The following is a 559,154-nucleotide window of genomic DNA, read 5'->3' on the forward strand; positions in this document are numbered from 1 at the left end:
CGACGTTATAAGGGAGCATTGCGCAACTTTAAATGAGCATGTTCCCTAATTGATCAGCAACATAACAACGAAACAATGTTAACCGGGACGACGTTAAGTGAGGAGTTACTGTACTCTTAAACAGGAGTCTGGGACACTTAGCCTGGCTAGTCTAAGTCACTAAAAGGGATTTAATTGAATTAGCCATTTTTGTAGAGACTTACTTAACAGTTCAGCATTTTGTGTTAATCGCTACAGTGAAGTCCCGATGTCAGTACACTAATGCCAGGAAAGAAACCATTTTATACTCTTACTTTGGCTCAGGTAGATCCAATTTTGGCAAGACGGCTGCTACAAAAAGGCAGCTGAGAAACACCAGCGTCATGAAACTTCACCTTACTGTGCTGAGCAAAATATGTTCACGCTGTCTGTTTAACGGTGCTCTGCCAAACACACTTGGTGTAAAAGGAATGTTACAGATATGTGCTTTCATGATTTCACTGTATTTTGTTTAACAACATGACATCTTCTGTTTATATACACATGCAGAATTTCCAATATGTAAAACTTTGCCCTGGAAGAAAAAATGAATCAGAAAAAGGACTTCTAATGACAGAATATAGTTTATGATGTACGTTTTTAAAGACAATTAAATTAAACAAATGAAGGACGATTTGTTTTTTCAAATGAGAGGTAGGGTAGCATGGGGTGGAATGGAACACTGGCACATCTTAACTTTCGCTCCAACCACTGTAGATGGCCCTCAAGAGAGATGGCTCTAACATTGTAATCTGCAACGGAGGGGTTTCAAAGTCTTGCAAGCTTAACTTCACAGTCCAAAATTCCTTCAAGTGAGGGTGGCCTCCTGATCAGCAAGTCTAGTTATTTTTCCCAGATCACATATCTTTAGTGTCTCCTTTGCTAAGATTCTGTGTAGACCTCCAAAATGCAAACGATGTCACAGTGCTCAAGCATCTTCATAAGACGAGCTCCCTGAAGAGAAGAGTTCAGTTTCCAGACATCCAGCAATACGAGCTCCCATCCAGCTTGCTGATCCAGCCAAGCACCTTCCCTTGTTCTTTTCTGGGACCTCAGAAGTAGATTTTTCAGACAGAGACTTTCTCCATGACACTGTCTGTGACATGCACCTCATCTGCTTGCACTGTGACTGTGGCTGACTGACCGCACATGTGCTGGTGATCCTTCCAATCCTGCAAAGGAGCACGCAGAAAGAATGTGAAAAGAGAAAGCAGCAGGAGACTGTAGGTATATCTAAAGAGCAAAAAAAAAAAAAAAAAAAAAAAAAAAAAATCAAACCTGTGGCAGTTACTCTCAGAGCCCAGATCAACTAACTTGGGCTTCAGAGCCTGGGCTCCAGCCAGAGCCTCTACACTGCTCTGTTTAGCCCTGCTACACAAGCATAAGTCAGCTGACGTGGGCTCCGAGATTCACCACTGCTGGTCTTTTCTGCTATGTAGATGTACCCTGTATGATCTCGTGAAAGCGAACAGCAGTAGCACCAGATATGGACTTGAGAACTCATTTTTATACAATGTCTGTTTCCTCAAAGAATCTGTAAATATTTATCAGGCTTTATAAACCGTATTAAGGAACCGCTTCCCCTGACACTGGGCTGAAATTCAGCCGCTGCTTAACAGTGCACAGAAAACAATACCAATTTAGGAGAGGACATAAGGAATAAAATATCCGACTGAAATCACAAAGGGAATTTAAATAGGCAGAAGGTCAATTCTCCCAATTGGAATTTAGTCAGGACACAAGTCAGCTACCCCACCATTGTGAAAAACACGGCAGGAGTTTTAATTATCACAAAACGAGGACGACCTTGGTTGTAACCCTCATCTGAAAAACAACACAGCACACTTCTAGCATTGTGCTGGGGCACTGTTTCACTACGAACAGGGGAAAGTTGACCTTGACCAATACCCCTCTCTGGTAATATCCTCTCTTATCTGCTGGTTTCCTATTCAAATATTAATCAAATCCAACCCTGCTTAGCTCATGAGATGTGATGGGATCACAGACCAGGAGGGGAAGGAGGCAGATCATAAATGAACTTGTCTAATATATACCAGCAAGAGAAGACAGAGTTTGGGGTTGCAGCTACAAATAGCTGGATTAAACTACTGTACTGTATTTTTTCAGCATCAGCAGCAGGCGAGGTGTTTTGTTCCTTTGGAGCAGGCACCTACATTGTCTAGTAAGAAAGTGAAATCGTGACTGTTCAGTATTTTATAGTGAACAGCTTGTGTTATGCTGTGTATGTTACATTGAGGTAATCTGGTGGGACTGCTGCCCTGAGACTCTCAGGAAAATGACTGGTAGGTTTTAGGAGGATATTGCAGCAAACATTCATTCATTTTTTGACCATTTTGACAATTGCATTCTAAGTGGGAAATGTAGCAGTAATTACTATTCAAGTCAAAACCAGGCAAACAGGATACAAGAAGAGCGTTAATTTGTTTAGTATTTAAAAAATTGTTTGTTCTCACTGCATTTGGCTTCAACCAACCGGACTGAATTAGGACATGCTCCAAGAACATAACTGGCTAAACTAAATTTTTGGTTCACCTTTAAGTTCTGGCAAGAACAGGTCCAAAACGTGCCAGTAAACAAGATGTGAGGAACACACAGCACAGAAGATTTAAAAATGTTATTAAAGCTAATGTTAAAATTGTATAATACACATGTTAAGAAAAGAGTGTCTGTACACCTGGGTATAGTGCTTAAATTATCCCAGGTTGGTTTAAAAGTCATACAATACCACCACACCTTTCCATATTTGTTTTTCCCTCCTGGGAAACCCTGAGTTACTTCTTGGTTTGCTTAAACCATGCCACAATCCATTAATTTGTATTATCACCAATGGCAGAGATCTCATGCTACCTATGGTATCAGTAACACCACAGACCAATGTATTCTGGCAAGTTGTTAAAGCAGGAAGAGCCAGGGCAGGGTACACATTAAATCTTATTTCTGTGCCTCTGACATTTTGGGGATCACTCAGGCCAGTGAGGGGTTCTATCACCATCTGCCCTGTCACCTTGAGTGCCTCAGTGTGATGCTGTTATGAGTCAGAGCCCTGACACCAGCAGCCAGCCTATAAGCATACAGGTCTGATCCTGGCTTCCCCCAGCCTAGCTATGCCTTGCAGCCCTTCTGATCCAGAATCTCCCCAAATCCATCTACCCTATGTTGTTAACTCCCAGACACTCAGACTTCTCCCCTTCAGTTCATCACCCCTGAAGGAGTGAAACCTGACCCCTTTAGCAGGTGACTGTGGGACACACTCCCCACAGTTTGCACAACAGAGACCTGTTTGGGGTAAAAATAAACAAAAGGTTTATTTAATAGAAAAATGCAAGCCATCACAGCCTCATGTGCCTGACAATTCACTTGGTGAGGGAGTCAGGACCTGTTTCAGGCCTGACCTGGATTTTTATTTTACCTTGGGAGTTCACCTTGAACAGGTGAGTTGCCAATCTTAGAAAATCCTCTCCAAATATTACAAACAGAGGGGCGGTAGCAACATCAATGAACATGTAATTGACACACAGGCACAGGTTAAGTGTGCAGTGTGTACATGGGGCATGCATGAGGTTACAATGAAGGTTGTGTGTTACACCATGAGGGAGATTAACGTGTTGTGTGGGTGTGTTTCCTTTATCAGTTGGCACTTGAAGGAGATTCCTAATGACAATGCGGAGTCTGTCAGAGTCAGTGGAAATGTGTCGTGTGAGCATTAGGGGACAGTTAACTTATTTCCTTGTTTTTTAGGTATTGCATGATGAGGGATGTCACACTTAACTACCCTTAATCTCTTTTTAAAGGAAGTTTTAGTTTCTGCGATACAGATAAATGATGCACATAAACAGAAGGACTTCACTGAAAATGGTCTCGTTTTCCTCACCTCTACTGTGGCTTCTCTCTGATTGGCAGGGTCTGTTTGGTACACTGCCCCAGCATGCTCTGGGCTGGTGACGTCACAACCACCCCAGCTCAGCACTGGAACATGCAGGCAGGCTGGCTATAGGGACACATACGTCCCAGTTGTATATTTGCCTTTTAAAAAAATATGATTGACAAACTTACAAGATGCGACAGACCCTGGGGATGGTAAACAGAAAAAACACGAATAACCTAAAAAATGCGGGAAAAACTCCCCAAGAACAAGAATGACCATGCTCTTACAGGCAGCCTGTATGTTCTCAGTCATGGGTGTAATGCTGAGTGCCTGCTGAGGTTACAGTGTGAACAGCAGCCAGTGATCTGTCAGGTCTGCAAGCTGTAGACTCGCATTAGAAGATAAGCTCACATATACTAATATGCTGGCCAGTCCTCTTTACCCTGCTTATTTGGGGGTATTCAGTACATGCTTGAACCTGTTTCGCCAGCTATGCTGATTGCCTTTAGACAGTGGTATCTGTGACTTATAAAGAATCCATTACCTTCCGCTGGCAGAAAGTTGAGCAGTAATTGACTTTATGGCATCCGGTGCACTCATTCATTGCCTCCCGACCACAGTTTACACAGGACTGCTGCAAAAAAAGGACAAAGTGGCCGGGTCAGGGATGACAAAAAGCTAGATGCTTTCAACTCAAACAGTAGTCTGAAGGCTGAAGCTCACAGCAGTGCAAAGGAAAAAGCAGCATAATGGCTCAGGGAACAGTCTTGGAAATCCACTCTCCCTTCCATCTTAGCTTAAGTCCCTTCAGAAAGCAAAACAATTTTGAACCAGCATAGCGATTTCCCAGTACTCCATCCATCTGCCTCTCTGAAGAGCAAACAGCGACCCAAAGCTATGAATCAGACCCTGGGACATTGGGGAAACCTTGCAATATATCACACAGAGGCTCCTCTCACAGTGTTTTACTTAAGCTGACCTGATGTATCTGAACACGCAGTCAGCCAATGGAGGTATATACAACTCTTCGTTACAGTGGATTCCTTTCAGAATCCACCAACAAGCTCTTTACATGTCTCTCTAGGCAGAAGTTTAACCCTTCAGCCTCCTTCAGATAAACTCAGGGTTTAACAAGAATGGACCAGGTACTCACACAAGCTTGGAAAAGGGAACTTCATCTAAATTAGCTGCAGGTAAGTGTTAAGTATGCATCGCTCTAGTGGAACCGTCACAGACAAATATACTCTAACCCCGAGCTGGGCTCCCCAATTTTCATTACAGATACATAACAAAAACTTTTATTTTACCAGTGTGCTTAGCTCCTTTACACCAGTTTATTACTGGCTCTGACTGTGATAGAAAGGTGTGCGTGGAAGTTCAAATAGCTGGCTCACACACCACATTTAATTTTCTCTGATTTTCACAAGGGGGAGGGGTCCTACATACATGGAACATTATGTGAAGCAACATCTAGGCACATGAAGACAAAATGAGGACTGAATTTCTGCCTTCCTGGCTTTACTGATTGAAAAGAACATGATTGCTAATATGATCGAAACAGCAATTTCCTAACAGGGAAGAGAGACAGAGGGAAAAAAGGCTATTTTAGAAGCACAGACCCAGAATCTGGGGGTAACTGCACCATCTCTCTTCATACAGAAAGGATGAATGGATTCTGTAACTGCAACACCTAGCTTCATAAATATTTTGATGTCCATTGCTTTATCCCTATCTCAATAAAACTCCAATTAAAAATGAAAAGAGCTGTATATTTAAGTGGGAGGATCACTTAATCCGGGCTGTCAGGGTACATTTTTTTACAGCTCATTCAGTTTCCAACTCATCAAATTACTGACGTGTCATTAGCAAGTCGGAGCAATGGTGTAATGCCATCACAGGAAGTAGTTCTTGGCTGTGAATATATTGTCACACTGCGGCAACATTAACACAAGCCATATTTAGTTTAGCTGCTGCTTCTCTCTTTCAGGCACAACTGATTTAACATCCAGACCCCTATTAACACTCAGCTCATTCACACTGTCTGTTTGCATCTTATCTGCATACCTAGAAATAAAGCCAGTTCAATAAAACTATATTCAGATAGTGCTAACGTTCAGACATAAATGCATAAAAGCCAGGGAGAGAGTTAAAGCTCCCACACCTCATGTGAACTCATCCCCACTGATCCTCAGCAAAGTCAGTCTTTGCTAAAGAACACTCTTAAAGCATGTGACATTTACAGCTGGGATTTAAAGGCTGCAACAGCAGCCTTGTTCTTACCTTGATGATGATTTCTGTTTTACCATCGACATCTTCCGTTTGTTGAAATAACTGGTTTTGATATTGCTGCAATGAAAGAGACATTGGAACCATTACTTGGTAAATGTATCATGATTGTAAGGTGTGGCAGCACAGGGAGCTGTTTATATCAAATGATTAGTGTGCCTCGGCGCGGTGGTAATATTAATAATAAAGATACCATTACTTGAGCTCATTCTTTTGCACTACTGGATTGGGGGCATCTGAATGAGCCATTACCATTCCTTAAAAGAAGGTGACACTGTGGGGTCCACTCCAGGTAAGCAAAAGAGCCTGCATGAAGACGTTTTGCTTTGATCAGACATCCCGGTTAATTGCTCATGTAACTGTCAAGTAACCGCAATGTTAAAGCAATCCCACTTCTTCACTCCACCCAAACAGGAGCTCATCCGTTAAACTGGGTGTCTGAGGGCATGTCTGCACTAGGGGTACACAACATCGTGTAGATGCTTCCCACACTGATGGAAGGGGTTTTTCCATTGATTTAGATAACTGACCTCCGCAGAAAAAAAATGAGGAGTACTTGTGGCACCTTAGAGACTAACTAAGGTGCCACAAGTACTCCTCGTTCTTTTTGCTGATACAGACTAACACGGCTACCACTCTGAAACCTGACCTCCCCGAGCGGCGGTAGCTAGGCTGATGAAAGACTTCTTCTGTCAACCTAGCCATGTCTACACTGAAGGTTAGGTTGGCTTAACTACAGCACTCAGGGGTGTGAACACTCCTATACACATGTAGCTAGATCAATCTAAATTGTAAGTGTAGACCAGGGCTGAGTCTTGCATGAGATGACACTTACCAGAAGAAGCAGTGCAGGTAACAATTGTATATGGCTAAAGGCATTTCATGATCACTAGCTTGAGTCAAATTTCGCTTGAGTAAATTTCCCTCAGACCACTAAAAATCCACATCTACACTACAATAGAAAACTGCAGCACTGAGTCTCAGAGCTGGGGCTGCAGTGTACACATTTGGCCTCGTGCGGGAGCCTGGGCTCTGACCCCATGCAGGGGGAGGGTCTCAGAGACTAGGCTCTAGCCTGAATGTATACACTGCAATTTTTAGCCCACAGCTGAGCCCCACAAACCTGAGTCAACCAACCCGGGCCAGCTGAGGCTGTGTCACAGGATTTTTATCGCAGTGTAGATGTACCCAGGGAGACCAGATGGACTCTGGAGGAATGGAATAGCCCATAAACGAGAACAGGGGAAAAAAAACAGACAAAACAAATGTCTCAAACCTTTTAGAAACGACACTGGGCTGTGCAATCCTGTCCCCCAAAATACAAAAACAAAAGTGGGGGTAAAGGCTCCACTGCGGTCCAGCTACCCTAGTAGAACTAAATGCCAATCTAGTCAAGTCAAAGAACATGCATGCAAAACCCTATGGATTTATTATAATCTTCACACTAACCGAGTAGACACATTTGGCAAGGACAGACTGGCAAAGCTGGATTTTTTTTTTAAATATCAGACCAGGTCTGTAACTTGGTTTCTCTGAGATGCAGTGGTACAGCCATCTGCTCTGCTGTCTCGTATTTGCTGGCATAAGTAACCTGTCCCAAAGCAGTTTGCATTGGGTGTGTCTCAGAGAACTTTCAGTTTTTTCCCCCCCAGTCAGTTTCTGAGTACAACAGATGTTCTCTTCTCCCCCCAACCTCCCGTGGGCCCACATAAGGAAGGAGTGAAACCAGATTAGATTCAGTGCTGACCCAGAGTTAAACCTCAGGGGAAGTTTAAAAAAAACCCCTGATATACCACCGTAAAGAAAAGTAGGTTTACCTGAGAGTAGGTCCCCAACACTGAAACAGATTAAGGGCTTAATTTCAGATCATCTTTATGACCTGGCATCAAGGCATTTATGTTCCTGTGAAACCACAACCTTAGAAATCCTTAAGTTACCATGACATGGAATCAAATTAAGAAACTCTTGGGAGTTGGAGAATAATAGACGGAAATATCTCACCCCTTATAGCAAGAGGCTTGGTTTAGCTCTGGCTTTATTAAATGAATTGACTCAATCTATGTAGCATGCAAAGTACCATGCACAGAATCTTTAATACTTCTAGTCCTGCTTAGACACAAGTGAACAGAGTCATACTTGCAGCAGAATTTAATAAGTACAATTTTCCGCCTAGAACTTGATGCCAAAATGCTGTCCAAACTAAAGGCAACCTCAGTGGAACAGCAACAATAATCACTACTTAGAGACTGTGTTTCTACTTTGGAGTCAGTTTTAATCAGAATGACTTTTCCTGCGCAAAGGGTGACCTCAAGTCTTGAGACAGACTGGAACTGACAATTTACACCAGCTGAGAATCTGGGTCTGACCTCCACATTCTAGCTAGTGTTTGCTCTTTTGCCACCTTACCAGATATTTATTTGCGCAAGAGAGGCAAAGAGTCATGCTGGAAAGAAAATGCATGTTCTTCCAGGAAGGTGAAAACAGGCCTTGTAGTATCAAGTGGAAGGCAAACTACCTATAATACCAATTAGCTAACGTGAAGTGTGGGAAAATGCCACACTGCTTCTATAATTTTTTTTTTTTTTTTTTTTTTTGCACTCAATGCTCTGGTCCGTATGACAGCAATTAAGAACATAAGAGTGGCCATACTGGGTCAGATCAAAGGTCCATCTAGCCCAGTATCCTGTCTTCCGACAGTGGCCAGTGTTTTCAGAGGGAATGAACAGAGTAGGTAATCATCAAGTGATCCATCCCCTGTCACTCATTCCCAGCTTCTGGCAAACAGAGGCTAGGGACACCATCCCTGCCCATCCTGACCAATAGCCATTGATGGACTATCCTCCATGAACATATCAAGTTCCTTTTTGAACCTTGTTATAGCCTTGGCCTTCACAACATCCTCTGGCAAGCAGTTCCACAGGTTGACTGTGTGTTGTGTGAAGAAATACTTCCTTTTGTTTGTTCTGAACCTGCTGCCTATTAATTTCATTTGGTGACCCCTTGTTCTTGTGTTATGAGAAGGAATAAATAACACTTCCTTATTTACTTTCTCCACACCAGTCATGATTTTATAGACCTCTATCATATTACCCTTCAGTCATCTCTTTTCCAAGCTGAAAAGTCCCAGTCTTATTCATCTCTCTTCATATGGCATCCGTTCCATAATCCTAATCATTTTGTTTCCCTTTTCTGAACCTTTTACAATTCCAGCATATTTTTTTTGAGATTAAGTGCAGCATGTTAAATATTCCCCTCCAATACATGCACACATGAGCGCAGTCCAAACCAGCCACAACAAACCCCTCAGCAGTGGTCTACACAGTCACACAAACGGATGCACTATGCTGATAGCCAATGAATTCTAGCTCTAGGGGGCTGCCACAGGCTGTGAGCTCCATAGCGGAGGACTTTTCCCCTGCCTAATTTTCAGTGAAGAGATATAGGATAGCCACCAGAAAGCACAGCTATCAGGTACCCACTCCAGGCCCCCACTCCTTCCTGGAATACGCAGATGAAGATATTTTCACCTCCACTTAATTTATTTGAACCAGGAGTCCTCCAATTACGGGCCACAGATCATCAGCAGTCTGCAGAAACTGAGCCACTTGAGACCCAAGCAGAGGGAAACTGAGTGTGGAACTGAATCAAGAGAATCTCTCTCTTATTATATGGTCTCCAGAAAAATTTGGAGAACCACTGATCTGAACTGTGCCTATTGCTGTCCTATGTAGCATAATCCATATACTAACTACTTTCTGTGTACACCTAGATTCCTTAAATGCCAGACCCTTTTTCATTTAATTTCATGCCTCCTGCCCTGATCTGTTTCAATCTTTCTGGGAAAAGAATTCAGACAATCCAGCTGTTAAATGATCTAATCTTCAGCCTGGTCCTTAAAAGTAGCATCCCCTCGAGCAGTGTTACATTGAAGGGATGGGACTTTTTCTATTATTTTTCTACATTAATTCACAGAGGAATGATATTTTATATTCATATCTTTGGCTTAGGGTCTTGGGCTTTTTTAATGGCTTAAACAGTATTCATTTTGCACAGAATATGGGAACGGATTTTTGGTGGGTTTACATTTTCTCTAAAACCTGCTCGAACTAAATGGCAGCTTAACAAACACTATAAATGTTAGATTTTGCAGGCATTTCGGGCTTTGTGTAAAGTTGTGCCTTTCATCCATTCCTTTTGGGCTTATCCTGAAACATACTAAGCACCTCCTCTGAAATGCTGAGCATCCTCAACCTTTAAATGCAGAGTATCCCCCACCATCATCCCACTCTTTTTAAACAAAAAGACACGGTGAAACCAGAATTCAGTGACCAATCAAATGTAGTCTTTTAAGGGTCTTTCAAATAAGGGTGGCTGAGAATTTTACTTGATTAGAAAACAGGAATATCAAAATATGAAATATCAAATCATACTTCCTGGACACCAATAAATATTTTATTGTTTAAAACACAAATACCGAGACCTTCATTTTTATACAAACACATGAAATACCAATAGTTGATAAAAAGGATTTTCTTTAACGTGTGATAAAAAGGATTTTCTTTAACGTGTGAGATCACTTTTAGCCAAAACACAGATGTCTGTCTGTCACTCACAATAAGCTGACCGTATGTAAATGATGTCTGGCGTTTCCATGTGAAAACATATAGCCATACACAGAACTAAAGTATCAGCTGCATGCACACCAAATGTTCACATATACTGGGTGCGTCTTATGGGCACTGAGGTCCAAAGTATTTCAACAGATGTCAGTGTCTCATATCTGGGACTAGTTCTAGGAAGTCTCTGATTGCAGAGAGATAGTAGAAGTGGTCTCAGTTCAGAAAACCTCTGGGGTGATGCATAATAAAAAGTAGCTTTTAACACTGATTTCATTATAGTTTTAAAATGCTGGAGTTATTTAAACTTTGAAACTCAGACGTGATCAACACTGCATATGTGTATCAATGCTCTGGACCAGTAACACCAAATTACAGCGAATTTGTAATGGTTCTAATGGACTGACAACGCATCCTAACCATTTGTAGCACTGAGGCAGTACTACCTGCATGAGACACTCCGGTGTGCAAACTGAGACAGTTCTACTGTAATAGTAACTGCGCCAAGGGGGTTGCTACAGTAAATGGGGGAATCTTATTTTTCAGCTTTAAAAAACTGCTATGAGGATAATTTAAAAAACGTGTCTGATTAATACATAGATTCTCAACCGGGGGAGGGAGGCGTCAGACTTTCTAGGGGGCACAGCCATGGGTGCCAGAGATAAAGGGGCTAAACAGCCATTACCCCCCCCCCCCACTTTTGAGAACCTGAACTCAGCGGGGATGCAACTAGGGGGAGTCCAGGACACCCCACCCAGAGCTGGGAGGCATGGGATGGCAGAGAGCTTTCCTTGCTGGCATGACGGAGGAATGGCTGAGCCAAATCTGAGTGAGTGGAGTTATGATCTGGTGTACGGGGTTGCAGCGTCACTCCATTTTAAAAGGTAAGGGGTGTTTTTATAGCACCATTTGACATGCATTTTGATGAAGCAGTAATCTGACCAGTATGCCCAGAACAAACACATTAGCAACAGGAGGTGGCAGTATCCTTCTTGCTATTGTAAAGGGTGGATGCTTCAAGTTAAAAAAAGAAAAAAAGAAGTGCTAAGGTGGGGTGTGATTCAAAATGACTGGGAATGGCCTGGATTAATACTTTGTACTTCAATAATGCCTTCCATCCAGGGCTCTCTCAAAACTTTTCTAACACTTGTTAAGACTTCACCAAACCTCTGTGAGGTAAATACTATTGTTATTTTATTGATGAGGAAACTGAGGCACAGAGCCATTAAGTGACTTACCCAAGGTCACATAAGAAATTTGTGGCAGAGCTGGAAATAGAACCTGGAATAGTCTCCCAGTCCTGTACTTTACCCACCAAACCATGCTCCTTAAGCCAATTTCTATCAACTAAAAAAAAAGGACAGTCAAAATTAGTCCCTGAATATATATATGTAGACTTAAAAATTACAATTATATCTTGAAAGAAAATATTTGAGATGTTCAACTTACAAGTTTGGAGTTTGTGATCCTACATTTCCATTAAGAAAAGGAGTACTTCTGGCACCTTAGACACTAATAAATTTGTTAGTCTGTAAGGTGCCACAAGTACTCCTTTTCTTTTTGCGAATACAGACTAACACGGCTGCTACTCTGATACATTTCCATTGTAAAAGCTGAGGGCTTCACAAACATCTAAACTGGAGCATTTTCCGGCTATGAGCATGAGATCTGTGATGCTATCATTGGTCAGAGGCAAATAAACATCTGAACACAGGATTTGGGAGATACGTGATAGAGGAATGGATTTTTGAATATTCCTTTTAAAAATGTGAACATTTGTTGTCTTCATATATATTCCGCTACTGTATCTGGATGAATTTTCTTTCTAAAAGAAAGAAGCCAGCCTTAAACAGTCTAGCCTTAAACCCACACACTCACTTGAACTATCTAGTGTCTAGCGATTGCCACAGGTTCCTAAGTATACCCAGTGATCTAACACTCCTGCCCAACTCAGACACAACAGACGACTTTAAGGAACGAACTGCAGCCTAAAGCCTGTTTTGCTGGCTTTCATCAATTTATATGACACAACGCTGAATATATTTTTATTTGCTACATTTAGCAAGTCCCCTTTCCCAAAAATTCTCTCTCTGCAACCTCCACCCCTTAAAAAAAGATTTAAAAAAAAAACATTCTAGTGACTCAAATGAACCATCATCAGACAGTAACATTAGTACAGAATATCAGAAGGAAGGTCTATGTCAATAATTTGACTGCAAATGTTTTTTCAAATCAATGGTCAAGTAACAAATGAAGACCTAGCCCCAGCACAAATCTCTCTTTCAGTCCACGATGACTGGAAGTGGAAGTCTGTCTTTCACGTGGTTATGAATTCTACAGATCTCAACACAAGAAAAGCAAATACCACTTTACTGTACATGGCATAGCTTGATTCACTTCAGCAACACCAATTAAATTGCTGTCATTTGGAAACTGCATAGTTCATTTGCAATATTTAAGGATTAGCCAGTCTTTAATAGTGATATCAACACAGCTTCATTATTTCTCACTATCCAAAAAGACTAAATCAAAGATAATACATGGGCAAACTTTCCAGTTTGCTTTCTTCTCCTGCCAGTGAATGTACACTTCAACTAAGCTAAGCATTACATATAAGGTGTCAAATGCCAATATAAGAGTCATGTCGCTGAACTGAGCAACAATTCTGCAGATGTGCAAAGAGCGAAGCTTGTATTAACAGCTGTAGCAACAAAGCTTGTTACTGAACAACCTATTAGTGGAAGCAGGCTGATTTCCAATCTAACAGATTTTTTTCTTTAATCCTGATGTGTGTTATATTCACATTCCAGGAAGATCTGACTCCATAGCTCTGTTCTGGTTTAATCCCTTATTTGGGCTTGCTCTGCATTTCTTATCTAACGAAAAGATCTTTCATTTCAAAATACTTAAAATGTAGCACTGCAAAGCGATTGCACAAAACTGGTGGTGATCCTGAACAGAGGTAAGATAGCTACTACATTCAGCATTTCTGTTAATGAAAACTGATGAAAGCCCCTCCTGATTTGTCTACAACTCTACATTAACCAGTGGGGATTCTCTGAACATAGAAAATGCACATTTGCTCTGTTCATTCCAGGTACTGCTACAGAATGGATTCTCTTTACATTTAGCTGGTTCATGCAAAAAGTAAAGTAGATATTTACAAAACAAGGTTCCTGTCCAACACTGAACTGTGGAGATTTGAAAACTCAATTAGAGTAGCAGTTACTTGTGATGGAGCAGTCTCAGCAAAATCCCCACCCCATGCTCATCTTAAGTATCAGAAAGTTTACTTCAGCTACAAAAGGTTCTTGTGTTACAGATTAGGGCAACTGGCTTTCAACATTGTCAGATCCAGACAGTGTTTGACCAACATAATTAAAAGTGGAAAGCCCAACTGTTTGAGAATAATTAAAATAAATGCCAATGTTATGATCCCTGCCCATGCACCCTGAGCTCTTCCCTACAGTGAAATTCCCTAGAGTAAATATAAATCAAGAAATAGCCACATGAAAAATAACCCAGATTTGTTTTGCTTAAATATATTTACCAATAACGCCACATACTTTTATTATACTTTTTAGCAGGGTTTTCATTTTTTCCAGATATTATTGCAGTTGGTTCCATTAGACACTAAAAATCATGGACTCAATAAAGACACTGGATTTATGGTTCATTACAACAATCCAGAACCCAGTAACCCTCCTTTCTCCTATGACTGCAGAGGTTTTAACCGCACACTTCACCTTGAATGATTTCTTGCAACATGCATTAACTCCTTATACTTAACAATCCGTTCCACATTGTACTTAGCCACGACACTCTGAGTGCCTTCCAAAGACCTGAAGAAGAGCTCTGTGTAAGCTCAAAAGCTTGTCTATTTCACTAACAGAAGTTGATCCAGTAAAAGATACTACCTCCCCCAGCTGGTGTCTGATTTTTTCCAGAAGGCATTTGCTGAAAAAGTTAATTTAGACAAACCTGGAAGCACCGATTCCAATTATTATTGGTTGGATAAGTTTTGCAGACCCAAAAGAAAATTAATATTTTTTCTGGTTGGGTAAAGGGATCTGTGCAGCCACAAAAGTAAGAGTTTTACAATTGTTATTAAGGGTCATTCTAAATGACATCACCTACACAATTTCTCAAAAGAATACAGTGCCACTCAGCAGCACGAGTATCAACAACATATTACAAAATAAGAATATAAGAGGCAGAGATGGTACAGCTGGGGGTGTATGTTACTGACAAAAAGTCACTCTCTCTCACAGGCTCACAGCAGTTGCCCTTGTAAATTAGCGCTCTGAACTGCTGTGCAATAGCTGGATTTGATCCCTCACTTCCTGTGCCAGCAGAGAATAGGAGTAGCATAGTGAAGTGAGTAAACGCAGCCCTGGTGGGAGGGTAGCAGTCTGTACTGCCATCAGAGATGCCTTTATATAAAGTGTGCGTAGCATCAATGGCCTTCTAGTGAGAGCCCCAACCAGCCTTCTTCATCTGGGAGCCCTGAGGGAAGACAGGGCATAAACTGGAGAGGGGGAAAAAACAAACAAACAGACAACAAATTATAAAACAATAAAAACATCTGTGCCTGCAAATATCTCCTCAAAGACCTGTGGGTCGGATTCTCCAATGCCTCATATCCTGTGTAGTCCTTACACCTATATAACTTGGGTGCTAAATCAGAAAATAGCATTTGCACCCACTGTGAACAGGTGTAAAAGACTACACCAGGTGGAATGCAGTGGAGACTTAACCCCCTCTCCCCCGGTGTGTGTGTTAATCAAGAAAGAATCTGTTTCTCAGTACAAACAAAAGTCAGTTTTGTTAAAGTAACTAAAATCTTGCTCAGACTGTCCTGCTAGCTCTCAGCTCTAGCATCGAAGTCCTGCCAGAGACGGTCTTTCATGGATTCTCTCTATACCCTTATCTAGGAGACCCACAGGGTTGGAGTCAGCAATGGCTCTGACAGTATCAGAAGTTCGTATCCATGGCAATAGATGCTAGCTACACTTTGTTATTCAGCAGTAAATAAGACAACAATTTGCTGAATAAACATTTTGCCCAATGTAAACTCCCCTCCTCCCCCAAAAAACAAAAACAAAACACACTTTGCTCAGTAACATGCCACTGCCCCATCCCTTGCTCCTCTAGCAGGAAGTCAGCAGCTTGAGTAGCATCTTTTAAATGTTTGCTAGTTTGCCATAAAGAAAGCAGAGTAACTGTCTAGTTAAGCAGTTGGAGCTTTTGCTATTTCTTAGTTGTGTGGTATATAGGTCTTGCATGAAATCAGCATCCCCTTCCCAGACACCAACTGATCCTCGATGCCAGGGCTCAGAATCTGTGACCACTGAAGCAAGAATTTAAACTATTTCCGTAGCACCCTCAGCTTCTTAGAATCCCAGAGTGCCCTCTTCCCCCAACACAAGACACGGGTAACTGAGTGACTTCAACAGAAGTTATGAGGATCCTGCAGGGGTGATGAATAGGACTCGAGGTTTCTGAGACTATCCTCATAAGTCAGTCTTTCATTCCAACCACCGGGGAAGCCGAGTAAGGTAGCACTTTGCTCACTTAGTAGTCGGAAACAAAGATAATACAGACTCGAGCAATGTCATCTCTTCCAGCATTGTTACCTCTTTCCTCTCCACGTCGGCTTGGATTTTCGCTTGAGTAACAGCAGCCTCCCGGAAGGAGGAGCTGGCCTGTTTAGCCTGTTCAATCAGGGTCTTCAGTTGCTGGGCTGTGTTCAGTAAGGAGTTGACCATCTCCTCCAAGTACAGCCAGCTCCGTTGCTCTGTCATCTCTAGTCCATTCACCACTGAGGGGGATATGGCTTTGGTGGGGGTAGTGGGTGGCACAGCCAGGGCAGGAAGAGATGTCAACACTGAATATTAAGAAAACAAAACAAAGCACACAGGATTGAAGTGTTTCAACTCCACAAAATGCTTCTTTTCATATCTCAGTTAGAAGTTCAATCTAACGAAGACCCAGTTAAACAAATATGATCAAGCCACCCAACAGAGCAGTGACAGAGGTGTGTGGAGTGATCCCGTGTGGAACTTTCAAACTTGAGGGCTGAGGAACATATGCCCTTGAAAAACTTAACTCAGGGTGACAGAGGGGTCTGTAAAATCTATGACTTATTAGGGAGGGAATTAGCTACAGTGCAACTCTAGTGAAGCCTAACGCAGTCAACTTGACAGCTGAGCTTTTTGGAACCTAGGTAGGCATGGAAAACAGATTGGGGCCCTAGGAGCAGCACAGTAATTGGCTGTTTCTACTACAATGATCAGCAACAAAATAGTTAAGGTGGACATTTGTCTCTGTTTCACAGCTAGCTACATATTAAGATGAATGTGTGTGGTGGAGGCAGTTCACGCTCAGAGCTATTGTTTCAGGCTGTCTGCAAAACTCAAGACAACAAACTGCATTCGTTTACAACTGATTCACATTTAAGAGGATTGCTTCACAACCATGAGGGCTAGATACATTTTTGTTTTTGCTGTTGTTTTAAATGATAGCTTAAATTCCAGAATATAACTCTGCAGCATAATTCTGAGAAAAATCCCAGGCCACAAAATCCACAGGATCCTGAATATACTGAAAAGCTCTTTGAGGGATGAAATTCCCATTCTTGGAAAGTGTTGCAATTCTTCTAGAAACCTTATGGAGGAGGATAAAGGTGCAATGAGACTGGCAGGCTTGTACTGTAGCCAAAATGTTCGAAATTGGAGCATGCTAAAAGTTAATCTACTTTCATATTTAAGTACCTAAGTAAGGTCTGATTTTCAGAGATGCTCAGTTAAGGTCAGTAGGAGGGAGTATTCAGCTCCTCTGAAAATCAGGCCTCTTACTTAATTGCCTAAAATGGAAGTAGGGGAAGAATTTCAGAGAATTGAGAATACTAGTCTGTAACTATGCCCTTCATAAAATGAGTTGAGCAGAGTCACATAGGATAAAGTGTATCTGTTCACATTGCATACACTCTTGTTCTTAGATTCACAGGTGGAGTCAGCCAGGTGAGCCAGCGTAGCAGGAACAGGACCACAACAAGAGCACTTCTAGCTCAGGAGAACACAGATAAATTATTATCCTCATATTCTCATCAGCACTGGATAACTGGAAGGACGGGCAGGCCCGAATTGTAGGTAATAGCTTTATTTGTTATAAGCGGATAGGGCTGTGACCTGAGAAGTACAATCACAGGTCACAGAGCCATGAATAAGCAGGAGCAAATGCAACAGCCAGGACTATCCTTATTTGCCATATTCTCACATGAAGCAATTAGTTAGGAGAGAGTTAAGGCTGACTGTGTTGCAGAGGAGTGCAGCCAATCCCTTCTCCCATTAAAAACATTTACACACACACACGCCCACCTCACTTCTACACCTTTTAAAAATATCCCTAAATGTAAGAACATCTGGAAACTAAGTTCAGGTAGTCAGGCAATTCCCCACTGCTACATGTTCCTTCTTCACTCACTGTCATCTGAACTAACACAAAGCGAAGCAGGGACCACAAATTCTTACACATTGTTTTTGCAAGCGTTCACGATGTCAAACTGACTCATGTAACATGTGGGAGGCTGGCTGCACTAGCATTCACTGTAGCATGGAATGTTTAGCAAAATATGAGATTAATACAGAACGATGAACATTTAACAGACTATAACTGCACCGTCCCAAAATTTATATTCTAAATCTCTCTGGGAGTCTAATTATGGCTAAGTCAGACACATTTGCTACAGCAACGGTGCATTAGAAAGAACAAAATATCACTTCTCTTTGCTCCCGGCCATGAATTTTTCATATTTACCATATTGCTAAAAAGGAGTACGAAGGAATTTAACAAAATCCCACCAACTTTCAAAATACATTAGCTATCCATATATGTATTTCTATTGTGTTAGTCACAGGAAGAGTACCTTGGAGTGTCAAAAATGGCCAAATGAACTGCAGTGATAAAATGAAAACTGAATTAATCCCAGATTTACAAGGAAAACAGTCACTCCTGCTATTAACCAGGCTGTGGAGGGGGGGCATCCAGTATTGAAATAAGTTTACATTAACTGTTAAAAAAACCATTATTCCACTGGTTCACTGAAGTTAGCTTGGAATGAACCATTCAATGACATAAGATATCTTGCAATCCACAGCATCTGTGGCTGACTGCACTCAGGAACCTCTCATTCGCATCTCTTTAGATCCAGTAACTTTCAGCACTGTCACAGATTTCTGGCTTCCTCTTCAATTGGATACACCCCTGAATGCACTGCGCTGGTGAAGTTACTTTCATCGGGGAACCTTGCTGGAGCCGCTAACTGGCCTAGAAGGGATCGATTAAGTGCCCCCTTTGTTATATTGCACAGTTTCACAAATTGTGTTCAACACATTCAGCTCCCAGTGAAATCTTACTCAATTTGAGGAACCCTCCTTGTAATCATTTAAGAATGAGTATCTAAAAATCCACCAAAAAATGGCCTTACTCAATCAGATCTGTTAGCTATAAAAGTATGGCAACACAATCTGGTACTTTATTTCAATAATTTTTCCCTGTCAATATATTCACCAAGTCTCTTGCTGTTATGTTTGGCTATTAAGATGAAACAACCCATGGTGGCAAGGATTCACAGAACAAACAAACAAGCAAGCAGAGCCTTCAGCTTTAGCAGGCTAGTAACCCCCAGCATAGCTTGCCCTTGCCAAAGCAGACACCTGTGAGTATACTAGGCACAAAAAGCAAATGTTAATACTAGGGCTGTCAATTAATCGCAATTAACTCAAGCGATTAACTCAAAAAATTAATTGTGATTAATCGCACTGTTAATAGCATACCAATTGAAATGTATTAAATATTTTTGGATGTTTTCTACATTTTCAATTATATTGATTTCAATTACAACACAGAATACAAAGTGTACAGTGCTCACTTTATATTTATTTTTATTACAAATATTTGCACTGTAAAAAACAAAGGAAATAGTATTTTTCAATTCACCTCATACAAGTACTGTAGTGCAGTCTCTTTATCATGAAAGTTGAACTTACAAATGTAGAATTATGTACAAAAAATAACTGCATTCAAAAATAAAACAAAGTCCACTCAATCCTACTTCAGCCAATTGCTCAGACAAACAAGTTTGGTTATAATTTGCAGGAGATAATGCTGCCCACTTCTTGTTTACAGTGTCACCTGAAAGTGAGAACAGGCATTGCAGGGCACTTTTGTAACTGGCGTTGCAAGGTATTGATGTGCCAGAGATGCTAAACATTCGTACGCACCTTTATGCTTCGGCCACCAGTCCAGAGGACATGCTTCCATGCTGACTGTAGAATAGCAGGGTTGGAAGGGACCTCAGGAGGTCAATCTAGTCCAACCTCCTGTTCAAAGCAGGACCAATCCCCAATTTTTGCCCCAGATCCCTAAATGGCCCCCTCAAGGACTGAACTCACAACCCTGGGTTTAGCAGGCCAATGCTCAAACCACTGAGCTATCCCTCCCCCCAATGACACACATTATTAAAAAAAAAAAGTGTTAATTACATTTGTGACTGAACTCCTTGGGGAGAACTGTATGTCTCCTGTTTTGTTTTACCTGCATTCTGCCATATATTTCATGTCATAACAGTCTTGGATGATGACCCAGCACATGTTCGTTTTAAGAACACTTTCACAGCATATTTGATAAAATGCACAGAAGGTACCAATGTGAGATTTCTAAAAATAGCTACAGCACTCAATCCAAGATTTAAGATTGTGCCTTTCAAAATCTGAGAGGGACGAGGTGTGGCGCATACTTTCAGAAGATTTAAAAGAGCAACACTCAGATACGGAAACTACAGAACCCGAACCACCAAAAAAGAAAATCAACCTTCTGCTGGTGGCATCTGACTCAGATGATGAAAATGAACATGCTTCAGTCCGCTATGCTTTGGACCCTTATCGAGCAGAACCTGTCATCAGCATGGACGCATGTCCTCTGGAATGGTGACTGAAGCATGAAGAGACATACGAATCTTTAACGCATCTGGCACGTAAATATCTTGCGGCACTGGCTACAACAGTGCCGTGTGAACACCTGTTCTCTGAGTCTGGTGACATTGTGAACAAGAAGCGGGCAGCATTATCTCCCAAAAATTGTAACCAATCTTGTTTGTCTGAGAGATTGGCTGAAGTAGGACTGAGTGGACCTGCAGGCTCTAAAATTTTACATTTTTTTTTTTTTTTAATATATAATTCTACATTTGTAAGTTCAACTTTCATGATAAAAAGATTGCACTACAATACTTGTATTAGGTGAAAAATACTATTTCTTTTATTTTATTACAGTGCAAATATTTGTAATAAAAAATAAATATAAAGTGAGCACTGTACACTTTGTATTCTGTGTCGTAATTGAAATCAATATATTTGAAAAGGTAGAAAACATCCACAAATATTTAATAAATTTCAATTGGTATTCTATTGTTTAACAGTGTGATTAATCACGATTATTTTTTGTAATCGCTTGACAGCCCTGGTAAATACCATCATTGTTAAACACACGATGGCACATTTATACACTAGTGACAGAAGCATATCTACAAATACCATTGGTCGCAGAGCAATGTCCAACACAGCTGGAAATAATGGTGTTAAGGATATAATAATGAAGTTTTCAATTCTCACCACTGTCTGATGATAGCCTTTGAGAAGGGTCAGAATAAAATTTCTCTTCCTACCAAGTTTGTCTCTCTATTTGGCATAGGCAGATCCTCCTCTGTCTCCTGCATGATGAATACACCTGAATGTAATAGTGCTTTCAGTAACAACTTCAGGCTAAGTCTTCATCTAGTGCAGCAGCACTGTGAATGATAGCTCAGCTCTGAAGAAGGTGTTTGACAGAGTAAATGCTGCTGCAGGGTACAAAATATTGTTTTCACTAAAATGGCGGCTACCGGCTCTAGAGTTATGATAGGAAGTTTACCACGGGAGAGGTTCTTGAAAATAAAGCAACACACCAGGACTGAAATCTTCAAAGCATCTAAAGGATCTATCCTATAACTTTAATGGGAACCGGACTTTGAAAAACTCAGCGTAGGTATCTGGAATCACAGGGATATTGTCATTAGATACTAACAGCCCTCTTCAGGTTGTCAGACTAATTTCCCAAAGGAGGCTGTGATCTCCTCAGCAGTGGTGAAAGCAAAGCCAGAGAAAACCATCTTTGTCCTCTTTTGCTTCAGACTGGGGAAACAGAACTTAGCACAGTGGAACCTAGCTATAAGAAACTCAAATACAACGAAACACCATTTACAGGTCCCAATTCAGGAAATCATTCCTGTCCATTTTACGCATAGGCTTATGCCTAAGTGCATACTTCAAAGTAAGCACAAGCTTAAGTGCTGTCCTGAATAGGGATGGGTTTATGTGCTTTCCTGAACTGGGACTGTACTGAAGTAAACTGAAAGTCCTCAATTGCTTCAATACACTGCAGCAATGTGTGCAATGCAGTTTTGATTGTAGTGAACCTCAGCTTAGTGAAGTTCTTGTCAAGAAAAGTGATTTCACTGCATCAAATATTGAATATTCAGTAAGTCAGGGACTGAAATAAGTGTAATAACATGTTAGCAATTTTCAGGTCATAATTTATCACTCGATATACCAACGATAAGAGAAAGACAAATCTTGTCATGAATTTAGATGAGGTTAGTACTTCCTGAAAACCAGAAGTAGCCAACTGTATGATACGGTAGGTTGGACAGGTGACCTTTACTGACAGGTAGCACTGCAAGTGCAGGAACATGAAGCAGATGACTGACATTTTTCCCGAAAACCCTTATTAAGACACTAAATTAAAACAGATGTTTGCACACTATAATCACAGTACCACTTGTATTTAGAGACATAAAGGAGACCTGCCCTCTTTCATAAGAGACTGTTTGCCAACAACTTCTTCCAATGTTGGATTTTCTACACAATAAGGACTACAGTTTGACATTTGATAAGACTATCTAATAGGAAATATTTGTGCTCTCTCAGTGTTAGCATACGACTCGGTAAATGCCAGTCAATGTTTACAAACTTCATTCACTTCCTTTGTGAAAAGATCAATATTTAAGCAATAGACTCAAGCCCTGAAAGAGAAGCACAGATTTAAATTTATTTTTGACCGAGCAGAAATTTATCGCATTGCTCCACCCGGTAGTGCGAAGTGTAGCTGTAAAATGTCATATGCTACTTCGGGATTAAAGAGAATCAAAATCTGTCTGGAAAGATATATTTAAAAGTTATCCCAAAGCACACAAGGTAGCCAACTAACTGAATAATTCCGCAGTTCACAAAAATTCTCACATGCCTACAAACTGATCAGCAGAGGCCTAGCCTCGCTTTAAAAATATTGTTATTGTAATATCTTGTATTACAGGCCACAACTCCAAAACAAGTGAATACAGACTTTGCAGACGTGCTTCCTGTCCTGAAATATCTGTGCCATCACACTGTGCCAAAACCCAACTTCTGTCAAAACAGAAAGCAAATATTGAAGAATATGAGTGGCCTGGTAATTATGTTATCAAATCTTTGCTTTGTAATGTGGACTTCAGTTTATCTGATAAAAGCACTAAAAAATAGAAAGGCCTGATGAGGGTTAAAAAGGGAAGAGGAAATTAATTTTTCCTTCTGGTTTACAAGCTGCCCGGCTCATTTCTGTATTTACATATCCATTTCTTGGAACATAAGAGAATTAATAAAAGGGCTTAAAAACTGTTCACCTTCAGCTCCCGAGTGTTAATAACCTCAACATTTCATTAGCTGCCACATGAATAAACATCCATTTGGCTCCATCCTGAATGGCTTCATAGAATCAGAAATTAGAGAAGCAAAAGGCCCATTAGGTCATCTAATCCAGCAACCAGCCAGAGCAGAGTACTTGCCTACTGTATGCTTGCTGTCCAGCTTCATTTTAAAGCAATGGCCCCCGAACTTTTCAGGGTAATGCTCCCCCTTACTCCTGTCTGCACTCCACGACTGCCAGGGGGGTGGTGAGGACTGGACACTGACATGGGTAAGGGGGCCGGAGCTGGGGCCAGGAACAGAGACTTGGACAGGGGCCAAGGCTGGGGTGAAAGCTGCGGTCAGGCTGTGGTGGAGGCCAGAGCTGCAGCCAAGGCCAGGGGCAGAGTAGGGTTGGTGGCACTCCCTCCCTGTCCCCCGTGGGGGCTGGCCCAGGCCCCGCTGTGCCCCCCGAATGTTCCTCCATGCTCCCGAGGGAGGGCCCATCCCACAATTTGAGGACCACTGTTTTAAAGGGACACCATGAACTTCGAACAACCCAACACTTCTGTCTGGAATGTCTATTCCCTAGTAATTGTTACAAGTGCCATGTAAGATTAAGTGGAAGAGATCAGTGTTAGAGACCACTCTATAGCTGAATGTAAAAGTTACATTAATACAACATTAAGTTTGCATCAAATAATTATATAAAGTGTTCAGACCCCACTGAGCATGCTTGGATGTGATTTTTCAATTGCTTATTAACTTTGGTTTTAAATTGCACCCTCCCAAGCCTACCATAGGTTACAGACTAGTTAGGAGGAAGATGACGGGCATAGTTGTGGGAGTCAGGCATTCTGGGTTCTGCCACTAATTTGTCATGTGACTGGACAAGTCATTTAACCACAGTTTTCCACATCTAAAGAATGATAACACTTTCTGAGCACATAGGTATTGTAAGGGTTATTTATTTGTAAAATGCTTTAAGATAATCAGAGGAAAGACACAACAGAAAAGTGCAAAGTGCTTTTACAGGTTTCCCAGTCACAGGAAAAATGGCTGAAGTTCGAGACAGGTCAGACTTTTAAACAATAAATTTAAATTCACCTTTGGGCTGAAATAGTGAAAGATATGAACCACTTATGCCAATGGAAATTTGCATTCCAGTGATCAATGTACTCCTTACCAATTCTTATGCAGAATAGCTCTATGGAACCCTATGGGCCTGCTCCCGCTCCCACTGAAGCCTGGTGTCAGCTGGGGTCTCTAGGTGCTACTGCAATACATATAAATAACAGCAGCACATCTCCCCTTAATTTCAATAGGGGCAAACTCTCTATGAACATAAAGCATTTTGCCAACATTTAGTGACTAAGCTCTTTCTTGAAATCGCATCATGTACACAGCTTTTCAAAAAAAAAAAAACAAAAAAAAAAACAACCTACCAATGATAAGCCACACAAAATTAATATATTAGGAAAATCTTCCACTGATGTGTAGGACACAGCATCTGTAAGATGCCACCTTACTTGTCAATACAATCAGGATCTACATATTCAATTATTTTCAAACCAAGATCTGTCCCAGCAACAAGAACAGGAATTCAAGAGACAAACATTGTGAAGGAGGGATATGTTTAGATCACATAAAATTTTTTTGCCATTCTTTCAGACTGATACTTTTAAACAGTACGGATGGAAAGTTATTTTGCTAATACAGTATAATTCTGTTTGAACAAAAACTTGTCATGTTTCTTGATAGATAGCACAAGAATCCATACTTTGGTTATCTACTTTACCAGAACTCTTCTGTACTGATTATTGGAACTGGTAAGACAAAACATTGCAGTTCATAAGATTTGTGCTAATTTTTGGAGCTAATTAGTACAAAGTAAATCTTTTCTCTGTTCAGAATACTATTATCACATTGACTTCAGAAGACAAATATATAAAGGGCACAAGTCAGTCATATTCAGATCTTATCCTACATCCACTAAAAAAATCATTGCTACGCTGGCATCAGGTCATTAGTGCTGTATGGAAGGACTCCAGCACCTATGCATTATATTGCACTGAGTACACTAGAGAATACACATTTTGGGAAAATAAAAGGTTATCAGCCAAGTATTTAGACTTTATGCCTAGAAAATGCATGCAGCTCCCAATCTGCATAGTGGCAATGTTTTGGAAATAGCTCGTCCCCTTTCAAATCCAGTAAACACCTTCCCCAGTTTTCAGATATATCACAAAACCTGTCAGTTGCCATTCCTGAGGGACTGGTTAAAAGGCAGTAAGTGCATCTCAGTTATCAACCTGTGTAACTCCCAGTTTGCTTTTGACAGGTTGAGGTTTTCTTGACAGGTTGACTATGTGTCAAGTTTTACTGAATCAAATCCCTGTTTTACAACTGCTGTTTTGGTGTAGAAGATAGCTTGTGAGGCAAACAAGGAGAAATTCCCCATTCCTTTAAAAGGAATCCTTCAGACAAGCACCACTCTCCTTCCATGTGGAAGGAGAGGGTCAGCTACCTCTCCAATATGCCTCACCTACAATTCCAGAGCTTGCAAAGGCCTCGCTATGCATTCTGTGATTGACACTGGGAAAGGGGATGGAGACAAGCTGACCTGAGGAATGGGAGGGGACAGCAGATGTACTTTGTCCACTGTCCAGACTTGGAGAGATCAAGTGAAAATAATACATCCCCAAGTCTGTATGAACTTTTCGGTGTGGCCACTGCAGCTAAAGGAAACCCTAGCAGCATGACTCCCACAATTACAGGGAGCTGGGAGGGGATCCTAAAAGGGGTCATACTCAATGCAGAGGGAATGATCTGGGCCAGTGTTTTTCTTCTTAGAAGTCATAAGGCACACCATAGTTTCACTGAGCAATAAGCATGAACTACTCTACATTTAGGAGGGACAAGGCCTATTCTTAAGCAATAATACTGTTATTTTCCATTCTCCCAATGGAAAGCAATCCCAGTCCAGTGAACGTCAATGGAATTGAAAGCACTGTCCCAATCGATCACTTTAAAAAACACCTATTTATCAGTTATGTAGAATTTTTTGGGGTGCCTCTTTCAAGAAAGAGGACATTAAAGTGCGCAATATTGTTATAGCCCTGTCAGTACCAGGATATTAGAGAGACAAGGTGAGTGTGGTACAAGCTTTAGAGTTTACACAGAGCTCTTCTTTAGATATCTACGTAAGCTCGAAAGCTTCTCTCTCTCACCAATAGAAGTTGGTCCAATAAAAGATATTACCTCCCCCATATTGTCTGTCTCTGACATTAAAGGTTAGATTTTCAGAAGAAGCAGAGCAGGGGCATGCACCTGTTATGCCTGCAACACTCAAGTTTAGAGGTATGCTTTTTTTGACGGAAAAATCTACTGTGCTTTCTTTTTAAAGTTTAATTCTAACATTCTGTCCACACAACAACTTTCAAGACCAGTTAAGGAAACTAGCACAGTTTAAAAAGAGAGCTGCACAATAAGCTTTTACAAAACTATTTTTGAACTCTGCTCGGGGAGACAATCTAACACAACGCAGTTGTCATGTGGAAGGAGCTTTGTAGCATTTGCTGCAGAACTCCACTAGTCTCCCCAAAACTCCCACAATACACAGTAAGATACCAACAAAGGCTACATCCCTTTCCAAACCATGTATGTACACACAACTTTGGCCAGACTAATGCAGTTATCAGAAAGATTTCTGGAGATGTGTAAACTTTCTGAGATGACTGTATTAATCCTACAGAAAAAAAATATATACAGCAAAATAGACAACACAAAAGCAAACCACCTTATCCTGAACTTTAAGTCACTAAATGCCTGATTTTCATCTAGCACCTTTATTCTCATCTTCTCAACGTAACATGATTTGCCTTCTGCAGCTTTGTCCTCAGCTGAACAGATCCCTGATCTGCTGTGAAACTTGCTAAACCACAAATATCATTCTGGGATGATACATCTCATAGTCTCAAGGGATGGAGAACTGATTTGGGGGTCATGGAATCATAAGATTATACTGGGGAAAAAAAGAAAAGCCTTCCGGGAAGGTGACCGAAAACCTGCTGATCCACAGAAAGGAATGGGAATTTTAGAGTCAGCTGCATGTGAACTTGTATTTGGAGAGGGGGAAAGGGTACCTCAAATACAGGACTTTATTAGTCAAAATCAGCCAAAGCTCCTGGCTGACAACATTGAAACACAGTTCTGTGAAAAGCTGCTAAAGGAAACCTCTATCAGATTTACGAAGTGGGATTTTAATGTAACCCTGTGTGATACAAACCAAAAAAAAAAAACAAAAAAAAACGGTTCTTAAGGTTTCAAGGCAGAAGTGGAAAACCCTCTACAAAGAACAGATTTCTGCCCTCTCCCATTCTTAACATTAGTCCAGCTAAGGAACATAGGAATAAATTTACTTCTTTGTACAATCATTAGCTAAGGAAGAAGTTGAGGTTATGGGGTAAACCCAGGTACTGCAAACTGTGGCTTATTTTAGAGCAGTGGTTCCCATACTTTAACAACCTGTGAACCCCTTTCACTAAAGTGTCAAGTCTCGCAAACCCCCTCCTAAAAATGAATATTTCCAGGGATTTTCTCCTTTACCTGAGTATAAATTATAAAAGCAGTGATCTTGGAAATATAAAATTTGTTTTTATGAAATGCTTATTACACACTATTTATTATTATTTATCATTACAGTATTTTTATTACATTATGAAAACAGCAACACTCTTCCAAGTTCTCACTTTTGTAGCTTGTATCACTTTGAATAAGCCTGTTATAAGACAAGGCTCCTATGTTTCATCAAGGAGTATCAGATGTGAAACAGCATGAAGGTATTTAAGAAGCCAACTCAAAGAGCTCCTCCTAGACAAGCATTCAGGTCTTGAGCAGTCTAGGCAAACAACCCACGTTAAACAAGTTCTTCATAATAATTTTAAAAACAATACTAGCTGCCTATTTAATTTTAAAAACAGCAAAAAATATCCACCTCCCTTTCCATTTCTTATAAGGAGTTTTGAAGTTTAAATCTCCTCACTGCGATAGATATGCTTGCTTTGATCTGCTTAACTCTTGGAAATCCAGTGGCTCCATGCCGCTGGCCCCGTGCTGTCCGGGGTCCCTAGGGACAGCTCTGTCCTCTATTAGGGATTTTTTTTCCCCCCAAGAACCCCCTGTAACATTTCACAAACCCCAGTTTGGGAACCATTATTTTAGAGAGACAAAACTTACCTATTTTGGGATGGGAAGTTGGCAGTGCAGCTTCTGGAAAAGGTGAAATCTGACAATTGTCCTGATAACTTGGATAGTGAGGTTCTGGATGACTGACACGGCAAGGTTGCTGGACAGTAGTATCTTGTACTATTGGAAGAAGGAACAGTATTATAAGGCCATAAAGCACTTGTTATACATTGCTTTGACATTTTTTGTATTCAGATTGACATGAGTTTCCAAAATCTGTGGTAACTATAAGCATTATGAACGCTTCTGGAAACAGTGGTGTGATTTGCATGGGTGCCAGGTTTGTATAATTTTTGGTGGTGCCCAGAACGGGTCCAAGCAGAGCCATCCTGTCCATAGGACAGACCAGGGCAACCACCCCGAGCCCTGCGCTTTGTGAGGCCCCACGCTTTGGGGGGACGCAGCGTCCAGGGCAGCCTGGGGGGTTAGCAGGGGTCCTGGCACCGGCAGCAGCGAGCATCCGGCCCCAGCCCGCCCAGCCAGTTCCCGGCATCGCTTAGGGGAGAGGGCGGAAGCCAGAAAGAGACTGGGTGAAGGCTTGGGGAAAGGGGTGGAATGGGGGCAGGGAGGGGGCAGAGCAGGTGAGGGAAGAGGCAGGGTGGAGCAGGGGCAGGACGGGGACTTGGGGGAAGGGGTGGAATGGGGGCTGGGCGGGGCAGGGCAGAGCAAGAGTGGGAAGAGGCAAGGTGGAGCGGAGCAGGGCGGCTGGGTCGCTTGCTGCTGCCAGTGCCAGGCCCCCTGCTAGTCCCCCAGGCCGCCCTGGACCCCGTGTCCCCCTGAAGCACGGGGCCCAGGGCAGTTGCCCCGGTCCGTCCTATGGACAGGGTGGCTCTGAAAGTTTAAACCCAAACATTCTGAATTCATTGTACCCCCGTTCCTGAATATTGGTGGAGCACGGGCACCACGGGCCCATATAACTCGCTGCCTACGGTGATTTGACACTGCTGCCAGACAGGCAGTCCATCCACTGTTACTCCATGTGAGTCTCCTCTTTCACTTTTTAAGGTTTCTACAAAGACTATCACCCCTCCCCTCCAAACTTACTTCTATATTGTCAAGATCATCCAAAGATTCCAAAATGCGTGATAAAGGTTTTATGATTCTCAAAGATGGCACAGTACAGATGTTCAGGACTTGTCCAAGGTCACACAGTAATTCTAAAGCAGGGCTGACACTAGAACCCAGGTCTCCTGGCTGCCCGTTCTGTGTTCTAGACACTATACCTTAAATAACTACTGGTAAGCGAGCATGGAGCTGAACGGCAATGTTCTGAAATCTCTCACACCACACCTTAAATTGGTCTGCATTATACTAGAGCAGTGGTTCTCAACCTATTTACCACTGGGGGGCGCATAAGACCGAGAGAGCTGCATATGTGGACCGCATCCAAACAAAATATATACTACCCATATGACCCTGAGGATGTCACATGGGCCACAGCTGTGTGCTGACTGGGTCGCAAGCAGCCCGCGGGCTGAGAACCACTGTACTAGAGTGATTCGGAATACCCTATTCTCCTCGTTCCCTTCTCTTTTCATGTTGTGCACCTCAATGTTGCATAGAAGGCAAAAGCCTGTATTAAACTATAGGAGAGAAAGTTAATAAAGCCCAAATGTATAAGCTAGCTCAAAACTCACATCCCACCTGGTAGATTGCATTATCTTATGTTCCACTCCCTCTGTGCACAGTGTTTCCTCTCCAACTGCACTGCATTACAGTTCATTAGCCTACCTCTCCCTGGAAAAAATATTTGGTGAGGCTTCATATGAAGGCTGTTACATGAAAAGAACTGTTGTACACTGCACTGTACATAACTCAACTCTAGTACCTAATAATCATTTATGAATAAATAACTCTTATACAGCAGCCACATTTTTCATTTTCAATATGCTTTAAATAATACACTTATAGGCTCTCATATAGCACTTTTGTCATCATTAGACCACACAGCTCTCTACAAAAGGAGGTTAATATCAATATCCCCATTTTACAGATGGGGAAACTGAGGCACAGGGCGGTGAAATGACTTGCCCAAGGTCACACAGCAGGCCAGCAGGAGAGACACAGGTCTTGTGCGTCCCATTCCAGTGCCCTCTCCACCATACCACACTGCCCCTCAAACATTATCACACTATGTTCTATCACCATACCACTATATCTTAAAAAAAAACGTCCCATACCAGTTTTGCACCCACCAAAACACGGCCATCCAAAAATGTCTGCACAAAAAGTGGACCACAAGACTTCAGGAGATATTCAGAGTGCAGGTTGAGGTCCCTTCAGAAGTTTTGCCCATAGTATGGTAACTACATTTCAGTGCCACTATTCTACACATTGCAAGGTTAATAAAAATAAAACTTTAGTTCCACTGAACTTGCCTTCAGACTGTATTCCTTTTGTATGTAATTTGCAGGCTGGTAGTGCGCATAGATTAGAGAAGTGGCTCTCAACCAGGGGTACATGTACCTCTTGAAGTACACAGAGGTCTTCCAGGGGGTGCATCAACTCATCTAGATATTTGCCTAGTTTTACAACAGGCTACAGAAAAAGCACTAGCGAAGTCAGTACAAACTAAAATTTCATACAATGACTCTACATGCTATACACTGAAATGTAAGTACAATATTTATATTTCAATTGATTTATTTTAGAATTCCATGGTAAAATGAGAGAGTCAGCAGTTTTTCAGTAATAGTGTGCTGACACACTTGTATTTTTCTCTGATTTTGTAAGCAAGAAGTTTTAAAGTGAGGTGAAACTTGACGGTATGCAAGACAAATCAGATTCCTGACAGGTACAGTAGTTTGGAAAGGTTGAGAGCCACTGGGTTAGAGGCACAGAGTGTAAAACCAGAACGGACCACCAGATCATCTAGCCTGACAAGTATATCACTGGCCACCTACACCGTGCAGCACCCACATACTAAATCCAACAACTGAAATGAGATTAAAACTATTACAGGATACTAGACTATTATGTGACACAGGCAGAGTATAGGAGGGATCAAGTTGCAGGGGCCTTGGGCACTGGTACAATTGCAGGGAAAGGATTAAGTGAGATATACCCAGATAATACTGCAAGTGATCCATACCCCATGCTGCAGAAGAAGATGAAAAACCCCTTAGGTTTTACAAAAAAACACATAGAAAGAAGACTTTAAAAAAATTACAGGATTCACATAACTTGGACTTTATTTAATCCAAACTCTAAAGCAAGAGACACTATGCTATTGTTGGGTATGTTTTTAACATTGGTATTTGTTCCTTCTGTCAGAACTGTTTGAATTGCCAGATGAGCTATTAATTCATTACACTGTTTTACCTTCCACTGTGCGGAAGTAATACTTAAATTATTATTGAAAGAGTAGAAGGAAAATATTTCTATTTTTTCAGTTTACTTTGGAGATTTGACAGCATTTTTCATCCAGTCAGTTTCATTGCACAGACAGTTTTCCCTTTTGGGGGGTTGTTTTTTCAGAGTAAAAGGGGAAGAGGAAAACAAAAGTGGAAGATGGGTTTGTAAAAAAAACACAAAAATTACCAAGGAGGACGCAGTGGCAGGTGCAGTAACAAAGTATTTTTAAACTCATTTTATGAAATTGACAAGATTTCAAACTGATGGTGTCATTTTGAGGAAAAGAGAATGAATAATCCACACACTTTGGTTAAGCCCTTGAAGAAAAGTCTCACAGTTGCTTTCAATGGCAATGGGAGTTCAGAACCCCACACACGTCACTACTGCAAACTGCATGTGTGTTTTGAGGACTTACCAGTGGCTCCAGTGAATACATCACCCTGGGATGGACTTTCTGAGATGATAGCTGTGGCCTCCACGGTTGATGCACGGTCGAAGGTCAGAGCACCAGAAGTAGTGATCTGTCCTGACGGAGTCACGGTGACTGGAAATAGCAGAAGCACTTTCATAATTAGTGCTCAACTCTGAAGCCTTGGTTGTTTAGCTGTTGATCTCCCTGTTCTGAATCATCCTAAGTCACAGAATTCACAGATCAGTAATTGACCTGTGTTATCAATATTTGGATAACACCTCCATCGCACAGAATGGTAAATGGAAACAAAAATCTCATTTTGGCTTCTGAATTCATTGTGCACACATCAGCTTCCCAGAGTTATGGCTCATTTTAGTCTCTGAAGCGTGGGACCCAGATCAGTCCTGCACAGTTTTATTCCTATTGCATTACAACAATTTCAAATCACTACACAAGTGATGCCACAACACAGTAGCCAACGGAAAATAAAGCAACAGGGCTAGGAAATCCAACAAGGCAGATTTCTAATTCATGGAAACTTTAGTGAGAGCAGCTATTACTGGTCTGAGAAACTAGAGTCACCTCAATATACTTCCACTATGGTTTGGTTCTTTGGACTATTACCACCTTATTTCCCTTAAAAGGTGACCCACACCACTCTGAGACAATGAACAATGTGCAACGCTAAAGCCACAAAATCCTTCCATACCAAAATTCCAAAGACAGTGGACTAGGGTATTTAGAAAGATCTTAAAACAACCCTATCTTTTTTAACTCCCCTAATCAAGCCCAAGGAAAGGAATCACACCTGCCATCTTGGGCTCACTCCTGCGCCTATTATATGTTCAGATAGATCTTTTCACAAAAAACACAAATACCAAGCTTGAGAAATGGCTGCAGATACTCAATCTTGCAAGGACCTGTTACAAGATGGTGGCTACTCCTAGCAACAGTCAAATAGGTTCATCTTTATTTCAGAAGCTGATTTGAGCATGTTAGAGAGCCAGAGAACCTGTGTTCAGTTGTGTTTTTAAAACAAAACTGATCAACAAAAACCAATTTTGGAACCCCTTGAGCACAAGGCTTTGATCATGAGACTGAAGTCTGCAGGATTCTGCAAGAAACCGAGTCGACTCAAATTCTGGACCTCTTCCCTTAAAATCGAACTGCTTTACATTTCAAACAAATGTTAACTTAATTGCCATATACTTCTATTTTCTACATTTTCTTTCTCAGTATTGTTGACAGTTAAATATTTTTCTTGGCTAACAAAAATTTTCTTTCAGGCAATACAGGTATTTCCCTTCCTGCCCAATTCATTCAGTATAGTTGCAATCCAAATCCTGAGACTTCACTACCAGGAAGAGACTGGAAAGTCGCAAACATTGAACTATGACATCATTAAAGGTAACAGGAAATGGAAGCAGACTGTTTATAAAAGTGAACCTTTGTTTTCACATAAGTATCTTGGTAATCAAAAACAGTGAGAAACAAAATACAGAAATATTACATGGTATCTAGATAGGAGTCAAGCTTAATATATTCTGAGAAACCTGTTTGAAGGTGAAGATAGCCCATACAGCAGCTCTCACTAAAAACTTTCAAATCAGAGACTATTCCAGCAGCTTAGATTCTTTTAGTATGTCTCAAGAAACAGCGTGAGGCTGAATATACAGAACCTGCCTGCTCTCGGAAAGTGAAAGTCAAATCAACAGGTGTTAGGCACCTAGTTCTGGAAAAATCTACCTCTAAACCTCTACGGAACAAGGCCAGGGTTCCAAAGCTTTTGATGGCCCACTGGACCAAAAGACAAGGATGGGGATGGAAATCTAGGTTTCCCGAGCAGCAAGAAAAAAAAATACAACCCAAGTTTTAGCAAACAAAAGGTTTTCAAGATTCTTAAAAAAATATTTTCCTAGAAACAGAGCTGAACATTTTTCTACTGAGTTTACAACTCAACTATTGCAACACTGTGCTCATGCACGAGAACCAAGAAATGAAACGGACTAGTCAGACCCGTCTAGTTTCACTGTCCTATCAAAAGGACATACCAAAGCTAAACTAACAATCAAATTTATTAAAGCCTTTCCATTTGGATTCTCTAGGATGTAATTAATATGGAAATCAAGCAAAAAAGACAAAATATGATCTATCATGACAATGTTCCTCTAATAAAGAGCCGGCAGGTTTATTCCAGAAGGGAACTTACAAGTGGTAGCAGCTGTAGCAGGAAGCAGGGTGATGTTTTTGGGAGAATCCTTTTTCACTGGAGTTGTAGGCAATTCGTTTTCTTTTTTTCGCCTTTTATAAGGGACAAACAATCGTACTGGGCCACTCTGAGAGAAAGAGAAATGAGCAATTATTATGAGCTTTCTTATTAAGACTTTTTGTCCTTTTTCAGCTTGATCATGTTTGCTCTAACTCTTCAGACATAGCTGGGAGCATACTCTTTTATATGTAGCAGCTCTTCCTGAGGAAGACAGAGCGAACAAACCATTGGGTTCTCCTGCTGCTGCATTTTGTCAAAATGCCAATTAAGACTACAGCAGAGATATTTGCTTTTTCTCTCCAGGCCAAAGAGAACAGTTAAGATGCACAATCTTTAAGGTATTACTGATCTCAACCCTTTCAGTACAGCTGGTGGTGTCACTCCATGGTCAGCACTAAAGATGGTCAACATTGAAGGCTAAGGTATCACCAGTCTCAGCAAAGAGCATATCCCCAAACCAACAAAATCTCTACCTTCCTACCCTCATTATGTTACTCACTCACACAAAATGTCTGCTCCAGCTAAAAGAGCCCAGACTTGGCATCTTACCATCATTATCTAAGGAGCAGTTCTGAACATCAAACAAAGGGAGTTCATTACCCCTTTTCTTACTCCAGTCATGAACAAAGCACACTGCATCCACAACACTCCCAACCCCTTCCTGTCTCAGGTTGCTCATGACAAACTCTGATGGCCATGTGACAGCCTAACTGATTATCATTAGACCATAAAGCCAACACTGAAAGTTTTCAAATTAGTGGCTGTAAACTTGCAACTCACCAAGGTCATGTCATCACAGCAGGCAGCACAAGTGCATGAGGCAGCATGAGGATTTAAAATCCCATCCTGAAATTGGGAAGTTACCAGGACAGCATTAAAAGAGTCACAAACCACCCAAAGCATGAACATACTCTAGCAAATGATTCAGGCCTCTCCTGAGAATCTGTCCACTCCCTGAAGACCCTGGGTAGCAGTAAAAAGGACAACTCTTCAGAAACAACGGGAATGGTGGGGAATATACCAAGGGAAGAAGAACTCCAAAAGCAAAGACAAAGAGCAGGTGAATGTGTTTAGAATAGTATAAAGGATCTCTGCCCAATTGTCTGTTTAATAGTAATGCCCCATAAAGAATGGGCCTCCCTTCTAACACTATGGGATGTAAAATATCTGGAGTAACCTAATAAGAAGCAAGGGAACCACTTGTTCCCAGCCAAACAACAGTAAAAGAGGTCCGATTATAGAATTAGAAGGATGTAATGCAGGTGGGGAGCCTTTAAGGCTATCAGTTCCCCATTTCTGCCACATGGAGTTCAGTGCTGGAACTTATCCCATGGTAGCTTCTAACTGGAATAAAGCTATTACCCTTTTTGAGCTTAACAAACATTTGGACTGACTTAACTTGAGAACCTGGCCAGGGTTCTACCCCTTGGTTCTCAGCAAAACCAAATCACTGTTAATGAAGTGCCCTGTTGTAACATGATTTCTCTTTAATACTCCAGTGACTAGGTCAGTGTGTTCTCTCTCCCCCTCATCCCTCTAACAGAACACAAGCATTTAGCCAGGACGTTGGAGAGTCAGACACTGCCCTCCCTTCCCCCGGAGCAGAGACAAGCACAGGCTTAATCTTACATGAATAAGGCACTGCAGTGGCCTCCCAGCATAGCGGATGCTTCTTTTCCAATCTTTGCTACTGGCTCTTCCTGCCATGGCTTCAAACTCAGTGGGGCTGTACCAGTTCTCCCCTTGCTTAATACATCGACCCCGGCCTCCTAAAACAAAGCAAGAGAAGGCATCTAGTGGCTAAGAATAACTTTTTCACTTTTCTGAAGATGTAAGCACTGAAACCATCAGGTGATGAAGCAGTTAATCCATAGCATGCAAATATCTGGCACACTAGTCTAGTAGTTCCCACCCTATTAAAATAATTGTACTCATTTAAGACCTTGGCTGTATTAACCAGTGCTTACCACCTCCTGTTCATTTGTGTATGCTTAGACCAGGGGCCTCAAACTCAAATGACTACGAGGGCCACATGAGGACGAGTACATTGGCCCGAGGGCCGCACCACTGACCCCCCCGCCACGCTTCCCTGGCCCCGCCCCCACTCCACCCCTTCTGTGGGGCCCTGCCCCTGCCCCCATTCCAACCCCTTCCCTGAAATCCCCACTCCAACTCCGCCCCCTCCCTGCCCCAGGGGCTGCAGGAGGGGTGTGGGGTGCAGGAGGGGCCTCAGGGCAGGGGGTTCGGCTGCAAGAGGAGTTCAGGGGGGCGGGTCTGGCCCGACACGCACCGGGGGCAGGACAGGCTCCCTGCCCGCCCGCCCGCCCTGCCCCCATGCCACTCCGGGAAGCGGCCGCGACCTGTGGGAGGTGGGGGCACAGGGGTCTGTGTGTTGCCCTGGCCGCTCCTCCAGGTACCTCCCCCAAAGCTCCCATTGGCCAGGAACAGGGAACCGCAGCCAATGGGAGCTTCGGGGGAGGTATGTGGAGGCGCAGCCAGGGCAACACACAGACTCCTGTCCCCCACCTCCCCCAGGTCCTGGCCGCTTCCCGGAGCAGCGCGGGGCCAGGGCGGGCAGGCAGGGAGCCTGCCCTGCCCCCGGTGCGTGCCGGGCCAGAGCCGCTCTAGGTAAATGCTGGGGGCCGGGGGTGCCGTGGGGAGCTGGCAGGCCACAGAAAATAACCCCACAGGCTGTGTGTTTGAGACCCCTGTCTTAGACTGCTCCACATCCTAGTGTCATTAGCACCTAGATCTGTGCTGGAGGAACGCATTCCTCTGTGGCACGTACAAAGCTTTCCCAGGCAAATGGCATCGACTTCTCCAGAAGTAATGCTCTACTTTACTTTTATTTTTAAGTTTCTAGCCTTTATGGTTGTGAAAAAAAGCTTCCATATGTGAACAAAAGGGCAACCATGGATGCCTGAATCTGCAGGCAGATAGCTCCAGTGCCTCTGTGCTGCTTGTGGCTGTGGAAAGATTCAGCAGACGCAACAAAGAATAGGAGAGCTTCTGACACAACCAAAAAATCCGGGTGGGAGTCAGGCTTCCTAATCTTCAAAGGAACAGAGCGGGGTAGCAAGAGGCCAAAGCACTCAAGGAGAGCAATATCCAAAAGGAGAAGACTGGCTTGGAAATTCTCCCTTCCCTTCATAACCGGTTTTTAAGAGCAACACAATTAAAACAAGCACAGAACAAAGATGTACGAGTCGCCATCCCTCTCTTGTGGAAGGCAGGAAGGGCCTTTTTACCTGAACCAAGCCTGTTTTTATACAGGATTCCGCTGATATTCCGGCATCGCACAGGGAGTTCGCTGTCATACACTGATGGGTCCCAGTTATACTTCGTGCCATTTTTTTCTTGACCAGGTGTTAAAGGAGTGGGAGGAGACTGAGAACCTTTGGATTAAGAAAAGAAAGACGAAACATACTAAATGCCCACGAACATAGCTTTGGATTTTTAATATCTGTGATATCCAGACTGTAATGCAATTAATTCAGACAGCTCTGACTGTCCATAATGAGCAGAGAAACATACTAAATGACATATAAGTTAATTTAGAGTCTGTTAACAGCATTTTTCAGACCAACGAGATTATTTAGAGTGCTTCTAGGAGCCCTGGTTAGGTATAATGTTATAAAAGAAAATAAAGGAGACTAAATCGTAGAATCACAGAAGTGTAGCACTGGAAGGAGCCTCACCAGGTTATCTAGTCCAGTCTCCTGCACTCAAGACAGGACTACTTAATAACTAAACCATTCCTGGCAGGTGTTTGTCTAATCTGTTCTTAAAAACCTCCAATGCCAGAGATTCTACAACCTCCCTAGGCAATTTGTTCCAGTGCTTAAGTACCCTGACAGCTAGAAAGTTTTTCCTAATGTCCAACTTAAACTTCCCTTGCTGCAATTTAAGCCCATTGCTTCTTGTTCTTCTTCTTCAGAGGTTAAGGAGAACAATTTTTCTCTCTCCTCCTTGTAACAACCTTTTATGTGTTTGAAAACTGTTATGTCCCGCATTGGTCTTCTTTTCCAGATTAAACAAACCCAATTTTTTCAATCTTCCCTCATAGATCATGTTTTCTAGACCTTTAATTATTTTGTTGCTCTCCTCTGGACTTTCTCCAGTTTGTTCCTTTCTGAAATGTGGCACCCAGAACTGGACACAATACTCCAGCTGAGGCCTAATCAGCACAGAGTAGAGTGGAAGAATTTCTTCATGTGTCTTGCTTACAACATTCCTGCTGATACATCCTAGAATGACGTTTGCTGTTTTTGAACAGCGTTACACTGTTGACTCATATTTAGCTTGTGATCCACTGTGACCCCCAGATCCCTTTCACCAGTACTATTCCCTAGGCAATCATTTCCCATTTTGTATGTGTGCATTAGGAAATGTATCTTAACCGTGAGTTCAAATGGACAGTGAAATAGTCTCCTGGGAAAATGATGAAACTCCCATTACTTCATACAACACACAGTCAACCTGAGGAACTCCTTTCCAGAGGATGTTGTGAAGGCCAAGACACTAACAGGGTTCAAAAAAGAACTAGATAAATTCATGGAGAATAGGTCCATCAACGGCTATTAGCCAGGATGGGCAGGGATGGAGTCCCTGGCCTCTGTTTGCCAGAAGCTGAGAATGGGCAACAGCGGATGGATCACTTGATGATTACCTGTTCTGTTCCATTCCCTCTGAAACACCTGGCATTGGCCACTGTTGGAAGACAGGATAATGGGCTAGATGGACCATTGGTCTGATCCAGTATGATTGTTCTTATCTGAGTCATTTAAAACTGCAATGGCTATGGGAGGATGGATGTATTAGGTATTTTCCATATCTTGTTTCTAGCAAATGTGACTTTCAATGTTAAAGAGCTGTTGCGCCACCTTGTGCACAGAAAGGAGACTGAAATGCAGCTGCCAGTGCACATACCTGAATTAAGAAATAATCTTTAGAAACAAAGAAACGGTGCTATCTTGACATTCAAATGTCAACAAAAGGTCTTGGTAGAATCATGACCATTTGCAAAGTTTAAAATATAAATGAGTCCAGAACTAGGAGACGGAACTTATCAATGTTGCCATCCTTTTCCAATATCAATAGTTACAATGAAAAATTCATCTTCCTGGGTGGAATGCAGAGACAAGTGAACATGAGAATAATAAAGAAAAAAGGCAAGATTTTCCTGAGCGTGCTTGAGAAAGCAAACTCAAGGATTGAGTGAAAGAAATAGATTTCTTATAGAAAAAATGGGGAGAAAATAGCCTTCCTCTACTCCCAAGAAGTACTCTGCTCTTGGATCTACCAACAGAATTTCAAGAGGTGACAGTCAATGCTTATAACATGGTTTCAAAGAGTTACACATGACAGTTTCTAGTTCCAAATATAGGAATAGGAGATATAGGGCTAGCCCGGCTGAGTGACACTTAGAAAACAGAGCAGGATTGTGTTATACCTGGTGTGAGAGGTGCAGAGGGCCCCTTTAGCCCTGTGGTTTCTACAATGCTGCCATCTGTGTGAACCACTATCAGAGTGGCTTTTTCTGTATTCAAGCTGTCCCCAATTTGAAGGGCTGTTCTGCCAGACTACAAAAGAAATAAAGAGTTTTAATTAATATAATTAAAACCTTGGTTATTTTTATGCCTCTCAGATTCTTATCTCTGGACCCCCTACAACTCTAAACTGTATGGGAATAGCTAGATGTGTGTGTGTGCTTTCCAGTCAACCAAATTCTGGCCTCAGAACAGTGAATCCAAGGCCACACGCTTCAGGTCACCAGTGCTACATGGGGGGACATATTCAGAGTGAGCTAGCTGTGTAACTCTTAACTTTATTGCTGGTTATGTTGCTAAATTCCTGCATGTTGAAATGAAGAATCCTCCTTTGATCTTAACACAGACTAAACATCAGAGTTGTACGCATCCGCAGATATTACATATCCTGAGATTATCAACATAGGGCCCACAACTTTCTAAAGGAAAAAAAATAAAATAAAAAAAACCTTAACTTACCAGCACGTGTCCAGATATAGATGCAGCATTTGCCACAGATGTGGTAAAGACATTGTCTGCAGAGGCACCCACATTGGCTACTGTTACTGTTGTCACTTCTACAACATAAAACAGAAGTGAACTTAATATACTGCTGTATCCACAGAACCTCATTAAAGCTAAAAGGGGGGAAAAATACAATTGTATTCCTTTTTTTCCTATATTATTTCCAATTTTTTTTCCAGGTCCTCCCACCCACCCCCTTGAGAAGAAGATCATCCACAGAGGACGTTCCCAACTTCACTTCTGGTGTTACATCTGGAAATCTTTTCAAAGAATCTATACTAGAAATAAATGTCATTCTGATTATTGCTATCTATCGTCAAAACTGGCTTGGGCTTATCATTTGAACGCTCTTGAGGCTGAGACAGTATTTAACAGCATATGATTAACTAGGAGGAAAAACGAAGCTGCTTCAGTGTGCATGAGAACTGTAAAAGGGGATTGACTTACAATCCTAAAGATAAAAGGAAGAGAAAACCTCAGAATTGCTGCCTGCCTCGGTCTATATATTAATTGTTACCACTTCAATAATATCATGACAGAGCCAGCTAGCATACCAGCTAGAATGTATCCAATTTTTAAAATTATATTTTGCATAATGTTTGACAGCATATTTAGTTACGGAAAGTTTGCCAGATTGTCTCTCTCCTGCTGCTATCTATAAAAATTTGCTTTTAAAGAAAATTTGGTATAAGCTAATAGACGCTCGTGGTTTATATCAACTTCTGTTTATGCATAAATTACAAGGTATATGAAACTCAGCTTCTTGAGTAGGCATAAGGGTTCCCTCCTGTAACTAAGGGAATCCAAGATGGGTGTTGTATGCCAAATATGTGGGGCTTCACAAATTAAGATCCTACAAGTCCTCTGAGTCTGACACACTTGTAAAGTAGAGACACAAGGTGGGTGAGGTAATGTCTTTTATTGGACCAACTTCTGTTGGTGAGAAAGACAAGCTTTCAAGCCACACAGAGCTCTTCTTCAGGTCCTGTCTCTCTAATATCCTGGGACCAACATTGCTACAACTATACTACATACAAAATTTGTAAAGTAACAGCTGTTCAGAGCACATACAGAATACTTAGGTTGAATCCTGCTGCCACATTTTATGGCATACACAAAAAAAAAGGATTTCTGTGTTCTGGGAATGGAAAGGCATGAAAAAAACCCACCCAGACAGACGTGCAACAAGATGGACAGCTAGTTATCGGTAACCTTGGATGTATTCGATTTTTATCGGTAAACACAGATTTTACTTTTCACACACAAACTGATAAAAATATTTTCATCATAACAACTGTAATTTACAAATAGGAAAAGTAAGAAATATGCTGCTTGACAACTTATTACAGTTTAATTATATTTATTTTGTACAGTTTGACATGTGATGTTCACAATTTTTGTGTTAATAGTTGTAAAGCTTTACTTTTTGAATCTCAATGTCTATTGTCATTAAACAGTTACTGTCTGATCCCTCCCTTAATTTCCCACAACTATGAAAATTTGAATAGATAAAAATAAAAAATAAAACATTGATATTAACCATTGAAATTATTAAAAAAAATTAGGCTTGATAGAATTCAATTTTGATTATGGGCTATAGTCTCTGCTCCAGGCTGCATGACAGATCTTGTCTCCAATATTTTGCATTTATCTGGGGGGAGACAAAACTCCCCATGAGAGATCTTTGCACACACCGTGAGCAGAAGGTCAAAGTCAAGATCTGATGTGCAGAAAGAAGCCTCTTGCTCAAGATGGAAAACAGCGTACGGTATACTTGTGAAGGCAGTACGTTGCCGTCGCATCTGAAAAAGTGGTTTTTCACCCAGGAAAGCTTATGCCCAAATAAATCTGTTAGTTTTTAAGGTGCCACTGGACTCCTCAGTGTTTTGTGAAGACAGGCAGTGTGGGCTGAAGTACTAAGCAAAAGGTAGGGTTGCCAATTCTCCAGGATTATCCTGGAGTCTGTGTCATGTGATGAAACCTCCAAGTATAAATCCAACCAAAATTGGCAACCTTAGCAAAAGGTCGGGAGAGTCAGACACTATTTACTTCTAGTTCTGAATTTACTAGGTATTGGCTGCGTGGCCTGGGATAAGTTACTTCACCGCCCTGCCTCCCCAGCTGTAAAACCAAGATAACCGTGTTTCTGAGCTGGGGGCGGCGAGCCCAGGACTTGCGGCACTGACGAGAGGCACGGGGGGGGGCTGACCGCACGGGCACCGCGCACCCTGGGACAGACGGGACGGGAGAGAGCGGCGGACAGCAGCAAGCCAAACCCAGCAGCCCAGCTGAACCGAGGCGACCCCTTCCCTCGGGCGGAGCCGTGTTCGCCCCGAGCTCGCTCTCTGCGGAGGAACCCAGGCCCCAGGGCTGGGACCTGCCGGGAGCTGGCCCGGGGACGCGGGTGCAGGGCTGCCGACCTCGAGTAGCGGCCCATCTCCGCTCGGCTCTCGCCGGGTGCCCAACGCCGACCCCGGAGCTCGGCTCTCCCGCGCGCATTCGCCCGTTACAAGGGCCGGCCCGGCGGCAGCGCGCGCCCGGGCGGAGCTCTGTGCGCATGCGCCGCGCTCTGACCTGCGAAGGCGGCGGCGGCGGCATCGTCCGCGCTCGGCAGGGACTCGGCTCCCATCGCGATGTGTTCGGCATCCGCCGCCATCACGGTCACCGCCGTCACCTGCGCGGCTGCCTCCTCCTCCTCGGGCTCCGCCTCCAAGCCCGCCGCCTCCGCCCGCTGGTGCTCGGATCCTTCCGCGGCCACTGCTGCGGCCACCGCCGCCGCAGCTACCGCCGCCGCCTCGGCCAAGCCCAGCTGCTTCGCCGCCGAGTCCGAGTCCTCCATCCGAGCCCGCCCGAGGCGGCGGTAGCCGGGGGCCGAGAGGAGCCGAGCCCGGCCCGAGCGGGCTCGAGCCCTCTCCGATCTCACACGAGCCCGATTCTCAGATTCCCCGGGCGGGGCGCCGCGCGGCGCTACCCCAGAATGCTCCGAGTTTCCCCGAGCGATCCCGAGTCCCTCCGAAAGTAGCCGAGCGCTGCCGAGAGCGAGTAGCCGAACTGTCCCGAGTCCGCTCCGAGCCTGCCCGAATGGTCCCGAGTCCCTCCGAGCTCGCCCGAATGGCCCCGAGTCCCTCCGAGCTCGCCCGAGTGCCGCTCCAGGCGAATTCGTCGAGGATCCGAGCTCGACTGAATCCCCTTGCCCCTCCCGCGTGACCCGAATGCGGACCGATCCGGGGAGCCGAACCCCTCCGAGTCCTCGCCAGGCTCCCCGGAGCGTCGCCCGAAGAGCCAGCCCAGCCGGGCGGGGGGAGGGACCCGAACCTGCCCGAGGCGATCGGGGACTAGGGCCGATGAGAGTCGAGCCCGCCCGAGTCCTCCCAGCTCGTCCCCATGGCAGCGAGGAGCCGAGCCCAGCCCCCTCCGATCTCACCCGAACGGCCGGCGCCCGAGTCAGCCCGAAGCAGAACGAACCCGGCCGAGCGCGCCGAAGGGCTCCGAGGCGGCCCGAAGGCGGCGGGGCTGAAGGGGAAGGGGCGGGCTCCTCACCGCACGCCGGAATAAGCGGCAATGGCCGAAGGCGCCCGAAGCCTGAGCGGCGCACGGGATGACGGGATGCTGGAGGACTGAGTGGTGGCGAAGGGGGAGGGGGACATGGCTGCTGTTAGGAGAGGTGAGCGGACGCGTTGCCATCGTTACCGCGAGCTCCGCGGCCGATGGGCTCAGAGCGGGGCCGGGTGACGGTTCCCAGCCAGACGGGGTGCGGGGGGTTGCCCCTGCCGGGATGATGGGCCCAGTCTCTCTGTTGCCGCGTTGCCATGGTTACTGCCCGGCCCTGGTTAGGTCGCCGCGAGAATCAACTGCCGCCGGCGCGCGCGGCACCCGCAGGCGGCCGGGGTTAGTGCCGCGGCGAGCGTTCAGACGCGAAGGGAATGTGAAGCGATTCCGGAGTTAGCCCTGGGCGGGTGGGACGGGCGGGGGCGATGCAGGGCACTGCGACCTCCCTTTGGGGCGGGACAGCCTGAGGGAGGCCTGGCCCCCCTTCGCCCAGCTCGCTCCCACGCTCACGGAGCAGCCTCGCCGGCGCCAGGCCCCCCTCTCGCTCTCTTCTGCGCTTCGGCCTCTGAGCCAGCCTCGCCTACGGCCCGCCGCCGGGAAAGGGGGCGGCTCCGGGGCGGTCAGTGCCTGAGGGGAGCCGGTGGGCGCTGGGCGAGGGGACTCCGAGGAGAAGGGTGTCTGCGGGATCAGTGTCGGGGGGTTCAGGGAGCTGGGTGTCTGGGCGAAGGATGCCGGGCAGGAAGGAGAGGGCTGTTGTATGTCTAGGGGGAGGTGGGTTTCTAGGGAGCTCAGGGGACTAAGGAGAGAGGCAGGGACGGCAGGTTTGTATAAGTTTTGGTGCTGCCCAGAACGGGTCCAAGCAGAGCCATCCCGTCCATAGGACAGACTGTGGCAACCGCCCTGGGCCCTGCACTTTGGGGGGCCCCATGCTTTGGTGGGATATGGGGTCCAGGAAGAGCTGTCCCATCTGTAGGATGGACTGGGGCAGCCTGTGCTTTGGGGGGCCCCACACTTCAGGGGGACGTGGGGTGTTAGTGGGGGGCCTGGTAAAGGCAGCAGCGAACAAACCAGCCCCAGCTCTGCTCCGCCAGCTCCTGCCATCGCTTGGAGGAGGGGGCGGAAGCCGGAAAGAGACGGGGCAGGGGTTTGGGGGAAGGGGTGGAGTGGGGGCAGGCTGGGGCCAGGTCACTCACTGCTGCCAGCACCAGGCCCCCCCACGAACCGCCTAGCCCACCCTGGACCCCACATGCCCCTGAAGCATGGGCCCCCCTAAAGCGTTGTAAGCCCAAACATTGGTGGAGCCGGGCCCACATTCCTACATATTGGTGGAGCATGGGCACCATGGGCCCATGTAACTTGCTACCTATGGAGAGAGGTGGTGGGTGTCTAAGGGGACCCACAATGGTTGGCGAGTATCTGGAAGAGGCAGGGGTTAGCTGGTGTCTGGAAGAGATGGAGGGACAGGGGTTCCCCTGGTTCATTCTCACCTGTCCCCAGTGCACACTCCTGTTGTGAGCAAGCACCAGATGGCTGCAAGGATACAACCAGAATTTTTTTGAGGGGGGGCCCAGGAGGGGCTCATGTGTGTATGGGGTTCCCCTCCTTCACATTGCCCTGATCTCTTTCCCCCCCGCCTGAGAAACCAGGACCTCTTCCCCTTTCTCCAGGAGAGACCTGGAGTGGTGTGGACTCCCTTCCCCAAGCCAGGGAACTTTTGTTGTGCCCCTTGCCTGCCTGCTTCCAACTTTTACTTGCTGAACTCAGCTAGACTGGAGCCAGAGGCTCCATGCTCTGCACTGCTGCATCCCAATCCTCAGCGAAGGGGGATAGGTTGGCTTTGCCTCCCCCGACTCATGCTGCTCCCTAGAGCTACATGTGTGGAGCGACTGGAGGGCACAAGCGCTTCCAGTGTCTGCCTTTCAGCTGTGTGCAGCCTCCCACCTCAGGGTAGGGACTGCCTAGTGTTCCCCCCTCTGACCTGTTGAAATCTGTGCAAGCTACAACCCTTCACCACTTGCACACAGAGGGCCTTGCTTCTTGCTAATAACCACAGCTGGGCAGGAAATAGTTTTCTTGTACCAGGAAATTTTTTGAGACACTGAAAAATGTTCTCACCCAAAATTGGACCAACATCTTGAAAATTGTCATGAACCATACTATGCCCCTCCCCCCATTTCAGTTCAGGTCAATCAAAACACTTTGATTTTGACAATTTTTACTTTTTTGCTTTTCTAACTTAAAAAGTCATTTAGAACCAGAAAACAGGATTTTTTGTTTCAAAAATGATTTGTTTAGGCAATTTGGATATTTTTCAACATTTTTTGGAGTCAAGAAGTTAATCAAACCCAACCATTTTCCCACAGACAGTTTCCGTTTTTAGTAATCAGCATTTTCCAGTAAAAAAATTTAGTTGAAAAATTCCCAATCAGCTCTACTAACGGTATCACTGAATTCAGCCTGGGGATGTGCTTGGGAGGCTCAGCTGCTGCTCTAGTGAGGAATCTGCCCCACTAAGCATAACTGAATTGTCCGTATCCTGACTAACTTGTCATGCTTTCTTTGTATGCGTTCTTCTGGCAACATGCATAACACAGCATGGATATTCTGTTTAATTTGTTCTCCGTGTGGGATACTCTTATAACATAAATTGAGGTAAAGCAAGGGAGAGAAATGCTGCACAAGTGAACTAGCTGTGATGAATGCATTATTAACTATTGGTCAGTAAAATTTTGTCCCATGCCATACATTTTGTATTTGGCAAAACTCTCCTTGACTTATTACAGCATTCCTGGCTACTTTTAGAGTAAGTTAATCAGTATTATGTTGTTTTTCATTATTTTAATTTAATATGAATAAAAGACATGTAAACAGTAACACCCAGCCTCCCAACTGACCTTTGCTGAGTGGGGCAACCTTCATTTTATTATTAATAACAATATTTTATACTTATTTTAGCACCTTCCTGCTGAGTATTTCAAAGCACTTGACAAACACTAATGAATGAAACCTCTAAATACCTTTGTGACATAGGTAAATTATCTCCATTTTACATATGTGAAAACAAGTACAAAGGACCAGATATTGCTGTGTATCAGTTTAAATCCAGAAGGACTCTTATGAAATAAGTAGAGTTTCCCTAGATTTAGACTGATGTAACTGAGAGCAGAATTTGACCCAGAGACAGTAAGTGGCTTGTCCAAAGTCACATAACAAGTTGATAAGTTAGCTAGAAATAGAACCCAGGACTCCTGACTCCTCTTCTCATGGCGTACTTCTATACTAGCAAAGTAGGATCTGTATTTTAGCAGCTGCTAACAACGGTGCAGCTGGATGAGTGCTAAGCTGCTAGTAGACAGGGCTCAGGCATTTTTACCATTGTGTGCTAAGATCCGGCTATTCTCTCACTGTTATAAATACTTCATTAAAAAAGCCTAACAATGTTCTTTTAATAAGATTGCAAAGTCAAGCACTCAGAAGTTGGGAAATGCCAGATTTAAGGATGGTCGTGCAACCTTAATTCAGCTCCCTTGTGCATATGCATTATGATACAGTCTTTAATTACATGATCACATACTATTTTTTTCTTATGGTAGTGCCACAGCTTCCCAGAGTGTGCTCAGTCATTCTGTGGGGATGGCGCGCGTGCAGTCCAATCATACATAGGAGCTGCCATGGGCTGGAGCATGTGCAATATGAACAAAATCTGTGGATAATTTAGTAGCCAACGTCTAAGAAATCTCAGCTGCCTATGTGTGAACTGAGATTTTTCAGTGACTCATAACTTGGTCCTACTTGGGTGTTTTTCACAGCAACAACAAAAGGCACATTCCAGACAGCAGGTGACCCCCGGTCAAATGTCCAGTTCCAATCCAAAGCAAGGAGGTGTGAAAGCTTCTTAAAATATGATAATAATCTTACAACTTGTTCATTAACATGGGCAACATGAAATTTTCATGCTCTCATTCTCCAAAATGACAACCATTTTAGCTGAAAGTTTCAAAAAAAAAAAAAAAAAAATCAGTTTGAGGTAGATGCCTGGCTTGGAAAATTTCAACCTGAATGGTTTAAGTTGGGTCAAAGATATAAGTAAGTGAAAACAGGATCTTATAATGGGAAGCATTGGGCAAACCTAGTTATAGGGATTGCTACCTGCACCATCTGTAACACATTTTTGGCATCAGAAATGCTGAATCCTGAAACAGATTTATAGAAAATGGGCCAAATTCTGCCTTCAAATATGCATGCGCACAGTGTTCTTTAAGAAAATTTGGCAGGGGCTACATTTAAAAAACTCACTTGTTTGGAACAGACTTTATGGACCTGGTTCTGCATTTGTTCAGTGTATCAAACTCCCAATAAAGTCAGTGGGATTCTGCTCATGGAGTATCTGCACGATCCAGCACTAAAAGCACAAATTTCAAAACTGTTTTCTTAAGACGCACATGCAGCTCAAGCATATGTATGTGCAAATAGGCCCTCGGGACAATATGGCAGATAGATAAGGCAGATAGATAGATAGGCAGATATGCTCCTAAGAGCCCACTCCCATATATGAATGTAAGATTTGCACCATGTTTGTATCCTTTCTTGAAAACTGGAGTTAGTGCGCCAGATTCATCCCTGGTATAAACCCATTGTCTTCACTGGAGTCACACCAAAGATAGAGTTGGCCCATATTTAAGCATCGTTATAGGCCGTTGAAAGCAAAGTGATCTTGCACTTGGCAGTCTAAACTAATTTAGAATAATTGAAAATTAGATTTCAACTCTCATAATTGAGTGGATATGTTATTACTAGATTACTAATTACTATATAATTACAATACCTATCTCACAAATGTGTGTTGTAAGGCATAAGCAATTAATGTTGGTGAAATGTACTGAGATTCTATAGATGCTAAGTAGGGTTATTAGATATTATATAATTTGTCCTTGGTACAAATGTAGGAATATGGTTAATGTCTACTTGTGGGCTAATGACAATGGCATACGGTTTTGTGGTTAGAGCAGGGAACTGGGAATCAGGACTCTGGGTTCTAAATCCAGCTCTTTCACTGACTCACTGTGTGATCTTTGGGCAATTCCCTAAAGGCTTGTCTATACACAAAAATTGTACTGCTTTATCTAGCCCAGTATAATTAAAGTGGTACAACCCCTGTAACATGGAGTCAGTTATACAGATGTGTGACCAGAGTCCCAGGGGAGCCACACTGAGGTTACTCAATTGGGGTGAACTGCAAAAAATGGGGCAAACAATCCCCAAAGCTAGTGAGTATTCCAATACTTAGATTTACCAAGCCAGCACAAAACCGCTTCTATAATACTTTATGGTTACTCAGAAGCCAACAACACATTTCCTTAAAGTAACCCAGCCTTAGGCCTCCACCCAGACACCCAAGTCAAATATGATGAGGATTACTGAAAAGTTTATTCATCATATAAAAAAGTTCTACCAATCCCAAAGGATCGGACACATTATCTCCCAGGTTAATGAATATTTCAGATCTTACTCAAATACATGCTTACAGCCAATTTGTATTAACTAAACTAAAATGTATTAAAAAAGAAAAGACAGAGACTATTGGTTAAAAGATCAATATACATACAGACATGAGTACAGTTCTGAGATCAGATTCCTAGTAGAGATGGTGAGCTTTTATAGTTGTAATTTTTCAGAATTAGTCCAAGGCTATAGTTCTATGTCCATATTCAGGGTGATCCAGATGGGACTCTGGAGATCTCAGTCTTAGGACTTAAGCTTTTCCTGCATGAAGCATCAAGCAGATCTGAGATAAAAAGGATCAGGACCCAAGACATTTTTATATAGTACCAGGCCTTCTTTTGACTGCTCGGAGTCCTTAGGGGAACAATAGGTAATCATGGAGACTTTGAAGTAGACCTATTTCCTAAGCATCACTGGTAATTAGCTACATGGATTAACATAAGACGATTGCCTGTTTTCCACCATTCACAGGTAATGTGCTGTACATTTCAAAGAGAGATAAATAATAATACAGTGATATCACTATATTTACAGTTCATTTAAATGATATTTCCTTTTGATATCTGAATTAAAGAATTAACAGAATACAGCATAGACAGGGACTGCTCGATTACATTGTTAACCTCTAACAATATATATGTAAACACACAAAAACACAAACATTATCTACCAATATGTCCCTAACGGTTGAATCTGGGTCAATTATCCTGCAAGCTGCTTAACCCTTTCTGGTCATGCGTCATACGGTGTATCTTAGGCTTGTTTTCAGATGGAATTCCAGAATAAGAGCTATCGCTATTCCAGAATAAGGGTATCCACACATGGAGTTATTGCACTTTAAATTAACACTCTACCTTAAGATGAAACAAGTTTCAAGTGTAGACAAGCCCTTTTTCCTGTTGGGAAGGGGAGTAAGCTATCCACACTAGAGGTTATTCTGGTATAACTATTTTGGTAAGAAATCACACCCTTAACTGACATAGTTATATCAATACAAAATTTGCATGTAGCCCAGTCCTTAGGCCCCAATCCTGCAAAGACTTCCACATCAGCTTAACTTTACATGTTGTAAGTAGTCAATGTGTAAAATTAAGCAGCAGAGGCATAAATCTTTGCAGGATTAAGCAGCAGAGGCATAAATCTTTGCAGGATGAGTGCCTTAGTCACAAAGTGCCTTAGTTTTGCCTTCTGAAAAATAGGGCTAATACAAGAAATTCTCAATTCTGTAAGTACCTATGGAGTGCTAAAAGGGATAACAATTGCCAGGTGAGCTTTCATTAGGTCAATACTGCCACACTTCAAGAAAACTTAAATTTGTGTTTTACAGGGAAGTTAGATTAGACACCTTCAGAAAAATTATTGCTTGGCTCATACATTTCTTTTTTTTTAATTGCAGTATGTTAAGGATTTATCTGGACTTTCAATGATTGGTTGTAAGGGGAGCGTGGTTAGAAGGAAGTATCATTTGAGATGGGGAAAGGGGCAACATTATGGTGGTTGGGGCCATGGTTTTGACTTAATCAACCTTTGGTTGTAATTTAACAACAAATGACATATTCTGATTCCCCTGCATGCTTCTCTGGTTCTTACAGTTCAGAAACAGGGAAATGTCATCAGGTGATTCATAATGAGTGCTCTGAAGGTACAGATACACAATAATATTTAATATCTATATAGTGCTTCAAAGAGATTTCAAAGAGATGTACACACCAGAGAAGGTGGGTTCTCTCCATGAAGGTTTCACAGAATGACTTTAGGGTTAATGGATCCTAAAACAAGTTATTTTCTAAATCTGAAATAGCTGATGTGGAAAAATTTCAGTCATATGTGCATTTTGCAACATTGTTGGTAGTGAAAATGTAGGCTGATTTTCTCCTAATTATTTGTTATTTTTCCCTCCGATGGCAGGAAGAACTTCATCAGTTGTATCCTTTTGGACATCCCATCCCTTGCACTTGGGGATGACCTGCAAGATCAGTGTCTAATAAGTTTGCACAATGTTTATATTAGCATAGTTTTCACTGGTATCCTTTTTTGTGTGGCATCAACCATCAACACCATCCGTTTGAGCTACTATTGGTAGGTGATAGCTTCTAAAGGTATGTCTTCACAGCAGAGTTATCCCAGGCTCCTACTTGGGTATTGCTGCTACCCCAGCACCCATACACACATGAAGCCCTCTTGCATGAAAATACTTATGCTTTCAGCCTGGGCTAGCTGGCTGGTCTGGTGCTATAGGTTGACGGTCAAGTTCTGCTTTCACTCGTACTGGTAACCCACCCACTTCGCAATCAGAGCGCAGGCTAAACCAGTCAAATGCCAATAGTCCGACTCCTCCGATGCTTTCCCAAAATTCCCTCTCCCCCATGTGTTGAAAAGCACAGACACATTCTCCTACAGTTCACTGGGAAAGAATCACAGAGTGGGTCAGCTTACAGCAATGCTAAGAACCAAGGGATATGCCCCTAGAAGTCCTAGCAAAACATGAATCAGCGTGGACCCAGTAACTCAGGTGTGGTTTTGCAAAGTGGCTGCTCACATCCAGGGTAGGTTAAGCCAGGGGCTGTTCACCTGAATGAAGACATACCCTAAGTCAGTGATGTGTAGATGAGTAATTGAAAGAGAATTGAAACAAAAAACAGTCACCATAGATCCATGGTCTTTCGAGGTGTATGAGGGAGATTAGAGGAGAAGGAAGGAGTGACTGGTTGGTCTGTACTAACAATCTAAAAAATTGTAGACTGAGCCACATGAAATCCATGCATCACATACCCCTGAGACTTGACATTACATAGCTGACAAGGGGTGCCAAAAGAGCATTGTAGCACACTCTTTGTCTCTCTTTCCTGGTGCTCCGCCCTCCCTTCCTCCTCTCCCCGCCCCCTGTGGTAACCTCCTAAGAAAAGAGACAGACACCTTATTCTTCAAAGACTTCTGCTACTGGAATTTCTCCAGCATTTTTGCTCCACCTTCCTTCAACCAGAAAAACAGGAAAACCAAGTTCTGCCTTATTAAAATTAACATGCTTGGGAACTGGACTACTCCCATGACTTGCAGGTATTCTCATCCAAACTGGGTGGGCACTAACGCTAAAATAATCCGTATGTAAACTTAATATCATCTTAAACCTGGGGGACAGTAGAACGAAATGGCCACTAGAAGTCCATGCCAAATTCTCTCTTGGTTGAAATGGGTGCAGCTCCATGATTTTGGCTCCTATATTTTACTGAAGGCGCTGTCAGCATTTGAAATGTGTATCACATTTGGCTCCTGTGGTTCCCCCCCTTTAAACAATGCATAATAAACAAATGAAACAGACTACCAAGGAAATACAAATTAAATAAATGGCTGCTGGCTAGAAGACTCTTTCCCCAACATACACACTCTTATAATATTGATCTAACTGGAAATTTGGTGAGAAAGGCTGATCCAGAAGTTAGGGCATTAGCCAAGCATTTAAGAGACCTGGATTCAACATCCTGCTCTACCACAAACTTCCTGCGCAACCTTGTGCAACTCACTATTTGCCTAGTGCATCAGTTCCTCAGCTGTAAAATTAGGAATAATAGGGTTCGCCGGGGTGTTGTGAGGATAATACCCTAAAGATTGTGAGGTGCTCAGATACTATGCTAATGAGGGCCCTGTTAACAACTAAGTATTAAAACTGACAAGAAACCAAAAAGCTATTGTCCTACATTCATAGTATTTGGAATCTTAAAATTTGATTTTAGGTATTTCCAAGATATCAATCACCTTGGTATCTTAAGTGCCAATATAAACATGTACATGCATAGATTGCTATGGAAAATAAGGGATAGTAACATTTTGAGGTTAATATGCTGTGACTGATAATTTATAAAATAGATCTTGACTGCATTACTGTTACAGATCCTTAATAACATTTGTCAGCTGTCATCTGTTCCCTTACAGATACTGTTCTATTTAAATGGATTTTATTACATCTTTTATTTCTTGGCAACTCTTCTAATGATTATTTATAAAAGTAAGTTACTTTATACATATTCTAAACCCAAAACTCAGATGTGTGCGTGTTATATTGTGATAACTTGATGTACTTAGTGGTTTTGGTTTGTTTACGCTTTGTTATTCAACAGGTCAAGTTTTCAGTTATCCAGATAATTACTTGGGTCTTGATCTTGCACTGCTGTTCGTTATGGCCACTCTAGAAGCAATCCGATTATACTTGGGTATGTTGATCTTAAATATCATTGTGCACTTTAAGATGGAATGTTTGCCTCATAGTCTTTACACGTTAATCATGTTATGAATGTGGATGTCAAAACTTGCTGATTTAGCAGCGTAACTAATTATTTTACAGACTGTTAAAACATGTATGTTGTTGAACATTAATTGATTGATTGATCTGTATTGCCGGAAGGGCAAATGATTGTAGTTATATATTGGTTAAATATAATTTTTAAGTACCACTAAAAAGGGACAGATTCACAGATAACAAGAACTGCTGGAAATGTAACACTGGAGTATTGCTGTGCTATTTATAAGTATGTATGTTGTGGGAGAGAATAAAGCTCAAAACACAGAAGCCCTGATTCTGCTGAAGGGCTCATTTACACTGCTCCAGCAGCATAAAAGTGGTCAAGTGGCTGGAAATAGCCCCCGGGGATTACCCAGTACAGAAGACTTCCTTGAGCAACCTGAGCTGCCACAATTGTTCCACACCCCTCCTTCTTGCAGCCCTCATTTCTTCCAGCACTACACTTGGAGGGCAGGGTATGGGGCAGGAGGGACGCTCACCTTGACTCTGGCCCCTTTGCATTGAGTTAATGGGCTAGAGTGGCATAAGGGCCATATAAGCCTCGGTTCCAACTCCCACCATAGGCATTACTGAGTCAGTTAGAAGGGGTTTGTTTGTTTGTTGGGGGTAGGGATTAATTTTTTATGCCAGGTGTTCTTGAGACATTTATACCAGCATACACCATGGGCTTCTGCTGAATTCAGCTAGGTTACATCAGAGATGAATTTAGCCTATTGTCTTCAGTTTATAGTTAAAATGTGTCTAAAAGTAAATTCTCTGCATATGTGCTCAGAGCCTGTTTGATGAAAACATTTTATAAATGAAAAATAAGTTCCAAGTCTCAGGCAATTAAAAAATGAATCACAAAACTATTGACCCTAAAACTGGCTTGGACATAAGGTACAAAATTTTAACAAAGACACTTAACAATTAGAACAGATGACAAGAGATGTGGTAGATTTTCCATTACTTGAAATATTAAAATTATATTTGGATCTCTTCATAAAAGATATAATCTAGTCCAGTGGTTCTCAAACTTTTTTTTTCGTGGACCACTTGAAAATTGCTGAGGGTCTTGGCGGACCACTTAATGATCTTTCCAAGTGTTGTTTGTACCGTTAGCTAACTATTGTAAAGCGCTTTGCATAAAAGCTCTCTCTATAAAAAAAACTTAATAATAATACACTTTTTTGTTCTACAAATAAAAGCACACAACTCATATTTTAATATCAGTAGTCTTACCTTTCTAATGCGATGGATGGGCCCGCTCTCCCGTGCCGCAGCAGCTCCCAAGCTGGGGCTGGGAACGGGGGGTGTCTCTCCTCCACCATAGCAGCCACATGGCTGAGGCTGGGAAGAAGGGCCATCACTCCCCAGCAGCCGCAGCCTTGGAGCTGGGGAAAGTTGCCTCTTTCTCTGGCCACCGCAGTCCTGCACGTCCCAAATTCCCCCCACCCCCTCTTCTCACCCCACTGCCCTCTCCCACCTACTCTCTATTCACCCCAAGGCCTCCACCTCACCTTACATGTGTGTCTTCTCCAGGGTCCAGGCACCTAATTGGTGGAGCCACACAGTGGGTGGCCCTTCATTCTCTCATGTGCGGCCGCCCAAACACGCACCGAACTATCTGCGGACCACCTGAAAGGAGCTCGTGGCTGCGGACCACAGTTTGAGAACCTCTGTTCTAGTCAACAAATTATCAGGCTCAGTGCAGGAACTATGTGAAATTTGATGGCCTTTCAAGCAACAAGCCAGACTAGATGATCGTAATGATCACATCTAACTTTAAAATCTATTAATCTGGGGAAAATAATGTCGGAGTTGTGCTTAGGGCTTGTGCACATGTGCTGCATGGATTTTCCACACCCCTCAGCAATGTAGTTATACTGATAGAAGTCTATAGTGTAGACCAAGTTTTAGAGTACCAGTAGATTGTCTTTTATCCAAACTACCATCCTGGTCAGTGTTGAAATGACTGTGCTTATCTGTCTTGGGATTTGTTCTTAAACTTACAGACAGAGGCCTTGATTCAGGAAAGCACTTAAGCATATGCTTGACTTTAAGCATGTACTTAAGTCCTATAGACTTCAAAGAGTCTTAAGCATGTACTTACAGTTAAGCATGTGTTTAAGTGCCCTTACTGAACAGGGCTGCTCTCCTGAATTGGGGCCCAAGACATTGTTCCTGTAAACAGTCAAAGATTCATGTAACCCCTTTGTTTCCTCAAGGTACAAAGGGTAACCTGACAGAAGAAGAGATTCCACTAGGCATCAGTCTCATGATTACTGTTGGCAGCATAATGTTGTCTGTCTACTTCCTGCTGTGGGAGACTTACGTGCTGAAAGCAGATGTCATTATTAATGCTATTCTTCTTTTTACGTACGGGCTTGAGGGACTACTACAGATCATAGCCATTGCTGCATTTGTCAGCTAAATCTCTGCTGCTCAGAGTCGTAAGGTACATCTGCTTCCAACATTTCTTCAGTAAAGGGACAACATGCATCTTTAAACAGTAAAGGTATTTGGTTTCACTTTCTCCAGTGTAAAATACTGAGGGGAACCTCATCCTTATATTACAAGGTTTAATATAGCCCTATTCCGGCACAGACCCCCATGAATAACCAGCTAAAATATCCTGTACAGTAGTTCTGTTCCAATAAGTAGTTTGACTAAGTAGTTCATTTAGTGGCAATGTCCCTGCTTCAGGAAAACACTTAAGTACATGCTCTGCTTTAAGTCTGAGTAATTCCACTGCAGTCAATGGGAGTGCTTCTGGGCTCAAAGTTACACACATATTCAAGTGTATTCCTGCATTAGGTCCATGTGCTGACCTGCTGTGCCTAACGAGGTACATGTGTATTTAATCAAAATTCTGCATCAGATATTTGTATCCAAATCAGAACAAATATAAACCAAGATATTACTCTAGTTGTATGTTGGTACAATACCATTGATTTTAATGAAATCACACTGGAATAAAACTGGAGTAATGCAAAGGTCAACCAGGCCCTATCTACATTAAAAGAAAATACTGTGGGCTCAGTTCTGCACTACCAAGGTAACAGGGTAGTATTTGAGGGCAGAATTTTGTCCTGTTGTCCTTATTCTGATCTCACTTGTGCCTTTTACACCTTCGTAACTCCACTGACTTCAGTGGAGTTACTCTGATTGATACCAGTGTGTGAGAGAGCTGAATCAGGTCTCCTCTATGCAAAAGGGAGCTGAGTTATAGCTGTTGTGGGAACTACAGATCCGACCACTCCTCATTTCCACTGAGGCCACATCTCTGCTTTGCAATGTAAAGGATGGGGCTTTAAAATGGGCATGAATGTTACATCCCCTTTGTACTACCTGAGTAGTGTTGAATGGCCTCTTTATAAATAAGAATTAGGCCTTGATTTTTCCTTTTGAAAGATCAGCTTTAATGTTGTGTAAGGTTTTTATAGTCTCTATATGATGTACCTATTTTTATAACTTTCCTTTCCTGTTCTGTTAAATCACTATTTTAAAATCTGTTTGACTAAATGCAAGCTAAGATTTGCAGATGACCATGGGTTTTTGTAACAGTGTAATCATTGGTTTTTTTGTACATAATTATAGTCTTCATATTCATATGTTTTATTTTTGTATCATTTTAAAAAAAAAATAAAGAATTCATTACACCCTAATTCTGTTTGCAAGTGCAAAATATTTTGGACCAGATTCTGGGGTATGGCTAAGCGCACAGAGCACAAGTTGGGGGGGTTAGGCAGAGTGTGTGGAAAGAACTCCTTTGATTTTGCTGCTTCTTTGTGCAGGCCAGTTTATCCTGAGGTCTGCTTTAATTTACACCAGGCTGCAATGACTTCAGGGGGCTGAAAATGCAGCCAGGGACTGGTGTTGCCTGGTAGTGGCTCAGCCACACACCCTTTTCCCTGCTCTGATGGCAGCAGGGGGGCAGTGATGTAAAAGCCCATGTGGCAGCACTGTGCCACCAAAGGATCAATCTTAAATTAGGGAAATTGTCCATGAGCTAGTTAACATCTGCTTCAGAGCCACATTATACCTACAGTGTAACTAACATCAAAATCTGCATTTCTGCAGGCAGATCTCCTGGGGATGAAATCCTGGCCCTGTTAAAGCCAATGGCAAAATTTCCCATTGATTTCAGTAGGGTCAGGATTTCACCCCAAAGTCAATGCGAGAATTATGGAAGTGCGTCCTAAGAGGCAGCAGATAAAATGAGTGACTGAATGCTTTCATGCTTAATCTGCATAAGTCAAATGGCAATCCTTTTGTTCTTCTAAATTTGCCTGGCATAATGGAATCTGCCCTGACATACATTTTCTGTTAATAAAGCAAAATGCACAACATATAACACTGCTTCACTCATCCTATGCATGATGAAAGCATATCACGAAAGCATACCATGCATATTTATACCTTGATTTATTGTATGTGTGCAAATAAATGAAAGTTCATTTCCTGCTATTTAGTTATACCCATCTCAGGGAAAGGTAGAAATGCAGGGGCCCTTAACAGAATCCAAAGGAAAAACAATGTAAACAAAACCACAGTTACTTGATTGTCTATATTAGAGCAGACAGGGATAGCGCGCCTTATAGTTAACTCTGAGTTCCTATATTCGCGTCCCTCTTTTACATGGCGCTGGTGATCTGAAAGGGTAGCTGCAAATAGAGCACATTAGACTAGTCCAGCTAGAGGTAACAAATGTCTAACTTCATTAATAATTTAAATAGACTTGTTCTCTTGTTTCCAAGTGTTGTCTTGAGTCCCACAATTAATGCCTGAAGTCATGTGCCCTCTGGTGCAGATAAAGTACCCATCCAATGTCTCCTGGAGTTCCATGCTCTTTGCAACCTTTTTCACCATAGATGTAGATGGGGTCTACATCTGTAGCACAATGTTCTGTGATACATTGTCACCTGTATGCATTATTCTCTGTACAGACTGTCAGTCATTTTGAAATTCTCTCTGAAAGAAACTAGTGTAACACTTAAGAAAACTAATAACCCAAGACGTCATCTAAGGCCTTGTTGACCTGCCCTCACACGGGTGAAGTTAAACTGGAGCAATCCCCTTGTCGACACTCATATTTTGGTTAGAGTGGGTATATTTTTGGCTTAGCTTCAACTTGTTCCTAATGTACTTAAGGCGAATTGAAGCCATTCTTAAATCAAAATAAGTGACTACATGGGAGTTTAACTAAACTGATTTAAATTCACACCGTTAGTTAAGACAGTGTGACTATCCTTGTAGGTAAGCCCTAAACTCTCAAGCAGCATCAAATAATCAGAGCAGGGTCTAATGTTCCAGAGAGGAATCTGAGCCCTACTGCACTATTAATAATATTAACTTGGCACACCCAACTCTCTGGGTCAGAGGCTGATCTCACTGATTATATTGGCAGTAGGTGGAGAGAGAAGAAATGAGATTGTAGAAGTGGGAGGCTAGTGACCACAGAATTAAAAGTCCGACGGCCTCTTTTCTGCTGTCTTGCTAGTGCAGCCTCAGTCCACTGCCCATGTTCATGATTAGGCAGTCGTCACAGCTCATCTTTTACCTGATCTCATTCACTCATTTGTACCCTGAAATTGTGGATGCCTAGAGCAAGGGGGGGACATTCTCTCCATAAATTGTGTGTTATTGCTTGAGCATGTTTAAACAGAAGTGCTGAAGTGCTGAGAGCCAGGCTTCTCCTCAATTGCATATGGGCAGGGCAAAGTTTTGGTACCAGGGGACCGTGAAATTACCAGGGTTTCTGGATGACAAATATGAACTAGAGCAGTGGTTCTCAAAGCCGGTCCGCCTCTTGTTCAGGGAAAGCCCCTGGCGGGCCGGACTGGTTTGTTTACCTGCCGCGTCCACAGGTTCGGCCGATTGCGGCTCCCACTGGCCGTGGTTCGCCGCTCCAGGCCAATGGGGGCTGTGGGAAGGGCGGCCAGCATGTCCCTTGGCCCGCGCCGCTTCCCGCGGCCCCCATGGGCCTGGAGCGGCGAACCGCGGCCAGTGGGAGCCGCGATCGGCCAAACCTGTGGACGCTGCAGGTAAACAAACCAGTCCGGCCTGCCAGGGGCTTTCCCTGAACAAGCGGCGGACCGGCTTTGAGAACCACTGAACTAGAGGATTTATACCATCCATGGAATGTTAAGTAGTTATGCTTTTATGCCCTCTTGTATGCCACCCCTATGCTTTGAACAATCTCCTGGTTAGCGTGTGCCAAGCACTCTCCCTCTCACACTTCAGAAAATTCATGGGTTCCATGAAGCCAGCAAGCCATAATGTTCACACTCATCTCTCTGTTTGCCATTGCTACTGTGCCCGTTCCTATAGTTAAACTCAATCCTGCAACGAGCTCTGTCCAAGCAGATCACTGCCTGTGTGTGGAGCTTCTTTCAGGATCAGGGCCATAGACTAAACTCTTTGGGACAGAAATTTGTTAACTTTATTTGGTACATTGTACCTGCTGTACAGCACGAAGTAAGTTATATTGTGAGAGAGAATATTTTGGATTTCCTCTAGTATCCCAGCAACAGCAAAACAGGAATATCCTGTTAAACAGAAACGGTGGTGGACAAGTCAATACTGTCTTTCACTAGATGGAGCCAAGTTTTGATTAATATCTTTTATTTGCAGTTAAAAATAATACTGACAGACAAGGTCTCAGGCTCTGCAAGTCCTTTCTCTGAGTCAGTGGAGAAAAAATATAGGAAAAAGGCTGGCGGGGTTCCTATATTTGACTTTATTTCTGCTGATTTAAAGGTGCCCTGTAAAGGATGAAATGGCACTTGTGCCATTTTCGTATTCTTTTATGGAGCTGAAAGGGTTTTTTAAAAAGGTTTCTACTTGGTAGAAAGGAGTGTGCAAGCCCAACTGTTTTCCCCTTTGCAAGGCACCTTTAAAAGGGACTGATCTTAGGGACTGGGGGAGACAATGGTTTAATTCACTAGTGTTCAGTGTTGGAGTTCAAAGTTCACATCTTCTTGTTTAGGTCAACATTTCAAATGCGGCTGGTGGTTTCAAAATAGACCTAATCCAAAGCCCCCTGGAAGTCAATGGGAGTCTTCCCATTGGCACCAAGGGGCTTTGGATCAGGCCCCTAATCCCTAGTGGATCTCTCTTCATGTCACAAAATCACCATACAATTGGCAGTGTCTGCTCAGGAGAAGTCTAGGAACTGACTGGCGTAGGTTATATAGTAGGTGCACGAGCAGAGCTGGGTGGGAAAGCTTACTCTGTACCTGCATTGTGCCTGGCATTAGTCAGAGCTGTTAGTCTCTTGAGGTCATCTGTTAGCTGGTTTCTCTCTGATGTTTCAGTGCCAGAAAGGAGGAGGATGCAGCAATGACCAAGGGCAATGTTAAGGAAAGGAGGAAAAGATCCAAAGGTTATATAAACCCCATTCAGATGTTGGTAGGGAGGGGATTGGCCCTCTCCAACTAGAGGAAGAACAGTTGCCTTCCCTGCGTGCAGGGATTTACAGGGTAGCTGGGCTGCTCCAGCTGAGGGAATTCCCCCAGTGGCGCTTCTCAGGATACCCAGGGCTGAGAGTCACCTTGTTACCACCTGCCTCCAGCATGATGGAGTCTGACCTGTGCTAGCTGGGTATTAGCTCCCTTCCACAATCAGCCTGTCAGCCACTCAGGCACTCTCCCTTGGGCTACACAACCCTGTCTTCACTTTGGAGGTTGACAAGAGATGCACTTCAGCCCCCAGGTCCCTTCAAAGTGTCCGTGTGGTCTCCAGCCCCTGATCACGGGATACCCTCAGAAATCCCACATCCTCTGTTCCCAAAGGAATAGCATACCACAGTTCACCACTTTACCTTATACCACTATGCACAGCACTCAAATTCAATTATAAAACAAAAGGAAGTTTGTTTAAGAAAGAATAGAGATTCAAATAAAAACCAAAGTGAGAGATGGGAACAAACGGTTACATATAAAACAAAATCATACCACTCATTCTAGAGACTAAACCTAACCAAGCTAACCTTTCTGAAGCAGATTCCTTCTCCTAAACTTCTTCCTAGTGTTTTCAGCCAAGCCTAGCTGAGATCTCTTTTTCATAAAGCAAACCCACTGTCAGATTACTTCCTAGCTGAAGGATGCCAGGGTGTCTCTCTGCACTGCCAAATATACCAGAACAGACCTTTGATGTTCACCTTAAACTAGGGTCTTTTCACCTGCGTTTACCTCTTCCTGTTTAATTTCCTTCTGAAGTCTCCACCAGCTCTTCATTAGCATTTTTAGTATGCTAATAGACTCCTACTGTATGATATACAATTCACAGTGGTCCATCATGGAGATAAGTGTCTCCCATGCCCTGCTGAGAGAAGTTTGTCTCAAGACAATCTACATTTGAGTAACCTGCTTTTAACTACAGACCTAGAGAACTTAGTTTTTGTATATACCCATTTAGCTCCTCACATATTTTCTGTGCAATGATTATGATGACTGGTGTAACACAAGCTTTCAGCAGAGACCTTACATGGCCGCTTTTGATGAACCCATGGGATCCCTGTGCCCCTTTGTATTCCTGTGCCCTCTGCCAATTGGCAATGAGTCCTTGGGTCACACCCCTCTAGCACAATACATGGCGGACATGCTGTAAGGAGTTGAGACCAGAGTCTGACTGAGAATTAGGGAGGAATGAACTCTAAGGAGAAGGCTAGAGATGAGTAGAGAACCAGGAGAGCACAGATGGGTGTCTCTGATTCTCTGGTCCCCGGCTGCAGGGAGCTATACTTTAGATCTCTTCTCTGGACTGGGCTCACGAGCTTTGCTTTATACCTTTACTTTGGTTGCAGAAAACCCAGTAACAGGCCTGGTCTACATTTAAAAGTTAGGTCGACATAGCTATAGTTCTTGGGTGTGAAAAATCCCTGAGTGCTGTAGCTAAGCCAAGCTAACCCCCTGTGTAGACGTGGGTAGGTCAATGGGAGAATTCATCTGCCAGCCTAATTACAGCCACTCAGGGAGGTAGATTACTGTCCTACAGTGATGGAAAACCACCATCTTTCAGCATAGGAAGCGTCTACATTATGGGAGCTACAGTGGCATGACTACAGCACCGCAGCTGTGTCACTGTAGCACTCATAGATATGGCTCTGCTTTTGTTTAGCCCTTGAAGAGTCAGGACGTTCCCAGTTACTTTGCTGTTTTACAACAAAGCAGTCCACAGTGGTAGTTAAACTCCTTTCCTGATTCAGGCAGCCTGTCTCATGCCATGATTCCGCCTCATCAAGGAAATCAGCATAAGGAAGAAGACTGCATCCTACAGTGTAGGCCACTGTAGTCTGTGCCTTCCTACATACTCCTAGGCCTTGATTCTCCACTGCCCTTGCGCTGTCTCATTTACACCAATGCAAACTGGGTGTAAAACGCTACCATTCTGACATGCTGGCATTTTATAACCTCTTTGCACTCATCTAAATGACTATTGAGGATCAGGCCCCTCACCTCAGAACATCTTTCTAAGCAGTAACACCCTTTGAGATCTGGTCTCACTGTTTGGAGCCTGGGCATGGCATAATCAAGCCACTGATAATATTTGCAAATGTACAAGCCTACTGGCGTGTATAATTATAAGGGCCAGCCCTTGTGAAACAGGCTGAGCAAGTGTGGTGAAAACTGCCTCTAAAAATGAAGAGGAACGCGTATTTTAAAACGCTTAGATCGAGTGTTTGGGTGTTGTTTATGCTGCAGGGAAAAGGCCTTTGTTGTTGAGCCATCTTGGGGTGTTTGCTGCCAGCATGAAACAACCAATACCTAGAAGCAAGTTAGCCTCCAGGGGTTTAGCACTGAGAGATATTTTGGAGAGATATTTCGGGCCTTATTGTTTCATGGGCTGCCTTCATTTGCAAGCAATAACAAAACTGAAAACTGAAATACAAACAAAGCTCCGCATTCCTCAAGAACTCATCAGCTGCTTTATCCACAACAAAGCAAGATTTGTGTTTAGGGAGAATGTGTGTGTGTGTTTAATCTGCCTGTGGGAATTTAGTAAACTTTATTTGTAGGAACATAGGAATTGCCATACCAGATCAGACCAGGGCTAATCTAGTCCAAAACCCTGTTAAACTAGCTAGCAGGGGTAACAATAGTAGCGAAAATGCAGCAGCTCGGGCTACAGCATGGGCTAGCAACCTAAGAAGCCTGCCAGGGCCCTGGTTGCTAGCCTATGCTAAAACCCATGCTGCCATCAAGTAGCCAAGCTCGCTAGATTAAAGCCAGCATGGGTATGCCTACCTACACTACAAACACACCTTTACTTTCCAGTGCAGACATGCTTTGACAGTAGACAGCACCAGTTACTTCAGAGGAAGGTGCAGGAAACCCTGCACTCAGGAGTTATGGGATAACCTGCCCCAAGTGGGACTGTTCCCTCCTAAGCTCTAATAGTTCAAGGATGGCTTCTGCCATAAAGCAGGAGGATTTCTATCCCTGCCCAAACTCTTGTTTGTTTTTTAAATATTTACTATTCTAGCTCTGGATGTTCTGGTTAGCCCTATAAGCCTTTAATCCCTTTTTGAGTCTCACCAAGAACTTGGCCTCCATGGTTTGTGGCAGTCAGTTCCACAAGTTAACTGTTGATTGTATGGAAAAGCCTCTCTTTTATTCAATTTAAATTTGGTGCCTTTCGTTTAATTGAATGTCCCCTTGTAATAAGAGAATGGCCACTGCAATTCGCCCTCTCTACCTTTTCTATACAATTATCTGATACGGGTTCACATTACCCTCTTCCCCCTTCATGCTTAGCAGGAGCTCATTTCATTTCATGCAGGCGTGAACTGCCTGCCCCTCCAGCCCCAAACTCTCCTCCATGCTTAGTGATCATTTTTTGGTTTATACCATTGGGTGGGCAGTCAAAGCTGCCACAGTCTTGACTTTGCTGATACACAACGTGCTGACTATTTCCAGCTCTGGCATTAGGGCCCAATCCAAAGCCCACTGAAATCGTGGAAAGATTCCCACTGACTTCAACTGAGGTTAGATCAGGCCCTTGACTACTTCCTAATCCTCTAAGTCGCTCCTTGCCCTTCCAGTTTTCTATCCCTTTCCTTTTCCTTGAGGCTAACCACTCATTACTTACCAGGGCAGTGGCACTCTCAGGAGTCTATACTGATAGCCTAAAGCCATGTACCTTTTCCCATAGGACAGGGGTTCCCAAACTTTTTCTGAAGTCCCCCCAACATGCTATAAAAACTCCACGACCCACTTGGCCACAGCAGTTGTTTTTCTTCATATAAAAGCCAGGACCAGTGTTAGGGGGTAGCAAGTGGGACATCTGCCTGGAGCCCCATGCCACAGGTGGCCCCATGAAGCTAAGTTGCTCAGGATTCAGCTTCAGCCCCGGGGTGGCAAGGCTTGGGGCCACAGGCTTCAGCCCCATGAAGTGGGGCTTCAGGTTTCTGCCCTGGACCCCAGCAAGTCTAATGCCAGCCCTGTTTGGCGGACCCCCTGAAACCTACTCACAGCCCTCATGGGGGCCCCAGACCCCTGGCTGAGAACCACAGCCATAGGATATAGCATTTCACAATGGACCATGTAGCTATCTCCACAATTTATGTGTAGCATAGGCAGCCAGAATGGGATATTTTAGTGCATTAAACTTAAGGTGTGTTGTCCCTAGAATCCCTGAAACTACAGGTGTGCATCCTGGGAAAGTCAACTCAGCCATTAATCACTCTGAAGTACGTCAAAGGTACATAATACAGGATACTGAGAAAGGACCTTGTGTGTGAAATCTTAAACCAGGTTTCAGAGTAGCAGCCGTGTTAGTCTGTATGCGCAAAAAGAAAAGGAGTACTTGTGGCACCTTAGAGACTAACAAATTTATTTGAGCATAAGCTTTCGTGAGCTACAGCTCACTTCACCGGATGCATTCAGTGGAAAATACAGTGGGGAGATGTATATACATAGAGAACATGAATCAATGGGTGTTACCATACACACTGTAACAAGAGAGTGATCACTTAAGGTGAGATATTACCAGAAGGAGAGCGGGGGAACCTTTTGCAGGGATAATCAAGTTGGGCCATTTCCAGCAGTTGACAAGAATGTCTGAGGAACAGTGGTGAGTGGAGGGGGGGAATAAACATGGGGAAATAGTTTTACTTTGTGTAATGACCCATCCACTCCCAGTCTCTATTCAAGCCTAAGTTAATTGTATCCAGTTTGCAAATTAATTCCAATTCAGCAGTCTCCCGTTGGAGTCTGTTTTTGAAGTTTTTGTTGTTGAAGAATTGCAACTTTTAGGTCTGTAATCGAGGGACCAAAGGGATTGAAGTGTTCTCCAACTGGTTTTTGAATGTTATAATTCTTGACGTGTTTCCGAGTAACAGCCGTGTTAGTCTGTATTCGCAAAAAGAAAAGGAGTACTTGTGGCACCTTAGAGACTAACCAATTTATTTGAACATGAGCTTTCGTGAGCTACAGCTCACTTCATCGGATGCATACTGTGGAAACTGCAGAAGACATTATATACACAGAGACCATGAAACAATACCTCCTCCCACCCCACTCTCCTGCTGGTAATAGCTTATCTAAAGTGATCATCAGGTTGGGCCATTTCCAGCACAAATCCAGGTTTTCTCACCCTCCGCCCCCGCCCCCCCAACCTCACTCTCCTGCTGGTAATAGCCCATCCAAAGTGACTACTCTCTTTACAATGTGTATGATAATCAAGGTGGGCCATTTCCAGCACAAATCCAGGTTTTCTCACCCCCCCACCCCCCTCTAAAAACCACACACACAAACTCACTCTCCTGCTGGTAATAGCTTATGCAAAGTGACCACCCTCCCTACAATGTGCATGATAATCAAGGTGGGCCATTTCCAGCACAAATTCTTGACGTCTGATTTGTGTCCATTTATTCTTTTACGTAAACCAGGAGGTCCTATTCGCTTTCTAGGCGAGATTAAAGATCCCAACATGCTTTTCATAAAAGAGTAGAGGAGCTTTCCAGTGAGCTGGCTAAGCCTTCCCCTCCCTGTTATATTTGGTGGTTATTATCTGCCTCTTGCCCTCGACCCTAGGGGTGGCTTCATTTTAATGGTGTTGTAATACATACAGGGTTTATGAAGCATTTTTTAGGAAAATAAAGGAATCATTTGTGTCTTATATACATACATGAGGTATGTATCACTATTTGTATTGGTGATGAAAGAGGATATTCTTCTGCTAAAGCTGGGCTTCTAAAACGAAAACTGTCACTCAGTAAAATAGATCTCTATCAGTCCAGCCTCCTGAAACATTCCACTGGTGAGAACTCAGCAGGGGCGTTTCCTCTCCAGGTAGTACTACGCATATGCAAGGTAGAAAGGCGAAAATCAAGTCCACTCCATAACATGCAGGGCAGGAAAACACTGTGAGACAAGATTGGACCCCCAGGAGATAAGGCTGTTACTACCAGACTTGTGAATTGGCACAAATCCTTTGCTCATCTATTTCCTGACTACAAGAAAGGTGTGTGGTATCATGGAATTTGTGTCAACACTTGGCCCTCATTATACATGGTTTGGGTAAGACGCCAGTATGAACTGACCAACCCTTCAGCTGGAGGCACAATCTTAAAATAGTGTGTTATTGCATAGCTGAAATGAAAGACTTGGTAGAAAAGGCACAGAGACACCTCTTTTAAAGTAATCATAGTTTACACATAAAAAGAAAAGGAGTACTTGTGGCACCTTAGAGACTAACAAATTTATTTGAGCATAAGCTTTCGTGAGCTACAGCTCACTTCATCGGATGCATTCAGTGGAAAATACAGTGGGGAGATTTATATACATAGAGAACATGAAACAATGGGTGTTACCATACACACTGTAATGAGAGTGATCACTTAAGGTGAGATATTACCAGCAGGAGAGCGGGGGAGGGGGACCGGGGGGGGGAGGGGACCTTTTGTAGTGATAATCAAGGTTGGCCATTTCCAGCAGTTGACAAGAACGTCTGAAGAATGGTGGGGGGTGGAATAAACACAGGGAGATAGTTTTACTTTGTGTAATGACCCATCCACTCCCAGTCTCTATTCAAGCCTAAGTAAATTGTATCCAGTTTGCAAATTAATTCCAATTCAGCAGTCTCTTGTTGGAATCTGTTTTTGAAGTTTTTTTGTTGAAGAATTGCAACTTTTAGGTCTGTAATCGAGTGAGCAAAGAGATTGAAGTGTTCTCCAACTGGTTTGGGCCAGATTTCCCAAAGAGTTCAGTTCGCATTCAGACACCAAAATAAGTGCCCAGATTTTCCAAAAAGAGCTCAGCATGCAGGGTTGGCACCTTCTCTCCGAGGACCCCAAAGCACAATTCACACGTCCTCTCTTCCTATTTTGCCAAAAGATACATCAGAATAGCCCAGTAACAGACGCACAGTTTCAGGGTAAGCTTTGTCTGCCCATGATGGGAAGGGAGTGTCTTGTACCATCGTTTAAGGGTCTCCCCTGGCCTTTGAAGAAGAGGAGGAACATTGGAAAATTTGAAGGGACTTTTTGGTTTCCAAAGGAATCCCTCTCCCGGAACATAAGAAAAGTTCTACCTGCAGTATGGAGACCTCGGTTCTAGTCCCACCTCTGCTAGTGACTCATTATATAACCTTTGACAACTACTCTCTCCCCACCAGACAGATGGAGACAGGAATATGTCCCATTCTTTGTAAAGTCGGCTATTTAAGCTCTAACTATATGTAAATGAATGGGACTTCTCATGGGACTCAGGCCTTGTCTACAAGCTGTGCTGCTGTAGCCCTGTACATACGCACTTGCTACAGCAACAGAAGGGGTGTTTTCTGTTGCTGTAGTAAATCTACCCCCTCAAGAGGTGGTAGCTAGGTCAACAGATGAATTGTTCAGTCAGCCTAGCGGTGTCTATATGGGGGCTTAGGTCAACGTAACTGTGTTGCTCAGGGGTGTGAAAAAATTTTCACACTCCTGAGAGATGTAGCTAGTTTGACTTAAGTTTTAGATGTAAACCAGGCCTAAAGATTAGGACGTGTGGAAGAGTTTCCAGGATGAGAGCCTGAGGAGGTGCCACTTCCGAAGCATGAGAATACACAAACTTCCCAATGGTGCAGTAATATATACCCTGATGCCCTCAAAATCTTGCCCAGTAAACACTTAAAAAAAAAGTCCCTCGTGTGTCCAGCCAAGTGTTTCATTTCCCTTTCTTCCAACCAGAGATTTAATGAACCCTGAAAATAGTCACCTATAAGCAGAACAGTTACTAAACTGGTCTTCTCAAGTGTTCTGCTTGGTGCCATCAGCCCTTCAACAGCCATGGTGGATCCTCTGTGTCCACAGAATAGGAGTTGAGGGTATCGCATGCCTCCGAAAACTCTCTCCTGGCCTGATCTGGCATTCCTTGTTCACTCAAAATTCCCGCTGAACTCAATGGGGGCCCAATCCCACTCTCATTTACACAGGTGTAAATCTGCAGTAACTCCGCTGAAGTTAGTTATGCCAGAGCAAATGCAAAGTGAGAGCAGAATGTGCCTCTAGGTGGTTTGAGAGAGGTGTGCCAGGACTGGGATCAGGCCCCTGCTGGCTCCCGTATGCTCAGGAAGAGGGGCTCTTACTAGTGCTTGTTCATCTTGTATGGGACACTACCCCAGCCGTGAAGCTGGCACAGCGACTGGGAGCCCAAGCCGCCCGTGTAAATCCAATGATTTCAATGCACAAAACTAGTGTAACACCAGGAATTCCTCCCCTGCACTTCATATCTACTCCATGACTTCAATAGGCTTCGCATCGGGCCCTGTGTGCATTTGCCCAAGACAGAGGCTATTTGTCCACATCCTCTGCCTCACGGTGAATTTCCACATTGAAGATGCCAAGACAGGGAGGCCCTTAATTACCCAAGCAGGAAAAAACACCTAGGGAGACAGAGTGAGCCTGTGAGCCAATGGAAAGCTTGGGAGAGGTGGCTCCTGCTTCACAAAAGACGCCCTGTTCTCCACCCCCGAACAGCCAGGTCAGTAATTTTCCCTCCTCGTTCTCTCCCGCCCCCGCTGCCCAAATCTTCCCAGATGACAGAAAACAGAAATAACGCCCGCCCCAGAGCCCTCCCTGCCCTTAGCCCAGGCAGCATGAAGCTCTGCTCCCCCCCCCCGTGTCAGCAGAGGCGCCCAGCACTGGAGGCAGCTCCAGGGATGCCGCCTGACAGCCAGGGCCTCGAGCTCCTAGTTACACAGTAACCTGTTGTCTGGTTGCGGCTCCACCTCTCCCTGCCTCCCAGCCCTCCCCTCCCCATGCTGTTCCTCCACTACCCAGCCGCCTGTCACCTGCTCTCAGAGACACTGGGGAGACTGAAGTGGAAGACAGGGGCAGAGCGAATATAAAAAGGAGCCACCCTGGAATATTAGGTGGGTTCCCTCCTCCCTCCCTCTCCGTTAAACTATTCAGCTAAAAGCCTCTGGGACACTGGGGCTGTATTCACATCAGCCAAAGCAATTTGCTGAGGGAAAAGCACAGGGACGCCTGGTGTACTGAGAATGGCAGCAGGACTTCCCTAACAGGGCACAGCTAACTGGGAGAGGAAATAGAGACCAGGAAACCAACAGCAGAGGCTTCTCAGCACTGGTAAGTCTCACCTCTTAGTTCTCCACAGTCCATTATTCTCTGTGACATGTGCCTACTTCAGAGAACGGGGCCATGCAGCTGGGGAAGCGTGTGCGTTTGGTGCGGAGAAGGGTGGTAAGAATTTAGTGCTGGGAGACGTTAAAGAGAGGGATTTCTCTAAAGAAGGAAAAAGCAGCAATTTTCACAGTGTTTTCCTTTTCTCTCCCTTTCCTGCCCAGTGTCCTACCTCCAGTAGGTGGCACTTTCTTGGCAGGGGACGGCCGTTTGGCAGAGAAGAGGCTTTTTAATGAAGTCTGAAGTTTGTATTTTTATGTCAGCTCTGTTTGTTTGCAAACAAACATTGGGGTTTCCTCCTCTCTGGAGAAGTTGGAAGGAATTTCTCCTGTTTCAAATCTGGATCCTTTCTGACTTGCTGGTTTGCTGGGTCATCCCACAGCACACAAGTTTAGACCGTACTTAAAAATCTAGTGGGAGTAATTTCTGAGCTGAGGAGCTCACCCATGACTGTGCAGACTCCCTGAAATCTTTCATTTTATACCTGTAGCAAGAGACATTGTCTGTATGCTTTCCTCCTTTTGCTTATTTGGATGTTAAATACTGGAGCAAATTCCTCAGGGGGACATTTGGCGAGACTAGATTTCTTTGAAGTGTTGACTGATGGTATTTTTAAACTCTGGGAATTATTCCTCATATTGGCAAAGAGTCCTGTGGCACCTTTTAGACTAACAGACGTATTGGAGCATGAGCTTTCGTGGGTGAATATATGCGTGCATCCGACAAAGGGGGTATTCACCCACGAAAGCTCATGCTCCAATACGTCTGTGAGTCTATAAGGTGCCACAGGACTCTTTGCTGCTTTTACAGATCCAGACTAACATGGCTACCCCTCTGATGCTATTCCTCATATTGTGAAACAATCAGGCAGTAAAATATGATGCTACGTCTCCTATAATTAGGGCCATTCCGTGTGATTCTGCCTCTGTTGGGCTGTTTTGAAAATGTTCCAAGAACTGTCTGGAAGATTAAACAGGGCCAGATCCTTCAGTTCTTGCTCATTCAAAAAGCCTGTTGCAGTCACTGAGCTGCCCCTGCAGGGTTTGCCCTGCAGTGAGGCCAGTTTCCATGTCAGGGAAAGCAATTGCAGTGAGAGGGCCAGCTCCTCGACTGGTGTAAACTGTCCTACCTGCCTAGAAGTCAATGGAGCTACACGGCTGTCCATCACCTGAGAAGCTATCTGGGAGCCTTCTTGGTGCCAAACAAAATACAGCTAATATGGGCTCCAAGAATTCAAAGCTTGCAGTTATGTGTCCAAGGTTCCATTTAGTTGTGTAATCAAGTGATTTGCTTGGGCACAGAAAAGAATGGCTCAGTAGAAAAAGAGACCCTGATAGCTAAGCTCTTTGGAGGTATAGGCCTTTTAAAAGGCTCTGTTGTAAAAAGGGAGATTGAAAGCCACAGACTTTGCTATGGAAATGCAAATAAATGCAGTAGAAACTGTCACACCGGGCGGCATAATGTTCTCATTTAAACAAGAGGCATTTAGAGTAATATAAATTATTTATTTACCATCCTAGATTTGCGGTCAGACCTGATCCTGATCCTCAGCTGGTGTCCAAAACTGGTTGCCTAGTATAGGTTGGTCTTTATGATAAAGTGGAACCAAACTGCACTGGAAACCACATGGGGATACTTTCACATTAATTATTATATGTATAGTGGTAGGGCCTAGGAGCCCCAGTCATGGACCTGCCTCCCAATGCACTAGGCACTGTACAAACTTTAAAGTGATTGCTTGGGATGAGGGTTTCCTTGCTAGTGCCAGGTGCTGCTTAATACAGGTGCATGATTATTTGTCTGACATATTAAAGCTCTCATCATTAGGTTTTGTAGTATAGTACTCGAAAGCTGAACCCATGCTAAAGGAACAGATTAGGCAGAATCTGCTATGGGTGTAAGTCAGCTGTGGTAGCAATAAGTCAGCTGTGGTAGCAAATTGAGTTATGCCAATTTGCTCCATCTGAGGATCGGACCCCTGGATCGGACGGATCACTTTCCTTTGTGCATTGCAAAGGTGAGTGCCCTTTAGATAGGCTTGTGACTGTTCAGGTTCCTTATTAGGGATGTGGGAAATTTAAGAGGCCCCACAGTTCTAAAAGCCCCAAATGCTCCCAAAAATATTCCAGAGGTTTTGTCAGATTAAGGAAAAAGTGAAATATATCTATGCATTGCCAGTGTGTGTGGAGATGGGGTTGAGGAATGTCCATAGGAAACAACTCAGAGCACCACATGTGATCAATTAACTCTTCTGGGGCATGAAAAAAATCCCACATTGGAATGTGTGTGTGGGAGGGGGAGGGGGGAGTGCAAGTGTAATCTCACAGAATTATTGCCTGGATGATTCTTTTAGGGCTGGATCCCTCAGCTATGTCCTCCTGTCTGTGCCTCTTCCTTTCTCTCTCTCTGCTCCCTCTCTCCCCCACATCAGTCTCTCTCTCTTTCGTGAATGCTGATTCTGGGAAGGTTAAGTGGTTTTGATGACAACCATTTTCTCCTAGCACAGGGCCAAATTCTGCCCTGACTCACACCTTGCATAAATTTATAATTTCAGCGTGATCTGTAATAAAGCTACCCCACTACCTGCTGATTCTACCCAAATATACACAAACCTGCAAGCCTTCCAGACATCCTCTCTGAGAGACAGTCCCCAGAGGCTGTGCCTTTGAAAGACCATGGACTTCCTGGAATAATATCACAGCCAGGGATTATTTCCCATCCCGCAATAAAACACACCCAAATCGCCCAACCTTTGCAACTGTTCCTCCTGGAATGATGTCACAATGGCACTGCAACATCACTCCTTTGCGAAGGTATCCACATCAGGTCTCCTTTGACCTATGTTCAACATTAGATAGCTAGTAATGTGGGCACTTTGCTATCTAAGGTCCTTCAAAACCTCTCACCTGATCTCTGAGATACCTCTTTCTTCCTCTCCCATTGTACTCATCTGTCATAAGAAGCCTTATTGAAGAGCTTTCATAAACAACATGCATGTGATTATGCTACTGCTAATCTGAAATTCTCTAGCCACAGAATAGGTAGTGGAAGTTTCCAAACACTACGCCACCTATATTACACCAGGGACTCTGGACCCCAGCCAAGAATGAGCTAGACCTTATGCAATCCGAGGCCCAAGCTGGGAACAAACTTTGGCTCCTGACTCCCAGTCCAGTGCCCTACCCACATGACCATGTGGTCTATTTATCTTACCTCTGGGAGGTGCCACTGCTAGAGGATAGAGGGGAGTTTGAGTCCCCAGACCCATTCAATCATTGGCCTTTCTGTCGAGATGCATTTTAGGGTCAGTGGTGGTAGGGTGGACACTTGTTCACTGTAAACTGGGCTGAGACATTTCATGTGTCTTTCATATACCTTTAAGGGGGTGACAACAATTCACCCTACCTGCACTGGATTTGAACAGACAACCTTAGGGCAAATATATCCTATTACCAATCCCTAAAACAGCTGGTCACTACAAACAGGGAGTTTAACTTTCAACTGGAGCACCTTAGGCAGCCGGTAATGCATGCAACTCTGATTGCCCCGATATTGCACAGAAAAGGCCCCTTTTGCTAGGCAGGTTTGTATGCAAATGGAAAGCTTTTCCCTTTGAAGGGAAGCAAAAGGTTTCCATTCACATTATGCAGTTCTTCGGTGGCAGAGTGATTTGTAATCCTCTTTTGATGAAACGCATGATGCCGAGGATAAGATGACCCGTTTTCTTCCCCAGGTAATCTGGATAAATGAGTAGGAATCACAACTAAAAAAGAGAAATAATATGCCCTGAAAATGTCCATGTAGCGCAACAATTTGGAAGCCTCACACAGTTAGTTTTGGTTGCACAATGATTTCCCAATGAATGCACTTAGCCTCCATCCATGCTACAGCTCATCAGTGCTCACAACACCATGGCTGAAACAGGCTCGTTCCTAGCAGGGCTCTAGTGAAATTTCCTTAGCTTGTGGGGATGGGAATATTTTTTCTAACAACCTCGTTATAAACCATGCTCTGGACTACAGGGTAAGGGGTCACTATTCCATACCATGAGTCTCAGAAAAACTGTTCCTGTCCACACCAGCCATGTGAACACCCTGCTAGTAAAAGTCACCTAGAAAGAGCAATGGGTGTATTTCCTGAGGCAAAGGAGGCTGCTCATCCTGCGATGCTCTCCTCACCAGATGTTTTCAGAGGAAATACAGTTCTTGGTTAGGGACAGCAGTTTCCTCGGTCTGCTCCTCCCACCAGCAGGCTCCTGTTGCTTCCACATGGAAAGACTCCATTTGATTTCCATGGGCTTGAGATCAGGTCCTATTGGTCTCCCACACAGGTGGACGATGTATCCCTGAGAGCTGGGAATGGCCCTTCTTTCAGGCTTGTCCAGATATCCTGGTTATTCTACGAGAGGTGTTTTGTCCCAGTTGTTTCAAACACTTACATACTTGTGTGGCGGAGCCTCTAGCTAGTTAAGCCAGTGAAATTGACCGCTGGCAGGCTGAGTGCATCTGTACCTCCAGGATGCCCTGCAAGCAGACTTATCATGCTGTCCTCTCTGAGGCACTCTAGCAAACTCCCTGCCTGCCCCAGCTACAGCGCTGCCAAAATCCTCCTGCCTGCGCTTTCCGGACGCCTCACCAGAACCATGCCCTGCCCCCACACCAGCTACAGCGGGCTGGGGCTTTCCACTGTGAAAATGGGGTCACTCAACTCCCGCTGCTCTCACTCCTCCCGCCTTCTCACTGGCTGAAAAAGAAAAATAATGACTTCTTTGCTGCAGCTCTCAGCCTCCCTGCTTCGAATTCTGGGGGCTGCCTGCCACATGCTCGGTCTGTCTCTGGGAGCAGCTCTGCTCTCCACAGCAGCCAGGCAAACTGTCTTGACCCTATGTTTGCTTAAACCATGTATTAGAGTAGTGCATCTAACCCTGGATTCCTTAGGTTCCAGCCCTTGGCATATGTTAGGAGGAGAGGTGCAAAAGGGGGGGGGAGGCTGTTCTGCACTGGCCCGCAGGTGTGAATTACAACAGCTGTTGTTATGGCAACTAGGGATCATTAAGGGTGAAGGGGTCCTTTTTCCCAACCATCTCCCCACGAGGGCTGCATGGAGGAGTTGGCAAGATTTCTCCTATCTTGCGGGGGGTGGAATCCTTCTGTGGCCAGTTAAAGAGGCTTTAGGGCAGCTTTGCCCCGGTGGAGCAGCTTACAGCTGCTTTGACACAGCGGAAGATCTGGATTTTAAACTACAGGGACCAATTACAGCCTTTGCATAAGAGTGCAACTCCCACTAGAGCTAATGAAAAATGCACCCAGCTGGATATGGCACTAATAAGAATATTACAAGCTTCATTTGGATTTGTTCTTTCAATGCAAATTCTCAAGGGAGACAGCAAATTTCTCCTTCATTCTGGATCCTAATTCTGTTATCAGCTCAAAACAGTCTCTATTTTATTTTCTCTGAATTATTTCTTCCCGTTTTCTTTTTCTTGGTTGTTTATTGCCTTATCAGTCTCAAATTGTCCAGATTTATATCCCGCAAGGGGTAAAGTGCAGTCCATTTGCATGGCAGTAAACCAAAGTACCATCCATCCAGCAGTGAAATTCACCAGCGCTGTGTAACTCTGAAAGAGAAATACACTCCATAGGAAGAAAGGCACTAACGGAAAGGCACAGTCCTCCAGACCAACACTCCCCATAACCAGCACAGTTTACATCCTACCCCAGACAACCTTCCTTTTGCCAAGGACAGCTGAATGGGAATGGTCTTGGAGCCTATAAGTGTAAGAGTCCCTGAGTCACACCTTGTAGCAAGGACTACGTTACAACTCAGACAATCATTACAATGGTTTTCATTGGTATAAGGAACAAAAGTGCTGTGTTTATGAACGATTGACACGGGCCAAAGCTGGAACCTCTTTGAATTTTATGGAAGTTGGGTGATAGGAGGTTTGGAGTGAGAGCCCAGCATCCAAATGTGCCCCAGTGGTTTTGGTTCTTGTTTAGATCCAAAGCCAGAGCCACTGTAATGATCCCATTCAGATGCAGCTTAAATCTCCTGACAGCTCCTGCTATCGTGAATCTTTTGCCCTAGGTGGGAGAACTCTCACACAAATAATTGATCTCACAGGGTTTCTGGGTTAGTGACGCCAAACCTTAACTCTTCCTCAAGTCAGCCTTCAACCCAAACAATGTCCGAAACAATCTGGATCCTGCCTCATCAGCCCAACTCTACTGACTTCATGAGTGGATTTTCTGGAAGTGAGCTGTAGCTCACGAAAGCTTATGCTCAAATAAATTTGTTCGTCTCTAAGGTGCCACAAGTCCTCCTTTTTTTTTTTTTTTTGCGGATACAGACTAAAACAGCTGCTACTCTGAAACCCATCAGACTACAGTAACTCCTCACTTAAAGTCGTCCCAGTTAATCTTGTTTCATTGTTACGTTGCTGATCAATTCAGGAACATGCTTGTTTAAAGTTGCGCAATGTTCCCTTATAACGTTGTTTGGCAGCCGCCTGCCTTGTCCACTGCTTGCAGGAAGAGCAGCCCGTTGGAGCTAGTGGTGGGGGCTTGGAACCAGGGTGGACCGGCAGCCCCCCCGTCAGCTCCCCGCTCCCCTAAGTTCCCTGTGCGGCAGCCGCCCAGCAGGCTATCAATTGCCGGCAGTTCAGCTGTCCCTCCACCCACGGCCATGTGCTGCTCCTGCCCTCTGCCTTGGAGCTGCTCCCGGGAGCCTCCTGCTTGCGGTGCGGGCTGGGGTGGGGTAAGAGAGGGGCTAATATCAGGGTGTCCCCCTGCTCCTGCCACCTGCTTACCCTATCTCCATAGAGCGGGGAGGGAAGAGAGGGGAGAAGGGGACATAACAGGGCTCAGGAGGAGGGAGCTTACAGGCAGCAGCTGCTGACTCAACTTCCTGATTTACTTAAAAAGGCAATGTACTTAGAGTGCGGTTAGCGTACTTAAAGGGGCAATGCGCATCTCTCTCACACAGGGTGTGTTCCTCTGTCTGTCATGCTGTCCCCCTCCCTCCATTTGTGCTGCCTTGTAGAGTGTGAGGCTACATTAACAACAATGTGTTAACCCTTGAGGGCTCTGCTGAGTTCTAGTTCATCATTTAGCAGTAAGGCATCCCCTGGGAAATATCCCACCCTCTGACTCCACCACCTCAGCCAAGCATCACAGTCATCATTGCTGTGTACAATATTAAATTGTTTGTTTAAAACTTATACTGTGTATACATATATTTACATAATATGGTCTTTTGTCTGGTGAAAAAAATTTCCCTGGAACCTACCCCCCTCATTTACATTAATTCTTATGAGGAAATTGGATTCACTTAACATTGTTTCGCTTTAAGTCACATTTTTCAGGGTTCATAACTACAACATAAAGCAAGAAGTTACTGTATTCGCTACCTGCTTGATCATTGCTGCAAGTGGAACTTCTCTGGGATCCCTTCACGGCCTCACTTTAATATTTCTGATACTAACCTGACGGAACTAAGGAATTCACATACTGATGGTGGATGCTGGTGCTTAGCGTAGTCAAGGACTCTCTGATCAATATTGTGGGCCACAGTCTATGCTGATTTACCCCCAGTGCAACTCCAAAGCGCCAAATTCTGATCTCAGTTACATGGACTTCAGTGGAGTTGATCCAGATTTACACCAGCGTGAGATTCAAATCAGGTCCATAGATGTCAGTGTGGTTGCCTGGGGAATTAGGCCTTGATCCAGAAAAGCACTGAAGCATGTTCTTAACTTTTAGTGTGTGAGTAGTTCCATTGACTTCAAGCAGGGTTTGAAATCTGTCCCCAAATCCAGACCCACAACTGGATGGTCCCTGTTTCTATAACGGGCTGATTGAAAATCCCGTATCAGCACACCTCCAAAATTTCATGGGGGGTGTAATCAGCAGGCCTGATCCCCTCTCTTTCACTGTGATATAAACCAGGAGTAATTCGTTGAAATCTATGCATCAGAGCCTCGGCATGGCTCCAATGGAACTGCACCAACTGATGCCAGCTGAAGATCTGGCCTTATAGTTTTACATCCGTGCAAAACCAGTGCTAGTGAGAGGAGAGTCGGGGCTGGTATCCAGATCCAGATTTGCTGTAATCAGGCAGTATCTTGGAGTCCCAGGCACCCCTTGTGATTCAAATTAAACCTGAAGTAGGCTGGCATGTGAGGAATGTGAATAAAGTGGTTTTTTTTTTGCCCTGGAGATGAGGAGGGAAGAGTAAACATGTCACAAAAGGCTCAGGGCACTGATTTCAGTTCACTGACCAATCTCAGTTGGGGCTGAACGCTGAAGAAAACATCCAAAGGTTAATTACTGCTGCCGGTCACAGCTGCTTTTAAAAAAACAAAAGCAAACAAAAACAAAAAAGCTTAATTAGCTGCAATAAGCAGCAACCCAGCCAGCTGAAACTCAAGAGAATTAAAACTGGGCAGGAACAGATTCAGCAGGATAGAGAGACCAAAATGCACTTGTGTTGTGATCATAGCTATCGCTTGCCAGTGTGTGCATATGATACCTTGGGAGTGCCCAGCTGATTTGGTGATCCTGTCACATGTGGGATAGATTGGGAGGACCCTTTTCCTGCTGCGTGTCCATGTGACTGTGGGTGTTCACATTTTAATAAGTAATTAAATCAAAGTGAATAACTTGTCATCCGAGCTGGAGTTGGCCAAAACAGTGATCTAGAAAATGGAGCACTAAAAACGTGTACAGGCAGCTGTCCATGGCTGTGTGTCCTTATTAACAGCTCCCCTTAGCCAGCAGATGGGATGCAGAAGGACAGTGGTCCTGATTACTATTCAATCAAAGAGAACGTAGGGTGAGTTTAATTGCAGTCTGGAAAATCTACATGAATCAATCCCTGCCCTGAAGGGCTTTGTACTGTCTACTCTGAAGTGCCCCATGTTTCTGCCTCTTCCCTTGGGAGGCCATTCCACTACCTGACAGTTCTCACTGAGCCAGATTCTCCACTGCTATTTAGCCTCAGGCTGCACAGGCTATATTAACTGGCCTAGGTTACTGTCCCCTTAAAACAGCCACCACTAACTCTCCTTTCAGCTCCAGGAGCACATCAGTCTGAGGCTAACAGGTGTCTCTGTTGCCAGGCTCTCCCCTGGCGTTGCCAGGAGCTCACAAAGACCAATCGTGCTCACCCTGGTGCCCTGCATGGTTTTAATAGTGCCTTTCCGTTAGATGAGCACCAGTCCTGATCCCCTCGTTCCCTGCCCACCTCTCCCCTGGGAACTAGCACAAGGGTGTCGAACAAGGGTGCGCCTCCTTTGTGCCCACAGGTAAAGCTTTGCCTGTGACACCCTTCGGGGCTGGAAATCAGGGCCAAGCCTCTGCACAGACATACAAGAGACCTGGTAGCTCAGAGGGGACAACTTGGGGGAAACTGGTAAAGGCCTGATGGGTTCATTGATTGCAGGTGGTTTGGTGCATCCCACATCTGTGAGGTAGTATTTGTGCTGCACAGATGACTTTTCCACCCCTTCCCTTCTCAGCACCATTGACTACTCCGCTGGGTTCCTTCTCTGCCAGCTGGCATGTTGCAGCAGGCACCTGCCACAACTTCTGCAGTTTGGCCCTAGAACAGGAGCTCCGATAAGGAGCCAGGAGAAATCACATGGCTGATGTTCTGTGACCCAGAACAAGATCCCCAACATGGGTCCAGAGCTCAAATACAATGACAGCTTTTTTTCCCTTGTGCCAGGTTAATTATTTGTGCTGAGGTTGTTAAAATGCTTCTGCATCATTAAGATTAGAAATGGCCCTTTTAAGCTGCCTGGACAAATCCAGCGACACACTTTCTTCCATTGGAAATGAAGCAAAGGGCAAAGCGAACAGACTTCATTTGGAACGTCTCTTGGGGGGGATCATTCTGGTTACTGTGTAACTCACTGTATGGCATGTATTGTACATCCCCGTGTGTCTGATCCACAGAGGATATGTTTCCGACAGCTCCTAGCTAGAGGAACTAGTTCTGCTTTAGCTCTAATTGTAGAGGCTCATGCTCTTAGCTGTGTACGTCCAGGGTCTAGTCCTTAGTGCCGACTAAAATGCCAATCATTCCAACTGCACACTAGATTCCAGCTACTAGAGAGAATTCAGAGCTTTAGCCTGTCTTTTAAGCAGACCAGATTGCAGAGTTCAGATTCAAATGTGAACTAAACGGGGGTCTCATTAGAACATCATTCCAGTTTATGGTGACATTTGATGTGAACATAAACCACATCTCTGAAAACTCTCCTTAACAGAATGAGCCAAATACTAAAATGTGGCCAGAAACTACCTGCAGAACCATACAATAAGCTTGGAACAAAGGCAGGCAATGCATCAGCCAGTACTGGAATCTGGGATTAGGGTTCAGCCCAATCTCTGACACACTTTGGTTTTGGGAGTGTTGAGATCCAGATTAAACTGTGTGTCTTGGACCCACCATCTCCCCCTCCAGGTGTGGCCCACATTACCATAATATCTAAGCACCTCACAATCTTTAATGTAATTATCCTCACAATAACCCTGTGAGGTAGGGAAATTGCATTATCTCCATTTTACAGATGGCAACTGAGGCAGAGTGACTAAGTGACTTGCCTAAGGTCACATTAAGAAGTCTGTGGTGGACTTCTGAACTGAACTGAACCCCTGACCCATTCTTCTTGCCTTAGCACCTTTTCAAATGGCAAACTGAACTAGGTCTCCACCATCATGTCTATTGAGTATATGCACCTTGTATATTAACAGAGATGTGGCACAGTGCTATGGCAGGCTGCAATAGTTGAGGGCAACCCTTGTAGAGCTATATTGAAGCATTTAAAGGTAATTCAGGATTTCAGAAAATGGGATCCCTGTTCCACATACTGGTTGTAATCCCAACTCCTGTCATCAGAGAGACAGAAACAAGAACCATATAGGGATGATCTATGATTTAGACATAGCTGGCTGGTACCACAATGCCTCTGTGTTTGCGCCTTTGGCAGACGGTGTTTCTTTATCAATAGCTGGAAGTGGCGACTGAAGAAATAAAATGACTTCAATGAAATAAAATAGGGCTCACCTGACTGAAAGCCAGCACTCTTCTTCCAAGGCACTTTGAAAACCAAAACCTTCACTTATAGTCATTTTCAGTCAGTCAGTCTGTTGCCCTTATTCCTTTGTTTGCAAACAAACAAAGGTTGTTATTCCTCGAGCTCTCACTTGGAAGAGGACGTCATGAGTAGAGATGGCAACAAGCTTTCCACTGACAAATTCCATTTTGTCAAAATTGAAAGTTTTCATGGAAACATGTGTGTGAAAATTTTGTTAAGAAAAGAAACCGAAGAACAACAACAACAAAAGCATTTTGCTAAGGTCAAAACGTTCCCTTTTGACGTTAACAGAATGGAATATTTTGATTTTTGTTTCAAAACGACTCTTCATTTAAAAATTGATATTACAAATTAAAAAAATAAAACTTGTTGAAAGCGGAACACAACTTTCTGATCTGATTGAAATGGAACATTTTAATTGATCCAAAATGACAGCTTTTCGAAAACTGCATTTGGCGAGATATTTTTTTGCTGTCATTTAATTTCGGAATAAAAACAAATTTCAAAAAGTTTCCTGCAGAATGGAAATTCTGAGTTTCGACCAGCTCGAGTCATGACTACAGAGCCAGATAACTGGGGTTCTGCCGCCAGCAATGTTTGTAGAGACTCCTTACAAAACCCAAGAGGAATGATGGTGGTATGATTAAGACTGGAACTCAGAAGATCTGGATTCAGTACAGTTTTATTTTGACTTAATAGCATTGTATACCCCTTTTGTACTGGTGTAAAGCAACAGAGAATCAGGCAAAAAGTGCACAAAAGGACATAGTAAAGAAGGTGCTGGAATACAGAAAACTGATGTACAAATGCAGTGAAAGACATGTATTTGTACAGTAAAATGGGCAGTGCAGTTTAGCTTGTTGTTGAGGCCAAGAATTTAGCACCATTCAAAGAGAGATTGGACATTTACATGGATAACACAAAGTTATAATAGTTAATGCTAACAGAACCCCATGCTGCAGGGTTTAAACCAATCTCTAACCATTAGGGATTAAGGAGAGACCTTCCTGGGGGTTTATACTACTTCTGCCTATTGTGGAGTTTCCTGCACCGTCTACTGCTGACTACTGTCAGAAACAGGATAGTGAACTAGATGGACCACATGTCTGATCCAATATGGTAATTCTTATGCTCCTATGTTGACTGGGATCCCCGCACATATCTATCACACAGTCAAGCATGAACACTGGGACTTTCTTCCCCTGTGGATGCTCAGGGCCAAGTTCAGTGGAATTACATCAGCGGAGAAGTCAATGGATTAGGTCTGTGGAATTATGCCAGCTGCTAATTTGGCCCATAGACACACTGATATTTGTTTACAGGATGCAATCTACATCCAACAGACTCCCACTGCCTTTTGATCCTGCCAGCCAAATCAGTCTGGCCAGATCAGCTCCCCTACCCCTTGCAGAGCCATCTACCCCCATAGGACAACTCTGACCACAAGGGGTGAGGAAACCTAACACCACTCCAAACAAAAATCCATTCATTCTCTCTGGCTGCAGCTGTAAATGGAGCTGGCTGTCATAGGCACCTATTGTGCAGCGGTGCAAGGAAGACTAGCAGGCATGAAATATTAACAGCAGAAGTGTGTCGGGCACACAGGAGGAGCAGCTGCAGGGATATCACCTTACAGAAATGCCACATCATTCAGAGCCACACTACCCTCCAGGTACACGCGGGGTGTGGCATACTGTTGATCAGCCCCAGCAAGCCCTCTGTTCAAGACTTCCTCCAACTCACTACTGTCAAATAGAAGCCCAAGCCATGGATGGCTCCCAAGTCTACTGATCCCCAGACGGGTTCTGGGGAGTAGGGTTTCCAGAGCCCATCAGTGCCACTCCACATATTGTCCAGGGGCTGAATGGGCTGCTTCAGTAGCACTCCCAGCCCCTGCCAGGCCTAGGGCTGGAGACTCACGCCCTCCCCCCATGTCATTATGCTGCCACCAGACCGGCTCAAACAATATCTGTTTGTTTTATAGGGACACTCCCGGCTGAGTTCCTAAGTGCCAAGTTTCAGCCCAAAGTGAATTGTTAGCAAGTGTCCAAAAATATACAGACAGGACGTGAGTAAGAAATAGAAACCGAGCAGGAGGAGAGGGAGATGAAAGCAGTAATAGTTAGTTTACAGACTGAAAAAAGCCCTAAAGCGTCAGACACGATTTCAGCAGATGAAACGTCTAAATCCTCCATCGCCCAGCAAAAAAACCCTCAAAATTCCCACAGTTGTCAATGGAATTTACTGATGCAACAGTTTATCCCAACTGAAGGCATCTGTGAACTGCTTCAGGCCCCCTGGAAAGGGGAGGAGAGTGACTCCAGGGCAGGTGACGCAGCTACTCACCTGTGGGGTCAGACACGGGAATATTTGCAGCTTTATTTCTCTCAGGGCATTAGGGAGCCTGACAGAGGCTTCTTGACTCAACAGAAGAAGAAGCCAGCAGTTTAACAGGAAAGGGACCCTAAGAAATGGAGAACATCTCCTGAAGTGGGAGGGGTCAGATTCACCAATCTGGATTTGCACCCAGCTGCAGTCCCATTGATATCAATCAGGGCGTGTGAATCAGCACTGAACCTGGTCCAGAGAGTCCATCCCCCTTTGGGAGGCAGGCTGGCCAGCAGGCACTTGTAAATTCTTAATGCTAAGCCCCATGCCTTGCATTTACTGCCCCTCCTTGCAGAGGGCATTCTTCTGTTAACCAACGGGTGTAAAGCCCTGGTTTCAGTCTTTGATGGAGTGACTTTATCCCTTTGCAAGCCTGAATATCAGCCAGGCAAGTGAGTCCAGCTTTAACATCCACCTTTGGGGGAGTGTCAAAAACACCCTTAGCAGCCAATCTCTCAGGTGGAGCTGGTGGAAAAGAATTACAACAGCCTCCCAGTCACACACACAGGTCACTGACCTCAACCCCTTCAATAAATCATCTCATGGGGGGGGGGGGGGGCTGCAGAGGCTGAGAAAGGCTCTTAAAGAGGAACACACCTCAGCATTTCCTGCTGGGTGGTGTGAAGCAAGCCATTATGGCAGGTCTTCTTTCTTGAAACATTTTGGCCTTGTTCAGACTGGTACCATAATAACGCTAGTGACCACAGTGAAGTACAGCTGTCAGCGCTACCGTGGTCCTAGTGTAGACAGGGCCTTTGCTGGGAAGCAGAATGCTGCAGTGCATTTGCCTGCCAGCTCTATTAAGAGCAGCTTTATGGGTCACTTATGAAATCAGATAACAAATTGGTGTTGAGGGCCAGAGGTATCTTATAAACAAGGGAATCTCTCTTAAGGGCAAGCTAGAGATTATTGTATTGTGTTAACATGTTAACTTGGCCACCCAGCACGTGTGTTAAATAGTGGTTTTAATTAAATATTTATGCAGGTAAATGATTAGCTTAAAATAACCGTCACTAAGAAGTCAATCACTGACCTGGCTACCATATGTTATAGCTGCGGTAACAGTTATTACTCTCAGTATAAGAAAAGAACTGTGATCTGTCATGTCACTGTGCAGCGAGTGTGGGCTTTTAAATGACAAGTATTCTCACCGATGTGCAGCCTGCCTGAGAGTAAAGCTGCTGAAGGAAGCAAGGTTTTGCATTTTCTGATTGATGTGCTTAAATAATGTAGTTTGGGCCATTAAATAACAATGCATCGTGGGTATATTCCACCCCATTTCAAGCAAGGATATGAGCTCTTGAATGTTCCTTTACAAAGGCTCACAGCCCCCACTATTAGGTAGATCAGTATACTGTACCCTTTTCTTAAAATGGAGGCATAGAGCCTTCAAGCAACTTACCCAATGTTACACAGTGAGCCAGTGACAGAGCTGGGAGTCCCGACATTCTGTCTTCCACTCCAGCCACTAGGCCACACCAGCACATTCATGCCGCTGTCTGCTTCAGAAGTCAAGTGCCTCCTAGCTTGGAGAAGGCAAATGTGATGCAGTTCTGGCTCCTGGGGGAGGTGTGCGTGTGAGGAAAAGCTCTTTGAATGCGAGCGCTCAGCCAGGAGAAATGGACACGCTGCCATTCATACAGACACCCTCCACACTTTGCATAGACACAGAGCCCCTCATTCAGTGCCATGTTAGGAGTTTGGCTGGAGTAGAACATTATGTTCCTCTGGAGTTTTTCTTGCTACTCAGGAGGTAGACAGTGCTCTACTCATTAGAATACGAGTCTCACGCGCACAGCCATTCCCTATTTTGATTGGCCAAGCTTCCCATGCAATATAATTCCCTATTTTGATTGGCCCAGTCTCTGATTTATAATGTAAACACAAGGTGCACCCGAGGAAAAAAAAGGGGGGGGGGTATAGGATTCTTTTCATCTTGAGACTTCAGGTCAGATGCTGCTCCCATTGAGACTACTTCCACTCCCACTGACTTCTCTGATGAGCGAGCCCTTAGTTCACTCTTTCCAACCTGGCATTATACACTAACTGTACTGGATTCATGGTCCTGAGTCAGGAATGGAGGAGGGAGAAATATTCCCATTTGTGCTATTCGGATCTGAGAGCATTTCACTCTGAAGTCACCAGTGCACCTCCTAAGCAAGCATCTGCCCTATCTGGCGCTAAGGGGTCAGGATCCAAAGCCCAGTAAAGTCAATGGAAAGATTCCCACTGACTTGGATGGGCTTTGAATCAGGCCCTCGCTTTCTCTCAGCCACCTGAGTCAGACTTGCTGCTGAGATTAGAAATGTTTCCAGAGTCTCTTGGTCTGTTCCCATCTGTTGTGGACTCTGTGCTAATTATAGGGCAAGGTGGCAGGTTTTACTGACTGCAGAATGGGAGAGCAGAAAACCAAAACCAGCCAACATTTCAAGGCTTTGGGCAAGAGGAAAAAGCTACAGAAGTCTCCGCAAACACGGGCACTGAGCCATTCCCAGGGAGCCTGGGGAATCTGGAGTTGTTTTTCCATATCAATGACTCATATTACAGACCCACCCTTCTGACACTTTTGATTTGGGTCTTTTTAAAAGATTGTATGAGCTTTTCTATACAATGCTCGTTTATTTACCTGTGCCTGCATTCCCAAAAGGCTCCCCTGATTTTGGGCGTCTCCATTTTGGGGTCCCCATCTTGAGGCACCTAGGGCCTGATTTTCAGAGCACTCACAGCTCCCATTGACTTCAGCTGGAATGTAGGGGCTCAGACTCAAATCAGGCCCCTGGGCTCACAAGGGGGCACCCTAAAGCAGTGAAAATTGAGCCCTTAGTTCTCATTATTATAGAGTAACAGATATTAAGGCAGTCAGGATTTTAGAAGGGATCATTGTGTTCCTCTAGCGGACGTTCTCCATAACACAAGCAGGCCATACCACCCAGAGATTCCTGCATCAAGCCCTTATTAGATCCTTAGGAACTGATTAAGGCAGGATCCTGAGGCTCCAAAACCTGCATTCCCAGGGACCCCGGAAGCAGCAGTGAGTCAGAGAAGGCAGTAATGCAGTGCAGGGATGACCGCTGCTGTCTGTGGACTGCTTCCCTTGGCAGGAAGACTTAGGAATGGAAGGAAACAAGACCTTATCACAGGGGCTTGGGGGAAGGGATATGTTTAAATCAGATGCCATATGAAGTCGGAGTTGTTCCCTTCCAGTTATTTAAAATCACCTTCGGGCCTTTGCAACTAGAGGGCCTGATTCACCCTTGGCCTGCACTGTGTGTAGTCACACCAGTGCGCAATGAGTGTAGAATGCCACCAGATCAGAATGGCCGTGCTCCACACCCACTTTGCTCTGGGTTAAGCACCTCCTCAAGGTGCCAGGCAATGGACAGTCAGGCCCAGCATGGCTACCAGGTTTTCCTCACCCTTAGCATTTCTGCCTGGTGCATGGAGAGAGAAAGCAAAAAAAGAGTAAGAATAGGGGGGAATTTCAAAAGCCAGGAAAGAAAGTGCCCAGTTCTGAGCCACAACTGTTTACTCATGATAGAAGCACAGATCCTGAGCAGCATGGCATCCTTGGCAAGGTGTGTGATCAGCAGAGACATGACAAGCTGAAACCTGCTCTGTGTTTTTCCCTAACTTGGATTTGACAGGGCTGTCAATACAGAAGCACAAGGTAAATTCACATGATATGAATCAGCTCAGAGACTGGAGAGTCTGCCCTCTGCTAATTCTCCCTTCAGACGGACACTGAAGTCAACCTCCAAACTTCTCCCAAGAGCTTTTAGATTCTGCACTTTCCCCAGATATTTATAGATCAGCGATGCTGACGGGAACTTGCATGCAGCCAGTTCTCTCATGTTCTTGAGGACAGATTCATCTTCTGGCAGGAATATTCTTTTGGTAACAGTAGTAGTATACATGATGCTATTATTTGGGTCTCTTCACTAGCATTGGGCCCGATCCTGTGAGCTGCTGAGGGCCCTCAACTCCCACTGACCCCACTGGGCATTGAGAGCTTCCAGCGCTCTGCAGGAATGGACTCTTGAGCTATATCTATCTAGATTAAATGTGGCTTGCAGGTTGACAAGGGAGGGGAAATAGCCCCCATTTCATGAGCTCCTTCCAAGCGGTTTGTGAATTTCGTATAAAGATTCTGCAAATACCAGCATGTTCTCAGCGGTGGTGCTTTGTGGTATCAGTTTTATGTTTTGAATGCAGATTGCAAGATCAGGCTTTAGTCTCTAACCCAGGGGTGGGCAAACTTTTTGGCCCGAGGGCCATATCGGGGTTGCAAAACTATGTGGAGGGCCATGTAGGGAAGGCTGTACCTCCCCAAACTGCCTGGCCTCTGCCCCCTATCTGCCCCCTCCCACTTCCCGCCCTCTGACTGCCCCCTTCAGAATTCCTGACCCATCCAACCCCCCTGCTCCTTGTCCCCTGACCGCCCCCCCCCAGGACCCCACCCTCTATCCAACCCCCCCGCTCCCTGTCACCTGACTGCCCCAACCCCTATCCACACCCCTGACAGTCCCCCTGGGACTCCCACGCCCTATCAAACCCCCCCTGTTCCCCATCCCCTGATCCCCTCCGAGAACCTCCGACCCATCCAACCGCCTCCTGCTCCCTGTCACCTGACTGCCGCCCCGGGATCCCCCACTCCCCGCCCCCTTACCATGCCGGAGCCAGCCACACCGTCACACTGCCCGGGAAGAGCAGCGGGCCAGAGCGCTGGTGGCGCGGCGCAGCACGCTCAGGCTGCGGGGGAGGGGGGACAGCGGGGGAAGGGCTGTGGGCTAGCCTCCCTGGCTGGGAGCTCAGGGGCCGGGCAGGATGGTCCCGTGGGCCAGATGTGGCCTGCGGGCCGTAGTTTGCCCACCTCTGCTCTAACCCCTTCTGTTGATCCACAGTAAGGAGGGCAGCTGCAGAGGCAGTCCCTGTCTGAGCTCTAATCCAATCTGGCAGTGACCTTGCAGTCCCCCCTCCAAGGGAGCAATCCATGCCAAGCCCAGTCTCAGGAGAAACACATGGGTGGTTTACTTTCAATGCTGGGAAGTTCACCCCACCTAAGCCTTTTCTCAGGAAACCTTTTTTTATTTTAGTACAAATCCTGAGTTTATTATTGTTTCTGAGGAGCTTAGATAACAGAGTATTGGGTTCTTTGGAGAATTCTTCCACAGTTAACCCACATTGTTATGCTACCAGAGTGGAAGAGACATTTTTGTGGCTGCTGATTTACCCCACCATGTGCAGTAAAGGGGAAACCAGCCTTGGTTTCTGATCCAACTCACACTCTGCAGTCAGTGGGAAGATCTCATGCTCTGCAATATACCTATGACATGGGTAGGTACGTAGGGCAGGGGAGATATGACACAGAGAGGGCTGAAGAGGCTCCCGTTGGAGCTGTCAGTGCTGAGTACTGCTGCGCAGCAGAGCCCAGGGGAGTAAGTGTGATGGGGTGGGACAAGGAGCTGCTCCAGTCCTGTGAAGATGGACTGATCCCTGGAGGAGGGGGAGAGGTTTAACATGGGACAAACCTGGACCATCACAGAGTCTTGATCCTCTACTGTTCCCCCCCCAAATACAGCCTACTATCCTGCCCCTGGTTCTGAGCTGCAAGGAACAGCCCCAGGAGGTAACTGGGTGGGGTTCTGAGGATTGTCAGTATGAAAGGAACGGTCAGCATGAAAGGAACGTTTCCTGCGTTCAAACTAGACACCCAGAGACGTCTCCTCCTCAGCCTTAGGGTTCTTTCAGACACACCTGTCCCATTCTGACTACCTGCCCAGTTAGCTTTGGCTAAATCCAGAGCCAGTGATTGCCAGCGACTGCGGTCACTTCCCCACCAGCTTGGATTATTTTTAGCTGTGTGTTTATCTTCTGTAGAATCTCTGATATGTGAAATATTTAATTTGGAGAACAGGGAGTGTTTGTTTCAGATTCCTAGCAGGACCCACTCACTCCTCTAGTCACCACAGCATGCCCCAGTGCCACACACACAGGCTGCCTGCACTCTCACACTCACCTGGGTGTGTTCTCACACAAGCAATAGGCCAAGATCATCCAAAAACAACTAACAATTGTGAGTGCCTCAGTCTTCAGGTATCCAGTTAGAGACCCCTCGCATCAGCCTGATTTTCACAGGCTGGGGATGCGGCACTTTGGGAAAATCTGGACCCTTTAAGGCACATAATTGAGGCACACCAAATCACTAGCTCCTTAAAACAGGCTGGCCAGTCTTCCCCTCATTTGAAAGCAGGAGCTATCAGCACCAGTTTTAAAAAAAAATATCCATCCAAAACAAGCACCAACCCCCCAGATTTGCTCATGTGAAACAAACAAAATGTGGGGGGGCACATTTCGGAAAACAATTTTTGAAAAACTTGACCCTAATGTTACAGAGAGGATTAACAACAAGTGCTGGGTGCTGGTCTCCCTTGCAACAGTTAACTTCCCTTCCAACTAAAACAATACAGACCTTTGAGTGCGAACCATTTTCTTTTTCTTAATTTGTTTCTGTTTAGAGACAGACGGATTTTTCTGTGATGGGCGACAGAGCCCTTCACTTCTAGTTCACATGTTCAAATCCAGTTTAGGTTGGTAGTGGTGGAAATTCATTGCCATCAAATAGCTGTTAGGCAGCCAGTGTGAAATAAACCAGTGATCTCAGACCAGTACCTAGTGGATTGGTGTCAATGACACAGAAACCACACTGCAGTTGGCCCTAACAGGCACCCTCATTGGCAAACCCAGCAGAGCCACGATGGGGAGACAACTGAGGATGGTTCTATCACAAAGGCATTAGATGGAGGCTCAGGAGAGCTGGGTTAAATTCCTGGCTCTGCAACGAACTCCCTATGTGACTTGACAAGTTATTCAATGCCTCACCCCCCACCTGTAAAACAAGGCTAATACTTCCCGCCCAGGAGTGCTGTGAGGATGAACACATTAATGTTTTCCAGGAGCCTAGTAACAGCGGGGTGGGGGCCTGGGGGGATATAACAGGCCATGGAAGACAGGACGACACTCTCGCCTCTGGAGGTGGACAGCCCAGGCTGTGGTAGATGTGTGCTGGCAGAGAAGCGTAGGGCATCTGGTACAGCTGCTGTCTGTGCTGTACCTGTTCTCATGGGCACAGGCAGACTTAGGCACCTTTTAGGCACCTTTCCCCAGCACTACATACACTTCCAAAACTGTCCAACAACATGAACAGATGGAGCTTTGTTATCCTGGGCACTTTAAGAGATAACGTCATGTGATCAACAGCTAATGTTTCTAACTGGAGCCTGGTGTTATTTGCTCAGGCTTTCCCTAATCTAGCATTCTTGTGTGACCCTTTCTGTCGGCACTGACCACAAGTGTGGCCACCAAAGGCAGAGTAAGGTCAGATCTGCCTCCTGCGTGGGCCCCCCAAGGGCAGTGTTTCTGTCACAAACATCTCATCATCGCCAACCCCTTTCCACTAACAACATTTGGTCCTTGTGCAGGGTCTTCTCTCTCAGGATCAGGATGCATTTCCTATGCATTCATTAATTATGCCTGATAGCATCCATGGGAGGTGCCAGCCCTGCTCTCCCTGCCCAGACCTCTCTCCTGCTTGTGCCCGTTGTCTCCTTCATCCGCTTTGAAGGAAGAGAGGGACGGGACCTGGCATTGACAGCAACACGAGAGCTGGCCCATGTCATGCCAGGCTTCCTTTGCTCCTGCTGACACCCACAGGTTCCATGTCAGCTGGAGTGATCACATGGCCGTGGCTAACATGCTAAAGCTCCTCCTTGACTAGGATTCCATTCAGATTCCATTACATTTCAGTCCTACCGTTTGGTGAGACTTTAGAAAATGCATCATCTCCTAGGGACAATTCAACATCTCCTGGGCCAGAAAATACACAAAGAAGGGCAACAGATAGGCGCAGTTGCCTTAATTAACCCCTTTTTGTGTTTGCTCCAGTTAACCCAGTCCATGCTGAATATGATATGCCAGCTCCACCTAGGAAAACATGATCCGCCCTAGGGGTCGATCCATCAGATAGGTGCTGTCATGCCAGTCACACAGACAGACATTCCAGTGACAAGGCTGATGAAGACAAGGACATGGTCTGTTGGCGGCGAAAGGGTTAAACCCCAATGTGAAGCTCTTAGCATTACTCCTTAGCTAGCTCACGTTTTCTTCCTCTACATTTTAGAGATAGGACTGAAGCAAAACTCCGAGTGGCAATCAACCCTGTACATTAGGGTAGTGTGGACTAGTGGATAGGGCACTGAACTGGGACCCAGGAGACCTCAGCTTTGCTGCTGACCTGCTGGGTGATCTGGGAGAAGTCACTTCACCCATCTGCCTTGTCTATTTAGGTTGTAAACTCTTTGGGGCAGAGACTGTGTGTGTGTACAGAGACTAGCCCAAAGGGACCCTAATCTCTGTGGGTCCCTCTGAACACAACTGTAATCCAAATAACGAATAGGAATTAAGATATTTATTCAAATGTTAGGTTTCAGAGTAACAGCCGTGTTAGTCTGTATTCACAAAAAGAAAAGGAGTACTTGTGGCACCTTAGAGACTAACCAACTTATTTGAGCATAAGCTTTCGTGAGCTACAGCTCACTTCATCGGATGCATACTGTGGATGCATCCGATGAAGTGAGCTGTAGCTCACGAAAGCTTATGCTCAAATAAATTGGTTAGTCTCTAAGGTGCCACAAGTACTCCTTTTCTTTTATTCAAATGTTGCAGCTTTGGCCAATCTATAGCAGATCTGTAGGTTTTGTAGCCATTTTTAACCAATGGATTGACTTCCTGCCAACCCATTTCTGCTGTAAGACTATACAGGAGGTGGGATTAGCATGTTTGGCTGGAGTGGCTTCATCTCATGCTCCAGTAACATGGCTATATATTCAGTTCAATTTCACTTGACTGTTTGCTCTGCTTATGATGAGCCTTATTTTAGGGAGGCCATCCCATCTGAGCTATATAGCGATATTCCTATTTAGAGAGATACTACCCTAGATAGCAATACTATGCCAGGCAGTATGGCCTCTAGTGGCTAGAGCACTGGATTGAAACTCAGGAAACCTGCATTCTGCTCCCAGCTCTGTCACTGGCCTGTGTGTGATCCTGGACAAATGACTCTCCATGCCTCTGTTTCCCCATCTGTCAAATGGGGATGGATGATACTGACGAGTGCCATGGGGAGGACAGAACTCCATTTCATGAAGGCTTTTGACATTTCGAAATTTGGCTTCCTTGCACATTGGAATGAAAAACCAAAAATTTCAAAAATTTTCCAGGAAAGAAAATTCCAAACAAAATGTATTATGGGTTGACCAAAGTCTTTCGTTTTGAAAAGACTGAAATGTGTTGTTTAAGTTTTGACTTTTTTTAGAAAGTAATTTCAAAACGAAAAATCACTTCATTCCAAAAACGTTGAAACGGGGGGTTTCAAACACTGTCAGAACTTTTTATTCCAGTTTTCTTCAGAAAGGAAATTCTGGCAAAATCAACCCAATTTCATGAAGCATTTCGATTGCATTGAAACTGAATATTTTGATGGAATATGCTTCTGTAGAAGTTTTTCCGTCCAGCTTTAACATGTACCCCCTTTACAAAGCACTTTGAGATGAAACACGCTATATAAGAATGAGGTGTTATTACTATTCCTAACACTACACCAGCATTGCTCAGCCTTTCCTGGTTGGCAAGCCTTTATTCGAAGTCAAAATTTTTCATGATCCTTTCACATTTATTATAAAAGTAAGAGTAAAAAAGTATCACTATTCAGTGCCTCACAACCCCCATGATTGCCTTTTGTGGCCCCCCCTTGGCAGTCAAAATCCATGGGCTTTGACAAACACTGCACTACACCATCAGATAAATCAACCTGGGATACTTCTGAGACTGGTCACCAAAACAGAATAATAGAATCACAGAAATGTAGGGCTGGAAGGGACCTCAAGAGGTCATCTAATCCAGTGGTTCTCAAACTGTGGGTCGGGACCCCAAAGTGGGTCTCGACCCCATTTTAATGGGGTCGTCAGAGCTGGCATTAGACTTGCTGGGTCCTAGTACCCAAGCCCAAGCCCCATCACCTGGGTCCAAAGCCTGAGGGCTTCAGCCTTGGGTGGTGGGGCTCAGGTTACAGGCCCCCAACCTGGGGCTGAAGCCCTTGGGCTTTGGTCCCCCCACCCGGGGCAGCAGGGCTCAGGTTTTGTCCCCGCTCCTGGGGTCGTGTAGTAATTTTTGTTGTCAGAAGTGGGTCATGGTGCAATGAAACTAATCCATCACCCTCTCCTGAGTTAGGATTCAATATACCTAGACCATCTAAGACAGGCATTTCTCTAACCTGTTCTTAAAAACCTTCAAAGACAGTAATTGTGCAACCTCCGTAGGAACTAGTTCCAGTGCTTAACTATCTGTATAGTTAGGAAAAAAATTCTAATATCTAACTTAACTCTCCACAGTGGCAAACTAAGCCAGGAGACACAGAGAACAATTGATCTCTCTCTCCTCTGTATGACAACCTTTTACATATTTGAAGTTATGTCCCCCCCCTCAGTCTTCTTTTCTCAAGACTAAACATGCCCAATTCTTTCAACCTTTCCTGACAGCCATGTTTTCTAAATCTTCTATCATTTTTGTTCTCCTCTGGACTCTCTCCAATTTGTTCACGTCTTTCTTAAAGCACGGTGCCCAAAACTGGACACAGTACTCCAGCTGAGACCTCACCAGTGCTGAGCAGAGCGGGACACCTCCCGTGTCTTACATATGACACTCCCGCTAATGCATCCCTTTTAAGCAACAGCATCACACTGTCAACTCAGTGATCCACTATAACCGCCAGATCCTGCAGTACTGCTGCCTAGCCACTTATTCCTTATTTTGTTTTTTTCGCATTTAATTTTGTCTAAGTGTAGTACTTTGCACTTGTCTTTATTGAATTTCATCTTGATGTCAGACCAATTCTCCAGTATATCACGATTATTCTGAATTACAATCGTGTCCTTCAAAGTGCTTGCAATCCCTTCCAGCTTGGTGGCATCTGCAAATTTTATAAGCGTACTCTCCCCAGCCCCATCCTCCAAATTATTAATGAAAATATTGACTAGTACTGATCCCAAGACAGACCCCTGTGGGACCCCACTAGATATATCCTCCCAGTTTGACAGCAAACCATTGATAACTACTTTTTGAGTGCAGTTTTGCAACCAGTTGTACACCCATCTAATAGTAATTTCATCCAGTCCTTATTTCCCTAGTTTGCTTAAAGAATATAATGTGTCAAAAGCCTTACGAAGGTCCAGATATATCACATCTACTGCTACTTTAAATACTGATTTAAACAAAGGCAAATTACCTACTGAGGGGGATGAGAAAAGAAGCAAATAGTGGCAGAGACAAAGCGATCCTGATACACAGTGTTCTAATAATCATATTGCTAAATCTGCCTCTTGTTTATTTTTAAAATGCACACTCTTAGTGCCCCATGAAATACGAAGCAAACAACCGCTCCCATCAGGAAGATAAAGAGAGATTTCAGGAACTCTTTCATCAGGAATGCCTGAGTAAGAAACCAAGTGAAAGCAAGCAGAACCCAGAGTGAGCGCTGGAGGCTGCACCAGTACTGGAGGCTTTGGTGATGCCCCACAGAGAGGAAAGAACCCGGGATGGTGTGGTTGATCACAGGCCTCAGCGCTCACACATTTTCTTTGGTCCATGTCTATATTCAAAGTTGAAACAGTTTAACTGTCAATCTATTTAAAATCCGCTTAAACTTGGTTTATCGCAATTTAGCTTAATAATAATACCACCCCCCCCTAACTCTTGTGTAGTGCTTTTCGGCTATAGATCTGTCGATAAGGAATTGAGTTTAACTGATATAAGCCAGGTTTAAAATCAAATTCAGAGTGTTCACAAAAGAAGATTTTGCACAGATTTAACTAAATCAGTTAGACATCACACCCTCAGTTACATATAGACAAGACCTATTGGTGAGAAGTATTAGCTGCATAATCACATGAGACTTTATCATAATGAAATAGTTCAGGGTGGAAGGGGGAAAAATCAGGCAAGAGTTAAATACTACTAACAAATAGTAATAATAATGCTGCACTAAATGAGAGGGATGGAAGTGCTGAAACACGTGCCTGCTAGCTCCCTGGGCTCTTTGTGTGTTTCCTGTTTTGTGTTTTCTTTTGATACTGTAAGCTCATTGGGGCGAGGGCTCTCTCTCAATCTACCTAGCACTGGGGCTATTGACAGCTACCACAATATAACTGATGATAACAACAGATAGATTCATAGATTCCAAGGCCAGAAGGGACCACTTTGATTGTTATACCAATAAAATAAAAACCAGCAGGATCTTATTAAAGGGGAAAAAGGCAAAATGCCACATTTATTGTGAATACAGAAAGAATCATAGTAAGCAGTTAGTTATAGCTATACCATTCCATTCAATCTCATATTTATTCACACACACACACACACACACAGAGGTTCTGCAAGGTTGTTATCATAGTTACCAGCCTTAGAGTTGCTCATGCCAAGCCACTGGCCAGGTGGCCTGGACATGAGGAGGGAGCAGGGCCTTGTCAGATGCTCATCTGATGCTCCTGGAAGTTGGTTTGCAGAATCAGACCCCAAAGTTCTCACTTTCTAGAGTCCACTTTTATAGGAATTTCTTCCTATGCCAGTCTATGGGAATTGCTTCATCATGCTGTTGCTGGATCAATCAGCAGATGGCACATTCCTGACGGCTCCGTGCTGCCAGATGTTATTTTGTTCTTTGGTTCTCCCATTCTTGAGGCTGTTGGGTGGATTCCAGTCTGCCCTCCAGGGGCCCTCTGGTTATTTCCACTTGACGCCTTCTTCAGCCAATGGACACTGGATTCTTAGGCTGGCACCTCCCTGATCATTCAGTTATTATCCACACCAAGCATCCATCCACATACATCCTCTATCTTTAATCACAATTATTAACAAAGCGAGATGAATACAACAAAAGGGCGGGGAGTCTCTGGGTGCTGTTTCTGTTGTTACAGAGTAGTGCTTTGAGTCTCTCTCTGTGTGAGTAGTTGTTGTTACAAAGAATTGCTTTGAGAACAAACTCTGTCTTAGAATGTACTAACACAATTAGCAGCTTGCAAGTTTCACACAGAGGGAGAGAAACAGTACCAAAAACCAAGAGGCCTCTTAATTAGTAATACCCTGGAATTTAAACTGTGGTGAATCAAACTCATTTGTGATTTTAATACAGAACTTCTTTAATATGATCCAACGTGATCATCTAGTTTTCCCCCCTGTATAACACAGGCCTTCCCCAAAATGATTCCTAGAGTGTATCTTGATTTAACAATTGTCAGCGATGGAGAAATCACCATGACCCTTAATAAATTGTTCCAATGGTTAATTACTCTCACTGTTGAAAATTTTACATCGTATATCTAGTCTGAATTTGTCTAGCTTCAACTTCTAGCCATTGGATTGCCTCTGCCTGCTAGACTGAAGAACCCGTTATTAAATATTTGTTCCCCATATAGATACTTATAGACTGTAATCAAGCCACCCCTTCATCTTCTTTGTTAAGCTAAATAGATTGAACTCCTTGAGTCTATCACTGTAAGGCATGTTCTCTAATCCTCTAATAATTCTTGTGGCTCTTTTCTGAACTGTCTCCGATTTATCCAACATCCTTCTTGATTAGTGGGCACCAGAGCTGGAGATAGTATTCCAGCAGCTCTCACACCAGTGCCAAATAGAGAGGGAACATAACCTCTCTGCTCCTACTCGAGATTCTCCTGTTTATGCATTTTAGGATCGCATTAGCACTTTTGGCCCCAGATATACTTTGGGAGCTCATGCTCAGTTGATTATGCTCCCCACATAGATACAGGGAATCATTCAACAACTAGTGAAGTCACTTCCAGGGTGGAATGTAGCTCTATGATCTGTATTAATTAACCTAATATAACACCAGCCCTTCTGTCGATCTGCAGGGACTGACCCTTGGACCTTGTATCTAAAAACCAGGAGCCCCTACTGCTCGAATTACAGGAGCTTGAGCAGATTCTGAGAGGTGGTAGCACTCTCATTAGCCACTAGATGGAGACAAAGCACCTCTCCATAGTAGTGTGGCTTACACCCACAAATACCTGAGCGTGGCTAGGTACCTGGTTTGCTGTGACTGCTGCTTAGTACACTAGTCAGTAATCTCACTGTCATCGCATGCTCCCCATGTCTGCTTGCTGAATCCACCTTTTGCCTCGCTTCACACAGTTAGACCGTAAGCTCTTTCAGGCAGAGCTCAACTTCCCTGTGTGTGTGTACACACAGTACCTAGCACAATGGGGCCCTGATTCCTGATGGGCAGCCTTCCACCGACTTCAGTGAGTTCTGGATCAGGCCCTTGGCATGTGCCACTCATTCTACTGTAACTGGACTCTCTTACTGAAGTGGCTGTCGCAGCACGACGACTCACCTTTAAGTCAGTGGCAGCTTTCTACTCTAGATAAATGCAGGGAATTTACATGCGACACTCCCACCGAAATGCCAGCAATGCCCGTGCATGTGAATCCCACACTTGGCCAGATGAGACTTTATGAAGCCTTCATGTGCACATGGAGCTTACTGCAAATTAGGGTTGCCAATTTTAGTTGGACGTATTCCTGGAGGTTTCATCACATGACACAATCTTTAATGAAAGATGAATCTTTAATTCCTGGAGACTCCAGGCCAATCCTGGAGAGTTGGCAACCCTAGCAGCACTAGGAGAGGGACTGTATCTATGTGGATGATGTGTCACATTTCAAACAGCAAGTTTTAATAGGTGACAGATGGCTCTGACTTCCTTTGAGGCTCTTGCTAGACCAGAGGTGGGCAAACTATGGTCCGCGGGCCACATCCAGCCCACGGAACCATCCTTCCCGGCCCCTGAGCTCCTGGCCCGGGAGGCTCACCTCCAGCCCCTCCCTGGCTGTTCCCCCTCCCATGTAGCCAGGCCAGCAGCAGGGCTGCAAGCTCCTGCTGCTCTGAGCAGCATGGTAAGGGGGTGGCGGCAGCGCACTCGCGCCGCAGTGGAGGGGTTGGGTAGGGGGTTCCGGGGGGGCAGTCAGGGGATAGGGAGTGGTTAGGGGCAGGGGGTCCCGGGGGGCAGTTAGGGGTCAGGTGTGTGGATAGGTCGGGGCAGTCAGAGGACGGGGGGGTTGGATAGGGGGTGGGAGGTCCCAGGAAGGAGCAGTCAGGAGACAAGGAGCAGGGGGGGGTTGGATGGGTCAGGGGTTCTGAGGGGGACAGTCAGGGGGCAGGAGGTGGCGAATATGGTGCAGGGGCCAGGCTGTTTGGGGAGGCACAGCCTTCCCTACTGGACCCTCCATACAGTTTCGCATCCCGATGTGGCCCTCGGGCCAAAATGTTTGCCCAGCCCTGTGCTAGACCATTATGCAGGATACATTTTTTGGCTGTTCTCCTGGGTGCAATGGCTTATTCCCCTGGTGCTCCATTGTTATCAATGTCACTTCATTTTATGGCTTATACAGACTCGGTAGGACTCTACGCAGCTTCTCTATGGGAGCTTGTATAAAGCTCTGTCATCCCTCCACAATAATGGATTTGTGGATGGGGCAGCTTGCAGGGGCTGCTATCTCAGAAACCAGATGGGGTTTGATTGAACCTAGCCCTATAACGGGAGGAGAAAGGGAGGTAGATCTCACAGCATGACGCTTTCTGACAGAGCATGTGAAGCAACACAAGGGCTACAGTTTTCAAGATGGCCGCTCTGTCAGTCACCTCCCCAATTAGAGCTTTCTGTTCTGGGATGCTGGAGGTAAACTGCCAACTCCCTGGGCCAAATCCTGCTCTCATTTATGCCCACACAACACTTTGGACTTCAGAGAGATTGCGACCATAGTGCAGGGGTTTAAGGGGAGGTATGAACCGCACATAAAACAGCCCTAAAGTGAACAGAGCACAACTGGGGTTTATAGAGCACAGCCCATTCTCCAGCAATCCTAAAGTGCTGCACAAAGAGATCCATCAGATAGCAGCAGTGTGGGGATTGTAAAGAGAAAGCAGCAATTTTGAGCTCAGCAGCGATTCACACACAAAGCCTCAGGCACTGGGCTTTAAAAGGCTTTACCTTCTACCTGGGCAGAGATGAACAGAGGGATCCTTGGGTTAATCTGTCACCTAAATGACGCACCTCTAACACTGCAGCAGCCTTTCATGATCCTGCTGTAATGCCAGCGCCAAGTCATAAAACAACAACATAGAACAAAACTGAAAGCTTTAGTTTAGGAATGGGCCCACAACCTGCTGAGGAACTTGAATCCAGGACTTTTGTCTGCGTGTGTGCACACACTAGGTGTTTTATATAAGGAGATATAGCAATGCAAACAGATGTGCGGCGGGGAGAGGTCATGGAAGCACATTAGGTGCAACTAAATACGATTATTTGCACACACTATTGACTGTGGACACAGAATCAAAAGCTGGAGCCCTGGATGCCGAATGAAGTCCGATTATGAAATGTGGTGCACACCCAGGCAAATATTTCATCAGGTAAACAAGTAGAATGTGCTAATCACAACTCCTTTGTTTCTGTTACAGTTTAATGTCTTGACAGCAACATGAGTCGCAAAGGATCTACCAGCAGCCAGCCTGGCTCTGCAAAGTAAGAACCTGAATGACAGTTTGACTGAATGGCTCATCCCCAAGAACTGCAATAGATTACTACCTGCCACCACAAACATTTCCTTCTACTCCGGGTTCTCCCGTAAGGGCGAGACTCTGCTTTCTCCTGCTCACTTACTTGGGTCTCCTCAGCTGGGGCTAGGGAAGACTCCACCTTGCCATGTCCCAGTGCAGTCTAAACGAACATGCTCACGTATGCCATCATGTATGAAGTCTTCGCCACAAAGTGCCATGTGGTTTGATTGACACTCTAGAGGGAAAAGAAACCTATGTCTGGTTGCCCTGTTTCTGTAGTTCTAGGGTTGATTCAGGTGCCCACAATTTCTATGGGGCAGATTCAAATTATACTTGGCCTGGATCTACAAAATCACTCCCTTCTCTCCCTGAAAGCTTCAGCCGACCCTGGACAGCAGGGTGCATGTGGCAGTACACGACACAACTCTGAGCTGCTGCCTGCCCCAGGACGGGGAAACCAGGACACAGCTCACTATCCTGACTGGCCCCATTGCTATAGCACCCCCTGGCATCAGGACATGGCATTGCAGGATACTTTGCTGCTTATGCCCCCTGTTGACCACCTGTGCTGGCCTCACGATGGCCTGTTGCTGTTTGGATTTTCTGTGGCCATCACCCCCTCAAATTCAGCCCCCTTCCGGGGTAACAGAAATCCAACTGTAAGTCCAAATAAATACCCAAACTAATAGTCCTTCTGCCCCTCTCAAGCAACCCTGAAGTCCTCTACTCCCCACCCCCACACCTGGCCCTGGCAGAGTTTCTCCTATGCTGCTTCCTCCCCACCACAGGTCTCCTCCACTGCCTCCCCTCCCCAGGAACCCCGGCAGCTTCCCTCAGGGATCTCCCTGCTCCTCACAGGCCCTACCTCAGGGTCCCCCACAGGAACCTGACCTGCTCCCTGAGTTGTGTCCTCCAGCCTGACTTCCCCAGGCTCTTCTGAGAAAGGGGACTCTCCTGGCTCCTCTCTGAGCTGAGTTCAAGGCTCTGTTTATGCAGTCCTCTCTCTGATCCCTCACAGCTGGGATCAGGCATTATAATTAAGTCTCCATCACATTCAACTAGGGGATAGTTGTCTGGTCACAGGCAAGGCTGAGCCTGGCTTGCCTTAAAGGGCCAGCCAGCCTGTGACAAGGCCCTACAGACTAGAAGGGACCAGCAGATTCTGGGAGAACAAAGAAAGAAAAATGGGTGATGGTCAGTGGTGGAAGATCCATACATCTGTTGTCTGAGGCAGAGAGTCCTCTGCCCTTTCTAGGTCTGACCTGCCTGAAGGGAAAGCCAGTGGGCTATGCCTTGGAGTGAGCGAAACCTCAAATAGGAGTAGGTCAGATCCCCTCCCCTCACCAAAAGTAGAGCTCTCCAACAGACTATTCGAGCTTCTTGCCAGGCTCCCCAGCTTGTTGCAGTCGGAGGTGTCACTGGAGAATTGGTGTCAGTGACTGATACTCCTCCAGCTCACCTGGCAGGGTGCTGATAACTACCTCACTTGCACACTAACACAAGCTGGTGTGAAAAACCCATTGCCCTTTGCCATTAAGCTGGTTTGAAAAGCCCACTGCCATTTGCCATTCAAGCACTAGACCAGATGAATTGGTTACTATCTGTGTTGCTCAACTGAATCACATAATGAAGCCAGTAAAAAAAAACAAAACACAAAAAAAACTTTCTGAGATTTGTTGTTTATTTGCTCCTTTCCTTTCCTTTTGCAGCAGCAGTCTGGGCAAAGCAAATGGTGCTTCGAGAATGAGTGCAAAAGATTTATACGGTAAGTCACCACCACGGATACACTAGGCTGCTGCTGAGATTTGCGTGAGTAAAGACTGCCAGGTTCAAACTGGTAGCGGGAAAAGCCGAAGGCATTTTTATTGCATGGCTTCCTGTTCGTATCTCATGGTGGGACAGCGTGGGGCAGTTGTGAGATGAACTGACATGGACACGTCACAATTCACCTTTAGGGGGCTTCTCACTTTCTAATGAAGCATCCAGTAGAAGAGGCTATTGCAGACAGGACGTCAGACTAGACAAGCCACGGGTCTGTTCCAATACTGTTTCCTATACTTCTCCCTGCTGAGGTGCTATGTGGCAGGAGACAGGCAAACGACATCTGTTTTCCTATACACCATGCTTACAGCAGGTTTTCATGACATGGTAACAGAAAGGCACATGTCCTCTCTGCACTAGTGGTCATGCCATTGCAATCACTTAGTGCAGCCACCTGATAGGGGCTACCACTCCTGTATTAATTTTGCTAGTGTTACAAGCCTGTGCAAAACAGACACACGTCCACAGGAATCCCTAATGTTTTCTGGTTGATTTAGCCAGACAACCAGGTTCTCAAAAGTGTGAAGCTAAAAAAGACTGTTGTGAGCAGGTTAATGATTATACTCATTAATTATTCCGTATACCATGAAAAGTCAATGTCCTCTGAAGCTTTCAAAGAAGAGAGAGTTTACAAGAAATCATTTTCTAGATGGCAAGAAGAGCTTCAGATGAACATGCGGGGCCAGATCCTCAGCTGGTGTAAATTAATGTAGCCACATTGAGGTCAATGGACTTACATACAAAAGCATCGTATTAGAGATAGGTATTAATAATCATCAACATTACTGATGGATCTCAGCTGATTTACACTAGCTGAGGATCTGGTCCACACTATGTTGTGATGGCCTGAACAAGCAAGGGGAGGGGGTGAGAAGAGAAGTCTTCTCCACCACCCAGTTCAGCTAGGAAGATAAAAGATCCTTAGTTTGGTGTACTCTAGTTGTGGTCTGGAAAGCCTTCTGTGTGTAGAATTCTCATTGACTTCATTAGCAGGATCCGGCCACAGATACACAATGTTAGTTTTCTGAGTGCAATGTGATGGGTGCAGATATAAAAGCCAGAACTGAACAGAACAGGGCTTTTCTGATTTTGCTTTCCAGCTGCAAAATTACTAAACAACCTTGTGGAATGCTGGCAATTCGTCTGGGTTTTTGTAGACTATCAAAGCATTCCAGCAGCAATTCAATGAGTTGTTCAGACTTGATTACAAACTTGCCTTTGCCTATTGGTTGCCTGAGATATTTTCACTGTATCATAGAATCATAGAACTGGAAGGGACCTCAAGAGGTCATCTAGTCCAGTCCCTTGCACTCATGGCAGGACTTGGTAGTATTATCTAGACCATCCCTGACAGGTGTTTGTCTAACCCACTCTTAAAAATCCCCAATGATGGAGATTCCACAACCTCCCAAGGCAATTTATTCCAGTGCTTAACCACTCTGACAGGTAGGAAGTTTTTCCTAATGTCCAACCTAAACCTCCCTTGCTGCAATTTAAGCCCATTGCTTCTTGTCCTATCCTCAGAGGTTAAGAAGAACAATTTTTCTCCCTCCTCCTTGTAATAACCTTTTATGTACTTTAAAAACTGTTATCATGTCCCCTCTTAGTCTTCTCTTCTCCAGACTAAACAAACCCAATTTTTTCAATCTTTCTTCATAGGTCATGTTTTATAGCCCTTTAATAATTTTTGTTGCTCTTCTCTGGACTTTCTCCATTTTGTCCACGTCTTTCCTGAAATGTGGCACCCAGAACTGGACACAATACTCCAGTTGAGGCCTAATCAGCGTGGAGTAGACTGGAAGAATTACTTCTTGTGTCTTGCTTACAATACTCCTGCTAATACATCCCAGAATGATATTTGCTTTTTTTGTAACGGGATTACACGATTGACTCATATTTAGCTTGTGATCCACTATGACCCCCAGATCCCTTTCCACAGTACTCCTTCCTAGGCAGTCATTTCCCATTTTGTATGTGTGCAGTTGATTGTTCCTTTCTAAGTGGAGTACTTTGCATTTGTTCTTATTGAATTTCATCCTACTTACTTCAGACCATTGCTCCAATTTGTCCAGATCATTTTGAATTTTAATCCTATCCTCCAAAGCACTTGCAACCCCTTCCAGCTTGGTATCGTCTGCAAACTTTATAAGTGTACTCTCTATGCCATTATCTAAATCACTGATGAAGATATTGAACAGAACCAGACCCAGAACCGATCCCTCAGAGACCCCACTCATTATGCCCTTCCAGCATGACTGTGAACCACTGATAACTACTCTCTGGGAATGATTTTTCAACCATTTATGCACCCACCTTATAGTAGCTGTAAGGTGATCGTGGTCACAGGTGGGGTGTCTGGGATATTTGTCTCTCTAGAGTGTCCTCCATTGCAGCCTGGTTGCCTGGAGATTTGTCACTGTAAAGTGACCTCAGCCTGGGATAGTGTCACCGTGAGTGACCTTCTTGGCTGAAGGGCTGAGTACTTAGCTTAGTGGATAAAGTGTCGAACAAAGTAATCATTAATCATTTAGATTAGCTGCAAAGACCAATACACACAAGTAAAGGGAGGAGATAATTCAGTGCTATTTGCACCACTCACTGACTATTTATGGTCTAATTTCTGTCTGGGGAGAACGTGCACCGGTTATTCTATTGGTCACTTGTGTCTGGTGACTAAATAACATGTGTTTGAGTGGGAAAAAGAAGTGCTGATGCATTGGACTAGTTGGACCATATTCTCGTTTGCACTAAGGCGCCTTTACACAGCGTAAGGGGGCCATAGTGCAAATGGGAACCAGGCCTGTTATGTTTTGTAACTCCTATGTAATTCTGTTTTTAACTGTATGTTGAAGGTACCCAGAGCTTGGCTAGGGGAGGGCAGGTTTTCGTGGTGCAAAGATTTTAGTCTAAAAGCCTCCTTCAGTAAATACCTTGATCGTATTTTAGTCTCCTCCGAAGGTTGGTCAAAATAAAAATTAAACCGAAAGTTGAAAATAACGTATTTTAAACATCTCATGTACTAAGGCCATTTCCCTTAAGACAGATATCCACCAACCATGTGAACGCATCACAGAACTGAGACTTGTTATTAGGTAATCAACATGTGGGTGTTAAAATACTGGCTTTGTGCCTCTCCATAGGGACACTGGCAGCTCTAAAATAGCTTTACTGCCCAAAACTGGAAAGGGAAAATAAATAGCCAAGGTTTGGCAAACACTCCCAAAGCACCCATACTCTCTGTAAAACAAATTTGTTTTCAAAAACAAAAGTCAATCACAACACTTAGGTGAAAAGTGCCTTGCTTTTTGGTGAAGCTGCCCCAAAAGCAATTGTTACAAATTCACCGACACTGAGAGCTTTTCCACACAGCTCCAGTGAATAGTAAGCAAGCAGCATTAGGCTGTGGGCCATATCCTCAGTGGGTGTAAACTGGTATACCATCATTGACTTCAAGGCAGCTCTGCTGATTTACAGCAGCTCTGGATCTGGCCCAATATTGCACAGAGGTGTGTATGTGGCATCTCTCATGCCTAGGGGCACATGAAACTCCCCTAGGTAATTTGCCAAGGCTCCTCCAAATATCCCTCTGCATGGAGTGATTTCCCAGTCCCAGGGTGCTAGGCCTCCAGCCTCCCTTCTTCAAATCCCTCCCAACAGTTCACTTCTGCAAAGCTCACAAGCGGGGAGAAAAATTAAAAGTATGTAAAGAATTACAGTTAAAAATGCAAATAAAATAAATCTGAAGTGGCCTCAATTATATGACTATGAAGCAGCCAGGGAATGTTAGGTGCTTAGAACCTTGGAAATGCACTTTTATTTATACACACACACACACACACACACACCAGATATATTTGTTGATGTAAATGATCAAACCTCCACTGGGGCCAATGGAACCCCTCCAGATTTATATCAGCTGAGAATCTGTCCCATTTTGAGCTCCTGGGTTAGGATACATGTACAAACACAAAGCATTATTCTTAAGTGAACAAGGCCTTAGTTTTATGTCTCTTCCAAAAACAGCCCCTCCAGCAGCACTGTGCCTTTTTAACACACTGCAGCGTGCCACCCATTCAATTATTATCACCAGTACCTGGGGCTTCTGTGGTGGTTTCCCATCCAAGTTCTAACTGGCCTGATTCTGCTTAACTTGTCCAATCTTATGGGATTGTAACACAAAGTGGCAGGGATCTGGACTAGACCATATCATTCCTGACAGTGTTCTGAGCCAAACAAAGCCTTTTAAAAGTTGGCATGCTCAGTCCTAAGGCTCTTCAGCTGGTATAAGTCTGTGTAGTGCCTTTGAAGCTGATGGAGCTACACCAATTTACCCCAGCTGAGGCTCTGGCCCGGTGAGTTGCAGTAATTTAGCATGGAGGTCAGGAAGGCATGATTCACAGTGGCCAGGTCTTATAGGTCAATACAGGATGCAGCCTCCTGGCTAGCGGCAGATGGAAGAAGTGTTTCTGGAAACTGTGGCTATCTGAGCTTCCAAGTACAGTGGGAAGTCCAGATGGATCCCAAATTCAACAGTATAGGAACCAATGGCTGATAAAATCTGCCCTTACCATCAGCTATGGCTGCACACGGTGGAAAATTACTACAGACAGCTTTAGAGAATTAATGTTCTCAATGATTCAGCCAAAAGAAGCACAAAGGAATAGTGCTTTTTTCCCTTTCAGGTCCACAGGCAACCAAGAATGAGATGTGTTATCAGTGTCGAAATGAAAAAAGGTCCAGCTTCATTACCATCCCCATGTCACAAATGGGGAAACTGAGGCACAGAGGGGCTAAATGACAAGTACTGGCATCCCACAGCAGGTCTGTGGCAGGAGCTGGGAATAGGAACCCAGGGTCCGCTCTCCCAGCCCCATGCTAGACTACGCTGCTTCTATATGAATGAGGTAAGCCTTCTGTGTGCTTACTTTTCTGCCGAAAAACCCTCAGTGATTGGACACCTATCTGTCTCTCCCACTTTACTGACCTGTATAGGCAACATTTTATAAATGCCATTTAGGATGTCAGAGGTGCAGTACCCCAGTAAATAGAGCACTGAACTCAGACTTGGGAGACCTAGATGCTATTCATGGCTTGGCCAGCAGCCTGCTAGATCATCTTGGGAAAATCACATTACTGCACTGTGCCTCAGTTTCCCTGTCTGTGAAATGGGGATAATGACACTGACCTTCTTTGTAAATCACTGTTTATCAGTAGATCTCAAAACACTTTACAAAGGAGGCAAACGTTGCATTAACCCTCTTTCTTTTTGCATTTAGTTACCCTCAATCTGATGGGGTTTAAATAGGCTGATTCCATTAGCACTAAGGGGAATTTCTCCCACACATCCATCCTCATACCCCATTCACTGATGCAATAACAACAATAATAAAATAATAATAATGCAAAAAACAAACAAAAAAACCCTGAGGTTAATGCAACATTAAATGTTAGAACATAAGAATGGCCATACTGGGTCAGACCAAAGGCCCATCTAGCCCAGTATCTTGTCTTCTGACAGTGGCCAGTGCCAGGTACTTCAGAGGGAATGAACAGAACAGGTAATCACTAAATGATCCATTCCTGTTGCTCATTCCCAGCTTCTGTTGTAAAATCAAACACTCAAAAGTGAGGAAATTCTGAAAATTACATTTTCTCCTGCAATGTAAAGTTGGCCGCCTGCTCATCCTGTCTGCCTAGTATGAATTCCTACACATAGGTTTACATTTAACAGGAAGGATGGAAAAGAGAATACCATGGGCAGAATCACTGGTACAATCTGGCTGCTTTGCATCACCAGGCATCCAGAGTATACTAGCAAACCTGGCCCTGTGTATGTGCCTTGTGTGTGAACAGTATATGGTCAGCAACTCCTTCAGAGTCAACTAGCATGGCTGGGCCATAAACAAATGAATGATCCCTCATCCAGTTTGCATGAATAGAGGGTGAATGGGTTGCACCCAGCTGTTGGTGAGCTTACCTCCAGGTCATCATGGGTATATAGGGTCATCACCCTTAAAAAGTAAAACACAGTCTCTCCTTTGCTCAGCCCCAAGTTCTGGAAGGGTCTCTGGCCGCATTTATAGAAAGTACCATCGCTAGCCAGACAGCAGGTAGAACGACAGGTAGCTATCATGTTCCTGACTTATTCAATGCACAGGGCGGCCAGCTGAATAAATGTTAATGTGCACCATGAATAAATAAAGCTGCTTCTCTGCTTACTGGCTTCTGTTCTGAACCTAGATGAAAGGACATTGAGGGAAATCCATTGTATTCTTAGCAATCCCAAGAGAAAGGCTGGGAAGGAAGTACTTTAAAATAATTAGTAGTTTACACAACAGGCTTATTGCTGTCTTTGTGGTTGCATTAGCCGGCAGCCTCCTACTGATCTAAACTGTTTTCAAGGCTTAATAAATAATACTGTACCCATTCAAGGGTTATCCACTGAACCCAGGGGGAAAAGGGACTGATCCTAAGATAACTGAAACTAAGGGGGGAAGGCGGGTCTCTCTCTTTACTTCAGTGGGCTTTGAATCAGGCCATAAGAGATATTACACACCAGCAATATTCTAGTCTGTATAAGTACTTATACTGTGATCATCTGAGTGCCTTCCAGTAGTACATTCAGCAGCATGACTCACCTCAGCCACCCCTTCCCGGTTGTCTGTACGCCATACTAATTTACTTGTGCCTAGGGAAGAACTAAGACTAATGCCTACAAAATGGAAGGGGGATTTCACAGCCTGTCACTGAGCTCACAGCAAGAAGTTGGTGTGCTGTCTTATCATGGAGCCCAAGCTCTGAGAGTGCTGAGCACTTTGCCTGCTGCAGATTAAGCAGCTGATGAAACAGTTAACTTAAGGAGTGACAGCCTGGCAGCCGTGATCACTCGATACCAAAAGCAGTTTGTAACTGAAGAAAGGTTTCTACGCTGTAACAGAATACTGGGCACGATGGGCCCAGTCATTCCCACCTGCCTGGCTTAGGCAAATGATGCCATCTGCCTGGAGGTGCTTTGCTTCAAGCAGGGGTACTCAATTTTTTTCTTTCCAAGGCCCCTCTAACATGCTATAAAAACTCCACAGCCCACCTGTGCCACAATAGCTGGTTTTCTGCAAATAAAACCCAGCGCCGGCATTAGGGGGTAGCAAACAGGGCAATTGCCTGGGGCCCCATGCCACGGGGGCCCCCTTGAAGCTAAGTGGCTCAGGCTTCGACTTCAGCTCTCGAGTGGCAGGGCTCAGGGCCCTGGGCTTCAGCCCCATGCGGTGGGGCTTCGGCTTTCTGCCCTGACCCCCTGCGAGTCTAATGCTGGCCCTGCTTTGCGGCCCCCCTGAAACCTGCTCGCGGCCCCCCATGGGGCCCCGGACTCCTGATTGAGAACCACTGGCTTAAGGCAGTTGATGTGCTATAGCCAGGAGACTCTTAAAAGGGGCAGACTGCACCCAACCTATGGTGATCCATTGGCAGCACAGTCTCCATGGAGAAGTGGCACTGTAGGATGCCTGGCACATAAGAGACCTCATTGGCTGAGTGGAATGTACTACAGGTCAAAGATTAAATTACAACCCGACTGATCACAGACTGGTTTCCACAGTTACACAGCCACAGTATCCAGAGCGAAGCTGATTTCAGTTATCCAACAGCCCGAGCTCTTTGGGAGACTTGGGTTCAATATCTGAGCCTAGCATATAGTTACATGGGCTGGGAGCTCTGCAGAGGGAAGTGAGTAATCTGAACTGGAAAGAAGGTTTGGTTGAACTGGGTGTGCATGAGGTAAGGGTCAGCTCAGTTCGTATTTTTCCCAAGCTGACTTGCCTCTCTCTCCCTAAACAGAGCGCAGCAAAGTGCTAGATAAGTGGCAGTTGCTGGTTCTCAAGAACAGAACAAAATGCTTAATGGACTCATCAAGATCCTGATTCTGCAATTGGCTGCCCACATGCAGAGCCCTGTGCCCATGCGGAGCCCAGGCGTCCATTTGCATGGACCAGCTTTCAGGATCAGGGTTCTACTGAATAACTGCACAGTCCTATAGTCCTAATCCTTGTCCTCTCCCTACCCCAGTTTTGACTTGTTTTGCCTCTCACTTTGAGTGTGTCTACACTGCAATCTGAGGTGTGACTGCAGCACTGGTAGGTGTGCCTGCTTCAGCACCGTCTAGCAATGTGAGTACCTCTCCAGGGTCCCTGGTGTGCTTGTACAGCCCACACTGCTGCATCTACACTGCTGGTTTTAGCCACGTGAGCGCTGGTATGTCTACCCATGCTGCAACCTCACTTTGGATTGCAATGTAGACATGCTCTTTGTGTCTTCTGGGAATTTACCTTGTACTTTCCTCTTGTCAGGGATTGTCTCTTTATTTGTTCTCTTGAGGAACCTAGCATGCTATCAGATACTCAAAAATAATGTCAGTTCCAGCTCTGCTGTAAATATGGCGTGGGGACGAGAATCAGTGTTCAACTGGTGGAACGAACAAACAGGCCATAAAAGAAATGTCGTTTTCTAACTTCTAACGGGGGCTGATAAACAGCAGCATAAATGAAAATAAAGGGCCCAGGTGATCCCTCAGCTGGTATAAATTGGCACAGATCCACTAACATCCGTGGTGTTACGTGCATTCACACCAGCCAAAGATCTGGCTCCAAAAACACAAAGCTCTAAAAATTGCCTTGAGACTCTTTTTCATAGAGCTGGGTAGAAAATAGCCCTTAGTTATTGATTCATTAGCAGGCTGGACAACAACAACGGTGATTATTCAGCATTAGTTACTGGTAATCTCCTGTATAGAACCATGGGCTTGTTAATTATTCCAGCTGAGCTACATGTGACATTCACATGAAGATAAATGGATACACTGTAACTGTGCACATGAAATATTTCCTCCCCCCCCAGAAAATTCCACATCTTTCACACTGGTTTAACAGGTTTCAGAGTAGCAGCCGTGTTAGTCTGTATTCGCAAAAAGAAAAGGAGCGCTAGTGGCACCTTAGAGACTAACCAATTTATTTGAGCATAAGCTTTCGTGAGCTACCGCTGATGCATCCGATGAAGTGAGCTGTAGCTCATGAAAGCTTATGCTCAGATAAATTGGTTAATCTCTAAGGTGCCACAAGTACTCCTTTTCTTTTTACTGGTTTAACATGTGTAGCTAATGTCTTCAATGTAAAACTATTCAAAGAGAATTGATTCAATAAACAGAGCTCAACCAACAATTTTGTTTAGTGGATTTAGGCCATGATTCAGGGAAACACCTAAGCACAAGCGTAAGGCCATCCCAGTTCAGGACATAACCGAGACGTGCACTACTTGAACTTAAGCTCATGTTTAAAAGTAAACCACACGCTTAAGCCCTGTCTGGAATTGGGATGCTTTTCTGAATCAAGGCCTTAATTTGGCTCCCAATTTTGGGGACGAAAGCAGAACTCTGTCCCAGAGACCACCAAAGAGCAGACTTCGATAAGTTACAGCTATTCACATTAGCAAGAAATCTCTCCCCATCCCACAAAATGAACACAGCACTCATAAAAGTACACTGGCTATTAAGAGCCTTGGAGACTTAACCTAATTTCTCACTCCAGCTCATTTATCTCCTCGGGCCCCTTCTTTCATGGTTATTTGCCCTGAATGGTGATGGGTGGGGAGGTGTCAGTGAAGTGCATGCTTAAGTTTGCTTCCAATAGGTACGAGGAAGAAAGAAAAACATGCCTCTTTGTGATCATACACTTATGAGAGGATTTGTGCACTTCCTGTTCAACAGCATGTCTAGTGGGTAAAGCACTGGAAAGGGAATCAAGACTCAGGGTACAATGTGTATAGTGGGGGAGAGCCATTGAACCAAAGTGTAAACCGGTTATATAATGGAAACCACTTCAAGCCAGGGGTGTGGCAGCACCTCTAGTTCCAGCACCTAGGTCAAGATTCCAGGATTCAGTTTCCCTTTCTGTCACTGGACTTGGGCAAGTCACTTAACCTTTCTGTGTGCCTGTTTCCCCATCCATAGAAAAGGCTGTAAGAAAATATTGACATCCATAGAGGTGACTGTCACAATTCATTAACTCGACTGGGGCGGGGGGGGAAAGGGTGGAATTTCTATGAATAAAAAGTCAGTGTACACACTGCTGCATACTGCTGTCATCATCATTAAAAGAACTGGGCTGCAATTCAGGCTGGAGTGACTGCACAGACTGCCAGGAGAGGCTCTCCATGGAAACGATCATTTGAAAGGAGTGATGTCAGAGGTCCAGAAAAAAAATAATCGTCACTTCCGCAGCGGGGAAGAATTGCTGCCCTCGGATTCCATTGCAGCGTATCAGCAGACAGCCTTTATGTGTATGTAATGTGGTTGGTCAGTATTATTACCCAATAGGAACTGACTGTCTTCACATGACTTTTCTCAGCCAATTGCGAGTCAGGAGTTTCTCATGGGTAATACCATCACTAAGTTACATTACAGGGTGTTGTAAATATCTGCCCCCGAGTGTGGCCAGACTGAGCACAGGGACTGCTTCCTGAATGTGACCCCTGGGGTGCCAGTCAACCCACGGGAGGCTGGGAGGGGGCAGGGCCACGGGGCTTACACGTCTCACTTGATGCCCTGACTCTCCCACTGGGGCAGAGCCACTCCACGCTGCCCCCAGTGCAGGGCTGTGGCTAAATCTGGCCCTTAATGTCTGGGACGTGCTTTGAGACCCTTGGGCGCAGGGCACAATGAAAGTAACAACATTGTCTCCAGTGGTTCCCTACCCTATCGTTATGGTTGACATGGGTAGTTTTCTGGCTCCATATGTGCCCCTCCCCACCCCAGTGCCTAACGTCTCTAGCCAATAAGGTGCTGTTCATGTTCACCTTTATGGGTCTGAATATTTTAGTCTCGCTATGATAATTTCTGCCTATCCCATTAAGAACAATACTCAGCAGGAAGAACACTGTACTCAGCAGGATTAATGCAGCATTCTCCCACCTGCTGGCCATGCAATTCCTACCTCCAGCTCTGATCAGGGGTCCAATGGCTAGTGCACTGGTCTGGGAACCAGGAGACCTGGGATGCATTATACCAACCTGTTTGCATCCACTTGGCAGTACAGAGTCTGCTCCTATCTGTAGCAGGCAGCTCTCTGCTCTGATCAGCATTCAGAGCCCTGAATTGCTTGGCCAAGTCACTTCAGCTCTTTGCGCTTCCCTCCCGCCCTGCCCTTTGTGCTTCCCTCCCACCTGCCCTGCTATTTAGACTGCAAACAGCTTCAGGGCAGGGATTGTCTCTATACTGTGTTTGTGCAGTGCCCGTCACAATGGGGCTCTGATTTCACTTGGGGATGGTAGGCTGAGGCCGCAGGTTGCCCACCACTGCTCTACTGTGTGTAAATACTAATCAAGAGGACAGCCTTTTGAAGCTGTGCCACTTAAACTTTCCCAGCGCCTGGTTGCTGTGTGTTTATCCCCCTGTGGAAGTTGGTGGTGGAGCTGATCTGGTTTCATGGAGCTGTGCCCCTGGAATACCTGAGGCACACTAATTCCGTCTTTCCTCACTGGCTTTGAATGACTACATTGTTCAGATCAATGTCTCCGGCTGGGCGACTGCAGTGTCTCTCTTCGCGTTCCTTTCCTACCACAGATCCCAGCTTCACGTTACCCCTCGCTTTTCCCCACTGCAGTGCAGCTCTCCTCTTACTGGCGACCTTTCTTCTGAAAGCCCCACTCACCCTTTCCTTTTTCCCTGCGCCATCTGAAAATGGAGCTTTTTGGAAGAAGAGGTCAGCATCCTTTGGGCAGTGCGTGTATTCAGTTCAGCTCCATTAGGCTTGGATAGGTATCTGAATGCAGCCAAATCCATGGTCATCACCCTGCTGCCCCATTATTGGTATGATAATAGCATCTCTAGGGGCCCCAACCAAGGGTGAGGCCCCCACTGTGCTAGGGACAGACAGGGAACAAGAAAACAGCCTCTGTCCCAGAGATCTCACTGTGGGAAGCAGCAGAGTAGCTGCTGTTGTGAAGTAAGGTTGTGGGAAATGGTGGGAGAATTCAGACAGCAATGCAGGGCTCTGAAAGGTATGTCTACACTTACCTCCGGAGCGATCAGTCCAGCGGGGGTCCCCGTCTCCGGTCGACTGCAGTACTCCACCGGAGCGAGAGGCGCAGACGGAGTCGACGGGGGAGCAGCAGCAGTCGACCTACCACAGTGAAGACACCGTGGTGAGTAGCTCTAAGTACGTCGACTTCAGCTACGCTATTTTCGTAGCTGAAGTTGCGTAACTTAGGCCAACTTAGCTCGGCCCTTCCCCCCGGGGTCGACCAGGTCTGAATGCTGAACAAAACAGAGAGCTGCCTGCTGCAGACAGGAGCAGACTCTGGTTTCTGTGCTGCTAGGTAGAAGCAAAGTGTGTATTTGTTTGGACCATGTTCTCCTTACATTAATAGGGAGAGCACCACACAGTCTAGGACAGGGGTTCTCAAACTGGGGGTTGGGACCCCTCAGGGGGTCACGAGGTTCTTACATGGGGGGTTGTGAGCTGTCAGCCTCCACCCCCAACCCCGCTTTGCCTCCAGCATTTATAATGGTGTTAAATATGTTTTAAAGTATTTTTAATTTATGAGCGGGGTCACACACAGAGGCTTGCTATGTGAAAGGGGTCACCAGTACAAAAGTTTTAGAACCACTGGTCTAGGACATAAAAGAGCTTTCTGTGCTTCCCAGCCTTCTCCCTTCTTTCTGCTCTCCCACTCCCTCACACCCCTGATACCTTTCTCTAGCTTCCCCAATTGCAAACAGGTCCCTGCTGCTCCCTCATGTCCCTCACCAATGTGCTCCCTTTTTAGGATGGACATGGGTAGTTTTCTGGCTCTGTATGCCCTCCCTAGAGAGCCTAATGTCTCTAGCCAAATACAATGCTGTTCACTTCCCTATGATCCAAATTCTGCCCTTGGTTATACACACCCAAATCCCACTGAGTTGCAGGTGTAGACAAGGGCAGAAGCTGGCCTGCTGTTAATACTCCCTAGGGGGAGAGAGGGGTCCGGATTCTAACCCCGCCTCTCCTGGCCTCTGGCTGGCTGCTTTCTTCAACCTGTGTGCATTCAGCCCTGTTCCACAGCCCATTGCTGCTTGTCTCTCTGGAGATGCTCCTGAGATCTGCTGAGACCTCTCAAGGCTGGTGGTTGTGGTGGGACAGCTATCCAAGCTGATGGGAACCCCAGAAAGTATTACTCTAGCTCTGATTTTTTTCAAGCCAGTCCATCCATCCTATTGTTTCATCTTGAAGCCACAGTTGGATGATACTAGGTCAGACTTGCTGCTGTGGCCGAGATCTGCTCAGCACAACAGGTTGGGGAGGTCCCTAATTCTTTGCCCAGATTTGCCCTGATCACTGCCCTGACACAGGCTAGAGAAGCCCCACATCAGCTGGCAGTGGTCCCCAAGGGACCACTGTGACAACATCACAGAAATTCAGGTGATGATGATTGGTGAGGTGGACCTGTGAAGTAGTTTTGACTCTTGCAACACCCAGCCTTCATCCCCAGGCTTCTCTTCTGCACAGTTCAAAGGGGAGTAGACAGGATTTCTTTCCAAGTTTTATAATCTTACAATCAAGAATTTTTTCTCATTGTAACTTTTAAAAAACAAACACTGGCTTTTTTACTGGAATGAAAAGTTTTGGGAAAATATCCATTTTGGTAAAAAATTTCCTTCTGTTATTTTGCTGTTAAAAACAAAAAACATTTTATCAATTAAAATTTTTGGTTTTGGGTAAAAAACTTTCAGTTTTTGAAATTTTTTACCAATATTTTGGTAATTTTTTTACCCCCAAAATATACTGAAAATGGTTTTCAAAATAAAAAAAATATTTCTGTTTCATTTCCCCCCTATAATCCCTGAAAAATGTTTGTGGGAAATTTAGAAAAAATAATATTTTGCATTTTCTTGCAAAAAAAAATACCTGGCATTTTTCATTAAGCTCTACTTATAAGACAGGCGGCTGGCTGTCTCTGTATCTAAGCTTACACGACCAAGGATTTTTTTTCCACTGGGTTGATTATTCTCTAGTAAGTTATTTCCCCCACTTGGCTTCTTGTCCCCAGGCCACAGCATGGGGTGCTACTGTAAATACTGCCTTCCATCCTTGCATGCTGTGACGAGTTAGAGGCAGACATTCGGTGTTATTGATTGCACGAAGCCCTTGCACAATCAGGAGGTTGGCTGTGTTTTTCTTTGCTCTCATAGAGTGGGTTATATCTGCACCTAATAAAAAAGGAATATGAGCCCTTGGAATTGCTTTGGTGATAAACATGAAGCATGAGGAACAGGAATTTAGTTATGCAACTCCAACTAACAGCTACTGACATGCTGTCTATAACGCAGACCCCATTATTGTTATAGAGCTTTCATACCTTTGGGCGTCATCCAAAACCCACTGCAGTCAACGGGAGTATTCCCATTGATTTCCAGTGGGTTTCGGCACAGGCCTTTCATCACCAACTAAAAGTGATAGCTTCACCAGGCACAGCTCCCCAGCATGGCCGGAGCAGAGACATACAATCTCTCACACAGAATTGTTAGGGCCAGCTCAAGATGTACTGGTGCCCTAAACAAAGATGTGAGTTGATGCGTTTAAAAGGTGCTGCAGAGCTGCTTCCAAGAAGGTGCAATGCATTGTAGGGAATATTTTTCTTTCTGTTTTTCCCCTTTAAAAGGTACCTTGATAAAATGTAAGTGGACCTGCCTAAAAATGGTACCAACCATGGATTTACTTTTCATTACATGTTTGAGCAATCCCAGATTTCATCTGTCCCACGGGTGAGCACTGATGATGTCTCAGCATGCAGTACAGCCACACATACTGTGTCCTGCTCCTGTGTGTTACATCTACACTTGGAAGGCTTTGCTGTTGTAGCTATACCAGTCTACCAAAGCACTCCTCGTGTGGAATCAGCTTTTGCCAGTAGTGCTTATTCTATCCCTCCTGAGCAAATAAGCTATACCAGCAAAAGTGCAGTTTTGCTCATATACTGTGTCTACACTAGAGACTTCTGCTGGCATAGCTATGTCACTTTCAGATCACACCTTTTCACACTCCTGGAGCTAGGCTGACAGAAATTTGTCGTGTAAACCTGGCCTAGGAGTAACCACTAAACTTGTTATATGTGTGAGGCAGCACTATTTAGTGACATGTAACTGGATTGCTTTTCTGACCCAGTAATCAGTTACTAGCAGTAGATTCAATGTCATCAGTATCTTTAACAATCCAGCTCTGCAAATCCAGCTCCATGGTAGTTTTAATATTATGCAGAGGCATTTGTTGTCTTGCTTTGTCTCTATGAGCCTCCTTGGAAAGACTGTGCCCCGACCTGTTGTTTTGGCACAAATGCTAAGAGCCGTGCTAAACGCTCATGTTACCACAAAGTGTGTAAGCTGGTAAAGTCTCAAAACTTCACGTTCCAAAAGACTGCTTCCAAAAGTTGCCTGATTTATGCTGGAGGCTAGGCAGGCTTCTAGCAGACCGCAGAATACAGAGGAGCTCAGAGGTCATTCCCACCCTCATGCTGCCATTTTCCACGGTTTTAATCACAAATCTCGGTGTGTTTTTCCTTAAAGGCCCAGCTCCTGGAGTCATGGGAGAATCACAGCTTTCACTTAAAACAAAAATATGGGACGAGAGCTTGGGAGAGTCCATGCTCAAAAAGCAGAAGGCAAATACAAGAAACCCGAACTTCACGCTTGTTAAAAATCTCGTGATTGTTAAGCCTGTCTCAGGGGCCTGACTCCTGACTTTGGCCTTTGTGGGGTTGGCAGTACAGCTGCCTATTCTGACCCCACAGCGAGTGAGTGTAGTTCAGATAGCCTGGAGAAGCTGCCCTGCTCCCTAATACTAAAGTCACAGCCTGTTGCCTGAGATGAGCACTCTGAACCTGGCCTTCCACTGCCTTGTATCATCATTTACACCTGTGCAAAGGGAGTGTGAATCACTGCCAGATCAGAACGCTGGGGCTCTCTCTGAAGTCCATGGCACTGAGTTCCTGGTTATCCTCAGCAGAACTTCTCAGTTCTGCGCATGTCTCTCCAGAGTTTAGAAGTAGCGCAGGGACAGACACAGAGCTCAGCAGCTCTGCCATGGCCTCAAGTCCCTAGGATATTTCTAAACTCCTTAAGGATAGGTGTGGAACTCATTGGTTCCTACTGTGTCGGCTGAGCTCAGAGGCTCTGCAAGGACCATTTTCTGGTCACTGGGAAGGCCTCTGCAATCAGCATGAGAAGCTGCTCATCAAGCAGGCTTCAAAACCTTCCAGGGATTTCCTCTGTATCTGTGGCTAAAATTTCCATCACTATCCCCTGCCTTAGAGGTGGCTGCCTATTAGTGGTTCTTTGCGTACCTAGTTTGCAAAGTGCTGCAGGATGAAAGGCGCAAGGTAAATATGATTACTGGTTAGGCTGCATTGCACTTGTCACTTAGTTGACCCAACAGTCAGTCCTCTATGCTTCTGCACCTGTGACTGCCCCGTATTAGTCCCTCTCCTCCATTTCAATGCCTTCTGCTAGTAGCAGCAAAATCCAATGTGAGAGAAGAGACAGGGAGTCTCCTTTGTGATGGAATATTCAAATTAACCAGGTTCGGAGGTGGGGGATAGAGAGTGTGGGGTGCATTCATCTCAGGTGTGACTGGGGACAAATGTAACTGGCACCAAGACTGAGTGTGGCCCCTTGTGTACAGCCACTTTGCCGTTAAGTTTCTGTTTACAGCAATGGCACAAATGCGAATGGAATGGAAGGAGATGATATCTGGGAACTGCTCATCTCTTTGGATCCTGTCGATAGCACGCCGCTGTCTGGCTTCTGAAATTCCTTACTCTTCGGAGGGCTTCAAAATATATGCCCCATATCAGGAGGCAGAGGGGAAATAGGGTCAGTGGCATACCAGCATGAATGCTGTAGAAGCCCAAAGTGGTACCGTTCAGAAAAGGCAAAGCAAGTTAAAATAAATAGCAATCTTTCTTGCTCCACTGTGCTGTCATCATCCATTAACGTCCTTTTGGAATCAATGAGGTTGTTGGGACACACCCTGTCTATGCCAGATTAATAATTATTCCTATTACGATAGCACCTAGAGGCTCCAAGTGCGATCAGGGCCCTGTTGCGCTAGGTGCTGTACGTACACATCGGAAGAGAGATCCCTGCCTGAAAGAGCTTAAAGAGTAAGAAGACAAAAGGTGGGGGAATGGAAGTCTAATTATCCCCACAGATGCCCAGGAGGCTTCAGTGACTTGCCCCAGGCTACGCAGTAACACTGTGTCTGAGCTGGGAATTGAACCCAGTCCAGTGCCTTAACCATGCGGCCATCCTTCCTCTTCTGCATTTTGTCTGGACGCTGTACCTGCTATGAACAGCAGGAGTCATCCAATAAAAGAGGATGGATCAAATTCTGCTCTCACAATAATGTAAAGCCTAAGCAATTCCACTGACTTCAATGAAGTTACTCTGGATTTACACCAGCTCAATTGTTCTACTGTCTCTCTCTGGCTTTGTGTGTGTTACAGTGGCATCGGCTGAGTGTGCAACACACACACATTGCATGCCCCGACCGGCTGTGCCTGAAGGATGATTTGGTCAAGCTCCAACATGCAAGGAGCATATTTTGTTCTACAAAATGGCATTGTCTGCACAGTGTGACCTTTCACACACCATATATGCCAGGTCACGCTGCACAGAGGACGCCATTTTCCATGCAAGTGTTGAACTGCATGCCTGACTAAAAATGTCAGGGCATGCTGCCAGTTTGTAGCCATGAGCAAGGGAGAGAAGGGAAAAAACAGAGCAGTGGTTACTGCAGGTTTATGCTGAGTGGATCACAGATTATGCACTGCCAGCTTTAATCAACATGCTCCTTTCCGCTGTGAGGTTTGCCGTAGCCCTGAGACTTTCCTTCCCCTTTTGCCACACTAACACTTCACACCCCCCATAGGGTATCAGAGCTATAATCTTTCAAGTCAAAGAATACAGGAGAACTTCTTTGGAGCCAATCGATGCACCTCTGTCCAGTCAGCAAGAGGGTACCAGTAATGTAAAGAATTCCTTCCTCTGGGTTGTACTGTCTCTGCAGCACGTGTAGACTGGAGTGTTTCAGGAAACAACAGACCATGTGTGCAACCAAAGCATCCCAAACGGCAATTGAATGCAAAGCTATTGGCCATCAAGCTGTTGGTTAGATATTGCACAATACTTTACTTCAGCACTGAAAGGAATAATTTTTGAGTATTGCACATGGGTTGGTTGCAGTGCCATGAGTCCACCATTGCCCTAGCAGATAGAGAGCAAGGGTAAAAGCAACAGTCTGGAAGGCAGCAGATTTAGGGTACGCCTTCACTGCAGAGTTAACTCTGGTGATCAGAACCCAGGTGACTAGCACCTGTGGGGTGAGCAGCCACATTGCAAAGCCCTACCTGAGTCACTGTGTCCTCACTGGTGCTGCAGTCACCTGTATGTGTTACTAGGGCGTTTGGGGGCAGGCACATCCTATGGTTCTTAGCACTGCGGTACCATGAGCTGCTCCGAATTGTGGAAGAACTTGTCTGTCCTTCTGGGCACAGAGAGAGCATTGTGGGAAGGGCATCAGTACTCGAGAGGTTCAGCCTGCGTTATCAATGCAAAGTAGGTGGGTTACAAGATCAAGTGATAGTGGCACTCGGGCTCTATTTCATAGCCCCAGCCAGGCCAGCTAGCAAGGGTTGAAAGCACCATTAAATCCAGTGAGATGATTTTGTGTGTGGCCGGGAGGGGGTTGGGGCAACACAGGAGTAAGAACCCAGGTTATCTCTGCAGCAAAGACATAATCTTAGAGTCTGATCCAGACTGTGACAGTGAGCTACCATGTAACTTTGGGAAAGTCACTTACATATCCATTACTTTTCCCCAGCTTATCAGATGGGGAAAATGTAACTACTTCATCTCCTAGAGACATTGTAAGGACTGGATAATGTTTGTAAAGTATTTTGAGCTTCTCCAGTGGAAGGTGCTGGAGGAAGACAAAGGATTCTGTTATTAGAGGTGTCTGATAACCCAGAAGGACACAGATAAATTAGCTAATGTTACTGATAGTCCAGCTTTCCCCTGTATAAAATAAAGTTGAAGATGGAGCTGTGTCAAACAGCAGCTTGGGAGACACTAATGAGAAAGTTGCTGGCTTCAAAGCCTTGTTACTGGTTTAACCTAAAAGTATGAATTTAAACCATCATAGTTAAGCCAGTATAAGTCCCTGTGTGGACACTATTTTGGTTTAAGAGATGCTTATTTCGGCTCAGCATAAGATGACTGAGAACAAGTTTATGCTAAACCAAAATCAGAGTATCCACACAGGGGTTTGCATCAGATTAACTATATTGGTTTAACCCCCCTATTCCCATATTAAACTGATGCACCTTTCCTATGTAGACAGGGCCTGTGAAGGTGAGGCTACTACAGTCTACTGCCGTCTTGCTGCTTAGAATCTTCTGTCTGTGATTAAGCAGAAGTGAAGCACTCAAGAATGCCCCAAATGGGAGCTTTGCAATTATCCAGTACTAAACATATCGGCATCCTCCTCATTAAGTGTGTCTGTTTTCAGGCAGATTACTTATGCTTTGAGATTGGGAGGGGTTGGGCGGGATCAGCAGGAAGATGGAAGGGGATCCCGGAAGAGAAGTAAACAGAAACCTAAGGTAAAGAGCCAGACAAATGTACATACAACACACACTGCAATCCACCCACTGAGCAGCTGCCAAAGGCCAAAGTGTTGGTTTTAGAAGATCCTCATTTGAATGACATCTAAGGACAGCATCTCACGGCGACAAAGCCAGGTTGTCCTTGTTCTTTGGACCTTAAAGGTAACACAAACATACCGCCCTGGAGAATCAACAAAAGGCGCTAGGAAGTTTTGGTTTTCCTTTGATTTTATTTTTGCAGCTACTTGGTATTGTGAGCAGAGCAGTGGAGATGCAGCACTGATTAGACAGCAGAAGATGCCCCCTGGAGTTGTTCAGCACCTGCATAAATGATTAAAGTGACAGCTTTGTACTCACAAAGAAAAGCCTCTCCAATGAGAGATGAGCCTGGTCAGCAATCCATCCCTGCTGGAGATGCCGGCAGAGGGGTGGAGCTAGTCCTAGAGCAGCATGTCTGACCTGATCAGGGCATAGGACCTGATGCAAAGCCAGCTGAAGTCAAAGGAAAACTCAGCCACTGATTGCAGCGGGCTTTGGGTGCATCTCTATATGTATAAGGTTTCGTGAGCTACAGCTCACGAAAGCTGATGCTCAAATAAATTTGCTAGTCTCTAAGGTGCCACAAGTACTCCTTTTCATTTTGCAGATACAGACTAACATGGCTGCTACTCTGAAATCTATATGTATAGTAATCAGATGGCGTAAGTGAAGGAAAGGGAGAACATAGAAAAATTTGAGGTTTCACCACAGCCCTAGAACTTTTCAGGAAGTTCTACAGATTTCTCAAAATATTTCAAAATTTTGTTTTGGGAGGGTGAGATAATTGATTTGCCTTGCCCCACTTCCCAAATACAGCAGACCCTTCAGAGACTTGGGATTCCATAGCTCATTAAATTCTAAATGATGAGTTCTAAGTACTCCTCTCTCTAGGGCAGGTGTAGCAACCTGCATGGAACTTGGAGGAGGAGCACAGGTTGCAGGAGGGAAAAATTTGAAGGAGGCACCAAGAAGCCAGTCTGTGTGCACATGGCTGGAAAGCTAGCTGCAGTTATGGCAACTCTGTAAATAGTCCCCTTAATAAAGACCTAGTTTAGTTTCTGAAACATGGAGTTCTCTCATATTGAACAGCTCATATTACATGGCACATGAAACAGCAGAGATCAACCATTGTCCTTGGAAATGGGTTTTGGGGTCCCTGCTATATAATGAACAACTATGAGAAAATAAAAGGGAGGAGAGGATGAGCGTACTTGCACAAGGAGAGCTGGTAGTATGCAGAACCATGCATAGTGAAGACAGGCACTGTACAAGCTTTCCCACACAGCTCTGCCCATGCACCTCCTCCCTGAGCTACAACAGCCCATCCTGCTCTAAACTTGCCCTACCACAGCTCTGTCAATGCACCTCAGTCCTCTTATGTAGCACCCCCTGCTATTCCGTTGCTAGGCCCTTATCCAGTTCAGCAAGCACCTTTACAGACAGGGGGAAATTTGAGATAAACCTGTTCCAATGTTGAAAAGTTTTAGTTTCCAGACCTGACAATTTGGCCTGTTTCACCAGTAGTAAATTCACTTTAAAAGGAAGGCACCCAATGTCCCAAGATCCAAATTGATCTTTATCCCACACAGACTTGGTGTTCTCATTTTTATTAGTGAAATTATTTAGGTCAGAAATGATGAATTATACAACTGCCACTATGGAAAAGTCTTATTCAGGTTAGACATTAATCCCACAGCCCAGTAACTTTGTGCACAAACACTTGAGTGCCTTTCCATCTAAGCTGGGGCAGGTTGTGATTAAAATGAAGAGAGAATAGAAACAGAAAGTTTCTATAGATGTAGGACACTGAAATGGGGAACAGGGACACAGAGAGATTAATTGTTTTATCCAAGGTCATACTGGATGTCAGAGCTGGGAATTGAACCCAGCTCTCCTTAATCAGCACCTTAATCACAAAAACATTCTTCCTCCCGTAAACCTCTGGCACAGAGCTAACATTATAAAAACAATACTGAGTCTGAAGTTTATAGTCTTACTCATTTATGCTTTTGCCAGTGCATCCATAATAAACGCTTATATTGTGTACACCTACCAGTTAGGGACTACTAGGAGCTGCTATTGCTCTGTTAAGTAGCTCCAGAGACAAAGCACATGGAAACATGTGTAATGTAGGTTTATGGGTCAACTCCCAGACTCAAAATAAAAAAAGTCATTAAAAATCAGCTTCCATCAACCCACACAAGGGTATGATTGAAAGATGATACATCTTGTTCTATTTCCACCTCCATGTTCCTTCCTTGGGATGTTTACGATGTCCTAGCACCACGAGTTAGCTTTGTTGTTAATAAAGACTAAAAATGTTCTTCCTCTGGCCAAGCAGCCAGAGACATCAGGCTGTGGTTCCCTGACAACCAGCCCAACCAAGATCTAGTGAGGAATGACTATCAACTGCCAACTCAGCTTTGTGGGATGGACTATAGGGAACCAGATTAGACTACCAACCCACCCTGGCTAAGCAGTGATGCAAAGCTAGCTAAATCCTTCAGCATGATGGCAAGAAGGGGTCTTCAGTCCCTCACCCCACAATAAGCTGAGAGCCCCAACCTCAGCAGAGTTGATGCGGTTAGCGCCTAGAGAAGGTAGCGTGGGTGAAGCTAATGTTGCTGTAGAGAATGGCCACCTGCTGGCCATTCTCAAACAGCATGATCCAAGCTCTGAAGTGAGCTCAGTCCTGCCTGGCAGGCTGGAGAAAAAGGTTTTTTGAGGTGAATTAGGGAAAAGGTTTACACAGGAGTCTGCTATAGACCACCGGACCAGGGGGATGAGGTGAACGAGGCTTTCTTCTGGCAACTCACAGAAGTTACTAGATCGCAGGCCCTGGTTCTCATGGGAGACTTCAATCATCCTGATATCTGCTGGGAGAGCAATACAGCGGTGCACAGACAATCCAGGAAGTTTTTGGAAAGGGTAGGGGACAATTTCCTGGTGCAAGTGCTGGAGGAACCAACTAGGGGCAAAGCTCTTCTTGACCTGCTGCTCACAAACCGGGAAGAATTAGTAGGGGAAGCAAAAGTGGATGGGAACCTGGGAGGCAGTGACCATGAGATGGTTGAGTTCAGGATCCTGACACAGGGAAGAAAGGAGAGCAGCAGAATATGGACCCTGGACTTCAGAAAAGCAGACTTTGATTCCCTGAGGGAACTGATGGGCAGGATCCCCTGGGAGAATAACACGAGGGGGAAAGGAGTCCAGGAGAGCTGGCTGTATTTTAAAGAATCCTTATTGAGGTTACAGGGACAAACCATCCCGATGTGTAGAAAGAATAGTAAATATGGCAGGCAACTAGCTTGGCTTAACAGTGAAATCCTTGCTGATCTTGAATACAATAAAGAAGCTTACAAGAAGTGGAAGATTGGACAAATGAACAGTGAAGAGTATAAAAATATTGCTCGGGGATGCAGGAGTGAAATCAGGAAGGCCAAATCACACCTGGAGTTGCAGCTAGCAAGAGATGTTAAGAGTAACAAGAAGGGTTTCTTCAGGTATGTTAGCAACAAGAAGAAAGTCAAGGAAAGTGAGGGCCCCTTACTGAATGAGAGAGGCAACCTAGTGACAGAGGATGTGGAAAAAGCTAATGTACTCAATGCTTCTTTTGCCTCTGTCTTCACGAACAAGGTCAGCTCCCAGACTGCTGCACTGGGCAGCACAGCATGGGGAGGAGGTGACCAGCCCTCGTGGAGAAAGAAGTGGTTCGGGACTATTTAAAAAAGCTGGACGTGCACAAGTCCATGGGGCCGGATACGCTGCATCCGAGAGTGCTAAAGGAGTTGGCGGATGTGATTGCAGAGCCATTGGCCATTATCTTTGAAAACTCACGGCGATCCGGGGAAGTCCCGGACGACTGGAAAAAGGCTAATGTAGTGCCTATCTTTAAAAAAGGGAAGAAGGAGGATCCTGGGAACTACAGGCCAGTCAGCCTCACCTCAGTCCCTGGAAAAATCATGGAGCAGGTACTCAAGGAATCAATTCTGAAGCACTTAGAGGAGAAGAAAGTGATCAGGAACAGTCCGTATGGATTCACCAAGGGCAAGTCATGCCTCACTAATCTAATTGCCTTCTATGACGCGACAACTGGCTCTGTGGATGAGGGAAAAGTGGTGGATGTGTTGTTCCTTGACTTTAGCAAAGCTTTTGACACGGTCTCCCACAGTATTCTTGGCAGCAAGTTAAAGAAGTATGGGCTGGATGAATGGACTATAAGGTGGATAGAAAGTTGGCTAGATTGTCGGGCTCAACGGGTAGTGATCAATGGCTCCATGTCTAGTTGGCAGCCGGTATCAAGTGGAGTGCCCCAAGGGTCGGTCCTCAGGCCGGTTTTGTTCAATATCTTCATAAATGATCTGGAGGATGGTGTGGATTGCACCCTCAGCAAGTTTGCAGATGACACTTAACTGGGAGGAGAGGTAGATACGCTGGAGGGTAGGGATAGGATACAGAGGGACCTAGACAAATTAGAGGTTTGGGCCAAAACAAATCTGATGAGGTTCAACAAGGACAAGTGCAGAGTCCTGCACTTAGGACGGAAGAATCCCATGCACCGCTACAGACTAGGGACCGAATGGCTCGGCAGCAGTTCCGCAGAAAAGGACCTAGGGGTTACAGTGGACGAGAAGCTGGATATGAGTCAACAGTGTGCCCTTGTTGCCAAGAAGGCCAATGGCATTTTGGGATGTATAGGTAGGGGCATTGCCAGCAGATCGAGGGACGTGATCGTTCCCCTCTATTCGACATTGGTGAGGCCTCATCTGGAGTACTGTGTCCAGTTTTGGGCCCCACACTATAAGAAGGATGTGGAAAAATTGGAAAGAGTCCAGCGGAGGGCAACAAAAATGATTAGGGGACTGGAACACATGACTTATGAGGAGAGGCTGAGGGAAATGGGATTGTTTAGTCTGCGGAAGAGAAGAATGAGGGGGGATTTGATAGCTGCTTTCAACTACCTGAAAGGGGGATCCAAAGAGGATGGATCTAGACTGTTCTCAGTGGTAGCTGATGACAGAACAAGGAGTAATGATCTCAAGTTACAGTGGGGGAGGTTTAGGTTGGATATTAGGAAAAACTGTTTCACTAGGAGGGTGGTGAAACACTGGAATGCGTTACCTAGGGAGGTGGTGGAATCTCCTTCCTTAGATATTTTTAAGGTCAGGCTTGACAAAGCCCTGGCTGGGATGATTTAGTTGGGGATTGGTCCTGCTGTGAGCAGGGGGTTGGACTAGATGACCTCCTGAAGTCCCGTCCAACCCTGATATTCTAGGATTCTATGATTCTCCTAGAATCATAGAATATCAGGGTTGGAAGGGACCTCAGGAGGTCATCTGGTCCAACCCCCTGCTCAAAGCAGGACCAATCCCCACCTAAAACTAGAGGGGAGACAAAGAACAAAAATGGTGTTGAAAGCTCAGGTTTGACCTGCACCATCTAAGCCCTGGATTTTGTTGTTCGAAGCTCCAGCTGAGATCTGAGGTCTCCTTGTGCTTGTACAGTGCAGTGCCTAACGCATAATAAGTGACTGTCCTGAAAAGCTTACAATCTAAGGTCTTGTCTGCATGAGAAAGTTAACACTGCTTTAACTTGAAACAGTTTTTAAACTCCCACGGGGACACTTATTTTGGTTTAAGTGTGGCTTATTTTGGTTACTTAATCCATCTGATAACTGCCTTACGCTAAACCAAAATAAACTGAAATAAGAGGGTCCACACAGCCTTTCACAAGGGTGTAACTAAAGTGGTTTAAAAACTGGTGCAGCTTTCTCATGCAGACTGGTCTTAATAGACAGGACAGGGTGGGAGATAGAAGTGTTAACCCTCTGCTACAGATGGGAATGGAGGAATAGACACTCTAAATGACTTGCCCAGCGTCAATCCTCTGGCAAAAGTAGGGGATTGAACCCAGGTCTCCCGCATGCTATTTCAGTGCCATAAGACTACCCTTGCTCTCGTTCCAGAAGCTTGTTGTGAAGTCTGTACTTTTACCAGCTTTCCCACTGCCTTTTCATTTGCAAATCCCAGCTTCCCAAAGGGGAATAGTGCTAAAACATCAATAGCCTCATTATCTGAATTTAGAAACAACAAACATATGAACACAGATTTCTCCACTGCCCATTACCAAGTTCCTGAGTTGTCTTTTGCTTGTCTCCCACCCATAAGGGCCCGAGGTCATATGAGGGAGGGAACACACTGGCACAGGATAGACGTTGACTAATATTTTCAAATGGTTAAAACCACAAGATTCTTCATACAGGGTGCCTAGACAGAGTAGTGACGGGTGCATTAGAAACACTGTAGATTAGATTAGGTTCTTACTGATAAATCATAGTCATTTTTCATCAGTACTTTTTGTGGATTGGAAACTCATATTTGACCTGTAAGTAGAGCTGGTCAGAAAACAGAATTTCCTTTTTGCGAGAAATTCCAAGATACCTTTTCATTCCAAATCAGCACAAAGAGCCAAAATTTCCATCGGAACAAGCATTCCCCCCCTAAAATTTTATTTGGAACCAGCAAATTGTTTTATTTCTGCAATATGAAATATTGCAGATTATATAAATATAATTGAAATTCTAATAGTCAAACTGAAATGAACTGAAATGTTAATCAAAACAAAATGTTACAACACTATTGAAATGAGAAAGTCAATAATTCATTTAGACTTTGTCCCCATTGAAAATTTCCTGAGAATTGCCATGTTCCCACAAAACATTTAGATTTTGACAAAACTGCATTTTCCAATGAAAAATTGTTCCATCAAAAATATTTTGGACTAGCTCTACCTGCTGGCCCTTTGGGGCAGGGACACTTCATTTAGTGTCTTCCGCAGATTAGCATACACTGTTGGTGCTTGACCAATAATATCGCTCGTCCACCACCGAGATGGAGTACAGTGTATTGTGATAACATAGGGCACAGTTTAGTTGTCCAGGAGAAAAGGGGAGATACACAATGCAGTAAGACAGACCCATACTCTGTTTGCTGAACCAGCGCTGGCAGCTAAATCTGCAGCTTCCTATCACAGCATAGGAGTGATTTTGGACTGGCAGGAAGAGAGGCCTGCAGGTGGTGGCATTGGTCAGCTCCATTTGTGTATTAGGCACAAGCAACCAGTCAGAGGTAAGATATCCCTGAGCACACAGGTGCCTCTGGCCACAGGGCTGGTAGCAAATGCACAGATGTGGAAAGACACAAGTCGTATTTCTGAAAGTCATGGCACTTGGGTACCAAGGTCCCAGGTACACCAGAAATCCCAACAATAGATTTTAACATATAAACTCACGGGGCAAGGTACCAGGGCACCACCTGGTCATTGAAAGTCCAGACCAGCAGCTTCCCCTCCCTTTGCAGAGTGGCTGCTTGGGAGAGAGAGGGGAAGGAGGCTTTCATGGAAAGGAGGACACACACCCAGGTATCGTAGGGCTGAGACAAAGGCCCAGACTGTGCCTTTGCTGTTTGTTACATTGGCAGTTGGCACAGAACAGGGAAATTATTGAGTGATCCATCCCCTGTCGTCCACTCCCATCATCTGGCAGCCAGAGGTTTAAGGAAACCTAGAGCTTGGGGTTACATCCCTGACCATCTTGGCTAATAGCCATTGATTGACCTGTCCTCCAGGAACATATCTCTATCTTTTTTTAACCCATTTATACTTTTGGCCTTCACAACATCCCCTGGCAACAAGTCCCATAGGTTAACAGTGCATTGTGTGAAGAAGTACTTCCTTATGTTTCTTTTAAACCTGTTGCCTATTAATTTTCATTGGGGACCTCTGGTTCTGGAGTTATGTGAAAGAGTAAATAACACTTTCTTATTCACTTTCTCCACTCATTAATGATTTTACAGACCTTGGTCATATCCCCCACTGAGTCATCTCTTTTCCAAGATGAACAGTCCCAGTCTTTTTAACTTTCCTCATATGGAAGCTGTTCCATCCCCCTAATAATTTCTGTTGCCTTTCTCTGTACCTTTTCCAATTCTAATAGATCTTTCTTGAGATGGAGCGACCACATCTGCACACAGTATTCAAAGTGTGGGCGTACCATGGATTTTATATAGTGACATTATGCTATTTTCTATCTTATTATCTTTCCCTTTCCTAATGGTTTCTAATATTCTGCTAGATTTTTTGACTGCCACTGCACATTGAGCCAACATTTTCAGAGAACTATCCACAATGACTCCAAGATCTCTTTCTTGAGTGGTAGCAGCTCATTTAGACCCCATCATTTTGAATATATAGTTGGGATTATGTTTTCCAATGTGCATAACTTTGCATTTATCAACACTGAATTTCACCTGCCATTTTATTGTCCAGACACCCAGTTTTGTGAGATCCCTTAGTTAAGTCCACAGCAAAGAGTTACAATCTTGAGTAATTTTGTATCATCTGCAAACTTTTCCACCTCACTCGTTACCCCTTTTCCCAGATCATTTATGAATATGTTGAACAGCATGGTCCAAGTACTGATTCCTGGGGGACCCTGCTATTTATCTCTCTCCACAGTGAAAACTGACCATTTACTCCTCCCCTTTGTTTTCTGTCTTTTAGTAGCCAATTATTGACTCACGAGAGTACCTTCCCTCTTATTTTATGATTGCAAACTTTGCTTAACAGCCTTAGGTGAATGACCTTGTCAAAAGCTTTCTGAAAGTCCAAGTACGCTATATACACTGGATCACCCTTCTCCACATGTTTGTTGAGATCCTCAAATCTAATAGGTGAGGCATGATTTCCATTTACAAAAGCCGTGTTGACTCTTCCCCAACAAATCACGTTCACCCATGTGTCTGACAATTCTATTCTTTATTATAGTGTCAGCCAATTTGCCTGGTACTGAAATTAGGTTTACCAGCCTGTAATTTCCAGGATTGCCTCTGGAGCCTTTTTTAAAAATTGGCATCACGTTAGCTGTCCTCCAGTGATCTGGTACAGAAACTGATTTAAGTGTTAAGTTGCATATCACAGTTCGTAGTTCTGCAATTTCATATTTGAGTTCCTTTAGAACTCTTGGGTCTATACCGTCTGGTCCGGTAACTTATAACTGTTTAATTTATCAATTTGCTTTATTTGGAATATACATTTAATTTGAGCCTCCATTGTGGTGTTTTTAAAAAGTGTCCATGCAGCTTGCAGGCATTTCACTCTTGTGACTGTTCCTTTTAATTTCTGTTTAACTAGCTTCCTCATTTTTGTGTTGTTCCCCTTTTTGAAGTTAAATGCTACTGTGGTGGGCTTCTTTGGTATCTTCCCCACCACAAGGATGTTAAATTTAATTACTATATGGTTGCTATTACCAAGTGGTCCAGCTATATTCACCTCTTGGACCAGCACTTGTACCCCACTTAGCATTAAAAGAAGAATTGCTTCTCCCCTTGTGGGTTGTTTGCTGGAACTTTGTTTGTTGCTATTTGTGAGTAATGTATGGGTGAAGAACAAGGATGGCCTGAAGAACCTGCTCAATCACTTTCTTGCTAGCACTCAACCATTGACATAGTTTGAAAACATCTAAAGAAGTGACTGGCCTGCTAACTTGGTAGATATTGTAGCGTACAACCACATGAATTGGGAGATGCCATGGGATTGGGGATTCCCAGGCTGATGGGGTTTGAGAGCATTGCTTGGCACTTCTCTCAGTCATCAGAAAGGGAAGGGCAAGATTAGCTCATGTCCACATTGAAGCAGTTCCTCATTAGTAGCTTTGGACATGAATTGCTTTGACCACGGGACCTTTGTCCTATTGGGCCTCCCTACTTTTTTCACCTGTGTCCATTCCAATTTATCTTCTCCTGCTGGACTTTCTGTATAACCCCCTCCTCATGGGCAGCATGTGAACTGCTGGCTGGGGGAGGCTAGCCCCCAGCCCCCCCCTTCTACTCGAGGCCCCACCCCTTCTGCCCCCTGGAGCCCAGAGCCCCCACACCATCACGGCCACTGGCCCAGTCCCGGCCCAGGCTAACCCCCCACCCCCAAAGGAGTGCTGGGAGCACGGGTGGCATGCGGCTGCAACTCCTCCAACCTCAGAGTGCGGGAGAGTGGGTGGTGTGTGGCCCCTGCCTCCCCAGCCAGAGCACTGGGGGCTGGAGGACTGGAGCCGCACGCAGGGAGTGGTGGTAAGCAGCGGGCGGGGCCACACCTGGCTGTTTGGAGACGCACAGCCTCGCCCAGCCTATGTAACCTGCCGCCCATGTCCCTCTTCAAATCTCTGCACCATCCTCCTGCCTCCTTCTGCATCATATTCAGATTCCTTCTCCTCACTTCAGGGTTCTGCAGAGTTCTGCTCTTGCCTGCCTCTCAGCTCTCATTTCCTCCTCTGTCTTGTCACTCAATGCATTGCTGGTATCACTATACCTTGCTGTCTCCTCCCACTGCCATTTCCTGCCCATTCTTGGAGCTGCCTCCTTACTCCTGGGCACCAAGCGCTCTCCCTCTCCTCTTTTCAGTGCTTCCTCCAAACACCCTGCCTGCTTTCCACTGCTAATCTTTGCTTGGGTGTTCCTTATGGCCACTGCCGCACCTGATCATGATAAGATACGTGCATGCGTGTCTATTAATAAACATATGAAGCAACAATTCCTGTTACAAAAGCTTGTCGTGTGAAAGCAAGCCAGATGCTCTGCACATAATTCTCCCCTTCCCCTTGTCTGGGCATCCCTCTCCCTCTCCCATCCCCTCCTTCTTTCTCCACATTTAATACTCACCCTTCTATTATCTTTTAGGCTACATACACACCACAGCTTACGTCGGTATAAATCAGGGGTTGGCAACCTATGGCACGAGTGCCAAAGATGGCAGGCGAGCCGATTTTTAATGGCACGCTGCTGTCTGCCAGGTCCCAGCCGCCGGCCCCGCTCAGCCCGCTGCCGAACCCAGGCCGGGACCCCAGCAGCCATTAAAAATCCTGCCTGCCCCGGCCCGCTCTTCTCTGCCCCTTCCCCGCCCACCCCACAGGGGCAGGGTGAAGAAGCTTGGTCCTGCTGGCGGCGGCTGCTGCTGCTGCAGGGCAGGTAAGGTCCCACCTCCCCTGCCTCTTCCCCCAGCGCGCTGGGTTCCTGCCCCTCCTCCTCTCCCTCCCTGCAGCCGATCAGCTGATGGCCCTTGCGCCGGAGGGGGAGAAGCGGAGCCACAGCGCGCTTGCTGCTCTGGGGGGGAGGCGGAGAAGAGGTGGGGACGGGGTCTTGGGGAAGTGGGGTGGAATCAGGGCATATCCCCTTCAGCCCCCAGCCGTGAGCCGCTCTGGGCAGGGGGCTGGGAGCACCCCCACGACCCTAGCCCACACCCCCAGCCCTCTGCCCTGACCCCTACACCCCCCCACACACACCCCAGCCCCCTGCCCTGACCCCTGCACACACCTCCACACTCCCAGCCCTCTGCCCTGACCCCTGCACCCCCGACCCCAGCCCTGACTCCAGCACCCCCCACACATACCCAGCCCCCCCACACCCTATGATCTGACTCCTGCACCCCCCTCACATGCCCCCAACCCTCTGCCCTGACTCCTGCACCCTCCTCACACACCCGCAGCTCCCTGCCCTGGCTCCTGCACCCCCTACACCCCATGCCTTGACTCTTGCACCTCCCACATTCCCACACCCACCCTGAGCACCAAACAGGAGCTCCTGCACCCCCCCCCCACATTCCCACCTGCACCCCTCGCACCAAATGGGAGCTGCCCAGGTAAGAACTCCATACCCAAACCTCCTGCCCCAACCCTGAGCCCCCTCCCTCATTCTAGCTCCTGGCCAGACCCTGCAACCCAACCCCCAGCCTGCTCCTTCACCCCCAGCCCTGTGCTCAGTGCACTCCCACCCTCAGCTCAGTGCAGAGAGACAGGAAGAGAATGGGCTAGAACCAGGGAGAAGGTAGGTACCCACTCTACATGGGCAGGTCCGGGATCCCAGACCGGCAGCGGGCTGAGAGGGGCCGACAGCCAGGACCGTGGCTGCCAGGAGCTAGCGGATGGAACCCCAGACCGGCAGCGGGCTTAGCTGCTCAGTCCACTGCCAGTCTGGGGTTCTGACTGCCGGCCCCTTGCCAGCCGGGGTCCTGGCCGCAGGCCCCGCTCAGCCTGCTGCCAGCCTAGGTGAATGGAAACCCAGGCTGGCAGCGGGCCAGTGGCATAAGATCAGCATTTTAATTTAATTTTAAATGAAGCTTCTTAAACATTTTGAAAACCTTGTTTACTTTACATACGACAATAGTTTAGTTATATAATATATAGACTTATAGAGCGAGACCTTCTAAAAAACGTTAAAATGTATTACTGGCACGCGAAACCTTAAATTAAAGTGAATAAATGAAGACTCGCCACGCCACTTCTGAAAGGTTACTGACCCCTGGTATAAATGATGTCACGCAGGGGTGTGACTAAACCACTCCCCGAGTGATGTATGTTACCTAAGCGCGGGTGTGGACAGCGCAATGCCGCGCACTGGGACTGGAGTAATTGATGGGAGAGCTCTCTCCCATCAGCTTAGAGCGTCTGCACAAGGAGCGCAGCTGCATTGGTGCAGCTGCCCCACTGTCAGCGCTGTAGGGTAGCCATCGCCTTAGTTTATGGTCTGATTCCGTTCCCATTGAAGACAATAGGAGTTTTACTGTTGACTTTAGTAGGAGCTGGATAGGATTCTTGGATAACAAGTTCCTCAGGGTGGGGAGCGTGTGGTTTTTTTTAGATTTGCAAGGCCCCATGCAGCCTTGTGACACTAAAAAAACAGCAGCAGCAGGAAAGTAAGCTCTAGAAAGTAGTGATTTTAGCATTCATATACTTCTGGACATATTTAATGCAAGGGACAGATACGAAATAATTAACTTTCAAAACAGCCCTATGCGGTGCATAAGTAGTGATATCCCCATTTCACAGATGGGGAAAACTAAGACTGAGAGGTAAAGTGACTCACCCATGGCCATACAGCAAGCAGTGGCAGAGCCAGGATTCGAAGTCAAGATCTCTCAACTCCTAGAGTTACGCTCTTTCCTATAGACCACAATTCTTGGGATTATACAATAGGGAAAAACGGCTGCTAGGAATGGAAGTGTGGGAGATGAAGCCCATGCACACACACTGCCTGTCAGAGTAGCTTAAAGGATCCGAAGCACACCAATTTAGTCTGATGGGGCGGGGGGAGAGAAATAAACCCACTCCTTTATACACTATGAGATTGCATTGAGAGGATGTGAGCATCATCAGGCATCAAGACTTTTTGATGTAACTATTGTAGCTCTCAAGTTTAACCCCTACAAGTGATGATTAACGCTGCTCAAAAAATTGACATTTCAATTTATTTTTTTTTGCAAATCCCCTCCCAATACACTTTTCAGAGTTTAAAAAAAAACGCTATTTTCAGTTTTCCAAAATTTTATTGAAAGTATTATGGATGGTTTTGAAAATATCAAAAGAAAAAAATTGATTTTTTTTCCCCGTTTGTTTGGTTTTTTAATTTGGGCAGAAACAATTTGGTAAATTTGACCTGAATCTGCATTTAAAAAAAAAAAAGTTTTGTCAGACATTTTGCCCAGCTTTAATGTAGAGCTTTTGTGCAGGGTGGTGGGTATTCATAATTTCCCTTTCAGAGACATTTTGCTTTGTGGCCCTTAGCCAGGTTTCTCAGGCAGGGGAGCCATACCTCACTCTCTCTCTTCTGATAACCTCATAGTTTATCTGGCTTTTTAAGTTTCATTTCTTTGACAAACAAGCTTCCAGAAATTCCCCTGGCTTCCAGAAATCAAGTTACCAGTAATATGAAAATCCAGATGTATTGTTTGCGAGTCTTTGTAATAAAGGTTAATATATTTTTCTACACATGCGCTGTTTCCAATGGATTTGATTAATCCAATACATTCAGAGGGATAGAGAAAGGCAGTAGAGCCAGTCATGTGAGCTACGGTCCTTGGATCCTATTTCACTGATAAATGAACATTAAATGCAAGGCTTGTTTTCTTCTTTTTTCAGAACAAAGGAAGAAATACTCCAACTCCAATGTAATTATGCATGAGACATCGCAGTACCATGTACAGGTGAGTTTGCAAACAGCCTTTACGGGAATGAGCAGTAAACTGTGTCAGCGATAAGTGCTGATAACGAACGTGATTCGTTTATATCATGACCCTTGCTTAATTCACTGTGCATGACACATCATGGAACCTAATTAGTTCAGAGGCCAATTAGAAGCCTTTCTACGAATGAGCAAAGGTCACCCTACCCACCAGGAAGTCATTGATAGTGGCTGATAATGAAACCTCTTGAACTGCATGCTCCTTTCGCCAGTGTTTGGGACATAGTCTGCTAGTTCTTTTTTCCTTTTCCCATGCCCAGTGCCTTTTGAGGGCTAATGTAAACGTACTGTTACAACCTGGCCCACTCCATGCAGTCACCAGTCTGTTGACAGTGGACTTGTGCTTCCAAGCCAACCAGGTCTGGGCAGAGAGTCTAGTCACTGTTTCTTAGGACACATACCTGGGCTCAGACCTCTTGCCTGATACTCTTCCTTGGGACAGGGAGGTGCTGCCATCCAGCTACCCTGAATCCAGCGTCCAAGACTTCCCAGGCTCCCCAGTCACAGATACCTGCTCCCCCAGCATTCCACCCAGGCTTTGGGCTTCCAGTTTAAACCCTTCAGGGACAATGTGGCAGGAAAGCAAGGAACACAGCAAAGGAATTTCTTAACCACAGTGATTTTACTCTTAAAGCACCCAACAGATCGAGATCTTTGAAACTAACAAGAGTCCTAAGACACATCCTTCCCTCATCTGATCTCACCCCTTCTGTGATTCCATGGGTTGTCTATGTTTCAGGCTGGGCAGGGTTCCTCCTGCCCTCCCCAGTCCTTCTTACATGTGGTGAAGATTGGCTCCTCCACAGAGCTGCACCCCCTCTTAAATAGGCCTCCGGGCGTAGGTCTACACTTCATTGTAAACCCAGGTCTGTGGGACCCGGGCGTGTGGACTTGGTGTTGCCGAGCCTGTGCTTGGGCATCCATACTGCATTGTAAGCCTGGGTTTATGCTAACGAGTCCATACTGCACACCACAGACCTTCTGACTTGCATCTGCAGCTTGAGCTGCACAATGACAGGGCTGGACCAGTGTCTCAGCGGGACTTGGCTCCACCCCCCTAACAGGGTCCTAGGACCCAGGTCCTGCATGCATGCTGATCTGTGTCAGACTGATTTGTGAGTGGATGGAAGCGGGGAGTTGGGCTCAAACTGCATCAGAGTCCAGCCTGAGCGTGCAATGTCGAGATACCCCGTCTCTGTGCCAAGTGTTCCAGTGCAAAGCTCCAGCCTCTCCCACAATCATGCTTGACCCAGCTGTGTAGAAAAAGACCTTATGCCATGGGGGTTGGCCAGGAGTTGAGAGTCATTCAAAGTCAATAGCACCAGGTGACTCTCAGTGACAGTGCTTCATTGAGGTATCCGCTTTCCCGGGCATGGCAGAGCAGCTGTGTGGAAACAGTACAATCGGTCGTCTTTGGGCATGTTTAGGCTTCTGTTCAACACACTACAAAATGGAGGCCATAATTTGATACTTACCTATCCCACTCTGCCGCACATACATTATAAATGCATCAATACATCCCTTGTTTGTAGCCCTTGCATTTTGGTGTTGTGGAGAGAGAGGTTGTGAAAGCCACCAAGGTGTTGACGGAATTCACAAAGCCTTGTGATGTCAGGACAACAGTCTTTCTAAGCTCCTGGGTTCAGCACCTCTAGCTAGCTGTTCTGCAGTGAAGGCATAGGCCTCCGAGGGTACATCTACACAGCAACGCGGAGGTGCAATTCCCAGTTCAGGTAGATGTTCTGCTCAAACTAATGCCTAAGGATAGCAGCATGGCCGCAGCCCGCAGCAGCATTGCCAGTGGCTCAGTTCAGCTGTCTGAGTACAATCCCATCTGACTCCTCTGGGTATGTCTGTGGGCAGCTAGCCTGAGCTGCCCCCCGTGCCATCACGAACACACAGTTCTAGCTAGGCACTAGCTAAAGTGTATGTCTACCCACGCTGGGAATTACACCTCCCAGCTTCATAGACATACCCTGAGAGGGTTACGGGCTCACCACCTCTGCCTCGTTGGGCTGAGATCAAGACCCAGGCCTTTGTGAGGCCTAGCTTGCTGATCTGACACATCACAGATCTCCGGGAGGCAGCAATTCTAACATGCTGAGCTAACGTCAAGGCTCAGGTCTCCAGTGATACATCTACACAGCCAGCGGCAGCAAGCCTCTGAGCCCAGGTCAACCGACTCGGACTCGTGGGCCTCACATTACCTTGTTAAAAATAGCTATAGCCGTCTGAATATGTCCCCAGTGGGTCAGGCACGATCAAACTCATGTGGCTAGCCTGAGCCACTGCCCACGTCACCAATTTTACTGCGCTAGCTCAAACTGATCCGGGAAGCACCCTCTCAGCTGCCGTGTAGACACACCCAGTGCGGTCTCCAGCTTGCTGAGAGAATGTCAAGTTCCCGCTTTTGTGAAATTAGGGTTCACTTGCTTGGCTGATGTCAGGACAACTGCCTTTGGCAGCTCACTGGCCCAGCATCTCTAGCTTACAGGGCTGATATGAAGGCAAAGTTCTCTGCAAGGTGACTAGCTCATCAGCTATAGCCTGCTGAGCTAACATCACGGCAGAGACCTCCTTGTGGGCTACTTGCTCAAGAACCATTGTCAAAGGGTCAGCGGGGGTCCCAAGGCACCGCCCTCCCTCTGGCAGCGGTAATGCCTCGTGGCCAGGGTCCAAGGCACCGCCCTCTCTCTGGTGGCGGTAATGCCTAGTGGCCAGGGTCCAAGGCACCGCCCTCTCTCTGGTGGCGGTAATGCCTAGTGGCCAGGGTCCAAGGCGCCGCCCTCCCTCTGGCAGCGGTAATGCCTCGTGGCCAGGGTCCAAGGCACCGCCCTCCCTCTGGCAGCAGTAATGCCTCGTGACCAGGGTCCAAGGCACCGCCCTCTCTCTGGTGGCGGTAATGCCTTGTCGCCAGGGTCCAAGGCACCGCCCTCTCTCTGGTGGCGGTAATGCCTAGTGGCCAGGGTCCAAGGCACCGCCCTCTCTCTGGTGGCGGTAATGCCTAGTGGCCAGGGTCCAAGGCACCGCCCTCTCTCTGGCGGCGGTAATGCCTAGTGGCCAGGGTCCAAGGCACCGCCCTCTCTCTGGTGGCGGTAATGCCTCGTGGCCAGGGTCCAAGGCACCGCCCTCCCTCTGGCAGCAGTAATGCCTCGTGGCCAGGGTCCAAGGCACCGCCCTCTCTCTGGTGGCGGTAATGCCTCGTGGCCAGGGTCCAAGGCACCGCCCTCTCTCTGGTGGCGGTAATGCCTAGTGGCCAGGGTCCAAGGCACCGCCCTCTCTCTGGTGGCGGTAATGCCTAGTGGCCAGGGTCCAAGGCGCCGCCCTCCCTCTGGCAGTGGTAATACCTCGTGGCCAGGGTCCAGTAGTCACTGCAGCCAGCGGCTGTATTGCCCAATGGTGAGAGTCCAAGTAGGCTGCTTTCCCTACCGGCTAAGGTGCCTAGTGGTGAGTGTGGAGAGGGTAGAGGAACTCCAGCCCACCCTACTCCAGCTGCTTCCAACCTAGGGCCTTTCAAAACCAGCTACCCTGGTACAGGGCTCAGGGCTCCATATCCCCAGATGCATTCCCTGGGTCGCTTCCTGCCCTTTGCTCTGTCTCTGGGATCCCCTCCGACGCATCGTCTCCTTTGGTCCCCGCGGTTGAAAGGCTTCCTGCTGCACGGCTAGAGTGTGCTGTCTTGGCGGGTTGGAGTCCCGGTGGCATCTCAGCAGGCGTCTGCAGCACACATCCATTCTCCTCCTCAGCGACCCACACTGAGCTGAGCTGCTTCCTTTCATATTCTCCCTCCACTGGGAGCATGGCCCAAAGCCAGTTTTTAAACCCTGCGTCGCCAGTGCAGGGTTGATATGCCCCGTCACAGCCATAGCATTCTGGGTCAATACCAAACATGCACCGCTAAGTTCTCTGGATCAGTTTCTCTAGCTTGCCCAGATGATGCCAAAGCACTGGCCTCTGTGGCAACTAACTCAGCAGTTTTAGCATGGTAGGCTGTTACCAAGGTCCAGGCCTGTGTGAGGTCAGTCACAGCACCTTGATCCCCCTGAGCGTATCTAGAGACCCTCAGTTCTGTAAGACAACTCGATCAGCATTTGGCTGGCAGGCTGATGTCAAGGCAAAGACTGGGCCTCTTGGAGCTTGCTGGCTCAGCAGCTCTTGTGTACTGGAGCCTTGTGTACTTGTGTACTGAAGCCAAGTAAGCCTCTGTGAAAGTCACAGCCACTGCAGCAGTGGTTAAAAATAGGTCCACACAGGTGAGGGGAGTGCAGCCATTGTGGTGGTTGTAGATTGTCATAGGTATTGAGGTTCGCAGTGTTGTTGTAGCTATGTTGGTCCCAGGAGATCGGAGACACAAGGTGGGTGAGGCATTGTAGGAGCTGGTCCAATTAATATATTAACTCACGCGCCTTGGCTCATAGGTATTGACATCACATTATGAGAGGATGTTGTGTCATCTCATGTGATGGGACATGGCACGTGGAAGAGAATTGGACAAAGGAATGAGCATAGCTGAAAGGAATCCATGTCCCCAAGTAGGCCTGGGCCGGGGGGGGGGGGTGGGGGGGTGGGAGGGAGAGAGAGAGTGTGTGTGTGTGTGTGTGTGTGTATGTGTGTGAGAGAAACACTTGTGCTCCCAGCCTCTCTTTCTACTCTGTAGTGCCAGGAGGGGAGAGGCAGCTGACAGGGCCGCTCTGTCTAAGGGAGGGGAAGTCAGCAGCAGGGTCTCCCTTCCCTGCTCCCCAAGGGGAGGGAGAGCTGAGTGAAGCAGGATCTGCCTTTCCCCCATGTCTGTGCCCAAGGGCACAGGAGGAACCACCAAGGCATCAGGAGGAGGCAGACTGGGGCCTCCCAACTTGGACAATCCTCCTCCCACACCAGATGGGATGCTACTGCTCTGCCTAGTGGCAGGAAAAACTCAGAGACCCATCAACTTCCCAGCCAGGCACCAGTCCCTCCTGCTGCTCCCACTTCAGATTCTCCCTCACATCACCAGCCAGTGAAGAGGCAGGAGGAGGGGGAGCTCTGGGAGAGCCGAGTTCTCCTAAGCCTAGAAGACAAAAGGCAAACGCTCTTGCTCTCTCTGCTTTAAGCATGTGCTCCCCCATGTGAGCCCCGACTTTAAACTCTGGTTGATTGGCACAAGCTTATAAATTAAAGGAGAGTCCTACAGTGGTTGCTGAAATCCATCTGCCAGAACAAGAGGGCCCCACTGAGCGTGACCTCCCACCAGGAGAGGTACAGGGGCTCCCTCTCCAGCTGTTGTTGCTTGACCGTGCTGTGTCCTGCTCGACATCAAGGTAGCAGCACTCCCACCTTCCATTGTTACAGACATCCCACTTCCAAATGAGGAGCCAGCCTCATCGGAGAGAGGATCCTTGCTCTGCTGAGCCCTGAAATGTAGCATTTTGGTGGTGATCCTGTCAGGGAACATAAGGCAATTTCTCCGTAACACCAAGATTTGGTCTCCCTGTCATGTCAGATTTTAAAGCCCAAAGAGACCACGATGATCATTTAGTCTGACCTTCTACAGAACACCAGCCACTGAGCTTCACCCAGCCACGACTCCATCTGCTAGGCAGAGGGTCAGAATCTACAGGCAACATGAGAATAATGGCCTCACTGCTGTTCTTTGCCCGTCACTACATGGGGCTCTTTGAAGGGGTGCACTGGGGAGGAAAAGCATTCTGCCCGGGGTCATGACCCCATCTGGGGCCCATTAATAGGTTGTGGGGGATCATGGCCACCCTCCCTTATATGGCTAGATGAAAAAGGGGGATGGGAGCATCCTGAAAAACATTTGTTGCAAAATGGCATCAACCATGTGGAAAAGGTAGAGAACCCCTGAGACAGAGGCCATGGAGAGCCTAACACAGGTGGGTTTGGTTCAGCCATCTCGCAGCTATCGAGGTGCATTTTAAAGAATTCTTTTCTAACTTGTTGAAAATTAGGAAAACCATAGATGTGAACTGAAGAGCTAGAGGAGGTAGCAGAATCTGACACTGCACGGACGGCAAAGTGTGTGGAACGGCGACCCGCCCTCCTCTGCTGTGTGCAGTAGCTAGGCCTCACAGCAATACTGTTCTAGGGGGACTCTAGGGAGACTGTTGCATCAGAAGGTATCACTGCCATGGATTAACATTGCATTGGGTATTGGAGGCTGAAGCAAGGGCAGGCTGCCAATGGCCTCTCATGGGATGTGTGGATCCAAGTGAAGGGTCTGTGCTTCCTGCTTCGCTCCCCGAGGTGGAATGGTATTACAGAAGCAACACAGTCAGCAGGCAGTGTAGAGGAAGCATCTCTTGCTGTGCTGGGGCAACACCTTCTGCTTGATGCAGAAGTGGCATTGAGCATCTAGCCCTGCTTGGGTTTGTAATGAGCATCTTCTGGCCAGAGGCTGTCAGGTGGAGGAGGAAATGGGTTGATTCCCATGGACCGTTTCCAGTCCACAAGAAATAAAAAGGTATCTAAAACCAGTTGGCCACTTGTCATATATTTTAAATGCAGGAGGCAGGAAAAATAGGGAGATGAATTTTTGAGATAAATTCTTTCTTATCAGAGGTTCCTATATACTAAAAGAAGTATCCTTCTGTCCGCTGTAGAGACCTGATCCAGCAAAGCACTTAAGCACCTGCTTAACTTTAAGCAGGTACCTGAGCAGTCCCATTGATTTCAGTGGGACTATTCAGCTGCTTAAAGTTAAGCTCAGACTTATGTGCTCTGTTGGATTGGGACCCTTTTGTCTTGTATAATGAAAGTTCAGAATAAGTAACTTGATGGCTAAGAGCCTCACTTTTACTGTTGGTCACTGATGTGCATCTTGATTTTCACTTAAGAAAAGATCCCTAACATGTGACAAGAGTATTAAACCACTATTTCAATTAGACCTTACTCTAGAAAAAGTGTGCTGTATAACTGCACCAGAGGTGTATAAACTTTGTATTGTCCATATTGTCCTGAATGAGAGTATAATAAAACCTTTAAACGGCTTCATTTCCCGCTGGCCTGTCATTTTTATATGCATACTTGTATAGACACATGCTACACATCATAAGCTGAATGACTAAAGGTTCATTTTTCTTCACATCCCTTTTCCTAGATCTCAGATACCGTATTTTCAATCTGATTTTTATTTTAAGCTATTATAAGAAGCCCCATAGTGTTACATACCAAAAGGAAGTCACGGTGACAGAGAAGGGACTTTAAACAGTGACACACACTTCAGCCCCCATTAGTTATGTTTCATGCCATCCATCTGTGAGGCTCCACCTTGAACTCTGATCAGAGCAAATACGTTTTCATTGCCATCCTGCAAGATGTATGTGTTTTCATAAAAAATGAGTTGGCCTTTTATATGCAGAACAGCAATTTGTATAATGATAAAACTTGTTACTAAATTGCATTCATGGTCCATTCTTACAGTATATATTGGATCTGAATCACTTTACGGGTGAAAGAGATTACATTTTGCTTTTAGGCTTTCAAGTTTTCTTAAAATGAGATAAATACAAGACAGTAGCAAATGTCCCCCTTCCCCGGTAGCTTAAAAAAAATTGGTCCAGTATCTAGATAAGAGTGAATGACAGGGGGGAGGGGAGGAGGCAAGGGGGGGGAGTTAATCTACCAATGCATGCTATGACAGTCATGTGAGCAACTATTACCCCTATAAATATTAATATAACCAACAGCAAATAGCAGAGGAATTTATGAAGACTGTAAAACAGGTAGATGAATGCCATAGAGCTGATTAGAATTCTAGGCAGTGACTGTAAAACAATGCAATTCACTGTTCGGAATTCAGTTTTGTCACCTCAGGAACATAAATATAGATAATATTATTGCCTTTATGAAATAACATTTGGTACGACATTTTAATTACCATAAAACATCTGGGTGTGTTAATTCTCACCTGATTGCATGGTCAGTCATGGCTTTCAGCACAGCTGCTCAGAGCACACCTGCCATGGTTTCGTTTACGTATGATTCAGTGCCCAATGAAGTCAATGGGAGTCTTTTCCTTGCCTTCGATGGGTGTTGAAATGGGCGCCTATTCAGTGCTAGGCATTTTACACACTTTCCTCCCTCCATCCAATCCCACATCTTGGCCTGTCTTTCTCACATCTCTTCATGGATGTCTAGCTATCAACTTAAATGCAACACCTCTATCACGATGCCTACAGAACACGGCTGACAATGGCTAGTCAAGCAGGTGGTGACTGCTACGTATTATGCTATTTAAGCTATTATTAGAAGCCCCATAGTGTTATGTACCAAAAGGAAGTCACGGAGAAGGGACTTTAAACAGTGACACAAACTTCAGCCCCCATTAGTTATGTTTCATGCCACCCATCTGTATTATGATCATCCTCATCCTCCCCAGGCACCTCTATTTGTCTATTTTATTCACCTGTGGTGTTCCATCATAATTCTAGACTATGAACGCTCTGGGGTAGGAACGTTTAGTACAGTGCCTGGACCAATTGGCCCCTTATCATTGATTGAGGCCCCTCGCCACCACTGTAATACAAGCAATAATAATATGAAATGATGTCTACTTCAAAAAGAGCTTACGTTCTACCCCTGGCAGACAAAGGACAGGGGAAAAGGAGAACAAGGAACAACACACACTTTCTTCTCTTAGGGCTCAGAGTAGTAGCTGTGTTAGTCTGTATTAGCAAAAACAATGAGGAGTCCTTGTGGCACCTTAGAGACTAACAAATTTATTTGGGCATAAACTTTTGTGGGCTAGAACCTGCCACTCTCATTATCACTTCAAAAGTTATTTTTCCTCCCTTGGTATCCTGCTGTCAATTGAATGGTCTTGTTAGACTAACCTCACCCTTGGTAAGGCAATTCACATCTTTTCATGTATTTATACCTGCGCCTGTATTTTCCACTCCATGCATCTGATGAAGTGGGTTCTAGCCCACGAAAGCTTATGCCCAAATAAATTTGTTAGTCTCTAAGGTGCCACAGGGACTCCTCGTTGTTTTCTCTTAGGGTGAGATTCACCACTCTGCTGGGAGCCTATCCAGCAGTGACAACCTATTTTCTGCCTTACAGCTTAAATAGACCATTGCTTTAAAAATGTTACTGGTTTTTCTAGCTCTTGATGTGATACCAGGTTACAGCTACAGATCTGATTTATTTGCATGCCTCTTGTGAAAGGTCAGAAGGTTACATGGCTTTCACTGGAATCATTGTAGAATGCCAGACAATATTATCCAGTAACTATAGAATTAATGTGTGTCACCGCTACATTCTCTGCAGTCAAACAACATTAGCCCAGGAGTTGCTCTTCCTGTGCTGCAATTGCACCTTATCTGCTCGTGAAGCATCCGTAAGTGACAGTGGATTTTATTTTCTAGGCCTTTGAGTTGGATCATCCATTGTTCATCAGCTAATGTTATTCCGAACAAGGTTACCAAGGAGAACTGTGCAGATCAGAGGCCCCTCAGCACCACTGGCATCCAAGATAATTACTTGTGACCCCCTCCTCTCGCTCTCATTCTAACTACCTTTATACATAGAAGAGTTACCAATTACCTTGGTACGGAGGGGTGAGCTGGAGGTGAAGAGCTCTATATTCCTTCATCATTCCCCTGTGTAGGGCCAGCTTCATAAGCAATATAAGCGGCTGCCTAGAGGCCAGTCGGTCTCACCTTTTTCCATACTGTGACTCCATGTTATTAAAAATAAATAAATACACTCATGATTCCCCTCCCATTGAGCCATAAAGAAAGGGAGGGGGATTGTGCCTCACCCTGGACCAGTTCACACACAGCTTGGGGTTAAAAATCTACGGTTCAGAGTGCCATATCTAGGAGGTATTGTGACAAAGCATGGAGTCTTCAGGACTAGCCGGTTAGAATTGCTACACTGGATACTGTCTCTTTAAGGGTAGCTGGAATGGGAGCCCAGCGGGATGGGGGGAGGGAGTAAGAATTATATACCTACGATGCCAATGCTGCTGAGGTGCAGGCTTGCCTCTGATCCACACAGTCCCCCTCTTGGTAAACTTTATTCTGTGCTACATGATTGAAATGAGCTAAGCTGACTTGAGGTCACCCTCACTCTTATTAGCCTGACACCTCTCCTGTGTGTATTCTCCCCCCTGCCCCCGCAGCACTTAGCCACATTCATCATGGATAAGAGTGAAGCCATTGTGACAGTGGACGACGCCATCAGGAAGCTGATGCAGCTCAATTCTAAAGAGAAGATCTGGGCCCAGGAGATGCTGCTGCAGGTGAATGACAAGTCCATCCGACTGCTAGACTGCGAATCACAGGTAGGTCATGACCTTTCTCCTCCAGGGCAATATGCAAAATGGGCAATAGACTGCATTCAAAAGTATGCCACTTTCCAGTTGGCTGGGGAGGGGTAACATGCTTTTCTGGGGCTACTAAACTGGGAAAAATTGATACAAAAAACTGCAACAGGGACTGACTGATTTTAACCTGTAGGACAGAAGGGTTTCCTCTAGAGTTTGAGTGTACAGCAAGGTGGGACTGAACTAACTAACCAAACTCTCAGCTCCTTGCTGCTATGCTCAGGGGTGAACGATAAGTCAGACCTCGGTGGAAGTGACAGGCTAATGGAGATTGATGGGTCCAGTCAGGAGTCCACAAAACGGTTTGGGTGGAATTCATCATTATTAATTATTTGTATTTCTGTGGCTCTAGGAGCCCCCAACACAGATTGATGCCCTGCTGTGCGCATGTACACACACACACACACACACACAGAGTTCCTGCCCCAAAGGGTGTACAAGCTAAATAGCCAAGCCAAAGGGTGGGAGGAAAGTCTCATTATCCCCAGTTTAATAACAGGGAACTGAGGCATGGACACACTTGCCCAAGGTTACCCAGGGAGTGTGTGGCAATGCCACGAATAGAGCCCAGCTGTCCCGAGTCGCAGGCTGGTGCCTCAACCACAACAGCATCCTTCCTCTCGGTGCTCCCAACCCAGCCCCGTTTGCCTGTGTTAACGCAAGCCCAACATGTCTAGTTCACTGCTGCAGGTGGAGCATGGCAATGGGGTGACCTCTGTAGCACCAATATCAATGCATTGTGCTGCAAGCCCAAGAAGCAGCCTGTACTCTGGGACCCCATCCCCAGAAAGCAAGGTGGGAAACTCCACCTCCTCCTAGTTGGTCCCTAATTCCCAGGCTCATTCGTCCTCCCCAGACACTGACGGGACTGTCTTCAGTATCCGACACAGAGCTTCAGGGACATGTACTGCCGGGAGGCACCTGCCCAGTGAGGTCTCCTACTCCCTGCAGCAGTGACTGCGTAAGGCAATGCAGGGGATGTCTAGGTGTTCTTTTAACACCACTCCCGGGTGCATAACCCCCTCCCTGATGTTTCACAGGAGGAGCTGGAGGACTTTCCACTGATGACGGTCCAGCTCTGCCAAACTGTGCTGAATCAGATGCGCTACACCTCCATCCTCCTGCTGGTGTGCCAGGACTCGGAGCAGCACAAGCCCGACATCCACTTCTTCAACTGCGACGAGGTGGAGGTGAGCAGGGAGGGAAAGTGAGAGGAGCTCTAGGAGGGAGAAGTCATTACTGCTTGGGGCTAGATTTTCAAACCTTCCCCCTGCTTGGGCACGTCAAGATTAAAAACCAAACCAGAACCGTGTGGAAATGACAGTGCAAGCCTCCATGTGCGGGAGAGAATGCAGAGTGGATGCACAGACGCACAGTCTGCATGAGGAAAGGAGTACTTGTGGCACCTTAGAGACTAACCAATTTATTTGAGCATGAGCTTTCGTGAGCTACAGCTCACTTCATCGGATGCATACTGTGGAAGCTGCAGAAGACATTATATACACAGAGACCATGAAACAATACCTCCTCCCACCCCACTCTTCTGCTGGTAATAGCTTATCTAAAGTGATCATCAAGTTGGGCCATTTCCAGCACAAATCCAGATTTTCTCACCCTCCGCCCCCCGCCCCACAAACTCACTCTCCTGCTGGTAATAGCCCATCCAAAGTGACCACTCTCTTCACAATGTGTATGATAATCAAGGTGGGCCATTTCCTGCACAAATCCAGGTTCTCTCACCCTCACCTTGGAGGGGGGTGAGGGGGTGAGAGAACCTGGATTTGTGCAGGAAATGGCCCACCTTGATTATCATACACATTGTGAAGAGAGTGGTCACTTTGGATGGGCTATTACCAGCAGGAGAGTGAGTTGGGGGGGGGGGGGGGGCGGAGGGTGAGAAAACCTGGATTTGTGCTGGAAATGGCCCAACTTGATGATTACTTTAGATAAGCTATTACCAGCAGGAGAGTAGGATGGGAGGAGGTATTGTTTCATGGTCTCTGTGTGTATATAATGTCTTCTGCAGCTTCCACAGTATGCATCCGATGAAGTGAGCTGTAGCTCACGAAAGCTCATGCTCAAATAAATTGGTTAGTCTCTAAGGTGTCACAAGTACTCCTTTTCTTTTTGCGAATACAGACTAACACAGCTGTTACTCTGAAACCTGTCAGTCTGCATGAGCTTATCGTAAGCTGGCTCAAGTAAGGGTGCAGAGCAATGAATATTGTCATGCCAGGGTACTTTGCACTGAACGTTGCCTTTCGTTCCACCCTGTCTAACATAGACCCAGAGCAGAGACATTTCACAAGAGTATGATTTACAGCGGCAATGCTTCCCATCCCTCCTTTTAGCTGGTAGCACTGGAGAACGTTCTGCCGGCCTTAACTGCAATGCCTGGCCTGGCATTTACTGCTGCTGGAGATCCCCTTCTCATCAGAGCGGTGTAAATTGGTGCAGCTCCATTGAAATCAGTGCAACTGGCACGCAAAAGAATTACGTCAATACATCTGGAATTACTGGGAGGTTTTCCCTGCAGCCCTGTCCATTCTGGACCCTCAGTTGCCTCCTTCAATCCTATCCCTTCCTCTTCCAGAGAGCCAGTATGCGGCTGTGTAGCTTTGTCATCAGGCACACAGTCAGGAGTGCAGCCAGGAAGCTCTCTCCTTATCTACGCTGAGATTTCAGCCCCACTGAGACTGCAGCTGCCAGTGAGCAAACCCCTAGTGTAAGCTCAGTTTACCTTAGGGCAACACAATTTGTATCCCAGTTCCAAATCAAAGGTACACATCACCAGTGTAAGCACATAACTACCCTCGCGGTTTGCACAGACACCAGTGGCTGAAATCCTAGGACATACGATGCCCAAGACTGTCAAAATCCTGCTGCTTCATAGCTAGTCGCTTGAAACTAGTCCTCCTGCTTGAGAACCGGGTCCTTTCACTTGCACCAGTGTTCTCACTGGCTGCTCAGCTGGAGGTAGGGAGAGCACTACACAGTGAAACTGCCAAGTTCACTTGTAATGCCATATGAGCCTGTAGCCAGTGACATTCTCAGCCAGCTATTTCCCCATCACGCTACCTGCATCCTCTAGTTCATTCAAAGCAAAGCCTTTATGAGATCACTGTTTTGTGTTTAAGGCGGAGATGGTCCACGAAGACATAGAAAGTGCACTCAACGATCACAAGCAGGGAAAGAAGATACGGCCGCAGACGCTCAAGTAAGTGCCGCAGACAGATGCGTTCCCAATGTGCAGTGAGGGAACAAATGCTCCCTGCTCTCATGGGCTACATAGAAGACAGGGTACAAAGGTGGACCAGGCTCTCCTGGATTAGTCTGAATCCAGAGACGGTTAAGGTCAGGCTGGGATTTGAGATTCGGGTTCAAGGCCAAATGAGAGCTGGAGTTTGTTGGCAACAAAATCTTGCGCACTATTCTCGGGAGATTTTGTTCATATCTGAATGAGAGCAGGAAAATAGGCCTCCTCCTGGTTTTGGATAGAACCCAGAAATGAAACTAAAAGGGGAGGTTCAAATCCAACGGTTCAGGTTTATCACACACCTCCATTAAAAACAAAACCTCAAAGGGCTTTGAATTAGATGCTCTGCTTTAGGTCTGCCTACAGTTAATATGTTTAGGAGGACACAGGTAAAAGGCTAAAGTCAGACTTGGTGTAAGCTGGCTCAGTTCCATTGCAATTTACAAAGGGTCTGAATGTCTTCACTCAAAGTTTAGCCCTCTTTTCGCTGTCTGGAAATGGGAACTGCAGGCACTTTGATAGATAAATGTTCTCATTTCACTGGGGTTCCGTTACCTTCTGTCCAAATGCCATTTTACAGCAATGCTCTTTGGTGAATCACAAGTGATATTCTGGCTGCTGTGATACAATAGCGGGCTCTAGTTCCTTCTCCGCTCCACATGAGGAATCCCACTAGCATCATAAAATATTCTGCTGCTTCAAGACACCAGCTGAAACTGCCTACACCAATATCAGTCAGACTTTTCTGAAAGTATGGACCCTATAGACCAGTGGCTCTCAACCTTTCCAGACTACTGTACCCCTTTCAGAAGTTTGATTTGTCTTGCGTACCCCCAAGTTTCATCTCACTTAAAAACTACTTGCTTACAAAATCAGACATAGAAATACAAAAAAGTGTCACAGCACACTATTCCTGAAAAATTGCTGACTTTCTCATTTTACCATAATTATAAAATAAATCATTGACAATATTTATATTCCACTTACATTTCAGTCTGTAGTATATAGAACAGTATAAACAAGTTGTTGTCTGTATGAAATTTTAGTTTATACTGACTTCCCTAGTGCTTTTTATGTAGCTTGTTGTAAAACTAGGCAAATATCTAGATGAGTTGATGTACCCCTGGAAGACCTCTGTATACCCCTGGGGGTACAATACCCCTGGTTGAGAACCACTGCTATAGACCAAACAGGAGGGAATTCAGTGTAATCAGTTAACATTTGTTCTTTTACTCATAGAAACTTACCAGAAATGCACATGGCAATGTGTTCTCTTTTAATGTTGTTATATTGCAAACTCCAAATGCTAATTAAAATGGGAGGTGATGTGTGCCAGCAAAATGCTTTGTACTGAGATGGTTAGTGTTTCTCAAACCCTGAAAGAGCTGCATATATCTAGTGCAGGAGGCGGCTCAGATTAACCCATACCACTCAGTGTGGTGCTCTGTCTCCCTCTAGAGATGACTGGGTCGCAGATGAGGCTGAAGGACCTGCTACAGCCTTGACTAACCGAGTGAGTCTTTTAGCTCAAGCAGTAGAGAGACTCACGTGTTAAGATCCAGACATTTCAGGTTTGATCCTCACTGCTGATGGCCTATCCAGGGGTGTGACATTGCACAAGCCCTGTACACAAGGGTGAATTTCAGCCAAAACAAAATAGCACACACTGAGTTTCCCTTCCCTGCTCCAACTGGCCACTCTCCTGAGAACAGGAAAGGCATCTATTGGTGGTAGGATGAATTGCTTTTGTGTCCTTTACCCTGCAGAGTAAACCAAGAGAAAATAAAGCAGCGACAATCTATACTCCCACCGCCCCAAGGGCCAGCTCCTATCCCTATCCAGCACGAGATGCGAGGCTCACCACAGGACCACAGGAACCGTGTGGCTCCCACTCCACAGCATAATGGACCAGGTACTGGAGACCTTCAATGGCTCTGTAATAGGAATGTGTGACTAATGCAAACAGTTACGCAGGCTGACTCCCATCCTGGACCTCTGGAACTGCACTGAACTCATTTTGGGTCTGACATCGTCATAACACAAGAAAGCAAATGTCATTTCACGGAGTTGCAAAGTGGTTACCATAGAACTGGAAAACAAACACCCTTTGTTTATGCATTTCAAAAATGCAACCAACAGTACATATTTCTACCTGCCAGGCTAGCAACTGGTAACCTGAGCAATGTGAGTGGGCTCAATGAATCAAAGCCTGGAAGCTGCTTTTGAGGTCATGTTATTATCATTTGTATTGTGGTAGCACCTAGAGGTCCCAACAGAGATGAGGGCCCCACTAGGCAGTGTGCAAACACATAGTAAGGGACAGTCCTTGCCCTAATGACTTTACAGTGTAAATAGACAAGACAAAGGGGATACAACAGACAAGTAGAAGATCAGGAACTGAATTCCTGGCCCCATTAAAGACTCAATAGAGCCAGGATTTCACCCAGAGAGACTAAGTGACTGGCCAAAGATCCTACAGAGGGTCTGCAGAAGAGCCTGGGATAGAACTAAGGTCTCCTAAGTACCAGGCTAGTGCCTTAAACACAAGACCATCCTTCCTTCATTAGTCCTGATATTTTGTTTCACTTTGATCAGAAAGTTGTTTATTTTTCCTCCCAGAAAGAAGTTCCCAAGTTCTTTCTTTGAAAAAGCATGGGTGGGGTAAAATGGCCAACAGATTTTACACGCCTTTATTACAGTTACATGAGTTGCTAACACTATGAGGTTTGCATTCTACCTGCTCTTTTTCTAGGCTCAAGAAAAGCCAATGTAACCAGGGTACAACATGAAACTCCAAATACAGTAAAAGCTGTGTTATCTGGCAAACTCTATAAACTGGCATTTCTGATCTTCAATGGGGTTGCCAGGTGTCCGGTTTTCTACCTGAACGCCTAGTCGAAAAGGTACCCAGGTGGCTCCAGCCAGCACTGCTGACTGGGCCATTAAAAGTCTGGTTGGCATGGGGCTGGCAGGCTCCCTACTTGGCTATGCATGGCTCCCCGGAAGCAGCAACATGTCCCTGCTGCTCCTAGATGGAGGAAGGGCCATGGGGGCTCCGAGTGCTGCCCCTGCCCCACCCCACGTGCTGGCTCCGCAGCTCCCATTGGCTGGAGGTGGCACCTGCAGGCGGAGGCAGTGTGCAGAGCCGCCTGGCCGTGCCTCTGCCTAAGAACAGCAGGGATATGTCACCACTTTCCGGGAGCCGCCTGAGGTGAGCGTCGCCCAGATCCGGCACCCCGAAACCCCTCCCATGCCCTTACCCTCTTCCCTGAGCCCCCTCCCACACCCAAACTCCCTCCCAGAGCCCGCGCCCTGCACCCCAATCCCCGGCCCTGAGCCCCCTCCTGTACCCAAACTGTCTCCTTTTTAGTTAACCGGAATTTTTGACTTACCAGCACCCCCAACATGCCTGATAAAGCTGTTACTGCACATAGAATTGTAGAAATGTAGGTCTGGAAGGGACCTTGAGAGGTCAGATAGTCCATCCCCCTATGTGCTGAGACAGAACCAAGTAAACCCAGTCCAACCCTCACAGGTGTTTGTCTAACCTGTTCTTAAAACCCCCAATGATGGGGATTCCACAACCTCCCTTGAAAGCCTATTCTAATACTTAACTATCCTTATAGTTAGAAGGTTTTTCCTAATACCTAACCTAAATCTCCCTTGCTGCAGACTAAGACGATTACTTCTTCTCCTACCTTCAGAGGACATGGAGAACAATCAATCATTGTCCTTTTTATAACAGCCTGAGGGTTCTTTTCCCTGACTTCTTTTCTCAAGACTAAATATATCCTGTACTTTTAACCTTTCCTCATAGGTCACTTTTTCTAAATCTTTTATCATTTTTGTTGCCCTCCTCTGGACTCTCTCCAATCTTTCTAAAGTTTGGCGCCCAAAACTGGACATAGCAAGTAGAGCAGGACAATTTCCTCCCATGTCTTACATGTGACACTCCTTTTCAGACACCCCAGAACAATATTTGCCATTTTCACAACTGCATCACGTTGTTGATTCATATTCAATCTGTGATCCACTAGATCCCCCATATCCTTTCTGCAATACTACTTAGCCAGTTATTCCCCATTTTGTACCTGAGCATTAGATTTTTTTCTTCCTCAGTGCAGTACTTTGCACTTGTCTTTACTGAATTTCATCCCTGACCAATTCTCCAATTTATCAAGGTCCTGAGGAGAGGAAATACTCTCTGTCGTCTACTATCCGTCCTTGGGAAACAGCTGATCTGTTCTTCTGTGTAGAGAAATGCTATTTTAGAATCCGCTTTGCATAATGAAAATAATATACAGCTGGGATTAGAAGATAGAAATTTGATTATTTTTTTAAGCAACTGAGGTACACACAATACATACTAGATTTAGAATGTCTTGTTCCTGGATTCAGAAACGTCTCCAGGATGAAAAGGAAAATAATATTTATTACTTGTATTATTGCAATGCCTAGTGGCTTCAATCAATATCAGAGTCTCATTGTGGCAGATGCTGTATAAACACTCACTAAGAGACAGTACCTGCCCCAGAGAGCTTTACAATCAAAATAGACAAGACAGAAAAAGAAAGCATTACTATCTCCATTACCTGGTAATCTAGTAGGTCTTTTCCAGCTCTCATTTCTATGATCCTAAGCTATCATGGTGTATTTTTTCCTGCTCTCTCAGACCACATATGTAAATTACACACTTGGATGATGTAGCTGGTGTTGGTGCCCCAACATATGCACAGAAACATAGAACTTACAAGTGTAGCCCCAGCAGCTGTAACTGTACATCATACTGCTGTTACATTTTCATCTGCATAGCAGTATGGTCATCACAGAGAACACGCTGTTCAGGATTCAGAACCAAGGCCATTTACACATGAGCAAACTGGAGCTGAAAATTCAAATGACTTGCTGTTGCTATTCCATAGCACGGGCACCGCCATTAAAAGAAACCAAGTAGCACAAGACCAGAAAATACCATCCAAGCTATAGTTTAAACAGAGGTTGCCATTCACCCTCCAAACCACCAACCCGATCCATCTTCCACAACAAGGAGCACAATGATAGGCCCAGGACATAATTTTTTATTACGCTACATTTCTCATCTAGCTGGCTTCATTGCTGTAATGTGACTCCAGCCAGTTTTGTCCCCTTCCCAGGTGTAATCCTCAGCTACGTGACTAGCGGGATAGACCATGGTGAAGACATAGGCCTCAATCCTGCAAAGAACTCTATGCAGGTGGATTAAGTCAGCGTGTGCAGCGGTCTGCCCATGATCAGTGACATCAATGGGGCCTTAAACTGTAGAGATCACTAGCTCATTACAAACCTGCAAACATGCATCCTGGCAGACTGCCATGTGCAAAGAGGACATGGCTCACAATCCTAAATAGTTGGCATTGGCCACAGATTGCAGAGACAAGACTTTGGAATATGTTGGCAACTGACCTCTTCTGGGACAGTCTCTTTCAATGAGATATCTCAATGGGACTTCAAAAATGCCAAGGAAGATTTTTCTATCACTCACTGTATACTTGGCATGAAACCAATCCCCCTGGTTTCCCCACCCCTACATCTAATATCTGTGATGTACCAAGTCCCGTTAACAGGATCTGAAGGGCACTTACTGGCATTTTGTTTCTGGTTCCACAAATTACTTCCTTTACTATTTTTCCAATACCGACTTCACTAAGAAGCGTGGTATCCCCTCCCCAGCCACAAGCACAGCTGTGTCTGAACTCTCCCTGCTGATCGATACCTTCATGTTCATGGTCAGACTGGGACTGTTCCATGGCCTCTCTGGATTACAGTCACCAGCTACACCACGCAGCATAGTCAAGTGTATGTCTTATCCTACCTTCATAAAGGAGGTTAGAACTGTGCACCTTCTCCAAAAGTATAAGCTCTGGTCCCTTCAGCTGAAGCAGGATCTTTAACAGCTGTTATTAGGGTTTACACAACACAGGCTGCAGCCACTAGAGGGCAAGATAGTCACACTTGAGCAGGTCTGCCATTCTATCCACCCAAGGACAATGCTGTACAGACTCTAGACAATGCACTACTAGGTCTCTCACTGAACACTTTTGTTTATTATTTGCTTTACAGTAACACCCTGGGGCCCACTTAGTATCTGAGACCCATTGTACGGGGCTGGACATTTTAGAGTTAAGCCTCCTGTATTTTTTATAGGCAACACTTCTGGTGCACATCATCATCATAAAATGGCCAAGACCTACACACCCTTAACTCTGCTCTTCACAGTATGTTCCAAATGCTTTATGGAATTCTCTAAATCTGCCCACTACATCAACAGGGCTGGCACTGCTTAAGTTCAGGGACTGTGTCCAGATAAACTGGAGTCCAGCGTGTATCAGTGGGACAGTACAATACCTTGAATGTAGATGCCTCACTGAGTCGGTTCACCATTCAGACATAATTCAGTGCTTTCTCTAGAACACCTGTCCAAACTTGTCACCTAATCCCCTCAATTAGGGATGATATGCAGGCAGGTTTTGTGGTTCTCTGCCAAACCAATCTCCCAGTGCTCCTGTATTCTGTGCATTTGTCTGAACTCCTATGGCACTTGCTAAAGGAGACTCCTGGGACTTTGAACTCTTGTTTCCTGAACTTAGTCGTTATTCTTTTAACGAAAAGCTGACCCAGAACCTGCTTATTCTGAAATACCGATATGTCATTGACCAGTCTGTCATTTGAAAGCCTATGGACTACCTGTGTCTTTGTTTTTATTTACTCAGGGTGAGCTTATGCAAATTAAACAGAATTACATCATGAGGCAGCACGTACAAGTCTGCACAGAGCTCCTCTGATCTTTGTACAAGCATGTATAAAATATCAGTCAAGCAGAAATCCTGGCACCCTGGGGCTAGCAGACGAGCTTTTGCATTTATTTGTGTCTTTTATTCTCTCTTTTCTTCAGTCATCCTTGTATTTTTGATCTTTTGCCCATGTGACACTAGAAGCTTCTGCTGATGGATGGTGTGTATGTGTATTTCAGTCAACCTTGACCTAAGAGTGCACGTGGCAGCTCATATTGTGTTGCTTCGAGGTGTCAAGAGACTGCCGGTCAGATCTCCAGCAGACCAGCCTAGCAACACTGAAGTCTATGGAGCTACAGCTGAGGATCTGGCCCTGCATATTGTTTTCAGTAGCTACAACTAACTGGTTGTTGTTTCTTATGATTCATGCACTGTTTACATTTGCAAGCGGACAGTAAATCAATACACAGACATCGCAGACAGGTGCTACACCTCTGAAGAGCTTAATTAGCAACATTGATCTCATCCTAGCTGAATGTTCTCTGCATTCCCATAGACACATTTTTGTAACCCAGCATAAATTAACATACAAAACCAATCAAGTTTTATCACTCAGTTGGGTACAATGCCTTTATTATTTGTTGGGAGTGCACCCCCATTTTCATCCTTCTGATTGTTAACACCTTGCCGTTTGCTTGCTTGGCAGAATTTGAACAAAGCAGCTCCAGCTCCCAGGAGCATGAAGAGTCCCGAGCGATCTTAGCACAGAAGATCGAAAAAGAAACGGTTGGTAGCAGGAGTTGGGCATCCGTAACAGGCAAAGAGATGTGGGGAGAAAGGGAAGAAGTTTGTCCTTCATGGACAAATTGTGTGAAATTTAATCATTTAAAACTGGCACCTAGATACCCACCAAGAAGAGATGGACAAGAGAGACGATAATGCATAGGTTAGATTGTGCCATTTGTACGTGCCTTACTCCTTGAGTAGTTGGGACTTTTCAAAAAGAGTGAGGTACTAACTTGATATGGAAAAGAGTGCCCTGATTAGGCCCAGAGATGCTATTTATGCAGTTTATTTTTTCCAGTTGCCATGCAGTCCCATTCACAGGTGGTCAGATACCACATTGATGAATGCAGTAGAAGTGCCTAAACACAGAATTTTGTGCCTGGAAATCACACTGTTAGAAAAAGATCAATTCCACTTTATTTCATGCCTTGATAAACAGCTCCTCCAGGGGCTCTACGAAAGTGATCACTAGACGCTGGGACTGAGGTCCTGGTGGAAGTTATACTTCAATGCTTGGGCTCATAAGTCTGATACAGTAGCTGCTCTTTGGCCCTGGGTTCAGCATTTTTGTTTCTTTGCTCCATTCACAGCAAATCCTGAACAGCACCCTGGATGACATTGAGGTGTTTGTCGCTCGGCTTCAGAAAGCGGCAGAGGCATTCAAACAGCTGAACCAACGGAAGAAAGGGAAGAAGAACAAGAAGAAAGCGCCAGCAGGTATATTCCATCAACCAGCATAATAAGCAAGTGGGTAAACAAGAGGACTGAGTTAATGACTTGGGAGGAAATCTAAGCAGGAACAAATTGGTGTCTTCCTGAAGCCTTCAAGTTCAGGTTGAGTGACATAACAATACATTCAGCACCAGTCTATGACCCAGCTCAGTAAGCCCTTCCCTCTGGGAACCCATTCCTGGAGTACAGCAAAGATTGCAGCATAGAGAAAAGATGTTCGCATTGTCTTTATTATGTACATGCTGCACTGCTAGGGCTCCTGAAATCCAATGGGCCAAATATCCCCTTGTCATTAAAGCCAATTCCTTTTATTCACTGGAAATTTGCAAGCATGCTTTGCTCAAATAATCTTTCTTCCCAACTTCTTTTCAGAGGGGGTACTGACTCTTAGAGCAAGACCTCCAACGGAGGCAGAGTTCATCGACTGCTTGCAGAAAACCAAGCTGGCTCTCAACCTCCTGGTAAGGTGCAAATGTATTTCATTCCCTTTCTATGCTGCACGAAGAGTGCTGTATACCTGTAAGACACAACTACTAGGCATGTACATTGGAAAAGAACTGTGATCTCTCAAAACCAACAGAAAATAATACTGAAGCACCTGCGTTATTTCCTCCTGGTTATTTTACTGCGGGGGTGGGGTGGGACATATTTGAGACTCTCACGTCATAGTCACTTGTTGACAAAATGCTGGTTAAGGCTTTTATATAATGTTTCCTGAGGCAGGTTTCTAAAGGTAAAAAGGTGGAAGGTCCAGGCACAAAAATATTGTTACCACTTTTGACCCGACCTTCTAGTCAAAGTTCAGCCCTGGAGGTTGTTCTGGTAGGGAGGAGAACTGAAGGATGGAGTCTGGTACCTTTGAGGCAATCGTGTTTATTTACATAGAATGCACAAAGTCTGGTTCCCTGAAAACAGTAGGAACCAAACAACAGGAGACAGTGTCCTAGCTCACAGCACCAGACTTCTTTCAGCTGGCACCCCCCAACGGTGCCCTCGATCTCTCTTGGCTTTTCCCACGATTGTGCTACCAGCTGCTTGCTAGGCCGCTGTCTGTCTCGCTTCTCCATCCACACACACGCACCGCCTTACCCAAGGGCAATGACCTGTGGAGCCCACCGCCCAGATGGTCAGAGTTACTGAGCAGGCTCACGTACCCCCTTTTGTCTTAGGCAGGATGGCTCAGCTGTCTCTCAAAGCTATATTAAATGAGGGGTGGAGATCACAACAGTTTAAATGAGGTTTAACCCAGCCCTCATATTTGCAGGCCAACATTTGTGTGAGCACAATTATCACAGCTGTGCACGCAAATGGGCCATTAGACATCTAGATACTCATTTGGGCACAAGTCAGTATTTTTGCACATATACTTCCACTTGCTGCCTTTAAAAGAAATCTGACTAGTTATGCCATCTTTCTACTTCTCTGTTTCGATGGGGGGCAGGAAAGGAAAAAGGTTGTAAATAGGAAAGAAAGAACCATTGTGCTTGAACACGATTCACATCGGACACTTTATATACAGCGTTACTTTGTATGAGCTCCTAAAATACTGGCCCACGTGAAGTCCATAGGTAAGTGAGCATGCCCATGCTTCTAATTCTTCCCCCCAAATGCTCTATATAGCTCTTACTTTCCATTTCTCCTCTGGATGAGTTGCCCTGTTACAAACAGTACAGCGAGGTACTACCAAGCGTGAAGATGTACCAAATGCTGTTGATTCTGCTTAACTATACATATTAGAAAAGCAGGGTAATGACTCTGTTTGAATGAATTCTGTCACTTCACAGCACTCTAACCAAGCTTGCCCAATGAACCAGATCTAGCAAGATTCGTTTTAAGGAAGTGAGTGGCAGAGAAACCACAGACTGTAAACAAGTCTAGGGCAACTAGCAGACCAACTCCAGACTTTTCTACTGCAACTGAATATTAACCCACCAGGAAATGAGCTGGCAGTGCCAGCAAACCCTACCACTCCTCCCCATAGTGACCATTACTCGCAGGGAAGAGACCTGGGGCAAACTCTGATAGGATAACTACCACCAGAGGCCAGATTATGAACCCCACCACAAAGGCAGCATCCAGGGCAGCAAGAAGTGTCCTTAAAAACTGTCCTAAAGAGGTGGCCGAGGATTCACCTGGAGTGCAGGAATCCTTAGTTGGCATGGCTGGATTTACCCCAATCCTTCCTGATTCCCTCAGCCAACAGGGGCTGGGGAGGGGGCATGACCGGGGCAGAATTCTGTTCTAGCTGTCACAAGTTAAATCAGCCCCAAAGCTGCTGTTAACTTGATGCTGGAGGCCGGCCCACAATCAGGGGAGGTTTAGAGCCACCTTTGCTCCACCCCTGCCTCTAGGATTAAACCACAAAGAGGAGGAGGAATTATGTAGTTTTCTCCAGAGGGTGAGGGCTCAGGTTAGGAAAATGGGATGTAATTAAGTGAAGCAAAATGTAGGCTGAATACCAGAGGAAAACACCAAGCTACAGATTCTGTGAGACCGGGGAATGATCACCTAAGGGAAGTGGTGGAAGTACCATCTCTTGAGTCATTTTAAAAAGTGGTCTGGACTGGAGGATATTGTAGGGAACAGTCCTGCACCAGTTCTCTAGGAGTGACCTAGTAAGTCTTTCCCATTGCTAATTTTTCTGACTCTGATAGAAAGAATCACTCTGGCTCTTCAACTTTGCCTCGTTGGAGGAGAAGTGACACCAGAAGCATTGAGGTGTTCCAGTTAGAACGGAAACAGTTTGGGACCAGGGTCAGCTTTGTTAGGCATTTCTACAGTGCCTAGCACAGTGGGGCTAGAATGTCTAGGTGTTACAGCACTACAAATAATTAATACTATAAAACCAACAGCTTTAAGACTAGAGCTGGCTGCGAGAGGATTTTTCCCTAAAAAAGTTTGTTTTCATCTAAACAAAAGGTTCATGTTAGCAACATTTCAGATTGTAATTAAAAAAAAAAACAGAAAATGTTTGATTTGATAAATATAGGATTTTGGGCAAAAATTCCTATTTAATGGAAAAGCCTTTTTCTGTTGGAAAAAATTATTTCAGTGGAAGATTTACAACCAGCTTCTTTGGAAAGTTAATATGGTGACTTGCTTAGAACTTTGTCCTAGACAAAACTCAGCTGTTGCATGTTACAATTAGGAGTGGGGCACATTATTAATACATTCACACCGGGCCACATGAAAGTTTGAAATGTGTATGTAAAGGCGGCACAATGTTGATCTTAATTTCCCTTTAAATAGCTCTTGCCTCAGCATAAATCCATAAAGGCTAGGTCTACACACAGATTTTGTATGGGATAAACATGATAGGAGTGTGAATTTAAAAAAAACCCAACAGAATGGTTATGCTGGGTCAACTCACAGGATGGATGCAGTTATACCAGCATAAAGGTGCTGTCACAGATCAGGGCAGCTCTTCCTGTATTGCCCACTTGTGTTCCAGCCAGGGCACCCACTCCAGGGTCCTAGCTCTTCAGTCGTCACTTCTCTTGGGAGGACACCTGCATCTCTCGCCTCCTGACAGGGGTTTTTCCAGTCTACACAGTTCCCTGCCTAGACTGTGAATTCCCCAGCAAGTCAGACTGCCTAAGACAGCTTGGATCCATGCATTGCGTTTTCCTCAGAGGCAATAAACAGAAATTGCCCACAATTATATGTTATGGTACAGCTCTTTCTAAGCAAGCCCAGTAATTCTTATGGTGAAAGCATTACAGAGAAAACATATTATGGACAATAAAAACCCTACACATGTGCTAATAAACTTCCCAGAGCTCACCCCTAATTCCAGCAAGGGCTCTGGTAGGTAATCAGTCCTCCAAACCCCTCATAGGAGTTTTTCTGTGGCTACAAGTTTGTAACAGCCTTTCGTGCAGAACAAGCACACATATGTATAGGTTTGCCTTTCCTGTATACAGTGTGGGTCTTTGATCTTAGAGCCCATGAATAGCTAATCAGTCAGACAATGGCTCTCTCTTCAGGGAGTAGCTTCAAAAGGTTGAGTCTGGAGGTGGGAATTTTCATTCACCTCCCTCCAGTGTTTTCTAGGAAACCCACTTAACTTTCTTTGTTCCAAAAATTCTTTCGTTTCTTGATTGTTTAAAATAGTCCTTTGAAGCTCATAACACTTCCCAGAGTTTACACTGGCCATGTCTGCCTCTTAGAGAAGTTGCATACAATCCCACATCCACATATAAATTTTGCATTTACAATACATTGGAGTCCAAATCTACTGCAACTTAATTCAATAAGATCTCCCAAAGATATTGAAGGAAATTGCCATCTCTGTCACAGGTGCCTTAAACCGGTAGAGTTTATTCCTCTTCCCATATGGGAATAGTTATACTGATATAAAAGTGCCTTTATACCAGTATAACTTCATCCACACTACGGGGTTTGTACCACCTTAACTATACTGTCATGGTTAGTTCCGTACATCTTGTGGGTTTAGATGAGCCCTTAGTCATAGACACAAACTGCTGCCCTGAGGGAACATAAAGGGGAAGTAGCAACGACAATATTAATAAATTAAACTAGCCCCAATAGAAACACAGCATTTGCAGAATCCCAGGTTGTGTAACTGCACACACCTTAGGAGGGGTCATTTCACTTAGTAGGCTTATGTACATCAATTCTTTTTTACATTTTCTTCTCCACATTAATATTTAAAACACACACCATCAGCCCAACGTTACTTAGAACCTACGTAGCACTTCCCCAGCAGGAATCCGTCCTTGCATCACGCTTGGGAATTGGGCAGCTCCACTTTGCATATGGAATCACTGAAGCAGAGAGGTTAAGTGATTTACCCAAGACCACAGAGTGGGATTCGGTGCTAGACCTGGGACTAAATGCAGCCGTTCCTGGCTCCTAGGGCTGTGCTCAGATGACCTCACCTGTCTCTCACAACAGGATGCATGCGGCGGAAATAATTAAGGCACAAAAATAAGGATTTTAGCACGTGCAGAGCCGCAGTACCTTGTAGTTCCAGTGAGAGATCTAATTTTCCATTGTAGCAATGCCAACAATTTGTGACAGAGAGAGAAAATAAAGGAGGCATAGACTGAAGTGGTGTCACTACATCTCCCATTGATTGCTGTAAAAATATACTTGATTATCATAATATAATCCGAGGCATTTGTTCTTCCTTTGCAACACAGCCCATTTCAAAAGGCAGAGCATTTAAGCCTTGACTATGCCTGGGATTCTGCAATCAGTGGCCAACAACTACTCTAGATACATTGGTACAAACCCCCAAATATACACAAGGCCTTCGGCCCTGTCTACACTACAGTGGTGCAGCTGTGCCACTGTAGCATAGATGCTTCCCACATCGATGGAAGGGGTTTTTCCATCACTGTAGTAAATCCACCTCTCCAAGAAGTGGTAGCTAGGTTGATAGAAGAATTTTTTTCCGTCAAGTTAGCTGCATGTCTACAGTGGGATTTAGGTCAACTTAATGATGTCACACACAGCCTTGAACAATGCAGCTAGGTCGACCTAAGTTTTAGGTGTAACCCAGGCCTCAGTGAAGAATTTTTCCTGTTGGTAATATGCTGAATACATTTGCTGGGCACCTAGCTCACAATGGGGTCAATGTCTAAATACCCCTGAAGTTCTAGACCCTTCTCTCTACCCAGAGCTTTATGGTCCAGGTTTTCAAAAATGACCAATGCTTTTGGGTTCCCAACTCAAAACACCTTGAAAGGTTTTGATTTTCAGAGGGCAGATGCTTGGCACTTTCTGAAAAATCAGGCCTCTTTATGGTGTCTCAAAACAGACACCAAAGGAAAAAAAGAAAAAAGAATTGAGACACCCAAAATCATTGTGTCACTTGGGCTAGGTCTCATGATTGGAAGCTAACCATTTATTTTTTTTAGTTCTCAGTCTCCTACAGTAAGGGAAAGTACCAGAAAACAGTAATCCCTCTGTATCACAGAAGACAGGAACCAAAAGCCAGGTTTGGATTAATCTGGGATTCTTCTCTTTTCAGGCCAAACTGAGAAAGCATATCCAGAACCCAAGTGCTTCAGAACTAGTGCATTTCCTGTTTGGGCCACTGGAACTGGTAACCCTTTAAATACAATTCTTATTCTTACTAACGTGCCTGTATGAAAGGCAGCACCAGCAGAGAATAAGAGAGACAGAAAGATACTGGACATGATCCAGCTAAGGGCAGGTGCGCCAGTATTAGCTGTACAAGTGCAAGGTAAGAAGGGAGCACAGAAGCTGATCCTGCATTAGTGATCAGCATTGTAGCAACGCCAATCGTGGGCATGTAGCTCCCCAAATTATCCCAGAATACTAGCAGGTGCAACTGTAACCAATGTTTGGGGCATGTTGTGTGTTCCCCACAGTCTAGTACAGTTCCTGCTCACAAGATTTAGTCCTTTAGTTCAAACTGTAGAGTCTTGTGTTCTTAGCATTGGCAGTCCCTGATCATAACCAAGATGGCAGCCATTGCAGAAAGTCAGAGGGGCAGTACATAGCCAAGCACCTCACTTGTTAGATTAGGACAGCTCTGAAACCCCATTTCCGCAGACACCCACCACCTATTTTTATCCGGGGCACTTGCAGGGAGCATATGGGAATTCAGACTACTGTGCAAAACTGCACGACGAATTCACAGCCAAACCTTGAAACAGCGTAACACTCATCTGGGTTCAGGTTTAATTACAAACTTGAATGTGGCTCAAACTATTCACTAGGGTTGCGAGCCTTTTCGGACTTAGGGCCTACAGTAGTGAGAACAGGAGTACTTGTGGCACCTTAGAGACTAACCAATCTATTTGAGCATAAGCTTTCGTGAGCTACAGCTCACTTCGTATGCATCCGATGAAGTGAGCTGTAGCTCACAAAAGCTTATGCTCAAATACATTGGTTAGTCTCTAAGGTGCCACAAGTACTCCTTTTCTTTTTGTGAATATAGACTAACACGGGTGTTACTCTGAAAGTAGTGAGAACAAAATATGGTTTCAATTTGGAGTGGCCCTGGGCCCCAGTTTCAAGCAAATATTACTCAATATTTGCCCTGAAATACTATGAGAGATTCCTAGTTTCAATGAGAACTCAGAGAAATTGATTTTCAGTTTGAGATTGTGGGATTTGTTCATGAGTGAAAGTTTGTAACTGGCATTGTGTGTATGTGACCTAGATCGTCCATAGCTGTGGAGGCCCTGAACTCGCAAGGTCTATCCTCAGCCCGCTTCTCTCTAAAGACACCACAGATTTCCTGAGAGGACACCTGACACCAAAAGAGATGACGCTCTGGGAGTCCATGGGCGAGACGTGGACCAGATCCAGGTGAGAGTTAGTCTGGGCAAAGGGACAATCAGCAGATTTCCAAGTTCTAAGAACAATTCAGAGCAGCATTTCACTTCTGTAGCCCGTTCAGGGGGGCTGAACATGAAGGCAGGATTTCATCCAATAGGTTGAAAAACTAGGGGCCTGATTCACTGTTGTCCTGCACCTGTGTGGCTATTTACACCCTCTGCACTGATGTAAGAAATGTCAGCGGGTGCAGGGCAATGGGGACTTGGGTCCTAGAAATGTATCATTTGAGGATCTCACTCTGCATATAATTTTTCTCTCCCATCTTCTAAGAGCGGAATGGCCTAGAGAGGCTGTTGTCCCAACCTACATCCCAAAGTTCCGCAATGGATGGGAGCCACCCCAGGAAATCTTCCGCGGAGCCCCATGGGAAATAGACATTGGACATTTACAAGAAGAGGTGGGTCTTATGACGCAAGTCATCTTCCTTTTCTACCAACTTACTCGGCCAGCAGGCCAGATCCTCTGCTATCCCAGTTTACACCAGCTACAGATCTGGTCCTGTATTTCGAAGCTGTCAGGGACAAATGCCAGGTTCACAGCAAGAGCCTTGCTGTTTTTCCGCTGGGTTGACGCAGACGTGATATCTACTGACTTTCTTGAGATGAGGCAATGGGCTTTATTCTCCACTCCATTACTGCAGTGAAATGCCATTGAATTCAATGGAGTTCACCAGTTTTATGCTGGTGTGAGTGGGGAATCAGGTGCAAAGAGTCAGTGGGTTGGTTGGGTTAGAACCCAGGTTCCGAGCTCTCTGTTGCCAGTACTAAATCTCATAGGGCAGGTCTGCACTGCAAAAAAAACCCAACACCCAAAAACCTGAAGCAGTGAACCTCAGAGCCTGGCTCTATAGATTCAGGGTTACACTCTGGTGCTAAAACTGGCAGTGCAAATGTTCCGACTCGGGCTCCGAGACCCACCCTCATTGCTGGGTTTCAGAACTCAAGCAGGAACATCTAGTGCTATTTTTATAGCTGTAGTGCAAGCCTGAGTCTGTAGACCTGGGCTCTGAGATGCACAACAGTGGGTGTTTTTTGCAGGGTAGACTTACCCATAGCATATACACTGTACAGAGCAGAGGCCAGAAATCCAGAAATCTAGTTACCATCTACAGCCTCCTGGCCTCTTCAGCAGTAGCCCAAAAATCACACCATACTTCAGGGGTGGTGGTGCCATCAGGGGCTTCCCAAATATATAAAATATCCTTTGACCTAACTGAGCTACAATGGAGTTTGTGATGGAGTCTGAAATACAGTAAAGGGGTCGATCAAGAGCCGAATTTATGTTTACTAATCTGAAGAAACTACAGAAACTCGGAAACACATTCATGGATTTTAAGGCCAGAAGGGAACACTGTGATCAGCCAGCCTGACCTGTATGACACAGACCTTAGCATTTCACCCAGCGGAGGGAATTATTCTTCCCAATCCCTACAATGTAAGCAAGCCACAAACAAGCAAAATAACTTGTGCTTCAACTAGAGGATCTGTTTCTGAAAGACAGCCCATCTTGATTTAAAGACTCCAGGCGATGATAAGTTTACAACTACCACCTTCCTGTATCCGATGCAGATTTACGCTCTCTCAGTAACACTATGACTCCATTTTACCTTTCCAGCTGTCATCAGCCAATGGATATCCCTATCGTAACTCATCAATAAAACGTGGCCAGACGCCTGAGCAAACACAAGCAGTGGATGCCTTTAAACAAGGTGTTACTCAACATGTAAATAGGTAATGTACTAGTCCCGGTGCTTAGCACAATGGAGCCATGATCCTTGATTGGTGGCTCCAGGCATTATCACAATACAAAACTAAATACTAAGATATTTGTCCTCCCATCCCCCCACCCCCCTTTGGTATGTCTTTGCTATCATTAATTCATGCTAGTTGTCTACATCCAGAGATGTCAAAGACCAGTCAAATAATTATTCATGCATGTACTGCCTGCCTGAAAAGCATTTTAATCAGCACATATGCAAGGAAATGGGTTACCCCCAAGTGTATTTCATCTTTGGAAGAATTATCAGCTGATTTTGTCAGTCAGTCAATATGCTTTTATTTTCAGACCATCATGCTGACATTAAGCAGTTGGTGGAGGTTCTGTTTCCCTGCAAATTATCCTGTGTTTGGGATACTCTGTTGCAATGTTTGTTCAAGTGGAACAGTTGTATGGCTACAGAAGTTAGGTTGCTCTTTTATGTTCATTCCCCCTAGTATTATATGTTTAGGGAAACACACTTTAAGGATAGAATACATGTTAAAACCTATAGCTGGTCAAGAGTTTTCTGCTGAGATTTTTGTTGTTGAACAATGCAGTATTTTGCAAAAAAAAAAGTGTGATTTCAACAACATTTTTGATTTTTAATGAAAAATTCTAAATAAAAAATGTTTCGGTTTGTCAAAAAGCAAAATGAAAATTCCCATTTTAAACAAAATTGTTTCAGATTCCTCCTCAACAAATTGAAACTTTCCCCAAAATATTCTAAATGAAGTAGTTTTGTTCAAAAAAAAAAAAAAAAATTCAACCAGCTCCATATAACAGCTAGGCATTTATCATTATTATTATTACCAAAACATCTTATTCTAGTATCTGTTGTGATTTAAAAAACTGTCATGGAGATGAGGATGGGCCAACTCCAGAGCTGAAACCCCCAGATCCAAACTCCCGAAAAGCTCAGACGTGAATCAGATCTAAACTTCAGGATTCAGAATTCTTTCTAATGAGCTAAAGCAGAAAGCCAGATGTGATATCCCCCTCTCCCTTCTCCTGTGCCCCCTCCCAGCCCACACGCAGGAATTTGGGAAAATTCAAATGCCATCAACTATGTTAGCCAGTTCCAGTTAATTGGAAATCAATGAACACATTATAAACTCTGGTGTAGACTGAGGCCAGGACTACACTGCAGATCTATATCAGTATAACTACCTCGCTCGGGGGTTTGAAAAATCCACATCCTTGAGCAATGCAGTTATACCGAACTAGCCCCCCATGTACACAGCACTATGTTGACGGGAAAGCTTCTCCTATCGACATTGCTACCGTCTCTCGAGGAGGTGGATTAACTACGCCAATGGGAGAAGCTATCCCATCACCATAGGAGCATCTTCTCGTAAGTGCTACAGCACTGCGTAGCACTGCATGTGAAGACAAGCCCATATTCAAGAAAAGCATGTTGCCCACTGCATTCCACCTTTATAGCCAGAATGGGGAGTTCTTTGGTAGGAATTACAAATCAGTTAAGTATATGAATAATTTTTATTTTGCAGTGTTTTATCGATGTAACATCAATTTGCAGCAGCCACAGTTATAAAAGAAATCTCTCTCAAAAAGTTTTGGTGCACGAAGAATTTATTCTTACAGACATTTAGTTCTTTTATCAGTAAATTCCCACAAGCAGGCTTTGCTGTCCTTATGTTTCTCGTTTTACCAGTTTATCCACCTTTCAGATAGGATTATATTTAGCAGCATCCATGACACAGCTGTAGTCATATAGGCCTTGATTCCAGTTAAGCACATGCTTAAGTACTTTCTGGAATCAGGGCCAGGTCTACACTAAAAAGGGTTTGCTGGTATAATCCTCCTAGTGTAAACACAGCTTGTTCTGGCAAAAAAAGTTTTATGCAAATACCCTGAGCAAAATAAGCTAAACAAGCAAAAGCACTATGGTTTTTGCTAGTATAAAAGTGTGTGCGTGTGTGTGTCACACACACACAAACACCACCCCTCTGCCTGCTTAGCTGGCACTGCTATACCAGCAAAAGTTCTAGTGTAGACCTGGTCTTAGTAATGGTGGGCAAAAAACCTGCTGCAGGTTCCTCTGCAGTTAAACTCCTCAAGTGCCAGCCCTTCCCCTGGTGACTCACTTTGCTGCTGGCATGCTACAAAAATACAATTCAGACATTCCTCCCTCTCCCTGCCTTCAGGGCAACTGCTGGGAAAGGTTACCACTCCCTTTCCTGTCTAGTAGATTCAGGCTGCCAGTGAATCGATTCCAAACCACAGCCAGCACCACAGACTTGCTATTGACACACTGTACAAAGCTATAATTATTATGACAATTTATTGCCTGGAACACAAGTTCTCCCAAGCCAGGAAGACTAGAGGCAACATCTTATGGCAGACCTCACAGCTGGTTCTCTGTAGGCCACTGCTCACATAAAATGGAGCATATATTAATATATGTTTAAGAGCCATCATCTTTTGTACTTGGCATAGACCACCCAGTTGCCAGTTTTTGGGTGGGGAGAGGGTGGTTTAGGACATACTAGAATAATAAGAATTAAAAAAATCATGACACTGAGGATGTGTTTCCATAACAACGTGCTGGTTGTAAGCCAATCAAAAGTTAGGATTGTGGGGGAAACACACCTTTTGGGGAAGAACTATTACTAGACACTCCAAAACCACACAATGGGCTGGGGGTCAATATCTAGACAAACAGCTCAGGAATGTGAGTGCGTGTATTCCAGGGATGCAAAGCTAAAATAATATTTGGACGATATTAGCAAGGTTGGGCCAGATTCTCAGCTGGCATTCATCAATGGAGCTACACCTCCTTCACTGTATATCAGCATAGCTCCACCAGAGGAGAATTTGGCCTGCTCATTTTACACTCGCTATAAAGACAGAAAGCTCCCAGCCATCTGCATTGCATAGCCACACAGACCTGAAGATCCATAGAGAAAACATCTCCCTGGTTCTAGTTTACACCATTTAAACATGGTAGCTTCCCCTTCCCCAAGATAAGGAGCCTGCTTCTCTCTTGAGAAGTCATTTACCCTGTGCAGAGTGGTAGTGTTTCACAACCATTTTGCACCTGTGTAAATGGCTACCCAGGGTGCCAAGGCACAATAGAATCAGGCCCATGAAGTCTGCTCAGATTTATGGCATGAACAGCTGACATGCTCTGGTTAGCTGGCTACTATAACTTTGTTTCAGTACAGTAAATTCAAGGGTTTTCTGTGTCTCACAAAATTGTCTTAGTCCTCATTTCAGCATAGAAACTACTAAATGGAGAACAAATCTGTCTTTTTGTATGGTCTGCTTACATCAACCTCACAGCTACGCTCTGGTCATTGGTTGAAGAGCCTGCACTTTGCATTTGTGTAGGACTTTTTATTGTAATGTGATGAAAATCTTTTCACTTCCTGGTCACAAGGAAAGGGGACTTGTCCAGGGCCTTTGCCCCATTAACAATCTGCAGTCTCTTTAGCTGCATGCTAACATAGTTACTACAAATACCAGTTCCTCCAGCACTGGCTTTACTGACATGGCTGTCAGAGGAGCCCTGATTATAACCTCATTTTGTCTCTTGAAGGAATTTCGAGGCACAAGGGATGGCCCTGCCGAAGAAATATGCCAAAATCCGCTACGATTTCACTGCTCGAAATGCCAATGAACTCTCAGTGCTGAAGGATGAAATCCTGGAGGTAAATTAATAAACTCAGGAGCAAATCTTTGTAGTCCCTGCTTTCTAGAGAGGGAAAGATGATGCACCAAGAGCCTGAAAAATCCCAAATAGTTTTCCCCTGGAAGTTCTGAATGGCAACATGAAATTTCATTCGGATAGTAAGCTTTAAATCTGAGTAAGAAAAGGAAGGCTGGTACTTTTCCAGTGCCTTAGCACATGGGCTAAGGTGAGATTTGACACCACACTCCGGTTGAAAAAAATAGCAGCAAAGAAAACCATATTATAATACAGTGTCTGACAACATACTGAGCCCAATTTCCAAGCAGAGGGCTCAGTCTTGCAGCACTGAGCACTCTGGCCTGAATACAGCAAAGCACTTAAACCTTTGCTTAATATGCTCACCTTTAAGCACGTGAGTAGCCCCACTAAAATTCATTGTTTGGTGCAAGAAGGGTCTTTCTGCCTTAAATTTCAGTATGATGGTGAACTCGGGGACTATTTTCCACTAAAATGTGATACAGAATTTTTAACCAACACCAGTCTTTCTCATTGTAATACACTTTGCTGTCACAAAATACATGATATGACTTTAGTCTACATGTTAAGGCTACATTGGATTAAGAGACAGACTTCTGTTAAATATGTATCTGGAATAATTGTACGGTTGCATCACATTGGGTTCGCAAATCTGTAGAGTAGGAAACCTGACATTTGGTTTGTCAAATATAATTATATTAAAATCTTAATGCAAATAAACACTGAAGCCCAGGCATGTGTTTCCGAAATCTTTGGGTTAAGGACAGCTTTCACACACCATTTTTAATCGGAGTTCAAAATAGAAAAAGCCTGTAAGAAGAGACAGGTGATGATGCCAAGAGGAAGATATTCTGCTACCAATACACCATCTTTTCCATGTCCTGTTTATGGAATGGATGGGCTGTCATTAGGTTATATGAAAATCCTGCAAGCACTTTCTCCACCTCTGGCAGGATTCACTGTTAAAGAGTTTTTGGGGTTTTTTTTAAATGCATAAGCAAGGCAAGCATTTCTAGACATGATCTCTCTCATCAACTAAAGCTTTAAAAAACAACATGCAAATTAAGCGGGAGCTGGGGGTTCCTAAGGACACTAGATACATTTTTCCTCAGAGCTGTTGCCCAATAGGCCACTATTACGATTGTTTTATCAATCCTTTTCAGGGAGTGTTTATTAAGGCGACATTGGAATGTAATGTTACACGAAGCTGTTGCAGTTTCCTTGCCTGCATTACAAAGCTCCCATATAATTGTGTGTTTTTTCCACTGCAAGCCCATGCAAAGATGTGAAATTTTTGTTACCTTGCACGTGTCATGAATGCCTGATGGTCTCAATGGCTGAATTACATTTTCTCCCTCACAGGTGTTGGAAGATAATAAGCAGTGGTGGAAACTGCTAAACCGGAGCGGGCAGGCTGGTTATGTCCCCTATAACATCCTGGACGTGGTGAAACTGGAAGATTATGAACAGCTCTATAATCAGGTGATGTTTCATCGGTGATCAGCTGCGGTGCATAATCAGCCTCTGCTTATGGCCAGCTTCAGTAGGCATTAAAAAAAAGGGGTGGGGGGATACTTGTAGACCTTTTAAGACACCATCTCCCAGACTGTATAGATTTTCATGAGTTGTGCTCTCCTCGCACCTAAGTGTTATTAGGGAGTCAATGCCCTACGTAGACACCTCACAGCTGGTGTAGGGGGTGGAGTGATGAAGTAAAGCTCCAAAATGAAGATCCAATTAGGCTTTCAGCAGAAAGCTCTGTGAAAACAGCTGCTGGGCACTTGGAGGAGATACAGCTCCACACCCAGTTGCTAGAGGATAAGGTCATTGCTTGAGATGGGATTTTCTGCTTTATGTACAGTCCTGTAGTTTCTTTGTTTTCATAGATGTGCCCTACACCAGAGGTTCTCAATCTTTTTCTTTCTAAGCTCCCCCTCCACCCCAACATGCTATAAAAACTCCACAGCCCACCTGTGCCACAATAAACTGGTTTTCTGCCTATAAAAGCCAGGGTCGGTGTTCAGGGGTAGCAAGCAGGTTATTTGCCTGCCCCCACAAAGCTACATGGCTCAGGCTTCAGCTTCCGTCCTGGGTGGCGGGGCTCAGGGACCTGGGCTTCAGCCCCATGCGGTGGGGCTTCAGCTTTCTGCCCTGGGCCCCAGTGAGTCTAATGCTGGTCCTGCTTGGAGGCCCCCCATAAACCCCAGGCCCCTAGTTGAGAACCACTGCCCCACACCACCAAGAAAGACCTCGGAGAAGCCATACTTGCTTACCAAAAGGCCTGAGTCATCATTGCTCTGCACTATGTTGTCACTGACTCCACTGCAATGCGGGAGTAAACACTACCAGCTCTGATTCATTGGCATTTCACAACCACTGTGCACTGGTTGAAATCCCTGTGCAAGCTGCAGGGCAATAGAAATCAGGCCTTTGGTTTTGTTCCTGAGCCAGCTAGCCCCCTCCACCAGCTTGCAAGCATTTGGCACATCTCTAGCCTTCCATTCAAGGATCTCAAAGTAATGTAAAGCTGTTAATGAACTAGCCCTTGTAGCGTTGCTGGGAGGATGGGTCATTATCATGATCACCATAGGCATAATGACATATGAGGAAACAGGCACAAAACCCCAGATTCACAGAGGGATTTAGGCACCCACTCTCATTGAAATCGGTGGGAGTTAGGTGCCTAAATACCATTAAGGATCTGGGCCAAGGTGATTAAGGGTCTGATGTCATGGGGACTAAGCCCCTGCAGCTCCCATTGATTTGACCTGGAGTGGTGGGTGCTCAGCACTTCTGAGAATCAGGTCTTAAGGCCCCAATCCTGCAAACACTTACGCAGGTGCTTAACTTTACTACTGTGAGTAGTCCCATGGAAAGGAAGAGGTCACTCACCAAGTCAGCGACAGAGCTGCGAATAACATCTAGCTCTCCAACGTCCTAGTCCTATGGCTTAACCATGAGATTACATCACCCCCGTCAAGATAGCCTCATGGTCATCTGTTCTCTTTTCTGTTATTACTAATTATGAATTAACTTTTATACTGTGGTAACCACTAGAAAGCAACCATGTCAGGGCTCCGTTGTGCTAGGCACTGTATAAATACATAGTAAAATGACAGTCCCTGTCCCAAAGAGTTTACAAGATTGAACAGGTGGGTGACACAAGCAAGCGAGTCAGGGTTGATGGAAATAGGATAATAAAGAGAATAGGAGACATGCAATTCTTAGCCAGTCGGTAGTCACAAATTGCCACCTGCCTACCTCGTCTAATCGCATCTCTTACAAGTGGGTGGCAGTCGAATTTCACAATTTTAAGCATAATGATTTTTTGTTCTGTGATTATATGGCCAAGCCATTGAAAACTTCATGTACTGATGAAAGGCTCTTGCCAAGCTAGTGTAAATGATGAATTATTGATCTAAAATGGCAGTGAAACGTCACCTACAGGCAGGTAGGCAGAAAATAAATTCAGTATTGTCAGCCCCAGGTATTCAAAAACTCTGGAGTGCAAGAGGAGATAGACTGGAGTGGAGTGAGATTGATTTAAAAAGTATGAGCCATTAAAGATATCATACAATTCCTTTGCCGTATGGATTCTGAGCCTTAGGGGCCACTCATGTCACATTTTCTGGCTTTTCAACACAGTCATAAGTGCAGGAGGCTAACCTTTCATTTAAAAAAACTGAGATCCTCACAAAACCACTTGACAGCTGGAGTGGGGACTTTCAGAAAATCCCTCATTACTGCAAAGTTCCTGATAAAATCCTGGGAGCTGGCAGCGCTGTAAATTAGTATCTTTTAAAAAGCCCTGTGGCAAGTCATTAAGCAATGAGCTTTGGACTTTGCAGGGCCAACAGTGTATGATCACATTTAGCTTGGCATGATTTCAACAACACAACGGTGAGGCCTTCATGCAACCTGAGGTGGCAACAGCGTGTGAATATTCATGCCTCAGCTAATGGAGACCCTTGATTCAATTTCACTGGATGGTGTAAAACACAGAATTAAATGGCAGCTGGTCAAGTACAGTTTCTCATCATTACATGTTAACTTCAGTAGCGCTAGACCGGTTTACAGAACAACTGAGGACGTGCCCCACTGTGCTCTAATCTACTATGGTTGTGGGGAGACAAATATTTAATAATGCTGAAAAAATATTTTACTTAATAAAATCCCTTTTATTTTTTATTCTAACCAGAAGTACAAAGGAGACTTGAGTCCGAGAGGAATTGGCCCTGCCAGCCCTACTCACAGGATTCCTGGTAGCTATGCTGGTGATAAATGGGGAAGTGAAATGTTAGCCGGGAACTCTCCTCACAATGCCAAAGAACGTAGGTGCATAGTACCAGGGTTCTTACCGTTCACCACAACTCAGACATGCGATATTGTTTCACAATACACAGTCCAAAGAACTTGGCACTGCAGTTCTGGAACTTAGATTTAAACTGAGAAGCTTCTACCAGAGTGTTCTTTCCTTTGTTTGTATTGGGTGCTGGTGGATTTCTTCTTTATTTCCTTTTCTAAAAACTGTTCATCTGTTAGTTTCCTTAGTCACTGTGTATATGGGCCTAAATCTATGTACCTAAATCCATATTTAAGTACCTAAATATGACATAGGCAGCAGAAAAAGGGGAAAGATCTTCACCCCCCCCTCAGGCCTCTTTATGCCATATAAAAGGGCCAGTGCAGCACACAGGGGCTGTAAGAACTGTGGTTCTGGCCAGGGGAGGATTCCCCCAGTGCAGTCACTATGGAAGACAGCCAGGAAGCTGCTTTCCGAGACTCCCTGTGCAAACCCTGGTCTAGGGGGCATGCCAGGGCTGGGGCCATAAGAGGCACAATGAGGCAGGGTCGCAGCACTGTTGAGATTCTGGGCTATGCTCCACAGAGCAGCCCTGAGGAAGCTGCTGCAACTTACACAGGCCCGCAGGACTGCGCAAACTGCATTGTGGGCCCCACAGCAGCCCAGAATCAGGAGCAGCTTAAAAACACCTTAACCTCTCCTCCCCATGAGCTGCAAGGTGTGTGCTGCACCAATATCACTCCCCCTGTGTTTAGCTGCCTACTAAGTGGCTATTCAGGCACCTACTACTATATGTTGGCAGCAACCATGTCTTCCCCCACAATTTTTTCTTTAGCTTTTCTTTTACCTATTCTCTACTGTACAAAACCTGTAGTACTCAGCACGCTCCAGTGCATTGTGTGGGTGGTTACTGCAAAATAAACAACCCCTTATCTTCTTTAATTATCATATATTTATAATGTCTTCACTTTAGAAGTGTGCTAGACTTCTGGCTCCAAAAGAAATCACCCAGCTCTTTGGGTCACCAAGCACTTTTCAGTAATAGTTTCCCAACCAGCTCTGACTTTAGTAAAGATCCAGCCAGCTAAAAGTAAGGCGGTCTGTAGGTATGTGTTCATTTTTCTCACACCTTACAAATCATGGTTTGGTTAATAGTGCCCCTTAGAATACACGTTTATTAAATGAAATTTAATCATGCCCCATAAAGTTTGCCGTTGTGCACCATGATAGAGAAGGGTTTCTTTACCAACTGGAAATTATACAGCTTTAATAGTTATAATCATCTTGTGAACTAGAAATCCCATTGCAACAATTCATTTCACTGAGAACTGAATACACAACCATTCAATCATTACCACCACGTAAAAAAAAAAAAAAAAAAAGAGACAGATCCCTCAGGTATTAGTTAGAGACAGATAAGACACAGGAGGAGGGATTTACCCTGTGTCCATATGTCAGTACTGTCCAGTCCTGATATGGTGGCTAGTAACTACATAACACAATGCCGTCTCTGCTATCTGTCTCCGTGCTCTCAGGATCACCAACAACTATTCCAAGATTCTCCAATTAGCCCTGCAGGAGTTGCTTTAGAACTTAGGCTAGAATCTTGCATTGCAGGACTCAGGGACACAATACCTGCACCCAAGTGCACTCACTCATCTTAGGAGCAAGTCACCCCAGGACTGATTCTCACCAAGCTTTTTGAAAACTAAAATCAGCCTAAAACTCTGCTACAGGGACTTGTGTCTGGCTGTTATTTTGCATTCCCTCCATCGGAAGAGGTATTGTGGAAATACAGCATTTAAAAGCATGAAAGGAGGTTTTCAGACCTCAAAAGCTGAAAAAGGAATTTGAAAAGATGGGCGCTAGCTTTGGGGCCTGTGGGACATGAGAGAATCCTACAGTTTGTTCAGCATGTTGCTACTAAAGTGATGGCACATTAAATGTTTCCTTTACACTTTGTTCCTGAAGCAGGTTTCATGGTCAAAATGTCATGTCTCACCCATCCCGCAAAGCACTTAAGCACCATCTTTAAAGTTATCCACATGATTAAGCTTCCCTGATTTCCTCTCGAGCGCGTTTTTTTACAGAGTTAATAGAGCTGCAGAGTCAAATTCTGTCTTTACTTACACCTTATGTAACCTCACTGATTTTCACTGGTTGTGACTTAAGACAGAATTTCATCTCCGGTCTCTAATTTGTCACCTGAAAGTGTGCTCCGTTTTCCAGAACTTATCCATCATATGGATGAGGTGAACGATGAGCTGCTGAAGAAGATCACTAATATTAAAGTTCAGCCCCCCCAGAGAAACTTTAAGGTGGAGAAGACTCAGCAAGTTGCTGTGCCCCTGATGTTTGAATCAAGCGCTGAAGAGGTCAAAGCGTGGCTGGAAGCAAATTCCTTCAGCAAAGGGTAAATCTGCACAGCTGCTATGTGAGATGCTGAACTTTCATTGAAAAGGAGGCAGCTTTGATATTTTTATTGGATTACAGGATGTTTATATTTGTTTAATTTATAAAACCTGTGAGCAGGTGACATTTCTACCCTGCTCTTAACACAGTATGCACAGCAAGTACAGAGTCCGAACTACTCCTAGGGTTTTTGGTTTACTGACAAAGAGACAATCAATGTAACACAAATACCAGCCGGTGTCTTCTCTGTAGGTGTGGCTACTCCTACAGTTCCTCCCTGAGGACTGTTCAATCTCTACACCACCTCTTGAGGGGAGCACTCCCACCTCCCTTATATCCAAGATGGAGCGAGCAAGCAGGACCCAGTGGTCAGCAGAACCCAGTTAGCATCTCCCAGTAGGATCAACCCTGGATGACAGGGTTAATTCACAGAAAAACACCTTACTGCTGAGAATCCCCAAGCACTTTGCAAAAGTAGTTATTTCACAGATGGGAACACTGGGGCACCGAAAGGCTAAGGGCCAGATTTTTAAAGGTGTTTAGATGCATAGAGACAGTGAGGCACCTGGTGGGATACTGAAAAAGTTCAGGTGCCTAACTCTGTTTAATATCAATAGGAGTTGGTAGTTTAGGCACTTCTTGAAAATCTCACTAAATCCTATCTATATCTTTAGGCACCTAAGTACCTTTAAAAATCTGGCCCTAAGTGACTTGCTCAAGACTGCAGAGAGAGTCAATATGAGAATTAGGGTTAGAACTGGATCCCATGTCTGGGCTGTAATTCCTAAACACCTCTTACCTAGAGATTATAATTAAGTATAATAACTAAATATGGGCTGCTAACTTTTCTTAATAATATTAAATATATATGGAGACAGAGCCTAATCTCATATGTTGACTGCTCATTGAGTGGACACTGCCATAAGAGGGCAAACCTTCATAGACTTCTCACTCCATTTTTCTCCTTCTTCTGACCCATTTGTATCACATGCCTTTCATTACTTGTGTTTTTCTAGGACCGTGGAACATCTTGGCATACTTACAGGGGCCCAGCTTTTCTCTCTGAATAAGGAGGAACTGAAGAAAGTGTGTAACGAAGGAGCCAGGGTATACAGTAAAATTACAGTGCAAAAATCTCTCCTGGAGGTAAGAAGTTTTCACAAAATCCTATTAGTATGGAAGCCAGTAGCACAAAATACTAGCAAGCTCTATTAAACAGGCATTTTAAGAAACACAGTTATATTAACCATGATAAGAGTCCTGCTGAACACTTGTTTTAGCATAAAAACCAATAGAAATCTTGTGAAAACTACAATTTAGAAACATTGGGCCAGATCCTCAGCTGGTGCAAATCAACCTAGTTAATGGAAAGATCTGGCCTATTAACTTATTCCCTATCTCCTTGAAAGCAGCTCCACCTTGACAGCATTCTATATTGCTTATTTAGGTTAAGCTGTAAGCAGTTTTGAAGTTCAAACTCTTTATGTTTTGTTGCCATTCCAGAAATGTGGAGGGGATTCAGAGCTTCAAGAAATTATGAAACGTCGCCATGAGAGGAGTGATTCTGCTCTTTAAAATTCTATCTGCTTTTTTCAACTATTTATCATAGTAGTGCAGAAAAAGGGAATAACAGCACCGATCCCCGATCAAAATGAAAGAGACTACAGAGACCATCACCTACCAGTGTAACTGCCATCAAACTGACAATTCCTGGAACACTGTTGATAAGGAGGATACTCATTCACCAATATGCTATCATGCTGAGAGAGAAGTTTTAGTATTGCATGAAATATTATTTTTATATCTATATATTTTATACAGAAATTTTATGTGTATGCAGTCCAGAGCATGAGCAGGATCTGAATTCATGGGATTCTAAATGTATGAGGCAAGGCTGGATTCAAGTTAAACCACACCCAGAACCTTATAATATACTGCTATATGGCTCTCCATTGATCTGATAAAGCTCTAAAAAGAAGGCTAGAAATAATTCTCCCAAAAAAGGACTGCTTGAATTGCTTAGAGTTTCTGTACCATAAACACTCGAGCTTTTTCCCCCCTTGTTTCCTTCTTGTCTGTGACAGAGACACTAAGCAACAGTATCCTGGGTTTCCCTGTTCATGAAGGCCCAGCAGCAGTTAAGTTTCCTCTCTCTGTTCTACCCCTGGGCTCCTCCCAAGCCTTAAACATTTTAAAACACGGGCTGGGCCTGTCTGTGCCTGAAGATGAAATTACAATAGTGTGTGTTTCAGAGTAACAGCCTTGTTAGTCTGTATTCGCAAAAAGAAAAGGAGTACTTGTGGCACCTTAGAGACTAACCAATTTATTTGAGCATAAGCTTTTGTGAGCTACAGCTCACTTCATCGGATGCATACTGTGGAAAGTACAGAAGATCTTTTTATACACACAAACCATGAAAAAAATGGGTGTTTACCACTACAAAAGCTATTACCAACAGGAGAGTGGGTTTGTGGGGGGGGTGGGGAGAAAATCTGGATTTGTGCTGGAAATGGCCCAACTTGATTATCATACACATTGTAAGGAGAGTGATCACTTTAGATAAGCTATTACCAGCAGGAGAGTGGGGTGGGGGGAGAGAAAACCTTTTGTAGTGGTAAACACCCATTTTTTTCATGGTTTGTGTGTATAAAAAGATCTTCTGTACTTTCCACAGTATGCATCCGATGAAGTGAGCTGTAGCTCACGAAAGCTTATGCTCAAATAAATTGGTTAGTCTCTAAGGTGCCACAAGTACTCCTTTTCTTTTTACAGTAGTGTGTGTAACAGATTTTAAGGTTGGAGCACCCTGTTTAAATATATATACAATGCTACTGCTTTCTTTGAGGGGCAGGGAGTGTTTTAATTAACCAATAAAGAGCAGTGAGTAATACCCTGAAATTATTTGAATTTGCCAATTGGAAGCAATGTCCAACTATATTCACCCACACAATGGCTACCAGTGGATGGGGCCTAGTGCGACTATGCAGCAGTTTGACTTGGCATTGATCCCGACTGGCAAACCACAGTATTGTCAAACCCAAGACTTCAACAATCAGAAGATAAACCCATAAAACTTACTCCCAATCTGAAACACACAAGCAACCATTCCCTCTGCATGTAGCCCTGGGCCCTGCTTTAATAATATAACAGTGTTGCAGCAGTTAGCAATCTGACACAAATAGTGAACATACAGGAAATTAAATGGAAATTGGGATGGCCATTTCACACACAATTAAAAAAAAATCTTTGAAAAAAAGTCTGAAAAATTACTTACCGTAATTTAGCAAATACATTTATTAGTACTTTACTTCCTGTTTTTTCTAATGTTGTTAAATATCTAGATTGCACTGACAGAGTTCAAGATTATGTATATATAAATGATGAAGACAAGGTCCCTGCCCAAAGTAACATATAATCAAGTAATTGTGAAGTGATAATTTATTAACATATTTTTAAAATCAGAACAAGTATAAAATATATTTCCTGGATTTTAGCATGCACAGTGAAATTGGCACGTTTCCAGTGATTCCAGTGCCAACAGAACATATACACCTTTTCTTGACTTTTTCCACCAACCTTACAGAGTGCGAAGGACAAATAAATTTACAGGTACTGCTCATTGTCTGAGATGGTAGTAATAAAACTGGAGTAGCTTTGATCTGTTCTCTCCTTTATCCATGTTCACTTTGGTTAATGTCAATGGAAATTCTGGCCCTGATCTTGCAAAGACTTACTTGTGTTTACTTTACACGGAGTTTACACACATTGACTTCAGTGGGAGTACTCACTGTGCACTAAGTTAAGCACACGCATAAGCCTTTGGAGGAAGGGGGCCCAGGCTTGTATATTTAATCAAATATAGCATGATTCATCATACTGAACTGTATGCACCTGTAAATGGAGGAATAGGTGCGGGAGTTGGTTTCTATATTAAAAAATACCGATGCATTATTTGTTTTTTCTAAAACGTTTCTGAATGGATGATTTTTTAAAAATAAAGCCTTAGACAAGGCCATCACTAGCACCAGTGGAGCTAAAATGATGACTGAGCAACAGTTAGAGAAATCATCAATGCAGACAAGGCACTAGACTGTGAGGATAATATTCTTTCCCACATCAGCACTTACTTACCAAGGTAGCTGGAATTTGAAAAGGGCACTGGTTTGGCTCAGGGAGGAATGAAGGAGATCAATCTTCTGGAGAACCATCGGCTTTTGATTGGGGTAGAGTGAAATCAAGCATTAATACTGGAAAATGATAACAGTGGTATAAGGATGGCGGGTTAAATGAATTCTAAGAAAACAAAAATAAACCAAAAGGTGAGCTAAGAAGCATAACACACCATTTTTGTCTTTATGTATAAAGGAAACAAAATCGCCCACGATTACAACTATTTGGATTTATATTAGCAGTCCATTCAACAGTTCTGTAAAGAATTGTTGCCAAAGCTGAGAGCATCTATTAAAATATACGCTTTACTAAACCACATCATAGGTTTAGTATCCATATGAATGAGCTATGCATCTGATATATTTGTACTGTCTGCAGATAAAACTATAATGTACATGAATGTAATTCAACTAAGGATAATGATATAACCATGCACTGTTTAAGATTTATTAAAATAGTTAAATTATAACACTTTCTTGCTCTTAATTGGATATGAGCGAAAACAAGAGAATTTGGGAGCAGGTGGCTGGTTTTTCAAATGTTTTGTTGCAGCGAGCCTGTCGATGTACAGCAACAGTAGAGCTTTGGGGAGCCTATTTCTTCTTGTTTGTCAGCAAGTAATGTTCAAAAGTGAGACCACTTCAGCATAATGATCATTCAAAATTAAAAATGGGGCAAAACCTAGTTCTGAAAGAGCCCAAACTCTGGGAAAATTAGGCTCTGGATCCAAACTTCGCATTCTTTGATACTTTGAGGGAGGAACCTCTTTCACCTCTGGAAGAGGCAATTTGGAGAGTATAGCTGTATTTGTAAGTGCAGAGCTTCAAATGTACTGCATTTCATACAAGCAGGCTGACACTAATGATGCCCAAACCTAGAGGAGCATGGCAGCCAACGGAGGTATCCCTGTACTGAGCCTGCAGATTCTGACAAAGAGGTTCTGGTCAATTAGGAGTATAAGTTTCCTACCAATAATCATGAAATTTGAGAATCCCAAAACACTAACGTTTCTTTCACTAATGACAGGTTTCAGAGTAACAGCCGTGTTAGTCTGTATTCGCAAAAAGAAAAGGAGTACTTGTGGCACCTTAGCGACTAACCAATTTATTTGCATGCATCCGATGAAGTGAGCTGTAGCTCACGAAAGCTTATGCTCAAATAAATTGGTTAGTCTCTAAGGTACCACAAGTACTCCTTTTCTTTCACTAATGTTTTCTGTCTTGGACAAGGAGTGGGAGGTTTATGCAGCAGAGTATTCTGACACATCAAGCAGATTATGGGAAATCACTGTCACAGATGAGGCATTACAAGATAAAATCAAGGGAAAGGTATGATCAAAGTATCTAAGATAAGCTCCATAGCTGCATCCGATGAAGTGAGCTGTAGCTCACGAAAGCTTATGCTCAAATAAATTTGTTAGTCTCTAAGGTGCCACAAGTACTCCTTTTCTTTTTGTGAATACAGACTAATATGGTTGCTACTCTGAAACCTCCATAGCTAAGGCTATGTTTTAGTCACGGGTATTTTGAGTAAAAGTCATGGACAGGTCACAGGTAGTAAACAAAAATTCACGGCCCATGACCTGTCCATAACTTGTACTATATACCCCTAGCTAAAACTTGAGTGCTCAGGCACAGCCTGGGGGCACCACAGGTGCTCGGGTGGGGGGGGGGGGGCCTGGGACCCCAACTGGTGCTAGGGAGGGCAGCGCACAGCCCAGGACCCCTGCTGCTGCTGCTGGGGAGGGAGGGGTTTGGCAGGCTTCCTACCCAGCTCTGGATGGCTCCCCGGAAGCAGCGACATGTCCCTAGGCTCCTAGGTGGAGGCATGGCCAGGGGGCTCCACACGCTGCCCCTGCAACTCCCATTGGCTGGGAATAGCAGCCAATGGGAACTGTTGGTCAGCACCTGCGGGCAGAGGCAGCGCACAGAGGCCCCTGGCCACGCCTCTGCCTAGGTGCCAAAGGACATGTTGCCAATTCTGGGGCAACCCCCCCGAGGTAAGTGCTACTTGGAGCCCTCACCCGTGCCCCAGCCCCCTGCCCTGAGGCTCCCCCCACCAACTCCTGCTGCTGCTTGGGGGGGAGGCGCAATGGCCTGAGACTGCCCCAGCAGCAGCTAGTGTGGCTGGCCCAGGGGCTGCCCGAGCTGCTCAGGCAGCCCCGGGCCAGCCGCTGCAGAAGTCACGGAATCCATTACCTCCATGACATGTTTTGCCTGTTCAAAGGCCAGTCGACAGGCTGTGGAACATTCCCAACACCCTTTTTTATTCAACTATTCAAGCAACACAGCACTGTGAACAGATCCTTTAATCATCTAACAGAGAGTAGCAACATGTCTAAAAATGGGCAAATTTTGTTAAAATTAGCGGGCACATAGACGCTAAGAATAGCTGCCACTTTGTTTGGAGGGATGCAAAACCCCCAGAGTGGTCCAGTGCACAGTACCAAGTGATCCACAAGCAGGGCAAATACATCCCTGCCTACAGTTGTGAAGGGGGAAAATGGGCATGTTCAATTTCTTGGGCCAGCAGGTACAGCCTGAATCTCGTTTCATAGGTACTAAACAAATAAATGCAGCCCACATACATCGTACACCTATCTTCTTGTTCAATAGGCAGCCTGCTCCAGCATGAGGGGGAAAAAAAAAAAAAAAGCAACTACATCTGCATTGTGGCGATGCTCCAAACGCACAGAGAAAGACAGAAAGGGCCAGCTGTAAAAGGGGCAGACGCCTTAAACAGGCCTTCCCTACAATCTGCCTCCTTTCACCATGCCAGTTCACTCAGTGCTTGAAGTTACCAGATACACAGGTGAAGTTGGCTTGGGCAGTTGAGTGCACCTGTTATTAACAGCATAGAGAAAAGGAGTACTTGTGGCACCTTAGAGACTAACCAATTTATTTGAGCATAAGCTTTCGTGAGCTACAGCTCACTTCATCGGATGCATAAAGTGGAAAATGCAGTGAGGATGTTTTATACACACAGACCATGAAAAAATGGGTGTTTATCACTTCAAAAGGTTTTCTATCCCCCCACCCCACTCTCCTGTTGGTAATAGCTTATCTAAAGTGATCACTCTCCTTACAATGTGTATGATAATCAAGGTGGGCCATTTCCAGCACAAATCCAGGGTTTAACAAGAACATCTGAAGAACAGTGGGGGTGGTAGGAAAAAACAAGGGGAAATAGGTTACCTTGCATTATGACTTAGCCACTCCCAGTCTCTATTAAAGCCTAAATTAATTGTATCCAATTTGCAAATGAATTCCAATTCAGCAGTCTCTCGCTGGAGTCTGGTTTTGAAGTTTTTCTGTTGTAATATCGCAACTTTCATGTCTGTAATCGCGTGACCAGAGAGATTGAAGTGTTCTCCGACCGGTTTATGAATGTTATTAACTTAGCCACTCCCAGTCTCTATTCAAGCCTAAGTTAATAACATTCATAAACCGGTCGGAGAACACTTCAATCTCTCTGGTCACGCGATTACAGACATGAAAGTTGCGATATTACAACAGAAAAACTTCAAAACCAGACTCCAGCGAGAGACTGCTGAATTGGAATTCATTTGCAAATTGGATACAATTAATTTAGGCTTTAATAGAGACTGGGAGTGGCTAAGTCATAATGCAAGGTAACCTATTTCCCCTTGTTTTTTCCTACCACCCCCACTGTTCTTCAGATGTTCTTGTTAAACCCTGGATTTGTGCTGGAAATGGCCCACCTTGATTATCATACACATTGTAAGGAGAGTGATCACTTTAGATAAGCTATTACCAACAGGAGAGTGGGGTGGGGGGATAGAAAACCTTTTGAAGTGATAAACACCCATTTTTTCATGGTCTGTGTGTATAAAACATCCTCACTGCATTTTCCACTTTATGCATCCGATGAAGTGAGCTGTAGCTCACGAAAGCTTATGCTCAAATAAATTGGTTAGTCTCTAAGGTGCCACAAGTACTCCTTTTCTTTTTGCGAATACAGACTAACACAGCTGCTACTCTGAAACCTATTAACAGCATAGTAACTCTGGGTCTTTATTCTTTTCCCATACATCCCCTCAAGCATTAGCTACCCACTAACATGGGTGTACCAGCATTCTCCCAGCAACAGGGCAGGGGTGCTATCTTCCCCAACGAAGGGGCATCTTGTCCTGTCCTATAAAAGGGCATCCAAACACCCTGGTACCACGGAAGGAAGGAGTACCACCTTTCCCTCCACATCAATGGGAAGCCAAACTCCCCATTTCTCTATGGAGAGGAGCATCTGCTTTCACACCTCAGTAAAACAGAGAGGGTTTGTAACACTCACCACCACCTGCCTTTAGTGTAAGTCCTGTCCATGACTGCGGTGGATCAGCTTCCTGAAACCACAAGCCTCTGGCAGGACAAGCACTGCCTTCCAGGCCTCCCTCTTGCTGCACAGGTAGCGATAAGTACGCCCCAGCCCCCAAGTCCTTGGAGCATTCCTGGCAGCATCCAGCCCCTTATCCATTGAACACTCACAAAATTGCCAGCCCTGCTGTTCCCAAAGGAACAGCGCAGACCAGTTTGTAAGATTCAACTCGGGATCACCACTTTGCTTAACACCACAGCACAGTGTTATATTTATAATGAAAAGAAAGAATAAGTTTATTGTTAAAGAATAGCGATCCAAGTGATTGCAGGAATACTGGAAACAAAGGATTACCTCTACAACAAAGTCATAACACGCTTTCTAGAGACTAACAAGCGATCCTCCTGGCTAAAGGATCTGATTTCACGCACAGTTCTTTCCAAAATTTTCCACCAACGCTGGCTGAGACCCCCCCCCCTTCTTTCATGAAGTAAACTTACTGACTGTTTACTTCCCAGGGCCGTGGGTTACAACCTTCTTTTCATTTGCAGACCCTCCCCCCCCCCCCCAAAATTTTTCAGATAGAGGTGCAGATCCCGTTGGAAATCTAAGACACAGACTGCGGGATCCACAGGTTGAAAACCACTGTCGGAGGCGAAGGATGCCAGGGTGTCTTCTTTGTCCCCCCCACTACATGAAACCTTCTGACGCCCATCTCAAGCTCGGGTTCCCCCCCGGTTAGCTCTTCCTGTTCCCTCTTTGAAGTTTCCACAGCCCTTCATCCGCGCCCAGGTCGGGCTGGCGAGCAGAGCCCCATTGCGAAACACGCAATCCTGAATGTCCACCTCAACAGCCCGCCAGGGGAACCTTCCTCGTCTGACAGGAAACCTGCTTCCCCGCGTCCCCACTGACCAGCGCCTAGCCCCAGCCCAACAACAAGGGACCTTTCGGGGCAGCTCCGCCACTGCTCGCGCCCCAGCCGCAGGCCCAGAGGAGCCGGAGCCCCCCAGGCCCTGCGCGCCGCTGTGACCGGCTGCCTCCTCCCCTGGGGGGCGGGGTGTCTCTCCCCGCGCTCCGCCCCCACAGCAGGGGAGAAGTTTCCCCTCCCCCCCCGATGAGGTGATAAGTCACCACGCTCCTGCTCAGGCGCCTTCAGGAAGTATTAACTCCCACACGCCACCTACTCACCCAATCAGAGGCCTTCTTCTCCCACCCCCGTCCTGATTGGCTAGCTCCCTCTCGCCTCGCTGTTGATTGACTGTCGCCTCCTCCCCCCCCCGGCCGTGATTCGCTGTCAGGGAAGGAGGCGCGCGCCGCCGCAGGAGTCGCTTTTGCCCGCCGCGCCGGTCTCGCGCTTCGTGGGTCCCGCCTCCTGCCCCTGGCGCTGCTGTTGTGCGTCTGTTGCTGCGGCGAGCGCGCGCGGGGCGGCCCCTCGGCAGGTATATAAAGGGTCTCTGGGCCAGCGCCCCTAACGGATTATGTCAGTGTCCCCCGTGAAGCGGCCGAAGATGGAGTCGGCGCTGGAGCAGCTCAAGCAGCACACCACGGTGGTCGCGGACACCGGCGACTTCCACGGTGAGGTCACCCCCCCCGCCCCCCCGCGAGGCGTGAGGAGCCCGTTACCCCCGTTAGGGCAGGGGGCGGTCGCAGTCCCCCGTGGCTGCTTCCCTCCCGCCACTTACAGGGACAATGGGCGAGGCCGCCCCCCCACCGGTCACGCGCACGCGCAGGGGGTGTGGGGGAGGGGAGCCCGGAGTTCTGGCGGGCTCGGCTCTGGTGAGGGGGGAGGCGGCTGCTCCAGGGGTCTGAGCACTGGGCGGGACGTGCGGGCTCCCCGGCTCGCTGTAACCCCTGGGTGCCGCCGCCCTTCCCGCAGCAGGCGGCTGGGGGCCCGGTCCTTCCTCTGCGGCCGCGGGCGGCTGTCGCCCTCCCTGTAAGGGCCGAGCCCTCCGGCTCATTCCCTCCCCCGTTCCCCGGGGGGGGGGGGGCTTTGCCACTCAGCTCGTGGGGTCCAGCAGCAGGGCAGGGGATAGCTCCCGGCGTGGGGGTGGGGAAGCTGCTTGTAAGGGGAAGCAAGGTCTGGCCACTTGCTACTAACATCCTCTTCCTTGCAGTGACTTCCTGTTTGGTGAAGTGTAACCATGCTAGCGAGCTTTGGGGTCTTCGTGGGGGGGCTCAGTGTTTCCCACATACACGAACATCCTCACCTGTTAACTGAGGAAAACATAAATGAAACACTGTGAACGTTCACCATGGGAGATAATCTGTAGTGGGAATTATTCATTCCCTGATGGAAGGGAAGAGTTAGGATAGGCTATATCTACACTACCACTTATGGCAGCAGAAGGTATGTTGCTCAGGGGTCTGAATATCCCACTTCACTGAGCAACATAAGTTACACCCGCATAAGTGGTAGTGTGCACAGTGCTATGTAAGCGGGAGCGCTTCTACCTCTGGCATAGCTACTACAGTACTGCTACTTTTTTGGGGTGGATTAATTATGTCACTGGGAGCAGCTACACAAGAGATCTTACAGTATTGGTACAGCAGTGCCCCTGGGAGCTCTCTAGAGTAGACAGCCTAAGTATTTTGGTTTAAGGCAGAGGTGGGCAAACTACGGCCCGTGGGCCACATCTGGCCTGCTGGACCATCCTGCCTGGCTCTCGAGCTCCTGGCTGGGGAGGCTAGCCCCCGGCTCCTCCTCTGCTGTCTGTCTCAGCCCCCCCAGCCTCAGCTCGCTGTGCTGCCAGCGCTCTGGGTGGTGGCGCTGCAAGCTCCTGCCAGGTGGCGTGGCTGCCAGTCCCGCTGCTCTGAGCGGCATGGGGGGGGTTGGATCGGGGCAAGAGGTCCTAGGTGGGGGGCAGCAGTCAGGGGACAGGGAGCAGGGGTGGTTGGATGGGGCAGAGGTTGTGAGGGGGGGAGCAGTCAGGGGATGAGGAATAGGGGAGGTTGGCTAGGTGTGGGAGTCCCGGGGTAGCTGTCAAGGGGCAGGGGTGTGGATAGGAGTCTAGGCAGTCAGGGACGGGGGCGGGGGTTGGATGGGGTGGGGTCCTGGGAGGGGGCGGGGTCCTGGGAGGGGGCAGTCAGGGGAGGGGGCCAGGTTGTTTGGGGAGGCAGAGCCTTCCTTACCTGGCCCTCCATATGGTTTCGGAACCCCCATTCCGCAGACCAGGGCTGGTCAAACTTTTTGGCCTAAGTTGTAATCTACTTGGAGAACATAACCTTGTAATAAAAAGAAACCCCTTTGTTAAACTTGGCTAAGAGTTATTTGCCTAAAGCTGTTTTGTCACTTGTGTGCTGTTATGAAAGATTGAAATGTCCCAGTTGCTTAATGTGGGATTGCACCTATTGAGGGGTGGTGAGTCTGCAGATGGAGAGGATAAGTGCCTTCTGCAAATTGTGGTCAGTCTTGCAGGACACAGTGGGATCCTATGGTTATATGGAAGTGCAATTTGCTAGTACAGAGAGGAGTTGGACTCAACACAAGAACACTGAATAAAACTATATAAATACATCAGGAACTGAAAGGACTTCACAACAGGAGAGAGGCTGGTATTGTGGTGAAGGCCCACGAGCAGGAATCACACATACATAATACCATCTTTTCTACACACTTCCTTTGTGACTCACTTGGGAAGTCAGCTGTCCTATGATTCAGTTGCTTCAGGTATAAAATGAGGATAATATCTGTCTCATGCTGATTAGTTTTGTAAAATAATTCTAGCTCTCTGGATGGAAGGGACCATAGAAATCCAAAGTAGTAATATGAAATTGTTAGCCTGGCATGTGTGGGTACACGTGTGTTACTGGAAATGTGGCCTCACTGCAATAACCTGTGTAATGCGCTTGTAAACAAATGTATAAGTATGACCTACCAGCACTGACTTTTGAACTGAGATCTTGAAAAATTGTTTGCATTATTAAAATCTAAGGATGGTTGTTTCAAAGTGTATGAAACTATTGTAGCCCTGCTCTTCTAGTTACTGTTATTACCAGAACTCTTGAGTGCACCTATCTTTATATTGACAATGGAAACAAGTGAAGGGCTCTGAGCTAGCATTTATTACCATCAACAAGTAGTTAATTTTTATATGTACCATAAATCGTGTTTAAATTATCCATTTGGGAAACTAATGGCCCTTGGTACTTTTAACACCCTGATTCTGATTCAAGTATTTCATCCTGATCAAATCAGGGTTTGGTAAATTCACTGGAAATAAATTTTACTCAGATGGTTTTGTTTTTTTAATGGCTTGTATAGTTTTCTCATGGTGAAGCAAAACATTTGAGAGGCAGAGAGGAGTTAATGTAAGAGGAATTTTGTTTACTTTAGCATGAAAATGAGTAAGCCCTTTTGTTAATTTAAAAAGGGTGGGGCTAGATTTTTTTTCTGTACAAGAGATCTTAAACACATGACTTTATACAATACTCTTTAAATCCATGTTAGTCTGTATTCGCAAAAAGAAAAGGAGGACTAGTGGCACCTTAGACTAACCAATTTATTTGAGCATAAGCTTTCGTGAGCTACAGCTCACTTCATCGGATGCATTCAGTGGAAGTGAGCTGTAGCTCACAAAAGCTTATGCTCAAATAAATTGGTTAGTCTCTAAGGTGCCACTAGTACTCCTTTTCTTTAAATCCTGTAGCAATACACAGTGTGCTCAATACACTTAAAATTGAGGATTTGCTTCACCAGCTTCAGTGAACTATATGCAGGCTCAGTTAACTTAGTCTTGAATTATGTTTTAGTTTTGTGTCCAAAGGCTTTTAGTAATGGGAGTCTTCTATTTAGTGACTTCTGTTAAGACCAAGAGTATAGTACAGTAGTTTTGGTACAGTACTTGGGCTTCATCTAAGATCCAGAAAAAAGTGGGGAACAGTTGCTGGGGTTCAGTATTGGTGACCCAAAATCAAAAAGACAAAGTAAAAATAGTTTAAATGAGTTTTTTTTTAAGGCATTAGAGTAGGTTCTACAAACCTGTTAACTCCTGATATGGCATGCTGGCTTCTGAGCATCTTAATTGACCCCAAGAGTAGGCCTTGTATGGTAGAGAGGACCATAGGGCAAGAGAGTATAGAAAGAGCAGCCACAGCAAGGTTCCTGCAGCATGAACTCAGTTGTGCTGAAGGTAGCTGAGAGAGCAGACGTTGCTGATGGGAATGGTTACTAAAGGTAAATAAATACAAGCAGTGAACAGTGGATACAAGTGTCAGCAGGGAGCAATAGAGGTTTAAGTGGAACAACAGGATCATAAGAATTTTCGGGGGAAGGCAACTACTGTGGAAACCACAGGAATTTTAAGGGAGAATTTCTCAGGCTCTGATTTGGCCAGGACACAATTCCACACTCTGATCCTTGGGCAGAGGTGATCATCAAGAGCTACATGAAATCTTTAACTCCCCCAATATCTTGGTTTTAGCTAATTGGACAACAAAATTTAATGCATGTAAAATTTTGAACCAACTTGTGTTTTGTGCAAGCCACAGTCCTCACAGGAGATGTCCAGCTGCTATGGGGACAAAGGGATTAACTCTCCTGAGCATTGGCTACCTTTCAAGTCAGTCTCATAACTTTTGTACAAAGAAGAATTAGTTCTTATAATGGTGCTGTGTCCTGAACCCAGATGTAACCCATTTATTTTGTCGATACATGAATTATTCATATATTAAATAACTTGCATAATGTGTCGATTTCTGAATCTTCAGCACTATCAAGTATGGCTAGTGGTGGCCCTTAACAGAACTTCTAGGACCTCATGTCTGAGCGTATGGGAATTTAAAACATTGACTCTGTAGCCTTGTCTACAGTATGAAATACCTATTATCTGTTAGCAACAGGTGCTGAGCACTGTCTAGCTGCAAATTTTAACCATGCACTTTCAAACTGTTCTGAACGTAGTTTGTTCTTGGCTACATTTGCAGTTAGTGCTTGGGACTGGTTCAGCTGCAGCTGTTGACACCAGTCACCAGCATTGTGTTTTTTCAAGTGTTGACAAATAAATATTTATTGCCCTATATAGTAGGGGAACTTGCTGGTGTAAGGAGCAAAGGACCAGTCTAGTCCTGACCAGTGTGTTTCCACTGAAACATTGGGCCAGGTGCCTCTTGTCTCCATCTGCAGAAAAGTGATGTTCCCAGCAAAAGCGAAGAACACCTGATAAATTATTAAACTGTTAGTTTCAGTCTGCTGCTCTTGTTGGTGCAGCAGTATGGGCCAGACCAGCATGTTCTTCTTCTGCACATTTCTCCAGCCAGTCAGCATTAAACAGATGCTGTAGCAGTGATCAGGATTCAGAATCCCTAGTTAAACCTTTGCTGAAAACTTGTTCTGGAAGGCTGAAATGTAGCCCCTTACTATAGGGAGCTAACTTTTGAACTCTACCTTCAACTGTGACATAATTAGTGACTGGAAAGTGCTGAATGACACTATGCTTCTAGAGGGAGGGGATACTGTAAAAGTCAGTCCTTATATACCCACATGACATCAGAAGTGTCATACATTTGCTTTTTATCTTTAGCATAATTGAGTTTTGCAGACTTCAGTAACACATGACATGCAGTATATATGTTAGTCCTAGAAGATACTTTACCCAGATGTGTGTTGCAAATGAGCATTATCAGTACTTACCCATCTTGGAGTTGCATTGTGTTGTCAGATAAAACATGGAGGGTGAATGAAAACTTATTCTTTCCAGTTCATCTGAAGGACCTATGTTTAAGATGAACGTGTTCAGAGAACCAGGATCTTTACTTAAAGGAAGCTGCTAGGAAAGTGTAGCTTTCTGTACAGTGTATCCAAACATGATCTGTCAAAATTAAGTACAATTTTCTAAAATGAAATCTCCCTCCTGGAGTGCAAAGTATTCAGAAAAATGAATTGGTAATTTTTCATAATTTTGACGCTTAGCTCTTTCAAGATACCTTATGTCCTCTACAGTGACCTCTGCTTATAAAACTATTTGCTGAGTCAAACATTGCATGCCAGGCTGCTCAGCTACTCAGACATGTTAGAACCAGACAGAGTACAGTAAGAATCACTTTGTGGTAAACATTTAGTGTCACCTGAAACGGGTTCTCAACTTTTTTCTTTGAGGTCTCTCCCCCCCTCCCCCCCCCCAACATGCTGTTAAACTCCATGGCCCACCTGTGTCACAAACTGCTTTTCTGCATATAAAAGCCAGGGACAGCATTAGGGGGTAGCTATTAGGCCAATTGCCTGGGGTCCTCATACCACAGGAGCCCCCTCAAAGCTACATTGCTCAGGCTTCGGCTTCAGCCTTGGGTGGGAGGGCTCAGGGCCCTGGCTTCAATCCCAGGCTTTGGCTTTCTGCCCTGGGCACCAGTGAGTCTAATGCTGGCCCTGCTTGGTGGCCCCCCGAAACCTGCTTGCAGCAGTGATGGACACAATAAGGACCTATATAAGATAGATGAGTAACTTCTACAGAATCTTGACCAATGGTTTGTTCCTCTTTGGAAACACTAGAGCTTAAGTACTAAATAAAACTTGCTTGATCTTGTCACTATAGCTTTCAGTCACCACTTTGTCCTGTGGGTCTCAAACTCTTTGTATTGGTGACCCCTTTCACAGAGCAAGCCTCTGAGTTTGAGAGCCTCTGGTATAGACCCTTTTGGCACCGTTCCCTGGACTTGCAGACAGCCTCTTACTGCACCATTCCTGCCTCAAGAAAACACTTAACTCTGATATAGATTTTATTGCTTAAGAGGCATGTTAACTGATCCTACTACTGTAACATAATACTTTATTGGTCAGGCTGGGTAACCTGTTTTAAACTAGGAATCTTTATTTTTGTAGCAATTGATCAGTACAAGCCTCTGGATGCCACTACAAATCCATCCTTGATACTAGCTGCTGCTCAAATGCCAGCTTACCAGGAATTAGTAGAGGATGCTATTGAGTATGGAAAAAAACTTGGTGGGTAAGTAAGACCATTAATTTAATTAGGCTTAGTTATGACAGCTGATGCCTTATGTAACTATTTGCAATAGCATCCATAGTGTTCTGTGGCCTTTTTATAACTTAAGCAAACATGAGTTTTGCTCCTTAAAACTCGCAGTCTAGAAGACTGGCTAACAAAGTGTGGGTGAAGGGATGCAGTTTACAAATCAGCGAAGATGGTGACAGGCCACATGTGATAGGTGTATAATCCAGTGTGAGGTTTTGTCCTTAGCACTGTAAAGACTATCCCCGATGAGTAGTTTCTGGTAAACATTATGCGTATATCTACCTAGCAAAGAAAAACCCATGGCTTGCCTGTGCCAGTTAACTCTGGCTCCTGGGGCTCAGGTTATGGAGTTGTTTCATTGCTGTGTAGACTTCTAGGCTCAGGCTGGAGCCCAGGAGCTCCAGGAACCTGAAAGGTGAGGGGGACGCACAGGGTCCTGAAGGCCAGGCTCCAGCCTGAGCTGAGAAGCCTACATAGCAATGAAACAGCCCTGCAGTGTGAGCCTGTTGGCTGGCATGGGCCAGCCATGGGTGTCTAGATGCTGTGCAGACATACTCTGTGAAGCGAAGTGAGTCTTCTTTCTAATTCAGATCCCTTTTGAAGTAGCTTTGTGGGCTTGCTCAGGGAAAGCATTCCATGAATAGGCAGCATCATGAAGGAAAGCACAGATGTTTATGGGAGGAAGAAATGGCGTATGGACTCTGGTAGTATTGGTGAAACATAGACGGGACAAAAGACCAGAGTGGATAAATAGGGAATGGGAGAATTACTCAGTGATTTTAAATGCTTGAACTGTATGTGGAGGGAGCCAGAGAGATTTAGGATACTAGCGGCAGTCTTTCATACATTTCACTCATTAAATTTTCATTCTTTCAGGTCAGAAGATGAACAGGTCCAAAATGCAAGCGACAAACTTTTTGTGGTGTTTGGGGCAGAAATACTGAAGAGGATACCAGGTCGTGTGTCCACAGAAGTAGATGCAAGGTTTGTAGGCATGTTGTATGCAATTTGTAACCAAGATGTTCCTAATCTTCTGATCTTGTAATAGTGAAATGTTCAGAGTTTAAATTACTACCTTTTCTGTTTTAATTGAACTGTGAAGTCACAATTTGCCTATCTAGGTTTTTACTGCATGCTAGACTAAACTAAGTGTGAAATAGGATTACTCTTCAAGGCAGTTGTAAATAGGATTCACCTTCAGCATAGTTAAGGCACAGAGCACATTCTCAATCTGTCTACCATTCTTCTGACTTAAAGAAATTCAGGCTTTCAATTTACTTGATTTAAACTTAAGAGTTGAGTTGTATCTTTTCTTTGCCCTTCTCCCACCAAAACTTACAAAATGGTACACTGGTTTTGCTTTAACAGCACCTGGGGTAAGGCCTGTTAACTTCCTTGATTCTTTTCTACTTTTTCAGCATCTAAATTCTGTATGAAAATTAAAGCAATAACTTTTAATCTTTCCTTGAGAAACATCCTTGGGTTTTCTTGAGCTCTGGGCCCACTCAATCCTAGAGAATGTTTTACAATTTTTTAATGCTTTGGTAGCTTGTGAACTACAGCCCCAAGTAAAAAAAGCTATTATTGGGTGTTAAATTTTAATACAGGATGCAGGATAGTTCTTCGGATTATTATGGCTAAATTTGAGCCACTCTAATAGCCACTATCTCTCCATGTGAGAGCATGTATCAGTCTACCATTATCTGTTGGTGGAAGCTAGAAAGATGGATCTGGGATATAGACTTAAATGTTTGTAACTTGGTTCAATGCCTTTCTTGTTTCAAAGGTTGTCCTTTGATAAGGAAGGAATGATTAAGAGAGCTAAGCGCCTCATTGACCTTTATAAGGAAGCAGGAATTGGAAAAGATCGCATCCTCATAAAACTGTCATCGACGTGGGAGGGGATTCAGGCAGGCAAGTAAGTGTCTGTAGCTGGTATTTACTTTAATGCTTCTAATGGCTGGTCATACATTTAAAAAAAAAAATCCTCTCAATGTGTTGGCTGTTTTGAGAACCATTCACTAACCATTCAGTTAGTGGGGTTAAATCTAACATGAGCAAGACTTTTTTTATTTGAGTTGTGGGACAAAGATACTCCTACTAGTGCTAGATCATCGCTTTAGAGCTCATTAATGTTATAGTTCAGTACCTAGTGACAGATTTATTTATGAAGCTTATTAAACTATTTGATTGTAGACTGAATGGAGGGGGAGGACAGACTCCATTCTAAGATGACCCTTTTTTTGCAGGGTTCTGGAAGAGGAGTATGGGATCCATTGCAACATGACCTTACTCTTCTCCTTTGCTCAGGCAGTGGCCTGTGCTGAAGCTGGGGTCACCCTAATTTCCCCATTTGTAGGCCGTATCCTGGATTGGCATGTTGCAAACACAGACAAGAAGACTTATGAGCCCTCAGAGGACCCAGGTAAGCTTGCCTTTGAATATAATTGAAAAAGTTCACTACAAGTTATCTTTTTAAATCTTCTCTTATGAACACTACTCTAGAAAATACAGTATTTGGGTACTAAAATTTACAATGAAGAATCTTTGCATTTTAAAACATTGTCTTGAAAATCACCAGTGTTTTCTTCATAGGGGTGAAGAGTGTCACTAAAATCTATAATTACTACAAAAAGTTTGGCTACAAAACTATTGTGATGGGTGCTTCATTCCGAAACACTGGGGAGATTAAAGCGCTGACAGGCTGTGACTATCTTACCATTTCACCTAAGCTTCTGGGAGAGCTCAGTAAAGAGAACACCAAGCTAACTCCCACACTCAGTGCTAAAGATGGTAAGTTAGTTTTCTTTCCTTGTATAATACAGATTTGTTCCATAATCCTGAGACTCCTCTTTACTACTGAACATAGCTGATATATGGAAGAAGCCAGCTTTGGTAAGTGGTAGTACATAGCTTCAGCTTAAACTTATTGCTTCTTGCCTCCATCCAAACTTTTTTAAAGGGGTAAGACTTGGCTGATCTACCTAAGAGATACAGTAATTGCCTTGTACTGTCTTCATGACCACAGTGGCCATCAGCAGTCCTTGTGGCACTGCTGTTGAGGGAATCCCAGTATTCTCCACACCTTTGATCTAGTATGTAACCAGTTATATTCCATTTATTTACTATCTTGGGTCCTTTTGAATGCATTAGCCAGTAACTAACCCAGATTCAAGTCAAGAAGACAGATTCAGTTTAAACAGTGATACTTCTATTAAATATCAATGGGGTGGGAGGGAGAAAACACCTCTAATTTGTATCCTGGGACTTGAGTTTTTACAAAATCCTTAGAGCAAGAAACTTAGCTGAACACTAATTTTGCAAGAATGTCAGTCCTCTAAAGGACTTCAGATAAGGCTAGAAGAGATCATCCACCTATACAACAGTCAACATTTGAAACAAGAGTTTTTAAAAACTGGTCTCTTTTGAAATGGTACTAAAGTGTTGCAACTTGTTTGGTTTAGCAGTGTTTCGCTGTGGTGGTTCTTGCATGTGGTCCTGGTAGCTGTACCATTTTTTCCTTCCTCTTAGCTTTATAAACAAATGTTAAATTACAAAATTCAGAATGGGAATTATGCACAGCTGCAATCATGAGCTCTATTACTTAAGGCTGTAAGCAGTTGGCAGGCTTGTTATCAATTGAGCTTTTGTTAGGCATCTGCTAAATAATCAGAACCAATTGTTTGCTTGAGTCCTTGCTCACTCCTACAGAATGTTTTGTGTAATATTTTTTTGTACTGTGGGCTGAAAGTTTAGTGCCATTTAGGAGCCAGATATAAACATGATAAACACCAATGCCTTAGCCTAAAATTTAGACTAACTGGATAACTTCCCCTAAGGTAGCAGTTCAGAATCAACAATATCTGCACTTATTCCCCCAAATGTGGTCACACTAAGTCTGACCACCTTGTCAGCAGTGTTTGGAAAAACCTTTTAAACTTCAGCTAATGTGGAGGGGGCTACATAAGGGAGTTAAAGGAGCATTTTATTTTTGGATCACAATCTTTTGTATTTGAATTAGAATATTTTATAGATTATCTATTACAACTCCCTTTGTATAGCTCAGACATCTAACCTTGAGAAGATCCACATGGATGAGAAGACATTCCGCTGGGAACATAATGAAGACCAAATGGCTGTGGAGAAATTATCAGATGGGATCAGGAAATTTGCTGCTGATGCAGTTAAATTGGAGAGAATGTTAAAGGTAATTGCTGAATTCTATGCTGAACTTGTATATACCTATATTCCAGACCCCTCAGAATGACACCAGCTGACCCACACATGAGGTGTGGTGCTGTCTTGATTTAAAGCAGTGTTTATTCTGGTAGCTAGGCTTGTATACAAACCACATTTATCACAATTTGCATTAGGTCACCATTCCTATGTGCAAAGATGGTTAGCTGCCTAGATAGCATATGAAATGCATACTGGGCGTCTTCTTTCCAGTGTATATGTAATTGTCTTGTTGTTGTGCCTCCTGTGAACGTTGACTAATGCAAGATGTAAGTCAACATGAATGTTATCCCAAGTGCAAAGCAGTATTTATCTAGTAGCTAATCAAGACTGCACTACAGCTAGATGTGAGTCAGCAGGTGACATTGAGGAGTTGGTATGGCTGTCAAATTCCTGACATAGAATCTGAAAATTAAGTTTCCACCTCAAATCAGTAATCTATCAGTATTGGTGTCTGAGGCACACTAAAATTCAGTACTTTCATAGTGATTAGGTCCAACTTTGGCAGTCAAACACAGGATGCATGGGGGAAAATGTTGAGTAAGGTGCCATTTTTATAGTCAACTATTTTAAAATGCCAGTTGAAATAATTAGGTGAATTAATAGTATCTTGACTGTACTAAATCTGTATGTATATTTTCATATCAGTTGTAGACACTGCTCATGTTGACTGCATAATTACTATTGTACTGGCTTAGTCTGGTGTCAAAGCACTGCAGCTTCCAGACTTATCTAGGACTCCTATTGGAAATGCTAACTGCAAATTCTTTTTTTCCTAGGAACGAATGTTCAGTACTAAAAATGGAAAGTAGACAAACCAAAGTTCCTGCTGGATTGTGATGGCTGAATGAGTGGGATTATTAAAAATGGATGTACAAATACCTGTAAAGTCTTATGCTATGTGTGGAGAGTTTTCTGTATTCCATGCTTTTTTATCAATTTGCAAAGGGACAGACTTCAATTTGTAGCAATTTTGGCAATGTATTAAAATAGTTTGTGTAAAGTTTCACTATTGTGCACTTGTTTAGATCAATGTTTACATATTGCTGTACTCCTTGCCACCTCTTTTCAACTTAATTCTAGTGAAAGTGAGTGACTTATCTCAACAAGTAGCTAACTGTTCTTAAACCCTTAAATGTACCTCCCAGATGATACTAGGGAAACAAAGTATTTTATCCTGGAGATACTTACACAGCCTCCAAAACCACAGTACATATGTAAGTGCCTTTCCATTAAAATAACTAATCAAACTAACTTCTCCAGGCTAGGAAGATTTGTCAAGCTTTTTAATCTATGAGTATGGGTGTGATTTTACTGGGTGTGATTTTACTGAAAGAAAGCTAAAGACTTTTGTATTCTGGAAGTGGGGTGAAGTTGTCACTTGTAGCTGTGTTTCCTGAATCCCAGGCCAGGAGCCTGTCCAAATACCTCATTTATTGTAAGTGGACTTAATACATTTCTTGGTTTGTTTCTTTTAGATGATGTGACTGTAAAAGCATGGAATAGCAACTTATGAATTGTGTAGCAGTTGAGCCCATGGGTTTTCCTCACTCCTTTCACTGATCTAGAAGCATGAAGTAACAGTTCTGAGGTGCTACCCCATTTTCTAGCTGAAGAATAAGGTTGAGACTTGCTCAGACCTATGCAATGATTTAGCAGTTGAGCTAGGTATAGAAGGTTAGAGTCCTGCCTTGGTCATACTTCATTTCTGAAGTAAGAGCAAGTATTTTATTCCCTGGGGGTAGTTTGAGATTACCAGTGTTCACTTGCATTGTGTGTGCGCATGCCCTAGCTCTAGCAAACATTTATTTATGAGGCAGCCTGTCCAGTGGTTTGGGACCCTCATTTTACAGGGCCAGGACACACACCACCATAGGAGTGCAGATTTCAGACCTTTTCCCCACTTGGTGTTAAATCTTACTTACCAGTGGCTTTACAAGACTTGCTATTTTCAGTTGACTCCACTACCCCACCCCATTTCCTTATGTATTGGACTAATTGTTGCTCAAAGAGACAAGCTTTTGAGCTTACACAGAACTCTAATTTACACCAGTAAAGGAACTAGAAGACAGAAGCCTGCAGAAAGAAAGCCAGTATTTGATGGTACAAGGCCCTGAAAGTCCATTAAATCAAAGTTGCCAAGCTTGATTTCTTATATAATGCACATTCAAACATTTTCCTAAGGAGGATGGATATTGGGGAAGGAAGGAAAGAGGAGAGGGACAGTGTCAGGAAAACTCCTCACAAGGTAAATGGCTTAAATGTTTTGTCTAATGAGCCAGACAACCCCCATTCTGCTGCAGAGCTTCTATACCTGTTCCTAACAGCTAGATAATGCTGCCTGGCTGTAGAATTCAGAGACAGTCCAGTGTTGCTGGAGACTCCAAGCTTAAACCCTACCATTCCCTTCAGGCCCAGACTAGAAGTTCTCCAGTGAACAGCAGAACAAGTTGGTGGTTCTTTTTCTCCTGCTGCCTTTGGTTTTGTGCAGTAGTAACTTGGTTTCAGCTTCTAGCTTCAGCTGAGGCCTCTAATCTCTGGTTCCTGTGGTGCAGCTTCCCCATACTCTACCACACTGTACCTTAAGCCTGACCTGACAGGAACACCTTCTGGTGCAGAAGAGGTCTACCCCTATAGATACCATGTCAAACCTACTGAACTGCCACTCAGGAGGCCAGCCACTATTCCTCTGCAATGGTAGACTGAGACCAACTAGTTTCACATATGTACCAAAGGCATTGCTGCTTTGGTTGTGAAACAAGTAGACAAAAAAAGTTGGAAAAAATTTCTACTTGTCCTGAGAATACTGCTCCAGTACAATGATTCTAGCACAAATGTTTAATCATATTCTACCACTTAATGACCAAAAATCAGACAAAATAATCAGTCCATGCTGCATTAAGCCTAAAACATTTAAAGGCATTTTATGGAAGTACATCAAAACCTTGACTTGACACTCAAAATCCCTGCAACTCTAAACAATCAAGCAGCTGAAATTATTGAACCATCACTCCAACCTGGTCACTTTACATTAACTTGAAATTCTGGAACAAACTACTCCATTGTTATTGCCTAGTAAGTGACCAGTTCCAACTAGTCCCATCTCAACAAGGTACCTTTTTCCATTCTGAACAGCTCCCTGTTATAGCTTCCTCCCCTTCCAAAAAATGAAGCCTTTGTAGCATGAGAGCATATACTCCCATTCCTCTAAAGAAAGGGCTGTTCCTCCTAAAACACTTGTTAAACTCAGTGAGTTCTCTTTCTCTGGTGCAGAATGCTCAGGGGAGCTCAATCAGTGCTTGGCTGCTTCTGTCCTTTTTGCTGTATTTTCTGGTTCATAATTAAATCTGCCTCCTGTCTTATTAGTTTATAGGGGTCCAATTATGTGTCAGGAGGATGTGGCCCTAGGTTGACACAATTAACAGTTTCCTGATTAAATTGATGTTAACTCAGTAAATTATATCTGAACTTTCAGCCTCCTAAAAAGCAGCACTAAACTTGTACATCAAGAACATCTGCTCTGTTACACCCATGCATTCACACTGAACAGTACAAGGAAAAAACCCAACAAGTAACAGGACTAGTCATCATTGTCAGTAGGTAACTGTGCAGAAGGTTGGTGACCTAATTTAGCTAAGGCCAGAGGGGGGAATGCTCCTCTTATGTTGGTGTTAGCACAATTCTGCTAGAGAAGAAAATGCTCAAGCACCCCAACAGCACAAGACAGAAGGGGCCAAATTCTTCCCTTGAATGTGTACATGTAACTCACTAACTTTACTGGGCCCTGAGAGCAGAATTTGGTTCAGCAAGCCTTGTCTGCATTCAGGTGCTAGCACCATGGAAGAAGGTGGCTGACTGGTAATTTTCACTTTCCCTTGCATTCTGTAATTCAGTCACACTCAGAATCATAGAGCCTTTGCTGATCTCCATTAATGTTTTTAGAGGCAGCTCCAATTCCCACTGAAACCTAATAGTAACTTAAATGAATTTGGATGCAGAGAATGGGTAGTCAGGTGTTCAAACAAACAATGTCACTGGGGGTGCTCCACTTCAGGTGCATCTGTGCCTTTGATCAGAGGCTTTTCAGTAAGCAGTGTCTGCTCAGCCTAGGCATCCACATGCCCATACTGAGGATATATAGAGCTGCATGGGAAAACTGCATTCCTTCTCAGCTGCCCTTCAGCATGAGACGGAGGATCGAGTATCCCAGCTTCATTCTAGGCATAAGATACAGCAAGGCAAGCTTAACTTTCTGTGGATAAATAGCCTCCAGAGGTCAAAAGCCAGCACCTTAAAAAGAGAAAAACCAAGCCCCTGCAAGGCAAAATCCTACTGGTTTTCCCAACTGAAGGCCTAGCCAAGCTTTTAAAGGAGAGTTTGCAAACTGCCTGTAGTTAAACAGTAAAAATACATGTAGGACTCTCATGATGCAGGCATTAGGGTTGCAGGCTGTACTCAGAATCAGGACAGTCCCATAGATTTCAGAATGGCAGACACCTGCAAGCAAGAGCCAAGGCCCAGGAATTTAGCTCTCCCACAGGGCAGTAAGCAGCACTGCCCTAAGAAGCTTCCCTAGCCCCAGAACCATTGCCAATCTCTGCCAAAGACATTCCCCTCCCTCCCTTGGATGACCTTGGGCAAGCCACTTAATTTTTGTTTCCTGTGTAAAACCGATTGTTTTTCCGTCTTGTCTCTTCAGAACATGAGCTCTTTGGGGTAGGGTCCACCTTTTTGGTGTGTCTCTGTAGAGCACCTAGCTAGCACAATAGGGTCCTGGTCCATAACTCAGGCTCCTAAACAGTACCACAATACAACAACAGAAATACTTCTGGAAATGGAGGTCACTGCAGCAAGGTCTTTCAAAGAAAACAGGACAGTGAGGTTTTCCTTAGAGTCAAGACACGCTTACAACTTTCAGGCCTTTTCTGAACCAGCCCACACCTCAAGAGGCACCAATCTTGAACCAACTGCCTTCCAAAGCCAGGGCAGGGCAGGTCAAAAAGCAGACAACTTTCTGAGTGCTAGCACAGGTTTCAGGCATCTGCAAACCTGTGGAGTGTTTATCCTCTGCTAAGAAGTGAGCTGAATCTAAATTATAGTGAGGGAGAGTCTTCAGAAAACAACTCTGTAGGTTCTCTGGTTTTTGACTTCAGTTCTAGAATATACATTGAGGGGGTAATGCTCAGTTCCTACTAAGCTACTTTGTAAACTCTGAAATTCCAAAACATGCAGCCTTAGTCTACATGTTAAGTGAAGTATACAGTAAGTTATGATTTCTTCCAACAAGAGACAGAGGCCTTTGTTCAGTGAGGATAAACTACTATTGTGTAAAAAGAAAAGGAGTACTAGTGGCACCTTGGAGACTAACAAATTTATTTGAGCATAAGCTTTCGTGAGTATTTTCCACTGAATGCATCCGATGAAGTGAGCTGTAGCTCACGAAAGCTTATGCTCAAATAAATTGGTTAGTCTCTAAGGTGCCACTAATACTCCTTTTCTTTTTGCGAATACAGACTAACACGGCTGTTACTCTGAAACCTACTATTGTGTGTGATCGCTGTCATCCAACGGCTGCATTGCACCATACATGAGAGCTGCAGGCATGTCCGAGCTGGCAAGGGGTACAGCTGCAAAGGGACTAGCCAAATTAACTGGAGACCTCAGAGCACATAAAGCAAGAGCAGGGATGTAACTATGAGATATTTTTAAGAATGTGGTTCTATATATGACTGTCAATTAACAGAACCGAGAGTATGGGGCAGGAACCAGATCCTTGGCTTCTAGTCTGATTATCTGTGTTGCTCTATCTTGTTAAGAGCTGGATCCAGGAAGCCATTTACAGGACATAACAAGCAGCCCGCTGAACATACTAATTAGTTAAAATGCTACGTATTAACAATACTACAACAAACATGGCTATGACAAACGCTTCCATAATATACACCAGTGGTTCTCGAACTTTTGTGCCGGTGACCCCTTTCACATAGGAAGCCTCTGCGTGCGATCCCCCCTTATAAATTAAAAACACGTTTTAATATATTTAACACCATTATAAATGCTGGAGGCAAAGCAGGATTTGGGGTGGCAAATCTGACAGCTCGCAATCCCCCATGTAATAATCTCACGACCCCCAGTTTGAGAATCCCTGGTATACTCTATCTACTCCCACGTCTCTGTATAGAGGGCATGGCAGGGATGTGTCCAAGGCAAGGTTGGCGTATACCGTGACTCCAGCTGATCCTTGACTGTTCTTAGATCGAGGGCCATTTCGGCCTCAGTGATGCTAGGATTGGTGTAGAAAAGTGGTTTACAGTAACCTCCCTACCCCATTTTGCTCCCGCTGCCCCATTTAACCCCCCCCTTCCACCCACCAACCCACACACACTTACTTTTCTTCTTAGCAGTGAGCTCAGCAAAACTGACGATTTGGCCGCAGATGTTAAAAGCTAGATGTGTGCGAATAGATAGCCATGGTTGTGCTTTTCCTCTTGCTTCCTCCTGAGAGGCACCAGTGTTTGCTGTGGGGGGTCTTATTTACATAAAGCAAAGCAGTGGCGATACAAGCCATTAGTAGCAAACCAGAAATCCCATGCTGGGGGCGGGGGGGGGGGCGTTTAGAATTTGGGAGTAGTGGTTTAAGGACTTGACATTATGGTGCTGTTATTCCTCTATGTTCCTTCTACAAATCTAAACGATGGGAACTAATGGCACCACAGCAGTAAGACACCATCAGTTCCTACCAATGGGCAAAGTGGAACACTATCACAATGCAATCTGACCTGCCTTAACACCCTTGAACGCAGTGGGAGGTTTGGGCATACAAGATAAGGCCTTCTTGTTACCTCTGAAGTCACTAAGGATGGCAACATTGCTGCACTGGAAGAGACCATTGGTCCAGCTAATCTAGTATCCTGTCTCCAGTAATGTTCTGTATAAAGCACATGGACATTTTTGCAGCAATATCAAGGAGAGAAGAAAGAGTTCCCTTCTGAGCCCTCCACAAGCAAGCAGCTTACCTCCTCTGGTAAGAAGTTTTTATTCATGCCCATAAAACAGGGTAATCCATCTCTGAACCTAGCTCACCATGGGCCTGATCTGAATCATAGAATATCAGGGTTGGAAGGGACCTCAGGAGGTCATCTAGTCCAATCCCCTGCTCAAAGCAGGACCAATCCCCAATCAAATCATCCCAGCCAGGGCTTTGTCAAGCCTGACCTTAAAAACTTCCAAGGAAGGAGATTCTACCACCTCCCTAGGTAACGCATTCCAGTGTTTCACCACCCTCCTAGTGAAAAAGTTTTTCCTAATATCCAACCTAAACCTCCCCCACTGCAACTTGAGACCATTACTCCTTGTCCTGTCCTCTTCTACCACTGAGAATAGTCTAGAACCATCCTCTCTGGAACCACCTCTCAGGTAGTTGAAAGCAGCTATCAAATCCCCCCTCATTCTTCTCTTCTGCAGACTAAACAATCCCAGTTCCCTCAGCCTCTCCTCATAAGTCATGTGTTCCAGACCCCTAATCATTTTTGTTGCCCTTCGCTGGACTCTCTCCAATTTATCCACATCCTTCTTGTAGTGTGGGGCCCAAAACTGGACACACTACTCCAGATGAGGCCTCACCAATGTCGAATAGAGGGGAACGATCACGTCCCTCGATCTGCTTGCTATGCCCCTACTTATACATCCCAAAATGCCATTGGCCTTCTTGGCAACAAGGGCACACTGTTGACTCATATCCAGCTTCTCGTCCACTGTAACCCCTAGGTCTTTTTCCGCGGAACTGCTGCCTAGCCATTCGGTCCCTAGTCTGTAGCTGTGCATTGGGTTCTTCCGTCCTAAGTGCAGGACCCTGCACTTATCCTTATTGAACCTCATCAGGTTTCTTTTGGCCCAATCCTCCAATTTGTCTAGGTCCCTCTGTATCCTATCCCTGCCCTCCAGCGTATCTACCACTCCTCCCAGTTTAGTATCATCCGCAAATTTGCTGAGCGTGCAATCCACACCATCCTCCAGATCATTTATGAAGATATTGAACCCCACTGATGTTAACAGGAATCATACCACTGATTACACTGAGCTGGGGATCAGGCCCTGTTTGGTGTTCCTGTCCCAGTGGGTTCCACAGGTTACTTATATGGTTTTAAAGAAATGTATAAATGAATTTAAAATGGGATTGAGCCCTGGGGCCTGACAGCCTCTCGCTGCAGAAGAGGTACAGCATGAACAGCTGCAATACAAGTTTCCTGGCCTTGCCACAACAATGCTCTTCGTTCTTGACCATCTCTAGGGACAAAAGGGTAGTCCTTTCTCCACATCCACCCCATGCTTTGGTTCTCTGCTGCCAGGACCAGCTAGCATCATGGTTTGCATGGCATCTTACCACCGAGAACAGGACTAAAATCACCTATGTGTTTCATCTAGACCAGAGTCATCATGTAGGATCAACATTTGGTCATTGTCAAACTGGGCCAGAGTTCAAGTAATCGAGAGAGAAATCCTGTTACCCATAAACTTTAGCAATCCGGTCCCCTCCCTCTTTCTTCCCTGTTCACAGTGTATTGCATTTCTATTTCATTGACCATCCTTGCATTGTAGGACAGGGTGAACAGGAGCACTGAATGGCCTTGGAACCAGTCCCTGGGCTCAGCTGGTGAAAACTGGTAGAACTCCATTGAAGTCAATGTAGTGATTACAATTTAAACTTGCTGAACACTGGGTCCGTTTATCGAATCACATGCAGCTCTTCAGAATGAGAAGGGTTAATGTAATTGTAAAGTAGGATGGGGGAGTCACATGGACATGACTAAGTCCTTCTTTCAAACAGAATTAGGAAAATAGACATTGAACAGAAAAATCTCAAGTGACAAATCTGACCTGCAGCCTGCAGATGCACTGCTGCTGTCCTTTCAAAAAGTGTGAGGAATGTTTTTTCCATTACAATTAATTTAGCTTTTTCAAAGTCACTGTATCATATGGCAGGCAATCAAATGACCATGACAGCTAACCCCTACATGCCTGTTATGAAGCTAAACATGAGCTGTGATGTTTGGCCCTAGAGCCACATTTCCAGCATCTGGGTTGGGCTCATCTCTAATCAATTCTTTTCTTTTTCCCTACAAAACTCCAGGCCCTCTTCTACTAGTGTGGATTTCTGGAAGCTGCTCTCAGATTTGCTATATACTTATTCCAATGTACCACGTGCACTGTGGACTTGGCACTGTAAGGGAATAAACACCATGGACTGTGTCCTCTCTCTGCCTCCTCCCTCCTTTGAAGTACCAGGGCACATAAAGCCACCGCTGCATGAGCTACATCCATCATACAGCACACACACAAAAATCTTTAGCCTGCCTTTTGATAATGACCATAGACAGCACTAGGACTCTTCCGTTGAGCCCTGGTGCAGCTGGGGCTGTCTGGATCGTCTCTCATTTACAAGTAAACAAAATCATAAGTTGAGCTTGGCTGGCATCCAGTCTCCTTTCCCCACTTCCCACAGCTGCGTGCACCACCTCTGCTCCAATCAGAACTCGAAAGCCTCCATGTGCTGGAGCTGAGCTCGAGCCCATAAATAGCTCTGTGATGAGGAAACAGCTGTTAAGGTCCATGGATCAGAGATGCTGCCATAAGCTCACCTGCCAGACTCCTTTCTCTCCTCCTGCTTTCACAGCAGTGGTACTCTTCACCAGAGGCATTTGGTCCCTGTCGTTTTCATCTGGGAGCTGTATGCTCGATATCTCTGGCCAGCACGCGAACAGCACAGAGCATGGAGATTCTGGGAAGGTGTGAGTCCTTTTCCCTCTGGATAACTGTGTTGTCCTTTGGAAGGGTTCTCTCCGTGGATTTCTCTTACCTGGGATCCTCCCTGAGCCTGCAGTCCTCCTTCCAGGAGGACAACACAACACAGGTGGGTTTCTTCTCATTTAGTGCATTTTGCATCTTTTGTTACTAAACGGAAGCTCAGTGTGGGTTCCCTGGACTTTATGCTATGATGTTACTATTTAACTGGCTGCCTAATCAAACCCTGTGTTTTGCTGGTACATAGAGCTTTAGGGTGGGATTTTCAAGAGCACCCAAAATGACTTAGGAGCTCAAGTTCCATTGAGATTTCATCCCCTTTGATACACATTGCCAGGGTCTGGATTTCAAAAGCCCCATCCGTAATTGTAATCGTTATGCAGCGAATACTGTGCTACAAAGTATGTAATGTCAGCTGATGTCTTCCATTCCCAGAGCACGGGTGGCAGGACCAGGCTGCACACCTGGTAAGACTGCAGTTTTTAGGCAAATGATGCAATAGATTTAAAAGACCCAGCCCCGGGAAGACTAATTACAGAGCTGCATTGTGCTGCTCCCACAGCTCTGAAGTGTTTTGAGTCGGAAGAATGTAGCAACTACTTAGGAATCCAGACTCAAGAGTCTCCCAGCCCGTCTGGGCTGACCATATGAGGAAACTCAAGGAGAACCCTCTGCTCCTGGCGCCCAACCCCAGAGCACAGACTCGGCGGGGCTGGGGTACTGTCACCACAATGTAGTGCTGTGATGTAATGATGAGTGCGCCATGGCAGGGCTCAAATCCGCTTTGCCGAATTTTGCAGCTAGATCCAGAACTTAATCAAATTCTCCCAGCCCTAAAAAAGAGCATGTGGATTAGGTCCCATCTTCCCAAGGCTCTCTCACACAGTCCTGGCATGCCCCAATTTGTCTTTAGCCAGCTCTCATTACTACAGGCTTCTTCTATTGAGCCAACGGAGTCTTTGTCTTCTTTATTTACCCATCAGTCTAGCTACCGATCCTAAAGGAGTCCCTCTGTTCCACTTCTACACCTTGTCTTATACTCGTGTACAGTGCTGTTTACAGGGGGGAAAAAAATGGGCTCACCTCAACCCTCCAGAATTTCACCCAGCTACACGCCCCCATGTCACATAAGCCCCTAGAAAGAAACATCTGGGAACATTGAACAGGATGGAAGCATTCCTGACTGATTTATCATTCTCATGAGTGTTTTTTTATTCCCTTCTTCCAGTCTGGAAGAGATACAGCCACCATCTTGGCTGTGTTAAAGGGCTCACAAGAGCAGGAGGGGTCATTTTAAAGCAGAAAAGAGCTGAACACCAAAACTATTTAAGAGTTACAAGCTCTAGGCCAGACGTAAATGGGTCTCAGTGAAGCAAAGCCATTTTCCAACAGCTGAGCATCCAACCCTATGTTTTAAATAGTGCAGGGCTCTGTCACATCTCCTGCTGCAGTGGGTATATTAACTGATGCCTGTGCTTATGAAGCACAGAAACCAAGAGAAATCACATTATGCATGAAGCACCAGTGAATATACTGGACCAGATCCTCAGCCTCGGTGCCTACTGGGCTTGTGGAGGGGATGGGGTAAGTGTGTGACCAGAGGGGATTATTCATAGTTGCAGGATGATTTTGCAGAACATGTATCAACCTTTCCAGTAGCACATGGCATGACTTTAAAGCAGTGATCCCCAAACTTTTGAGGTTCGTGCCCCCCTCACCCTTCCCCATCCCCCAGGAATGGGGCCACAGCCTGGGGGGCATACAGACAGGAGCAAGGGGGATGGGTCTGCGGTTGGCAGCCGGGCCTGCGGCCAGGTGTGGATCTGCTCCCGGCCTTTCCCCCAGCCTCAGCCCTGGGCCAGAAATGGAGCTGTGGCCAGCGGCTTTGGCTGGCACGGGGCCAGGAGCGGAGCCACACCAAGGCTGGGGACTGGGCCAGGCGCAGGGCTGGGAGTTGGAGGCGCGGCTGGGGGAGGGACCAGAGCAGAACTGGGGGCGGAGAAGGGCTGGGTGGTGCTCCTTCCCTGCTGTACCCCCCCCGATGTTCCTCCGTGCCCCCCTAGGGGGTGCGCCCCACACTTTGGGGCCTCTGCTTTAAAGATCTCATGAACATTTGACTGTATAGTGTGCGCCAGATCTCCAAAAGGTAGAAGCCCATTTGCATGGGCAATTGCATTTGCTACCACAAGTACCGACGTGCACTGGGCACCGGCCCGTGCCAACAGCCAGATGGGCATCTTGCAGGCCAAATGCCTGTATGTTTGCCCCAGCTGCAACCAGTTATTGATATTTGCACATGCCAGTCTCTGCCCTCTGGCTTGGAAAATTCAGCCCTGAATCTACAACCTGCTGCTAGCCAAAATTCAGCTACATGGCAGCTAAAGCAGATCTCTGAATTCACAGCTGGCTAATTGCACATAGGGGAGGGATCCCACTCTGCAAACATTCCTCTGAGATTGGAAGCAAAGGAATGAAGTGCTGTAAGAGTCTCTCATGCTGCCAGGGGATGCGGTATTAATTGTTCACATGCCATTGTCAGGTACTTTTATATTACCGAGGGATTGCTTCTCCTTGTTCCAGTACCGAAGATGGGATTTGCAGGGCTATGAACTGCACTTCCAGGATCCCCGCCACAGGTTTTCAGAACTCCACAGTCCCGTGCCAGCTAGAGGGAGAGGCGGCCATCTTCCCTGCTTCCCCAGGATCCTTCCCCATGAGGTAAGGTGGGTGGTGTTTGTTAACCTCTTCAGTGAATGTGGCCCTGGTGAAAAGTGCTTGGCTGACAGGCACAGAGCATGGAAGCTCCAGCTGCCTCACGCACTGCCCCACCGGCATGCCTCAGCCAGACCTGCAGGCAACCCTTCGAGGGTTGGAAAAGACAAATCCAGCCGTTCGCTTCTCTGCTCAGACTGCAAACAAGGGTGATGATTGTGGTGGGGAGGTGGGTTTGTGATGCTAGCCAGGAATAGCCTTTGCCTTCCTTGCAGAGGATGTGGGGGGAGATAGCCACATCAGAGCTATTTTTGGGGCAGCGAGCCTGAAGTATTGTCCCAAATTGATGTGTCAGTAGAAGAGGTTTTGGAACAAACTGATTAATTTAACAGTAATAAGTCACCAGGACCAGCTGGTATTCACCCAAGAGTTCTGAAAGAACTCAGATATGAAATTGCAGAACTACTAACTGTGGTATGTAACTTAAATCGGCCTCTGTACCAGATGATTGGAGGATAGCTAATGTACCACCAATTTTTTTAAAAAAAGGGTCCAAACGAGATCTTGACAATTACAGGCCAGTAAGCCTAACTTTAGTATCAGGCAAATTGATTGAAACTATAGTACAGAACAGAATTATCAGACACATACATGAACATGGTATGTCGAGGGAAGAGTCAACACTGCTTTTGAAAAGGGAAATCGTGTCTCACCAATCTATTAGAATTCTTTGAGGGAGTCAAAAAGCACATGGATATGGGTGATCCAGTTGATATAGTGTATTTGGATTTTCAGAAAGCCTTTGAAAAGGTCCCTCACCAAAGACTCTTAAGGAAACTAGGTAGCCATGGGATAAGAGGGAAGGCCCTCTTAGGAATCAGTAACTGGTTGAAAGACAGGAAACAAAGGAAAGGAATAAATGGAGAGGTGAACAGCATGGTCCCCCAAGAATCTGTGCTGTTCAACATATTAATTAATGATCTGGAAAAGGGGGTCAATGGTGAAGTGGCAAAGTTTGCAGATGATGCAAAGTTATTCAAGATAGTGAAGTTCAAAGCAGACTGAGTTACAGAGGGATCTCATACAACTGGGCTACCAGGCAACAACATAGCAGATGAAATTCAACACTGAAAAGCGCAAAGTAATGCACATTGGAAAAAATAATTCCAATTATACATACACAATGATGGGTTCTAAATTAGCTGTTATCACCCAAGAAAGATCTTGGGATCACTGTAGATCAGTGGTGGGCACTGCAGCCCATCAGGGTAATCTCCTGGCAGGCTGTGAGACAATATTTACATTGATCGTCTGCAGGCACGGCTGCCCGCAGCTCCCAGTGGCCATGGTTCGCCGTTCCCAGCCAACGGGAGCTGCGGGCGGCCATGCCTGTGCACTGTCAATGTAAATACTGTCTCACGGCCCACCAGCAGATCACCCTGATGGGCCACAGGTTACCCACCACTGCTGTAGATAGTTCTCTGAAAACTTCCACTCAATGCATAGCTTCAGTAGTAAAAAAGGCAAACAGTTTGGCAGGAACTATTAGAAGGGGGTAGAAAATACTATATAAATCCATGGTGCCCAAAGCCCACACCTTGAATACTGTGTTTTGAGCCCCACCTCAAAAGGATATAGTGGAACTAGAAAAGGTTCAGTGAAGGGCAACAAAGATGATCAAGGGTATAGTACCGCTCCCTCAGTCTCTCCTGTTGAAGCCATTCCACTTTGAATAAATAATGTAAAGAGTCATTGGAGCAGGGGACTGGATTGTGCATCTCCCACGCTGCAGGTGAGTGCTCTGATCAGCAGGTTACAGAGTCCTTCTCAAGCTTGCTCGCTCGCTCTCTCTCTCCGTGGTCCAATCATTCTGTCACTAAGTGGAAAAGCTTCAACAGTCGAGGGAGGCTATATCAGAATACCTCAGAGGTTAGAGCACCCGCCTGAGAGGTGGGAGACTTTTGTTCAAATCCCTTCTCCCCCTCAGATGGAGGGGGGACTTGAACTAGGGGTCTCTCACATCCTAAGTGAGTACCCTAACCACTGGGCTAAAAGTTACAAGGGAGGGCCTCCCCTGGGCCCACTGCACCTGTCTGGCTTCTTGCAAAAACAGGCCCCTATCTCCAAGTGAGGGTTTGCAGCTGAGAATCCCAAGTAGAGGGAGGTGCCTCCTGGCAGTCAGGACTTAGGTACCTATCTCTGTGAGAGGGACAGGGCTTAGCACTCTTCCCATTGGTTATCTTAGGCAAGGAGCACCCTAGCATGCTGGCTTTTATCAATCCCATTCTATTGGTCCCCTGTCATTGCATAGGGAGCCTGGGCACCTAACCCCCTTTGTGAATCCCAGTGATTTTCCAGGGGCCTAAAAGTTTGGCATGGCGACGCTGAGCATCACCACACCTCAGTGTCTTTATGAGTCTAGCCCCTCTCCATTCCTCAGTTCCTCATCAGTTAAATGGAAGTGATAATACTCCCTTTCTCCCACCATCCGTCTTGCCTATTTAAACGGTAAGCCCTTCTCCTACTAGGTGCATGTACAGAGCCAAGCACAACGGGGCTCTGATCTCAGCTGGGGCCTGGAGGTGCTATTGTAATACAAACAGCAGTGCACAGCATTCTACTACAGTGATATCAAGCATTATGCCTCCTCCCTCCTTCCCCGGACTACCTTCTTCTGGTGCATCAGGCACTGCTCCCCACTCTCAGAATGGCAAATCCTATATCCCCGGAGACACCGAATTGCGGCACAGTGACCACAAGGCAACAAAGGTCACTACTGCACCTTTCACTTACAGGGTCTCTTGGACAATATGATCAGCCAATGGGGTTCCCATGAAACTCTGCCACTCTACTCCCACAGAGTGACAGCTAACTGCAGCCACAAGGGGCATTATACTGATTAGCTGTTCCAAGGCAGGCCCATTGTCATTTGCATATTTGTCCCAAGGCATGATGGGTACTGTTGGCTGTTCAGATTCACTGTGTTTCTTGTCCTGACTTTTTATTTTAGCTACTCTGGAAGGGTTTGGAACTTGGAGCACCTCTGTTTAACGTCGCTCATATTTGAAGTAAAGTTTAAGTCAAGGTCCCTAGTAACTATCTTAATGAGGACTAGCTGAAGCAGACAGCTTCTCTGGAAATTGGTGTGAGGGACTCTCAGGCAGGGATTAATGCCAATTGTGTATCACTTCCTCTCGGTACAACTGTGTGGCAGGATTAAAGAGCGAGGTGGGGTGATTTCCATGTAACAGGGGTTCCGACAGCGCGGACCAGATCCTCCACTGGTTTCAGTCATCCTGCCTCTGCTAAAGTCAGTGGAGCTGCACAGACTTACAGCAACTGGGGAGCTAGCCCTAGGCTTCCCCCCACCCCCTCCCCTTCGGTCATCTTCAAATCAGGAGTTGGTACCTTCCTGGAAGATGGGCTTGAGCCAAATAAGTGACTGGGCTCAGTACAGGAGGGGCAGGGTGCAGTTCTCTGGCCTGCGTTGCACAGAAGGCCAGACTAGGCGGACTGATAGTCCTTTCTGGCCTTAGAATCTATGAGAAATACAGAAGCAACAAAAAAAATGTACCTTAGAAGGATATCGTTGACTATTGCTCTAACCCTGGGTGACATCTTAGCATTCTCATCTCCACACCCCAGACTCCCAGCTGCTTTCCGAATGTCCAAGACCAAAATTAACCATTTCCAGTTCAGAATCACCTGCTCTCTCCAATCCAGTGTCAGAGCACTTGCTCCCCTCCACCCCCCAGGAAACACCCTGAAAGGCTCCTAACGCCGGACAAATCTAAATGGCTTACTAACTGCCTCCAGCCCCCAGACAGGTAATTCCAGCCCCCAGACAAGGGTTTCCAGATCCTCAGTGTTAAAGGAGTGTGAGACACCCAAAACAACAGTGCTCAAGTGGTGGTCAACAGCCACTTTGCCAGTGCCCTAGCAGTACAAGGGTCCAGTGTCTGCAAGTCACTATTGACCAACAGCATGCCGGGACCCACATGAAGCAAACTCATGATCTCAGGCCAGGCCTTCAGCGATATTGCCCTCGCATCAAGGAGCCCCAGCCCCACTACCACAGCTGGCTCTAATGAGCAGCCTTAGCTCAGATGCCAAGAATCAGCAAGAATCTAGAGACTGAACCAGCCACCCAGGGAAGCGATGGGCCGGCAGGCAAGGGATACAGTGAGGGAGAACTGGAGACAGCACAGCTCCCCCTCCACTCCCTGGCTTGGGTCCCCAGCACACCCCCCAGTCTCCCACCCACCCCTGCTTCTTTGGGTGTGGCCAAGGGCACTCCCTCTCCTGCTCCAACCTCCTTTAGCACCCCTGGGACACGATGACAGGGTACCACTGGGAGATGCTTGCCCTGCTGTTGCCCATGCTGTTGCCTGTTCTGGGACTCAGCAGACATCCTCCTCCAGAGCTGGCCTCTTTCACCAGCAATAATAATAATGTAAAGCTATTATATGATAAGGCTACTCTAAAGCAATAACGCAGACAGACTCCCTAGCTAATTGATAGCAGACGATGCTAAATAAAGAAATAAAATTATAAAAAATGATCCTCCTCTAAATAGATATCGCCTCTAATACGGATGAAGTCTAAGTAATGGCCATTTAATAGCCCTGGGCCCAAAGCACTTCCTGGTGGCTAATGGCCGCCTGGAAGTCAGGATAGCTTGAAATGAAATGAAGTACCACTCAGCCCATCACATATTAATTCCCCAGGAAATGTCTTGCGCTGAGACCAGTATTTCTAATGCAGTTATGTGCTAGGGGCCTGATGCTGTGAGGTGCTAAGCACTCCATGCAAAGTGCTGGGTTCCCAACCCCCAGTGAGGGTTGAGGGCTCTTAGGCCCAGATTTTTAAAAGGTATTTGGACATTTCTCCATTCAGCGTTGCATGGCGTAAGGTCCAGATCCTCGGACCTAAGAGACTTAGATGGCAAAGTCCAATTTTTCAAAAGCAGAGCAAAGCCTAAATACCTTTAAATATCTGGGCCTTAGCAGCTTGCAGGATCAGGCCCTAGTATCGTAGGAAGAAAATGGGCATAGCTGAGTATTTTTAAAGTAGCACTGAATTGAGTGCTCAGCTGATTTTAATCCTCTCTCTAGGGAACTCAAACAACAGAACAAAAACATCACATCCCTTTTCATTTGTCAAAAGATCCCTAGTTTCTTTTCTCTTCATTTACAATGAAGCTGAAATTAACATAGCCAATCTGTTGTGGAGCCAGCATATGCCGCAGCCATCTCACCTCAAAACAACTCAGTTTGTACCCCATCCTGTTAACTTCTGCTGTTCCCAGAACTGCCCTGTTAGTTCACTGCTGCTGAAGAGGCCGCAGAGAAAGATGGGTTTTTGTAGGACCCATCACAAAAGCAGCTCACACCATTTCAGCAGTGAGACATGGGAATGCAATAAGAAAAGAAACCATAGTGAGTCTGGAGAACTCACTACACTCAAACAATATTAAAGTAGGTCAAATCTCCTTTTCAAAGGAAGGGTCAAATTTTGCACATATTTTAACCCACTGAAGTCAGTAGGGTTGTAGAGAATTTGCCCTAACAGGAAATGGAAACATCGTTGAACTAGATTTTACATTGGTTTTCTCGAATGTAGACAGCTTTTCCAGGGGTTCAATGATGATGATGAGGAGGAGTTTGGACACAGTTGTAGGTGGAAAAAATCACTTCTCAGGAATGGCCAAGTCAAACTCTTGTTTGATTTACAGCTAATCATGCAGATGCTTTCAAATATTCCCTCTTGTGCATTCCCGTGTGTTCCTCTAGATTCTCCAGCTGCTGCTGGTCCCAGACTGTGCTCCCTCCCAATGAGGATAACAACTCCAGTGTCCAGTTTGAGATGGTGATGACTTATACCCTGGGTGCTCGCTCTGATACAGGATCGACAAACACCTCTCCGCAGACTCCGCTTCTGCCTCCTCTCAGGTAACTCCCTTCCATTCAGTACACAGCATGTCAGCTACAAGAGGTAATAAGAAGAGCAGAGTCCAGCTAATGAATGCTGTACTCAGCTGTGACAGAAAAGGCAGTTTCCTGCCATACCCCTCGAAATAACTTATGGAATTAAGTTGAGGCCTCTTTGGGGTCCATTGTACTAAAAGCAAAGTTTATGTATCATTATGGGCCAGGATTGCATGTTAAGCTCTCTAGGCAGGAGATGGGATATAAGGCCTGGATGTTCAAAGGACTGTATTGAATAGTGTGCCAGGCACGAGTGGACTTTTGGGATAATGCGTGTGAAATGGATTTTCTACGAAATATCTAGGGTGAGGTTAATGCAATCCCCCACCTTCTGTTATGGAAAATTCAGTCTTTTGAAGCTATGCCCTGAGGTGTGGGCCTTTGTCTGCTGATCCCGTTACATCAAGCCAAGATCAGAGGCCCAAGCTGTATAAAGGAAAATCATGGATAGTTCAGCCTGTTCTGTTCTGAATCTGAGACAGTTATGAACTTGTACCACAGCAAAAACTCTGCTGTGGGTATTGAAGGACTGATATGTACCCAAGCCCAAGGCTGGAGTTGGGGTGATCTCTGGTAAGCTTTTTTGGCATCCATATTTATTGTTTTTAGTTCGTTTTCTCTGTATGCTTTCACCTTAAGAATAAATATGCTTGCTTAGAAAGAGCTGTGTGGTTATTCAGAAATACTGGCAAGCAACTACACTGTTCATAGCCATTGAAGAGAAACCAAAGCACAGACACTAGTCTACTCAGGCAGCCTGACTTGCTGGGGATACCAGTGTAGGCAGGGAACTGTGTAGCCTGGAAAACCCTCAGTCAAGAGGGGAGAGGCAAGTCTCTGCCCAAGAGAGGTGACAGCTGAGGAGCAGGGAGCCTGGAGTGGGTGCCTTTGGTAGACCATGGAGGGGGAATACAGGTGCAGTTGCCCTGAACTGTGACACGCCCCTTCCTATAACACTAACACACAGTAGGGTTAGAAATTCTGATCTCAGCACAGGACACTGGCAGCAGCGTTAATCACGACAAGCTGCCAATACTCCACAAAGCTCTCACATTTGTGTAGTAGCATTAGGGTTGTGTATCCTCTGTAGGCTGAAGCACTAGCGGCAAGATTTCACACACATGCGCGCACACACACGGCAGATATGTCAGCACTGGAGAATAGGGAGCAGTATTTAGCCAGTAGAGGGAGACATGACACACCTGATCAAATCTGATATTTCACCCCACAGAAGGCACCAGTGCTCATAGTGAGGCAGGGTGGCCTAGTCGATAGAGCACTGGACTGGTACTCAGGAGACCTGGGTTCTATTTCCAGCTGTGTCACTAGCCTGCTGCATGACCTTGAGCAAGTCACTTCACCTCCCTGTGCCTCGGTTTTCCCAACTGTAAAATGAAGGCAGACAGGCTGGCATAAACCTAGAATGTTGATAGCTCATATTCATATAATACTTTCCATTTCAAAGGATCCCAAAGAGCTTTACTGAGTCTTTCTATAAACTATACACAGAGCTATCATGCCAGTCACCCTGAAATGCAGCCACTTCTGGGGGAGGGAGTTGAAGTGGCAAGTATTTAACAGTGCACATCAACATCACACATTCAAGCACACGTAACTACAGCTAGTCAGATAACGGGGACCATTTTTGAAAAAGGGTCATTGAAAGTGTTCACTTTCAAAAAACCAAACCCAAAAACCCAACACAAGCATCCATGCAAGAAAGAAAGGGCTCAATGGAGAACTAAATACAAAATCAGCTAGAGGGAGTTCTTCAAAACCATGGTGTTTGTTTTCACAGAGTTCCCCAAAACTGTGCTGCATTGTATAATCTGAGCGTCTCAGACCAAGATGGGGATGTAGTGAGGTGTCGATATGGGCGTCGAGAGGAGCTTGCCTGTGCTTTCTGCAAGAAGTACCCTTTTCTGCATTTGGATGAGGCAAGTATGTAGGTCCTGTGCTCTCACACCCAGCAGCAGAAGCAACCAGGCAATAGTAGGACCAGTTATGTCATATACTTATAACAGAATTTGCAGTGGTCAGTAGTGAGATGTCATTACAGCCTTACACAAATGCAGCTGAAACCTTGTTTAACCAGTAGTAAGAGCCCACAGTAGTTAGTAATAGGCAAGCAACAAAAACCACAGAGGTTTGTCTCAGCTTAGACAATATAAATGGTCAACTCCAACTCCTCTTACTAACAGACAAGCCGTCCATCTTGAGAGGAGTCAAGCATGTGCAGGGTGAGCAGGATTTACCTGAAGTTTGAATACTCATTGTAACAAGTTCCCTTACCTTCGTTCATTGCTGCCTCAGTTTCCCTCTGCCAGCACCTTGGGTTGTCTTATAGGCTGCTATCTTCAGGGCACTTGGAGCAGGGAGGCGACCTAGCTAAGTCACAAAGTCCACCCCATCTGAGATGGGGCAAGAAGTCCACCAAAAAGCAATCTTCCGCCCAGCCTCTTGCTGTGCCCCAGACCTTCCCAGTCCTGTTGACTCGGGACAGGACGAAAAAGGGCTTCTTCCCACCAATACAGGAAACCCCAGCCTAGGCCACTACCTACAGGCATCCACTCAGGCCTCAACCCCACGCTGCATAATACTGCCCCTATCTCTTCCTCCAGCCCCTGGGTCCCTCTGAAGTCAGCCTAGAAGACCCTCCCAGCCATTTCCCAGGCTTCCTGCAGTGCTGCTAACTCTCACAGTATTTGGTGGTTTTTCAGAAGCCCCAGCCCCCTGGAATCATGTGATTAGGGAAGACTCTCAGTTTTCATTTTTTTTTTTTTTTTAAAAAGGGTAAATTTCTAGCCTTCGTAGCTGTGCAGAAGCGCTCGGCAATGTGAAGGAAGCACCCTGCAGGCTCACAAGCCAGAAGGCAAATTAACAGCATCCCAGAATTATCACTTTTAAACCAATCTCAGGCTTTTTGAATGTTTGGGGTTAGCAATGCTGCCTAGACTCTATGGCAAGCCCAACCACTGACCCTGCTTCACCCCTACACATACTGAGGGTGAAAGGAAGGCATCTACTTTTATAGCAGGCCCTGCCTCTAGCCTGCAGTCACATGACCCCAGTCCATGAGCCTGCCCAATCAACTTGCTCGCTTTGAACAGTGGCATCACCTGGGGACTCCATCCCAAGTCCCATGAGAAAACCAAACACTGGTGAAGTTCCCGCTCTTAAAAGGCCAGCTCCTGCTGTCACTCTTAGCCAAAACATCATCATCACTGCCTGAGGCACAGTAGCACTGAAAGGCCTCAGCCTATGTCAGGGCCCCATGCTGCTGGGTGCTGTACACACACAGAGTAAGAGACAGCCCCTGCTCCAAAGTGTGTGATCTAAATAGACAAGCCAGGCAAAGGAAGCCTTGTCATCATCCCCATTTTACACCTGCGGAGCTGAGGTGCCGAGAGATTAAGGGCCAGGTTTTTAGAGGTGTTTAGGTGCCCAATGGTGCCGATAGGTGGGATTTTCAATTGCTCAGCAGTGGAGTGCCGTGACATTTCAGGAAGGCATGCAATGCTACATTTGCATGCCCTAGCAGGGGCGCTGGAACCATTTGTATAGTGGGGGAGCTGAGAGCCATTGAACCAAACTGTAAACCCTGTATATAATGGAAACTACTTCAAGCCACAGGGTGCAGCAGCACCCCCCCCACACACACCCCTAGTTACAGCACCTACATGCTTTATTGGGGGTCCAAAATAGCATTCTCCATGCGCTATGACCTCACATGAATGATGCATGGGATGGGAAGTCATGCTGAGCAGAGGACACCATTTTGTTCTACAATGCACTTTGGGGGGCCAGACAGGATTGTCCTCAGCGCTGCCAGTTGGACCCCGTTTTTGGGGAAATGTAGGGCATGCCCTGCACACAGAGACAGCACACAACCACTGCCGAGTCACTTGAAATCACTGTTGAAAACCTTACTAGGCATCCGTCTACAACTTTAGATGACTAAGTACTTTTGACAAATCTGGCTCTAAGAGACTTGTCCAAGGTCATTCTGGGAGTCCGGTGACAGAGCCAGGAATTGAACCCCAATTTTGTGGGTCCTACCACAGTGCCTTAACCATACTCAGTTCTCCTGGGTCCTTCCTTAACTTTGTTTAAATCTCAAAAGAGGCTTGGTTTGAGATTTCAGAGCAGATCCCGTTTAGTTTTCTTTCTGAGCCTGTTCACTCCTTCTAACAGCAATAGGTATTGTTCCTGTTGGAACACACCAAATGCATGTTGGTCTTCTCCATCTCTCAGCTGGATGAGTCCACGTTCTTAACAGAGACAACATCTCAATGTGGCAGCTCATTTGGCAAGTCGAGGAGGCACCCCTGTAAACATCTGGAGAGCAGAAATATGTCCCAGAGATCTCCATGCCAATTCTGGCAAAGTGTGGCGAAAATGTAAAGCTGGAACTGGGGAAGATTTTCTTGGTATCTTCATTCAAGTGACAAGTACCAAGCAGAAGCAGGTGGCTGTGTCTTCCTACCTACAACACGTGCAGTACCTACTACAACAAGGCCTTGTTCTTGACTGGGACCTTTGAGTGTTTTTGCAAAACAAAATTAAAAATAAAAACAAAAAATACAATAATAATCTGATAACCTAATATTTTAGTTTTTTATCTACATGCACATTTTAAAATGCTATTTTAATTGCAGTTCTCAGGCAGTTAAATATTTGATAGTAATATGATTAAAAAAAAAAAAGCCCATCAGGAAATAGCACTAGCCTTTTAATATACTCAATAAAAAGTAGTCAAGTCCTTTGCTTAGGAGTTCCTGCCTGAGGCGCTCCTATTATTATTATTATTATTAATTTTTTATTACAGTGCACCGAATAGCCCCAGCCATGGAGCAGGACCCCATTGTGATAGGCCCTGTACAAATAGAACACAAAGATTCTTCCCACCCCAAAGCATTTACTCTAATGCCAGCTGCACAGCACCCAACATCTAACCACTCCATCAGGTTCTCACCTGTCCGAATTCACACTGGGAGTCTTGTTTTTGGGCCTCCTGCTCTAGTCCGCATGTCTTTGAATTGGGCTCCATTGCAGAGCTGAACACAAGGCGCTGAAGCCACAGTGCTCCTGCTCCAATCCATCGTGTAGATTGCGAAATATGGGTTTGAGACAGTGAGCTGAGACTGACATCGAAGGGATAAAATTGAGGCCCTGTAACCTGCACAGCTTCTGACTGATCTTTCTTTTGGCTTCAGGACAGATGTACCCTTATGTACGACGGAATGGGCTCCGAAGGCACCTACCCGGTGGAGCTGATGGTGGAGGATTTCCCCAGGAAAACGGTGGTCCTGAAATTTGAGGATGGGATGCATGAGATTCATCCATACAATGCTTCAGGACAGGGCTGGAACGAAGCCCTAAGTTCTGTCCCACTTCAGTTCACCTTAACAGGTAACAGTGCCAGTCCCAAGTATGTGCACTATAATGACTGAAGTGTCAGCCCAGGGAACTTCTTCCCCAATTAACTTCCATGACTTATCAAAATTGTGAAAAAAATAAATATTTATATGCCATTCCTGTCTCTATCTATTGGGAATTTTCTCAGACAAACATTGACTTATTGGGAAATCTTATACGGAAGCAGAATTTGTCTCCCTAACGATTGGTTCCTTCTGCCTACCTCACAATGTGATATCACACCTTCTTTGTATGACATCAGAACTATTAGCAGAGCTGTGGTATCAAAATTTTACATTCATGGTATCTTAGTTATTGTAGTAATCGGTTATGATGTCATCACCTTCTACCTATGACATTATATGTTACTATTAACACCTGATGGTGCATTGTCACAGGTTTGCCCACTTCAGTTTTCTAAACAAGAGGAGAAAATGTATATGTGTATGTGTGGGGAGTGGGGGGGAATCAAAATGTGCCATTCATCCCACAAACTAGTTTAACGATTGGAGGAACAAACATCAAATCAGTTACTGGATCTTCGGGAGATCAACTGTGTACTAAAATAACTGAAATAGAAATAAAACTATTTCTGTTATAACTTGGAGCAATAGCTCAGCGTTCCTGTCAGTCTATATGCTCTGTCAGAGGTATCCTCTGGTGTTAATCCTGAATTATATTCAGATGAGCCAGGATGCTCATCAGGATGGAGAATGAAAGGAGGACACTGGAGATGGCTGTATTACTGTAGGTAGGGGATCCCAGGTCCTCAAAGGCGTTTAGGTGCCTAACTCCATTGATATAAAAAGAAAAGGAGGACTTGTGGCACCTTAGAGACTAACAAATGTATTTGAGCATAAGCTCTTGTGAGCTACAGCTCACTTCATCGGATGCATTCAGTGGAAAATACAGTGGGGAGATTTATATACACAGAGAACATGAAACAATGGGTGTTACCATACACACTGTAACAAGAGAGTGATCACTTAAGGTGAGCTATTACCAGCAGCAGAGCGGGGGAGAAAATACCTTTTGTAGTGATAATCAAGGTGGGCCATTTCCAGCAGTTGACAAGAACGTCTGAGGAACAGTGGGGGAGGAAATAAACATGGGGAAATAGTTTTACTTTGTGTAATGACACATCCACTCTCAATCTTTATTCAAGCCTAAGTTAATTGTATTCAGTTTGCAAATTAATTCCAATTCAGCAGTCTCTCGTTGGAGTCTGTTTTTGAAGTTTTTTTGTTGAAGAATTGCCACTTTTAGGTCTGTAATCGAGTGACCAAAGAGATTGAAGCGTTCTCCGACTGGTTTTTGAATGTTATTATTCTTGACGTCTGATTTGTGTCCATTTATTCTTTTACGTAGAGACTGTCCAGTTTGGCCAATGTACATGGTAGAGGGGCATTGCTGGCACATGATGGCATATATCACATTGGTGGATGTGCAGGTGAACGAGCCTCTGATAGTGTGACTGATGTGATTAGGCCCTATGATGGTGTCCCCTGAATAGATATGTGGACACAGTTGGCAACGGGCTTTGTTGCAAGGATAGGTTCCTGGGTTAGTGGTTCTGTTGTGTGGTGTGTGGTTGCTGGTGAGTATTTGCTTCAGGTTGGGGGGCTGTCTGTAAGCAAGGACTGGCCTGTCTCCCAAGATCTGTGAGAGTGATGGGTCGTCCTTCAGGATAGCTTGTAGATCCTTGATGATGCGTTGGAGAGGTTTTAGTTGGGGGCTGAAGGTGACGGCTAGTGGCGTTCTGTTATTTTCTTTGTTGGGCCTGTCCTGTAGTAGCTGACTTCTGGGTACTCTTCTGGCTCTGTCAATCTGTTTCTTCACTTCCGCAGGTGGGTATTGTAGTTGTAAGAACGCTTGATAGAGATCTTGTAGGTGTTTGTCTCTGTCTGAGGGGTTGGAGCAAATGCGGTTGTAACGTAGAGCTTGACTGTAGACAATGGATCGTGTGGTGTGGTCTGGATGAAAGCTGGAGGCACGTAGGTAAGCATAGCGGTCAGTAGGTTTCCGGTATAGGGTGGCATTTATGTGACCATCGCTTATTAGCACCGTAGTGTCCAGGAAGTGGATCTCTTGTGTGGACTGGTCCAGGCTGAGGTTGATGGTGGGATAGAAATTGTTGAAATCATGGTGGAATTCCTCCAGGGCTTCTTTTCCATGGGTCCCCCCCCGCTGTTCCTCAGACGGTTCTTGTCAACTGCTGGAAATGGCCCACCTTGATTATCACTACAAAATGTATTCCCCCCCCCGCCCCCGGCTCTCCTGCTGGTAATAGCTCACCTTACCTGATCACTCTCATTACAGTGTGTATGGTAACACCCATTGTTTCATGTTCTCTGCGTATATAAATCTCCCCACTGTATTTTCCACTGAATGCATCGGATGAAGTGAGCTGTAGCTCACAAAAGCTTATGCTCAAATACATTTGTTAGTCTCGAAGGTGCCACAAGTCCTCCTTTTCTTTTTGCAGATACAGATTAACACGGCTGCTACTCTGAAAGCTCCCATGATATAGTAAGGGAATATACCTTTGAGGATGGGGGTTGGGAAGACGTAGATGTCCTCCCCTATAAGCGATCACAGGTATTATTGGGATGTGTGTGTGTAGGGAGGGGGATAAAAAGGGTCTCAGTAGACGAAAGGAACTGGCTTTAAGACAACATGCTCCTGTTTTGTTTCCCAGTGGAGAAGCCAGTAGATGACTGTGCCTTTGGAATTAGAAGGCCAATATTTATCAGCCCAACCCCAAGCGATGGGGACAGGATCAGCGTGCTGCCCTATGAGGACGTTTCCTTCACAGTGATGGCTGTCAGCGCAGGAGAAAGGTGACTGAAATGGAAGAGAGGCTGCACAGTTACACTGAACCCCACAACAGGACCAAGGCCTACCAAGCCCAGAGAATACAATGCCAGCCCTTGCAGGCTTCATCATTGCTAACATGATGCTCATTCAGAGCTTGATCCTGCCAGGCACTGAGTGTCCTTAAGTCCCACTGGCTCAGCAGGCACCAGCACCTTACAGGATCTGCAGCCACAATCAGCAAACCAATGTGTGTGGCAGGTCTGCACCAGAATTCTGTGTTGTGAGTTAACGCATGTTAAAGCATGGCTCAGACTGGGGAAAGCTGCACTGCAGCCATCTGTTCTGTGGGTAGTAGAGGAGGACTTCATTCTCCAAGGCTAGCAACTTGGTACTTTCCACGGCACCAGCTGTTCTGCAATGAGAGGATAAATAAATGTCATGCACTTATGCGCCAACTTGATTTCTGGTTTGTAATGCCTGTAGGACAACATGCAGTATCAGTTCAATATCTGATGTCTACTTAATACAGGGACTATATTGTGCCCTGGCCGACAATTTAGAAGGATGATCTAATCGGCCTTTTCCTTCTCTAACCATTACTGATCCAATACACTGACAATAAATTGATCACCTTTGTATTTCCTATCTGTTGAGCATAGACAGACGTTATGCAACTGTAGGGCCTGATCCAAAGTCCATTGGTCAATGGGAGTCTCTCCACTAACTTCAGGGGGCTTTAGATCAGGCCCTAAATTTCCTGGGTACGTTTCTTGTGGCGTGTTGCCCAGATTATTAGTTCTTCATCAGGCCCGTTAGTAACACGCTCTTAGAGCTCTCTCTTTCTTGTTCTGCATCTGCTGTGGCAGCGATTGGATTGCATATAACGGCATGTCTTACCCTGGGGGATTATAGGTGCTGTGTGGGCAGAGGTGGGGCAGTGGATCAGCCAGCGTTGACTGCAGTGGAAGCTCCCATTCTTTTTTTATTCCTTTCTGCAGAGGAGTGTTGGGCTCTGTAACTTTGCTCTGAATGCCTTGGAAAGGCCACTCAAAATTATATTCTCTAGCACTTATTGAAAAGCAAACCATACCTTACCCAGTGCCTGGGCTGCAAGATAAACTAGGCACACCTGGTATTTTATGCCCACGATAGTGATCTGTAGGATATCAGCAGTACCAGCGCAGACAGGTCTTGCACAGCATTATTCATGACCCTGCACAGAAGGTACAGGTGTGCAGATGAACTAATAAATCCAGCCTGATGGCAATCAATACTGCATCTATGTCATTATCTGCTGCGCTGACATGATCTGCCCTCTCAGCTCAGTACCAGGCTCACATTTGGATGATCCTCAGGGCTTGAAACGCAACCCCTTGATCTTTTCCTGCAGGATGGCGGACTTGCAGGTTCTGGGTCCTTATGGGCTGCACACATTGGGTCCGTGGATGGCAGACGATCTCTGCACTGTGTCTGTGAATATCACCTGGGAGAGCACGAACCCTGTGAGATTGCGCCAGGTTCCTGTATGTTTTGTGGCCAGCACATTGTCTGGGTGAGAACTGCCAAAGGCCATTGTGAGCACAGCTGTTCTGCATTAATTTCAGGGTAACTAGGGTGGCTTAAGGTCTGACCTGCTCTGCTTGGCATGTGACTTTATCCTCTTTGCTTCTTCTTTGGTGTCTAGATTACAGTCTGAGCTCAGATGCATTTGGATTGTGCAGAGTGAGTATCTGAGAAGGGTTGTTTTCTGTCAGTCTGTGTGATAATTGCAAATCCCTCGTCATTAGGGCAGCAGTCTGGGTCAGTTCTACATGCAGAAATGCAGATTTCACAGGAAGCACTGTATACCCTGAGCTTGCTGCAGCTTGAGCCCATTTCAATCATAAGACACCGCTGGATGTTCAGTGTGATGTTACATTGCAGGGATGAATGGGAGCTTTCTCCCCTGGGTCAGTGTAAAATCACATTCCTTAGCTCCAGGTGACTTGTCACTCCAGTGAACTCCTTTCCCCTAGTGCCCTCACCACCTCACTGCAGGTTCCACGTTTGTCTAGGACAGCAGGAGATCTGTATAACCTTCAAGCTGATTCACCATAAAAGTAGGAACTCATCAAACTAAACTAAACTGCTGACCTGGCCCCTTACCCACAAGGGTTGTGAGTGAGTGACTAGCCCAGATATGCTGGCTCTAGGTTTTGTGCACAGAAAGAGGTGCGGGTGGCAGGCAGGCAGGCAGACATATGTAACCCACGGAAGAGGGCGTATTTAGCAGTTTAGTTGGGTAGGTCAGGGTTGGGGGGGCTTGCCATTAAGGTGACGCATGCAGGCTAACTGTGTCAGCGGGGGGGCGGCGGAGTGTCAGCGGGGCTGGGTACATGTTATTATAGAGCACTGGGGTAGGGAAGCCAAGGCTTCTGTCACTGGCTGAAGGTTTGAAAGGTGGGCATAAGAAGAGCGTAGGCAGTTGACTTCATGGCTAGTGAGCCTGCCCTCCTCTTCCCTGTGGTTCTGGAGAGTGGGACTTAATGCAGCACCAGCCATAGCACATGGCAAGGGCCAGCTGTGTCTGCAACCCCCCGCTCACTAACTGAGTTTAATATTAATTGCAAATGAATACCTATTGCATACTATTGCGAAAGGGGGTTCTTTAATAGGTTTTTCATCTTCCTCTCTCTTGCAGAAGCTGCTGATTACCCACAGGGCACAGGTAAGTAAAAGTAGCATTTAACATGCTAGGAATTAGTAGAGAGAAGTTTACCTGCAACCCCTAACACTTTGCTTCTGCATTTCGTCTTTTATTAATCAAGTATGGCATTGGCTGACTATAAATGTAGAGGTTTGTGTGCTGCAAGAGCGCCAGCTTGTGGGGTGTTTGAAAAATCCCAGTCTGCCTTTCCTATAGAGGCTCCAGGCCACAGACAGCTGCTTTGTCCATTTAAAAGCAGTAATCCAAAATCAGAGGTCTCACCTTTCTCTCATGTTTGCAGAAAGCTCAGATTTTGCTAGATTGTGCCCAGCCCTGTGTTGATGTGCAAGGAAGGAAGGAAGACGGTGCAGGAAACCTCCCCCCATTGCATCCCGAGGAAAGGGGCTGGGCACAATCCATTGAGGGAATAGAGTTGCTGGTACATGGTATTGGTTTCAGTCCCACTAGCCTTTCTGGAAAGAGGCCACCTACCACAACAGTGCTGGGGGAAAGGCAGAACTGCCAGGATACAAGACTAGAGGGCCCACTGCTGATTCAATATGGTTATTCCTATTTTACGTTCTGTTCCCAAGGAAGAAGATCACTAGCCCATCCCCAGGACAAAGTGTAATAGCCCAAACCTCCAAGCACCTTCATACAGCTGCCATTAAAAAGAAAACAAACAAAAAACCCAGCAGAGAAATATTTCTTCCTTTCCTGAAAATGCGGAATGTCTCCAAAAACGACACTGGGCCGAGGTTAGCCAGTCCTTAATGTCGAAGAACCAGTGCAGAGAGTCAAGAAAGGGGGAGACTGAGAGAATCATGCTAAAGTTTCCCTCTGTTTAATAGTACTGAAGTAGATTAAATGGCCCACATCCTCAGTTAGTGTGAATTAGCATGGTTCCATTGACTTCAGCAAAACGACACTGATTTCCAGCAGCTGAGGTGTGGCCCATTGCATCGCCTTCAGAACAATTAAAGAATGAAACTTTAGCAGAATCTAAGGTCCTCCACTATTTAGTGCACCTCTGTTCCCATTTTTAAAAAATTGTGAATGCATATTGACAGCAGAAGAATGCAGTGGATCTCATAAATGAGAACTGCTACGCCCTCCTCCTTTTTTCAGCAGTGGACTTTCTCCCTTTTGAAAGCTTTTTCTCTCCTTGTTTGGCACCTCCTTTTCTCAGTTCTGCTGTGTCTTGAGGATCGAATGCAGCTCTCTGTTCCCCGATCTAGTTTAGGAGACGTGCAGGAAAGCGATCTTCAGAAGAATAACCCTGAATGCCTGATCAGCAGCAACAGCACGCACCTTCTAATCAAGATCCCACTTGATGTGTGTGGAACCAAGGTGAAGGTACTGATTGCCAGAGCACTCTGCTGGGGGTTTACAATTGTCTGATATCTGTGTTCACCATGGGTGAGTAGCCCAGGGTGGGGAGAGGATTTGGTGGAATACAGCAATAGTCCATGGGTGCATGGAGTTAAGTCTGCTACACTGGTACCAAACAAAGCTTCTGCAGCAGCAGAAGCACTGGCCACGGCCAAGCCAGTAAGCACTGGAGAGACAAAGCGCATAACCAGCAAAACGACATATGTCAGACCCCCCAGCTGCTGGCTGGATTGTACTAGGTTCTGTATGTGTGTGTACACGTACACACACACACTGAGAGGCAGTCCCTGTCCTAAAGAACATACAGTCTAAATAGACAAGACAGACAAAATCTGAAAGAACTGGAGTAGTATTATTCCATTATACAAGGGGCAGGGGGGACTAGGGCACAGAGTTTAAATGACTTGCCCAAGGTCACACAGAAAACTTGTGGCAGAGCCCAGAACTCCAGATTGAATCCTAGCCCAGTGCCGTAGCCATGAGATCATCCTTCCTCTGAAACCCTCTACACCATGAATGCAGTTGAGATTTCTGTAAACGCTAATGGGAATTCCCTGGGGAAATCCCTCCTGCATCAGAGAAAGTGTTCCCCCAAGTCTTTGGGACATTAACGTTCAACCCCTCACTCTTACTCTGACATCTCTGTCCCTTCCTGTTTTTGCAGGAAGATCCACCTTTCTTCATCTTCACCAACAAAATAATTGGTCGACACCAAGGAGCATTGTCCAGTCCATTCAAGAAAACCCTGGCCATCCCAGTGAGCTGCAAATACACCAAACAGGAGGAGGGAGCTGGCAGCACCTACTGCCCTTTTGTGGGCCCCACAGATAAAGGCTTTGGCAACTTCAGCTTTGATATTAGATTCAGCACACAGACTGCAGGTGGGATGAGGTCATTAGAACAGGGGGCTTCCATTAATGCCAGTGTCAATGACCAATTATTTATCAGCGTGTCGGCCAAGAGCGACCTGGCTGATGCCCAGCTGGTGGTGCAATCCTGTCAGGTCCTAGGCAACCAGGACTCTTCCAATGGCATCTTCATCATACAAAAAGGGTAAGAGCCTTTCACCTCCACATCACTAGTTCAAATCCAGCCTAAGTCACTAAGTGCCTTCATGACCATCTCCGAGGTCTATCAGTGGCCTTTGTGAGAAGAGTTGATTGTCTCAGTCCACTTCCATCTGTACCACCAACAATCACCTTCACTATTGGCACTGTCAGGCTCAGTAGAGGTGCTACGGACTGACAGGGCCAGGCAGACAGCACTCCTCCCCTCTTGCCCTAATATTGGTCCTCTCATGACATATGAAGCCCATACTCCCATTGGCACAGGGGATGTATCAGGGCAGTATGGGTGTGACTAGAGTGTATCTGCAGCTGGCAGATGGTCCCTGGCAGCCTGTAACCAGATGGTGAAGGTTAGAGCAAGCCAGTACTGTGGCCAGAATGCAACAAGCTAGAGCAGGGATGGGCAAACTTTTTGGCATGAGGGCAACATCGGGGTGCGAAACTGTATGGAGGGCCGGGTAGGGAAGGCTGTGCCTCTCCAAACAGCCTGGTCCCCGCCCCCTCCCACATCCTGACAGCCCCTCTCAAAACCCCGAACCCATCCAACCCCCCCCTGCTTCTTGTCCCCTGTCTGCCCCCTCCCTGGACCCCCCGCCCCTAACCGTCCCTCTGGGACCCCACCCCCATCCAACCCCCCTGCTCCCTGTCCCTGACTGCCCCCCACCCCTAACCACCCCTGTGGGACCGCACCCCCTATCCAACCCCCCCTGCTCCCTGTCTGCCCCCCCGACCCCATCCACACCCCCGCCCCCTGACAGGCCTCCCATGACCCCACCCCCTGTCCAACCACCCCTGTTCCCCGTCCCCTGACTGCCCCCCCAAACCTCCGCCCTATCCAACCGCCCCCTGCTCTCTGTCTCCTAACTGCCCCACCCCCCCAGGACCTCCTGCCCCTTATCCAACCCCCACCCACCCCTTACCATGCCGCTCAGAGCAGCAAGAGCTCAAAGCCCCACTGCCCGGGCGGCGTGACTGCGGGGGAGGGGGAGACAGCAAGGGAGGGGCCGGCCAGGAGCTCCCTGGCTAGCCTCCCCGGCCAGGAGCTCAAGGGCCAGGCAGGACGGTCCCGCGGGCCAGTTTGCCCACCTCTGAGCTAGAGAATACAGCTCCCTGGCCGGCGGACACTCCTCTCAGCTGCACAGCACAGAATCTGGGCTGAATTTTTAACAGCATTCCCTGCATATGTATATAGAAATAGAAAAGTCAAGACTGATTAATCCCTGGTTTGAGGTACCAATTGTTAATGACCACACTGGTCGCAAAGTTATTCATGGTAGTTTTTCCTTGCAGATGCTTGAATTACAAGGCAGCCAAAGAAGTGATTCCGGAAGATTCCAAGGACAAAGTGTACAGCCTCAGGCTCTCCTCAGTAGCCGACACCGTTCCTGAGGTGATTCACCACCTTGCTCCTTCTTATATGACTACAGCTGACAGCTCAGTACTGCCACACCCCTGGGCTCTTGGGAGATATTGGGATGAGAACCCAGGGTGTTCCACAGGCCTTGATACTGGGCAAATAGGGTATAAAGGCTCCTCCAGAATGGACACATTAGAAACATGAAGGACACACCTTCTCCCATCCACCTCCTACAAATTAATACAGAGATAGTTCCCTCACTGACACAGAGAAAAAGAATACACATCCATGCCTCTTCCTACATACCCAGAGAGCTCCCGCAGGCACACAGCCATACATGCATGGCGCTAATGTAAGTTCTCACACCCCATATACTTCTGAAAAATGTGTGATCTGGTTTCTAGCTTCCTCCTCCCACAGAGCATGTAAAACATGAAAGAAACTCTCCTCCATCCAGCTCCTGAAAATTAACTCCTCTATGCCTACAAGTCAGTCCCCACCCTGCACATGCACAGAAATACAGGCATAAACAGTGCCGCACAGAAACATCTGCAACACAGCTGGTTGAAAAACGGTACAACCTTTTCACAAAAATGGTCTTTGTTTCATACACACCCAAAATACAGGAATATGCAGGAGAGTGAGCAACACAAATGGCAAAACTGCAGTGTGTATCCAAGGGGAAAATTCTGCCACAGAACCATGAATAGTCAAAATTCCCAGGCTGTGGTAGAGGAGGCTTGGAGCTACATTGCTGACTGAGAGTTGGCGTAGGCTGCTAGGACTTAAAGCCAGCTGTCCTTGTTTCTAGGTGTTTGTAACTTGTGACGTGAAGCTGTGTCGCAGCTTGAGCAGGTCCAGGCTATGCCCTTCAGGGTGCAGGTCCTTCAAAAGCAATGATTCGCCATGGAAGATACTAGAAACAAAAATCCATCGGATCACTGCTGGGCCAATCCGGATCACCAAGGGCCCTTCCAGTGGTAAGAGGTCATTCAATTTCTGAGGCATTTGTCTCTTAATAGGCTCTTCTAAAACAGGCTGTTAGAGGGAAGGCTGGGAGCAGTTGGTGTATTATCCCAAAGCACCAACCTCACCACTGAGAATATAGGACTGTAGAACTCATAGCCCTTATGTAACAGAAACAAGCAGCAGCTCGCTCTAGGAGTGCACCTGTTGCACAGGGTTTCACGCCACCACAAAGACTTTGGTTTTTGAGGACTGCAACGATCGCCAAGAACATGATTTTACAAAAATGGCAGAGTGGGCTTATGCCCAGAATATAGAATAGTGGCATTTGGATGTGTCTGAGTTAGCGGTCACTCTACGTTTTGACTTCCAAGCTGTGCAATCTCTAGGCATCGCAAGGTCCACAGTAATGGGGGAGCCACAGGCAATAGTGCAGACAACCCCTCAAAATTGGAGGGAGCTTGCCACTTGTAAAATATTAGATATTCCTCATTTTAGTATTTTTTTTAACAAAAATGGGATCATCCTGATGTCCATCAGTGTGTGAATCAGGTTTATACGGCAAAGAGTCCCCCGGATTGTTTTTGGGCATTGCAGCATTGTGATTTTGTGTTCATCGGTAGCATCACAACGTTGCATAATCTCATCAAGATACTAGATAAGTCCATGATGCTGCAAGGTCAGAACGTGAAAATATAAAACTCAGAGGGGAGTGGGCTAGCTGACTCTATACCACTGAGCAGAGCAGTACCAAGTACCAAATACTCCCCATGTGCCCATATCAGTCATCTTATCTGACAAAAAGCTTCTACAAGCCATAGTAATCAATGCCAAGTACATCAGTACATAAGCTACAGGGGATGCTGTAGCCGGATAACAGTCCTGAAGCCTCCCGGTAGCACTATAGAGGTAAGGAAGGGATATATAGGGATCATTCCATCAATTACTGAAGAAAAGCCACCCCTTTCTTAGCCACCTGAGAAGCAGCAGCGGAGTTTGGTATGGCTCCAGAGTGTCGATGTAGTGAGATGGCAAAACTTACATGCCACCCACTACCAATGAAGCACAAACTGCCATGTTAACGTCCTTTTCCTTTAGCTGCTGCTTTGGATACTCCAGGTAAACCTGTACATCTTTAAATATAGAGAGATGTTAATACAAATAATGATATCCATTGGTGGGGTATGGAAGGCCTTATTGCATGTGCGTGAGGGCATGGGACAACCTTATTAGGGAAAATTCTAACTGGGCCAAAACAAAAAGGTGCCTCAACAACAGCAACGAACATCTATAAAAGGAGAGCAGCCTCTTCTCAAAAGAAAAGAGCTTCCACCTACACGAGAGCTTCAACCTACACCCTCTGACAGACCAGCTAGTTAGGGTTTAAAGTACCACCTAACTCAAGCTAGAGATTTTTGAGTGCAGACAGCTGTCAGGTTGGGAGCAACACTTGAGTTATACCTCAAGCTAACACTGGTGCCTCACTTTCGTGAATACCACAATGCACCCCAAAATACCATTTGAACACTAGAGCTTGTTGGCAGCTTATTGGATTTTTGCATCTTCATGTTTCTTTTCGAGATAGAGACAGGGTATCAAAATAAACCAGTGGTTAGCACTTTGGTGTTTAGAAGATTTCACAGGGTGAAACAGCAGCTTCCAGCACTTAAAATCTCTGATGGTTCTCCCCTAGAGGCTCCTGAATACATTTATCACATCTGCCTCCTCTCCCTCCTCCCTGCAGGTACCAACTACACTGCCTTAGTGGTTGGGATAGTGCTGGGCTGCACAGTGGTGTGTGTCGTCTTTCTGCTGGTGAAGAAGTCCTTTGTGGGGGTGCCATACAGGAATGTATCCCTAAGAATATGAGACTATCACTGCAAAAGGCATTTAAGGAAGTCAGATGGTTGGGAAGATTACTGCACTTGAAGGACACAACTGAAAATTCCGAGAGAGAGCAACATCAAAGTTCGTGGGAATCCGATGCTGAGCAGATTGCTTATTGCAGCATTTCTGAGTTTGGTACAGGTACCACTGATGGCACTAAGTCCACAATCAAGTGGTGTATGGGTGCTTCTAGGATCCACTATGACACTGATTAAAGAAAGAATGTGGAAAACACCGGATACTTGTGACTTTTAGATGTGGTTTGCTTAAGGACTTGTCTTCACTGCAACAGATAGCTTAAGTTATTCCTCTGAAGTTCGCCTAGCTCAAGTAAGTGCAACCACACTGTGAAACAACACTCAAGCTACGGAGAAGATTGGATTAGCATCTAAATGAATTGTGCTAACTTGAGTTGCATCCCCAATGCATTGCTAGCTTGAGCAACAGACACACTAGAGCTTCAAACTACACCCAACGGACCAGCTAGCTAGGGTTTAAAGTATCACCTAACAAGCCAGAGATTTGTGTGTGTGGACAGCTGTCAGGTTGGGGGCAATACTTGAGTTATACCTCAAGCTAACACTGCCGTGAAGACAAACCTTCAGTCTTAACCTCTAAGAACTGATGACTTACAGGAAACGTCTTATATAAACAAGCTGCTCTCGAACTACAATCCAGGGCTTAGTGGTCTGGAGCACTTCCTGGTGGGCATGTAGTATTTTGAGTACCAAGTAGAACCAAGATTTAGCTGTTGGGAAGGAAGGTGCTTTATGAAAGATACTCCTTTCTGAAGTGATATGCTTAAGAAGAGTTGGAGAACCAATGGTGAAATTAACATGCAGGGCTACATAAGCTTATACAAAATACATGTAAGATTGGACCAAGGCAAGAAAGATCATCTTCAAAGCTGTTGGATTTTGCAGTGAGTTCAACGAGCACCTGCTCATTTTGGAAAGAAATCAGTGAGGCTCACTGATATCATTTATTTCTCTCTCTCACTCAAAAACTTTACAAGGCAGGCTTTTACAGAGAATATAGCTAGGTCTATTTTCATCCAGATTGATAAAGATTACAGTCATCCACTGACAATTTGATTTTTATTTGTAAATTGCTTTTCAGTAAGAGGATGAGAGCTAGGAACTCAGCGATGGATAAACCTTGCTAACATGGTTTTCCTCCCATCCCTATTGGTCCACCCTGCATGTTGTGTAGGGACTGAGGTATTATGAGTTGATCAGTTTGGGGATTTTCCCCCTTTTCTCCATGAGAACATTTTAAAAAATCAGAAGTTTTAAAAAACATCAACATACATATCAAGGGATCCATGATTGTATCAAAATGCAGAGAGAGAAAGAGAGAGAGAGAGTTATCAGCTGCAGAAAATATAAAACCAAGATACTCCAAGCCACAGGCTCGCAAAGGAAAGAGTGGGCAACTGCTTTGTCCATCACATATTCCATTTTTCAAGTGATGTGAATTCAGCTGTGCCACAGTGAGACAATTACACTAGCATGTGCTGCATCTACAGATTCCAGAGTCCCACCCTGACAGCATGAGCTACTTCATGTATACAGTATTGTCAGCCCTAGGGCCAACAGGTCGTCTAAAGGCAAGCCCATGTGGATGAGAATCAGGGTCAGGGTATTTTCTAGCTGTAGTCTGTTTATTGATAAAATGTACACAGGGTTCAGTTTCTTTGATGAGTGGTACGAACAAACCACACACAGATAGCACTCTTTTGCAGAAATCTCAAGTGAGCCACTCCAGCCCTGTACCAAGTTGCCGGCCTTCTGTTTCTCTTCACTCATTCCAACTGCTTACTCCCAGCCCCACCTCCACAGACAACGAGAATCTAACCTGAGTTCAGGGCTCCAGAAAATCTGTTAGCTCCAAACCTCTCAGCTGTAGCATCATGGGCTGGCCTTTGAGCCTGGACCATAAGCCCCACAATATTTCTCAATGACCCTCTGTCTGATTACCTGCTTGTATCCACCATTTCTATGAGGAACTTCTCAGGCCTTGTCTTCACGATGAAAAGGTGCATTCTTAATTTGAGTTAGCTAACTCAAGGTAAAATCCTCGAGAAGACAAGACACTCTGTAATTATTATTTGTATTACCATAGTGCCTAGGAGCCCTAATTATAGATCAGGACCCCATTGTGCCAGGTGCTGTACAAACAGAACAAAAAGACAGTCCCTCCCCACAAAGAGTTTACTAGCAAAATATAAGGCAAGAGACCACAAATGGGTAGAGAGACAGATGGGGGAGTATGAGGAAACAATGAGGCTATTCTGGTCAGTATGACAGGCAGGGGTATCAGCACACAAGTGGCCTACCCATTGTCAAGTCTTTTGTAAGCACCATGGTAAAGGACAGCTTTAAGGAGGGATTTGAGGGAGGATAATCAGTAACTTTGTGGATGTTTATGGGGAGTACTTCCCAAGTGTGAAGGCCGGCATGGAAGAAAGCAGAAGGTGCATCTGAAAAATTGTAGTAAGTGGGCAATGGAGGTTGGCATCATTGGCTAATCAAAGGAGTTGACATCTTGATTGTGATTAAAAGTGGATAGGTCTAGGGATAGGCCTAGAAAGTGAAGACAAGCAACTTCCGTTTCCTGTGATAGAGGGGGGACGGAGAGGCAATGGAGAGCTGAACAGAGAGGAGTGACACAGTCAAAGCAATAGGCTAGGAAAATGATTTTTACAGCAGCATTCTTTAACGTGACCTTCTTAGGTGGAAACTACAGACTGCCTTGCCTTTGCTAGCATTTTATCTCAAGTTAGTCAACTCAAGTTAACACACACCTTTTACTGTCGTGTGAAGACAAGGCCTCATGTCTCAACAATTCTTAATGACAAGCCATTACAGTATCTTAAGTCAATTGCTTCATGGAGTCAATATCTCTCCCTCAATTATTGAAACCTCCTGCTCCACGAGGGGGGAATCACACACCTCCAGTTCCCACAAATCACAGCTGGTAAGATCAGCTTCCTTACCCCTCCCTGTCATCCTGTCACCACCTTTTGTAATCCTTCCCTGGCCTCCCCTCCTCCACCATTTCAAATACGAAGTTCTTTAATCAAGGCTCGGCATTAACCTACCCCTTTTTATGCAGCCACCTCTCTCTCTAATTCTAGAGCTCTCCGTTACACCAATGCCAGCCTCAGTGCTCCATTTGTTTACTCCCACGACCAGTTCTCTGCCATGTCACCCTGTGCAGAGCACACTTCCTCAGCTGCTCTGTAAGGCCACTACACTCTATTTAAATTCTTCCTGAAGAGGCACTTCTAACGTACCACCTACAAGAAATAATCCAATTAAAAAGGGTTTAGGCAGAGAGGGCAGACTGGGAGAGTTTATAATTAAAATATAACCTGGGACTGTATTAAAGCATAGGGTAAAATTTTCAAAAGCACCAAAGTCCCATTTTCAAAAGTGACTTAGGCACTTGGGTGCCCCAGTGCCCAAAGCCTGGTCTATCCAGTCTTTGTAGTGGCATAACTATTCCAGTTAAGGGAGCGATTTTTTTTTTAACTGATATAGTTTCCTGTGATTCCAGTTTACTGGTACAACCTCGAGTGTGGCTGGAGTTATACCAGTATAAAAGTGCCTTATACCAGGAGAGCTTAAGCTATTCTCATACAGAAACAGCTATATTGGTATAAAGCTCCTCTATACCGGTCCGACTGTCTCCACACTAGAGAGCAGTACAACTTGTGGGTGTAGAGAAGCCCTGAGTCACTTTTTGAAAATGAACTTCAACTCTTAAGTGACTTGGGAGCTTTTGATAATTTTACCCATGGCCAATTCCCAGTTTGACCATTTCTCTCACCCTTCAGCATCATGTTAAATTGTAAACTCCTTGTGGCAGGGACAGTGCCTTCCTATATGTTTATATAGGGCCTAACATATTGGGAGACCAGTGTAGTACAAATGATAAATCAGAGAAAAGAGAACAGGAATTTTAAACAATTGATACAAGCATCTGGCAATGTTAGAGGGTGAAAGCTAAATGACTCATGATCCAGAAATGTACTTCCTGCAGGGTGACAATGCATTTATGAAATATAATGTCCGTATGAAAGAACCCCATCAGGGCTGTGTATTCACTGGGCATATTCCACACCTGTAGTAGCCAGAATTCTCTCATTATGGCCAGAATTCTAAAGCCACTTGATAACTAACCCCATACCAAATCCAAAGAAGCAATAAAATGGCTATGGAAGATTTCAGTTTTCTTCACCCCACAAAGGGCCAGTTACAGCGTTAGTAGATGTCTCAACTACCATTGCAGTGGAATCATAAAAGCTTCTTTGTTCAGGTGAGGCACTGCCTTGGCCAAAGGAAGTATCTGCTACATTTGCAGAGCTGCTACAATGTCTGCAGCTGTGTTTTACTATGCCATTAAGCCAAAAGAAAACTGGATTTTAAGAGGCATTACAAGTCTAAATTTAAACTGAGAAAAAGAAGGAAATACACACTGAAGGTTATTATGTAGTATCCACCTCTCAATTTGGTGAAGTCCAAGTGTAAGAACAAGACCCACTCTAAGAAATAAGAAAGCAAACAGCAGAAATGTTCAGAATGCGAGAGCCTTTTCTTTAGAGTGACACTGGCACGGTTTTATGACATTTTACAATATTAAAAGTACACTTGCCATTTGTGAAGCACAGGGACAAACTTGAGTCTCCACTGAGGGAAACTTGACACACATAATAAAGGTCTGCTTGGATGCGAGCGCTGAGATGCCTACTATGCATACTTCTCAATCTGCCAAGACCCAAACACAGAACAATACTCTGCATAACACAATGTGTGGCAGATTCAAAAAGGGACAAAAATTATTCAGACAGGAAACTTAAGATGTCATGGGATTTTTTTTTTAGCGACACTCTTTCCACAACCTCAGTTTCATGATTATTCATGTCTGATGTAAATACACTTTCAACAATAAAATGAGGCGGATGCCAAATTTGTGTGGAACATGATTAACTTTGGGACTAAATGAGTGACAGCTGAGAGATGCTCCAACAGCTGGGCACATAACAATGACTTAACCTTTCATTTTTTTCTCTGTGCCGGTACTTCAACTTTGTTTGCATTTAACTAATTTCAAAATGAAGGGAGTGTTAAACATGACAGTAGTTTTGGTGCCAAGATCATATATGCTTTTGAGAAGCAAATTCAAGAGACGTATTGAGGTTTTGAAAACATTTTCCAATAGTTCTTTGATTACGAAAACTGTAACTTTGAGACTATCAGCCAGTCCAGGGGCGAGGGGACTAGATAGCGTGTCATGAGACAGAAGCTGATTAAAAGTGACATCAGCTCTCTGTGCTCTGGCATGTGTGAGGGAGAGGAGGGGATAGATGGCACTAACTTTCGTAACAATGTTCACCCCAACGTACTTTAGTAATGCAATGATACAGGAGCCCCATTTCTATATAAATCAAATATATTTCACCGTCTGAAATCACTGCAATGTTCTCTCAGTCCAGGATTTCTTCCAAAATTTAAAAAAGTCTGAGGCAAACATTATCTACAACTTCCTTTGTAGAGTTACCTTTACCCCCTTTTCCATCCTGTTACCCCTTTCATTGCTCCACTCAGCAGAAACAAGTGTCCTTGCACTTTTATCCAGTGACCAAAGAACAGGAAGGCTCCTCCCAAAGCTAACATGCTCTCTGGACATGTTTTGTAAGACAGCCTGATATTCTTTCCACCCCAGTGTAGACACTCACTAGTGACAGGAGGGGTTCTTCCATCACTGTAGTAGTAAATCCACCTCCCTGAGAGGCAGTAACGAGGTTGATGGAAGAATTCTTCCGTCAACCTAGCACTGTCTACACTGGGCCATCCATCAGCTTAACTACATCCCTCAAGGGGTGTGAATTTTTCACACCCCTGAGCAATGTAGATGGGCCAACCTTTCTAGTGTAGACCAGCCCTGAGTTTAAACTGGTCACATTGTATGAAAACTATATTTTTTAAAAACAGCATCAGCTGTTCACTATTTGTCACTATAATTTCTAAGGCTGTCACTTGCTCATCCACCATGCACATTAGGGTGAGGGTTTCCTTTCAAAATCACTTACTTGCTTTGCTATTAGAAATCAGGTCACTAACAATCAGCCAATGTTCTTTTTTCATCAGACAGTGCAAACAGACATTATGCATCACCTATCAGGCCACTTCTTGCTAGGGCACGAAATGCCTACTACCTGTTTTGCAATAAAAATGGCTCCAATATGGGGACTATTTAGATCAGAAAGAAAAAGGGCACACAAGAGGTAATAATGAAAAATAAGGAAGACACCTCTTCATCTAGTCCCATCAAAAATATTAGGTAGTACATTTAACATATACATATTTTTTACAATGATTAACCTGGAAAACTTCCTTGTACAGGTGCATACAAGGTTTAGTAGATAGTCACAAAGGCAAAAGAAATACATAAGCAGTTACAACAGAAAGTGTTATGATGGAGAGTTACCTTTTTAATACTTTGAACTCATCTAGCATCTTCAATCCAAGGGTCACCAAACACATTGCCAATTAGGAATCAAGCCTCAGCACTCCCATGAGATGGCAACAAGTCCCTTGTTCCAGATGGGGAATGGAGATGTTAATAAGTTTGCACAAAATCAGGTAGGAAGCCCAAGGCACAGCTTGAAATAGAACCAGTTTATTACCCAAATCCAATCAAAAACTATTTTGAATTAAATTATGTTTCACTTTCTGCTTTCAAAACCACAAGTTATTGCCATCACACTTGTAGTTCAAGCTGCCATTGGGGAAAAAATAGTACTTGGGACTCTAATTTTGGGTGAAATCAGCCTTGGTGAAATTACAAGTCTCCTCTCCTGGCCCCTAAATTTTTCAATTCAGAAAAATAAAAGCAGAAAAGATTGGCAGTCTTGAGAGCAACTTTCAGTTTCCTGCCCTTGGAGAACTAGATTTCTCTCAACTGCTTTTAAATGGGGGTGGGGGAATGAAGGAAGAGGCAGGAATATGGACTATCAAAGCTGGGAACATTCTAGAGAGAGATGGGAGGCAGCGTAGGCTGGCGCAGTATTTCTCAAACTTGTTTGATCGCGCCCTTCTTTGTGTCTGTAGTAGTTTATGCCCCCTCTTCTCACCACACAAGTATACAATACACATATCGATAAAAAAAACCACCACCACCACCCCTAACATGCAGCTCTCGTTTAAATATTAAAAGCATTAAAGGTTTGATCCAAACAGAGCCAACGATCCATTGTAATAAGAGCAAAAGCAAAACAGCGATTGTGGTCGATGCTTACAATGAAACGTGCATGCCGTGTTGTAGCAAACAGATTAACATACAGATGGCAACGACTTTGTATAATAAAAGGTTAACAGAAATCCATCAATATGCACAGCGCCATCTGAGGAACTATGATGTCTGGAGGAATCAGCTTTGCTAGTTATTCACTGCTGTGGGTAAAATGTGCACAGTAAATTTTTTTCCCCACGAAAGCTGCTCATGCACACCCCCCTCCTAGGGGCCCGCCTCCCAGTTTTAGAACCTCTGGTCTAGTGGATAGGGCTTTGTCTGTTTTGTCTATTTAGACTGTAAATTCTTTGGGGCAGAACCTATCTCTTGCTCTGTGAGAGTATGTCACCCGGCACAGTGGGGCCCCAATCTCAGTCCTGGTCTATTCTGCAGAGTTAGGTAGACTCAAAACAGCTGACGATGACCTATGTAAACATCTACACTAAAATTTCGCTCCCACAGACATAACTGGCCTGCTACATCAACTTAACTCGACCTTCACGAGAGGCGTAGAGTCAATGTTGATGTAGTTAGGCTGACACAGTGTGAATGTAGACACTGCGTTGCTTACATCGACTGTTGCTGGCTTTCAGAAGCTGTCCCACACGGATAGTTCAATTGGTGCAAGTGCTGCTGGTGAGGACATGCACCGCTGACATAAGTAGCAAAGTGTAAACATGCACAAGTGATATAATTACTACAACGACTGTATGCTGATGTAATTTAGGTCGGCTTAATTTTGTAGTCTAGACATGGCCTCTCTCTGAGCCTCTACTTGCTACTGAAATAGATGTTCCACATCATTTCACTGGATGGTCCACTGAAACTGCAGCTGAGACGTATGTTCTGGCAGCAGAGAAAAAACTAAAAGAAAATCCTTGACAGGAGGTGACAGGGATGAAGATTTAACCAACATTTCCATCACAAGTGCAAATCTGAAAACAGGGATTCAGTTTATAACACAGCCAGAAATCCTAGAAACCCCATGGCAAATTATTTAAGCTCACACAGCAGTTTTGAGAGGAAGTAGAGCTAATAAACATTTCCCCTCAGAAAAGGGAACGAGGCTGGTCTGCCAGATGACTATGATTACAGCATCTGATGCTCCCTTTAAGGAAAAACATAACCAGGAGAAACTTACGAGTTAGGCTCCCTAGAGAATACTGCAGAAAAGGGTGGTCTCAATTTCAGTCATGAAAAAAAAAAAAAAAAAGCCACCCATGAATGCATCCACCTTCCGGCAACAGCTTTCGCATAGTTAGGACTAAGGTGGAGGGAAAACCCTTCTTTGTGGTCTGACTGTCCCCTTTCATTTTTTAAATGGATGGAAAGGAACAAATGATATGCTCAATATGAAATGCAAAGAGAATGAGTCATTGATCTGCTAAGAAACTACATACAGGATGAAATCTATTTGGTCCAAGTAAATTCATTTTTACTTCTGTAATAAAATTATTTCCAAGAACAGACAATTGCACTGTATTTGCCAGAGATCAATATTTCTAACAATCCAAACAATACAAATTCATCATACATGCTGCACACAACAGTACTGCAAAGGACTTTTTAGAGGGTCCTTTAAAACAATCTTTGAGCAGATTTTTTACAGAAGTGCACAATGAGAAAAGAGCACATTATGTCAATGGTATCGCCAAGGTGAGCTGCTTCAGACTCAGTTGTTCAGTTGCACTCATGCAGGATTTATCTAAGCATTTTCCTTTATATCTCAAATTTGTCATACTTTCAAAAATCCATTTAGAGAGTCTGGAGCCAACTTTATGACTCGTTGGACAGAGGGCTAGAATAGATTTCAAACTGCAATTCAATGCAGCATTAATTGTGGAGTTTGAGATCTGAACCACAGGCACCAGCTGATAAATGAATGGACCTAAATTGAGAGTATTCCAGAACTGTTTTGCTATGGAGCTGAATTACCAGGTTCCCAACTAAGGGCTGACATTATATCGCCCTAGAGTGGGGTCTCCTTGTGCTAAAGGGCGGAGAAGTGTTGGTATTATAAATATAAATGCTCTTTTTAGGATGTTTTCCCATGTAAAATGTAGAAACTTCTTTTTTCAAGGGCAGGGGGGAGAAATTCTGAAAGAAAAGTTTCACTACCAGAAAGTGAAGTGAGACTATTTCAGGATCATCTTTAAGGAGTGATACACGTAAATGCTTTCTTGTTCACAAGCTTTATCCACTCTGCACGTACATTGGTACTGCCTCTTCATGATCACAGAGTCAACAGAAGTGCTGATGGCCCTCTCCATCCGCAAGACATCCCATTCACAGACAAGAAAGTCTTCAGTCTCTCTGGCTCTTCATCCATCCCAGCTACAAGGAGGCCTGCTCCTTCATTTCCTGCTGAATGAAACACATCCAACAGCATGACATGGCTAGCTAGCTCACAGCTGGAAAGAACTTCTCACCAATATTCACCTAATCCCACTCAGATTTTTCTTATTTGCCGTCTTTCATATTGGCAAATCCAAGAAACAAATTAAACCACCAACCTATTAACAACAAATATCTGAAATCTGTTCATTCCTACTATACAAAATATATGGAGTTGCCCAAATACTAACTTATCATAGCTCAAAGTGTACTAAGTGTGACAGATATTGCAATCCCATGCAGTATTTTGCAGGACATTGTAGTAAATTTACAAATCGTTTATGCATGATTGTGTTCTACTCCTACAGAAACTAAGAACAGTGGGTGGTGATTTAGTGGAGTCACTGAGACTAAACTGTAGAAAAGTACTGCCCCCATGGTGGTTTGCATATATTGGTTCATGATGAGTTTTCCAGAGACTAAGAGACAAAGAAATGGCTTTTGGTATAAAAGGATGAGCTTGAACCAACACTGGGTTTCTTTCTGATTCAGCAAATGGACAGGAGCTTCTCTCTGTGGGGAACCCCCAACCCTTGTGAAAGGATTGGAATGATTTTGGTCTACAAGGGTCCCTGGGTGACTCCTGGTATGTTTAAATCTGTGTATTGTTTTTATTATGTTTTGACTGTAATGCTTTTACCTTAATAATAAAGGTGCTTGCTTAGCAAGAGCTGAGTGGTAATTTCTAATTGCTGTCAATACACTGTTCATAGCCCTCAGAGAGAAAGCAAAGCACAGGTGTTGGCTTTTAGACATACTGGCTAGCTCGTGATATCACAGTGTCAGGCGGGGGAGCTATGCAGCCTTAAAACCCCCTGGTCAGAAGGCAGTGGTACAAGGGTCCCTGCCCAGACACAAGTGGCACCTGGAAATGCGATACCCAACTGGGAGCTCCTGGAGCAGACCATGGGGGGTGAGGGTGGGGGGAGAAGAATACAAGTGATGTTCCCCTGAAACTGAGACACTAAGAATTTACACATAAAAGATTAATTTATCCTAATGAAAAGACTGAGTGATCCCAAATTCCATATTTCCCTTTATCAGTCTGTGTGTGTAGCTGTGCATTTCAAACCCAATAATTTTAAAGTCAAAAATGCTGTTAGTAAAATTAAAAGACACAAGAGACAAAACATGTAGTTAAGCAAATTGCCATTTAAAAAGACTCGTACTTCTCCTGTTATATCAGAAAAATGGTCTTCTTTGTGGCACTATTCAGAGTTATTCCTGAAACGTAAATATTTCTGGTCAAAGAATCCATTCCCATGGTGCTTTACGCATATTTCCTCACCTGCCATTGCAGAGAAGAATAAGGTTCTGGACAGCTACAACAGTGGAATTCTCATTCTGTCCTGTAACAAGGTGCCTGTCCAGAACTACGTGTACAGCATCTGGCTTGCTGGCTGAATCAGAGAAAAATATTCAAATACTGATGTCAGTGGACACTGCTTCATACATCCAATGAGACTGCAGTACAGAGGTTAACTATTTCAAACAGACATAGTGTTTGGTGACTAACTGATATGCTGAGCTGTTTACAAGGTAGAGATAAACCTGACCCTACCATCAAAGCTTCCTGAGGATTTCAACAAGAATTCCCTGCATGGAATGATTGTCAGATTGGCCCTTTATTTGTACCAGTCCTCTATCAAGTTCCCTATGTATTTCACAAGGCTATCCTGGGAAACAAATTCTGAAGTGCATTTCTTTAAACTTCTATTCACCCATGCAATGCATTATAAATACTCCTCATGTAAGAAACCAAGGTTAGCAATCACTGCCTTACAAAGAGCCTGCAATGATACAGATTTTCTGTCCAGTGAAAATACCCTGATATACTGGTATTCACTACTAACATGTTGGTATTTCACCAACCACTTTGGTCTTTTGTCCTTGATCAAACTTTTTAAAGTACTATTTTATGAAATTCCATTAACCTGTCATTCTTTTTCTGTATTCCACCCCCTACCTGACAACTGATGATGATAATCCAAATGCGTGGATAGGAATAAATGGCTTATCTCGGAACATACTCATCCTGCTGCTCAATCCACTCAGTAAAAGCTTCAGCCAAATCTGTATGACATCACAAGTAATCACCATGGAAGTGACTGTGACATCAGATGCTGGAATATCATTACTGAACTAATCTGGAAGAGGCAGCTAATTAGAAAGGGGAAAGCTGCTATTTAAACACACAAAAAGCTTGATTAGCAGCAGTAATGGAAAAGAAAAATAACCAAATTGTACATGGCAGTTCAAAGAGACATTGGCATTTCTTTTTTTCTTGTTAAAGAGTGCACGCAGTGTTTGTTCTTTAAGGGTCGGTCACTGTTTCCATTACAAATCCCTTTTGTACAATTTCTAACTCAGCTGTGTCAACTGCATCAGCCCAAAGCCTGGCAGTTTTGTTTACAAATAAACCCAGTGGCATAAATATTGTGGGTTTTTCAATTATTTTTCATGTATAGAGTTCAAAAAATTATACCGCTCTCTCTCCTGCTTCTTCCCTAGTTTCAGATACCAAAGGTGAATGTGACAGATACTTAATTGTAACAGAGGACTGGAACCTTCTACAGTGTATTATTTCATTCTCCCCATGGATCTTGGGTATAACAATAAATATGGCATATTCAGCAAAATGAAACACTCTTCTGAGCCTTCAGCAATAACGAAGCAGAATAACAGCATTCAAGATAGAGTGGCAGACTCAGCTCAGAATTTTTTGTGTTAATGCATTTTGGTGCTCACAAATTACAGAAGTTGAGGCTTTGCAACTGAAAGTCAAATTGTTACATTGCAATTCACAAAAACATTACTTGGAAAAAAGACTAGTATTATTTAATGATCAAAACTGATTTTGTATTTTGTTCAAAGACAGCCCACAAGCAACAAATCAAAACAGTCAATAAACCAATTTTATACATAACTAAGCTTGAATAATGTAAACTGGACCCAAGATCAGAGGTGTGTTAATAGGGCTGTGTAGGTGGATGCTATGGTACTAACTTTCCTGTGCAGTCACATAGGGCTCTGTCACAATCCAGCCTGCTAGATATTACTACTAACGTTGGTAAGTAATTTGTATTTTAAAACATATATAACTTTCCAGGGTCTTTTAGCATGTGTTGCATTGTAATTTAACAGAGTGTAACAGAGCACATTCTGTAACGGTCCTTCTCACATGTGTGGCAAAGGAATAAAAGCTATTTCACCACCACCAATCATTCATAAGACATGAAGGGCTAACAATCAGAAAGTGACGTACCACTAAAGGTAGCTCCAGAATCTTTCACAAAGTCCTCCACAATAATGGACAAACTGGCAAAACTGGGCTGCCTTATCAGCTCATACACAGAGGGCTGAAAAACAGGAGAATGAGATAAGTCTGCTTAGCTTTTACATAAGATAGATCCAAGCAAAACCAATGAGGAAAATATTCTGTCACAATCTATTCTTCTACCCACTTCCTTCTTCCAAAAATTTTAATAAAAACATGCAACTGAAGTTATTTTTGGAGTACTTAAAAAAAACCCCCAAAATATCCAATTGGCTACAGATATCCAAATTAGGGCGCAAACTGAAAATTCTCATGGGAGTCAATCTCAGTCTGCATAGGAAGGTTAAGCACACAAGTACCTCATAGTGGCACTAACAGTACATGACTAAGAAGTTGGGGCTTCTATTTTAGGATTTGGTGCTGGCACCATCTGAGAACTTCACACTTAATTAGAATAGCAAAGCAATGTCCCTAGAGGATGTCCTGGGTTTTTCTGCTTTTCTTCCTTTCTCTGATTCTGCAGTCTCTGCAAATCTTAAATAATGAGAGGTGAAAACAGTCTTCCAGTGTCAGGGAAGGAGTAGAACATCATGCCCAGAAACCAGGAGAGAAGCTTCTGAGAAAACAATAGCTGACTGAGAACTGCATTATACCAATGCACCCTCATGCTCTGTAATTATAAATATAATTCCACTTAATTAAATTTCCAATCGATTACTTTCAAGTTGTTTTGCAATAATGGTAACAGCAAGCTCTCTCTGATAAAAGTTTGTTACTTGACCTCCATCAGCATTAAATCCAGCATAATCACCTACATGAAGATATAAGCAAAGCTTTGTACCCACAAAGCATGATAAGTCGGAATGGAATTACAGACTCTGTTTTGTAAAAAGCTAGAAATGCTTGGAGCCATTTTATAGCTACAGTGAAATTCTCCACTAGGATGTTTAGCTGGGATTCTGTAATTCTGGCTAAAAGGCATTGAACACCACCTCATGATTTGGAACACCACAAAGCATGGTGCTATTCCAACCTGACACATTGTACATTACATCTGCTTGCTTACTCACACGGGTGTTAGTTTTCCTATCGTTTTGTATCTTAATGGAACCCACATGAGAATATTTTTGAAACCTAGAACTTCATAAAGTTAAAACAAATACACCACACTAACGAGAAGGTAACCCACTATGGGCAGGCAGGTATATTAACAATTCTCAAACCATGACATTGGGGGTCACAGAACCAATCCAAGACCTCAGTGCAAATGTCAGAAAAATTACCTTTCAAATAAAGCACAGCCTGACCTTCAGTTCCTTATTCACACTCAACCATTCATGCATACAAAATCATCACACATAAGACATTTTTTCTTAAATGAAAAACCTAGATTATTGGACATGCCCTTTTGCCCTGTCCCATGAGCGATCTACCTTCTGTTAGCTACTGCTGTGGCACTTTTACCTGCAGTGCTGGCTAAAGGGATGTAAAAAGATACCTCTCCACTGTGCTGCTTTTGGGGTCCGCCCATTCAACCATGATATAAAGGAACTTCCCACTTCTCCATTCACACAAGAGCATGATACTGACAACTAATTTAACAGCAGAAAATATATGCCTGGATCCAGTAAACATGCAAGAGATTAAGCCCACTGAAATGTCACCTAGTCATGATCTCCATACCGCAGAGCCCAGTTACTTGGATTCCGTGCAGGACACGGTGTTTGTGTCTGATTGCACATTTCAGTGTACAACTGCATCATCAATTTAAACAAATCCGCATCTTTAATGACCATAACTAGGCCACAATGCACATATTACATTAAAAGTATCAGCATATGCTGTGATATCAAATATATATGCACAAGGAGTCTGTGTTACACCTTCTGTGGAAACCATAACTTTAAATTTCCTGACTCTGAGTGTAAATTTTCAACTACAAAAGTTGCATTAAGAATGTTTATTATGCATTTTATTGATATTATTATTTATTTACTGTATGTAAGGGAGCAGTATGACTGCTCAGACCTCCGGTACGAAACTGCAGAAAACCCTGAGTGTCTCTGGATTAAGTTTAGAAGTGTGAGCATCAAGAGTGATGTAGTGGTGGGAGTCTGCTATAGACCACCAGACCAGGGGGATGAGGTGGATGAGGCTTTCTTCCAGCAACTCGCAGAAGCTACTAGATCGCACGCCCTGGTTCTCATGGGTGACTTTAATTTTCCTGATATTTGCTGGGAGAGCAATACAGCGGTGCATAGACAATCCAGGAAGTTTTTGGAAAGCGTAGGGGACAATTTCCTGGTGCAAGTGCTAGACGAGCCAACTAGGGGGGGAGCTTTTCTTGACCTGCTGCTCGCAAACAGGGAAGAATTAGTGGGGGAAGCAAAAGTGGACGGGAATCTGGGAGGCAGTGACCATGAGTTGGTTGAGTTCAGGATCCTGACACAGGGAAGAAAGGTAAGCAGGAGGATACGGACCCTGGACTTCAGGAAAGCAGACTTCGACTCCCTCAGGGAGCGGATGGGTAGGATCCCCTGGGGGACTAACATGAAGGGGAAAGGAGTCCAGGAGAGCTGGCTGTATTTCAAGGAATCCCTGTTGAGGTTACAGGGACAAACCATCCCGATGAGTCGAAAGAATAGTAAATATGGCAGGCGACCAGCTTGGCTTAACGGTGAAATCCTAGCGGATCTTAAACATAAAAAAGAAGCTTGCAAGAAGTGGAAGGTTGGACATATGACCAGGGAAGAGTATAAAAATATTGCTCGGGCATGTAGGAATGAAATCAGGAGGGCCAAATCGCACCTGGAGCTGCAGCTAGCAAGAGATGTCAAGAGTAACAAGAAGGGTTTCTTCAGGTATGTTGGCAACAAGAAGAAAGCCAAGGAAAGTGTGGGCCCCTTACTGAATGAGGGAGGCAACCTAGTGACAGAGGATGTGGAAAAAGCTAATGTGCTCAATGCTTTTTTTGCCTCTGTCTTCACTAACAAGGACAGCTCCCAGACTGCTGCGCTGGGCATCACAACATGGGGAGTAGATGGCCAGCCCTCTGTGGAGAAAGAGGTGGTTAGGGACTATTTAGAAAAGCTGGACGTGCACAAGTCCATGGGGCCGGACGAGTTGCATCCGAGAGTGCTAAAGGAATTGGCGGATGTGATTGCAGAGCCATTGGCCATTATCTTTGAAAACTCGTGGCGAACGGGGGAAGTCCCGGATGACTGGAAAAAGGCTAATGTAGTGCCAATCTTTAAAAAAGGGAAGAAGGAGGATCCTGGGAACTACAGGCCAGTCAACCTCACCTCAGTCCCCGGAAAAATCATGGAGCAGGTCCTCAAGGAATCAATCCTGAAGCACTTATACGAGAGGAAAGTGATCAGGAACAGTCAGCATGGATTCACCAAGGGTAGGTCATGCCTGACTAATCTAATCGCCTTCTATGATGAGATTACTGGTTCTGTGGATGAAGGGAAAGCAGTGGATGTATTGTTTCTTGACTTTAGCAAAGCTTTTGACACGGTCTCCCACAGTATTCTTGTCAGCAAGTTAAAGAAGTATGGGCTGGATGAATGCACTATAAGGTGGGTAGAAAGTTGGCTAGATTGTCGGGCTCAACGGGTAGTGATCAATGGCTCCATGTCTAGTTTGCAGCCGGTGTCAAGTGGAGTGCCCCAGGGGTCGGTCCTGGGGCTGGTTTTGTTCAATATTTTCATAAATGATCTGGAGGATGGTGTGGATTGCACTCTCAGCAAATTTGCGGATGATACTAAACTGGGAGGAGTGGTAGATATGCTGGAGGGCAGGGATAGGATACAGAGGGACCTAGACAAATTGGAGGATTGGGCCAAAAGAAATCTGATGAAGTTCAATAAGGATAAGTGCAGGGTCCTGCACTTAGGACGGAAGAACCCAATGCACCGCTACAGAATAGGGACCGAATGGCTAGGCAGCAGTTCTGCGGAAAAGGACCTAGGGGTTACAGTGGACGAGAAGCTGGATATGAGTCAGCAGTGTGCCCTTGTTGCCAAGAAGGCCAATGGCATTTTGGGATGTATAAGTAGGGGCACAGCGAGCAGATCGAGGGACGTGATCGTTCCCCTCTATTCGACATTGGTGAGGCCTCATCTGGAGTAGTGTGTCCAGTTTTGGGCCCCACACTACAAGAAGGATGTGGATAAATTGGAGAGAGTCCAGCGAAGAGCAACAAAAATGATTAGGGATCTGGAACACATGACTTATGAGGAGAGGCTGAGGGAACTGGGATTGTTTAGTCTGCAGAAGAGAAGAATGAGGGGGGATTTGATAGCTGCTTTCAACTACCTGAGAGGTGGTTCCAGAGAGGATGGTTCTAGACTATTCTCAGTGGTAGAAGAGGACAGGACAAGGAGTAATGGTCTCAAGTTGCAGTGGGGGAGGTTTAGGTTGGATATTAGGAAAAACTTTTTCACTAGGAGGGTGGTGAAACACTGGAATGCGTTACCTAGGGAGGTGGTAGAATCTCCTTCCTTGGAAGTTTTTAAGGTCAGGATTGACAAAGCCCTGGCTGGGATGATTTGATTGGGGATTGGTCCTGCTTTGAGCAGGGGGTTGGACTAGATGACCTCCTGAGGTCCCTTCCAACCCTGACATTCTATGATTCTGTGATAAATGAGTATAGATCCTGCATAAATCCATGACAGTCTGTGGGTGATCTGAGACATTACAGCCTAACGGCACAACAGGATAAGAGATCAATAGCAGCAGCCTGAGTTTGAATTTCTTTTAGTTTGTACAAATAGCTCTTTTCTGAGTTAGATTCCTTTAACATTTAAAAATCATTCACAGAAATAAGATTCACAAGCAGTGTTATGGCACCAAATTGAATAACCATAGTATCTAGGGACGTTTAAAGCCATGAACTATCAGCCAGACACACTATGGCAAATTTGTTTAGAGGTTTTATCACCTTCATTTGGTATTTATAAAATACTGAGACTGACAGCACTGACCAGAGCAAGGCTGAATTGCAGCAGAGCCCTCGTATGCAGTCTTGGGCCCCTACACAGCTCACCATCCTGGCCTACAGCACCCTTTGCCAATGACAGTCCTTCAGCTCTTGAATAACACACTGTTGAACTTCTCAGATTGATTATTTTGATTTGGACGAAAGTCTCTTAAGACCTAGGATGACGCCAAAATCCCTGGCACTAACACACTAAATTACACTGCCCCATGCACAGTGAAATCCTCACTTTGGGAGAAGTTTGCTTCACGGTACCTACCCCTGTCAGGCTGTATCCCTGAAATACCCAGGATTTATCCTCATTTGTGGCACAGCATAAAGCAGCAACTCCATGTCCCACAGCACAAATAGGCTCTAAAAAACAAACAGAATTAAGAAACTAATTTAATTATAAATATCCTGAAAGTTACAACAGCCAAAATAATATCCTTTAAGTTACTGTATATTACCTTTCTGAAAATAATGTTATGAGGCATTGTTTGCATTGACTCTGGCTTTACTGTTTTCTCTGTGCACCAATTTACAAGATTAGGGCCCAATCCTTCAGAGTTACACCTGTGCTTAACACAGGTAGTTCCAACAGGACTATTCACACTCAAGTGCTTAAATTAAAGCACACATGCGATTCTTTGCAGGATCAGGATCTTACTGAAGAGGACTCTATAATACTGTGTAACTGGCTATGAACTAAGAGTTCCATCTGACTCACAGGGAGCATCACTCCAGTTTTGGACATTGGTAAGGCAGAGGAATTCTCTTCTCTCTCTCAAAAGATCTTATTTTTAATCTCTTTCCACAAGGAAGGTTTTGTTATTTTTTAAAGTTCTGATGCTGCTGCACTCTTCCAGCTGTGTAAATAATTTGAAGTTTGCTAGCCACATCACCACTTCTTCCATTACAATGCCTACAAGTGTTCACTGCAAGATAAATAGACTTTTGTATGGACCAGCAATGAAGTAATGAATTACGTACAGACTCTGGATTTTATTAAAACAAAATAAAGATCCCCAATAGGGTTTACCTACTGTTCTCATTGCTGAAGTGCTGCAATATCCTAGCTAGGTATCCACTGTTTGCAAGGTCAGTCAAAGCCCCAGGACAGTTAGGAATCAACAGGGCATGGTATCTAGCACCTAGTCAGGAAGAGAGAATAATACAAGTTTGGACTATAAACATTAACGGGCAAAAGTATCTGAGCATGATTTCTTTTCAAAATTTATTTGACAAAGCAAAAAATACTCCACAAAAGAAGTCAGTCACATACTACAATATGTAAAAAAACAAACCAAAGAAATTAAATAAAAATAAAATATCTATTATAAAGTCCAGCGCTCAGGAAGGAGAAAGCTATATTGTGGTATATAGGCCTACAAAGATCAGAAGCTTCTAAAGAGATATTCCTAACAAGCGAAAGATTTACCATTCTTCCTTCTACCATAGCAGAAGCCTTTTAATCAACCCCACAGTTAACAGTATGCCTAGTTTAGTATACCCTTTCTCCAGGAGCAAATGTATCTCGCCAAAATATTGGCTTTTTATCAGTCTAACATTTTGACTGCTTGCTCATGACATGCTAGGAAAAACATTAAGATGCAAAAAAAAACCCCACCCACCTCTGTTTAAGAGCGAGAATTTTTTAGCACAACTTTGATTCAATCAAGGGAAAGACATCTCAAGCCTAATGCTTCTTCCCAAAATCCACTAGGGAGTAGAGGCCCACTGCAATACCTAGACAGGCCCCACATCTTGGCTGAAATGCATGGCAAAATCCATGATAAGACAGACAAATTCAAGCTCCTGGTCCTCATTTCCAACGAGGCTCTGCCCCATCTCACTGCTTCCCTACATCAGTTCCTCAGTCTGACTTTACAGCCCCTCATGCTCCTTCCACAGTGTATGAGCTTCTCTTCTTACTGATCCTTTTGACTTCTTTGCCCACTCCTGACTTTACACCTTCTTTCATGAACAACCCTATCATTTAGCATACGATAAGCCTTTTCCCACTCTTCCTTAATAAATTTTCTTAAGACCCAGTTCATCTAGCTACAACACACTCAGTAATTTTCCTGTATTCTACTGGATTGCATCCACATGCCTTGCTATTGTAAGTGCTTGGGGGAAGGTACTCTGTTAGGCATATTCTGCCTGAACAGTGCTCAGTACATGTCAATAAAAACAGAAGAAAATACATTTTATAGTTGCATCTCGTCCTGTAGTTTTTGTCTCAGTGATTACTTACGCTGTCTGTTTGGAACAGATGATGCAGCTTCTCCAGGAAACTGTAAGGGGGAATAGCCTGAGCAATTAGGGTGGGAAGACAACAGTGATGCCCATTATGCAAACAGACAGACTCCAAAAACATTACTTTTTTTGCTCTCTTCTTCCAAAAGGTTTAACAGTCAGAAGCATTTGTTTTCACAATATAGAGGGGAAGACATGTAAGATACTCACCATCAATTGACTCCAACTTGGCAGGATTTGCATAAGATTTCATACGGAAGTCCTGTATCCAACGCATGTTGCTCTCATTCACATCAACAAAGTCAATTAACTTCCCCTAGTTGAATCATTGTTCAAAGACAGTGGTTAATCTCAGTGCACAGTTTTTTGTCTAGTTTGTTTCTAAGTGTGGAGTTTCTTTTTTTTACAGGGACTTTAGTGCTCATTGCAACCAAAAGTTCTCTCTTTGTCCACAGAAAAGGTATTTCTCTCTCCAAGATGACTTAATCCTGAAATCAAGAAGCCATATCTAACATGAGGTCTACACTCAGAGATGAAAGTAGGCCAGTATTGTATACCGGTAAGAAGCCGATACCGGCGTTTACGCAGCCACAGCAGCGCTTTAACATCGCTGCCCCTTTTGCCCCTACCAGCAGGGCCACCAACGGGAGGTGGGGGGGGGGGGGGGAGGGCAAAAGGGGCAGCTGCCCCAGGACCGGCGATTTAAAAGGGCCCAGGGCTCCCAGTCACTGCCGCTGCTACCGTGGCAGTGGCTGGAGCCCCGGGTGGCACAGCCTTGGCAGCAGAGATGGGCTAGCTGGGCGAGGCTGACCCCCAGCCCTGCCCCTTCTGCCTGAGGCCCCACCCCTTCCATGGGCCCCATACTGGTAAGAATTTAATATTACTTTCACCCCTGTCTGAACTACCTTTGTTGGAACAGATGTGTCTGTCAGGAGTGCTATGCCAGCAAAAGCCTCTAGTATAGACATGTTTTTGCCAGTATTGTTTATTTTGCTCAGGGTGGCTGAAATAAGCTATACTGGCAAAACCTGGTATACTGGCAAAGTATTATTAGTGTAGACCTGGCCTCTATTTGAGAAGAGGATATTTCATCTTCCAGGGCCCAGTTAATCCCTGGCCTTTTAGAGGCACAAATTAGAGCACTGTTTAGTGCCAAACTGTGAGGCAGATTTATGTGACCTATTAGAAATGAACTTGTTTCAGTAATAAAATGGTAATAATTTTCAGTCACTTCTATCCTGGACAGGATTTTAACTGGTGATACAGAGACAAAGGCCTCTCCCAGTACTATGTCTGTATATTTGTCAATTTGACAAATTATGTGAATTTTTCCATGAAAAGTCTTTTTCACTCTATTCTGCCTATTACAGAACTAAAACTCTTCCATGAATTTCTACACAATTGGGTCTTTTTAATTTTTGTAGTGAGTCATATTTATATGCTTTTAAAACTATTGGAAAATTATGTTTAAACTACAATTGTACATGTTGCATTTGTTTGTTGTGAGGAAGCCACAACAAGCAACTAGACTTAACTACTAATCTCTCAAGAGTGATGTCAGAAATTTGAATTCCAGTCTGTTAGAAACAGAGAAAATATCAAACATTTGTCAGATGGTAATTTTTAAGCTGTTAGCCTGCAGTAAATTTGAACTACTGACCCAGAGGTGAGCAGATTTACTTCCTAGTATCAATCTCCTGACGCATGTAGTTATCCATTTTGATGTATTTTACGGTAAACCCATCTAGAAATTTCTGAAAAACTTGCTAATCAAAATAAGTTATATGAATACAAAATTTTTAAATAAGCCCAAAGGATATTACATGAGTTTCAACTATCCACTCCAGGTTTTGCTTGATGAGCAAGGTAAACATAGCACAGGGATGGAACAGTACTGGGGAAAGTGTCCCTTTAGTTTAATATTAATCAGTTCTGTGTTATTAGTTTTTATATATGCATTTAGAGATAGTTGGATCAGCACATTTTATTTTGGTTTAATTGTTTGTATCTGAGACAATAAGACAAAAATTTCAGTGCAGAATGAAAGTGAGTCATTTTCTTACTAACTTTGCAGGAAAGCAACTTTTCATTGTTTGCAACTGAACGGAAGTGTTACATTGGTACTTTTTTTGCCACACTAAATGTAAAAGTTGCTTATTTGTCCTTTTATGATCCATTTGAGTGGGTACTTTGCAATCAATCACATGCATGTTTGTTTTTCCAATAATTCACACAACTGAGCTAGGGAAATATTAGACTGAATATCAGAACTTAAGGCCTTGCTCCTGTGCAGGCATACACAATGTTTTTATTAAAGGTTTTAACACCTTAAATGAAAGTGAAGAATCTTTAACAAAGACGTCCTTTAACTTCAATGACTAACATGGTCAAAGTGTTAGCAAAAAACACAAAGGGTCAGATTTTCTGTAGGAATTCCAATCTCTCTGGCTGTTTTCCAGATGGCACAGATCTGACAACTGAGAATTCCTCTGTTGCACAGGAACTCTCAGCTGGTGCAAACCTGGTATACCTGCCTCCTATGCTAAACACAAACACACACACACACACTCACTCACTCCTGTCGCCCCAGGATAGGGACAGAAGCAGAGGAGCATAGCCAGAGCTGGTTATCATATGGCTATACCCAGCTGGGTTAGTAAACACTGTGGACTATTGCCAGGTGATGCAAGTTAGAGCTGCCGTTGCTCTAAGTTACACCAGGACAGGCACAGTTCAACCCTGAGAATCAGGGAGATGCAACAGGCTCCCTGAGGGCTTCCCCTGGCTGTACCAAGCAGAAACTAGGTGCAGCAGAGAATCTGGGTCAAACAGTTTTTTAAAGTTTGATAAAAACCCCTTCCCATTTCTATTGCTCAATTTTTACTATCTTGATTCTTATGATGTCATCATTTTCCTAGTTCTCTAGTCAGAATCTTCCAGAGTAGGAAAGACCAAAATGTCATACACAAAACAAGCAACAAAAGGTTTTGTTGGGGTTTTTTGAGGGGATGAGAAGGGGAGAAGGAAGTTGACTTTTCAAACCTCCCTTATACAACATAAAGAAGCAAAAGAGAACACAATCTCTATGTTTTTTCCCTTTGTAAATCCCCTTTAAAATTCTTGCAGTATTTCAGGAAACATCCTTTAGAACAGCGATGGACAAACTTTTTGGCTCAAGGGCCACATCTGGGTATGGAAATTGTATGGCAAGCCATGAATGCTTGTGAAATTGGGGGCTGGGGTGCGGAAGGGGGTGAGGGCTACAGTTGGCGATGCGGGCTCCGGGGTGGGGCTGGGGAGTACAGGAGGGTGCTCCGAGCTGGGGCAGAGGGGGTCGGAGGACAGGAGGGGGATCAGGGCTGGGGCAGAGGGTTGGAGCGCAGGAGGGAGTCAGGGGTGCAGGCTCCAGGTGGCGCTTACCTCAAGCAGCTCCCAGAAGCAGTGGCATGTCCCCCCTCTGACTCCTATGCGGAGATGCGGCAAAGCAGCTCTGCGCACTGCCCCGTCCGCAGGTGCCATCCCTGCAGCTCCCATTGGCCGTGGTTCCCAGCCACTGGGAGCTGCGGGGGCAGCATTTGGGGCAGGGGCAGTGTGCAGAGCCCCCTGGCTGCCCCTACACATAGGCGCCACAGGGGGGACATGCCGCTGCTTTCAGCAGCCACGCGGAGAGGGGCAAGCCCCCAACCCCGCTCCGCGGCTGAAGCGGGGCAAGCCCTGGACTCTGCTCCCCGGCTGGAGCTCGAGGGCCAGATTAAAATGTCCAGAGGGCCGGATGCAGCCCCCGGGCCGTAGTTTGCCCACCCCTGCTTTAGAACGTAAAAATCAAAAGGACTTTATAATTATTATTAAATAAGAACTGCAATACAGAATCTCTTCAAGTGTACCAGCATACAACCTTACACTTATGCATAGTTTACTTCTATGCACATGAGTATTCTCACTGAAGTTAAGCATGTATGTAAGAGTTTACAGATGAAGGCCCTTGATCTTTAAAGATTATTAGAATTCTCTCAACGAAGGGTTACCATACGTTTTCATTATTACTAGTTTATACATTAATGCAGGACTGGTTGTTTTCAGATCATCATAGTATGTACTGATGTCAATTTCTGTTCTCTCACACTTACCCCTGGAGTGGCAACTTGTAGATTAAAAGCAGCACTAGCCAGTGTAAAAGAATGAAGGAAGGATTGGGCAGACACACCTGGAAAATAGAGTTGGACAACTTAAAGAAAGAATCATCATACCTTAAACCCAGCTACACTGTACATATTTCACCAACTAGCATTAAATGAATCTTCGGGTCACTTAAAAGCTCCCATGGCCTAGGGGCATTTTTAAAAACGCAAGGAGAAGATAATGCATCATACTTTCACACTCTATATTTGATGTTAGTATTTTAATAACAGCATTAGAAAACGTAATGCTTTGAAAAACAGGAACAGTACAGGCAGAGTCAGTGTTCACGGAATTAGAGAGAGCAGCAAAATCCGAAGTCCCACACCAATGAAAAATTAGTTGAAACAGTCTCCAAAAAAGGAACAGCACTGACTGTGCCATCTTCAGAAATTTCTAAAAGAATGACTCCCCGGCATCTGATGTAGCAGGATAAAGAACTATGGGAAAGGATCATGCCTGTACACGTACTTCTAATTATAGAAATCTTAAGTTCTGCTCAGAGCAAGTTCTAGACAGTGAAGTATTTTTACAATCTGCATCAGCACAGTAGCTGAGCCTTTCACAAACTTTAATGAACTCAGGTATAGCTCACCTTCAGAGAGGTTCCAATAAGCTTCTTTCACAGACTAAAACAATGAGGAGTCCTTGTGGCACTTTAGAGACTAACAAAATTATTTGAGCATAAGCTTTCGTAGGCTAAAACCCACTTCATCAGATGCATGAAGTGAAAAATACAGTAGGTAGGTATAAATATACAGCACGTGAAAAGATGGGTGTTGCCTTACCAAGTGGGGGGTCAGTACTAACGAGGCCAATTGAATCAGGGTGGATCCGGTCATACAGCATGTCTGACCCAGCCGATTATTGAACCCATCTCATGAGCCTTATTTCAGCACCTGAACTACCAGACCAACCTTCCTCTGAAGCATTAGCGTCGTTCCTGTCTTTCTTCTGCTGGAAGCGATTCATACAAATCGCTCTCCAATCAGGCTGCGTGGGCAAGCTCAGTTTGCCAGCCAGGTCTACCACCCAGCATCTCCATTTACTCCCGGACAGCCTGGATCCCATCATGAACGCAAGGTGGGGGGCTTGGGGGCTGGCCCAGACCCCGCCGCTGCCCCTGCCCCCATCCCAGCGCAGCGCGGGGACAGCGAGCGCCGCGGGTTCCCCTGGGCAAGTAGCCCACGGGCCACACTCGCCAGCGCCCTGGAGGCGCTTTCCGGGCTGGGAAGGAGGCGGCAGAGCGGGCCCGGGCCCGGGCCCGGGCCCGGGCCCTGACCCCCCCCCCCCCCCCCCCGCCCCTCGCAGCAGGGCGCCCCTGCTCCGGCCGATCTCGCGGCCAAGGCGGGCGGGCCAGAGGCGGGTTCCGCGGCGGGGCTGAAGGAGGCCGGGGCAGAGCAAACCGGCGTCGGCGCGGCCCCCCCCTCCGCAGGGGCGGCCCAGCTCTCGGTCCCCTTCCGGGGCCGCGGCGCGGGGGCCCAGTGGGGCAGGGGCGGCCCGGGCCGTGACTCACCCCCGGAGGCCGCGCTGGCGATGATGAGGCAGGCGGGCTTGCCGGGCCGCTCCGACATGGCGCTGGCGGGGCCCGGCGGCGGCGGCTGCCTCCTCATGCGGACGGGCCCGGGCGACGGCCCCAGCGGCGGTTGCCGGGCCGCACCGCGCAGGCGCCGCGGCGGCTGCACCCGTTAGGGGAGGGGGAGGGGCCTCGCTCGGCTCCGCACGGCTGTTCCCGCCCCCGTCAGCGCCCGGGCCCACGGGGCAGCGGGGCGGGGCCGAGAGGGGGTGTCATTGGCCGGGGGGGGGAGGGAGATAAGAGGGTGTCATTGGCAGGGTTTTGTGGGGCTTGGGCAGGGGGAGCTGTGGCCTAAGGTGTGGGGGCCATACAGAGGCGGGAGCCCCTTGCCATAGTGAGCCCCACTCACAATGGACGTGTCACAGCAGCTCCTCATTCAAGTGAACCTTTACTCACACACACACACACACCGTACATCACTGCACAACTCTGGTTCAGCCCCAGAGCAGGGGCAGCCTGTGCGCTCAGAGGTTGGGGTCCTGGGGGGGAACAAAAACCCAGTGAGCATGTAATTAATGAGGACAGTAGCCTAATGCAAACACGCTAGGGGACAAAATTAAGGCTGCACAACGATAATCTTAATTTTGGCAGGTTTCAGAGTAGCAGCCGTGTTAGTCTGTATCCGCAAAAAGAAAAGGAGGACTTGTGGCACCTTAGAGACTAGCCAGTTTATAAATTTGTTAGTCTCTAAGGTGCCACAAGTCCTCCTTTTCTTAATTTTGGCATTTCCCAACTTCAGGGGCTCGATTTTGCAACTTTAATGTTCTTTTTAAGTGGGGCTGTTCTTGTTTTGTTTGTTATGTAATTTCCTGGGTTTTAAAAAAGCAAAGTGAAAAAACAGTAACTCCATCCTGTAGAATCCATGCCCCATGGCTCCTTGTCCCAGTCTCCCCCCAGCTGCCCTTCCTGGGCCTCTTGTTCCAGTCCTTCCACACCTCAGCCCCACCTCTTACTCCAGCTGCTCATCCCAAACCCCCACTGTACCCTGGCTCCTCATCCCACTCCCAGTATTGTGGTTCCAAATCTCAGTTCCAGTCCACCCCCTGGCTCCTCAGCCCAGACTTCCCCCTAACACTAGGCCCAGATCCTCTCACCTCTGCGTTCCTCTCAGACAGGGTGACCAGATGTCTTATGTGAAAAATCGGGACCGGGTGGGGGGTAATAGGCACCTATGTAAGAAAAAGCCCAGAATATCAGGACTGTCCCTATAAAATCGGGACATCTGGTCACCCTACTGTCAGACAACTTCCTCCTTCACTGCCTGGGGAGGGGGAGGGGGGCATCAGAAGGGGAAACACGCTCGAGAACAGGAAAGGCTGACTCTCAGTTCCTCTGCCCAGCACCACATCAACTTTTGCTGCCAAGAGTAGCCATAGCAATTTGTAGCCACAATCCTGCTGAGCATCTACAGTCCTTGGTAGGAGCATGCTCAGTCATTGTGTGGGGACGGATTGGTGCAGCCGCAAGCAGAGTCCGGTCATAGGTAGAAGCTGTAATGGGAGTCTGGAGCATAGTCCGTGCAGATGGAATCTGCAGAGAATTTAGCAAACTCTAAAGTCTCTAGGAGGCAGGTGCAAACTGAGATTTTGAGAGCCGCTTCACTTGGTCGGATTTTGGGCATACTTTCACAGGAATGGCAAAAAGTACATATCTGATACGAGCTACTCCCCTTCCCACATCCAGTTTCTACTTCAAAACATAAGAGGTGCTAGAGCTTCTCAGTGAAATGATTGTTAGGATTTTTTAACATGGACAAAACAAGGTATTTTCCCTAGCCTTTTCTTTGGAAACAGCTAAACTATTTTTGCTGAAAATTTCCAGAAATAAATTCAGCCCGAGGCAGACACCCAGCAGGAAAATTTCAGCCCAAACAGTTAAAATTTGGCAAAGTTATAAGTAATTTTAAAGAGGGTCTTAAAATAGAAAGTATCAGATAATCTTATCTATAGGCAGCACTACCTGCACCCCTGTAATAACATAGGCTTATATTTTCAAACATAAGTGCTTAAGGCTAGGCACCTAAATCCATATTTAGGCCTCTAAATAAGTGTCCTGGGGCCAGATTTTCTGAAGTACCAAGCATCCACAACTCCAGTTTAAGTCATTAGGAGCTATAGATGGTCAATTCCTCTGAAAATCAGGCCAATTATATAGGTGCCTAAATTTTAAATATGGATTTAGGTGCCTAACTTTAGGCATCAAGTTTTAAAATCCAAAGCTAAGATACTTTGCTAAAAGCCCTTTAAAAATTGTCATTAACTCTGTATGTCTTCTCCCAGCATTGCTGATCACCAAGGTATTTGCATTCTCCATTTCAAAGCCTTAGAGGCAGGTGATCAGGGCAGTCCTTCTGGATTCCAACTTCAGGGGGGCTACAAATCGACCTCCAGGGCGCTACATTGCTTGTCCCCCACTTGTCCACTTTGGTTTTGTTTTTTGCTCATCTGCTTCACTCGGGGGGCACCAAAAACGTTTTCCACCTTGGGCAGCAAAACACCTAGGGCCAGCCTTGTTTCAAACCCTCTGGAGTTTTTCCCTTCTGCAACTGTGTGGAAGTTGTGGATGCTTGGCCTCTTCAAAAATCAGAAACATTATTTAAATGTCTAAATACGGATTTAGACATCTACCTTAGACGCCCACATATGAAAGTATTTAACCTATGTGTCTCACCGAAAGAGATACAGCTAGCAATTGAACCCACAAGTGTGGGATTCCCATTCCCTTGCTCTAACCTCAAGAGCAAAATTCTTTCAGGATTGTGTACTTGAATTTGAAGAATCATTTGCTTTTAATTTGAAATTCTCCTGGTGCTGATATTCTCCAAACTCAGGTTTGGAAAGTCTGGAACAGTCCTGTTTAAATGGTGGACACCAAATCTGACTGAACTCAAATACCTTATTATGCATCATAAGGCACGTAGCAACCATTACTCTATCATCTTTTATCATGTCAATCATGCAGTGCGTCTCACACACTCAGGCAAGGAGGAAACAATCTCACTTTCTTGACCCAAAGCTATTTTTCATTTATTGGAATTTGACTCGTATTTTATTCCTAATATATTCCAATGAACCTCTTGGAGGGGAGGGTGGCGGGACAGGGACAGAAAGGAACAGCCATTTTGCTCTCCCTGCATCCTTTAAGAAGCTGCAGCTGCTATCAACATTTCACAATAATGAGATTATAAAAGATCTCAGAGAACTAACCTATCAAGTTGCTATGGCAGCTGAAAGAGTGAAGACTGAAATTTATGGACCCTGGACTTGAGTGATTACATCGAGCCAACAAAACAAACATCAGAATTGTAAACTAAGTAAACAAATATTTGTCCTAGAACCATATTTCCCATTCTTCATATCTACTGCTGTATTGCCTCACTTGTGTACTGTATGCTTTTAATTTTTAATGATTTGTTAGTCTTTGAGGAAGATGTTCATTTATTGTAAAAATCTTTTTTTTTTTTGGTGGCATATCTAACCAAAGAAAATCTAATTTCTATAAATCGTGTGCAGTAACAGTTTCCAGATTTGCATTTTTTTTCAGTATTATTTATGTTCATGCATTAGGTTTATTCTCGTCTATATTCCATGAGCAAATAAAAGCATCGGTGTCAATACACATCGGCTTAAAAGAAAAAGAGAGAGAGAGAGACAACATCATTTTCTTTTATTATTTTGTTTATTTGAGGAAGCCTGTTTTGTAATGTTATATATTATTTTCTGCTTCCAGTTGTAAAGCAGGATTCACTAACATGATGTAGCCACAGACACATTCTGTGACATCATTGGACTGATATGTGGTGTGTTTGCTTCTTTTCCTAAGAGGGTTATAACCCTTAAACAAAACCTTAACAGTCCTCTCAACAGTATTAAGGCATAATAGCTTCTCAAAGGCATGAAATGTGCAACAGTCAGATGTGCTGAGCCTTTGATAGAAAAACAAGTTTCATGAAGTTGGTATACATGTTGCTTGTTATGCGTATCTGTTGAAGATGGACCCTGAAAGCCTCATTGGAGTATGGTATTGATAGTGCTGTACAAAATACAAAAGTGGAAAGAATGCACAACTCTTTTTCTTACTTCTTATTTCCATTTTTTTAAGGTTTTGGGTGGGTGGAATATGTCTTGATGCAACCTGAACTGCCACTAAATGTAATTTTTGTTTGCCAGTGGGACTTTGCAGGGAGTATCCTGGTGTCTGAATTCAGTTTACTCTTTCTTTGTGTTTCTTTACTTTATAATTTTGCAATCATTATTTAATTCCTAAATTATTGCATTACCTCCTTGATGGCCGTATATATATCTTTCCTCTAGGCTAGGGTTCCCAACCCACCTAACTTTCTCACCTCTTCTCTCTCTCACATACTTCCTTATAGCTTAATTTTGTGGAGGCATTGAGCACCTGCATCTCTCATGGATTTTAGTTATAGTTGCAGGTGCTAAGCACCTCTGAAACAAAAGATCATTAATTCCTAACACACTGGCCTTTGAGCCCACTAGATATGTGGCCAGATCCCCAATCAGTATTGCTCCATTGACTTTCATCAATTTATACCAGTTGATGATCTGACCCTTGTGCATAAATCTTGCCTTGGGCTACAAATGAAATGAGTTTGGTGGGTTTTATGCTAATTTCTAATTTGTGTCAATCTCACAACCAGCACACAAAATAGAGCCAGATAAGCTCTGGTTCTGCTAAGTTGCCCTCAGCTCAGCATGGACTGCAGGGGCAAAAATGGCTTTAAAGGGGACTTGCAGTCCCCTGATCCTGGGGCTGTCTGGTCACTGGGCAGGTCCCAGAGTAAAGGGCTGCTCTGTGTTACACCCAGCTACTATAGCCTCAAGGAGCTGTTGGGAAAGACAGGAATTGCCAAAGCGAAGAGATGCCCTGGAGACTCCTTCCCCTCTACTCCAGACTGCTCACTGTGCCTGGATCTGAGACGGAGGTCATCTTCCACCAATTAAGCTGGCTTGACAGTTGCTTTGTGCATGGGCCGCAGGACAGAGTAGCCTTAATAGAGCAGTCAATCTGGCACATTGTTTCTGGTCAGTTGATCCTTTGCTAATCTACTGATTTTAAAAATCAAAAATCAGAGTGCAAACTGATACATCAGATTGTGGCCTGACTAGATTTATCAATGAAATGAAGGTGGCCACAGTCCTAGATTCCCCTGCCTTTTTTCCTACTGATTAGTCATATATAGCCCTTCACCTGCCTAAAATACAGATGGTCCTCTAACGGTTTACATGGTGGGTATAAAAAAAACAATTTGTTTGTGGTGTGATTGTAGCTGTGTTCATCCCAGCCTGAAGAAGATCTCAAGCTCAAAAGCTTGTCTCTTTCACCAATAGAAGTTGGTCCAATAAGAGATATCTCACCCACCTAGTCTCTCTGAAAAAAAGACTCGTTCAGCATCTACGACAGGTTTCAGAGTAACAGCCGTGTTAGTCTGTATTTGCAAAAAGAAAAGGAGTACTTGTGGCACCTTAGAGACTTAGAGATTTGAGCATAAGCTTTCGTCAAATAAATTGGTTAGTCTCTAAGGTGCCACAAGTACTCCTTTTCGTTCAGCATCTAGTTAGCCCCAGTTGCTAAGAGGTTAAATCACACAGTGATGTCACAGTCTGTGATGTTCCATTGTTCACTGGGTGCCAATGCGTCAGTTTTATTGGATCATATGACTGGCTGGTTCTGGAGATGATCTGCTGTTGATTTCTCTTTCCAATAAGCTCTAGGTCAACATTTAGATTTCTCTATGCTGGATTTGGCTGGTTAGTAACTGTGAGTAAAGCCATTCTGTAAGTATCTAGATGACTGTGAAACATACCTACTACTTTACCATGTCAGAGAGGCCATTCCTTTTATTGTGGTTTTGATGTTATGGCTTTATTTAACCAATTGGGTGCTGCCTCAACAGGCACATTGAGCAAAACACAGCTGCAGTGCAGCTCAGTACGTCGCTTTCAGTATGTCATCCACTTTCAGCGTGTCATGTCACATTCTTCTGCCAAACAGTGGCTGGAGCTGGGGATAGCAGTGAAAGGGTTATTTCATGTAAGAAAATAATCATAAGGGTAGCACCTGGATTTCTAAAAGAAAGAACCTTTTAAATCATAATATTTTCATTTCAGAAAATAATCCAGCAGGACTAGAAATCTAGAAACATTAGACTCCATATCGTGTGGTAGTGTTGTGAGGCACAAGGTCAAAAGACAATTTCCTTCAGCACTCAAGAACTGAATGTATGTGTGTTTATTTATATCATGTCTTTGCAACCAAGCACCCCATAATATTTAATTGTTTTTTAAAATAATTGTTCGTTTTGATTCAATTGGAAGAAGGAACAAAGTAAAAGGCATTTATTATTCAAGAGTTTACAAGAGCAGTAAGTACAGAGACAGGTGTAAGCCGCAAAGTTTAGAGCTGAGCCTGCCTCAGTTCATTATAAAGGTTTGGGGCCAGTCTGAATCCAAATTCACACTTTCCAAAAGTTCCAGGGTGAGTTCAGATCCCAGGTTTTGTCAACCTCTGAAAATAATGGGAATAAAACCAATTATACAGTATTTGCCCTACAGGATGAGCACATTGGTCTATTAAATCCAGTATCCTGCCTATGGCAGTGGTCAGTACTTGATGCTTTAGCAGAAAGCCTCATTCTGCGCTTATCCCATTAGCCACTGCCATTGTGTATCCAGAAAGGAGAGGTAAATAGGAAGGATTCCTTCCCATACTTTTAATTTCTGCTTAAATTTGCACTTCAACAAGTTATTCTTGCAAATATAGCCAGCAAGATAATAGCCATCTGCAATGCTATCTATCAGCCTTTCTCTGGGGGAGGCTGAGCACACTGTTAGTCATGCATCCGATGAAGTGAGCTGTAGCTCATGAAAGCTTATGCGCAAATAAATTTGTTAGTCTCTAAGGTGCCACAAATCCTCCTTTTCTTTTTGCGGATACAGACTAACACGGCTGCTACTCTGAAAACTGTTAGTCATATAGTCCAGTGAGTCCAGTGATTAAAAGGAACAGTTGGAAAACATGACTCAGTGAAGTTATTAAGCTTTGTGTATTGTGTGTTATCCCCCACACAGGAGGTCAGTTTCAGCCCACACATAGAATGCATTTCGTGAGTTTCCCCACACTCCAGCGAGTAAAGAGGGATGAATTCTTTGAACAAGGTAAAACCATTAGTGCAAAACCTAAACTTCTTCAATAAGCTTTGGATCATTCAGGCCCCTTCTTGCTAACTATCTGATAGCACTGTGGTGAGGATTAATCTGATAGGGGAATTCACCCGTTCAGAGGGCTAGAACAAGGGTTATATATCACTTAGTTTCTTGTGCCACAGTAGGGTGAATTTCACTTTTAGTATTTATACGGTGTTTTGAAGATGTGAAGAACTAAACAAGTACGAAGTGTGACATTGCACTCCATAATGTTTTATGGAAATATGCTCATGAGTGTGAATATGATGTAACTGGAATATGCTTTGTGCAAAAGGTCTCTTGTACGATATAACAATGGTTATAACCTACTGAATATATTCCTCCTATTTGTATGCATGTATCATCCTTGTATCTGAAGCTAGAAATATGAAGTATAACTCTGAAGTCCTATTGTAATTATGCAAAGTGTGGGCCATTAATGGTGATTTAGAATCTTGATGGCTCCCATTGACAAGGACAATTGGTTGTAAATGGCTCTGTTTACTTGCAAACCTTCCTGTGTACCAGACCATGGGTAATGAAGAATGAGGTCTCACAGCACATGTGACCAGGTCACATGATATTGGAATCCATCTTAAATTTGGTACTTTTCCATTTAGAAGGAGGGGTGGGGACCCAGAGAGACAAAAGATTCCCGCCTTGTGCCAAAGCTATAAAAGGGGGTGGAACAGAACAAAGAGCTCCCAGTCATGAGAAAGCCCCTGCTTTTCACCTAAGATACCTGCTGGAATTAACAAGGACTGTGCCAGGGGAAAGGATTGGGCCCAAGCTAGGAAGGAGTCTAGTCTGTGAAAGGTTTCAGAGGGGTAGCCGTGTTAGTCTCTATCAGCAAAAACAACAAGTAGTTCTTGTGGCACCTTAGAGACTAACAAATTTATTTGAGCATAAGCTTTCGTGGGCTATAACCCACTTCATCAGATGCACGGAGTGAAAAATACAGTAGGCAGGTATAAATATACAGCACATGAAGAGATGGGAGTTGCCTTACCAAGTGGGGGGTCAGTGCTAACGAGGCCTGATCCACCCTGATTGAACTGGCCTCTGTTAGCACTGACCCTCAACTTGGTAAGGCAACTCCCATCTTTTCATGTGCTGTATATTTATACCTGCCTACTGTATTTTTCACTCCGTGCATCTGATGAAGTGGGTTATAGCCCACGAAAGCTTATGCCCAAATAAATTTGTTAGTCTCTAAGGTGCCACAAGGACTCCTCGTTGTTTTAGTCTGTGAAAGAAGCTTATTGGAACATCTCTGAAGGTGAGATTTACCTGTAATCAGTTCCTTAATGTATTAGGATTAGACTTGCGTGTTTTGTTTTATTTTGCTTGGTAACTTACTTTGTTCTGTCTGTTATTACTTGGAACCACTTAAATCCTACTTTTTATACTTAATAAAATCACTTTTGTTTATTGATAAACCCAGAGCAAGTGATTAATACCTGGGAGAGCAAACAGTTGTGCATAGTGTTATATCAGTGTTATAGAGGGCGGACAATTTATGAATTTACCCTGTATAAGCTTTATAAAGAGTAAAACAGATTTATTTGGGGTTTGGATCCCATTGGAAACTGGATGTCTGGGTGCTGGAGATAGGTGACCTGCTGAGCAGTTTTTGGTTAAAGTCTGCAGCTTTGGGTGTGTGGACCAGACCTGGGTTTGTGTTGCAGCAGGCTTGTGTGTCTGGCTCAACGAGGCAGGGTTGTGGAGTTCCAAGCTGCCAGGAAAATGGGCTCAGAGGTAAATTCAGCACGTCAGGTGGCAGTCCCAAGGGGGTCTCTGTGACTGAACCCGTCACACCAAGTATTATATTTTATGGCCTGAATTCTCAGTTATACTAAGGGCGAGTCTACACTACAAAATTAAATTGACCTAAGTTACATCAGTGTACAGCTGCTGCATGAATTAAATTGCTTTTGCATGGCCACACTATGCTCCTTGTGTCAGCGGTCTGCATCCTCCCTACCAGTGCTTGCATTGATTGGTGCAGAGAGCAGTGCACCATGGGTGGCTCTTCCACTGTGCAACTTGCCACCAGCTAACACAGGGTGTTTTGGGAAGGGTTTGCAATGCCTCATAGGGGGAAATGAGTCATGCAGGGGTGACTAGGAATAGGGGTCAATGTTCCATGATGCAGTTTTCTCCGTCCTATAATTTTATCTGCATCCCATAATGTTTCGTGCCTCTTTTCAAAAGCCCCACAAACCCGCACATCCACTATCCCGTGTAAGAAGCATGAATCTGGCACAGCTCTGCACTATTGTGATGAGTGTTGTGAGTGTGGCGCACCTGATCCTTCAGTATTTGCAGAGCCATCAGAGGAATCACTGGGAACATAACAATTCGTTGGAGGTTAACTTGCTGTGGGACATAGAAAGAAACAATTCAAGGTGGTTGACATTCACGGAGCAGCTGCAGACAGTGGAGCGTCGGTTCTGAGCCTAAGAAACAAGCACTGACTGGTGGGATTGCCTCATTATGCATGTATGGGATGATGAGCAGTGGCTGCAGAACTATTGGATGTGCAAATCTGCATTCCTGGATGCATGTGCAGAGCTTTCCCCAGCTCTCCAGTGCAGCGACTCCAGAATGACAGCTGCACTGACAGTGGAGAAGTGAGTGGCGATCGCTGTGTGGAAGCTTGCAGTGCCAGATTCGTACCGATCAGTCAGGAATCAGTTTGGAGTTGGGAAATCCACTGTGGGGGTTGCTGTGATGTAAGTGTGCTGGGCCATTAATCATGTCCTGCTATGAAGGACTGTGACTCTGGGCAATGTGCAGGACACAGTGGATGGTTTTGCAGTAATGAGGTTCCTGAACTGCCGTGTAGCAATAGATGACACGCATGTCCCTATTTTGGCACCAGATCACCTTGCCACAGAGTACATCAACTGAAAGAGCTACTTTTCTGTGGTTCTGCAAGCGCTGGGGATCACCGGGATGGTCATAGAAGGTGCATGAGTCACACATCTTTAAGAACACAGGCCTGTTCAGAAAGCTGCAAGAAGGGACTTTCTTTTCAGACCAAAGGATTACCACTGGGGGATGCTGAAATGCCTAGTGATCCTGGAAGACTCAGCCTACTCTTCACTCCTGTGGCTCATGAAGCCATACACCAGCCACCTTGCCAGCAGCAACTACACACTCAGCAGATGCAGAATGAGCCTCTGGCCATTTGAAAGGCCGCTGGTGCTGTCTACTCACGAGATGAGACCTCAGTAAAAAAAAGAGTCCCCATGGTTATAGTTGCCTGCTGTGTGCTTCATAATATCTGTGAAGCAAAGGAGGAAAGTTTCCACCGAGGTGGAGGTGAAATGGCTGTCTGCTGATTTTGAGCAGCCAGCTACCAGGGCTATAACAGTATGGTAGGTGGGAGAACAGCAAAATAAAGACAATGGATTTCAAGAAGGCAGACTTTAGCAAACTGGCTGGAATGCTGGAGTGGGGCCGAGCTGCGTGGTGTGGCCCCTGATCCCACTCCCCAGCAGGAGCTAGCGGGCCGGCTTAAAATGGCTTGTGGGCCAGATCCAGCCCATGGGCCATAGTTTGCCCACCCCTGCGCTGGCATCTCCTGCTGTACGTCTCTCCCCTTTTCCTGTGCTCTCTGCACTATCCCTGTCCATTCTGTCCACAAGGGTGAGCCTCCAAACCCTGTGCTCAGTAGCCCAAGCACCAAAAGATTTGTAGGATCTCTTGAAACATGTCATCCTGCATCCTCTTCCTTCTACCCCTTGTCTTGCTGAGCCCACTCTGCTGGTGTGGATGGAGAGCCCTCAAGGCCACATTTCCATTGCAAGAGATACAATGCACAGTGGTGAATACATTCACAATTGTACAAGATACGTGGAAACTTGGTATACTGAACTCACTCTTCTTAAGCCACACAAGTTGCAAGCACCACATTCTCACTTCTCCTTGGGATTCATAGAGCACAGCTACAGTACCAGTCATGGTGAATATGGCCCAGAGGGGAGACGGAGTGAGTTGGGACAATAATGGCGGGGTTAGTTCACAAGAATGAGTATCTGCAGATAGGGCAAATGAACTGAATACTGGCACCATTTTCCTCTGGCAATGGTGACTTTAGCTGGTATTTCACTCCTGAGGGTAACAGCCCTTGCACACTTCTGGCTGCAGACCGGGGCTATATGCTGCTAGCATGAGTGGTGCAATGGTGCCTGCTGGAGTAATTGCTGAGTGGTGTGATAAAGAGTCCTACCACGGCAGAAGAAACGAGAAACCTTCAGCAGAGGATTGCAGACTACTTTCAGGAAACTTTCCTCAAGATCTCTATGGAGGATTCACAGGACATCCCAGTGCACATAAATAAACTGTTCTGCACGGCCCCCTGTGCCTAACTGTATAGGGGAATGAAAAGCAGATAACCAATAGAGGTAGAGTTGCTATTTCACTTCCTCTTCTAGTATGATTAAGAAAAAGAGTAAATGAACAGATGTGTCCCTGCAATATCAAAGCAAACTGCATACTTACTAGAGGCTCCTGCCCCTGCATCAGGCTCTCCCATGCTGCACTGTAGGGACTGGCTGGACCGCTCTGGAGTAAAAACACTGGGATCCCCCAGTTGCCTGGCCCCCCATACTCCTTCTCCTCCTTGTCCAATACCTCGTCCTTACTGTTCACGCCAGGGACCTGTGACTCTGGTTCCTCCAAAGTATCCACGAGGCTCTTGGGGGTGGTGGGGAGGTCTCTGCCGAGGATGGCTTGCTGCTCTTTGTAAAAGCAGCATGTCTGCTGCTCTGTTCCCTTGCCTTCTGGTATGCCTGCCACAGTTCCTTGGCTTTCACATGGCACTGCTATGGGTCTCTCTTGTAGCTCTTTTACCCATGTCCCAAGCGATCTGCTCATACAGATCAATGTTTCTATGGCTGGATCAGAGCTTTGCCTGCACAGCTTCTTCTCCCCACGGACCCAGGAGATCCACCACCTCCTGTGTACTCCAGGCAGGGGCATGTCTGCAGCATAGAGCTGGCCTGGTCAGCTGGGTAGTCGCTAGGTGAGTTCTCCATGCTGAGCAAACAGAAAACAGAATTGCAAAAATTCACGGGGCTTTAGAGAGGAGGGTCATAAACCTGTGTACCTGGCCACTGGGCAACAGAGTTCAAGATGGTGACCAGAGTGGTCACAGTGAAGCATTGTGGGATACCTCCTCGAGGCCACTAAAGTCAAAGTAAGTAACGCGGTGTCTACACTTATACTACGCGTTATGCCTCTTGTGGAGGTGGAGTTACTAAGTCTGTAACTCGCCCGCTATGCATTGGCAGGAGAAACATTTTAGTGTGGACACTTACAGAGTTAGGTCGACATAAGCTAACTTGAGTCAACTTAACTCTGTAGTGTAGACCAGGCTTAAGGCCCTTTACGCTGCCAGGGTGGTGTAAAGGGGCCTTAGTGTAACAAACTCAAGCTCTATATAGCAAAATATATCTAGTTACTGGATGTGTTCATAGGTATATATGAGACAAATGTGGGAATTTTCTGAAATATGAGTTATCTGTATGACTGTACTTATCTAGGCATCACTATCTATTTGGGGGGAAAGAATTCATTTTCTCCTTAGGACATGGGAGATCAGGCTAGGTACTTGAGACAGAGCACTAGGGGTATGTCTGTGCTGCAACTGAAAACCCTTTGTCTTTACCTTTGCTTCTCTATCCTAATCTCAGGACTTTCAGATTCTATGTGCCAGGTGACAAATAAATTGTTACCTTGTTTTGAAAAGGCTGCCTGGTGTAGCTGCAAATACTCACTGACAGCATTTTACCTTGAAGGAGTACAGTACAAACCTCCCGCAGGAATCTGGCTTGGCTGGATTCACTGCAGGGAGCCACAGGGAGAGACAGGGATCGCTCGTGCCCAAATGCCCAGTTCTGGAGATGTGAAGGCTGCAGTCCTGCCCTTGTGGACCCTTGGACTCCAGCACACTAAAAAGGTCACTCCTAAGAGACTGGTGACAAGCTGGGACATAGACTAGACCTTGTGAATCTGTGTCAAAATAATATATCAATGAGATTGTGTGGTAATTAGAGTCCAAGCTGTAATGCATATGTGCTGAGGGTTCTGGCTCAGCCCAACCTTGACCCTGCATTTATTGACTTTTGCCTGCTTAACAGTGCTTTCATGTAATCTTTTGTGTTGAACAATGTACACGGGGTGTATAGACAGTGTCAAGCTCTGCTGGGAGCACTCACTCCTTTAGGCCAAACAGTAATGGATTCAAGTCCCAAGTCAGGACAGAGCTCACACCCTGTGCTGGCCCTGCAGCGTGGGTAGTAATGTGTAGGTGCTGGGGATGCCATCATTCAAAATGCTAAACCAAGTTCTGCAATCCCTACAGTCACTAGCACAGGTTCTTGTAGCCAAGGTTGTGTCTGGGAGCCATGGCCAAGGGCATCATGGCAGCCCCACTTGCCTGCATGGTCACTATACTACTCATATCTAACCGATAGCTTTGGAAAGCATTTTGAGATGATTACAAGGCCATCCTTCCTCTACTTAAGAGAAGGCACTAAACTGGGACTAAGGGCATCAGGATTCAGCCTCCAGCTCTGTCATAGACTCCCTGTGTGACCTTGGGCAAGTCACTTAGGGCTTGTCTACACTACAAAATTAAGTTGACTTTATCTAATTCGACCTCAAGCCTCTGAATTAATTAAGTCGATTGTGCGTGGCCACACTATGCTCATTGTCTCGATGAAGTGCGTCCTCACTAGCAGCGCCTGTGTCAATGCACAAAGCAGTGCATTGTGGGTAGCTATCCCAAAGTGCAACTTGCCACAGTGTGTTTTGAGAAGCTTGTGCAATGCTTCATGGGACCAAAACATTGTCGCAGGGGAAAATGGGAACATTGCTTGACATCCCTTGATGCGTTGTGCTCCCTCCCTCTTATCAACGACAAACAACCCAGTGGTTTTTGCGCCTTAAAACCGCCGTGCGTATGCCATAAACCCAGAAGCATGAAGCCTGCTCAGTTGTGCACTCTTGCTGCGAGCATCTCAAACACCTCGCGCCTTCTCTTGCAGTATTTCCAGAGCCGAAGTAGGTCCCGCCGTGCAGAACATAGCGATGTCCCACAAGCAGCCTTGCTGCAAGCCATTGAGAAAAAACAATTCACAGTTGCTGCTGGCAGTCACAGAGCAGCTGCACTCTGTTGAGCACTGTTTCCGGTCCCATGAAACAAGCACTGACTGGTGGGACGACATCGTTTTGCAGGTATGGGATGATAAGCAGTGGCTGCAGAACTTTTGAATGCATAAGGCCACCTTCCAGGAACTTTGTGCAGAGCTTTCCCCTGACCTGCAGTTCAACAACACAAAAATGAGAGCTGCTCTGACAGTGGAGAAGCGAGTGGCAATCACTATTTGGAAACTTGCAATGGCTGACAGTTACTGGTCATTAGGGAATCAATTTGGAGTAGGTAAATCAACTGTGGGAACTACTGTGTTCCAAGTGTGCAGGGCCATTAATTGACTTCTGCTATGAAGAGTAGTGAGTCTGGGAAATGTGCAGGACATAGTGGATGGTTTTGCTGCAATGGGGTCCCTAATTGCGGTGGGGCAATAGATGTCACACATTTCCCCATCTTGCCACCAGACCACCTTGCCGAAGAGTACATAAACTGAAAGGGATACTTTTCAATGGTGTTGCAAGCGCTGGCGGATCACAGGGGCCGTTTCACCAACATCAACGTAGGATGACACGTGCATCTTTAGGAACTCGGGTCTGTTCAAAAAGCTGCAATCCGGGACTTTCTTTCCAGACCACAAAATGAACATTGACGATGTTGAGATGCTTGTAGTTATTCTAGGGGACCCAGCCTACCCCTTGCTCTCATGGCTCATGAAGCCATACACTGGCTGTCTGGACAGCAGTAAAGAACGGTTCAAATATAGGCTCTGCAAGTGCAAAATGGTGGTTGAATGTGCTTTTGGTCGTTTAAAAGGGCACTGGAGAAGTTTACTAACAAGGTTGGACCTTAGTGAAGAGAACATCCCCATGGTTATAGCTGCCTGCTGTGTGCTCCATAATATCTGTGAAAAAAAGGGGGGAACTTTTCCGCAGGGGTGGGCAGTTGAGACAGATCACATAGCATCCATTTTTGAGCAGCCAGATACCAGGGCAATAAGTAGAGCACAGCAAGGGGTGCTGTGTATCCGCGAGGCTCTGAAAAGCCATTTCAATAATGAGTCACAGTAATGTGAGCTGCTTGTCTGCATTGTGCTTTCCCAAACCTTCACCTGCCTTGTATCACTGTCCCTGTAAAGCCAGCCCCCCCCAAGCCCACTGCTTCTACTCAATAAAGACCATTTATTTCTCGAATCCATTTACTTTATTTAACAAACTTAAGTAAAGAGGGAGAACAGAAAAAAAAGGTAACCTTGGAGAAAGGGGGTTATAAAGTTGGAACGGGAAAAACAGTTCAGCTGTGTAACATAACACCACATTCCAGACCATCAAAGATCTGTGAATGTGCACCTTCTGTTCCTTGTACCCTCCCCCTGTGTTAAGTGGAAGGGATAATGGACTTTTCACCCACCCCTCATGAAACACTTTGGGGAGGATGATTCTGCGCCAGGCGATGCTGGCTGGCTGTCCACCAAGGTCTGCAGAGGGACTCTACCCTCCTGCTTCTGTTCCTGCAGTTCAACCAGATGCCTCAACATGTCTGCTTGGTCCCTCATAATCCGAAGCATTTCATCCTGCGCTGCACGCTCTTGCTCATTGGAAGCTTTCCTGCTCTCCATGTCAACGTCTAACTTCTTGGACAGTGAAATCCTCCATCCTCTCAGCTCTGTGTCAGCTGTCCCAGAAGCCTTCATTATCTCGGTGAACATGTCCTCCCGCATTCTCTTTCTCCTCCTTCAATCAGCGAAAGTCTGCTTTCAGGTGTTGACACACTGAAGGACACATTTCCAGCTGTCAGTCATGTGATATAAAATGTTTCCATAGTAAGGCCGTTTTCATTAAAAAAAAAAAAAATCCTTATTACACTATGTGCAAGCCATAACATAATCAGAATCCGTAACTGTTCACTGCACCGTTTTGCTGTTCCAGCCATGGTGAGTGTGCCCCTGCCCCCCGGGTCATTGGTGACCGCACTTTTAATTAAGTTTATGGCAGGCTCATGTTGGAAGCAGAGGTAGCTAGTCAAACAGTGGCCCTTCCCACGGGAAGCTGTTTACGAACGGGGTGTGGGGGGGAACGTTTTCACTCCCAAATTGCGGAATCTCACACATGGGGCCTGAGTTCCCTATCAGCCACTTTAAACAACTTGCCAACCCATGCCGAGCACAGTAAAGCCACATTAGCGGCCATGTGGTTTGGCGATCCGGAATGTGTGTGGGGGTCTACATGCCCTTTTTTTTTCTTGTAAGAGCACTTTTAATGAGAACTTCCCCCATTTCCCCTAGGGGACCCTATGTGATATCAGTCTCCTGAGGCTAACAGAGGTGGAAATGAAGGAGATGCTGCAAGCGTCTGGGTATAGACCTGGTCCTTATGCTGCTATGCTGCTTACCTCAATGATGCCAGCAGAATTAATTCAGGAGTTGTGTGGGAAAGTGTCCTACCACGGTGAAATAAATAAGACTGCCCTGCCCAGGAAACTTCTGCAAAGGATTGCAGAGTACCTCCATGAAAGTTTCCTCGAGATATCCATGGAGGATTCCCGGGCTATACAAGTCCACATAAACAGTCTTTTCCAGGGGCCATCCTCTGCGTAGCTGGAGCAGCCTCTTGTAAGCAGAGAGCCACAGCACCTCGCTTTTTCTTCACAGTAAACATACAATACCACCGAATGTGCGTGCCCGCTAAAGTTTAACTGGACTTTGATTGTAACTGTATACTCACCCGAGGTGCCTTCCCTGGCATCACGGTCAGCCACCGTGATGTCCTGCGACCCACAGGGATCCAAGGTTAAAAATATTTCCTAGATCTCGGGGAGAACAGATCCACTGCTCGTCAGTCTCCCATTCTCCTCCTCCTCCTCTTCCTCATCTACCATATCATCTTCCCTGTTGTCCCTAGACTCACACACCTGTGAGGTAGCCACGTTGCTTGTGGGGGTGCTAGTAGGGTCACCCCCGAGAATCGCATGCAGCTCGTTGTAGAACCAAGCCGGGGTTCAGCACCAGAACAAATGTTCGCCTCCCTTGCCTTCTGGTATGCTTGGCTAAGTTTTTATTTTCACACGGCACTGCAGTGTGTCCCTCATGTAGCCCTTCTCCCACATTCCATGAGTGATCTTTGCACAGATGTCAGCCTTTCTTCTGCTGGATCGGAGCTCTGCCTGCACAGACTCTTCTCCCCACACACCAATGAGATCACCACCTCCTGTGCAGACCAGGCCGGAGCACGTTTGGGGCATGTAGTCTCCATGATCAGCTGTGCTCAAGCTGGCATGTTCCCAATCCTGATCAAACAGGAAATGGGAAATCAAAAATTCCTGAGGTTTAGCAGGGGAGGGGCTGTTTCCTGTGTACCTGGCTGCAGTGCAGCAGAGTTGAGAATGATCTCCAGAGCGGTCACAGATGAGCATTGTGGGACACCACCTGGAGGCCAATTAAATCGAATTACGCAACGCTGTGTCTGCACTACCTTGCAGTCGACCCATGAAAATCGAATTAAGTGCTACGCCTCTCGCAGAGGTGGATTACAGATGTCAACATTAGAGGCGACTTAGGTCGGCATAAAGGACCTGCTAGTGTAGACACGTACATAAACAGGTTGACTTAAGGTCGCTTCCTTCAACCTAACTTTTTAGTGTAGACCAGACCTTACTCTGTGTCTCAGTTCCCCAGCTATAAAATGGGAATAATGCTTCCTTTCTCCCACCCTTTGTCTTGTCAGTTTAGATTGCAAACTCTTCGGGGCCAGGATGGTCTGTTACTGTGTATGTGCACAGGGCTCAGCCCAGTGGGGCCCTAGTTTTGGTTAGGGTCTTTAGGTAGCATTGTAATATAAATAATAATGGTGTACGACCAGATTCTGATCTCTCCCAGTATAAAGTTCACACATTTCTCCTGGCTTGAAAGAGGCATTTGGCCAGGCCTGGAAAGGAAGGGGATGGAGCGCAGGCAAATATGCTTTAAAAAGAACAAGGTTTGACACTAGCAATTTATTGCCGTATATGACACAGGTTGGGGTTTGTATTTACAGGTGTGTGGAAAGGCCAATTTGCAGCTAATCGTTTCCTTGTCTTTTTTGTTGTTGTTGTTTTCAGCTGGAAAGTACATTTTAGGTGCTGTTATTGCTGCATGCATTTTTTGGGGCTTGGTGTACGCGTTACTCATGTGGTTCTATAAATGGTAAGTGCCTAGCGTGCTCCAAGTGTTACACATCATGCCATCAGTTTTAGCTGTGGAAGTTTAAAAAAAGAGAGCTTTTAAAGTAAGTAATCAAAGAAACCAGAATGTTACTGTGCCAGGAATAATAGCACATTCAAAGACTTCCCTAGGAATTATTTTATGGTGTGGAAGAATATCCATTGTGTAATCACAATAATGTCCTTCCAACAGGGTGGTAATACCAGTTAATTTACAGCTGTTGGGTGATTAGGAGCAATGAGGCTTGCTAGGTACCAGAGGTGCATGCATTAGGCAGCATCTACACCATACAGTCACTGTCCATCAGACCATGTCTGATATATCCAATGATTAGGTATATAGCTCCTCTACTAGACAGGAGTGCTGCGTTTATTACTGCTGTGTTCCAAAATCATTATACACACGGCTTTAGCTCATAGAAAAGCCCTCTTGAAATGACAAAGTAATGGATTTTATCCTTCCTGTATCCCTTGGCTGACGATGGACTTGATTTTGTAGCTACATTGAGAACTATGCTTTCTAATAGGATGAGCCCCTTTCAATGTCATGAAAAAATTACCTACATTTTTTGGTTTTTATAGCTAAGACATTTCCAGGGTAAACAATAGAATCCAGAACCTGCAGTCTACTACAGGGGTGATGGCCACCATCTGGGCTGACACACTGGTGACTGAGCCAGGGACCTGCAGAGCTAAAAGGAGAACTGCTATAGGTTGAGCTAACACTTGCTAGCTAAGAGCACTAGCAGATCCATGTTCCCTGTGGATCAGGCACAGATGGGCTGAGGAGCACACAGCAGTATCTGTGACTTTACTAGTAGGGCAATTATTGAACCCAGTTCCCGAGCTGAACTGCCCTTGGCTCAGGACCTGGGTGGGGGTGGACGGGAGGGAATGCACAGAACATTTGCACTTCTTCTATTCTGGGCCTGGCTCGGGAACTGTGTGGCCCCTGGCACAACTCTGAGCAGTTTCTGGGCTACTCAAATGTGCACCTTGCTGCAGATGTCCCCAAAGGTCCTTTCTACTAGCCATGAATAGCAGGAGCACCATAGTACTCAGCCGACTCCCCAGGCAATGGGCTGGTGATCTAGAACAGCGAAACTTGGCGCTACAGCACTCCAGGGTTTCCCCGACATCAATTCCAAATAGATCTACAGCTATCACTAGAGGTAGATTTAGCTGTGAGATTAGTACATTCTAAGGCTAGACTTTAAGGGTCAAATTATCCCTGATTTATACCCTGTTAACCCCCTCTAAAGACAATGATATTGCAGTAAGGGCAAAAGCCAGCAGTTTTAGGTCCATCCTTCACTTGGATCATTGTGGGCAGAGTTACTGTTACTTAGACTTTTAAGTACACAACTGTGCCTGAAAGTCAGGTGCTTAGATGCCCAAAGTGACCGTGATTGAATTCAGCCCTGTTTATACCCCCCATCAGCTGGTGCAAAGGGGGTTGTTGGCTTTGGACTGCTTTGTGCTCCTCTGTGGAACTTTTCTTCCGTGCAGAATGGAGTTGGTCTAATGGTCTGTTAGAACACTGGTTTTCAACCTGAGGTTTGCGGATCCCAGGGGGTTCATGGACTATGTCTAAGAGGTCTGCAAAAGACTTAGACTGAAAACTGACTGAACTATTCAACTCAACTATATATACAGACAATACGTTTCCAAAGGGGTCCGCACTGCCGTTTGAAATTGTTTAGGAGTCTGCAAATGAAAAAAGGTGGAGAACCGCTGTGTTAGAACACACATCAGAAAAAGGAAGAGATGAAATTAGAGTCAACTAAATATTAAACAAAAAAAGGTGATAAACAACAAGGTGTGATATTAACGTTGGTTGTTGTTATTGTTTCTAACTCCTATTTAGGAAGTGTGAAAAAGAAGAAAAGAAAAGGAAGGATGAAAGCTGCGGGAGCTGAGTAACAGTTTATGGTTTCCTCAAAAAAACCCCCAAAACAAACAAACTACTTTTTCCTTGAATTATGATGATCCAAAGCCAGTAATTTAGTTACACTGTGAATAAACAGTGCAAATTTAGTGCTAGCTGAGTGTGGCAGTGTTGCCATCCTAGTTTGCTCCCTTCTGCAGGGGCTAGATCTGTGCTCACGTTCTCCACCAACTTGTGGCAGGGCTGGTCTCTGCAGCACCCCCCTCATGGCTCACCATGGCATTGTTCACCCTGTCTCAGTTTTCCCCACAGGGGAGGTATTACTGCATAGGAGAGTTTATCAGCACCACTCAACAAGTACGGGTAACAAACTTTGACAATAGTACCAAGAGCAACACAAACAAAAGGGTTTTCCGCCCCTTCTGGACTCAGCTGTCAGTTCCTTCCTTCCTTCCTTCTCCCACAGAGCACTGACTCTCAAGGCTTTTCCCCTGTAGGGGTCTCCCTTCTTCCAGGGCCAGTCACAGAAGTGAGTAAGCAAGCAAGCAAGCTAGCCTCTGTCCTCCTCCAGGCTACCTGCCTGGCAGTTACCCTTCTCAAGGGCCTACCAGAAGAGCTAACCAACCTTCTGCAGCGTCTCCACCTCCTGAGCTCACAGCTCTATGTAGCTATACCATGACCCCTTCCTAATTGGGTCTACTAATTAAACAGGGCCATCTGATCCCTAGCTGATTGGGATCGACTGGAAAGGTAGCTGATCGATCATAGGTGCGGCTGGGCCCAACTCCCATTAAAGGACTAGCCAGCCTGTAACACAGATGTTCAGAACTTTGGTTTGGGTAGTCCTCAACCCATCCCTACTCCTGTGTTTTTAGGCCATCTCCTTCCCTCTACCAGTGCACAGCAGCCAGTCATGTATTCAGGAGAAGTACAGAGAGATCTTCAAACATATGTATGAAAAGCTATGTTCAGTGACACTGAGAAGTGTGGTACACTGAGGAAAGTCAATAGATGGAGGAGACAGAAGCAGCTTGAATTGAGAGAGAAGCGTTTTCTGCCCCGTATGTATCTTTGAGGAGAAATACCTGTGGAGAACACTTTTTAAAGAGATACCTATCCAGAATAGCTCAGCTCAGAATCTGATTTTCCAATGAGCCCTTGCTTTCTACTCAGTTTTGCATTAAGGACTGTATTTAGGATTAGCGCTGATTCAGTAGCCGGTAGCTAGCATCCTGCTCAGGTGTACACCTCAGGCATAGACAAGGAAAATCGCAATTTCACCAGCTGAGCTGATTCTAGTTTCAGGCAGGGTAACTGGTGTAAACTGGCTTTACTTGCTTACACTTTCAGTTTGCATCAATGTAGCTACACTGATTGCTGGCCAGTGGTTGCTGAAACTCAAGTATAGACAAGGCTTGAGGTACAGGGAAGAAATTACCCTGAAGTCATACACCGGTGGAGCAACTGTCCAGATTAGATCCTAGTTGACTCCTGCTTTCCAACCTTTCACTGTAGCATTGAGAACGTTTGTGGCCACCTCAACAAGACTACACAGCAGTGTCATTCTAAAGATGCAGACTCTGTCTGTTGAAATATTTGATTTTCCATGAGATTTCTAACCGCTCCAAGCCCTTGCATTTCACTTAGGAGCAGAATATGCAATTTGTTGACAAAATGTCAGTTTTAAGTGGAACACCCACCCAACTCCCAAAATAAAATTAAGCACGGTCCATGCAGCCAACCTCTCAGACAAAAGTCTGGGAAAACAGAGGAGCCTTGCAGTGTGCCCTGGAGGTCTTTTAAATAACAGATTTGGTCAGACCTTTAGGACTAGTGTGGCAGCAACTGAGACAGATCTGGAAATGAGCACGAAAGTGGTTTTCAGGCATCTTTATCTCCCATCCCAATTCTGGGGCCACTAGGCACTGGGCTGGTCCCAAGGTGCAATTTGGAGTAGCATAAGGTCTGCTCCAAGTTACACATCTTGTAACAGTCCCGCCAGAGCTGTTACAGCAGCTGGGAATTGACTGAATGTAGAAGCTACGCAGCTTTTCCAAGGGAAAAATGGGGGCTGCTGTATCAGTCTTAACACCATCTTGAAATTTCCTCATGCTGGGAAAGTCCTTGAGTAGCCATTTAAGCTGGCTTGGTGACTGCTAATGTACCAGTGGATCACCACAAAGTCACCAGAGCAGGGACCAAGATCTGGCCCATTTCCTCTGATGAAACAGCTTTGCTTTCTAAATGACAGCTCCTGTGAATTATATGAAAAACCCTGGAACCCTGTTTCTAGAATAAAGTGCTTAGTTAACGTGACTTTCCACGGCCAGGGATGGATCCCAGCTGGAACAGTGGCTCTGCGAAGTTGCACACTAATGGATGCTGCAGCAAGAACTATTTGCTCTAGAACCTTATCTACTCCTGTAGTTCATAAGAAGGCCTTGCATTTTCAAACATGGTTACGAGCGACATTGGTTTCAATTTGATTCTTGGGGGTTCCTTTATTAACGTTCAGCCACCAAGCTAAAGGGAGGATTTCTCGGTCTCAAATGGAGTTCACTTTCTCTATGGATATTGATAAATCACCCCTCCCAGAGAGGTCTTTTATTCCTTCTAAAACATACTTCTGAGCAGCACATTTCTTTAGCCTCTGCCACACGCTCTCCTGAGATCAAAGGCATTTTCAACAAAGGCACCAAGAGGAGGATTCCCCGGATCACTGTACGCCCCACTCCATATGCCTATACACTATCAGCACTCGGTGTATTGTGTATGCTCAATATAGCACACAGACTCAACATATATATATTTCCATAATAAACATACTCACTACCATTCTCAGGGACAAACAAGAGTCCTCCTAGGAAAGGCACTCACCCGCAGTTTGTTCGCTAAGCGATGTTGCTTCTAAGAAAGCATTTTCGTTTAAATGAGAAAACAACTAAACAGATTCCCCAGACCTTCACTCCGCCTCCTCTCTGCAGGAGGCACAATCCTGGCTTACCCCAGGCTAAAGGGGATAATTTGTGCAGGAGTCTCTCCCCCATCCCATCTCCTCCAAACTATGAGCGAACCTTCCAAGTTGAAACACTGCCTCCCGCTACATTATCTTTACTTTTAACTCCTAGCTCCACTGAAGTCATGTTGCTTCTGTTACTCTGCAAGTAGCCATGTGAGGGCTGCATTTCTGTTTCCTCTTTGACAACGTTATCCCCCACCCTACTGCAGGTAGTAGGCTGTTCAAGCTGGATAATCAAAGGGCAAGTCACCTCCTCTTTGGCTAAGTGTCCATATTGGCTTATACTCTCTAACCAGGGATGGTGGGTAAAGCCAGGCCTCCCCTGACTCCACTCAAACAACAGGTAAATGGCTTTTCATAAGCAAGGTTCAGCCCCACACAGGAAGAATGTGACTTAGTGGCAGACAAGCTTGTAAATAATAAAGGCTTCCTTATAGCTGAAGTTTTGGAGTGCTCAGCAAGGCTCCTCTTACATGTTGAATTTAATAAGGCTTCTCCAGCCAAAGATTATCCCTCGGCCTTTCACCTGGTCCCAGGGGAATCCAATACCTGATTTCCCTCTTCTGGTAGACTCCTGCCCAAAAGCAATTAGATTTTTACAGAGGCTCCCGATCAAGGTTCTTTGGTGCCTCCTGATGCTGCCATGGATGATGTTAGTCTCATCAATAATGACTTAAGCTTCTGAAGTTCTTTCTTTGCTTCCTGTGGGCCAGATTGTGAACTCCTTGCTCCCGTTGGTGAGCAGCTGCTCCTGGGAGTAATCAGAGTGAAATCAAGGGGACGACCCAGGTTAGTAATTTTTCATCAGTGGTAGTAAGGTGAGAGAGGTGAAGGTGCCACAACCAAGCTTGAAGGAAATTCGATTATTTGCTCAGGAAAACTTCACACTGCAGGTGGGTGAAAAGTCAAGATTTAACAGTGTCATAAATATAAAGGGAAGGGTAACCACCTTTCTGAATACAGTGCTATAAAATTCCTCTGGCCAGAGGCAACATCCTGTTACCTGTAAAGGGTTAAGAAGCTCAGGTAACCTGGCTGGCACCTGACCCAAAGGACCAATAAGGGGACAAGATACTTTCAAAGCTTGGGGAAGGCTTTTGTTTTGTGCTCTTTGTGTAGTGGTTGTTCTCTCTTGGGACTGAGAGAGGCCAGACAGAAATCCGTCTTCTCCAACCCATCCTAATCCAAGTCTCCAATATTGCAACCAGTATAGATAAGCCAGGCAAGGTGGATTAGTTTATCTTTTGTTTTATGTGAATTTTCCCTGTGCTAAGAGAGAGGTTTATTCCTGTTTTCTGTAACTTTAAGGTTTTGCCCAGAGGGGAATCCTCTGTGTTTTGAATCTGAATAACCTGTAAAGTATTTTCCATCCTGATTTTACAGAGATGATTTTTACCTTTTTTTTTTTTTAATAAAATCCCTCTTTTAAGAACCTGACTGATTTTTCCATTGTTCCAAGACCCAGGGGTTTGGGTCTTTGATGATTTTGTAACCAATTGGTTAAGATATTATTCTCAAGCCTCCCCAGGAAAGGGGGTGTGTAGAGCTTGGGAGGATATTTTGAGGGAAGACGTCTCCAAGTGGTCTCTTTCCCTGTTCTTTGTTTAAAACGCTTGGTGGTGGCAGCATACTGTTCAAGGACAAGGCAAAGTTTGTACCTTGGGGAAGTTTTTAACCTAAGCTGGTAAGAATAAGCTTAGGGGGTCGTTCATGTGGGTCCCCACATCTGTACCCGAGAGTTCAGAGTGGGAAAGGAACCCTGACAAACAGCTACTAGCAGGAGGGGAAAGATGGCCTTTTAGTTAAGGCAACAGACAGTGATGCGGGAGACTTGGGTTCATGGATTTCTGTTGTGATTTTGGGGTCTGCACCTCAGTTCCTTAATTATAAAATGGGGCTAATAATGCTTCCTCTGTCCATCTGTCTTATGTAGATTGTAAGTGCTTCAGGGCAGCGCCAATCTCATACAATATGTGTATATATAGCACCTTGCACTATGGGCCCCTGAGCTCAGTTGGGGGTCTTTAGGCATGACTAACAATATTAACCCTAGAGATGGGTATTTATCACTCAGGAGCGAGAGAAGGAATGGCTGGTTTCACTCACATACCCAAATACACAAAGATGGTCACGTTAGCATTATACAGTATGTGTATATATATATATATAATTTATTTCACACAATCCTGATAAGAGTTACAGGTGTATTTGGAATCATTTACAGTTTCACAGCATATGGAGTGGCCATACAGCTTCTGATGTGAGTAACATACAGTGTGTAGAGAGTACACATTTCCAATCCACCCACCCACCATTCACACAATGGGTTTCAAAGCTAATACTAGATTCAGCTACGTAGGAAGCCTTGAGAATGCTAGGATACAGCGTTGGGTGTCATACAACACTGTAAGTCACAATGGGACAAGCTAAACTACTTTAATTTTCAATCTAGTATTTCTAGTCTACCTGCATTATTGCATTTATACGCTTTTTTTTTTAAAGTCAAAGTAAAGAGAATACTATATGGGAAAGGAAAAATTCTTTACTATTTTAGGATTTGAGCTGCAGCCCATACAAAGTGTCCATAGAAGCATAGACAAGATTATAAATTCAAAAAGGTATAAATTAGCTGTATAGCTTTTGTGTGTAGGTAGGTGTCCATTTTCCCTGGGAAATGTACCCAGCAGCATACTGTCTCTGAAAGCAAAAAAAAATCAAACCTGTATGTTAAACACAGGTAATTATGTGTGTGACCAGTAGGTCTGTATAGGGAAAAAAATCAAGGTGTCACTCTGATAATTACTATTAGTTGGAAAACTTTTAGGGCTTCATCCAAAGCCAATGGAAAGACTCCCACTGACTTCAAATATGGTTGCAAACGAACGTGGCTTCACCCAGTAATGTGCTGGACTCTTTTCATTGACTTCAATGGGCTTTGGATCAGGCTCTTAAGAATTACTAGTTAAAAAAAAAATCCCCTTTAATCAGACCAGCAAGTTTCCTTTATATACCTTTAGTTTCTCCAATACCTCATAAAGAACCTAAACCTACCTTAGCAGATGGTGGAGTGTCTTTGGATAGCTGGAATTGTATGTTTGAGAGATTTCTTTAGAAAGGTTCCTAACCAGTGATCCAGGAAAAGGCACCAGGGTTAAGAGGGGCTGCTCAAAACTTAATAAAGTCAAACAATTTCCTTTTTTAAAAAAAGAAAGGAGGTGGGGAAATATGCTGTCCTTGTTCTTGTTGATTTGCCCTAGAAACTTTGGACTGTTTGAAGCTACAGCGTTAGAGTCTGGCACATACTGCAGGGCTTGATGAAGATAGGCAGAAAGTTTCCCTCTCACTGCTGGGCATTGTTGCACCGTAGCATCAACGTGCAAGGGCAGATCAAGGCAGAAACTTTGATTCTTGGGATCCTGGCCCAGATCCCTAAGTGGGCCAGATCCAACTGTGAAAACCAAGGTGGGGTGGAATGGGAAGATGGCTATGCAGGGAAGATTGCAGACTCCAGGGTAGGAGCTAGTCCACGTGGGGGAAGTAGGAACAGGCATGGCATGTGAATATGTGGTAGATCCTAACCAGTTCTATTTTATCAGTGAAAAGTAGTGTAGAACAGCAGATTCTGCTCCCACTGCTCGCGGTAAACTTGGTCACATCACTACATATCAGGTGAGTCACTGACAGCGTTTGCACAAAATGGAGATTTTAAGATGGGGGCAATGCAGCAGTGGAAGGTAGAGCCACATCTGTGAATAGCTAAGACCAGTAACCTGTGGTCTTCCATAGTGTTTGCCTGCTCTGAGATTCATCTGATTGGGAAAGCTGCTGTTTCAAGGCAATGTGAACTTGCCATGTGATGAGTGCATCTTCACACTAACCTAGCCCCATGGGACAACACAATCTGAACAGCCCACCAACATGGAAACAAAGCTTGCAAACTTTTCTGTGCCCAGCTGATGCACCGACTTCAAACCTGTTCTTTTGTGGCGGGGGAAATACAGCATGTGCCATGCACGTTAGCAGACTTCCAAGGCCCACTATGATCCATGCCATGGACCTAGTTCAAAATCAGGCCTCAAGTCTTTTGTCCAACGAAATATATTTAATTTCTTTCATCTCTGCACTCAGATAACTGAAGGATAAATAGCACTGGCTTGAGCCATGCAGAGTGCATGCAAATGCTGTGGTAGCTTCCCTCACACAGCTTTGCCAGTGCATCTCAACCCTGACCTGCAATCATTCCTGAGTGCTTCAGTTGGGGGCCTCCCTTGAACAGAGTGCCAATCATGTAGTGAGTCACTGATGTGCAATAATGAGGACTAGAATGAGACTAGCAAATTAAGGTTCTAATACTGTGAGGTGCTGAATGTCCCCAACTTCCATTGACTTCAATGGAAATTGAGGAAACTCGTCACCTTGCAGACTTGGGCCATAATATTTACTTGTGACTTGGGTAACTATAGCAGATTAAAAGCTTGTGCACCTCCTTCCCTGCCTGTGACATATAGCCCCTGAGTATGCCATCTATATATTAAATGGCATAACTTTTGCTATTCTTTGGACTGTTAAAAATCTACTCCTGCATTTGTGACAGTCACATAAATCTGGTTTCCGCATAGCCCTGGCGAGAGCACACTTGGAAAATTGCTTGGGAAGATTATAGGAATGCTAAATAAAATGCAAAGAAGGGAAGCAAGTATTACTCCAAAATTGGAGGATAAGCCATTAAGTGTAAGGAAACAAATGTCCCGGATCAGATTCTCAGCTGACGTAAATCAGTGTAACACCATTCAAGTCAATGGGGATATGCCAATTTATTCCAGCTGAGGATCTGGCCCATATAAACTAGAAATGAGTTTTGGAGTGATGGAGGGAACTTGGTCATAGCCTATGAATACCTAACAGTTAATGGAAATGCAGAATTTATTCTCCAATGATGGCTGGAAAAAGGGCAAAAACCTGCAGCTAATGAGGAAAAGTTTTTAACTGCATGAGAAAATTGTGCAATGAAATGATCGTCTCAATGGCACATGGTCAAAGCACCATCATTATGGAATGACATAGTGAGTGGTCCTGTGAAGACATTGGACTGAATGACACATGTGGCCTTCAGTGGGTCTCCTGTCTATGGGCCAGATTACAATATCTTTAGGCTACATAGTACCTTACATGATTAGTCCCTCTGAAGTCAATGGGAAATAAGGTGCTACTGAGTGTGATCAAGGCTATGACAGTCTTGCCTGAGGAGAGGAACATTAAATATAATTTATGTCATTTGATAGTCTAATTTAGGTATCACCTCATCATCTGCCACAAACTAAACATAATAGCTAACGTTTATCAGCCTGCACTCAATGTCCTTAATACAATTGGACATGCTGTTAAAAGTAATAAGCAGTATGTGCAACAGATGGACTTTGGTGAAGGATTAAACTAAAATCAAGATTGGGTTGGAAGAGTTTTTAAAATCAATGGGCCAAGAAAAGTCATTTCTTGATGATCTAAGTCCTTAAATTATTTAAGAATTGTTTTAAAATACATTATATTTTGGGGCTAGGAGTAATTCATTAGATGTAAATGGAGCAGTAGGTATGGATGCACCGTGTGAGAAGGACACTCTTCATAGTCTCTGCTTATGGTTTCCCTGGCAGTCCATGAGATCAAAGGATAGAACCTGAAGTATGTGAGAGCTCCACACGTGGAACCCTTTAAGATCAAACCTAATGGTTGTTTTCCCCATTCCCTGTGAGCGAAATTAACCCAGCACAGAGGGTCCATGCCAGGCACTACCACAATACAAATAAAGAAAGAAGAGAAAATGGGAAAATAGCTCTAACGGCCTAATCCACAGCCTCTTGAAATTAGTGGAAAGACTCCCCTTCATGTTTTTTGGATCAGCCCCCAAAGCCCTGATTCAGCAGAGCACTTAGGCATGTAACATTGAAGGGCAGCGGGTCTACTTAAATTTAAGTATGTGCTTAAGTGCTTTTGGTGAATCAGGGCCTACATAAGATAGAAAGCACCTGGCAGAACACATTCTCACCATGCTGAAAACGCTGTTGGAGCATCCCTCATGCTCCGATGTGATTCTATCCCACAGCAGAACTATTTAAGAGGCCTGGGCCTGATCCAAAGCCCATTGGAGTCAAAAGAAGTCTTTCCATTGACTTCAGTGGGCTTTGGATCAGGCCGCACCAGAGGAAAGGTGGCCAATGTCAGCTTTACAGAGCTAGGGACAGGGGAAACCCCTTCCAGACATGTAACTTGCATTAGGTCGAGAGGGGTGGCTTCTTCAAAATAGAACAAATGTAGTAATTGAATCTGTTGTTTTAAAGATAAGCTGCATTTTCTACTGCAGTGTTTGTATAGTTAATCTATCAAATTTCTAATTTATAAACAGCATCAATAAGAGTAAACTAGCAATCTAGATCCCTACAAACCCCCAAGCCGGAATCTTACCCGTTTCAAGCTTTAATTCATTCTCATTGAGGAGACGTCACTAAGAGGACCTCATATTACAGCAAACACAACACAAAACATCAAGCAAATAAAGGCATGTGCTCAGTGCTGCCGCAAAACAGGACAACTATTTATTTAGCACAGCAAGTTCATTCATTAGCCTTTTGCCTCATGACAAATGGGGTTTCAATCTGTCGTAGGTTCCAACAGAGAGATCATTTGCTCTTCTCAGTCTAGTTCTCACTGGCCTTCTGTGCTCAACAGGAAACCACCATGCAGTGCAGCACAAAGGTATAACAGACAGCATCTGCTCAAAGGGGTAGTTGCAAGTCAGGACTGAAGGCACCGAAACCCTGTGTGTTTAGGAAGCTTGCATGGCACCTCCTTGTGATATACCAGACTCAAACCAGCACTAGTTCCACTACAACAAACACGACACATTCCAAAACACTTTAAAAGAGGAAGTACCTTTTTAAAAGCAAAGTAGCCCACGTGACTATTTGGGGAAGGTGGGGAGACAGTAATTATTAGCTTGTAGCACAATGGGGACGCTATACATTCAGGAGTTTCCTAGCCAGACATTCTCTTAGTGGTAAGAAACCGTGACCAAAAATGTTGCTTTGGGCAGAATGCAAATGGTACAAAAACGAAAACATGGACACTTTGTGTGAATGCAGGTGCACAAATAAAGGGTGGTCTCAATATTTTTCTTTACAAAAAATATGGGTTGTGTAGCTTTACAAAGACTGCAGTAAACTGTAATATATACATGTAATATTCTTCAAGCAGGCAGTGGGTTTGTACACATCCACACAAAAATGGATGTTTTCAGACCAGCAAATGAGCTGGGTTCTGGAGAATGAGTCATGACAGTGGACCACAGTACCGAGCAATTACAGTAAGTGAATGATTCCCCTAGAGACTTAACCTATTTCTTCACGGCCATAAATACGATTGAGGGCAAGGTTATTTTTCAAGATGACGAGTTCTAGTCCTCCCACCGTCACCGTCTCCCGTGTCTCAATAACCTCCCTGGCCTATTTCAGGAGGAAATTATTGGCTTAGAACTAGAGATGGCCCTGCATCCAAATCACGTATCCTATTGCTTTGGGGAACAGTTCAGATCTGGATGAAAGTTTTGCAGTTAGGCCCCTCCCAGCTCAGAACTTTTTTTCTCAGTTTTCCAAAGATGAATGCAATCAAGTTAAAATACTTTTAAAAAGAGAAAGAGAGGAGGGCTCCTGTGAAGCATCCAATGTTTCCTTTTCCTCCTTGAATTTCTGTCTACCCTGGTTAGTTCAGAACAGAAAGGAGCTAGATCTGTGATTTTTATCACACTCTCCACTGGAAAACACATCTGCCAGAACTAAATGGGAGGGCAACAAATAAGAAGCATCTCTTGAAGTAACTTACACTTGAAACTAGAAATCAAATCTCTGCTTCATAAGTTCTAGGAGTCACTGACCCTGCCTTGGCAGCAGACAGGCTAGACAGTTATGATTTCTTCTCCATCTCAGGGGTCAATACTTTGCACTTCCCTCTTTTCACCCTATCCTCACCCCAGCTTACAATTATAAATTAACATTTCATCATCTGCAAAACATCATGGGGACACATTAGCTCCCCAACAAGGAAAGGTTATTAAAGAAACAAGCAGCCAAACAGCCTTCTGGGTAGATAATAACAAGGAATCCCCCATGATGTAGCTAACCTATTCTTACTAAGGTTTTCCCATAGCCTTCTCAGTACAGGAGGGAGTGTATTACAAGGTGGAGTTATAAATCCTGTCCACAATACAGGTGAAACAGTGCTAGCACCTATCGAGTTTAAGCATGGTGGTTGTTAGCACTTGTTTCAACAATGGGGCAAACCTGATCAGATTGCATCAGTCTGTGCAATGGAAAAGAACATATGCAGGTTAAAACTCGGAAGCACATAATAATTTGGAAACCAGGAGATAAAATTTTATACCCAAAGAGGCCACATACGTCTGGGAATATTTTAAGAGCCTCATAGAAAAGATGGTGAAAAATCTAACTGCAGGAATAGAAGGGAATTTGTCAATAAGCTGTGCCCAAATATTCTGTTGAGCCACATGCACTCAGTAGGACAAATTCTTAAAGGACTCTGAGTTAGACATCTAGGAATTGCCAGACTGGATCAGATATGTGGTCCATTCAGTCCAGTATCCTATCAACCAACAGTGGCCAATACTAGATGTGTCAGTGGAAGATGCAAGATATCTGGTGTAAGAAACTAAGAGACTTGGCATAATTGATGCTTCATCTAGCCCTTATACTGGTTTATATGCCCAGGTGCTCAGGCTCCCTTCCAGACATGTAACTTACACCCCGCTTCTACATTTCCTCTGAATTTGGACCGGTTTCTCTGGCTTTTGAAAAGTATCTTTGCCAATCATCGCTGCAAAACTGTGACACTCCTGTGTATCGCTCACCAGTTAGCAAGCACTACTGCTGAGTTCCAATGACTCTGGGTTATTCTGTTTCAATTCTGGCTCTGTTTAAAACAAAACATTGGATAAAGAATCCTTTCCATACGATAGCAGCAGCAGCAAATAGGGGTCGTAATGCAAGTTCTGAGTCTGGAAAGGTCACTCATCCTCAGAAGAGTTGGGTGTCCCATCTTCTCAGTGTCATGGGAAAGGCTTCAGTGAATGTAGTAAATGGAGCCTCCATCTATCCCCTCCCTTACTTCTCCCTTCCTACCCACGGTCTGGTTTTAGATCTCACCTCCTTCCCCTCCGCCCCAGCAAAGAAACCAGGCTCTTTCCAAGCTTTGGGAAATTGTTTCCACTTTCAAGACATGGGCATTTCACATTTTCCTGGTAGACTCAAATCAGGCGGTAGAAGATCTCTCCAAGCACAATCTGTTTTTATCACTTTTGCACATGGTTTTCCCAGCATAAAGGGGATCATGTATATCATTCCCATAGTGCTCCATGTGCTACTTGCCCTTAAAGCCCAGTTCTTGCCTGCCTTTTCTTCTACCTTTGCCGCACGCAAGGAGAGATCAACCTTTTATGGAAAAGCACCAGGATTAAGGGCCTGAGCCAAAGCCCACTGAAGTCAATGGAAAACCTCCAGCGGACATCAGTGCAGTTTGGATTGAGCCCTAAGTGCTCTGCTGAGGCCAGTTTAAGTTTATCAAATACTGTATTATGTCCAAAACAGTCTCTCACCCTCTAGGGCAGGAATGCCCAAACTCTGTCCCAATGGCCTTATCTGCATTGGCAAATGGCTGGGTGCCTGGGGCTGCCCCCAATATACATAAAGTGGAGCAGATTGAAACTGTCCTCTGCATGACTAAAGATGGGATGGGACTCCAAGCCTTGTATGTTGTCTCCATGGGCTGCAAACTGCACTGTAGAGCTCAGTGAGACATATTTGCCCCTTGAGCTTCACTGTAGCTACTGGTTTGCATCTCAGACAGAATGCCATATGATCCACACTCTTCTATATCACACAGTCAGCTCACCTCCGGCTATGGGTTACTCCTGTCTTGTCTGTTTGCTTTTAAAGGTTGGGTGATAAGCATTAGGAACATAATGTACATATTAGGCCAGAAGCTCGGAGCTGCCATCTTACATGTCTGCAAAGCGCCCAGCACAAGCTGGGGTATGATATTAATAATAAACCACAATAATTGATGAACTGGGTCTTAGTACTGTTCCTTTTCTCCCTTTCCTCTTCTCTACCACAACCCAATTTAAAAAAATCAAAATAAATAGAGCAGGGTCTCAGGATGGGATGTAGAACACCTCTGCTTGGAAATGCTGGGACTATGGGAAAGTGGGGAGGGGAGCGTGGGGGAGGGGACACTGGCATTTACACTGATCAGGAGAAGCTGTAATCTATACATGGTTGTACAAGCCAAGTTATATTACATGAAAGCGCATATTGAGTGCACGGAGTACCCATACTGGTCAAACTGGCACAGCTCCTTTGGAACAAGACTTTTGGAGTAGTTGTTGGTGCTGTAGTTACCCTATCTAGCGCTCTCTCTATATATGTATAGATATGTATAGAATTTACTGCATGCATGTGTTTCAAAAGGAACTGTACAGTTGATTATATTTCTCTCCCCCAACCCTTTCTCGGTCTTCATTTTTTCCGGGCTAGGAATGCCACTCCCAGAATTATAGCAATGGCAGCCACCACCACACCTCCAACAATGGCCAGTGGCTTCACGTTGTCGAAGACACTGCCTGAGGATTCCTCTGCGCCGTTTCCCTTGTGCTCAGAGTCAGGGGACTGGCCGGTGGCCTCCTGCACCTCCGGGGCCGCAGGGCTGGGTTTCAGATTGCTGTGGTTATTCAGTGCAGCTGCCTCGCTGGCTGCCTTCTTCGTTGTGGCCACAGGGGCGGGCTGCTCTTTGGAGGGGGTTTCCTTCTTGTCTGCGTTCATAGCAGGCCCAGAGTTGGGCTTCTCTGGCTTTCCTGAGCTGGCGGCCTTGGCATCAGGTTTGCTTCCGCTTCGGGTGCTTCCTTTAGATTCCATCCCTATGAGTGCAGTCGGGGGGTGGGGGGTGACCTGACCTTCACAGGGCCGGCTCTCAGGATATTACTACCAGCTATATGTACCCACGTTGCTTTCACCTGGTGTAGGCAGGCTGATGGATCGACCTCAAATGGATCCCCTGGTAGCCGTCGTCCCAGCAACCTTCTCACTCTGCCAATATTTCACCAGGACATGACACGGAACCTGGAAGAACAAACAGAAAATGAGAGGTGAGTGAAGAGGATGCACAGAGTGATAGATACAAGAGCCACCGAGAGCACGTTTTACAGTCAGAGCCACTCTACTTGTAGGTTGCGGTGGAACTGTAGCCAAGCTGTACAGATTGGGGCAGTGATTGTCCTTTTAGTATATGTGGGCTTTGAAGGATTAGATCTTTTATCAGTAAAGGTCAATAAACATTGATTTCACCCCATACATACAAACGGACTACAAAAATATTTCCATCGATAATCAGCGAAATTTACAGATAGGCAAAGGAAGAAAAATGCTACTTGAGAACTTACTCTTCTCAAGGAGAAGGGAGAAAAATTGTTCCCAACCTCTGAGGGTAGAAGCAATGGGCTTCAATTGCAGCAGGGGTACCTTAGGTTGGACTTTAGGATAAACTTCCTGTCAGGGTGGTGAAGCACTGGAATAAATTGCCTAGGGAGGTTGTGGAATCTCCATCATTGGAGGTTTTTAAGAGCAGGTTAGACAAACACCTGTCAGGGATGGTCTTGATAATAGTTAGTCCTGCCAGGAAAAAACCAGCTAACCATTTTGGTCAATTTCAGAGTCATAGGATTTTAAAACCAGTAAATTTCATGATTTCAGCTATTTAAATCTGAAATTTCACGGTTTTATAATTGTAGGGGTCCTGACGCGAAAAGCAGTTGTGGGGGGTTGTAGGTATTTTGTAGGGGGCAGACTGCAGTACTTCTACCCTTACTTCTGTGCTGCTGTTGCCTTCAGAGCTGGGCAGCTGGAGAGCGGTGGCTGCTGGCCGGGAGCCCAGCTCTGAAGGCAGAGCCGTCACCAGCAGCAGCGCAGAAGTAAGGATGGCCTGGTATGGTATTGCCACCCTGACTTCTGTGCTGCTGCCTTCAGAGCTGGGCATCCGACCAACAGCCGCCACTCTCTGGCTGCCCAGCTCTGAAGGCAGCACAGAAGTAAGGGTGGTAATACTCTGACTCCTTCAATTAAACTTACAACACCCTTTTGGGTCAGAACCCCCCAATTTGAGAAAAACTGGTCTCCCCTATGAAATCTGTATAGTATGGGGTAAAAGCGCACAAACGACCAGATTTCACGGTGGGAGACCACATTTCACGGTCCATGACGTGTTTTTCACGGCCATGAATTTGGTACTGCCCTACCCATGAGGCATAAATGACAAGTGGATGGAGCATGAGAGGGATCAACAGGGACTCAGGCTGGTGTTACAGCTTCCATGTGATGGAAAGAAAAGAGAAGCTGCTGCCAGCCAGCTCTCTACCAGAGCTGCACTGGGGATGTCTGGTGTCAGTGATGCATCTGGGAAATAATGAGTAAACAGGAGGCAACCGGCAGATCTGAGCAGCCTTCTTCATTATCTCCCTGCTGACCTTCAGCGCTTCCAGGGTCCTGTGGAGAGCTTTCTGCCAGCTAAGTGAAATATGAGCTTATTAACACAGTCAGCTTAGAAGAGGAGGCTCGCATGGAAACCTCCCCAGCTTCGTTTGTTGCACTTTTGTTTCGAGATGACCCACCGACTTCAAAAATCTCATTGAATGATGGTTTGTGGGGGGGTTAAAAACCCTCTAATTCTCCTGTTTATAAGGGGCTGCAGCAAATGGTGACATTTCTGTGCAATGTTCAATGTGCTTCCCCCTCTCTGGGAAACATTTAGAATAATTAGCACTTTACCTCTCCCCTCCTCCCCCCCGCCCCAAAGTGAGGCTGGGTTGGAATAAAGCTACATGGAGGGGTGCAGGGGCTCGGCTCAACAAAGGGAAATAAGCCAACTACTTGTCATCTGGTTTTAGGTAGAAACCTCCTATTCCACAGCTGTCCACTATGCGGTTTCTTGTGTAGTGGCCATCATTTTGCCCAACACCAGACATGGAACCAGGCATGCCTGGGTCTCTGTAGCTTGAATTCTATAACAGGCACACATTCTCAGTGGATCAGGTACAGAGCAGGAGGCATAACACCAGCTGCTTACATGCTTCTTCCAGAGAGAAGCAGCTTCTCCTGTGCAGCCAAAGCCCACTGAGCATCTCAAATCCCAGACAGCCATCAACTTGGCCAACACCAGGGACTGAACCAGGGAGCTCCGGAGCTGAAAGCAGAAGTCTACAGCTTGAGCTAAAAAGCAAACTTCTCAAGCAGAAGCCTGTAATAGACCCATACCCTCTGTGGATCAGGCACGGAGGGGGACACATAATATACACTGACCAGTGGGGTCAAACTTTCACCAACCTCTGAAGTATTTGGTACTGGCTGCTGTCAGAGACATATGAATATAGGAATTGCCATACCGGTACTCCATCTAAGTCCAGAATCCTGTTTCTGATAATGGCAAGTACCAGTACTTCAGAGGAAGTTGCAAGAGACCCTAAAATGGCCGATAAAACAATAAACTGTCCATAAAAGAAATTTCTTCTTGTCCCCCCTAAATTAGAGGTTGGGTTATGCTCTAGAACATGAGGGCTTGTATCCCTTCCATTTCCCCCTTCTTTTTCATAATCCTTACATTGGATATTCTTGTTATCTGTATACATTTTTGAATCCTGCTAAACTCATGGGCTCAATGATGTCCTATGGCAATAAGTTCCACAGACTAATTCTGCATTGTGAAAAAAAAATTTCCTTTTATCATTCTTACATTTGCTGCCTTTTTAGTTTCATGAAATGTCCAGGGGGGCCGGTTTAGATGGACCACTGCTCTGGTCCTGCAATTCCTGTGTTCTTATAGCGGGCTGAATCAACCCCACAAAAACTTTGGGCCATTTAAGATCTGGATCTGAATGCAGATCCAAATTCTGAGGTCTAACCATAGTACAAGCAGAAACAAAGGATGCAGGTAGCTAAAAATACAACACCAAGAATGTAGCATCAACACAAGTGCCATTTCTGAAGTGAATTCAATGCGCTATGAAAGATGCCAGAGTGACGGCCTTGGAGTCGGACATCTATTTTTCCAAGGAATAAGTACAGCACAGGCTGCAGCAATGTAAGCTTCTCCCACCCTGCCCTACCTCAGCTCAGATCTAGAAGGGCCACTTGTTTGGTCAGCACAGCTGGTGCATATGTAATGCAGGCTTCATGCAAATTCAATCGTGAGGCCCTGCTAAGGCTCTTAGCCATGCTGTGGACACCCGGCCTACAGGAACTAGAGTGAAACCCCCAAACGCACTTCATATAAAGTCAACAAACGGCCATGAGATGGTACAATTGTTGGCCATGGCCACTCTGCTTGTTTCCATACTGGTGGTGATACAGAAGTGAAAGGCTCCATATGCCACTGTCAGTCTCCACAGCCGTTCCAGCCACGTTCAGAATAATTGGTGTTCTTCTATTAATTTCCCAACCCACTCTAGTCCCAGGCTCCTTAATCAAGGAATAAAACACAATAATCTTTCAGTGTATATCAAATCCAGCTACCAAACTGGACTAACAGTTATATATGGGCCGGATCCTCACCTGGTGTCATCAATTGGCATAGTTCCTCTAACTGTAATTGATCTACACAGATTGACGTTGTCGGAGGAGCTAGCCCACAATATTAAATGTTGTTCTACATACAAAATGAGCAAATGATGATTACTCGTACTATTGAAAATATAAAAGTTAAGATTTCCACTCCGAACTCAAAAGGCCAGAACCACTTACCTGATGCACCCCGCCCTCAGGTAGATTGGAAAACAAGGACCTCAAAGCTTTGCAAATGTTTTTGCAGACAGAATTGTGTTGAAGTAGCTAATTTGGATTGAAAAGCTCAGTTTTTCAGTTCGGGTCTCTCTCTGTCTCTGTGATCAGAGAGCCCTGGAACCTCTGATCAAAAACAATGCTGAAATCTATCCGTTTCCATGACACATTTTGGCTTTGACAGAACAGCATATTTCAACAAAAAGACATGCAGTTAGAAATGTTCTAACCAGCTGCACTCATGACAAAGAGAGAAACCTACTCTCCTGCTGGAAAACCAGCCAGTGTGGAATGACTAGCACCAAGGGACATGACTATGTGATGGTTTCAGTCAACAGAGTCACTCTCACTAGGGCCCTTTGGAATCTCTCCACTCTTGAATTTTAACAAAGAAGAGGGTCATTCATTTGACAATGTTTGAAAAGTATCATGAGGCTGACTGGACTGGGACTCAGGAGACCTGGATTCAGTCCCCAGCTCTGCCCGATTCCCTGTGTGACCTGGGGTAAATCACTTAATCTCTGTGCTTCAGTGCCCCGTCTATCCTGTCTCCCACCCTTTATCTGCCTTGTCTATTTAGACTGTAAGCTCTTTGGGGTGTCTGAGTCTCACTAGGGCCTAGTACAATGGGCCCCTGACCTCAGCTGGACCCTGGAGGCATTACTGTACTATAAGTAATATGAATAAAATATTCACTCCTGTTATTCCTGTCGCCCTCTCCTTGACTAAGGCAACCTGCAGACATTTTTCACTCTGTCTTCACAATATGCTAGAAGGCCCCACATCACAGAACTGCCCTGTGTCATTTCAGACCTTGGGCTCAGCTGGGTGAGTGGAGCAGCCGGGAGATTGAAACGCCCTTTATCCCTGCAGAGGGCAGGGACCCCAGGTGATGGCTGTGGCAGAGCAGACAGGGTGGGTAGTTTGTAGAGGAGTCAGTTGCGTATTCACTTACAGGCACCTGGGCTACCCTTCTCTCTCCCAGCCTAGAACACCAGCCCTCCACATGCTCCTTGCTCACCAGCAAAGAATTTAACCCCCCTTCTTTAATGCTCTCCAATCTTCTGGGTAGCAGGCTCCCTGCCATCCTCTGAGCTGGCTTAAACCCTCTCTGAATCCTTCCAACTAGCTCGCTCTCCTCCTCTTTTGTTCCCACTCCAGCAAAGCACTTCAGCATCTGCTTCACTTTAAGCAGCTGTGCTGTCCAGCTGAAGTCAATGGGCTTAAATTTAAGCAAGAACCTAAAGGAGAAAAACTCGGGGCCTTTATCTCTTAAGCTGCCTTTGGCTTTCTTCTCTCCCCCCCCACCAGATTGTTTCTCTCCAACTACCTGTTCCTCCATCTTCCTTTTTTTTCCTTATCCCTTATTATAGACATTTATTTCTCTCTCTCTCTGCTTCTCCGCCCATTCCTCCTCCTTCCATCTCTCTCTCTCTCTCTCTCTCTCTGCCTCCTACACAGCTGACTGTGCTTGCGAACAGGCTGCACAAAAGGCACGGGGTTCTCTCCTTATTACTTCTTTGTTTAACAACCAGAGCTGTTTCAAGGGGGCTGGCCTGCCAAGAATGCAGCTTCCCAGCTCTTTCTGTGGGAAACGGGTCTGCAAAGAGGGAAATGAGATAATGACACCGATGACAAAGAAAAAAGAAAACCCTTCCAAATTTCTGCCTCTCTGGAAAGTCTTCAGCATCAGTCCTTGATGCTGCAGCTTCTCCAAGGTCAGTGCAGTAGAAGTCATGCAGTGCTACTGATGTAACCACCAACCCCAGCCAATAGAACAGGGCCCGTATCGGGAATGAAGCTCTCCCCAGCACCCCACCTGCTCACAGAATTACATCTGAGCCCCCAGAGGATTAGAAACTAAATCTATTCCTGCCTCCCCTGCCTGCGCAGATGAAAGATGCATCCATCCTGCACCAAACAGAATGGATGAGTCACCGTTCGCTTTACTGTAATGTGCCAGAATTATAAAAGGCCTGTTTCTCAACCCTCCACCCCCAAGCCTTATTATCCTCTCCTTGCTGATTTCAGGTTAGAAATAAAGGCAGGCGTAATTGCAGGGAAGAGGAGACACTGCAATATCTAACGTGCTCAGGCTCATGTGGGGATTTCTGTTCCAGCGTGCTGATGGGGCTGTGTGAATGGAGTACAGGTTGTGTGGACTCCCTGGTAGTACATTGCTAAATGCATGGATTTTGTTTCCATTCTTGCTATAATCACGGCATACAACCAGAGAAATTAGCTAAACATAAAATACGCTTGCAGGAAGATTGCAATGTAACACTACTTTATTTCTTAGGTTACGTCTACACTACAGTACTGTTGTGTAGATGCTTCCTACCTTGATGGAAGGGATTTTTCTGTCGACATAGTTAATCCACCTCTCAGAGACGCTGTAGCTAGGTCAATGGAAGAATCCTTCCACCAACTCAACCACGTCTACACCAGGGGTTAGGTCATTCTAGTGGTGCTCAGGGCACAATTTTTTTCGCAGTCCTGAGTGGTATAGTTAGATTGATTTAATTAAGTGTAGACCAGGCCTTAGAATTCAGAACAACACATGAGAACTCTAAAACAGAGAGAGACAAAGCAGGCTGCTGACTAACCGCTGCTAGGCCCAGATCACACACTTCCCTACAGAGCCCCCTGTCTGTAGGCAGGACCAGGAAAACCTCCTGAAATTGAAAACGATCACCTACAATTTTCAATACACCACAATTCCATATAGCCCCAACTTCCAAATTAGTGTAGGCCATGGTGTCACATTAGCATGGGAGAGAGAGTATAGCCATTGCAGTGGGCTATTAATAATCGAATGGAATCCTTAAAAATCATCCTTGGCGCTGACTCGGATTATGCACCAGCACAAGGGAGTAAGAGCCCCCACCTTACCTCTCCACTTGGGCTTCCCAGACCTCAGTTTCAGGCACATGGGAGTCAGAAGCTACTAAAGCTTTTCGTCATGCCCTGGAGCAGGTGGGCAAGGAATGAGTGGGGCCTTGGTGCCAAACCCCCATTCACTGGCCAGAGTAGCTGAGTCAGCACTGAAGGAATATAGAATCATAGAATATCAGGGTTGGAAGGGACCTCCGGAGGTCATCTAGTCCAACCTCCTGTTCAATATAGTAATTTCCTGCCCATATAGACCAGCAATAAATCATGACCCCAGAGGGAGGAAGCCGGGGAGGAATTGTGTCTTAGTGGGGTGTCTCTGAGTCACAGTCCCTTGTGGCTTTTCCTGGGAGGCTGCTCAGGGCTGCATCTAAAGGCACAATCTAGTTCACTGGTATTAATAATAGAACAATAACCTTCATTCCAAAGAGTAGATCAGCTACGGCCCTCACTCTGTGATGTGTGGGTGCACCAGTTTGCCTGCACACTGCACAATCCAGGATCGGGGCCTGGGTACACACAGTACCTCTGAAACGCAGCAGCCAACCAATGCACAGTGTGTGGCATAGCATTGGAAAAAGGAGGGAACCTGGGCTAAGCACAACAGGGCAGACCCCTACTCTTCCTATAAAGTCTCATAGGATCATCAGTCTCCATGCAGAGTAGGAAGGACCTAGGTTTTGCAGATCTAGCCCTAAAATCCCTATATTAAGATGCATGGAACTCAAGTTATCTGCCATGGAAGGATGAAATGCTAAATCAATGCTGCTAAGATCTGAACCTACAGTTCCAGAAAATCCCAATATTTAACACCCAAGGGGCACCCTCTTCAGCCAGCACCTTCACCCTTCGCTAAAGACCTGAAGTAGGAAGTCTGAGCCTTAAAAGTGAAATTCACTTCTGTGCAGAGACCCATGCACCACTTAAGCTTTGAAAATAGGGCTTAAGTGGCACCAAAATACCCCTTTCTTCCAACACTATGCAGTACCCTGTGCAGCAGTTGACTGCACTATCAAGGCCTTGATCCCCTATGGTGCAATGTGGGGTGAACTGCTGTCCCCCTGGGCTACACACAGCAGGGTCAGGTGGACCATAGCTTGGGATGAAGGGTGCTGTATAAGTGTCTGATATTGTTTTATTATTAATGCTGCCTATGAGCTACATTGTGCCTTTAGGCGCAGCTGCGAGCAAGTGTGGCTGCTCCCTGGGCATAGGCTTAAGAGACGCTGTGACGCAGAACCACGCCTCATTATTTCACCCAGATTGCTTACATCAAGAATCTTTCCCCAAACATATTGCTCTCCATAGCATCAGGAATTCTCTAGCATGAGTGTGAGCTGTACAATGATTTATTTATCTGGATTTAGACACATTCTAGAAAAGTGCACTGCAGGTACCCTCAACATCACATTAAAGTACCCCAGAATAACCATCAACCATTACAGAAACATGGTAATGCCATTCAGTGTGACCCACAGCCAATGGATAAGGCGACTTACCCACTCAACTCACCCTCCTTCCTCACCAAGTTTCTTGCCCTTACAGCCTGTTTCCAAATGCCTGGGAAAGAAGACATGTCCTGAAGATCATTGGCTTTGGCTTTTTCAGACAAAGGGGAGTGGAAGAAATGATAGAAGTGCAGGGCTCCCCCTGGAGAATGCCCAGCCAGTAGCCCCTTCTCATTCACGTCAATGGGGCTCTAGCCCTCAGCTGGGGCGGCATGGTTCAGGGAAGGTGGTGATCTCTTAGGGAAATAGGTAGATACATAATACTATGGCCCTAACCTTGAGGGTCTCCATGGAGGTTGTGAGCATTGACAACTCCCATTGAAATTGCTTATTTCTCATTGTTTGAAGTCAATGACAATTGAGAGTGCTCAGCAGTATTGGGCCATCTATATCTATGGCTTATGCGATAGCCTGACTACTGAGAACAGAGCTTTATTCTCCTCACAATAGCTCAGTTACCAATATGTAGTTTTCAAAATAAGTAAGCCATCGCCACGTCCTTCACTCTTATACCAACTTAGGCTGCGTTTTTCAGTTGCCATGGGGAATATAGATGTCCAATGTCAATTAATTTCAATGGCTTCCCAAATCCTGTAGGTGGCTTTGAAAATCAGTCGCCATCATCTAAATCAAAGCTAACCTTCTATGACACAAAGGGCCACATTTTCAAATGGGCTGTTTCAATTTTGAGGATGCCATTTGCACATGCAAAAGTTGGTACCCAAAAATCCAAGTACTTGCTCCACTTGGTAGGTGCAAGTTAGGGGATTTAATGTGAAAGTATTCAGATTTTGTTCCCACAGCAGGGAGGTTGGGACTCATCCCCTTTGAAAAAGCACCCCAAAGAGAACAACTTCCTGCAGACGTCATGTCAGCTTTGCAAGAAAAGATAGGTTGCTCATGAGCTAAAAAGCAAAGCATGGTCAAGTTGTTAGGGAATGGGCCAGTAACGGGGGAAACCTCTCTCTGCCACTGACTTCCGGTGTGACTGTCAGCACATCACGTAACCTCTCTGTCTCAATTTCCCCCATGTGAAAAATGAGAATACCACTACCTACCTCACTGGGGTTTGGCAAGGCTAATTCTGATGTGTATAAAGGCTTTAAGAAGCGCAGATGGAAGATACCACAGAAGTACAAAGCAGAGGGCTCCTAAGTGCTACAGTAATACAAACAATAAATAGCAATCATGATGAATTATTATCATCACCAAAGAGGTATTTTCTGAGGAGCCAGTGGAAGACTGAAAACTGTTTATAGCATTTGATCAATATAACTGCAGAAGGTGCTGAGGAAGATAGCGAACAAAACGTGGCCCTCCTTGCAACACTAGATGTCTCTAAAGTGATTTGAACCAAGTGCTGTGCCAGGGGGCGATGCTGTTTCATTTTGCCATGTGAGGGGAGCAAGTGAACCTGGGCCAAATGTTTGCAACGAAATCTGAAACTACCTGCGTTCAGTTTTGTAGCAAATAGGAGACTAAGTTCAGGCTGGCTGAAAGGGAGATAGAGAGTCACTGACCTTTCAGGCAAACCCGACCCAATTTCAAACTAACCTGGGGCAGAGTTAAGATTTCAAAGAGAAACCATGTGAATCTGGCAAGCACACGTGACTTCTGAGAAACGATGGTGTGTTCAAGGCTTCCACTGAGTTTTGCTTTGAGATTTTACAGTTGGATCAAAACTTAAGCTCATCCCAAAACTTGGGGATGTGAACCCAGCAAATGGAGCCCCCAGCAAACATTTCCATGATAGCACCAAGCTTTACATAGTGCCAGGAACTAGAGATTTGGTGACACAAGGCTGTGTCAAAAAGCTCTAGGGCCCTTCTGGGAAAAGACAGAGATTGATCATATCATGAGAAACCAAAGCAACTGGTGTTTTTCCAAGAATCTGCCTCCTTTTTCCTTCACCTTGTGACATTATTCCTTCCCTCCTGCAGACACCTTTGCTCGTATGTCACTAGGGGTCAAATAGGTAGGGCAACAGCATAGGAGTCTGAACACCTGAGTTCTAGTCCCAGCCCTGCCATGAAGTCACTGTGGGACTTTGGGCAAGTCACTTCATTTCTCTGTACCTCAGTTTACCCCACTGCAAAATGGGGATAATGATGTATACCCACATTTGTAAAACATTTTGAGAGCTACAGCTGACAGGTGCCAAGCATGTCATTATCAGTCAGTCATCTAACTGTTCACCTCAGACTGCGAGCTGTAGATGGGAAAGGACAGATTTTGCAGGTGTGGCTCGTTGGGTGTGCAGAAGCAATGAGATGACCAGGTGTCCACTGAGGCTCTCTTGGTGGTCTGAGGGCACATCCTCACTGAAGCAGGGTCCTTACCAGACAGTGCTGTGCTGGAGACGATGAGTTCTTTGAAGTGCTGCCCTTGGCCCAGCATCTCCCCCTCAGTCCTGCTCCCATCTGGGCCGCTGAAGAGCTGGGAGACGTTGGTGTTTGCATCTGATGTAAAGATAACTCCAGGCTGGGTGTCATCTGCATCTTGCTGTCATTTCAGTCCATGCTGTTTCATGGTCTCCCCTCGTGTCGTCATCTTGCATTTATGTGCTCATCCCTCAGGGTTTTTAGGAGAGGATTGTGATCCCACCCATCCCAGGCTTAGATGCCAAGTGTTCTGCCCACATGCCCTCCCTCAGCATCCTTGAAACTGTCCTTAGCACCTTATGGTGCCCCTCCCGTTCCTTAAGGCAATGTGAACATCGGTTACACAGAGAAGGGGGACAGACGGATCGCATTGCACTGGAGAGAAATGAACAGAGTAATTGATTTGTACAGGAGCTGAGCTCACGCAGCAGCTGTGCTTGGTGGAAAAAGAGATGGCCTCATTCCCCACTGTGTCCATTACCCTGTGTGCAAAACAAATAGACCTTTGCTCTGCCTATAGAAAGAGGATTCCCTCACCTCAACCATGCCTCAATAGCGATTCCTCTCGGGGGGCTTTGTTTGCACTGGGGATTAGCCTTGGTTGTAGTAATTAGTAACCAGCCGCACAGGTGCGTGCCCCTAACAGCTCCAGAAAGCCACAATTAACACCATGCTGTAATTCACCTGTGCTGGCCATTGTGGTAAACCAGGGGTTTGACTGATTCAGCTACACTAGCTGCTGGCCATGGCTTGCTGAAATCAGGGAGTCATCCCCAGAAGAGAGAAGGCCTGAATTTAATATGGCTGAAAAGGGCCAAAGGCAAGTGAGGGCTTAACTCTGCTCCCATTGAAGTTAATGGGAAATTTGCCATTAGCTTCAATAGGGGTAGTCTGGGACCTTGTTATTCTTATCTTAGCCCATAGGTGACAGCTGAGAGGACTGAGCAGAAGACAGGGCTCCAGGAACAAACTGGGTCTAGCATGGACATCCGTCACGGCATTGGGAAAGTCACTTTAAATCTCTGTGCCACAGAGAGGAAGGATGGTCCAGTGATTGAGGTACTAGCCTGCAACTGGAGAGACCCAGGTTCAGATTCCTGCTGTGTCACAGACTTCCTGTGTGACTATGGGGAAGACACTTAGTCGCTCTGTGGCTCAGGTCCCCGTTTGCAGAAGGGGATTGGACACTTCCCCACCTCACGGGACTGTTGTGAGGATAAATACATTGAAGGTCGACAGGTGCTCAGATACTGCAGTGACGGGGGGGGGGGGGGGGGGGGGGGGGGGGGGGGGGGGGGCTACAAACCAGAGAAACTAACCCTTACCTGTCTCACAAGGGTATTTCTGAGGATTACGCTGTTAATGTTTGTGTGGCGATGTTGAGTTACTGTAAATATGATAAAAACTGCACGTAAAGAGTTTGCATTTAATGCACTGGTTAATGGCCCATCTTCCCAAAAGGAGGTTGCTTAAACCCCCATCCATTTTTAATGACCTCCTGTCCTTTGGACAGTAAAAGCAATAAACTGAAATACAACATATGTCAGATGTCTCTGTTCACAGCTCTCTTTTAAAGGCCTCAGCAGCACATGCCTATCCTGCACACACAGCTGTGTATTTGCCAGCCTTACCCAAGTTGGTTGGGTGAGGCTCACAATCAGCAGTACCAGGACAGGAGACACAGCAAACACAGCTGACCCAGTTTTCTCTGAAGAGCTATTTATGGTTCCCTTTGCCAATCTGCCATTGCCATCCACCCCCTTCCTTGACATCTCAAGCGAGTTCTTTGAATCTTGCCATGTTGAGTGTTGGATGTTAGCAATTGCTTTAATAAGCGACAGCCATTTCATGTCCTAGCCAAAGAGAGAGATTCACCAAAGAAACCTCCATGTCACAGTTGCGCTAACAATAATGCTGCATTGGGACACTGACGCCAGACTCTCAAACTCTGAAAGGGACTTTGTTTAGTATATAGTTGCCCCATGCAATCCCAGCATCTTCCCCGGGGCCCCCACCATTCAGTGGCTGTTATGAGTCCTCATGTAGTGGCTGGCTCACAGAGGTTACCACAGCTACCAGTCCGGGGAGTTTGTCCTATATACACTCAAGCCGGAGTAATTCATGCTTTTCGTCCTGGAGATCCTTAGTTCAGACCCCAATAAGAACCTGCCACAGGAGTTTTTACACTTGAATATTGTACAGCCAGGTCCTTCTAAAGCAACTTCTCCACCAATGCGAAAGTTGAGTTGCTTAATTACACTAGAAATGTTCTGATTGTGCAAACCTAGTTTCCTTAAGTGTATGTATGAATGAATAATCCCTGCTAACTGGGAGGAGGCGGAGTTCCTACCCTGCTCCTAGTACAGTAAACACACCGGGTTCAAACTTACCTTCTTCCTTCCTGAGGTGCTGTGTTGTTAACTGTGATAAAAATGAGCATGTTTACTTCCTGCCAGAGCTTAGTGGTTCCTAGGATGGCTTCCTGCAGGACCTTTCTGTCCCTGCTTCTTATTCCCTCTGCCACAGGGAGTTACCAATGCTTTTATATCCTGGATTGATGCACTGAGGATGTTCAGTGACAGTGCAGGCCATTTGCCCTACCCTCACGTCAGGCTGATTTCCATACATGGCAGTCAGATAGGGCCCTGGCAAGGGAAAGGGCTCGGGCGGTTACATAAAGCTGACTTCCCTTTCTGCAGCCATTTCTGAGGGGGATTTTCCCCCAACCCAAGGAGTAGCTGACATCACTGTTGAGCCTCCATGGATTGGCAGCTGGGGAGACCCTTTGAGCCAACTCGACTCCTAGCATGTTATCTCTGAGCAGCTCAATTTCAATCCACTGGAAGTCTATGGGGAAGCATGCTGCTTTAAGTCTGTCAGGTCAGCGGTCCCAGGTCTGGTGATGCAGCACTTTTGAGTATGCTTTTCCACCCACTTCATAATGCAGGCCCATTGAGAGCAGACCCAAGGTCATTAGAACAGCATTGGTGCAATGAGCACCCTCGTTAGTTCATGTCCAGCTTGGAAGTAGCTGCCCTTTTATAGCATGGGCTGCCATTTCAGCAGGGGCTGCCTGGGGCATTCACAGATACAAGCTCTCATCACGGATGTATGCTGTACGTTGCTACTGCAGATAGGTCTCTGAAAACATCTGCTCAATGTACAGCAAAAAAGCTAACACAATGTTAGGAACCATTAGGAAAGGGATAGATAATAAGACAGTAAATATCATAATGCCACTATATAAAGCCATGGTACGCCCACACCCCGAATACTGCGTGCAGTTCTGGTCAACCCACCTCAAAGATATACTGGAATTGGAAAATGTACAGAGAAGGGCAACAGAAATAATTAAGGGTCTGGAACAGCTTCCGTCTGAGGAGAGATTAAAAAGACTGGGGCTGTTCTGCTTGGAAAAGAGACGACTAAGAGGGGGTATGGTAGAGGTCTATAAAATCATGAACAGTGTGGAGAAAATGAATAGGGAAGTTTTATTTACCCATTCACATAAAACAAAAACCAGGGGTCACTCAATGAAATGAATAGGCAGCAGGTTTAAAATAAAGAAAAGGAAGCACTTCTTCCCACAACATGTAGTTAACCTGTGGAACTCATTACCAGGACATATTGCGAAGGCCAAAAGTATAACTGGGTTCATAAAAGAATGAGATAAGTTCATGGAGGACAGGTCCATCAATGGCTATTAGCCAAGATGGTCAGGGATGCAACCCCATGGTCTGAGTATCCCTAAGCCTTTCACTTCCAGATGAGATGACAGGGACTGGATGACAGGGGATGGATCACTTGATAATTGCCCTGTTTTATTCATTCCCTTTGAAGCATCTGGCATTGGCCAGTGTCAGAAGACAGGATACTGGGTTACATGGACTGTTGTCTGACCCAATTTGGCTATTCTTATGTTCTCATGTTCTTATATTCTGACCAAGTGTGGTTACCCTTATGTTCAAGCACTCTCTCTGTGAGTTGAAACGGCAGCCATTTTGTTTTCAGAATGGCTACAGTCTGTAAAGAAGAGGGACACACTGTGCTCTCATGGAGATTTTACTTTTGTTCTTTTCTTGGTTTGGTGGTTTTGTGTGTGTGTTTTTTTAAATTCTAAAATATAGTTTCTTCTGACTGACATATTTGGGTGCTCTTTGTGTATAGAAAAGCAGAGTTCCACCTCCACCATCTTGTTATAGCCTTGCGTCAAGAAGCAATAAAGAAGCTCTTAGTCTAGCTCTGCTAATCTGAGGAGAAGACTCTGGGTTTCACTTCTTTAATACTCTGCCATTTGGGAGACTGGAACAGGAAACACAAGCTGGATATTTCCTATCATATCAGCAGTAAATAGTCCCTCCAGGTCTCCCAAGGACATGAAATGTATATTTGCCATGTGGCTAGTTATGCCAAAAAGCAGCCTCAGCTCAACTTACTTTTTTTTCCACAGGTGTAGGAAGGAAAGTGACGATAACAAAACCCAATATTTTAGATTTCTATAGCACAATTCACCATGCAGAATCCTTAAGCACATTCCAAATTCTACAGCAGGGACCCAATTCACTGCTGCCATGTACCTGGGGAGTCATTTATGCAATGCGGATGTAAAAATCCCCCATAGGTTTTCTATGCTTAAAAATAGGAGTACTTGTGGCACCCCCTCCCCGCCCCCACCTGCTGGTATTAGCTCATCTTAAGTGATCACTCTCCTTACAGTGTGCATGGTAACACCCATTGTTTCATGTTCTCTGTGTATATAAATCTCCCCACTGTATTTTCCACTGAATACATCCGATGAAGTGAGCTGTAGCTCATGAAAGCTTATGCTCAAATAAATTTGTTAGTCTCTAAGGTGCCACAAGTCCTCCTTTTCTTTTTGCGAATACAGACTAACATGGCTGCTATTCTGAAACCTATGCTTAAAAAAGTCATCACTTTAAAATCTGATATCCTGGAGCCTCTCACAAATAGAATCAGTGTCTTCATCTCACCTTGGAAAGCTGGAAATCTCCCTTTCTAATGGCATAAATCTCTGGTTTCTAGACCTTCAGGGTCATGAGATATTGGACCTTAAACCTGTCCCTGGACCAGGACTGAATATTGCTCGTCTGGGCCTTGAATCACTGTAGTATTTTGAGGAAAGAAGGAAACAGGTGTCCAGGTTGATTTGTTTGAAAATCGTGGCTGTCTTAGACAGTGCAGGGATCTGGAATCCCGGAGGAGATGGATTAGTAGGCAGAGTGCAGGTAAGGCAGTCAAAGGCACATGACCAAGAATATTTACCACAGGGATATCAACCCCAGAAATGTGGCGTATGGACACACAATGGATCCCTTCAACAGAGCTACTGCAGTCCAGACTACCACCATGCTACACAGCAGTATGGGTGAGGAGGGGACAGAAGTTTTACCAGATCACACTCTGATATGAAAACTGCTATGAAGACCTTCATGGTCAAGGCAGAGATGGAACCTTTGTTCTTACCATCTCACCTTGAAGGCTTCACTCTCTGGGATCTCCGTTTATTTACCCGGGACACTGGAGGAACTGGATGGGCCCTGCACCTCTGGTCACAGCCTGGGTAATGGAAACCGGAGGATTAGACCATTGAGCCATCCCCACATCCTGACAATATTCTCATCCCCCAGAGCTTTTCCTGTTCCCTTGTTACCTGGCAGGCTTCATTGCGCACTGTGATTGCTCCTGCACATTTAACAGACGTACCCTCTTTATTTCTTTGATGACACCCAACCATTTCCCCAGCACTCCCCAGAGCCAGTCGGACGACGCTAGCCTCTGAGGCTTGCACGCCTGGAGAAAAAGGCTGCTTATGTTTCTGAGGACGTGCTCTTGATTTTTAGGAGATCTGCAGAAAGGTATAATTGACAGAGGAGGATGGAGAAGCCACCAGTGTCTCAAAGCCCATTTAGGAGTCACCTCAACAGCGTTTCTTTGCTGTTGCACATTAGAGACCCTTTATGTTCTTTCAACCATAGATCAATGTCAATTGCAAAGCCTCCTTTATAGCCTACGATTCCCCCTTCATGTTTTTAGCCTCATGCCATGTTGTGTCTGACTCCACGCAGTGTTTCCCGCAAGGGCTGCCTGCTCAGTGCAGGTAGCTAGGTGCTCAGAGAGTCCCAGGAAAAGCTCACCTCTGCTCACCAGTGTCTATGTTACCTGCTTCGGAGTCTCCTTTGGCAGCTTCAGAAGGGAATAACCAGCCTCTCTTACAGTACATGAGCCTGATGGGGGCAATCCCTCGAGACTTTCTGCTCAGTAATGGGTTTGCAGTGCTGATGCAATTGTAATCGACTGGCCAGGGTCAGTGTGCGTAACGCATCCCCCTCAGCATTCGGTTCACAGAGCATATGAATGTATTACGGCTCCCTGCTACAGTGTCTGGCTTTTTAGCTTCAGCTGTAAACACTCCTGCTAGCTCTGGGAGGTCTCTGGTGCATCAGCCAAGATGGTGGGTGTCCATAGGTGCTAGAACTGAGGGTGCTTGGTTTTGATCAGATACAGTGTTTACAGGGTTCACTGGCTCTCAGCACCCCCACTATATGAATTGTTCCCACACCCTTGTGGGTGTCCCAGAAATTGGGATCCTGCTCCCTTTGAAATCAATGGCAAAACTCAGCAAGAATGGGATTCAGTTTTTGTTGAACAAACTGCCAAGTGCATTACGATCTACATTTCAGGCTTGCAGTATCACCTGTGTGCCACTTCTCTGACTGATCTCATGAGATTTTTCCTGTGTGCTCAACCCTGAATGGGGATTGTGATTTCCAGGGGATTGACAACACTTTTCCTAGCCCCCAAGTCTGCTTCTTGATTGTAAATCAGCAGACTCTTCTCCCTCTCAAGTACAGTGAATCACAGGCAAGAGAAAGGGGAAGGATAATCTCGGATACTGCAAAATAATAATAATAATACAAAATGCCTCTGACAGCTCTGTTTAGCTTATTAATGTTCCTAATAACTAGTCCCTTCTGTTCTCCCCTAATTGAGTTCTGGACTTTATAATTCCCAGTCTGTGTCATGAGCAATTCCCCGATTAGCTGTGCTGTGGCAGACAGAAAGATTAGACGAGCGATTTTGAATGCACAAAACAAGATACCAAATTTTACACTCTGTGGATTACAGACACAGGCCTAAATCCGTCGCTCTGCATTTGAAATCGATGAATGCACTGCGGATACAAATTGAGACTGAGGCTGGGACTGATAGCTGAGAACAGCACACATGCCCCGGGGAGGGCCCTGGGCGATGCACACCTGTGATTTACCAAGCTAAGCAACAAAAGATTTGCACTCTCTCTCTCTGACACAGTGCTAATGCCAATAAAGGCTCTACTGAAGAGCATATGACCAGCCTCCATTGCCTCATCACTCTATGTTAATTATAACCCACACAACAAACACTTGTCTATAAAACATCCCCGCTCCTGGCTGCACTGATTTTCCCGGCTCCCAGCCAGAGGCTTGACCAAACAGAATAGATGCCATCGTGCCAGAATGCGAGCCGAACTGTGGCCCTTGCAGACAGCCAGAGGAGTGCGTGGTAATAAAGGAACAAGACTCCCGAAGAATGTGCATGTCTATGAGAGCATGGGATTGTCCTTGGCACTTCTCTACCATGCAACGGGGTTAAAAGAATAATCGTGTTGGGAGCCTGGCCCATGCCCCTCACCCAGAAAGGAAGAAAGAAAATATTGAAGGTCAAAACCATGAAGGTCAAACTTCTAGATGGTGAATACTGAGGGCCAAACAGACCAAGTCATCTCAATGCCTCCTCTGTCTCCTTATGCTATCCCTACACCAACCCCACCCCTTCAGATGGAAAAGCCGTGGGCAGACCCATGCTCTTGCCCCCTGCTACCTCCCTGCTGGAGAAGTTTGCACAGGATGGCATCGAGTCATGGATAACAACTGTCCCCTACCTATAGGGTGACCAGAAGTCCCGATTTTATAGGGACAGTCCCGATTTTGGGGGCTTTTTCTTATATAGGCACCTATTACCCGTCACCCCCTGTCCTTATTTTTTACACTTGCTATCTGGTCACCCTACCTACCTACCCCTGGGCTCCACCAGAACCAGGATCACACGGATATGTACATACAGTTTAATTAGGAGCAAAGAGACCAAATCAACAGGCATTTTCACACTTCTTTTGTGAAGATACACAGACAAAAAGAGGAAGCAAAAGCATCTGAATAGATATAAACATCTCCCCTAAAACACTCCAGAAACTGTACATTAGGAATCAGATGGTAAGAATAATGTGTGTTTAAAGAGAGGTTTCAGAGTAGCAGCCATGTTAGTCTGTATTCGCAAAAAGAAAAGGAGGACTTGTGGCACCTTAGAGACTAACAAATTTATTTGAGCATAAATCTGTTAGTCTCTAAGGTGCCACAAGTCCTCCTTTTCTTTTTGTTTAAAGAGAGTGACATTTCTCTACAATGATCAATGTATCGGTGCCTCTTTACAGCCAAAAGGCTAGGTGATTCCAACTTCGTCTGTGTCCTTGCTATGTCCCCCTCATTTGTTATAACCCACTACGACAGCTTAAAGAGAGCTATATTGTCTGTAGCTGTCGTAGTGGGTTATAACAAATGAGGGGGACGTAGCAAGGACACAGACAAAGTTGGAATCACCTAGCCTTTTGGCTGCAAAGAGGCACCGGTACATTGATCATTGTAGGGAAATGTCACTCTCTTTAAACACACATTATTCTTACCATCTGATTCCTAATGTACAGTTTCTGGAGTGTTTTAGGGGAGATGTTTATATCTATTTTCCACTGAATGCATCCGATGAAGTGAGCTGTAGCTCATGAAAGCTTACGCTCAAATAAATTGGTTAGTCTCTAAGGTGCCACAAGTCCTCCTTTTCTTTTTGTGAATACAGACTAACAGGCTGCTACTCTGAAACCTGTATATCTGTAGTCCATCTCCTTTTCTTTGGCAGACTCTGACACACAGCTGTTTCTAGCACAATACGGGGGGGGGGGGGGGGGAGAAGAGGGGGAGGAATCCAAAGGATTCCCTTCTCCCCCCCCCCCCCCCCCCCCAGAAAAAGATGACAAATCCTTTGAGCAGGAAAATGCCAATAGCAACTAATTGGGTTGATGGGAATTTCAAAGTGTATTTGTTTGTTTAGCATCCTGCCTGCAGGATTAATGACTAATTAAACAGAGAAATGAAACCGTCAATGCAGAATGCAAATGAGATCGAACAAAATAATCCATTCAAGACTGAAAAAAAAAAACGTACAGCTAGAATCCAAAACAAAGGCTGGCGATTTGTTTTTTAAAGGCCCCGTTTCTATTGAAGAGATTTTAGCTGATGATGCAGTTTCAAAAAGAAATGGATTTCCTAATCTAGCCATCTGTGGTTTTTATTCGTTAAAACCACTTCTGTATTTCCAGCATGCTGCTGCCGCTCTCCCTTTCTAATCCGGTTTTAGGACGAATTCTAAAAGTGCCCCCCAGAAATCACAGCGGAGATTCTCAGGAGCATCCGCAGCAATAATTATGCAACAGCGGTACCTCCTGCAAACCAAGCAAGCAAAGGAAATAAGCAAGTGACACAGAGCCATGCAGTTTGTCCATCTGGATTTTAGGCACATGCAGTGCTCACACTTGTGTGAATGTTTCCCCTCACTATCTGACCTTCAGGGAGCAAGGCATGACATAGGAGAGCGGGCTTTTGAACAGAAGGCATTCAAAGTGAGCTCTCCTCTGCATTCACTGTTGTTTTGGCCAGACTGCCCTGCTTGTGTGGGCAGAGACCAATGCATCAATAGAGACAATTACTGGCAGTCCAAACACATTTGGCATGGCAGTCCCATGACCTCTCTCACACAGAGAGCTGCAGAAATGAGCACACACACCTTTAACAGGCAGATCCAGATCTCTCTCTCTCTATTCACCTGCATGCAACCACTATTCACCCACCCACCCACACAGCCTTCCATAGACTCAGGCCTGTGTGCTCCTCTTTCCCTCCTTGGGTCTGGTATGCATGGAAGGGCAGGTAAGAAAAGCAGGAGCCCCTACCTTCTCTCCCCAGACTGTTGTTCGCACAAGTCACACCTTGGAAGCTGGATGTTCTGCAGAGAGGAGGGAGGGAGGACGGAAGAGGCAAAAAAAAAAAAACCACCTTGGGAGTTTCCCACAATGCATCGCTGCAGTCCGCATAAAGCTGAGGAGAGGAGATGGGAGGGAGAGTGGGCGGTGCAATCAGGAGAGAGGGGCCAGGATGCTGGAGGAAGAAAGGATGCTGAGGACTGGCCAAGAGGGGGGCGAAAGGGGAGGTTAAGAGTGGGTCATGTCAGTCTCCTGGGTCCTCATTACTCCCCCAGGAAAGTGGAATCTGGGTCACTGCCCCAGGAATCCTTTTCTCTCTCAGACCAGCTGATTGCTCACAGCTGGGACGGGCTCTGTGGCTAGGGGCTCTCCCCAGAGCACAGCACTGAGCTCCTGCCTGCCATGAGGAGCAGCAGCTGCTGCATTCTCGCTCTCCGTTTGGAATCCTGAGTGTGCATGCAGCAAACTGGATTCCTCGTGAGGAAGAGCACCGAGGCGTAGTGATGGTGGAGGATACATGGGGAGTGTTATTCTGGATTGCTCAGTAAAACAGGACCCCTCATGGTGAATGTGTGTGTGTGAGAGAAGGGGAAAGGGGGGTTAATCCAGATTATCAAAACTGGATCCCCCCACCCCCCAAAAATGGATTCCAAGCATGTATGTATGCTGGGGGCAGGGGATGCATTGCAATATGGATTGTCATATAAAGCTAGATTCCAGAGGGACAGCGTGCGTGGGGGTGGGGGTATCAAGGGAAGAAAGATTGCCAAGGGAGTGGCTGTGTGTGTAGAAGTCCATTTGTTAAGGAAGGATGGATCAAAGCTCACCACATGTGTGTTCGAGTAACCCCCCATTGCACATCTGTGCAGGTGCATGTGTTTTTGTTTACTCTGGGGAAGGAAGAAGAAATCACGTGGGATTGCTGTGCACTCCTTATGCTGGATTTATTCCGTGTCCAGACCTCTTATCCCAGCTCACTCACCCTCACCCCCTTCACCCAGAGAGCCTGAGCCTGACCCATGTGCAGTAATACAAGTTTTGTGGGGAGTAGCCTGTTCCCACCTTCCTGGCAAAAGCAGAGAGTCCAGAACAAACCAGTTCCGGGTTTTCCACAAGACACTCTGCTGAGCATTTTGCTAGTCCTTTCCTAGACCTCCAGCCAGGCCCGCTGGATTCAGTAAGGCTGCTAGTTCCTTACCCTGACAATTGATTCTCACTGTGTTAATTTAAAAAGCTCCCGGGGCCCTGGCACACAGTGCGTTGTGTGGGGACACTATGGTTGTTTGCTTTAATAAGCATGAAACTGTGAGCATGGGATTCCTGCTGTGATGTGATGGCATGGAGCATGGTGGGAATCTTAAAGAGCTGGGTCAACATTTCAACAGGAACCACAAGTGCTCAACATCTTGGAGTGTCAGCTCACCGCGTGAGACACGTACATACAGATTTAGGCAATTAACCACAGGCAGCCCAACTGGAAAACGTGGGCCTTGCTGTATTCCAGACGAATAATGCACAGAACTGGTCCCTCCCAGCAGCTGGCAAATGGAAACTCTGCTGCTTACTGGTTCTACTTGGCTTCCTTGTTCACTGGTGTCACCCTTTCTCAGCCAACAGGGGAGCTCCAGCAGGAATAGTGCCTGCCATCTCAGATAAGCATCAGGGAACATTTCCTTCTCCTTCCAAAGTGCTCACCCTCAAAATAGACAAAACTCATCCCAAGCATAGACATCATTGAAATCAAGTCATAAAACAAAACCATCACTTTAAAGTCTTATGTTAACGCCGCACGGTGTCAGGCAGCTCCAGAGGCAACTGAGACTGTTTAAAACTTTACTTTCAAGTTCATACTGTTTTCTCCTCTTATACAGGGCAGCTGAGTAGTGGAACAGCAAGGAAAAGGGTCACAAGATGATAGACAAAGAGTGAATGAGGTGCACCAGATCCTCAGTTCTGTAATGCTAAAGCAGCATTGCTCCATTGACTTCAATATAAAGCATCAACTCCTGCAGTATATTTTACTGAACGTACAAACCCACATAAATGAAACCTACTAGAAACATATAAAACATCAGTGGCTTGAAAGTGAAACCCCAGCCCTCAATAAAGAGAATGTGTTTGTTGAATCTACGTTGTGTCGTGCTGGATTCCCATTCTCCATTCCTACACTTGGGCCAGGCACAGGGGTGGAGAGGTGGATGAAGATGCCTTTAAGCCATCTTTGTACCCACTGTATTCTGGAGCCTGCCTGGCTCCCCGGGTAAGTTAGAGCAGCCCCAGCGTGCAGGAAGCAGAGATGAGCTGTAGTGCAGTGCAACCTGGCCATGACTCTTGACCAGTTCTGGTCCCAGTATAGAGCCCTTATACCAGCTCTACATCAGCTGGAAATATCAACAGGGGCACATTTCTATCCCCTTTATGCTGAAAAGGAGCCTGAAAGGAGCCTTAGAATATCTGAGAATCTGTCAGGCCCATCAATGGCCCCTTGTTGGCCTGCCTGTGCATAGATCTATGGTGTTTAGTGCCCAGTATTCATTCTCTCTCGCTCTTTCATAGGAGATACCTATAGAATATAGTGAGCAAGTTCATTTGGCTTGCAGTTTTCTTACTCTGTTTTGGAGTTTGTTATAATAAATCTAAGAGGAAGATTGAGTGCTGAACACTAGAGGGAGAATAGTTTGAACAGTGTTTGCCTCATTTGCATTTAGAAAATCCATCCTTGTACCGTGAAGTATGGAAGAGCCTCTATAAACTGAATCCATTCCCGGCTGCTCTGAGAGTAGCCATAAGTGGGTCATGCCTTGCTAATACAGTGCTTGCTAAGCGCAAAACAGCAAAGCAAGGTGGAGCCCAGGAGTACTGATTCAGATCGAGAAGGGGCAAGGCGAAACCAGTACTCCCCTCAAGGTCAGCAAAGGAGAAAGCCCCCTGAGCTTAAAATGTATCTTAATTATGGTTGGGGTCCTGGAGAATGGTGACCCCCTCCCTCCCCCCACATGCACTATGGCTGATCAATCTGTAAAAGCACCTGCCTCCTGCCTGCATAGGACTCCTGCTGCTTCTAACCAGGAAACTCAGTTTTGACATGGTCCTACTTGCGGGGGGGGGGGGGGGGGGGGAAGAAGCAGCCCTGCCTTCACCATGTTAGAAGGGACAACAGCCATATAGATGGAGTTGTCAGAGAGAACACAAGGCACTACAGTGTTCCCACAGTGGCTTGTGCAGAGTGCATTTTCCAGGCACATTCAGACAGCGGAAGGCTGTTTTTAAATGTTCTAGCACCTTGGCAAATTGCTATGAGCTGCATGAGGCTAGGTGGAGCTTAATCCTGCTCCACTGAAGATAATGGGAATTTGGCCATTGCCATCCTTGGCTCACTGTAGCTTTTAATTAATGACAGGTTTCAGAGTAGCAGCCATGTTAGTCTGTAAAAAAAAAGAACAGGAGTACTTGTGGCACCTTAGAGAAGAACAAATTTATTTGAGCATAAGCTTTCGTAGGCTACAGCCCACTTCATCGGATGTCACTTCTGGAGCCTCAGCCATTGGGAGGAGTGACCCCTACCAATCGTGGGGTGGAATTTGCTTGACGTATCTGTAACATGTGCCCAGCTGGTACAAGGATGGGCTGAATAGAAAGGCTTGCCAACGGGGCAATTTAGCTGTTTGTTGCAGCGGTCTAATTAACCAGGTAAAGTTATACCAATGTAATTCCTGACTAAGTGTCCACACAAGGATTTATACCCATATATCTACAGCTGTATTATTAGACTGCTATAGTTATGCCCCTTCCCCAGCTAGAGAAACCTGAAATCCCTACTCTCTGCAAAGGGGCTAGGATTGCAAGCCTGCTATTCTGCAGCTGGCCAGAAGATGACAGCCACACAGAAAAGGGACAGAAGGAGGGAATTTTTGTCAGAGAATGTACAAGGTGGCTTGGCTGCTTTAGGGGAGAGCTGCAGAGGCCATCACAGAGGAGGGAGAGAAATCGGACTCTGGTCTCATGCCACTGTAGCCCCGCTGGCTTCTAGAAGCTACTCCTGATTTCCACTAGGGTAAATACGAGGAGAAGGCTCAGGGCCTTAAAATTAAGAAGCTGATTTGCCTTGGGTGTCACTGTCGTACTATATCACAGTCCCACCGTCAAAGGGAGGACGGGAGGCAAGGTGATGGCGAGGGAGTCTCCCACAGGGGAAGGGAGCACAGGCCGCCATCTGGGACATGGTCCCATCTCTCTGGAGACCGTCATATTTCTGTAGAAGCGGAACACATCTTGTTTCACGCGGTACAATTTTGTAAGGCACCACGTCACACGTGTTTACGGCCTGCCCTGCCACACACACACACACACACACACACACACACACACACAGTGTGTTACAGTAACTTCATGGCCAGGGTGACAAGGGAGATGTCATTTTTTCTAGTGGATTTTTAGTTCTCTTGAAGGTGAGGGACTATAGCGCCACCTGGAGGCATGCTGAGTGCAGGGCAGGGCTATGCGGAATATCCCTGCATAGGTTTGGAAATGCACTTGTCACAAACTGCACCACCTCCTGCTATTCCAGTGTGGTGGTATTATTATTACTACCAGTAGGTCATCTCTAGGCTGCTAGGCTAATCCTCCCCAATCATGGATCTGCAAAGACTCCTGCTTTCCTTGTCCTGCCTCCTTTCCCCTGTAGCCTGACTTTTGCCCCTCCCGCCCCCCCCAATTCTTGACCCAAAGCACCCCCTAACAGTGCACTACTGGGCCCTCACAAGCAAGGCTAATGCACCTCATTTTTGGGTTCAGCTTCTGATCCCAGTTAGAGTCCCACTTTTTTTTTTTCAAATGAAGCTATTCTCAATTTACACCAGTGTAACAGAGACCAGAATTTGGCCCATGATCAACAGCATCCCCTTTTATTAGTAATATTAGGGTAGTACAGAGATGCCCCAGCTGAGGTCAGAGCCCATTGTGCAAGGTGCTATGCACAGTGAGAGACGGCCTCTGCCCTGACGAATTTCCAATCCTTGTAGACAAGACAGGCAAGAGGTTTGAGGGGGAAACAGAGGCACAGCTATACCTTGCCCAGGGTCACACACTAGATCAGGGGCAGAGGCAAGAACAGAACCAGTCTCCCCTAACACCCAGGCTTGTGTCCTGTCCACTAGACAACACTCACTCTCCACCTAGTCTCCTCCCTAGCATCAACTAAGATCATAGCTACCTGCACTTAGGAAGGAAAAATTCCATGCACTGCTATAGACTAGGGAGAGAGTGGTGAGGCAGCAGTTCTGCAGAAAAGGATCTAGGGGTTGAGGTGGACGAGAAGCTGGATATGAGTCAACGGCGTGCCTTTGTTGCCAAGAAGGCTAACGGCATTTTGGGCTGTATAAGTAGGAGCATTGCCAGCAGATTGAGGGATGTGAGGCATTGGTGAGGGCTCATCTGGAGTACTGTGTCCAGTTTTGGGCCCCACACTATAAGAAGGACGTGGAAAATTTGGAGAGAGTCTAGCAGAGGGCAAGAAAAATTATTAGCGGGCTTGAGCACATGATTTACAAGGAGAGGCTGAGGGAACTGGGATTATTTAGTCTGCAGAAGAGAAGAATGAGGGGAGATTTGATAGCTGCTTTCAACTACCTGAAAGGGGGTTCCAGAGACGATGGATCTAGACTGTTCTTAGTGGTACCAGATGATAGAACAAGCAGTAATGGTTTCAAGTTGCAGTGGGAGAGGTTTAGGTTGAATATTAGGAAAAACTTTTTCACTAAGAGGGTGGTGAAGCACTGGAATGGGTTACCTAGGGAGGTGGTGGAATCTCCTTCCTTTGAGGTTTTTAAGGTCAGCCTTGACAAAGCCTGGCTGGGACGATTTAGCTGGGGATTGGTCCTGCTTTGAGCAGGGGGTTGGACTAGATGACCTCCTGAGGTCCCTTCCAACCCTGATATTCTAGGATTCTATTCTATGACCTGTGGAATGATTGTGATATGGCCAAACCTCTATAATGAACTAGACAGACACACCACACTCCTCGCACAGCAGGTATGTCCCAAATATTTCTATTAGCTACAGTTGTTCAAATCCCTACTTCTATATCCCCCAGTTGGCCTTCCTGGACACACACACACACACACACACACACACCCCCATGTAACAAAAGAACCAGCATAAAAAGAAATACAAACACCTTATTAAAAGGCAGCACCAATCGGGATACGAAAGGTGGGCTAGCAAATGGGGCACTGAGCTGGGACTCAGAAGATTTGGTAACAGCTCCTGGCTCTGCCACCCCCATGCCTCACTTCCCCATCTGTTAAATGAGAATATACTTTCCTACCTCAGAGGTGTGTCTCAAAGCCGATTACCAACTGGATACACTCAGATAATATGGCAATGGGGCCAGATAAGCAGACAGATCGCACATCCCCCCCGAGCAACAGAGGAAATATAGTTATATTTAGAATATTTATTTTACAAGACAATACACAAAAAAATTACAATATTTTTAAAAACTCTTCAAATAGGAAAAAAAATATTCCCCCCCCTTTAAAGCAGCAGTTTTTAAACAGTACAGGTATTGCCCAGGACCCTACAGCAACGGGATACAATGTTATACGGTGTTACTGAAAAATCACCAACAGTCAAGGACTGTATGCATTGAAGAGAACAGCAAAAAAGTTTAAACACACATGTAATGGTCAAACATTACTACACAGAACATGGAACTGAACCAGCTGGGTTTTAAAGGATGGAATGTGGGTCTCCCCCTTTTAACACCAAGAAATAAATAATAAATCTACACAGAAAATAGTCCAGTCAGTCAAAACACTGTTAACCGTGATTAGTGTTGCTGAATGGGATCGGTTACACGGGGATCTATTGGTCTTTTCCATGTTCTGATTAGCTACTGCTCAAGAACTACATCAAGAAAATAAAGAGAACTGGAAATGAGAAGATAAGCGTTTCATTAGTAGAAGGTCCCAGGGCGCACTCAGAACAGCACGGAATCATGCCAGCATTGGGAATGCCAAGACTTGACAAGTACCTAGCATAGAACAGCAAATATTAGCAAATTGGGTAACGACAAAGAAGCCTGATTTCATAGCTTGGCTCCCTTAATGCCTCAGGAGCAGCAGATAGAACCTCGGACACCAAACCACAGACACCAACAGTGCACTGTACAGCAGGGATCATTCACTTCATCACTGCAAGAACTGGGACATCACATAGAGGGCCACATTTGGGGAGGAAAGACGGGTGATGCAAACAGAAGGGGGATTTTATGCTGCTAGTCCCCTTGGTGCTGTCCAATGCCCAGTCAAGACAATGGAAGGACTCTCATGGACTTCAGTGGGCTTTGGAAGGATCACGTGTTCAGCTTTCCCTTCCAAGGGGCAGGGGGTGGGGGGAGAAATATCATAGAACAAAAAGAGAAGACATCAAACACACACACACACACACACACACACACAGAGTAAATACAGTGCAGAGCTGTGCAAACCCTGACACATGCACAAAACTTGTATGCAGGTTGTACCCGCACGCAGCCGGCCAATTCTGCCCTTGCACATACCTACACCTCCCGTTCATTGGATGCATCTAATGTGCATGAAGTGGATATGTGCCATGTGCTTGGATCACTGCAAGGGATAGGAGAACCTTCCAGGCACAAGCAGGGCCAAAGGAAAAGTGTCTAACCAAAGGCACACTTGTCTGGCACATCCTCTCCTTGGATTTGCTCATGTCATTACTTTATTTCAGCAAGGAAAATATCCCTTCCTTTCTCCCTCATGGGTTTGATCCAAAGCCCATTGTCGTCGGTGGGAGTCTCTCCAGGGACTGCAGCAGGCTTTGGATGAGGCCTCCCAATTTGTGCCCTGCACCCAAGTGACCATCCGGCCTATTCCTGATTTGCTGGGTGTCTAGTTTTTGTCAAGAACAGTCATGTTTTTCCAGCTTTTTACAGATCCCTCCACTATAGTAAATCCCAAGCCTGCCTCTTCTCAGTCTAGTCTAGGAACAGCAACACTTAGCGCTTGTAGGCAGTACTTTCTAAACAGAAGCTAATTCAGTCTCAACATCCTGTGAGGTAGGAGAAATGATCTATTTTACCAATGGAAAAGGGGAGGCAGCAAGTTTAAGTGACCTGACCAAGATCACCAAGGGAGGGAAGTGTCAGAGCTGAGATTACAGTTGTTAAATTCCTGGTTCTTGGGCCAATGCTCAGACCACCCCTTGCCTCCCAAACTGTCCAAAGCAACGGTGGGATGTCTAGCACTTTTCAGGGAAGGTGACCACACACAAACGGGGACACACAAACCACTGGCTTTGTGTGACAGTGGTTTTCTTTAATTGTACCTTCATCAATGGGCATTTTCCAGTGTTTGTAGGATCCAGGAATGAAGAGTGTGACAGGGCCAGATTTGTGTGGGAACAAATTTCTTCTCTGAAGAAATTAGAGACCCACTGATATTAGTCTCCAGAAAAGGCTGTGATACAGTTGCGCCTTTAAATGATAGTCTCAGGACTCCCTGCTTCCCTTCCAGAATTGCAACTCTAGAGCAGCCACAGGCTGACTCTAAACAAACTGAACTGTCCAGAGGAAGCAGTCTCTCTCCAGAGGCCTTGTGCTCCAGATCAGAAGCATACAGACTCCTGGACAGCCTGTCAGAGAATGGAGCACATGGGTGTGGGGGGAGAGGACTCCAAGTATCCCGGCCTGCTTCGCACACCCTCATTCAAAATATTTGCTCCAGATACCAAGGGCAGCAGCACTTCTGCCGTCCCTCAGGCACAACTGCAGACCCAAGGTACAGGACATTTTGTTGCAGTCCCTGATTCTTAGGAAACAAATGGGCTTGCCTCAACGAGCTTAGTGCATGGCACATACAGTAGGGTAGGAGGGAGTGAAGTCCTGTTTCCATGGAAACGGGAGTCTGCTCCCGTTCCTGAGAGAAATCAATTCTACTCTGAACCAGAACGCATTTTGTGCCTGGCTTAGTAAATTCTTCTGGGGCCAGGTGCTGGGTTGACAGCTCTGGAGGATGGAGTCCCTTGTTTACCCACAGCGTTCCTCAAAGGCAGCTTTGGAGCTCATTTTTTACTGTCACCTTAGTGGAGGCCAAGCCTGCAGGGTGGAAAGCTCACGGAGCCCAGGGTATCATTCCAAGTATCACGTCAGTCACCTTCTCCTGAGGCTCAACATGGTCCCCAAAAGCCATGAAAATGGGAGAATGGCGGGCCCCCTTCCACACCAAAGTATGAGTCAGGGAGAATCAAGCTGTAGGAAGGAGAAAAGTAAATCCAAACACACACACACACGCACACACCCACCCACACCCCACAGCTCCTTTCTGTGATGTGGTGGATTCCAAGCTCAGTCAGGGATGAGCGTAGGTAACAGTCAATTGTAGCACAGATTATACCGTCCACGTAAGATAGCAATACACTGAATAGAAATCCAGACCCTCTCGCTCGTGGGCGAGACCACCTATCAGTGAGCCCCGAAATATTCATAGTAGATTATGGCGTAAGAGTAACTCGAGGAAAAAGGTCTTTCGCTGCACACAAACCTACATTGATAGCATAGCTCACCCCATGCTAAAGTTGTACAGGAAAACATTCCCTTCTCTTGTGCCAGCCTGCTTCCCCCACACACGTGCAAGGGGAAGACAGATTATCCTTTGAGGGGTCCATTTGGTGAAAGCCTTTGTACCTGCCCTTGTTGCTTCCTGTCAGGCTCCGGTCCCTAGGATCAATCAGCACCAAAGCAGAGCTTCCTAGAGGTGTCCCCCTCATGTGGAAGTTGTGCTCACTGAAACAGCATTGGGCCTCCACTCCGTTCCTGTTTGTCTGCAGAGCTCGTGTCAGTATAGTAACTGGGTACTGTACTGTCTGATGGAAGATAAAGGGCCTGCTCCTGCACCTACAGAAACCAAAGGCAAAACATCCAGGAGCAGGAAAGAACACAGGGCATCTGACCCTCAAGCCTGGACCGGTCAACACAAGCTTTGCCACTCCCCAGTGTTGGCAGGATCAAACCCTGGGGTGCTATAGCAAAGGCTTCTTCACAGTCAGGTCTTTTTAGTCCCTTCTATACACCTCCACCCGCATGTCTGGTACCTGAAGTATAGCCAGTCCTCCTCCTCCCTGTGCCGAGTCTCTTCTGCAGATCCCCTCTTGTTTCCGCTCCCCTGTGCCACGTTACATACTCCCTCCTCATTCTCTCTGCCAACCCCCATCAGGTCCCTTCCACACAATCCCCCCACTTTACTTCTCTCTCCCAGGGCCCTTGTATTCACTACTCCCCTCTTTCCATCAGAAGCTTTCATGGACTCCCCCAGCTTCTATGGGCCTCATTTTCAGAGAGGCTGAATAGGGCTGGTCAAAAGTTTTTTTTTTTTTTTGATGGAAAAAACACACACAACACAACCCACCCAAACCACAAAAACAAAGTTTTTCACTAAGTGTCCATGGAAAATTTAATCATTTTGTAAAAAATAAAATAAATGCCCTCCAATCTAACTATTTCATCCAAAGAAGAAAACATTTCAGTTCGGGTATGCGGCCATGGTGCCTCATGGAGCTGCAGTTTGATTTCCTCATGTTCCCCTTCTCCCCGGTGAGCCTGGCTCTTCAGCCATACTACATCTCCCATGATGTACCCTGGCCCAGGGCTCCTATGATGCACCCAAATCTCCTCACCTTGAGGAGAGACTACTATGCATCTTGGGAGATGCCGTGTGACCAAGACGCCCAGTCTCTACAGGACAATGGGAGCACCAGGCACTCAAACTAGGACTCCCATGAGGCACCATGGCAACATTTACAAACCAAAATATTTTGGTTTTTCCACTAAAAAGGTCTAAATTTTCCATGGGCAAAAAGCCCATTCTAACCAGCTCTAGTGCTGAACCTTCAACCTTGGGCGGAGTTAATGGGAATGGCAGGTACCAAGTGCCACTGATCATCAGAACCCTTCTGTAGCCACTCCCCATCCCCTACTCTCCAAAAAAACCCTTTTCTACCACCGCCAGACTCAAGCCCCATGACTGCCCCCCTCTCCAACTTTCTCTGTGCCTCTTCCAGTTCCTGCTCACATGCCATGTACGATGGCCTCAGTTTGTTATTAACCTGCACTCATGGGGCTGCTGTAAAAACCAATCAAGCCAACGGCTCCCTGTTTGGTGAGTGCACAACAACAAAACACAAGTTTAACGTGTCACACGCCTCACAAAGTCCATTGGGGACAACAGCACGCACATCCTACAGAAGCCCATAGACAGCCTTAGGTTCCCAAAAGCATCAGCACTATTTGCAGGCTGGGCAACAGTTTGCTCTGCTCTCCCTGAATGTTGCAGGAATGCAAGAGATTTCACACACTGTACATCTGATTGGTTAGGAATGGAGGAGACTAAGGACAACTGAACATCAGGCTAGAGTGGAACATCCCAGCTGGTCTCATTACGGTGACGTAGAGAACCTATTGCAAACAACCCGTACATCCAGAAGGAGCAGTGGTTACATTTTGCAGATTTCTTTTTAAAATATTATTTCTGCCTTGTGCATGTTAATTGCAAAGTAAAGGCCAGATCCTCAGCTGATGTAAATTAGCATGGCTCCATTCTGGCTATCACATTACCATTCTTGCATCCGGTCAGGTTTCCCCAAGACACATTAATCCATATTATTTAATTGGGCCCGAAGGCGCTGTCCATTCCATATCTGAAGAACAGTCCACCCTTCTTATAATACCCATAAGCTGCATTCTGTAGTACCTTCCGGCTGATGATCTCAAGAGACGAATGCAAATGGATTAAGCCTCGCCATTTCTGCGAGTAGGATTTTCCCCATCTCACTGAGGCACTGAGTTAGCAGCAGAGCCAGGTGGATCCCAGAATTCCCATCTCCCATTCGTGTGATCTAACCACTACACCACACTCACTCCCTTCCCTTAGGGTCAGTTACAAACAACCTCACCTGATTCTATCGTCTAGTCTAAAAAGTCGATTGACAAAGGAGGCTGTAATCTGTGGTCAAGATGCCTTTGCTCAGGGCACATGATGCAGATGAACTGGATAGAAGGAAGCTACAACAACTGTTGCAGTGGCCACAGTTGATGGAAACTGAAGCATTCAGCCACTGTAATGCTGTGACCTCTGCTTTGTTTTTCCACTTGACGTGGGATTCTGGCCTTCAATGATTCACTGAACTGCAAGGATCTTACACAGCCTGGCATTAAGGGCCTGTCTACATTGGGCAGATTTGGTAAGTGGTTTCAAGTTGGCACAGCTAAATCGGTTTTAAAACCCAATCAGAGCAACAGCCTTGACCACTTGGCCTTCCAACTGGGTCAGGCTGCCTTAACTGCTTCAATCTAGAGCTAGGCAATGGTTCTCAGCTATTTCAGAAAAAAAAAAAAAAAAAAAAAATTCTAGCTGAACTGGTTAGACAATTTCTCCAGTGTAGACAGGCCTTGTGGGATGAGCCACAGGCATAGCTGGATGGCAAAGGCAGCCTGACAGACTCCTAATGCTGCATGCTCCACAAAAGGTCACTGTGGTGGAACGAAGGAGCAGTAGACCCACACTACAGATCTTGGCTCATAGAGGTTTTTGGAGCCAATGCCCTTACGTTTGCCTTTGGATTTTGTAATTGTGTCCTGATGGGCCAAACCCCGTGGCCCCTACTGCGAGGCTTCGGGCAGACACTGGGACATCCATGGGTCCCCGTTCCAACAAAGCACCCAAAGCAGAGTATCGTGTGGCGTGAGACTCCGCATGCATACACAGCTAGGTGATCAGCAACTGGTGCTCCCAAAAGCTATTTGGCCCTCGATCATGGGCCACAACAAAGCAGTTAAAGGGAGCAGAAATCCATGTCAAAGCACCACCTCAAAACTTAAGTTCTTGCTGATCACTAGAACTGGTCCACACATCATGCTTTTCATCTTCCCCTACCATGGAGACTCTTTTCCTGCTAACTACAGGAACACCAAATGGCGAGGACAGCGTCAGATCTCCTAGGAGCATCGCAATTACCAGTCAGCTTAGCCTGCAGGATGCTCCTCACAGCTCCGGGTAAGTCTGCATTTTGAGAGACTAAATTATTTCTGTGTCTGTGTTTTCTCCACCATCTCTTAGCTACTCAGACCTCTACAAGGGAAATACTCAAAATTGCTAAGTCTAAACACTGGCTTTTGTTGATGGGGTCCCAAGCCAAAGTCTTGGCTGTCAGGATCCCAGCCATGTCTATGAGTTATAAACTTAGGACCAACATTTCCAAAAGTAGCCTGATTTTAGGTGCCTACTTTGAGATGTCATGAGCCAGATTTCCAGAGGCACCAAACACTACTCACTTCAATTAGAATTTGGGGTGCTCAGCTCTTCCAAAAGCCTCAAGCCCAAAGCACCTGAGATTGGGCACAGCCAAAATCAGAGGCCACTTCTGAAAATTTTAGCCTTCCTGTTTCTGAGATGGAAAGAAACAAAACTAAACTAAAGAGGACTCATGGTGCACCCCACACAAACCTGCAGGTGCAGATCATATCAGAAAGGGACAACAGCAGGCACATCCTACAAAAGCAACAGGCTGGGCATTTTATGCACACGCACAGGCATATTCTACAGAAACACCAGTATCCGAGGTTTAAAACACCCTTGGAATCTTCAAGAGGTTGTTCCAGGGAATCCATTTTTAGGTCTAATTATCACAGACACTGACCTCCCTCTTGCAACAGGTAATCCTTTTAGGAGCATTCAGCTTCAACACAGTAGTGTGCTTCTGTTTGAGCCCCTGAGCCAGCCAGTGTTGCAATCTCAAATCAAGTTCCCAAACAGAACAGCAGTCGCTGGCAGAATCATCAGGAAATAAAATCAAGGGATTGTGGGAAATAGATCTCTTTCCCATGCAGAAAAAAACCACAACAGCATTTCTGCATTCCAGGCCTCCACTGCTGGAGTGACCGGAGATAATCTCCAGGGAAACAGGAAAGTGACACACTTTTAACATACAGCATTAAATACATTTTAAAGAGTCTTCCCTCCCCTGTACCAGTCTCAGGCCCTGCCCCAGGCCACTCCACCCCCAAAAGGCAGAACACATTGCTGAAAGCTGTAGCGCTCACACACTGGTACAATGATGGTGCCCGACACATGCTTTGCTGGGTTCATGAAGCTGTGAAAAGGGGATTTGGGTATCAACCCAATGTTCCCAGCTTCCAGAGGGTTTGGGCATGTTCTGAAAACCCCGTGAGATGTGGGCCTGCAAGCTCGCTGCCCCACCACTGGGTCACAGGGTGGTACTCAATCTGCCACTGGAATCAAGACACAGGACTCACCTCGAACTCTCTTTACCCTGATCCTGCTCTCCTCCTTTAGGAAAAGCTCTGCAGAGATGTGAGCTGCACTCATGCCTGCTAATAATCCAGGCTCAGGCCCTTAACTGGGGTGGGTTCTGCACTTGGACTTGGCAAGGTGACCATAGGGTGTTAGCTAGTCATTGAGTACTGCAGTTCCCCAATGGCCCTAGCAACACCACCTGCAGGGAAGTGCTGGCCCTGTTGGTAATGCCCAGCGTGAAGGGGGTGGGATAGGGTGTACAGAACTAACAGGGAGACACATTTCTGTTAAATGGAAACATCTACAGTTTGGTCTCTAGAGCTGCACTAAGGCCTTGTCCACACGGGGATATTAACCTCTGGTGCCAAGCCCTAGCATACACACAATCTACACCAGTGCAGCTGATTCCACTTTAATCAATGGGCTACAGCTGCCGATACGAATGCTGACGGCTCCCCTCCATGGCTGGAATGATCAGAACAAAAGGAGGCACCTGCAGCTTTCGTGGGTGGCACCAGGCAGCCCTGCCAGGAAGGGACAGGGCTTAGCCCTGGAGGGAGGGAGGGGGAGAGGGGTTATTAAATGCTAATGTAAGAGCTTCTGACTTGACGGGTTGCAGGGCCACCAGCTAGAGTCGGTTACTGCAGCAACGCCAGAGCCCCCCCCTTTGAAATTCCAGATCTCAGGCAGATGCAATTGCTCCTGACTTCAGAATTTTACAGGTCAGTCCTTAAGTCTCTTGGCACTAAAGAGGACTCTTCACTGGGCTGGAGCAGCGTGAGTTCGTCAGCACCAAGAACTTCAGCTCACAAAGGCCCCGCGCTGACACACCGCACAGGGCTCACTGTGTGCAATCTTTCTGCTGAAATTTAAAAATAAAAGCTGGGGGGAAATGGGAGAAAGGGAGGGATATTTTCTATGGATCTTTGTCTGAGGCCATAAAGCAGCATTTTCCAGGCCCTTTTCTGTGCCCAATAACCATGGCAACAACATTGCTGGTCCACATCACAGTGTGAAACCAAATAGGACCAAAGCAGACAGCTGGGAGCACAGATATCCATAGTAAGAGCAGCATATTTTAGGGGGAGAGGCTGCTTCAAACCTGTATTTGCCACTGAACTCTTCATTTCATTCTGACACACTTACTGGCAATGTATTTTTATCCCCAAATTGTAAGTCTCATACACAATAATATATTGGCTGGGAGGGAGTAGGGGCGTTTACCATTTGAACATTAAAATTTTGCCAAGAAATGCAAAGACCAAAGTAAGCTGCAAAGGACTGTTCAAAAATCAGGCTAGTGTTCCTTCTGGATTCTTTATGAGGTATAGAGAAGGCCTGTTTCTAAAGAGGAGAAGGTGGTCACTTGCTCTTTCCCTTTTAAATATCAGGCATGTCAGCTCTTGGGTTTCCCGGGTCTTGCTGGATGACGCCTGGGAGGCTCGTGGGATGTTTAGTCTGAGCTCTCGTACCATAACGGATGGGGTTAAACAAAACCTTCCTTCCTCCAAAATGTAAGTTAGTCGTTAACATTAAATAGGTGTTAACACAAAGAAAAACGTTTGACGTAGTGACTAGAAATCCTTTCCCTATCAACTGTTCAACTTTCACTCTCGTGGGGCATCACCATTTCATTAGCTCTCCGACCATCACTCTTCCAGCCTAGGTGAGGATCTGAACCACGCATGCGAAAGCCAAGCAGAAAACAAACAAAAAAATCCTTAAAAAAGCTGAACACCTTTCAGGCCTTCATAATACATCATAAAGCAGAAGAGTCACCCTACGGAAAAAAAAACCCCAAACTTTTCTTTAAGGGCAACTCAGAAAAATCCAGAGTGACACAAGCATCATAGTACTGATCACAAAAGATTGTTATGAATCGAGAGATCATCTATGCAGAGTCCCATCTGTGTAGGATAAAGTCATTTTTTATGTTTCACATAGGCAAAAGTGAGAACTTAGCTGTGTAACAACCTCCTCTACGTTAAAGGTGCTTGATCAGGACAACTGGCCTCCAATTTAGGTTTTACAAAGAAAAAGTTTTACAAAACCTAAATAAAGAGGGTTGAAATACACAGATTTCAAGTGGAAACTGTTTTTTTAAAGATATTCTTCATCTGTTGTGTCGGAAACAAACATCACCATGATGCTAGTGATGGGGAAGCAGAAAGTGAACCTGACTATAAACAAAAAGTGAAACTGACCAGTTTAGTGTACATGTTGAAATGGAATGACGTGCAATAATAAAGCACACCAGATTTTCAGTTCTCTCTCTTGTGACAATTCAAAGTGAGATTGTGAAGACAGATAAAGAAAAGGTTTGGATTTTTTAAAAACATGAGTGTCCCTTTAACTGAATTCGTACGTGTCTAGGGTTGCCATCCTGTTATCCAGTCAATGACCACCTCCCCAAAGTGAGCAGGAAGACTGGCTATCGTCCTCAATCCCACAACTGGACGCACATATGCTGGCGTGGATCCGATTGGAGTCATACTGCCTCTCTGTATGTCCTTCAGAGAAAACATCATAGCAAAACCACACCTGGCCTTTGAGAGGTAAGTCGTATGGAATTAGGTCCCTGTGGAAATAAAACAGATGCCCTGGCCTCATTTCTTTTCCACATCCCAGTTTTGGTCTGGATAAAGAAGTTGGCAACCCAATCCCCAAGTAAATTGAGCCAGATACTCAGTTGGTATAAACTATCATAGTCCCACTGATTTCAACAGAGCTCACGGACTTCAAAGGATCTACAACCATTTACACCAGCTGAGGATGTGGCCTATCCTGATCTTTAACCAAAAAGCCTGACTCTGAGACCTCTTTTTAAGTGACCCTTTGCGAGTGCAAACACCCACAGGAAAGGAGAGAAACACATCTTAGAGACGGGTCAAAAGACACACACAACCAGTACTCTGGGTAGAGCAACTGCTTGACACATCAGAGCTGGGCTGATTTAAGGAATGTAATTGGATTTGTTTTTCCTGCATAAATAAAAAGTTGATCCCATGTCATTAAATTCTCCACTCTCCCGCCTGTAGCTCGTAGCTAAACACAGATGCACCTGAAATCATTCACACATGATCCCACGGACATACTCTTACAGAGCAGACACGTTGCAAGTACGTGCAGTGTACATCTCCCCCCACACAGGCCCCACAGCCCCTATTTAGCAAGGAAGTCCCTTTCATTAAAAAAAAATAAACCCTTTCTCCTCCTCTGATCTCCAAGAAGTTCATCCATGTCCAGCTGATTTTAGGGGGGTTTCAGGACAAGTCCTTACAAAGAAACTTTTTGATTCTGGCATCTACCTGCCTCCTCTATTGACAATATGGTCCCCCTTTAGAAGGTGTGCTGGGGCCTTGTCTTCCCAGAAGCTTGGCACACCAGAAGAGGGACTGGGAGAACAGAGAGTTTGGTTCTTTTGCGCCTTTCTTGACTACCTGGTAATTCAGAGGCTGTGGGCAGTTTCTTCCCCTCCCATTGCTGGGAGAAGGTCAGGGGTCTGTGAGCCCAGTCTGTGCTAACCAGTGTCTTTAAGAATGACAATTAAAAATAATAGATATGCATAATTAAGTATTGTCCTGGAGGGCCGGATGAGATGGGGACGTATCGAGAGGTGGAAGGGACTTATTGTTTGGAGACGACCTTCACCCTCAAGGTTGCTGCTTTAACCCTTTGTGCTGTTGCTCTGACACCATTGACGACGACAACCAACGCTGGATGAATTCTGACCAGCAGCGAGTGCGTGCAAAGGTTAATCCCGGCGCTTCGGAAGCATGTCGAGGAAGAACTCCGCGATGCCTATGAAATAGACGACTTGCGCGATGCCGAAGAGCGGGGCGATGACCAAGGCTCTGCAGTACGCCCCCTTCAGGAAGGCCAGGGGCCCTTCCTTCTGCCAGATTTTCCTACAGAGGCACAGAGACACCGGTGAGATTCCGCATACGTTGACCCCACCCACTGCCCATCATAGTGTCACTTGTGCTAACGCAAGTATTTCCCAAAGTAATTTATTGTCTGTCACCAGAATCAGGATGCTCAGAGTCTAACTGATTGCCCTATGTGGGGTCGGGAGGGAATTTCCCGGGTCAGATTGGCACAGACCTTGGGGGTTTTTTTGCCTTCCTCTGCAGCATGGGTCACTTGCAGGTTTAAACTAGTGTACGTGGTGAATTCTCTGTAACTTGAAGTCTTTAAACCAGGATTTGATGACTGCAGTAACTCAGCCAGAGGTTTTAAGTCTATTACAGGAGTGGGTGGGTAAGGTTCTGTAGCCTGCAATGTGCAGGAGGTCCTATAAGGCAGGATCACAGAGGAAGTGGGAGCTGCTGCAGATCTCAGCCTTATCTATCTTAGGGTTTTATAGTGCTGCCCACCCTAGGATTTGGGCACTTTCTCATGTTAAAACCAACAGCAACAGCAATACCCCTAGTCAACTCCACAGAGTCTCTGGTTCTGCTCTCTTTTCGGCTTGGGGCTGGGTATTTGTTTCCAAGGTTATTGCTTTTTGGGGAAAGGGGTAGTTGGGGTTTTCTGGTAGAAGGGGACACCTGCCCTATTAACCTTCCCCAAGGACAGGATAAAACCCTTTTAGCCATTCAGATAAAACAATTTAAAAAGAAGCCCTTGGTGCTGCAACTCCCTCCCATTGCCAAGAAGCAGGCAATGGAAGATGCCTAGAACAGAGGCATTGCAACCTGATCATCTGGTAACCACTGAGGGCACCTTTTACCTGGTGCAGTCTAGGATTCCTGAGTATGTGTCCTCATTCACGCCCCTTTTCAAGGACTGCAGCCTTGTCTTGATTACTGAGGACAGAGAGAAGGAGAAAAGAAGCTTTAAGAACTCTATTCATATTGGCCATGGGCTGCCTCTGGTTCTTTCCCCCCGAAACTTCTGCCGGGTGCTTTACACACTGCTGCTTAGCTCTTTAGTAGGCAAGAGTGATCATTTAGGGCCTAGCAAAGCCAAACTGAGATTACTGGGACTATGATCACAGATGAGATTAATCAGAGTATCAGAAAACAAGGGAAAACCTTAACTGTTCCTTTACAAATGGATTTAAAAATCCCCACACAAAACACAAAGAGAACAAGATTTTCCAAACTGACTCTGATTTACGGGTGTCCAGACCTCTTAAGGAGCCTAATTTTCCAAGGCCCAGCACTTTCTGAAAGTCAGCCCTGTCTGCAGTTGGGCCCCCCAAAAAACGGAGACACCAAAAAATCACTAGTCACTCTTAAAAATCTTGGTAATATACGATTACGGGAGGGAAAACAACTTCCTATCGTTTCCACAGGTTAGCCCTGCAGACAGAGGCGAGACCAAACAGTGTTATTGTAAGGCATACACAATCTAAGACAATAAGGTAATGGCTTCCCAGGAGCTCACACTGGATGTACAAAAGCCTGAATACACATAAGGCATGTGCTGAGCGCGCGCGCACACACACACACACACACACACAATGGTTTCTACACAGAAACATGTCCATCACAAAGACGTGATAATGGCCACTTCTGGTCCTCCGCACCGAGAGTGCCCCCTCCATCTGGTTTAACTAACACACACCACTGACAGTGGGGACTCCCATGAGCAGGGGTTGAAGTAAAGGGAAAGCTCAGCTCCTCCTCAGCTGGAAGCAGTGGGCAAGCTCTCTCTCCTGAGCTAGGGGGGAGCTCTGACCTCAGAGATCTCCCTCTTATACACTTGAGGGCATCCTGTGCCAAAAAAATTAAAATTTGAGCACAATATTTTAAAATTCTGCAAACTTTGTCAATAAATAAATGCAGAGGCTCCGGCATGGCAGTGGGGAGCACAGGTCACTGGATACACAAAAGTGAGAGATCACCCTGCAGCCTCCCAACCCTCCACCCCTGGGACACGGACTCAGTGGTGAGGCTGCACCCAACCCTGACATAGCAGAAGGCCTGGGCCTGCCCCAGAAACACCCTAGGGCCCTGCCCCTCTGCACTAAGTGTGGGGTAGGCAGGCTCAACCAGGAAGGATCCAAATGTGGAGGGGCTCAGTGTGGGGGGGATGCAGGCAGGGGGTGAGAGGATTCTGTGTGGGACAATCTGGGTGCAGGCAGCTCAGTGGGGGTGGGTCTAGGTGTGTGTGGGAGATCTGGATGCACAGAGACTCGTTGCGGGGGTTCCAGGGGCAATGGGACTATGCAGGGGCTTCCAGGTGAAAGCGGTTGGGGCTCAGCAGAGAGGTCTGGGTGCTGGGGGAGTGGGGCTTGGTGGGGGTCTGGACGTGGGGACTCAGGGTGGTGCAGGGGGTAGGGCTCATTAGAGTGGGAGTTTGAGTGCAGGGAGCTCAGTGGGGGGTGGTCTGGGTGCAGGGGGTCTTGGTGCAGGGGAGCTCCAGATGCAGGGGTTGAGGTTCAGTGGGGTTTCGTTCGGGTATGGAGGGCTAAGGGGATTCTGGGTGTACAGGGTGAGGCTTGGCAGGGGTGTCTGGGTATGGGAGGTCCCGATGCATGGGGATTGGGCAGATGGTAGAGCAGCTCCCTGTACAGTGACCTCTCCCCCTGCAGCTGAGCAGCGATGGGGACAGGAAGCAGGGGAGGATGCAGAGCTTCCTGCAGCTGGGGGAAGTTTCTGGGGGTGGGTCTGACACAGCCCCAGCCACTCCTTGCAGGGGAAGAGGAAGTCCCATCCTCTCCCGCCTCCAACCCAGCCCGGACTAGCAGTTGATCCTGGCTCAGGGTAGGAGCCACTGGCTAGGGTGTTCCCAGCCCTGCAGTGATTTACCTCTCCGCCAGCTGCTCCAGGTGCCTGAAACAATGTACGGGTGCAGCTAGGGAGTGGTGCGTGACTGCTCTTGCAGATTCCCTGTCCAAAAATCATTTTTCTGCGGGGAAGCAAAGAAATCTGCGGGGGGCATGAATTCTGCACACACGCAGTGGCACAGAATTCCCCCAGGAGTACTCTTATGCCTCTTTCCAGGCTGGTGACGTAAGGATTCTTCCAAATCTGGCTGGGGAGTTCATGGGGCTGTGAGCCTTTCTTCTACAGGACTATCACTATCTCTTTCTCTCTCTCTCCCCTTGATAGTTCCTTCAGATCACCAGAGGGACATGGAGCCTCCAGTTCTTCCACCTCTCTGTGGGGAGCAAAGGGAGACCCTGCCACTTCCCCTCTCCTAGACAGAACGGCCCTGTCAGTGCTCTCTCTTCTCCTGGTACTACACAGAGGGGTGCGTGGGTGAGGTTGGGGCATAAGGGATGTCCCCCTAACACACAAGCCATCTCCTTCCCCCACTCCCGCCAGTGCTTGGCTGATTCCAGGGCTGCTTGGAGACATGAACTCTTTGAGTCCTTTGCCCTGTTCCCCATGCCACATCTCATTGTACAAGGGGGCACAGGGCCACTTCAACGTTTGACACCAATGTCATTGCAACACAGCCACCATAAGTGGTAAGTTCCTCCTCTTCCTCACTCGATCCATCGTAACCACTGTCCACGAGGGGCCGGGAGCTCCACGACTGGGTGTCCGTGAAACTCCTTGTTGCCACCCTCAGGCTGACAGTGCCTGCTCCCACTCAGGACTCACCATCACACGGATTGACAGCCACTGCTGCCGTGCTGCCCGCCAGGCACCCGGATAGGAAGGACACGTAGAATGGGGCCTTGACGTCAGGGCTCTTCTGGCCCAGCTTGTTCAGGTTCGCAAACAACGGGAAGTAAACAATGGAAAACGGGACGTCTCTGTAATGGGGGGGTAGGGAGAAGACAGATCAACAGAGCTGCACCCCCCAGACCAAGCAGCCAGTCACAGCAGGAAGGGCTGGGAGATTCACAGGTCAAGAACGGTGCCAGGCCAGGCCTCTTTCCCAGCTACTGGAATGACGTGCAAGGGGGTTTGAGAAAGACATTCCCCTGCAGCTTCTATATCCCGCAGACAAGAGTCAGGAGGCAGATCCTCAGCAGGTATAATTCGGCACAGCTCTGCCGGAGCCAAGGGAGCTTCACCTATTTACTCCAGCTGAGGATCTGGCCCAGGATGTCCAGAGTTCTAATTTTTTTAAAAGAGTTAAAGTCCCTCCTCCTGCCCGGTCAGTCCCATTGGGTGTTACTACCAATAATTAATTAGTGAGTCAGTCACTTGAGAAGATAAGAGCTTATGTCAAAGCCACTCTCTTCACTGGCTTCCTATGGATCAAATCAAGCTCAAGGTCTCGGTCCTTATCTTCAAGGCACTCCATGGACTAGACCCAGGATAGCCAAAGATCACCTAAGGCTCCAGAGGGAAGACTTGGCACAATGGAACTCTCTATAATAAGGGTAAAGCTCGTCTGCATGGGAGACGGAACTTTCCCAGGGGCTGATCCGAGACTGTGGCCCAAACTCCCCTAGGCACTAAGGACCATCACAAGGCTCACAACCTTCCACTCCAAGGGCAAGGTGCATTTCTTATGACCTGCCTTCTCTAACATGAATACAGAGCAACATGTGTATTAACAAAGCAAAACAAAAAGTCACCCTACCGAAATGAGACACTCCACTGCGCACATTTTCCCAAGGGCAGAGGATGAGAGAACAACCAACAGGTGACAGATATCAGTCATATCTCTTCATGCATGACTACAGCGATCAGAGTGGTATAAGAACCTATGTAGACTAGAAGGAAGGCAGACTACCAAGAATTCTCATTCTCTCTCTCTGCCCAACACAAAAGCACTAGGGGCCTTATTCTCCACTCATGTACTCCATTTCTTCCCCAGGGGAACTCCAGTATCACACTGATCTATGGGAGAGGAGAATTGGGTGCTTGATACACACGTTTTTTGTTAGTGACCCAGATGATAATAGAATTGTCCAGCAAATAGCCCCAAATGCAGCAATAGCACCAGTGCAAGGAGCAGGGTTTGGGAGGATTACTTCAGTCTTTTACAGATGAAGGTGCTCAGAGTTTCAGCGAGCACAGCCCTACCTTAGCAGCGTGGCCCCAAGGCCCTTGTAAAGCCCCATGATGCCTTTGCTCCGAAGTAGTTCCCTGGTGATTTGCGTCGCCGTGGTCCGTGTCTCCACTACCGACTCTGCTGCCCCAGCGCTGGTGGTGGTGGAGAGCTGGGCTTGTGCTGCCATTAGCTTCTTCTGGGCCGCTGCATGGGAGTGACAGAGTGTTATTTATAAACCTGTGCTATGAATGGGGAGGGATAGCTCAGTGGTTTGAACATTGGCCTGCTAAACCCAGGGTTGTGAGTTCAATCCTTGAGGGGGCCATTTAGGGATCTGGGGCAAAAATAAGGGACGGTACTTGGTCCTGCTGTGAAGGCAGGGGACTGGACTCGATGACCTTTCAAGGTCCCTTCCAGCTCTATGAGATAGCTATATCTCCATATTAAAAAACACATCTTTCAATTATCACATGGCACCAGTGCCAAGGCTACACAGGAACTTGGACGTTTCAGAAAGGAAGAGGTCTGTGGTGTAAACTGGATACTGGTGAGAGGGAAGGACTAACAGCACTGGCTAAAGCCAGCCATGTATCCTGCAAGCTCCCTCCCCTCCAGAACTGCAGCACCCCTTCCTCAGTCCTGGGCTCAAGCCCAGCTCTGCCACCACACCTCAGTCCTGATCTGTAACATTGCCCCTGCAGTTCCACTCCTGGGTCTCTCCTGAGCAGACATGGTCAGTCATGCAAGGCTTGTGTGGTGTGGAGAACTGACCATTATAGACTAGGCTGAGTACAAGAGATCAATGCAACAGGAACTTTAAACCCTATTGGGATACAGGTCTTCAGAGGGGAAAGGCCACCAAAGCACCCAAAAAATAAGAAAGGCTCATTCCTAATATCTTCCCTTAAACAACCACTTTAAAATAAAACTGAAGAAAACCCCGAAATAAAGTACCCTAGATCTACCCACTATGCTACCTATCTCCCATTACCTTTCAAACCCAAGTGCACTTCTGCCGTTTGGTCAGTAGATGGAGCATGTATCAATCCCTGAGCCCACACACATACAGAACAAGGTTTGCATTAAAATTGGCAAGGGAAGGTTCTTGGGGAGAAAAAAGGAAAAGAGAAACTCTCTGGGCTCATGGGGTGTTTGGGTTATGAGGTTCCAAAATTAGGATGTGACATTACTATGTGTAATCATAATGGTACCTCCACAGAGGAAGGTCCCTGGATGTGCAGTTGTTATGTACACATCACACTGGGCATACAGTCTCTGAGGGACACTGGGTATGACAATTTAGCCGCTTTGCAGAATGGAACCCTACAGAGAATACGGATGCCAAGCTGGAAGAATCCTGATCTAAGCTGGCTGCAGCCTGGAGCCAGAAATACTTCCTGATGGGCAAATGCGTGGGGGCCACTGTGGGTTAGCTGAGTAGCACCATTACCTGATGGGCATTGTTTAGGGGATTTTAGGACCTAAGCACCATCCGTGGCAGGACTCCAGAAGAGATTTAGGTTTTAGCAACACTTCTCCCTTTCTGTTGTTTTAAGTAATTATCTTATAATTCTATTTAAATTATTTCTGTGAAGACACTAGTGCCAGCACATGGTGGACAGCTGGTGCATAACTGACAGCTCTGTCAACGCGTCTCACGTGGGCTCCAACAGGACTTCTCCGTAACTCCCTTCCCCATCCCCAGCGCTGCCCACGAATCTCGGAACTGACACACCACACTGTTTTGTGCTCATGATCCCCTTTCCCTTCCTACAGCTCTGCCAATTCACCCCAGTCCTGACCTGCAACACCACCTGCTACCCCAGTCCTGGGTTCCTACACAGTTCTGCCTATGAACCTCGACCTTTACCTGCAGCACCCTTTGCTATTCTAGCCCTAGGCCTCTCCTGAGCAAAGAACACCAATGGTGCCGAATGGTACAATGCTCCTCTACTAGAGAGCAAGCGGAGATCAAATTCCATTCCCTGGCTACACGTGCCTTTGTTTGTCCCTTTCTGTGAGTGGATTACGCATGCTCCAGCTCTGAACCAGAGCTCTCCTTTCACTCTCACAAGGGAGAGTCTTCAGTTTCCTCTCAACCTCGTGAGTCAGAGACTCCACTCTGAGATCAGAGAGGAAACCAGTACCCAGAGAGGCAAGGAGGATACGGGACAATGAGTCCCACAGAAAGAGCAGGACTGAAACGGTCCCTCCCTCCCCCTGAGAGCAGCATGCCCCACATGGGGAGCTTCCTTCTCTATTCAGAAGAAGCTGATTGACTCTTGTTCTCATTCCCTCACAAGAAAAACAGATGAGCTGCAGGACGGGGCTTCTGCAGGCAACAAGCCACTTGTGACGGGCTGGGGGAGGAGGGGATAATGGGGTGAGACGCAGAGGGGAAAGTATCACAGGACAAGCACAAGGGGACATTAAACCCTTCTCCTGTGGCATTAACGGAGGAGTTTTAATAATTCATAAGCTGAACGTGATCATCTCTACAGCATGCACAGCAGCCCGCCTATCCCCTCCCATGACTTAAGCACAGGTAGTGAAAATTGCTTCCTCGTGCCACTAGGGAGGGCTCTAAGAGGCCTGCAGGGAAGAGCATGAGGAAAGCTCTGTTACAGCTTAAGACCCCTCTGCAGAAGGGAGCAGTGACCTCTACACTCATTCCCTCCCCTTCTCTCACAGACTCTCTCCCCACCCGTGCTGAATCCCCTCAAGAGGTAACCCCCACTGCCCGCCTGTTGAACAAGGAAAGAAGAGATGTGCAAGGTACCAATTCGGCCTGCATCCTGCAGCTGGATTTTGAGCATCTCCATGGGAGTGGTGACAATCACCTGGCAGGTGCCTGCCCCGCAGCCAGCCAGCATCTCCCTCAGCAGCGTCAGCTTCTTCCTGCCCAGCAAAAGAGAGATTCAGTCAGAAGATCTGGCTCAGAGTAACGTGCCCCTGGAACAACACAGACAGCTTGGTTCCCTCTAAGAGACGCTCGCTCTCAGTGCAAAGCTCCATCCCCACGGTGATGGAATTACAGGATGGGGCCACAGCACTGATGCACAGGTACCACCGGCTGGGACTCAAAGTGGAGGTTGTCTTAACTGGGCACAATGAGCCAGCTGGTGTCATAAAGGCTGGGTGTTTTGGTCCAACATAATCTGCTCTGGAGCAGGGGAGCTGACAGCTCCCCCATACACTGAGCTCCCCAGTCAGTCACAGGTACCAGAAATTGCCACAGGGCCATTAGCCTTTAATGGCCTGCAGCTGCAGATGTCAGGAACCAGCAACATGTTCTCCTTCACCTCCTCCAAAAAGCCAGAACCCCACAAAATAACAGAGTCAAGACTTCAAAAAGGAACTGCTGAGTTGGGGTGTTCAATTTAAGACATCTTACTGAGGCCTAATTTGCAGAAAGTGATGAGCACCTGCCCTTTGAGAATCAGGTCCCCTTAAGGCACCACAGATGGGTACCCAAGATCATGGTCAAAAAAGTTTTATCAGAAAATCAGCCAAAGGTTTTTTGTTGACTGCCATAGCCAGGCACCCTCTCTTAGGGCTCGTCTACTCTAAAAGATTAGGTTGGTTTAACTACTTCGCTCAGGGGTGAGAGCAGCATTGTCAAGCTGACCTGCATTGTCAAGCTGACTTAAGTCCCCATGTAGACAGCACTAGGTGAATGGAAGAATTCTTCCGTCGACCTAGCTACCCACTTTTCAGGCAGCTGGATCACCTACTCCGACGGGAGACTCCATCCCGTCAGCACAGGTAGCATCTACACCGAAGTGCTATAGTCGCACAGCTGTGCTGCTATAGTGTTTTAAGGTGTTGTCTACACTTACAAAAGACTCAGTGTCAAGGTGTTATCCCAAATTTGTCCTACCTTAAAAAAAGAAAGTTATATAATAATCTGATAACAAGAGACCTCTGTATCCTAAATAGTTACTACAAAAATCTACCATGATGAAAAATAAACAGCCAAAACACTATTTTTTTTTTAATAGGAACTACTCTAAAGCAACGTTTTTGCTCCTCCTGATGGCTCTGGAGCAATATTCCAAGGCGGTACCGATACCACTGATGATACAGACACACAGTCAATTTGGGTGAGCCAGGCGTACGGCTGCATTCATAGAAATACAATCCCATTCGCTTGTTAACCAAATCATAACAATATCCCACTGCATTGACCCAAACACTTGAACAGCCATTGTGTTTTGGGCCAATACTGTGTTTTGAGAGTTAACTCCAGCTCTCTACAAAAGAGGGAAGAGGGCCCTGAACGGTCTCCAAGTAGAATAAGAACAAACACATCAGTAAGTAATGGGAGGAGGGTGGGGGGTAGAATCAGGTTTACTTTAAAGCCTCTAAGAGAGTCTTACAAGCAATAAGATGTATGAACGTTGTGTGACATTCTCAGGGCACCCAGGGTTGAGAGTCACCTTGTTACCCCTCCCATCAGCAAGAGCGAGCCCTTTTTTGGGGCAGCAACCTGGCCTGCCAGCCCCTCAGTCACTCGAGCTCTCTCCTCTGGGCTATGCCAGCCCTTACTTCATCTTGCAAATTAACAAGAGGTGCATCCCAACCCCCAAGTCACTTTGAATTGTTCCCCTGTGATATCCCCACCCCTGACACTGGCTACATGCATAAATCCCAGACCCCCTGCACCCAAAGGTGCAGTGTACCCCAGTTTAACCTTAAACACTCCTCCTGCAAACCACCCAGCACTTTTGAGCATTTATAATAAAACAAAATAAGGTTTATTTATGAATAAAAATTTAAATAGAAAGAAGAGTGTGCTGGAAACAAAAAGTTAAAATTTAAAAAAAAAAAAAAAAAAAAAAGTCAAAAAATGAACCGGGATCTACACTTATCAATTGTTACCTTTCCTAGCTAATAATGTAGATTTCCTCCCGAAGTTCAGTCTATTGCAGAGCTGGCTGGTTTCTCAAGAACCAACAGCCAAAAGTTCATGAAAGCACCCCCCATCCCGGCCAGGGATTTTTTTCAGTGAATGGATACAAAGTGCCTTATCCTACATTGTGTTACACTGAAAACAGACTGGTTTCTATTCACAGGCAGGGTGAACCCCTGCTTGCTACAGTTTCTTTTCTACCTTTCCGTGGTTTCAAGTGTTTGTCACAGTTTCTGATGGTTTTCCATTGACTGTGGCAAGGGTAGACAACAGAACCTTGTGTTACCCGGTTGGCTGATTAGGGAGGGGTGACAACTCTCTTTTGCTTGATTGGGTCATCACTGAGACACATGACCTCCTGGTGACTAATCTCTGCTCCAAGTCCAGACAGCATACTTTCAATATTCCCAATATACATTATCCCTTAAACATTATCCACTCATACATCTCGCAACGATTAGGAGTCTTGAGATACCTTACATGCTACTCTTTAGGGATAAAAATAGCCCGTGAGACGTGTTTGGTGTAGAGAGTTTGTCAGGTCTTCAGTTACAGCTGTTTGCAAAGAACAGGGGAACCTTTGCCAACAGGTCTCTGTGTCACATATTGAACTTAATGGGCCAGACCCTCGGACAGTGCAAACTCAGTACAACTCCACTGGTTTAAGTAGAGTGATGCTGGATTTACACTAACAAATAATGGTTTGAAAGCATCCTTCAAGCCCAGGCTATAAATGAGCTCCTGGAAGCGTCACACTGTTTCCACACCATCACCTCAAACACAATACAGTGCACTTAGCAGTGGCTCAGAGATCCAGTGAGTTGTCAGCATCTGCTGCCACAGGGAAGAATCAGGTGGCATGAGAAATATCCTCACTCCCCTCTCCTCAGCAACATTCTCCCCCACCCCTTTAAAGCTCCCTCAAGGCTAAATTCACCTATCCAGTGACGTGACAGGATTGCTAGTCAGGCTGCTGCCCGCAGCTAATCCCCCATAGCCTTCATGTCAGCTGTTCAGATTTCTCTACCTCACATCTGCTCTGGGGGAGGATGTCAGTGGAGGGGATTATGGGCATAAAGCCACAGTGAGGATTATCAATGACTAAAGATAGATTTCTCCCTTGAGAACGAAGGAAGGAATTTCTCACCGAGTTTCCTTCTCCAAGCCCCCTGGGCACGGGATGTTCAATGAATCGCTGAACTATTAGACAGTCACCTACAGAGAGTCTGGGTCCACATGGACCTTTTCTCCCCTTCGTTGAGGTGTTTTAAGAGACTCAGTGAGGAAGAAGTAGTCGTCTGCATCTGAAGAAGTGGTTTTTACCCACAAAAGCTTATGCCCAAATAAATCTGTTAGTCTTTAAGGTGCCACGGACTCCTTGTTGTTTCAGTGAGGAAGTGGGTGTTTTCCTATGGCAGTTGACCCTCACCACTGGATTGAGGGCTCTGAATACTTGGGAGAGCTATTCAGCAAGCCTCTGGTTGTACAGCAGCCCAAGAAGCAAGGTCCTCGCTCCTTTTAGTCACTCAGGAGCCAGGCAGGGTTGTGTGCAATTGAAGGTGAACTTCAAATAAACACTCAATGTTCTATCAGTATCATCAGGACAAATAGATTTCACCCACTACCACCTGGACACTAGGCAAAGGGCCAGCACCTCCACTGCTGTATGTCAGTATGACTCCACTGACTTCTATGCACTATGCTGACAAACACCAGCTGAGGATCTGTGCATACACCATTTTTAAAAAGGTACCAGATCCTGTGTGTGTCTATGCATCGCCCTAGGTGCCTAAATACTACAGTAAACAGTGAATTGTGGACCAGATCCTCAGCTGGTTTAAACTGGCATAGAGCAACTGAGTTCAAAAGGAGTCTCACTTAATTTACCCCAGTGGCAGTCTGACCCCATCAATGCAGAGACCATTTACCATTCCTGCATCCGGTGTAAAATAGAACACCCTCTGGCAAGCATGCGTCAGGGCTGACTACTGTGGCTGTGGAAGCCATCCTTTTGAATTTCCTGACATATGTCATAAAAACTGCAACCTTAAGGCACTGTGTTCCATCCTCAAAGACAGCTGAATGGTGGACTTCAAACCACCCCCATGCACACATGCCAGCCTGAGACAAAGAATAAGGATTTTCAACCTGAGTCAGTGATCTTTTGAGAAGGCTGTAAGCAATTGGAATGGCATAGCAGAGCACGGGGGAGTGCACCCAGATCTCAACTCCTGGCAGCACCAGCTCATGCATTGTGTGGATAAGCAAGAAATACCCCAAGTAGTATCTGAATTGGCACCCTGTTGTGTAGCAACGGTGGGCATGGGGTTAAACAGCGGTCATGTTCTAGCCCGGCGCTGACAGTACTTCCGTGATGGGAGAAAAGATGGATGTGAGAGAGACAGCCCTGTCACCCCCAAGAAATAGTCACCTCTGGGGTGGAACACAACAGCTGTTTAACCACACATATCAATACTACACAAACATACAGGGCTGATCCAAAGGCCATTGGAGTCAATGGGTGTCTTACCATGGGCTTTGGATCAGACTCCTAATACATTTGAACCTTTTGGGAAGAGTGCAAGACATTATAAAATAAAGAGGAATCAGGGTCAAACATGGGATCTGATGGAAAAAAATATTTCCATCAGGAGCCGGCAGAAGGGTTGGGGTGCCTGCCATTTAGCAGCATTAGTCCCCAGCACGCACTAGGGACTAAAACGTCTCACATTTCTGTTCACCGAGCAAGACAATCCTGTGTACACAGGGCAAGAAAGAGGAAAAAATATCCATTTCCCTGCAGAATTCACTTCTGTCAGCAAAGAAGCAATTAACGCAATTGTGCTGAGCTTGCTAGGAACCAAAAATCCCTGAATCTGCAGCTTTCCAGGCCTATTCCAGAACAGCAAACAAAGCGAAGGTCAAGATAAGAAAAAATACATCTCAGAGGGAAATCAATGATGATAATGTGCCTTGGAGAGGAGCAGTCAGCAACCCAGATGGCCGGACACTGGGATATTCTGTAAGCAAACCACATCTTTTGTAACAAACCGAGACAGTTTTCAACCCACTGAGGCCAAAATACTGGGCAGAGCCTAAATACGAGAAACCCTACACGACTGCCACCGCCCACCACAGCTGTACAGCACACTGAGTTTAGGAGACAAGGGATGTAGCCCTGTGGGGCAGCTTAAAGGCTGCTCTCAGTGCAAATGCTTGTAGAGGCTGAGATTCAAGGCTAAGATTTCCAGAAGTGACTGCTGAGTGAGAGTGCCCAGCCTGAGACTCCTAAAAGGGGCCCAATTCTCAGACAGTGCTAAGCACCCAAGCTCTGAAAAATCCGTTCTCTTTAAAACAGGCCTCAAGTTGGGCACCCACAAATAAAACATCTTAAATGCATGTTGATGTCAAGGGTTCTTATGCACATGTTTGAGCGCTTTCCTCAATGGGGCCCTAGCAACTCCTCTCCTGTTTACATATTGCACAAACGCAGCTGCTATCTTATCGACTGGTGTATGTACCTGGGCCTCCCACTGTGGGAAAGAGCACGCAGAGACTTCCAGCTTCAGGGAGGTGCAGGAAAAACACCGGTCTCCATTCTCTGTAGACTGGAAACCCCCTATTCTCCCTCTCCTGCCTTCTCCTAGTCTGAGGGGCCTCAGAAAGGACAGATCTGTAAGAGGAGCAGAGTGAGAACTCCCATGTGGCTCCTCTGTCTACATAGTTCTTGGAGCCCCAGAGAACTTCCTAGCTGAAACACCAAAATCAGAGGATGACGTCAGCTCTAATGATGGGGATGAGGCACAAATCTGAAGAGACACAGAATTCCTGTCAAGGTTTTTTTTGCATCTGTGACACACACAGCAAGCCCCAAGCAGAACAAAACCGGGTCGGCTGCAGCCTGGAGGATATTACAGCATCCTCCTGGCTGGGTTCCACTTCGAAGAGATCTTACAAGCATGAGGCCTGCTGCACCCGGCTGTCCATGGTGGACTCCTTGGCTGGACACAGCAAGGGGTAAAAGGAAGCTTTTCTTCTGTAAAGTCAAAACACAGAAACAAAAGCACAGGGGGAAATGCAGCAATACTGGTCTCACTGCCAAGTGGGGATGAGCACAGCTAGATTTTAATGTCACGTCCCTCTATTAAAACCCACACTTGAATTATAGCAGAGGAAATATAAAATGCATAATCGGTCTATTCAGAGTTTCATAAGACACTCGGGGGGGTGGGGGGGGGGGGGAGAGGAGAAGAGGAATGTACCAGCAGTAACCAATCCCCGATCATGAGACATCCCCAGCCCTTAAAGCGCCCCCAGGATTTCGAGTACAGTCTCAGTCAGCCTTTTGTGACTGTCTGACTGGGACATGCACAGTTATGCCTAGTGGTCAGAGCAGGAGGCAGCCAGGAAGGAACCAGAGCCCCGGGTCAGTCCAAGCCAGAAATCAGAAGGTGGAGCTGAGGGTCAGAGCTGGGTTACTTGCAGTGTGGCAAGGCAAGGCTGGGAACACCGAGTCGCAGGACCTATCACAGCCATCGGCAAATACCTGGCGCAGCCACTATACTGTTGCTGGGTTTAAGAGCCCGTCTGTTGCCCCTTTTACCAATTAGGTGTAGCTAATCAGGCTGTCTACTACAGGCCCCCTGAGCTCACTAGGTTGTCTGGAGACTGGCTCTGCAGCAAACCCTGACTCCTGACACAACCCACATCTTTGAAGCAATTAATTTTTGCTGGTCACTCAAGGCAGGTTCATGGTAAGACTGCAGTTTTCTGTGGAAAATAACAATAGCTGCATGCTCTGTGGATTGCAGGGTCACTCAAGGATAGTTTGTTTGCGGTCATATAGCATCTGCAATGATACATCTCTCTCTCTCTCACACACACGCAGAACTTTATTTACGTGTGTGCGCATGCTTTTTATCAGACAAGCAACGCTGACTCATGCAAATCCTGAGCGTACTTCCAGCTGGGCAGCCACTGGCAGATCGACAGTTAAGACATTCAAATTCAAACTGCCAGAGAAGATCTTTGCAGCTTCTCTTTTTTCAGACTGCGGGAGCTGCAATCACGTCACTAGGCTGGGCATCAGCCAAAGCCAATATGTATTTTAAGAGCACTGTATCTGCAGGTACAGAACTACTAACTGTTCCAGCAAATATGACCTGTTCCGCTCATGCAAGGACCTCCATGGCCATGTTCCTGCACCACGTAAAACTAAACTCCAGACAACAGGCCCTTGGACTAGAATAAACCACCCTAAACAAATGCCTTGGCAGAGCTCTCGTGCTACTTACCATCCTTGTAATCACACGCGCAGGAGTGGAAGCGCATTCACCTGCCGTGCAGTGTGCAGCCATGCCTTTCTCCAAGACAGCAGCGTGTTATTCATGTCTAGGTCTTGGACCAAGAGCTTGCCCAAGGCGCTGCTGATCGACAGCCCTGGAGTTCTTGCTTTAGTCACAGACCAGGTGCCACAGGCTTAGCCACGTTACAGGGCAGGGTAGACGCAGCTCACGCTGGCACGGTCACTAAGGTCCCTTACTCTGTGATTAAGCAGAGTAGTTTGGTCTCTTGGGTTGCCAGCCCTGCCCTACAAGCCTGGCTTGCAGGGAAGAGGGCAGAGGAGAGGGCATTTGCCCCCACAAAGGAAAAGAGCTGCCTTGATGGAAAAATTCACCACAGCGAGCAGTTTGAGGAAAGGGATGAAACACAAGGTGAATGAGGGAGGAGTTGTAGGGGGTATACGCTTGGCTTCATGAATGGGACAAAATGGCCCCCTTCAGTCATCTTATAGTTAACCACACGTGACGTCTGCCATAGCTCGGAGAAGGTCCAGTGAACTGTAAGGCAGCAGCAGGGGAAGAGCACTACATGGGGCAAACTCTTTTTATAGGTTACGCTCTCTCCATCCCAAGGCACTTAAGAGTTACAGGGAGAAAAGGATGCAGACAGAATGGCTATGCAGCAGCTTCTAATGGCCCTTATGCTACCCAGGAGACATTACTGCCCATTCAGCCACCTCCCACTTTCCAGACATAACACAAAGACCTTCCAGACCTCACTCCATTTTAAAATCCGATCTAAATCCAAGCACCTACGGCAGACATGGGGTAGTCCGTATTCAGTAAGGGACAGCCTAGATAGCCCCCTTTCCACAGAGGAGAGGAGAGATGTTCCCATCCCTCTGGGGGCACGGGTGAACTACCCACCACCACTACCACATCTGGGCATCAGCTCACACTTCCTTCTTTCGAACCAGGACTCTCCCCGCAGAGTGCTCCAGCTGACCGGAAACACACTGTTCCAGAGCAGACGCCTCACTGCATTTCTTCTCTGGCCTTGACTCTCACTCCCCAGCACCAGCCAGCATCTACCCGCTGCTGCAGGGCAGGGCATGCGGCAGGCTGAGCCAGCACCTGCCTTTCCCTCTCCCTCTTGCAGGGGGATCCAAGGACAGCGCTGCAGGAAAACACCTCCCTTAATCCACAAGGTCAGTGAGAAAGGAAAAACACCATTCAAACCCTACAGAGCTTCAAAGCTCACCCAGGGCTGGGCAGTGAGAGAATCGAGCAGGGACCATTCACGTTTTTCATGCAGGCAGGACCAGCTCTGGCTCCCCAAGAGCCTATTCACGCTCTGGGCTGTCACCTTGGCTGGGGATCAGAGTGGGTTGTGAAGGAGCTTTGCCAGCAGCAAAGACCGCACATGGTGCCTTTCCCCAGCACTGCAAGGGAAACAGGAAGAGACAGGGGAGGGAGGGGCAACGTGCACCCACTCAGCACGACAGCTCAGCCTTCGTGTTCGGTGGTCTGGGACCTTTTATTTGAATGCAACAGATTAGGCCTGAGTGGCAGCTTCCGTACTTTATTCATTCCTAGAGGCATCTAATTGGGCGCATCGCCCAGTACAGCCTGAGAGTCCCCTGGTGCGATCCATTACTGCCGTGCCTTCCATGACACTGGGGCAAGGCAGCTACTCATCACTTTAGGGTGTGTGTGTGTTATATCTGCAATATTTCACAATGAAGATGAAGAGGGGTGTGTGTGTGTGTGTGTGTGTGTGTGTGTGTGTGTGTGTGTGTGTGTAGTGTTATATCTGCAATATTTCACAATGAAGATGAAGAGGTGTGTGTGTGTGTGTGTGTGTGTGTGTGTGTGTGTGTGTGTGTGTAGTGTTATATCTGCAATATTTCACAATGAAGATGAAGATGTGTGTGTGTGTGTGTGTGTGTGTGTGTGTGTGTGTGTGTGTGTGTGTAGTGTTATATCTGCAATATTTCACAATGAAGATGAAGAGGTGTGTGTGTGTGTGTGTGTGTGTGTGTGTGTGTGTGTGTGTGTGTGTAGTGTTATATCTGCAATATTTCACAATGAAGATGAAGAGGGGCTGGTAGCACTGGCTATTGCCAGGCACACAGTGGGAGTAGGGGCTCTCCCAACTCCCCATCGTGCTCTAACACAGCAGAGTCTTAAGTTAGATCCCTGCTGGCTATCCTAGTCCTGGGCCTCTCTCAAGCAGAGCCTGCCAAATCACCCCCCAAGTGCCTGGTGGTTTAGTGATGGGGGTAAATGCAAGGCAATTCGTAGCCGAGACCATATGCAACTGGATTCTCATGCCACCTAGACCAGACCCCAACCAAGCTATCCAGAGCTAGGGGAGTAACTGCACCAGCTATCTCACAGACTCCAAGACACTTTGGGTTGGAATAGAAAGGTTGCAGCTAACTGCAGAAATGGAGCTTTCCTAAATTAATGCAGTGCCCGTCACTGCCACAGCATGCATTCAGGAGCAGCAGGAGGTACATGGAGAGGCCTATTAATCCTAACCACAACAACCCCACACACTCACACTCAACCCCAGCACTGCCCACCTCCTCCCTTATGCAAGGGAACCAGGAGCTTAAGAGAAATCAAAACTGGAAGTCCACTCCCAAAGCTCCTACTACACTGCTGTACTTGACTCCAGATGTAAGCCATGCTAACCAACCTGTGTACTGCCTGGGGCTGCCTGTCACAAAAAGTCAGACAGTCTTGGGGTGTGTAAAAGATTCAAGGTACAGTCCTTTCCTCTTCTATTCAAAGCTCTGGAGGCTTCATGGGTAGGATCCAGCCTTCCTAATGCTGAAAGAGTCAGGGCTAAACATTGATCTGCCAGGATGCTAGGTACATTGAAATGTAGGCTTGCCAGAGGATGCTATTTCTCTGCCGGTCTCAACTGATCGCTCTCTGGATCACCTGGTTGAAAAGATACTCCAAGGGTAAATGGCTGGCAGCTCCAGGCCATTCTCCCCTCCTTTCAACATGATCCTTCCAAAGCCTGTGGTTAGCCTCTGGTCCTCAGATAACCAAAGGTTAATAGCAAGTTAACAATCTGCAACATCTTGTGCTCTGCAACATCTGGGCTCAGAACCAATGCAATCACAGCTCTGTCTCCACTCCAAGCTTCAGACTTAATCTGTCCTTGTTCCAAGTAGCTAAGGACATATCCTCTCCCTGTTTGTACATAGCACAGAATAGCTACAGCTACTGAAAAAGAAACTTAAAATCTAAGGAAAAAAACCCATGATGAGTAATTACAGGACTATTGTTGGTGAATCATATGGATCCTCAAGTATGAACATTAACTTGTGATTTAATGACCCCAGAAGCACCAAAAAGTCACATACATAAAAGATATAATGGACCAGACCCTCAGCGGGGGTAAATCAGCATGGCTCCATTGAAATCAATGAGCTACACTGATTACACTGTCTGAGAATCTGGCCCTGTACATTATGTGGAGCTGATAAATCAAAGAATTGCTAATCGGATACGGAGCTTTTCAGCTGTAGGTCTCTAGTGCAAATCCAGCTCAGGTAGCTAGTGCTCAAGAGCTGTGACCCTATACATGACAATTGTTTACTGGCGCGTGTGAAACAGGTGTCTAATTCCTAGGGGACAAGCGTCCACACCACAGAAGTTCCTACCACAGATTGCTCTCTTATCAGCAGGGTCAGAGAGGTCAAGGACTGAATGGGACACAGACCCTGAACTGTCCCCTGGGCTGGAGCAGAGATCTCTTGGCAAAACGAGCAGTAGCTATTCAATGGATACAGGACTTCAGACTTCATGGCTATCAACCTGGCACCTTTCCCTGGCACTGAATTCACATGAACAAACATTAAATTAAGCCTGTTTTACTGACTTATGGCCTTTACATGCAGATGAAGTAGCAAATGCCAATATTGGAGAATCAAAATTCACTCCCACTCCCAGCTGCCAAATATCTTCAAAGAAATCAAACCCCACAAGATTGCAAAGCCACGAGCTGGTGCTAAGCTCGGGGTCTTCGACCATCCAGAACTCAATTCACCACCTGCTCAGAATATAGTCATTGCAAAGGTGGGAGGAGCAGAGGAGTGTCCAATAAGGGGTTGAGAAGGAGGGACCATCCCAGCGGTTATGTGGCCAGTTGCTGAGGCTATGTTCCTGTGCAGACGCTTTCTGTGGAAATTCTGGCTACAGGAACCCTGGCTGAGATTTGGGACTATTTCTGGGAGCTTCAATAAAACCCTCCAGGGAGGGGCCTTTTGCTTTCAGTTCTGTACACAGCGCACACAGAATGCTCGTGCTGGCTGAACCGGTTCAAAGATGAATCCCATTCAGAACAGCAGGTGGCCCAACTGGGCCTCCCCAGGTTATTCAGAGCAGACCAGTCCCAGTGAGCCCACATCCTAGCACAAATCCCGTTCCAGCACTGCCAGTGGTGCAAGCCACTCACTCACCCATCTTTGGAGAGATGATACCGGAAGAAGTCATTGGCCGCTAGCTTGATGGCCTTTTCTGGTGTCACTAGAGTCAGGTTCACCGCAGCCCCTGGGAAAGAAACAAAGGAAAGGAACACTGTAGCAGCAGGAAAGACTTGTTATCTGGACACATTCAGGAGTGCAGTGGATAAGCGTTAGTGGAGTTTATGTCAAAACCGGGCTAGGAACAAGATGGGAAAAGGTTTCAAAAGTGCCCAAGGGATTTAGACACACAAATGTCACTGAAAGTCAACGTTGGGCTCTTTTGAAAACCTCCCCTGAAGCGTCCCATTTCCACTTTAAACAAGCTTTTTATAATTTCCATGGCATTGGTGCAGCCCACAAATTCGAATCCCACTGAAGTCAAAGGAAAGACTCCCACTGATTCCAGCAGGCTTTGGATCAGGCCCCCAAGGAGGAAGTACACATTTTGTGAGCCCTGCAGGCATCCTGTTAATGCTGTTTCCCAGCTGGGAAGCATCAAGCCCCCCAGAACAAGACTGCCACACTTAATTTGCCTGCAAGTCAGGTAACATATATAGGCCAGAGGCTGTGAAAGGCTCAGGGCCTGATCCAAAGCCCACTGAAGTCAATAGGAGTCTCTCCGGAGACTTCAGTGGCTTTAGATCAGGCCCTTGGCTAGGCAATTGTACTTCTATTTCCTTGTCGTCAGTGTCATCCTTCCAGCAGCCTCCCACTGGCTGCTTCGCATAGCGCTTCACTCCTTGTCTGTAAGGCATCACATCAGAGCCCCCGGACCAGTCCCAACCGGAGCAAGGAGACTGCCTCCCTCTGCGCCGGTATGTAAACAGCGCTTCACACCCACCGTACTTTTAAGTACTCTATTGTTGAGAGCAACAAATGGCAAATCCCTATATTGTGGCTGCCACAATGAATGGCCTGCCCTGTCCTCAGACCGACAGCTATGGAGACCATTAAAATGAGTGAAACACAGGGGCACCCTAACCGTATTTAAGGGCAAGGGAAAACAAAACAATTGCTGTTCCCTGGCTCTGAGCAAAAAGTTGTAATGTTTGGTTCGTTGCTTCAGAGCGTTGAGCCTCCTAGAGACCTGTGTGTCAGAAGGGACCTCCAAGGGTCATGTTGTTCATTCCCATCCTGCACCAGGGCAGGATCGATCCCTAAGCCACCCTCAAGAGAGGGCACCCAGTTTAGGCCATCAAGCTCTCTGGCATCCACAATACTTGGGAAACGTCTCTTTCATTCACAAAGCACTTTACGCAACAAAGCCCTACCACATGGCTGTGAGAAAGTGTTATCCCCATTTTAGGGATGGGGCGCCCAGGCAGAGAAAGGTTAAGGCCTATATTTTCAAAAGGATCCACTGATCTCAGGTGCCCAACCTGACATAACTCCTAATTTTCATAGGGAATGAGCACCCAGAAATTCATCCAGAGTCCATGAGAGCTGCAGGTGCTCAGCACCTCTAAAAATTTGGCCTCACATTTCTCAGGATGGGCACCCAAAAGCCACATTGCAGAACCCAAAATCTGCAGGCACTTTTGGAAAATGGAAGCCCTAAAGGACTTGCCCAAGGTCACAGAGTGAACCAGTGTCAGAGCTGAGACCAGAACACTGGAATCCCTGGCTCCACGTCCTGTGGTCTGACAACACCTCTCTCCACACTGTGGAAAGTCATCCTTGTAAGCAAAGAGAGCCTCCACTGGTCCCTGTCAGATAGGATAGGCCTACAAGGCTCTCTCCAGCTACCACGAGTCTATGTTGGCTGGCAAAATCTCAAACTCCTTCCTGGTATGAGACAGACAGATCAATCTCTTCACTTCACCTCATCAATGACCAACCATCAGATGGCAGTAACTTCCACAAGCATTACATCCAGGAGATCCTGTGCTGAGTCACACACTGGTCTTACTGGGACTCTTGCAACCTCCTCGCGAGGCCAGATATTGGTTCGGTTTCAAAAGGTTTCCTAAAATGTTCCTTCTCCAGGGGCCTGAGTGTGAGATCAATAATCGCAGACTCGACCCTCTGGTGCCACACACCTGACCACTGACGCACAAGTTTTCTCTTGGATTTCCCTAGTGCCACTCCCCAGAGTAAATAGGCAGCATGTTCACAAGGCCCCATTCTCAGATGTGTGCGCCTAAGGTAAGTTCCTATTCGAGTGCCCAAATATAAGAGCTGGATAATTAACCAAGTTAAAAACATACACACACACACGCTGAGTGTTCAGGGGAGATTCTTGCAGCAGAGAAATACACCTCCTCGTCCCACACCCTATGTCACTAAATAACGTTACCTAGGTAAAAGTAAGAAAACCAAATATCCACCTCCCAATTTAATATCTGTGTAGGTGCTTCGGGGGGGAAAAAAAATAATGACACCAGAAGGTGGGAAATGGGAGAGCACTGACAAACATGGAAGCCCTCAAACTAATGAGGAAGCTTTCAGAGCAATATTATCTCCCAATCTCAAATCAATTGGAAGAAAACCCCCACTACATGTAAAAATTAATAGTCCTAGGGTTTCTGCTAAACCTTTGACATTTTCAGCAAAGCTGCTTAAGAGAGTATAGATAATCCTTGTCCTCGGTAATCCACAAGAGCTTCCAAATCACCACAGGAGGAAGAAATGGAGCACTGCAGCAATCTCTACAGTACCCAAATGTGCCATCCCCCCCCCCCAAAATATTTTGCACATCCCAAATACACAGATGGTTTTTTCTAACCTAAGTTCGCTTGTAGGAGCTCTCCATGGACTATAAATAAAGCCACAGGATCCCTAAGGCTCAGATATAACTATGCCTGCACTGCATAGTAAACCAGGGCTTGTGTGACCTGTGCTTGCAAACGTATTCTTTCCAAGCTCACCTTTGAGCATCCACACTGCATTGCTATGCACAACTCATACCCATGCCAGCATGTCCATGCAGTGGTACACAGACAAGCACACAGGCAAGCCACTCTAGGGATTAGTTCATGGTGCACTGTGGAAAAACCTGACAGCAGAGGATTGGGAGGCAGGATAAACTGCTACCATAAAACAAAAAGGTTTTAAAAGAGGTGGGAAATCCCATAAATTTCAACATGCAATCAAGAGTAACTGCCCAACCCTTTTGCAGCCCTAATAAATCTTTTATGTGGGCCTTCCATTTATAAAATCCTCCAGGCATTGTTATAAAATATATTTCATCATAAAATGCTGTGTCCCAGCAGCAACCTGCAAAGTGCTCCAGAGGTCAAATTGCCATTTATTTATTTTAAATAATCACTGATCCAGGATCAAGGCTTAGAAATATACTAGTCCTGAAAAACGTCTGTATTAGTCCTAAGAGTATCTAGCCCTCTCAGGTCATTAGGCACAATTGTATAAAGCAGTGGTTTCCAGAGCTAGAAAAGAGAGACAGTGGCTATTAAAATCAAATCCCAAGGGAAGCGACGCATAAGAAAGCATGATGGTAATCGGAATGACGGGTATTTCAGTCTGAGCTCTCATGATTCGCCAGAGTTAAAAATTAATACTGTAAACCATTGAACAGCTGAGATTCCTACAACGGTCTTAATGCCCACATGACCATGACTCGATAGTTACATACCTCAAGTTTTATGACCAGAAAGAAACAGAACTGAGCAAGAGGTACGTAAATCCAGCTCAGCTTTCACACCAGCAGTGTTATTTGGGTAGGCATGTTATACTGGAGTGGCCTTGCTTTGGATTCATATTTTGGGAAGTCAGATTCTGCTGCATGCAGATGTGATGTGAATGCAACAAGGTGAGAGATCTTGGATGAAGTGGAACATCTGGAGACCTTCCAACAAGGAAAATTAAGGGTAAAAAATAAACTCAAACCAGCCTGGTACTGCAGAACCAATACATTAAGTGCAGCTGGGTGATCCAGTGAGGTCAGAAGAGAGTGGAGTGTTGCCAGACATGCACACCTCTGCTGCATTCTCCTTGGGAAGGGAGAGGGCAGGAGGCAGGCAATATAAAAATAGCCACCAAGAATATAAATAGCATACGTTAAGGCAAAATTTTTTGGCCATGACCTCAGCAGCCCGGAATAGTTCTGGCAGGTATCGTGTGAACCAGGGGACACTGCAGAGGGTATTCTTAGCGGAAGTCCCAGAAGGCTGTCCGGTTTGTGTGCGGAGGACTGAAGCACTATTGTCATGCTGCAGTCTGGAGACAGCTTGGCACAGCGACAGCATCATGCTCAAAATCCAAAGTGACTCAGGAACAGAGCAGGCTGGGAGGCGCAGCTTCGCTCTGTTAGTCCCTTGGCACCCACGGGCTAATCGGACTGGCTGCCAGGAATTCTACCGGGACCCAAAGAAGGCCATGTGTTAGAGTGCATGCGAGCAAGTGGAATCCTACCTTCCTTTTCGTTACAGTGAAGGACATGTGTAACAAACCAAATCAATAGGCTTGGATCAGGCCATCGGACCCCTTTACAAAATGTTGGGTTCTCCTTGTAACAGGTTACACAGTTACTCTTCTGGGTCAGAGAAGTGCACAGAGCACATCTGTCCTGTGACAGATCACATGGAAAGCGCTCTGCTAATAAAGGCTCCTCTTACCTCTCTAGCTGTCTTCGGTACTTTTATGCCCCCACCCCCATACATCACAATCTTCAGTGCACTTACCCTCCCAACACCTCGGTGTGGTAGAGTGCAGTGCTCTTACCTCTGTATTACAGATGGGGAACGGAAGCACAGAGACACGTAGGGTATGTCTACATCACAGCAGCACAGCTGTGACATTACAGCTGTGTCGCTGTAGTGTAGATGCTTCTTGTTAGAGTGACCAGATAGCAACTGTGAAAAAACGGGACAGGGGGTAATAGGCACTTAGTCCCCAAAAATGCGACTGTCCCTTTAAAAACAGGACATCTGGTCACCCTACTTCTTGCAGAAGCAGTTTTTCCATCACTGTAGTTAATCCACCCCTCTGGTAGGCAGTAGCTGAGAGAAGAATTCTTCCATCGAGCCAGCTGCGTCTACACTAGGGGACACGTCAACCTGCGTCGCACAGGGTGTGAAGTTTTTCACAGCCCTGAATGATGTAGCTAAGTTGATCTATGTTTCAGGTTGTTTTAGGACCCGGTGACTTGCCCAAAGTCACCAAGGAAACACCGCCGCAGGAACGCAGCCCAGACACTGCCGTCATGAGATTTGTCCTGTTGGTAGAGCTGGATTGACGCACTGTTTAAGTCAGCAAAGCCACCTGTCAGAGCTCCTGGTCATCCTGCAGCTCCCGTTTTTTCTACTACATAGGACCCTGCCTCTCAGCCAGGGACTGAGAGATACCAGCAGTAAACACCACGCTTTTGAGCACAGCTGGATGTGGCAGGCTGGACGATTTAGGGATTGGTAAAGAGAGGACATGGAGCCTTTCGCCCCTAGATCACTGGCTCAGATATAACTCAGACTGGTAGTAACAGGAGCCCACCTACTGTGCTGGCTGCTCCTACGCATGCAGGAGGGGGTTAGTAGGGCATTTGGGGTTTGGAACAAGGGACTAGATTGCTCTAAGATGGTGCAGGGGAATGTAAAGCTATTGGACACTCCTTGCCCTCTTTCAGTTGTTTCCACTAAGGTTGAATTCACCCCTTAACAGAGGTAGCAATAAGCTCCCAGCTGCACTGACCATGCGTCATCCATGGCCACATTGCTCCCATGCAAACCAGAAACAGAGGGGAAAGCTGCAGCCACTTAGCAACCCCTCTGCCTCCCCACTTCCACCCAGTGAACCCTCTGACACTGGGGGCCTAGAGCGTGGCTATCAGTGGCCAAATCCAGGCTAGACTCTAGGGCAAGTTTGGGCTGGTATGTTTCTGCATGGGTTTGATAGGATTACGATGACTTCTGCATGTTTTTACATCTGATAAAAAATACACAATTTTGATAGAGCTGGATCCAGTTAGCTCTGACACCACCCCACTTGCTGCAATGTATTTATCAAGGATAAAAAGCACCCTAGAAATCCAGCTCTTGGAGATGTGAATGTCATTCGCTTTGGAATATTTCTGTAAGACCAAAGTTGCTAAGGTTCTGTTATGTTAACGGCCTCACTGTCTAGGCACTGCTCCCAAAGCCACCACCGCAATCAGCCAATCCGTAACCAGAATCCACCCTGCCGCCCCCTTTTCCTCCCATTAACAACCTGGGCCAGAGAAGGCTGCTCTCAGCAGCCAATCCACTGTTCCCATTATATCAAACCACAGTATTCCTGTTTCCCTGGTAACCTAACAAAGAACTGGCAAGATACAGCACGCCCGGGGAGCCACAAATCAAAGATCTCTGGAGTCCCACTGAAAAAAGGGAGCGAGGATTCATTTAATCAAGTAATCCGAGAACCTGTTCTTTATCTGTACCAGTGAATAGGTACTATGAGGATTGCAAATATTTCTGAGATATTTATATAGCACCATATACTTGCAGCTAGATACCACAGTTACAGAGTTTAAGGCCACCAGGTCATCTAGTCCAGTTACTGGTGACCCCTTTCACATAGAAAGCCTCTGAGTGTGACCCCCCCCCCCTTATAAATTAAAAACACTTTATATATTTAACACCATTATAATGCTGGAGGGAAAGCAGGATTTGGGGTGGAGGCTGACAGCTCGCGACCCCCCATGTAAGAACGTTGTGACCCCCTGAGGGGTCCTGACCTCCAATTTGAGAGCCCCCGATCTGAGCTCCTGTACATCACAGGCCACCAACACCACCCAGGACCTGCACATGAAACCCCACAGCCAGAATTAGAGCGAAGTGTTATCGTGCACAGGAGACTAAGCTATTATGTGCCACAGCCGGAGAACAGAAGGGACCGAGGATGAAAAGAAGAAACGATTGGGACATACTCGCTTCCTTTGTAAAATGCTCTGAGACCTATTGATGGAAAGCATTACAAGAGAGCTAGATATTATTTGTATGGGATAATGAGACTAGCCAGGAGTTATAATAGCAAATATAACAAAACAAAGGCTTAGGAAGGAATATAAACCTGTTTCTGGACACAAACTAACCTCTCAATTTATCGGTGTTAAGAGGAATTTTCCCTCCGGACATATTACCCCATAACTCCCTGCACCTTCCCAGGGCCGTCCTTACCCATACGCAAAGTACACAGCTGCATAGGGCACCAGGAAATTTGGGGCACCAAATTTGCTGGTGCCCTGCACAGCTGTGTGCTGCTTGAGCCCCTGCTCCAGCTCTTCCCCAGGGCCCGCCCCTGCTCTGCCCCAGCCCTGCCTCTTCCCACCCCAGCCCCCCCCCCACTCTACCCCTTCCCCAAAGCCCCCGCCCCACCTCTTCCCGCCCTTGCTCCGCCCCAGCTGTGCCCCCACTCCCCTGAGGACTCCAGCAGGGGTTGGGCCTGCACTCACCGGCGGCAGTAAGTGAAGCGACCCGGCCCCAGCCTGCTCCTCTCCACCGGCGGGTGCTGGGGGGCGATTCCCCCCTCCCCCCAAGCCTGGGAGCCAGGGGAGCAGAGCAGGCTGGGGCCGGGTCACTCCACTTCCCGCAGGAAGTGGCCAGCCCCCTTCCCCCTGTCGGCCTGGGGCCAGCCCCCACCCCTGCAGAGGCCGGGGGGCTGCGTAGGGCACAAAAATAGCTAGGGACGGCCCTGCACCTTCCTCTGAAGGATCTGGCACTGGCCACAGACACAGACAGGGTACTGGACTGGGTGAAGCAGGGGATCTAGCCAGCCTGGCAATATCTGTGTTTCTGTATATTGAGCCCTCGGTTTTTAGGTGAGATTTTTCAAGGTTTTTCAACCAGTTCAGGACACCCCTAATACCTCACTCCATAAAGAGAGGCAAGTGGCTTTGGTTTTATTTCACCTGCGGTCTCAACAGCCTTTTCAGGCCAGGATGGAGGAGTCAGATGCTGCACTTCTGCTCTGCCTCCAGCCCTTACCTCTGTACATGCCGAAGTAACCTTCCGACCGGATTGTCTTAATGAGGCAGTCAGACCTGTAAATAAGAGACAGAGATAAAACCTCAGGAGTGCAAAGGTGGAGAGGGAGGAACCTAATCAAGTGATTTTCATTTACAGTTTGTCAGCCGAAGTCCAGGCAGAGATGGAAAAAGCATTAGCCACTGACACCATCATTGTGAGAGCTCCAGCAGTACTGCTGTCCTTGGCGCAGAGGGGCTCCGAAATACCGGCTCATCCCATACACAGAGAACAAATTTGCTTTCTACATTCTTCAAAAGGGAAGAATGTTAATTGGAGGAGCTGCTCGTTAACCAGATGGGAGCCCCAAAACAATAGCACAACATGTTTCAGTGATCAGCCCTGATCAAGGAAGGGAAATAAAGAGCTGGGTTTGAAGCTGAAGTTTTGCACAGCCACCCTAACCTGCCTTGTCATTTTAAGGAACTCAGGATGTTGGCTGTTTTAAACTAGTGGAAAATTACTGCATTGGGCCCAATCCAATGCCTAATAAAGTCAATGGAAAGAATCCCATTGTCTACAGTGGACTTTGGATCAGACCCATATGCACTTATTTATACCAGACCCAGGCTTTGTACGCAAAAACTGCATATCTCGGTCATATCTTGTTTCCCCAATAATACAAGATCCATACACACACTGTGATCTGAACCCAAAAAGCCTCCCAGGCTCCCTGTTAAGAACAATGCAACGTCTCCTGCTGCCTCTGAAAATCAATGGCTATTTGGTCACTGACTTCAGCAGGAGCAGAGCCAGACCCCAAACTTCCACTGGGTGGATCTCTGGGATCTGAAAAGGGTCACCTTCTGTGCTATCTCGAAAGAACCTGGAAAACCATAAACCGACTAACACTCACTACCCCTCTGTGCGACAAGCCAGTATTAACAAGGGACAATACTATCCCATCCACAGCTTCATGACCCCTTCCCAGTAAGTCAGACTGGCAAGGATACCCAAAGCATTAGATAGTGGCAGGTGTAAATGTGGTACTGGTGAGTTTAAATGTCACTCTGTGTTTATTTCAAGGCTGAACAAATAAGTCACCTGTGTGCATTCAGAGCCCCACTGTGCTAGGCGCTGCACGCACACACAACAACAGGCAGCCTCTGTCACAAAGAGCTTATCATGAGAATAGATGAAGCGAAGGAGATATTGTTATCCCTATTTTACTGCTGGGAAACCGAGGCCGGGGGAGATTAAATGGCAATTTCACAAGGGCAGTCTGTAGCAGAGCAGAGAATTGAACCCAACTCGAGTCACAGGCCAACGTCTTGACCATAACCCCGGCCTCCCTTACAGCCCTGGTGCAAAAGAATGCACTGCTGCTAGGGGAGCAAAAATTAATACAACTCAAGACACACAAATAAAAATGCTCCCAGCAGGGACCTTTCCTGTGGGGTTTCAGCCTGGGATAGTTAATTTTTAATGTTTTATTTATTTAAATACAGCTTCTTTTGATGGCTGATTTTAGGAGAGTTAAACTCCTAGAAATGCTGATGTCACCATAAATGTGTGGGGGGGAGGGGGTTGGGCAGGGGGAGGGAAAGTTGAGATCCCACCCAGCCAGACCAGGAGGTCCCAGTTGAGCCAATACTTACATGCTGGTGTACATCCGCTGGCCATTTTGCTGGTTCTGCAGGCGAGTTTTCGCCAAGTCAATGGGAAATACACAAGTGACTCCAATCAGCCCAGCTATCCCTCCATTGATCAGCTTGGCAGGCAAACTGCAAGGGGAAAAAACAAAAACATACAGATGCATTGGCAACAAGATATCAAAAGAGAAAGAGGAATAAAGAACCACAACCTTCAACAGGAGTGCTATGAGCTGAAATAAACCAAGCTTCCCACAAGCAAATAATCATAATATATTGCGTTTGGTGCTTTCCACCTAACACACGAAGTGCTCTGCTGGGGTATAATTTGTCTCATTTTACAGATGGGGAAACTGAGGCACAGAATCCAAGCTCAAACAGAGAATCAAGAGTGCCCAGGTCCCACATGCAAGGCACATTGCCATGCTCTAGCCACTAAAAAAGAACGAGGGGGATGGTTTAAGGCATTTTCAGCAGTCTTATTGTGACCGCTACCTGCAGTACAGTACTGGGATCCTTCCAGCTCCACAGGGGAAGGCTGGCCTTGTGGTTGAGGCCCAGAGTGGGATTCTGAAGAGCTAGATTTGATACTCTGCTCTGCCACAGACTCCTTATAGGACCTTGGGCAAGTCATTTAATCTCTCTGTTCCTCAGTTCCCCATCTGTCAGCTAGGAAGAATGATTATCCCCACTTCCTACTCTTTATCTCTCGCTGTCTGTTTAGACTGACTCGCGCTCGCCCCATGCGTGTGTATGTGCAACACCTAGAACAATGAGACACTGATCTCTGCGAAGGCCTCTACATGTTACTGTCATACAAATAATAAACACTGTACACTGCTGCTGTCTGACGCTGCCCCCCTTGTCGTAGTTTGGGGGAAACCTAGTCATGAAATCTAGAACCCATCAGCAGATGGGAGGAGGTAGGAATAGAATCTGTGCCTTCAAAAAAATCAGTTCTCACCCCCACCCTTTCCTCTTTGCCGTCTCATCACTTCTGTCCTCCAGCCCAGAGGGCCGAGCAGAGCTCTCATCCAGGTTTGGTTCTTGTTGCTCCTGACCAGCCAGCAGGTGGCACTGCTGAGCGATATAACACTCCCCACTGAGCTGTGGCTTCAGGTGGTTTGGGATTCATTCAGAAACCCGAAAGGGGCTGAGTGAGGTAAAGCCTTTACCAGATAAGCAGAAACATGCCCCACTTTTCCAGACCGATGCCACAAAATAAAGCCATGGGCCCAAATTTGCGGAAATCCACCCGCTTTTGGCCCAGGATTCAGTGAAATGTTTGCCCAGGCCCAACAGTAGAAACACTGGCAGTGAATGTTACACCGGTTCAGGGTGCAAGGCTTTCTCTAGTCACTCAAGAGCCAATGGCCTGTCAGACCAATGGGGACAGTGTAGACTGACCTCGTTTAAAGGTCCAGATGTCTCACTAACCATCGGGATTAGACATTAATGTTTTACAGCAGCAGAGGAAAGCTGGCGTCAGACACGCACCTAACTAGCGGTTCATGACACGTAGGCAGCTAACTTCATGTGGGGAAGACCAGCGCAGAGGAGCTTCGCTGGCAGGCTAGCCCTACACACTTTCAGAACCAGTAAGACATTTCAGTCACGGCTCCTGGACCTGCGGTCAGAGAAGACACTGTGCGTGTGCGTGTGTGAGGCATTTGATCCCGGATATATCAGTGGTACAATGGGGAGCGGGACCCCACAGACAGAGGCGAAGCTGAGTGCACGTGGATACGGAGGGGTGAGATTACACGTAGCAAAAAAAACAGAGACAAAAGCAGGCTGTATTGTGCAGGGGGTCTCACAGTTGAGCTTTTTCATCTCTAAGCAGCTCTCCCTGGTACCTACATGCACCTCAGTGTTAAAGCCGATCTACCACCCTGCTTAGCGAGAGTCCAGCACTCTTTCAATTACTTGGACCATCAGACATTTAAAAACTCGATCAATCACTGGTGTCAGAGACAGGGGATGCCTATGAGATCCTCCAAGTGCATTCCGTCCAGCGAAGGGAAAGATACAGACCCTTGAGGGAAGGATATATCCGCTATTAAACTGATGACTAATAAGCACTCCTCATCACAGCTAAACAGCCCGAGAAACAACTGATCCCATGTGGCTTCCTCAGAGGCCTCTCCCTTCTGAAGAATAATGGACACTGCATACAGGATGCCAGCAGGCAGGGCCATCGGTGGTGCACTGCTCTGAACTGAGGAAGTGGCAGAGATAAGTTGCTGGAGTGGAGTGAAGCAAGGGGAGCAGAAAGGCCTATTAACTCCTCAGCTGCTCAGAGGCATTCCCAAGAGCTCAATAATGGATGGCGGCTGCTCGACAGCAGAGACCAGGCTTCAGAAGCTGTCCGGCTACAGATATTCTGGAAGGTCTGCCTCTCTGCTACAGGCCTGATGGAAGCCCTCTGAGATTAAGAAGGCTCAGGGCATGAAAGACAGAGAGAGCATGTGTGTTGGGGGGGCCTCATGGAGCAGCATATAGAAGGAAATAACCTTGGCTTTCTATAGATGCACAGTGACATGACTATAGCTTTTGCAAAGCGAAGATCCCAGGGAGGGATTCCAGGGCTGGAAAGGTGCACATGGCAGGAGAGGTGTCCCAGTAGGAAGAGTCAGACTCCTATATAAAATCCTAAGGCTGTGGTGAGGGGAAAAAATAAGGGTTAGATGCCCTTTACGGCCTGCCTCCTCTACCTTTCACCCCATAGATCAGACGGGCGAACCCGAGCTATTTCTTGGCACCTTTTGTAAGGGACAACACAGTGCCATTCTGGAAGGGCACTCAATGTCGCCAAGCAGAGCTGCTCTCTTGGGGCCAGATTTTCAGCTGAACCTCAGCCCCCATTCTGTGCTTACATGTACTCTCCTGTACATGTATTATAAATCAGAGGTGCAAACAGAAAATCAATAGTTTGGCATTTTAACTCTCCCATTTGCAAGATGTTCAGCTTCCTTTGTGACTCTGCATCTACAATGTCCAACAGGTGCACCAAAAAAAAGCATCCGCAAAGCAGAGGCTCCTTTAAAAGCTCTAGTTTCCTGAGGAAGAGACCCTGTTTCCAATAGCTATACTGGCATCTTCTCAACACTAGTTCTCAGGGTCCTCACACAGGACTCTTCCAGTAGGACCCACCCTGAGGGATGAGGCTAGAGAAAAAGATAGTACCTTAGTCAGGTCACCATTACAGGGCATAGCATTAGCGAAGAAAGGGCAAGACACAAGTGAAAGGAAAAAGGGGGAACATTTAAAGCCAGGTGAACTGAGCTCAGCTGATGCAAAGGACATTATTGCCTTGATCTGTTCATGCAGCTAATGCAGGACGGGAGCCTGACACCTAGATGCGATTTCAAAGCATCTGCTGGTAAATCACAATCCCGAGGAGAGTCAGGATTGGGGCTGCCCCAGTTCATCTCTGGAGTAACTCTGACACTCTGCTGCAATAAGGAGAAATTATCACTAAGAAACCACCAAGTGGGAGTGAGGAACCCAACCCCGTAGCTAGTACAGTACAGGGTAGAATACTGGGCACAGGGCATGACAAGTTCATGCATTTCAGTGCGGACCCCAGCACCACCACACAAACATAAAAGAGGACAAACTAGAAGGCCTGGGCATGCTGACACATGCAGAGAGGTCAGGCCATGCGCAATTTGCAAGTGACAGCTGTGGAAAGCTTCTCCCCACCCCTGTTATTTGAGTGCAGGAAAGCATCGCTCAAGATACCTATTCAGTTATTCTGGTTCCTCCGGAGTCATCACCTAGAAGAGGAGAACATGCACACAGACTCGCATGGTCAAAATAGTTCAAAACAGAACAAGATAAGTTCATGGAGGATAGGTCCATCAATGACTATTAGCCAGGATGAGCTGGGATGGTGTCCCTAGCCTCTGTTTGCCAGACGCTAGGAATGGGCGACAGGGGATGGATCACTTGAGGATTACCTCTTCTGTGCATTCCCTCGGGGGGCACCTGGCATTGGCCACTGTTGGAAGACAGGATACTGGGCTAGATGGACCTCTGGTCTGACCCAGTGGGGCCGCTCTTATGTTCAATAATAATTCTTTAGCATCTCCCAGATGAGTCCCTCAAAGCACTTTACACGCACAAATGGATCTAGTTTCACAGCACCCATGTTAGGTGAGTAGTATCCTCCAATTTAAAGATGGGGAAACTGAGGCACAGAGAGGCAGGATGACTTGTGGTTAAGGCAGTGGAACTAAGGTGATCTAGGTTCAATTTCAGGCTCTGCCACAGATTTTCCTGTGTGAACTTGAGCAAGTCACTCAAATCTCTTTGACCTAGTTCCCTGTCTGTAAAATAGTGACACTACTACTTACTTCCTCCCACCCTTTGTTTGTCCTGTCTATTTAGGCTTTAAACTCTTCTGGGCAGGTACCATATCTTACCGTGTGTATGCACAGCCCCTACTGCCTTCGGGAACTCTAAGTGCTACTGTAATATAAACAGAGATTAAATAATTGCACAAGTTTATACAACAAGTGGATCGCAGAGGTGGGAACAGACCCATCACCCCCTACGGATTAAAATACTGGATTGGGATATGGGAGAGCTGGGAGAAGTTCCCCATCGTTCTGTACTCCGTGTGCCAGCACTGACCAGGGACAGAGCGGTGGGCAAAGAAGGCATGCTGGGGGGCAGCATGCAGAGGAGTACTCCACTCTGTCCAGCGTCCTGCACAGCCACCTCCAGCCTTTTCAGCTGGAGCCACGGCTGAAGTCTGCAGCTCCTGACATATGTGATTCACTCCATTGGGGCTATCAGGCATGTACAGCCATGTGGCCTAGCAGAGATGAATCTGTGCTTGCAATTCAGACTAAGGAAAGAATACACACAAACACCACAGAGCTCCTGAGATCAGTTAATGGACAAGAGACACTGCTCGGGGATTAAACACGCAATGATGTTTTCTTGCTGCTGGCTGCTCTGCCTGGGGCCCTTTTCCATCAGCTGTCTCTGCCTTGCAGAAAAAATAGTCCAGTCCCGACAAGTCTCAATAAGGGCAGCCCTTTTCCTCGCCCACCGTCAACACAACCAAGTCAAGAGAACACCATTATCTGACCCAGGTTAGCCTCCCCCTCTCTTCACAGGTGCTCTTGGGAGACAATGCATTGGGGAGGTCAGGTGTTAGTGAGTTCTGGAGCCAGACAGCAGTCACCTTTCGTCAGGAAAAACTTTGTGAACAGCAAGTGTAAACCCCGCCCACACTAACAGAAAGCTACGCCCACCCTTGGGACCATGCTGGTCCAGCCCTCATGGTCCCTGGAAAGCTAATAGCATGATCCACAACAATCAGAAGCATATTCCATATTTACTTTCCTAAAGGACACAAATATAGCTCCGGGACAAGCCAGGAGCAAGATTTGCAAGCTGCCTGCTATGTCCTCAAATCATCTAGTTGTTTTAAACCTGGTAGCATCAGTGCTTGGATACCAAGGTGCCTACGATTAGATGGACAGACTAGGCTTTAGGAAGAGGGAACTAGGTCACTGCTGTGTATAGTTCAAAAATAGAAAGTGCCAGATCCTCAGCTGGTGCCCGTCGGCATAGCTCCTTTGACATCAGTGTATTGAAGTCAAAGAATGACCCCGATTTAAACCAGCTGTGGAGCTGGCCTTCGAAAGGAGAGGGGAGGTAAAGAGGAGGAATGAATTGGGGGCTGAGGGGTGGACAGATAAAACAAGAAGTGGGGAGTGTAGGGCAGGATGAAAGGAAAAGACAATAGAAGGAGGATACAAGAAAGGAAAAAGGAAGGAGAGAGGGGAGTTGTGACACCAAGCACCCCTGTATTCACACGCTACAAACTGCTGTGATAATCTTCGTACAAAATATGCGTCGTGAGGTATCACTTGAAAACTAACAACTTGCTGACCATATAATATTGAGTGATGTATGTACGTGATGTGTATTAAGAGAGTTATGAATATATCCTGCAATAATGACTGACGTGTGTGTAAACCAAGTATGGCAGAGGGAACAAAGGAATGTGTATTTACCTCAATTGCCACATAAGCAGTAAACAGGACCATCAAGACAGCAGGAGGAGGAGATGGTAGGAAACAGAAGAATTTGCATTTGAGCTAATAAGTGGGGGGAAAAAAGAGCATGGAACTTCCTTCACCACCAGACAGCTTGAATAAACTGTACTTTGGAGAGGTAACCTTCAGAAGAATCCATTGCAAAGGATTACTGGTCTATAAAGACAGGGGGGCTGAACCTCAAGTGATAAGCAACTGAATCAACTGATTATTTTATTTTATTTTATACTACAGTAATATTGTATGGTCCCAATGTGTCTGTTCTGATAGTGAATGACAGACACATTGGTGAATAATAGCACTGTGAAAAGTATGTACTACATAGTATGCTACATCAGGAAACAAGGATACCTAACGATATTACATTTTAGAGACTGTATCCAAACAAAGGAAGAAGCAGGTTCTCTCCTAGGCAGGAGGGATCACCCCAGCTATTACCTGTCTCCTATGTAAATCAAGCATGGTGGAATCAAAACAATGGAAGCTCTATTTACATAATGGTGGGGGGAGGGGGGAGTAAGAAGGCCACAGGAAGGGAAGAACACCATGAGGTCAGCCTGCCTCTTGAAACAAAGTCACAGAACTCTGGCAGATAGAAGCAGAGAGATGGAAACCATCTTTGGCTTCCATCACTAGACAGACACAAGGAAGCAGAGCTCCGGCACGCTGAGAAAGATGGGTCCTTCAGCCAAGGCCGTGTTCAAGTCTCTGGAAAATGAATGAAGGTAGACACCATCTTGAACAAAGCCTGTATCTTGCTAGATTACGTTTTCGATGTGTTTTCACTTTTATTTGCATGTAACCATTTCTAACTTTATTCCTTTAACTTGGCATCACTTCATCTATGTTTTGTTGTAAATACATTTGTTTTTATTTTTACTATCAACCAGCTCAGTGCTGTGTTTAAAGGGAATGGTGCATTTACCCCAGTTAAACTAATACGCTGTGATGTGCTTGTGTCTTCAGAGGAACAAATGAACCTTATTATTTCTCTGAACGGTCCAGGAGAGGATCGGGCATTACAGAGCACACAGTTTGGGGAAAATTTGGGACTAATGAGGTTGTTGGGGTCACCCTACAAGCAGTAATTTTAGATTGCATTAACAGAGGCATAGTATGCAAGTCAAGGGACGTGATGGTACTTCTCTACTCGGCGCTGGTTAGGCCTCAGCTGGAGTACAGTGTCCAGTTTTGGTCACCAATGTATAGAAAGGATGTAGAGCAGAGGTGGGCAAACTACAGCCCACGGCCCCTTCCCCACTGTCCCCCCTCCCCCACAGCCTCAGCGTGCCATGCCGCCGGCACGATGCTCTGGGCAGCCAGGCAGCACAGCGGCAGAGCCACCGTCTGATCCGGCGCTCTGGGTGGCACGGCTGTAGCGCCGCCAGCCACCGGTGCTCCAGACAGCGCTGTAAGGGGGCAGGGAGGGTTGTATAGAGGGCAGGGGAGTTGGGGGGTGGTGGGAAGTGGGTGGGGTTGTGGATAGGGGTGGTCAGAGGGCGGGGAACGGGGGGTTGGATGGGGCACCGGTCCCGGGGGGAGAGTCAGGAAGGGGGGGGTTGGATGGGGTGGCGGGGGGCAGTCAGAGGACAGGGAGAAGGGGTGGTTGGATAGGGCAGGGGTCCCAGGGGGCAAGTGAGGAATGAGAGGGAGGTTGGATGAGGCGGCAGGGGGCAGTCAGGGATGAGGGGTCCAGGGGTGGTCACGGGACAGGGAGCAGGGGGTGGGATGGGGCAGGAGTCCCACGGGGCAAGAAGCAGCGAGGGACAAGAAGCAGTGGCAGGGTGGGGGTCGGATAGGAGGTGGAGGCTGGGCCATGCCTGGCTGTTGGCGGAGACACAGCCTCCCCTAACCAGCTCTCCATACAATTTTAGAAACCTGATGTGGCCCTCAGGCCAAAAAAGTTTGTCCGCCCCGATGTAGAGAAACTGGAAAAGATCCAGAGGTAAGCGACAAAGACAATCAAAGGGATGGAAGGCAAGCTGTATGAGCAAAGGCGGAAGGAACTGAATATGTTTAGTTTGGAAAAAGAAATTGGGAGAGTGGGGGAATATGACAGCAGTCTTCGGATACTTGAAAGGCTGCCACACACACACACAAAAAAAAAGACGGAGAAAAGTTGTTCTCTCTTGCCGCAGAGGGCAGGACAAGAGGCAGTGGATTCAAACTGCAGCATAGCAGATTTAGATTAAATCTCAGGGAAGACTTCCTACCTGTAAGAACAGTAGGGCAATGGAACAGAAGCCACAGGAGGTTGTGGAAGCTCCTTCACTGGTGGTTTTCAAATGGAGGCTGGAGAGCCATCTGTCTTGGATGGTTTAGACAACAAATCCTGCAGCTTGGTGGGAGATTATACTAGATGACCCTTGAGGCCCCTTCTAACTCTATGATTCTATGAACCAAGGCTGGTGGAAGCCAGAGTTGGACCGTGGGGCTGTAGACAGGCTGCTAGGGTTAGAGCTGCTGAACCAGGGACATCTAGCACACAGTTACTCAGGGCGTGACCTGCATGCCTGTAGGCTTGTTGAGAGCATCCCAACTTGGGAGCTACAGCAGCAAAGCATTGTAAGGCACCCAGGGTTGCAAGGAAAGTGGTGACACAGCCCCTCACTGGTCTGGACTGCACCCTGAACCCCATCATAGGAGTGGGGAAAGAATCACAGATTTTAAAGGCCGTAAGGGATCATCGGATCATCTAGTCTAACCTCTTGTAGAGCAGGTGAGATTCTCTGGCCCACAGTTACTCCTAACAAAAGGAACAGCAAAACTTTTTACCTGATCTGTTTATCAGCCATTTAATTCAGACGTGATCCTGTTCAAAATCGATTCGCTCCTCCTGAATGTCCCTTTTCTTTTTTTTCCTCCCCTCAGTCACTGCCTCTCTGTCCTGGCGAGTGGTTCTCCTGAGAAGGGTGAGAGAGAAACACCAAGGAGACAAGATTGAGAACAGGACTTTACATTCCCCACAAAGCCCAAACCTTCGTAGGCAGAGTACACAGGCTCCCTCCCCGACCCCGTTCAGGGACTGCCCAGTCTGTACTTGGAGCATAGCCAATGCCTCACACACACAGAACGACACGTCCGACGACAGAGACTGAGCGAGTGCCTGCATCCATGCCCCTAACCCTAACTCTGGGGAAGTCACTGACCCCGATCCCAGAGACTCCTGCGAGCAGTTCCCAGACACGGATTATTCAGAGAGGAAGGAGGGTTAGTCATATTGTCTCACTCTTATTTTTAAAAGAGGCAAATTTTCCAATGACTTTCCCTCTGCCATGCACAGAAGGAACAGTCAAGAAGCTGCAAGGCTGTGAAATCATCACACCCACCCACCACATGGTCTCTAGCTGGCTGCCAAGAGCATCGCGCTCCAGCATATGAGGAAGGATGGCAGCCAGACGCTGCAAGCGCCTTGCAGGGCTTAAAGGGACAGCAGCCTGTTTTGAAGCTGTTTGCTCTTGGGAGCAGGTGAAGGGGGGGGGGGGGGTCAGACTTCCACACCATCTGGTCTCACAGGGAGGAGCCTGTTCTCTCGATTATGCTGCCCCACAGAGTTACCAGGGAGCTGCTGGAACCCAGCCCATGAAGGAACTCAACCCCAGAAAGGTGGATATTTTGAATATTCAAGAGTTAGATTCCTTTAATATTTGTCATTTCTTGCCACCTACTCCTCATCCCTGAAAGCAGCTGGTCCCCAGCTCCCATCTGGTAATGCAGTGCTGGCTCATTGGCAGCTTCCTTTTCAGTTACTTGGGGAGTAGCAACCCATAGGCTGGAAACAAACTCTTTGTCCTCTGTCTTAGCAATGAAATGTGCCACTGGGTTACCCATCAGAGTCCTTTCCACACCCACCCCTTCACAGTCTGCAAGGAGACCTTAAAGCAGTGGTTCTCAGCCAGGGGTATGCAGAGGTCTTCCGGGGGCACATCAACTCATCTAGATATTTGCTTAGTTTTACAACTGGCTACATAAAAAGTACTACTGAAGTCAATGCAAACTAAAATTTCCTTCAAACAATGATTTGTTTATACTGCTCTATATTCCACACACTGAAATGTAAGTACAATATTTATATTCCCATTGATTTATTTTATAATTATGTGGTCAAAATGAGAGAGTAAGCAATTTTTCAGTAATAGAGTGCTGACATGTTTGTATGTGTGTGTCTGATTTTGTAAGCAAGTAGTTTTTAAGTGAGCTGAAATTGGGGGTATGCAAGACAAATCAGACTCCTATACAGTAGTCTGGAAAGGCTGAGAGCCACTGCTTTAAAGGCTAACACTGCATTTTCATTGCAGGGTACAATTTCATGACTAGTGTTTGCGACAACGAGGAATTCACAGAGCTGCAAGGAGCCAGCGACAGTGCACACAGGCACTGCATAAGATTACACACACACACACACCCCCCGCTCTGCTAGCACACTTCAGTCTTGACCTGCAGTCCCCACTTTCTTCCCGATAGTCCAGCTGGGGGTCTCTCTTGGGCAGAGACTTCTAGCTTCAATGACAGGCGTGGTGGTATCTGCACAGCCATCCCCCTCGATTAGGCTGAGCCTTCAAATCCATTTGCACTTGAGATCCAGGACTCATCTGAAGCCATCAGAGGCCAGTGCACTAACCCACTGGGGAATGGAGCTCTTTCTAATATACTCAGCTCTGACTTCATTCACCTGCATGTCTTCTGGGGTTTCTTTTCAGACAGCCAGTCTCTTCTTCAAAATTAGTGAATGACAAGTGAGAATATACTAAAATCCCTATAAACTAAGGCCTTGACTACACACAAAACATGTAGCATTTAATTAAAATGGTTGCAATCTCCTTTGGGGACACATTTTCATTTAGCTTAAACTGCTTCTCAGACACTTTAAGCTAAACAGACACAAATCACTCAAACTAAATAAAGTAAGGGTGTATACACACAAAGGGGTTTGCACCAGATTAGCTTTTGTTAAACTGATACACCTCCATGTAAGCAAACCCTAAACCATGAAAACTCATCGGTAACAACTACAATAAATAGGGTGTTCCCCTTTATGGATAGAAGAGGTCTGGCCAATTCCACACACAGTCCTCATGCAGCTCTGGTGCCATCACAGCGGCATTAGGTTCACAAGATGCTTTTCAAAATAGGGCTTTTGCGCATAATACATGGTCCCACCTCTGCCGCGTACTAGTCAGCTGCTGCCCTCCACCCCAGAAGCAGCTGCATTTCAGATATGCTACACAATATGTACAATAGTTCAACACACAAAACACTGTAATGTTAAATATTTACATTTTAATCGGTCAAGAGGAAAAATGGATGCTCAGGAGACAGTTGACCATGTAACTTCTTGATCTCCCACGACAGTGGGGACGGTACAAGAGCAAAGATGGTTTTGTAGCTAAGGCACTAGACTAGGAATCAGAAAACCTGGGTTCAGCTGTGTGTGTGTGTGTGTGTGTGTGGCCAATCTGCAAAGCAGCCACAATTGCCAATTTAAACTCCACCAGTGCACTTTGCTGTATTCCCCAGAATCCCATCATTCATTTTAAAGTATGAAAAAGTTCTATGCCCCTTGGTTGGGAAGATCCGAGCGCTGCGCCAGATTCCAGTTCCTCTAACAGCAGGAATGCTAACTAGCTCCATCCAGGCTCGGAAAAAGAGCCACAGGGAGAGGACACCATCCCTGGGAAATTCCACAGGAGGTTAAAACACTCAAAAGGGAAACAGAGGAATAAAACTGAGAACTAAGAAAAATCTGTGTAAAGCACAGGACTCTTCATAACCAACAATGCAAAACAATCAAGTGAAGCTTCTGAAGCAGAGCAAGTGCCCAGACAGACTCCTGGGGCATATTTCAGGGATCCAGGCTCCTGGATTCAGTCTCACCTTCACAGTCAGGACTCATCTACACTTGGAACACTACAGTGCCACTGTAGTGTTTCAGTGTAGACACTACTGACACGGACGGGAGGGCTTCTTCCATCGGTGAAGGTAATCCATCTCCCCGAGAGGCGGGAGCTAGTCAACAGAAGAATGTCGATGGATGCTGCCTAGCACTGTCTACACAGGGACTTACGTCAGCTTAACTACGTTGCTCAGGGGTATGGATTTTTCATGCACCCGAGCGACATTGCTTGGTCAAGATAACTTTCTGGTATAGACCAGCGCCAACTCCCTGCCCTGCAGCTGGATTGTGTCAAGGAAAGATGGTGCCAAGGAAAGTTTCCCTGAAAATCACCACATGGCCACTCCAAAATGCTACGGGCCAGCCATGTGAGTCACACCACTGCTGAGACTACTTTCCTGCAGCCCAGGTAACAAAGGGGTTCTGCAAAGGACTGGATGTAAGCAGGGATACGAAACTGGAAAATCCAAGAACTCCCTACCTGTAACACCAGAGAAAGAGTGGGGGAGATCATCTCTCTTGCCCCTCAAATGGGAGAGAGGAGCATACCATTCAGCAAGCAGAGGTGTTTTCTATGGGGTCCTTCCTTTAAGCAGGACTAGCCAATGAGCCCTAAAAAGCGGCAGTTCCTAAACCTTACAAGCCTTGCCTTATTAGGTAGGAAGAACTGCAGAGGGGATGAATTATGGGGTATTAATTTTCACCTAGTGTGTTGTTAATGCAGCCAGGAATGGATTAATGCTCCATTATTCATGCACCAGGATCTCCCTTTTATGTTTATTAACATGATCAAGCAGATTAGTCTTAGCACGACACGCACATCCTTCATTGTTTGAGGAAGCTCTAGCCAGACAATCCTAAGGAAGGGCAGTACATTAATGACACACTCATTAAGGGCATATATGCTGCATTACAGCCAATGCTACAGATTATAGACAATCACTCTGTTTCATCTGCCTATTTATAAATGCCTGTACATGGTTAACATGATAATCCACATAAACTGGGCCCAGTACTAGTCTACAATCTTTTCCAAACCAGAACCATCTCAGGACGGCAGCCCCATCTCACCAGACCCCCTTTCGAGCCAGCCAGCCCCATTTAGCAATCTGGGAAGGGCAAGTCTTCATGATAACCCACGTTCAGATGCTAGGACATGGGTATACACTTCTGGAGTGCTGGGGTCCCTGGTGAATGCTTCTGCAGCTCATCCCGTTCCCACAACTTCCCAACAGCCCTGAGCCACCCTGGTTTGTTAACCACTGGTGTAGCTACATCAGGGCAAACTCCCAGCATATACCTGGTTTATACAGTGCATTGGTGTAAATCATGCCTACATCAGGGATTTGCCCCTGTGTGAAGCTGCACCTCAGGCTGAAATCCTAGCATAGCCAAGGGTCACATTCCAAAGATCAAATTGTCCCTTCCCCCATCTTCTCTCTCTCTCTCTCTCTCACTTTCTGCAGTCATTCCCACCAATTCCAGTCATGCCTGCGGGGGATCACAGCTGTCCAGTGCACTATCCTCCTTCCCTCCCAAGGAAGCAGACCATTGCTTAATGCCAAGAACAGAACTCTGACCCAAGGTACGGAGATCCCCAGGGGAACTGGAGCTTGTGAACCCAGCATCCTGTGATGGCTGCGTTGGATCGGATCACCACTCTGCATTACAGCTACAAACGGCTCCCTTTGCATTGCTTAGCGAGAGAGGGAGTTACACACCAAACCAGACTCCGACCTCCCTCTGCTGTCCACACCTCAAACCCCATTCAGGGGACCTCTCTAGCAAGTCTGTACCTCACCTTTAACCTACCTTTCCAACCCCTAGCTCCCCAAAACAGCCCCACAGAGATGGAACCACCACACCTGGCTACATTAGGTAGCATCACAACACAAACCTAGTCTGTTTCAAATGCCACCGTGGCCCTCCATGCAGTCTGCCAGGAGACAATATTCACAGAAGATAAGTTAATATATTCCTCTCACACGATCTCTCTGCCACCACATGCACTGATCTCTGATGTCCTGTCCACAACCGAGTTCCCCTTGCGTCAAAATTTACCCTTTCAAGTCGCCAAGCAGTTTTCTTCAGGGACTGCCACCTTAGTACCTCTGATCCCTTTGGTGCAAGCGTATCCCTGTGCACCTGGCTGGTTATTAACCTTGTTTCCCTTCACCTTATCACAAGAAGGAAAGTGCTTTATCACTGAACCACAGTCCACTCTGTGTATGCATGTGCGTGTGCGCAAATGCTCTTTGTTCAAACAGACCACTGTGTGGAGAGAGGCAAGGGGGAGGAACAGGCATTGGGGAGTTTGCTGGGACCCTCCGGTACTTTCAATGACTTTAGTAGGTGATCAAAGACACCTGAAGCTTGTGTAGCGCATGTCCCATTCAAAGCAAACCATAGCCGGCTGATTCTCACCACAGCCCTCCAGAGACAGGTTAATAAGTAGTTGTCGTCCCCATGGGTAAAGTGAAGTGGCAGGGCTTGAGTGGCACACACAAGGCAGCAGAGGAAGTGTCAGCATGGAGTTAGCACTCCCGAGTTCCTAACCCTCAGCCCCATGTTCCTTCCATCAGGCCACGCACCTCTACTCCGTCTAGAACACTAACCAGGCCTGGATTTAGGTGACACACAACTGTATCAACTGAAGAGCTGGGGGCTCCCAAACCTGTTACCAGTCAGAGAGAGGGAAGTGCTGCAGTTGTAAACTTTCAGGTCTCCTTCAGACCCATCTGCTCACTTCCCTCCAGGGTCGGTAGATTTGCCAAGTTTGGCAACCCCCATTCGAAGCGTAGGGCACAGATCAGCTGATCTGTCTGAACCTGCCTTAACCTGCCAGCGCTGCTGAAGTGACAGTGCGTTAATGTCCAGGTGTACTGTGGAGAGCCCCAGAACCCTGATGGGTCACCACTTGGCATCATCTGACACACCTTTATGCTGTGAGGACGACAGTCATTCTCTGGATGACCTGGGTGAGATGCCTATTTGGTGTTGCAGAATAGATCAGCAAAACCTGCACTGGTCACCAAGGTCTCTTCTGCAGAGCCTGCACCTGGCCCCCCCCCAAACATGGGACTAACCCACAGGCCAGTTTTTAGACCAAGGAAGCTCTCCTGCACACCCGTTCCCAGCTCAAGAGGATTCCAACCAGAGCCCAATCTTCAGAAACTCTCCCGCCAACATAGCACTGTTCACACTGGTCCTTAAATCGGCATAAGTTATGTAGCACGAGGAGGGGGGCTAATTCACACCCATGGGTGACATAACTTATGTTGACTTAAGCTGTAGGGTAACCATAGCCACAGGCTTTGTCTGCACTACCAAGATTTGTCACCAAAAACTGCTTTTTTGTGACAAAACAATGAGAGCGTACACAGTGCAAGGCAACGTCAATTTTGTCAGGAAAAATGCCTGGTTTCGGCGACAAAAACGTTCCACCCCTAGGAGAGGCTTTTTTCTTTTCCCCTCCCTTTGTCGACAAAGAGCCAGTGTAGACGCTGCTGTTTGTTTTGTCAACAGAACCAGCTTCTGCCAGTATCCCACAATGCCTGCCCTGATCGCTCTGCTCAGTGTTTTGATCTCTGCTGCCTGGCAGGCACACGCCCCTCCCCTTTCAAAGCTGCGGGAAGTATCTGACAGCTGAGGGTGCTGCTCTGGTTTGGGGAGCAAAGAGCTTTGAGCAGGGGGTTGGACTAGATGACCTCCTGAGGTCCCTTCCAACCCTGATCTTCTATGATTGTTCTATGATTGGAATGCTCCTGTTCTGCCCTGCACTAGGAACACAGAGGTAGGCAGACTGCTGTCATGGGGAGGGGTGTGGGGGGTTGGGGGGTTGGGGGGGGGGAGACTGCTGTGCTGCTTTGACATTCCTCAGCACCGAGAGCTCATGGAGCTACCCAAGATACGCAGCAATCAGCTCGGCCTTCCCACAACATACCCACAGTGCATTCCTCACGTGGTCAATGATGGTGCCCACAACGTGGACATGATCGGTCGACAGAGGGAGCAAGTGTGAACACCCTTTGGCGATTTTTGTTTTGTCAACTTTTGGGTGTCGACATAAGTTTTGCTGACCCAAAACTTGATAGCATAGACAAAGCCTTAGCCTTTGGGCCACTTGAGTGGAGATGGTTAATCTTGTTGCTTTATTTGAAAATGTTTTGTGATATGGAAAGACTGGGACTAGGGGGAGACCAGACTCATTTTCCCTGGCTACTCAAGACAAGTTTTGCAGCTAGTTCTTGGGAGGGGATTAGCCCACTGAGCACACTCAGCTGGTGTGTCTCTCTGATCAGCAATGACACCTGTTAATTGGTACAGTACAATCGGACACTAACCTGAATGTCAGGTGGAAAGGGCTAGCAATCAGATAGCTGAACCAATCCAAACCAGGTCTGGATCACTGGAATTGTAGCTTATGAACAGAGACAAACCCACTTCCCAAGAAGGAGAGGACAATACCGAGAAGCAACGTTCAGACTCAGAGAGTGACTGTGGGGAAGAGGAGATGGAAACTGGCACAGGAACAGTCAGGGAGCATAGGGATCGGCCACGAGATGGGAAGATTTTACACACAAGAGCACTGTGGCCTGGGCCTGCAGGATGTAATGGCTCATGAGAAGTGAGGTGGTGATCTAAGCCCAACTCCTAGGACACGTGTGCTCAGCACAACTGGCACAAGTGAGAGCGGTCCCCGCAGAGAGACCAACTCTCCTGTGACAGCTAGAAAACAACCTTCTGGGGCATAGCATCCTGCCTCCCTGCAGGGCACAGCTTTGGGGATTCTTGCTTTGCTGATGCTTCTGCTATGGTTAAAGAGAGGCCGTCAGTCTCCAGGACTACCGGGCCAGCACCTCTAATTAGCACTAAATTAGATCAGACACACCCACTTTCCCACACACCCCTTTCACACCATTTATCCAAGCAATGATGTCCTCCAGGGTACTGGGTTAATCTACACAATTCCTGGGGGCTGGAGGCATTTGACCCTCCACTTGATGCCTCTCAATCCATCCTCAACCTGCAGGTAGGGATGTGGTTATGGTATCCTTTTACACTGTATCCATTTGCGTATTTTAAAGTGAAGTCCTTTCCAATAATGCTGAGCCGCAGACACCCTGCCAAGCTTCACTAAATAGTAAGGCGACCACACAGTTGCTGCGATGACATTTTGGGAATGTAAATGAACTGAAAACGTTTCCACAGAGAAGCTTTCTATCCTCTCACTGTATAATAGACCACTGTCTATTGGTGCTGAGAAATCTCTCCTGGGGGCTTCTGGTGAATCAGGCACTGCTCTCTCGTGATACTTTAAAAAGAAAAAAAGGAAATGACCTCATCTGTATTTCCCTCCTGAGTGCCAGCTGCCTTTCAGACTGTAGGCTCTGTGCAGCAGAGAGTGTCTGAGTCGCACACAGCGCTGGGCACCTCATGGGGCTTAGATAATAAAATACCGATGCCCCCTGAACCGCTTGATGGCATTGTCCCCTTGCATTACAGAGTCGCACCTCTCCACAGCACAAACACCAAATGCTGCATTTACAAAATACTTTTGGGGTTGCAGATGTGAACTCATCACACGTCATCAGAAGCACAAAGGTTATGGGCGGGACATCTCTGTACAGACTTTGTCTTTAAGGAGTAGAAAGCAGGGAATGAATCTCTCTCTCTCCTCCCCGCCCCCCCCCCCCCCCTTGCTCTGAGGCAGTTACAGACCAAAGTCCCTGAAGGTAGCAGGGAGGGGGAAGGTGTCAGGCAAAGCACCTTTCTGATTGGCTGCTGGGCAAGAGGGGGCAGCGCAGCCATTGGAAGGCCTCTGCCCACCGGAGCTGCAGGGATGCTGCTTAAGCAGCAACCCACAGTAGGCTCCCTACCACTCCTACCACACCCTGCCCACAGGCCAGGCCTGCAGCACCTGGGTAGCTCAGCTCTCTCCCTCATCTCCTTTACAAGGCTTTTCTCCTCCCTGTTTTTCAAATGGGTGATCCCCTTAGGCTGTCCGACAGGGGAGCGCTGCCCTTCAGTCCCAAGCCAGAAATGTCGGGGCAGATTTGCTGTCAAAACTCTAGGCTGGAGACTTGCAAAACAGCAAGTCACAGTTTGCCCAGATCTCCTGCCACCACCTCCCCTAAACAGACTTGTTATCTCAGGGTCCCTAAACCTGTTCCAGGCAATGTTACAACCAAGAAGTCCCAGGGGACCCACCCTTCCCATCTGGCCATAAAGAAGAAGAAGGGAAAAAAAGTGTGGTCTTGTCCTCCCGGAGGTGGGAGAGAGGGTCACAACCTCCAGGGTGAGAACCTGCGTGTTCTAAAGGCATTCAGTTCTGCAGACTCAACACAGTTCGTGCTTCACGGACATGCCAAGATGTCCGAGCACGTAAAACCAGTGGCTGGAGCACATGACTGGCAGCTGGAATGGCTGAAGTGTAATCCCAGCTCTGCCACAGACTCACTGTGACATCTGGGCAAGTCCCTTCACCTCCCTGCCCCAGATTTTAAAGATGGAGTTGTGATTTGCTGAGCACCCCCAAAAGAGCAGGCCCCCTTTAAGGCATCTCAAGTTGGGCCTTAAATTGAGGCTCCCCAAAAATTACTAGTCATTTTTGAAAATCCTGGTCTCTGTTTCCCCATCTGTAAAATGGAAATAAGAAGGCTTTCCTCATAGGGGTGCTGAGAGGCTTAATATATACACTTATAACGCACTGAGACTCCCGGGATGAAATGTGGTAGGCAGGTAATGAAGACAGAATCATTTCTCCTGTGAGTGGCACTCAACTGGTTAATAAACTGATGATTTCACCTACCAGGTCCTTTACCCTGCCCAGAACCTGAGAGAGAGAAAGGGTCATGATAGTGCCCAGTGTCAGCAATGTGATACATGTGACCATGGGGTTACAGAGCCAGGAGAACATCTCACATGTGTCTCTTCTTGCAAAATCCTCAGTCACGTTGTGATGCAAGGTCAGAGCTGTAGCAGCACCAGGAGTTGAAGCACCACATTTGTTTTAAACCAACCTTAAAGCAAGTAGGAACAGTAAGGAAAGTCCTCTGGATTGCAAAATCTAATACATATTACTTTTCCATTTCTGGGCAACCATGGTGATTTTAAAAATATACATATATTTAATTCACTATCATTGCCAAGAGATGAAGTTTGTTAAAAAGGTAGCCAAAAAGTTTATATAGGTCCTACATTATTTTGTGCCTGATGATCCAGCAGAGGGAGCAGAAGTTAAACTAACCAACCCCATTCCCAGTGTCGTCCCAGTATGTGAGCCAGGAGCTAAACAAAAGAAAACCATTGTGGCTTGAGATTTATGAGAAGCTTGGACGGAAAGGGGACTGGTGAATAGAGAAACTGAAGTTTGCTAAATGGAAAACAAAGCTGGTAAGAAAAGACATTTCTTTTTCAATATTCTGAGAGGGTCTGACAGGCCACGGAGAGTAAAACCCAAAATGAATAGACACAGACACACCAACTGACTGGGGCCCTTTAACTAGCTACTTTAGGAAGGGTTTGGCATAGACGCAGAGTGAGCGGCTTAGACCATTTATTCAGATTCTTGTGGTCACAAAAGATAGACAAGGGGCTACTGGCAGGGGTATACGAAAAGCCGGGGAATGAGAGCCAGAAAAAAATGTCCTGAGTGCTTTAATACAATCAAGATATAAAAGTCATTAAAAACCCAAGAAGCCTGGTATAAAGAGAGGGTCTCCCTCCAGCTCATTACTTAGAATAGGAACATGCTGAAGCGAGCCCTGCCACCCAGCTGAGATCTCCAGGAGTCAAAGGCCCCATTCATTCCCCATGAGTGACAAGATAAGGATCCTGGCTCAGAGCCGGATGCTGTACTCCAAAAACAGGGCTTCAAAGGCCCCGTCAAGAAGACTAAACTTCACTTCTGGCAGGCATCCCTGCATTATCTCATCAGGAACAGCGCCCAATGCCCTCAGAAGGGCTTCTCAGGGCTAAGTACTCTCCAGTAAGCTACCACAGAGAGGCACCAGCCTTTCACCTCTGTAGTCTTGGGTTTAACTACAAATGGTCATGAGCGTCAGACCCCATCTTAGGCCCTTCGGGCACACAACTGGCAGCCTTGACTAGGAGAGTATTAAGGTTAGACTAGCAGTGTGTGCTACTGGTCAGGGTTGGGGTGCATTGGTGGAGGAGAGCAGGCTGGGAGTGCTTTAGATCAGTGTTGGGGTGCTTTGGCAGAGCTGGAGGAGGGGCCCAGGGCAGAGGATTGTGCAGGTCAGGGTTGAGGGGCATAAGCAGAACTGGGATAGCTAGGAGCACTGCAGAGAGAGTTGTACAAAGGAAGCCCACATGCTGGCCATCGGCCAAAGCCAGGCCATCTCACAAGCACGAACATTTGGCCACAATGATGTTTACAGTCTGGTATAAGGCTTATTTTTAAAACTATTTTCCTTCTTTTAAAAAAGAAAAAATAATAAATCTTTTGACCCCTACGTTATCCCATTTGGCAGATGCTGAACGACAGCACCAAATGCCAGACACAGTCTCTGCTACCGCTACAAATATTCAGGGCTACAAATCAGGCAGCAAGAGCTCGGACACGCAGCTACTGCTGCAGCACTGCACCAAAAGAAAGGAACGAGGGATCGATACTTTCTGTTAACCTCACCCACATCTCTGCCACCCATCTTTCCCTGCCCTGCCCCAAACCCGGTGTTTCCCTCCACCCCTACAAGCAGACATTCTCCAACAGGGTCAACACCATAGGCAATGCCATCTCTCTCTCTCTCACCACACCACCCAATGAGATTTCCACTGCAGTGGAAGAGGACAATGTTCCCCTGTGTGACCCAACTGAACACACTTCTACTTCCCTTTGGGGGCAAAAGGGATGGGTCTCCATTTTTTCTGCCCCACCCCACCTTGTACTATTAAATGCTGGTGAGCCAACTCCTCCACTAAATTGCCCATCCTCTTGGCTACTCTGACAGCTCAGGCCTGGTCTACGCTAAAAAGTTGGGTCGATCCAGCTCCATCGCTCAGGGGTGTGGAAAAATCCACACTCCTGAGCAACGTAGTTAAGCCAGCCTGGACCCTGGTGTAGACAGGTAGGTAGGTCAAGGGAAGAACCTCTCAGAGAGGTGGGTTTGCTACCGGGATGGAAGAACCCCTTTCGTCGCTGTGGTAAGCGTTTACACTACAGCAGCACAGCTGTAGTGCGGCAGCTGGAACTTTTCTAGTGTAGATATAGCCTTACTGTGGGCCCAATAAGGCCATGATCCTTTGCGTACAGACTCATGTAAATAGAGATAGAAGGAGACATTAGATCTAGTGCTAGTCCATTCCCCTGCCAGCACAAGATTCAACTCTTTATTTCAAAGTTTTTATAAGCAAACACTCTCTCTCTATTTTTATCCCCTATGGTCTGTGTTCTGCAGGAGGACTAAATGATCAGGTTGGTTCCTTCTGGCTTTAAAGTCTATTAACATATATTGAAGGTGATATCGGAAATATCTTGAGAATTAGTTATTCAGCAAATTCCGACTAAAGCTTCTTTCATCTCTTGCACATATTGGTATTTCACCAAATCATGAGCTCTGTGTTTTTCTCTCTCCCACACACCCACCCACCCACCCACACCCACTTCAAAACTTGATGACCCTGAGTCACCACCTAGATATCTGGCAGGAACAATTGGTGTGCACTGCTGCCAAGGAGTAAAGAGGATATTGTTATTAGGTAATAGGATCCGCTTAACCTGGCTACTAAGACACACAAGTTCTTGTGTACTTTACTGACCTAAGAATTATTATGAATTATATTCAAACAATTCCAGTGTGCCCTAGGGAAAAGGGCAGCACAAACCCAGTTGTAAGTGGTATCGAGGAACGGCACAAGAGGAAAACAATCTTGTCTAGACTAGGATTTAAAGGTCTGATATTAGATCAAGTTACTTAGCGCACTCTAGCTAACGCTTTCCAAAACTCTAGACAAGACAAAGCAATTATATATTAACAGCATCTGCTAAACTGGTTGAGTTAACTTGGTAACTCTTACATCTTTTAATCCTAGTCTAGACAATGCCTCTATGAACTAACGCTATTTAAGTAAAGCCTAGGGGCACCCTATCCCTGAAATCCCACCCCGGATGTCTACCCCAGAGCTATCTGAAAGGCAATGGGACTTGTGCTCCTAAATAATTTGGACACTTTTGAAAATCCCATTCCAGGGGGGAGAAGCAATAGCCTAGATGCATTTTTTCTTTTTTTAATCACCACCACCACCAATTTGGGAGCCGGTCCTAATCTTCAATCAGCATAACAGGGTGTGTGGATGTTCAGAATTATGCTAATTGCTTGCACTTCTCTAATGTGCTCCAACGAGAGAGCTCAAAGCAGTTTATCATCTACCTTAGGGTTTTATACTGCTGCAATATCGGCGCACTGGCCATATATAATCAATAGCAACAGCCAAGTCCCTTGTGCACTGAATGGGGACTCTGGCTCTTCTCCCTTTTCGGCATAAAAAACTCTGCATGGGGTACAGGGTTTTTGGCTTTTTTGGGGGGTGGGGTGGGGGGGGTCATTTCGTTGGCAGTTTATGGATAGAAGGGAGTCAAAACAGTTTCAAATCACTAATAAATTAATCCAGATACTCTTCCCTCAACTCCCCTGCCACGGCACACACAGACTCAATGTTTTATGTGCGCTCAAGTCCCAGAAGTGCCACAGACACATCAACTTTCACCTTCAAACTGTATAAAGGAGAGGGGAAGGGAAGCACCGAGAGGCCTGCCAATGTTATCAGATGGGGAAGGGAGAGGGCCCTAGGGGGCACTGGGAGACATACAGCAATGGTGACTGCATGAGGAGAGAATTTAAAAGAGCACCCATTGGGCATCATCACCATAACAAGCTGCCCTACTGCTTCCAGTGGGCCTCAGAGTCCTGCATCGAGCAGCCAGCTGCCCATCACCTGTCTGAGTCTCAGGGGTTCGATGCCATACAACAGCAAGGGGGCTGATGCAGACACAGACGCAGAGGGCAACAGACCTTGATCAATGACCCCAATCCCCTTATACCAGGGGTGGGCAATAATTTTTGCGGGGGGGCCACTCCATGAATTTTGGTAAGTTGTCACGGGGGGCACATTTCTACTATATGAATGGAGGGGGTCTGGGAGGGAGTTGGGTGAAGGAGGGGGTTCTGACCTGGGGCAGCGGGGGTGGGGTGCGGTGTGGGAGGTGCAGGTTCTGGCCCGGAGGCGCTTACCACAGGTGGCTCCCAGCTGGCAATGCAGCAGGGTGCTCAGGTAGGCTGCCTGCATGCCGTGGCCCCACGCCGCTCCCGGAAGCGGCCGGCTGCTGGCACCGTGGCACGTCTCTGTGCGCCCCTTGGGAGGAGGGGGACAGCGGGTCTCCATGCGCTGCCCATGCTCACAAGCACCGCCCCTACAGTTCCTATGGGCCGGTTTCCGGCCTATGGGAGCTGTGAGGATGGTGCTGGGGGCGGAGCCGCCTCCCCCTCATGATGCCAGCAGCCGGCCGCTTCCAGGAGCAGCGTGGGGCCATGGCATGCAAGCAGCCTGCCTGAGCGCCCCGCTGCGCCACGGGACTTTTAGCAGCCTGGAGATTGTGAGGGGGCAGCCGAAGAGCCTGGCAGGCAGGACAGAAATGTTAGACAGGCTGGATCCGGCCTGTATTTTGCCCACCCCTGCCTTATACTGAACCCTACTGTTTAATGGGGATCTCTAACCTCAGTTCACATGCCCACATGGGAATGGTATATGTAGGAGTGGGGTGGAAAAAGGGGATTAGCCTCCTAGACTTGAAAAACAAATCAGGATTTCCTGAGCACAGGCCTGGCTCCCCCTCTCCCCTGGCAGGAAAAGCAGCCTTTCTTCTCTCTAACACAGAGGTAACCAGATCCCTGAATTCTACCATCACTAGAGAGAAAAGTGTTTCTGTCAGCTCTGCTCACACCATGACTATATTCGTTGAGTGCTGTCACCTCCCCCTGGTGTGTGTAACGGTGAGAAGGGAGGAAGAGCAGAGGAGGTTGGTCACATTTCTTCACACCTCCAAGGAAATGCATACACAGAGCACTTCCTAAAGCATGCCCTCATATGGTCCCTAGGGGCCTGGGAGACTGAATGGAGTGAGAGAGCCCCTCCACACACACACACACTTTGTTCCTCTGCCACACGCACCTGGTTGTGCACAGAACTGACGCTTCATAGGCCTGAAAAACGGTTGCACCAGCTCTTGAGAAGGAAGAGAGCACAGGAGTCATAAAGCATTTTAAAGAAGAAAAAAGAAAAAAAAACAAGTGCTGACATTAACCCTCCCATAAAATACCACAGAATCATAGGACTGGAAGGGACCTCGAGAGCTCATCTAGTCCAGCCCCCTGCACTCATGGCGGGACTAAGTATTATCTAGAGACCTTGACAGTTCCAAGGCTGTGAATGGGCACTCGTATGACGCAATACACTCATGAACAGAGGCAGTTCCAGTATTGACTCCACATGACCGTCCCTGGAAAGCTAGAAAGGGGACGCGTGACCATGCGCTTACAGGGCAACAACCTTTATGTTTGTGGCCTGTCTTGCAAAATCCTAACATTGCCGTGTGAGGCCACAGCTGCATCCCGTGATCCACACCCCTGAGCAACGTAGTCAAGCCGACGACCTCCGGTGTAGACAGCGCTAGGCGGACAGAAGAATTCCTCTCTCCCATCAGGAGAGCCTCTCCCGTCGCTCTAGCGAGCATCTACAACTGCTGTGCCATGTAGCACTTGAAGCGTAGACGAGCCTTTAGTTTTAAAGCAGTTCAGATCTGGTAGGGAGACGTCCTCGGACCTTAAATACTTACATGGGGTACTCTTTGTTTAAAAATCACCATTGTTTGCCAAGAAATACAGTGGAGTCACATCTTACGCAGGGGTTAGGTTCTAAAGTCAGCACGTAAGGCGAAAATCGCCTACAGTCAAAAAGAGAGAGACACGGAAGAATGAAAGAATAAAAAAAGGGAGAAAGACGACTTCAACGTCGTTATGCACAAACCGGAGTGCCTCAGGGTGGCCAGGAGCATTGTCTACGATCTGCAACACTTTAAAGTCAAGTCCTTTCTCTTCGAGGTACCGCTTGACCTCCGGAATGAAACACTTGTGGAACCAGTCCAGAAATAATGCTGCCGTCACCTGAGCCTTTTTATTGGATTGCCAGAACACAGGCAGGAGATTTTTGTTCTTGCCTTTTAGGGCACGGGGATTTGCAGCCCTGTGGAGCAAGCCCGGCTTTATTAAATGCCCAGCCGCATTGCCACAAAACACAGTCATAGTCACACAGTCTTTAGCTGCTTGGAAGCCAGTGGCTTGTCTTTCTGATTTTGAAGGGTAAGTGCGGTTGGGCATTTTTTTCCCCAGAAGAGCCCAGTCTCGTCAGCGTTAAAATCTTGTTCCGGAAGATAGCCCTTTTCTTCTATGATTTTCTTTAATTGTTTGGGGTAGGCTTTTGCTGCCTCTTCATTGGCAGATGCAGCTTCACCAGTAGTCTGCACGTTTTTGAGGTTGAAGCAGTTCCTAAAACCGTTAAGCCAACCTTGGCTGGCTTTGAATTCCTTCTCATCAGAACGCTGTCCCGCTTCGGCGGGAGGTTTGAACAGTGTGTAGAGGCTAAGAGCCTTTTCTCGCAACGTGTTGCCATCAATAGGCACACGTTTACGGTTCATGGCTTCCAGCCATAAGTTTAATGCCTTTTCAGACTTCACTAAAGTCTTATCACGCACCTGGCTCGTCACTTTAGCAGTTATTGGAGCACTTGATGCCACGGCTTGACGAATTTCTCTCTCGAATCTTGATGGCACGGATGCTAGATTCGTTGCGGCCATGTTTACGTGCCACGTTGGAGACTGACATACAGTTTGCATTCTCAATAAGTCCAACACAGCCAGTTTTTCCTCCGGCGTTGGAACAGATCCCTGTTTCTTCGGTAGAGCACCAGATGAAGTAGTTGGCTTGCGTTTAGGGGCCATGTTGTACGAAAAATACGTATCTTTAAACACTAAATCACACTCAGCGCGGCGAGATGCGGTGGGCAGCGATCGATCCAGCGGGGGTCGATTTATCACGTTTAGTCTAGATGCAATAAATTGACCCCCGAGCGCTCTCCCATCAACTCCTGCACAGTACTCCACCGCTGTGAGTCATTGTTATTTTTCTTTTTTTGCCAAGCGCGTATAGTTGAATTCGCGTAAGTTAAATGCACGTATGAAGCGACTCCATTGTATGAAAGAAAAATAGCCATTGTTTATATAGGGCAGAGGTGGGCAAACTACGGCCCATGGGACCGTCCTCCCTGGCCCCTAAGCTCCGGCCGGGGAGACTAGCCCCCGGCCCCTACCCCGCAGCCTGAGCGCACCGTGCCACCAGCACTCTGGCCCGCCACTCTTGCTGGGCAACCCGGCAGCATGGCTGGCTCCGGCATGGCAAGGGGGAGGGGAGCGGGGATTCCCGGGATGGCAGTCAGGGGACAGGGGGCGGTTAGGGGACGGGGAACAGGGGCGGTTGGGGGCAGGCATGTGGATAGGGGTCGGGGCAGTCAGGGGACAGGGAGCAGCAGGGGTTGGCTAGGGGTGGGGGGGCCTGGGAGCGGATGGGATGGATGGGTCAGGGATTCTGAGGCGGACAGTCAGGGACGGGAAGTGGGAGGGGGAAGAGAGGGGGCAGGGGCCAGGCTGTTCGGGGAGGCACAGCCTTCCCTACCTGGCCCTCCATACAGTTTTGCAACCCCGATGTGGCCCTCAGGCCAAAATGTTTGCCCACCCCTGATATAGGGCCTACAACAGTTTGCATTCTGCTCCTGCATCAGAAGTCACCTGTCTGTGACCTTGCCATACAACACTTGGAAGCAAATGGCGCCCCCCTAGATCTATAGGGTGTCTTCTCCAGAGAGGGAGGTGTGGGGAAAGAGGCTCTATTAAAATAACTGCCCTTTTGAGTTATATGTGACTAGGTTTATATACTAACCCAACAGCCACCACACTGAAACCCTCTGGGCGAACAAAGTCTTCCCATCACATTTAAACAGTGCAGCCCTTTGAGGTCCAGTGTTCAGAGGGAGCTTGCAAACTGTAATTAAAGGCTTGTCTACATGGGTGGTTATACTGGTTTAAGGTAAACCATTATAGTTATACTGGTATAACTTCCCATGTAGACACTTGCTCTGGCAGAAGAGGGCTTTTTTTTTTTTTCTGGTTTAGCTTATGTCTCTTTGGAAGCCATTTATGCTAAACTGGAAAAAGTCACTTTTATTCTGGAATAGGAGTGACAACCTGGGGAGTTGTACCGGCGTAATGAGAGAGGTGTAACTACACCAGCATAAAGCTCCCCGGGGGGACAATTCCTAAGAGGGAAAACACTATACACATGGGCCGGGGGGAGGGGGAGAAGCAAAAGCAGTGCAATCTCCTACCTCATCTCATGAGGAAGAGAGAAACAGCCTTCCCCAAGACTTCCCTCATTCCTTCTAACAAAGAGAGACAAGCGGGGCAGGGGAAGGGGGTGTGTGTGTGTGTGTGTGTGTCCCCTTTTCACAACCTGCTCTCCTCCCCTGGAACAGCCTAGGGAAGCAGCCTTGGTTTGCATAATCTGCTTTCCAAAGGGCCTGTTCTAAGGCCCACTGAAGTCAATACAAAATACCCCCGAATGAGAGAGACGGAGGCCTTGTCTATATTAGGAAACTGCATTGGTGTAACAACGTCGCTCAGGGGTGCGAAAAATCCACGCTCCCGAGCAATGCAGTTAAACCGACCTAACCCCCAGGGCAGAGTGCTAGGAGAATTCTCCCATTGGCCCAGCCTACCATCCCGTGGCGAGGCGGAGTACCTTCGCCGATGACAGAACCCCTCTCGGCAGCATCTTCACTTAAGCACTGGAGCAGCATCACTGCAGCATTTTAAGTGCAGACAAGCCCCGAGGCAGGAAGGCCTTTCAAACCTAGCACCTGCTTTCCTCCTCTAGAAAAGAGAGGTTTTCTTCTGGGGGGTGAGGAGGCTCATTATGAACTAAATATAAAAAGAAACCTGAAGGAAAAAAAGTATTCGATGCAACTAAGGACAAATTTTTTACTAATTTTTTTCATTTTAGAGGAAGTACTTGCAGTAAGCATGAGAACAGCCATATAGAAAGTAGTGCTGTCTGCCACAGGATATAAATAACTCCAGATGAAGATGTAACACTAATTCTGGTATCATGGAGCAGAGCTTGGACTCCATAAAAGGACTGCTAAATCGAAATCCAGAGACAGAGCCCATTGGGCCTGCATTTCCCACTGCAGGGTGCAGCAGAGAAGGACAGCTGCCTCCAACAGTCCTCCTAGAAACGCAGCGAACACATGATTAGCCTGCAGAACTCTCTGCCACAAGAGGTCATTGAAGCCAAGAGCTCAGCAGCATTCAGAGAAGAACTGGACATTTATATGGATAACAATGGCATCCAGAGTTACACCAGTAAGGGTTAAGGAAACTCAGCCAAGAGTTTCGAAAGGGTATAAACCCTCAGGCATCAGCCTCTAGCAATTGGATGTTGGGAGGGAACTTTCCCCAGAGAGCAGGTTATCTAATAACTGTGAACTGCATCTTTCTCTAAAACAGCTGGCGCTCCCAACTGATGGGGAGGAATACTGGTCTAGATAGGACACTGGTTTGATCCAATATGGCAGTCTCAACGTTCCTCACCTCTCAGAAGGTGCACAGCTGCTCTAGCCTTCAACAGAAAAATACAACTGCAGGGGTGGGGATACAGGATGGCACAGGAATCTACTGAGTCTGCCAAGCCCTTTGTTTCATGGGTACAGGAGCGTACCTGCTCTTCTCCAACATCACAAATCACAAGGTTCTCTTCCCATCTCCACCGTTAGCTGATGCTGCCTAGGAACACAACAAAATGGCTCCTAGCTAAGTGCATATCAAACAGCGATGCGCTGGTTACTTCCTCCCTAAAGAGGTTAGCGGTTACTCAGGGGAAGCCTATGGATACTATCTCTATGCCAACCGTTGGTATTTCCAAGGCAACTACAACGGCACAAATCCGATTATCCCAGAGAATCCAGAGTCAAAGCGATTCATTGAGTTCTCTCTCTCTCTCACACACACACATCAAGTGCTGTGAAATAGCAGTCTCTCTGGTGGTCTTTAAAAGCAGACAAGCTGTTTAGCTCTTTCCAGTACACGATAAAAGCTACAGACAAACAAAACGCACAGTCCTGGATACAGGATCTTTTCTTGCTTTAAGCACATTTCCTATATTGAGTGAAAGTAGATATGGGACACATTTTACACATCAATAAGCAGATATGACAATTATTGTCTGAAATTACACATGTACTGGCCAATGCCCCCTATCCCCCAGGTACATCCAGAGTAATTTGTCTATGACATGATTGCTGATCCTCAATAAATAGGTTCCGCATAATAATACATACATTTACACACGCCATTGAGTATCTTCAAGGGTTTTTACAAAATTATCCCCTTGTTCAAAGCTTGCACGAGAACCTGCTCTCTCAGTTCCCAGCCCTGTGCTGCAGCCTCTAGACCAGGGTTTCACAACCTTTTTGATACCAGCGACCAGCTTGCTGCCTTCCTAAACTGCATCAGGGAAATCTCAGGGACCGGCACTGGTCCAATCATTGAGAAACACTGCGCTAGACCACCCAGCCTAGTTTTTAAACAGCATACAATAACCACCCTATTAAATCTGATATTAGCTCTCATAAGACAAGTGTGTTAACAATAGAGTAAGGATGGTCTCACAGTTAAGGAAATAGACTGAGCACTCTGCCACAGACTTCCTGACTATGGGCAAATCACTTAGCCCCTGTGCTTCAGTTCCCCATCTGGAAAATGGGCATATCGATACTCCCTTTTTCCCACAAAGTCTATTTACATGGCAAGCTCTTCAGGGATTGTCTCTTACTATGTGCTTGTACAGTACCTGACGCAACGGGGCCCTGATCTCAGCCGGGAGTTTTAGGCACTACTGTCACACAAAGCTGTTAAAACTTTAACAAAATTGTTATGACTTTCCAGCAGATCCAAATGTACAACACCGTTACATGTGGGTTAAACGATCCTTTGGGATTGGCGAATCCACATGTAGGAGGTATCACATCTGTGCTGAGCTGATGGATGAACGTATTGTGACACCCAGGAGCGTGGGTGCACATATGCCTGTCTGAGAGGGTGTGTGCAAACTTTCAAAGTGTCACCAGGTCTGCCCCAGACTATGGATTACCATGATCTGCCTGGAAAGAGCAGCTCAAGAATGCCTTTGCACCACTGCAGATACTGAGTAAGCATGCCCATCCCTTCAATGCTATACAAGTCCAAGAGGGGGACTATAAACACCCCATGCCACATCCTTAACATAGCAAAGGGAGCTCCAGCAGTGAGCAGAGCCTGGCTCATGCATACGCTCACATACCAGGCTTTGGCTCTGGAAGAAAAGATGGCACAGCGACTGCAAATTCAGACCATCTGTTGAAATATTTCTGCAAATCACTTCTTCCTTTGGGAAGAGCTGGAGGCTGGTTGTGGTTATTTATCTACAGCACTCGTCACTGTAGGATCTGAGCCCTTTCCATTGCATTCTTAATTATATGCAAAGAACAGGAAGGAGAGTGGTCGGTGCATCCCCATCCCCAGGTTTTTGCAAAAAACTTACACTGAAAGACAAAAGCTGCTTGGGTCAAGCAAACTTCAGACGGCAAACTGAGTGATAAGACTGTTCCCATAGATTATCCAGCCAACGAGGGTCAGGTCAATGCAGGGTAATTTTGCACGAGCACAAATTGATTTAAAATGCTCCCATAAACAACAGCCAGGTCCAGTGAATGAGACAGGTTAACAAGAAAGCCGGCTGCATACGCACACAGGCTGAGAGCTTTTTCACCAGTCGGCTGAAAAGGCAGCTTATGGGCAACATGTGGGATGGTTACAGTGCTGCTGTAGTTGTGTTGGTCCGGACAGGGGAGTTAAGATCTTTTATTGGACCAACCTCTGTTGGTGGAAGGGACAAGATCTCGAGCTTCATGGAGCATCTGAGGAAGAGCTCTGTGAAGCTTGAAAGCTTGTCCCTTCCACCAACAGAAGCTGGTCCAATAAAAGTCATTACCTCACACACTTGGTCTCTAAAATGCGGGATGGCAGGTTTGTTTTGGAGGAGCAATATAAAACCGAAAAGGGAAGTGAAATGCCCAAAAAGGGAGATTACCTTAGGTGTGTTGCATTAAAGTGTGCTTACCTGGCCCACGTTACTATAGTATCTAAGCACCTCACCATCTTTAATGCATTAGCCTCAGAATATACCTGTAAGGCAGGGCCACACGATTATCCCCATTTTACAGATGGGGACCTGAGATACTGGGAGACCAAGATGTGCAAAAGGTATTTAGGCATCTACCTCCCACTGACATCAATGGGAGTTAGGCACCTCAAGTGATTTGCCCAAGGTCACACAGGGAGTCTGTGGCAGAGCAAAGAATGGAACCAAGTCCTACTCTCACCCCTGCCATCAACTGGCCATCCTTCATCCTACTGGACTATCCTTCCTCTTCGTCAGACATTGAGACAAAAAGACTTTTCTTAAGCTTTCTCATGGCTGGGGTAGGGAGGATGGTGTTACTGGACGGCGTACTGGACCTCAGGAGACCCGGATTCAATTCCCAATCAAAGACCCCCTGTGCAACTCTGACCAAGTTGTTTCATCTACGCTGTCTCAGCTCCCTATTTGTTAAAATGGGGTGTTGTGAGGAGAAAAATCTATTAATAATTGTGAGGGGCACAAATATTCCAGCAGAGGGCCATATAAACACTTAGATGAATTGCAACATTGATACCAATGCTGGAAACTCTAGTTCAGACAAGGTGCTGTCATGTACGCTTGTTCCCACCAATGCATCATTTAGCTCTGCTCTGAGGAAGGTCAGAGGACACTGTTCAAAACCACAGGTGTCCTGTTTGCACTAACACTGATCCCATGCCATATGTTTGGGGGCCATATTGCATTAAGTTTATGTAACACTGTGAGCTGGGGATTCTCTGCAGCTCCAGAGGGGAGGGGAACCAGAACTCCTGAGGTAACCAAAAACAGTGGGAGGTGATTATGGTGAATCAGTCAGGCTGTAAATACCTTCAGAGAGGTACCTCTCCTCGGACTGGTTTGCATATATTGGTTCAAACTGGGCTGTCAGAGACCAACAGAGAAAGAAAGGGCTTTTAGCATAAAAAGTCGGCCTTTAAACTAACTCAGAGCCTTCTTTCTGATCCAGCAAATGGACAGGCCCTTCTATCCAAGGGCTGTGGGGGCAGCCATTAGAGCAGGGTTGGAAAGACTTTGGCCTGTTAGGGCCCCACAGAACTGATGGGTGGCTCCTGGTAGGTTTAAATCAGTTGGTTGTTTTCTCTGGAATGCCTTTACCGTAAGCATAAAGGTGTTTGCATAGAAAGCGCTGTGTGGTAATTGGAACTGCGGACAACACACCATTCATAGCCCTCAGAGAGAAAGCAGGGCACAGGCACTGGCTGTTAGGCAGACTGGCTTGCTTCAGATATCACTGTGCAGCCTTAAAACCTCCACGCAGAAGAGAGTGGGATGAGATCCCTACCCAGAGACAGGTGATGACTGGAGATCGGACGAGGCACTTCTGGAGTGGACCTCGAGGTGGAGGGGTAGAGGTGCAGTTCCCCTGAAACTGCAACAGCCACTGCAAATGGAGCTGCAACATAAGAAATTTTAAGAAACAGCTTATTATAGCTCAGCCACACACAAGCGTGCTTGCAATAATGCACAAGCACCGGCACCACTGCCGCGGCATGTGCTCGGAGCAGGCTCCCCGCTATCACAGCCTGCATCAAATCACGCTGCAGGGCTGCAACGCTATTGTAGACTGAAGGTAGAAAGGCAGGACAGTCCAGGGATCAGGGCACTAGTCTGGTACCTGGGTCTCTGAAGTCCAAGTCTCTATTCCACCCTAGACTTCCTGCGTGACCTTGGGCAAGTCACTTAACCTCTCTGAGCCTCAGTTCCATGCAATGGGGATAACAGCAGTTCCCTACCTCACAGAGGTGCTGGGTGGATAAATACATTGTGAAGAGCTGAGATACGACAATAATGGAGGCCATATAAGTATCTAAGATGGAAAGTGATGGCATTACAGCAGCACTGTTGCGCCTGCTCCTTCTACCCCATTCCTAGTGTACTTCAACGGCCATTCTGTGCAGTGTGCCAGACTTCCTCTACTTCTGGTTCACTTCCTCTTCTGGAAGAGTGCCGTTTCCCCAATTCGGTACATACAAGTTTCCCAGTGTAGATTGTGCACTTGAAAGGCTCAGAGAATACAGTAGTGAAATACACAAGACTTTTTTCAAATTAGTGGCTACTTTATACACTGGGAAAAAAGACACCATCATATAGGTAAGGGGCTGGATTTTTCCTTGCCCTGGCACAAGGGTGCTAACCATCTTGCCAGTGTCTTTCATAGCACAGTAGTGTTTGAACCCATTGCCAGGAATTTTACCATGATTAGCATATCTCATGAGACACCAAGCCACCCCAGTGCATGTTTCTTAGACAGGGCACATTTCTCCAGGTGGCTCCCCTTTGTCGTTAGCTTGGTTCCACTGGCCAGTAGACAAGTGAAAAGAGCTTGATTAACAACAGAGGAGTCTGAAATCTCTTGTCCCACAGAGTAAGTATGCGACAGACAGTAGCGATGTTTTTGCCAGGCCCTGCACATACCACCCGCTCTAGGGGAAGGAGGGCTGCTCAGGCTCCATTCCCCCTTCCAATCCTTGCCCGCTCTGTATGAGTGCTCACAAGGGCCAGTGGCTATTGGCATGCTAGTGGGCTGGTGTGCCTACTTGCTTCACACTGGCCCCCAGCCCCCCGCTGCGCAGTAACCAACTCCTGTTGTTAATGCCCAGAGCCAGAATGAAACCAGACACCTCAAAGTGAAAGGCTTCTTGGGGGCCTGACCACATACATCTTTGCACTGACATCAATGAGCCTCTGAGCAGGTTCTGTCTCCCCCACCCAGCAGCCTTGGTAAACAAAACACAAAAACACCACACCAAGGCCCCAGTTACACTGATACAGTAGCCATGTGTGACTGCGCTGTTCAGACATGGTCTTTATTGAACCATATTGTACATACTGTTTGGCCTAAAGACCAATCACCAAAAACTTAGAACTATGCTTTAAATAAAAAAAAAATTAAAAAAAAATGGGGGGGAGGGAGGTTTTGGCTCCAAAACAATTTCTAGCATGGCTTTGCCCAGTTCACATAAGTTGGACCAAACCATGGGTCCTACCATGCCACCAGCTATTGGCACAACTATACAGCCCCCTGTCACGGCCTGGCTCACCGCGAGCCCCTTTTTGAGCCCAAAGAGGAAGGATGAACCTGTGGGTACGGCACTGGACTGGTGCACAGGAGCTTTGAGTTCAATTCCCAGCTCTCTAGAACATATTTCCTATGCGACCTTGGGCAAGTCACTTAATATGTTGGTGCTTCACTTTCCCTCCCCCATCTGCAAAATGAGAGATGTACACTCTCCCTCCTCTCCGTGCTGGGGGAGGAAGAGCTCACTGAACAGTTCACTTTCCCTTCATCACAGTGGTAGAAGGGATCAGCTGTTTAAACAGATTGAATTACTCACAAGATCCTGTATTCTCCATCCGCCAAAATCAGGTTTTCCACCCCCCTTTCCATGCTACTTTATAGCCAAAGCAGGACTTGTCTGGGAGCTGGAACTAGAAGTAACAGTTTCATGTTCATGGTGCCTCAGAAAGGGTTAATAAATCTTCCTGGAAGGGGAACAACAAAACGCAGCTAAAGTGGCCTCGCCCAGCTGGAAGAGCAGAGACCGTATTGCCACGGCATGCAGTGAGTGCAGGCGTCTTGTATGAAACATCACAGGGAGAAGAACGCGGCAGCAGCAAGAGGTGGCCTCTGTATCCCAGGGTGGGGATACAGCGAGAGCGAGTGAGTCCAGGGCTTGAAAAATCCACCTGCTACCAGGTACAAGTAGGAAACTTCCTCAGGTGATCCTACATTAGCAACTGCTGCAAGATTAAAGTCTATGAGTCTATGAGCTTTAAGGTCAGAAGCGACCATTATGATTGTCTAGTCTGACCTCCTGCACAACGCAGGCCACAGAATCTCACCCACCCACTCCTGCGATAAACCTCTCACCTACGTCTGAGCTATTGAAGTCCTCAAATCATGGTTTAAAAAGACTTCAAGGTGCAGAGAATCCTCCAGCAAGTGACCCGTGCCCCACGCTGCAGAGGAAGGCGAAAAACCCCCAGGGCCTCTGCCAATCTGCCCTGGAGGAAAATTCCTTCCCGACCTCAAATTTGGCGATCAGCTAAACCCTGAGCATGTGGGCAAGACTCACCAGCCAGACACCCAGGAAAGAATTCTCTGTAGTAACTCAGATCCCACCCCATCTAACATCCCATCACAGGCCACTGGGCCTGTTTACCACAAATGGTCAAAGATCAATTAATTGCCAAAATCATGTTATTCCATCATACCATCTCCTCCATAAACTTATTGAGCTTAATCTTGAAGCCAGATAGGTCTTTTGTCCCCACTGCCTCCCTTGGAAGGCTGTTCCAGAACTTCACTCCTCTGATGGTTAGAAACCTTCATCTTATTTCAAGTCTAAACTTCCTGATGGCCAGTTTATATCCATTTGTTCTTGTGTCCACATTGGTACTGAGCTTAAATAATTCCTCTCCCTCCATGGTATTTATCCCTGTGATATATTTATAGAGAGCAATCGTATCTCCCCTCAGCCTTCTTTTGGTGAGGCTAAACAAGCCAAGCTCCTTGTGTCTCCTTTCATAAGACAGGTTTTCCATTCCTCGGATCATCCTAGTAGCCCTTCTCTATACCTGTTCCAGTTTGAATTCATCCTTCTTAAACATGGGAGACCAGAACTGCACACAGTATTCCAGATGAGGTCTCACCAGTGCCTTGTATAACGGTACTAACACCTCCTTATCTCTCCTAGAAATACCTCACCTGACTGTATTAGCTTTTTTCAAGGCCATATCACATTGGCGGCTCATAGTAATCCTGTGGTCAACCAATACTCCGAGGTCCTTCTCCTTCTCTGTTACTTCCAGGTGATGTGTCCCCAGTTTATAACTAAAGTTCTTGTTATTAATCCCTAAATGCATGACCTTGCACTTCTCACTATTAAATTTCATCCTATTACTATTACTCCAGTTTACAAGGTCATCCAGATCTTTCTGTATGATATCCCAGTCCTTCTCTGAATTGGCAATACCTCCCAGCTTTGTGTCATCCGCAAACTTTATTAGCACACTCCCACTTTTTGTGCTGAGGTCAGTAATAAAAAGATTAAATAAGATTGGTCCCCAAACCGATCCCTGAGGAACTCCACTCGTAACCTCCCTCCAGCCTGACAGTTCACCTTTCAGTATGACCCGCTGTAGTCTCCCCTTTAACCAGATTCTTATCCACCTTTCAATTTTCATATTGATCTCCATCTTTTCCAGTTTAGCTAATAATTCCCCATGTGGAACCGTATCAAATGCCGTACTGAAATCCAGGTAAATTAGATCCACTGCGTTTCCTTTGTCTAAAAAAATCTGTTACCTTCTCAAAGGAGATCAGGTTGGTTTGGCATGATCTACCTTTTGTAAAACTATGTTGTATTTTGTCCCATTTACCATTGACCTCAATGTCCTTAACTACTTTCTCCGTCAAAATTTTTTCAAAGACCTTGCATACTACAGATGTCAAACTAACAGGCCTGTAGTTACCCAGATCACTTTTTTCCCCCCTTTCTTAAAAATAGGAACTATGTTAGCAATTCTCCAGTCATACGGTACAACCCCTGAATTTACAGATTCATTAAAAATTCTTGCTAATGGGCTTGCAATTTCATGTGCCAGTTCCTTTAATATTCTTGGATAAAGATTATCTGGGCCCCACAATTTAGTCCCAGTTTCGCTTCTACCTCAGATGTGGTAATATCTACCTCCATATCCTCATTCCCATTTGTCATGCTGCCATTATCCCTAAGATTCTCATTAGCCTCATTAAAGACTGAGGCAAAGTATTTGTTTAGATGTTGGGCCATGCCTAGATTATCCTTAACCTCCACTCCATCCTCAGTGTTTAGCATTTAAAGAGCCATTTTCTTCTCCCTTATGCAGTGCGGGGGGCAGCTGCTCTCCTCCAACAGCAGCCAGATAACATGGAGCAAGGGCTTAAATTAACTGGGCACCTCCTTTTCAGGCAGGGAACAGTCTTGCTGTTAAGCCAGTGGAACCGGGATTTTGGAAATCTGAGTTCGAGTCCTGGCTCAGACACAAACTTCCTTTATGACCTTGGGCAAGTTTCTGCGCACCTTGGTTCCCCGTCTGTAAAACAAGGGGGATAATCCTTTATTTCTCCCACCCTCTGTCTATATTATCTATTTAGACTATACACTCTTTGGACCAGAGAATTGTCTCTCACTAAGTATATGTACAGTCCCTTGCACAATGGGGCTCAGGCCTTGGCTGAGGCCCCCCCGGTGCTACTGCAATGCAAAGAGTAATAATGCCCAGAGCACATCGAAACACAGTCCAGCACTCTAGCCTCTGCCCAGCAAAGCACAGACTCTGATGGGACGTAAGCACGTGCTTTAGTGTTTTGTTGAATTTGGATCACTAACAAGAATCTCAACAGCTGGAGGGGGAAGAGGGATGGGCTTCCCAGCAGGGCATTTCCCCTGAACCTGGTTGGTACCAACCCCTCTTTTCTTTCCTATAGGCTTCTGGCTAGAAAGCACATAGTAAATCGTTCACGCCTAGGAAGGGGGAGAGTCAGGCCAGGAAACCATGATACCCCACAGGCGAACAGACAGCACTGGCAGCATGTTGGCACAGGAAGGCCTGAAAGCGTGTGGTCATCCAGCTGCATTATAGGGACAACAGCACCGAGCAGTGGAAAACAAGGGCAGGAGCTAATTACAATATAAAAGGGTTTTAATGAAACAAACATCAAATCGCATTGCTGCCCCCGCAAAGAGACCGCATTGGACTGCTCTAATCTGAGACCTCAATAGCCCTGGTTAAAAAAAAAAAAATCATTCAAATCCCCTCTGACACGAAGTCAAAGAATAAACATGCACTCCAGTGTGCACATCCCTTCTCAAGCAATAATCCCAGTAGAAGCAGCTGTCATATGAAAAAGTAAGTAAGTATTTCAAGAGTTGATATTTGCAGACATGTAAAGGGAAGTTGCCCAAAGGAAACCAAGCCACTGACAGTGAGAGCTTTAAAAAAAAAAAAAAAAAAAAAAAAATCAGAATCAGTGGTGTTTGATTTTGAGTGATCTTGCAAAGTGAAAGCCGCAGCACACAGCTACCTGCCAAAGCCAAGCAATTCAGTTTTATCTCTGCCTTTAAATAACCTGAACAAAGATCTGCCTCCATGCTGGTGAGCGATGAGAGACCCGGGCAGAGCAAAGCTACATATTCGCAGTTAGGCTTTCTGGGTTTGTGCAAAGCAGTGTTATTTATGAAGTGCTACCATGTTATTTTTATTAGCATGCAGTGCAGGTATAAGATCCCAGCCTAGTTGAGGACTGGGAGTAGTGGGTGAGGCCCACCTAAACAATGGAAGGCCCACCCCGTCAGATGACAGAGGGGCCACACAGAACCCAGCCTTGCAGACTGCAGTCCTCTGGTTTACCCACAGACCAATTACAAGCAGCAACACTGCAAGGGAATGCACCCTGCCTGCCAAAAATGCCTCAGCTCTGACCTGGTATCCCTCCTGCACAAGAGAAAGGAGATCTGTCTCCTGGCCCATTCAGTCCCTCACCTCTGTTAAGGTGGCCTATAAGAGAGCCAGCTAAGGCCATGATGCTTTGAATAAGGTGAAGTGGAGTAAGACTAGCAAACTCATTTAACATCTGACACCCACAGCAACTCTTGATCACTAATGACCTGGCCTAAATTTGAACTCATGACGCAGAGATGAAAGTGTGCAGCTTGTTACCAGACCCCTGAGGCATCAACTCCACCATGCATACATATTTTTTCAGACTGTAGCAGGAATAGCTACGGGCTACCATTCACAGTAACTAGGAACTGTGCATGCAAGTCCTAACCACCCGCCATGAAACATTCAGCCCACCCTGCTGTCATGGCAGCAACTGAGAACCTGAACTCTGAGTATCTCAGCAATAAACTGGGACAGACTGCGATCGGACAGTGAGGCACTCCACGCAACCTAGGGGGCAGGGGAAAAGAACACCCACAACACACAAAGAACGTTCACATCAGCTGAAGATTGGCCTCGCACTGAAGGAGAGGCCAGAGAATGAGCTTTCAGAGCTACAGGCACCACTGAAACAAGAGGAGCTTGAATTATTCCATTACTTAATGTCCCCAGGAAACCAGTAGGGCTCACTAATTATTGATGGCCTCTTTAAAGCCTTGCAGAGAGTGATGTGGAATCAGATAAGCTTGCGCTCTCACACACCCTGCCTCATTCTTCCTCCAGTTAAATACTTTGTTCGTTATTATAGTCTTACTTTCTGATACCCATGGAAATTCACAGCGAGGTTGGATGCTGACAGCAGTGGTGGATCTCACTCCAACTCCCTTCCTTGAGGCTTATGACTTCTGTAGGGTACAGCCATACAATAAGACCTGATCACAAGAAAATTCCACCCTGCAGAAGGCAGAGTTTGGGAGGAGACAAGTTTAGGCCTGGTCTACACTGAGTATTTACCCAGACTACAACCAGCATTGTAGCTGCACCAGTTCAGACAGGCAAAGATGCTATTTACACCAATTGGTCTTACCCCAGAAAGGCCAGAGAGAGTCCTTGAAAGTTATTTACATTTAAAACAAAAAACAAAAAAAAAACCACACACACACACCCCACAGTAAGCCATACTGACACACAACTTGCTACATATTAAGCACACAATACAAAGTAACAGGGAAAAATATGCTGCCGTACATAGGCTGAATTTTGCAGCTATTTAGCTTTCCAGGTAAATGCCTTGGTACCATCTATTTCAAGATTTGTATAAGGTCAACATCACCTTGGTATCGGAGCATCTGCACCACACCTGAGAAAACACATGCTGTGCATATGTAAGCAGCTAAGTTAGCCTGACAGTTAATTGCCCCATTCTCTGAAGTGCACCTAAGAAAAGTGGCCTGCCGCAGCTTAGTATAATACATGGGTCCTGCTATTTATCAATATTAATGCACTTATAAGAGAACTGAAAGTGTTACATGCATACACAGCATCTTATACATATAGTTATAGACGGAAAAGCATCGGACATATAATATGCTATTCCTCAATAATTAAAGTCTGCCATTATGGATACATACAAGGAGGTAGAATTAAGGTTCCATAGGCAATTGTAACGTTAGGCACCCAAAACTGGAAGTGCCTGATCATGAAATTAATATTCTCTTTGCATACTGTTTGGATTTCTATTCGTATTTTAATATAGATTAATGATTCTCACACTATGGCTCAGTTCCTCAGTGGTGCAAACAGGAGTTGCTCCACCTACTTCCCAGAATCATGCCTATTTACACCAGCTGAGATCTTCTTCCCGGTCTACGGAACACCAGTGGTGGGCAGAGCCATTTCCAGGGGGAAGTTTTTAAGAAAGTCAGATGGGAGCGGGGCTAGGTCCTTGAGAGGCCGTGTCTGTCTCTGATGAAATGGTCCAGAGAAAGAGAAATAATGGAGACGATTCTGAACAGACTGTTATATTCCACCGTAACATGTATACCACAGATTAAGTGCGCTCACTAGAGAGTTTGGCCAGCCCTGAGCATTCCAAACCACAGCTTGTTACACATTATCTCCACAGCCTGTGACAACCTCACAAAATACTCTGAATTTCTCTCTTCACAAACCTAGGCCTCTGACTTTACACACCCGAGGGGCCTGACTCACAGTTATGCTAATGACCTTTTATGCCATTCTGGCAGCACACATGAGGGACCTTAGAGTGGGTGCTAACAGCCCACTGAAAATACACCCTGTGCAGAAGGCCTCCCTGGCCATTGAGGAGTTAGTGGAAGGGTTCTGCACTAGCCCTGTTCGTAGACACCCCCCCCCGCCCCCCCCCCGACATAGACAGGAGATGAGAAATATGCTGGAGGTGTGGCCTGGACACATTGTGCTCTGGATAGTCTGTTTCTCAGACTAGAGTGTATGCAGGAGTAGCCCTGTGGCTGCTCTAATTTAGACCAGCGGTCAGGCAGGTCCCCGCATGGCCCCAAAATTCAGTGTCAACTGAAAAGGAGGCCATAGGTCTAGTTATATTTAACCCTATTACTACACCTTGGCAGGTCTTGCAGCTTATAAATCATAGTCCCTGCTGCAGATACCGAGCTGAAGGAATTTCCGCAGGAACCACTGTATTCCCTTCCCATGGAGCCAGTATAAGAGTGGAAAGCAAGGGAATGCACTAAAAGTTTGTGATAGAAAGGGGGGGGTGAGGAACAATCATGGTTAACATTCTTTCCCTCTGCCATGCCTGAGGCGCTCTAAAGAGAGATGAATGGAGCGATGCCCAGATAATAGCAGTTGGGTAATGTGGTTTGGGGAGCTGTCTGAAGCAGATAGGGTGGAGAGGTGCTGAAGTGGAGCCTCCTGAGTCTGGTCGTTCCCAAGGTGACCCAGTGAGTGATGCCCACTTGAGCCAGAGGGCCCAGAAAAGGAAGCACTGTTTAGCTAAAGTGAGAGCCAGCCTGGCAGGGTTCCTCAGAAATCCTCACCACCAGGTTGCTCAGGTGAGCACAGTGGATACGGCCAGATCTTCCCTTTGCCAAGACAGTTGGAGCCACCTCCCCCTCTCATCACAGCTGCCTCACCAAAGTGTGCCACTTTTCCACAGCTGCCACCCACTTGGGTTGGGCTCTCAGCACAGTGAAGATTCATCCGAGTCTGCAAGATGGCCACCATCTGGGACAACACAGGTATTGAATCAGGGAGTTCCAAAGACTCAGGCCTTGGGCTTTACAGCTTGAGCTGAAGAGCCAGATTCTCAGGCTTGCACATTGTCATGCCCTGTGGCTGGGCAAGGATGAGAGGGGAATACATAACATCCCTGTGTAACACCTGGATGCACCCTCCCAAGGATGGGTGATTGATTGGTCACTCCCTCTCTGTGGGACCTCTCCAGTTCCTTGGGGTTATTTGGTTGCAGTGAAGAGATGATCACTTGATACTCCTGAGATTTTAATAATTATCTATTTTAAATTCTTTGTGCAGCCAGAACACACACTCCAGCAAAAATTACTCTCCTGCTGGTAATAGCTCACCTTACCTGATCACTCTCGTTACAGTGTGTATGGTAACACCCATTGTTTCATGTCCTCTGTGTATATAAAATCTCCCCACTGTATTTTCCACTACATGCATCCACTGAAGTGAGCTGTAGCTCACGAAAGTTTATGCTCAAATAAATGTGTTAGTTTCTCAGGTGCCACAAGTCCTCCTTTTCTTTTTGCAGATACAGACTAACACGGCTGCTACTCTGAAACACTCCAGCAAGACTACTCCATGTAGTAAGCATTGTGCCCCATCCTAAGCACTACCCCAGGGAGTAAGTGTTGACACCCTGCATCACTTATTTTTAGGTGTCAGCTCTCATCTTGCACTCCACTCCGGCTCTGCACAGTGTTTCCCCTCTCTGCTTTCTCTTCTGCTGCCCCACCTCCAGAAGCCTCCCCCTCTGCTTGGCCTCCCTCTGAAGTATTTCACAATACTCAGCATGACAGATGTTATGCAAGAGTTATTGTACATGCATGTGAAATATGAGGCTTGTACCCTAGTGCACTAGAGATCAGTGAAGTTCTCCTTAGAAAGAAAAGGAGTACTTGTGGCACCTTAGAGACTAACGAATTTACGAAAGCTTATGCTCAGATAAATTGGTTAGTCTCTAAGGTGCCACAAGTCCTCCTTTTCTTTTTGCAAATACAGACTAACACGGCTGCTACTCCGAAACCTGTCGTTCTCCTTAGAGATGGGCCTGAACCAAAGCCCCAGACCCAAACAGCTCCCAAACTTTGAGGACGTATAAAATCCAAACATTTACCTCAAGCCCCTCTCTAGCTATGACACATGCCAAGGTATCATTGCATAGATAGAAATCTAGAACATGGGATCAGACAAAACACAAGACCTGGGACCTATTTCCATGCTCACAAGCTTCCAGGCCTTTGTGCTGACTAGGAAATCATGCAAATGTTACCCATTGCCAATACCCAGATGAATGGGAAGGGCAGTAAGGGAAGTGAATGGACTTGACACATTATCAGTCATTTATACTGATTGGTTAACTGAACCCTGTACATGTCCCTCACGCGATGGTGACAGAAAATCTGATTAAGTCTCTGGTGTCTTGATAGGATATTAACAAGGTTGCTAGATCTAAAAATTGACCACTGATGTTACTGGAAAATGCTCCCATACTGTAGTTCTTCTAAAGTCTGGATTTGATCCATATTTTACCTCCCCCTGCAAATAATGCAACCCTTGTGAATCTCCACATAAGCAGCCTTACTCCAAGTCTCACTGTAAAACAAACTGGCCCACACATATGGTGATAAGAGATACCATGACTTACTGGGTTGGATTTTAATGCAAATAAAATAATGCACAGCTGAAATCTTGAAGGTAAGAACCTCAGTGCGGGACAACTGTCAAGGAAGGTAAATCCCGATTAAAGACTTGTACTTACTTTCTGGGGCATAGGTTAGAATAACTCTTTTTGTTAGGAGTCTGCTATGGCCTTGCTTTCAAGGATACCCAGCTGAGCTAGCTCAGTAAGCAGCAAGCCGAGAGAAAGCACCTAATGTCAGAATCCTCTCATATAAGATTCTGAGGTATCCGTTACTTACTGCTTTATTTTGATGATCCATTGAGTGCCTACTTGCAGACAGCTTTAAATAAAGCGATCCACAGAGAGCAACATTGATCAGAATCATTGCAGCTGCAGCCTGAAATAGCAGCAACCGCCATGCTGCTGTGTGTATTACAGTCGCGGCTAGATTGATGCAGTAGTGGCTCAGAGACTGATGCACCTTTGTGCAAGGGGCTGCACAAACACACGCACTGTAGTAGGAGACAGCCCCTGCCCCAAATATCTTACAAGCTAAATGGGCAAGGCAGAGAATGGACAGGAGGAGAAACAGAGAGTGAAGCAACTCTCCCGAGGACACACAGCAGGTCAGTATCAGAGAACAGAACCCAAGTGTCCTGAGTCCCAGACCAGGGTTTTTATCCATTGGGGAATTTAAACAAATAAAAAAAGATAAACCAAGTAAATGCACCTTGCACTCTACCCTGAGGTCTGCTAGACTCCCGCAGACTGTCAGGGCGTATGAATTAAAAAGGTTAGAAACCCTGATTGAGAAATGCTGGGTGCTTTGGTTAAGTTCAGTTTATATAACTACACACACACACACAGCACTTTGCAGGAGTTGGAGTACAGCAACGGACGCAAGCACACCTGGATTCTTTTCCTAGCTGCGTCATTGACTTCCAATACAACCTTGAGTAAGTTACACAGGAAAGCAGAAACACAGATGGGCTATCTGTAAACAGGGTATAATAAAACTGACCTATCTCAAAGGGGTGTTGGTCAGGCTTAATTAACTTAAGCTTGTAAAGTGCTTTGAGATCCTCAGATGAAGAGCTGTAGAGAAATGCAAAACATTTTTACAGCTACAGGGCTCACCAGAGAAAAATGTGGACACCCATCCTGAGTCTCTGCTCATTTACACTGGAGTACAGGAGGAGTAACTCCATTAAAGTCAATCGGGTGACATCAGCATGAAGGAGAGGAGAATCAGGCCCACAGCTCATCAACTAATTTTGTTACAGTTGATTTCAGTTCACGGCTGAAGTCATACTAAGGGTGTCCAGGGACCTGTGTGTCATCCACAAGGCCTGCTTTTTGCTCTATATTCCCCAGAGACTGTATGCAAACTGGCAGGAGTGAACATGGTGGCAGTCCATAGAGTCAGGCTGGCGTGAGACCTCGGTTTGAAAGCAGAGGGACAGATTCCCAGTTTATGGGACTGGGAGAGTGAAGCAGCATGAGAAAGTACCATACTTGAGAGCAAGGTCAGCAGAGAATCATACACTGATGCTGGGAGAGTGGTCTCCACAATTAAAGGGGCTGCAAGGAGTCTTAGGAGCCTATCTGGGCTGGCTCAGGTCAAGGTTTCTCACAGAGAAGAAGAAAGCCTGCTGAGACAGATGGGCAGGAAGCATTGCAGAGGCACAGCTTTACAAGAACATCCACCTTCTGCACTTAATGCATTTTTCCATCAGTCCAGAGAGAGACTTACAAACATTAATTAAGCTTCATCACCACACAGCTGAGATAGATCAGACCACAAATTAATCATTCCCAGCTCACTGACGGGGGACCTGAGGCCCAGGGCAGTGGAGGGGACTCACCCAAGGTCACAAAGCAAGTCAGTGTCACATCCAGGAACAGAAACCCAGAGTCTTACCTCACAGTCCCTGCCATAACCACTGGGTCCCTTCCAGACACCGTGTAAGGGAGTGCAAAACTTCAAAACTACATCTCTAAACAGGAACAAAGCAACAAATCAGGTCTTGGAATATGCAACGCTCAACTCACTGGTTTCCTCTTATCTCTTGCGGGTGGGGGGAGGGGAAGCAGCTTTGTGAAAGAAACAGCACTATGAATTTGCCCAACTTTCCAGCACGGCACGGCTGAGCCACACAGACCGAGGGGTGTCCCAGGGACGCCGCCTCCTCACTGGAAACGCTGCTGCCCTGGAGCAGACAGGTAGAGATGCAGTGCAAGGTAAAGCAAGAAACGTTTACATAAAGGGGGCATGATGCAACAAATTGGGGGGGGGGGAGAATACAAAAAGGGAGGGTACCTAGAGTGCATATGGAGTGATTATGCCCCCACCTCGTAGTAGCAGAGGAGTGCATTGCAGCCAACAGCATGTCAGCCCACGGTTTCTCTCTGCATTACAGAGGGAAAAAGGACACGGACACACACAGTGGCAGCCTCATCCCTGCCCAGCTGCAGGCCAATGCACAGCGCCGGGGCACTCGCCAACCCTGGTGCATTTGCCCAGCGCGGAGCGCGGCGATCCCCGCCTCCCAGGAGGAGGCAGACGCCGGGTCCCAGGGCTGGCGAAGGGGCGGCTGGAAAGGGGACGGGCAAGAGCCCCCCCGACCCCAAGCGGCATCCCTGGGGAGGCGGCAGCGCCGCGCGGGAGGGGCGCCCAGGGGCACTTACCGGGCTCCCCGCGAGCCGCTGCTCCGCCTCTGCCTGGGATGGGGAAGCAGCCGCAGCCTCCCTCTCGCTGGCTTTCCCTTTAACTGGCGCAAAGCAGGAGGTCTGCACGATTCCTTTCCCAGCCCCACACGGCAGCTCGCCTCTGCCCCCTTTGGCCGCTTTGCAGAGCTGCAACCTCCCTCCCTCCCAGGCCCCCGCAGGAGGTTTCACGTGCAAGCGTCCACGTCAGTAGAAAGTCTCCATGACTAACACAGACACACACACACACCCCCCGCCCCCATGGGTGCATTGCTGCTTCCCTAGCACGGGGCTGCTAACGCCACCCGCAGGCGCAGGGATGTGGTTACAGCCCCCTCGCTCCCAGGCCCAGGGTTCTTGCTAAGCAAGAGCTGCCTTTCGGGGAAAAGGGGAAAACCAACCTCCTTTCCTGCCACCCCTTTGACAGGAGTGTTCATTGCAAAAGGCAGGGTATTGAGTAACAAACAAACAAGGCTCCTGCATGGCCCAGCAGACTGCGATCAAGCGATGGAGTCCGAATTTCAGAGGGGGCAGAGCACCCATCACTCGGGCCGGGTCAATCGTGGATTTTCGGTTCGCTGGCCATTGTAAAAAGACAGGAGAGGAAAGGCGTGTGTCCGGCCCAACGAAACATTGTGTTTCCATTTTGGCCGTTTTCGATGTTTTTGATTTATTTTAAACTAGAAATTAGATTTCAAAACAAAACGTCATTTCGACGACAGCAACGACCCTTTTTTTTTTTTTTTGGAAGCAAAAAGGCCACGTGAAACAATGTGGCACTCTCGACACAAATTTGCAGAACATTTGGGGGATCACCCAAGCTGCATTTTTTCCCAAAAATATCGCTCAGCTCTACTTGCAGGCACTTAGTACTTGCACTGACTGTCCATGTGGATAAACACAGCCCCTGCAGGGCGGGCACAGCAACCGGGGTAAGGGCATACAGTGGGGAGCACAGACCACTCGCTCCATGGAAATGGAGGGGGGGGGGTCACCCTGCAGACCTCCCCCCACCAGCGTAGAGACTCGGCAGTAAGGCTGCACCCAACCCTGACACAGCACAAGGGCCGGGTCTGCCCTAGAAACACCCTTCCCCTCAGTGCCAGACGTAGGGCTCTAGCGAGCAAGAGGGACAGAGTCTCGGTCACATGCCCAGCCCCGGCCCCCCAAAGTGGCGATTTAAGTCACTCCCAGCTGCTCCTAATATCTTAACAGACACGCCTGCTTGGGACCACTGCTGGAGACGGTGCGCGACTCTCACAGCTTCTTTTTGCTTCCCCTCAGAATCTATCGTTCTGCGGGGAAACTAAAAAACCCTGCAGTGGACATGAATTCTGCATGTGCCCCGTGACACAGAATTCCCCCTTGGAGGATCACTGCCTACAATTTCAGGACATTACCTGCCCCTCTCGGAGTTCACTGTATGCTCCTGGGAGGGAATCATAAAAGGGGAGGGCTGGAAAGGACCTAGAGAAGCCAAGTCCCGCCCCCTGCCCTGAGGCAGGGCTCTAATAACCCATCAGGACACAAAACCACCATGTCCCAACAAAACATCAGGCGAGTGTGAGACAGGAAGACCTATCCTGCTGTTGCAACACCGAGTCCCGAGCCGCTCCTCACTGTCAAGGCTCTTCCACGGTTCTCCCACCCAAGCCCTGCCCCTGTACAGCGCCGGACAGAATGGGGTCAGAGGGATCCACCCCCACAATCGGGACACTAGGGGGTCTCCGGGCCATTGCTGCAGAGCGCGGCCAGGCTGCATCTTTGGGGCAGTGACGAGAAACAGTAGCTAGCCTCTCAGCAGCCACAGGGCACGGTCCTCTTGCAGACACAGCGCCGAGACCGAAGCCGTGCGTGCACACCCACACCGAGCAAACCCCCGGCAGCGAAGCGGGCCTTCCTTTTTTGTTCAGCAGAAGCCGCCCAGGGAGGTGACAGAGGCACCCTGGGGCAGGAAGGCGGGCTGGGCTCTCTCTCGTTTGAAGCGCCTCTTCCTGCTCACTCATTCTGTGCTTTCCTACTGACAACAGCGCGGGGGCTGGGTTCGCCCGCAGAGCGATCCGGATTTAAATTACACGGGAGCACGTGTCAAGCTCTGGCCGGATTCAGACTCCCCACCAACGCGGGGTTGAGTCATACCCCTGCAGCCGTTTGGGCAGCATCCGAAAGGCTAGATACCTGCCGCTGCATTCTCCCTGGATGAGTCACGTTCGCGCACTCCGGCCAGAAAGCAGCCTTTCTGGTTGCAAAAGTGGGTGGCGCCCAGATTAGCATAGGCTGGGCACGAGTGACTCACAAATCCGCGAAACTCTGCCTTTCTCTCATCAGCAGCGCCTGTGGGACGAGCTACTCCGCAGCCAAGGCTGCCTATGTACAGGCACCTCACTCAAAACAGGTGTTTTAGCTGAACCCACGTTGGGAGTAGCTCCTGACTCCAGTTAATAAACACTTTCCCAGCAGATGGGTCAGAGATCCGTTGTTTTCAGGTAAAACACTGAGAATATTATTGCAGAGAGGGGTTGAAGGATGAAATGAACTGATCTGCTGCAAATCAACTCATTGCTTTCAGTGCTGTCTCTTGTACAGACCCAGATTTCCTGGATACATTGTCTAATTTAATCAACCAATGTCTCTTGTACCAATCAGCATGATTTCTTAGCATCATCCAAGCAGGAGCTGGGCCAGCCTGAAGGGAAGAATGGGCTTGTGATTAAAGCACTGAATGGGACCCAGGTGACAGGTCCAATTTCTGACTTTGCTGCTGACTTCTGGTGTGACCTCAGGCACGTCCTCAAAGGTATTTGGTGCCTAATACTATAGAAATCAATAGGAGTTAGGTGTCTAAATGCTTTCAGGCATCTGGCTTTTAGTCTCTCTGTTTCCTGTCTGTAAAATGGCCTCCATCTCTCCTTTCTATTTAGATGGTGAGCTCTTTGGGTCCAGGACTGTCTCTCATGATGTGTATGTGTAACACCTGGCATCATGGGGCTCTGGTCACAGTCCAGAACTCTGACTGCTACTATAGTATAACTAATAATGCCATGGCCATCTTCTCTGCAGGTCCTTCACTGAGGTCTTATTTCACAGGCCTTTTTCAGAGGCAGTTCTCTAAGGGAGAAGAAAAACTAGCCAGCCAATGTGCCATTGACTCTATTGAGGGAAAGCTTTGCCAAGAGATGCTTTTTGCAACTCAGGGCCCAATCCAAATGCCATGCAAGTCTTGAATGGGATTGGGATCCAGCCCTAAAAGTGGCAAAACATGAAGTCAACCTGATATCCTGCAGTAGGGAGTTCCACAGGTTGGCATCCTTTACTGCAAAAGCTTTCCCCCAGCTCCTGGAAGCTTCACCCTGGCTAGGCACAGTGTCCTGGTCAATCCTGGTACTGTTGGTTTGAGGCGGGGGGTCTAGTTCTGTGAACTGTTCAGGTATAGAGACTAGAAAAAGTTTAGGGGCAGGTTCCTGAACAGCACCAGTTTATTCTGAGTAAAAAGCAATAAATCCTATCCTGACTGATGGGACTTAGTCACCATGTCAATAGGGAAGAGGGCATCAAGGGAGTCTTCCTCCTATCCCCATGGGCAAACCTGGGGTGAATTTAGCCTTATGCTGCAGTATAAAGGATCTGGATCTCCCCCTCATGGAATTCCTCTGGGTATCACAGGGCTGATATAACAGCCTTTCGCTTCTCCCCACCTTGTATTCTTGGTATTAAGGTGTGCTGGGATATAGCCAGACTGCTCTGACCTCCAGCTGTTCTGGGCTGCTGGATGATCCTTTGGGGCTGTTGCAGCCCAGACATGCATTAGAGCAGCTCCTGGGGCTGATTTGGCCCTGGTAGCCCCAGAATTACAAAGATGCAAACATAGCACAAAGCTGTCTTCTCCTTCACTGCCACATGCACCGCCAGCCTGGGCTGTGCCTCCTGAGAAATGCAGCTCAGAATCAGGGCCTACAACTGTGAACTGAAGCACTGATCTCCTACTTGATGGTACAGAGCATGTTCTCACAGTTTAAGCTTTCATGGGTTAGAACCAGACTAACATGGCTGCCATTCTAAAACCTCATACCCTACAGTAGGAGAAGTCTAGCCTGGAGACACAGCACTCACGGTCTGTCTCTATTTCAGATCTCTCGCTGTTTTCCAAGGACACTTCATATTTAACCTAGACTCTTTAGGACAGGGGTGGGCAAACTTTTTGGCTCGAGGGCCACATCTGGGTGGGGAAATTGTATGTGGGGCCATGAATGTTGGGCTGCGGCAGGAGTGTGGGAGGGGGCATGGTGTGCAGGAAGGGGCTCAGGGCAAAGGGTTGGGGTGCAGGAGCAGTGCAGGGCAGGCAGTTGGGGTGCAGGGTGTGGCAGGGGCTCAGGGCAGGGGGCTGGTGTTTGGGGTGCAGGCTGTGGCCCAGCACCACTTACCTTGAGCGGCTCCAGGGTGGCAGTAGCATGCAGTGGGGCTAAGGCAGGCTCTCTGCCTGCTGTGGCCCCGTGCTGCTCCCAGAAGTGGCCAGCATGTCCGCAGTGGCTTCTGGGGGGTGGTGGGGGTGGGGTAGGCGGCTCTGCCACGTGCTGCCCTCACCTGTGGGCACCACCCCCAAAGCTCCCATTGGCCGCAGTTCCCCATTCCCGGCCAATGGGAGCTGTGGGGGGCAGTGCCTACACGCAAGGGCAGCACACCGAGCCCTCTGCCCCCCTCCCCCAGGGGCTGCAGGGACATGGTGCTGGCTGCTTCTAGGAGTGGCACGGGGCCAGGGCAGGCAGGAAGCCTGCTTTAGCCCTGCTGCGCCACGGGGCTGGTAATCCCATGGGCTGGATCCGGCCCGCGGGCCGTAGTTTGCCTTCCCTTGCTTTAGGAGTACCTTCTGCAGCTCAGACTTGGCTCCATTTAGCCCGCCCACCCACCTCTTAATACCTGCCCTGAAAATTTAGTCATGCTTTTGCCAGACCCCCAGATCAGCGTTACAAATGTCAACTATTATCCAATAAATCTAATTTCAATCCCTAGTAAAATAACAGAACAAATATTAGGAGAAACAAACCTGTAAACACCTGTAGAATAATGAAACCATCCTTATGGCAAAATTCAGAACCTCTGATCGATCCCTGAAAACCTTCTTGCCTACTGAACCAATGTGCCTGTGTCACACATTGCTCAAAGGCTACCTGGGTTAGATTTTGCTGTCAGTTCCACTGGTGTAAACCAGGAGTGATGCCAGTGGGACCACTTCAGATTTGCACTGGTGTCACGGACATTGGAATCTGCCTCTTGGTCTGTAGAAGTCAGAAGCGACTTTTGTTTTCTTCTGTCAGTTAACTGGTGATACACTGGGATGACTGGCCGCAGGGGTTAATTTGTAATGAAAGAGGTGCCGGGGCTCAAGCAATTTTTTAAAATTCATAACTGATGCAGGTTTCAGAGTAGCAGCCGTGTTAGTCTGTATTCGCAAAAAGAAAAGGAGTACTTGTGGCACCTTAGAGACTAACCAATTTATTTGAGCATAAGCTTTCGTGAGCTACAGCTCACTTCATCGGATGCATTCAGTGCCACTAGTACTCCTTTTCTTATAACTGATGCAGCAAGCCCAGAGGTGCCTGGCTATGAACTGCCAAGCCTAGAGGTGCTGAGGCTCAGCTGTGACACAAATTAAGCACTAACTGGCAGATCAGGTGATTATCTTACCAGGAAGGTAGATTTACTTTTTGCAACTCTCCTGAATACCAGTTTCTTTAATGATGAGATGGTGGTAAGTATTGTTTAGCAAGTGAAGTTTTCTGTTGATTTTTCCTATTTTTAATTGGAACAGATGGAGTTTGATTTTCTCACACTCATTATGTGTTGAGAATAACAACTCTTAGATCAGTGCTGAGGAGGTGGAAAGGGGTCACCATACAGCCCTGCAAATGCTCTTGCAGTCTGGACTTGGCTATGTAGAAATGCAGCTTGGAACGCAGAGAAAAGACAATGGGTACATGAGGTATTGATTAGACACCCCCTCCCCCCCCCGCCGTCATGTGATGGACCTTCAGCTGGTGAGCAATACGCAGCATGCGCTTCAGAAGCACAAATCGCTTCAGAGGCACAAAGGATGCCAGACAAATTGGATTGCTTTTTCCAATAGAATTGCAAAGGCTCACTGCACCAAATGCCTTGCTGAGACCCAAGCTATATTCCATCCCCTGCATGTGTGGTTCTCTGCAGTCAGTGCAACTCCATGGACAGTGGATTTACTCCTGATTTACACCCGTGGAAGTGAGAGCAAAAATCAGTCTGTCTCTCTCTCAAAGCCTTACCTCCACAATTAATTCTGCTGGCACCGTCACGTGGATTGAAAACTGAGCGAATGCAGTCAGAGCTATAAACAGCAATGTGTCAAGGGAGCTGCAGCAAGCCTAGATGTCAGGTCCTGTTTTATTTACCATCTTCGCTAGGAGGGAGTGAAACGGCATGTTAATAACATTCAGAGTTGATGCTGAATTTAGTGGTGATGTGAACAGAGGACAGAGAAATAGTACACAGGGACTCGGGTTTGAACCCACACCCACTGAAGTCATTCTAGATTCTTCCCATTAATGTCCCTGGGCTCTCACTGAGCCCCCAGTCAGAGTCAGAAATGGGGACATGAACTAAGAAACTAACAGAGCTGCTCAAAAACCGGGAACGTTTTTGTGAGAAATGTATCCCTTCTTTTTTATTGAAAAATGTTGAATTTTGAAAAATTTACACCAGCCCTAGAAAATAAGCCTCGGTGTGGGAGAACACGAGCGAACGTATCAGCAGGAAAATAGCTGCAAGGCTAAAGAGGCAACAGGCAGTGGGGACCTGAGGTGGGCACATAACGGACTGCAAATATCTGAGATGGTGACACACAAGGGAGAGAAAAGGAGTCCTTGTGGCACCTGAGAGACTAACAAATTTATTTGAGCATAAGCTTTCGTGAGCTACAGCTCTATCATAAAAGGCGTATGGGCAGAAGCGATGGGAGGCTGTTAAAAAAAGGAAAACACAGGTCAGGCAGAGCATGAGAAAATATAGTGGAGAGACTGTCATGCATAGGCAGAGGCTCACTCTCGAGCAGAGGTTGGCAACCTATGGCACGCATGCCAAACACGGCACGCGAGCCAATTTTTAATGGCACGCTGCTGCCTGCCGGACCCGGGCAGACAGCAGCGTGCCACTAAAAATCCGGCCTGGCCCGCTCTTTTCTGCCTCCCGCCTACTGCTCTCTCCTTGCAGGGCAGGCAAGCTTCCCCCTCCACCCACCTCTTCCCCCAGCGCACTGGGTTCCTGCCCCTCCTTCTCTCCCCCCCCTGCGGCCGATCAGCTGACGGCCCTTGCTACGGAGGGGGAGAGGTAAAAGCGGAGCCGCAGCGCGCTCTCTGCTCTGGGGACATTGGGGAAGGGGGTGAAATTGGCATATCCCCTCCAGCCCCCTCCCGTGAGCCGCTCAGGGCAGGGGGCTGGGAGCACTCCCATGTCCCCAGGCCAAACCCCCAGCCCTCTGCCCTGACCCCTGCACCCCCCCAGCCTTCTTCCCTGACCCCTGAACCCTCCTCACACACACCCAGCCCTCTGCCCTCACCCCCACACACCACAGCCCCATGCCCTGACCCATGCACCCTCCCCACAACCCGTGCCCTGACTCCGGCACCCTCCACACATACCCAGCCCCTCCACACCCCATGCCCTGACTCTTGCAGCCCCCACTCCCACCCTGAGCACCAAACGGGAGCTCCTGCACACACATCCCCATTCCCACCTGCACCCCTCGCACCAAATAGGAGCTGCCCAGGTAAGCACTCCACACCCAAACCTCCTGCCCCAACCCTGAGCCCCCTCCCTCATTCTAGCTCCTGGCCAGACCCTGCACCCCAACCCCTAGCCTGCTCCTTCACCCCCAGCCCTGTGCTCAGCACACTCCCACTCTCATCTCAGTGCAGAGAGAGGAAGAGAATGGCTAGAACCAGGGAGAACGTAGGTACTCAGCCCACTGCCAGTCTGGGGTACCACCCACCAGCCTCTCTCAGCCCACTGCCAGCCCGGGGTTCTGGCTGCCGGTCCCTTGCCAGCCGGTCCCTTGCCAGCCGGGGTCCCGGCCGCAGGCCCCGCTCAGCCTGCTGTCGGCCTAGGTGAATGGAACTCCTGGCTGGCAGTGGGCTGAGCAGGTCGGTGGCGTAAGATCAGCATTTTAATTTAATTTTAAATGAAGCTTCTTAAACATTTTGAAAACCTTGTTTACGTATGACAATAGTTTAGTTATATAATATATAGACTTAGAGAGAGACCTTTAAAAAACATTAAAATGTATTATTGGCACGTGAAACCTTAAATTAAAGTGAATAAATGAAAACTCGGCACACCACTTCTGAAAGGTTGCCGACCCCTGGTCTAGAGCAGGGGTAGTCAATAGGTGGACCGCGGGTCAAATCTGGACTACCAGACACTTTTGAACAGACTGTAAAATCTTTTTAATTGACTTATGACTGTTATTTTCTCTGGAGTTTGGATCTTAACTATACCTTGACCAAGAAATTTGGACCTTGACAAAAAATAATTGACTAGCCCTGTTCTAAAGCTGGATGGCCTTCTGGTTAAGGCCCAGGGCTAGGACTCAGGAGATCTGGGTTTAAGTCTTACTCTGCCCCAGACTCTCTCTGGGACTTCACCTGAATCTCTGTGTCTCAGTTCCCCATCTGCAAAATGGAGATATCGCTTCTGTGCCCATTTTGACGGGAAGAGCTTTGGGGCAGCCTGTCTCACTCCATGTATATAATGTGCTTAGTGTAATAGTGCCCCAGTCTTGGTTGGTGCCACTAGGTGTTAATGCAATCACAACACTATTCTTAATGCTCCTAGGACCTGGTGTTTAAAAACCAATGACCTCTTATGTTTTTTTCCATCTCTGATTTGTCTGTTGCAATAGTGAGTGGGTAGTGGGACTCACCCCAGTACCAGTACTCCCAAGCTATGTTTAGTGTTGCTTTCACTAGACAGCACTGTTCCAGAGCAAACTGAAGTCATATCACAATACAGTGTAGTATTACAACGTGGAAGAGAAACTTCTATGGCCCAAAGATGTTGATGCAGGGCACAGGGCAAATGGTCACCGCCTGTCAGTCTTCCTCAATTTCCTGCTCTGTAAACTGCAGCTAATATCCGATTTTACAAGGGTGTTGTGAAGTTTACTTAATGTTAATCCCCTCAAGGGGCATCTGCAGGGATTATCCCCCAACGCCTGGATCTAAAACTTCTACTGCTTGAGCTAAAGGAGGAACTCCTTCGTTTGGCGAGGGCAGCAGCCTCACCAATCACATACATAGTCCTGCCCCTAGAGAGAGACAGAGATCCACACTGAGAAGCTGGGAATTACCACTCACATATGTGAAGCGCTTTGAGATCTTTCTTAAGGTGCATTGCACCTTTAAATGCCATAAATCGATTTGGTTAAGTGGACTCAGCCTAGGGATGAATTGTGCTCAGCGTACATACTGCCCTGCGGACATTACTTTTTCTGGCAATTGCCATCTTGGAGACCACACGTACTTTTGTCTAGCAAGGAAGGGGTTAAAACGGTTATGATTTAAAGTGCTCTCTCCACACTGCAGTCATTGTACTTCTTTTTTTTGGCTCCGCTACATAAAAAGTCAGCCCTGTTCAAGCTGGGTCTGAAACTTGAATGTAGCAAGCGTCCCACTTCCTCTGACAGCTGCAAAGAAAAGAAACAGAGGAAAGAGGATGCATATTCAGCCAACCCCAAAGCTGTTGCCAAGGTTCCCTGTTCTAAGCGAATGTGAATTCTTTCTTCTGACAGCCGAGAGAGAAATTTTAAACCCTTCTGTACAAAGGGGAGCTTAAAGATCAGTAGCAACTTGAAATGGATTTGATTTTTTTTTAAAAAAGGTGTCACTGTGTTTAAGATCATTGCCCTGGAGTTCTTTCCATGTGTGTCCACAGGCATTAAATTAGGCCCTAAAAGTTTCATGAGAACACTGTCAAGGCACCTAAGGAAAAAAAGATGGGATTCAATGGATTACTTATAAACATTTCCCCCTCAATAGCTCATGCTTGTAACTTAAAAACTAGAGATATATTAAATATTCTGATGTTCAGGTTTCTGCAGTTCTTCTCTGTAAGCTCCCCGAGTGCACGCTTTCTCTCAATAGCGGTGCCCCTACCCCCAGATGTCAGCCAAACTGAAGGGCAGGTAACTTTCAGGAGAAAGGATGATGTAGATAAGGAATTGGATGGGGACTCCAGTGATATGGGTTTGATTCCTGGCTCTGGCACAGACTGTGTGCGCATGATCTTGGGCAAGTCACTTCATCTTCCTGTGCCCAGCACTAAAAGGGGGATAGCAGGCCCTCCTTTCTCTCTCCTGTTGGCAATTTAGACTGCAGCGTCTTTGGGACAGGAACTAGGTCTCTTACTATGGCTACATGCAGCACACAGCACAATGGGACCTCCAGGGCTACTGTAATACAAACAACCCCAGGTGGCAAGACCCCTGGAAAGGGAAACCCCTGTTAAAGCCTAACTTTTCTATAGCTTAAATGTCAAAGAGCAAATAATAAATGAGAATAGCAAATATGTTCAAATAAACTAATTCACCCAGCCTCTGGATTGATCTTTATTTGTAATAGGGGTAGCACCATGTTAGGAGTTATTTAAGGACATCTCCTACCTACTGGAGTAGTGCAATTTCAGGAAAAACAATCAATTTCATTACCTACTGTTAAACCTGCTGGATAGGTCCAGGCAGTCCAGTTAAATATGATTTGTACAGGGGGAAACCATGTGTCTCAGACTCACAAAAAATATAAAGGCATGAAGAAGCTCACATTATTTTCCCCCCATTACAAATTCAAGTCTTCTCCCCACTTTTTCCTGGAAGACTCTATGGATGGCTGGAGAACCAAGGCTATAACAACATCTCAGGTACTGACAAAATGAATGCCGATTAATTGAGAAAAGAAAGGAGTTTTATTGAGACTGTTCAGAAGTCATCGTTTTTCAATTTCATATTTTTACAACTCACTCAATTTTTAGTACGTTTTAGGAGACCAGGGAAATTCCAGAAGACTGGAAGAGTGCTAATGTCATGCCAAGATTCAAAAAGGGCAAGGGTAAAGGCCCCTTAGCTTGACATCAGTCTCAGGTAAAATAATGGAAAACATGATGAGGAATTCAGCTGACAGGGATTAAAGGATAAGAATAGAATTACTGCCCTCAGCATGGGTTTTAAGGAGAAGGTCAGACAAACCTACTTCATTTTTGAGGTTACAAGTTTGGTGGGTAGAGATAATTGCGTAGATGTTACAGACTTAGACTTTTGGAAGGCATTTGATTAAAAAAATTAGCACGATACATGATCAATAAAGCACATGTTAAATGGATTAAAACCTGGCTAACTGACAGATCTCAAAAAGTACCTGTCAGTAGGGAATCATTATTGAAAGGGGGCATTTCTAGTGGGGTTCGACGGAGATCGGTTCTAAGCCCGCCCCATCCAACATTTTCCTCAGTGATCTGGAAGTAAATATAAAAGCACTGCTGATAATGTGTGTTGAGGGTACAAAGATTGGTAAATGACGATGAGACGGGGGCGCGGGGGGGCATCATGCAGCGTGAGCTGGATTGCTTGGTAACCTAGGCCCATTCAAACAAACTGGTTTAATAAAGCCAAACACACAGTTATACGTCTAGGAACAAGGAATGCCAGCCATGCGTACAGAATGGAGGACTGGATCCTGGGAAAGATGGACTCTGATAAGGATTTAGGAGTCATAGCGGATAAGCAGCTCAGCATAAGCTCCCAGAGCACCACTGGCAAAAAGCACTGATGTGAGCTGTGGATATACAGAAAAAGGGGAGTAGGAATAGGGAGGTGATTTTACCTCTGTATACAGCATTGGTGAGATAGATGCTGGAGCACTGCATACAGTTCTGGTGCCCACACTTTAAAAAGGGATGTTGAAAAACTGGGGAGGGTGCAGCGAGAATTCCTTCCCTTGAGAGTCCTGAAGAGCTCGGTGCATTTCCCTTATCGAAAAGAAGATGGAGAGGCGACGTGATACAGTAGAACAAGTACCCTCACAGGGAGAAAATACCAAACACTAAAGAACTCTCTTAATCTAGCAGGGAAAAGAGAGAACAAGGAACAATGCCTAGAAGCTGAAACCAGACAAAAATTCACATTAAAAATAAGACACAGTTTTTAAACTGTGATTCAGGTGATTAACCATTGAAACCAACTACTCAGAGAAGTGGTGGATTCTCTGTAATTTGGATGCCTTTCTGGAAGATATGCTTCAGCCAAACCACCTATGGTGCTTAAGACAGGGGTGACTGGATGAAATTTAATGACCTGTTGCATACAGGAGGGCAAACTAGATGAACAAATGGCCCCTTCTGCCTTTAAACTCTATTAATGAATCATAAGAGGGGCCAATACTGGGTCAGACCAAAGGTCCAGCTAGCCCAGTATCCTGTCTTCTGACAGTGGCCAATGCAAGGTGCCCCAGAGGGAATGAGCAGAACAGGTAATCATCAAGTGATCTATCCGCTGTTGCCCATTCCCAGCTTCTGGCAAACAAAGGTTAAGGACACCATCCCTGCCCATCCTGGCTAATGGCCATTGATGGACCTATCCTCCATGAACTTATCTAGTTCTTTTTTGAATCATTTGTATTAATACCTATTTAATTCAAAAGCCTCTGTGAAAGATTGAACAGAAACCCTCTTTCAATTAAGGGATTAGAAACTTCCTCTTCTTTCCAACAAAAACAGGGAAACAAGACTTGATATCCAAGAAATTAGAAAAATAAAATGCAAGAAAAACACTTTCAGGCCTCTTTTATTGATCATAAAGGAGCAAAAAAGGGCATGGACTTTCAATATTCTCCCCTTTGTAGGTGACCTTTAAAACTGAAAAAGCAAGATCCAAGTTCACTGTGGATGCCCTATGAACCTGCATGATACCACCACAAAAGTAGCACTCAAGTTGGCCTGTAAAATGGGCAGCTCCCTCTGAAGGAGCAACATGCACACCACAAATACCTAAGTAAACATTTAATATGTAACCATAATCTCCAGGAGTATGTATTGTGGAAGCATCAATAGGTCCAGTTACAGACCAGGGCCCCCGTTGTACTAGGCACTGTATATACATTAGCAAAAAGGCAGCCCTTGCCCCAGAGAGCCTACACCTCCAAAGGGATAATGAATATAGAACCACAGAAATGCAGGTCTGGAAGGGACCGCGAGAGGTCATCCAGTCCAGTCCCCTGCACTGAGGCAGAGCCAAGTAAACGTAGACCATCCCTGACAGGGGTTTGTCCAAGCTGTCCTCACAAACCTCCAATGGTGGGGATTCCACAACCTCCCTTGGCTGGCTTAACTACTTTTACAGTTAGAAAGTTTTTTTTCCTAATATCTAACCTAAATCTCCCTTGCTGCAGCCTAAGCCCATCACTTCTTATCCTACCTTCAATGGACATGGAGAACAATTGATCACCATACACCTTATAACACCAACCATATTTATAGACTCTTATCAGGTCCCCCCTCAATCTTCTTTTCTTAGCACTAAACATGCCCTTTTTAAAAACTTTTCTTCATAGGTCAGATTTTCTAAACTTTTTATCATTTTATGGCTGTCCTCTGGACTCTTTTCAGTTTGTCCACATCTTTACTAGTGTGGTGCCCAGAACTGGACACAGTGCTCCAACTGGGGCCTCACCACTGTAGAGCAGAGAGGGACAATTACCTCTTGTGTCTCCCATACAACACTCCTATTAATACACCCCAGAATGAGATTAGCCTTGTTTGCATCTGCATCACATTGTTGACCCATATTCAATCTGTGATCCACTATAATCCCCCATATCCTTTTCAGCAGTACCACCACCCAGCCAGTTATCCCCCATTTTGTAGTTGTGCATTTGATTTTTCCTTCCTAAGTAGAGTACTTTGCACTTATCATTACTGAATTTCATCTTGTTCATTTCAGCCCAAACTCTCCAGTTTGTCAAGGCCATTTTGAATTGTGTCTCTAGTATCTGTAGTGACTGCCTTGCGTGGGACTCCTGGGTTCCCACAGAAATTTTGATGGGCAGCAAAAGGGTTGATTTTTTCCCTTTTGATATTCTCAAGTATTGCTCCACATGCAGTGAGCTGCCAACAAGGAGTCCCACATGCAGGTTAGAAAGAGAAATAAACAGCGTTCTCCACTGTGCTCTTATCTCCCAGATAAAGAAGTTAAGCAGTTTGTTTTACTGAATGCTGATGAATGGAGTTGTCTTGGCTGAGAATTTGGGCTCAGGTTCCCATTCCCAAACCAGGGAGCTGGAAGCAGTGTACTGCCACCTATTTTCTAGAGGGTGTTAGTTCAAGCCTAATCCTCTGATGCATCCATTTGGCTTATTACTTTGAAGAGGGATAGGAGGTCCAGTTAGGCCCAATATGGAGATCACTGAAGTGCAAGCCTTTGGCTTTTGCTGAGTGGAGCAGCAGAGGTAATCCTGCCCTCTTTAGCTGTCGTCATGCACCAGAAAGGAAAGGAACTCATTAGTGATTCACAGGCCACGTTTCCACCATAGCTGCAGTACAAAACACCTCCCTCTTTCCCAGACTTTGTCTTGTCCCGACTCTACTTGACCCCAGAGAGAGGGAGTCAAGTGTTGCAATATTTCACTCAGCAGGAGAGATGATAGGAGGGCTGAAGGAAAACCAGACGTCCTGGCCACTCCTCAGAAGTGCTGTAGCAGGTGAGGGGAAGGATGGTTCTGAAAAGGAGATCCAGGCCCTCTTAATGGAGTACCATTAAACCACAGCTGGAGGTGGCTCCCAGAAGGGGAAGGAACAGAGAGAAATTCCTTTTGGGAGAGAACAACCTGTGAGTTCCACTGTGGTTAGTGCAAGAGAGAGGATTTTCAAAAGGTAGAACGCCCCTTGACTTCAAAAGGAGCAGGGATAGTGAGCACTTTTGAAACACTCCCCCACTCCATCGGTCCTAATCCTAAACCCACAGAGTAAGCCTTTAACTACCCTCTTGTATGGCTCCAAATAAAGCAACACTGAGTGCCAATCTGGAAAGCACACATTAAAGAACTCCATGCACGTCCACATATTTATCCAAAGAGCTTGAAAAGCATTCTGGGTAGAGCTACGCAAACAGGCATTCCAAGCCACCCACTTGGCTTTAGGACATCCAGATCCAGATCTCCATCCCTTTCTGGAGCTTGTTTGTGGATCTCTCATTCAAGCAGCTGGTAAGTAATAAGGGAAATTTGCATTCAGTCTGAACACTGTTAATGGCACAGGGAGGTGAGCTTTCTCCACACTGCTGTTAAAACAGCAGTTCCAGAAGCAGAAGTTTAAAGCACCCTCTGAAAGTGAAATAGTGTAACCCGTACCTTTGCGGGGCTAAGCTACACCTGATGCTCCAAGCCAGCCTTGGTCCCAGTGAGCCCAAGAGTGAGACAGAAGGGGTGCCAGTTATTTCAATGCCCTCTTAGTTTGAGCTCCCAAGCCCCTGCTTTAAGAAGCTAATGGATTCATTTGTGACCATCTCCGTCTTCAAGCCATTGCTGATACTCAGCAGCTGTCCGTTGCACCATGTACTGTTTAAGCAGCAATGTGCTCATTTCTGTGCTTGGGCTATTATTGTAAGGGATTTTTGGTTAGGAGATACTGTGAATTTGCTTGGCTCAGTGCTCACCGAGCAATACGGAGAGGGGGAATAAAGCATGGCCGGGGGATCAAAGGCCGTCTTCCCTCCCCCAAACTCCTACATCGCTACAGAAGGCTGCACTGGGCATCCAAAAGAGCGTCTTCCATGGGGGCTAGACACATATGAGGCAGGAGGGAGTGGGACTACCACCGCCAGTAGTGCTACAAACTGTTTTCACTTTCAGCCCAAATTACAGGACAACCCAACCTCAACCCAGCACAGAGAAAAAGGTGTGATTTTATTTTTTTTCTCCAGACTGCAGCCTAGAACATTGCAGGTAAGTCAAAACCACGGAGACCTAGGTGAAGGGTTGGGATCTGGGGGAAGCATGAGCAGTGATAGCAGGGACAAAGGAGAGGCAAGAGGGAACATAGCGGGGAAATCAAAGCAGTATGTTAGATGTCTGTATACGAATACAAGATGTATGGGGAATAAACAGAAAGAAAAAACGGTTACTCTAGAAATACTAGTGAATAATCACAATTATGGCACAATTGGCATCACAGAGACATGGTGGGAGAATTCATATGACTGGATTATTGGTATAGACGAGTACAGCTTGTTCAGGAAGGACAGGCTGAGAAAAAAGGGTGGAGGCGTTGCCTTGTATGTCAAAGATCTACACTTGCACTGAGGTTGAGATGGAAATAGGTGATAGTCTTGCTGAAAGTCTCTGGATAAGGATAAAAAGGGTAAAAAACAAGGGTGATGTCATAATAGGGATCTACTCCAGACCACCTAACTAGGAAGGAGAGATGGATGAGGCTTTAAAAAAAAAAAACCCGACACCACAACAATCATCCGAAGCACAGGACTTGGTGGTGAGGGGGGACTTCATCTACCCAGACCTCTTTTGGGAAAATAATAATACATCAGGGCACAGATTATCCAACAAGTTTGTGGAATGCACTGGAGACCATTTTTTTATTTCAGAAGGTGGAGAAAGCAACTAGGGGAGAGGCTGTTCTAGATTTGATTTTGACAAACAGGCAGGAGCTGGTTGAGGATTTGAAGTGGAAAGAAGCTTGGGTGGAAGTGATCATGAAATAGTAGAGTTCACAATTCTAAGGAACAGTCGGAGGGGAAGACAGCTGAATAAAGATAATGGATTTCAAGAAGGCAGACTTGAGCAAACTCAGCAAGTTGGTGGGTAGAATCCCATGGGAAGCAAGTCCAAGGAGGAAAACAGTTCGAGAGCATTTGAAAAACTGCCAAGAGACATTATGAAGGGCACAAGAGCAAACTATCCCACTGCGCAGGAAAGACAGGAAGTGTGGCAAGAGACCATTCCGGCTTAACCAGGAGATCTTTAATGATCTGAAACTCAAAGAAGAGTCCTACAAAAAGTGGAAACTAGGTCAAATGATAAAAGATGAATATAAAAAAACCAAACACAAGCATGTAGGGACAAAGTTAGAAAGGCCAAGGCACAGAATAAGATTAAGCTAGCCAGAGACATAAAGGGTAACAAGAAAACATTCTACAAACACATCAGAAATGAGAGAAAGACCAATGACAGGGTAGGCCCATTACTCAATGAGGGGGGAAAAGACAATAACAGAAAATGGAAAAATGGCGGAAGTGCAAAATGCCTTTTTTGTTTCCGTTTTTACCAAAAAGGTTAGTAGTGATTGGACATCTCACATAGATCCTACCTCATTTTCACTGGCATTCACAGAGGCTAAATAGAGAAAGAACAAGTTAAAAATTACTTAGACAAGTTTGATGTCTTCAAGTCCACAGGTCCTGACGAAATACGTCCTGGAATACTAAAGGAGCTGACTGAGGAGCTACCTGAGCCATGAGCAATTATCGTCAAAAACTCATGAAGATGGAAGAATTCCAGAGGAGTGGGAGAGGGTAAATATAGTGCAGCCTGGGGAATTACAGATCAGTCAGCGTAACTTCAGTATCCAGAAAGAAAATGGAGCAAATAATCAAACCACCAATTTGCAAACATCTAGAAGATAATAAAGGTGATCAGTAACAGTCAGCATGGATTTGTCAAGAACAAATCATGTCAAACCAACCTAATAGCTTTCTTTGACAGGGTAACAAGCCTTGTGGATAGCAGGGAAGCAGCAGATGTGATATATCTTGACTTTAGAGTAAAGCTTTTGATATGGTCTCCCATGACCTTCTCATAAACAAACTAGGAAAATATAACCTGGATGGAACTACTATAAAGTGGGTGCATATCTGGTTGGAAAACCGTTATCAGTGGTTCATAGTCATGCTGGAAGGGCATAACGAGTGGGGTCCCACAGGGATCAGTCCTGGTCCCAGTTCTGTTTGATATTTTCATAAATGATTTAGATAATGGCATAGAGAGTACACTGATAAAGTTTGCAGATGATACCAAGATGGGAGGGGTTGCAAGTTGCTTTGGAGGATAGGATTAAAATTCAAAATGATCTGGACTAACTGGAGAAATGGTCTGAAGTAATAGGATGAAATTCAATAAGGACAAATACAAAGTACTTCGCTTAAGAACAATCAGTTGCACACATACAAAATGGGAAATGACTGCCTAGGAAGGAGTACTGTGGAAAGGGATCTGGGGTGATAGTGGCTAACAAGCTACATATGAGTCAACAGTGTAACACTGTTGCAAAAAAAGCAAACATCTGTCTGGGATGTATCAGGAGTGGAGTAAACAAGACACAAGAAGTAATTCTTCCACTGTACTCCGCGCTGATTAGGCCTCAACTGGAGTATTGTGTCTAGTTCTGGGTGCCACATTTCAGGAAAGATATAGACAAATTGGAGAAAGTCCAGAGGAGAGCAACAAAAATGATTAACGGTCTAGAAAACAGAACCTAGGAGGAAAGATTGAAAAAGCTGGGTATGTTTAGTCTGGAGAAGGGAAAACAGAGGAGACATGATAATAGTTTTCAAGTACAGAAAAGATTGTTACAAGGAGAGTGAAAAATTCTTAACCTCTGAGGATAGAACAAGAAGCAATGGGCTTAAATTATAGCAAGGGAGGTTCAGGTTGGACATTAGGAAAAACTTTACTGTCAGGGTAGCTAAGCACTAGAACAAATTGCCTAAGGAGGTTGTGTAAAGCTCCATCATTGGAGGTTTTAAAGAACAGTTTAGACAAACCTGTCTAGGAATGGTCTAGTTATTACTTAATCCTGCCCCAGTGCAGGGGGCTGGACTAGATGACCTACTGAGGTCTCTTCCAGTTCTACACTTCTACGATTAATGTTCACTAGGGCACCACTGCTTAGAACTGGCTGTAGCCAAACTTCTTCCTTCCCCTGCTCCCATTACACTATATTCATAAATGAATGTAGCAGTGATCGAATTGTCTCTGGCTTCCCCATCACCATAGAAGCAAGGCTACTGGGGGTGCAGAAAAGTAAGGTGCTGGTCTATTGGACCTCAGAGAAGAAAGGAGGGCCCTGGAAGTGCTCACTCACAGGAACATCATTGGTCACCCCCTCAGAAGAGGGACGGGACAAAAGGTACAGGAATGGGTGTGGGGGTCAAAGGGACAATACAAGGTAACCACTGGGGTCTCCAAGCACGGAACTCTCTCCAAGCCTGGCCTATTTGAGCTCGTGTAAATGGTCAGAGCCCCCAAAGAAAAACGAACAAACCACCTCCCTCTCGACAGAGGGGCAGGGCCATAACACAGAATTCAGCTAAATGCAGGGGACAAAGAAACAGAACGGGGATGGGCAGGCAGGTCAAAGGGCCAAGGCAAGGGAATGAGAAGGGGGCCCCGAGCAGAGTATTCAGGATGGGGAAAGGTGCCAGACTGAGGGCCCCAGAAGGCCTGTATTCATCTACAGTAGGGGTGGGCAAACTTTTTGGCCTAAGGGCCACATTGGAGTTCCAAAACTGTATGGAAGGCCAGGTAGGGAAGGCTGTGCCTCCCCAAACCTTAACCCTATCCACTCCCTCCCACTTCCTGCCCCCTGACTGCATTCCTCAGAACCCCCGACCCATCCAACCCCCCCTACTCCTTGTCCCCGACCGCCCCCTCTTGGGACCCCTTACCCCTAACCGCCCCCCCCCGGGACCCCATCCCCCTAACCGCCCCCCCCCCGGGACCCCATCCCCTATCCAACCCCCCCCCACTCCCTGACTGCCCCAACCCCTATCCACAGCCCCGCCCCCGACAGGCCCCCTGGGACCCCACCCCCTATCCAACCCCCCCTCTAAAGTCCCTTTCGGAATGCGGCCCTGTGAACATGGGCGAAGGACTCAGGAGGAGCAGGGGCAGCGGTGCAGCTGGAGAGAACCAACGGTTTCCCCTTCAAAGCGCTGCTTCTGTCCGGCCAGCTGTGCAGCCGCCCGGTGCTCCTCCTGAGTCCCCCGCCTGCATTCGCCATGCTCCCACCACCCGCACTGCCCACCTGCTCCCCTGTGGCTGCAGGTGAGCCTCCCCAGCCCCCGCAGTGCAGCCCCCTCCCGCCCTGGTGGTGTGTCGCACTGAGGCTGCGGGGGAGAGGGGAACAGCGGGGGAAGGGCTGGGGGCGAGCCTCCCTGGCAGGGAGCTCAAGGGCTGGGCAGGACAGTCCCGCGGGCCAGATGTGGCCCGCGGGCCGTAGTTTGCCCACCTCTGATCTACAGCATGTGTAGTGTCAGCCAGCATGACCCCTGACCTCTAGGGGGCAGAGGAGAGTTCAGCAATTGTAACGGTAAGTTTAACGACTGGGATGCCTGTTCTCTCAGAACTGCACCCAGGCCACTAGTGCCTCACACACTGACCCCCCCAAAAACAGGCGTCAGGTGGGGATTTCCCGTCAACAGGGGCTGAATGCAAAGGTACTGCACAGCGCCGAAGGGCTTCATCTCCCCGATCCTTACTTCCAGGGAATACCGCAGTAGTAACACCACCCTTATTCTGAGGCACTTAACGCTCTCTGGGGGAATTGCCTTTCCATAGCCATGCCTTCATGATCCCATTGTTTTCCTCCTCAGCACACACCCTAATTCCAGCAGTTTTTCCCACCAGGCATCAACTAAATGGGGGGGGATTTTGTTGTTGAAAGTTTAATGGTAAAAATCATGACAGAAGGAAACACATGTGGAGCCCAGAGAACCCATCCCTGCCCCATCTTTCTGTTCGGTGGGGATTCCCTCTCCCCGAACCTGCAGATCTATCTTTCTACTCCTTGCAGTCCTACAGTACAACTGCTAAAAGGCCAGCAGAGGCTCCTCAGGGAATAAGCCCAATCTGCTCCTTGGAGAATCTGGCCTGCACGTGGAAAATATCCGGCTAACGTGGATTTCCAGAGATGAGGGTGCAATGGAACCTAACTCAGAGTTAGCTGGAGACAAGGCAGTTTGCATAGGAAGGGTTGGTTGGGAGCATATGGGCCTCACTGGAATAGTAACAGATTGCTGGGGGCAGGGAAACAAGCACTAAGAAGCAGGATGTCATTCCTGCATGCAGAGTTAGTATAGTCACTGGGTGAGGGATAGGGATCCAGAGCCCACAGTGGAAGCTTGACAGAATGGAAGTGGCAGAATTATCAGTAATAATGCAGAAAAGGCAAAAAAAAAAAAAAATCCATAAATATTTCTGTTATGGATCCGGGAAAAAACAGATGATAGTCTCATCATGTGATGATGATAACACACTTTCCATTCCACTAGAATTTCTGGAGGATGTTAAACAGCAGCTATTACAGTTAGACATTTATAAATCAATGATTTGGTCTGGATCACTTGCATCCAAGAGTTTTAAAAGAGCTGGCTAAGGAGCTTGCTGGGCTGTTAATGTTGATTTTCAGTAAGTCTTGGAACACTAAGGAAATACCAGAAGAATGGAAGAAAGCTAATGTTCTGTTCTATTCATTTGCTCTAAAGCATCTGGCACTGGCCACTGTCAGAAGAAAGGATATGGGGTTAGATGGAGCATTGTTCTGACCCAGTATGACCAGTTTTATGTTCTTAATGTTTTGCCAATATTTAAAAAGGGTAAATGGGATGACCCAGGTAATTATAAGTCTGCCACTCTGACATCAATCCTGGGCAAGATAATCGAGCGGCTGATAACAGGACTCTATTAATAAAGACTTAAAGGAAGGTAATATAATTAATAATCAACATGGGTTTATGACAGATTGTCAGATTAACTTGATATCTTTTTCTATGGGATTACAAGTTTGGTTGATAAAGGTAATAGTGCTAATGTAATATACTTAAGATTTCCATAAGGTATTTTACTTGGTACCACATGACATGTTGATTAAAAAACCCTAGAATATAAAATTAATATGGCACATATTAAATGGATTAAAATCTAGCTAACTGACAGATCTCAAAATGTAATTGTAACAGGGTAATCACCATTGAGATGGTGTGTTCCTAGTGGGGTCCCACAGAGATCTGTTCTTGATCTTATTTAACATTTTTACCAATGAGCTGGAAGAAGACAAAATCATCACTGATAAAGTTTGCAGACGACACAAAAATTGGAGGAGTGGTAAATAACGAGGAGGCAGGTCACTAATTCAGAGCAATCTGGATCACTTGATAACCTGAGCACAAGCAAACAACGTGCATTTTGATACGACTAAATGTAAATGCACACATCTAGGAGTAAAGAATGTCAGCCATACTTACACGATGGGGGACTCTATCCTGGGAAGCAGTGACTCTGAAAAACAATGTGGGGGTCGTGGTGGATAATCAGCTGAACACGAGCTCCCAGTGCGACGCTGTGACCAAAAGGGCTAACATGATCCTGGGATGCATAAATAGGGGAATCTCAAATAGGAGTAAAGCAGTTATTTTACCTCTATATTTGGCACTGGTGTAACCACTGCTGGAATACAGTGTCCTGTTCTGGGGTCCACAATTCAAGAAGGATGTTGATAAGTTGGAGAGGGTTCACAGAAGAGCCGCAAGAAAAGGATTAGAAAATCTGCTTTACAAATGATAGATCTAAGGAGCTCAATCAATTTAGCTTAACAAAGAGAAAATTAAGGAGCGATTTGATTACAGTCTACATGTAACAAGTAACTACATGGGGAACAAATATTTAAGAATGGGCTCTTTTGGCTAGCAGAGAAAGGTATTGCACAATTCAATGACCGGAACTTGAAGCGAGACAAACTCAGACTAGATACAAGACAAATTTTTAATGGTGAGCATAATTACCCAATGGAACAATTTATCAAGGGTTGTGATGGATTCTTCATCACTGACCATTTTGAATCAGGATTGGATGTTTCTCTAAAAAGACGTGCTCGAGGAATTAGTTTGGGGAAGTTCTATGGCTTGCGTTATACAGGAAGCCAGACTAGTTGATTGCGATGTTCTCTGCTGGCATTGGAATCTATGAATCTAGCCCCACTACAGTTACCAGCAACAGAGTAGGGGGTTATCCTTAGCGGAACAATGATACCAGAGACATTTTTTGGTGAGTGCATTTAATGCTCCTGGAACTGAAGTTGAGCAGCTCAATCCAGTACCAGGACGGGGCTTGACCCAAAGCCCTGGGGACAGTGAAGGTGGCTTCATACCACCACTGAATCTGCTGAGTTGGCTGAAGGCCACTTTAGTTTTTGGCACAGTTTTTGGCAGGCCTTTTAGCATTATTAATGATTTCACCTCAGTGATGCCTTCCATCCTATATACTCCCATTTTACTGGGCAGAAGTTATGTATGCCTGGTGACAGACAGTCCCATACAATAAAGTAGTTTATCTAGAACCTCACTAGATGGCACTGTTGCTCTAGCTAAATAAAAGCTCTTCAGCAAGTGATATCAGCCTTCAGCCAATGCGATGAGGGCTGGGCAACCCTTTGGGAGGGGGGCAGTTTGTAGAGAGCTTTGCTGCCCCCAAAATGAGATTTTTGGTAAAACTAAAATTATTTGTGGAAAAATTTCAATTCCTAGGACAAAAATATCCCCCCCCCCCCCCCCCCCCCAATCATCTCCTACGGGAATTTCTAAATGGAAATTTTTGTTTCAACTTAAAATATTGTTGTGGGTTTTAGAAGATGAACATTTTCCTTTTCTTGTTTCAGGGATTTCCTCCCTTTCTCCCCTTTGTACACCCCATTTTTCTCCACTGGAAAAAGCAGTCGAGAAAGGTCAAAAGTGTGTCAGAAAAGGGGTGAATAAAACTCACCAAAAATCCCAAACCTAAATATTCTGTTTTTACATTTCCTGTGGATAACCATTTTTTCCTACAGGAAAAAGAGGTGGGTTGTTTCACGAGCTCTCAGTGCAGCCTTGATTATACAAATCTTGCTTTTTGGAAGCAGAGCTACGGTCCCCAATTTGAAGCTGCAGACTTCAAAGAGGTGATGCTCAGTAACTGATCAGGGAGGCTCAAAGACCCACATGCTCCTGATGCTCCTCCCAAGCTCAGATGCACCCTAGCAGCACCTCAGACTCTGCTGGTCCCAGTCATGTGAAGGTTGTGGGTGCTGGATAATCACAGCCGTACTATATGCAGTTTGTATATGGAACACTGCACATTTGCGCTGCGCTAGTCATCTGCAGCAGAGCACTTTACAGAAGGTCAGATCAGGGGTTGGCCACCTTTCAGAAGTGGCGTGCCAAGTCTTCATTTATTCACTGTAATTTAAGGTTGTGTGTGCCAGTAATACATTTTACATTTACAGGGGCCAGCGGACGGAACCCCAGACTGGCAGCGGGCTGAGCGGGGCCAGCGGCCGGGACTCCAGACCGGCGGCCGGGACCCCAGACCGGCGGCACGCTGAGCTGCTCAGCCCACTGCTGGTCTGAGGTTCCGTCCGCCAGCCCCTGCCAGGCAGGGTCCCAGCCACTGGCCCTGCTCAGCCCACTGCTGGTCCGGGGTTCCATCCATCCAGGCCGGCTGCGGGCTGAGTGGGGCCGGCGGACGGAACCCCAGGCCGGCAGCAGAGTGCCCCTGTAAATCAGCTCGCATGCCCCCTTTGGCATGTGTGCCATAGGATGCCGACCCCAGGTCAGATGATGCTGACGATCACATGTTAGAGCACAGGAGTTACACGTGCATTGCCAATACAGAACTCTAACAAGCTGGCTGCCGTATTTCCATCAAGAAGGTGGGGAGGGAGTTAAATGAAAAATAGCTTTGATGAAAAATGGTTCAAGGAAAGCTTGTGTTTTCAAAAATTGACCTCAAATCATACATTTTAATTTTGGTTTGTTTCTAAATAAACCAAATATTTTTATAGAATTCCCTCCCTTCCCCCCCAGTTCTCTATCTTTTTTCCCTTTGTCTTCTCCTTTATCAGTGGAAATATAAATGGGAGGTGGAGGGAGATGGGGACCAGAATTTTTCATTTAGATTAGAATCAAAATGATTTTTTTTGTTTGAAAACAAAAAACAAACAAAATAAAAAACAGAAAGTTTTCATTTCATGCAATAGTTTTCCTGGAGAATATCTACTATTCTTCGAGCAGTCTCACTTGTAATGGCTTTTGTCATTTTAAAGGATTAGTTATGCAGTGGTTCTCAAGCTTCTACATTGGTGAGCCCTTTCACACAGCAAGCCTCTGAGTGTGATCCCCTCCTCCTTCTAAATTAAAAACCACATTTTTATATTTATTATAAATGCTGGAGGCAAAGCGAGGTTTGGGGGTGGAGGCTGACCACTCGTGACTCCCACGTAATAACCTCAGGACCTAATGGTCCCCCAATATGGTTCAGTTCTTACAGGGGATATTTTCATTACAGTTAACCCAGACTATTGCTTGATGATTACTTCTAACCCCACCTCCGATCCAAACACACACAGCTTCTCACCTGAATTTAGTGGTGCATTAAACCTGGAGAGGCTGGCATGTGCGGGGAGGGGGGGGGATTAGACCTCAGGTTCTGTTTTCCCTCAAGCTAGCAACCCACCTGCTTTGCAATGAGGATGCAGGCTGTCACTTGAGTGCCAATAATCCTCCAGTGCCCTTTACACGATTCCCGTGTGCCCAATACGACAGACAAGGTCTCCCACAACTCACTGGGAAAGTATCATAGGAACAGCTCAGCTCACTGCAGCACAAAGAACATGGGATGTGACTCCAGAAGTCCTAGCAACACACAGGGGTGACACAAATAACTCAGGTTGTGGGGATGGGAGACAGAATGAACCACACATGACAGACGTTAATCACGGTGGTTAGTGCACAACCGGAAGGTGCTCAGATACTTACAGGGAAAAGGTGGTATAAGAACCTAAACAGAATAGATTTAACAACCAGCGTACACAGGAAGGAGTTGGGTTTAACATTGTTTCAGCAGGGTTTACTCACCACAACTCAGCCCTGTCTATACTGACTGCTAAGAGGGACTTAGCATCATGCTGGTTACCACAACTCATCAAAATCATGTTCTAACACTACCTAATTTTCCTAGTGAAGACAAGCCCATTATAGGGACGGGATTGAATAATACTTAACAGGGCTCCTGAAACATGTGACAGCCTTTGGGCTGTAACGCAGACTAGGAACATAGCCAAAGCACAGCTCACTCACCTCTACAAGACAAAGTCATGTCGTAACCAGATCCCACAATGCAACTGTTTGTCTATAGCACAGACAGGGCCTTAGCGTGCCTTCTCCAGAACAGACTTGTGAGATAGACTAGTCTAAGTCCTTACGTGATTAGCTCCCATATATACTGCAACCCATGCGGAGTTGTTTCACATCATGTACTTACAAGATACAACATGATTAAAGTTTCTTTTATTACAAATTAGGGCCATGTGCCAAAGTGCATCACTCCGAAGCTGGAGCAAAGAACAGTAACTCCCCAGAACAGACAAAAATGACACACGACATATTACAAAACTAACAGGAAGACGAGGTTACTCCAGTAACTGTGGTTCTTCGAGATGTGTCCCACAGTGAGTGCTCCACTAGAGGTGTGCATGCAGCTCTCGAGCCCTTGATCGGAGATTTTCAGTTAGCAGTGTCCATTCGGCCCATGCATGCACCCTATGCCTCCTTGTGCTGGATACTGAGGCTATACAGGGGTGTGCGAGCGAACTGCCCTTGATTCCTTCTCCACCCAGACATCCCCTAAAGAACAGTCCAAAGCAGAGGGAAAGGGGAGGGGGTGGAGGGTGGGTAGTGGAGCACCCATATAGAGACACACATCTCAAAGAACCACAGTTACTGCACAAAGTGAGTGACCTCTTCTTTGAGGAGTGTCCTTATGAGTGCTCCACTCCAGGTGACTTCCATCTGGCGAGACGGCTTGGAGGAGGGAGTTTCAGAACAGAGTGCAGAACTGAAGATAGTACTGCAAAACCGAGTCCCGCGCTGGTTCTAGAACATAAGAACAGCCATACTGGGTCAGACTCATGGTCCATCTAGCCCAGTATCCTGTCTTCTGACAGTGGCCAATGCCAGGTGCTTCAGAGGGAATGAACAGAACAGGGCAATTATCCAGTGATCCAGCCCCCGTCATCCACTCCCAGCCTCTGGCAATCAGAGGCTAGGGATGCCCCAGAGCATGGGGTTGCATCCCTGACCATCTTGGCTAATAACCATTGATGGACCTTTCCTCCAAGAACTTATCTAGTTCTTTTTTGAACCCCATTATAGTTTAGGCCTTCACAACATCCCCTGACAACGAGTTCCACAGGTTGATGGGGTTGAGTGAAGAAATATTTCCTTTTGTTTGTTTTAAACCTGCTCCCTAGTAATTTCTTTGGGTGACCAATTGTTCTTGCGTATGTGAAGGGACAAAGAACACTTCCTTGTTCACTTTCTCCACACCAGTCATGATTTTATAGACCTCTATCATAACCCCTCTTAGTCTCCCCTTTTCTAAGCTGAAAAGTCCCAGTCTTTTTAATCTCTCCTCATACGGAAGCTGTTCCATCCCCCTCATCATTTTGGTTGCCCTTCTCTGCACCTTTTCCAATTCCAATATATCATTTTTGAGGTGGGGCGACCAGAACTGCACGCAGTATTCAAGGTGTGGGTGAACCACGTGTTCGCTTTTTTGACTGCTGCTGCACATTGAGCAGATGTTTTCGGAGAACTATCCACAATGACTCCAAGATCTCTTTTTGAGTGGTAACAGCGAAATTAGACCCCATCATTTTGTAGAAGGAGTTGGGATTATGTTTTCCAGTGTTCATTACTTGGCAGATGAAATTAAATGTCGATAAATGCAAGGTTATTGCCCGGTCACCCAGTTTTGTGAGATCCCTTTGTAACTCGTTGCAGGCTGCTTTGGACTTAACTATCTTGAGTAATTTTGTATTGTCGGCAAAATTTGCCACCTCACTGCTTGCCACTTTTCCCAGATCATTTATGAATATGTTGAATAGCACTGGTCCTAGTACAGATTCCTGGGGGTGGTATGCAAGGTTGGTTCCACCACCCTTGATAATGAGCTCAATCTTCCCTGTGCCTTTCAGAAAATGGGAATATGTTAGAACTCTGAACAGAAATAGAGGAAACCGACTGGAAGACTCCTTCATCCTCCTCCATCTCATCCAGAGGAGGAACACCTGCACAAAATGGAGGGGAGTCTTGCGGTGCTGGAGGATGGCAGCCCAGAGATCAGGGTCTCTGTACCCAGAGATGCTTGGTACCCATGAAGCGTGGAGACTCCAGTTCTTCTGTTATCAAGAGGTCCTTATTATATCTGAGCTCCTGTGCTATCGAATAGGGGATCACTACCAACGCAGTAGCCATGACCATGGTTGCTGAAGCCAACAGTACTGCTGATGGTATCTGGCGCTGCCCCTTGCTTGGTGCCGAGGGTGCTGCATGCATGGGTCCCAAAGGCTGGGCTGAATTCAATGGTGCCAGTCCCAAGTGTCTATTCTTGCTCTCCTTGCTGTAGAAGGTACCAAGGCCCTAACACAGCAGTGTCTCTCCTTCGTGCACTGGGACTTTTCCTCTAGTACTCGCAGGGCTGCAGAGTCCTTTGACTTAACGTTATCGAGTAAAGAAGTTGAGGCTCCAGAGACCATAGATCTCGCCAGGGACCTGGACTTTCTTGGAGCTGGCTCCTTGAGGAGAGTCTCCACGCTCCTCTTTCTGGAGCCTTCCCTGAAGCCTCCAAAGTCTTCCCTTTCTTAGGGGAAGCCTGCGCTCAGGGAGAAGCAGTGTCAGATCTGTCCGGAGACAGATGTACGTTGGTGTGGGGAGTGGGGTGATTTCTGACCTGACTCAGAAGCTAGCTGAAGGGAGCGATCCATCAGTAACAGTCAGTTTAAATCTTTCTGGTTTTCCCTGCCCTGCATTTGAGGGCGAGGCCTAAGTTGTATTTCTGGGAGATGTGGGACTCCGCCAAGCAATGGACACCCTTAGAGCGGCCATCGCTCACAGGGATAGCCTCTCGGCAGGAGAGGCAACATTTGAAACCTGGCAAGCCTGCTATGCCCTGCCAGGAAAAAATAAGTCTCCCCAAAGGGTAAGAAAGGAGTAAAACAATCCTCTACCGACTATCTGTAACTATGCCAACTAACTAACTAGATAAACTATCTTAATCACTATAGATATATTAGAAGAGCAAAGGCACACTCAAGGCGGGTACACCAGACTCCCTCTCAGGGCAAGGTGACGGAGAAGGAACTGAGGGCAGTTCACACCCCCCCATAAAGCCTCGGTTTCTGGCATGAGGAAGCATAGGGCGCATGCACGGGCCAAATGGACACTGCTAACTGAAAATCTCCAATCAAGGGCTTGAGAGGCACATGTGCACCTGAAGTGAAGTGAAGCACCCACAGGGACACTACTCGAAGAAGAAATAAGTTTTAAAGCGGCACTGTAAACTTGAACTTAACGAATGAGAACCTGCAGGCAGTGTTGTCGAGCAGACAGTTCCCAGCCTAGTGCCCCGATACCTGGGGTCAATTCCCATGTCTCCCACGGTCCAGCTGTGTGACCTTGGGCAAATCACTTCCTCTCTCTATGCCTGTTTCCTCTCCCGCCTCTTGTCTGTGTAGCTTGTAAGCTCTTCTTATGAGTTGGTACAGTACTTGATCTCAGTTGGGGCCTAAGTGCTACTTAATACAAATAACACCAAACGACAACTAAATTCCAATTTCTATAGAATAATGTAGCATTGATCATATCACATCAAGCCACTGGGCTACCTAGCCCACCATCCTGACTCTGACACTGGCTAGTATCAGCTGCTTCAGAAAAAGATACAAGAAACACAAGTGGACAGTTATGGAATATCTTCACCGTAGGGGAAGTTTCCTCCTAATTCCCACTGGTTTAAACTTTAGCACTCAATATATTAAAGGAGATTTAAAAATTTCCTTCAAAAAAAAAGATCAAGCGTTTTTCTGCTTCCTTGTCAATATTTATTTATAAGTCTTCTCAGCAAATCAAACCGACTCTGAGGTATAATCAATAGAAGTGATGATGCACAAAGTAAATAGGCTGAAAACCTTCCCCCCAGAGAAATTACTGGTTTTTGCCAAGATGGATAAAAATCAATGATTTTTTTTTTTAATCAGTTTTTATTTAAAATTGGATTTTTTTGATAAAATGCTTTTTGAGGAAAAAAAGCTATCTAAAGATCCTTTTAATTAAGATATCTTTGCGCTAAAATGTATCTCATCATCGAATAGGAATTATTAATTCTAATTCTATAGTATGAGACAATATATTCATGTAATGTTTAAGAAAAGTTTTGTAAATGAGTTCCAATAGTTCATGGATTAGGGACCCAATCTTATGGGGTTCCACAGGCTTCTGTATAGATTATTTAGGTTAATCTTTCTATCGACCAATGGGACTCAGTGCTCAGTCTAGAAGATACCATCAGAGATGCTTAGTTTTGCAGTTCTCAGACTGTGGATTTGTGTCTCCAGAGGTAATATGCTTGTTAACAGCAAAAATGGTTTAAAATAAATAAATAGAGGTGAGAAAAAAAGACCTCAACAATATTGTCCCTCTGCAAATTTGTGTACACAGAGTCAATCCCTTACTCCTCTCTAAAAGTGCAAAGTTTAAAAAAGGTCAATGACTAGAAGATTGTTGGGGGTGGAACAGATCTGGACAAGGAGAAGAAGTTTGGAGATAAATGTGAGAAGCGAGGGACATATGCTTGTTTTGTTAAAATATTATGTGTGTGCTGTTGAAGAAAAAATTCAGAACACTTAATGTTGTTGTTTAGTTAAATAAAACAATTTAAATGTGATGTACTCCTCCTCCTTCGGCATGGGAAGAAAATCCTCCAAATATTAATGATTAACCTGTTGAATTGGAGATAGTTCACTTCAATTACCTTTGACAAATGAAATAACCAAACAATCATTCATTTTCTGATATAACTGTAAAACTAATCTGAAAAGTTTTCAAAATAAATCAGTTTAAAAATGTATAGTGTGTACCTTCTAAAAATGAAATCTACATCTATCTCTGAGTTGCGAAGAATATGTATTAAGTTTATAACAAGAATGCACTTTTATGTAGAAAACCATGATTAAATCAAGTCTTCCTGACTAGTGATTTAAATCCTGATTTAAATCCATTTGATTTAAATCAAAGCCACTCTGGTTTTTGCTAACTTCTTCCAGCTGCAATGGTCATAGTAGGTATAAGATTTTTAGACAGAAATGTGATTTTTCAAGTTGACGGTATCCCTTCAAGTATTGCTCCCAAGATTCAGTATATGCCATTCATGTCAGTCTCCTAAGGAGCACCCGTAATAAAAGAGGGATTCCAGTGGCTTTTGGGGAGTCCATGGAAAGACTCCCATTTTCTTTATTTCAGGCCAATTATGAGATGGGTTGGAGAGCAGGGGAAGTCAATAGGGAATTCTCATTTACAGGATACTCAGATTAGGAAGGTTAAAGGTGAGGTCAGCACCATTCCGTCCAGATCCCACAATGGCTCTGTCCTGCAGCTGACCTGATCAGCTCTTAAAATGCCACATGAATATTGTGCTTTTCATCCCAAGTGCTTTGAAAACTATACACAGGAGTGAGCGCTGTGACCTCTGAGCTGAACCTCACCTGCCGCCCACTACTGCAGAATCCCACCGCACAAACAGTTTAAGAGAGGAAGTGAAGAACACAGTATCCACTTGAAACTGCTGGGAAACTTTAAAGAGGCAACTGAGAATCCAAATTGGCATTTGGCCAGGACAATGGGGTCAACCTCCTAATTCACTGCAGAAAGTAAAATGGAACCTACGGTCAAGAGCGGCCAGGTTTTACGTCTCATCCAAAAGACCTCCAGCCCCACAGAGGCCTAGAGTTGGGCAAAAAAAAAATAAATAAAAAAATTGTTTTCAAAAAGTAATAATTGCAAAATGGTTTTTGAACAAAAACAAGAAATTGGAAAGAGTGGAAAATTTCTACCAACGAAAAAAAGCAAACAAACTATCCAAACACCAACGTTCCCCTCCCTCCCCACAAAAAACAATTCTCTTTCAGGGTTTGGTTGTTTGTTTGTGGAAGGAAAAAGACAAAACTGTTTTCACAGGAAACGTAGGGAAAATGAAAATGTTTCTAAATTTCCCACGCTAAAGACTGTGAAGTGCTCCGATATGATGGTAATGGGGACCATATAGGTACCTAAAATAGATAGCTGGAGGTCCCCCAGCCAACTACTGACCCAACCTCTGCTTGGAGATCTGCGAGGATCACAGCACAAGCTCGTAGAGTGGGATTCCCCCATTAAGTTTTACATCAAACACCAGAACACAACTGAATCTGTCCCTACAGAAATGCTGAAAGAAGAGATGTGGTGGGGAATGTTTAGATGCCAAATCATTAGCAGAACATAGGTTTAGGCATAAATTATATATAAATATCTATTACAGCAACATTATTAAAAGCAGTGTTCTCCATTATTTAACTGCTCTGAATTTCTCCACGTCCCTAACACCTAAAGCCAGAGGGCCTGAACTCGGGACTCACCAGCCTTTCCCACACACTAGGAAGTTGGCACATACGGACTTAACAGAAGTCACACATTAGCATACCCTTCGCAGAGCACGGTGGGTTAGCAGTGGATGATCACAATCCAGCTGGTGCCCCCCAGCTCCCAGGGCAGGTGGTGGCATGTGGATCAGTTGGCAGGTCCCCATGCAGCCATGCCACCTAATGCACAGGGGAGGGATCACCACCGTAAGAAGCAGAGTTCCTTCTGCTGGCTGCTACACCATGGCTATCGTGGAGTCTTCAGCGCTGCTCTCCTGGTCCAGGCCCACCCGGCGGATGGACGCCCTGTATTTCTGCCTTCCCAGTTCGATGACAGTTTCAATCTCGTCTGCAATGTCCTGGCGGCCACTCTCCTTCATGGCTGTGATCAGCTTCTCCACGCAGTTTTGGTCGTCAGAGTTTTGCTGAGCCCAGGAGAAGAGCATGTTCAGGATCTGACTATCCAGGTCCTCCCTGAGGAGAGCAAGAAGCACAGAAATAACAAACCCACCATCCCTCACGGCATTTACTTGCATCTGTGACTGGGTCCGAACCCCAGAAAGTGCCATCATGCCACAGTAAGATGACTCAGTGGGACTCACTACCGAACCCTTAGTTTTCAGCTGAAAACTAAATTATTTTGATATGAAAATACTGCCACAGTGTCTCAAGTTCCCATTCTTGTCAACAGCATCAACTCCCTGGTCAGACTACATCGCCCAGGATGCACCAGAGTCTCCACTCTTGGAGAGATGGGGTAGTGCATCATGGGAGTCCCTAACCATGATGCATGACGGGAGATATTATCCTGCCGGGCAGCCCTGCCCACAGAGATAGGGCATAGGAGGCACCTAAACTACAATTCCCGTGAGACACTATGGGAGCATTTCCAAACTGACATATTTCAGTTTTCAGACAAAATATTTTAGGTTTTTAAAACAAAAACAAAACATTTGTGACTTTTTTTTTAGTCAAAACCCCAATTTGCCCACCAGCCCTAGTGGAGATACTCCTACCCTGGAAATGTGTTGGTCCATGGGGCCACCATATCAATCTCTGCACACATGGCTCACCTGTGGTTGTATCCTATTCGTTCGATCTGCTGATAGGGTAGTCCCAGGTTCAAGCCAATGGTTTGCCAGTCAGCTCCAATGCGCCCAGCAATGCCAAGTAGATTAGCTTGTGTCAGGTAGCCGGTCTCGGCATTCCCCAGGTTCAGAGGAGGGAAGGAGAAGCCATTCTTCGGCTCTGAATGCTCACCCGAGTGGGATTTCAGTTTCTGTTTGATGGGAGAGAGAGTGACAGAAGTACTCCTGGCTGGAATGATTTCCTTTTAAAGGGGTAGTGCCAAGTCATTTAGTTGAACTTTACCTCTTTGCACCTTGGGGAAGTAGATTTAACATGGACTCTAGGGACCCAGTTGTGTGAAGTGCTGACCACCCACTGTTTAGCGGACTCCAGTGAGAGCTATGGATGCTCAGCACCCACAATCACAGCGTGAAGCAGGAAATCCTTGCCCTGTCTTTGGAGACTCCCTTTTCATTACCAGTTGTTTCCCCGAGTACATGTCCCTCAGCCTTCAGGGAGCTCTTACTCTAGGCCCCAAACCAAGGCTGTGCATGTACCAGAAGTGGGACTGCAGTCCACAGTGCTTACTCTGGAGTAAGCCTTACGGTGATGTTCAAAGAAAGACAACATTTACTGGTTTGAGCCTGCTCAAGAGAAATAAAACTTGCCATGACACAGCTTGGCCAGCCGGGTCCCTTTAAGGCACCCCTGGCTCATTCCAGCACACTTCAGCACAACGGTTTAATCAAAATGCCTTTGAGCTGCCATGCACTGGAAAATCCACCTTCTCAACAATACCCATCACCAGGGTATTCATATGCAAGACAGAAACTGTGCTCAGGTCTAACCAGTTTCCTCCTCATTGAGCTCCCTCATTCACTCAGAGCAACAATCTGTCCTCCACAACATTTCATTGCATCAGTGCCAGCTCAGAACGGTGCAAAAGGGAACAGGACAGGAAGGTGGATAAACTAGAGAGAGATGGGGAACATTTCCAGTTACACACTTCCTTGGAGAGGAGGGGAGCTATCTCACAGTGGTGGGAAAATACCCACAGAAAGTGCCCATGGCTATTTACAAGAGCTTCACTCCCAAAAGCAATTGTGCCTGGTCACCTTCAAGTGATCTCACCACCAGCACTCTATCCCTCACACTTCAGACACGTGAAAGCACGTGCACAGCTATTCACTCCTCCACCCTTACAGTCACATGGCTGCATGCGCACACACTCCCCCTTTTCAAAGGAAAAGAAATTCTTCATTTTCCACCATGCAGTTTCTGCAGACGACACCTCCGGCTGTAGTCCATCCCACTCTTTTCAGGGCTAAGTATGGGAGACTTCAGTTTAGCAGACAGACACAAATATTTCCCCATCCATGTTAGGCTTCCCCGTAGGTGACCAAGTAACTCACAGGCAGTTTGATTGGCAGAGTAGCCAGCCAGTGGGAATCGGGCCCTTTCCTCTTCTTGGTGGCATCTTCAGGGACATTGTCTGGAACTTCGCCACGATAGAAGGAGACCTGCACAAGCAGGCGAGATCACAGAGTAAGACCTAGAGGCCATGTCTATCTATGCAGCTTGTTTTCTATTTGGCAAGGATGATGTAAGAAGTTTCCCACCCAGTCCCTACAGGAGACCACACATTCCCCACTTGGCGTGCCATCTGCAGTTTGATTGAGTGGGTGCCACTGGCAATAATACAAGGATCCACCACAGAGTCCAGCCCCCTCTCCCTTACTGCTAATAGGCCAAGAGTTAATGTTAGGCAGATAACTCTGGGCACCAGCCTGGGTGATAAGGTGACCGTTCGTATTCAAGTCACACTCTCCTCTGGGCTTATTTTACAGGTCAGTCTCTGGTGAGGAAAAACAGAAACTCGATTCACTGACATACTCAAGGCTCGGGCGCTGCAGCAAGGGAGGCCACAGCAAAGGCAAGGACTGCGAAAAAAGAAAATGAGGCTCTTGGGCTGGTGAGCACTATCCCCAGAAACTCACCTGTCCTTTCACAGCTTGGCCTTTCCTATCCACTTCAGCAGTCACATAGATTTCCTTCATGTTCTTCAAGTGGGAGTAAAAGATGAAGGAGATCCGTCCATCCACACAGTCTGGGCGGTCTGAGCAGAGCCAGGGAAAACCCATCAATTGATCAATGTACAGAAAACCTTCCTGCTCCGAGGCAAGGGCTACATCAGCAGCTTCCCAGACCAGAACCCACTTCTCCCTATTTTCTGGCTCATCCCATTCTGGGACAGGGCTGCCACCCGTGACCATGGAGGAAGCAGATCATGCAGGAGCAAAAGGAAACCAGCCACCGGAGGAAGAGGAGTTGCAAAGAGTACAAAGGGAGGAGAAGATGTTGAGGTTAAATATTGCATCTGTCCTACCCAGGAACGGATCACTAATGAGCAGGGGGAACCAGCTGGAAAGTGACTCCTGTTTACACAAAATAAACCATCCGTCTCTTTTACATTTCCTTAAAGGGGGTGGGGGGGGGGGGAGATATGAGTAGGGATAAAGGAAAAAGTAATGCTGCATATGTTGCCTTAGGACTGTACCATCCTGCCAAATACCTGTGACAAAGGGTAGGTGAGGGCTCCTGGTGCCCTGAGACTAGGCTACAGAGTCCTGTGTGAGTCAGTGGTAAAGGGTCCGATTCTGGGTTCATCTTCCCCAGGGCCAACTGAGAGGGACTACTGTCTTTGATGTAGTCACAGTGGAATTACACCAGGGTATTAGAGATCAGGAGCAGGCTCAGAGTGCAGCTGTGACACCCCTTCCCCCCTGGCTGCCCCAGGATACGGTCTTATGGTTTTGGTCCCACCCCCTGTAAGCTGAGTTCGTGAGAGAGGGAGGTAAAATGAGGATGGCCAACAAGACAGATAGGCATTAAACTCCACACAGGGAGTTCTCTGGGCTGGACCGTTCCACGGGCTTTCTCCCCATAGAAATGGCTTTGTATGTAGACTACATCAGAAATGGATGAGACTTGTTAGAACAGCTAGCGTGTGCTCGGAGTACACAGGTCATGTACTCAGCTCACCTACGGAATAAATACACTGTACTAGACTGTACCCCTCTGGGGGTTGTTGTGGTTTGCTATGAAGAGAGCAGAGTCCAGCATGGTCCTGGAAGCAGCAACTCCACAGGGAGAATTCACTACCAAAAACATGTCCTGCCGGCCTCTCACTCTGTCTCCAGAGAGCAGAAGGACTGCTGCATTGCCCATCAGTTGATCAGCGTAGGCAGCAGTGCTATGTTCCGTTTGCCAAATCTGCTAAGCCAGTGGTTCCCAACCTTTCTGTGGGAACTGCCTATTGCTGCTCCCAGAAGACTGTGGCGGGCACCGGACACCTTGCCAGATGAGCGTGCCACCGGAGAACCCGCCACTAGAATGTCGCCAAGAAGCGGCAACGCTTCTCTGTGGCATTTCAGCAGGCGGTTCTCCGTCGGTGGCATTTCGTCGGCGGGGTGTCCTGCGGATGCACAAAAATGCCCTGGCGGGCGCCGCGGCACCCACAGGCACTGCGTTGGGGACCACTGCGCTAAGCAAATACAGAATGGAGCGGCAGCTGCTGGGAGGGAACTGAAGGCGAAAGGGACGGAGGAAAGAAAGAGCAGATTGGACAAGAGGGCTCTGCCATACCGGCATCGATGTTGATGCCCCGCTCGAAGGCTGCAAAGAACTGCTCTCCCTCAAACAACTCCACAATGTCAGAGGGCTCCGGGCCCTGGTAGCGGTCATGAAGCTTTCCCAGAACAGGATCGACCTACCAGGGATGAAAGCAACATGGGGGTCTGTTTAGGCTTTGCACATTCACAACCCCTCCCCCAACCCCCAAAAAGGGTCCAAGAAATTTTTCTCTTGCACTTTCAATTCAAAGAGTTTATTTTTCCAAGAGAAAAAAAACAAACAAAACCAAACCACACAATTCCCCTAAAGGTCTAATCTGTCATTAAAAAGTGACGGTAGCTAAGAATCAAGTGGCTCCCATGGCATGCTTACAAAACACATGGTGTCCAGGCACACAAATATGCTCCACTGTTTGTGGTGGGGGAGAAACAACTATTTATGTTAGCCTTGCTGTCAGCAGGACTAAATACCAGCATGGACTGAACTGTTCCAGCCCGTGCTGGCCTACTGTCAGAGTGGATAGTACTGCTCAAGTCTAGCTGGCCCTCCTTTTCTTACACTAGCAGGGTGCTGAAGCATATCAGTTGTAAACTGTCTAGTCTAATTCCATTTTCAGCTCTGGGGAAGGAAGCAGAGTGTCTAAGCTAAATACAAGTTGGGTCAAACTTCTATTTAGCTCAGACTCTCTCGAGTTTCCTCCCCAGACCTGAAGAAGAACTCTGAGTAGCTCAAATGCTTGTACCTTTCATCCACAATAATTGGTCCAATAAAGGATATTACCACGCCTACTTTGTCTCTCACATATCCTGGGACCAACTTGACCACAACAATGCTGCCATCAGAGGTTGAAAATTCCTTCGGCATCATTAGCCACTGCAGTGTCTGGGTGTTAGAGCAGATTAATTGTAACCTGTCGGTAACCCTTCAAAACCACTAAGTTATTCCCTCTCTTTTTCCCCCAACATTTAGTCGTGGGGAGATATTTTCCACACAACTCCTGTGCTGCAATGCCACTTAGCTGAGGCCAGGACACAGCCTAAATGTGTTGTGTCTCTGCTGAAAGCCTCATCCTGGGGCAGCAGCATGCAAACACCCAAAAAGACTATAAGCTCTTACTTCTCATAGGCAGTTTGAGTGAGGCTAACGCTGTGCAGCCTCTCTCACCCTGCACATGGATTTGGACTATCCTACCAGTGAACCCTCTGGGACGAACTTCCGGGGGTGAAATCCTGGCTTCAGTGAAGCTAAAATAGCAAGACTCCCGTTTTGACTTCAGTGGCGCCAGGATTTCACCCCTGACGCCCAAGGCTTGAAGTTTCCCTTCTGGTGTTTATGAATGTGTTTTATGTCAATACTGGAACACAAGAATTACACACAAGTGGGACCAGCCAGCCCAGGGGATTATAACGGGACAGCACAGCTTTCACCATTAAGTCGTCAGGCTGAACTAGACTGGCGATCGCTGCACCAAACAGCTTTGTGAAATACGCTCTAGCTCTGTCCACTTCCCAGCGGGCCAGTGTCCCTGGCGCAAAAACCACCATTGCAACAGGAACCCTCAATCAAACAGCCGAGGGCTAAACGGGCAGAGACATTTGGTGAATATGCCAGGCACAATTGCTCCCATCGCCCCCTCTCCAACAGCTCTGGACTGAGGCCCCTTGGCAGGGCAGCGCGTGCAGTACCTTGTGCTTGGGGACACACTGCAGCAAGACTTGCTCAGGGTCCTTCTTCCTCTGCAGCGCTATGAAATTCACCTGGTACAGGCGCAGCCTCTCGTACACCTTCCTGGCGATGCCACCAATGTAGGTCTTGGTAGTATACCACAGCCAGTACCTGGGGAAGGAAGCAAATGAGGGAGGGATCCATCTGCCAGCAGAGAAGCCAAGGGCAAGGATGGGAACCTGAAGGGGTGGACCTTAAAGGGACGCTTCCTTTCTATCGAAGAGGAAAGGCAAAAATTAGGAAAATCTGGATTTCAAGGGCGCTGAGTTGAAGGCACCATCCTGTCCACTTGACACAGGTTATCCTCCAGAAAGCAGATTCCCAGCCCAAGACTGAGCGAGAGAACTTACCAGTGAGGGGGAAGGGTTGCATCAGCAGCCTATGGACGAAGGAAGGATTCCGGCAGCTGGGAGGAGTGGTGGCCGGGAACCTCACTGTTGAATGGATTTAGGTTCTGAGTGGGAATGTACTCACTTGAGCATGGCCTCTTTAAAGCTACCTGGCCTACAAGGGCAACCACAAATCTGCTCACTGCAATCTGGTGGGATGTGAAGTGAGGAGAAACAGAAACCGCCCGGGACACAGAAGCAAGCTTTTTTTTCAGTGAGGCTGTACTGTGCACCGAGGAATTGGGAATATTAACCGGAAGTACAAAGCTTCGGCATTCCATCCTCCTTAAGGGGAAAGAGCAACCTTGGCAAGGCGCTGGGGGCTGGAAGGGAAACTGGCAACAGCAACAGCACAGCCCCTGGTCTGGGGGAAAGCGCAGCCATCCACCTTCTAGCCTCTTCTTCAAACACTGTCCGTGAGCGGGTCAGAGCTCACCAGGAGAAGTGGGTGACTTCAAACCGCGCGTAGAGGTGGGTGAACTCCAGCACCACCTGATTGGTGATGTCATCCCAGGTTTGGGCTTGCAGGTTGCCGTGAAGAAGATGCAGCCTGGAGCGATCTAGGGTGAGACCTAAAAATCAAGAGACACAAGCCGGTTTAGTTTTAGATGAACATGGATTTTTTTTTGCCTTGCTTGTTGCTTTACAAATCCAAGTGCAAAGCAGCTGGAGCCTTAGGGGAGTTGTGGTTTTTTTTTTTTTTTTAAAGCCACAATTGCTTACCTTTGGGAAATGCCAAATTCCAGCTCAGCCAGGCCACTTCTTTGAAAAAGACCAGCCCTGAATATCTGATTTGCTATTCCAGTGGGACTCCTAGCCTTAATGTGTCAGCCACTTAATTACCTCCTAAGCTGATGGATTGCATGACCTAAGAGGTATTTTTCTACCTCTGACTCCTATATGTTTGTACAGCACCTGGCACAAAGAGGCCCCAATCCTGACGGGGGCCCATGTATCCCAGGGGCCTCTTGATGCCAACTGGCAGGGGGCACAGGAGGTGCCTACAATTTTAAAAGGGCTTCCCTGGACCCGATGTCTACATAATAGAGTGCCAAAGGGTGGCATGTGAAGTCTCTACCAACAACCAGTAACACAAAGGTCATCCTAATTACTGTGAACAAATGTACAAAGCAGTTATGTAACCATACTGAAAAATACAGTCCTAAGGTATGTAAGTTACAACAGGTCACCAGAAGGTGATAAATGTGCTCCTATCAGGCAGAAGGGAAGAAATGTATCTGTCTAGTCATGTGTGTATTGTCTGTGTCTGAGTGGAGAACTAATTACAGACTGAGCCAAATGCTAATCAAGAGATTGTGAAGTTGACAAGAAAAAAAAAAATCTCAAGGGGAAAAACAAACAAACAAACAAAAAAAACAATCAGCATCGGGAACATCCTGTTTATAAGTAAAGACTGAGTCGGGGGGGGGGGGGGGGGAGGGAGAGATCACTGGGGGTACAGAGGTACACCCTGGATCTTTCACTGAGGGGGCAAACTGAAGGGTGCAGCCAAGCCTGGCTAAAATACACTGGAAGGATTTGGGGTGCGTCTAGCTCTATAAGACATAAAAGTAACTCGTTAAATAAGTCTAGGTTCTAGAATGCGAGTTATAATTTTACTGTATAGGCAACCGTTTGTTTCTAATATGCGGAGACTTGCTATTATGTGATTCTCTTCTCTGTGTTAAATAAACTTGTACCTGTTTTCACTGTAATCGTCTGTACGTGCTATGTGATAAGCAGAGCTGTGAGATGAGGTGTAACTGGTAAGCTGGGGGGTACTGTTCCTTTGGGAGCAGTGGATCTGTGAATTCTGAGTCTCTCCAGTGGAACAGGGCTTGGACACTGCAGGGGGAAGCTCAGAGGACTCAGGGGCTGGTGTGTGCCTATCGCTAACCTGCAGAGGGACAGCGAAGCCCACATGGGCTGACAAGGAAGTGCTTGTGTTGCCCATGGCTGACAGAGTTGGGGAGCTGACCCATGGCAAGTACAGACAAGGTTTCCTCACACTAAGGGCAGGGGGAAGCAAAGTGTCTCACAACCCTGAGTACCCCTGGAAGCGTCACAGCCTGTTGTGCGCTACGCTAACAGAAACAACAAGAAAGCCAAGGGAGATCAAAGGGAAACCGGAATTAATAAGCTTAGACAAGCGAAACTTCTCCATTTGCCAGGGTCCCCTCCTAGACACCACCCCCATCTCATCCAGACAAATGCCTCTGAGCAAGAAATCAATTTAACCAAAGACAAATTGTCAAGGCAATTGTCATTGTGTGCCATTTCAGTTGGCTGCATTAGGCCTCACTTCCTGTCCTAAGCTATATGAAGTGAAGTTTGAGCCTCAGTGAACAGCGACCACGTTATAACCCCATGCAGACAGCAACAGGCACTCTGGGAAAAGCTGCAAATTGGCTTCTAGCTAGGTTAACAACGCTCTTGGGCAAGAACTGTCTTTCCTATTACTCATTTGGACAGCGCCTAGCACAATCTCAATTGGGGTTCTCATGTGACGCTGTAATAATAATAATTCTAGACTGGGGGAAATGGTGGGTGCATAGCTTTACAGCTCCCCCCTTCACCTCCTAAAGTCCACAACCATCGGCAACGGAATCACTTTTCCCCCCCTGCATTTAATATTCATCAGAGATTATTCTACAACTCTCTTCTTTTAATTCAATACCCTTATGGATGCTGCTCCATCTCCAGATTTTCTATAAAATCCCCAAAAGCAGAAGCTATCAGACAACCCTCTGGCAGCCAAGATGGCTGAGCAAGGAGATGCTTCCCTCTAAGACTAGCAACACCAAGGGATTCAAGGGATCAAATCAGGGACACAGGAGACAAAACAAAAAACAGAATACCTTTCTATATGCCGATGACATTCTCCTAGATTATTAAAAATTCCAGATCCATTCCAAACACCCTACAAATGATAAATGTTGGCAAATGCTATGGCTACAGGACAAACTGGGACACGTTCGAAGCAGTGACAATCCCATGAGATCTAGTTGTAAGTGGCTTCTCCTATAGGGACATGTAGATGTTAACAGACAAACCTCAGCTATCTTGGCGTCCTATTCCCTAAGGAAATTAAAAACATAGTCAAGGATAACCTCACCCCATTAACCATGCAAATAATAAGCAATTTAAATAGATGGCAGGCACTACTTCTCCCCCTTGGGGGAAAAACAAACAATTAAAAGGAATGCCTTTCTCGGGAGCCTTTTTATTCTGAATTCCCTCCTTTTCTATAGTCCTCCCTTTTATTTTACCAAAATCGACAGGGTCAAGTCCTTCCTGTGGGGTGCTGGTAACAAACTAAAGCAGCCTTGCAAAGAGTACAGCTCCCTGTCAAAACATGCAGTTTGAGATTTCCCAACTTTAAACTTTACCACCAGGCAAAACATTCTTAGCCTCGCAGCACAGTGGCTCCTTCCCTTATGCTGTCGAGCCCCAGACTGGCTCCAGCTGGAAGCAGAATTGGTTGCTCCTTTTCCTCTTTCCCTTTCCCACGGTGCTGCACTCACATTACTACCGATTCGCTACAAAACAATTACCAGCTATTGTGGAGGCAAAAATCCCCAGCGTAGCAAGTCTACTGAATTTAAAAACAATCCTCTTCTACATACCAGGGTCTCTGGTCTCTATCGAACCTGAAACTCTAGCAGGCAATCCCATCATTTGGAGAGTCTGGATTAGGAAAGGGATTTTGACTATCAATATTAAAAGAAAGGTTCAATCTAGAGTCTAAGAAGGAGTGGCAATATATCCAACTTAAACAAGCCATCTCCCATCTGTTTGGCCTTCGATACCTGCAATGCCTCTGACCCTCCTGAACTGCTCTCATATCTCCAAATATTACTCTGATTGCCAAGACCTAGGGCACAACACGATATGCACACTTGGCCAGCAATCTGAATTAAATATAGATTGGAGGAGGAACTAGGCCAATTATTGTCTGCTCATCAATGGAAACAAATTTTAGCCAGTGCTTCAAACTGTTCCTTGAACCTCCATTTAAGATTAATCCAGCAGAAAATCATACAGGAGGCGGCTCTGGATCACTCTCCCACTGTTCAAAACAGGAGCCACTAAGTCAGACAAATGCTGGCGCTGTGATTCAAGAGGTGCTAATTTAACCCCTGTGCTCTGGGAACGTGTATGTTTTGGGCAGAACTTAATTGCAGAGTTAATTTTTTCCAGTGAAACAAAATTGGGTTCCCAGCTAAACATGTACTTTTAAACCAAATGGACGTTAACTGGAAGCACCTGAAAACCTGTGGCTTAAGCAGAGCACTAATAATTGCTCAAAAGGCTGGTACTACAAAAATGGAAATCCAAAAAAATGACCATCAGTTGAAGACTGGCGCATAGACATTGTAAGCCTGGCTGCCATGATGGGCTGAGATTTCCAAAACAGATTAAAGCACTGCTTAAAATCAATGGGAACTGGGAATCCAAAACAGCCATAACATTTTTGATGAATACATTGTTAAATGTACCAGAGATCACCCTTATTCGTCTAGATCCTGTATTAAAAGACCACTTCCCAAGCACCACCAGGATGTACCCAGTCCAATTTTGCTTTACCTTTATTAGGCGAATGTTACAGCTGAACAGCAGCTTGTCAGTCTCTGATGTTGGTTCACAATATAATCAATCAGTATTCTGCGCACTGCTGGAACCTAAATCTTCACATTTCCTGAATTGCTAGGGTTGGAAAGCCTGACTCGACTTGCAACTCCAATGGAGTCACTCATGATTCACATTGAGATCAGAATCAGGCACCAAATTTACAACCTTACCGTTGCTTTCATTTACTCTTGTGCATTTAAACAGGATGGAACGTTTGGGAAGCATTTAGGAGTCAGAAGGCATTAAATCAAAAAGAGTGTGTTTTCTGTGGATGGCAAAGTATAAGTGTTTTCCCACCTCCCCAACCTCTTTTGATCCGTTACTCTGGAATAAGGGAGAAATATCTTGTTTCCATGGGAATGCACTGGTGTCAGTATTCCTTTATGACGAAACAGGACCTGTCCCACCAGCACTCTTCAGAAAGCAGTGGGAAATATTAGCAGCCTATTACAGTTCTTCTGCTACTTATGTACTAAGCTTTGTGCATTGGACCCTGATGTTCCTAACCACAAACCCTGAAAAGTGCCATTTGTTCACAGTTTAGTTTATTACATCAATTGCCTGGGGGAAATTGAAAGATAATCTACCAAGTAGGAGGATTTTAAGCACAGAAGCTTTCCATTGGCATTTCTGGGCATATACTAACCTGTGACCCCTGGAGGTAGCGGGAGCTGAATTTTAACTGGCCTGAGGAAATCCACAGTAGAATTCTGGGAGAGGCAGAGCAGGGGACTGGCTCTGGACTCTGGATCATCCGTGATCTCTGCCAACTCCTCTGCCAACACTGGCAACACCTGGTGGTTGAACAATAATCAAATCAGCTTAACATCTGATGCCTGAATACTCGAGTTCATTGAGGCAGAAAAAGGGCAACGGCACTGTGACGTTATCTAATTAAAATATGACCATATAGATCACTGTTGCAACCACTGTTATATATTCGCAACAAATCTTGTACAAAGGTTGTCAAGTGAGGTGTCTATGAAAAGATTATGATTTGCTGGTTATGATTATGCTATCTGTATGCATGTATCATTTTTGTATTTGAAGTTATGAATATTGGCTCTATACCTGGATTTCAAATGTTTGCTCCTAGGGTAGTGCCCACAAGGTATTTAGCCTGCACATCTTGAAGGGACTATTCAAATTAAGTAGCTCATCAAGAAACACTTAACTGACAATGGACCATGGGAGACGCCCATCTGCATTGAATGAACTGTCCTGTGGATGTTCCATCTGAAATATAGGTAATGGCCTCCTGCAATGACTAGGTGAAATGCATGGACATGTGACTTGTCCATGTGACTACAACCACCATCTTGTTACTATACTTTTCAACAGTAAGAACAATGGGATTCCCGCCACATGGTAGAAGAGATAAAAGGTCCTGGAAACTCCTCCATTTTGCCTCTTTCCTGCCCAAACCTCTGGACTATGGACGATACTAATGGGAGCATTCTAACCAATGGATGGAGGACTTTCCAATGATTTGGAATGATTTCCAATGACTTACCAAGCCAGCAGTTTATTCCATCACTGCTGCAAGCCTGAACCAAGGAGGTTCATTTATCATATGTATTTGATTCCTCTAACCAATTTTAACTCTCACCTTTCTTTCTTTTTATGAATAAACCTTTAGATTTTAGATACTAAAGGATTGGCACCAGTGTGATTTTTCGGTAAGATCTAAGTTATATATTGACCTGGATGTGTGGCTGGTACTTTGGGATCAGAAGAATGTTTTATTTGAAGAGATTGGTTTTAAAGAACCACTCATCTCTCAGTCTAGTTTTCGGTGGTAATACAAGGACTGGAATGCCTGAGGAAACTGCTTTTATGACTTCTTGTTAGCCAGTGTCGTGAAACAGAAGTTTACTTTTGTTGCTGGTTTGGTATATCCTATGTGGGATTAGCCACCAGTCTTGGGGTGTATCTGCTCTATTTCTCAGCAGTTTATCCTGAATTTGGCGCTCTCACTTGTGACCCAAGAAGGCATGGTTACAGGCCCCAACTGCTCAAATGCCAGGCCTGACTCAGTGGCACAGGCTGGCTGCCAAGTAGGAGTGTGAATCCTAATCCCTGAACCACATTCTGCTCAGAGTTATACTGGTGTAAATTTGGCAAACAGGGCCCTGATCCAGATTGAGTCTTCTCGTTGCTACTGTCACAGATTTAATTAAACAGCTACCACGACCACCCCTACTAACTTTGACTCCAGGCATCTGATGAAGTGGGTTTTAGCCAACAAAAGCTTATGCCCAAATAAATTTGTTAGTCTCTAAGGTGTCAAAGACTCCTCATGGTTTTTACTAACTTTAATGGGGCTGCTCCAGAGTTAGAATAAGAGTAAAGTTTAACCCTCTGAATCTCACTTGCTGAGCTGGTCTGTCACGTGCTTGGAGACTAAGCAAGAGGCTAAAGCTGCATGTCCCTTGACAATGCTGTCTGCTGGCTTATCAAGAGCCTTGGTAGCAAAGCTCTGAGCAGAACCCCATTCAGCCTTCCCCAGAGAAGGACAGAGGGGCCAGGACTGTATCAAGGAAGGTTGTATGGGAGGGGGGAAAGAGACAAGTTTGTTTGTTTTTAAACAGGGTACAGGATTTAGTTGGTGTTGGTCCTTCTTTGAGCAGGGGATTGGACTAGATGACCTCCTGAGGTCTCTTCCAACCCTAATGTTCTATGATTAGTCTTGCCAACTCCTCTGTCCCACAAGTCCCAGATACATTTGTCCCCAGCCCCATAGCCTGGAAAGGTCAACGCCTTGGGGAATGTGGCAGGAGACCCAAAAGAAAGAACACTGCACTCATGCATTATGGCAATGATTTGCAAAACTCCTCAGCACCCAGCACACCAGCTGAGGTCAGTGGCAGCTGCAGGCATTCAGCACTCTGAGAAGTGAGGTACTCAGGGCCCAAGCAAACATCTATTGACTCCACTAGGTGTTAAACCAGGCCCTACCTCAGCAAGACGTGCTAGCGTTTCTCAAATGTAGCTGCCATGTCAGCATGCGGCCATCAGAGGCTTTTCTTGCAGCCACAGCCTCCTGGGTGGTGATTTGGGGGGCAGGGAGCAAAGCAGCAGCCCCTCTCTGGGTCTGCAAGGAGGGGACGGGCTCTTCCCCCCTCTGGAGCCACAAACACCAGAGGAGCAGACAGTCAGTATAAGTTCCCCCTGCTCCCATGGACAGTGGGGCTCAGTCTTCTGGCTTCAGCCCTGGGGTGGCAGGCGGCAGGCTCTGGCCGCCAGGCTTTGGGCTCACCAACCCCCTCATCACCCCTGGCCCCCGTGGCCCCTGACTCATCCACCTCATCACCCCTGGCTCCCCCTGCCTCCCTACCCACCTCCCCATCCAAGGCTTAATTTGTCCCCCAGCTTGCCAGGGCCGAGTAAGTCTGCTGTGAAAAGCGATATTTGTATGCTTGTTACTATCACTTTTTACTTCTCCCAGCTAGCTAACAAGTCTACGGCTGTGAAAAGTGATAGTAACAATCGTACAAATATCACTTTTCACAGAAGCAGACTAACTAGCTAGCAATTCTTAAACAAAACAAAAAAACTGCAAACAAAAAAAGCAAAAGAAACGAGAGCAACAAAAAACCAAGAACATGCAAAGCACCTTCTTTGTGTTTCTATTCTGTTTAGGTCCAGTAAAGAATAGAGACCATTGTACGTTGTTGTTATTATTGAGTCTGCAAAAAAACCACCCTGCAATTACAATGATGGGGACTTGTATGGCCACAGATTTATTTGTTCTTCCTAAACTTAACCACATTTTTCAGAAAAATTGACATAGCGGCCCCCAGCAACAGTAGGTGGCTGCATTCTGAGGCCACAAAAAATTTTGCTGGGAGAACCCTAACAAGTTACAATGCTTGACCTACGGCCTATGTGAGTGCTAACCCCTGCCAGACAGCTAATGACCCAGCCCATTTCACAGCAGGGGAAACCGAGGCAGGGAGGCTCTGTGACGTGCCTAAAGCCACAAGAAGCCCAAGTCAGACCCAGTTCCCCGGCTAGTGCTTGGCCCATCCTTCTTTCTCATTTAGTGCATGTATCCTATTGCCTGCTCTCATCTCCAGCACACGCCAGCAGTCCTACCAGAGCTTGCGTTTTAGTTTTAACGTACACACACACACCTGCAATGTGATGCTCCGAGTCTCCTCTGTGACTCCAGGAGGGAAGGTCACTTTGATGCTTGGATCCACAGTGGAAAAGAGCAAAGTCCCCGCTGATGGGACACTGCATTTATTCTCCACGAGCCGAGAGACGACCAGGAACCAGGAGAAGTGGGGGATGCTACAGCAAGCCATGTGCTTCTGTTACAAAACGTGGGAAACAAAGAAAACACAGCTGAGTGACATGTTAGAGTATCTTTCAGACACACGGATTGACACCAGTTGAAGTCAATGGAATCACTGAAAAAAAAAATCAATGGCTCATAATGTTTCATCAGTACATATGCAGATATATTACACACATTTAGATGCAAAGACACGCCACCAATAAAGCTTATTTTCTTAAACACCTGAGAAGACATTTGCACCATTAGAGCTGGCATTTGAGGTGACCTTTCATACCCCACTCCTGGTATGAGTCACACTGCACAGACTGCAGAAGCAGCCTAGACGTTTTGGACATGATAGCCTGCAGCACCCGCTGTGCTCCCGGGATTGATTGCTGGTAGGGTGGCAGGGAGAGCACAGGTCGAACCTTAGCACAGTACCCCACAGCACTTCACAAAACATGGAGTAAGATGAGGCCCCAGCTGAGCAGATCTTTCAGTCCAATGCTAAATTAAGATGGAAAATTGTAGTCTCTAGGACAACATTTCTCAAATGCGGCCACCAGGGGCTTTTCATGCAGCTACAACAGCCTCCTGGGCAGTGATGGCAGGGGGCAAAGCATCGGCCCCTCCCTTTCCCTCCTTGCTGCTCCTGAATGCGCCGCCCTGCACCGTCTCTGGAGAGGGACGAGGCACAACACTGCAGGAGCAAGGTGAGTTCTTGACCCACCTTGAGTAGAGGAGGTTTGAGTAGTAGGCTCCAGTGGTGGGACTTCAGGAATCAGGCTGTGCAGCATTGGGCTCCGAGCGCGGGGCAGCAGGTACTGACCCTCCCACCCCACCCTCCCTAACTCTGGCCATGTGGCCCTGGCCTCCAGCTGCAGGGCTTCAGCCTCCTGCCCCTGGTTCCAGCTGCACGGTGGCAGCCGCTGGCTCCCGGCTCCAGTCCCGGGCTCGGGCCGTGCAGCAGCAGGCACTAGCCCTGGGCACTGACCCACAGCTCTGGCTGCATGGCAGCAGGCTGCGATCCTTGGCTCCAGCCATGCAGTTCCTGTCCCCAGCTCTGGGTTCTGGCCGTGGGCACTGAGCCTCAGCCCTGGCCACCTGGCAGCAGACACCAGGCCCTGGCTCTGGCCATGGGAACAGTGGGGTTCATCACCCATCCCCATCACCCTTGGCCCCAGCTACCTCCCACAGCCCTGTATCCATCCCCCCTAGGCCCAGACCCTGCTGCTTTCCTGGCCTTGCATCCATCACCCCACAATTGCCCCGGGCTCCTGCTGCATCCCCCTTCCAGGACGTAATGGGTCCTGGGGCTTGCTGAGAAAAGTGATATTAACAAACATGCAAATGCAGCAAAGAGCCCTGTGGCACCTTATAGACTAACAGACGTACTGGAGCATGAGCTTTCGTGGGTGAATACCCACTTCGTCAGATGCGTCTTACAGATCCAGACTAACACGGCTACCCCTGATACTAAACATGCAAATATCACTTTTCACAGCGGACTGACTAGCTACCTGAGAAAAGTGATACTTGTATGTTTGTTAATATCACTTTTCACAGCCTCCCAGGTAGCGACTAATATACAAATATCACTTCTCACAGCAAGCCCCAGGACTCACTAAGCCGGGGGGCGGGGGGCATGGGGTGGAGGGGGTGGAGAAGAGGGCCAAAAGGGGAGGCAGCATTATTTTTGTTATTGAGTCTGCCTAAAAACCCTACAGATATGCCTTCCGATGATCTGGATGTGACTCTGTGCATATTTAATTGTTCTTCCTAAAGTTAATTAAGTATTTTAGGTTAAAAGCCTCAGTGCAGCCACCAATGAGAGTCGGTGGCCACACTCTGAGGCCATCAAAAAATTTGTTGCGAGAACCCCTGCTCTAGCTGCCACGCGTCTGTATTGGAGAGGAGGGATGCAGGCGCAACCCCTTTATACCAACTGGACCCATAGCTCAGGTCCAAGCTAGCCCTGGGGACTGGACAAAGTTAAGCCCTGCCATCTGCTGCAGGGCAAGTCAGATATCCTGCACGTGACCAGGAGTTAATCCAACCTGCTCACCTTCGGCTTTCCTCTCCGCTCCACCTTGGTTTGCAGGTCGCTCCAGGTCTGCCCATTGAAGGTCCGAACTACCACCTCTCGCTCACGCTGCGTTTGAGGGGAGGTGTAAGGCATCCAGATCTGCACCTCCTGGCAGGGGACAACAGGGCGTTTCCATGAGACGCCAACAGAACGGCACCCCGACTCTAGAGACATCCTTTTACCTGGGCAAGCAGGGGAGGCCAATGTGACAGGGCGTGGCAAGCCTCCGTGCTCCCCCATCCCCGCTGGAGGCCCCACTGCTCTGCTCCACCCGACCCCTGGAAACAGCCTTCTGAGAGGAAATGAGCAGTGAGCACACGATCTCTGGGCTTACCTAGAGAAGCATCCCGGGAGCAGCCATTGTGGGAACCATGGAGAGCTGCTCCTCCAGCAACTAAAGGGCTGGGGATCAGTAACACCCAATCAAGGGCAAAAGAGAAGGAGCTGCCTGCCGCTAGCAAGGTAGTTCCTGGCTGGAGCCGGTGGCATGAGGAGAGATGCTCCCTGGGCTACAGACAAAGGAACCACGCTGGGCCAGGGCCCATTGCTGGCCACAAATCGGCGGCCGGAGCTCAGAAAGAACCCTGCTGATCTAACTCTGGGGAGCAAATTAAACCCCAGAAGGGTAAGAAACCATTTGATTTCTGATTGGCCCTGTAGGGCAAGGGGCTGCTTCTATCCAAGTTGGCTGTACCCCAGAAGGGGTCTGAGCTGGGTGACCCGGCCAAGCCACAGAAGACCCACAGAGGTAGGCTGATGGCCTGCCGGGGGTGCTGGGAGCTGACGAGAACAGCAACACCATGCCCAGACGCTGGGGGACGCTCACAGGGGTAAGCGCAATCCACCACAGGCAGATTTTAGGCAGAGAGTGGGGGGTGGTTATGAAAACTGATCTCTCCTGCAGCCCACCAGCCCCGGAGTCAGCCAGAACCACTGCCTCCAGTTCCCTGGCTATGCTCCAGACAATGCTTCGGTGGGGGTGTTGTGCACTGGCCTCCCAAAAAGGCCAGTGAGCTCCTGTTGGCCATGACTGGCTTCACCGGGCTACTCATGTAAGCGTCCATCAATGGGGCACGAGTCCTGTTTCTGGCAGACGGAGGTCACCCCCAGGGGCCGGCACTCCCCCTAGGAGGGGTTCACGAGCTGGGAGGGAGGAGGTTCTCATTCAGAGAACAGCCTGCATCGTGGCAGAAGGGATGGGGAAGGTGTGGGGACAGCGTGCTGCCGGGGGAGAAGACACTGTGAATCCCTTTCAAGTTTGATCCCCGGGGCTATTTGCAAGCAGGGATGTGTGGTTCAGGGATCCCAGCAGCCAGCACACAGCCCCAAGACATGATCCTTTCAGGCCACAAACAAGGATTTTCTGGCCAGTCATATTTGCACATATGGACCCACGATGGGCTATAACATAGAGTTCTGCCCAGCCCCGTCCTGCCCCTCACGCGCGCTTACCTGCTGGAACTCAACCCCGTGAGGCCGCAGCTCCAGGACTTCACTCAGCAGGATGTCATGGTGCCTCAGTTTCACCCACCGTGGGTCAGGCGAGAGCGTTTGGAAATGGATCGTTACTGTGGAGGTGGCAGCACCCGGGGGGAAGTAAAACTGGATGCCGCAGGCCAGGATGACTTTGCAGCCGTCGGAGGTCACAGTAAAGCTTTTGAAAAAGCAGCGATGTATGAATGACATCTTGCAATGACTCGCATTGGTGTATACAGTGTTATTGTAGCTGTGTGGGTCCCAGGATATCAGAGAGACAAAGTGGGTGAGCGCATATCTTTTATTGGATCAACTTAATCTGTAATGCACTAACCCCCCTTTTTAGCCTATGACTATAGGGGCGTTAATGGGCCACTTCAACTTGACTGGTCCCTTAGAATATGCGCTAACCACTTTTGCTAAAAAACTAATCTGTTCCATCTTGTATGGAGCTATGACACTCCCCAGACCTGAGGAAGAGCTCTGTGTAGCGTGAAAGCTTGTTGCTCTCACCCACAGACGCTGGTCCAATAAAAGGTATTACCTCACCCACCTTGTCTTCCAATGACATCACATGCCATTAAACTTTTGCTTTCCTGTGTCTTGTGACTGGCAAGACAAACTCCCTGCATGTAATGGAGTAAAACTCTGACTTGTCTATTGGGACTGGAAACAATTTGGGGCAGAGACTACCCCTAATAATGTGTATATACAGCACCTAGCACAATGAGACCCTAATCTTGACTGGGCCATCTAGGTGCTACTGCAATACAAAATAATAAATAGTAACAAAAACAATAAGGACACTGCGTGAAATACCTGTCATCACTGGGTACAAGGAACACTCTTCCTAGCTCTCCTGAGCTGGATTCATCTGCAGTGAATCAGAAGAAGAGACGTGAACAGGGGTGGGTAGCAGGCAGACTGGAGGCAGACATTCCATTGATTTGAGGGGTGCAGGTGATAAAGGAGCATTCCTCTTGCAACACTGTGCTCATAACAGGCTGGATCCAAATTCCAGTGAAGTCAGTGAGAGATTTTCCATATCCCCCCCCATGGGCTTTGGATTGGATTCCATGGGAGGACAGACAGAGGTCAGTGAACTTTTGATGCATCTCTTTTCCTGCACTTAGCAGCTATTGCCCTGGCTGTACTGTCATCGCTGACTCTTCCCTACCTCTGCCTCTTTATGATCTAAATAGCAGGTGCTTTCTGGGATCTTTTTGCTTGCAGTCTGAGGACTTTCCCAAGAGGCCGACTTCCTTTTGCCCGCTGACTCCCCCACAGCCCCACCTCTGCATTGCCAGCAAGACCTTTCCAATGATCAGGCTGAGCAAAAGCATCTCCAGAGATTTTTTTTTTTTTTTTTTTTTACACCTTAGAACTGACTCTCAAAAAATGAGAATCCCTCCCACAGAACTAGCACAGCCTGTAATTGAAGACACAGGCACCCTAGTGTAGGAACTTCTGGATACAAAGTCCTCTCCCTTACAAACCCTCTAGTGCAATGAAGCCCACATCAAATGTAGATTGTAAACTCTTTGGGCGAGGGGCTCACCCTTCCATGTGTCCGTGCAGTGCAAAATACACCTGTAATGATGCCATACCAATAATGACCCATTTTCTCCCCCTCATCTCCAACAATCACATTCACACACCAGCTTGTGACACTTGCTAGAGCCTGGGAGCAGCTGTCTGAGATGCAGTCAAGCCAATGAGACGTAATTACCAGATTGCAAGGGGATCTCAGGTTCTCCTAAAGGATTGCCCCGCAGGTGCACGAAGGGGGAGCTCTGGATCTCGGGGGGGATGGAGCGTAGCCTGTTGTTCTGCAAGTCAAGCCTGGACAAGTTGGGGAGGCTGGCGAGGGATGCAGGGACAGTCACCAGGAGATTGCTGTGAAGACGCAGCTGCTGCAGAGATCGCAAATTGGCTGCAAGTTAGAACAAGAAGAAAAATCGCCCCCCCTCAGTAAATACATGAGTAGTGATTCTAACTACCATACACATACATCCCCAATTCCCCTTAGCAAGCACCCAGAGCGCCACCCCAGCCTGCCTGCACCAGACCACCAAACACACACACAAATCATGGCTATATTTAAATTATGAGAGGGGCACAAAGATTGTGGGTTCAGAGAATTAGCAGGTTGGGAGAGCAGTAAGTTCTTAGGGACAGGGACTGTCCTTTTGTTCTGTTTGTACAGTGCCTAGCACAATGGGATTCCAGTCCATGCCTGGGGTTTCCACATGCTACGGCAATATAACGACCATGGCAGAAACCTGGGCATAGTAATACAAAAATCAAAGCTGTGGAAATAGCCCCATTCAGAATACAGGTTTGAGATCTGAGAGTCCAGCACTGAACGGCTCTCTGGATTGGTCTGGACTCAACGCAGAGGTCATTTAAAACAGAACAACCCATCATCCTCATTAGCCCTCAGTGCATTGCCTCACATCAGCAACTGCAGAGACGCTGGGATCCTGTCAGGAGCCAGTGCCCCAGCCAGCCAAAGGGCTGGATCCTCAGCTGGTTTATGTCACTTTGAAGGCAATGGCATTATCCTGATTTGTAACAACTCAGGATCTGGCCCAGAGTCTTCTGAATCTTCAAAGTGCCCGGTTTGCTTACTGACTAAATTGATGGGGCCCTATATAGACAACATCCTGCTCCCAGCAAGTCGTGTAAGGGATACCTCCCAATCCACAGCCCTGCTTGGGGGTGATGAATTAAGGGGGGCAGTGACAGACACCTAAATCCCATTTAGGTTTTACATGCCTTCCTGTTCAAAGACCCCCTAAAACCCACCCATTCCATGCCAGAAGCTAGGGACTCTTCTCTTTCATTCTCATTCTCTCTTTCTCTGGGTGCACCTCTTACCAAGGGAGCCAGGGACGCCCACCAATTGATTCCCTGAGAGATCCAGCTCCAGGCAGTTATACAGACTCCCGATCTCGTCGGGAAGAGATTGCAGGGCGTTTTCAGACAGGTCCAGTCTCTGCAGCGCTGCCAGCTCCCCGATGCTCCGTGGCAGATCCCGGAGCTGGTTTTTCATGGCAGAGAAGAAAGTCAGTTTACTGAGCCGGCCGAAGTCTTCAGGCAGCCCCACCAGGCTGTTATGGCACACCAAGAGCACACGGAGGCTGGCAAGGTCAGTGACGCAGCTGGGCAACCTGGAGAAGCTATTAAAGCTGAGATCCAGATGTGTGAGACATAGTAGATTCCTAAAATCTTGTGGCAAGGTTGTCAGGGAACCCTGTTGACAAGCACCGAATTCATCCTTGGCATGCCCACCTGGGGGCAAGGAAAAGCAGAGAAAAAGGAGTCCATGTTACATGGATTCTGCTAAGCTAGCCTCAGATAGGCATGCATAGCTCCCTCTGAAATCAACAGCATGGCAAATTGGAAGTTCAGACAATGTTAACACGAGGCTGGAGGGATTGGTGCATGCACGCAGATTATAAGAGTAAGGTGTATAGCATAGCCTAATGGCTAGTGCACTGAAGTGTGGTTCAGGAGACCTGGGTTCTAGTCCCAGCACCGTCACTGGGTGAATCACCTGTATGACTTCACCTCCCTGTGTCTCAGTTTCTCCATCTGTAAAATGGGCTGTATCAACTGTGGAGGGCTCTGTATTGTGTGTGGTTCTGTGGAGCGGGACGTATGTACGAGGGGTCTGTTTTAGCACAGTCTCATCTTTTTTTCATTCCAGTCTGACTCCTGGACCTCTGACACCTAAAACTTTGGTGCGTTAACAGCTGAGGAGGAGAGGAGAGATTTCTCTGGTACACAGTGGGAGAAGGGAGAACTAGGAATTACAGGATGCACTTATGGAAGAGGCAATTTTAGCTGATGATGGGGAAATTTCCCTGAGAGGGAGGCATATTTGGCTGTGGCACAGTTTCCCCAAGGGAAATGATAGAAGCTTCACTGCTTGGGACTTTTAAAACTAGCCTGGACAGCAGCACATCAGTAATAACCCACACTGGCAGGGAGGGGGACTGCATGGTCTAATAGCTTTCCCCATCTCTGACTTTGACGAGTCTAGGTTTGATGGGAGGTGTGCTCAGGTATTTAAGGGCAAGTCTGGCTCCAAATAATAAATCCAGCACATTCAAAGGATTTCTGGCTTGCTTGAGACTACCAGGGCAAGTGACCCATGTGGGGAAAAAAAATGTGGCAGCCACATGATCTAAATTGACACTTCCCTAAATGTACCAGTATCCTCCCTCCCTCCTACTCACCACCCTCCTGCAGTGCAATTTTAAATGCTTACATTAGAGGAGACCACTGGATTTTTTTTGTTGTACAATAGAAGAAAGATTAATATTTGAGAAACCCTGGATTAGCAAATAGTAGGGCTTAAATAAGGAATTCTTAGTGAATCAAGTTTTTCCCACTTCAGGATACTCAGAGTATCTGAGCACTTCACAGCGTAACTCTATGGAGGTAGGGAAGTATTAATATGCCCATTCTACAGATGGGGGAACTGAGGCCCAGATCCACAAAGATATTTAGACTTCTGACTTCCCTTGATTTCAAACACCTTTGTGGTTCTGGGCCAGAGATATTTGCCTAAGGTCACATTCTGGTGGAGCAGGAGAAATGAACCAGGTCTCCTGACTCTCAGGTTAGTGTCCTAACCACTGGACCATCCTTCCTCCCCAACGTGTGCACACAGCTCCCCACAGAAGACTGGGTGGTTCAACATTTTTCCAAGATAACTAAAAACACATCATTCGTATTCATAGCCTCCTAGCATAGAAAAACTAGGAAGCCAAAGAAGCAATACAATGGTCAACAGGTATTTATTGAATGTCATCATGCCACAGACTGCAAGCCTTAGGCATATCCACTCCAATACTTTTTGTGCTCCTGATAAGTTGGCTTCTTTGCTGTTCATTCTCAAACCATGTTCCCAGCCTGTGCTGCAGGGCACAGGATGAGGGTCTGTTCAGAAAGCTACACCAGAATGAAATGCAGTGAAAGGAATCATTATGTCTCATGAGGGGGGAAATAATCACCAAAAATTATTTCAGATTCTCCACAACTGAAGATCCAACCCAGTCTCCATTCAAGTGACATTCAAATAAAAGGCTGCACCTGTCAGACTGAATCAAGTGAGGAAATTGGTCCCCAGCAGCTGTGGAAACAAAGGATGGTAATAACAGCCCCTACGCTGGATCTTACTCAATCTGTTTGCTGTTCCCCGTAAGGCTAACAGACCCAAAACCGCTGCAAGAAGCTCTAGTGCACAATGGAAACCATAAAGCGCATCCATCCTGTAGGAGCAGAGAAAAAGAGCCAAGCCTGGACAAATGGGCAGGGATGCTTCTCCATGTCTTACCTTTGAGCACCAGCGACTTCAGGCACTTCAGGACAGGAAGGCTGCCCAGCGTGGAGTCTATGAGGGCCTCGTTGCAGTTCAGCCGCAGGAATTCCACCTGGGCCACCTCTTCCCTTCGTTTCTCAAACAGCTTGAGGAACTGGTGACAGCCGTCGGGGTACACATCCAGGTTCAGCCTGTTGCCTGCAAGGCGGCAGCCCTCAAGTGCGGCAGTCACCAAACTGCCCTCCCCCAAAGCCGCCCCAACCTCCGGCAGCTCTGCCATCTTCTGCTGTTAGTCCACTGGGGCCGGAGCATGTTTTGACTTGCCAGGCAGGCAGGCACTGGCAGCGTCACAAGGCAGCCGTGAAGACGAGAAAGGAGGCTCTAAAAGGGAACATGAGCACACAGTGAAACCCTACTGCCCCTGCACAGCCTAGCTAGAAGAAGCTTGTAAACAGCTTCTTCCGACCATAATAAGATGCATGGGGATTATACATACAGTATGTCACTAAAGATTTTATGGGCAGTTGGTATAGACTTTGAGGCCAGAAGGGACCATCATGATCATCTAGTCTGACCTCCTGCACATCACAGGCCCCAGAACCTCACCCGCCCACTCCTATAATAGACCCCTGAACTCCGGCTGAGTTACTGAAGTCCTCAAATCATGATTTAGAAGACTTTAAGTTACAGAGAATCCACCATTTACACTAATTTAAACCAGCAAATGACTGTGCCCCATGCTGCAGAGGAAGGTGAAGCCCCCGCAGAATCTCTGCCAATCTGACCCAGGGGAAAATTCCTTCCTGACCCCCAAAACGGTGATCAGTTAGGCCCTGAGCACGTGGGCAAGACCCACCAGCCAGACATCTGAGAAAGAATGTAGTAACTCAGAGGCCTCCCCATCTAGCATCTCATCACCAGCCATTGGAGATCTTTGCTGCTAGCAGTGATAGATCAGCTATGCGCTAGGTATAGCAATAAGGTGGAACAGCCACCTTGGCGCATTTCCTCCATCTAGCCAGAAAACAGAGTCATCTCCAGGAATTTAAAGGGTGTAATCAAAGGAGAAGGCTTGCTTGGGGTAATAATACCTAGTTCTTCTATAGCACCTTTCATCAGCAAGTCTCAAAGTGCCTTACAAAGGAGGTCAGTATCATTATTCCCATTTTATAGACGGGGAAACAAAGGCACAGAGAGACAAAGCAACTTGCCCAAGGTCACCCAGCAGGCCAAGGGCAAAGTCAGGAGACCTGGGTTCCTAGGCCAGCACTTGATCCAATAGGCCATACTGACTGTTGTGTAATTAGGAGCAACAGGATGAAATTGCAGAGAGGAGAAAGCAGAGGCGGGTTGGCTCACATCAGCACAAGGACTAAGGAACAAAACTTGTAATGTAACTATGCAGTGATGTAATGAAAAAAAAAATCACATCACATTTATGCACTAGCTGGGAGGGAGAGTGCCATGGGGGAAGCACCCACAGCCTTCTGCATTATGGGAGAAGAGGGACAGGCCAATGTGGGATAAATTCTCCATTGCCCCCTTCACCTTGTGTGGTCATCTATACTACTGGTTTTCAACCTTTTTTTTATTTGCAAACCCCTACAAAAGGAGGTGCAGACCATGTTTGAAATTTTAGACAGTTTGCAGCCCCCCCACCGAGTTGCATGGACCACAGGTTGAAAACCAATGATATACCAGTGTGATTTGAATCCAAAATGCAATTAGTCATTCTGCTTTGCTAGCAGCCACCCAGGTGTTAATGTTAAGCCCTAAATTTCAAAGGAGGGCAGTACCACTAGCCTCATTTTACAGAAGGGGAAAGTGAGGCACAGGGAAGGAAGCAGCTTGCCCAAGATCATCTGGCAGGCCACTGGCAGAGCCAGGAATAGAATGTGGCTCTCCGGAGCCCCAGTCTAGTGCGCTACCCACTGGGCTGCCTCCCCGGGCCAGGTCCCGAGCCATGGGGCGTTTAGCCCCATAGCGCTGTGGGGAACACCCCGGCGAGCCCAGAAGCTGCAGCGATGGGCTCTTGAGGGAGCAGCACCCCGCGTTGGGAGGGGGGGGACGCGGGCTGCTGGGAGAGGGAAAGGACATTTCGGAGGGAGGGAACTCAACCCGCTCAGCCACAGCAGGGCGGGAGGGGCCGGGGCCCCATCTGCTCCGCGGACTCAGGAAACGCCAAGCGGCCGACAACTGGGCCCTTGTACCCCGAGCGGCCCGGCCAGGCTGCCGGGATCGGGGGCAAAGCCCGAGCCCTTGGGGGCGGGGGTTAACGCCGCCCCACTTCACCCCGCCTCCGCCCGGGGCAGCGGAGCGGGCTCCTGCTCCGGGGCCGCCGCGAGCCCCGCTTCCGCCGCCCCGCGCACTTGGTCGAAGTTGGGAGGCGGCGCGGAGCGGCCGGTCCCGCCCCGGGCGCAGGGGGAGCAGCCCGCGGGCCCCCCTTAGCCCCACGTGGCCGCAAGCAGGCAGCGGGGCCCCGCGCGGCTCTTACCCGGGCTAGAGGGGCCGGGGGCGGGACCCCCCGCGCGGCCAGGGGCCGGGACTGCACCCCGCAGCGCCGCGAGCTCCAGCCCGCCCCGCTCTTAAAGGGACAGTCCCGGGGCTGGGGTGGGGGGGGCACGATCTGCGGCCCAGGGTGGAGCGTCCCGGGGCCCCGCCCCTCCCGGCTGGCCTAGGCACCCCTGCGCCAGCGGCCGCTCGCGGAAGCGGGAACCGGGCAGCTTTGCTTGGCCACATGTGCAGCCACGCTGGTGCACGGACCTGTTGGCTCGCCCCGCTCCAAAAGCCGCGCGCGCCCACACATAGGCGGGGGGGGGGGAATTTATTTATATTTATGGGAGGGGGGGATAGTACCACTGGAGTTACACTTCCAAACCCAACCGATTTAGCCAGTAAGGGCTTTGCATCTTCCTCTTCCTTTCTGCCAGTGATTATACTGAAGTGCAAGGTCCCAGAGCCCGGGCTCCCGTCCTAGCGGGAAGAGAAAAGGAGTACTTGTGGCACCTTAGAGACTAACCAATTTATTTGAGCATAAGCTTTTGTGAGCTACAGCTCACTTCATCGGATGCATACTGTGGAAAGTATAGAAAATCCTTTTATATACACAAAGCATGAAAAAATGGGTGTTTACCACTACAAAAGGTTTTCTCTCCCCCCACCCCACTCTCCTGCTGGTAATAGCTTATCTAAAGTGATGACTCTCCTTACAATGTGTATGATAATCAAGGTGGGCCATTTCCAGCACAAATCCAGGGTTTAACAAGAACGTCTGGGGGTGGGGGAGTAGGAAAAAACAAGGGGAAATAGATTACCTTGCATAATGACTTAGGCTTGAATAGAGACTGGGAGTGGCTAAGTTAATTGTATCCAATTTGCAAATGAATTCCAATTCAGCAGTCTCTCTGGAGTCTGGTTTTGAAGTTTTTTTGTTGTAATATCGCAACTTTCATGTCTGTAATCGCGTGACCAGAGAGATTGAAGTGTTCTCCGACTGGTTTATGAATGTTATAATTCTTGACATCTGATTTGTGTCCATTTATTCTTTTACGTAGAGACTGTCCAGTTTGACCAAGGTACATGGCAGAGGGGCGTTGCTGGCACATGATGGCATATATCACATTGGTGGATGTGCAGGTGAACGAGCCTCTGATAGTGTGGCTGATGTGATTAGGCCCTATGATGGTGTCCCCTGAATAGATAAGTGGGCACAGTTGGCAACGGGCTTTGTTGCAAGGATAGGTTCCTGGGTTAGTGGTTCTGTTGTGTATCGCAGAGCTTGGCTGTAGACAATGGATCGGCGGAAGCACTCTATTTGCTCAAGAAACTCCCTGAAAAAGCACAAGATGAAATCCGCACAGACACACCCCTGGAACCCTGACCTGGGATATTCTATCTACTATCCAAGATCCATAAACCTGGAAATCCTGGGTTCCCTATCATCTCAGGCATTGGCACCCTGACAGCAGTATTGTCTGGCTATGTAGACTCCCTCCTCAGGCCCTACGCTACCAGCACTCCCAGCTAACTTGGAGACACCACTGACTTCCTGAGGAAACTACAATCCATCGGTGATCTTCCTGATAACACCATCCTGGCCACTATGGATGTAGAAGCCCTCTACACCAACATTCCACACAAAGGTGGACTACAAGCCGTCAAGAACACTATCCCCGATAATGTCACGACTAACCTGGTGGCTGAACTTTGTGACTTTGTCCTTACCCATAACTATTTTACATTTGGGGACAATGTATACCTTCAAATCAGCAGCACTGCTATGGGTACCCGCATGGCCCCACAGTATGCCAACATTTTTATGGCTGACTTAGGGGACGAGAGCTGAGGAAGCGTTGTTCTAACGCCCCTACTATACTTGCGCTATATTGATGATATCTTCATCATCTGGCCCCATGGAAAAGAAGGCCTTGAGGAATTCCACCATGATTTCAACAATTTCCATCCCACCATCAACCTCAGCCTGGTCCAGTCCACACAAAAGATCCACTTCCTGGACACTACAGTGCTAATAAACGACGGTCACATAAACACCACCCTATACTGGAAACCTACTGACCGCTATTCCTACCTACATGCCTCCAGCTTTCACCCTGACCACACCACATGATCCATTGTCTACAGCCAAGCTCTGCGATACAACCGCATTTGCTCCAACCCCTCAGACAGAGACAAACACCTACAAGATCTCTATCAAGCATTCTTACAACTACAATACCCACCTGCGGAAGTGAAGAAACAGATTGATAGAGCCAGAAGAGTTCCCAGAAGTCTCCTACTACAGCACAGGCCCAACAAAGAAAATAACAGAACGCCACTAGCCGTCACCTTCAGCCCCCAACTAAAACCCCTCCAACGCATTATTAAGGATCTACAACCTATCCTGAAGGATGACCCAACACTCTCACAAATCTTGGGAGACAGGCCAGTCCTTGCCTACAGACAGCCCCCCAACCTGAAGCAAATACTCACCAGCAACCACATACCACACAACAGAACCACTAACCCAGGAACCTATCCTTGCAACAAAGCCCATTGCCAACTGTGCCCACTTATCTATTCAGGGGACACCATCATAGGGCCTAATCACATCAGCCACACTATCAGAGGCTCGTTCACCTGCACATCCACCAATGTGATATGTGCCAGCAACGCCCCTCTGCCATGTACATTGGTCAAACTGGACAGTCTCTACGTAAAAGAATAAATGGACACAAATCAGATGTCAAGAATTATAACATTCATAAACCAGTCGGAGAACACTTCAATCTCTCTGGTCACGCAATTACAGACATGAAAGTTGCGATATTACAACAAAAAAACTTCAAAACCAGACTCCAGAGAGACTGCTGAATTGGAATTCATTTGCAAATTGGATACAATTAACTTAGCCACTCCCAGTCTCTATTCAAGCCTAAGTCATTATGCAAGGTAATCTATTTCCCCTTGTTTTTTCCTACCCCCCCTCCCCCAGACGTTCTTATTAAACCCTGGATTTGTGCTGGAAATGGCCCACCTTGATTATCATACACATTGTAAGGAGAGTCATCACTTTAGATAAGCTATTACCAGCAGGAGAGTGGGGTGGGGGGAGAGAAACCTTTTGTAGTGGTAAACACCCATTTTTTCATGCTTTGTGTGTATAAAAGGATTTTCTATACTTTCCACAGTATGCATCCGATGAAGTGAGCTGTAGCTCACGAAAGCTTATGCTCAAATAAATTGGTTAGTCTTTAAGGTGCCACAAGTACTCCTTTTCTTTTTGCGAATACAGACTAACACGGCTGTTACTCTGAAACCAGTCCTAGCGGGAACAGCTACACTGCAACTTAGAGCTGGAGCTGGGGAGCCGGGGTCAGCTAACGTGGACCAGCAGGCATTTATTATTGTCCGTGTAGACATACTCCAATTGCTTACGCTCCCCCTTTTCATGTACTTCAGCTTCACTCTGTACTGCAGCACAAGTCAGGGGTATGCCTTTCCAGAAAGCGTGAATGGCATGCAGCTGTTACAAGTTCCACTCAGCATCAAAGAGTGAGTGGTGTACAATTCCATAGTGAACAAATATTAGCACACACAAAAACATTGAAAATAGTATTTAGAGTACTCCCATGTAATTTTTAAACAAAAGCTGCTAGGTCAGGGGTTCTCAGACTTTTGTACTGGTGACCCCTGTCATATACCAAGCCTCTGAGTGCGACCCCCCCCTTATACATTAAACACACTTTCTTATATATTTAACACCATTATAAGTGCTGGAGGCAAAGCGGGGTTTGGGGTGGAGGCTGACAGCTCATGACCCCCCATGTAATAACCTTGCGACCCCGTCAGGGGTCCCGCCCCCCACTTTGAGAACCCCTGTCCTAGGTAGTAAGTCTACCAGGCCTTATACAGGGCATGTTTACACTTAAAAAGTGTATTTGAGTATATGCTCAAATAAATTTGTTAGTCTCTAAGGTGCCGCAAGTCCTTTTCTTTTTGGGGATACAGACTAACACGGCTGCTACTCTGAAACTTAAAAAGTTGAAACTGTATTGCTTTAATGAAGATTCTGTCCACCAGGGGGAGAGAGCACTGTCCACACAGAAGAGAAAAGGGTTAAATTGGTTGCTCAGAGGTGTGGATTTTTCACACCCCTGAGTGACATAGTTATCCCAATATAGGTCTGTAGTGTAGATCATAAACTTCCCCCACTTTGTTGCTGTTACATGTATTTAAATGCATGGTTCCAACATAAGTTAAAGTTATCTACTTTAACACACACATCTCCTATGAACTTCTTTCAGAGATGATTTCTCAGTCTCTATAGTCACCTGCATTCTTCTGAGCTTGAGGAAAAAAACAGCAACATCTGTGTTCTTTTCCAAACACTTAAGAGGCAAACAAAATTCTGGTACTCCATATAGTTTGCATGCATCCTCCACACTTCTCTCTTTCTTTAGGCCACAAACAAACAAAAATCAAATGCTGCAGTGTTAATAGGCTTAGACGGATTTGATTTTTATTGGTAAATGTAAGTAAACATTGATTTCACTGTACACACACAAATGAACAAAACATATTGCTATTGATAATAATCAAAATTTACAGATAGGCAAAGTAAAAAAAAACCCACTGCTTGAGAACTTAAGAGTTTGATTTAAGGATATTATTTACTTTTTATAGATTGACATGTGATGTTGACAATTTTTGTTTTAATAATAATAAAGCTGTAACTTTTTGAATTTCAGGGTCTACTGTTATTACATAATTATTGTCTGACCCTCCATAATTTCCCCAAACTGTGAAAATTTAAATAGATAAAAATGCTTAGAAACAAACATTGATATTATCTGCTGACATTATAAGAACATAAGAATGGCCGTCCATCCATACTGGCCATCAGCTCTAGGCTCCACAGCCACCTTCTCTCTTGTGTGGTGACCTGTGTATCTCTACTTCTTTACTGGGATTTTCCCAGGCTGCACAGTTGCTCAGCAAAGTCAGACAAGTAAGGCCTGCTTTATTTTTTTTCCCCTCTGAGGCAGTAAACAGTATAATTGCTCAGTTAAATTGCCACACAGCTCTTTCTAAGGAAGCACATTCTCAGTTTAAAAGCATTACAAAGAAAATATATTAAAAACAATAAAAGAAGCTACCCACCTGCTAATAAGCTTACCAGAGATCACCTCAACTCCAGCAAGGGCTCTGCTAGGAGTCAATCCTTCAAACCCCACCAAGATATTTTCCTGTGGTTACAAATTCACAATGGCCTGGGCTCAGAACAAGCACCCCCATGAATCTGTGAGTCACTCCTTTATCCAGTTGGGATCTTTGACATGCAGAGTACTGACAGGTAATCAGCCAGACAATGGGATTCTTCTCAAGAGGTACAGCTTTGCATCCCCTTCCTCCCAAGTATTTCCTAGGAAATGCACTCAACTAAAAACTTTTCTACACTGGCGCTTTACAGTGCTGCAACTTTCTCACTCAGGGGTGTGAAAAAACACCCCTCTGAGCACAGCAAGTTTCAGCGCCGTAAAGCACCAGTGTAGACAGTGCACCAGCGCTGGTAGCTGCGCCCCTCGTGGAGGTGGGTTTTTTAGAGCGCTGAGAGAGCTCTCTCCCAGTGCTCTGCCGTGACCACACAAGCCACGTTAAAGCGCTGCCAGTGTAGACTAGCCCTAAATCTTGTCTGGTCTGTTGTTTCAAGAGAGTCCTTTGGAAGCTCATAACACTTCCCAAGCTTTACATTAGTCCTGTCTCCCCCTTAAAGAAGTTACATACAATCCCACAGCAATATATAAACATTTGCATTTTTAATACAATGAACTCCTAAGATATTTAAACTTATTCCTAAGATTATTCCTAAAATATTTAAACTTAAATCAGTAAGGGTTAACTTAACTCAGTAAGGTTTGTCCAGGATATTGCAGGGAATTGCTATATCTGTCACAGTAAGTATAAGACAAGAGACAACATACGGATACATAATGTCATATGGGCTAGATTCATAAGCCAGCTCCATGCACCTACATGGGAAACAGCCATTATTATTGGTACCCTTTCTGTGGCCCAAGCGGTTAGTCGATATTAGGGGATATTGCTGAGAGCAATTAATGATATGAGTCAGGTATTTCTTGGGTGCAACTCTGTTTATTTACAAAGAATCTACACAAACTTGTTTCCCTGAACAAATAGAAACAAACCACAAAAGGCAGTCTCTGCTCAGAAATCCAAAGCTGCCTTTTCAGTAAGTACCGTACCATAAGAAGCTCTATATCATAGCTTTTCTCCAGGGCTACACTCACTGCTACTTCTCTCTCTGTAGTGTCTCTTGGTTTTCTGCCTCTCACACATACAGTCACACATAGCTGCAAGCAAACAATCAATCCCCTTCAAGCCCCTTTATTTGCAGGTACATGGTTTAACTCTGCTCAGGTTTTCTAATGCAGCTTATTAGCTTGGGCAGTGGCTTCCTATTGTCCCCAGTGATCACTAGATAAAGGGGCCGAACTGCTCTTTCCATCAAGCCTGAATGAAGGACTGTTAGCACACTCATCAGTTTTAACCAGGTCTATGATTATTGGCAGCCATTAATAGCTTCCAGCATAACTCTATTATCTGCATTTTAATAATGTCCAAAAGTCCCAAGCAGGATCAGGGCTCTATTGTGCTAGGTGCTGTACAAATACACAGGAAAACATGGTCCCAGCTCCAATGTAATTTAGCTTTCTAATCTAATCCAGAATGCCATCTGAGTGTATTTGTACAGGACATATGGACTGTAAGACTGTCTGAATGCCCTCATATAACAGTGTGATGTGATAATTCAGAGAGAGTTAAACTCTGTCTCTGACCAGAGGGACAACAAATGCAACAGGAACAACTCAGCCATGAGGGGAAGGTGGCAAGAATGAGACTGGTCTCAGGTGAAGAAGATGATTGGTCATTCGGGGAGTATAAAAAGGAAAGGCTGGTGGGTGTTTGTTTGGAGTGGTATTAATGTAGGGAATATATTTGCTTGTGTGGTAGGGGACAGGGTAAGGCTGCTTGAGAGGAAATTAGTTCAAAGTTGTATGTTTGAAGAAGAGGACTCCAAGAGTGCCTTAATGTTTTGACCTCTGGCTGTGAGAAATCATTTGCTTTGTGTTTGGCTTCAGTGGCTTGGGTCCCCATCTATACCATATAGAGAGATTTCCCATTTGCTGAAATTTGAGAGTTCGTATCAGTATTATTGGGACCTGGTTTGGTTTTATTAAACCATTGTCCTGCCTTGTGGATTGTGAAAATAGGGTATGAAGTTCCCACCTTTGGATGTCAGGTTTAGATTCTAGGGCCATCTGGGGGTACCTGTAACAGACCAGTGCTATATCTGATGGTCTAGGTGCACCTTTAATACACCTAAACTGTGTGGATTTGTGCTTTGAAAGTGGGCTTGGAAAGAGTTTACTCTATTTGACCTACAAATTCCAACCCCTTGTACCTATTCTTCAGATGCAACTGGTTTATTTGCAGGTATTTATCCAGTATTCAGGGGTCAAAATGCTCCTCTACATCTCATTTATGCAGGGCTTGACACTGCAATCACTTTATTTGACACTTGCTATGGTGTCATTAGGTGCCCTGATGCTGAAGCAGCTGTAGTAAACAACCATGGTGAAACACCAGTAGAGCTGGCTTTGTCTCTTCAATTTTCCCACAAAACTCTGCTCCTCTAGTAGTGTACCCCTGCACAAGGAAACATGTGCATGCTTCCATCAGACCACTATGTAGGGCCCTTATGCTCCCCCTTCTGTTTTCTTCTTTGTTGTTACCTTTAGGGAAGTTTGTAAAAGGCAGTTGTACTCTGTAAAGTGGTTACCTTCTTATTCAACAGATCTCTGTTTAATTGGTCAGATCTGTTTATTTCAGGGGTCAAAATTAATGTTAGCTCTTCAGAGCCTACCTAGCTGAGAGCAGGAGCTGAATTCTACCCTGCCTCATGCATCATCTAAATAACTGTTAATTAAATTCCAATTATCATGTCAAGTTTCCTGCTCCAAGTTTATCTGTGTAACCGAACTGAAGATAGTGGAGTTGCACAGATGTAGTAATGTCTGACAATGGGGGTTTATTCAAGGTGTATGATCCAGGAAGAACATGCTGATTGCAGTTTGGGTTTGTAGGGCTAGCAGTTAAAAAAAGCAGCTTTTGTAAAATGAGCAAACTTTCTCTGGAAATCATTGTTAATAGAGCGGGTGTAAAATGTAATAGTGAAAGTTTTTTCTTTCATTCCAAGCTTTTCACAAAGCTTCTCTTTTTCTATGACAAACTTTAAAATGGAAATTTGTCTAAAAAAATTCTTAACTTCAGTAGGTTAAAAAACACTCCTCCATAATGAAAATATCTTCTATCAAAAAATGTTACACATCAAATCGGTCACGAACCAATCTGACCAGTTTTAAGTGCAAGAATAAACCCCACAATGCAGTTTTTACAGCTTCAGAGCAGAACTGCACTTGGCTTATTTGCAGGCTTGTCAAAGAACAAAAAGGTATTAATCAACATTGCATTTTTTTTATTTCACTTCCTAAATTTAAGGTGCAGTTCTGCCCTCACAAATGAATGTTTGCTTGTTTGTTTGGTTTTTTAAAAACATTATAGGTTTACAAGTTTATTCTTGCAATCAGAACTGGGCAAAGCAACACTTTTTGTCAACTTGGTTTTGACAAATTATTTGAAGAAATCCGATTGTTTTGTGAAGTTTGAACTCTTTTAAAAAATTATTTTCACTTAGAACTTTTAAATCTAAAATAAAAACCATTTTATTTTTGAAGTGGATTTCCATTTTAAACTTTGTCATGCAAAAAAAGAAAGACTTTGCAAACCCAAGCTGCTATTGGAGGGTTTTTCCTGGATCAGACAGGTGTTAACTCTGCATAATGCCATGTTCTGATATAGTCTAACCATGGCACATATGTTATTATCAACTTGTAAGTAGCCAAGTAATGGAGGATTTCCCATAATTGCAGATTTCTGAGCAGCACATTTATACCATGGGCCACCATTGTACTGCTGTGCAATGGGAAATGTTTGTCCACCTGGGATATGTAGGTGACATATGGTTCCTGGTTCCAGCCCCCCTTCTGTTCAAAGGTAAACATGGGTTCAGCAGTGCCTCCAGGAAGGTTTGTGATCTTGGAGGTAGCAACAGGATAGCCGTCTTCAAATACTTGAAAGGCTGCCATAAAAAAGATGGAGAAAAATTGTTCTCTTGCCACAAAGGGCAGGACAAGAGGCAATGGATTCAATCTACAACATAGCAGATTTAGATTAAATCTCAGGAAAAACTTCCTAACTGTAAGAATAGAAGGACAATGGAACAAACTGCCTAGGGAAGTTGTGGAAGCTCCTTCCCTGGAGGTTTTCAAAAGGAGACTGGGTAGCCATCTGTCTTGGATGGTTTAAACACAACATATCCTGCATCTTGGCAGGGGGTTAGACTAGATGACCCTTGCAGCCCCTTCTAACTATGATTCTAACAAAAAAGTTATACACATGGCAATTGTTTTTTTGATTTACCATGTTGCTTTTCTGAAGCTTTACTCCAGTCAGATTGCCCAGTGTCTGAGCTGCTTATAGGAGGCTCCTAGTTCCAACAGCATGTAACTTGGAAGTGCTTATAACTGCATATCGGTTTTATTGTTTCCTGTCTCCAGGACAGGTACAGCATAAGCAGTGGCAGTATAAGTTTCCCTGCAATACTTCCATCGTTGTGTTTCAACCTTAACTGGGGCTTCTGCGTGTTATAGCAATATTAATAACTGAGTCTCCGTGCCTATTTTAGTCCTTAGCTTCTTTGCCAGGATTGCCAGCCATGATGATGGACCACAGTTCTTGCTATGTGGATTCTTATCTGTTAGAAAATTTGCCAGACACAGTCAAACTTTTTTTGCACACATCCATCAGGAGGTGATAATTTTCAGTTACTGCTAATTCAAGATGGATTTGAAGCAGACAACTAAACTTCCTTATCCTGTCGTCAATTCCTTGAGCCATCCAGTCTCCAGAAAGTAAGTATAGTATGGGTGTGATTCTTCTCTCACTTGCCAGGACTTTATGATGACTGGAGGTACTCTGGATTTGATAATATAATAACGAATTAATTACTTGGGTAATGGGGTGGACAGTATACTCATAAAATTTGCAGATGACACCAAGCTGGGAGGGGTTGCTAGCACTTGGGAGGGCAGCCTTAAAATTGACAATGACCTTGACAATTTGGAAAATTGGACTAAAATCAATAAAATGAAATTCAATAAAGACAAGTGCAAAATACTGCTCTTAAGAAGGAAAAATCAAATGCACAAACTGGGCTAGGCAGCAGTACTGCTGAAGAGGATCTGGTGTTATAGTGCAGTGGCTCTGTCTTTCCGGACTACTGTACCCCTTTCAGGAGTCTGATGTCTAGTATACCCCCAAGTTTCACCTCACTTAAAAACTACCTGCTTACAAAATCGGACAAAAAATAGTGTCACAGCACACTATTACTGAAAAATTGTTGACTTTCTCATTTTTACCATATAATTATGAAATATATCAATTGGAATATATATATATTGTACTTACATTTAAGTGTATAGTAAATAGAGCAGTATAAACATTTCATTGTATGAAATTTTAGTTTGTATTAACTTCACTAGTGCTTGTTATGTAGCCTGTAGTAAAACTAGGCAAATATGTAGATGAGTTGATGTACCCCTGGGAGGACCTGATAGGATGACAAATTGGAATGAGGATATAGAGGTAGATATTACCATATGGGAGGTAGAAGCCAAACTTGAACAGCTTAATGGGACTAAATCAGGGGTCCAGATAATCTTCATCCAAGAATATTAAAGGAATTGGTACATGAAATTACAAGTCCATTAGCAAGAATTTTTAATGAATCTGTAAACTCAGGGGTTGTACCGTATGACTGGAGAATTGCTAACAGTTCCTATTTTGAAGAAAGGGAAAAAAGTGATCCAGGTAACTACAGGCCTGTTAGTTTGACATCTGTAGTATGCAAGGTCTTGGGGGAAAAAAATGTTGAAGGAGAAAGTAGTTAAGGACATTGAGGTCAATGGTCATTGGGACAAAATACAACATGGCTTTACAAAAGGTAGATCGTGCCAAATGACCCTTATCTCCTTCTTTGAAAAGGTAACTGATTTTTTAGACACAGGAAACACAGTGGATCTAATTTACCTGGATTTCAGTACGGCATTTGATACGGTTCCACATGGGGAATTATTAGCTAAATTGGAAAAGATGGAGATCAATATGAAAATTGAAAGGTGGATAAGAAACTGGTTAGAGGCAGGGCCGGTGCAAGGTTACTAGTGGAGTTCCTCAAGGATTGATTTTGGGACCAATCTTATTTAATCTTTTTATTACTGACCTCTGCACAAAAAGTGGGAATGCGCTAATAAAGTTTGCGGATGACACGAAGCTGGGAGGTATTGCCAATACAGAGAGGGACCGGGATATCATACTCCAGTTTACAAGGTCATCCAGATCTTCCTGTAGTAGTAATAGGATGAAATTTAATAGTGAGAAGTGCAAGGTCATGCATTTAGGGATTAATAACAAGAATTTTTGTTATAAACTGGGGACACATCACCTGGAAGTAACAGAGAAGGAGAAGGACGTCTAAGTATTGGTTGATCACAGGATGTCTATGAGCCGCCAATGTGATATGGCCGTGAAAGAAGCTAATACAGTCTTGGGATGCATCAGATGAGGTACTTCCAGTAGAGATAAGGCAATGTTAGTACCGTTATACAAGGCACTGGTGAGACCTCATCTGGAATATTGTGTGCAGTTCTGGTCTCCCATGTTTAAGAAGGATGAATTCAAACTGGAACAGGTACAGAGAAGGGCTACTAGGATGATCCGAGGAATGGAAAACCTGTCTTATGAAAGGAGACTCAAAGAACTTGGGCTTGTTTAGCCTCACCAAAAGAAGGCTGAGGGGAAATATGATTGCTCTCTATAAATATATCATAGGGATAAATACCATGGAGGGAGAGGAATTATTTAAGCTCAGTACCAATGTGGACACAAGAACAAATGGATATAAACTGGCCATCAGGAAGTTTAGACTTGAAATTAGATGAAGGTTTCTAACCATCAGAGGAGTAAAGTTCTGGAATAGCCTTCCAAGGGGAGCAGTGGAGGCAAAAGTCATATCTGGCTTCAAGACTAAGCTTGATAAGTTTATGGAGGGGATGGTATGATGGGATAGCCTAATTTTGGCAATTAATTGATCTTTGACTATTAGTGGTAAATATGCCCGATGGGATGTTAGATGGGGTGGGATCTGAATTACTACAGAGAATTCTTTCCTGGGTGTCTGGCTGGTGAGTCTTGCCCACATGCTCAGGGTTTAGCTGATCGCCAAATTGGGGTCAGGAAGGAATTTTCCTCCAGGGCAGATTGGCAGAGGCCCTGGGGGTTTTTCACCTTCCTCCGCAGCGTGGGGCACGGGTCACTTGCTGGAGGATTCTCTGCTCCTTGAAGTCTTTAAACCATGATTTGAGGACTTCAATAGCTCAGACATAGGTCAGGGGTTTGTTACAGGAGTGGGTGTGTGAGATTCTGTGGCCTGCATTGTGCAGGAGGTCAGACTAGACGATCATAATGGTCCCTTCTGACCTTAAAGTCTGAGACCTCTGCATACCTCCTGGGGTACGCATACCCCTGGTTGAGATCATACAGTAGTGGATCACGCTATACAGTAGTGGATCACAAATTGAGTCAACAGTGTGATGCAGTTGTGAAAAAGGCTAATATAATTCTGGACTGTATTAACAGAAGTGTTGCATGTAAGACGAGAGGATAACTGTCCCATTCAATTCAACGCTGGTGAGGCCTTAGCTGGAGTTCTGTGTCCAATTCTGGGTGCCACTCTTCATTAAATATATGGAGAGAGTCCAGAGGAGATCTACAAAAATGTTAAAATGTTTAGAAAATCTGACTTATGAGCAGAAACTAAAATAACACTGGGCATGTTTAATCTTAAGAAGACAAGGGGGAACTGATAAGTCTTCAGCTATGTTAACTTTCTATAAAGAGTATGGTGATAAATTGTTCTCCATGTCCACTGAAGGTAGGACAAGAAGTAATTGGCTTAATCTGCACCAAAGGAGGTTTACATTAGATATTAAGAAACACTTAAGGCTTGTCTACACTGGCACTTTAAAGCGCTGCAACTTTCTTGCTCAGGGGTGTGAAAAAACACCCCCATCCCCCCCTCCTCCCCCCCCGGAGCGCTGCAAGTTTCAGCGCTGAAAAGTGCCAGTGTAGACAGTGCACCTGCGCTCCCGGCGCTGGCAGCTATGCCCCTTGTGGAGGTGGGTGGGGTTTTTTTTTTTATTAGAGCTGCCGCAACTACACAAGCCATGTTAAAGCACTGCCATGGCAACACTTTAATGGTGCCAGTGAAGACGTGCCCTTTATAACCATCATGGTAGTGAAGCACTGAAATAGGCTTTCGGTGGCAGCTGTGGAATCCCTGTAACTGAAAGGAGATTGGTCAGGGGTTTAGCGAGTGCATGTCCCTGGTTTATCTAACCTTAAGAACAGGTTAGATAAACACCTGCGGATGTTCTAAATGTACTTGGTCCTGAGACTTCTGCCTCACCAAAGCGGGTTGGATTGATGACTTCTCAAGGGCCCTTCCAGGCCATTTTTGTGAGACAAACCAGGCTGTGTATTTACCAGTGGGAGAATCAGAGGCCATGACTAACCCACCTGAAGAAAAAAATCAAACTAGAGCTGAAACACAGCAATTTTCTTATGTAGAGGGGAATGGGAAACCTAGAGGAACTATTTCTAGCTTTTAAGATCTATTTTATCTTAAAATAAAAGGGAAGAGGGACCCTCCTTGGGGGGAGAACTCTTTGAAAGGGTGTTAACTTCCTTCTCACTGAATCCAGTGGATACAAACTCCAGCTATGGGATTGCTTTTTTTTTTTTCTGACCCAGGGTAGAGGACTGCAGCTAGGAAATAAAAATGGGTCTCTTCCAAGCCCTCCTGTGGGTGGTGCCTTTGTTACAATTCTCAGCCAAGGGGAGGTGACCCACGTCTGTGCGGGCTGGCTCTGGCGACCTAGGCAGGGCTGTCAGCCCTGGAGACGGTGCCCAGGGGACGAGGTGTGCCATGTTCTTGTGACCGCTCAGGGGGGCGAGCTGCTGCAGGGCAGGCAAGAAGGAGGGGGTGTGCTGGGCCATCTCCTGCCCCCTGCTCTGCCCTCTCTGCAGCCCCACGCTGCCCCAGCTTGTCAGGCTGTGGGAGGAAGGGTCCCCAGTGGGCCTGGCACCATGATGTTGCCCCCGCCCAGCACAGGCGTTGGCACCCCGTGGGTAATGCCTCGGCCTGCCTGCGCTTCTCCCCCTCCCCGCACGAGAGCGACTGGGGGCTGCAGCACGTGCCAGCCCGAGGTGTGGCCTCTAGTGTCATGGCGGCCGCAGCGCTAGTAACAATCTCACTGCTCATTGGCTGTCTACCCGCCTCGGTTCGTCCAATGGCAGAGCTGGTTGGTGGGGCGTTGTAAAAGGAAGAACTGTCTGTCTAGGCCCTGCCCCTTCCCTTTAGCCGCCGGGCCGCCGTAGGGAGTGCACGTCCCTAGCCCCAGCTCCCGTCCTACCCCACTCGGTCAAGTAAGTGTGCGGACCTCCCCCCCCCCCCCGCCTTCCCTCTAATAAGCGCGCCCGGAGGCCCCCCCCCGCCCTGGCCGTGAGCAGGGCTGGGCCGAGACCATGCGGAGCCGGGGGCGGGGGAGGAAGGAGCGATGGCGGCCCCATGTGCTCTGCCGCGCCGGGCCTGGGACGCTGGAGGGAGGGGTACCGGGGGGGGAGGGGTTGGGATCGCAGTGAGGGGGGAGCTTGTGGGGTGGGGCATTGGTGGGACCGCAGTGGGGGGCTACAAAGGGGGATTTACCAGGTCCGCGGGGAGCACCCCACTGAATGGGGGCGGGATGGGAACCTGGGGGTCGGGGGGGGGGGGGAAGCGGGGTGGTCATAGAAGCATAAACTATCAGGGTTGGAAGGGACCTCAGGAGGTGATCTAGCCCAACCCCCTGCTCAAAGCAGGCCCAATCCCCAATTTTTGCCACAGATCCCTAAATGGTCCCCCCGAGGATTGAACTCACAACCCTGGGTTTAGCAGGCCAATGCTCAAACCACTCTGCCATCAGTGTTGTGCCTGAGCAGCTGCCCCTCCACGCACAGCCCCTTGTAGCCCCCTGCCTGCATAGCTGGGGGAGCCCCCTCTCCTGGGCTCGCTGAGCCCCTCCGGGCGCCTGCCAGGGACGTGTCCAGCTGGGCTGCCCCCCGCCTGCATTCAGCTTGCGATGGGCACTTGCCCAGCGGGCTCTGTTCAGAAAGGTGCCGAGTTGCTACCTGCTCAAATTCTCTGCCCCCATATCCTCTGATGTCGCTGTTAAGGGTTGGAAGTGTAGAGCTGTGTATGTATCAACTTTCGTAGCGGCTCGAGGTAAAAGCCATTTATTTTAGGACACTTAAAACCAACTGTCTTGACTAACAGCTTCTCTAAGGCCTTGTCTTCGTGGGGGGCGGGGAGGGGCCTTGTCTTCTTGGGGGGTGGGGAGGGGACATCTGTTCTTAACTGGAGGTAACATTCTAGGGAAGATGAGGTAATTTGCAGTTTTAATATAGCTTAGCAGTTAAACACTAGGCTCCCGCAGAACTCGATCTTACAACTCATGAAAACTGCCTCATCTTCACTAGGATTTTATCTTGAGTTAGCTAACTCAAGCTAAGAACGCACTTTTCTTTTTTGTAACTGCGACAGGGCTCTAGCAAGCTGGGAACAAATCCCTGGCTTCTAAAATCTGTAACAGCCTCCATGGTAAAGATTTTAATTCTCTTTCAGAATGCGTTACGTTGCAGCTTATCTTCTGGCCGTCCTTGGGGGCAACGAGTCCCCCGCTTCAAAGGACTTGAAGAAGATTCTCGACAGTGTAGGCATTGAGACGGATGATGAACGCCTGAACAAGGTGACAATGCAGTAACTGACAGTGTAATATCCAAATGGGAGCCATTTCTGTATTCACTTGGCTATGAATCTGATCTTATTAATCCAAGGGATGTTAAAAATATTTGTGTCGTTCCAAGTATGGGTATGTATGTGGTTATGGTCTCTCAAGTGCCAGTTGCCCATTCAAAAGTATTTGGGGCAGCATTTCTGTAGATCTCAGGCTCTCTTATTTACAAAAATTCAGTCTGAATAACCTCACTGGACAGAGCTAATACAAGCTATGTTTCTAACTGATAAGTCTCTGTAATTAGAGAGACAGGTGGTGATAACCTGGAACTGACATGGCTACAACTACACTGCATACAACAAGCGCTGCCTAATGGCTCTTATCAGAGGCTGGTAGTTGCCTGGTTAGTGGACGCCGGTGGCAAAAAAAAATTCTAGTGAGATACAGTGTTCAATTTGCAGTTATGCACGGCCTCAAAATAAATTGATCTAAATCTAGTGGAGGGTCATACCTTTTAGGCAAAAGGTAGAACATCAGAATGGTCATTCCAGCCCAATATCCTGTCTTCCGACAGTGGCCAATGCCAGGTGCCCCAGAGGGAATGAACAGAACAGGTAATCATCAAATGATCCATCCCTGTCGCCCATTCCCAGCTTCTGGCAACATTATTGCACTACATTTATGGGGTGCCAAGTGTATACACAGCATTTTCCATAAAACACACAAGCCCTTGTACCTGCTACAAGGGACATATGTCAACTAGTCATACAAAGAGTTTGAGGCCAGAAGAGACGATTGTGTTCTCTAGTTGGACCTCCTGTATGTCACAGGCCATTAATACAAGGTGGCCACTAATACAATCCAGCCACTCACACACTAAACCTAACAACTGGAATTAGACCAAAGTAATACAGCCCTCAGGAGACAAACTGTTGTGTGCCATGGGCAGAGCATAGGAAACACTGAGGTGGACCAATGCCTGAGGCTCCTGTAATGGCAGGGAAGTAAATGAGATACACCCAGATGATACAATACCTAGGAAAAAACATAAAGATTCTGCAGGGTTAGTGTCAGCCTGGAGATCAGTGTTGAAAGGCTGAGTGGCAGAGAAGGGCTTGAAGGAAGATTGGGAAGAAAGATTTAAATACTTTTCATAATGTGGTGGTGTTTTAAAAGGTGTTTAAAAAGAAAACAATTGATGAAATTCTATAAGATTTTTTCAAATGAGAAATCATCTTATTTGCAGACATGGTGTGTCAGGTATTACAAGAGATGCATTAAGAGAGAGGATATTGGGGAAACTAGGTTTTTCAGATGGATAGTTGTAATTTTCAGAAATCCAACCAAAAGAGTAGTTAGTTCTCTGTAACCAGAATCCATGCAGTACTAGGATATAGTTCTGCACTCTGAAATAGAGGTTCTTATTCTGTTGTGTGTTTCAAATTGACACTTTTTTATTATGGTTAAAAATATAAACTCACCTAGTTTTCACTGATCATCCCTTTCCCACAATGTTTTGTTGGAATTTGTTCTTGTCATCATTGACTTATCTGTATTTGTTAACACTGACCGGATCTTACTCCAATATAACTCTAGAGGACTCTTCAAACACACCTTTCTGAGTAAATAAACACAAACATGGCAATTCACATATTGCATGCTTCACTTGAGCAGGAGATTAGCTGTTGAAAAATGTTGTTGAGATATGTCCCTATCGCTGAGCTGCAATGTATTTTGACATTACAGTTCCTATCGTTAAAATCTTGCCTCCACTGTTTGTTTACATTGGTTTGTGACTCTCCTTTATCCTGCACTGCTATCCAATAGCTGAAATAGACCGGGAGGAGCTGCAGCACCCTTGACCTTTAACGCTCGTTTCTGAGATGGTAGCGGTTTCTGTTTTCCTGTTTAATCTTTGCCAGCCTGGACTCCAACTTTGATAGTAAAATTTACATTCCAGTGAAAAGCTGAAATGATCAGCTGGGCTTTAGCATATGTCAGAGTACTGAGGAACACACATGCTGGTACAGGATCCCATGCTGTAGAGCATGCGCATGGAAGGGGGTACAGCATCAGTTTCATAAATGCCTAACAAACCATTGCAGAGGGTCTGTTTTGTGACTTGTAGAAGGCTTCTATAGTCTTCATTGCTGTGAACTTCCTGAATTCATTGTGAACTCATTGAAATGGATTTCATGAGGAGATGACTACAGAAAAGCATAGGTGCTCCAGTGTGTCAGTCTTCTGTTTTCATTCATGGCACATTTTTCAGAGTAGAAGCCGTGTTAGTCTGTATCTGCAAAATGAACAGGAGTACTTGTGGCACCTTAGAGACTAACAAATTTATATGAGCATAAGCTTTTGTGGGCTACAGCCCACTTCATCGGATGCATAGAATGGAACATATAGTAAGATATAGATATATACATACATACAAATAAGTTGAAAGTTACCATACAAGCTGTGAGAGGCTAATTAGTTAAGATGAGCTATTATCATGGCACACCTAATGTTTGTTTTTATTTCCAACTGTGGACTTGTTTGGATTTCAGTGTCCTATAAAGTATATTGATTTAAATCATAGATTTTAATCTTGTTTTGTATTTATACTTTTTGGTTATTCTCCTAAAAAAGAGATTGATTCGGTAACCATTGAAATATGTTGATTTGCTACTAAATATAGCTTTTTACAAAATTTGGTCCTGCTTTTTCTTAACTATGTGGACACACTATATTTACATAAGCAGTTATATAGCTTAACTTGTATTTATTTTTACCTTTGTATGTTAGCAATTGATAAATGACACATTTCTTATTTACTAGATTAATTTTTTTCTTGTGGCTCTATTTGGATGGAAATTCAAATTCAGTTTAAAAAAGCACAAAAACAGCATTTAATTTTATTTTATCAAAAATTATCTTGAATGTGCCTGATACCTAAGGAAGAAAGTTCATCAAAACATGTTTTGCTGTTAAAACTGATTTATTAAACATAGGAAATATTATCTATAGTTGTTGAATTGAACTGATTATTTGTGGTCACTGTGTCCTTATTTTTAGAACTAGTAGATCTCATCATCACACCTAACTTTTATTCATAGATTGGAAGAGGGAAAACAAGTTTCCCTGCTTCTTCAGCTCCCAACTGGTTTCTTAACTTTGAATGAACTAGTCATTGAACTGAATTAGAGGAATAAACTGAAATGAACAAAATAATCTCTGTAGAGCGCGCCTGTTGTCAAAATCTGGTTTAGCGCTTCAACCAGCTCTGGTTCCTGGTGCTTAACCAGTGCTTTTCCCCAGTTCAGTGGCTTGACTTTCTTTAAAACTTCAGCAGCAAACATGTACTATTTAATACTATTTTTATAATTATTTAAATGATTTTAATAGATCATAAATTTAGGTCTTAACGTAGGTTGTCAATTCAAAATTAAATGTTAAATTATTTATTTTAAAAAACCCTATATTCATTGTTTCTCCTCCTGAGAAATAGGGCAAGATGGAGTCTTACAAGCAGCTGGTTAGGTCGTATTACACAGAAGCCTGATTGACTAACACTTAAAACAGCTTATCAAACAATTTGTTTTAATACTTTATATGTAATTTCCATAGGTTATTGGTGAACTGAACGGAAAAAATGTAGAGGATGTCATTGCTCAGGGTAAGTAAAATCTCATGGTATTGGCATGGGGGGGTGACATTTATGATGACTGCCTTTCTAGTTAAGTCACTAATTTAAAGACCCTTAAGAGCGGAGAATTACCAGATTTTTCTTTTCTTTTCTTTTTTCCATTTTGTTTTTCCTCATTAAATCAGACTTGCTTTAGAGGGCTCTCAATTAAGATAGAAATTGGGATAAATCATGTAATGGGTAGGGGTCCATCCTAATTCCTGCAGGTCAGTGCCAGTACCTGCTAGGTTTCGCTTGTGGACCAGATTAAACTGGAAAGTGCTCTTAAATATGAGTTTACAGTTAGTCTGCTCATAACAAGAGTTTTCTGGACATGTTGCTAGGTGAGAGAATGAGCCAGACCTTAGCATTCTAAATTGTAACTCTTGGTTTACCCAATTGTGTTCTTGAACTTTCTTTCTCCGAGAAGTCACTTCATGAACTAAATCCTTCATTCACAAGCCTTCTGTTTATTTCAGGGAGACCTAGAAGTGATAAATCTTGTTGAGAGAGAACAATGAAGTAAAAAAAAACAACCACATTTTACCTTCAGTGCAAAATTAATAAATATAAATTTAGAAAGGCACAACAATTTGAATGTTCCACTTACTGAATATTTGGCTCTGACCAAATACATTGTTTTTATATAGCATGTTGAATACTTCGAGTAGCCCAAAGCTCTTTAATGATTTACTCCCCATTCCTTCAAACATTTATGCAGATATTTTTGTAACTTTACTCACGTGCCTTAAGTGCTCGCGGGATCAGGCCTTAATGATTATCAGAAAGTACAGCAGCTGTTAGATACTTCTGTGAATGTTGTATAAAAACCTGAAAGAGCCATTATGCATGCACTTACCACACACTCTTAAAATGATTCAGTTGTCTGCTGATGGAATAATTTATTTTAGAAATACAGTAGAATCTCAGAATTACGAACACCAGCGTTATGAACTGACCAGTCAACCACACACCTCAGTTGGAACCAGAAGTCCATAATCAGGCAGCAAACAAAAAAGTACAGTACAGTACTGTGTTAAATGTAAACTATTTAAAAAAACGGGAAAGCAGAATTTTTCTTCTGCATAGTAAAGTTTCAAAGCTGTATTAAGTCAATTTTCAGTTGTAAACTTTTGAAAGAAGAACCATAATGTTTTCTTCAGTGTTATGAACATTTCAGAATTATGAACAGTCTCCATTCCAGAGATGTTTGTAACTGAGGTTCTACTGTACGTGGCTTCCTAGAATATCTGACCTGATTATAAAACATGTTTATTTTGCTAGTTATAGGAATCTGAAATTCTAAGGAATTATTTAGAAATTGATTCTTAGAAAAGAAGTACAAGCAAAAGGACTGGGTAAGCAAACTTCGAAAGCAGAGGGACTCTCAGTATTCACAAGGGAAAAGGCAGAGAGCTAACTTTCCAGAAATTGGAGACATTAAGCAGTAGTGAGGTCACTAATCTCAAAGGTCCCATCTGTAATGTAATTCCTACTGTGTTGGAGGGGCCTGGTTATGACACAGTACTTCTTGGAACAGCTCAGTGTTGTTTGGTCTCCTTCTATACATGGCAATCTAATCATATTCCCAAACAGTGCTGCATTGCTGCACAGTCCAAGGTTGTAGCACATTGTAGACAACATAGAGTAGACCGGACCTAGCAGAGGTCATATAGGAAATGCTCTTCTCGAAGGATACCTTTTTCTTTATTTGGTAAAGTTTGCTTGCTGTTGATGTCTTAACTTTTTAATATGGAGGTTTGGGGGATTTTGTAGGCAAAAAAATGCTGCCCAAAACTATTGTCAACACCACGTTGTTTGTTTTTTTGGTTTTTTGGGTAGGCTAGCTGCCCAGTGTTTCAGTCTGAAACTCTAGAATCTTGTTGTAGAATGTGCTGTATTTTAAACAAACAAATACCCGGCACCTTATTGTTCCTTGCAGGTGGCTAGTGTGCGTTAATTTGTCAGAGGCTAGCCCGTAATCACATCCCTTAGATATTTTTATATTTTTTTCCTCATTCATTTCATCCTATCATAGACATGTCCATATACCATATTGACTAGGTGCCATCTTACTACATAACTTTGGTTCTGCGTGTTGCAGTATTTGCAGGGCCAGGTCTATTCTGAGTGCTTAATTAGTATTCCCCCCCCCCCCCTTTTGTTCCTTACAGGTAACGGCAAACTTGCCAGCATGCCAGTTGGTGGAGCTGTAGCAGTCTCAGCTGGACCAGGTTCTGCTGCTCCTGCTGCTGCACCTGCTGCTGGTGAGTATACTTGTGCAGTGCAGCAGAAACAAGGGGGGAAATGGAGCCCCTCTACGAAAACTCGTTACATTAAAATCTTAGTGCCTTAATTCCCATCATGTAAACTTACGAAGCTTTTCTTTCTTTTACTGTATTTTGGCTTCTTGTCCTGAGATTGAAATATTAACTGACATGGTTTAGCACTAAAGACTATCTCTGCACTGTACCTGGGAATGAACTGTTAAAGTGGTGTGCATAGAAGGCGGTTAGCTAAAACCAGCCAACCAGTAGGAGTTATACACAGTTGCTTGCTCCTCACCTTCATTAATTTGTTCTGGTTTAAGTCTATAGAGCCAAAATGGACCCTCAGGTGTGAGTATGCAACTCCTGTGGATGTAATTGAGAGTTGTGCATATGTCTCTGAAGGCAAAATTTGGCACTTAATCTTTAAACGTATAGGTTAAAAAGAAATTGAATCTCTTAGTAACGCACAGAGTAGATATGGAGACTGAAACTTAAAGGGGTGACTTGTGTCCATTTAATTGGAAGATACTCTTTCATGAAGAATAAAAAGAAAAGGAGTACTTGTGGCACCATAGAGACTAACCAGTTTATTTGAGCATAAGCTTTCGTGAGCTACAGCTCACTTCATTGGATGAAATGAGCTGTAGCTCACGAAAGCTTATGCTCAAATAAATTGGTTAGTCTCTAAGGTGCCACAAGTACTCCTTTTCTTTTTGCGAATACAGACTAACACGGTTGTTACTCTGAAACCTTTCATGAAGAGTGTGTGTTTTGGGATCTCCTTACACCTGCAATGTCCAAAATGTACTGTAAATATTCCCAGATGAGAGTAAACACCGTTTAAATCTTTTCTCTCTGCAGCTGAGGAGAAGAAAGAAGAGAAAAAGGAGGAGTCTGAGGAGTCTGACGATGACATGGGATTTGGCCTATTTGACTAAACTTTTGCTACAGAAGCTAATAAAACATTTTGTTTAAAATGGATGTGGAGGTGTTTTGTTATACTAACCCTACTGTCCCTGAAGTTTTCTCTCTCATCTAAGAACGGTGATCTGGATTTGGGCTTTGTTTAAAGAAGAAAAAACTTCTTAACTAGCCTCGTTAATTCTCCATGTAGGTGAAGCCAATTAAACTTATGCTCCTAAATCACTTAGAAACCTTTGAAACCCCACCCTGAGGGACCTAAACATGCACTTGATTCTAAATCATGTTGTAAAACCCAATGGAAAGAAAATCAGAATTAGCTTGTAAATTCTACTGCATCACTTCAAAGCTAACTCTCGTAAAGATTATATTTTGTAAATGACCAAAGCGGCACTCATTTCTTTGACAAATTAGATCTTATTCCAAGACTTGTTCATTCCTTTCTACCTGCATATTGCCTACAATGCTGTCAGTAACGCATTCTGTAAGGATTTCACTTCCATCTCCAACAGATCTCTAAAAGCAATGCACTCCTCAACTTCATCAAATGTGCAAACACAAAATCTTAAATTGCTTCACAGCTTTGATATCCATTATATTATTAGTTCTCAAACTGTGGGTCAGGACCCCAATGTGGGTTGTAACCCCATTTTAATGGGATCATCAGGGCTGGGATTTCTGGGGCCCAGGGCTCAGGCTTCGGTCCCCCAACACTCTCCTGGGGTCGTGTAGTAATTTTTGTTATCATAAGTGGGTTGCGGAGCAATGAAGTTTAAGAACCTCTGATAACAGATTGACTTGCATTCTGTGTGTTTGGTAAGTTATTGTGGGTAACACTGCTGAAGTGATGTATGATCTTGTGTTGTCTACATACGGGTGTAGTGGAGATGTACAACTTAAAATGGTACAACCTGTCCACTAGAGTGGATGCAATTCTAGATTGGTATAAAAGTTCTTATGCCAGTAGAGCTTATTCGTGTATGGGAAGGGGAATAAGTTCAGTGTAAGATGCCTTTACAGCTGTATAGCTGCATCCACATTAGGGGTTATATATGTATAATTTTCAGTAAAATATATCTCTAACCAACATAGTTTATACTGATATAAAATCTGTGTAAACCAGGCTCAAATATGAAAGTCAGTGTTGTGTGGGGGATAGGATTGTGTTTTCTCAAGTTAGGGTACCATTTTCAACATGTCTCTAGTAACTTGGGCACTGAAAGTCACTAGGATTTAGGTGCCTAACTTGCATAGGCACTCTTGAAAATCTTACCATTAAAGACCTAGGTTTCATGCATGTAGTGACCTTGCATAGGCTCTGTGCTAACTTATTTTCAACACGGGATTCAACAGCTCTTCCTTGACTGCCTTCTAGGTTAGAGTTAATGAGCTTGGCCAATATTAAGGGTAGTAAATTACATGGAAATTTAAACAGGTGAGATTTGAAATGATTTCCTCTTTTCCAGCTCAAATACCTTTCCTCTAGGTTCCCTGTCTGACTCATTTAAAGTAGGTCAATTCTGATTTGCCTCTCTTTTCTGTTATGGCTAAAAAGTTATAAAATACTCTATAGGCAAACTGCTCAATTATCAGTTATTCATAATCAGCATAAGACAACCAATATTGTGGTCCAAGGACAGGCCCCCAGAGTGTTGGATTTTTTTATAAAAGGGTACAAAGAAAAGAGTGAGAATTTGCCAAAAAGGAAGTATTTTTTAACTTTATTCTCTCTACCAATTCATTTTTCATCAACCCACCATGAGAAGATAAAGCAGTGCTCAAAGATAAGACTTTGGCTTTTGCTATTTCAATGAGATTTGTACAAAATAAAAGTTTTAAGTTCCTGTTGAACTGAACTGAAACCTTAACTAAGCTACAGTTCCAATGTAATAAATAGTCATTACAGGCCCTCAGAAACTGGCGTCAAGGCAAGATGTATCCATAACAAGTGAACCTGGCACCAGTTTCTGGATAGATTTAAGAAGCGTAGCACCACCAATCATGTTATAGTGGTTGCACAAGAGGATGAAAGCACAGTTGCCAACGTCTATGAAAGAAACAGACACAGCCTCTTGTTTTGTATGTAATCGAAGAAAGCTGATTGTGGCTGTAGCCTCTACCTGACTTTCTAATAGCAGCTGGAAGGCCAGCCAGTCTCCTAGGTTGCTCACTTGCCCCACAAATGCTGAGCTAGCCCCTCCCTCAGTCAAAGGAGGAGATATTATCTCTGCCATCTCTTCCACTTGTTCCACTACAATCAGTATCACCTCCATGTTCTCTGAACCAAATATAAGCCAGCTCGTTCTCATCCAAACACCAGCTGAGGCACTTGACCCTTTTGGCTGCTAGGAAAATAAAAGAGCTGGGCCCCATCAGCATAGTGAAGTCAGAGCAATCTCCACCTCCTCACCAACCCTTCTAACTGCCCCATAGCTCTGTAAAGAGGACAGGTGACAAGATGGAGCCCTGTAGCACTCCAAGGGAGGGCCCAACCACCAGCCTTTGAAAGCCCTTACCTATACAAGAATGGTCCCACCCCAAAGCAACCCCATTCACTCCTGGTGCAGCCCCCAACTGAGTCCACACACCTCATGATCAAAAGTATCAAAGGCAGTTGCCAATTCTAAGAATATCAGGGTGGAGATGCAATCTTGGCCCGTTGCTGGGAGATTATCTACTGATGTAACAAGAGCTGGTCTGTCCCATGCCTCCAAATTGACAAGTGTCCAAGGGTACTGAGGCCACCTGATTGTCACCATTTGTTCAATAATTGTAACCAGAAAAGGCAGCTGAGATGCAGGCTGATAACTGGCCTAGCCGAGTCTTGATGTCTCCTAGTCTAGCACTTTGTATGAGCTGTGCCTGCACAAGAGGCCTAACTACTCCGACTGTCCTCCTCCCATTCTTCACCTGTTCTTCAGGCCTGGAGCTATCAACCCAACCTGATGGTTGGCCACCTACCATCTACTTCAAAACCCTCCTGAAAATGCACCATTTCTGCTAAAGCTTATGCAACTATTCTGCCCTGGAAAGCACATCTCGGGTTTGTGTGTTTAAAAACCACCAACTGACTACATCACACCACTTTGTGATAAATATATAATCAGATCACTTGATGCTCTGTTTGTCTGCAGCACATTCTTGGAATCATAGAATATCAGGGTTGGAAGGGACCTCAGGAGGTCATCTAGTCTAACTCCCTGCTCAAAGCAGGCCCAATCCCCAATTTTTGCCCCAGATCCCTAAATGGCCCCCTCAAGGATTGAGCTCACAACGCTGGGTTTAGCAGGCCAATGCTCAAACCACTGAGCTATCCCTCCTAGTCTATAGTAAACCCCTGGCCGCAGAGACCACTTCTGTGTTCTAAACATACCAAAACTTGTTAAATACTGCATTGGTGGAGTTCCCAGAATACCCTCAAGGTGGCAATACACTTTAAATAACATTCCATGAAGCTTACAGAGGGAGGGGGACTTATGTATGTTTTAAGCAATTAGCTATGCCGGAAGTTTGCATGCCTGTTTCACAATTCAATAGCAAACCATCTAGCCTGTCCTGTGAAATGATAAAAGTTTACTCCAAACAAGGAAGCAAAAGTACTTTAATCTATTCTCCCCAACTCCCAGTCTTTCCAGTTGCCACTGAACTGGTTTATAATCAGAGTGCTATATCTAGAAATCTCCATCAGCTTCCTCTTATGCACTGGGTCAAATTAATCATGGTTCTAACTCCATTGTCTTCAGCAGGTGTTTACCACTGAGCAATTTGGCCCACCCATTGCTTTGTCTCTATGGATGCTGTTCTGTATTTTCAGTTGTAGCTTCCTTCTTCACAGTCATAATGCTTCTTGTATCATAGAATCATAGAATATCAGGGTTGGAAGGGACCTCTGGAGGTCATCTAGTCCAACCCCCTGCTCAAAGCAGGACCGATCCCCAATTAAATCATCCCAGCCAGGGCTTTGTCAAGCCTGACCGTATGAATCATTGTAAAAGGTGCCTTAAAAAATAAGGACAAGGGCATGTTCCTACTGAAACCACAGGTAAGGCCCAGAAAGTTGTGGTATATTGTATATGCTATAAACCTCTAAATATATCCCTTTCTCTTTATCCTAATGTCAGGAACATGGCTCACTTTGGCACATCCTATGGCACAAGCTCTGTTCCAAAGGTAGTGTCATCAGCAATATTGGGAAAGGAAGGGGAACCAAATCTTTATCCTGGAAGTTATGGTGGTAACTGATTACCATAGCAAGGGAGAGTGATCTGCTAATAAGGGTGATGGTAACAGATGGACACTTTCATCTCTGGGATATTAGTTCTACTCCAGCTCAGCAGTGAAGGAAAATCATTTCTTGCAAGCACCTCAGGACAGGAAGCATGACATCTTCTCTATTTGGAAACTACCAAGTATATCCCAGGTGCTACTGGAAATGGTAATTAAGTGATGGCTCCGTGGTGGCATCTGTGAAGTCAATTAGTATTCTCGATTGAGTCACTGAGGGTAGGTCTACTGCACCTGGCGCAAGCCTCCCAGCTCAGGTGAACAGACTCAAGCCAGCATGCTAAAATGGCATTGTGGAGCTTGCGGCTAGGGTGGAGACTGGTTAGCTACAGAAGTTCAGAGATAGGGTGTGGGGTGGCTTGAGAGTCTGAGCTGCTGCCTGAGCCACAACATCCACACTGCTACTTTTAGCGCGGTAGCTTGAGCCCATCTTGCGTGAGTCTGGCTACCTAGGCTGGGCGGCTTGCTCCCAGCTTCAGTGTAGATATACCCTAACACCCCGGTTTTGTGCGCTGCTCCAAAGTGGCAGAACCCCATTGAAGTCAATGGTGCTCCATGCAGGCACAAGCATCCACCTGCACAGAACAGTCAGCAGCGGCTTAAACGTCCAGTCACTGCTGGCACCTTTACTAGCAGCCCTAAAAGGAAGCTCAAGGATCAATGGAGCATGGAGACTGCCTGCCCCGAGAGGTGGCCCTGGAGGTGTCCCTCCAGATTAAGTCTGAAGCATAGCAGTAGGGAAGCTTGTTCTGATGTATCCAGGCTATACATGTTCTGTGGATGAAGACTTATTTTCCCAGGCTATTGCTCCAGCCCACGCTTATCTGCATTAAATTTGGGTTTGTTTTCAAAGGGAAAAGTAGTTGTAAGAACAAATATTGCCGTACTATGAAAGCAAAGACTCTGGACTGGCCTAGACTAGTAAAACATACCTGTGTTATGAAGGTCTAATACATAGTCACAAAGCACAAAGGCAACCCTAAAATAGGGAGAAAGTCAACTGGAGTCTTTCCATCAGCTTTAATGAGAGTTGGATCAGGCCCTGGATTATCTAAAGGAACACGGTGTCGTCGAGCTGTAACATATGAATGTCATCAAGAAGAGAGGCTGACATTGGTTTTGTATGTGCTGTACCATAATAGTAGCAGGATGTTAACTGTACTTAACCCATGTGAGTAACAAGAAGGTAATGAAAGGGTTGCAGAAGAAGCTTTCTTGCTGCATACCGAGCATTCAATGGGCATGAATGAACATGCGATTTTTGATGAGTATCCAACATGTCAGAAAGGCAGTGGTATAAAGCCTGCTTACACAACACATTTGAGGGTCACGCTGATTTCCCTGCTGCTGGTTGCTTACTGAAAAATCACTGGCTTGGGGGGATTACCACCTGTGAGAAAAACACCATTATTATTTTGTTTGCCAGCATTTTCTTACCAGCTAAAGAATCCAGGAAATGTTCAGTGAGAAGTTACTGTTTACACTGTTTATTGCAACAAGCATAGCAGTGTTGTGCTATTTTGCCAGGCAATAATAAGTCCTCGGTCGTATAACCTTGAAGGCCAAAGACTGAGTGATGTAAACATCTGAGGAGATGTTTCTCAACTGGTGCAGCCCCAGCACCATTGTTGTTCTCCTTCAGCTACAGACTGAACCCTGCAGTTGGCAAGGTGCAGAAAAACAGGCAGAAGCAACATTAGCCTGAGAGGAAAGCTGGTCTTTTGGTTGAAGCACTGAGCTAGAACGCAAGGGATCTGGATTTAAGTCCCAACTCCTATGTGATGTTGAGGCAGTGACTGAACCCCTCTGTGCCTTGGTTCTCCTTTGTAAAATGTGGCTAGGAATGTTTCCTTTGACTGTGCCTACAGCAGAAAGTGTTGGTTTTTTCCAATATAACCTAAAGTATGAATTTAAACCAATACACTTACACCTGTCAGGGATGGTCTAAATCATACTTAGTCCTGCCATGAGTGCAGGGGACTGGACTAGATGACCTCTCGAGGGCCCTTCCAGTCCTATGATTCTTTGATTCTGTGATATGGGGTCACAAATTGAGCTAGCCCTTTGAGAGGATTGGGGTGCCGCTGCACTTGTCCCAGCTTAGCTCTCCTCCCCAGATGAAGGCACTAAGTGCCGAACTCATGTGACAAAGGTCCTGTGACTAAACCAGGAGTGAACAGCCTGTGGACCATGAGCAGGGAGGCATTGCAAACAGCAGTAGAACTGGGAGATCAGAGGAAGTTGGATTTAGTGCTCTGTAAAGAGTGGGAGGAGAGTGAATCCAGGAAGGGGTCCTGGGAAAGCGGAGCCCCACAATGGGGTTATCAGAGGGAGGCTAGATAGCCCTGTTATGAAGTGTTCCCAGGATCGGGAACCTGTAGTAGAGAGTGGATGTGGGTGCCCCCATACTGGTGTTGCATGTGAGGAGGATGGAAAAACTGTTTTGTCATCTAGTGAGGTGATGTGGTGAGCCTTGTGACCAAGGGAGGATGACAGGTCTGACTAGTGCCCAGCACCTGAAGTGTTGGATGCCAGTGGTTGCCTGGAGTGAGGGAAACTGGGGTAGCAGATGGGCCTGAAGCCAAGCTGTGTCGCTTCCTGCTGCAACTTGTATAATCCCTATGTAGCTGTTCTTGTTATGGTATATGTCTTTTGGGTTCGCTTATGTGGCTTAGGAAGGGGGTTAAGCTAAACCAAAAAAAGCCACTCTGACTCTAGAATAAGAGCGTCCACATGGACAATTATACTGGGATAAATGGAGAAATTCTCTTGTGTAGACGAGGCTTTCATCTGCCTTGTCTGTGAGCTCATCAAGGCACAGGCCAACTTTTAGGCCTTGTCTAAATGGGAACATGTCACCAGTTACATGCATATCAGTGTTTTGGTTTTTTTCTTGATTCTGAGACCATTGAAGTCAATGGCAATTAGGGTACTGGATTCCCTCACTGCAAGTGTTACTAACCTGACTTTATTGGTGCTTAATTTGCAGCTGTTCTGATTTTTTTTCAGTCTCCTTTAATGCCTCTCTCAATAATGCAGTTACACAAGTGATCTAAACAAGCACAGTTTAGGGCTGGGAGTCTTTTCTGTTTCCTGTAGTGTTAATTTTGGTCTCCTGTCAGCGTTTCTCATTGTCACATTGTTGTGCCATTTCAGCTGCGGGCCATAATTATGGCTCACACATTCCAGGATCTTTCTGGGCCCGTGTGCTGACGTAGTGAGGAGACAGTACTTTGTCATGCTGTCCGTGAGACAATTTGATAAAGGCAGCTGATCCAATGCCCACGGGAGTCAATGGCAGTCTTTCTACTGACTTTGTCTGGCTTTGGGTCAGGCCCAAAACATGTTGTCCCAGAGATGACTCACTACTGTATTACCCATCACTCCCTGCCCTCCCACAAAAAATGAAGAACATGGATACACTGATCCCCCTGCATCTTGCACTTTGCATTCTCTTCCACGGAATGAGATAATCCTCTCTTGTCCAAGTTTGTTGGCACTGCCTTGCCAGCAGTGAATGAAGCATTGCATTATGGGGAAGTCCAAGAACCTCCCTGTGCTATCCCTCTGGATCAGCGACCTCCAAGAAGCGGAGTCCCTGGGGAAGGCAGGTTACAGCACTGACTTGGAGCCTGTGTCTGGATTACTTTACAAGAAATCTGCTATTGTAAAGAGCACCACCACCCCTTCGAGGCACAACCGCTGCCTTGTCCATCCAGCTAATTATAGGAAATTGGGAAGAATTGCTGTGTAATTACTCATGAGACATGGTCTCCCTACTGGCAGCATGATGCTGATCCTGCATTCCTTAGTCCACCAACCTCCTCTATTGGTGTGGGGGGTGACCAGAGTAAGGGTCATAGGCCTGGATCTCATGCTTGTGCTTCTGTCAGTTCCGTATATCCTGGCGTTTCCAGCTCAGTTTCTGGTTTTGCTGACTGGCGGTAGAAGTGGCAGGGAAATGGAAAATCTTTTCAGCAAACATTTTTTGTGAATTTTCCTTGCTCCCCCATTTTTTCCTCAAAATGTTCCCACTAGTGCTTTCCTTCGGATCCTGATCCTGTGAGTTCTGGACTCCCACAGCGCACATTGACTTCGGCGACGGTTGTGGGCACTTGGCATCAGGCTCGTAGTTTCTATTATAATGGGGCAGTAGCTCCACCATAGCAGAGAATGGCTTACGGTTTAACAGCTGACTCGACTCTGTGCTCTAAATGCCACATGCTGACTCAGATTGCCTTGACCTGTGCTGTGCCTCAGTACAATTCATCCTAGGGTCCATATTTGGGGTCATTGGAGCAAGGGCGTCCTGAGACACCCCCCAAAAATCACATCCACATTTTACAGTTATGTCTTATTCTGTACATGGGGCTCAAACTATTGTACTCATCCACCCCAATTTTATGTCAGCTGGTGTCCAGCACCCGCTGACCCTCTGCGGAAGCAATTCAGGCATTAGCACCTCTGCTTACACAGCACTTCTGAGCAGAGATGCAAACTACATGGAAGCTATGGGGAACATTCACAGCTCTTTGTACCCAAGAACCACGAGTCTGATTCTGTTCCTTGGGAGATTTGCATGCTGTGCACAATCTGCCTTTGCTTGGAGACGGGCCACAATGGGGCTCTCCTTGGAAGTGCAAGTGTTGTTCATTATTTTGAGGGAGATCAGCTCCCCACAACTGTACCCTCAATTCCATCTACCTCTCTGTGAAAGTCCTGCCCTGGGCTCAGTTGGGCAGCATAGTATGTGGAGTATGAAGCCTGGTATGATGTGTGGGGCTGGGCTGATCTGGGAGAGACTAAGTGCCACATAAAAATGACATCAGCAGGCTGGTGCAAGAATCCCAGCCAAGATGAATCAGTTCTCTGCTGGTAGAGCTCCTACCAGATAGCTTTCAGCATGATGGGCTAGAAGTTTGCTGGCCCCTAGAACAGGTCTGCTGGATGCACACACTAGGGACACAGCACTGCGGGGAGGGGTGAGGGAATATGGAGAACAGGCATGCTCAGTGTGTGGGACGGGCACTTAGGACTTGTCTACACTGGGGAAACTAATTTGAATTAAAGTAAGGTATGAACTTAAAGTGCAATATCTATTCCGGAATAAATCCACGTGCAGACATCAGCAGACCATAAGGTAGGGAGACAGGGATGAGAACATCCATTAAAATGAATGGAGGAATCGGTCTAGAGAGAGCTGCCACTGCCAGGGACTCGCTTGATGCAGCTTCTTCTTTGTCAGCCACAACTTGTTCAATGGCAGAACGAGTAGGCCATGTCTAGACGTACAGCGGCACAGTTGTGCTGATTCAGCTCTGCCGCTGCAGTGCGTGAGGGGAAGATGCTCTGTGCTGACGGGAGAGAGCTCTCCCATGGGCATAAAATCCCCCGCACCTCCACAAGGGCAGTTCACATAGCTCCATTCAGTGCCATGAAGAGTACTCTTTTAACTGAGGACAACCTTTGAGATGAATGGTGCCATTTCACACTTCTGCTTCCAAACCTGCAGGTAGATGTGCAGATCCCCTTCCCCATACGAGGCTCAGATCTGGGGTAGGAACTCTGGATCTCCTCTCTCCTCCATCTTGACGCCCCCAGCTCTTATGTGCAATGCCATGGCTCCTCCAATCTTACCAGGGACAGGGAGGGACCAGAGAGAGATGGGATTTGGTAGCTGAGTGATGGAGAGGGGTGCCAGATGCACAAAAGGAGCTCAGCAGTGTTTGGGAAGCAAATTCAGCACCATTTGATCAAATGTTTCTTGAGATGCAGCCCACCAACATGAGATGCTCCTAATTATCAGAATGCTCTAGAGTCCATGTGCACAGATATACTGGCATGTTGCAACAGAGTCTGGGATTTGTGGTAAAAATCTGGGGCCACTGGAAGCGGGATCCCAATATATGGCCACCCACAAAATGAGCAGTTTTAATTTTCAAAATGCTCAAACATGCATGTGCATAGGACAATTATCTTGAATGTTGGTACAGCACAATCAGGAGCCAGGGTATACCTCCTGGTGCAAATTTGGGGTAATTTGGTCAAAGGGTTCCTCAGATACAGTCCCACACCCCACTAAGGACCTCATTTTAATATTCAAATTACTCTAAAATCCACAGGGAGGGGAGTGAGGTGGCAGCTTTGAAAACTAGTATTCTGCAACAGGGCATAGGATCAAGGGAGAGGGGGGAGAGCACCCATAGAGATGAACAGGGTGGTTCATGCCTCCCACAGCTGATGTGTCATTTCCATGGATGAATGGGGAAGTTCAAGCTTCCGCAATCCTCCTGTGCTGCAGGGTGCTGTGCAGAGCCCCTTCCCCCTCTGTTAGTCCCTGAAGTGGAATATGGAGTCTTGGGCTTTTCTCCCCATTTCTGCCTCCAGCTGGTACCTGTGCTCCTGCAGCTACGGCTTTCCCTTCTCCCCACAGCCCCTCCAGTTGATGTAGAGATTAGTCACACCAAGGACTGGGATTCTCCTTGTAGAGGGTGATGTGTATGTTTTCATGTGTGGTCATCTCACTGATGATGTGCAGGAAAATGGGGGCTGTGGTAAACAGCTGGGGTAGGCCAGCTACAGAGAGCAAAAGCAACACTACACATACTAAAATATATTTTTTTTCTTTGTTCGTCAGCAACACACACAAAAACAAACCACCCCACAATATACACACCTCACTGCACTATCCTGTACTCCCACAACACACACAAAACCCACCCCACGATACACCCCCCCACTCCAAAACCTTGTATGCCCACAACACCCCCCCCACACACACACACTCCAAAAACTACTATTCCCACATACACAAACCACCCCAGAATACACACACAACATGCCACAACCGCCCACCCCTCCAGAACTCTCCACCCCACAAAAACACATGCGCACCAGGCCAAAGCCCTCCATCCCCTTCCCACACAACCCATCACACAGTCCTCAAAACACACACGCGTCATCACAATACACACAAGCCACGCCACTCCCCTACACACACACACAGACACAGAGTCATTAGGGTGCCTAGCTAGACTTCCTCTGGCCAGGGAGTGGATCTCTTGTCAGCGGTCTGGGCCGAACGCTACCGCAGCTGGCAGCCCCATAACTGCGGAGCGCACCCCAGCGAGCCACATGTGCATTCCAGCTGCGCGCTCCCCAGCTGCGCGCCCTGCTCCCCTTGCCGGCTGCCCCTTTAGAACGGGGCCCGGCAGCGGCTGCCGGCGCCGGCGCCGAGCGGGAAGTCCTCTCCCAATGACATTCCCCCCGCTTTGCATGGCCCCACCCGCCGGGAGGGCGGTCGAGGCTCGCCCCCCGCTGCCATTAGCCGGCGCAGCGAGTCTCCTCCCTCCCGCCCCTGACATTGGGCGTGGGATTGGCTGCTCCGACCCCACGGCTGACAAACCGGAGCCCCTCCCCGGGCAGGCCCGCTGCCGATATAACGCTGCCCCCCTCCCCTCTCTGCCGCTCATCAGGTGCTGGCAGCGGCTGCGGGAGCCGGCGGAGGAAGCGGGCAGAGCAGGAAGGGACCGGCGCAGGAAGGGAGGCGCCGCCACCGCGCATCCATTCCCCTTTATCCCGGGCCAGGGCCGGCAGAGCCCCGGAGAATGTGAGCGGGAAGAGCGACCCACGCGGATCCGGGGCGCCGCAACTTCTCCTGCCCTTACCTCGCTTGTGCCCCGCTCCGGTCCTCCGCTCGCATTGCCCAGGCGGGGCGTCGGTCCGCCGAGGGCTTGGCGAGCCTGGGCTGCCCCCATCTCTCTCCTGCCAGAGGCGCTGCCAGGCGGGGAGGCGATGTTCCCTCTGGACTCCCCCTGGAGTATCTCCTTCGCGGGCTGCGGGTTCCTGGGGGTGTACCACATCGGGGTGGCCAGCTGCCTCCAGGAGCATGCCCCCTTCCTGGTAGCCAACGCTAAGACGATCTACGGAGCCTCCGCCGGAGCCCTGACGGCCACGGCCCTGGTCACGGGAGCCTGCTTGGGTGAGGAGTTCAAATAGCTTTGGGGTGGGCGGTGGGAAATCAAAGAGCCTGTCCCCGCTGCGAGTGCAGGGCAGACCCGGCCTTATGCCTTCCCAGCCCATGTCAAGTAGGGCCGGTGTGTGTGTGTGTGTCAACCTGGGGTTGTGGCTCGCACGCGTGTGTGTGTCATAAACAGGTGTGTGTGTGTGGTGGCGGGGGAGGGGGCGTTCATGATCCTGCCCTAGATCCTGGCTAGATGGGAGGCGGGCCATGGGGTGGAAAAGTTTGAGATCCACTGGACAGGGGAAGGCCGATAAGGGATCCTCTCTGTTCACCGGAACAAAAAATACACTCCAATAGGCAAACTGTTTTGCCCCTAGGTGATCCCTTCTGCTGGTAAATTCTGAGCTGCACATAAGCAGTTTTTTGTTTTGGTTTTTTTAATGTAGAAGCTCTTTGAATCAGGGACTGACTGTCTCTTATGGCTGGTCTTCATGGGGAAACTGACCGGCATAACTGTTGTGGAATAAGCTATTTGGGAACAGCTCCACCTGTGGACACTCTATTCTGGAATAAAAGTGACTCTATTCTAGAAGAGTGCCAGCATGGGATCTCTTTTTCTTAAATTATATGTATCTTATCCACCTTCAGGGAACTACTACTTCTCTCTTCTCCCTCCAAAATATCCTTTCAAGTTAGTTTGTTTGTTGTTATACAAGACCATGCAGGAACACTGAGCACAGACTAAAACCAAAGAGGGACCTTTGATCTGAAATGGAAAGTGAAAACAACCCATGTTAGTCTTGTTGTTTATGGATGGGTATATGTGGCTAGACTTCAGAGAAGCTGGTTTTTCAGAGACCAGCTTCTGTGTAAGTGATCACTATGAGCCTGATATAGCCCATGAAAACTTATAAAAGGATGCCTAATGAGTACAGTGGGCCTGTAGTGGATGTTGATTTATAGTGTAGTTGATTGGGGGGGGGGGTCTTTAGAGCAGGGGTGGGCAAACTTTTTGGCCTGAGGGCCATATCTGGGAATAAAAATTGTATGGAGGGCCATGAATGCTCACAAAATTGGGGGTGGGGGGCTCTGGTTGGGGGTGTGGGCTCTGGGGTGGGGCCAGAAGTGAGGAGTTCAGGGTGCAGGAGGGGGCTCTGGGCTGGGGTGGGTGAGGGCTCTGGCTAGGGTGGCAGGCTCTGGGGTGGGAATGAAGGGTTTGGGGTGCAGGAGGGTGTGCAGGTTGGGACCGAGGGATTCAGTGGGAGGGGGACCAGGGCTGGGGCAGAGGGTTGGGGTGTGGGGAGAGGCTCGGGGGTGCAGGCTCTGGGTGGCGCTTACCTCGAGTGGTTCCTGGAAGCAGCGGCATGTCCCTTCTCCAGCTAGGCCAGGTGGCTCTGCACACTGCCCAGTCTGCAGGCACTGCCCCTGTAGCTCCCATTGGCTGCAGTTCCCGGCCAATGGGAGCTGTGGGGGCAGCGCTTGGGGTGGGGGCATCATGCAGAGTGGAGCCCCCTGGGTGCCCCTACACTTAGGAGCCAGAGGGGGGCCCTGCTGCTGCTTCCAGGAGCCGCATGGAGTGGCCCCCAACCCTGCTCCCCAGCTGGAGTACCACAGTGGGGAAAGCCCCAGACCCTGCTCCTCAGCGGGAGCTTGAGGGCCAGATGCAGCCCATGGGCCATAGTTTTCCCACTCCTGCTTTAGAGCATGTCTTGCAATGTGAACTGTTTTGTACATTGTAATGCATTGATAAAATGTGGAACTTTTGTTCAACTTTGTTCTAAAAAGGTACTTTTGTTATAACAGTACCATGCTAGGTGGGAACTGCTGTGCATTTATGGTACTGGACTAGCATTATGATTGTGATGCAGATTGATCAAAACCAATTAATATAGGAAATTAAGCATGACTTTTTTTTAAACCTGCATCATTGTTGGACCACAATGGCGCAAGCTAAGCGAAGATTCAGCTTTTGATGAAGTTCTGTATGTGGGCTCTGGGGTGAAAAAGAAACCTACTCCTTGCTCGTCACTCTCTTACCACTGTGTGGGGATGGAAACATAGAGCAGATGAGTTCTTAATGGCTTTGTACTGGAAGCAGAAAAGTGACTGGAGGAAAAAGTGGGGACAGCATATAATGTGCTTATGAGTTTGGCTACCCACGCTGATCATCCGTGTCTCCAAGAAACCAGGAAATCTCTTTAAATAGAGAGGCTGAAAATAAGGGGGACAAGGGGCAATCACCTTTCTAAACCTGCTCTTTCAGGATTCAACCTTCTGTTTAGATGTTTCCTCTGGAACTTAAAAGGAAATGTAGCTTTACAGAATATCTCCTGCACAGGTATACAAGTCAGCAAGTTTTGTTCATGTATGCCATGGACGAAAACTAAGTGAGCTCATAGGGGGCCTTGTGGCTGTTCATTCCTGAGCTGCTTACGAGACCCTATAATACAAAGAGTTCAGTGATGCTGTCAAGGCTGATTCCCCACTCTGGCACTTCAAGTGCTGAAGGTGGGGGCCCGCAAGGATTTTAAAAATTAATACTTGCCACTCCAAGCTTGTATTAAACTCCCAAGGTTACAGCTTCTCTCTGACCTTGGCTTGGTAAACGCTGCCAGCACCCAAACAAAACCCCTTTTGGAACCCAGGAAGACGCACTTGGGAATTCCTTCCTGTGGGGTGCCCTCAAGCCCTTTCACCCCACCCACCCCCATTCAGGGAAGAGCTAAGAAACAAAAGAAACTAGCTGTTGCTGCCAGCTAATTAAACAACATATGCATAAACCTTTTAGGACACCAAAAATCCAATCCTGTTTTTTAAAAAAAAACAAAACCCACAAAGAATGGCAAAAGCCTAAGTTCCAGATGTATTTTCTTGATTGTTAAAAGAGCAATTACAAAAATTAAGCACCCAAAATAGCTTTCTTGGGGGTTCAGCTTAAAGGTTACAAGCAAACCAAAGCATCTGGGGTTAGCTCAGAGGAGTCCATTAGCCATAAGAAATAAACAGTAATAACCCTAATCCCATCTTTGTAAACATTCCTGATCTACTTACACATTTGGGAGTTACAAATAAGTAGTTCTAGGATCTGATGATTTATGATCATACCTGCCTTAAAGCTTCTCATAGCATAACTGCTTCCTGTTCCCGTCTTTTCCGGAGAAAAACAACAGACACAAAGAGGAAGTTTTCTTTTCTCTTCTTCCCCCCCACCCCCCACCCCATTTTAAAAAGTTCTGTCCTTCCCATTTTCTCTTTTGGTCAGGTGCCCATTCCCTTTCGTTTACCTGGGGGACTTTTTTAATCCTTTACAGGTAAAGCAAGCAGAGAACAGCCACCAAGAGGGACTGATAGCTAGCTGGCTGGCTGGGTGTCCATAAAAGGGACCAATTCTCCCCCCCCCTTTCATTTATCATAGATGAAATGTCCAGGAAACTGTAGTCACTTGGTGGACTGGATTGCCAGACCTGTATAGCTAAGAAATGCCACCAAGTCCAACATGCAGCAATATAATGGATTTTAAAATGTTCTATGTAACTAAACTGAGGAGAGTGTGTGTGTGTGCGCATATACACACACTGAGGCATGTTTTGTGTGTGGCTACAAAGAATTCAAAGGTGAAGGGGTTAACAATGACTCACAAGCATCTGCCTCTTTATACTAGGATATAATCACACTCTAAGCTTGGGCACAATAACAAGTGGTTATACTTGCCACTTGGTGTTCCTCTCCCTTGATCCCTGGAAGTTAGGCCTCTCTAAAAGTTCTGTCTATTCTGTGGAACCTGCTGTGGTTTTGGAGTGGGGGGCCTGCATGCAATGGATCAGGCCAACTTGTATGGCAAGACCAAACCACGTTTTACCTACATCAGGGACTTATAGGCCAGTGGCTCTCAATGTTTCCAGACTACTGTACCTTTCAGGAGTCTGATTTGTTTTGCATACCCCGAAGTTACACTTCACTTAAACTACTTGCTTACAAAATCAGACACAAATACAAAAAATACAAAAGTGTCCCAGCACACTATGACTGAAATATGGCTGACTTTCTCATTTTTACCATAGAATTATAAAATAAATCAATTGGAATATAAATATTGTACTTACAGCTCAGTGTATAGAGCAGTATAAACAAGTCATTGTCTGCATGAAGTTTTAGTTTGTACTGACTTTGTACCCCTGGTTGAGAACCACTGCTATAGACTGTAACTGGCTTTTCCCCCAACATGACTACTTCCACAGTGACAACCAGCCAAGATGTAACTGCCCTATGAGACCTCAAACACTTATATGCAGGGACATTGCCAGAATGTACCGTGGGTGGGGAGTATATGGGCCACCCATACTGCAGTCTGAGACTGTAGCCTTGCTCCTTGTGCCAGTTGCTCTGGTGGAGGGGGTAGGACTTCTTTAATCTATCACTTCCCATGGAGGAATCAGTCTAGAGAGAGCTGCCGCCGCCACGGACTCACCTGATGCAGCTGCTTCTCTGTCCACCACAACTATGTTCAATGACAGAACAATTAGGCCATGTCTAGACGTACAGCGGCACAGTTGTGCCAGTACAGCTCTGACGCTGCAGTGCGTGAGGGGAAGATGCTCTGTGCTGACGGGAGAGAGCCCTCCCATGGGCATAAACTTTGCCCCTCCCCCCAAAGTGGCAGAATCTATGTCAGCTGGAGAAGCTCTCCTGCTGACGTAGCGCTGTGCACACAAGCACTAATGTTGGTGTAACTTATGTCACTCAGGGGAGTGGCTTATTCACACCCCTAAGCAACATAAGTTATGCTGACATAGGCTGTAGGGTAGACATAGCCTTTGCCACCCTGATTTGCGAGAGAACTGTGTTGTAAACAAGAAACTGGGTGCCAGGAACTCCTGAGTACTGCTTTTCGCTCTGACAGATTCCCTTTGTAGCCTCAAGCAAGTAACTTATCCTGTCTACCACTATTCCTGTTTGTATTCAGGTAACACCTATAGTATGCCAGGTGCTGTCCGGACACACAGTCCCTGCCCCCAAAGAATCCACAATCAGGGACTTCTATAAACTAGGATTAATAATATTTATTTGCCTATATCCTGGGGGGTGTTGGGGGATAAGTGCTGAGGAGAGACCAGCCTAAAACCAGATCCTCAGCTGGTGTGAATCAACACAACTCCATTGAAGTCAATGAAGCCAAGTTGATTTATGTCTGCAGAGGATTCAGTACCTAGATCCAAACCCTTCTGTGTTCTGTAGGGTGGTTTGAAATCTGATCTGAACTTGGTGTGTCCAGTCTATTTCTGTAGCTGTGTGTGGAGCTCCGTAGGTAGCTGGCACCTGTCATTTCCTGTTAATGGAAGAGCAGACGAGTCAACAGAACACAAAGTGGCTGACTCTGGTTTGCCACTGAAGGTAAAAGTGGCCTTGGTGCCCAGCTGGGGCATGTCAAATAGTCTCTGCACCTCATCCCTGTCGTAAACACTTGACTCTGAACCCTAGACTGTAGTTCCAAGGTTAGGCTTGGAGTGCATGGACTGAATCACTAATGGGAGAGGACACAAAGGTTGCAGACTCCTGCACTGGTCAGCAAAACAGCTTTTCCTGGAACAAGCTATCAGTGGCTGCATGACAAATGTTGGAAGCTGGGTGGTAGCAGGTGCTGCAGGATACCGGTTGCTCAGGGTTCTAATGCAATTGTGGTAGCTGCCCTGTGGTGCCCTCTGGTCATCTAATTAGAACACTAAAGTATCTTTGTGTTTCTATCGATTGATGACAAGCAGAGGGGCACTTCGGAGAAGCCCTGTTTGCCTGCAGATATGACTGAGGCTATGGTGCATCTGTACCTTGCCTCTGAACTCAACTGGACCTCATCATGCCATGTTAAATGCTGTCTGGGCAAGGGTGAGGTTCTCTTGTATGTTAGCGCATTCTGCCTGATTTCATTCTGTCTCAAAAGTCCTGATCCAAGTCAGTGGAAAGACTCCTTCTGCTAGCTTCACAGGGCTTTGACTCAAAGCCCCAAGGCCCCTACAGTCAGGCTTCTGTTGTTAGCAGCATCTTCCCAGTCTGCACTTGGTCCCTGCAGCATGCAACTATCATGGTCTCTGATTGCCTCCAACTTGTCACTGGGTTAATTCTCCATCATCCCTGAATTAGGAGCAATTTATTTGTATTATGGTTGAGCACCAGTCAAGATCAGGGCCTCATTGTGGTGGAGGCTGTACAAACATGGAACAGAGTCCCTGACCAAAGAACTGTTAGTTTAAACAGGGGCAAGATGCCACAGGGGAGTGAGAAACACAGAGCAAAGACAAGGGTGATAGTGGAAGGAACACAGTTGTGTATATGCACTCTATGTGGGCTCTTATTTAGAAATAATATAGGTGAACAAGAAGTCTTAATAAATCCCAAATGGACCCTCACCTAGCTATTGTTAGGTATAGGTATGCCTCCGTGGGCATCACGGTGGATTGAGGATTTTGGATTCTTCCGAGAGGGTAGCTGCATTGGTAGCATATCATCTACATCTGAAGTACGTAAGGCAGTGTCCTACACCAGTACGATGCCTGTGCACTTGGTGTGGAGCACGTTCTACATTAGAACCCTCTTAATGTGAACTTGGATATTGCTAAATACTTGTAGTGTCGCAAACAATTTCAAGGCATGTTAATGTGCAAATTACAGCTGTAGGTAGCATGAACCACTTTTAAAATGTAGCCATGTCTGGGTCAGAGAGGAGAAAGCAGCTGTTTTTAAACAGTGGGGAAGTGAGATGGGGCAAACTTGGATATGAACTCTAGGGCAGAACTCTGTTCTTAGTGCCACGGGCTATTTAAACTGGGGACCTTCTCTACTGTGCAGTAAAATCTCTCCTGACCCCACCCTTTGAGTTACCTATAACCATCTCCAATAATCCCATTGCATTGTTGATAGGCCTACCTTAGAGGGATGACTGCCAATATCAACTCTTTTGGACTTTGAACGTTTGGTTCTAGAGAACCTTGGCATTTTAAACCTGATGCTTAGACCAGCAGATCATCCTTTCTGGGTTATGTAACCTATAATGTCCATGGACCTGTAACCATCTCTAGTATTCCTGTAACATGCAATTGCTCTCTCCTGTAGAGAAGCATAAATAAATGCAGATTGGCTCTGCTAAATCAGCCACTTTTTCGAGGAGGAGGCAGCTTTGTTGTACACACCTGGTTACCACAAAAACAGGTTATCAATGATTCACCTGAAGCATAAATAATCTGACATTATCAGCAAATGCCATAAAGCATGTAAGGACTTCACCAGTAATGAGAATCCTGCACACACGGCTGTGAGCCAACATAGAGGAGGCCACAGATTTATGAGCAGGATAATATTGTTTGCTCATGACATTCTTTAAGAGGGTGTCCTTAGGTTAGAGGCTATACCAAGGTTTTATTGGTGTCATAGTTAAGACCTTTTGTCCCAGCCTTGATCTGGGACGAGGCAATGGCTATTTGATGTTCAGGTATATGCTCTCAGGTGATAACACAATAAGCTGTCATGTGACCACAAGGAAGACCACTGCTCAACACCAGAGACCTTCGTGCGGGCAGCACATTTTCCTTTCTGCTGAGGCTCACTGAGGTCAATGAACAATAATAACCCCCTGCTGAAAAGGACACCTCCGGAGTTTGTTCATAGCGTGCACACACAATGGCTTATCAACAGACAGCAGAGATTACTGTGTATGGAAAATGTTGGGCCAAATCCCCCATTAATAGACCTAGGCAAAGCCCCCGACCCCCTGAAGTCAGAGTGACCCCCATCTTTCATTAGCTGAGGTCTGGCCAGCAAAGTGTAGATTGGGAGGCAATAGTCTATGACTTTCTGTGCAATCGTGGAACGAGGGAGGGAAATGGGACAGCCTGAAGCTGTCTCCACATGAAAAGGAGATTCCCCACCCCAGGTATAAATTGCATAGTTGTGGCGTATGGACAGCTTCTTAAGATACTGGGAAGAACTTGTGTGGAAATCTGTAATTATGCGTGGTGCCTCACAAACATGCTTAAGAAAGGGGGCCCCTCAAACTTTAAGTAGCCACTATTGCCTTGTTTGGAAGAACTGCCACCTTGCATCTACATGCAAAATACTCCATTGATCAGTATAACCTACTCCAGAATCAGTAGAGGTGAAGCCCTGAGTCTTAAATCATGATGGTATGGTGCATCCACACAGGCACCATCTGCATGCCACCAAATCTGTCAGCTGGCAAATGTCCTTGGCTTGCAGACTGACAGTTTCCCTCCCACCGTGGTTCCACAGGTCCCTGACTTGCTGCCTCCTCACTAGTCTCCCCAGCTGGAAAAGGTTGACAGCAATGATGATTGATCATATTACTTGCTCATCTCTAGAGAAATCCTTTTAAGATCATGTGAGGCCTGCTTATAATATGGAAAGTCTTTTCTTTTGTTTGCCATTTGACTGTTAATGCATGTCAGGTTAGCATTTTATTTGAAGGGAAATGGTAATTCTATTCCATTGGCCTTTCAAAGGATTATATCAAGACTGACCTCCTCCAGATTGAATCAGTCCTTTTTCTCCCCCGAAATCTCTTCTCAGTCTGAAATCTCCCTCAGCTTCTCTAGAGCTGGAAGTGTTAGGTAGACCAAACTTAAGGCTTGTGAACTGTGTGTCTGTCCAGTAGCCCGTTGGATCATTTCCTCTAAATTGCGTGACTCAACCACATTAAATTCCAAAGCACTGGGTTTGCAGATGATTGTGGTTGGACTCTTGCCTCACACTCCCTCTCCACTCAGCCCAGACTATCTGTGCCTGACTGTTTTGCTTGCTGCCTTGCTTCTTCTGCCGTTTATACATGTGCAAAGTGGGTGTAAGAGACCTGACCAGCATGAGTGAGTGAAGCCTTCTGATGTAGTTGCATATTGCACATGCCCCATACCGCTGTAAGGGACTGTGCAGGTGGCAAAGCGGTGGAGTATCTGGCCCTCTGCTCTCATGAGCTGGCAGGGTTTGGAAACTGACAAGAATCCTGCTGTCAAAGAGCATTATCTTTGGGAGTTTCAGCACCCCTTCAGCTCACAAGAACGGAGCGAAGACAGTGGGTGGCATTATGTGTGTGTGCTTGCTCCCCAGGCAAAATACAGCTGATGCCTGAATGCTGAGCCTGCTGGCATCCTCTCACACTGGTGGCTTTTCTTCATAGCCTCTAAACTTACCCAGTTCAACCCTTTTGTCTCCCTCACTCCTTCAGTTGCTAAGTGTGCTTGGTAGCACAGAAGGGAGGGGAGCTGGACTGTAGCCTCGGAGCTCCCAGAATCCTGGAGATCTAGGAGTGGTCACTCTGTAGCACTCTTGTCAGGCTGCCTGGCTTGTCAAGCAGTAACAAGTACATTAAAGGGGTTGGCCGATAGTTTCCTCTTCCTCGTCTTTTTTGCTAACTACTCTGTGGCTTTCGTGGGTAAACTTGATCCTGTTGCAAGAGGCCACAAAGTGATTAGAATGTCCTGTGACCTTTCTAAGATGGCTCCTGGGAGGAAGGCATTAATCCACTGTATTAGAGCTTACCTGTGATGCTGAGGCCTGCCCTGCCAAGACACCTCTTAACAAAAATGAACGTGAAGATTCTCACTCGGATTTCCTGAGCAGAAGAACAAAAGGGGGTCTGTCTGGATCATGCTCAGGACTGGTTGCAGGCACAGCCAACAACTTGTGACATCTGTTCACAGTACTGTGCAGGTTGCATGGAACATGTTTCTGTGGAAAGTGATCTCCAACTAAAATGCCTAAACATACCAGACATTGAGGTGATCCCAGCAGGGATTAATTAGGGCAGGTAACTTGTCTGGTCTAATCAGTGCCTAGAGGGGTGCAGTGCAGAAGTAAATTGCCATTACATTTCAGGCGCAGCCTTCTGCAGCTTTGTAACTACCTGTGATCAGACTGCAGGAGCTTCGGGCTCTGAAAGGAATGATTCCGACAGACTATGAATGAAAGAGTAGGGACTTCGCTACAGACTAGTGTATTGGGCAGCCAATCTGAGGAGCTTTATAATTAGAAGCTCACTGTAGCCTGCTGGCCACCTCCATAGTCTACAGCTACGTCACTCATCCTCCATGATGCAGAGGATCATTACAGAAGGATGACTCCTCTCTGTCTCCCCACAACATGGCTAAGGGATTCAAATGCAGATCTCTCTCCAAGTCATGGTTTTCCCTTCCTAAGTCTTGGACCTTGTCCATGCTGGGAGTTTGGCCATGGCTGGAATCAAGGCAAATCCGTTTACGAGAGCAAACACCTAGTGTTGTCCCTGTGGACCATACCTGCTGTGATGAAACCAGGATGAGCTGCACCAGTACAAATAGTGGCTTTTCTCTGTCTATGCTGGTGCAGGTGCAGCTGTTGTGATGGCTGCAGTCTGGCAAGTGACCAGTGTGTAAAACCCTGGTGAATGTGTTTTGAGCAGCCATTTTCCAGACTCCTGGTTGAGTGGGAAACCTTGATTATTGTTCCTTGCTGTGAAGGGGAAATGAGTTCATATCACAAAGTCTCTTATCGTTTTTGAAGACCCCTGTTTGGAGGTAGGATTTGAAGGCTGCAGCATCTGGGAGACTTTCTCCTCTGCCAATTATCGTGGCTGAGAAGTGGGCTGAGAGGAACAGAAACTGATGAAAGATCTTAATGGTTGGGTGAACCCTTAAGCAAGGCCAACATGACCTGCCCCAATTCACCTCTTAGTGGGGTCCCTGGATGCAACTTACTTAGGGCTTGGCTACGCAGGAAGGCTATGCTGGCATATGGTAGGGTGTGAATTTTAAACCACTATAGTTAAATTAGTATAATTCCCTGCATGGATGCATTCTGAAATAAGAGTGTGTGGGGGACAGCTACCAGTATAGTTCTACTCTGCCCTGTTGACAAGCCCTAAGTCTCCTAAAATACATGCACGTACAGAGAAGCCAATTCCAGGCACATTCTTAGCTCCATGAGGGCTACCTGCTCTGCCTGGCAGGTCTCAGGCTAGACTCTGATGTCTCATGATTCCTCAGGCTTCTACCCTGTTTAACAGCTTTGTAGGAGGAGCAGAGGGTTAGCTTTTAAACAGGGCTGCATGCTATGCTTTGTGACCAGTACACTCAGATCTCAGTTGTTTAGAAATGTCAGTCATTTTTTGTGCTCAAGAATCAGCTGCTTGTGGGCCATGGTGATAATCTTACCTTCATTTCTGGTATTGTAGCATCACGACCCAAAGAGAACCTGCTAACCTTTCAGCCCTTCCTCCCCACCCCCATAAGTAAATCCCATATGGAAAGGGATTTCTTGCAAAGCTAAATGTGTCCCTGGTCTCCTCCCAGGGTGACTCAGAGCAAAATTTCTCATTATGACTTAGTTGCTGTCAGTTTGCCCTGTCGACCTAATACTGCTGGAGAAAAGTTGGCTGGTGTAATGTTGCTCTTAATACATACCCACATGATGGAAGGGCAAAGAGGACATAGCAAGTGGGGCCATAACAGGCGCTTGGCATAGCATAAGGTGGCTGGCATATAGTGCCAACTGGAAAAGCTGATCTCTTGTGCACAGAATGTGCTTGGAGCTTAACACTGCTCCTCAAGGGCCCTGTTTTTTTTTTTTTCATGAGGATATAAGCACACATATATACTGCTAATTGTTTATGTTCTTTGCGGTCTTTTATCCCAAAGATAAATGATGCAGACCATGTATTCTAGTGTGTATGAAAACTGTAACTCCCTTGTCTCCTGCAAACAAGTAATTTATCTGAAGGCTACTGTCTTCTGTGTGGTGGTCCTGGTGCAGTGCTAATTAATGAGAATTGGTGCGAGCTCTTGAAGTCTTATTCTTATTGTGGTAGGTGCTGATCTTGGGTGGGAGGCTCTAGCAAAAGGAGACTTCTGTACATGCACATATTAAGAGATGAATCCCTGTGCTAAAGAAATTACAGCCTAAAGAGACTATTCAGACACAGGAAGTATTACTAGCCCCTTTTTATTGAGGCACAGCTAGATTAATGACTTGCATGAGCTCACAAGAGGAGCCTGTAGCAGAGGTAGGTATCGAACACAAGTCTTCTCAGGCCTAGTTCAGTGCTTTAGGCACAAGACCATCTTTCCTATCTGGGGAACGGGAATCTTTTTTCTCTACATTCAGTGGGATTTGGGTTAGGACACTAATTTTAAACTTTGACCATGTGGGCCCAGGTGGGGTTGGAGGAAGAATGGCAAGGAAAGTAACTTGCTTGGTAATCTGACACAGCCAGCATGACTCCTGTGTTCATACTCATCCCCCATGGGCTAGTTGCTATTAACTCCCCCAGGCCCAGTCAGTACAGGGCCCAGATCTCAACAGAAGCAGTCTGGCTTTCTCCAGTCTGAGTGAGTGACAGGAGAAACCAAGGTGATAAGGGCTGGTTCTCGTCAGCTGACTAGGGCAGAAATTACCTTTTGTTCTTGCTGCTTTCCAAGGCAGATGGCCTGGTGAGCTCTGCAGGGGTGTGGGTGGGGATGTGCTATGTAGGGTCGTTCTGCTTCCCCACCCCACCCCAGGTTTTGAGGCTACATGAAATCTGTCAAGTACTCCGTGGATTTTTCTCTGTGCTACCCTCTACCCCTGAAAATGGGCACAGACTGACTGCTGCTTCTTTGCCTCTCTCCTGCCTTGCAATGGAAGTACAGAGTTCTGGCTGAAAGGCTGTCTGACTTCACTGCAGCTTCTCGAACAGCTGCACCAATGCTACAGGGCAGATACCCAACTGTGTAAATCCATGCAGCTCTGCTGATTTACCCCCATTGAGGAGCTGGCCTTAGCTTTTTGTGTGTATTGGGCTCTTTCTCCCAAAGCAAGACTCCTCTGTGTCATAACCCTATTGCATCTATACCTTGGGGCAAGAGCTTGTAGCTGATATCTCCTGTAGTGGAGGTGTGCGCAGTGTGACACATTTGTACCAGGACAGGAGCTTTCACTGTGCTGATCTTGGCTTGTCCTGCAGACCTGTCAGCTGAGCACCTGATTCTTCACTGCCTCCCACCTTGGGTAGTCACTTAACCCCAGGTGAAGCAGTTGTCACTCACTAGTGAGTTTGAGTGGTAGCATTTTACCTGCACCTGATGCACATTGGACTAGTTTCAACACCATTGGTTTTAGTGGAGTTGCTCCAGATTTGAACTGCAAGAGAATAAGGCCCCATTTTGCCCTGTGTGTGGTAATCTATGCCTGTACAAGGCAGTAGAGAATCAGGCAATTTAACTCTCCTGGAGGGGGTTTGGGGGGTGTGTGTGTGTATTTGTCTCCTGTCTTCCTGCTTCTGGCATTTGCAGGGTGGGGACCTCAAAGAAATGAGCATTGCAGTTTACTTGGCATGCAGCTCCTGATCGATCTCATCTCCTATAAATGCCACATGGCAGAAAGTTCTGATCTCTCCTTAACCCAGGAGCAGGGGGTCAGAACAGAATCGTCCCTTGTGCTTAGTGGGTTTCATTCTGTCCCCACATCAGAGCAGTTCCACTGAGTTCTGGAGGGTTGCCTGGAGAGAGAGAGGGCTGAAGTTGGCTCTTCAGTATGTCTTGCTAGATTCCTGGGTAGAGAGGGTCAGTCTTATTTTAAAACCTCCCCCTTTTGTGCTTTGTTCTGCCATGCCAACATCTCTCTAATACTGCATCACCGTATTAAGACTTAAATAAGGGAATTATCTTATGATGAAAGAAAAGATGATCCAGGCTGGTGTAACTGCTTTAATCCCAATAGCAACAAAGCAGAATGATCCTGGCTGCTAGTCTAAGCTAAGCTCTTCTCTGCCCCCTTGCTCAGCAGCGGCTCCCTTATACATGGCTTGGCAAGTATTTCAATGCCTGATACAAAGGCAGTAGTGAGTCAGACCGCTGTCCACATGACTTACTATTGTGCAATGCCTTGGACTCTAACATAAAGGTTTTAGATGTAAAATGTAACTAAGAATGGCAGCTTGTACAGTTCACCTGCCTGCTCCCACTAGCTCTCCAGTGTACTGTTTAGCTGAAAAAACGCAACTGAATTCCTGTTAGCCCTTCATATATTCCCATGGCCAATATATACTGCCTTGCACTCTGGCGAGAGTTGCCAGCTGAGTTCCATCTATGCAAGGCAAACAACTGTGCTTACGTATGGACTCTGGGACGGTGTCTTGCCGTGCTGTGTATGCAGGGTGGAAGGTAGCAGCATATGGGATGATTGACTTGTGAGAGCTGAGGCAAAACCCAAGGTGGCTTAAATCCATTTTTATCTACCATCTCCTCACTCTTTGATGGGGCAGGGAGAGGGGACAGACCTATTTCTAGTTGAGGTTGATCTCCTAATAGGAAACTGGACCACAGCTGATGGCCACATCTCCTGGTCTCCTAAAGGCTCCTTTTGGGGTTAGTCTTTGGTTGTGTGTGTGTTTTTTGTTTTTGTTAAATAAACTGTGGCCAGTGGGTCTCTACTCAGATTGAAACAATTAGAATAACCTGTACGTAATACCTATTTATTAGGGAGGAGGGCTGGCCTTGTGGCTGAAGCACTGCCCTGGGACCCAGGGCAGGGAAGTCCAGTTGTCCGCTCTGCCATCTCCCATGTCTTTCAGCAGGTCACATGAAGCCAGATCTCCTAGTACTTGGCACCTATAGTCCGGGTCAGATGGATGCTGAGCCCTTCTGAAACAACCTGCTGAGCCCTTTTGAATATCTGGCCTTGATTGTGGGGGCTGAGCTCCAACATTTGTTCCTTGATCTCACAGCTTTAGCCACTCACCTGTAAAATGGGGGTGTTGAAGAGTAACCGGCCCCTTTGAGAGAATGGGTTCAAGTCACCTGTGAGGTGGATGGGGTCTGATACAGGGCACCTGGCCTCTAGAATGACCCAGGCAACAGGAAAGAGCAGCAGAGAGCTGGTGAGAGTTGCATGAGAGCCATAGTCAGGAGCTGCTGGGGGGGAACTAGTGTGTAGAGAACTGATGCGCTATTTGGGGAGTGCTATGGATGGGAGTCATTGGAGAGAGATGGCCAGAGCAGGGAAGCCCTGGTGAGGAGAAGGCTTGTGCAGAGGCCCCCCCCAATAAAGGGGAAGAACCAGCTCAGCCAGTGCAGGCTGAGGGTTGATTCTGGAAGCAGTTTCCCATGAGTAGGGGTAGGACTTGTCAGCGAAGGGGTTTCCAGAGCAGAACACTGCATCGAGCTCTCTTGCAGAAGATCTAAGTTGCAGGCTGTGGGAGAGGAGTTTCAGGGGCATAGAGGTCCTGGAAGAGGGGCAGAGGAATTGAAGTGGGACTATTGACTCTCTGGTGGGTGGCCTGGAGATGGTCCCTGGTGTGCAGCTGGAGAACTGCTACATTTTAATCTGTTTTACTTTGGGGTTTTGAGAATCATCATAATCTGAAGGATCTGCTGATAAATTTTTTAGTATAAATGCAACTATGCCCAGAAGCAGGGCTACAATTAGGATGGTAATGTTTCTGTCCTCCACCGAGGAGGTGACAGTCAAGTTTGATTGGTGGTAGAGAAGATAAGGAAACTCAGGCAGCCTCAGGGACTGTAGGAGAAACTGAGGCAGGATTTCAGTCTTGCCACAGGAGGGCACCCTGGTGGGGACAAGTCTGCCGTAGAGGGTAACAGTACTTGCTTATCTAGATAGGGGAACTGTAACCGATCCCTTATTCTGCTCCCATTGAAAACTAGAGGGAAATGAGGCGGAAAACTCAAGGAAAAAAGAGCAGGCTATTTGTGGCCTATGGCCAGGCTTTCTAGGAACCCTCCTTCACAGAACTGTTTGTACAATGCTGTATCTGAGTTCTGCACAGGCCCTCTGACGAATGAAGCATTTACCATAGGAGTAGCGGATTATGCAACAAGGCTGACCTACAGGTTGACCTCGAGGGGAGGGGTCTGTATTTACTATGTCTACAGTTTAGAAAAGTCTCCTTTCTCAGGTTTCAGCCAATCCCCGTCTCATTAACAGGTGCCAAAGCGGTGGGGTGGGATGGGGTGAGGGGAGGGACTGAATCTATTCAGGAAAGAATTTTCTGTAGTATCTGGCTGATGAATCTTGCCCATATGCTCAGGGTTTAGCTGATCGCCATATTTGGGTTCGGAAAGGAATTTTCCTCCAGGGCAGATTGGAAGAGGCCCTGGAGGTTTTTTGCCTTCTTCTGTAGCATGCGGCACGGGTCACTTGCTGGAGGATTCTCTGCTCCTTGAAGTCTTTAAATCATGATTTGAGGACTTCAGTAGCACAGATATAGGTGTGAGGTTTTTTGTAGGAGTGGGTGGGTGAGATTCTGTGGCCTGTGTTGTGCAGGAGGTCAGACTAGATGATCATAATGGTCCCTTCTGACCTAAATATCTATGAATCTATTTTAAAAAAAAAAAGTCCTAGAGGAACTCTTTGTACTAGTATGACACTACTTAACGTGCTTGGGTTTCATAAATGATCATACCGAATGCCTGCAAAAGATTCATGCTAATTCTAACTCAAAGGTAGGCAAACTATGGCCTGCGGGCCACATCTGACCCGTGGGACCATCCTCCTGGCCCTTTAGCCTCCCCGGCCAGGAGCTCGCCCCCAGCTCCTCCCCTGCTGCCCCAGCCCCTGCACCCTCAGCATGCCATGCTGCCAGCGCTCTGGGCAGCAGGGCTGCGAGCTCCTGCCAGGCAGTGCGGTGACATAGCTGGCTCCAGCCGGGGGATGCGGCTGCTCAGAGCAGCATGGTAAGGGGGCGAGGAGCAGGGGGGTTGGATAAGGGGCAGGGGATCTCAGGGGGCGGTTGGATAGGCATGGGAGTCCCCGGGGGCCTGTCATGGGGCGGGGGTGTGGATAGAGGTCAGGGAGCAGGGGGGGTTGGATAAGGGTTGGGGTCCCAGGGGGCCAGTTAGGGGACAAGGAGCAGGGGGGGTTGGATGGGTGGGGAGTCCTGGGGCGGGGGGTAGTCAGGGGGTGGGGCCAGGCTTTTTGGAGAGGCACAGCCTTTCCTACTGGCCCTCTATGCAGTTTTGGAGCCCCGATGTGGCCCTCAGGCCAAAAGGTTTGCCCACCCCTGTTCTAACTCCCCGTAGAGGACTCTGGAAATATTATTTTAAATAGCTTATGATCTAAGGATTTATATAATTTCCAGACAGCAAACAAAATTTAAAAAGTGTAGAACATGAGACACTAATGCCCGTGAGAAATCTGACACCCACCCCTCCACCCAGACAAGATACAGTACATGGTTCTCAAAAAGAAAAGGAGTACTTGTGGCATCTTAGAGACTAACCAATTTATTTGAGTATAATCTTTCGTGAGCTACAGCTCACTTCATCAGATGCATTCAGTGGAAAATACAGTGGGGAAATTTATATACATAGAGACCATGAAACAATGGGTGTTACCATACACACTGTGACCAGAGTGATCACTTAAGGTGAGCTATTACCAGCAGGAGGGCGGGGCGGGGGGGGGACCTTTTGTGGTGATAATCAAGGTGGGCCATTTCCAGCAGTTGACAAGAACGTCTGAGGAACAGTTGTGTGTGTGTGTGGGGGGGGAGATAAACATGGGGAAATAGTTTTACTTTGTGTAATGACCCATCCACTCCCAGTCTCTATTCAGGCCTAAGTTAATTGTATCCAGTTTGCAAATTAATTCCAATTCAGCAGTCTCTTGTTGGAGTCTGTTTTTGAAGTTTTTTTTGTTGAAGTATTGCCACTTTTAGGTCTGTAATCGAGTGACCAGAGATTGAAGTGTTCTCCGACTGGTTTTTGAATGTTTATAATTCTTGACATCTGAGTTGTGTCCAGTACATGGTTCTGGGATGCAGGAAGCAGTCGCTGCAGAAAAGCCATGTATGACACCAAGTGATCTACAATACCTGCTCTAGAGATGGGGAAACTGTGGCAGACACAGTAAGGCGTAGACTGTTTTCAGGTGATCTGCCTGGTCTTCACCCACAGGTGGGCCAAAAATACACACATGGGTGCTGTGAGCAACACCCACCTCCACATGTACAATGCACTGCAGTTGCAAACCCCTGATAATGCCACTGCTCTGTGTATGCAGTTGTTCGTATAGGCACAAGTATCTGTGCTTGTGAAATGCAGGTGTAAGTGTGTGCACATACCTGGGGGAGGTTAAGGCCTGACAATCTGGCCATAAGTGACATGTCCAAGGTCATGCAAGTATCTGTGGCAGAACCAGGACTGGAACCCAGTTTGCCTGCCTGCTATGATATTCACTGTTCCTCCCACAGTGAATAGCCTGGTATAGGTTCTGTGGTGTTCCTTCAGCATGGATGTCACCTCTGAAGCATAGGAAGAAAAAACTGAAATGTCCAAATCTTGTCTGCACTGTTTCTGTTCCAGATTCTAAGGACCTGTGACTTACAGCGATTGCTTGTTGGCTTTTCATGGAGTTAGTTTTCTGTTCATTTTGGTGGTAGGTGAAGGAATCTCTTACCTCTTCCCTTCTTGGCATGGTGCCCCTTTTGCCAGTTTACTCAAGAGCTTTGACATGCTCCCTTCCCCTTCTGGATTTCCTAGCTTTAACAGCTGATCAACATTGTAAAAAGTCCAACCAAACCCACTTCTTGCTCCACCCTAAGGAGCCCAGAAGAAAGTGACAGCATGAACAAAAGCAACAGACAGCCTGTAAGAGACAGCTAATGAAGAGGACTGCACCCTCCCAGTTACACTGCAGTGTGATTCCCTGGGTTACCCTGTAAGAGGCAGAGATGGCTTAACCTTGGAATTCAGGGAATGGTTATTAGTTTGCGGCCATGCGAGGTTCCTTGTAAATGGTGAACAGAGACCATTCTGGCAATCAGGTTGCCCAAGGAAAAGTTCCATAAGCAAATCTTCTCTTCCTGTGAAATTTCCATGCTGTTGATTCACAAATCCTGTTGCGGTGAATCTTGTTTACATCTCAAGTTGGCCAGGAAATGGTTTTCCAGTCCCTGGAGAGGGTGGTGCATGTGTGTGTGGTTTTTTTTTTTAAGATTTCAAAATCTTTCCCCATCATGAATCGGGATGAAAAGTCAATCTTAAAAATTCTCATGGACCAAGCCAAAGAATTTCTGGTTGGGTCAATCAAAATGTTTTGTTTAATTTTGACTTTTTTTTGTGTGTGTGGTTTTTTTTTTTCACTTTTTTGTTTTGAAATTTTAGTTAATTTATACTGAAGTCATTTGGAACTGAAGGATGTTTTGTCCCATGTCAAGATAGAATGTTTGGAAACTCTGACTTGGGAGAGTCGTTGCAATTGACCCTTTCCCACCAACTGTTCTGGTTTGACAGATTAGTATTCTGATTTCCACCCGCCGCTCAAAAGCCCCTCAGTTGGAAAATTCCAGATCAGCTCTGTTTAAAACATTTAAAATGGAAACATAACCATCCTGGCGACAACTGGGGAAATAGCATGTGACTTACACTCACCTGCTTTCTGAATACTGAGGGTAACAACATGGACCCCCATGTGGAGTGAGCAGAGCACAATTCAGTTCTACGCTGTTTGCTCCTGGGGAAAAGCAGACAAACCCTCCAAAAAGCTGTTCTGAGCCAGAGAGAGAGAAGGGGAAAGTAGCAGGGAGGAGCTATAATGCTTTACCCAAGCAGGTGGAAGGCAATAAGGCAACTCCTGTAACGCTGGAGGACGAGTCTGCTTTGGGGGCAGGCGGGGGTGGGGGAGAACATACATTCTTCTCCTTATTATGAGAGTCTCAGGGAAGTTGGGAATGTGGACATCTGATTAGACCCTCTGTTACAGTATCTGTACAGCAGCATGTAAATGTGGCCCTGATCTTGGTTGGGACTCTGAGTGCTGTGTACACATGTTGGAAGACAGCGCCTGCCCTGAAGAGTTTACACTCTAAATAGCCAAGGCAGATCATAGTGCTTGACTAACATCCTGCTGCTCATGCCATTCCCTATGCAGAGGGGAACTCACTTGAATCCTCTTGGTGACAGCTGAGTGGAGTGATTGAATGATAGCAGGTCTTCTGCAGGGGTAAAGACAAGGGCAGCAAAATGGGGCTGAGTGCATTAGAAATGGGAAAGCTGCACCTAAACTAGCCATGCTGATGCCTAGCACTGGTGTTGGCAGAGGTGGAGGGGCTAGCATAGGCCAGTCTCTGGCATGTCCAGCACTGCCCCTGACTTCATAAAATGCCTGAATTCTATCTGAAGCCCTTAAATCTCTCTTGAGGAGCTACTATCCATTTCTTACCCCCCTGGGGATGGGTGACAGGCAGAGAGGGTGTTAGAGCAATCCATTCCTCACTCTTTAGCCTCATCCTTTCTGGCTACATTGGAAACCAAGCACAGTGATGCCATTAACTTTCCCTTTACTTGTGGTTCCACCCAGCATCAAATTGCTTCCCCACCCATGTCCGAAGTTCATGCTCCATGTGTGCCAGCTGCTATAGCTAATGGAACAGGAATGTCCCTGGCATGGACTGGTGCTCTTTATACCGAGATGGAGCCTTTCCAAAGGGAGCCACAACTCCCCGGGTGGGTGGCAGCAGGAATGGCTTTAGGCTAATGTTAAAACTCCTCTTTCATTCTCCTGGATGCTCTGTTCCTATCTTTTTATTTGCAGTCATTCTTCCATTTTGTTTTTTATTGGCTTAAATATTTTGCAGGTCAGATGTACTTTTGCTGTTAAGAGGGCAGATATTAATTAGGTCTGGTGATGCTTTGCGTTCTTTAGTACTGTACCATATGCCCTTGATTCAAGGTGCTGCTTTTAGATCCAGTTCTAATGCTGAAAATGACCATCATCCGCTTTCCCCACCCCAAACTTTATTGCAGAAGTGTGGTTAGATTGTCATTAACCCCTGGTAGTGTGCTTGGTCTCAGTGGAGAGCATAGCCTTGTAGGCTCCTTTAGATCTCTGCAGAATATCTGTCTCCTACTCTTCCATTTCCCCTTCCCCACTTCTCCTGGCAGCTTGAGGCCCAGTTCTCTGTTGCTCTTTGCACTAATGTGTGAATGATCACACAGTGTGCAGGGCAAAGGAGACTTGGACCTCTGGTATTTTGGCACCAGGTTCTACTTGTTATGGTTGTGGGAACCAGACTGCAGCAGCTTCACGGATGGTGGGGTCTTTACCATGTCTAGCTATATAGTAACCTATGTGGAAATGGGTTTGGTGTAGCTAGGAACGAGACGAACAAGCAGACCAGCCCCACAGCTAGTATTAATTCACCGCTTTGGTAGCCTCTGTGTGGAGGCTAAGGTCTGAGCTGGCCTGGAGACTGAACTATGGCCTTTCCTCAGAGCTGATTCTGCGAGGGCACAGGGATATTTGGGACTTCATTCACCAGGGCTGTCAGTCTGGCACTTCTCATGTGCTACCATGTCCTGGGATTCTAATAGGCAGGTGCTGCTCAGGAGCATTCAGATGGCACAGAGGACTTAAGGGGGGGGTGGGGGGGGAGAGGAGGAGTCTGTTTATAACTACTGCGGGTCAAATTTTTCCATTGACCTGTCTTTTAGTGGAAAATGGCTTTTTGATGAGACAGGCTTTCTACATCCACAGGCACAGACAGAAGTGGCATACAGGTTAGGTTCTTCTATACGAAGACCCATTGGCGCCTTTCCACTGACTTCTTCTGTTGGTATTAGATCAGGCCCAATAATGAGGCTAATGTGCAAACATCCATTGCAGGCTAGTTGGTACCTTGGGGGGGGGGGGGGTGGGCTCTCCCCCCCCCCCCCCACCCCACTCTCTCCTTAATGTTTGGCCTTCACCAGCTCTCTGGTCATCCTCACTGGCAGTCCCTAGCAAAACCCAAAGCAGAATTTGTTTTGTGCTTTCCTGGAACAGCATCTCTGGTTGTCATGGGGGTATAACACCCACCCATTTATGTTCAGATGCCTTCACAGATGTCACCTGTCCTGTGACAATGACCACCCAAATGAATGAACATGATCCCCTTTGGCAGGACCTCTGCACTGGCCCTGATTCCAGGAAAGTCCCTGGCTCTGGAGTTCACTCTGCCCATCCCTCCCCAAGGGAGTCTTTATCCTTCAGTGCTGTCACGCCCAAGCTTTCAGGGCAACGGCTGCTTTTAAATGAAGTAGCCGAATAGTGGCTTTTCATATACTTACAACTTGCTGTATAGAATCATAGAATATCAGGGTTGGAAGGGACCTCAGGAGGTCATCTAGTCCAACCCCCTGCTCAAAGCAGGACCAATCCCCAATTTTTGCCCCATCCCTAAATGGCCCCCTCAAGGATTGAACTCACAACCCTGGGTTTAGCAGGCCAATGCTCAAACCACTGAGCTATCGCTCCCCCCCCCAAAATAACAATTCTATGCCCTTGTACGGTGCTTTCTAGCCTAGCAGCTAGTAACACGTTAATTTAGCCTCACAATTCCCCTAGCAGGGGACTATTAGTATGTGTCCTATTTTATCAGCGAGAAAACCACCACAGGGAGATGATTACTTGTCTTCCCCAAGATCAGGTATTCAGCTCATGACAGAGCCAGTAATAGAACCCAGGTCTGCAGCTTCCAAGTGCTATTCCTTAACCACTAGACCGCTCCTCCTACTAAGGACTCAAAGAATAACTAGCTCACGAGGATCAATGGCTCATCTAACATAATGTGGTGAGCTTAGTGCTGTTCTGACAGCCTTGGAGACTATCGTTTCCATCCAGGGAACAAATTCAGTAGAGGCAGCAGCAGTGCAAACCGCTCCCAGTGCTGCTCCATCAAGCCTTCTCTGCCCATGTGGGGCACTGGGCCTGCTACTTTTGATCCATAGACCCTCTATCCAACTTCTTTGTTTAGTGTGTCAACCCGTGGCACTGGCTGCTGTGGGAGGGCATGGGGAACGTTTATCAAATGGTGGGGTAACTGATATGACTAGTAAGAAGCCTCTGGCTATGCAAGCTTCATAAGAGTAATCAAATCTCACGCTTCTGCTTTTTAGCTGCTGCTTGTGGCATTCTGGAAGCTTCTACTTCCCCTCGACCTCTGTACAGCATTGCACAATTAGTCTTGCATGGCGTGCTAAGAACCCTGCCTTTGCAGGCCCAGGTGCTGGCCATTGCCAAAGGCAGGATAACAGGCTAGATTGGGCTCCTCATGATACACTTCTCTTTTCTTTACACACACACACAGAGCAACCCTATACTCTCCGCCTAAATGACTGAAGGAAACAACAAAACAAGGAAGAACCAAAGTGGCTCTCTGAGGACAGGACACGAAGCAATGGGCTTAAATTGCAGCAAGGGCGGTTTAGGTTGTACGTTAGGAAAAACTTCCTAACTGTCAGAGTGGTTAAGCACTGGAATAAATTGCCTAGGGAGGTTGTGGGATCTCCATTGGGGATTTTTAAGAGCAGGTTGGACGAACACCTGTCAGGAGTGGTCTAGATAATACTTAGTCCTGCCATGAGTGCAGGGGCCTGGACTAGCTGACCTCTCAAGGTCCCTTCCAGTCCTGTGATTCTATGAAAGTGAAGTCTCCAACGAGAGCTCAGTATGGCCCATCCTACCATTGTCTGTAATAGCTCAAAATAACCTAAGAAGCTCACAGCCTACAGCAGTCTCACCTCTGTTCTTAAGCACTGAATAGCGTTAAAGGAGGCAGGAGAAGTCCCCCAAAGATGTTGTCCGTTCTCAGTCCCACAGGGCTCCAGTTCACTGTCTCTCTGCATCCCATACGCCTGTATCTGAGGTTTTAAGGCTTCTGCTTCTTAAAAGATTTCTGCTGTCCCCTGTTTGTGGAGTGGGGGAAGGAATTGGTGTGGGGAGGGAAAGGATTTCTCATCTCTTCCAGTCAGTGTTGCCTCATTCCCCATCTTCCTCATTTTACCTCTTGCCCCCTTCCCGCCATGTCACACCAGGCCCTATTTTACAGCTGTCTGGGGCAGGAGGGTGGGGGAATAGGTGGATGCTCAGACATGAGGAGCAACATATCTCAGCTTAACCTAGCATTTGCTGGTCAAGCTCTGACTTTAGTAAAACATCTGGGTGGGATTTTTTTATCAATAACTAGCTAAAATACTAACAATATTTGCTCTAATTGTGTGTGTGTGTTCTCTCTCAGCAGTGGCCAGCAAACTGAAGTGCTGGCTCTAAGAACTCTTCTGGTCAGTAAACATCTCTTGTTGTGTAATCCTCCCTATGTGGTTCTTACGCAGGCATTCACATCCAGAGTGCAGGAACCACAGCAAGGGAGCTTGGTGTTCTTGGCTCAACCCATAGTTTCCCAACATGCACATCCCAGAATTGACCCAGTTTTGCATGGGGGGCTGGATGGCCGTGTGGTTAAGGCACTGGACTGGAACTTGGGATATTTGGGTTCAAGTCTCAGCTCTGCCATAGACTTCTTGTGTGAGGTTGGGCAAGTCACTTAACCACTCCCCCCCCATCAGTAAATAGGTCAAATATACCTGTCCCTTATAGGGGTATTTGTGGGGCACTTGGATACTATGGTGATGGTTATGATATAAAACCTAAACAGAATACTGATAACCTTCTAGGTTAGGTTCTCAACCAGGGGGTCTGAGGCCTCTGGGGGGGGCATGAGCAAGTTTCAGGGGGTTCCCCAAAATAAACCAGAAAGCAGGGCTGGTATTAGTCACCAGGGCCCAGGGAAGAAAGCTGAAGCCTGAGCCCCACTGCCTAGAGCCAAAGCTGAAGCCTGAACTCTGCCTCATGGGGATGAAGCCAACTTAGCTTTGCAGAGCCCCCTGTGGCATGAGGCCCCATGCAATTGCCCTGCTTGCTATCCCCTAGTGCTGGCCCCTGCTTTTAATCTACTGGATATGCAGAAAACCACTTTTTGTGGCACAGGTGGGCCACCATTTTTATAACATGTTGCGGGGGTGGGAGGTCTTAGTAGATGGTACTAGCCCCCAGTGCCACCAGCTTTAGATAGGCAGGGATAGAATGGGGGTGGGGATGAGAGGAGATGAGTAAATGTGGCTAATTCATACTGGACTGAGACCAGAAGTGAAGCCACTCACTGAATACTGGTCTCAGGCAGAGCAGGACAAAGGGTTGATCGTGCTGAAACCTGCTTCACGGATGGGAGCTCAGACTGTTCAGCTCCGTTGCAGCCTAATGGTTTCCAAATTCCACTTAAAAATTGGAACCTCTTTATTTATAAATATTCAGTGAAGTTCAAGGGCCTAATCCTGTACCCACTGAAGTGACTAGCAAAGGTCCCATTAACTCAGTGGTGTGGAATTGGCTTCCGAATGCTTTTAACCATGAAAGAGTGGTGTATATAAGTGCTAAGTGGCTTTTCATTTCTTGTTTTCAGTGGGGAACATCACAATACCTCGGGCTCTGACAATGTGATTGCTTGTTGCTTATTAGCAAATTGGAATCCTTTTTATTTCACACCAAATGTTTCCCTCCTGCAGTTGGAGGGGGGATGGCACTGGATTCTGAGCTGATTTTTAAATGGGTCTCTGCCTTCCTGCTCTACAAATAGGACAAAAACAGTTCCTGCATGAAGCTGAAACTCTATTTTGTGAGAGTCCTTCAACCCCCCACATTGTCCCCTCTCCCTCTGTCTCTGAGAGTAGCTCTTATCCTGCAAGTAAAGCAAAGGCTCTTGTTCCTCAGCTCTACTAGGAGAGGCTTGTGGGGGTGGTGATGTGTGCGTGCAAACAGCAGCACTGCGGCCTGGTTTTTGGTTTGGCTCAGGCTGGTATTCTGCCCCCTTTGCCTCTGTTCCATCACACTCTCTCTTCGCAGAGCTCTGATGCTCCTCCCAAACTGGGCTGCTTGAGGCGGCTCAGCAGAATCAGCTGTTCCTTCCCTCTGCAGGGAGATGGCTGCATCCCTGTCCAGTGCCAGCTAGGTCACTGTGCTAAAGTTGAAGCAGGCTTCCCATTGGGTCCTTCTCCAGAGCAGCCCAAGTTAGATGGGGTGGAACCACTCCACAGGGAAAGCGTCACAAGGTCATACTATTGGACTGTAACAGCGCTCAGCAAATCAAATCCTAGACCGTGGCTCACCAGCTGAACCTTTTCTAAATGTTCCCTTCTAGGCTTGGAACTGTGGAAGGATTTTTAATCACAACTCCCTCTCTTCTACTAAAAGCAGCGGGAGACCACTCCAAGGCTTGGCTGAGCAGCACTCCCCATCTCACCCCATGACTTCTGTTTCAGTCTAATTTAGCCACTGGTTTAATGTCTCTGCTAGAGCAGTGCCCTACAAACTGGGATATGGAGTCTTTCCTTTGTAGGCCCCTCATTCAAATCCAACCTAGTTCAGTAGTGTCTGTTTCATTGACTTCTTGGTGATATGGGTTGATGGTCACATACTAGGTCTTGGTGGCCAGCTGACCTCTGGCCCTCTGGAGGGGCTGAATCTCCAGTCTGTGGAAGGGGGAGCAAGGTGAGGTGGTAAATCTAGAGAGGTGGGGTCTGAGCAGAGCCCTGGGAGCAAGGGCTTACTGTGTATGAATCCCAGCTTTGCCATGAGCATGCTCCCTCTCAGACATCTTAGGTAATCACTTGGCCCTGAACTTTTCCAAAAGCTCTGCTAATTTTAGGTACCTCTGTCATTTAGGTGCCTGACCTGAGAGTCCTAGGACTTGATCTACAGCGGTGCAGAACACCTGCAACTCATCTGAAGTGCACTGGAGTTGCAGGTGCTCAGCACTCTGAAAATTGAGATCCAAGTGTCTCCAGTTGGGCACCTAAATGACTGAGGTAGACAAATTGAAAAGATCTTTTGGAAAGTGGTGGCCTAAACCTTGCTGCCTCAGTTTCCCCATGTGAGATGTGGGTGGTGCTCACAGAGTTGAGGATAATTAATGGTTGGAAAGCACTTACTATTTCTATTAGTGGCAGGAAGGTTCATTCCAAACTAGGAAATTTCCCTCAAAAGGAGTTTCCTTAGAGGTCAATCCATGGGCATAAGCAGGGGTGGCCCAGCTGCTGGCTTTTATAAAGATGCACCTGCCAGACTTACATTTGGCTAGTAAAGAGCCATACTGGAAAGGTGAAGGGTTAGGTAAACTCTGGAGTCTATTCCCACATGTCAGGCTAGCATAAACCAGGTGAATGAGACAATGGCCCTTTAAAAATAAGGAGAATTCACCCCCAGTCTGGGGGAGAGGTATGTGATAGGAAATGCAATTAACTGAGGTGACTTTTGTGTAACACTGATCCTATCCCCAAGACTTGGCTTGTCAGATGCCAATTAACAAACCACAGTAGCAAGCCACAGGAAACCTGCACGTAGAGCTGGGCCAGAATTTTTTTCATTTCATTTAAAGAGAAAATGCAAGTTCTGCAAACTGAAAGTTTCAGTTTGAAACTTTCCGTAAGAATTTCCACTTTTGACTAAACTAACCCCCCTCCCACCCAGTCAGGAAAAAGAAAATGTTTCAGGTCTAGTACACCTGAATGGAAACCTTTCAGTTTGAACTGAACCAAGCTGTTTCCCATGATGCGCTGCCATTTCCCCTCTGACCAAGTCACATGGTGCGTTATGGGAGATATAGTGCAGCCAAGGATCCTAGTCAGTAAGGGAGAAAGGGGACAAGGGACACCAGAATTACAAATTCTATAAGGCACCATTGCCTCTTACATGGATGCTGTGTCAAACTGACTTGGAATGTTTTGATACTTCCGAAATAAAACTTCTTAAAGAAACTTTTCATTCCATTAAAAATAACCTCTATTTCAAATTTTGTCCCAATCAAAAATGAAAACAAGTGTTGCAATATCAACTTCCCACAGGACTGAAATGCTAAATGCCACTCTGCTTTACCAGCAGGAATGTATGGGATGGCAGTAAAGTTGGGCCAGTATGGATGATGGAAGGGATGGATGAGCAGGGTCTGACCAGATCTGTGTTGTCTTAAGGACTGGCCCCTTGGGTTGACTCTCGCTGTGCTGAGGGGATAATGCACAGGTGCAACCACGCAGTGCTAGAAATATATAGAGGTGGGGTGGATTGGAAATATTTCTAAGCTCAAGGCAGATCACCTAATGCTCCTGAAGAATGAATCTCATTTACCTCTATCTTAAGCTGCATAATTACGGATGTTGTTAACAGTCATAAAACTAACTGATCTGGCTCCAGGATCAGGCTCCGTGACCTCCCATCACACAAAGTGACTGTCCACTGTGTGAGGTTTTTTCTTTTTCCCTGGTTCCCTCGAGTTTCATGGTGCATCTTTTACCTGTTTGCTGGCTATCTTGCTTGTAGGTGAGGCGGGCGCTAATATCATTCAGGTCTCAAAAGAAGCCCGGAAGAGGTTCCTGGGCCCTCTGCACCCATCCTTCAACTTGGTGAAAATCATCCGCAGCTGCCTGTACAAGACCCTGCCGGACAATGGGCACGAAATGGCTAAAGGACGCCTGGGCATCTCGCTGACACGGGTCTCTGATGGCGAGAACGTGATCCTGTCGGAGTTCCATTCCAAAGAGGAACTGATTCAGGTGAGTGGGGAAACTGTTACCCCCCCCCCATTCCACCGCTTAGGTCAGGGGTGGGCAAACTATGGCCCATGGGCCGGATCCAGCCCCTTAAGGCTTTGGATCCAGCCTGTGGGATTGCAGTCCCTGCAGCCCCTGGGGGGGAGGGGCAGAGGGCTCCACATGCTGCCCTTGCCTGTGGGTACCTCCCCCCCAAAGCTCCCATTGGCCAGGAATGGGGAACCGTGGTCAATTGGAGCTTCGGGGGGGGTACCCACAGGCAAGGACAGCACAAGGAGCCCGCTCCCCCAGGGGCCGCAGGGACATAATGCCGGCCGCTTCCCAGAGCAGCGCAGGGCTAGGGTAGGCAGGCAGGGAGCCTGCCTTGGCCCCCATGTATGCCGCTGCCACTCCAGAGCTGCTCCAGGTAAGTGGTGCTGGGCCAGAGCCTGCACCCCAAACCCCTCTTGCCCCCAACCCCCTGCCCAGAGCCCCCTTGTACACCTGGCACCCCAACCTCTTGCCCTGTGCCCTTTCCTGCACACTGCACCCCCTATCACACCAACACTCCCTCCCGTACCCCAACTCCCTACCCCAGCCCTACATTCATGGCTCTCCAATTTCCCCACCAAGATGTGGCCCTCGGGCCAAAAAATTTGACCACCCTTGGCTTAGGTGATATCTGCAGGCTCCCTCCTCTGTCGGAGAATTACTGAGGGGTTTGTCTTTGTTCCAAAATTCTGTCACATTAGAATATAACCACAGCCAAGACTCTCTGAACAGGTTGCTGTTGGCCAACAGGCCACCTCTCTCCAGGTGATCCAGCAGGTGGCTGAGCCAGCCTTCCCAGGGAATTGCTCTCTTCAGGTCCTGGTTTGTTTCTTACAAAAATGTTTCTGATCTCTTATGCTGGGTTTGTGCTCTCTCTTTCAGGCCTGTGTTTGCAGCACCTTCATCCCTGTGTACTGTGGGCTGATCCCACCAAGCCTGCAGGGAGTGGTAAGTAGCCCTTGTAACATTCCCCTTGTGTGCAAGAGTGAGACACCTAGAAATAGCCATGGTGGATCATGCTGATAGTCCATCTAGTCCTGAATCCAGCACTGTCTGGTAACATACTTAAGAGAGGTGCAAGTAACCCTGAGATCAACAATTTATGGAATACCTTGCCCGTAATGGAAGCTGCTTCCTAACCTCATCAGTGACTGACTGGCTTATGCTCTGAAGCCTGAAGGTTTGTATTCTTCTTCGAGTGCTTGCTCATATCGATTCCAATTAGGTATGTGCGCACCATGTGCACGATCGTCAGAAGATTTTTACCCCAGCAACACTCGGTGGGTTGGCTGAGGTGCCCCCTGGAGTGGCGCCTTCATGGCGCCGGATATATGCCCCAGCCAACCCAGTGCCCCCTCAGTTCCTTCTTACCACCCGTGACGGTCGTCGGAACTGTGGAGCGCAGCGTAGCTGATCTCCACTCTCCCTAGCTTTCTCTCTTAATACCTGTTAATAGTTTAGTCATTAATAGTTTAGTGTACTTAATAGGGTGGAGTGGGCTCAGGCTTCATCTGCTTTCCTGACACACGTACCCATACAGGAGATATGTAGGGCAGCGACTTGGTCATCAGTGCAAACCTTTGCCCCCCACTATGTGATGCTGCATTTGGTTCAGCGGTCCTTCACTCCGCAACATCTCACTCCGACCCCACCGCCTAGGTAAGGCTTGGGAGTCATCTAATTGGAATTGATATGAGCAAGCAGTCGAAGAAGAAAAGACGGTTACTCACCTTTGTAACTATTGTTCAAGATGTGTTGCTCATATCCATTCCAAACCCGCCCTCCTTCCCCTCTGTTGGAGTAGCTGGCAAGAAGGAACTGAGGGGGCGCTGGATTGGCTGAGGCATATATCCGGCGCTGATTAGTCAGGGTGCTCTGAAATTGCATCAGAGCTGTTGAATGTAAGCCATCTGGGGCTGGTGACTTGTTTGTTTTTATCATCAGCTTTTTCTTTTCAACACCAGAGTTTCAGATCATGCATCTTTATTGTCTGAGAAAAGGCAGTAGGTATCTCCCCAACCTCCTCTGGTGGAGATTGGTGCTAAGAAATCCACTGAGCCTCTCCACAGCATTCATATCCTCCATAATTTTGTTTACTCCTTATCCCTGTCCCACCAATCTTGTCACAGGAAACCCATTTATGTCTCTTGTATCTGTGTCTATTTGCTCTTCACGTTGGCCTTCCTAATTTTCTCCTTACACATCAATTTGTTGGCTTCAAGTGAGCTGGCTTTCCATTTTTTTTAATGGCTTGGCTCAAATCTTTCCACTTAATTATACTGGTCTATTTGCCTTCTTGCTTCCTTTCAAGTATAGGGAGTATGCATTCCTCTCGTGACTCAGTTCAGAGGCTACTTACACATCCCATGTCTGAGTCTAAGGATTTGAATTGCCTCACATTTGACTTCAGGGTTGTGGTGGGTTTGTTTTTTTTGTGTTTTTTTTAAGCCCTACTTCCTTATTTTATTTTTAGAATCCCCTCCTGTTGTGTCTTGGCATGCTACATAACATTAAGAATATTGGGAGGGGGAGACTACACAGATGCAATTGGGTTCCAAATGACACTATCTGTATTTCATTCCTGAGGGCATTCTGCACCTAAAAATTATGTAAATTTTTTTATTTGTCAAATGTGGGAGCTCCAGCATGGCATTGGAGAACACAGGCCACTGGTTGCACAGAGGTGGGAGATCGCTCTGTAAACCCCTCCACCTCCCCTGGACACACTCAATGATGAGGCTTCCCCCAACACTGACACTGCACAAGGACCAGGCCTGACCAAGAAACACCCCAGGGCCCTGCCCCTCTGTGCCAGGTGCACCAGGTGTGGGCAGGCAGGCTCAGCAAGGCAGTTTCAAAGTGTGGGGGTCCAGGTGTGGGTTGAGAGGGTTCTGTGTGGGGCAATCTGGGTGTGGGCAGCTCAGTCAGGGTTCTAGGTGCGGGGGGATCTGGATGCACAGAGGCATGTTGGGGGTTCTAGGTGCAACATTAATTAGACTCTACAGGGGTGTCCAGGTGAAGGTGGTTAGGGCTTAATGGGCAAGGGGGGGTGCAGTTTGGGTGTGGGGAGCTCAGTGGGGGAGTGGGGCTCAGTGGGGTGGGGATCCAGGTGTGGGTGGCTTGTTGGAGGAGTAGGGCTCATCAAGGGGGGTTCTGGATGGGGATGAGGCTCCATGGGAAGGTCTGGGTATGAGGGGGGCCTAGATGCACAGGGGTTGGACAGATGCAGGAGCAGCTCCCTGTACAGCGATTCCCTCCCCCTGCAGCTGATGAGCAATAGGTGCAGGAAGCACATGGGGGAAGTGGGGCCAGGGGGGAGAGAAGAGTTTGCAGAGCTTCCTACAGCCAAGCGAGAAATCTGGGGGTGGGTCTGACACTGCCCCAGATGCTGTGCAAGGGAAGAGGAAGTCCTGTCCTCCCAAGCCCAGCCAGGACTAGCAGCTGAGCTTGGCGCAGGGTAGGAGCCACCAGCCAGGTCTTCCCCTGACCCACAATGAATTACCTCTCTGGCAGCCCTGGGCACCCAAAACATACTGCTCAGGAGGGTCACATGACTAGTCTTGTGGTTTCCCTTTGCTTCCCCCATCAGAATGTCATTTTTCTGCAGGGAAGCAAAGAAAGCTGTGTGGGACATAAATTCTACACATGTGCAGTGGTGCAGAATTCCCCCAAGAGTAACATGTATGCAGCTGCTCTCTTGTGTTCTGGTAGCCTCTGCAATAGAAAACAGGGAGGTCTGCTAAAGGGCTCCCAAACCTTTTAAAGGGATACCACCCAGTTCCTATACACTTCACCTCCCCTCTAAATTGTAATATCCAATACTAGTCTCTCGTACAATCACACCAGGAATGTCGCATTTAATAGTTGTATGTGGCCACTAGTACTGAATGGTTCAACTATAGTTACATTCTGAACTAACTCTATATGGTACCTGGGGTGAAATCAAAACTAGCTTCTCCTTGTGTGGGCTGTAGAACAATTATTGCTTCCTGGAGCAGCTAAGAGGTGTTTATTCCCCTACACCTTGTCCTGCCATGACACTTGTCCAGGTCATATGCAGGGAGTTGAAGTCACCCTTGATTTGTCTCTCATTAGATTCAGTTGCTTTCCTGAACTCCTGCCTATGCTGTCAACCTTATTGTCCTGATACAGTGAAAACATCAGCAGCCATGTTCTGCCCAGTAAATGCTAGAGCTCAGCCAGGCCTGGTATCTAGAATCTCTGATTCCTCCTCCACTACCATCATATCAAGCTCTGGTAAAGCAGAGCCTGGATACAAACCATCCCTGGATTTGCAAAACCAAAACCTGGCTCCTTTAGTGTACAGTGATTAAAAACTCTGCATCTTGCCTGACTGCCTTCAGACCCACCCCACCCTAGCAGAAGCAAAACTAAAATGTCCATAAGGATATTTGTTCACCTTTGTGTGTGAGTTTGAGAGACACACAAACGCCTGTGTGTGCGTGGGGACATCTGGCTGCTCTGACCTGTGGAATCATTGTGTTCGTGTGGCACAAAGGAATCACCTGGCATGGCTATGATCAACCAGTCGCTACTTTGTACTTCAGGTTTGGAAGTGATGAGGCCTACAAAGCACAGCCCAGTTAGCAGATGTGGGATGGGTTTATCCTTAATAGCTCTCCTTGAGCTGGGTGAATTGCCTTGGGACATTGTCACCTGATGCTGCTGGTTTGTTTTTTTTTGTTTTTTTTTCCTGTTTTGGCACAGAAACCCTTAAAACAACAATTGTACTTCAGTCAGTGCCATAACAAGGGGAATCTGTTAAAATGCTGGAGTGGCTCTCTTCCCTCCTTGCTAACTGGGGAGTGTTGGTTGGAATTGGGCAGATGGGTTTTCCCTAAGGGAAAACTGTGTGGGAGGTGGAAGTAGGTCACTTGCTATGTAAATGCTGCTGAGGGCATGGGAGGTGAATCAGAATTATCTTGTATAGACCAGGATTGGGCCTAGCTGTTCATCTGAAGTGGAATGTGCTGAGTGGCTATGGAAGGCTTGGGCGGAGGCTGCATTGCAGAACTGCGAGTGCAACAGACTGTATGTAATGCTCCTCCTTTGGCTTGCATTAGCTGCACAAACAGAAAGGAGCTTAAGGCTTTTGCTGCAGTCAATGAGGGGTAGCAGTAGAATTTTTCAGCTTTAGGGGGCTGGCGCCATCCCTGCCAAGGGCAACTATATTGCTGAATTTGCTGTGTCATCGTGCTGGAGACCTGGTCATGGCTGCTGCTCTCCCTTCTCCTGTCTGCCTGGGGTGGGCACCTATCCATACCAACACCTAACAATTTAGCGGACTATTGCTTTGGCTTCCTGGTAGAGCTGGCCTGGCTCCCAGGTGCTTGCCAAATTCCCAAGGCATGCTGCCTAATTAATCACAGTGATAGAAATTGCAGATAATCCAGTAGGTTTAGTCATCTAATCAAACCCCTTGTATCCTGCTGGATTTTCTCAAGTGCCTTGTCTGGTCTAGTTCTAGATCCCTTATCTAGGAGGCTTTCTTTCCACCATTTCCAGTGGGGATGCTGTTCCAGACTGAGAGCTCTTCAGTGAACACATTTGTCCTAGGCCTCTGCTTAAACATTGCTGCTTTCTTCAGTTGTCTCTTGTGGGAATCGCCCTGGACAGTTTCTCTCCCTCCTTGGTCTTTGCACCTTTTTAGGTCCAAGTACTTGTCCTGGCTGTCTTCCCTCTTCCAAGTGCCAACATATTTGTTTCTATTAATGTGATACCTAGAGACCCTAATTGTGCTAGGTACTGTTCATACACACACACAAAGGACAGTCCTGCCCTGAAGAGCTTACAGCCTAAACAGACACAGAACTGTTATCTTCTTTTACAGGTGGGAAACTGAGCCCTGAGAGAGTTGAAGTGACTTGCCCAAGGTCATATAGGCAGTCTGTGCCAGAGTGGGGACTTGAACCTAGCTCTCCTGAGTGCCAGGCCAGTGCCTCAATTACAAGGCTAGCCTCCCTCTCATACAGCATAGCTGTCTCCCTCTTCGTTAAGCAAGCAATGTGGGCAAGGAGGAGAAAGGGGGCAAAAGGCTAATGTGAGCAATAGCTGACCTTTAAGAAAAGTGATTGAAGTGGTAGCATGTGCCTGGGATGACCCCTAGGGAGCGTAAATGGCAGAGGGGGCTGACGCTGGGTCTGGTCAGTGCTGCATGAGAACTTTGCTGATTGTGCCATTCTGTGGTGGCCCACCTCTGCCAAAACCATTCATGCTAAAACCACATTAAATACTCATGGCTTTTTTCCTTCTAATGTTCTGGATGAGCTGTTTTGTCTTTTTACCACTTGGTTTTGCTGATATATCAACATAGCTTTTCATGGGGTCAAGGCCTCTAATGTGGAGGGACAGAGGGGATGAAGAAGTAAACTCCCACACCTCCTTCCTGCACCACGGTTGCTGCTCCCTGGGATCGCTTTTGGAGTTGGAGGGTTTGGGGGTGAGGGGTTAACTCACTAGTGTGCACGAGGGGAATATACTTAGCACCGGGGCTTCTTGGCATCCACTGTGCTGCTGGTGAGGGGGGGAGAACACAGCAAGGACAGGGTCACCATTTGCCACATACCACCTTGCCACCCTGGCGAAAAAAGTGTGTGAGCATATGAGAAAAGGGCTATAGCTGCCCATTCACACTACACGGCTCCCAAGCCCACCCTGGTAACTCCCCTACATAATCAGGTCATCAAACTGCACAGCCCTATCTCGCAGAACTACCCCAGTAGATACTCAGACAGATGTAGCAAGAGGACTCCCCTTACAGCCTGCAATGGATAACAACCAATAGCCTATGTGCACATCTCCCATAAGTCCCTCATAGTGTTCCTATCGTGTTAGGTCCCCTCAGACTGTTTCTTGGGTGATTCAGCGCTCTATGGGCTTCTCCTCCTCCTCCTGTCATAAAGCAACAATATCCTAAGCCTACACTTGTGGTGCTGTAACCACTTGTCAACACCACTATCCTGCTGGCACCAGAGCAGGCCCATGACTGTGCAGCAGGTGGAATATTCAGGGGAGGAATACAAGGAGGGTAAGTTCATGCTTCAGGGAGTAGTTCTTCTGGCTATCCTTAAACCAGCAAAAGCCACCACCTGTAAGATTGTTAAAATATCTGACCGTACTAATCCCACCCAACATAGCCCCTATTCATAATGCTGAATACAGCCTGGGCCTTGTAGCCACAGGCTCCACAGGAGCTGTAAAGCAGAGCAAAGCCCTGTGACAAGGAAGGGCCATGTCACCAAGTGGAATATTTCAGGGTGTTCTCTCCAACCTGGCTTTAGACTAGTTCCTTTTCTTGTTCCCTTTGGCCCCAGTTCTCCTACTGAAAGCTCCTAGTTTTGCTATTGAGGAGCCCACCAGCCACTAAACATTCCTCACCCTGCCATGCTGGGCCTGTTGCTCTCTTTGTGTGCATCCAAAGGAATTCCATGGGTCTCCCTTTATTGCGGCAGGAAGGGGGAGGAATGAGGGAGTTTGAACACAGCCCCTTGCTAGGCCCTTGTTTGACTCCGTTTCAGCAGGAGCCAAGTAAGGGGTGTGACAATTCTTATTCCCAGCAGTGAAAATGGAAAGAAGCAACCAGCCCAGTCTTCTCTGGGTTTGCGCTGTATCTGTGTGCCATACATACCAGGGCAGGGCCAGTCGGCTCCCACTATGGGATCAGTGGAGGCAACAGGTGCTGGGGAGAGGAGACCCAAAAGGAGGGAAAAGGGGCCCAGAACTAACCCCTGGCAACTTGGCCATCTGGAAGAAATGGAGCTTGTAACGTGACTTGGAGGGGAGCCAGAGATGGACCTTCCTCCACAAAAGAGGACCCTTGACTGAGACACCTGGCCCTGCCCCAATCCTGGCAGCTCCTAAGGACTGAAAGCTAACCAGCCTAGCAGGGCTGTAACTGCTGGGCAGGAACAGAGGGAGAGAGGGGATCGCTCAAGGACTCAGAGCCTAGGTTATAATAGGCTGTGTAGAGCAAGCCTGGGTTTGCACAGCGGTAGTGTTGGCTAGAGAGGGGCACCGTGGCAAAGGTGCCTCTGCAGATGAGCCTGAACTAGGAACAGTCAGTAGCAGTCAACCAGATGGCAGGGTGCGCCGGCCCACATCTAGATTCCTTTTGATGAGAGAAGCCCTCGGTACCATCACCTTTGCTGCAGTAAAACACCCTTTTTTGGAGCTACTACTCTATACTGCCACCTGCAGGAAAACATCTGCTTCTTCACCCTGGCTACAAAAACACTGGCTGTGCCATGGTCTACTCCAGTGCTACTCAAAGTGGTGGTCCACGGAGCCATCGGCTGCCAGTCTGCGTGCACATTGGGGAAAAAAAAAAAAAAGGATTGCCAGTCCCCCACATCAGATAGCTTGAGAAGCACTGGGCTACTCTATACCAGTGGTTCTCAACCTTTCTAGACTACTTTACCTCTTTCAGGAGTCTTGATTTGTCTTGCGTACCCCCAAGTTTCACCTCAGTTAAAACTACTTGCTTACAAAATCAGACATAAAAATACAAAAGTATCACAGCCCGCTATTACTGAACAATTGCTGACTTTCTCATTATTACCATAAAATTATAAAATAAATCATTTGGAATATAAATATTGTACTTACCTTTCAGTGTATTGTATATAGAGCAGTATAAACAAGTCATATGAAATTTTAGCTAGTGCTTTTTATACAGCCTGTTATAAAACTAGGCAAATCTGTAGATGAAGAGAAGTACCCTTAGAACACCTCTGTGTACCCCTAGGGGTATGCGTACCCTAGTTAAGAACCACTGGGCTAAACTCTTATTTAATACTTATACTACTGTAGTGCCTAGGAACTGTGGTCATGACCCAGAACCCTATTGTACTAGGCACTGTACAAACAAAACAAAAAGATAGTCCCTGACCCAAGGTAGTCAAACATTCATCCACCTCTCATACTGTAAAGCAGACTTCTCTGGCTACTTTCCTTCTGCCTTCCCCTCTCCTCCCCTGCAAAATTGTAGGGTTAGCAGGTCTCTCCATCTCTGGCTATACAAAGTGACCCTTCAAATAAGCTGCTGCCAGGGTAGGGAATGGTACCCAACAACTGCAGCTCTCTTCAGCCTGCGGATAGAGGAGGACTGTTTGTGAAATACCAGGTGGAGACGCAGGGTCCTCCTTAGCAACTTGTTGAGGCTGGGTTCGCTAATGCCCAGGCAACGCCCTGTGCAGGGGTCATTTATTGCTATTCCATGCTGTGTTTTCCCCTTGAGTTTTGTCGGTTCCCTCTTTTATCTCTCTCCCACCTTGCTATTGCTGACTCCTGCATGGTCACCGAGTTCCACATATTTGGCGAGATGCCAGCGTCCGCTCAGTAAACACCAGCCAGCCCATTCGCTGATTGCATTGCCGTAGGCGCCATTGCCTGTAAAAACCATTGGGGAATCCAGCCCCTCCTTGAACTCTTACTTTTAGGCCCTTTGAATCAGAATTGCCCTGCAAACCTAACAATAAAAGCCCAGGGTGTTGCTTTCCCCCAGGTTTATCTCAGAGAAGTGTGCTGGGCAGCCCAGAGATCACCCGGTGGGCAAAAGCACTCAGTCCAGGCAGCAGCAGGAACCATGAAGGTGAACTTGTTTGCCCGGGAGCCTGCTGGAGAAGTTCAGTGTGTGCTATGTGTTCCCCAGTAGAAGTAGGTGAAAGGCCATCTGTGGAGAAGGAATTTTTTCTGGCCTGTTACATAAGGACGTGAATAACAGCGACAGCAGGGGGTTGATGGAGCCGTTCAGAGATAAGCCGCTTGTCTCCCTTCCAGCTAGAGAGAACAAAATGTAAAACATTTTCTCCTGCCTCCCCTCTCCTCCCAACATCCAGCCTTCCCCAGCACTGCACAGTGAAAGATCCGCCCTTGTTACTGGCCTGGCTGAAAAGGGAGCCAGAACTCGAGTGTCCTGTTATGGGGCTGGACTGACTTCCAAAAGGTCTTGCCAGTTTCTTGTTGTTATAATGCTTGACTGCCCTCAGCCTTGTGGTCCTTTTAATGGGCTGCTCAATGGAGCTGAGTGCGGGGGCATTTCCCTCTTCCTCCCAGCAGCTCCTTAGTCTAGTTTGGGTTCTCCTCTAGCCAGCTATTCGTCATCCAGGCATTCCTTTTTGTTAGTCACCTGCCCAGACAGAAGGGTCTCTTACGTTGGGGCTGACCCTGCAGTTCCCTGCAAGTGAATAGGAGCCTTGTCTGAGAGGCTACAGGTTCCTGCCTCGTTGCTCTACAGGAGTCTCTTCTGTCTTATTGCTCTGCCAGCCGAGCCAGTAACATATCCCTTTAGCATCTGGCTACTGCTTGCTGGACCAGGGTGGGAGTCGTCTTGTTCAGTCTATGATCATGCAAAAGCTAAAGGATGCTTTGAATTGACCCATGTAGCAAAGCAATGACTCACTGGTGCGGTACCTCCTGCTGGTCATCTCAGGAATTAGCTCTCCAGTATATGGAGCGCCTCCTCCAGGCCAGTGTCTCGCCTGCCGCTGGCCTCCGTGTCCCTTCCAGACCCCGGTGCCCTTTACCTCAGGGTTCTGCCCCAGCAGTAACCCCACACTGTGGGTCTCCCCTCCCAGGGGAACCGCCAACCCTCTAAACCCACCTTGCCTCAGTGGTGGCTGCCAGTCATCGTCTAGCCCCTGCTCACTGGGGCAGACTGCAATCTGTAATGGCCACTCATTATTGGTAAGGGGTTAGGACCAGCTGCCTTTGCCTATCCTTGGGCTGCCCCTCTGCAGCCCCAGTACCTTTTGTAGGCCTTCAACAAGGCCTGCAGCCTGGGGGTTTAACCAGGCTGGAGCTCCGCAGCTCCTCTTGCCTTCCCCCAGCCCTGCTCTACTTCAGGTACCTTGCTCTCAAGCAGCTATGCCCTTTTCCTCCAGGACTGGAGAGAGACTCCTTCCAGCTCCAAGCTCGCAGCCCCTTTATAGGGCCCGCTGTGGCCTGATTGGGCTGGCCACACCTGTGGTCAGCTACTCCAGTCAGCCTAGCTTGGCTGCTTTTAACCCCTGTTCCAGGACTGGGGCAGCCACCCCACTACAACCCAGTTAGCTAGACCTGAACGTGCCAAAGCTGTCTCTCCACCAAGGATATTAGCAGTAACTGTGTGCACAGAACCATCGCTATTAAAAGAGCATGGTAATTGTGCGCAACACCAGAGAACCCTCCTGTTCCACTCCTATGCCAAAGCTAAACCTAGCCAGCCAATGGGTTCCCTTAAAAGGGTTTAAAATGGACACGTATGTGACTTTTACAGCTGAGCAGACAAATTGGCAGCAAAGAATCTACGCCTTAATTTTTTTTATCGCCCAGTTATCCACCAGCAGGCCTCTGTATTTACTAACTCATTTGTTCTAAAATGTCTAGATGCGTGGTTTATAGGAATGCTCAAAGTACAGACTTCCTTGCAAATTAGTCACTGTGAACATAGCTTAGGTTAGTGCCACCCACACTGTTATTGGTCACCTAAGTGTCACCATATTATTTCTGCTGTTTGATTGGATGGCTCCCAAGCCCCCAGAGAGTGCTGATTATGGTTTCTGGTGCAAATACTTGTGAATCTGTATTCACAGGGGTGACCTTTTTCCTGTCTCCACAAACATTCCTGTGACTAAAAATTCACTCAGGTGAACAGGCACAGAAAGCCAGTTAGAAAGTATCACAAACTCCCTAGATGGGAAGTCATGGCTGTCAGTCCAGCCACTGTTAGTGTAAACTCTATTTGTAGTACTCTCCTGGCTTGTGGGTGTGTGCACTAGGGATGCAGAGGATAGATAGAAACTGGCTTACGGAGGAAGAGGTGGGGGAAAAAACCTTATCCAGTCATTTTTGTCTCCTTCCCTCCAGAGGTATGTTGATGGAGGGATTTCGGACAACTTGCCACAGTACGAGCTGAAGAACACCATCACGGTGTCTCCGTTCTCAGGCGAGAGTGACATCTGCCCCCGGGACAGCTCCACAAACATTCACGAGCTGAGAGTCACCAACACCAGCATCCAGTTCAACCTTCGCAACCTCTACCGCCTCTCGAAAGCCTTGTTCCCACCAGAGCCTCAGGTGAGCGGCCTGTTGGGGCAGCAGAATACTGACTGTGCACCGCAGCTTGGTGGATGGCGCGCTGGATCCTATGTTTGCATCAACATTTAATCCCCCAGAGTTCATCCCATTGCCATTTAAACAAGCTACACTGGTGTCCTTCCCCCTGGGAAATCCTGAATGCAGGCGCTGGTGGAAACCCTGAAAATACCCTCCTGTGGGTGGCTTTCGATTTAATTGGCACCATGCAAGAAATGGGAACCACTTCTGAACAAGGACGCACATGCACCCAGGACCAATCCGCCCTTGCATTTTAAAAGCCAGTCTGGAACCGTTAGGCATAGGGTTAAGCATCATCTTGTCATTGGTGGCTCAGCAGTGACTGCCCGCCAGCCAGCTGATAGGCAGTCATTTTGAGTGCGCTTGTTTGTTACGAGCGCCATGGATAGCTTGGATATTGTGAGCTGCCTCTCTCTCTGCCTCACATGCGCTGCCCACCCCCCTGTTCTCTGGAGGGCTTTATAAGGGCAGATATCCAGTGGACCATCCTATGATTCTGTTGGTGAAGGATTCCACAACTTACCTACCAATCAGAGCAGCTTACCAGGGAGGCCAAAAAATACTTTTAGGGCCATGTGTCGATGTGACATGCCCACTGTGACCTTGGATCAGAGAGGGCTGGCTCTTGAGGTGCAAATGGCCATGCAAGTGATGCCTCCTTTCACATGGTGTCCCCTTGCCCCCAAGACTGTTTCTGACCCTCCCCTCCCTCCTTTGCTGCTGAAGTGCCAGGGTGGGGAGCAGATGAAGAGGTTGGCAGGGATGAGTTTGTGGGAGGAGGAAGGATAAGCAATGAACCAACCTCCTGATCAGGTGGGGCAGGATGGGGAGAGAATTCTTGCATTTCCTCTAGAAATCCCAGCCCAGGATTGAAATCTGCACCACACTGCACCCGACCAAACAACCCTGGGCTCAAACTCCCCTGCCTCCCCAGTGACCCACTCTGTGTCTCCATGCAGGTGCTCCGGGACATGTGCAAGCAGGGCTACCGGGATGCACTGCACTTCCTGAAGAAGAATGGTAAGGCACCAGGCTACTACCTTGCACTGACTGCATTTGTTTATGTTAAAGGGACACTGTCTGGCTTGGTTAACCCCTTCTGTGCCAGGCCATGGGGTTTAACTGTAAGTTGTTGGGGGAGGGGCGGGGATATGCAGGAAAACTCAGGGCCAAATTGATTCCTAGTGTAACTGCAATGAAGTCGGGGTTACACCACGTGTGAATTTGACCTCTGATGCTTCAAAGCCTGTAAGCAATGAAATAAACTGAAGTATGTCTCAGCACTGCAGAGCTCTCGTATTCTCTGCCTTGATGCAGTGAGACACTTCTGCTCCAGCTTTCCTGACATCCTGTGTTAATGCTAAAAGAAAAGGAGGACTTGTGGCACCTTAGAGACTAACCAATTTATTTGAGCATAAGCCTTCGTGAGCTACAGCTCACTTCATCGGATGCATTCAGTGGAAAGTACAGATGTATTTTCCACTGAATGCATCCGATGAAGTGAGCTGTAGCTCACGAAGGCTTATGCTCAAATAAATTGGTTAGTCTCTAAGGTGCCACAAGTCCTCCTTTTCTTTTTGCGGCTACAGACTAGCACGGCTGCTACTCGGAAACCTGTGTTAACGCTGTTTTCATGGCACACTGCATGTGCCTGTGATGCCACCTTGCGGCCAGGCTGTAGCAGATCAAGTTTACTCATTCATTTTGTCCTGTGTACTTCGCCCCCGGGGATGGCAAGGAAACAAAGGCAGTGTCTCTGTGATGTCACTGGATGTCCCTGTTCTGGGGGAAGCTGTGCTTTCTGTCAGCATAGTGTGTCGGTATGGCGGGCCTGCACCAGTGAAGTGTGGTTACACTGGTGGAAACGACCTTCATGTAGGCAGGGTCTGCCAATGGTGAAGTTACAAGCAGGTACAGTCTTGCAGGGTGGGCTGGATCTGTGCCGTATAGTAAATCCGAGAGGTTTGGATTAAGCATGGGTCTGACTCTGCCTATGGTTCGAGTATATACCAATAAAACAGTTGTGAAAGCAATAACCTACGGTATTTCCAGAGTGTACTGGGAGGTGTTAGCTTACCTGGCTGAGGAAGGCACTCCAGCTTCACGTTGCACCATAGGTGAGCAGGTATCTAATATACCTGGCTATGCATCATAACACAGGTAGCCAAAATGGCTGCCCGCAGTTGGAGATAGAAGGCCTATTTCACGGCTGTAATGTTAATCCCCGCTCGTGGCATCAGATGAGGTAAAACCTAGCACTCTAACCAATCGGCCAGCAAAACGACTGGCTAAATTGCCACAGTCCCTCCACTCACCTTCCCGCCCCAGGTCTCCTTCACCGCCCATGGCCCTCGCACCCTCCCCTGGCTGTTGAGAACTCGTCAGGGGAGAGGGACCCGGAGGAGGAGGAGGTACGAGCTGAGGACCAGCTGAGGGAGAACACCGCCCTGGCTGCTGTCGAAGACCACATCTTTGAACACCTGCCACCCAGACTGAACCAAGGTATGGTCCCTAGGGGGACAGTCCAGGGTTTTAGCTGTTCCAGTGAAAAACTCACTCCTCTCTAAGCTGACCAGCATAGCTCACTGGCCTGTTGGGATGTGAGTGTTGCTTGTTGACCGCCATGTTAGCTAATGCACCGCGTATTGAACGGGAGCCCTCCTGAGCTAAAACCTGGAAACTCTACACCTTGAGCTAAAGAGCCAGGGTCTGTAGTTGAGAGCTGCACCAGCCTCACATTCTGTATAGACTGGGCACCGGTGTATGTGTGTGGAGGCGGGGGAGCATGTGCAACACATCCTGACTACTGGGTTATGCTTGCGCACCTTCTTCTGAGGGACCACAGAGACTATGGCCTGGTCTACACTAGAAATATAGGTTGACACAGCTATAGCACTCTGGGTTGTGAAAACTCCACACCCTCCAGCACCGCGGCTGCATCAACCTAACCCCCTGTGTAGACACAGCTAGACTGATGGAAGAATGCTCCCACTGACTGTCGCTCGGGGAGGTGGTGTTCCTACCCCACGGGAAAACCCCCTTCTCTCACTGTAGGTTGCTTCTACACTACTTAGCTCTTAGGTGTGGCCTAAGTGAGCGGGAGCGGGAACTCGCTCACCTCCCCTTGGTGGGAGGGAGAGAAGGGGGTTTCTGGATTTTGCTCCTCATGAGCCAGATGAAGCCAAAGGCTTGAACTCCTTGTCTCCTCGCATGCTCTGAATGAGACTTTCCCTGAGCCAGGATAATTTGTGAAGCTCATGTAGCACGTGGGGGGGTGGACAATCACGCTGCATTTGCTAGGGGCCTGGTCTGACCCTGTGGTGTTCTCTGTCCTCAGCCCTTTTGGAAGCTTGCACTGAGAAAAGGGGCCTGCTGGTTGGCATCACCAACTTGTTGCCTGTACGCTTGGCCTCTGCCATGATGATCCCCTACACGCTGCCTGTGGAATCAGCCGTCTCCTTCACGGTCAGGTAAACCTCGCACCCGTTTGCTTGGTAGCGCTGCGCAGCACGCCATGTGGCCAGTAGGGCATGGATCTAGGGCAGAGCGAGGATCTATTCCAGCCCTCCTGTGTACGATAGTTGCCCAGGAGACAACTTCAGTTCCTCTCGGCCACTGTGTTGGGACTTCAGCCGCAGCCCGTCTGACTCATGAGGCTGAAGAGAGCTGGTTCTGTTTGGAAACTTGCTCTGAGAGTTGTAGTAAACTTCCCCAGCACCGCTAATACAGGAGTGGAAGGATACAGGAGGGTCGAGAGGCGTGGCGTTAGCGTAGGCCCATCCCCCCCCCGATTGTTAATCTGGGGGTGGGATGAGTCCTACAAGGTTTAACATGCCATTGTGGTCTGATTGGGGAAAGGAAGGAGAGGAGGATAGTTTTGGATCTGAATTTTGACCCCATTTTGCCACCTTAGGGGGAAGGGGAGAGCAACAAGTCTCAGTGCTTTGTTGGGATTGGTGTAAAGCATGGACCCACCCTACGGAGATAGTGTTTCTGGCTGGAAGAAGGCAATAGAGGCAGAGGAAAACCACATTCAATATTCTATTCCCTGTTCAATCCCTGAATTCGCTACATTTTTAAGCCTTCTTAGAGGTTTGGAAAGTGACGTGGCCTTTCATCTCTTAGTTACCTCCTCCTTGGAGTTCATGAACTAAATTTCCCTGAGATGGCAACATGAATATGCTGACTGTCAGTGCCTTGGGGTGAAATCCATGTATATCTTGCTGCTCCAGGCAAGACTAGGCTGTGCCCTATCAAGGAAGCGGTGGAAGCGCCATCATTCAAGTCATTTGACATGAAGCTTTGGAAAACAGTCATGCATTGGCCCTGCTGGGCTAGGACTAGAAGGTCTGCAAGATGTTTTCCATCTCTCATGTCTGCAGATCTAGCAGTGGCCTCTCAGCTAATTGTTCTCTTTCTGTGCCTCCTCTCCTGTTCAGGTTGCTGGAATGGCTGCCGGATGTCCCTGAGGACATTAGGTGGATGAAGGAACAGACGAGTAATCTATGCACCTATCTCATGAGGGAAGCCAAGAAGAAACTGGGAAGCCATCTCTCAGCCAGGTTCTTCTGCTTTCCTCCCAGCCCTCCCTCTGCAGCCATTTAGGGGTGGGTACGGCCTGTGGGAGGGGGACACATCTGTTTCACCTTCCGCTGTGTCACTCTTACTGAATCGACTTGGAGCAAATCAAGAGACCTTGTCTGTTGGGTTGCTTAGTCCTGGGGTAAAGTTCCCGCCCTCCCTCCCAGGATGATACTGTATTGAAACGATCAGATAGCATAGCAGTGGGCGTGGTATAAAAGCCGTACTCACTTGTCCACCCGGCTCCATTTCATAGAAGACGCAGTGATGCCCGTTTGCATGGCGGTTGTTAGCTTGAGGACTCTGGAGCCTCAAAGTTTCCTCTGAAGATAATTCAGCTCAAGTGGCCGTTTCTGCTTAGAGGCCTATGACTGGAGTAGCATGGGGCAGTACTAGGGGAGCCAGGGTAGTCCAGGTCAGAATGGAGTGCAGCTGGGTGGGAAACCGGTTTCTCGTCCCATGAAAACTCTGGCGATTTCAAAAAAATTTCCCATTCTGCACTGGGACAAAACTGAGGTGCATGTGACTGTGAGACAGACACCCCCCCGCCACCTCCCATAACAGCCTGGTAGGGAGGGCACTCCTCTTGGATGAGGGAGACGGAGGTTCAAGTCTTGGCTTTGAATCAGGCAGAGCAGTGACTTGAACGTGAGTCTCCCGGCGGAGTCCCCCAAACACCAAGCTGTTGGTTATTCTGGGGTACAGCTCTTTCTCTGTCTCTGGTTTTATCCAGAAATTCTATCCTGGACTTAGGAAACCTTCCCAACAAAAGTTTAATCAAAACTGACTCTTTCCCATGGAAAGATGCCATTTTGACAAATCTGGATTTTCCAACGGAAAACAGTTTTGCCAAAAAATTCCCAACCAGCTCTAGTGTCGAGATACTTGGGGACAACTCCAGCATTGCTTGTCTGCATTATGCCTGGCCAGTGCCCTGCGTGGGCCGAGGTTGAGGTGAGAATATAATGCTTTATCTAAATAACATTCCTCGTGGTATGGAAAAGCCTAGAGGTGCCAAAGGAGATCAGGATTTCATTGTGCTAAATACTGTACGTACACCTAGTAAGAGTCAGCCCCGACCCAGAAGAGTTTACAGTCTAAATACACAAGATAGACAAAGGGGGGAGCAGAAATGGATGGGCATAGAGGTGAAATGATTTGCTCAAAGTCACACAAGCAGGTTGGTGCCATAACCGGGAATAGAACCTACGTCACCCAACTCTCTGTGCAGTGCCCTGGCCACTGGACTGTGCTGTCTGAGCGTCCCTACCCTCATGTATTTAAGTTGTAACCCATGTTCATTGCCTTTCAGGCTTTACTACCATTTTGAGCTCCGAAGGACCCAGAGCCTGCCAATCCCCTTGGCCTCTACCTACAGTGAGGTGCTGCCCCAATGGGTGCGAAGCAACCTCTCCCTGACAGACGTTAAGACAAAGTGGGAGGAATATCAGCGCCAGCTCATGCTAGGATTGTTCTGCATCAACGTGGACATGCAGGCCTCCATCTTCCCGTCGGATGGGCTACAGATGAGACTCTCGCCGACAGACCATGTGCAAGAGAGCCTGCCACACTTCTGAGCCCCCAGCCGCAGCCAGGACGGGACAGGCTGGTGGGGTCAGACCTGCATCTCAGCAACCTGCCACCTTTGGTTCTTGCAAGCCTGTGATGGGAGCTTCCCCATGAACAAAGCAGTGGCATCCATTGTAGCTAATTGCTACTTGCCTGACTAGGGGAAGGGGGCACTGTGTTAAAGTGAACATGTTTGCTGATGATGACCACCTAGAGAAGTGTATCAGCACCCAGCATGGGGGAGGTGGCAATCCCCGACTGTGCTGTAATGGTTCCAATGGGCTCCTCCAGGAGACATACCTGGAGGGATGTAGCCTAGATCAGGATGTAGCTCATGCTCTGGAGCTTGTTTTAATTGTCTCTGGTTTTAGATCTACAAATTCATGGCTTTGCTTCTTTGATTTTTTTGTTTTAAACAATCCAGCACCCTGTGGCTCTTCACTGTTTGTGCTACCAGGAGGTAAAGCAGCCCGCAGTGCCAAAGCAGCTATTGTATGGGCCCAAACCTGCCTCTCAACTCTCCTTCGTTGGAGCCAAGTTTTGACCTCTGTCCTCACTCAAAGCCAGCTCTGACCCTGCTGCTGTTAATGTAGATTTCATTGGCATTGGGACAGCAGAGTTACAGGAGAGAACTGGATACCCACAGATGGTGCTCTAAGCTTCCTTCATCTCTTCTTGGTCTCTCTTGCCTCTCTCCTTTAGGGATCTTTGTCTCCATCGGGCTCTGGAGGCCTGAGATCTGAAGTGATAAAACTGGCTGGGAATTTTTTTTGGTGGGGGGGGAACATGAGATGTTCAGCTGAGACTTTTCAGGATTTAGGTGCCTGATTCCCATTCATTTTAATTGAACTAGCCTTAGGTGGCATTGCGAAATCTCAGCCTTCCTTCCCTGGATTGGCCCGATGGCTGCCGTTGGGGAAGGAATGTGAAGGGCTTGTAGGAAGGCCGAACGTGAAGACTGTACAGTGCATGTTGTGTCCCAGTGGCTTGTGGTGGAATGTTGCAGCAGGTGCCCAGGAGATGGTCATCTGGAGGGGGAATGGGTTCTAAGTCCCAGGGACCATGGAGCTGGAGAACCCTGAAACCCAATTCCCCGCTGGCGCAAAAGGACAGAATTCCATCATAGCCAGTGATGTTGCACCTGCGTATGCTTGTGGTGATTTTGGACCTTAGTGAAGGAGCTGACGTTGGATGATGCAGATTGCCGGTCCCAGAGATGCTGCCGTGTCAGCTCCCCAAGCGGGAGCTGTGTGCCCCCCATTCTGACCGAAGGTGGTACTGCCCCAAAGGTGACAGCATAGTGTGCGCAAGAAGAACAAGGAAGTCAGGGAGGTGAAGCAAGAAGTGCCAAATCTGTGTGCAGGCCACTGTATCTTTATTTTGTCACTTAAAAGATGAGTCAGTGGGGTTATACCAGAGCTGAACTCTGCCCAGTGTTTGGAAGGTGCTGCCTTGAAATATGCAGTGTCCCAAGGTAACCCAGTAGTATTCCATTGCACATATGCTTCTAGCAAAGCTGTTTCTTTGGCACATTCTCCGTGAGAGGATGGGTGTCTAGTCCCACCTGTTATTTGCCTCATTTCTCAGTGGGAGGGGAGAGATGGCCGCCAGTGGGGATTGTACGTACTGAAAAAGCCAAAATCCTAATACTGTGACTGTGTCTGTGATACAAAACCATCTTCAAGGTTCCTCTCCTTGCAATGCCTCTGGCTGTGTGGGGCTTCTTTCTACCTCTGCTAGCACAAACAAGCTGCAATAGGCCAAAGCAAAATGCATGTGTCCTTTTTTTTTGGAGGGGGGGCAGGTTCAGCTATATACTGTATACATAGACTAGTGACTTGTACAAGGTTCTCCAATGCCACTTTGTAAAGAAGAGGAGATGCACCCAGAAACCCCGGTGATTGGCACATGATCAATAACTAACAGCTTGGAGAGAGAGAGAGAATAGAAAGTCCAGCAGAGCATATGTGTCCTGGACCTGATGAGAAAAGGTGTCCCTCCTTCTGAAGGTGAGGTTGCATGCTGCTTGCTAGCAGCCACGGCCTGGATGATACACTTGGTGTGGGTGGGAGTGTCTGCCTCCACCAAAAAGAGTATTGCTAAAATGCCTATAATGACATGCACCACAGAGACCTTCTGGCAGAAAGCAGCCAGGAGCTCACCGAGTAACCACGGTGTTCATTTTGTGGTTGCCATCTGCAAGCAGGACTCTGAAGGTGGAGAGGCCCTGGCTGTGGTAGACCTGTCTGTGCCCACAAGACACTGGTCTGGAAACAAGCTTGTGTGATTTAGAGTGTCCCCTTGCCAATCTTCAAGTGACATTACCTGCATAGTGCAAGTGCCTGCTCAGTAGATGAAACGGGCCTGGTATTTGTCTCTGCAATAGTCCAGGCTAGCCAGTTTTCCCCCATTCTGTATTTGTGCATTTGGTTTTTCTTCCCTAAGCATAGCACCTTACATTTGTCTTTGTTGAATTTCATTTTGTTGTCCATAACCCAGTCCTCCAATTTATCAAAATCCTTGTGAATTTTAGCTTTATCCTCCAAAGTGTGGGCAGTCCCCCCTTGTTTTATGTCCCGTATCTTTCTATTAATCATTACGCTTTGTCTGCAATTGTTTAACCAGTTATGTATCCACTGAACCGTAATTCCATTGCACCCACATTTCTCCGGCTTCCCTATCAGAATGTCACGTGGGACTGTTTCAAAAGCCTCCTTGAAATCCAGGTATATTATGTCCACCGCATCCCCCCTATCCACCAAGCCAGTTACCCTGTCAAAGAAGGAAATCAAGCTGGTTTGGCACGATTTGTCCTTGGTATATCCATGCTGGCTGCTACTGATCACGCCTGCATCCTCCAGGTATTTGCAAATTGAATGTTTTATACATTGCTCTAATAGCTTCCCATGTACTGAAGTCAGGCTGATTGGTCTACAGTTCCCTGGCTCCTCCTTTCCCCACTTTTTAAAGATGGGCACCACCTTAGCCCTTCTCTAGTCTTCCAGGACCTCTCCTGTCATCCATGAGTTTGTAAATATTATTGCCTCTGGCTCTGAGATTTCTTCAGCTAATTCCTTCAGTACCCTCAGGTGAATAGCATCACACCCCACTGATTTGAATTAATTCAAATTGATCAGAAGATCTCTGACGTGTTCTTTACTTACCCCGATCTGTATCCCTTCCCCTTTATTGTCTATGGTAACCTGGCTAGTTGTCCGGTCACATTGTTTTTTGTGAGAAGACTGAAGCAAAGTAGGAGCAGCTCTGCCTACCTATCATCTTCTGATACCAGCTCACCTTCTCCAGTGAACAGTGGACCCACACCATCCCCCTGATCTTTCTTTTATGTCTGACATATTTGAAGACCCCCTTCTTGTTATGTCTAACATTCCTTGCCAGCTGTAACTCATTCTTTGGTGAGACAAACATTGATCAGCCCAAAATCTGAAGTGCCCAACACAAGAGGACACTTTGAAAACTTGGCTTGAGAGAAACCAACTTTAATGTGCATCACGCAATAGTTCAAAGCCCTTGAATGTGGTGCTGCTGGTCCTAATCAGCGTGTGGCTTTAAGAAATGAGAGAGAACCCCTGTTACATTGAGCCAATCGCCTGGGATCCAGTGCAGGATACTTCCCTTCAGCAGTTTGCTAGTGCTTTGTCTAATGTCCTGAGCCACGTAGCTTCCACCACTTTCACACCAAGGTTGCTTTCTGTAATGTCAAGCTTATTAATATAGCACCTTAGCCCACGTGCACAAGAAACTAAATATACTTTATGTAAATACTGCTAGCTGCTTGTTATGAGGCACATAATGAACTTGTGTATATAACCAATGACTAAATTAAGTTGTGCTGTATAGTTATTTTATGTTATGCACAACACTGCATATCTTCTGAACTCGCTCTGTAAACCACGATGAGTGTACCCTATGCTGGGTGTGTGTCGTGTCTGCCTCAATCCTAATATTATTGCAAGTGGCTCTTAAAGGGGACAGGATGCCAAACACTTCTCTGATATTCAGTGGTCCTGGGGATCACTCCCTTCTGGAAGATCATAGGGGGCCAGAGAAACTTAGCTCTCTCCAGTCATCTAGGTTATCCCTCTGCCAATGCAGCAGGGCTGTTACCAGACTACAATAAAGAGTCTTCCTACTTCTGTCTGGTTTTCGATGGTTTTCTTCAGTGATGAGACTTCCACCAGTTACCATGGGAGAAAGGGCAAGTGTGGATGAGGGGCGTGTGGACAAGATTCGTGCTGTCTGCCTTGTGCAGTCCGTCTCTGGTCAATGCTATGCTGAGCTTTGCAAGCGTCCCATGAGCTCGCCATTCAGAGCGCATATATACGTTTTTCTCAGATGAGAGCTGGCATTTGATTTAGGAGGAGATAAGGAAACAATGGACTAGCTTGGTCAGTCACATGCATCTGCCAGTTCAGCATTGTGTTGAACTCCACAGTGTGCCTTCTTTACACTGTGTTCCCACCCTTTCCCTTCCTTGTTGCATTCCCCATCACACTCCCTACCTCCCCTTTCCACTCTCCCTGTGGAATCTGCCTTTCTGAATGCAGCTGCAGTTAGTTGTTTCTCAACATGCTTCATGTCGGGGAAGGAAACGAGAGAAATCTATCTGCCACCACCACCACCCCATGCCGGTGCAGGGCTCCACTACAGTAAATCTGTAATGCATTAGCGCCCTCGCCCTGAACTGATGCACTCAGGCCTGCCTACAAAGTGCAGGGAACCGCAGATGCCAAGTACAGGTCTAGAAATAAAACTTGTTTTCTGTTTCAGTGTTTCACTTGCAGTGTATAGGTGAGAACTCTGTGGGCCAGCTCCTCCCTAGAGCTCTCCTGCTGATGTGGTGTGCCTGTGCAGAGCATATAGAGCAAATGTAGAGTACTGCGGGAATTTACTGAAGTCAGAGCAGTGATTAGATCAGTGACAACATAAGCAATTGATTTATTTACACAGCAATGTCATTAAGTAGCACTCAGTCACTTGAACGTTCAGCATTAAAATTTTGATGCCTTTTTTCCCCCTCCTGTTCTTGTTTTCTAATATTTTGCTGAAGAAAGTGTAACTATTTATTTTGGCAAAAATATACCTCTAATAAAAACTTTCTAAAAATTCTCAGCTGGTGTGGTGGCTTGCTTTCTTCCTTTTTCTACTAAAAGTTTATGAAAGATTTTAAATGCACTCCAAGATGTACATTGGAAACTTTGGGCTGCACCCAGTTCATCAAGTTCTAGGCAGCCTAATGGGAGCCATTCCTCTTGAGTGCATTGGAGGTAGTGTGACCCCGTGGACAGTGCACATGACTGGGATTCAGGAGACATGGTTGTGATGTTCCCCTCTGGTGTTATTCGGACGGGTGATCTGCTAGGCCTCTCCAATCCTTGACTTTGGGAGCCAGCCTTACCCTGCTCTGCTGTGAGAATCCCCCCTCCTGGGCTGTTCATGAACGGCCTCTAGCATGTAAGCTGCTCCCAGCTACCTGCAAGCGAATGACACTAGCCAATATCTCTAGTCCCAGACACAGCTCTAGGAACCTCCGTCTTGCAGTGTCCAGTTATGCCCTCTGGATGCTGCAAGCTTATATAAGTTCATCAATTTAACAAATAAATTGATATGTACCAGGTTTGTTATCCCAAGGGGAGCCTCTGACACCCCAAACGCACTGCTTCTGGTAGAATAAACACTTATTAACTATAAAAGTAGATTTAAAGTGACTATAAGTCAAGCGTAACAAGTCAGATTTGGTCAAATGAAATAAAAGCAAAACACATTCTAAGCTGATCTTAACACTTTCAACGTCCTTACAAACTTAGGTGCTTCTCACCACAGGCTGGCTGGTTACTTTTCCGTCAGGCTGTCCCTGAACTGAACATGGCAGTGTAGGGTGTTCCCCCCAGGTACAGAGCGTCACACTGGTTTCTATTCCCAGCTCTAATTAACTCTCTGAGTGGTGGGGGGCAAGTTGCTAAGAATAAGTGGAGGCGTGGGAACCTGGGGCAGCCTCCCCCCAGAACGGCTGCTGCTTCGTGTTATTTTGGGATTGGCAAAATGGTTCTTTGGGATACAGCTCAAAAAGCGTGTGAGAGATCGTGAGGTCCCTTGGCTCCTGCTGCAGAGAGAGAGCCCAGATGCAGGTCCTGTTCAGTCTCAGCAATCTGCTAACTGGTGCCAATCACCAGGCTCTTCAAAGGGTTAAAAAAAAGTTAATGAAAGCTGAGAGTCTCCTTTACATTTCAGTTTCCCCTGCTAACAAACAAGGGAGAAGAGGGAGGTTTCAGAGGGGACAGAGAACAGTGCTGCTCCTTCCACTGAATGGTAGACACCAGGAGTGAAATCTTGCCTTCACTGAAGTCAATGAGAGTTTTGCCATTGACTTCAATGGGGCCAGGATTTCACCCCAGGATTTAAAAAGTGATATCAATTCTTGTGATATTTGGAGTTTTGACTTTTTAAAGCTCCAGCTCCTGGAGTCGTGTGATTATATTAGATTCTGACCTTTCTTTTACAGGCTCTAGCACTCGGGTGGTGGAGAAAAGTTTGAAAATGTGATCTGAGTGCATCCGAAAAAAAAGGCGAAAAAGAACTCCAAAACTTGTCTGAGTTAAAATAATGAGATTTTTAAAATCTCATCATTTGTGGTGGCCTGACTCCTAGTTTTCAAACACTTGAGTTTGCCAATACTGACAACAGTAAAATAATTTTGTGCACTTCATGTGTTACAGAGGGACGTGCAGGTTCAACACACAGCAGGCAGTGGAAATTGGAGCCATATTTTATAGTCTCTAGTGCAGGACTGACAGATCAAACAACCTTTTGCCTTTAATGACAGTGCTGGATTCTTCAGAATAACCAAATATCCAAGTCCTGGGCATGCCATGCTCAGAATTTATAGTCATTCGATAAGGTCTTGGTGACACCTGAGATGCCTTTTATTCTTGGATGCAGGTTGTGAGCGGAGTCGGGGGAGGGAGGCCTATGAGAACTGCCGGGTAGCTGAGCACAGACGATGCTTTGCCTGAGTACTGTTTCATCCTCAGGTTGCTGTTGCTTTTATTCCTGATATTTCTTCTGCTGGCCATTCCCACATTCTTCTGACAGAGGAAAAAGGAGGTAAAACAGAGGGATGTGTTTGAATACTTCAGGTAATTTTCAGGACAAGTGAGGTGGGAGGGATCCTTACAACATTTTGGGCCCAATTCTTATCCTAGATTAAGGTATGAGGAGATGCATCATCACAAGCTATTTAGGGGCAGATTGTAATGCCCTTAGTTATCTTGGACTGTACCTTACACCATCCAGACCACACCACACGATCCATTGTCTACAGCCAAGCTCTACGATACAACCACATTTGCTCCAACCCCTCAGCCAGAGACAAACACCTACAAGATCTCTATCAAGTGTTCTTACAACTACAATAACCACCTGCTGAAGAAACAGATTGACAGAGCCAGAAGAGTACCCAGAAGTCACCTACTACAGGACAGGCCCAACAAAGAAAATAACAGAATGCCACTAGCCATCACCTTCAGCCCCCAACTAAAACCTCTCCAACGCATCATCAAGGATCTACAACCTATCCTGAAGGACGACCCATCACTCTCACAGATCTTGGGAGACAGGCCAGTCCTTGCTTACAGACAGCCCCCCAGCCTGAACCAAATACTCACCAGCAACCACACACCACACAACAGAACCACTAACCCAGGAACCTATCCTTGCAACAAAGCCCGTTGCCAACTGTGCCCACATATCTATTCAGGGGACACCATCACAGGGCCTAACCACATCAGCCACACTATCAGAGGCTCGTTCACCTGCACATCTACCAATGTGATATATGCCATCATTTGCC

General features: G+C 46.2%; 10 protein-coding genes, 3 long non-coding RNA genes and 1 other non-coding gene across 34 annotated transcripts; 8 read left to right on the plus strand and 6 right to left on the minus strand.

The window, feature by feature from the left end:
- Nucleotides 1-461: 461 nt before the first annotated feature.
- Nucleotides 462-43,887, minus strand: DEAF1 (DEAF1 transcription factor). The gene is given in 15 exon segments (XM_037899572.2): nt 462-1,190; nt 4,449-4,538; nt 6,185-6,226; nt 6,228-6,250; nt 12,045-12,153; nt 16,443-16,693; nt 28,800-28,928; nt 32,578-32,706; nt 34,784-34,910; nt 35,624-35,689; nt 36,473-36,612; nt 38,092-38,238; nt 40,296-40,425; nt 40,852-40,949; nt 43,471-43,887. Coding segments are annotated over 15 exon segments (1,851 nt in total). The 5' UTR covers nt 43,736-43,887; the 3' UTR covers nt 462-1,085.
- Nucleotides 43,888-44,407: 520 nt separating this feature from the next.
- Nucleotides 44,408-57,891, plus strand: TMEM80 (transmembrane protein 80). Of its 3 annotated transcripts, none has more exons than XM_027823299.3 (5): nt 44,408-44,560; nt 51,856-51,872; nt 53,857-53,950; nt 54,063-54,155; nt 56,452-57,891. In XM_027823299.3, exons 1-5 carry the CDS (start codon nt 44,542-44,544, stop codon nt 56,655-56,657), a joined length of 429 nt encoding a protein of 142 aa, XP_027679100.1. In that variant the 5' UTR covers nt 44,408-44,541; the 3' UTR covers nt 56,658-57,891. The 3 variants fall into 3 exon arrangements, with proteins under 3 accessions (XP_027679100.1, XP_007060957.2, XP_043404162.1); XM_007060895.4 differs by lacking the exon at nt 44,408-44,560 and adding an exon at nt 44,605-44,784; XM_043548227.1 differs by lacking the exon at nt 44,408-44,560 and adding an exon at nt 45,045-45,064.
- A 12,436-nt stretch (nt 57,892-70,327) lies between these two features.
- EPS8L2 (EPS8 like 2) lies at nt 70,328-181,927 on the plus strand. Of its 4 annotated transcripts, none has more exons than XM_027823304.3 (21): nt 70,328-70,799; nt 100,930-100,993; nt 102,738-102,793; nt 136,532-136,596; nt 146,758-146,919; nt 148,002-148,151; nt 150,099-150,178; nt 151,984-152,129; nt 157,694-157,773; nt 158,364-158,490; nt 158,878-158,966; nt 164,504-164,578; nt 165,665-165,813; nt 166,114-166,240; nt 167,458-167,573; nt 171,161-171,272; nt 172,652-172,771; nt 175,488-175,620; nt 177,822-178,005; nt 179,021-179,150; nt 179,508-181,927. In XM_027823304.3, exons 2-21 carry the CDS (start codon nt 100,950-100,952, stop codon nt 179,577-179,579), a joined length of 2,217 nt encoding a protein of 738 aa, XP_027679105.1. In that variant the 5' UTR covers nt 70,328-70,799; nt 100,930-100,949; the 3' UTR covers nt 179,580-181,927. The 4 variants fall into 4 exon arrangements, with proteins under 4 accessions (XP_027679105.1, XP_043405010.1, XP_027679106.1 ...); XM_043549075.1 differs by having other exon boundaries at nt 102,741-102,793; XM_027823305.3 differs by having other exon boundaries at nt 70,328-70,582.
- LOC122466278 lies at nt 72,341-101,990 on the minus strand. The gene is made up of 3 exons (XR_006291668.1): nt 101,894-101,990; nt 101,132-101,263; nt 72,341-76,470 (listed from the first exon to the last, which is right to left on the minus strand). It is a non-coding gene; the product is annotated as an uncharacterized LOC122466278 (long non-coding RNA).
- A 5,877-nt stretch (nt 181,928-187,804) lies between the features above and the next one.
- TALDO1 (transaldolase 1) lies at nt 187,805-199,715 on the plus strand. The gene is made up of 8 exons (XM_037899574.2): nt 187,805-188,081; nt 194,320-194,443; nt 195,347-195,454; nt 196,257-196,388; nt 196,720-196,895; nt 197,066-197,263; nt 198,532-198,677; nt 199,486-199,715. Exons 1-8 carry the CDS (start codon nt 187,985-187,987, stop codon nt 199,516-199,518), a joined length of 1,014 nt encoding a protein of 337 aa, XP_037755502.1. The 5' UTR covers nt 187,805-187,984; the 3' UTR covers nt 199,519-199,715.
- An 8,542-nt stretch (nt 199,716-208,257) lies between these two features.
- LOC102931983 lies at nt 208,258-243,829 on the plus strand. Its single transcript, XM_043548551.1, has 14 exons — nt 208,258-208,616; nt 211,047-211,225; nt 217,012-217,170; nt 219,005-219,143; nt 222,423-222,618; nt 225,323-225,464; nt 226,832-226,993; nt 227,126-227,163; nt 228,122-228,148; nt 229,317-229,483; nt 230,184-230,572; nt 231,877-231,976; nt 232,755-232,923; nt 234,654-243,829. Exons 1-14 carry the CDS (start codon nt 208,476-208,478, stop codon nt 234,776-234,778), a joined length of 2,133 nt encoding a protein of 710 aa, XP_043404486.1. The 5' UTR covers nt 208,258-208,475; the 3' UTR covers nt 234,779-243,829.
- On the minus strand, nt 243,509-260,910 carry GATD1 (glutamine amidotransferase class 1 domain containing 1). 7 transcript variants are annotated; one of them, XM_043548552.1, is made up of 8 exons: nt 260,702-260,910; nt 259,137-259,213; nt 255,220-255,325; nt 253,794-253,901; nt 253,028-253,122; nt 247,755-247,848; nt 245,778-245,889; nt 243,509-244,456 (listed from the first exon to the last, which is right to left on the minus strand). In XM_043548552.1, the coding sequence occupies exons 1-8, from the start codon at nt 260,796-260,798 to the stop codon at nt 244,450-244,452; spliced, it is 696 nt and encodes a 231-aa protein (XP_043404487.1). In that variant the 5' UTR covers nt 260,799-260,910; the 3' UTR covers nt 243,509-244,449. The 7 variants fall into 7 exon arrangements, 5 of the variants coding, with proteins under 5 accessions (XP_043404487.1, XP_037755507.1, XP_037755504.1 ...); XM_037899579.2 differs by having other exon boundaries at nt 243,509-244,459; nt 260,702-260,906; XM_037899576.2 differs by lacking the exon at nt 260,702-260,910 and adding an exon at nt 260,103-260,422 and having other exon boundaries at nt 243,509-244,459.
- A 26,523-nt stretch (nt 260,911-287,433) lies between these two features.
- LOC122466293 lies at nt 287,434-316,166 on the minus strand. 2 transcript variants are annotated; one of them, XR_006291699.1, is made up of 3 exons: nt 315,959-316,164; nt 311,383-311,475; nt 287,434-295,412 (listed from the first exon to the last, which is right to left on the minus strand). It is a non-coding gene; the product is annotated as an uncharacterized LOC122466293 (long non-coding RNA). The 2 variants fall into 2 exon arrangements; XR_006291698.1 differs by lacking the exon at nt 311,383-311,475 and having other exon boundaries at nt 315,959-316,166.
- A 6,634-nt stretch (nt 316,167-322,800) lies between these two features.
- SLC25A22 (solute carrier family 25 member 22) lies at nt 322,801-410,019 on the minus strand. 4 transcript variants are annotated; one of them, XM_037899581.2, is made up of 11 exons: nt 409,771-409,923; nt 396,070-396,180; nt 372,303-372,430; nt 363,457-363,582; nt 361,820-361,875; nt 353,898-353,988; nt 342,002-342,120; nt 339,255-339,426; nt 337,875-338,029; nt 335,048-335,123; nt 322,801-334,223 (listed from the first exon to the last, which is right to left on the minus strand). In XM_037899581.2, the coding sequence occupies exons 3-11, from the start codon at nt 372,320-372,322 to the stop codon at nt 334,070-334,072; spliced, it is 969 nt and encodes a 322-aa protein (XP_037755509.1). In that variant the 5' UTR covers nt 372,323-372,430; nt 396,070-396,180; nt 409,771-409,923; the 3' UTR covers nt 322,801-334,069. The 4 variants fall into 4 exon arrangements, with proteins under 4 accessions (XP_037755509.1, XP_037755508.1, XP_043404695.1 ...); XM_037899580.2 differs by lacking the exon at nt 396,070-396,180 and having other exon boundaries at nt 409,771-410,019; XM_043548760.1 differs by lacking the exons at nt 396,070-396,180; nt 409,771-409,923 and adding an exon at nt 409,135-409,154.
- A 14,970-nt stretch (nt 410,020-424,989) lies between these two features.
- LOC119566395 lies at nt 424,990-427,494 on the plus strand. The gene is made up of 3 exons (XR_005225420.2): nt 424,990-425,057; nt 425,703-425,795; nt 427,255-427,494. It is a non-coding gene; the product is annotated as an uncharacterized LOC119566395 (long non-coding RNA).
- Nucleotides 427,495-438,556: 11,062 nt separating this feature from the next.
- On the minus strand, nt 438,557-475,928 carry PIDD1 (p53-induced death domain protein 1). 5 transcript variants are annotated; one of them, XM_043549047.1, is made up of 16 exons: nt 475,775-475,928; nt 466,983-467,348; nt 464,516-464,929; nt 463,365-463,568; nt 462,455-462,509; nt 461,612-461,813; nt 460,139-460,267; nt 457,928-458,107; nt 454,438-454,585; nt 449,596-449,731; nt 448,731-448,881; nt 447,058-447,181; nt 445,410-445,528; nt 444,825-444,932; nt 443,418-443,623; nt 438,557-442,818 (listed from the first exon to the last, which is right to left on the minus strand). In XM_043549047.1, the coding sequence occupies exons 2-16, from the start codon at nt 467,245-467,247 to the stop codon at nt 442,581-442,583; spliced, it is 2,679 nt and encodes an 892-aa protein (XP_043404982.1). In that variant the 5' UTR covers nt 467,248-467,348; nt 475,775-475,928; the 3' UTR covers nt 438,557-442,580. The 5 variants fall into 5 exon arrangements, with proteins under 5 accessions (XP_043404982.1, XP_037755513.1, XP_043404984.1 ...); XM_037899585.2 differs by lacking the exon at nt 475,775-475,928 and adding an exon at nt 469,462-469,579; XM_043549049.1 differs by lacking the exon at nt 475,775-475,928 and adding an exon at nt 469,086-469,103.
- An 8,068-nt stretch (nt 475,929-483,996) lies between these two features.
- On the plus strand, nt 483,997-492,414 carry RPLP2 (ribosomal protein lateral stalk subunit P2). The gene is made up of 5 exons (XM_037899586.2): nt 483,997-484,151; nt 485,386-485,509; nt 489,110-489,158; nt 491,342-491,434; nt 492,299-492,414. The coding sequence occupies exons 2-5, from the start codon at nt 485,387-485,389 to the stop codon at nt 492,373-492,375; spliced, it is 342 nt and encodes a 113-aa protein (XP_037755514.1). The 5' UTR covers nt 483,997-484,151; nt 485,386; the 3' UTR covers nt 492,376-492,414.
- LOC114019719 lies at nt 489,373-489,505 on the plus strand. The gene has a single exon (XR_003564721.1). It is a non-coding gene; the product is annotated as a small nucleolar RNA SNORA52 (small nucleolar RNA).
- An 11,653-nt stretch (nt 492,415-504,067) lies between the features above and the next one.
- Nucleotides 504,068-556,417, plus strand: PNPLA2 (patatin like phospholipase domain containing 2). 2 transcript variants are annotated; one of them, XM_037899587.2, is made up of 9 exons: nt 504,068-504,623; nt 532,761-532,993; nt 533,903-533,968; nt 544,886-545,095; nt 546,094-546,154; nt 547,463-547,636; nt 548,472-548,604; nt 549,574-549,696; nt 551,028-556,417. In XM_037899587.2, the coding sequence occupies exons 1-9, from the start codon at nt 504,437-504,439 to the stop codon at nt 551,290-551,292; spliced, it is 1,452 nt and encodes a 483-aa protein (XP_037755515.1). In that variant the 5' UTR covers nt 504,068-504,436; the 3' UTR covers nt 551,293-556,417. The 2 variants fall into 2 exon arrangements, with proteins under 2 accessions (XP_037755515.1, XP_037755516.1); XM_037899588.2 differs by having other exon boundaries at nt 504,294-504,623; nt 549,574-549,741; nt 551,028-551,162.
- Nucleotides 556,418-559,154: the final 2,737 nt, after the last annotated feature.

Source organism: Chelonia mydas, chromosome 6 (assembly GCF_015237465.2).
Source record: "Chelonia mydas isolate rCheMyd1 chromosome 6, rCheMyd1.pri.v2, whole genome shotgun sequence".
NCBI lineage: Eukaryota > Metazoa > Chordata > Testudines > Cheloniidae > Chelonia > Chelonia mydas.

Bases quoted from the DNA above. Each gene is read 5' to 3' on its own strand.
- TMEM80 (XM_007060895.4), top strand. From the start codon at position 44,706: ATGGTTACTGCCCGGCCCTGGTTAGGTCGCCGCGAGAATCAACTGCCG. The intron at 53,951-54,062 runs GTAAGTTACTTT...GTTATTCAACAG, and splicing joins TCTAATGATTATTTATAAAA to GTCAAGTTTTCAGTTATCCA. The intron at 54,156-56,451 runs GTATGTTGATCT...TGTTTCCTCAAG, and splicing joins AGCAATCCGATTATACTTGG to GTACAAAGGGTAACCTGACA.
- TALDO1 (XM_037899574.2), top strand. From the start codon at position 187,985: ATGTCAGTGTCCCCCGTGAAGCGGCCGAAGATGGAGTCGGCGCTGGAG. The intron at 194,444-195,346 runs GTAAGTAAGACC...TCATTCTTTCAG, and splicing joins TATGGAAAAAAACTTGGTGG to GTCAGAAGATGAACAGGTCC. The intron at 196,896-197,065 runs GTAAGCTTGCCT...TTTTCTTCATAG, and splicing joins TGAGCCCTCAGAGGACCCAG to GGGTGAAGAGTGTCACTAAA.
- PNPLA2 (XM_037899587.2), top strand. From the start codon at position 504,437: ATGTTCCCTCTGGACTCCCCCTGGAGTATCTCCTTCGCGGGCTGCGGG. The intron at 532,994-533,902 runs GTGAGTGGGGAA...TCTCTCTTTCAG, and splicing joins CCAAAGAGGAACTGATTCAG to GCCTGTGTTTGCAGCACCTT. The intron at 545,096-546,093 runs GTGAGCGGCCTG...GTCTCCATGCAG, and splicing joins TGTTCCCACCAGAGCCTCAG to GTGCTCCGGGACATGTGCAA.
- GATD1 (XM_037899576.2), bottom strand. From the start codon at position 260,259: ATGATGGGATCCAGGCTGTCCGGGAGTAAATGGAGATGCTGGGTGGTA. The intron at 255,326-259,136 runs GTAAGTGTGAGA...TGATTCAACTAG, and splicing joins TACAAGTTGCCACTCCAGGG to GGGAAGTTAATTGACTTTGT. The intron at 247,849-253,027 runs GTAGGTACCGTG...CCTGTTTTTCAG, and splicing joins AGGGATACAGCCTGACAGGG to CCCTCTGTGTATGAGCTGAT.
- PIDD1 (XM_043549047.1), bottom strand. From the start codon at position 467,247: ATGGCAGAGCTGCCGGAGGTTGGGGCGGCTTTGGGGGAGGGCAGTTTG. The intron at 458,108-460,138 runs GTGAGCAGGTTG...GTTTTGTAACAG, and splicing joins AGCGGAGAGGAAAGCCGAAG to AAGCACATGGCTTGCTGTAG. The intron at 454,586-457,927 runs GTGTGTGTGTGT...TTCAACCACCAG, and splicing joins CTCGGAGCATCACATTGCAG to GTGTTGCCAGTGTTGGCAGA.
- EPS8L2 (XM_027823304.3), top strand. From the start codon at position 100,950: ATGAGTCGCAAAGGATCTACCAGCAGCCAGCCTGGCTCTGCAAA. The intron at 158,491-158,877 runs GTATATTCCATC...ACTTCTTTTCAG, and splicing joins CAAGAAGAAAGCGCCAGCAG to AGGGGGTACTGACTCTTAGA. The intron at 175,621-177,821 runs GTAGGTGCATAG...TCCGTTTTCCAG, and splicing joins TCCTCACAATGCCAAAGAAC to AACTTATCCATCATATGGAT.
- SLC25A22 (XM_037899580.2), bottom strand. From the start codon at position 372,322: ATGGCTGATAAACAGATCAG. The intron at 363,583-372,302 runs GTAAAAAGTTTT...TTCCCCTTGCAG, and splicing joins ATGGCTGATAAACAGATCAG to TTTGCCTGCCAAGCTGATCA. The intron at 334,224-335,047 runs GTAAAAGGTGCC...GTGCCTCTGTAG, and splicing joins GGAATCCTAGACTGCACCAG to GAAAATCTGGCAGAAGGAAG.
- LOC102931983 (XM_043548551.1), top strand. From the start codon at position 208,476: ATGGAGATTCTGGGAAGGTGTGAGTCCTTTTCCCTCTGGATAACTGTG. The intron at 211,226-217,011 runs GTAAGGTGGGTG...GTGTTCCTCTAG, and splicing joins CCAGGATCCTTCCCCATGAG to ATTCTCCAGCTGCTGCTGGT. The intron at 232,924-234,653 runs GTAAGAGGTCAT...TCCTCCCTGCAG, and splicing joins CACCAAGGGCCCTTCCAGTG to GTACCAACTACACTGCCTTA.
- RPLP2 (XM_037899586.2), top strand. From the start codon at position 485,387: ATGCGTTACGTTGCAGCTTATCTTCTGGCCGTCCTTGGGGGCAACGAG. The intron at 485,510-489,109 runs GTGACAATGCAG...TAATTTCCATAG, and splicing joins ATGATGAACGCCTGAACAAG to GTTATTGGTGAACTGAACGG. The intron at 491,435-492,298 runs GTGAGTATACTT...TTCTCTCTGCAG, and splicing joins TGCTGCTGCACCTGCTGCTG to CTGAGGAGAAGAAAGAAGAG.